General features: G+C 32.1%; 5 protein-coding genes across 7 annotated transcripts; 2 read left to right on the plus strand and 3 right to left on the minus strand.

Annotated features, from left to right (window-relative positions):
* Window positions 1-752: 752 nt before the first annotated feature.
* On the minus strand, window positions 753-52,877 carry LOC115888541. Its single transcript, XM_030908295.1, has 28 exons — window positions 52,619-52,877; window positions 52,397-52,485; window positions 46,457-46,605; window positions 46,217-46,404; window positions 40,334-40,455; window positions 40,049-40,275; window positions 35,207-35,280; window positions 34,987-35,148; window positions 34,710-34,849; window positions 32,594-32,739; window positions 29,600-29,703; window positions 29,333-29,546; window positions 29,156-29,261; window positions 25,912-26,021; window positions 25,668-25,738; window positions 25,047-25,184; window positions 24,303-24,495; window positions 22,645-22,830; window positions 22,436-22,579; window positions 18,774-19,503; window positions 17,495-17,680; window positions 16,170-16,334; window positions 15,707-15,835; window positions 13,617-13,760; window positions 12,635-12,826; window positions 6,880-7,097; window positions 3,161-3,385; window positions 753-1,044 (listed from the first exon to the last, which is right to left on the minus strand). Exons 1-28 carry the CDS (start codon window positions 52,792-52,794, stop codon window positions 898-900), a joined length of 4,875 nt encoding a protein of 1,624 aa, XP_030764155.1. The 5' UTR covers window positions 52,795-52,877; the 3' UTR covers window positions 753-897.
* Window positions 52,878-154,162: 101,285 nt separating this feature from the next.
* LOC115888569 lies at window positions 154,163-301,599 on the minus strand. Of its 3 annotated transcripts, none has more exons than XM_030908332.1 (11): window positions 301,468-301,599; window positions 278,759-278,826; window positions 263,517-263,617; window positions 234,005-234,190; window positions 230,326-230,440; window positions 226,193-226,253; window positions 220,524-220,656; window positions 205,982-206,168; window positions 196,346-196,441; window positions 159,885-160,048; window positions 154,163-154,611 (listed from the first exon to the last, which is right to left on the minus strand). In XM_030908332.1, exons 1-11 carry the CDS (start codon window positions 301,535-301,537, stop codon window positions 154,383-154,385), a joined length of 1,410 nt encoding a protein of 469 aa, XP_030764192.1. In that variant the 5' UTR covers window positions 301,538-301,599; the 3' UTR covers window positions 154,163-154,382. The 3 variants fall into 3 exon arrangements, with proteins under 3 accessions (XP_030764192.1, XP_030764200.1, XP_030764209.1); XM_030908340.1 differs by having other exon boundaries at window positions 230,332-230,440; window positions 301,468-301,598; XM_030908349.1 differs by lacking the exon at window positions 301,468-301,599 and having other exon boundaries at window positions 278,759-279,135.
* A 1,534-nt stretch (window positions 301,600-303,133) lies between these two features.
* On the plus strand, window positions 303,134-478,727 carry LOC115888047 (G protein-coupled receptor 161-like). The gene is made up of 10 exons (XM_030907618.1): window positions 303,134-303,229; window positions 375,632-375,728; window positions 375,790-375,950; window positions 426,418-426,627; window positions 432,322-432,664; window positions 467,730-468,014; window positions 475,923-476,243; window positions 478,008-478,168; window positions 478,243-478,297; window positions 478,702-478,727. The coding sequence occupies exons 1-10, from the start codon at window positions 303,134-303,136 to the stop codon at window positions 478,725-478,727; spliced, it is 1,755 nt and encodes a 584-aa protein (XP_030763478.1).
* Window positions 478,728-484,985: 6,258 nt separating this feature from the next.
* On the minus strand, window positions 484,986-488,794 carry LOC115888056 (protein ALP1-like). The gene is made up of 3 exons (XM_030907628.1): window positions 488,731-488,794; window positions 485,731-485,882; window positions 484,986-485,678 (listed from the first exon to the last, which is right to left on the minus strand). Exons 1-3 carry the CDS (start codon window positions 488,792-488,794, stop codon window positions 484,986-484,988), a joined length of 909 nt encoding a protein of 302 aa, XP_030763488.1.
* Window positions 488,795-522,956: 34,162 nt separating this feature from the next.
* Window positions 522,957-548,023, plus strand: LOC115888066. Its single transcript, XM_030907638.1, has 6 exons — window positions 522,957-522,999; window positions 527,627-527,911; window positions 539,184-539,454; window positions 546,814-546,961; window positions 547,132-547,281; window positions 547,832-548,023. Exons 1-6 carry the CDS (start codon window positions 522,957-522,959, stop codon window positions 547,985-547,987), a joined length of 1,053 nt encoding a protein of 350 aa, XP_030763498.1. The 3' UTR covers window positions 547,988-548,023.
* The last annotated feature ends 28,693 nt before the right edge of the window (window positions 548,024-576,716 follow it).

The raw sequence follows: 576,716 nt of genomic DNA on the forward strand, positions 1-576,716 counted from the left end.
TTTGCCGAACATTTAGTGTTTTGACTCATTTGCGTATTGTGTGAACAATGGAATCTTCGTCGAAGGTAAACTCAGCTTATTTTTTTATAATTAACAGGGCTTCTTTCGAATACAAAGAGAATAGGAATAATTCCGAGTTCGAAATCGAGTTCGAAAATGATCATCATAAACCTCACAAATTCGTTAAAACGTCATTTTACTACTAACTGTAGATCGTCATTTTAAACTTATTTAATACCAGTTCTTTTAATTTATATATTTTTTAAATATTTTTTTAGTCACAAAGCTCTCAATATTTACTCGTAGTTATCCCTATGTTTTTTTGTATGAGAGAAATACTAATTTAAATTATAATTATTTTTGGTCCTAATTTGTGCCTAAATTACAAATTAAACAGAGCGCTGTTGTAATTAAACACAAATATGTCAAAATGATCCTAAAAATCAACATTTTTCAACATAAAATTTACAAATTAAGTGAACTTTTGGGAATTGAAATTAAGTTCCGCTAGATGTTCAAAATATCACAGTGTGCGACATGAACGACGTCACAATATCTATTAACGGCATTTTAGTAGACTACCGTTTAACGGCTGTTTAAGTACATCGTAATAAAAAACTATTAATAAAAAGCTGTATTAAAGACCATGTATAAGGTATACTTCTAACAGCATCATTAAAGATAAGATTTGAATTTAACATAAGTAAAAAAAAATCAATTTGGATTTCAATTTGATAATATTGTTACTGAACTATAAATCAAAATACATTGGTATAAAAATTAAAAAATATTGAATGGGACAAATTAATTTTGTGCGTATTAACTACGAAATAACATATGATAACTAAGTTAAATGAAACTTTAAATTAACTTTAGAAACTAAACTAAACTGTATGCTTAACGATATTTGTTTAATAAATTATTAATATCGTGTCTGTTATTCTTACAGTAGCCGTCTGGTGTAAGTGATACATCAGAATCATGTCGTCTCATGAAGCTTAAAGATATACTACTCGGTGCGTATTCGCAAGAAACCTCATTTACCTATAAAAAACAATAAAGATATTTGTATTAAATATCTATACCTATGTGGCGGATTCATTTTCAAGAAAACCTATATGGGTATTTCGCCACTGCAAGAAAATTTACAAAATAAAATGGTTTTTGTAAACACTGCTGCGTTAATCCAAATGGAAACTACTTGTCAGGAGTTAGGTTTACAGATATACAAATTTGCCTAATGAACAAAAAAATGGTTAACGTTTCGGAAAGTTTATCTCGAAAGCAAAAAAATACAAAGAATAAAGAAAAAAACTATTTAAAATAATATTTAAATTCAACTATTCGAGAACACTTCAGTTTTTTAAAACAGATACGTCCACAAAAACCGTTGACGTCTATTAAAATGACATTATATTAAGTTAAACATCAAAATTAACACTACCTGATAACAATTACTTAATAAGGTACAACCTTTGAATAAGAAGACTAAGGAAGGAGCATATCAAAAATCTTAGGTACACCGCGATGGGCCTCAAATATGGCCGGCTTAAATTCCGGTTCATCAGTGCCGTTCTAATTTTATTTAAAAAAATGTAAAACTATGATGTAGGGTAGACGTGGGGTAGACTCAATAATTTGTTATTTTATTTTACGTTGTGAATAAATGTTGGTAGTTATTAAAATTGTTACAAAAATATATAATTCTAATAAAAATAGATAAGTTATAATAAGTATTTATTAACACAAACATCCGATACGCTGCTGAAGCAGGTAAGTCAAATTAACGTATCAAAATTCTTTGACATCTCATCTTTGACAAGTAGTAAATAAAAGCTAAAATGCAAGAAAATATATAATTTAGTTAATTTAAGTGAATTTCATAAATGATCGGTTTACTACACGTATGTATATTATATAGTCACTTACTAGCGAAAACTTGTTCCATTATTTCACTCAATTTTTGCCGAGATCTACCGCACGCTACACAACCAACTATTTTAGAGTCTTTTTCGATAAATCGCGATAATGTCACTGTTAATTTAAGTTCTGCCACAATTTCCATCTAGATTTACTATCTTTATACAACTATCAGTAGTAGAATAAATAATAAATAACATAAAATAAGCTCCGTAAAGACTGACAAATAAACAACATTTCAAATCAAATTCAAATGTGTCAAATGAATCGTCAAACAGAACTGTCAAGGATCCCCACCCTAGAGAGCTTTTTCCGCCCACCATGCATGAATACATGGATAGCATTATGCTCCTTCCTTAGTCTTCTTATTCAAAGGGTACAACCAAAAAGCCCCAAACTTTCTATATGATTATTTTTAATTTTTACGTATGTTATGCTTAGAGGCTATCGCTTCTTTCATTATAATTTTGGCGTTATTAAAATTTATTCTGTGCCCTGTGTTCCATGAATGCTGACAAATCTTAGATTTGTGAAAATCTCCCTTTCTTAAATAATCTTTATGTTCTTTAATTCGAACATCTAAAAATGTCTCACCAATGTAAAATTTATTGCATTCTCTCATTTATCGGTATTTTGTATATTACATTTTTGGTTTGTTTTTCTGTATTCATTGGTTTAGTATGTGATAAAATGGATCTAAGTGTATTTTGCGTTTTGAAAGATGTTCGTATGTTATATTGTTTTCCTATCCTTCTTATTTTTTCCGAAACGCCTCGTATGTATGAAATTCTAAGTTGTATATATTGTGTATTGTTATCATTGTGTCTATGATTTGGGGTTTGTATTTCGTTTAATGTTTTGTCAATAAATTATGGTGGATAGTCGTTTTTTATTAATGTATTTTTTATGTGGTCTCTGTTTAGTGAAATGTCGTCTGAACATATTATTTTTGCTCTATCATATAAACTTTTTATAACACCTTTTTTTACGCTTATAAGTAATAACTCTATTTTATTTTGTAGATTTTCTTGCAGTGGAGATACTTTTATATATATACTATTTTCTTGCAGTGGAGATATCTTGTTTTTGGAGATACTTTTATTGGTATAGCGAAAAGATATTTGAATCGAAAATAAACATCAATGATGTATACTTTTAAGTTTTCTTGCCTACTCTAACGTGACTTCTCTGTTAATTGTTAATTATTTAGATTATATACACATTATGTACAAAAAATTACCTGTTTAAAATCAAACATATTGCTAGGACTTTCTGCCGCCTGATTATTCAATCCGAATTTGAAATTAAACTGTCTGTAATCTTTTTTGTCCGACTTTAAAAACTCTTCGAAAGTGTTTGCGTTAGCGTCACTAAAAATGTTCATGTTGATATTATTCTTGAAGGTGAATGGTTGCACTGAATTCGATAAACGTTTGCGCTTTTTTTGTGTTGGAGCTGGAATAACCTACAATAATACAAAATATCAACGATCTTTTAATAATTAGTAACAGCTTAAAAAGAGAAAAAAACAAGCTAGGGTATTTATAAGTTATTGTAAAAACTACTAAAATCACGATTGTTTACAAGAAAATAAAGTCCTCCTACTCTGAATGGCAGCCCTCCAAGGGAGAGAAGGTAATGAAAAAGCCAACGATCTAACTAAAAAAAAGAGCGAACCCTCCCCCACTAACTGGACCAGAACCGTTCTGCTTCCCAAGTGGAATCCAACTATTAGACACTCGAAGAAATTTCCCAAAACTTAGGAATGAGGAAAATCAAAGATTTTCCTTGAGTCCATTTCACTAGTCCGAAAAAGTAGCAAAATAAGCGTTTGGCATTTAACGTTTTGTGTAAATCTGGCTAGGTATTTTTACCACAAATGAAGAAGGAAATTAAAGAAGCCAGAAAAGTTATCACCATCATGGTTGAGACGAGTCACTCCTCCAACCACGAGAAACCAACGGATGTATTTGAGATAAAACAACATTAAATAATACTTTATTTTACATGAATATCATTTCCAACAAATGTAATTTACAAATAAATAATAATAATAAAAAAAAAATGCAAAAAAGGAACTGAAGACAATTAAAATTGGTTTAAATTTAATTCCTGTCAGATCACAATATCAGCTAGTATAAATAATGTGTGTTATGTAGCTAAATTATTTTACTGTAACTTATCTACAAAAACACACACCGGAAAAATCTAGGAATATCATTTTATTAAAGTTAAAAATAAATGTTTTGAATAAACAACCACATATTTGTAGGCCGATTCTTTCTACTTCGATTGAAACGAAGTAGTCCACTAGTTATTTCTAAATTTGGGATATTTGCAGAAGTGTTTGTGCATTTTTTGTCAAATGTATAAAAAGCACCTAGCATCGATTTTTCGAATTTAACCTGTACTGGCTATGTTTTTATGATAATTGGCCAGAATTCATTCAAATAACTCTGTTTAGTATTAAACGACATTATGGAGCGTAGACATCTTAACAGAGACGAAATGCTAAGGACCATGGGTATGCTTGAAGCTGGAATGCGTCAAATCGACTTAGCTAGAGCATTAAATACAACGCAAAGTGTAATATCGCGATTAAATGCACGCTACCGTGAAAGTGGTGATGTTGCTGAAAGGCACACAAGGCGACATCGCATTACTACCCCTCAGCAAGATCATTTTTTACAATTAAATGCTCGACGCCGACCGACTCTTACAGCATCAGAGCTTAGTTTAATTCTCCAGGAAACACATAATGTAACCGTTAGTCCTGACACTGTTCGCAATAGTTTAAGAGAGGTCAACTTAAGAAGCAGACGCCCCTGGAGAGCTCAACCCTTAACGAGAGGAAATCGAGAGGTACGATATTTGTGGGCTCAAGATCATGTTTAGTGGTCGAATGAACAATGGGCCAATGTTCTCTTCACGGATGAGTCACGCTTTGGATTACATCCGGATTCGAGAAGGCTTAGGGTATGGAGAGAACCGGGAAATCTTATTCGGTTGGATCATGTTCAGGAAGTGCACCCTTATCAAGGTGGAACAGTTATGGTCTGGGGAGCAGTCCAATTAGGCCGAAAAACCGATCTCGTTTTTCTTGAAAGGTTTCTAACAGGAATCACATATCGTGATTTAATTCTTGAGCCTGTCGTGTTACCATATGCCAATGATTTTGGGAGAAACTTCATTCTCATGCATGACAATGCACGGCCTCGTACAGCCAGAGTGGTAAGTGAGTTTATCAATGCTCATCAATTAAACATCTTACCCTGGCCGGCACAATCTCCTGACCTCAACCCCATCGAGCACGTACGGGACGCGGTCCAAAGAAGAATTTTGAGAATGGGTATGCCTCGTGAAACTCGTAGGGATCTGGTTCGGGCCGTGAATGCAGCGTGGCAGGCTGTACCTCAAGAAGAGATCGACAACCTGATCAGGAGCATGGAGAGACGACGTAGGGCTGTAATGAACAGTAGAGGACGCCATACCTTTTATTAAATAAAAATGGTTTTATCTTTTTTTAATAAAAAAAATGTGTGTATTTTTTTGAGTTCAATAAAAATCAAGGTAAATTTGAAAAATTCGGTAAATTTCGCATTTTTATTTCCAATACGTCCTGTAAACTATTTGTTTATTTTAATTTTATTATATCAGAAATGCAAATAATAAAATTACTGACGATGGCTGGATAAAATTGTAATATCCCTAGCTTTTCCGGTGTGTGTATAAGTAAATTATATAGTAATCCTATGACTAAGAAAATTTAGTATGAAATTCAAAGAAATAAACACAAAGAAAAGTATTTTATACTAAAATAATTCTGAGGTAAAAAAAAACTAAGAGGGAGGAGAACTATCCAGAAAATGTTTTTTAGTTTATTTTTAAATGCAGCACTCTGAAGGTTTATCATTTCCGCTGGTAAACAGTTGTAGAGCTTGGAAATATTAAATGAGAAACATCTAGTGAACAATGCTATTTTGTAAGGTGGTGGAGTAATAAGTCCCTTAAATGTAAGGTTTAAGTTGTGCACATCTGTTCTGAATTTTATTTTATTCGCCAAGTATGGAGGACAGTTTAGAAATAACTCCATGAAATAAAACCAATGAATGCATCTTACGTCTGTTTTCCATATTCAACCACTTAGCTTCTTTTAACTTATACGAAATGGGATCAATCTTATCAAGATTAATCAAGATCGATATTGTAGCACATTTTTACACAACTTCTTTATTTTTAAGATTTTGAGGGTCAAACATCGACAAATATTCCTTATGTTTGGACTAAATTTTCTCGAAAATAAAGACATAATTTAAAATTCCGTTACAATACGGAAATAGATTGAAGTTTTGTGATTACAGTCATATATAATTTATATAGTTTTGTAACAAATTGCTCGCTATTCTAAGGTAAACGCTGAAGCTCTGCAAACCTTAATCAGGCCTTAATCAAAGCACGCGTGTGTTTGTAATTTTGGGTGTGGCTTAACAGGATCAGGCTAAGCCTTAGGCAGATTTCTGAAATATAATATATATTTCCTTCGGCCACACACCCGCTTTACCCGGTACAGCGTAAGAGACTCTTAAGTAAGAACAATCTTCGGATTGCCACGGTGTATTTAACAGGACACTGTCTCCTCTATGAACACCTCAGTAAATTGAAGTTAAGAAACAATGGCGAACGCAGATTCTGTGGAATCTGGAAAATGGGAAAAACACCAAAATACTTCTGGAATGAATATCGTGAATACCATTCGTGCCATAAACTTTGGTACAACTGATATTGTAGAAGGAGAATTAACCTCTGCAAAACCGTCTCAGATACTGGCTTTTGTCAAAGCCTGGGGAGCCAATATTTGGACAGTTCAAAATTTCCATACGATTTCCTATGTTTCCAACGACGATGCACCACCCGGTATAGCACGCCATGTATACTCCGGAAATTTTTATTTATACGTACCTCAACTCCATAGTCAGTTTTTCTAACCGTAGCAATACAGGTACTTCCCTGAATTTGCCTTGCCGTAGGTCTCCTCAATCTCTGCTCCCACATTTTGGTCAAGTCAGACGAACTGCTGCTGTTGAACAACAGCAATCTGTCCTGTTCCAAAAACTCTTGCTGTATCTGCTTTCGGCTTAGCTTGGATGGAGATAACACCTTCCTACGCTTTGGTTGTTCTAAAACGCGACAGTATAGGTTATTACACTATAATATAATGAAAAGTAGCATGTAACAATGATTAATGTAATATTGCCATATGCTTGTACCAACAAGGCCTATCCCGTAGGTTGTTCGACTTGCAGACATTCTAAGTACCGCTGATATGGTTATCGGACATGCACTAACTTTTGACAGTATTCCTTTTTGGATAGGACTTCTAATAAAAAAAATTCTCATATGTGGCATACTTCGACAATATTTGGATGTAATATAGTATAGTTTCACTAATAAAAATAAAATTTTGAAGCCTTATAATTAAATAATCATTTTATTATTCAAATATTAGACCATTTTGAAGTCTAGAATAGCAATTAAAACTTGAAGAGTAATGATGCATTTTACTCCTGATGCTGTATATTACAACTTTAAGTAAAATTAATTTATAATGAATTTAATTACAGTTGTTTTAATCATTCAAAATTGAAATAAAATGAATACCTGAAAATTAATTTTGTTACTAAGTTATATTGTAAAATAACAGAATCATAACAACAAAAATAGAATGACAGTTAGTAGCAGAGAGAACACTAATAACCATAGATAAAAGAAAATAATCTACTATTAAGATAGATATGAAACTTAATAGTAAAATTTTGGGTCAAAGCGCCCCTTCGTGTTTTTAGTGGAGACTACGTTTAACCCAGCGCCTTCGCCTTTTCTGCTGTAAATGTTTTTTATGTTTATATTTGAATTCAAAGGATTTATTTTTAAAGTTACACTGATATATTAGTATATCAGAGTAACTTTAATAAAACATAAGAATATATATATATATATATATATATATATATATATATATATATATATATATATATATATATATATATATATATATATATATATATATATATATATATATATATATATATATATATATATATATATATATATATACAGTACCAAACCAAAAGTGGAGAAACTTTTAATATTTTTACTATGTCAAAATACAGTTTACTCTCTGCAGAATAGGATGTCAAGAAAATATTTCGCATTTAATCTGCTTTGTATAGCCATATAAAAACTGCTTATTTTGTGAATAAATTTGCAGGCAAAAAATTATTTACAAATTCCAGCGGACATAAGTGGAGAAACCTTATCTTCTTCTTAACATTCTGTGAGATATTCTCTTGTTAAAGCGTCTAGATCGTGGTATTGGGTTCACAGTACGTTAAAAATATGCCGCGCGGGATAAATTTGTCAGATCAAATAAAAAAATCATAATTGAGAAGTATCATTCGGGAATGAAACAAATTGATATTGCTAGACACTTAAATTTACATAAAAGTGTTGTGTGCAAACAGATTAATTTGTATAGAAATCGTGGGACAACTGCCAGCATACCCACGCCCGGAAGACAAAAAAAAACAACTTTGGCGACAGATAAAATAATAAGAAGATATTCACTTAGAAATCCATTTTGCATTGCGGAGGATATAAGGAACGAATATCCCTTTATTTCAATATCTGTTAGGTCCATTAGACGGCGTCTGAAACAGGCACAACTAAATGCCAGAAGACCTGCCCGAAAGCCGTTTATTTCTAAGAAAAATAGGTAGGCCCGACTACAATTTGCATTGGAACATGCAAATTGGACCTACAAGCAGTGAAAAAATGTACTCTGGTAGGACGAAAGCAAGTACAATCTATTTGGTTCGGATGGTATTAGGTGGCTGAGACGTCCTTCCAATGAGAGATTCAATCCCAAGTACACCATACCCACCATAAAACACGGAGGTGGGAACATTCTAGGCTGGGGTTGTTTTTCTGGGCATGGGGTCGGGCCCCTTGTTCAAATAGATGGAATTATGGGTCGTTATATGTATTTAAATATTTTGCAAGAAACACTGGTAACTTATGCTGAATCCTCTCTCCCATTAACCTGGACATTATGCACAATAATGATCCGAAACACACTGCCAAACTTATTAAGGAATTTTTAACCGAGGAACAAGTTGAAGTGATCAAATGGCCAGCTTAAAGCCCCGACCTGTACCCTATAGAGAACCTATGGGATCAACTAGAAGTCGATGTTAGGCGTAAAAACAGGGACAAATTTAAAAATAAAGATGTTTTGTTCGCTGCCCTATTACAAGCCTGGAATGAAATATCCGGGGACGTAATAAAGAACTTGATTGAGTCTATGCCCAAAAGGTGCCAAGCAGTCATCAAAAGTAAAGTCTATGCAACCAAATACTGAGACTAGCGACTACAAATGTATAAAAAATACCAGTTTCTCCATTTATGTCCTCATAGAAATTAGTTTAATTTTTTCAAAATTTAATAAATGCCTTTTCCAAAAAAATCGTGTGTGTATTTTTATGATACAGTTATCCTATGTATAAATATATATGCTTTATAAACATTTTCGTTCTTGTAAAACGGCAGCAAATAAATTTAAAAAGTTTCTCCACTTTTGGCATATATATATATATATATATATATATATATATATATATATATATATATATATATATATATATATATATATATATATATATATAAATATATATATATATATATATATATTTTAATTATTTTATTTATTTTACAAGTTTCATGTAATGATCGTAAGTCGACTGGCTGTCTAATAAATAGACCGAAGATTTATAGATTTTAAAGCGAACGAAAAAAATCAAACAACGAATACATACCATATATTTTTCTTTTATCTAAGATACATACCTTATCGTCTTTTGGAAACACGTACATTTTTGCAGTTTTGTTAGTTTCTTTGCAAGATGCAACACAACAAGAAAACACCATTTTTACAGTTAATAAATAATAAAACTATTTCTGACTATGATATTTAAAATTTAGATAGATAGAAAATTAAAAAAGAAACGAGTATTTGCAAACGCGGGCCCAAATTCAATAAAAATCAAAATTTTTCCTGCGAAAATCAGGCTTTTTTAACTGAAAAGGTGTTTTTTGATTTATCAGCAGTCATTGTGAAGTTGACAATATACAGGGTGTTTTCAAATTAGTCTAAAAAAATTATGGTGTAATTCCTCATGTGTTCTTAAAACAATTTTTATATAACCATTGGGTCTAAAGTACTTCCTTTCTGATCTACAGGGTTTAAAAATTAAAAAAATCGATTTTTTTGCTTAACATAAATGGCACACCACTGCTTTTTTAAAGAAAATATATTTTTTTCTTGACTGACTATCCTTTTTCAACAAAACTGATCTTTTGAGTTTTTTTTGTTCATCAAACGGTTGTCGAGAAAAAAAATAAATATACTTATTAAGAGCCCGCCTTAATTCGCTTTCGAACGACTTTTTATTTTTTAGATTAATTAGGAAACACCCTGTATATGCATATCACAGGCAACCAAATAAACTAGTAACCTCTAAAAATTATTTTTCCTACCACTAGCGACATACGGTGTTTTTAGTGTGTACTAAATTATTTTATCAAAATTTCACCATATAAGTTTCCAGGCAATGACTAATAACTAAAGTGAGGGGGCTTGTGGAATAGGGCATTTCGTAGACAAGTTTATTTATTAAGTCACCGCGCATCCCAGACGCGCATAGCATTTAGGCGGTCAAAAAAGGAAGTTTTCAGCTTTGCAAGTTAAATATTTGACAGGATTAATTAGATTGGCATGTAGCTTTTTCTATTTCTTAGCTCTAGAAGGAGATAACTAAAATCTGTTGATAATCGGTGTAATAAATTGTTTTTGACTGAATGTACCTGTTCTTTTAGCTTGTGAGAAGAGAAGATTATTGTCATATGATTGTCATTATTGATTATTTGAGATTCCACGATTATTCGGCATTTTTGTAATTTTTGTGTTGTGGTTGAGATCCAGACAAAACGTTTCCTTTAAAGGTAAGTTTTATCTCGGTAATTATTTTAAAATACCTAATAGTAATAGTGAGTGCACATAATATATTCTAAGAGCTATCAACGTTTTCCAGAAAGTATTTTAAGAGGTCTGGCTATTTGATATATCTTTTACTATGCTCTCTGGAACAATATGCGGCCCGTCTGGCTACCAATATCCGTTGCGTTCACTACTGCGCATCGGAAGAAGATCCTATATTTTTTTTAATTTAGTCCTATAAATTCTAGTATTGACTATAAATCGAACATGTCTCCATAGCGCAGTGCGTAGAGCCAAACCAAACCAAACCGACGATTCAGAGTTCGAATCTGGGTCACGGCAAAGACTTTTTTATTATATTTTCGTATATATTCTGAGAGTAATGTATTAAATAATTCTGGTAATTCAAAAAAAAAAACAAATATTTAACACTTTACTATCAGAATATAAACGAAAATAAAATAAAAAAGTTTTTGTCCTGACCCCGATTCGAACTCTGACTCCTCGGTTCGTGGTCTGAAACTCTACGCATTGAGTTATGGAGACTCGGTCGGTTTATATTCAATACTAGAATTTAAATTACTAATAAAATATAAGATCTTCTTTCAATGCGCAGTCGGGAACGCAACGTTTACCGGCAGCCAGACGGGCCGCATACTGTTCTAGAGAGCATAGTAAAAGATATATCAAAGAGCCAGACGTCTTAAAATACTTGTTTTTCTGACGTTGCTAGCTCTCGTACTAAGAGTCGTACATTGCTAATTTACATAGGTAAGAATAACCTGTGGGATAAATTCGATTGTAAAAGTAAAACATCACATTCTTTTCTGATACCTATGGAACGACTAGGTATTACACCTGGTATTATTACCAGTAATACAAATTATTTTTTTCAACTGATTGGCTTCTTGTTATAGAATAAAGACTATCAAAAACATTGAATACCTTCGGGATACCTTACTGATACTCTGTGCGAGCTCCCAACCGTGCTTCCGTGTTTACTACCAACCAAGTTAGATGAAACAGATATTGAAGATTGCAGCCTTGAGTTGGAGTATGGCAAGGAGTATGGGCTCCACTACGACATGTACAGAAATGGATTACCTAAACTGGTAAGTATGTAATATTAAACCTTAATGAAAAATTGAATTTATTTATTTTTAGTTCAAGAAAAAGCATGACAATCCACAACCCATCAAAGACCTGGTAAATGAATTCTGTAAAAACTGAAAACCAAACTACGTTAAATAAATTATTATGTTCATACACAGTATTTTATTTATAGGTTTTAATGCTTAAAGCCTAATAATAAATTTTCGTTGTCAACAAAATAATCTAAAAAAACTACGAAGATTTCTTATTATAAACTTGAAAGATTAAGATTCGGTTCCAAATAGACAAATTTTAAATTTTTGGCGCCAGTATATAGGTATGAATGCAACCTACTATATCGATAATGCACTCTTAGTTCGGGTTAGACGCCAAAGGCCGCGCCACTAACACAGTCTTCGAAAATTAACGTTGATCGGTCTCTCTCACTTTAGTTATTAGTGTTCTCTCTGGTTAGTAGTAAAAATGTACAGTCGTTGCGCGAATTACGTCTAAAATGTGTTACATAACAAGAGTACGTAACATTGAGCGATAGTTGTAAACTTTATTTACCTGATTTCTCATGTGAATCTCCATTCTCCTCTAATTTACTATCTGTTGTAGTGTCCACTGTAACATCAAGCCTTCGCAACTTCGAAGCAGCAGACACGCTAGTTTTGGTCGATGCGCCATCTTTTGGGTTGTTTGGAGTAGTTATTACTTCCTCATCCATTTCTTCTGGTAGTTCATTTTTTTCACTACAACCTATATAATATAAAACTTATTAGCATATTTTTAATATTTATTTAAATTTAAACTAAAGAGAATAAACACATTAAAAGCAATGTCTTTAAGTAGAGTTTGACAAACGGATCTAAAACAATGGGGGAACGCAGATCTCACAAAACATGGCTAACTTCATTCATAAAATATCCAGACGTGTGCAGTGTTTTTGTGAGAATATATCAAATATGTCTATCTTTAAATGTATTATTATATTTTGTTTAGTGATTTCTGAAATACTCGTATAGAATATTTTTCAGAAAACATGTACAAATTATAATATGCTGAAATAAAGTTAAAAAATACAATGCAATAAAACCGCCGCTTAATATTTTTGTACTAGTCAATATTTCCACTGTTTCCTGGGAGAAGCCTAAAATTGGGGGTTTTACTGGCCAATAAGAAAACGTTATGCGCATGTCAACCATCTGGTAACGAAACGTGTGAGGATCTCCACCAATCAGGTTGTTATGAACCGGGTTGCCATGATGTATTTTCTCGGTGTTGCCGGATTGACTAAACTAGATATAATAGGTAGAATGTAAGAAATCAGTTTTTAAATAAATATACATCTATCAACTAAGACCTACGTTAAAATATTTAGTACATAGAAGTGTGGATGCTGGAATAAACTAAATATATGTTAAATTTATAAGTAATTAGGAGCAATTTTCCTTTTTCTTTGTTAGACTTGGCAACATTTATTGTCAGCATTCCCTTTGCTGTTTCAGATCCGCTTGCCAGATAATATGTTGTAAATATCTATTTATACCAGATTTTCCGCAATGATTTTCATCCAGTTGGACGGTGTATTCTGCAGTATTATCGGTTGGTTCATCTAATCTCCGCATTTTTGAAGCAGCTGAAATACTGGTTTTTGTACATGTTTTATCCTCTTGATTATTTTCAACAGTATCTTGTAGAAAATTACAAAATTAATTGAATTTGATATTAAATTATTAAAATTAAAATTATTAAAAAGCTTAAAAACTGTGTACCTGCCTAGTCACTCTAGTTCGGTGGTCTCTATTTCAATGAGTAAGATAAATAAGATAAAGTGTTGACTTACGTTATAACCAATTCATAGACAGATATAAAGAAATGCAGTGTTGCCGGTTCCTAGGTGCAAAATAGGTACAATTAAAGATTAGTTAGAAACAAAAATTGAATTAAGTGGGCACTCCAATAGAATTTAAAATATTATGTAAGTTGTAGAAAATAGCCTAATTAATTGTTACAATATTAATGGCCTCTTAACCTTTGCTGCAAGACTATTCAAAAAGCCTTCTTGTTTAGTGTTTAATTTAAAAAAAAATCCGGCAATATCGCATAGAAGAAATGTAACAGTCCACTTTTTGTGGTTAATATGTCCGAATTTCTGCTAAGATATCTCCGTTGTCTTACACGTTGAAATGCATAGATATCAACGATTTTGTGACCAGATCTATACAGATTGTTAATTGGACGGTTACTTATTGGGGAACAGAATTGCAACACTGCCTACATTCCAAATGAATACGAAGCTAAGCTGCCGGCTGCGTCGCGTCGCACACACGGCAAAATGCAATGTTTAGCTGAACAAAAATTCAGCTTAATTTTTTTATGTTTATCCAAACACTGTTTTTCTTATTTTCATTTGTAGGGCTAATTTTAAATATTAGAAAATTTTCCATTGAACTAGAGTAGTGCAAGCGTTACCGAAAATTGATGCAGTTCGCACTTTTCGTGGAGCGCAAAAGAGTGTTATTTACACCCAGCACAGCCATTTGAATTTTTTCTACTGTCAATAATATATGAAAAAAAAAACCTTGTAATAAACTTAGAGATTCATAATTTAGAATATCTGTCTTCTTACAACTAAAAAAAAACTTTCTTGATATTACAGGACTAGTATAAAAATCAGTACGACTCCCTGCAAATAAAGGGCTATTTAAAAAAAGGGCAGATTTGGAAAAGCTGATTTTTTTATACCTGTAACCATCCTGTAACAACATACATTATGATGTTAATTTTATTAAATTAAAAGCGGAACTCCGTGGAACTCACTACTATAACTCATTATGAAAACAAAATTATAAAAAAATAAACCCAAAATAGTGTGTTTAAAATATATTTTATCTACATTCAAAATAGTTTAAATTTATTATATTGATGTTATTTAATTGTACTACATGTCTGTAGCTATATTATCCATAATGATAATTAATTTTCAAATGGCTGTGCTGGGTGTAATAAAAAATTATAATATTTAAAATTAGGTCCACAGATTTTCTAAGAACGACAGTGAGTGGATGAATATACGAAAAAAAATATTTTTAATTTTGATTTTTGTCAAGCAAAACATAGCATTTTGCCGTGTGTGCTTCGTCTCTCGACGAGCGGGCCGAGGTTGCCATATTTCAATCATAAAGCTCTTGCCGCGAGTAATAAACAAATTAACAACCTGTATGCAAAAAAAGACGTAACTGAGAAATTTTTGGACAAATTTGAAGTGTTGTATTTTTGATATTTTAACCTGTTTTTTATATTTTAAAAAGTTACAAAATTAATTGAATTTAATATTAAATTATTAAAATAAAAAATAATAAATTAATAATTTTAACCCTATTTTCATGAACTTTTTGGCAAACTGTATATAATTATGTCAACTTTAATTCCTAAACTAAGTTTTTTATAAACTTTAGTATTTAAATTTTTGAATTCTTCTAAACTAAATTAAATGTTTATGAACGATAATTACATACAATAATGAAACACTTAAACATTCATATTGACAAAACATTTCTATCTATAATTCTTCTTTTACTTTAGTTAGGTCATATAATTTCATACGTACACTTTTTGATTATGGGATATATTTACCTGATTTGCTAGTTACTGTATCATCTAGCCCTCGTAACTTCGAAGCAACTGCAGTACTAGATTTTGTTGATGTATTATTCTCTTGATTATTTACGACACATATTACTTCCTTGCCTATTTCTTCATTTTCTATATAGAGAAATTATATTTAAAATTAAAATTGACCTTACAGGTTGGTGGATATAAAAGAAATTTAGAACTCATTAATAACTTGAAGGAATCAAATTAACATTATAAATGGAAAAAATATAAAAAAGTTTATTGCAAGCAAACAATTTCACAATTTACTTTTCATAACTTCAAATTGTATGATACGCATCTTCATAATTTTTATACATTGTGAAAGATACCTGAATTATTTGTTAAATATAAATAAAGTCAATATTGCGCACTAAATAACATAAATTCATGTTTCAAATTAATTTTTTTAATTTATTAATTGTCAAATTAGTTTATGACTTACCAGACTTGTTAGATGAGACATTTTCATTCAATTCATCTTTAGTAGTTATCGTATCGTCCAATTTCCGCTGCTTTGAAGCCTCCGATATGCTAGTTTTTGAAGAATCCTTATCTTCTTGGACCTTTACAGTAGTAACAGCTTCTTCCTCTTCTTTTTGTTCTAGTTCTTTAAATAATATTACATTAGTAAAACAAAATTCTCAATATATTTTTCAATTATATTAAGTAGCACATCAATCGTTAATGTATATAACTATCACTAACGTCTGTACCTTTTATTTATATTGTCATATATCACATATTATTTCTGAGGGTTAAAATTATTTTACTAAAAAAATTGAAAGAAATTACACCTCAAGGAAGGTAATGACAAATCACCTTGAGAATAGTTGAATACTACAGTCCCTCAAACAGTGTCGTTCGGATTCGGTAATAAACTGTAGGTCCCGTGTACTTGTGAAACACTGATGACACACATTACAAGAATATGTGAGAGGTAGCCTACGCTCTGTATAGAGTATGCCGCTGTAAGAAGCATTTCTATTTCTTTCTTTTCTAAAGCAAATTGACTTTAGTAATAAAAAGTCAATAGTTTTCGATATACTCGTACATAGCGTTTAAAGTAGATGCTATATTTTAGTTGCTATAATATTTATTGGTGCATATTTTGGACTTATGGAACTTTTTGATAAAGAAACAAATTCAAAACCAAACTGATCATGCTTTATTTAGTAAAGGGCATGGTAAAATGCTTTTAGTTAGATTTACAGAATATAAACCTAATAAAAATAAAAGTAGAATAGTTTATCAATATATCATAAGCATTCCAGTATCACTGAATATTGATTTTTGCATTAAGTTTTACTACACACAACACTCTACATTTCATCAATTCAATTCGGCTCGACCACACCGCACATTCCATCATTCTAAAGAGAAACATTTCTCATAATTCCGGATTGTATGACTATCATTTTTTAATTTTATTTCGAGAATAATATAAAAATGGTATTTAAATCAATACTAACCATGCATAAGCACGTAGCATACACTTAAGTAGAAAATCAATTATAAAATACATATTTTATGTTAATTTTCATAATATTCCAGTTTATTTAGATATCATTCGATAGTTGATCTCTGTTAAGTTTAACAGTTGTGTTGTTATGAAAACCCTTACAAAAAACTTACTTATTAAAAACAGGAATAAAACTTTACAACCTTTTACACTTTGCAGGTTTAATTAAGTTGAGTGACATTTTTATATTATTTTGATTTTTCGATACAGTATTTTGTATAGATCTATTTGGATCACCCTGTACATACCTTCTTCAGGTTTGTTAGACAAGCTTTTCTCTACCAATTCACTACTACTCGTCACTGTATCATCTAATCTTCGAAGTTTTGATGCAGCCGATATACTTGTCTTTGTGGAGGTATTATTTCTTTCGTTACCCCTAATAGAAATTGTTTTCATCTCTGTCTCGTTATCACCATCATCAAAACACTCTTCTGGAGAGAGGAGAAACAATATAATTATTAGAAATCAAAGACATCTAAATAAAGGGGAGACAAAACACTCCATTCATAAAACTTTATTTGTTTACAATCATACATAGGCACTTTAACACCTTTATGTGAGTTAAAAAGAGATGTATCCATTAATTACAACGCTGTTAAGTTTCGTGTGAATTTCTGTCGTTTCGATCTACTAGTGGGGTGCTGTTTTTTATCAACAATCTTAAAATGTAATTTTAATTTATAATATATAATGTAATGCACTATAATAATGATTTATCTATTATACTAATATATATATAGTAATAGTTCATGAGAATTCAAGGTGTAAAGTATATAAAAAAATCGTATAGGTGTAATTTCATTTTCAGTAATGCTTTTTCATAATAACCTACATAAAACTTATATTAGGTAAAGTAATCGCAAAACAATTCCGATGCACGTGATCAACTTTAAGTGACAAGCGATGGCGACAGCGCTGCCAGATTGTGATGGATTTATGAGATGAATCTTAATGTAAAATTGGGAAACAATATATTTATTATATAATTTTCTTAAGATTTTTACGGTTGATTTTTAATTTAATTAATTAATTAATATTTTAGCAATTAATTTAGTTATTAACAGTAGTCACTAACACTCACAGTAGAAATATTTAAATTTAAGGCAGCATCTACTCACTACAAATCGAAATAAGTAGAAATAACTTTGAAAGTGGTATAATGGTGCTTACCAATTAAACTTACTTCTGTGACTGCAGTCAAGAGTCAGGAATCAGGAATGCTACAAGCTCTTTGCTTCGGCGCAATGTGACCAACATGGCGGTAATAAAAATCGCTTTAAACTAATTTTTGCAGCTTTAATCTAAATAAAATATCTGTTACAATCATTTGCTCTATAAAGTAAAATAAAGAGCTGCTCGGTTTCTTAAATTATACAAAAAATTTTGTCAAAATTTCATTTAGTCAGGTTTATAGGCTTTAGTGTCAATTTCGATTTTTGATTGATGACGTGCATTGGAAATTGTTTTGCGATTACTCGTAGCTTTATCTCTCTTTATTTAGATGCCTTTGATAGATATCATTACCATCTAAGGATTCTTTTTGAGATGGAAACAGTTCAGGACTTGTACTAGACACGGGTCTGTCTAAAACTGTACTACTCTTATCTAGTATGATTTCTTCACTGTGGTGAGTTTTTTCTCTTCGATTGTTTGAGTATTCAACAAATGAAAGTTTAAATGCTTCTTCTGCGTTAGTTGTAGAGTTGGGATCATCAGAACTCAAATCGTTTGGACCCTCAACAACATGAACATTCGGGAATAGATGAACATGCTTTTGAATTCCATAGCTGTCATTATTAAATTCATTCGTATCCTCTACCCTACTATTTTCCTTTATAGGTGCATCCTCTGCATGTTCCATTTCTCTATTAGCCTCCTCATCTTCAAGAAAACTCTCCAGGTCTGCCTGGATGGCCGATATATCCAATCCGTCGGTGTTGTTCAAAATGGTGAAGCTCATTTTAGGTGTCGTAATGGTGATATCACCTGGTGGCATTGGCGTTGAGGTCAGTCTTGGATTTGAAGTCAAATGACCTAGAAAACCATCCATAAAGGATAATTCCCTGTTTACCATTTCATTATTTATCGAAAATGGGTAAGCTTGGTCTGGGGACGCTGAGGTATTGCTGCAGCTGAGGTTGATTTCGGGAATTAGACGAGATAAGACGCTCGATTGAGACTGATCTAAATTGGAACATGGGGTGAATACATCTTGCATGGGCTGTTCAACATTGATTGGTGTCATATTTGAAGGCTATAAAAAATAACACACTAGGTTATTGATTGTGAATATAGACTGTCCATTGAAAGAATATATCGTCAGTGAAACGTATTAACCTGCCAACTCCATTTTCGACTATAATTAAATAATACGGTTAAGAGTCTATTACGCTGTACTTTCGGGTCGCTCTAAGGGGTCGGGTAAAACGGGTGTGTGACCGAAGGAAATATATGTTATATTTCAGAAATCTGCCTAAGGCTTAGCCCGATCCTGTCCTTTGATTAAGGCTTGATTAAGGTTTGCAGAGCTTCAGCATTTGCCATAAAATAGCAAGCAATTTGTTACAAAACCATTTTCCTTATTGAAACGGAATTTTAAATTATGTTTTTGTTTTCCATAAAATTTAGTCCAAACATAATGTTGCGGACCCGTGTGGACTCGACCTAACCTAACTATATGTTCCGCCCTCAGATGACCTTAACATCGCATTAAAGAATAGACAACGTAACGTTTGGGACACCCTCTATATTTTTAATTAACAAAAAAGAATTTAAAATTACCTTTCCAAAAATATAGCACACTTGATATTTTGTTATAATCCTCTCCGAAATACAGAATTTTTAAAAGTTTGCCACTTTTAACTAGTAGCACAGAATATCTAGCTACGCAACAGAAAAATACTCGAAATGAAAGAGCTAAAATTGCACAAATAAAATACTAGATGGCGCGACAATATCATAATCAGAATATAATTGGAAATTTTCAACTTTCGGTTTTAGATCGACGGCACGTCGACAGCCTTGAAGCTCGGCTAAAGATGCACAGTTGCCAGATTCAAAAAGACTTTAATTGGCATCCCATTCTTTTTCTGGTGTATAATAATTTCTTTCTATTCTTTGTTTCTTGTCAGATACCCTTACATTAATTATTCGTTTGGCTTTTAAAATAGTTTTAAGTTTAAGTATATTATTAGAAAACATATGCTCACAAAATACATTTTTAATATATGTAATACACTACTTTATTATGTTAACTAAGAAAATAACTTTAATTACCTTTAAAATTAATAAATAAAAAATAAATAAATTCGAATTTTTATATACTCTATATCTCGAAGAGGAATCGAGCAAAATATCAAGTGTGTTATATCTTTGGAAAGGTAATTTTAAATTCTTTTCAATAAATTAAAAATATACAGGGTGTCCGATATAAAAAATCAAATTTTCTGTTGATAATTCTTAAATTATTAATTTTAAAAATATTATACTGAAACCATTAAATTCTACGTAAAAAGGTGTTTTGGAAATGTTTTCATAAAAATACAAAATTTTCCATAGCAAAAAAGTTACAGCGATTTGTTAAAAATGCATATTTTTGAAAAACATCCCGTAACTCCGAAACGGTAACAGATATCGATATGCGGTTTTCACCATCATGTTTTTGACAAAAATTGAGCTCCAGACACCGATATTAGTTTTTATCTATCTCCTACAGAAAAGGGTGTTTCCATTTAAAAGCTTCGAATTTGACCCACCCTGTACATATTTTCTTGTACCGTTTCTATTCTTTCTTGTAAAATTAGGAATAATGGAGTTAGCAGTTTAAGACATTTCTCCGACGATATGATATTATTAACAGTTCACTGCAATTTAACATAAAAAATAGATTGTTTTTGAAGTGATACTTCTTTACGCGCGCTGGGAGTAAAAATTCAAGGTAGTGACATACAAGCTAGCGAGACGGCCGTTTAAATTATATATATTTTAATTGTTTATTAGTTTTTTAACTTGCGCGTAGAAAACCATGTATTACACAAAAAAACTATTTTTTACGCCTATAAAACTATTTGTTATATTGTATATAGTATTGTATTGTACTAGTTGTATATTTGTTACGTAAAAAACTATTTGTTATACGTAAAAAACTATTTTTTAAGCGTAAAAAAATATTTTTTAATTTATTGCTTTTTCAACATTTCAAACTACACTTTTTTAAACATGTCCTTCGAATCCGTCAATTTAATAGCTGTCAGTTTCACTTCAGATATTATTAGTCTCTACTGTCAAATGGAAAAAATCTGTTAACTGCCGAAAAGAGGAGAAGTTATATGAGAAAATACTTGGCGCAGATTGAAGAATACCGGGTGTTTTTCAAAAGTGGCACACCCTTATAGCTTTTTTATTTTTTCAGAAAAAAAAACGAGATTGGGTATTATGACATAAATTGGAGTTGATTGACGTTTTCAATTAGTTTCGGTCATTTCCTGTTTCACCGGAAACGACTAAAACTTGACTTTTAAGTATTACCCCCAGCATTTTTTTACTCTATATGATAAAAATGACATTCTGAATAGAATGACATACCATATGTCCACTTTTGATATTTCTAATTAAAAAATAGCCTTTTAAATTTAAATCTAGTGTCATGGCCATAAATGTAACGACGATTTGACTCGAAATACCAAGCATGTGGTACCAAATTATTCGTCAAAAAATGCTTTTTCTAAATATGCTAATGAGCCACCCTAGTTCCATCTAAAAAAATTAAGTTATAAATAAAAATACGATTTGTGCATCTTTTAACCGGCCAGGAAAAGACACCAAAAATATTAGATAATCAAATTTAAAATACATTTTCTATTAAATAAAGTAAAAAAATACCGATGGTACCATTTAAAAATCAAAAGTTATATTCATTTCCGGTGAAACAGAAATTGAAACAAACTGATTGAATACCTACATCAATCCTCACAATATACTAACATATTAAATATCGTTTTTTATCTGAAAAAAAATAGCTATAGAGGTGAATAAAAGGATAATAAAAAGTTATAGGGATGAGCCATTTTTAAAAAATATACGGTATAAGATATGGAGTTAGCTAATTATTGTTTTAGTGCTTGGTTAATATTACTTTAACGATTTATTTGACATACCTACAATACCCTTACAATAAAAATACAAACCTGAAAAGAATCTTGTTGAGATTCGCTTGTAAACTTGATTATATTCGACTGTGACAGAATATCCTCTGCTGGTTGAATTGAGTCTGACGACAAATGTCGCAACGTTGCATCGAATATTGAATGATTTATTTGAAAGCTTCCATTCTAAAATATAAGGTGTAAATGTTCTTTTTTAATAGAACTAGACAAATATTTTAAAAATTATTTACGGCCGCTAGGTTCAAATTATCTTCAACTACAGAAGATCCCAACGTACTGAGCTTATCGCGATACTCAGCTAACAGATCATTCAAATTACCAACTGTTAGTTTCTTGCGTAACTTCAATTTGGCGACTTTGCATAGGAGTTCGTGTTTAAGACGGACTTCTTTATCTATATTGGCAAATTTTGGATCCTAGAAGATTAAAGATTCATTCAGAAACTCACAATTAGTGGTTTCAATTACACTTTATACTTTTTGAGATTCATTCAAAACCTCGCAATTAATGAAATAAATTAGTGGTTTCAATTAGCGTAGAAGTTTGTTCCTCTAATTTAAATGTCAGCATTCAGAACGTCAAAATTAGTAGTAGGAATTTTCAATTAGAGGAAAAAATTACCAAACTTTTAACCTTTCCACTAATTATACTTCAACATTCAGCCTAGTTTACTCAGTGGCTGAATATTGCGCTCCAGTTTGGCTAAACAGCTGCCACGTAAAGATAATTGACACCAAACTTAATGAGACTATGAGAATAGTCAGCGGCTGTTTAAAAAACACACCTCTACCTTGGCTACCCACTCTGAGTCATATTGCACCTCCCAGTATTCGATGACAGGAAAGACTCGTTAAGGAATATCAGAAAATATTATCAAATCCCCACCTTCCAGTCCACAACGACTTGCCAGATGCCCGTCTGCGGAGACTGAAGTCTAGGTCTCCCCCACTACTATTGCCAGAACAACTTTTGGGAGCAAACTTCAGTATAAATGATAAACGGAGGGAGTACTGGGACTCTCTGAATCCAGATCAAGCAGCTTATGTCATCGAACCTACAGCAGCTCTACCAGGGATGCCCCGCCACGAGTGGAAGGTACTCCACAGAGTAAGAACGTCTCATGGCATATGTCGTGATTCTTTTTATAAATGGGGATTGACCGGATCACCGACTTGTGACTGCGGAGAACCACGTCAAACTGTTCATCACATTGTAACTGAATGCCCTCTTACAGCATATGGAGGAGAAGCGAGTGATTTCTTTGAAGCCACAGACACCGTGTTGAACTGGATCAATAGCCTCGATTTTAAAATTTAAGTGTACTTTTTGTAATGTGTTTTGTGTATAACTTTTTTTTATAAATTTTTAGATTTCTAGTTTTATTTTTACAATTTGTGACAATCTGTTTACATGTTATATTGTGTTTGAATATATACATTTGATGTTGTAATTAAATCCATGTACGCCATACGCTAAATAAAATAACTTTGTCATTTTGGCCTTTGATTATCATCCGTCAAGAGAAAATGTGGTTAGAAATCAAAAGATTATTGTTTTATAAGCTAAATATTAGGCTTTCTCTGTGAATACAACTGACTACCGCAAGCTGTTGCTATAATAAAAGGCCGAAAAGACATTCCTCGTAAATTTTGAAGTATAATTAGTGGGAAAGTTAAAAGTTTTAACTTTTCTGAATTTTTGATGTTGTGAATGCTTACATTGGAGGGGAACAAACTTCTACGCTAATTGAAACCACTAATTTATTCCACTACTTTGGAGGTTTTGAATGAAGCTTTACACTATAATCGTACTAAATGATCATATTAAAAGACATCACAGTAGGTTTAGTATATACTGAAAATAAAGTATATGTTATAAATAAAAGTACCAAAAAGCTTTTTGTAGTTTGCTGTTGAAAATTTGTGACGTTTCGTAAACTGTCTTCCGTCCAGATATCCTTCACCATGTAGATACCGTAACTCTGTACTGTAGTTGCATTAGGTACGAGTTTGTAATTGTAGTTTATTGTTACCGACCTCGAATCGCTAGATGCTTCAGATGATATCGTTTCCATTTGCCATCTTAAAATTAATGCAAGAAATTAGTGTTTTTAATGTTTTACTGTAAATAACAGGTGGTTCTGATATTTATTACTTGTTAAACATTAAGACATTAAAAATTATATTTTAATAAAACATCTACTGTTTTACTCTCTGTCATATTCTTACTCTCTGTAATTCTACATATTTATGAAAATATACCGTGTGCGTCTCGAAAATGGCTCACCCCTATAACTTTTTTACTTTTTCAGATAAAAAAACTATACTTGGTATGTTAGTATATGCCATAAATTAGGATTGATTGCAGTATTCAATTGTTTTTGGTCACTTTTTTTTCACCGGAAATGACTACAACAACAAACTTAAATGTCGCCCTCGGTATATTTTTACTTTATTCGATAGAAAATGACACTCTGAGCAGAATGACATATCATATGTCAACTTTTAACATTTTCGCTTAAAAAAATCGTATTTTAAATTTTAATCTAGAGTGCCATGGCTGTGTTAAAAACTCAAATTTTTACAGATTTTTTTTAAAACATATACAGGTTTACTCTAGATATCATACTTACACCTTGACATTGAGAAAAATATCAGCCAACTTGGATAGCAAGCCATAATGCGTGGTAACATAAAAATACGTTTTGGAATTGATGAGTTTGTCGCAAACGCTCATTGCAATAGCTGTACCTTCTTCCACTGAGGTCGACCTAGAAGTATTTTATTAATTTTAGTACCGTATGATCCAAAAGACATGTCAGTTAGCTTGGAAGTGATGATCGATGGCATTCACCCAGTGAATAAAAACAACAAGGAAGGTCTCTAGCACAATTTTTATATTTATGCACTAGTTTTTTCTTGTAGTTTTATTTGATAAATTTGATTTTAATTTTTGCCGATGTGATGGGCTTTTCTGTATTTATTTTCCGTTATTTCTTGTTTATTTTATAAGAAGTATACAAATCTGGAAACACATTATGTCAGGATTTGAATTAGAGTGAGATTATTGTATATCTTAAAAAAATGAGTTAAAAAGTGATTCCCTATAACTTTTTTGTTTTTTCAGATAAAAAAACGAGATTTGGTATGTTAGTATATGACATAAATTAGGATCGAATAATTTTCTCTATATGCTCCTTCCTTAGTATTTTTATTCAATGTTTTAGACAAACTGTATGCCTAATTAAACTTACCTACATAACTCGTCAATAATAATGAGAGAGTTTTCGGTGATAATATTTAATATATAATTGACTTCGTGCATCTAAAAAAATATTATAATTATTAATATGTTGATGTCATAGGCGATAAGTGTATTATCATTAGCAATTTGTCTGTTGTGTCGTATAAATTAACATAAATGTCTTATGACTTATTTTACTAACTCGTAATATTTTTAAAAAATCAGAACATTATTTTAAAAAGATTCTTGCCTACCTCCAATACAAAGGATGAAGCACCGCACTCCATATCATCCTCGTTAGAAATTCTAGCAAACATTCTGTCAGCTGATTTGAATATAGCCGACTGTGCTGGAACATAACATCCTGAAAAACAGTTACTAAGAATTATATGAACAGAAAATTTGAAAAAGAAAACAGTGTGTGCACTATCTGCGCATATTTGTGAAACTTCTTACTAACATCTATTAAATTGAAGGATTTGAAAGACATGTTTGAAAAAATGACATAATGCTGTTTTAATATAAATATTATTTTCAATTTATTTCTGTAATCTGTATATTTTTTGCTTCCTCAATAGCCTGCAAATTCTGTGGAATACCACCAAAAATACACATTTTTATGCAAGTGCCTAATAATGTTATATTAACAATTAAATTTATTTAAGAAGAAAAAAAAATTTGAACCTCACCAGCAATTTGTATTTATAGTGGTTTACAGTAAATTTGTTAAATTATACGAATATTCTCGTTGACTATTTGTTTGAAGTAAATATGACAATGTCCTCCAATGAAAATGCGAGTTGATTAACTCTAATAATTTTAAGTCTGAGCTAGCAAATGAGCTAAATGTTAAAGAACCTAGACCGTTATTCGGAAGCTATAAACCTATCAATGAAAATATACATAAAAATTTACTTCCTATCACACAACCAGAGAATATTGGTACACAGGCACAGTATCAAGTTTATTGAAATGAGCTTTAAATAAAATGTTTTTTGGTGTTTGCGTGACCCTTACCACTTTTTTTCTCGCTAGCTTGTGCGTCAAGACCGTATCGTGGTTTTGAATTTTTACTCTTATCGCGCATAAAAAAGTTTCACTTCAATAATATAAACCGACAAACTTTACTGTACAAAAGGAAGGTACTCAATATATACAGACAAGATGTAAACAGAAAAATTCTATGTTGCCACATATTTGTTAAAACGTTTATTAACGAAGATCGTATATGATTATTATTAAATGATTATACAGGGTTGTTCACCACATACGACACGGAGTATTGTAGCTAAATGATTAGATTTTTACAAATTGTAAGTTTTGGGTTTGTTGAAGGACTATTAGAGCTAGAATTTAAAAATATTTCTACAAGATACAGAGTGTCCAAAATAAGTAAAAAATATTATAGTTGTATTTTTTTAAATGGAACACCCTAAATATTATTCTATTTTTGGATTCTACGATTGAAATAAAGGTACATTTGATTAAGGTTTATCACACTAAAACCTTGCCGTTTTTGAAATATTTTCAATTTTATGAAATTGCAGTAAAACTTTTAAGGCTTCATTTCTCCAAGGGTATCAAAGTTTTTAATATTAAATATTTACTGAAGATTATTTATTGGTCAGATATTGTGTTGCAATAATAAATATTTTACTAGCTTATACAGAGTGTCCAAAAATTTATATTAAGTAATTACTAGCTTTAAACGGCAATAACTTGTTTAATTTAAATGGAACACCCTGTATATTTTACGTGAATCATATCCACAATAAATTGTCTATGAAATTTTATTATGCCATTTTTTACCATTATCTCTTCAAGTTTTCGTAGAAAATGCATTTTCTTATAAATTAGACCTTATTTATCACTATACCCATGGAATATTGACATTTCAAATTTTTTTAAAGCAACATATACATATGTACAAAATGTACAGGTAGTAAATATTGCAAGTCCATTGGTAAAAAAAAACTATTTAAATCTTTGTAAAAGTGTATACCAATTAAATATACCACCATTATTTTCGACCAAAAATTAGTTAATTACATACTTTAAATTGTTTTAATTAATAAAGTATTCTAAATAAATGTGTATTTCGCTCAGAAATCAATATATGTAATAATAAGTTATGAAAACGAACGTCTCTATTTTTATAAATAAGCATTCCTCAAAAAATAAAATAAAATTTATAAGATGTTACTTTTTACAAAACTGTCTAATACACACACAAAATTCAGTTTTTTAGTATTTGGAACAATTATTATTAATCAACGTAAACAGTCAATTAATGTAGTTTGAATACTGGGATCATATTAATTGGTCCTCTTTAACAAAAATATTTAAACAGTTTTTTTTTATTTTTTAATAAAATAAGCGAACTATATCGCCAATATTAGTATCTGTACTCTTTGAAAATTTGTTACATCTTTAAAAATAATCTAAAATGTCAATATTCCATTAGTATAGTGATAAATGACGTCTAAATTATAAGAAAATGTATTTTCTACGAAAACTTGAAGATATAGATAAAAAAAATGGTATAATACAAATTGATAGACAATTACATTCTGCATCTGATTCACGTAAAATATATAGGGTGTTCCATTTAAATTAAACAAGTTATTACCGTTTAAAGCTAGTAATTATTTAATAAAAAATTTTGGACACTCTGTATAAAGTAGTAACATTTTTATTATTGCAACACAATATTTGATCAATAAATATAATCTTCAGTAAATATTTAGTATTAAAAACTTTGATACCCTTGGAGAAATGAAATCTTAAAATTTTTACTGCAATTTCATAAAATTGAAAATATTTCAAAAACGGTACGGTTTAAGTGTGATAAACCTTAATCAAATTTTTTTACCTTTATTTCAATCGTAGAATCCAAAAATAGAATAATATACAGGGTGTTCTATTTTAAAAAATGCAACTATAATATTTTTTACTTATTTGGGACACTCTGTATCTTGTAAAAATATTTTTAAATTGTAGCTCTAATAGTCCTTCAACGAACCCAAAACTTACAATTTGTAAACATCTAATTGTTTAGCTACAATACTCCGTGTCGTATGTGGTGAACAACCCTGTATAATTTCATTAAATTATAAAAGTTTTTTAGCTGAACTTTTTTAATTTAACAAATTTTTATCTATTGATATATTATGATGATTTGTTCTGTGTCAATAATTCATAAGTCGAAATTGAAAAATAATATACGACAGTTCTTGGCTTTCAAATTCAATCTGACAAAATTACAGTTATTTTTTTTTTAAGTTAAGGCCTTAGAGTATTTTCTTTGTTTATATTTTTAAGTTTCTTTTTGGGAAAAAATGTGTTTGAACGTGTTCTTATCAAAACAAGAAAAAAAATCTGCACTATGGAACGTGTAATGTAAACCGTATATATGTGCATGATTTGTAGATGTTACAAATAAATGAAAAATATAATGTTAGTTAAAATGATGAAAACAAGTTAAAATAATCATATTACCGATTTGAGCCATGATTTGCAGCAGCATTACTTGTCGAATATAAATACTTTTTCCAGAACCATTTGGACCAGTAATGACATGACTACTGTAGTGTTCACAACTCGTCTAAAACAAACAAAAAATCAACTCTTCTCTTGTTCAAAAAACTTATCTATAAAAAATATTCTAATACATACGATCGGGTTAGAGACGGGTTTGCACAAAAAATCCAACATAGGATGCCGACCAAGAACCACTTCGGTATAGTCGTTAAATTCGGGTTTAACCCAACTATTGGCCAAACTAGCTTCGGCCAAAGACTGCAACACGTCCAAGTAGGCCACGTTCTCCACCAGTTTGTAAAACAGATGAGCGTACTGTTTTATTTGAGCCACAGTTTTGTGAACAATACTAAAAACAATTTAAACATGTATTTTCAGTCGTTACAAAATAGATATTCTTACAGATTGCTAATAGTGAATAAATCTCTCAAAATATCGTCGATTCTCGTGGCTAGATTGACAAGTTCGGGAGTTTTCATAGTAAAACTGTTCGCCATACGAGTAACCTTAAAATTATATAAAACAGTAACAACAATGTTAACTTAAATAATTATACTGGTATTATAAGCTTTAAATAAAAATATTAAGGAAGGATTTAAGAAATAAGAAGATGCGTAACCTTATGGGCGATTTCGTGGCACAAAACCTGTCCGAGATTTAGTTTAGCTCTGCGCCGCTGTTGAGCTGAGTTGTTTACAGCGCAGCGGATAAAGAATACTGTACCGAAGTTCTGCTTTCAGCCAACAGAGTGGGTGGTTGCCGGAGACAGTGTTGCCAGAACTACGGATTAATCCGTATATTTGTGGATTTTGGATACAGTACGTTAATAATACGGATCTTCTATAATTAAACAATTTAATATAATATCATATGATTAAACAAAGGACGGCGTCAGAGTTGGCTTGGAAATAAAAATCGCTTTTATTTCATATATAAAATAATATGGTAAATGTCAATAGTATCATTGTCAAGCCAACTAAACGACTTTTTTCGATCATTCGAAATATTCAGTACCTATAAAAGAATTTTTATATTTGTTGTTTGTTCTATGTTTAACGCGAATTAATTTTCAATACATAAACGCGGATTTTTCATCCAAAGATATTTTCATCAAACCGTATTATAGATATTAGACATTTTAATATGGCAACATTGTCTCTTTCAGTTCCACACCGTCTTCGATATGCCTTCGCTAGCCGAATTAGAGCAAATGAGTGTTTTATGCGTTGGCCGCAGAACGAGTAGAGGCTCTACCGTACACCACTTGAGACGTAAGGGGAAATCAAATCAGTCTTGTCACGAATTTGCCCATTATTCCTTCAATCAACGATCTAATGCATACATTGGAGACGAAATTAACATCATGAACCTCCGTTTTTGATAGTTCTGTTTGAGGGTTCAATTGACACATTTGAATTTGATTTAAATTTTGCGGATTTTTTGTGCTTTTCTGAGCTAATTTTATGATATTTATTATTTATTCTACAAATGGTTTTGTTTAGAGGTAGTACATTTAGAGACATATTCGGTAAGAACTAAAATTAACAGTGACATTATTAGGAATTCCAGAAAAAAAGCTGTAAAATAGTTGTGCTGTCTTGTGGTAGATCTCGGTTGAAAATCAAAATAAATAAGGAAATGATTCTCACTGATCAATAATACACTTTTTACTTTAGTAAACCAATTAATTATGAATTCACTTAGAATTTGTTGATATGTTTCTTAAGATATTAAAACATGTGTATTAAAACATATGTGTTAAGATATTAAAATATCTTTGCTCCTTTCTTAATATTTTTATTCAAATACACACACCGGAAAAGTCTAGGGATATTACAATTTTATCCGGCCATCGTCAGTAATGTTATTATTTGCATTTCTGATATAATAAAATTAAAATAAACAAATAGTTTACAGGACGTATTGGAAATAAAAATGCGAAATTTACCGAATTTTTCAAATTTACCTTGATTTTTATTAAACTAAAAAAATACACACATTTTTTTTTAATTCTAAGCTGTGAATTAAAAAAAAAGATAAAACCATTTTTACTTAATAAAGGGTATGGCCTCCTCTACTGTTCATTACAGCCCTACATCGTCTCTCCATGCTCCTGATCAGGTTGTCGATCTCTTCTTGAGGTACAGCCTGCCACGCTGCATTCACGGCCCGAACCAGATCCCTACGAGTTTCACGAAGCATACCCATTCTCAAAATTCTTCTTTGGACCGCGTCCCATACGTGCTCGATGGGGTTGAGGTCAGGAGATTGTGCCGGCCAGGGTAAGATGTTTAATTGATGAGCATTGATAAACTCACTTACCACTCTGGCTGTACGAGGCCGTGCATTGTCATGCATGAGAATGAAGTTTCTCCCAAAATCATTGGCATATGGTAACACGACAGGCTCAAGAATTAAATCACGATATGTGATTCCTGTTAGAAACCTTTCAAGAAAAACGAGATCGGTTTTTCGGCCTAATTGGACTGCTCCCCAGACCATAACTGTTCCACCTTGATAAGGGTGCACTTCCTGAACATGATCCAACCGAATAAGATTTCCCGGTTCTCTCCATACCCTAAGCCTTCTCGAATCCGGATGTAATCCAAAGCGTGACTCATCCGTGAAGAGAACATTGGCCCAATGTTCATTCGACCACTGAACATGATCTTGAGCCCACAAATATTGTACCTCTCGATTTCCTCTCGTTAAGGGTTGAGCTCTCCAGGGGCGTCTGCTTCTTAAGTTGACCTCTCTTAATCTATTGCGAACAGTGTCAGACTAACGGTTACATTATGTGTTTCCTGGAGAATTAAACTAAGCTCTGGTGCTGTAAGAGTCGGTCGGCGTCGAGCATTTAATTGTAAAAAATGATCTTGCTGAGGGGTAGTAATGCGATGTCGCCCTGTGTACCTTTCAGCAACATCACCACTTTCACGGTAGCGTGCACTTAATCGCGATATTACACTTTGCGTTGTATTTAATGCTCTAGCTACGTCGATTTGGCGCATTCCAGCTTCGAGCATACCCATGGCCCTTAGCATTTCGTCTCTGTTAAGATGTCTACGTTCCATAATGTCGTTTAATACTAAACAGAGTTATTAGAATGAATTTTGGCCAGTTATCATAAAAATATAGCCAGTACAGGTTAAATTCGAACAATTGATGCTAGGTGCTTTTTATACATTTGACAAAAAATGCACAAACACTTCTGCAAATATCCCAAATTTAGAAATAACTAGTGTGACTACTTCGTTTCAATCGAAGTAGAAAGAATCGCCCTATAAATATGTGGTTGTTTATTCAAAACATTTATTTTTAACTTTAATAAAATGATATCCCTAGATTTTTCCGGTGTGTGTATTATAAGTAAATCAAAATATCACTTAAAAATACCTGAATAAACTCATCTGGTAATTTCGATGACTTCAAAAATTGCTTTTGGTTTTTGTTTAACGGCAACACCATATGATATCCCTTCTTGTTATTATTTGATAAAATTAAAGGCAGGTTATGCTTCTCTCCCAGCGATTTTACATACACTGAATTGAAATAAAAACCAAACTATTAGAAAATTGTGTAATTCAATTTAGTGGAGTGCCTTAAGCCCTTATGGGATACAAACCTCGGAATTCATTTACTGTGAACGAATTTTTATAAAACTTTTTGCATTGTATTGTTAATAATATATATTACAAAGTTTACCCATTTAAATTCGTTGCTTTCACTTTAGTATTTAAATACTCGTAAACGCACATATACAAATGCATACATACAAGATGGCTCCGTGTTCCAAAAAGCTCTGTATCAGGATTCCTATTTGAAATTTTCACTCCAAACCTTTTACAAAATATGTGTTTAATGGTAGTTCACATTTCACAAATATTTTTACAGATATACAGGGTGAGTCAAATATATTTTTACACATAAATTTTAGTTTTTCAAGTGAACTGCTTTATATTTGTGCAGTGAATTTGCTATAAAATTCCGGTTCTAAAAATACCTTAATAACATAGAGTATACTGAGTGATTTTTGAATTATGACCACGTCCATGAGGACGTCAATCTAGACGTCCAGGAACCTTCGTATGAGAACTTCTAATCTAGACGATCGACTTATTGTAAGCTTATCGCTAAGAAACCGCCGTTTGCCACCTAATGAATGTACATATTTACTAATGAAGACTGAATGAAGCAAATCTTATCTCAAGATGGCTTTCTTCGGGACCAGAACTTGCTGGAACTGTTGACTAGGACTAAAAGCAAAGGCATGGTTTTAATGTAAAAATGATGAAAAAATGTTAGTATCTTTTCAAAAACGAATATCGCCAACAAAAAAAGCTAATGAGATGAATCAAAAAACAAACTATCGAGAAACATTACAACAATTACAAACAACAGAAAACAAACTAGATGATAAATTGATTTTTAAATTTATTTCTATTTTAACATTTTACACAGGATGTTTCAAACTTTTAGGAAGTTTCATTTTTAATTTAGAAAGAAATACTAATAAGTCAGATAATTTGGCTACATACTGCTTAAAAAATCATTAAAATCGGCCCACTAGAAGAAAATATATAAAACTTTAAAACGCCTCAAAGTTTTAAGGTGTCTATTTTTAGTGCCAATGTATTTCAAAAACTATAGATTTTAGTCATATACTTTTCTAATGAAACTCGCCCTTTATTTTATTACTAGAATCCAAAAATTAACTAATATATAGAGTGTTCCATTACAAAAAACAAAACTTTGATGTGTAACTTTTTTGGGGGACACCCTGTAGAACTCTATATAATTTTAGAAAATGCTTTAAATTGACTTACATAACCCCACAAAATTTCATTTCAATACATACCTTTTGTTCGCCTTGCAAAAACTGGGTCGTATATGACGCGCCACCTGGTCTAATTCGATTTCAATCAAAATTTCAATGATTAGAATATAAGCAGAATAGGTATACCTAGCTTATACATTAGATTCATTTATTTCAATAAATTTACTTAGAAAAACAAATAAAAAAATCAAAAAGTTAAGAAGAAAATAACTAAGAATTTACTAAAATAAAAAATTAAAAGCAACGAAAAAATATGGGTAAACATTTTAGTATCTTCTCTATAAAACACACTACAAAAGGTTCCACATTAATATATTCACAGTAATTGAATTCCGAGGTAAAAGTCTCTGATTGCCACTAATTGTAGATTACAGACTTCTGAAGATGCCAGACATATAATGGCGTAACATCAAGAGCAATTAATTACTTTTAATTAAAGAACCTCAATAACCCAAAAAACAGAAGTTAACTAAAGTAAATCAATTGTAGATGTTATACTATTGAATTTTTACTCTCATCGCGCGTAAAGAAGTCGGTTTTTCCCAAATATCTTTGGAACTAATTGGATTTTTCCAGATTTAAAAACATGGCGCCAAGGAGCAACATTTCTCTAATATAATCATCTTTATATCTCTTCTCAGTATCAATAATAATTCACTTAGAAATAAATGTTACCTCTCATATCTTCTACCCTTTCCGAGTATGTTTTCCTGATCAAATCAAAAAAACCATTAACGCCTGATTTAATAGCCCAAATTCTTCTAGTCTCAGCTTCTTTTCCTTTAGCAAAGTAAGCGTCTTCACAAATTGTTTTTCTAAAATAATAAAATTTATAAACAAATTTTATTTCTTTGTTAACATGATTTTGGCGGATAACATTTATAAAATGCCATTCTACTTATATATTAATATAACAGACAACTTATACATGTATCTCAATGAACCTACTTACCTTATTAGAGTTTTCATATCGTCAAATTCATCTGAATTAAGCAAATCAGTTAAATGTTCAAAAAATGGCGGGGTTAGAAGTTTGGTAACTTGTTTTAAAGCCACAGTTGTGTCTAGAATGCCGTTCAGTACAAGAAGATAGTTCAGTTGAGCATTGGAACAACTGCAGATTCAAAAGAAATTAAAGACATTGTAAAATCAGCAAATTAAATAAAATTTACCTTTGAGGATCTTGAGGCACAAGGGTGCTCAAAGTTAAAAGTTGTTCGATGTTTGAAAACTTAGGCAAAATACCCTGCGAAATTTTATATAATTATTCATAATGATTTTTATATACAGATACGTTCTGGAAAAGCACTATATGAAGTTTTCGGTTTGATATTTTTTTTATTTTTATTTAAAAAAATATGATAAAACTGTTGAACCTTTGACACAATCCAAATTCATTATTTCAGTCTACTATCTAGGCAACATTTATATTTCTTGTCAATGATGACAGGTATTGAGTATTTCTATTTCCAAATATCTTGAGAACGGTTACTTTTAGTGATTTTTAAAAAGAGATATTTTTTACACAAAAAAACAGCGGAAACCTATATTTTTCACTCAGTAGTGTAGTACAGATACGGTCGAAAATTATTACTCTAAAAAGCAGTTAAATTCAAGTCGGTGGCGCTCCCTACGAGTAGAAGTCATACTCATAGATAAATGCAACAAGTTTAGATTGGAAAGCCCGTAAAAATTTTGGATCGCGAAATTATTTTGGGTCGCGACCGTTCTACGCGATCTGGCGCTGCTATAGCGGTCGCTAAGAACAACGGCAAACAAAAACAGAAATAATTTTCTCTTGTCAAAGTCAGAATCTTCAAAAATCATAATAATCTTTCAAAATCTAAACCGCTCTCATTAAAGAAATTCCGAAAAGTGTTTATAACGTACATTTTCAAAGTAATTATTGCTATCTTGTGAGTTTAATTCAAGTTTTATTTACTCCAACCGGTGATAATTGTGAAAAAGTGGCATTAAAAACTTAAAAGCTGTGCTGTGAACTGTGAACTGTGAACTGCAAAACCATCGTGGATCATGGCATAACGTCGGTTTCCAGTGTTTCATAGGTATTTCATACATGCGTCCTTATATAAAATAAAGTTTCTTGTATGCAACACACTGTATTTTATTTATAAAATTAAACGAAAATAATAATAAATTTGAATAAACAATATTTGGCGATATAATTCCGGGAAAAGCCGAACCGCTCCGAAATTTTCAAAAGTTTTGGGTCGCGACCGTTGCAAGAATAGCGCCAAATAGTGTTTACATTGTCCTTATGGGCACTTTCCAATCTAAACTTGTTTCATTTATCTATGGTCATACTGACATGGAAATCAGAAAAAATCACCTAATTGTTCTCCAAATATGGACATTAATTAAATTATTTAGAAAGAATCCGAAATAATAATGAAACTTCTGCACCCTGTATAAACCGAAGCATTTTAGGACATGAACTTATACAAACATTTTTACTTATTTTTATTTGCAGAATATGTAGCAGAACTTTGCCCAACACAATTCGGACCACCCCACTATAGGATAGAATTCAGTTATTTTGGCCATGAAAGGATAAAAAACCAAACATGGGTTTAGGATGTTTTTTTTCCAAATCAGTTTGAGTATTATAAGCTTTTAAGAGAAACTTAAGTTAAATTTTAGTGAAAAAAATCTTCAATCGTCATTTTTAGCCGACCATACCAACAGGTATGGTAGGCTATTAAGATCGGCAAAAAGAAAGTTTTTTTAATTTCACTCAAAATGAGTTATTTCGATCATAAACGACCTAAATACAAAATATTTTCATGGCGTCTGTCTGTCTGTCTGTCTGTCTGTCTCTCTGTCCGTCTGTAACACGATAACTCAAAAACCGCTGAACCGATTTTAACCAAATTTGGCACAAAAATACTGTGGCACCCGAGAATCTGGCCATTAGTTTTTGGTGGCGGTTGGTAAGGGGGTATGGGAGGAGGTTAAAAATTTTAAAAAATAACTCCAAAATTACAGTAGCTAGCGAAACGCGGTTTTCAAATTAAGATTAGGAATAATATTTGCAAGAAAATTTGTAATAACATCAAAATCAAAGCCGCAGTTTTTGAGATTTTAACATATTTTAGTATGGGCGGCTAAACGTGCCTCCCGGCGCCAAATTTTTTAATTTTTTTTGTTTAAACGGAAATAAAAATTACTATTGCAAGTTCTAGACAATTTTTCAAAATCGAATGTGATCTAAACATGTGTGCAGAAAATAACATTACTTTTTTTCAGTAAAATACAATGTCAATTGATGAAATTTATTTACATTTACAAAGAAATAAATGGAAATCGAACAAAGTGGATAATGCAGATATGTGAAAGTTGTGAAAATAAATTTTTATCTAAATCTAAGAACTATCATTGTTATGACTAAATACTTAACATTTCTGTATCAAATTCAATGTTATCTAAGCCTAGATCCTCAAGAAAAGTGTCTAGATTACCACAGTCTTCGGCATCATCATTGTCTTCTGTATGAGGATGATGATCTTGATTGTATGACTCTAGAAGATTTCTTACTTCAGAAGGCGACGTTGTTTTAATTGGGATTTTCGTGATCCGACAGATAAACTTGAAATTAATGGGTCAGATGTATCCATAGCTCTATCGAAAACGTCCGTGAGAGTGTTGGTCCTGCTGTTTCTTCGTGCATGGTTTTCCCGATTTTCTGCACACATGTTTTTATTTAAAATATACCTTTATTTGCATATTTGCAGGAAAAAGCTGTTTTTCTGACAGTTGCGCCCCTGACGGCCATTTTTCGAACTTGAAAATAATTTCCAGCGATTTCCCTTGGCCGATTTACCTAATAAAATTTTTTATTCCGAGTCAAAAAGATTAACGATTACTGAGTTATGGCCGAGGTCCGTTCTTAGTTGGCCACCCAGTACTCTTACGACTTGTGCTATAAGTACGCATAAAACGTATTTATGCAAGCTCACGCAAAAATTAAGTACGTCCTATTTTAGCTGGTATTCCAATGCACTGTGAAATGTTATTCCGATATCAATCAATTGCAATCATTTTTTTGTAGTTCCAACGGAAAAGAAGTAATGAATGATTTAAGTAACGCTAAACCTTGCTTAACATTTTTGACAATAAATGCGTAGAAAATAATTTTTTAACTGAACATTATATATTTTTCTCATTACTTACCATGAGTATTCGTCTCCATCATCACAAAAAAAACATTGCTCGAAATCTAATTCGCCACATTCACCAAATTAAATTTATACTAAATTGACACGATAAAGAAACAATTATTTTCTTTGACACACACAACTTACTTTGCGTTGCCGCCACGCATGACCTACTTAGTGTTTTTTTTGTTATCCACATCATGAAATAGGGATTTTTCAATGTTTACGTAATATTTTGAGTATCAAAACAGAAATGTAAAAATTTATCATTTTGGCCAAAATTAACTGATTTTATCCCAAAGTGCACCCCTGTATTGACAAAATATTTTTAAAATGTGGGCATATTTTATAAAGACATTGGAGTGAACATCTCAAATAAGAAACCTGATTCAGAGGTGTATAGTTCGTAAACGTCCGTTCGTATTCCGACCTCGGAACGAAAGGAACTAGTTCCCGGTTTCTTAAAAGACTAGTTCCTCAGGGCCTTTTCCGAGGACCGAGACTGTGACCGAGATATAATAATATGCGACGGCGACAGCTAGGCTAGCACGATCATAGCGCGATACTAGTCGGGAGTGGCGAGTGCTAGCCGTATGTTATCGGTCCCGGACCGAAAGGATCGAGAGGAACTAGGGAACTAAATAAAAGACTAGTTCACGGACGGATCGCCTAGCTCGAATATAGACCGACGCTCGGCGGGAACGGGGAGGGCCAGCCGTATGTTATCAGTCCCGGACCGAAAGGAACAAGAGGAACTAGAGGAACTAAAGGAACTAATTAAAATACTAGTTCACGAAAATATATTCGGTCCAGATATAATACAAATAATACGGATCCGGCCTTGTCTATGGTTGCAGCCGGCGTAATTATCACAGAAAATTGTCGTGTCGTGGATACTGTTTGTAATTTTTAGTTTTTTTTGATATATTGATATTTGATTGAAATGTTTCACTTTAGGACCCTCAAATTAAGAAATATCTTGTAAAACGAAGTAGATATTCTGACTTTTTAGGCAAAAATAAAGAGTTCGAAGTGACGGAAAATGCAATTTTAATTAAGAGAAAACTTTACCTTCTATTTATTATTTAGCTTCGCCTACATGTGTCACTATTAAGTATTTTATTATTTGCTCCAATTGATTTTTGATGTAGTTTTTGAAACTCTGATTTGAGTTACTTTTTAATTTTTTGTTCTTATCTGCAATAAAACTTACCTATACGTTTTTAATATACGAAATTACACGTCTCGTAATATTTCGTACATTATAAAAATTACGGGGAGGTAATTACCATATCAGGTGCTCGGTGGCGTAGAGGTACAGGCTCTCGTCTACCAATCTCAAGGTAGTGGGTTCAAATCCCACACCCGGCATTTCATCAGCCGACTATTTTTATTTAAAATAAAAATAGTTTGGGTACCTAGGTCGTACCAGCCCTAAATGAGTACTTGGGATTCACAATCCTGAGGTAATAATAGGCGATTGAAGCGTAGGGCTAGCCGCATTACCTTCCTTGTATACCGAACGGCTCCAGTATAGCAAGCTGTACTTTGCTACTCCCAAGGCGTTAAACGCTATATACGGGAGCTATTATTATTATATAAAAATTATACAAATCATACTATGAATAGTTCTGACTGAAATAATGAAACCCGTGAGCAAGCAACGAGGATGCCAATGTTAATCGGGAACTAATGTGAACTAAAGACCTAGTTGAATTCCTCTGAAGGAACTAGTTCCTCACAAAGAACTAAAATTCCCACCTCTACCTGATATCGAGCTTTGTCGGAACGTTGGGTCACCCTGTAAGATTAAAATTTCAAGTGTTTTACTATACTAACCTGGATTGATAATAACAAATCTGGGCGACTGATTAACTGTGTTACACATTTCAATCTCTCTTGAATTTTCTCGACCGAATAGAAAGGTTGCAGTACAGTAGAACGTAAGTTTCTACTACCAGCTTTAGTTAAACAATGATTTATGACACCTAACAATGTTGAATACTTATTAGCTTGTGCCGACTGCATACTAGATACTAACTCAAGTCTATCGGCAGTGGATATATCTACATAATATAATAAATTATTAATATTAGATTAAACGGATAAAGTTAACTCAGTTACCAATCATAGCATATCCTTCTGAGCTTTCATATTCCAATTTTATACAGTTACTTGTATAGTATATGTACAATCGATCTTGTAAATACGATAATAATGCACCCGCAGCAGCAACTGTGTAGTATCTATATGTAGTATTTTATAAAAATTAATGGCAATATAAAATCTCTAACAAATATATAAATATAATCGATGCCAATTAAACTTTTAGTTACGTCATCGAGGGCACGATTATTAAATTCACTGTTACCAACCATGGACATATTCGGCGCATGGCTGACTAACTGGATTTAATTTTCACCCTGGCTATTTAGCTGGTAGCCCTGCTGTAAAAAATGCCAAGTTGCCACATTTATTTATTTTCTTCCTGAATTTTTTATTCGTTTTGATACTTTAGTTTTGTATTACGAGTTTTTGGTGTAAATAAGTAGTGTTGTGATACTTTAAGCTTGAAAATGTTTACTAGCAGACCTTGCAGTCGAACATTTTTCTTTTTAGAACCCCTTTTAGTGCGAAGTGTACAAGATAGATTAATAGTCGTAAAAAACTCATCGCAACTTTATTAGAATATTTTGAACGGGAAAGCGGTAGTAATGGCCCTTTATGTCCCTTAAGTGCTGTTAAGAAGGTGAGTTTTGTTGATGTAAAATAATAACTGTTTATATATTTATAACAAATTTATTTTTGTTTCCTAAAATATTTTGATTAAAAGAATATACAGGGTGTTTCCAAACAAATGCGAAAAACTTCAGCGGGTGATTCCTTGTTCAAAATAAAGGGTAGTTTGCTTTATAAACGTTGGGTCAAAAGTCAACCATTAGGGAGATATCGCGGTACAAAGATGGCGGAAAAATAATGTTTTTATTTTTTATCTTGAAAACGAAAAGAGATAGACTAATGAAATTTTACGGAAGCATTACTGTTATGAAAACACACTTTCTGGTAATTTTTTCACTTTTTTAAAATGAGTGGAAGGGGTTGAAATAAACTACCCCTATCATTCTTGTTAATGAAATTTAAAGAAAAATCTTATCAAACACATGCAAAAAAATTAATTTTGATAGTTTAGTTTATTTAGAAACTTTTTTATCTCTTGTGTTTTTTTGAATAAAAAATCCTTGATTTGAAATTAAAAAATAAAATGTAAAGCATTACATGTCAGGACAAAAAACATTTTTAGATAAAGAATCTAGTGGGCAGCTGTAATTTTTTTAGGAAAAAATCTAGTCGGCCGCTGTCACTTTTTAGGATGTTTCTAATATTGTTTTATTTGACATTACCCTACTGCAATACGTTATTATCTAGATTATTTTTTATTTTTTTTTTCACAGCATTTTTGCTGGGTACGGCCAATGTTCGCGGGGTCTTTATAGACCAACGCGACCATCTGTTGCCAGTATACGTCTCACGGTGTGACAGATTGCCAGAATGACAGCTTTTTGTGAGATTGCTACAATTTGCTTCGGGTTGCGTATGCTGATAGCCTTAAGATTGCGGGGTAAGTACTTATCTACTAACCCATTACATGATATTATTATAGGATATATTTCCACCTTTTCCAACTGATACATTCTCTTTATCTCATCCGCGAGTTCTTGGTATTTCAGGACTTTCTCCATTCTTGATTTTCCTACATTTTCGTCTGCTGGAATTTGTATACTATTACTTGCGCCTTTCTTTGCTTCTTATCAAAAACTAAGATGTCTGGTCGATTGTGACTCACCGTCCTATCCGTTGTTATAGCTAGGTCCCATAGGATCTTCCACGATTCGTTTTCTAGTACCGTCTGAGGCTGGTATTTGTAGTATGGGACTTTTGCAGTAAGGAGCCCCATTTGTACACAGAGTTCCTGATGTATTACGCCTGCAACTTGGTTGTGCCTGTTTAGGTAGTCCCTCGGGGCAAGATATGTGCAACCAGCAGTTAGGTGTTGAATAGATTCAGTAGTGGTCTGGCATAGTCGACACTTATCAGATGGTAAGTCCTCTTTTAGGATGAATTTTCTCCGGTTTCTCGTAGGTATTACCTGTCCTTGTATGGCGTTTATGAATCCTTCAGTTTCGAACATTAACTGGCCATCAGAAAGATAAGACGTTGAAAGCTTCTTATCGACCTCACCTCCGTTGAGGTTGGCTGCATACCGTCCATGTAATGGTTTCGCTTTCCATTCTTCCTCGAATTGGCTGATTGTAACTGGGATTGGTGGGGGATTCTTATCTGCAAGTTTAAGCTGTGAATATCCGTCGTCAACCTGTATTAGCGCTCGATGCAATGGCTGATCGGTACGGAGAAAGTAGTCTCTGAGGTTGGTGGTCTGTTGGTGGTGTTGTACGACTAGATTTTGTAAACCTCGTCCTCCATTTGCCCGCGGAAGGTATAATCTGGCAGTCGAATCTTGTGGGTGGTGGGACCTGAATTTTGTTAGAAGTACCCTTACTTTCCTGTCAATGCTTTCCAGGTTTGTTTTGCTCCATTTCAATATACCAAATGTGTGGGATATAGTTGGTATTGCCCAAAAATTAATTGCCGTGACTTTTGCCCCAGAGTATAATTCCGTTTTAAGTATTTTGGTCACGCGTTGGAGAAAAGATGATTCGACGGCCTTTTTCATTTCAGTGTGGTCTATAATAGCGGACTGTTGCACACCAAGATATTTGTACTTTGCTCTTAGTTCGAGTCCTGCGATATGCTGTCCTCTCCTCAAGTCGATGCCTTCGGATTCTATGATTTTTCCTTTTATCACGTTCACGTATGCGCACTTACTGATACCAAATTTCATTTTTAATATCCTCGCTAAAACATGACACTAGTTCTAGCAGGCTGTGTAGTTGGTCCCTATTCGTAGCGTAGAGCTTCAAGTCGTCTACGTAGAACAAGTGCGTTAGTCGAACACTTGGGTTTTTCGTTATCTGGTACCCGTAGTTTCCAGTCTTTAGCATAGAGCTAAGTGGGTTAAGTGCCAAGCAAAACCATATTGGGCTCAGGCTATCCCCCTGGAAAATGCCTCTCCGGATTTTTAAGGTGTCAGTAATGTATGAAACACCATTCAGGTTCACCGCTAGTTGCGTTCTCCATCTATCCATGGTTTGCCGGAGGAAGTATATTACTTGTATTAATTTTATATATTTCTAATGTTTTTACTAACCATGAGTGGGGGACGGAGTCAAACGCCTTCTGGTAGTCGATCCATGCCATTGCTATATTTCTTTTTTTAACCATGGCCTGTTTTGTTACGATGGCGTCAACTACGGTCCACTCTCTACTACCCTGCGATCCCTCCCGGCTTCCATTTTGTTCCATGGCCAGAATTTCGTTTTTCTTTAGATGTTGAGTTATTTGGGCGTTTATTATAGATGTAAGTAATTTATAGATTACCGGTAAGCAGGTTATTGGTCTAAAATTCTTTGGATTTTCAGGTTCCTGATTCTTGGGGAGCATGTAAGTTACTCCTTGCGTGAAGAAGGGCGGCATCTTTACAGGGTCGACAAGGGCTTGCTGGAACTGCCTGGACAAGATTGGGTGGGTAGCAGGAAAGTTTTTCCACCAGTATGCTTGGATCATCATTCCCTGGGGTCTTCCAGTTGCCCAACCTTGTAAGAGCTTTTCTCACCAGCCCTGGAACCTGCTTGCAGAACCTGCTTGCAGGAGGGGTAGTGTTGGACCTCTCCCAGGCGCCTCCCCAGGTGGCGGATAGGGGAATGCCTCCCAGATATGGGTGGTACCGGGGAAATCAAATACCCGGGGTGGACCGTAACTAACCAACACATTATAATAGGACACGACGGATCTCCATGTAAGGAGCGGTAGTCCGATAGCGTCTGTACTCCATGTTAGGAGCGGCTAAATACTACCTGGCAGAAGGTATAAAATGCGCTTACCATTTTAAAATGAGAAGAGTACAACGAGCCTCGGAAGCTGAAGGTGCGGGGGCAGCACCTGCAAGCGGACAGTCCCAGCCCCTAGGAGGAACGAGTGAGACGGGCGACGCTCACCTCCGAACCGGAAAAGCCCGGCCTGAAGATGGACTTGAAAATCAAAATCGAACCGATAGCTTGGGCAACCATACAGGAAGCCCCGCTAATGGACGACAAACACGAAACAGGCGTATGCGCTGGTCAAGAGAAGATAATATCAATCTCATACGTGCATACTTTACTGCCACGAAAAACGAAAACGAAATTATCTAGATTATTATTATTATCATTATTATCACTAGATTCTTAATCTAAAATTATTTTTAGTCCTGACATGTAATGCTTTACATTTTATTTTTTAATTTCAAATCGGTGAGTTTTATAAAAAAAAAATACAAGAGATAAAAAAGTTTCTAAGCAAACTAAACTATCCAAATTAATTTTTTTGCATGTGTTTTTTTTGCATGAGATTTTTCTTTAAATTTCGTTAACAAGAATGATAGGGGTAGTTTATTTCAACCCCTTCCACTCATTTTAAAAAAGTGAAAAAATTACCACAAAGTGTGTTTTCATAACAGTAATGCTTCCATAAAATTTCATTAGTCTATCTCTTTTCGTTTTCAAGATAAAAAATAAGAACATTATTTTTCCGCCATTTTTGTACCGCGATATCTCCCTAATGGTTGACTTTTGACCCAACGTTTATGAAGCAAACTACCCTTTATTTTGAGCAAGGAATCACCCCCTGAAGTTTTTCGCATTTGTTTTGAAACACCCTGTATACAGGATCTCCCACTTAAGACGGATACAAGCCAATATCTTGATTGTTTGTTGAGCGATCCTTTTCATTTTTGGCAGGAGGCTGTATGGCTATAAGACGAACATTTTGCCCAGGGTAAGAAATGCGATACCTCATAGACGTACGTTTTAATGGGGTTTGATATTTTTCGAGTCAAGAGTAAACTACCCTTAGGATAATCTTAGGAGGATCAATTATATTGAATCCTCCTTACCTAAGATACTTTAGTTCTAATTTTTATAAATATTGATTGAATAAATTAAATATTTTATAAATATTGACAGGGTGTGTCATTAAAATAAGACATTTTTATTTTTATTATTATTTTTTAAGTACTTACGATGCCACATTATCAACAACCAATTATACCAAATTATCAATTAATAATCGATTTAAGTTTGGTCGAAGATGGCCCAAGATGTTGACTTTTAGTTAGTTATAGTTTTATAAATCTTTGTTTAGAGCATATTTTTCAAAGTTAATAGTGATTGTGTTAAAAACTATTTGGAATTTTTTAAATATTCCTCAATAAAACGAATAAAAATTATATTTCAGATTCCATTGAAAACTGCGTTTTTAAATTATTTTGTAACTCATTTTATTCATTTGTATTAGCAAACTTAAAAAAAAATTAAAGTAAACAAAATAAATTGAAAATATTTAGTTTATTTGTATCGTATCTTAATTATTATGGAAGCTATCTGAAAACTTATATCGATTATTATTGATAATTGGTTAGTGATAATAAACCAGTTGTTTATCCAGTGGCGTCGTAAGTACTTAAATCTCAATATCAATGTTTATCAAAATTAGAACTTAAAGTATCTTGGGTAAGGAGGATTCAATATAATTTATCAGATCTGAAATAAATACTGTCCTAAGGGTAGTTTACTCTTGACTCGAAAAATATCAAACCCCATTAAAACGTACGTCTATGAGGTATAGCATTTCTTACCCTGAGCAAAATGTACGTCTTATAGCTATACAGCCTCCTGCGAAAAAATGAAAAAGATCGCTCAACAAACAACCAAGATATTGGCTTGTATCCATCTTAAGTGGGACACCCTGTCCATATAAAAGTGGGCAATGCTGTGCCGGTCAAGCTTAATCACGCGACTAAAAGTTTATTTGGTATGAACTGTACACGTGTATCCAATATTTATTTAAAAATACCTGTTTTTCAATATAATTAACAATGGAAATGAGCTTGACAAAGCTATTTTAAAAAGCTTATCCATACCATTGTCCCTGTTGAACGCCTTCCTGACGAATGGTATTAGTTTTTTCTTGGGAAAGAATTTTTTTATCTGCTCAATGAGTCTATTATATTTTGGCGATTCGAAAGTTAAAGGATATATAATCTAAAAAAAACATTATCATTTATTCATAAATAATACTTAAATGTAAATTTACTTGATCAGGATTAATAATATTAATTTTTGCTAATGTATTAATGTAGCTTTGTGAATCAGACATTTGGCAAAGAAGTATGTGAGGTTTTGAAGTGTTTATTGCTGCCATTCCTATTTCACATCTGGCTTGGCCTCTACCTTCAGTAATTGCTAAAAATTGTACTTTGCTTGTATTTGAAAAAAAATTGTACTACCTTATTTATTGCTATGTATTTACGTATTTTTAGACTTATTTTAATTATTAGAATATAATCTACAGGGTCCGACAAAAGTGCGTCCGGCATCTACAGGGTGTCAAATAAATAGTATACCAAACTTTAGAGGGTGATCCTATACATAAAAATAAAACAAAAAGTTCCTATTAACATATACCCTAAGATGCATCCCGATGAAGTTACAGCCCTTATAGTTTATCCCAGGGGGGTGACAGTGAAATAGGAAAATTGGAAACAGTCATTAGTGTCATTCCTGTCATTCTCCTCACGACAAGTATGGCCGCCTAGACAAGGACAGCATTGTTTTTGTCTAACTATTGTCTAACTTCACAGTTTAGAATTGACAGATTTCAGTTTCAGAGACAACTTCAGATTTGTTCTAGAACAAATTCGAAAATATTCGACGCCTTTTAATTCATTCCGTTTAGTTTCGTTTTGGAAGTTCAATTTAATATTTCGGCTGAAATTTATAATTATAAAGGTAATAAAGTATATAAAATATATATTACATGAAGAATCCTGGAGAAAATGACGTTTCTGCCGTAGTAGGTATGTCCCATGTATATGAAAAATAGGTAGTAAATAAACACTGTTTTTACATTTTTTAGATGCAAGAAAATGGTGTTATAATCTCTTTGATCGGCGATTTTTTTGAAAATGGAAACAATTTACAGCAAGGTAAGATCATTTTTAACTATAGCCAACATCATTTATCTCCAATATGTGCGATTTATTGTCAATAATGCAATAAATCGGACTGATAATCTGATTATGTTATCCGACTAAAAGTCTCTTTTTGCTTCTTTTTGATTTATAAGCCAGGTCTCTTTGGGAATAATGGACGCTTTTTTAAACAGTATATTTATATTTTATACCTATTGATATTTTTAGATTGTTAATTTTAGTATAAAAAAATTTGTTTTTCTGTTTTCAGGTTTTTGTATAAGGCTCCCGTTTTCATGTCCCTGTGTCCGTTTTCTGTCCTTGAAGTCTGCGAATACGTGTGTTTATTTACAAATTACTGTAAGTCATGCTTATACCTTAACTAATTTACGTTAAAAGTACATATAATTAACTAATTGGTATTGAAACAATACAATCCTCTATATTTTTATGTTTATTTAGTCACGTTGTTCCATACTTCAAATAAATATATGTGAATAAATTATTTTTTGGTTTTATTTATGAAAAGAAAAAATACAAAATACATTTGAACTGAAAGAGGGCCCGCCATTGAATAACCGGAAACGGAAATGAAAATTAAGCCATCATGTCCTTATCATGTCAACCTGTCAATTGGAAACTTAGTTCTCCAGACGACAACGAAGGCTTTCGGTGGCGTATCGTGTTTCCACGATTTAACACAGAGTTGACACTTCTTTCTAGTTAATTATTTTATGGTTTATCCTAGTGGGTAGCAAATAAAAACAATATACAGGGTGAACTTCTGTAGCATATTCTGCAGATAAAAATAAGTAAAAAACTTCGTATAAACTTATGTTAGACCGCGATACAGGGTTGTAACGTTTTTAGTTCGTTACATGTCTTTTTTATATATAATATATGATGTCTGGCCTATCATCACTGGATTCCCTCTCGTTCAGGGCGGATAGTTTATTTGACGCGTAATTTTTACGTTCTCTAGTCGGCAACCCTGCTATCGTTTCACTGTTCTGTGGAGGCGCTGTCAACATCGCTTCTGTCAACTCTCTCCGTGCTTAACTTGACTTGGCTTTGACCGTCCGACTGTCACCATCAAAAAATCCTTGCTTCAAGAAACTGCAATTATAAAAATCTTGCTGTATAATTTGAATCAGCTGCTATTTCGAAGTTACAGGGTAGAGTTTTGGATGTCCCAACCTAACTTGTATTTGTATTTTGCTGGCACGTTGGCGTCCCTTTTCTTTTGTCCTCCAGAATGTCACATGGAAGAAAGGACATGTTCTTTATTATTTAGTGAGCCCTCGGAAGTAATTCGAGGTAGGTTCATTTTGTTTGTTAGACCTTGTTTGATTTTAAACAAGAGTTTCGTATTTTTAGGGTCCAAGGTACGGACTATTTACAAGGTACGGGCATTATCCAAGGTCCTAGTAGTATCCAAGGTACGGGTAGTGTTCCCCTGTACCGTTGTCTTATGGGCGGGCTGTGTTCAAGGTTATGGTTCAAGTTACGGACAATATCCAAGGTCCTAGTAGTGTTCCAAGGTACGGGTAGTGTCCCCATATTGCTACAGTATGGATACAGCGTAAGCCCCATGCTGCTTCGTTCCCATTTCTCAGTCTAGTCAGTAGTTACGGCTGTATCAATTCATGGTGTCCTCACTCTGGCCCCCTTTTGCTGTATTAGATGGCCGAGTATTGTTTGAAGCAAGTACTGTTTGAAGCAAGATTACATAGATTTACATTCTAGTTTTTATGTTTTAGATTTTCTATATTTTCAGTCTTAAACAGTAACGTACATTTTAAATAATATCGTACAGACTATATTTAGTGGTTAGATTATAAAGAACATTTATGTCGATTTAATAGTTACAATGTGATTTAGATTTTAGGTTTCACTATATTACGCCTTGTAATAGTATTACTTTTTTATAGATATTATTATTGCACTAACATCATATAAAATATATCAAATTAATTAAAGTAATGCTACATTTCATATATTCTCTTAAACTTTACATGTCTTGTATTTTATCATAGTTGTTTTCATAGATATTTAGTACAATTCTTAACACCACTTTCGTTGACATATAACCACTATAATAATTATTAAAATTGTACAATGCTATTTACCATCACAGTCCATCATGAATAAATATAGTCATTAGTTGTAAGTAATATACAACTGTGTTTTCTTTCTCTGTACATGCCTGGCGCACAATATCTGTATTTTTTTGTTTATTGTTATTGATTAGTTTTCTCTCTAGTGAAATACCTTATCCACGACTGCTCTCCGATGAAAAGCTGAGGGTTCGCAGAGGTGGTAATGTTTATAAAAAAACGTTACAGGGTATAGAATTTTCACTTCTATTTCTATCTTTTTAAGTAATTTCTGAACCAACGTCGATATTTTGGTAAAAATGGTGTCTGGAAATTTTTTGATATGAGAAATTTGTTTTCGGTGTCAATATGACTCGTAGGTCGCGCCACCTACGTATTTTTTAACTGGTTTGAAGTATAATAATGTTTCGTCCCTACCTGTACAGAACTACTGAGTAAAAAATAAATATTTCCGGTGTGTTTTACGTAAAAAAACCTTTTGGGAAAAATTACTACAAGTAATGGTTATCGAGATATTTGTAATCGAAATAATCAATACATGTCATCATTGACAAAAATTGAGCATATTCACAGTGATAGCACATATTAGCATTATGACGATGAGCAAACGAGTAAAATTTCCCGTGCGCAAAAATAAACTCGCGTTTATACAGCGTAATAACTGGACCGGTCAGGCGCTGTGCGCAATTTTAGAGGCCATAAGTGGGCGTGCTTGTGCGCAAACTAGTAACATAACTAGTGCGCGACTCCGAAAATTGGAACCACGAAAAACAATCCTTTTAACGATAAATTTATAATCTGTATGTGATAGTTATTTATTAGACTGAAATCAGAAACTTGAAATGTTCACAGATTTATCATTTCTTCAGTCAAATAACTACCTAATCAAAATGTTAATTTTTTGTCAATAATGACATGTATTGATAATTTACATTCCAAATATTTTGAGAACGGTTAGTCCTAGCGATTTTTACCAAGAGACGATTTTTACGTAGAAAACGACGGAAATGTATATTTTTTACTCAGTAGTTTTTATACATGCACGGACGAAAAGTTATTACTCTTCAAATGTGCTAAAAAATATATATGTGGCACGTATAAGTAGGAGTCATATTAACATCGAAATCGAATTTCTCACGTCAAAAAACTCCCAGAGACCAATTTTCACCCAAATATCGACGTTAGTTCAGAAATTATTTGAAAAAAAGTGGTATAAAAATAAAACTTTTACACCCTGTATGTTCGAAACGAAGCATTTTAAGACATAAATTTATTCGAGGTTTTTTACTTATTTTTTGTCGGTAGAATATGCTGTCGAAGTTTCCCGAATACACTTCGGACCACCATTTTTTTATTTTTTAAGAACTTTAAAATTTGGTATTCTTAAACATTTTATTGGCACAGCAAATAGCGATAGTGTAAAAATCCTTAAAAGTTAAGTCCTCTAAATCAAACGACATATGTAAAACTTGGAAAATAAGTTCGTCATAATAATGCTTTTATTTATTCACTATTCTAATAAACAATATGCATTCCTTCGGAAACTCTCTATTTATTTATCTAGTAATGCTAAAACACTCTATTTGAAAGTCGATTAGAGAAAATAGTATGATTCATTGGCAAGCGATATAAATATTTGTGATCAGGTAAAATTGTGATGTAAGAGGAGGCTTAGCTTGCTGGCGCGCGGCATGTCGGTCAGTAGTTGATAGGCCGGCCGGCTGTGTAGTGTTTTGTCGCAGAGCTGACAAATGGGGGTTGCGAGTCTTTTGACTAACATAGTTGCAAGTCGTTTGACTGTAAGCCAACGGGGTCGTTTGACAACAGGAAGAAAACCTCTTGTGACGTCTTGCCTTCGAGTTGGTCTTGAGAGTTTGAGGTCTCCATAATGTCTTCTCGATTGACGATGCGTTGGGGTAGTGAGCTACTCCAATTAGCTTATTCGATTGGGATGCGAATCTGTTTAGCGGCAGAATTCCGGGGGAAGCCCCTATACTATTTCAGGTGACACTAGCTAGTTGTTGAAGATTATTAACCAATAGATCCGAATAATATTTGAATTAGATGGAAGATATGGAAGGAGATATATTGAAAAGAGTATCAGTGATGTCAGTGGTTAGGGGGCGGAGTACCCCCGGGTGAGTCTTACTATTTAACTATCAATTTTATCCAGATCAGTAAATGTTTGTTTTGTCATTTTCATGGACAATGAGAGAGTGCTTGACAATGACCAACAAAATGGATATTTGAGGTGAATTTGCATTGTGAGACCCGGTTGAGTAAACCACAAAAATAGCGATTTTACACATAAAAAGCTAGAACTTTTTTTAAGTAAGAAAGGTGCTCTTCGTTTAGTTCGAAACGTTGAACGGTTTTCAAGATATTTGCGTTTATGAATGTTAAAATGTGTCGATTTTAGTATAAGCGAAATCGTCAGATGTAAAGAAATTTTTAAGGAAATTAATTAGTAGTAATTTAAATGGAGTATATTAAAAGAATTAACAATGTAGTTACATATCAGATATGATCTAAAAATTACAAGACATGTTTCAAATAAGGGCTGTAAGGACTTTATGTAAAAACTGTAAATAGAATATTGTACCAAATTTCAGTGGATGGTACTAAAAGTTGGTACTATGAACATAATAGGTTCATAGGAACTTTTTCTTTTATCTTTATGTGTAGTACCATAATATTTACATAATATGTAAGCACTTACATAATATGCTCATAGGAACTTTTACATAATATGTTTTTATAGGAACATATAATTTAAGACATATTATGCCTTAAAATGCTTCCTAAGGAAATTACAGCCATTATTAATACACAGCCTTTACAGAGTTTACAGACGCACTTTCGCGGCAGAATCCTGTATATCTAAGTTTAAACCGAAATTTAAACATTATTAAAAAACTACCATAAGTTAAAATATGTATTACATACCTAGTAAAACTTGATCCTCATTCTCAGAGGTAGATTTAGATGATGCAGACTTTGTTGATTTCTTGTTTGAAGACGAATTTAAAACCAGGCTAAAGAAAAGTATATATTCTTTATATATTAAAAATGTTTTTCAGCCTTTTTGTAATATTTAAATATCTACTTGCTATCGGAGTAAATGGTATTTTTGTAATTGTTTTTATTAAATAATATGAAGGTCTTTACCTTATATGTCGTTTTCCCCAATTAATATCAGAAGCGCTTAGCGCAGAACTATCGCTAGTACTCGCTTTTCTTGGAGGGGCATGAGTTGGTGGCCCCATAATTCCAAAATTATTTTGAAATGGGAACTTTCCAGTTCCCTTTTTGGCTATATTCAACATTCCATCGTTCAAATTCATTTTATAGGGCTCAAAACTTCACTCTTTAAAACTATTTTACAAAAAAGAATCAATTAAACATTAATAATCAAAAACAATTGATTTTAAACGTTAAAACTTTGACAGTATTGTCCTTGTAGTTACTCTATTAAGTCAACAAGAGGGCGCTGCGAAAGCTAGGGCTGGTGCGAATTAACGAATCGATAATTTGAAAATTAAATTGCCCATATTATTGATTTGATTATATATTTTAATGTTATTATCAGTAAGCTTTTAATGGAAAACAATTTTTTGGTTAATGCTAATATAAAACATATGTTAAATTTGGAGTAATAGCATCCAAATTTTCTATAATAATATAAATATGTAATAAGTGGGTAATAATGAACTCATCTCTATAAAAGAGATAAATGTTAGCCCAAGCGAAAAAGAAATAAATTTTCTTTGAAGTTTGCTCAGATTTTAATTTTATTTCTGTTATAATTTAATGAAACAGTTTAAATATAAGTAAGATTATAGTATATGAAATCTATAGTAGGAGTTCTTGTTGCTTGACAGTATAGTTTTAACGTTATTTTTGAATAATTATTGCTGTTGTAATTTATGAAAAATTATTCCTAAATTTGGCCTGACTATGAAGTAGTTCTTTTGTACCTAATAGTAGGGGAGCTCAAGTGGGATTTTGGGATTTATTCAAGCATGGCAGAATATCATAAGGGGATACTCTTTGTACACTCTCAAGTACCTCCAGATTACCATGAACCTTTTATACAGGATCGTGCGTGTAGGACAGCCGATTAGAGCAGTAAAAAAAATATCGTTAGCAAAACTCTAGCGTTTCAGATTAAGGCAAGGTGATGAGTTAATTACATGCAGAAAAGTATGCATTTAAATAATCTGACGATTTAACCGTAACATATTAAATTTGGATAGTCACAAAGTTGCCAAAAAGTCACATGGACATTCTCGAGCGTACGCTAGTTATCAAAAGTCATGAGAATAGGGCTTACTTAACATCCCTTTTGATCCCAAAGCGGCTCTCCAACTGTAACGTTATATTATAACTACTTTACTACTTTATATTTTTCCTTTTTCGATCATACGGTACTTCCCTTTTAAATATATTGGTTTATTAATTCCCCTAGACGAAAATAGAAGAGAGGATCTAATATAATAGAAAATACCTACAACATTTGCATTTGAAATGTTCGATACGTAGAGAGCTGGAATAGCAAAACAGTATTGTGTCTGGTGTAAATTAGATTTTATAGTTATGGTAATTTGAGTTGGAAATGGAATTTCAATTGAAAGTTACAAACAAACGTGTTTAGGAAAATTATTTTAAAAGTTTTGATAGGAGTAAAATCAGTTAAATAGGTAATAGGAAAAAAATGGCTAAAGTCTTTCTTTATGGTGGAGTTTTCAAAAGTTTTTAGTTTAGTTAAAAGAAGTCTAGTTAGAAGGTACTTACGCTGAAAGTGAGAGTAATTTCAATTTATTCCGATGCTTGTAATACGCAAAAAGCAATTGTCAAAAATGCATTTTTTGAGATTTTAATATCTATTACAAAATTATTATATGTGTTACGTCTAAAATTAGCCAGCTATTTTGTAAACTAACTAAAAGCGCTGTTATTTTGAATAAATCTGTCCATTCTTGCAACTTAGCAGGCAGCCAACGGCTAGTTTTAAAGGTTGTATGTATTTTTTAATGCCAAATTTTTTAATGCCTTATCACTTAGGGGTATAAAAAATAGATAACAACCTCTTCTCAGACCTACTGAATGCACATACCCCGCTGGCAAGCGAACCTTTAGGTCGGCGTTTACATGTATAGGAGTGAGTCGTTATGGCAATCTAGTAAGTCGGAGTGAGCAAAAATACGAAGTATTTATTACATAACTACTTAATCTGACGCTAGATTCCATGCGCTTGGGAAAATACTCGCCTTCTGTCTTTATTCAGTACATCTTATTTTACTAAGCGTGTTGACCGTACTCTTCGTACACATGAAAACCGGCACCCAAGACCAAAAATGCCGACCCTTAGTATAAAATTTTATCAAAATCGGTTAAGCCGTTTCGGAGGAGTGTAGTAACAAAAAAATTTAAAAAAACAACCCCTATTAAAAAATAGAGGTTGATGGTAGAAGGATAAAAATTTAGGGTTGTATGTATTTTTTAATGCCAAATCTTTTAATGCCTTATCACTTAGGGGTATAAAAAAAAATAACAACCTCTTCTCAGACCTACTGAATGCACATACCCCGCTGGCAAGCGAACCTTTAGGTCGGCGTTTACATGCATAGGAGTGAGTCGTTATGGCAATCTAGTAAGTCGGAGTGAGTAAAAATACGAAGTATTTATTACATAACTACTTAATCTGACGCTAGATTCCATGCGCTGGGGAAAATACTCGCCTTCTATCTTTATTCAGTACATCTTATTTTACTAAGCGTGTTGACCGTACTCTTCGTACACATGAAAACCGGCACCCAAGGCCAAAAATGCCGACCCTTAGTATAAAATTTTATCAAAATCGGTCAAGCCGTTTCGGAGGAGTTTAGTAACAAAAATATTTAAAAAACAACCCCTATTAATAAATAGGGGTTGATGGTAGAAGGATAAAAATTTAGGGTTGTATGTATTTTTTAATGCCAAATCTTTTAATGCCTTATCACTTAGGGGTATAAAAATAGATAACAAGCTCTTCTCAGATCTACTGAATACACATATAAAGTATTATCAAAATCGGTTAAGCCGTTTCGGAGGAGTATGGTAACAAAAAATTTAAAAAAACAACCCCTATTAAAAAATAGGGGTTGATGGTAGAAGGATAAAAATTTAGGGTTGTATGTATTTTTTAATGCCAAATCTTTTAATGCCTTATCACTTAGGGGTATAAAAATAGATAACATTCTCTTCTCAGACTTACTGAATATACATATAAGCCGTTTTGGAGGAGTATGGTAACAAAATCTGGTGACACGAGAATTTTATATATTAGATACCATAGTATTTTATTTTAAATTCGTATAGAAGCTTGTTCACTTCGATATTCATTGGCTAACCGAAAACTATTGGTAGGTTTCTTCGCTCCACTCAAAATATATTTCAATTTGATTTAAAAATGAAATGAAATACAAGGCTTTGAAAGTAGAAAATCAAATAGCTGCAAAATGTATATCTTCTTTTATTTTAAGCTGCTTAAACTTATTGGTATAAACCAGAAGAAAAATCACAATCAATCCAAACCTGAAAATCGAAAATACGAAGCCATATTAGTGGTTTAAAAACTTCAGAATATTTAATTACTTTACTTAAATCATGCGGTACGCAAACAAGATTGTGGAAAGTGTTTTAGAACTATGTTAATTGACTTTAAAACTAAGTTTCTGAAAGGAGAAAAACTAAAAATCAAATTTAGAATCCCAAAGGAGTTTTGACGCTCAAAATGGTTTTGATTTAAATTGAATTAATTAAAAGAGTTCAATTTTTTTAAGATAATTTAGAGTTTATTACATTTTAGATTAAAATCTACTTAAAAAGGTGGATTTTGTTGAATGGATAATACTAAAAATGTATGTAAGCAAGTGTACAAGTCTTCAAGTGGAGAATGTACAAGGAGTTTAATGGGGCTTATGTTTTCAGCGTTAATTGAAGGAATAATCAGTCCACGCTTCTCTCTAATCTATCAAACGGCAACAGATAAGCCAGACGTATAGTGCTGAAAATTCGCAGCTAATCGAGCAGCTAAGCGTAGAAAAAAAACCGGACAAATGCCGCAAAAGTCAGACTCGCCCACTGAGAGTACAGGGTGGGTCATATTGGACGCTTTTAAAGGGAAATACCCTGTGCTATAGAAGATAGACGAAAACTAATATCTGGACTGAATTTTTATCAAAAACATGATGGTGAAAACCTATTAGAGGTGTGTATAGTTCGTGAACGAACTAGTTCCAATGAAGTATTCCGACCCCGGAATGAAAGGAACTAGTTCCTGATTTCTTAAAGAACTAGTTCCTCAGCACCTATTCCGGGATCGAGACTGTGACCGATATATAATAATATGCGACAGCGACGGATCGGCCAGCGCGCGTAGTCCGATAGTAAGCAGGAGTGGGGAGTGCCAGCCGTATGTTATCGGATCCGGATCTAAAGGAACTAGAGGAACTTAATAAAATACTAGTTTACGTGCGGATCGACGAGCGCGATTGTTGCTAGGCAGGCGTGAGGAGTGCCAGCCGTATGTTATTGGATCCGGACCTAGAAGAGCTAATTAAAAGACTAGTTCACGGGACTCTATTCAGCTTTTTTGATTCGGCTTTGTCTATTGCCTCAGCCGAGCCGGTGTAATTACCATAGAAAATTGTCGTGGATGCTGTTTTTAATTTGTATGGGTATGTTTCACTTTAGGTCCCTAAAATTAAGAAATATCTTATAAAACGAAGTAGATATTCCGAATTTTTAGACAAAAACGCTTGAAGTGAGAAAAAATGCAATTTTTCGTAAAATTTCCGTAATATTTGCTCCAATTGATTTGTGATATAGTTTTGTTAAACTCCGATTTAAGTTTCTTTTTTAATTTTTTTATCTGCAATAAAACTTACCTATATTTTTTTAACATACACAATTACACGTTTTGTTATATTTCTTACATTATAAAAATTATACAGATCATACTGTGAATAGTTCTGACTGATAACGACTCATTAGCAAGCAACGGGGATGTCAATGTTAGTCGGGAACTATTGTGAACTAAAGACCTAGTTCAAGAAAATATTCCTCTGGAGGACCTAGAACTAAGGAACTTGTCCCTCCCAAGGAACTAGAATTCCCACCTCTAACATCGATATTTGTTACCGTTTCGGAGTTACGGAGTGTTTTTAAAATCTTTTTACTTAGAATTTAATGGTTTAAGTGTTATTTTTTTGAAAATTAATAATTTAAGAGTTATCAACAGAAAATTTGATTTTTTTAATTGGGACATCCTGTATATTTTTAATTAACTGAAAAGACCTTAAAAATATAGCACACTTGATATTTTATTATAGTCCCTTTCGAAATACAGAATTTTATAAGATCGCGACTTTGAACTAAGTAGGTTTTGGACCCCTTATTGAAAATCTGTCCCTAAGGGAACTCGAAAACATATTTTTTCAGCAAGGCGAGGCACCGCCTCAGAACGCTGAAGTTATTAACAAATTTTTACAGCCAATTTTGAGAATAATTGAATAGCTAACCAAGATCCCAGCCGTTGGCCGTCGAGACCGCCGGACTTAGTATCTATGGATTTTTATCTTTGCGGAAGAATAATGGTTCTTATTTTTAATATAGATAGTATAATCTAGACAACAGTTAGAAGCACTTAGCCGGTTATGTGAGGCTATCTTTTACCTGAACTGAGTTAATAAATTCCGAGAGAAATATTCGAAAACGGTCCCGTCTGTCCATAACAGAAGACGGTTGACATGTCGAACACCTGCAGCAAAATCTCATGTCTTGGTATATTATTAATTTTTATGGTTATTAGATATATTTTAAAAGTGTTCATGTTGTTAAATATAGTTCAAATTACTATAGAATTCTGCATCTCCCATTGCAAATAATATTTTCGTTTTAATTGTTGCTCACAGCTATTTTGCATTACAGCCGGCGTCGTTCAAAGCCTACTTATTCAAAGTGAGCGAATTTTTAAAGACTCTATCTTGAAGAGGAATCCAGCAAAATATCAAGTACAATATGTATTTTTGTAAATTATATTTTTATATACAGAGTGGCCCATCGAAAACGTTCCGCAAGGCATAACGGCCAGGGTAATTTTTTTTCAGAAAATTCAAAAACACGTCAATTTTGTTTGTGAGGGGGACAACTTTTGCCCCAAAAATGATTGCAAAATCTTCAACCCTCTAAGCGGGGGTGTCATCCCCCAATTTTTTTCAAATGGAAAGGGGGGTCAAGTGGTACCGCAATGAAAAGGGCTTTCTATTCTCTATACTTTCCCGCTTCGTTTTTGAAAATCGGTCGGGTCATTGAGAAAATATCAAGGATTGAAATTTGAAAAGTTTATTTAAACATTTATCAGAGTAAATGATAAGGATAAATCCCTTCAACCAATTTGCTATTTTTTTCTTATTATTTCTAGATGTTTACGCATTTTTTCACTTGCCACAAGGTTGAACGATCAGGTGGGGTAGTTGCTAAATAGCTGTTCTGTGACTTGTGCGTTGAAGTTCTTCTCAATATCGTTAAACTTTTTAACAATTATGGTGTACTCACTTGCAGAAAAAGTGGAAATAATCGAACTAAATTTTAAAAACAATGAATGTGGTAATCGGGTTGCGCAGATATTCAATCAACACCATCCTGACAAACAGGTTTATGGCAAAATTGTGCGCGAGTTAGTAGCAAAAAACTGGTTTCGTTATGAATAAAAAGAGGCAGAGGGAAAATCCTGTAGTAAATGAAGCTATGGAGGTATTCATATTGGGCCAAGTTGTCATGGATAGTACGCTGAGTACAAGAAAATTAGTCAATGAGACCGGCGTGAATCGTACAAGTGTCCAAAGGATATTAAAAAACCACAACTTCCATCCGTACAAAATTCAGTTGGTACAAGAACTCAACGAAAACGATTTTGATCGTCGCTTGCAATTTTGTGAAACTATGAGTGAACGAGTGGCCAATGATAATAATTTCCTATTTAATGTGTGTTTTTCGGATGAGTTTACTTTCTTTTTGAACGGTGTAGTTAATCGGCACAACTGTCGGTACTGGGCTGAGGACAACCCCAGGGTTTTTCACGAGGTGCAAACACAAAACCCTCAGAAATTGAACATGTGGGTTGGTATTTCTGGAAATTCTATTGTGGGTCCTTTTGTTCTTCCTGGAAATCCAACAGATGATATGTACTTGGATTTACTGGAAAATGCCATCGACCCAGCCCTAACTGACATCATAGAGAACAATCCTGGATACGTTGAAGCGGAACTAATATTTCAACAAGACGGTGCACCTCCACATTGCTCTCAAAATGTGCGTAATTTTTGAACAATAACTTTCCCGGTCGGTGGATAGGACGAAGGGGTGCAATTGAGTAGCCTCCCCGGTCACCCGACTTGACTCCTTTAGACTTTTTTCTATGAGGAGACATAAAAAGTAAAGTATATAGCACTCCACCCGCCTCATTAGAAAACCTGCGAAGACGAATTATTGATGTTTGTCGCGAAGTGACCCCGCAAGTTCTTCAGAATGTTCGAGAACGGTTTGAAAATAATTTGTATTACTGTATGGAGGTTAACGGGCAACATTTTCAGCATTTGCTTCATTAATAAGTTAAGTTTTTTTTAATTAATTTAATTTATGCGTTTTTTTGCAAAAAGTACTTTTCAAATTTCAATCCTTCATATTTTCAAAATGACTCGACCGATTTTTAAAAACGAAGCGGGGAAATATAGAGAATAGAAAGCCCTTTTCAATGCGGCGCCACTTGATCCCCCTTCCCATTTGAAAAAAGTTGGTTGATGACACCCCCGCTTAGAGGGTTGAGGATTTTGCAATCATTTTTGGGTCAAAAGTTGTCCCCCTCACAAACAAAATTGACGTGTTTTTGGATTTTTTGAAAAAAAAATACCCTGGCTGTTATGCCTTGCGGAACGTTTTCGATGGACCACCCTGTATAATATATATACTATATTTTTGGAAAGGTAATTTTAAATTCTTTTCAATAAATTAAAAATATACAGGGTGACCCATTTAAAAAATCAAATTTTCTGTTGGTAATTCTTAACCTTCCGGCCGGGTCTCTGAGACCGGGCGCTCCGAAAACCTATACGCAATTTTCGGAAAATCGTCGTAATTGCCTGGCGATCTATCTACCTGTTTATGCTTAGACTCAGTACGTGCACAGTAATTCGTGGATGAGCAAGTATTTTAGTTTCTGAATTATTTTGATTTTGGTCTGTGAGACCCGGCGCCCCGGCTCAGTGTATTTTTTCTACAACTGGCTGGATATATTTTTCTATGGTAAGTTAGGGTAAATGTCATTTATATTGTATAAATTTTATAAACAGGATTTGTTTTATTTAGCAGCAATGTCTAATTATTATGAAGAAGAGCAAGAAAAACTTTGTCGCTTATGGGAGGAAGTTGCATCAGAGGAAGAGCCGTATGATGAAGAAGAGGAGTTGGTGTTTCAGGAAAATCACGTTGAAACTCGAAGCACTGATAGCGAATCCGAACAAGAGTGTTCTGATAGCAGTGACGACGATGTACCCCTTGCAAAATTAGCAAGAATTCCAACTTTCATTGGAAAAGATGGCACAACGCGGTGGCATAAACATTGCCCAAACAAAACAGTAAGAACGAGAAGGGAAAATATTATTGTGCGATTACCAGGCGTCAGAAACTGTGGGAAAAACGCCAAAACACCCGTTGAATGTTGGTCGTTATTTTTTACTATTGAAATGCTCAACATTATAGGGGAGAACACAAATCACTATATTTCTGGATTAGCGAAAAATTATGCGAGAGAGAGAAGAGGAACGCCCGCACTATGAAACAAATGTGCCAAGATCGGTGAAAGAAAGAAGACAAGAAGTCGCTGGAACACAAGAAAATATGAAAAATGAAGAAATCCAACCAGGTACCAGAAGAAGTTGCTTTTTTGCAAAAAGGATTCAAAAACCAAATATTTTTGCAAAAAATGTAAAAAATTTGTTTGTCTTTCTCACATGGAAGCTTGGTGTCCTGAGTGCTCAAAAATTGCCACAAATCAATAAAAACTATTGTTCTATAATATTTTTATAATGTTTCACTAGAAAGTTTTATTTTGTTTACCTATTTACCAGTTGTTTCCTAGTTTTTAGAAAATGGTATATTTTTTGACAACAAATTTTAGAACAAGATAAAATTTATCTATGTATATTTAAATCATGTTCCTATTATAATATTTGAATAAACTAAGGTATATTTTTTCAATTAAAATATAGTGTTTTATTTTTTTTTCCAAAAAACGCGATATTTGACGATGGGTCTCAGAGACCCGGCGCCCCGGCTCATGAGCTACATAAGGGCGCCCCGTCCGCAGGGTTAAATTACTAATTTAAAAAAAAATATACTTAAACCATTAAATTTTACGTAAAAAGGTGCTTTGGAAATGTTTACATGAAATTACAAAATTTACCACAGCAAAAAAGTTACAGCGATTTGTTAAAAATGCACATTTTTAAAAAACACCCCGTAACTCTGAAACGGTAGCAGATATCGATATGCGGTTTTCACTATAATATTTTTGATAAAAATTGAGTTGTAATGTACGAATTTCATGTACACTACACTTTTTGGTTTGTTGCTTTCGAATAAACCAAATGTTTGCGACACTACTGTCCAGAATCTTAGCCACTGTTCATATTTTAAATTATCAAATAAGCAAATGAAAATGATAAATTTGCAAGTATCTCGCTATTCCTCGTCGCTCTACTATGTTTTAGCAACTCGAGGTTTGCTCGACGCGGTATCGCGCTGCTTGCCCGCCGCTATCCTCGTCGCTGCACTATGTTCTTAGCCTTAGGTTGCAAAAATAATCAAATAATTTATGTTTTAGCACAGTTAAGTATGCTAAATACCGAAAAGAAAACCCTATTATCGAGAGTCTCTTTCAAAAACCCTCTCAGTTTTTCTTTGTCCTTCTCGAATTTTCCACCAATATCGCCATCGTCATCAAGCGTGATGGTTTCGTCACGACCATCGCTACTCGTGCATCGCGACGCAACAGGCGTCGACGCTCTCTTTGCCAGAAAAGCGACGCTTGCAGACGCCGGTCGGGCCAGTTCAACGATACGAAGCCGCGGCCGTGGCCGATCCAGAGAGAGCCATCCAGACGCGCACGGTATCGTTCCGAACACTTGTTGAAGACGCACTCGACAACGTAAAACTTGTTATATTTTTTGCTGGGAAATCGAGTTCTGGATCGCGCTTTTTATGCGATAATTCGTTATAATTTTTCTACCTCTCTGTTTCTTTTGCTTATTTCTAGTATATAGACTCTATTGACATTTAATGGTGATTGGTTTTAGATGATTTGTACAGAAACAATTTAAAAATAGTTTTGGTAAGTCTAAATTACCAGTAGATGTAGATGAAAATTTAAATGAACCTTTGGTGCTACAACAGCAAAATAAAAACATTAAGGAAATACACCAAAATAATTTACTTTTAACATTGGACGCGCATTTCGCTAACCATGTTAGCATCATCAGGAGATGATTAAATCTGTTGATTAAATTAAAGCATTGAAAAAAATAACAGATTTAATCATTTATTGATGATGTTAACATGATTGTACTGTTTTGTACTTTGGTGATTAGTATTTTTATTTTGCTTTGTGTTAATTATAAGAATTTTCTTAAAAAAATGTATTTAGATTGTTTTTATAATTTTTTTTTTCATTAGCTGTATTTGTATAATGTAGCTTTATTCTTCTTCTAAAATTTCAGTTAAAACAAAAAAAAAAAGAAATACAGAAATAGATCAGAGATAATTGTTATGATTCCATTAATACAGTGTGCATTCACCAATTTATAGAGAATGCTTGAATGCTCCTGACTAAGACAGGGTGTTTCAAAAAACATATGCCATCTCTCGTGGGGAGATTCCTCACGTAAAAATAAGATTTATTTTTCATATCAACATAGGGTGCTTTGTTTCGTAGCTACAGAGTGTTAAATTCTTATTTTTTTTCTCTCGTTTCTATTTATTATAATTTTCTTCCAGATACTTTTATTGATTCGAATGAAATTTTTTTGAGCGTAAAAGTTACTATAAGTGCTACATATTTTAATGCTAAAAAAGTGTCGATAACATTCAGGGACGTGCATATGGGTTATCACTGAAATATTTAAAGAAAATCATGTGCGCTACTGACTTTTTCTTTTGATATCAAAATTGTTAGACCGTTTAATGCCAGTTAAAATTATCTCTTGATATTTTGTCGAAGTCGGCCTCGATGAGATAGACGCAATTTTATTAATCACAATTAATAAAATTAATAAATTATATATTTTACTTAATTTATTATTAAATATTATTACTATTAGTTGTTGTTACTATTAGACCAACCTACATCAATGTCAAATAAAAAAATAATAGTATTTAAGATATAATTAGAAAAAACCTAATTTTAAAAACTTTTTACATCCTGTAACTCTAAAACTATGCATTTCCAACCCTTTATAGGACCTTTTTTCATATTTTTTGACGAGGAATCAACGAGAACTTATTTAAAACTTTTGCAAGATAATGATATTAAATTTTTGAAAAAGGTTGCTATTAGATTCGAATCAAGGTAAATTAATAAAATATTCTTATATTTATAATAACTCATCCAGAAGGCTGAAAGCGACAAAATAACAAGAGACAAATTTTAGTCGACATTAAACTGCCTAAATTATTTCGCTAACAAGAGAAAAAAGGTCAGTGGCACATACGTGGGTACATGCTTTTTTTTAGAAAAATATTCCAGTGATAACCCATATGCACGTCCCTGGTGAATAGTCGACACTTTTTTAGCTTTAAAATATGTCGCATTTATACTAATTTTTACCCTCAAAATTTCATTCGAAACGCTAAAAGTACTTGGAAGAAAATTATAATAAATCGAAAAAATATTAAGAATTTAACACCCTGTAACTATGAAACACAGCAGAATCGGACCTATGTTGATATGAAAGATATATCTTATTTTTACGTGAGAAATCTCTCCACGAGAGATGGCACATGTTTTTGAAACACCCTGTACAGAGTGATTTTTAACCTATACGCATAAACTTGGGAAATTATTGCTGATGACAAATAATGACTAATAATGAAAAAAAAATGTTAGTAAAATATTTTTAGATTCTGAAATAATTTGAGTTTTTTTTCACAAAAATTTATCAACTTTATCAGTAAATGCACATTCAATTTAGTGGAATTTACGTTTTTTGTTTTTATTTCAAATAGTTTGTTATCTCCGTAAATAAAAATATTTAGTGCACATTCAATTTAATGGTATTTACGTTTTTTGTTTTTATTTCAAACTAGTTGAAGCCTGGCGCATCCGCCACGACATCAGGAAAAAAATACTCTTTTTTTCTTAACTAAATGAAAAACAAAAAATCCGGCGACGACAGTTTTTAGAAGAGCCAATTAGCTATCTTTTAGTAAAAAAATCAGCTTTCTAGAGCAAGTCGTTATTTCAGTAGAGACGACACAGATAAACATTAGCATTTTATATATGTAGATAGTTTGTTATCTCCGTAAATAAAAATATTTTACTAACTTTTTTTTTCATTATTAGTCATTATTTGTCATCAGCAATAATTTCCCAACTTTATGCGTATAGGTTAAAAATCACCCTGTATATACAGGGTGAGTTTCCTACGATATTCTCTATGGGTATCTCGGAAGCTACTGGAGATAGAGTGTCGGTTAAATGGGGAAGATAGGGGGGATAGAGTGTCGGTTAAATGCAGTTTTGTGGAGCGCGTTTTGAAACATGCGCCTTTCAGATTTCTAAAAAAGTTCATGGCTTACTAGATATTTCGAAAAAAACAAATTTTGGCTATTTCAAAAATTATCCTTAATTCCATTATAATCTATTTTAGACAAAAAGTTTTCAAATAAAAGTTGTAGATATTCACATCCTTAATGAGATTGTGTCCTCCGATTTTTTCTAAAGCTTGTCATTTTTGACATATGACACAAACATATGACTTCATTAAAAAAGCGCCCTTTTTAAGCTTTTCAGTGACATAAACTATAATATGCTACTTTCGAAAAATTATTGAGTTATCAGTATTATATCAATTCCTATCATTTTTAAACAATTTCACTTAGTTAGTCATGGGAACAAGTTCAATCGTTGTTGCTCTCAGTAATGTGAAACTGTCACATCCAAACTTTGTAAATTAAAATAAACAAAAATTGTAAATATGAATTTTTCAAATGAAGAAAAGCGTGTAGGATTTTTGGTTCAACTTTTCTTGACATACATTTTCGAGGATACGTTGACCGGTGAACGTTACTTACGTTTTTTTAGCAAAGTTAAATTTAGATACTCGCGCATCAATAAAAGTGGTTCCAACATTGCTTTCATTATGACACTCCCCCTCATAATGAAAGAAATGTTAAAAATTATTTATATCATAATTATGCAAATTCAGGGATAGGAAGAGGTGGACTAATTGCATAGGCCTCCTGTCTTTTTATAAGTTATAAATCATAACAGAATAAAATACCATACCAACTAAGTGAAATTAGCCAAGAAAGATAAGAATTGGCTATAACTCAGTAATTTTGCGAAGATAAACATATTATAACTTATATCGCTGAAAAGCTTAAAAAATGGCGCTTTTTATGAAGTCATGGCCAACTATGGTTTCCATTTAAAAAAACATATGTTTGTGTCATATGTCAAAAATGACAGGCTTTAGAAAAAAACGGAGGACACAATCTCATTAAGGATGTGATTATCTACAACTTTGATCTGAAAGCTTTTTCTCTAAAATAGATTATAACGGAATTAGAGACGGTTTTTAAAATAGCCAAAATTCGTTTTTTTCGAAATATCTAGTAAGCCATGAACTTTTTCAAAAATCTGAAAGGCGCATATTTATGACCCCACAAAACTGCAATTCTTTCCCCATTTAACCGACTCTTTATCTCTAGTAGTTTCCGAGATACCCATAGAAAGCATCGTAGGAAACTCACCCTGTATATTCTATAGAGCTCTATATATTTTTATAAAATGCTTTTAATTAACCTATCGTCCCAGAAATAAGTGCAAATATTTTAACTGGTAGTATAGTTCAACCCCAGAAACACGCCTATGAGATTTTTTTTGCGAAAAAAAAATGTTGAAAATTTAACATTTTTCTTGACATTTTCCGGAAAATTTGAAAAAACTTTTTAGTGCCACTTGTTTATTCACCTGAGATTTCCCTACGGTCTATCTAAACCTTGCAGTGTTGCAACCTCCTATGTTATCCACATTCTACATAGTTCGGCGGAACATAGTTCTACTTGGTTCTACATTTATAAATTCATAGACAAATTTCTACTCAAAAAATTAGGAATGTTAAATTTAATCTTTTATCAGTGCTCATTATTAATAATTATAGAAAAAAAAATACATTAATTATTTTTAGTACTTACCCTTTCAATGAAAACTTAACAAAAACCACCGAAAATTAACTAAAACATTACGTTTATGACGTTTACGAAAATCTTTGTTATGCTGCAAAATAACTTTATTTTGGGAATAAATTTAATAAAATGATTCATATTATTCACAATCAGGTCACAAAAAGAAATTCCTAAAATGTTTATCGTAATTTAGAATTCAATTCAAGAAATTTAGAAAACAACCTAACGAATAATCGATTCATTTTTGTTTTGTTTGTTTTCTTTCATGTTTCTCTGTTTTATTTGAACCACTGTTTTACAAAACACCTTGAAAAGCGCACATTACAATAACTTTCAACATTCTTCTCTTCTCAACATTTATTCATTACAACTTTCTGAATGAATAAATGTTGAGAATTATTGTCTCTTATCGCCACTTTACGAACTACTTTCAATCTAAGAAAATACATGTTTCACTCAACAATTATTGACAACGTATTTTATTTTTTCTCTATTTTTTCGATGTATTTCGACAATTCCATCGAGCCTAACCGTCAACCAAGAACTGCCGCGTGTGAACTGGTCCTTTGAGTCGCCGGTCGCCGCGCCGTCGTGGCGGGCTTGCGTCAGACGACGATGTTAAGCAACGTTGCCGTAGTTACAACAATTTCAAATTTAAGACATTCGAAGCAATCAAATTCGTATTAAATTTTAAAAATAAAACAGAGAAACATGAAAGGACATAAACAAAACAAAAATGAATTGATTATCCGTCGGGCTGTTTTTGATGTATTGAATTCTGAATTACGATAAACGTTTTAGAAATTTCTTTTTTGTGACCTTATCAATAACCAATTCATTTGTGTTTTGTTTGTTTTCTTTCATATTTTTCTATTTTATTTTTAAAATTTAATAAGAATTTGATTGCTTCGAGTGTCTTGAATTGAAATTGTTGAAACTACGGCAACCTCGCATGACGCAAGCTCAATACGGCGGCGCGACAAAGGAGCAGTTACCAGTGATGCGCCGCCTTCTTTGCCGACGGCCGACGCGACTGTTGCGCTGTCGATGGAATTGTTGAAATACATAGAAAAAAAGCAAAAAAACAAAATACGTATTTAAAATTGTTGAGTGAAACATGTATTTTCTTAGATTGAAAGTAGTTCGGAAAGTGGCGGTAAGAGACAATAATTTCAACATTTATTCATTCAGAAAGGTATTCAAAGTAATGTGTGCTTTTCAAGGTGTTTTGTAAATCAGTAGTTCAAATTGTGATGAGGCCTATATGAAAATAATGTGTTAAAAATGGGGACTGTTATTTTAGTAGTTATTATAATAGCATGTACAAGTAAAGCAGCACAGTGAAGTGTATTTTAGTTAAGTGTATATCGAAAAAGAGAACTGTCACAGTTACATCGATCTGTCATAAGTATATTTTTTAATGTTGGGTAAGTTTTTTAATTTAACTTTTTTAACACATTTTTTAACACATTATTAAACATTTAACTTTTAATTTATTTTATGTAATAATATCACAATCTTAAAAATGTAATGCATCTCTGCAAACTTCTCAGGTGTGTTGTGATTTTATGACTTACTTTTAACATATACTTTCTTGTTCCTATGGCAACACAGTGTGTCGAATTAACTGAAATCCGGGCTTGATCCGGGTAATTGGATGTAGTTGGCGATATCTGCCGGCGGTTCTCAAAATGTTGCGATTATTTTTTTAAATTTTCAAAGTTAAATAACTCGGTTATTTTCAATTTAATTTAAAAATGGTAAAGAGAAAATATGTTTATTTTGACCAGATCTACCACCCCTTAAAATATCTGCACTTATTTCTGGGACACCCTGTATATATGCTCCCAAAATTTCATTCCGATATAAACTACCGTTTTCCTTGAAGCCTGTACATTGCAAGAGAGGCCCCACCCAGTTATAATTAATTAAGCTGAAACTTAAATATTATTCTATACCCACCGTGACAGTGTTTTTATTCGATCACACGAATCTTATGCCAAGGTAAATTATAACAACTTTTATTTTGAGCAAAAGTAGTTTTTCTCGTTCTTTAACACCCGCTTCTCTATAAATAGAAACCGAAAAAACTTTTGTTTTTTACCCCCCGACATTTGCTCAACTAGAACAACGCAGAAACTCTATTTCCTCGGAGAGCAAACATTCTTTTAGCGAAATTGAAGTGTTTCGCTATCACCTCTTTACCAATTCCGACGTTTTGTTCTTTAAGCGAAACAGGCGACGACATTTATTGAACTTTTTCTCTTTAACGGTTTTGTTTTAAAGCATCTATCAATGTGCATTTACTTCATTGCACTCGTATTTAAATGGGTTTGTGGTGGCATATAATCTTGATTGTCCTTCAATTCTTTTTTAAATGACTATTGAAAGCTTTTAATACTTGAATCAATGCTATTATACAGTGTATTTTTTGGTTGGAATATTTTAGAGAGATATGAAAAAAATAAACTAAAACTGCAAATATTTGAATATATTAATAATTATCTTCTTTAGAAATGATACATGATCAAAAAATGATTAAAAATAATATTCCGAAAACATATAGAAATGTGTATGTATTTCAAAGGGTTTGAATTTTGAATATTGCTAATACAAAATTATACAGACTCCTTTTGGAATAATTTGAGTCTATAGAGAATAAAACTGTGAAATTTTGAATATTGGTTTTGATATGTGCAATCTTGCTGATTTACATGGTGGTTCAAATTGTATTCGGGAACCTTCAGCAGTATATTCTACAGATAAAAATAAGTAAAAATAAACAATATAATTTTTTTTCCAAATAATCTCTGATCTAATGCCGATATTTGAATGAAAATTCCACACCTGTAGTTTTTAACCAATCAAAACGTGTTTTTTTTGAGAAATCACCATGGCAACGGATAAATTTTAGTGTAAATTTTTTCCTTGTGGGCACCCAACCAAGCGAATTATACTGAAAATTTTTTGACGTTTATAATGACAGAATATCTTTTTGAGAGTCTGGTCTTTATTTGTCTACATGATAATTTTGATACATTTCAATTACCTGCAAGCTGAGATGAAAGTTTGTTAACTGCTTCCATACGCTTGACTTCGATTTCTTAGTATTCAGGTGTCAACTGCTTAATCTCCTGGCGAATATTTTCTTTGTGTTCATGACCGAAGCGAAACATTTTTTTAAGCCGTGCCGCTTGACAGCTTCAGAACTGAAATAGTTTTTAGGTTTGGGTGTTTGTTAGTTCATGGTAACTAAATAATCAAATCGACCAAAAATCGAAAAATACATTTTAATTGTTTGATTTTCAAACACAATTTGGTGTGGAATTTTCTTACCGAATACCACACTAGGTCAAGTTAAATCCGGACATTTTTTCTAGCTCATTAATATTTTTAGAAAATTATCCCTCGTCTTCGACTCGGAATAATTTTCAAAATATTCATGAGCTCGAAAAAATTTCCGGAAATAATTTGACCTCTAATGGTATTACTAGTGAAAATTGGGAGTTTTTTGACATGAGAAATACGATTTCGATGTCAGTTTGACTCCTTCATGTAGGGGGCGCTATCTACATATTTTTTAGCTGTTTTGAAGAGTAATAACATTTTGTCCGTATCTGTATTACACTACTGAGTGATAAAAACCTGAGGTAAAAATCGTTACGAGTAATGATTCTCAAGATATTTGGAATCGAAATAGTCAATTCAAACATGTAATAATTAACAAAAATTATTGTTATTAGTCTGAAATAAAATTGGAAATGTTTTTCTGTCAAAGATTCAACAAAAACGGTTTTATTGTACTTTTTTCTAGAAATATTCATGATTAGTTTAAAAAAATAAAAACTTCCCAAATTTATCATTTCAGGCAAATAACTATCTAGTCTCATCAGGTTTATTTTTGTCAATAATGACATGTATTGACAATTTCCATTTCAAATATCTTGAAAACGGTTTCTCGTAGCCATTTTTTTCAAGTTTATGTTTTACGTAAAAAATTACGGCAATGTATACTTTTTTACTCAGTACTAGGTACATACGAAAATTTATTACTCTTAAAAATAGCTAAAACATGTAGCTAATGCTCTCTACAAGTAGCAGTCATATTGACATCGATATCAAGTTTCTCGTGTTCAAAAAGTCCCAGACACCATTTTTAATCCAAATATCGACGTTAGATTAGAAATTATTTAGAAAAAAATCGAAAGAAAAATGAAACTTCTAGACCCTGTATCTCCAAATAAACGAAGCATTTTAAGACATAAATTTATACGAACTTTTTTCTCATTTTTATCTGCAGAATATGCTGTAGATGCTGTATAATTATATAACGGTTTTGTTTTAAAGCATCTATCAGTGTGCATTTACTTCATTGCATTCGTATTTACATGGTTTTGTGGTGGGTTGTAATCTTGATTGTTCATTATTGTTTTTGTAAAATACATTTTTATTATGCTTTTACACTAAGAACTGAAAGCTTGAACTGAATACTACCAGTATGGTATCTTGGTCTCTTAATGAGGAAGATGCATATATTTTATTTTTCGCCAGAAACTGTTCAATTTATTAGAATAAATATGTGTAAATGCAAAAAAAAACTTTTTTCTTGAAAGCAGTACCACAATTTTATAAAACGGGCCATTAAAATACTATGGATAACGCAAACGACGCGCGACGCCTCGCGAATTGAAACGATATTCTATTGGTATGACGTCACCCGCCGTTCTCGTCAACGCGCGATGGCCAGCAGCAGCCAGACGTGTTCCGTTTATGTACGTATTTAGGTGGCGTACTAAGACATTTTTGTTGCTTTTAGCGTTGATTGGAGGAGCTTTTTATGCTTTTTTGTGCAGTTATTATTTGTATGTGTTGTGTTTTCTGAGAATTTTTTAAGTATTGGCAGATTCCGGGTTTGTAAAAGCACAATCAGATAACTTGCCAAAAGTCGATGCTTTTATGTTGGCTGCTTTTATAAATACAAATTCCCAATTTATTGGTGCTGAATTACGAGGAAAAAAACAGAGAGGTATGTAACATTTATTCTTTGTAGTACTGAGGCATACTTAAGTATAAGTAGGTACCTACTGTTACGAACTTTTATATAGTTATAAATATTAATGTTATAAACTTATTTTTCAGATCAGGTAGGGAGACGTACGGAGATAATGCTATAGGTTATGTAGAAGTGAAAAGAGACAAAAATATTTGTTTAGTACGTGGAAAAATAACTCCAGAGCATAGCGTGAAAAAGAATTTTTTTATATATTGACACCCCCTTTCCCTTGTTATTTTTAAAGATTGTTTTTTTTACGAAATTATAGGAAATAAATTGTTTATCAGTAATGAAAATATTATATAAGGTGTCCCATAAGCAAACGCCAAAATTAAGTTACTTTTTTAAGTGAGACACCCTATATATTTTTGGATTCTTCGGAAATTTCTAGATATTCTAGATATATTTCATGTATAATGTCCTATACCTATCTTCAAATGTTTACGAAATATTGACAGTTGTAAAGCGAAAAATACCTACAATTTTCTGGACCACCTTTTTTGAGACACCCTGTATAACTAGAATTAATTTTAAAAGAGAGTATATGAAAAACCATGCAACTCTTTTATTTAATGTTTTCTTCTAAAACTTGCAGTTAAGGCTGTATGTGGGTGTCAAAATATAATGAATAACCCTGTACACATTCAAATTTCATATACCTATGTAAAACAATATATTTACATAAATATATGAACTTACATCAAAATGATCTTCAAAACAATAAATCGTAAAAATAGAGGATAATTTAACGTTTTTCTTTTCATCTCTTCTCATGGCCTTGGACCATTTTTTTCTGTTTTCGCTCATCCATTACTATTTATAAATATCACTAATTACTAATTATGTATTAATTAACACAAATAACTAAAATTTTGACTCGGATTCAACAGCGTTTAAAAGCAAACTGCGTCTGGCTACACTCAACCAGAAGAACGGCGGGTGACGTCACAGCGGCAAGGCGCGGTAGAGAGCGTTTGCCCGGCCATTTAAATCAACAATATTTAATTATTTTATATTAGAGGCATTTCTTAACCGATATCAACGTTTTTTTTTGTTCAATTTGTAGTTATATGAACTATTTTTTAAAACCATTATTTAAAAACATGCATTTTCCTCATTCTCTCTCCTCGGTCTTTTGTCGCATCCACTCTATACTTTTACGTCATTCTTGGGTATTCCCTGCATATTTCCTTCCATTGAGCGATTCGTGCGACTTGAAGTTTCCTTATGATGTCTGTTTTAAGTGTTCAGATTTTGCATGCATAGGTTATGACTGGTAGTACACATTGATCCAATGTTTTCTTCTTTAGATAAAATGGCATTCTAGATTTGAATATGATTGAGTTTCTTCCATAAGTACTCCATCCTAACTTAATTCTTCTATTAATTTCTGGTAGTAGAGATCTCGAGCTAATAATCGTTTTGTCGTACATTTAGTACGAGTTTTGTTTCTCCATTTACTTATTTATTCGTGTCAAAAGCGCTGCGTATAAAAAATATATAAAAATACTAATAAAAAAATAGACAAAATGTATAACAGAAGAAAAATTCAAAGATAAAATTGAAGACAGTTACAAACATAGAATTGTAAAAAAATAAAAGATATGAACATTGTATAAACAGTAAATATTATCAGACCAAAAATTTGCGACATCGACGGCATTTCCGGTGGCCTGCAACGTGACGTCTGCGTCGTCGAGCATACAATAAACTGGACACTGAGGGCAGCTATATAGATGTCTGGTGGTTTGCTCGATACCACATTCGCATAATGTTGATGGAACTCTAAGAAAATTCCATTTGGTTATGTTATCTCTTGTTCTGTCAATCCCACTTCTTAGTCTGTATAGGGATTCCCATGTTTTCCATTGCAGGTCTGCACCTGGCGGAAGGGATTCAAAAGGTGGGATCCATAATGCGATATCTGAATTTCTCAGTGTTCACAAGTTTTGTCGCGCCATCGATGGAGGTGCACCGTCATCGATAATAGTTTTTAGAAAGCTCTTTCTAGATTTCAATCTATTTAGGGGAGGTTTATGTTCATGCAGCGGACGAGCAGCGTTTTTTTTCTTCCCTCCTATGTTTCTCCATTATACGACTCATTGCACTCACAATGTACCTGGTAGTCTTTTTCTTCTTCTGACGATTCCGGTTTTGTTTTTAGTAAGACATTTCTTATAAGTAATTCTAGATTTAAAACAGTTTTTTTTTATGTTTTACTGTTTGGATAATCGTCTGATCTTTTTTGATGTTCTATTAATATCATATATATTTAATATAATAAATGAAATATGGAATCGTCGAGAAAGAGAGAGCATCATTCTCAAACTCACACAACATAAATCCGTCTTTTTCTGAGAACTAGATGTGGACATTTTTAAAGTGAAACTTCTTTACGCGTGACGGGAGTGAAAATTGAAGGCCGTGACACACGAGACGCGCCAGGAAAAGTGGTAACGATCGGTGGTTAAGACGGAGCGTTGTAACTCGGGCCCTATGAGAGTTAGGGGGCTGAAACCCGGAGTGTAGATGGGACTCGAAGAGCCCTATCTTTTTATGCTACTTTTGTTCCATGCTTTATGTGGCCCTATCGTCAATGACAAAAAAATCATCCAATTTAATAAGTATTTCTGGCGTCGCGGTGTCGTAACTCAAGCCTTATGTGAGTTAGGGAGTTGCAATTCGGAATGTAGATGGGGATCGAAAAGCCCCGTCTTTTCATGATATTTTGACGACGTTTTGTGCGCTACGAAACCCAATCATCAATGAATCAAATAAATAATTCGTCCGATTTAAATGGACTTTGGTATGTCGATAGATTGGACCAAGGCCCACTTGACGTGGACGACACCTGTCACTAAGGAAGTTAGTTTTGACGTACGAAACGTCAAATGTTGATGTCCGATCGCGACCAAATTTGGTGGGTAGGCTATGTGAGCGACGGTGCACACGGTCCCACTCGGCAAAGTTTGATACTACGTTTCGTTTACATCTTCATCAGGGTGGGACTAAGGATTTGATATTGAAGAAAAATGTTGGTCGATTTTGGCATAATTGGGGAAGGACTACAAGATAACGCCCTCGACGAAGATCCGATGGTTCTAAATGGACGAAATTATCAGGATTTTTCTTAATTATGGGTTGATTGGAACCAAACTCAGCACGTGGATAGAGGTACACGAATGAAGTCCTCAGACAGACGAAAGTAAGAAGAAGTTTCACTTTCAATATGCCAATATAGTGCACATACAATTTTTTTAAATACTAATAGATTTTTATACGACACTGCTTTATGTGAATTCGTAATATTGAAGTTACAGTCGTGTTTCATTTATATAAAAACTATATTTGTGCAGTTGCTTTTTTAATACATTAGAAACGACATTTTGCCAGTTCGTGACATTTAAAGCACACAATTCATCTAAGAATAGTCTGGTATTTGTCGATACTATTTGTTTGATATAGCGGTATCGAACCGAAGGAGTTTGTCGGCTGTATCGCATGCCTAGAGGCTGCTGTTTGACATCAGTTAATTTTTAATTATTTTTTGATTAATGTGTACCGTGGGTAATAGTAATTGAGGCCAAACACTCCTATAAAGGTCACCAGTTTTATAGTTCTCAGTTGATTAATTTATTATTATTATTTTTTTCTGGTCCAAATAGAATAAAAATTACATAGAAATGATGTCATCTCTAAATATGAGAACTCCTATTATTTTGCACCAATTCAATATTGTTTTTTCAACTAAATTTATTTTTCCTTTAATAAGCTATTAAATAACACAATAAATTTAACTAAACTCATGACCACCACTAGATAAATATTTGACTTAGAAGTTCAGTTCCGTTTGACTTTTTGAGCTGTGATTTGCTATTGGTTAAAAATATTAGAAAAACATACTTCACCTAAGTTTTTAATTCAAAAGCTGTGATGTAAAATTAAAAAAGAAGCAACTTTCCCGGTCAAAAGTTTTCAAAATTCATCTTAAAACTTATAATTTGAGCATAATATTATTGTATATGATCCGCATGTCTTTATATAAGTTATCATCTGTACTAATATACAGGGTGGATCAATGGAAACTTTCCATCCCAATTTTTCTCCTTTAAAATTAAAATTTGGAAAAACGCCCGGACACGTCGATTTAGTTTTCGAGGGGGAAAAAATATATCATAAAATCGCTTCCACACCTACAATCCTCAAGGCGGGGGAGGGATTAATCACGATCCTGATCAAACCACTCCACGTAAGAAGCTCAATTTTGGCATACAGGTTGATTCTAGGGTGTAGAGGTTCGATAAGAAGGGATTTTTCGAAATGCCAGTTCTAAAGGGGTGAAACCACCCCTCAAATATTACAGTATTTTTTATTTAAAAAACGGTCAAGTTTCCGAAAAAACGCTTAAACACGTATATTTTATTTTGTTTTTTTACATATTTTAAGATTTTTTAAAAATGTATACAGGGTAGTTCGAAAAATCTTGTCATTGATTAATCACGATCCTGCTTAAAGCGCTTGACGTAAAAAGCTGATTTTTGGAAAACGGATTGACTTTATGGTGTAGAGGTTCGATAAGAAGGGATTTTTCGAAACTCGAATTCTAAGGGGGTGAAACCACCCCTCAAATATTAGAAAATATTTTATTTAAAAACCGGTGAGTTTTTTGAAAAAACTCTTAAACACGTATATTTTATTTTGTTGTTTTACATATTTTAAGATTTTTTAAAAATTTATACAGGGTGTTTTATAAAATATGACCATTGATTAATCACGATTCTGCTTAAACTGCTTGATGTTTAAAGCTGATTTTTGGCAAACGGATTGACTGTGGGGTGTAGAGGTTTGATAAGGAGGGGTTTCTTGAATCTCAAATTCCAAGAGGGTGAAAACGCCCCTCAAATATTACAATATTTGTCATTTAAAAAACGGTTAGTCTTTCGGGAAAACACTTGGACACGCATAATTTATTTTGTTTTTTGACATATTTTGAAATTTTTTAAAAAATCATACAGGGTGTTCCAAAAAGTTGGGTAATTGATTAACCACGATTCTGCTTAAACTGCTTGACGTAAAAAGCTTATTTTTGGCAAATGGATTATTTGAAAGTCAAATTCCAACGAGATGAAACTACCCCTCAAATATTACCAAGTTATATAATAATATCGCGATATTATTTTTTCTTATGTTGACATAAATGTGAGAAAATTTTATCCAGTTTGTATGTTATATAAGATGGTAGAACCCATAATATGTAGAGCCACCAGAAAGAATAAAAGATTTCTGGAAAAAATTCCAAAAGAAATAACTTTTAGAATTTAACAAAGCATTAATTGCAGTACTTAGACTGATAGAACCCATAATATGTAGAACCAACAGACAGAATAAAAGATTTCTGAAAAAAGATCCAAAATAAATTACTTTAAGAATTTAACAATGCCTTTACTTTACGCAGTTCTATTTAGTGCTTAAGCTTATAAAGAATTTAGACTCTGTTAGATTAATTTTTTATCGATTCTATTTTCTGACTGATTGTTTCTTAATATTTTAGCAAGTAGTCGTTGTTCCAACAAGCAATAAATATTTAAAAAGATCGACGGAATTCTTTTGGGAAATGAGCGTGAACCTATTTTTATTTTTTTTTCATTTAAAATATTTAGTTTATAATCTTTCAGTATTCTGTTAAATTAAAACTAAGTTAGTACCGAAGTAGTAAGTAATTTCCATTCTAATTTCTAAGGCCCGCCCGGTTGTAAAAACATAGCTTAAATTCGAGTTCATGTGAACTGCTGAAAAAACGCTAAACTCCGCAATTCCATTTAGGCATATTTTTCTTATACAGGGTTATTCACCACATACGACACGGATTATTGTAGCTAAACGATTAGAATTTTACAAATTGTAAGTTTTAGGTTCGTTGAAGAACTATTAGAGCTACAATTTAAAAATATTTTTACAAGATACAGAGTGTCCCAAATCAATAAAAAATGTTATAGTTGTATTTTTTAAATGTAACACCATGTATATTATTACATTTTTAATTTCTACAATTAAAATAAAGGTAAATTTGATTAAGGTTTACCGCATTTTAACCGTTTTTGAAACATTTACGTTTTTGTCAAAATACAGCAACAATTTTAATGGCTTCATTTCTCTAGGCGTATTTAAGTTTTTAAAACCAAATATCGTACTGAAGTTTTTCTATTTACTAAATTTTGTGTTGCAATAATAAAAATTATACTACCTTATACAGAGTGTCTAAAATTTTATTTTAAATAATTACTAGCTCTAAACGTTAATAATTTATTTAATTTAAATGGAACTCCCTTTATATTTTACCATCAGATGCACAATTTAATTGTCTATCAAATTGTTTTATACCATTTCTCACCTATCCCTTTAAGTTTTCGTAGAAAATGTATTTTCTTATAAACCAGACCTCATTTATCAATATACCCATGGAATATTGACATTTAAGGTTATTTTTAAAGATGTAACAAATTTTCAAAGGGTACAGATACTAATATTTTCGATATAATTTGCTTAGTTCATTAAAAAAAAATCTTTAAATGTTTGTTAAAGAGGACTAATTAATATGATTCCAGTATTCAAACTACATTAAATTGATTGTTTGCGTTGATTAATAATAATTGCTCCAAATACTAAAAAACTAAATTTTGTATGTGTAAGTGTGACAGTGTGGTAAAAAGTAACGCCTTATAGATTTTATTTAATTTTTTGACGAATGCTTATTTATAACAACAGAAACGTTATTTCATAATTTATTATATAATATATAACATATTATTTATAATGCTTTTTTTGATATTTGATTGAATTTTTATTAAGTACTAGCGTGTACCAGCGACTTCGTTCGTGTCAAATTAATCATTTGTAATGGTGATGATAAAGCAAAGCAAGATTCCATTAACATACAAACTGGATAAAATTTTTCTCACATTTTTGTCAGCACGAGAATAAACAATATGGCGATATTATTATATAACTTGGTAATATTTGAGGGGTAGTTTCATCTCGTTGGAATTTGACTTTCGAAAAATCCGTTTGCCAAAAATAAGCTTTTTACGTCAAGCAGTTTAAGCAGAATCGTGGTTAATATATTATCCAACTTTTTGGAACATCCTGTATGATTTTTTAAAAATTTTCAAAATATGTAAAAAAACCAAATAAATTATGCTTATCCAAGCGTTTTCCCGAAAGACTAACCGTTTTTTAAATAACAAATATTGTAATATTTGAGGAGCGTTTTCACCCTCTTGGAATTTGAGCTTCGAGAAACCCCTCCTTATCGAACCTCTACACCCCACAGTCAATGCGTTTGCCAAAAATCAGCTTTAAACGTCAAGCAGTTTAAGCAGAATCGGGATTACTCAATGGTCATATTTTGTAAAACACCCTGTATAAATTTATAAAAAATCTTAAAATATGTAAAACAACAAAATAAAATATACGTGTTTAAAAGTCTTTCCGAAAAACTCACCGGTTTTTAAATAAAAAATATTTTAATATTTGAGGGATAGTTTCACCCCCTTAGAATTCGAGTTTCGAAAAATCCCTTCTTATCGAACCTGTACACCCTAAAGTCAATCTGTTTTCCAAAAATCAGCTTTTTACGTCAAGCACTTTAAGCAGGATCGTGATTAATCAATGACCAGATTTTTCGAAACACCCTGTATACATTTTTAAAAAATCTTAAAATATGTAAAAAAACAAAATAAAATATACGTGTTTAAGCGTTTTTTCGGAAACATGACCGTTTTTTAAATAAGAAATATTGTAATATTTGAGGGGTGGTTTCACCCTCTTGGAACTGGAATTTCGAAAAATCCCTTCTTATCGAATCTCTACACCCCAGAATCAACCTGTATGCCAAAATTGAGCTTTTTACGTAGAGTGGTTTTAGCAGGATCGTGATTAATCAGTATGTCAGTCACTTAAGGATTTTATATATTAGTATAGATTATTGAAAATTTAATTTTGTTTTTACGTAATATAATTATTTGTTAAAGCTGCAAAGCTCACATGCAATCTAATAATTATTTTCACTTAAAAAGGACTGCTCAATAGATAAAGCCTATATATTATTTTTTCCCTATTACTTCATGCAATATTCATATTCATGTATCCATTACGTTACTCGATATAGGAATTTTAATGGAAAAGTGACGCATAAAACATGAAATGCTTTTTTCCTACTATTATTACACCATCTGTTATCAAATAGCATGCATTAATATCCACAATTTCCATGCTTCTCACAACAATGAATTTCTAAAAATTACAAGCTGAAATTAGACTCATTCGAATGATCATTTTCATTTGAATTTTAACCACATTGAAAAATTGTTATAATTTTAGGTTTATTGATTATATAGTTTTGTTTTTGGTTTATTGATTTCTATTTGTATTTAGTCGAATATCATACAGGGTGGCGCCTCTCATACGATGCGGAGGCTCCAAGGAGAACGACAGTTTGTATTGGTTAGGAATAGAAATTTTGTGAACATACGTAGGTTAATTCAGAGCACTTTTTAAAAATAGAGTTCTACAGGGTGTCCCCAAAAAAGTTACATATCAAAGTTGTGTTATTTGTAATGGAACACCCTATATATTAATTGATTTTTAGATTTTGTGAGAAAAATAAGTATATGACTAAAATGTAAGCTTTTTAACATATTTAACATATTCTAAAAATAAAGAACAATATTTAATTACAATAAAGCTACCTGAACTAGACTTTACCCGGTATAGCCTAATATGTAGTTAAATTAATTATTGTACTTTAAATCAAATTAAAACTTGATCCAAAAAGTTACACAGGGGAGACAAAATTGAATATCGGTCACCTTCAAAAGCAAGTTACTCTTTTATTTTAAATGGAACATCCAGTATATTATTCCGATATTCAATGGGGAAATTATGTCTCTTCAAAATACTATTAAGGTTGCCTACCCTTCAAAAGATGTACCGAGATATTTTTATTTTTATGATTTAGTGTCGGTGGATCTTTATTATTTGATAAAATCTAGATGGCTGTGATATGTCTCACGTTACTTCAACATAGCTGTCTAATCAGTCTAACTTTAAAAACTAGTTATCATTTTGTGTCAGTTAAAAGAAAAAAAAATAGAAATTTGCCGAAAATGCAAATTTATCCTATATCAGAGAGAATTCATATGATTTTATTAGTTGGTGAACGCAGTGTGCATTCAGTAATTAATAGAATACTTAAATGCTCCTGATTTTATCTAATCTGGGCTTTTTTATGGGGATATGTTAAAGAGAATGTTTATAAAACTCGACCAACTATTCTCGACAACATGAGAGAAACGATTGAAGCTCCTGTTAGTAGAACTCCACATATGCCTTTTAGAATGAAAATATATTTTAAAAAGACAATAATTTTATGCAGTTAACAGGAAAGGAAGCATTTTGAGCCTTTGATTTCATCTAGTTAATTTTTGTCACATAATTATAGGTTTGTATGTAGTTTTAAATCTGTAATAATTAAAATATGTTTTAAACGTGTATCTTTTTATTACCGTTGGGTATTTTACTCTACATACTTTAATTTTTGTTAAATTAACAGAAGGTATATCACCTAGATTTTTTCAAATAATAAAGATCTACTGACGCAAAATCATAAAAATTAAAATATCTAGAAAAATCTTTGTCTAAGGGGTAGGCAACCTTAATAATATTTTGAAGGTATATGAATTCTCTATTGAACACCGAAATAATATATTGGGGAGTAACTTGCTTTTAAAAGTGATTATTAGATTATGTTCCATATTAATTTTGTCTCACCCTGTATAACTTTTCGGGTCAAATTTTAATTTGGTTTAACATAATGTTTAGTGTAATGTCAGGCTATACAAAGTCAACTAAAATTTAGGTAGCTTTTATTGAAATTTAAAATTTATTCTTCATTTTCACAAAATGTGAAATATGTCAAAATCTTTACATTTTAGTTATATGCTTCTTTAATAAAACACACTTCTATTTTTTTCCTAAAATCCGAAAATCAAATTATATATAGTGTGTTCCATTACAAAAATAACAACTTTGATGTATAACTTTTTTTTAGGACACACTGTATAACTCTATATATTTTTATAAAATGCTTTCAATTAACCTACATATGCTGCCAAAATTTCATTTCAATATAAACTACCATTCTCCTTGTAGCCTCCGCGTTGTATGAGAGGCGCCACCCTGTACAGTTCATACTAAATAAACTTCTAGTCACGTGATTATCTTGACCGGCACCGCGTTGCCCACTTTATATATTTTCTTTAAATCAAAATATATTTTAGGAAACAAAAATAAATTAATTATAAATATATAAACAGTTATGATTTACATCAACAAAACTCACCTCCTTAACGGCACTTTAGGAACATAGTCATTACTACCGCTTTCGCGTTTAAAATATTCTAATAAAGTTGCGATGAGTTTTTTACGGCTATTAAGCTATCTTGTACACTTCGCACTAAAAGTGGTTCTAAAAAGGACAATGTCTGACTGAAAGGTCTGCTAGTAAACGCTGCTAGTAACTAAAAGCTTGAAGTATCAGAACACTATTATTTATTTAAACCAAGAACTCGTGATACAAAACTAGTAAGTGTCAAAACGAATGAAAATGTCAGGAAATAAATAAATTTTATTAGTTGTTTGTTGGGTGTTGTGGCTATGGTCAATTAAAACATATTTTTTTGTTACAACGACGTTTCTAGAAAAGAAGAATTTTTAGTAAAGAAACGAAAATAAGCATATTACTACTTCCAAGACAAAAGAAAGACAAAAAAAATCCCTGAAGTAGCATAACATAAAATGCAATCGAAAAATGAAATGTTACAAAAAAATTGTTTTAATTGACCATAGCCAGAACACCCAAGAAACAACTCATAAAACTTATTATACCTATAAAGGCTAAAGAATAATTACATTCAAGAAATAACTTGACATTTTTTACAGCAGGGATACCACACTGAAAACCCCAGCGCAAAATTTAAATTCCAGTTAGTCAGCGTGGCGCTAAATATATCCATGGTTGGCAATAATGAATTTAAAAATCGCGCCCTCGATTACGTAACTGAAAATTTAATTGATATCAAAATATAAAACCCTTATTTTACATACTCTATTTTACATCTCGTAAATACAAGTTTACGATTGCGTAAAATCTTTCTACCTTTCAAATTTCAACAATCAGATCAAACTTTCACCCGCTTCAATAATGAAATTTTCCAGTTATCAGTTACACGATGTAACGTCAATTTTCCACTTTACACCCACCAACGACGGGAAATCTATTAACTATTGAAAATGCGATACCTATTCGTGCTCGGCGAGGAGCAAATTCCCACTTACTATCCCTATTATTATTTAAATACGAATCTTGTAATATCAGCCAATCGGAAACTTCTGTAAAATATTCACAATTGCTCATTCAGCTTTGTAGTTCAAAGGAGAAAGTCGTATTGATTTGAAATTTCTCTTTGAAGGTGAAGGTGCGTAAATAAATCGCTAATTTTTTAGTCTAGTAATCGCTGATCTAAAGCCGCCTATTTACACGCCGATCTGCAGGGTTTCTGTAGATTGTCATGTGTGTAATTTAATTATATCAAACGAAGTGGTGGCATGTAGTTCATTACTTTGGAGGTGCCTTTAGAAAAACCTTAGAAAAATAAATTGTCACTTAACCAGGGCCAAAAATACTTTTTTGGTCCATAAAATATTCCGTTTAATACTGTAAATTAAGGACTTTTATTGTATTAAAAAAATAAAACTGAAAACCCATCGTATTAAAATTTATGGTATTTAAATATTGCACACTAATGTAATTTTTCACTGGCTTTTTTTAAATATGTATACTATTCCAATATAATGCCACTGACTATTTCGTATGTTAAATGAATTTTAATTTAGAAATGTTTACTAAAAATATTAGAGATATATTTCCATTGCTTTTAACCTTAATAATTAAGCATTTGAAGGTATCTGTACACTTACACTTATCCATTGATATAGTCTGTCCAACGAGAAGGTCCTTGACAGTGATAGATGTGTCTGTCATTTTAATTTCAAAGTAGTTTATTTTATTTTACAAAGAAATAAGTTGGTACAACTGGAACGCATAGCAGGAAATTAAAATATTTAAAATTTGACTGACAAGAGATTACTTTAAAATATTGTGAAAAAACTGGATAAAACTGAAAAAAATGTAATCGAGTTATTTTATTTAATAAAAAACAGTGTGTGTTAATACAAAACAAACAAGAGCAAGACACCACATACCAAAAAATATAAAAAAGAACTATTTCTTACTTTCAAGCTTTATGAAACTTCCCGCATTTATGATTATATTTATCAATATAACTTATGTACAAATACAAATTTGTAATATTCCGCAGGAATAAATAAAACAACATAAATAAAACAGACTATTTTATTAATAATAACACTTACCAAATTTTATACCCTAAAGGTTGATTTTTTTAAAAACTTTAATCTAAATTTTTTTAAACCAGTACATTTTGACATTATTTTTCTGCAGTACTAAAATCCATTATTTACCTATCGTGTGATGTCGATATTTTACAGCTACTCCAGTTTTTAGTATGTGTTTAGTATGGTCCTTCTACCATATTCGAGATGCACTTATCTACGACGAGATGGTGTACGAACTTTATTGATGGTAATTTTTAACTTTATTGGTGTATAGGACTTTCTGCCTGGGCAGCGAGTATTAACCATAAACTGTGCTCTGGGTCTACAGTTAATTTTCACTCGATTTTTCCTCCACTTGACTTCAAAAGACACAAAACACACGTAATAACACGAATCAAAATGCATCATCTTCCAAAACGCAGGGTATTTGACAAAAGTTGACACAAAATTATAACCTACTAGCGCATGGTACAAAGAATACAAGGTATGATCGATAGCGGCTCCAATTTCGTTCAGTTCGCGCATACCACCTGTGACGTCACTAGGAAAATAATGAATAAATAAAAAATAAAGAAAGTTGACAGGAGATCTGCATTTTTGAGGTTATGGTTAAGAATTGTTTATTTTAAGACTTTTTAGTTCGTTTAATTTAATAATTACTAAAACCAGCAGTTTCAAAAATATATTTAAAAGTAATAATTATCTATTAACATGGATTTGGACGATAATAGGTAAAAATACTAAATTTATTTCTATATTCGGTATAAAATTGTTTATTAGGTTTTTAGTTTGCGATGTTTATGGTAAATAATTTTCATTTTTATTGCCTCTGAATTCACATGAGGACAGAGATGAGGATATCTATGGAAAAGTAACCACAAGAGGAATTGTTACATCATTTAAAAAATGTTGGGAAATTTATTGTTTCCCATCGAAAAGTAGAAAATGCCAATGCAGATGAACGTATTGTAATTGTGATAGAAGTAATTCCAAGGGTGAAGTTTATTATAATTAGTGGAAGTAATACCAAGGGTGAAGTTTATTATAATTAGTGACCTGTGCTTCTTTTTATATGTAGATGTTTCTGGTTTTGAGAATAAATCGGTTGAACGACACCCAAAATTTAAAGGAAGGCAATTATTCAATGCAAATTAACTTTTTAAGTGACTGAAATATTAAATAGTTTACAATATGGTATATCACTAAAAATATATTACTTTTAGGTACAATTAGGGCCCGATACATTTCAAAAAGTAGAATATTATTTTACATTAAATGAGGTATTGTACTAACAATCAATTTATATTAATAACGGAGATTAAAAAATAACAGAATAAATAGTTCTTTTTTTATACTACAAAAATAAACTATAGAATACAACAGTATTTAAAAAATAAATAAAAGTGATGTTCCGGCCGAGATTCGAACTCCGGTCTCTCGCTTCCTAGCCCGACTCCTTATGCACTGCTCACAGTAACTTGCTTAGCGATAATTCAATGACGGTATATAAACAAAAAAAAACAGGTTTATAACAATACCTTGACGATTTGAACTGGCGCGCGGAGCGTGCTGACCAATAGCGCCTGTTATCACCTGTGACGTAGCGACCAACCTGCGCAATATCATACCTTGTATTCTTTGTACCATGCTACTAGCGTGTACCAGCGACTTCGTTCGCGTCAAATTAATCATTTGTAATGGTGATGATAAAGCAAAGCAAGAATTTCCATTAACATACAAACTGGATAAAATTTTCTCACATTTATGTCAGCATGAGAAAAAACAATATGGCAATATTATTATATAACTTGGTAATATTTGAGGGGTAGTTTCATCTCGTTGGAATTTGACTTTCGAAATGTCATTTATGTACTACTTATGTATTCGATTTCATTTATGTTAGCACGAGAAAAACAATATGGCGATATTATTATATAACTTGGTAATATTTGAGGGATAGTTTCATCTCGTTGGAATTTGACTTTCGAAAAATCCGTTTACCAAAAATAAACTTTTTACGTCAAGCAGTTTAAGCAGAATCGTGGTTAAGAAATTACCCAACTTTTTGGAACACCCTGTATGATTTTTTAAAAAATTTCGAAATATGTATAAAAATCAAATAAATTATGCTTGTACACGCGTTTTCTCGAAAGACTAACCGTTTTTTAAATAACAAATATTGTAATATTTGAGGGGCGTTTTCAACCTCTTGGAATTTGAGATTCGAGAAACCCCTCCTTATCGAACCTCTACACCCTACAGTCAATCCGTTTGCTAAAAATCAGCTTTAAACGACGTCAAGCAGTTTAAGCAGAATCGTGATTACTCAATGGTCATATTTTATGAAACACCCTGTATAAATTTATAAAAAATCTTAAAATATGTAAAACAACAAAATAAAATATACGTATTTAAGAGTTTTTCCGAAAAACTCACCGGTTTTTAAATAAAAAATATTTTAATATTTCAGGGATAGTTTCACCCCCTTAGAATTCGTGTTTCGAAAAATCCCTTCTTATCGAATCTCTACACCCTAAAGTCAATCTGTTTTCCAAAAATCACATTTTTACGTCAAGCGCTTTAAGCAGGATCGTGATTAATCAATGACCAGATTTTTCGAAACACCCTGTATACATTTTTAAAAAATCTTAAAATATGTAAAAAAACAAAATAAAATATACGCGTTCAAGCGTTTTTTCGGAAACTTAACCGTTTTTTAAATAAAAAATATCGTAATATTTTTGAGGGGTGCTTTTACCCTCTTGGAACTGGAATTTCGAAAAATCCTTTCTTGTCGAACCTCTACACCCTAGAATCAACCTGTATGCCAAAATTGAGCTTTTTACGTTGAGTGGTTTGAGCAGGATAGTGATTAATCAGTATGTCAGTCACTTAAGGATTTTATATATTAGTATATAGATAATTTGGCAAGACTTTGACAAGCGTCAAAAATCTAAAGGCGAGTTCATACGCATCGGCCGCGGCGTCCGTTTGTCGTTCCGTCAAACCAATAAAATTAAAATACGATCTGTCATTTTTGAAATAAACCAATAAAATTAGTTAAAAATAACAAGAGACAACGCATGACGGATTTATATTTAAACCCATCCATAGTTAACTTAAAAATTATTAAAAACTTTTTTTAGTAAAATAGATTGGTATGGGACGTCATCTGCTTTTCTTCTGTCATCGTCTGTCGAAATCTTACGTGAGAAAAAAAAACAGAGTATATTTACATAATTCTGAGATAGAGGATACACATTTACTTGTCAAAAATGGTATTTATATCATATATCGTCAAAATGGTGCTTCAGGGCATAGAGCCTCTCGTGTACCAAACTGAAGGTCGTATTCATATTAACTTAAAAACGTTGTTTTCCTTTTTAGTGTATAATTGATAATTTCTGTTTAAAATAGTGATATAGGTACTCAGTGATTAGAAGTTGTAAAATAATATGTATTAATGTATAAGTATAATAATACGTATATCTCTACGTATAACACGTATCAATGTATTTAAATTAGCTTTAGTGGCAAAAAAGACACTTAGTTAACTTATACCAAATAAATTTTTAGTCGCGTGATTAAGCTTGAACGGAACAGCGTTGCTCACTTTTATATACCTATTTTCGTTTAATCAAAATATTTTAGGAAACAAAAATAAATTAATTATAAATATATAAACAGTTATTATTTACATCAACAAAATTCACCTCCTCAACAGCACTTAAGGACCATAAAGGGCTATTACTACGCTTTCCCGTTCAAAATATATATATATATATATATATATATATATATATATATATATATATATATATATATATATATATATATATATATATATATATATATATATATATATATATATATATTAAGTTGCGATGAGTTTTTTACAACTAGTAAGCTATCTCGTACACTTTGCACTAAAAGAGATTCTAAAATGAACAATGTCCGACTGAAAGGTCTGGTAGCAAACATTTTTAAGCTTAGAGTATCACAACACTATTTATTTAAACCAAAAACTCGTAATACACAACTAAAATGTCAGGAAATAAATAAATAATGCGACGACTTGACATTTTTAAAGTAATTCTACCACCTGAAACACTAGCGCAACATTTACATTCCAGTTAGTCAGCGTGGCGCGGAATATATCCATGGTTGGCAATAATGAATTTAAAAATCGCGCCCTCGATTACGTAACTGAAAGGTTAATTGATATTAAAATATAAAACCCTTATTTTACATACTCTATTTTACATCTCGTAAATACAAGTTTACGATTGCGTAAAAGCTTTCTACCTTTCTAATTTCAACAATTAGATAAAACTTTCACCCGCTTCAATAATGAAATTTTGTTTGATCAGTTACACGATGTAACGTCAATTTTCCACTTTACACCCACCAACACGGGAAATCTATTAACTATTGAAAAGGCGATACCTATTCGTGCTCGGCGAGGAGCAAATTCCCACTTTCAATCCCTATTATTATTTAAATACCAATCTGGTAATATCAGCCAATCGGAAACTTCTGTAAAATATTCACAATTGCTCATTCAGCTTTGTAGTTTAAAGGAGAAAGTCGTATCGATTTTAAAGTTCTCTTTGAAGGTGAAGGTGCATAAATAAAGCGTTAAATGGATTAGTTTGTCTGTCAAAATGTACTGTGGAGAAATTCTTGTTCTAGAAGAACTCAGCATAAATTTAAAATATATGTCTATGTATCTATTGAATCTTGTGAAGTACATTACTAATAAAATCAAAAATAAGAAAATTGAAACTTAAAAAGACGCAAGGCTTAAATATCAGTTCTAAATCCCCTTTTAGAGTAAAATAACCATCAAACCCTGTTAAATCCGGTCCATGAACTATGAATTTTCTGTCGCACGTGCTATATAATGCCTGCCCAAAATCGTGATATACATTAATACAAAAGCATAAGTTGAACTAAAGATGATAATAAATTATGAACTGGTATAATACTCTGGTTTTTACTGAAAGGTGAACAGTTGTGGATTAGTTGCAAATGCAATAATTATACCTCTTTTATTTTTTAACATTTTTTTGATTTTAATAGCACATTTTATTCTATAACATATCTAAACACTCCAAAGTACAAATAAATTGGCGCTGTGGTATGACTAATGACTTTACTATAAGAAATTTTAAAACATTTTCCGATGCACGTCATCAATCACATCGAAATTGACACTATAGCCTATAAACCTGAGTAAATGAATTTTTAGCAAAAATGTTACAATTTGTTGACTAATTTAAAATACCAAGCAGCTCTTCATTATGCATACTTTACAGAGCAAATGATTGTAACAGATATTTTATTTAGATTGAAGCTGCAAAAATTAGATTAAAGCGATTTTTATTATCGCCTTGTTGGTCACATTGCGCCATATTCAGCAATGTTGTCATGTATTATTTGACAATTATCCTAGTGTCAGTCATTATTTTGTATAATATAGCGCGTGTTGAATTTTTGGGAGTAATTCTCGTTTTTTGCCCTTTCTCATAGTTTTTTTTTCTGAAATTGTATTTCTAAGCACATACAGTTCTTTTAAGAACTAAATTTTCAAGATTTTTTACTGCATTTTTTGAAATTGTGGATTGAAAATATGCTGAAGCCTTTAAACAGTCGAAGCAAAGCGCTTGTAGCTTCCCTAATAAAATATTTTGAGCGCGAACGTGACAATAAAGGATAAAGGACCTTTATTGTCACGTTCAATAAAGGTCCCTTATTACCCTTGACTGCAGTCAGAGAAGTAAGATTGATTGGTAAGCACATTATACCAATTTCAAGTTATTTCTACTTATTTCAATTTGTAGCGAGTAACTGCTGCCTTACAAAAAATATATAAAAATTATATTATATTAAATATATTGTTTGTCACTTTTAAATTAAGATGCATCTCTTAAATCCATCACAATCTGGCAGCGCTGTCGCCATCGCTTGTCACTCAAAGTTGATGACGTGCATCGGAAAATGTTTTAAAATTTCTATGAGTTATTTTTGTTGCTAAACCTCCGTATATACCCAGTTTGGTAAAACTTTAAAGCGAAGAGCGTGCATAGTGTGTTTTTGTAAACGGAAACCCCCAAGTATTTTTTATAGCTATCAAAATTTATGGCTGCAAAAATATCACGTCGCTGGACATCTTGAAAATTTATGCAGAAATATATAAATGCTCATTTTTCAAACGATCCATTGAAAGTTTGAATAAAATGTTAATTTTTCTATGCTCTGTGATCTTTATGTTTTTCTGATTACATAAAATGATTAATAAAAGAGCATCATCAGTTATTAAAAATTTTATATAAGGGAAGAAAGTATAAAATACATAGTATACATCTAAAGCGTAGATTAATTTTTCTAAGAATTTATAATTTTTGCCGTATTGATAAAAAGCCGACTTTTAACTAATCAGCAAGTCTTGAAATGAAAATCTTTCAAAATAATTCGAAAGAAAATACCGAGTTTTTCTAAAGAAGTTTTCTAATTACAACTTTGAAAATATTGAAAAAGTTCTTTGTTAAAGTATTTTTCTAGCAAATACTTTGTTAAGTATTAAAATTTACAAAACAAAGAAAAGATACTATTGAAACGATTTTTATAAATTACATTTTATTCTTCATATTTTTGTGGAATACTAATTAACTTAAAAAAGATAATGTAACTTGTGATATTAAGATACAGGGTGGCCCATCGAAAACGTTCCGCAAGGCATAACGACCAGGATATTTATTTTTTCAAAAAATCCAAAAACACGTCAATTTTGTTTGTGAGGGGAACAACTTTTGCCCCAAAAATGATTGCAAAATCTTCAAACCTCTAAGCGGGGGTGTCATCCCCCAACTTTTTTTCAAATGGGAAGGGGGGTCAAGTGGCGCCGCAATGAAAAAAGCTTTCTATTCTCTATATTTCCCCGCCTCGTTTTTGAAAATCGGTCTAGTCGTTGAGAAAATATGAAGGATTGAAATTTGAAAAATTTATTTAAACATTTATCAGAGTAAATGATAAGGATAAATTCCTTCAACCAATTTGCTGATTTTCTTATTATTTCTAGATCTTTACGCATTTTTTCACTTGCCACAAGGTTGAATCAGGTGCGGTAGTTGCTAGATAGCTGTTCTGTGACTTGTGCATTGAAGTTCTTCTCAATATCGTTAAACTGACCAGCAATAGAATTTCCAAAAATACCAGCCCACACGTTCAATTTCTGAGGGTTTTGTGTGTGCACCTCGTGAAAAACCCTGGGGTTGTCCTCAGCCCAGTACCGACAGTTGTGCCGATTAACTACACCGTTCGAAAAGAAAGTACACTCATCCGAAAAACACACATTAAATAGGAAATTATTATCATTCGCTCCTCGTTCACTCATAGTTTCACAAAATTGCAAGCGACGATCAAAATCGTCTTCGTTGAGTTCTTGTACCAACTGAATTTTGTACGGGTGGAACTTGTGTATGGTGTATTTTTTTAATATCCTTTGGACACTTGTACGATTCACGCCGGTCTCATTGGCTAATTTTCTTGTACTCAGCGTACTATCCATGGCAACTTGGCTCAATACGAATACCTCCATAGCTTCATTTACTACAGGATTTTCACTCCGTCTCTTTTTATTCATAAGGGAACAAGTTTCGCGAAATTTTACTACTAACTCGCGAACAATTTTGCCATAAAAGTGTTTGTCAGGATGACGTTCATTGAATATCTGCGCAACCCGATTAGCACATTCACTATTTTTAAAATAAAGTTCGATTATTTCCACTTTTTCTGCAAGTGAGTACACCATAATTGTTAAAAAGTGTAACGATATTAAGAAGAACTTCAACGTCAACGCATAAGTCACAGAACAACTATCTAGCAACTACCGCACCTGATCGTTCAACCCTGTGGCAAGTGAAAAAATGCGTAAACATCTAGAAATAATAAGAAAAAACAGCAAATTGGTCGAAGGTATTGATCCTTATTATTTACTCTGATAAATGTTTAAATAAACTTCTCAAATTTCAATCCTTCATATTTTTTCAATGACTCGACCGATTTTCAAAAATGAAGCGGGAAAGTATAGAGAATAGAAAGCCCTTTTCATTGTGGTATCACTTGACCCCCCTTCCCATTTGAAAAAAATTGGGGGATGACACCCCTACTTAGAGGGTTGAAGATTTTGCAATCATTTTTGAGGCAAAAGTTGTCCCCCTCACAAATAAAATTGACGTGTTTTTGAATTTTCTGAAAAAAAAATTACTCTGGCCGTTATGCCTTGCGGAACGTTTTTGATGGGCCACCCTGTATACATTGTCACAAATAAAAGTTTATCTCATATTATGGGACCGTTTCTTATTAAAAATTGGTCAAATTTGACTTTGGCGGTGGTTTTTCGTTTGTAATAGATTAAAAATAGCATAAAATTTAACCTGGTTGCTCTTTGGCACCCTCTAAAATCTAACATTTTTAATTTTATTTTTAATTTTAATTTTAATTTTATACATAAATAATAAAAGTCGTCCTTCATCTGTCGCAGCATCAGTGACCTGTTGGTATCAGATCCTGGCCAGATGGTATCGAAGGCATTCTTTTCATAATTATTTATTTAATGTACTAAATTGTTAAAAAATGGGTCTATTGGCCGAATTTTAAAAACTTTATTTGAAAAAGTTATTTCTTTTTTAATTTTACTAAGTATGTCAATTTTCAGCCATCCAGATAATTTTTATTTTCGCCTTTTTTATTTTAATAGCGGCCGTTTCTAAACTTAAGTGCAAAATTAGCTAATGGTAGTTTGTCAGTCAAATATTTGTCTAGTGGTACTTAGTCAAATCTATTGAATTAATTTTGTTTTTAAATAATAATTTAATTCAGTTGTGAAAAATATGATATGAAAAATATTTAGTGGTTATGTCTAAAAATATTCTAATACCAAAAGATTATGAACCACAGAACAAAGAAAAGAAATAATAAAAAGATAATAAATAATAATAAATGCGTATCATGAAAGTATAAATTATGACAAAATCGTACTTTTATAGATATTCTAGGAATATTACTATAAAACATTAAAATAACCTGTTGCTTTAGAGTATATGTCAAATTTGATATTTAAAGTAATGAATGGCTAAAAGTTTGCGGAATTAAAGAAAATTATTCAAAAAAGTTTTTTTTGTAATTTTATATTAGTATACCAATGGTCATTTATCAAAATAAAAAAAAATGGGAACGTGGAAAGTTATTTGAACAATACGACATAACATGATGCATTTTTTATAACCTACTTATAAAATTGTTCCATTAGACATTGTCTTTATACTGTCTGTGATAAAATTAAAAGTATTACTATAACATTGCGTTTAAATAACTTCTTAGTATAACGGGCAATATTTAGAAAAAATCTAATGTTATGTTTCGTTATTATCATCCTCAACCAGCCACTAAAGTCCACTGCTGGACGTAGGCCTCCCTCGTTTGCTTCCATAACTCCCTATTTTGAACTATTTGCATCTAGTCACTGTACACACGCCTTAAGTCGTCATGCCATCTGGTTGGAGATAGCTGCCTCTGCTCCTAAATGCATCATGTCTTGGTTTCCATTCTATTATTTTCTTCGTCCATCGGTCATCGTTTAGCCTTGCAATGTGCCCTGCCCAATTCCATTTCAAAGTAGTTATTTTCTTTAGAGAAAATAACTAATAATGTTATGTTTACCTAAGGAAATATAAATCACAATTATATTATATATTATGATACGTCTGCTAGACCAAAAAACGGACTATACGCTCACCAAACATGATTTTGGGGAAAAGATAAGGATTCGCATCCCGACAAGAGAAGAATGGGAAAGCAACCGAGTAATGAACACCCAAGAGATGCTTCCGCAAATTCAGGGGGCACAGGTATAGGCATTTTCTCAGAGGAACTAGACAGCCAACGATCTTTAAGGCTATCGGATGGCTGTAATGTTCTACAAGCAGAGGTTTACGCCATAAAGGAAGCGACTAGTTGTATACGAGAGAAAATTGCTGATAGGCCAATAGGGGATATAGTGATATACTCTGACAGCTTGGCCGCTTTAAGAAGCATCACCATGCAATCAGTGAGATCGAAAACTGTGATGGAATGCCGAGAAGCACTGTCCTGGCTGCGTCGGGGCTGGGCTACTCTGTGCTGGGTGCCAGGCCACAGCAATGTGGTAGGCAATCAGGAAGCAGACAGACTCCCCAAAGACGAGGCCAGGGGAGAGGCCGTGGCAGATGACCCACCAGTTGTGACGATCAACACACTGAAGGATACTATAGGAACTGCCATCAAAGCCAAGCACCAAGACGTGGCACTACGCTACAGCTCGAAGACTATGGCCAGTGGTAGATAGCAAAAAGACAAAACAACTCCTAGAGCACAAAAAGGACCTAGTACGCATAATTGTAGGTATCGTCAGTGGAAACTGTCCCACGGGGGTAAACCTCGTGAGATGGAAAATTTCCGACGACGACTACTGCAGAGAATGCGGAGAGGAAGAAGAAACCATAGAGCACCTGCTGTGCCACTGTCCGGCACTGGAATACCGACGCTTTAAAACTTTAGGGCAAGGTTTTTTGGAGGGACTAGAGGAAGCAGCAGAAGCCAAAATCAGCGACATCGGGAACTTTGCAAAGAGCTGGAAGTGCTTTAACGCAAAGAAAGAATGAGAGGAAGGTTTGGTAAAACAATACAGGAGTATCGCAATGGGCCCAAAGCCTCCGAGTGAGGGATCAAATATGATCCCAAACCCCAGCAACGTAACCTAACCTATATCATATCATAGTTTATATAATTCATATTACTTATTTGTATTAAGTCACTTGGTTTCACAAGTACATGTTATTACATTTCTAGCGAACATAACGTAATAAATCCCGATTTTTAATTAATAAATCCAAAGGCAATCTAATAACAAATTAAGGTTTTTGTGTCAACCTGTAACTACACCTTTATTAAAGGCAGGTAAATTGATATTTCGTTGTAAAATTTATTGTTAATATCGTTCACACAATGCCATTAGAAACACAATTCCTGTTATATAAGCAGTCTTAATTAGAAGCTGCCTGGTTATATCTCGTTCGTTCTAAATTATATATAATAAAATACTCGGCTCATCGGATATCCTTCAAATTAATATATCAACGTTCCCTGGCTTAAATATACAGGGTGAGTTTTTTACGACGTTCTCTATGGGTATTTCGGAAACTACTGGAGATTAAAAATAAAAAAATTGGCTGATGTAATGCTTGCTGTAGGATTCAAACTTATTACCTTTGGTTTGATAGATGAGAGCTGTAGTACCTCTATGCCACTAAGTACCATTTTTACAATCTTCTTACAGTGCCATACTAATCCGAATAGCACTATTTGAAAGGCTGTACAAGGCAAATATACTCAAGGTGGTTTGCCATTGCCTTCCTTGAGGTGGCGGCTCGTTGGTCGCTCTATTTAGATAAATAAAAATTTTATTTAAATAAATAAAGCGACCGTACTGGCTGGGGATCGAACCCAGTATATTCTGCTCCGCAGATCGACGCACTAACGCTTGGGCTACGGCCGGCCACTATTTTTACAATACATGTTATAAAATACTAGTTGATAAAGAAATGTGTATCACACATCTCAAAATTATGTAAATATCAATGTATAAATGTAAATACAGGGTGCCCAGAAATAAGTGCAAGTGGCAATTTTAAGGGGTGGTAGATCTCGATAAAAGAAACATAATTTCTCTTTATCGTTTTTCAAATAAGACCAAAATAACGGAGTTATTTTCCTTTGAAAATTAAAAAAAAATTGCTAAAATTTTCAGAACCACTGGATCTTTTCTGGTTTTGCTTTCTTGCAAATTTAATCTACTACCTATGTTGCCATATTATCAAAAAATTATGAATTTCTTAACTAAAAACTAAAAAAAATCCAAAATGTTTTCAAAAAATTCCGAATTTTCAAAATTTTTTTTCGTGAAAAAAACCTCATTGGCTTGTTTCTGGTGTTGAACTATACTCCCATATAAAATACTCGCACTTATTTCTGGGACACTCTGTATACAGATATTTCTAAATACACAACTATGAATTTTAAAACAATGGCTATATCCCTCTAATATTTTTAAATATACTATAATGGTTTATTTTTGCGTTTGTATTAATAAATCATTTTTTTAATTCTTATTTATATTTTAATCTAACATACTTACAAAATATTCTATGACATTATATTGGAATATTACACATATTTAAACAAATGTAGGAAATATGAAATTTGGTTGTTTTGGTAATATAATTTTAATCAAAGGAAATCTAAAATAATTAAATAACTATGTTGGAGACATTTTAATTAATAATTATTTTTATCAACTTGAAATCAACCCAAAAATTATTATGTTTTTGATGTGTTTATATAACGTTACTAATATATAAATCTGCATACATTTGTATGATTATGGCATAGAAATTGGCTTACATATAGTATACTGATTAAATATATTAATTTAAATCAAAGTTAATAAATATGTCCTAAAATAATTTAATATAAATTAAACTTTTGGTTTAATAATAATATCTGTTGTAATTGCCATACTCCTCCAAAATCGCTTCATCGATTTTGAGGAAATTTTATATGTATATTCAGTAGGTGTGAGTCCAGTTTTTGTGAGTATGGGTGGTCCAACCCATTTTTTTAATTTTTTGGACAACATTTTTAATTTTTTGTGATGTGACATTAAAAAATACATGCAACCTTAAATTTTCACCCTTCTACCACCAACCCCTATTTTTAACTAGGTATAATTTATATAGCAAAATCTATCTATTTTAGTAATATACCGCGCTGGCAACTCTTACTTTCGGGTCGGTATTTACATGTATGGAAGTAAATCGCATAGGGATCTTATTAAGTCAGAGTGAGAGAAATGCGTCGGTGTGCTGTTGTAGCGTTGCCACATTTCTCCGGTACGCATTTTCCTATCAAGTAAAGTAAAATCACGATCGCAAACCGCTTATTTTTAAATTACCTTTTTTTTCTAAAAGATAACTAGATAAAATCATTAGATATGTTTCTGAGCATCTGAAATAGAATTATAAGGATATCGTTAGGGTGTCCATTTTTTATAACGAGAAAACGTCAGTAATTGCGATAATTTAAGAACTCAACTTTTTAACACATAACACGCCATAACTCAAGAACCGCTAGGTATTCAAACTTTTTTTTTATTTTAAAGTTCGGAATTTTTACAAGATGTTTAAATAAGAAAATTTCGATAGGCTTGTTTTTTTACTATTCAAAAACTAAAAGAAAAACATCTATTTAATTTTAGTGCATAGCAATTTTCAGCAATCATGTAACTTTTTTATTTATAAAGATTTTCACATTCTGTCTGCAAAGAAAATATAGCAGAAATATTAAGAAAGATTTTGAAAAAAACTACAATTAATTGGTTCAAATAGATTTCGAAATATCGATTTTTAAATTCAGAGTTCTAATAGCGCGACCACTGTCAAACACCAACTCAATTCGAATTATTTTTACCAAAAAATTTTAAGTACTGATAGGGTCGACCGCGACAAATCTACGTCTCTTAGCAATGTACACAGTTTCTCGGTATATTTCATACGTTTGGCAACGTTTTTACTATTCTTTCTTTGTTCAGGACATTATAAACGCATTGTACTCTTCTTATATACGGAAATCTCGACCCAACACCACCCAACCCAAATGCCAACCACACGAGCAAAATCAGAATAGCCAACTATTTCAATCATTCTGTATACTATTTTATATTATGCAGAACACTACTTTGCTTTTAGTTCTACGGTTACGTAGATGAAGCAACCTTGTTGTTTCAATCATTATTGATCACTCCATATACTGTTTGAGTTTATAGAAAATGTATGATTTGAACGAAAACTGAACGTGTTGAACTTTACTTACCATTAATTTATATTTACACAATTACAATGTTTTGAATATCTAGATCACATTCAGTATCAGTTATAATTACTCTATTCAGTACCAAGCTTAATAAAACTAAATTTCTTAACGAGCTTTCTAACTAGTTTCAATACTTACACGATATTACACGCCCATACACGATATGATATAGTAATAAATAAACAAATAAATAATTTTAGAGAGGAACAGACAGAATTATAATTTTTATATCTGTGTATAACATGTTTGTTTCCTTATATAATAAATCCTTCTTTTGAGACAGACGCAAATACATTCATCCAATTGCTTTAGGCATCAGCCGGCTTTACGTCGTATTCTTAAAAAGTGTCAATTTTAGGTGATGAATGGTTTTAGTGACCCAAGAAATAAAAACAGGGTCTGGACAATCTATTTTCAGGCTTTAAACTTAATGAAAAATGTATATAGTTTTTAATTTTACATTGAAAAGTTTATGATAAACTATTTTGAAATAAATATTTCGAAAATTAAATGTTCGAAATAATGTTTTGGTAAATACCACTAACCAGTTTTGGTATTTTGTAGGTTTCTCCTCCAGTGGTGTAAAACACAGACTTTTTTCTCTGTCTAGATTTTGTGTATACTATTAAAAAGACTGGGATATCCGAAATGAAGGATTTATAAAAACCACTAAATTGAGTACTAAATGAAAACAACTTGGGCAATTTTGTTATCTCGTGACTCGACTTGATTTTCTTTATTTAAATTATTCTCAAAGGAGATGCTTCTTCTGTATTCTTTTTCTACCGTTATTTATTTCGCTGTTTTTATTAGGGATCGTGACTGTTTTTAAAATGAAAGAAAAATACAATGTCGTGCGTGTCATGCAGTGGCAGTCAACTGTGAGATAAGAGACACTTTGCCATAAAAAGGCGTTACTCTGGGAAATGCTAGTACGCTTTAAGCAGAAAATGTTAAAATAGGATATAATGGATAAACATTCTCGTAATACTGATATTTTCTAGAAAAAAAATCATTAAACATTTTACAGAACGGTGGTTTATGTAAATCTAAATAAGTATTTTCTTTTAAAATTAACTGCTAATGAAATAATATATTATTTTTTTAAGTAATTTTTCATTAAAGTACCATAAAAATAGTAAAAATACGACAAATTAGAAGAATATGTCAATATAATTATTTTTTCTTTATGTCCGTAATAATTATAATAAGTTGGCAATATATTCTACTTGTTCAGGTGCAACGATATAAAACTACCCGTCTGATACCGAGTACACGGTTCGTAGTAAATAAAAGTCGCGATTTGATAAAACACTAACTTTACTTATCGAAAAAGTACTAGTTAAGTGAAAAGAGCCGAATTTGATACAGTATTAACTATAAAAGTACCGAACGATCGTTTTCTTACAGCTCTCAAAAACAGACTGTCTATGACACTATCACACTAAAATTAATTGTTGTACATAAGGTATACAAAATACAAAGGTAACAAAAGGTAATAATTAAAATTAATTAAACAATGTTTTTGTTTGTTTAACATGGCTCTGACACTACTAATTAAAAAACTTTACTTTTAAGTGCACTGTTTAGATTTACTTAGCAATCGAAATAATGGATTCATCATCATTATCATCATCATTCTCAGCTTATTCACCCATTTCCAATTATGGTGTAGATGTGTATGATTAAGTTACTGTCAAAATGAATAAACTTTGAATTATAATAGTTCTATTAAAATAATTATTAGATATACCGTGCTGGCAACTGTTACTTTTGGGTCGGTATTTAAACATGGTACAAAGAATACAAGGTATGATATTGCGCAGGTTGGTCGCTACGTGACAGGTGATAACAGGCGCTATTGGTCAGCACGCTCCGCGCGCCAGTTCAAATCGTCAAGATATTGTTATAAACCTGTTTTTTTGTTTATATACCGTCATTGAATTATCGCTAAGCAAGTTACTGTGTAAAGAGGCTAGGAAGCGAGAGACCGGAGTTCGAATCTCGACCGGGACATAACTTTTTTATTTAATTTTTTAAATACTGTTGTATTCTATAGTTTATTTTTGTAGTATAAAAAAAGAACTATTTATTCTGTTATTTTTTAATCTCCGGTATTAATATAAATTGATTGTTGGTACAATACCTCATTTAATATAAAATAATATTCTACTTTCTGAAATGTTATTCTACTTTCTGAAATGTATTGGGCCCTAATTGTACCTAAAAGTAATATATTTTTAGTGATATACCATATTGTAAACTATTTAATATTTCAGTCACTTAAAAAAGTTAATTTGTATTGAATAATTGCCTACCATTAAAGGAAATTTGAGCTATAATCCTTGTTGGGCATATTCTGGGTATGCAAATACTTCCTTTAAATTTTGGGTTTTGTTCAACCGATTTATTCTCAAAACCTGAAACATCTACATATAAAAAGAAGTACAGGTCACTAATTGTAATAAACTTCACTTTTGGAATTACTTCTATCACAATTACAATACATTCATCTGCATTGGCATTTTCTACTTTTCGATGGGAAACAATCAACTGCCCAACATTTTTTAAATGATGTAACAATTTCTCTTGTGGTTACTTTTCCATAGATATCCTCATCTCTGTCCTCATGTGAATTCAGAGGCAATGAACATGAAAATTATTTACCATAACATCGCAAACTAAAAACCTAATAAACAATTTTATACCGAATATAGAAATAAATTTAGTATTCTTACCTATTATCGTCCAAATCCATGTTAATAGATAATTGGAAACACCAGTATGACCGGAGAACTAATTTCTGTAAAACCGTCTCAGACACTGGCTTTTGTCAAAGTCTTGAGACTGTTATGATGAGTTATAACTGTACGATGATTTATAAAGCTGCAGTGATTAACATTCCCCTTCCCATACAATCAACATACAATCTACTACACCCCCTTCATGGCCGCCACTGGTATCATAGGAATTCGTCTAGCCTCCAGACCTTTCCAATACTGTCCTTGACTTTTTCTGTCTCAGGTAATAAGCGGTGGCCTAATCTCTGGCAACTGACTTCCTCTGTCCCCACTAAGCCCCCCTATTGACCTGCAAAAATCGATAGGTTAGTAATATAGCTATTTTCGTCCTCCTGTATCTAGCTGCGTCGGTTTACTAACCTTCGCGTTATAGAGCTATGTGTTCTTCGGTTGCGTGTTTCGAAAGGGGTATTAACTTAAATAATATATAGGAAACCGTAAAAGAAATGTGTGCCAATAAGAATGCTTTAAACATTTAATTGATACAAATTAACTATAATTATTTTTGGGTTATAAAGGCCTTCCACCATAGTTGGATTTTTAAATTTGTCCGTCCGAGCTCTATGAAGTCGTCCGAAGGAAAGAAATGAATATTATGTCGGTGGTTATGCCTTACTCCGCACGAGTACGTCAACATTACCAATTGCGCCAAAATGCTAATATCACCAATTACTCTTCCACAGTATACAACTTGGTTGGGTAGTTATTCATCCAACTTGACTAAATCGATCCAACCATCCTACTGAACCAACCATCCTACGGAACCTTGTGTAGCTGGCATTAGGATAATAAGTAGCCCAGTAGATTAATTTTAGTATACACGGTCGGTAAGGTATGGCTTTGGGTCAATTTTAGTTTGTACGCAGAGTACAGTCAATACGCTCAGTACAATAAGATATATGTATATAGATTAGAAGAGATATTAGATTAGATAGAACTGAACAAAGAGAAAAGAAAGTATTATCCCAAGCGCAGGAAATAAAGCGCCAGATTAAGGTTGATTCTCACTATATCCATATTGTACTACATCCATTCCATATCCGTTCCGTATTTTTTATTGTATTAACGCTATACGTAAGCTTCCGTTTCGTATCATTCCATACCTTTTATTGTACAATTTATATCATTACGAAAGTTTTATTTTAAAAATTTGTATCTTTTTAAAAAAGTAATAGATTTAATTAGCAGGTGAAAGAATAAATAAAGAATGTAAGAACTTGGCAACGCTGTTTCTGATACGCTTCAATCCGTCCGCCAAAAAATGTACGGAAGGAAAGGATATGGAACGGAAGGGAAACGGAACGGATAGTGTGCATTGTCCTATTCATTTACATGATATAATATTTTATGTAAACGGAAGGTAACTGATACGGAAGACATAGTGAATCAACCTTTAAGTGGTTATGCAATAAACACTTCGCATTTTTTTCTATTAGTCTTACAATATCACCATCAGGAATCATACTGGGCTCAGAGCTTTCTTGGAAAAAACACGGAGGATAAGATAATAAAAGGAATAAATGCACAATATACACTGCTGTAGTTAGACCAATCATCACCTATGGACTAGTGCTCTATCCATATGGTGGGAAGCGGTACTTAAAGAAACTAATAGCAAAAGACTCAAAACAGTACAGCGATTAGCAGCTCTAGGTACAACTGGGATAAGGCACAACACAGCACAAGTTACGCTAGAAGTAATTCTGGACTTGCAATCAATCGACCGGCTTGTGAAGAATCTGGCCGCTAAGGGTGCCCTAAGATTAAAGGAATCCAATCTATGGAATCAGACCTACTACGGTCACTCGAGGATATTGCCAATTATAGCGAAAATTATGGTAAACACCAGTCAACATCTTCTAGACCAGAAAACGGACTATATGCTCACCAAACATGATTTTGGAGAAAAGATAAGAATTCGCATTCTGACAAGAGAAGAATGATGAGATGCCTCCGTGACTTCAGGAGGCACAGGTATATGCATATTTTCAGAGGAATGTGCTATGAAGGAAGCGGCGTAATATACTCGGAGATATCGTGATATACTCTGACCGTATGGGCGCCTTAAGAAGCATCACCATGCAATCAGTGAGATCGAAAACTGTGATGGTTTGGTTTGGCCGAGAAGCACTTTCCTGGCTGCTTCAAAGCGGGGCCTACTCTGTGCTGGTTGCCAGGCCACAGCAATGTGGTGGACAACCAAGAAGCGGACAGATTCGCGAAAGAGGGGGCCAGGGAAGAGGCAATGACAGATTATCCACCTCTTTTGACGATCAACACATTGAAAGGAAGTTATAGAAACTACCATCAAGGCCAAGCTGCAAGAGACCTGGCAACACGGTGGGAACTGCGCTACCCCTTGAAGACTGTGACCAGTGGCAGATAGCAAAAAGACAAAACAACTATTAGAGCACAAAAAGAACCTAGTACGCATAATTGTAGATGTAGTTACTGGAAACTGCCCCTCAGGGATAAACGTCGTGAGATGGTCAATATTTCCAACTTCGACTACTGCAGAGAATATCGAGAGGAGGAAGAAACATAGAGCACCTACTGTGCCACTGTCCGGCACTGGTATACCTACGCTTTAAAACTGTGGGGTACGGTTTTTTGGAGGAAGCAGAAGTCAAACAGCAGCAGAAGCCAACATCAGCGACGCGATATCGGGACCTTGTCGATCAAGAACTTGCCGAGACGACAACCATTCGTCATACACTTTGCTACGACTGATATCGGAGATGTAGAAGTAACCTTTGGAAAACCGTCTCAGATACTGGCTGTTGTCAAAGCCCTGAAACTGTATGATCAGTAAATAAGGATAATGAAATTTTGACCTTAAAAGTTTTCAATGGTAAATTTAGTTGGATAAAATAAATTGTTCATACCTCACAACATTTATTTCACAGATATGCTCGTTATTAGAAACATTGCATCGATTTATAAATGCTGTATGTCATTGCAAATGCCTCCCAGTAAATGATATGCCAAGAATGTACAACTTTGAGAAACATCTCAATGTAGTATTGAGCAATTAGAAGGATTGGAAGAGAGAAACGTCTGCTCCGCAGTTAAAATACCATACCATAACTTGGTATACTGATTACAGTTGAGGGTTGGAACCTTTGGTATTACACAGCAAAATAAAACACTAAATCAATACACCAAAACACAGTGTGTTTTGGTGTATTGTGGTGATTTAGTGTTTTATTTTGTTGGTATACTGATGCTTCCAAAACCAATGCGGAAACAAGGATCGGAGTATTTGGGTCGAGAACTAAATACTCCGAACCAGTGGGCACCTACCCTAGCATCCTACAGGCAGAAATCTACGCTATCGAAAGATGCCTACAACTTATCTTAGATAGAAACTATCGGAAACAAGAAATAGCCATCTTACCTGATAGTCACGCAGCGTTAAAAGCGATCAACTCAGTATCAATCAATTCGAAATTGACCAAAGGATGCGTAGGAAAGCTGAATAAATTAGGCAAATAAAACAAAGTCCTCCTACTCTGGGTGTCTGCTCCCCAAGGGATAGAAGGCAATGAAAAAGCAAATGATCTAGCTAGAAAAGGAGCGAACACTCCACTAACTGGACCAGAACCGTTCTGCTTCCCAAGTGGTAACCAACTAAAGGCGGAACTCAAGAACTTGGAAGACTCCATCCGCAACCTGGAATGGGAATCTTGCAACGGTCTAAGACACTCGAAGCAACACAATAGGCCTCACAGGTCGCAGTGATTCCGGCAGAGAGCGGCCCCTTATTGTGAAAAAAAATGACACTCGAAGAAGTTTCTGAGGGCTTACGACCAAGAAAAATCAAAGATCTTCGTGGATTTAAGTAAGAACAATCTTCGAATTGTCACGGGGTTTTAATAGAACACTGTTTCCTCAATGAACACCTCAGTAGATTGAAACTAAGAAGAAACGGCGAATGCAGATTCTGTGAAGAAAATGGGGAAACACCAGAACACCTCATCACTGAGTGCGCCGAGACGACAACCATTCGTGCTATGAACTTTGGTACGACTGATATTGGAGATGGAGAACCACGCTCTGTAAAACTGTCCCAGATACTAGCTTTTGTCAAAGCCCTGGGACTGTATGATGAGTTGTAACTCAAGAAAGGGTGTCACAGTAGATCTGTAAGGTTCGCAGTGATTAACCCCCCTCCCACTCATTCTAAATTCTAAAATTCTAAATGTCATTACAAAAAAAAACAGAAGGTTATAGCAAGCAATAAACCCTCCTCAAAATTACATTTTCTCTATTCTAATATAGATTATGTAATTCGAGAATGACAAATCGAGGTAAATGCATAACAAACTTATTTCTATTGTTTACGTGAATGATTGCTTCGGTACTGCGCGAGTAAAATGATATAAAATAGTGCGCTTTTGATAAATCGGTCGTTAGAGTTATAAACGGTCTTAGGATCGTGTTTGAACTTTTATTAGCTTATTTTTGGCATCTGTATTTGTCGCTTGCGTTTGTCGCTTGGATGAAACTTTAATTCCATATCGATTCGGTCGTATTTTTAGGTCAATGTTTAGAACGATATAAAAGTATATTCATAACGACCGATTTGTAACATGCATAAGTAATTGAATCGTAAATTATAGCATTGGCAAACACTATTATTTTTAAATAAAGGCAATGGATGTGCAATAAATCATTAATATAGGAGAGTTTTGATGGACAATAGATGTGCAATAAATCATTAATATAGGAGAGTTTAAAACAGAACAGGTAATCCAACAGTAATAGTAAAAGTACAGAATTCTTACGCTCATCATATTTTAGGGTGATTACACTTTTAGCAAGGTGCCAATCAAAAAGTTGCCGAAAATAGGTGTTGCCGTAAAGAAAGTAGGCCCCGTCCAGATTAGCCCTGGCAGCAAAAAGGAGACGTTAACTGAAATCTTTGCTTTACTTTTACTATGCTCGTTAAGTGTTTCTCGAAATACTGTCAGAAGTAAACTCACTGCAAACTTCGAAATAGACTGAAACACACCGTGATTGATTGTTTGTTTTTTATTATTATTATTGGAACTGTCCCCGGAAACGTTTCGATCAGTTTCGATAAAATTTTTATAACACGCGTTTATATTCTTCGTACTACTTTGCGAAGCAATCAAGGTCAAACTTTGTGGTGGCTTCAGAAAAATAAGTAAACATGGAGTATGAATAAGTATTATTATTTTGTAATGGAGTGTAATGTAATAACTACCAAATTAAACTGGTATGAAGAATCTAAAACAGGGCATTGATAAAAGAGTTATCCTCCAAGATTATACAAGAATACTTAGTTTTAATCATTGTCCTAATATTATTAATTATAATATAGTAAAAAAAATATTTCCAAAACTTAAAATCGTAAAACTGCAGGGCAGCAGCGACTAACTGTTTTGGCGGTCCGCCTTATATAAGTTATAATTCACTGTGTTAAACTATTTAAAAAATCGTTTAATTATTTCTTATTTTTGAATGGATTTATATCAAACCATTTTATTATTATATACAAAAGTATCTTTTACAGTTTTCTCTTAAAACAGTAAGAGAACATTGATTTTTAAAAATGTCCGTGGACCATACTTTTATTGACATGGGATCAATCAATAATTTTCCCAATCAGCTCGATATATTGATGATGTTGCCAGTATGACTCATCCAGCAATACTACTGTTATATTAATCAATTAAGGCCGCGTAAATAAACATAACATATACAATTTTATATACCAATTCATTATAATAAAATTAAATAATAAAAATATTGTAACTTTACTCCTGCAGATTAAGTGAAAAGTTTTGTTCTCAAATATCTAGTCTATATAATATTACTCTACATATAACATATCATCGTAACAACAGATATTTTAGAAACATTTAGGTTTAATTATTTCACTGAGATTTATAGAAAAAGTCCTTTGCCTCGGGTATAGATACCGACACGTTTTGAAAACAGTTCAAAACGAAACGAAATTGAACGAGACAACAGGAAACGCAGTAGTTTTGAGGCGCTTTTGAGAAACGAAATTATGTCGAGACAAACCGAAATAGATCAAAGACAACCGGAGATAAGTCGAAAAGCGACAAAGTTAGGCGACGAAATGCGCCCTTGACCTACTTCCAACTATTCTCCGAATAGTGTAAAGCGTGTATTAGGATGTATTTCAGAAAAATATTTTTAAGTTCTACAGGGTGGCCCAAAAAAAGTGTGACTGGATTAATAAATATGTTTTGATAGTTTCAGAAATATTAATAAATAAATAAAAAATATATTTATCCGCCTTTAAAAAAAAAATAAAAATAAAAAGAGATCCTAAGATTAAAACTACAATACGTATTTACTATAGTTGGTCTGTACTTATTTTGCTTAAACAGGGTATTCAAAATTCTATGGTCAAATTTCTAAAAAATAAAATAGTTTTTCTTCGTTTTTTTAAATGGAACCTCTAAAAATTCTTAAATACTTTAAATATAAAATATTTTCATTTTTTAATTCTCCCTCTAACAAGGAATGAGAACCTCGTGTTCCATTTAAAAAAAAACGAAGCAAAACTATTTTATATTTTAGAAAGTCTGACACAGAATTTTGAACACTCTGTATGGTTTAATTAACTAAATTTATAGCATAGAAAGTGCCTTTATATAAAAATCCAAGTTTTCAAGAAATAACCATTACTGATCTATACTAATATATAAAATCCTTAAGTGACTGACTCACTGATTAATCACGATCCTGCTCAAACCACTCAACGTAAGAAGCTCAATTTTGGCATACAGGTTGATTCTAGGGTGCAGAGGTTCGATAAGAAGGGATTTTTCGAAATTCCAGTTCCAAGGGGGTGAAACCACCCCTCAAATATTACAATATTTTTTATTTAAAAAACGGTAAAAAAGAGTTTTCGAAAAAACGCTTAAACACGTATATTTTATTTTGTTTTTTTACATATTTTAAGATTTTTTAAAAATGTATACAGGGTGTTTCATAAAACATGACCATTGAGCAATCACGATTCTGTTTAAACTGCTTGACTTTTAAAGCTGATTTTTGGCAAACGGATTGACTGTGGGGTGTAGAGGTTCGATAAGGAGGGGTTTCTCGAATCTCAAATTCCAAGAGGGTGTGAAAAAAACGCCCCTCAAATATTACAACAATTTAAAAAACGGTTAGTCTTTCGGGAAAACGCATAATTTATTTTGTTTTTTTACATATTTTAAATTTTTTTAAAATTGCTACAGGGTGTTCCAAAAAAGTTGGGTAATTGATTAACCACGAATCTGCTTAAACTGCTTGACGCAAAAAGCTTATTTTTGGCAAACGGATTTTTTTAAAGTCAAATTCGATCGAGATGAAACTACCCCTCAAATATTACCAAGTTATATAATAATATCGCCATATTGTTTTTTCTCATGCTGACATAAATGTGAAAAATTTTTATCCAGTTTGTATCTTAATGGAAATTCTTGCTTTGCTTTATCATCACCATTACAAATAATTAATTCGACGCGAACGGAGTCGCGAGTACACGCTAGTTCTCCATAAACGTCTAACCTGCTCTCGCCGTGAATCACACGGTATACACAGTACTAATCATATAGAAAATTATTTATTTCTAGAGTAATAATAATACACTCAGACAGCAAAATATACTTTTTAGTATTAAATTGGTTTAATATCATTGACAATGACTGTGAGAGTCAAAGTTAATTTAAATCTGGAGATGTAAAATGGTGAATTAAAAAGCACGATTTAAAAAATTTAATTTTGTAAATGTCAGCAACGGCTTCACACGCTTAAAAAGCAGAGAAAGCAAAGCTTTTTATCCACATAAAGAGGCTTTATTAATGTCACAATTAAGGGGCAGGCTGTTTGCCTGGTTTGTGTCATGTACCCTTAATTTTAATTTGCTTTATTATCTACACAACTGTACGATAAAATCAAACGCAATTCAAAGCTCAAAGGTTATAATTGTCTTTTATAAATAACTTTGAATAATAATAAGTTGGGGTGGAAATGAGAATAAAGGACAGATTCTTTCATTTGAATTTCGTTAATTAAATCTTATATTTGAAGACGTCTATTATGAGTTAATTGTTACAGTAGTATTTAAGACTAATTAGCATTGATTAAATAGTATAATAATATTCTTATTAGACCTTCGGTTAATTTTCTATCAAACGTAGAAAATTTCTTAGAAAATTTTTTTTAGAAAGTTTTTTTTATAAAAAAAATATTTAAAAGTATATCATCCCTTGCTTAAAGGCTGAGCGCCTGGCAAAATACAGAAGAAAACACAGACGTAATTGTTAAAACAAATGAATACTAGCTTTTTCCCGTAACTACGTTCGCGTTAGACCTCGAATCTTCATGTATTGATTTAAATGATTGTTTACTTCTTTATAGATAGAGCTAATGAGCCTTACAAATAATGCAATATTTAAACTATGTTTTTAAGAGTTTTACAGCTACTCGCATTTCATATGAAAGTTAGCAATTGTCGATTTTCTGGATATTGTACAGGGCGAGTCTTGAATAAGTGCAAATATTTTTAGGGCTGGTAGATCTCAATAAAAGAAACATATTTTCTCTTTACCGTTTTTCAAATAACTCCAAAATAACCGAATTATTTTACTTTAAAAATTTAGAAAAAAAAATATTTTTGCTTAAATTTTGAGAACCACTGGAGCTTTTCGGGGTTTTCTGTCTAGTAAATTTAATCTACTACCTATGTTGCCATATTATCAAGAAATTATGGTTTTAAACAAAAAACTAAAAAATAATCTAAAAAGTTAAATAATCTGAATAATTCTAAAAGTTGTTATCGAAATCAAAGTATTTCAAAGAAGTTCAATTTTGACCCCAGAGAATAGGTACATTAAAGAAATTCGTGTTAAAAAATGGAAACAGACGCCACCTGGTGTCGCCTGGCAGTACTAGCTAAATTGAGGGGAATTGGAGGGGCGGGGCTTAAAAGAGGGGAAATTTTTAAAAAAATATTTTTATAAGTATCACTGACTTACTGTTTAAAGTTAATAAACATATTTTTTATTACTTTAATATAATTTAATGTATTAAAAAATATGTCTATTAACTTTACACAGCAAATCAATGATATTATTAAAGACTTATTATTTTCAGAGAAAATTCATAGTAAATAAATTACACATTAGTAAACAATATCATTTATTTTTTAGAGCTGCGATTTATATTACAATAATATTGAAATATATATATTTTTTAACAATGAAAAAGAATATCCCGGAACCTGAAAAAGAAAGATGATCAATTAATGACTTAAATTAGTTCAAAATACATTTTGCAAATAACTAGTGAATTGGACAGATAAACATACTATTAAAAAGACATTTTAGTAGTATATTATCATCTATTTACTGATAATACATAAGTATATAATAGGTAAATAACATGCATAAGGCACTATGATACAACTACCTGTATCATGATAACACACTAACATCACAAAAAATATATGCTAATTTAAATTTCTTTAATGGTCTAATGAAACACTATCTAGCCTCAATGCATGCCATTCCAAAGGCAAAAAAAACTGTTATACCAAATAAATATAAGCTGAATAAAACATAAACCAAGCCAACGTGCATAAAAAACCAAAAAATGCATCAAAAAATACTTTTATCAGATCATACCCTTGGATATATTATGTATTTTATATATCGCACATCCCGTTCAAAAGTTTACTAACTCAAAATAGAGAATATAGAGAACATTGTCAAGAGAAGTAAAAGAAAATTTAAGTTAAGGCAATATGCTCCTTTTTGGATATTAATGGCCAAATAATATAATGTTGATTTAATAAAATTTTACTGGCATCCTTCTGAGGTATAAATCAGATTAAAAGGACATTGTTTTTGTAATAATTGTTTGTTTTGTAAACATTTTTTGAAGACAATACAGTTTTGAACGGGCTGTGCGATATAAACAAGGATCTTACTATTATTTGAGGTTAGAAAGTATTTAAATAACATAAAACATAATCAAAATCATTTGTCATCATAAATTATAGAGGTACTTACGTGTTTTGATATTATTATCAGGAAATAATACGTTTAGTTAAACAGGTACGCTGCCAGGCAAGTTCTATCGGCGGGTCTTTGCAAAAGTTGAAATCTAAAAATACAAAACTACGTTTACATCTTAGTTGTATTTACGAATAAAGTATTTGTGTGTAATTTCTGACTTACCAGTTAACTGAATAATCGCATTAAATACATCCAAATGGTAATTTAATATTGTAAAAAAGCAAAATTGTTTTAAATCACTTGCCAGGACAGCCCGGCCAGCTTCTTTGTTGACAAAATGGCCGCGGTATCATGATTTAAGCAATGTGAGTGACAAAGAAAGCCAACGCCTGGCAGATGTTACTTTCTTTGTCATTGGTCCTGGCACGTTTAAATTTAACTGTTGCCTGTTTTCCCATACAAGTGACACCCCCGTGAGTTTGACCCCAAAATGATTTCGATATCTTGCTTTTTAACACTCTTTTTTCAAATTTCAAACTACTTCTATTGACTGAAATTCCTCAAAGCGCTTTGCGTAGCTATTTCACTAATCACTAATGCCATTTAAACGAACCTTTGTGCTAATATTTATGTATCTAAAGCTGGCGGTATTAACTGACCCCTAAAATATCTAAAAACTTGATATATAATCTAAATGACACACCACTGACAATGACAAATAATTTATTTCTGGAGGTATTGTGTGTAGGTGTTTTTCAGGTATGTTTTAGTATTTAGTCGTTTTACACAAAGAAATACTTCATAACAAATCTACCTTTCATTTAAAAAAAGAATCATCAATATTGGTGAAGCGGTTTTGGCGGGATGGATGTAACAAAAAAACACTTTGAGCTTTTATACAGGGTGGGTCAATGGAAACTTTCCACCCCAATTTTTCTCGTTTAAAATTAAAATTTGGAAAAACGCTCGGACACGTCGGTTTAGTTTTCGAGGGAGAAAAGAAAATATAATAAAATCACTTTCACACCTATAACCCCCAAGGCGGGGGCGGCGCCACCCCTAAATTCTTAAATGGAAATGGGGGCCGAGTGATACCTCATGTGAAAGGTCTTTCAATTCCTTTTTTAATCATATAGATATCATGTAATTTCGTTCAGTAGTTTTAGCGATTTATTGATTTAAAGTAGATTTTAATTTATCAGCCAAGTCGTAAAAAAATCGGTTTTTATTTTTTTTCTCTTTCTGTATGTATTTTTTTGACAAACTATGTATACTGAAAATTTTAATTAATCAATCTGCATTGATCCACGCCCAAAAATCTTTCAATTCGGAGTAAGTGAAAAATGCTCAATTTTGGCCGGAAAAATTTTTAGAAATTTTATAAAAATAAAAAAATGCTTTTTTATTTAAAAGCTTAATTTTTAGTATAGAGGAAAGGTGCCATATTTCGGATAGCTTTTTGTTTTTATTTATAATAAAAGAAAAAATTAAATTGGACTTTGGGTATACAGGTAAATATAATTATAGGGGTATAGTAGGAAGGTATAGGAAGATATACACAGTCAAATAAGTTTAATTTTAATACAAAAATACTGAAAAAACTAAAAAACCAAAAATATGCATTTCTGTGATTTGAAAAAAAAGTTGCCTAATTTCGGATAACATGGTTCCTAATTTCGGATGACATGGTTCCTAATTTCGGATGTAGAGTAAAAGTAATATAAAGAACGATTCTAAACAATAATCAATCAACATCACAACCTAACATCTTCTCCAAGTCTAGCGAAAGGCCAGGTCTTCTTCCGGCTGGAGCTGGAGAACTGCCACGCTGGACATAGTCTTCTAAAGTTGATTTTGGAACATTAAAAGTGCGCGAAGCTTTCAAATATCCCATTTCTTTGTTTTTTTTTACGACATCAATAGCGTTCTGCATGCTTTCTGAAGACCAGGTTTTATGTTTTTCATTTCTTCCAGGCATTTCTGTAGCTAAAAACACACCAATAAAATACCTGCTGAAATCTGGTCTCCCAATTTCAGATATCCGAAATTATGCAACTGACTCTACCCGAAATTAGGCAACTTGTCATTTTGAGGTTAGGTCGCCGGTAAAAATTGTATACAACAACAAACTGAAATTGTGTTATGTATAAGATAAACTAAAACATTTTACCTACCTTTTCGTATATTTAAAGTCCTAGTTAAACAAAACACCACCACAAAAACAATTGCAAAAAGGAGTAAAAAAATAAACTCAAATAATTCAAATACACGAAACAAACCACAGATCGGCTAATAGATGAGATACAACTAAATTTTTTAAATAGACATATTACTACTACAGCGCCTCGAAGTTTTACAGAGATTTCGGCCGCTCAACCAGTGCCTTCTATTAAAAGATCAGCCTACGGGCGAGATTTATGACGTCACGCTAGTTAGATATAACGGATTAATAAATATGTTGTAGAATACATGGAAAACATAATTATTTCTCAGATTTTTGGTTTGTATTTTAAAAATGATATAGTTTACATGAAATATACATAATATACAGTTAATAACTACAACATATATACCTATTTATAGTAATAAATACTTTGGCAAATAAACTATGAACCATACAAATGCAGCAAATGTTTTACAATGTACAAATAATGTATACGTACATAAGATAATGGGTAAAATGTAAATATATTTTAAATTTTGGGGTTTGAAAATCGATCTAGTTTAACAAAAAACATTCAATATCTACTAATAGTGATGTATTATTATTTGCATTCACAAAATTTATATGTATATTTTGCAAGTATCAATGTTCGAAAAATTATATTTACAAATAATACAATATTATCTAAAAAGGCGTCAGCGATGGCTATGAAATGACGATCGCTGGCATTTTATATAAAAATTATTCTAAATTTTTGATTTTCTTGGGATTTTAGGTTTGGGAAAAACGTTGATTTGTTTTCATTTGTTTCATTATTTTTATTTGGTTTAAAAAAACGTTTCAGTTAAGCTATAGCCTTCATCAGTGTTGTGTCATAGGCAGAAAAATATATCCAAAAAATTACATACAACATAATTCACACCTCATAATGTTTACTGCAATTAATAAACTAATATAAACTTATCAAAAGATGACCACATATTTTTTAAAATTATTATTCTTAACACTAAAATTATCTACATTGACTATGGAGTACGCAGTAAACATTATGTGTGTGGTGTGAATATTTTATATGTAATTTTTTGGATTATATTCGACACTATTTTTTTCATATGATACAACACTGATGAAGGCTATAATGTTAGCCGAAACGTTTTTTTAAACCAAATAAAAATAACGAAAACCCAAATGAAAACTTAATCAGCGTTTTTCCCGAACCTAAATCCCAAGAAAATCAAAAAATTTAGAATATTTAGAAACAAGGTTCAAGAATATCAAATTTTCAAAGATTGTAAAATTCTAGTTAATTATTTTGTGTACAGTTATTTAGGGAATGTCATCGATGTTCATTTCCAAGCCAACTAGACGCCGATTTTTTTCGATGATACGGTATAATTCTTACACAAAATGTAAATAACATTAGACCAATTAATACAAAGAAATATGAATTTCTTAGAATTTTTAGTAACACCTTTATTCTTAAAACTTAATTTTGTATTATGCAAATATACCAATTTTATTGTTATTTTATTCATATTGTATTCAGCCATCACTTAAATATTTGATATTAATTTGGTATTATAAATAATCAACACTATTCATTAAAAATTACTGAACAAATATATGTTATGCTTGACATACATTATATATATATACTTTACAATAATCTTTTTTAAAATTTGAACTCAAAATAATAATCTTTTTCATGATCTCTAATACATATATTCTTTATTTTTCCCTAGATCATAATACCAACTTACGTGTTTGAATCTATCGAAGCTGAACCAACAACACTTGGAGTGGAGATTCCACAATATGAATAAAATAAACATAATTGTCCAGTTTTCATTAATACCATCATGGGAGAATATTATTTTTAAATTTATTAAATATATTTTCAATAGAATTCTCTTGATTTATAACTCGTACCCACTTTTCTTGCTCTTCTGGACACTTTAGGCTGCCTAGTATAACTATCCTTTCCACCAGGAACACAACAAAGATGAGGCATAGCACCAAAAACACACTCTACTTAAGCTTTATTGATGAATTGTTAGAGTCTTAAAAAACACACACAAAAATCACGATAAGTAAAAAATGTATGGGCACTTTTAGGTTAAATCACTTACACAGCGTGTAATTTTTCTATTTTTTTATGCGAAACCGAGAGTGACCATATATCTGGTAGTAGTTTATGTCACTTAAACACCAAAATAATTAGTTTTTTGCACTACAATAATAAATAATACTATTACAGTTGAGGGTTGGAACCTTTGGTGTTACACAGCAAAATAAAAACACTAAATCACCACAATACACCAAAACACTTTTACTTTTACACTGGACGCGCGTTTCGCTAACCATGTTAGCATCATCAGCAGATGATTATAAACTAAAGTACAATCTACAAGTTTTAGTTTATATACTCGCTCAGTGGGTCCCGAGTGGGCGTGGCAAAATCCTAAGCCAACCGAGTCAGAGCCAACCGAGCGTAACAGTTAGATTTCCGCCACTAGAGTAGTAGGAACAAGAACTTGAAGGAGGTGGACCGTTAACTCTGTTCTACTATCTTTACATTTATTAATTCTGATGCTTTCACTTATGCATCTAATTGTCTGTAATTTGAGACTTGTTTAATTAATTTTAAATTATTAAGATCTATACAATGTTCATTATCAACAATATGTTCGGCTTAACTAAGATTTATCCGGTCCAATTTCATATCTTATCTGAGCTAAATGTTCTTTAAATCTAGTTAATATTGATCTTCTAGTTTGCCCAACATATTTCTGATTACAATCTTTACAAGAAATTTCATAAATACCCGACCTTTCTAGTGGAGGTGTTTTATCTTTGGATTACCTAATACTGTTGTAATTTATTATTAGCACTATACACAAGTTTATAATTGACATTTTAAAAATTCCTTTAGACCACGGATAACTCTCTATCAAACGGTATCGAAAAATATTTAGACATTATCTATCTCCCACTTGAAAGTCGAATTTTCAGAAATCATTAACCTATACCTACGTTTTCTAATTAATTTATCAGTTCAGTGATTGACATTACACTCAGTCAACATTCCTAATGTAATCTCTTTCATTTCATATCTTTCGTTGGAAAGTGGGAAACTAAGTAATCTATGAACTAAGAAATTTAAACTAGCCATTTTATGTTCAACACTATGATGTGATTCATTAGAATATATATCTGCGTGTGGTCGTATTTTTTCCTATAGATATCAAATTCCAGGCAATTATTAGTATTTCTAATAACTAATACATCTAGAAATGGTAATCTGTCGTTGTTCTCAATTTCATGCGTACAAATTTAATGAAGGAAAACGATTATTTAACTTAGAAATAAAATTATCTATAGTGTCTGAATGTGTATCAAAACAGCAAAATATCATCCACATACCTAAACCATACTCTTGGAAAATACTCAAACTGATTCTTAGCCTCCACTTCAAAGCCTGCTCATGAATAACATTAGCCAAAAATGGAGATAATGGATTACCCATTGCATAACGAACCTTCCTTCTTGTTGAAAAAGTTGTTATTAAATTGAAAACAATTTTGTTTCATACATAACGATGTAAAGCTCAATATATTCACTCACAGTTTTGTTGATAGAGACCAGACGTTCAGTAATTCCTTTAAGTAGCCTAAAAGTATGTGGAATTGGAACACTTGGGAACAACGAGATGGTACATCAAAGGAACCAAAATTTCACCTTCATGCAATGTTATATCTTTAATTTTGTTAATGAATTCAATATTATTTTTAACTGGAGAAGAAGGTTCATGATCAGGTAAATTTTCGAACTCCCTTGATAACCATTTGCCAAATTAGTTAGTCGGCGAACCCACAGCCGAAACAATTCAGCGCATAGACTTGTCCGGCTTATGAATTTTTGGCAACAGCATACAATTTTGGTAATGAGGGATTGGATACTGCAGGTTCCCTCTTTAAAGAAAGATCAATAAGGGTGTTATAAGAGCTGCTGAGTTTTTTTTAATCGTCTGCTACCTGCCTCTGCTTCCACCTGGAATATCGCCTTGGTCAGCCACCCATGATGTGTTCGTGACTCACATCGTCCTTATCATAATAGTCTTTTATCTAATAGCAACAACCTTATTTCCTTATCAGCTTTTAGATAGAAACAATCTTTGTTACGCAAACTCTTGACAATACATTGTGCTCTTTGTTAGATTTTAATGAATTACTTGAAACAATATTTTGATAACTACAGTTTCTACAAGCCTCTCTTGCAGCACTTTAGAAGCCTCGGGCAAGTGCTGAATAGCAGTTTCAACACCAACGACGATTATGCAAAGCGCTACCAGAGTTAGGCAATGCATACTTTAACTAGTTTTGTTTAATCAACCGAGCTCTTGTTTATCAAAAAGTCTGCGAAGAAAGATTCCATTATGTTAACATGTCTCTTTGGAAAACATGTTTGTTTTAGAGCTTTTTAATTTTTTAAACTTATTATTCAAAATGGACGTTTCTCAACAAATTTTGAATTGATAACCACAAACATATTTCTCTGAAGAGATAACCAACATTCATACATACATTAGTTAGCTTATAAGTAATTGTAAAGTCCATAGGCTTCAATTTCAAAGCATACTTCGTTTACTATACAAGCCATCCAGTTTCTAAATCGGCCATTTTGAAATTTTTGTATTTTCCCTACTAAATATCACTCACGTTACTTTTCGGAATATCAACTTTAACTAAAACTAGGATAAACTGATTGGCTTTGCATGATTTAGAAACCAAATATCTGCTCTAATAACATAATCTTGGTAACTAAACTTACGATAAAGATTCAGTTCCGTTGACCGTGAAGCCATCGAAAAAGATTACAGTTGAGGGTTGGAACCTTTTGGTGTTACACAGCAAAATAAAAACACTAAATCACCACAATACACCAAAACACTTTTACTTTTACACTGGACGCGCGTTTCGCTAACCATGTTAGCATCATCAGCAGATGATTATAAACTAATTACAATCCTACAAGTTGAGCGTTTATATACTCGCTCAGTGGGTCCCGAGTGGGCGTGGCAAAATCTAGCCAACCGAGTCAGAGCCAACTGTTAGATTTCCGCCACTCTTAGTGATGTATGCTAACAAGAACTTGAAGAAATTGGACCGTTAACTCTGTAAAAAGTAACTATCTTTACATTTATTAATTGTGATGATTTATATGCATCTATTTTGTCTGTAATTAACAGACTTGTTCCAACCCTCAATTTTAATCTTATTAAGAATCTATACAATGTTCATTATCAACAATATGTTCGGCAACAAGATTTATCCGGTCTACCATATCTTATCTGAGCTAAATGTTCTTTAAATCTAGTTAATATTGATCTTCTAGTTTGCCCAACATATTTCGAAAAAGTACAATCTTTACAAAAGATTTAGCTTAAATACCCGACCTTTCTGGTGGAGGTGTTTTATCTTTTATTACCTAATAATTGTTGTAATTTATTATTGAAGCACTATACAGAAGTTTACAAGCAATCACTTACTTAAAAAGCTAACTATTGTAGAGTATTAATGTTGTGTCTATCATATATTAATAAATGTAAATTACAAACGCTCAGACTTGATAGACAAGAGCTCAGTTTATTAAACAAAGATATTAACAAAATTAGCGCATTGCCCGTCCAGTGGTAGCGCTAAAAGGAAATCAGTATTGTGGTGTTGAAACTGTTATTCATTTTGCTGCCTCGAGGCTTCTAAAGTTCATTTGCAACCCCTCAGGCTTGTAAAATCAGTTATCAAAAAATATTGTTTCAAGTAATTCCTTAATCTCTTAACAAAGTTTAGCACTAAGATTAGGTTATTTGCGAGCAGATATTTGGTTCTATTAAAAAAATGCTGCAAAGGAAATTAAGGTTATCCTAGTTTCATAAAAAAGACTATTATGATAAGAAATTGTAGCCAATGGACTCATTACCAAAAACTTATGCTATTGCCAAAAATTCATAATGTAGATGTATGAATGTTAACTGTTTCTGGCTGTAGGTTCGCCTATATAATTTGTGGCAAAATCAATTCAAGGGGAGTTCGAAAATGTACCATTTGAATAATAAGTCAGTTAAAAATAATATTGAGCTCATTAAAAAAAACATTAAGAGATATAACATTGCATGAAGGTGGAATTTTGGTCTCCTTTTGATGTATCTTCGTTGATAAACAAGTGCTCAATTCCACAAACTTTAGGTTTACTTAAAGGAATTACTGAACGCAAATGCTCTCGACAACAAAACTGTGAGTGAATGTGCTTGAGACTACATCGTTTCATGAGAACAAAAATTGTTTTCTAATTCAAAACAACTTTGTTTGAACAGCGGGAAGGTGACAGCAATGGGTAATCCATTGTTTCCATTTTTGGCCAATTTATTCATGAGCAGGTTTGAAGTGGAGGCTATTGAAAGAGTTTGAGTATTTTCCAAGATTGTTTCTATCTAAAAGCTGATATGGGAAATAAGGTTGTTATATTAGAAAATAAAGACTATTAAGTGATAAGGTTAAATTTTAATCGATTGATGGGTAGCAGACGTTAAAAAACTCTAAAAAGAATGTAACACCCCTTATTGATCTTTCTTTAAAGAGGAAATTGCAAGTATCCAACTCCTCATTACAAATGTATGCTTTGCCAAAAATCTCATAAGCCGGACAAGTCTATGCGCCTGATTGTTTCGGCTGTAGGTCGCCGACTGGCTTGGCAGAATGGTTATCGAGGAGTTCGAAAATCTTTACCTGATCATGAACCTCTTTTCTCGGTTAAAAAATGTATTGAATTCATTAACAAATTAAAGAATATAACATTGCATGAAGAAATTTACCATGCCTTTGATGTATCTTCTGCTGTTCCCAGGTGTTCCAATTCCACATACTCAATTGCTACTTATGTACTGAACATGAAGTAAACAACCTTGACAACAAACTGAGCTGAGTATTGATGCTATTCGTTATGTATGAAACAAAATTGTTTCAATTTAACAACAACTTTTTGAACAGCGGAAGTACCAATGGTAATCCATTGTTCCATTTCGTTTTTGGCTAATTTATTCATGAGCAGGTTTGAAGTGGAGGCTAAGAATCAGGTTTGAGTATTTTCCAAGAGTATGGTTTAGGTATGTGGATGATATTTTTGCTGTTTTTGATACACATTCAGACACTATAGATAATTTTATTTCTAAGTTAAATAATCGTTTTCCTTCCATTAAATTTACGCATGAAATTGAGAACAACGACAGATTACCATTTCTAGATGTATTAGTTATTAGAAATACTAATAATTGCCTGGAATTTGATATCTATAGGAAAAATACGACCACACGCAGATATATTCCTAATGAATCACATCATAGTGTTGAACATAAAATGGCTAGTTTAAATTTCTTAGTTCATAGATTACTTAGTTTCCCACTTTCCAACGAAAGATAATGAAATAGAAAGAGATTACATTAGAATGTAGCTGAGTGTAAATGGATATTCTCCGTCACTAGTTGATAAATTAATTAGAAAACGTAGGTATAGGTTAATGATTTCTGAAAATTCGACTATTAGGAAATACCTAATAATTGCGCAGAATTTGATATCTATAGGAAAAATACGACCACACGCAGATATATTCCTAATGAATCACATCATAGTAGTTGAACATAAAATGGCAGCAGTTTAAATTTATAGTTAATAGATTACTGCTGGTTTCCACCTTCCAACGAAAGATATGAAATACGAAAAGAGATTACATTAGGGAATGTAGCTGAGTGGATATTCTCCGTCACTATGTTGGATAAACGAAATTAGAAAACGTAGGTATAAGTTAATAATGATTGAAAATTCAGTTCAAGTGGAGAAAGATACGTCTAAATATATTTTTCGATACTGTTTGATAGAGAGTTATCCCGTGGGTCTAAAAGGAATTTTTAAAAATGTCAATTATAAACTTGTGTATAGTGCTAATAATAAATTACAACAATTATTAGGTAATCCAAAGATAAAACACCTCCAATTAGAAAGGTCGGGTATTTATGAAATTTCTTGTAAAGATTGTAATCAGAAATATGTTGGGCAAACTAGAAGATCAATATTAACTAGATTTAAAGAACATTTTAGCTCAGATAAGATATGGTAGACCGGATAAATCTTGCGTTGCCGAACATATTGTTGATAATGAACATTGTATAGATCTTAATAATTTAAAATTAATTAAACAAGTCTCAAATTACAGACAATTAGATGCATATGAAAGCATCAGAATTAATAAATGTAAAGATAGTATGAACAGAGTTAACGGTCCAATTCCTTCAAGTTCTTTTGTTCCTACTACTCTAGTGGCGGAAATGGCTAGATTTTGCCACGCCCACTCGGGACCCACTGAGCGAGTATATAAACGCTCAACTTGTAGATTGTACTTTAGTTTATAATCATCTGCTGATGATGCTAACATGGTTAGCGAAACGCGCGTCCAGTGTAAAAGTAAAAGTGTTTTGGTGTATTGTGGTGATTTAGTGTTTTTATTTTGCAATAAATAATACCAAAAATCAAAGAGTTAAAATCAAAAATCAATCGACAAAATATGAAACGGAATCTAACCCAATATCTAAGTATGTACAGCTGATGAAGTAAACAAAAGTCCGCCCCCAGGCTGATCTTTTAAAGAACGGCAGTGGCTCAACATAGATGGCTTTGGAGATACCATGATATCCGAAATTAGGGAACTATCCGGGGTTTGGTACCTTTCCTCTACATAGTTTGCCAAAAAATACATACAGAGAGAGAAAAAAAATAAAAACCGATTTTTTCACGACTTAGCTGATAAATTAAAATCTACTTTAAATCAATAAATCTCTAAAACTACTGAACGAAAGTACATGATATTTATATCATTAAAAAGGGAATTTAAAGACCTTTCACGTGAGGTATCACTCGGCCCCTCTTTCCATTTAAGAATTTAGGGGAGGCGCCGCCCTCGCCTTGGAGATTATTGGTGTGAAAGTAATTTTATGATATTTTCTTTTCCCCCTCGAAAACTAAATCGACGTGTCCGAGCGTTTTTGTAAATTTTAATTTTAAACGAGGAAAAATGGGGTGGAAAGTTTCCATTGACCCACCCTGTATATGTATGGACTAGTAGGAGTCATATTGACATCAAAATCAAATTTCTCATGTCAACAAACACCAAAACACCAATTTTCATCCAAATATTGACATCACTTCAGAAATTATTTGGAAAAAATTGAAATAAAAATGAAACGTCTACACCCTGTATCTCTGAAAGTAAGCATTTTAGGACATACATTTATACGAACTTTTTTATTTATTTTTATATGCAGAATATGCTGCCGCAGTTTCCGGAATACAGTTCGGACCGCCCTGTATACTCTAACTGACACACCACTGACAATGACAAACTGTGATGACAAATAATTTATTTCTGGAGGTATTGTGTGTAGGTGTTTTTCAGGTATGTTTTAGTATTTAGTCGTTTTACCCAAAAAGAGATAGCCATTACACAATATAAAAATACTTCATAACAAATCTAGACATATACTATATATTACAACCAAACCTTTCATTTAAAAAAATAATCATCAAGATTGGTGAAGCGGTTTCGGCGGGATGGATGTAACAAAAAAACCCTTTGAGCTTTTATATATGTATGGATGTTACATCATGACTCCAAATTGTAATTAACAAAAATTGTCCAATATACCAGTCACCAGCTAAATTTGAGTCTCCTAATGTTTTTTTTTTCGTCGCCTTAGACAACCTATGATCAATAAATTTCGTTGTGCAAAGAATCAACCTTAATTAAGGATGTAATACAGTGTTCGTAAATCTCTTTTACAGTTCCTTGTACCCCGTAATTATTTCAGACAGAAAACAAATATAGTACAGTGTTGCCTGGTGGCTATTGATTGGTTTAGAGGTATTAATTACCATGTTCTTGATTTTTTTGTGTAGTTAATAGTCTGAAGATTTATTTTCAGCACAGCAAAGACCTTGACACATTGACGAGAAATTAGGTATTAATTCCATGTAATTTCTATTGAATTTTTTATTATCAAGAAAATACAGTAATGTGATTGTGAAAACGTCGTCGTGATAGTATCATCATCATCATTTTCAGCTTATTCAACCATTTCCAATTATGGTGTAGTCTACCTCACATACTCTCTTTGTAGAATTGGAATATACTCGCCATTTCGTGAGAACGGTTTCTTTGGGCACTCGTCGCGTTCTCACTCTCTGTCGTTAAACATAGCCCGAGTCAAAGGATCATTTTTATTTCGGTATTTCAGAATATGGCGATAATTAACAATATTCATAATCCAGAATTGGTAGTAATATATATTTTTCTAATTATCCAACCGAATTTTCTCGGCTCCAATTAAAATGGACAAAGCTGGTTTTAGACGATTTATATGAAAATGAGCCTTTCATATGGATGGCCAAACATAAAGAACATAGAAATCGTATTGCAGTGTACTGCAAAAGAACCTAAAAAGAAAACAGAATCACTAGCAACGACAATTTCGGAAGGACCGGTATCATGAAATAAAAGCCCGTGTTTGTTTGTTTTTAGGCTAAAAACCGACACGGAATTGCAAAATTGACCGGGTCATCCCACAGTACGGCCCTTCTTGAATAACTTTCTTAATAATTGACCACATTATTCGTTTTTGGCCAACCTTGGCTTACTAAAAAATATCTATAAATTAGTAAATATATAAATTGAAAAAGCTGAGTAAATAAAACTGGAAATATGTAGACGGAGGTCAAAAATACTTTATTCGTATTCAAATTTTCATTTCTATACATCTAAATCTATCACGAAACAATATATTCCGATCTTTCACCCACTGAAAGCTATAAATAAAAAAATACTATTATTTGTTCGATGTGGTTTTTTGTCTAAATTTACATGAATCGTTTTGAAGCATTGAAAGATATTTATTTACGTTATTGTGAAATGAAGTGTATAAAAGAAATGATGCGTAAAAATATCTCAGTAAAAAATAAAACGTGGATTTAAAAAAAGGAGATAAAAATGTATGTGTGTTTGTTATTGAATACTCCTCCAGCTGTATAGAATATTGTGTCTATTTTGGGTTGCCTAACAACTTAAGCCGGTTTTTTTTTCAAGGGATTCATATAATATTTAATGGCTAATAAACTAATCGGGTACCTTTCCAAATAACTCTCCAAAGCCCTTAATAAAGCTCTTAATAGGATATAGCATACCTTGATGATAAAGGAGATACATTAATACAACATTCGCTTATTTTGATATTGAATTTTATACACTCAGATGCAAAAAAAAGCAACGAAAATTTTTTTCATCAAATTTAAAGTGCTATATTTTTTTACTTTTAGCCCTATTTTAACAAACTGCATATAAATCTGTCAACTTCAAATCATAAACTCAGTTTTTTTATAAACTTTAGTATTTGGCTTATTATACAGGGTTAATTGAAGGGTAGTTTTTTACCCTAATTTTAAAACACCCTGTGCAATATTTCGTGAGTGACTTTTCCAAAAACATAATTTTTCTGTCAGAACCATGTCTCCTGAGCATTTTGTTTTTTGATTCATGGCAACACACGCCTTGGTTAATTTTTAAGAGCAAAATAAACTTTGCCACCAACATTTATTTGCATTTTTTTTTCAATTATCATGACTTTATGATGTTATCATTAAAGCCAACTTGTCATTATGGAGAATAGCATCAAAAAGTAACAATAATTGAAAACAATTGAAAATATTATAATAAACTGAGTTTACGAGTTTACGAATTAAAGTTGATATATTCATATACAGGGTGCTACAAATTTGAGGTACGAGCATTGGTAACTCCTTCCCCTAGGAGATGCAAGACCTTGTCGTTGGTGGGGAAGCTCCTGGTCAGGTGCTGGGGGGAATCCCCCCTAGCACTTGGCTTGGTCTAAGAAGCATCTCACTCATCGTCTTGTCTCTGATTGTAGTGTCGTGGCCAGGGAATTGCACCAAGACATATAACGATACCGGACGGGGCTACGGACAGCCTCAACCTTGGGGCACCGGGGGGCACCCCATTGTATTTTACCCCTTACTTCTACATGCGGGGCTCTGTAGAAGTGGACCGACTGTCCCTAGCGACTCATAGGAACACTATGAGATCTGGTAATAATAGTAATAAAAACATCACCGATGAAGCTGTGGAGAAACCCCCTAGCGACACTGGGAACAGTAACAATGAAAGTTCCAAGGGGCCAAACCCAAAGAGAACTATAGGAGAGGTGGCTGACACTTGCGTGAGACTATCCTCCGCAAGTGGCATACAAGCTACCACCTCCTCCAAGGGTCGGGAGCCTACCTCCTACCTCTAAACCCAACAGGCGACACAAGCTACCGTTTCGTCTACCCGGCCTGGGTCGTAGCTCCTTGACTGTGAGGGACACGGGTCTCCGTAGGAAGTCCTGGGACTGTATGATGAGTTATAACTCAAGAAAGGGGGACACAATAGATCTCTAAGGTCGCAGAGATTAACCCCCCTCCCACTTATTCTAAATTCTAATTCTAATTGGTAACTCGGTACCCGTAATAGATACGAACATAGTTAAATTGGGGCAAAGTTGCCGTTTGGGATGTTCACCAAGATGCTATCAAAAAAGTTTTAAAAATTTCAAGGATTGCTGAGTTTTTTGGAAAAACAGATATTTTTGAAAATTAATTTTATTTTTTCCTGTCGAAACTTTTTAGAAAATCAAAAAACTAATTGCACATTCTCATAGCCACTTTATTAGTGCTATCTGATAGTATTTTTAGATTTTCAAATCAGCTGATAGTTTGTGAGATACATAGGTCAACTTAATTTTTTTAAATACGGACCTGCATTTTTTATTCCAGATTTTGAAAGAACTCGCTCTCCTGAGTACAATGATATGCCACACTTAATATTTTTTTTTTGGAAATTTGGATACAATTTATTTAAACTAATTTCAAGTCCGGCTCTGTTTTTTTTTAATATTTAATATATTCATCGTTACAATATTGATAAGCTTTCAAACATAACAGTGACGTGGGTTGAATACGGAAAATCAAATGCAATAAAATAATAAAAAATAATATAAATAAAATGTAATATAAACAATCAAATCATTTCCCCGGAAGATGGATTGGAAATGGTAGAGCAGTATAATGGCTTTTTTAATGGCGTCTCGTGACGTCAAGTAATTCGACAGCTCCAAATTTTAGAAAAAAGTGAAATCAACACATCTCGGCAGTTACAATAAAGAGTACTAAATGCATTCGTAAGTATAAGAAGATCTATTCAAAAGCTATAAATAAAATTGAACGAAAAATAAATTTGTGCAATAGGTAGGTAACCCTTTCGAACATGTAAGAAGACTATGTAAAGCAATAGAACTAGTTTGTAGAAGTTAATTTATTCATAATAACTACGATTAATATTATGCAAATTATTAGATCGTACACTGAGAATTTCAAATTCACAATAAGAAAAGTTAAAAATAATATCTTTAAATTGCTGACCTGGATATTATTTGTTTAAATCTTTCAATTGGCTCAATTTTCCTTATTCAATGTTCATTAGCACTGATCAATATTGTTGCGATGAATATAATCAGATTAAATAATTTAAAAAATAGGGTCGGACTTGATTTTTTTTAAATAATAATTAAATAGTATTGTTGCTGTTAAGGTACCCAAAACAAAAAAAAAGTATAAAGTGTGGCATATCATTGTACTCAGGAGACTAAGTTCTTTCAAAATCTGAAATAAAAAATGCAAGTCCATATTTAAAAAAATTAAGTTGGCCTCTGTATCTCACAAATTATCAGCTAATTTGAAAATCTAAAAATACTATCAGATAGTCCTAATAAAGTGGCTATGAGAATGTGTAATTAGTTTTTTGATTTTCTAAAAAGTGACATGAAAAAATAAAATTAGTTTTCAAAAAAATCCGTTTTTTACAAAAAAACTCAATTCTTGAAATTTTTAAAACTTTTTTGATAGCATCTTGGTGAACAGCCCAAGGCGCAACTTTGCTCCTATTTAACTATCTTCGTATCTATTACGGTTTCCGAGATACCAATGCTCGTACCTCGAATTTGTAGCACCCTGTATACACTCACCGGCAAAAAAAACCGGCCACTAAAAACTAGTCCCAATTTCAAAGTTGGATTTTTCGCGAACCACTCATTAGATTTTGATGATTTTTTTTTAAATTGTAAATTAATTTCTTCTTAACGGATGCTACGTCAGCAATTTTTATTCCAAATTTATTTTGAGCATATACAGGGCACAACAATAAGATGAAGATTTTTGCCCAAACTTTGTAACACCCTGTAGGGTACAGCAGCTGTAGTAGCTATTGCTAAATCAAATCACATTGTAGCCTCATTTTTTGTGAGCATTTTGTTTTTATAATCACGACATTATCTCTGTTTGTATTGGAGATACCCTGCTTTAAAACAAACGCCTCGAAAAAAGCTTTAAAACCAAATCAAACATCAGAATGTAGACGTAAACTATCTAAAACATATATATATATATATATATATATATATATATATATATATATATATATATATATATATATATATATATATATATATATATATATATATATAAACGGGATTTGGTTTAAGTATTTAATACTCATTTCCAACTACAGCCTATTGCTGCCTTCCCGTTACCCTACGCCACACATCTCGATTTAGAGCGTCATCAGCTTCTAGGTTACGAGCTTCCATTGCTTCCGTGACCGTTCCGTTCCAGGATTTTCTAGGTCTACCTCTCTTCTTCTTCTGCCCTGGGGAGCCCATTGAAAACTCTTTTTGGCCACCTGTTCTCCGGCATACGCAGAACATGTCCAAACCATTTTAAGCTGGATTTTTCGATTCGATCCAGTACTGTCTCCTCCGATGCATTCATGATACGCCTGACCTCGATGTTTGTCTTTTTTTCCATCCTAGATATACCTGCACTTCTTCTAAGGTAGTCCATTTCAACAACTTGAATTTTGCGCTTCGCGTCTGCACTCAGAGTCCATAGCTCTGAACCATAGCAAAGAACTGACTCCACCAATGTTCTTCCAAGTCTCTTTTTAGTTGTTGCAGATAAGTTTCGGTCCCACCAGAGGCTGTTAAGACATCCAACAACTTGTTTGCTCTTCTGAATTCGGGTTTGTATTACTTCTCTGCCCAAACCCTCGTTGTTGATAGTAGCACCCAGGTATTTAAATTTGTCTACTTGTTGAATCTGGACGTTATCATTAATGAAGACTTCAAAACGAGCGTTGGAATTGACAGCTAAGTATTCGGTCTTCTTTAGACTAACCTGAAGTCCCCATTTGTTGTATTCTTGATAAAGCCTCTTAGTCATGAACTCTAGATCGTATGAGTCCTGCGCAATCACGACCTGATCGTCTGCAAAGCTCAGGGTAAATAGTGTGTTGTCCCCAATGGGTATTCCCATACCTTGACATTTCGTCTTCCATTCCCTAAGTGCTACTTCGACGTAAGCGTTGAAGATCAGAGGAGATAAGCTGCATCGTTGTCGCAACCCTTTTGTGGTGTTAATTGGATTAGATAGCCTGTGTCCTATCTTAACGTACGATTCATTTTCTTTATATAGCTCTTTTATTATATTAAGCAAAGGTCTATCTACTTCTAAGATATTCAAGACTTCCCATATCTTGCTGCGGGGAATAGAGTCGTACGCTTTCTCCAAATCAATAAATGCTAGATGGACTTCTTGATCTACAGCTATCTTTTTTTTCTATCACCTGCTGCAGGACAAAAAGGTTATCTGTGCAAGATTTACCCGGTGTGAATCCGCTTTGGTCTTCCGAGATTTTGTCACCAATACTGTCCCTGAGCCTACCCTGTAGCACCTTTCCAAAAAGTCTGCTGACCGAACTGTTAATGCTTAGGCCTCTATAACAAGTGGGGTCGTTACGATTTCCCTTTTTAAAGATGGACACTATGTGAGCCACTCGCCATTCTCGGGGTAGTTTACTTTGCAGGCAGCACTGGTTAAATAGCTCTGCCAGACGCCAGCGCAGTCTTTGGGTTCCACACTTTAACAATTCCGCTACAATATTACCAGGACCTGGTGACCGTCCATTTTTCATTGAAAAATGGACTATCTAAAACATGAAAATTAAAAAAAGGTAAAGAAATTTTAAGGTACTAATATCTAGTATCCACTCGCCTGGTGAAATTTCCCGTTTCCATATACCGATTCCAGGCATCCTGGACTGTTGTTCGAAATATACCCAGGGTATCGGAGACATAACGTTGACTTCGGCCATCCTCAATTAAAGCCACAATACGAGCAACATTTGTTACAGATAATGGCATTTTTTAATTTGACAGTCGTTTTTCTCATATTGCAAATACTCATAAATCCGTTTTCGCCTATGTCGCCTTGATTATTTAGACATAAAACTTTCTGCCTTTTCCGAGATGAATTCTGAATTTTTCCAAGACGTTCGTTTTAAAACAGCATATCTCCAATACAAAAAGAGATAATGTGGTGATTAAAAAAACAAAATGCTTATAAAAAGTGAGGCTACAATGTGATTTAATTTAGCAATAGCTACTACCGCTGCTGCACCCTACAGGGCGTTACTAAGTTCGGGCAAAAACTTCGTCTTATTGTTGTGCCCTGTATATGCTCAAAATAAATTCAGAATAAAAATTTCTGACGTAGCATCCGTTAAAAAGGAATTAATTTACAATTTAAAAAAAAATCATCAAAATCTAATGAGTGGTTCACGAGGAATCCAACTTTGAAATTGGGTCTAGTTTAAGTGGCCGATTTTTTTTGCCGTTTATATGCGAAAATGTCAAAAGTTGACATATAATATGTCATTCTATTCAGAATTTCATTTTCTATCAAATAAAGTAAAACAATACCGAAGTTGCCATTTAAAAATGAAAAGTTGTGGTCATTGCCGGTCAAACAGGAAGTGACCCAAAACAATTGAATACATCAATAAATCCTAATTTATGTCATATACGAACATACCAAATCTCGTTTTTTTATCTGAAAAACTAAAAAAGTTATATATGAGTAAGCCACTTTTGAGACGCACCCGGTATAGTTATTTATTTAAAGACATCTTTACGCTAACAAAAGATTTTGAAAATAAATCTGCAAGAATGAGTAAAGGATGTGCAAGAAGAATAAAATATGAAATAGCGATACAAAAAGAAATAGAACTTTATTTTATCATATAGTTCGTTTCCAATTTGTCGATAACAATCTGAACGCAACTGCTACTCTGGCCTTTTCGAATATATTTGCGTTATTTCCGGTGCTATGAGCACTTTGCCAAAGAAATGTATTGTCGAAGCGTGAACAGAACGATAAGGAGAGGGGCTAGGATCTTTGTGGGCATTTTTACGACTCGTTCGTTTAATGACCACATCGGATTTATACAGGAAAATGCATGTGTTTGATGTGCGAACTAAAATAAATTTACTATTTTCTTATTAGACTTTTAGATCAGCATGTCATTTGCACAACTCACATAACGCTCGACGGAACAAAATATGCAGGAAATAACCAAGAAAGATCGTAAAAATAGAGTGGATACGACAAAAGACCCAGGAAATAGATGCCATTTACAGTATTAAATTTTTCAAGTTGCAATGGTCAGGACACCTGGCAAGGATGACAGACAACAGATAGACTACAAACATTACAACATACCCACGAGGAATTAAGAGACTTAAGAAATAAAAAGAGGAAATTTGATGAGAAAAATTTAATGAAAATAGCAGAGATTATAAAACAAGGCAAATTAAAAATTAATATTTGTAACTGAGGAATGAAAGAAAGGGATACCAAGGGGGGTGGGACACTATATATTAAAGACAAAAAAGTACAAATAATATCAACCGAGGAGGATGTTTTGAATAGATAGAAAGAATATTTTGAAGAACTATTAAATGAAAGCGAAGATACGCAAGACAAGCTCCTGCGGATGAATAAATAAATATAGAACATCAGAATAAAGAGGTACTCCCACCGAATTATCCAGAATTTAAAGAATGACAAAAGCCCAGGAAATTATCACATGCCGGCTGAGGTATTTAAGTATGGAAGAACCAAGTTGATGGAAGATGGACCACATCCAGGAATTACTGAAAGATGTATAGGAGAAAGAAAAAATACCAAAAGATTGGAAAGAAGTAATAATCTGTCTTATACATAAGAAGGAAGATAAGAGTGAGTGTCAAAACTACAGAGGTAGCTCTCCTAAAAATGTAGCCTATAAGGCACTGGCAACATATATAAAAGAAATATTAGTGGATGAGGTTGATGAGAAAATTGGAGAGTACCAATGTGGATTTAAAAAAATAATAATAACTACCTTTGACCAAATATTTACCCTTAGAGAAATACATGCGGAGAGTTATGAATGCGGAAAACAAAATTCTCCTATTTATCGACTTTCAGCAGGCATATGACAAAGACAAAGTTAAAAGGACGGAGGTGTTTAGGACATTAACAGAATTAGGGGTTAACAAGAAACTAACCAAGATGATAAAATTGACACTCCAAGAAACAGTAAATGAAGTCAAAGTAAAAAGAAAACAACGGAAAAATTTATAATCAGGGACGGACTATGTAAGTAGTATTAGAAAAAGTAAATAAAAGATACGGGAATCAACAGAGAGAGCCTTTACAAAAAGACACAAATGCTTAGCCTTTGCAGATGATTTAGTTATCTTAGCAAGAGATAAGAGATCGGAAAGAGCTGATATCGGTGACCAAAAGATTAGAAGATCAAGCGCAAAAAGTAGGCATAGTATTTAATGAGAAGAAAACGAAGTTTATGGAGTGGTCAGATGGGGATTTTGAGAAGGATTAATTATATAGGCAAATAAATAGGAATTTTGACAAATAGATAACTTGGATCCACATAGCCAAAACTAAAGTGTTCTTGAATAGCTGTATTTAGATATTTTAAATAGTTTTTTTATTTGTGTTTTTTGCTTCTGACGACGGGAGGAGATTATACATCCTGAAACGTTAAATATTTTTTGACTGTTAGGCAAATGTATTAATCTATTACTAGTAAAATTCTACTGACTACTGTGTTCTGGTATTTCCCGATTTTCCTCACAAAATCTCCATTCGCCGTTGTTTCTTAGCTTCAATATACTGAGGTATTCGTTGAGGAGACAGTGTCCTGTTAAAAACCCCTGACAATCTGTAGATTGTTTCTTTCGTCGAGTCTTCCAGGTTCTTGAGTTCCGCTTTAAGTTCGCGTACGGTTCTGGTCCAGTTAGTGGAGTGTTCGCTCCTTTTCTAGCTAGATCGTTTGCTAACATACAGAAAAGAATAAGTATACAATGCAGATGAGTTCTTCAAGATGGAAAATCAAAGTTGAAAGATTGAAAGACCAAGTAACTTTTATAATATATTTTTATGATAATGATGTTATTTTTGACAATTATTAAGTTGTTTTCAATCGTTAAAGAAATAAAATTATAGTGGCTCTAGTAATCCCGACGTATCGATAATCCGGGTGTATGCCGGAACGATATCTACCAGAACTACTAAAATTATACTGTATTTGCTAAAATATTATTCTTTAAAAATACATAGGATTAGACAAAAATCTTATATGTACAGGGTGTCCCAGAAATGAGTGCAAATATTTTAAGGGGTGGTAGATCTGGTTAAAAGAAACATATTTTCTCTTTACCATTTTTAAAATAAATTGAAAATAACCGAGTTATGAATGAAAATAGCTTAAAAAAGCTATAGCTTAAGCTTTAGCTTTTATTTAGCTTTGAAAATTTAAAAATATAATCGCAACATTTTGAGAACCGCCCGCCGGCAGATATCGCCAACTAATTCAACTCGATTTCAGGTAACTCGACGCACTGTGTTGCCATATAATAAATATATAATAAATATTGAGATATATAATAAATATTGAGAATTATTGTCTCTTACCGCCACTTTACGTACTACTTTCAAACTAAGAAAATACATGTTTTACTCAACAATTTTAAATACGTATTTTGTTTTTTCGCTATTCTTTCGATGTATTTCAACAATTCCATCGACAGCTCAACCGTCAGCCAAGAGTGCCGCGTGTCAACTGGTTCTTTGAGATTTGAGGCGCCGCGCCGTCTTGCGTCATACGACGATGTTAAGCAACGTTGCCGTAGTTACAACAATTTCAAATTCAATACATTTGAAGCAATCAAATTCTTATTAAATTTTAAAAATACAACAGAAAAACGTAAAAGGAAACAAACAAAACACAAATGAATTGATTATTGATAAGGTCACAAAAAAGACATTTCTAAAATGTTTATCGTAATTCAGAATTCAATATATCGAAAACAGCCCGACGAATAATCAATTCATTTTTGTTTCGTTTGTTTTCTTTCATGTTTCTCTGCTTTATTTTTAAATTTTAATACGACTTTGATTGCTTCGAATGTCTTGAATTTGAAATTGTTGTAATTACGGGAACGTTGCTTAACATCGTCGTATGACGCAAGCCCGCCACGACGGCGCGGCGCCTCAAAGCTCAAAGAACCAGTTGACACGTGGCACTCTTGGCCGACGGTTGGGCTGTCGATGGAATTGTCAGAATACATCGAAAAAATAGCGAAAAAACAAAATACGTATTTAAAATTGTTGAGTGGAACATGTATTTTCTTTTTTGTGACCTGATTGTGAATAATATGATGAATTATTTTATTAAATTTATTCCAAAATAGTTATTTTGCAGCATAACAAAGATTTTCATAAACGTCATAAACGTAATGTTTTAGTAAATTTTCGGTGATTTTTCTTAAGTTTTCATTGAAAGGGTAAGTACTAAAAATAATTAATGTTTTTTTTTCTATAATTATTAACAATGAGCACTGATAAAAGATTAAATTTAACATTCCTAATTTTTTGAGTAGAAATTTATCTATGAATTTATAAATATAGAACTATGGTAAATAAACAAGTGGCACTAAAAAGTTTTTTCAAATTTCCCGGAAAATGTCAAAAAAAATTTTAAGTTTTCAACATTTTCTTTTTCGCAAAAACAACCTCATAGGCGTGTTTCTGGAGTTGAACTATACTACCAGTTAAAATACTTGCACTTATTTCTGGGACACCCTGTATATGTAAGAAGAAAAATGTTGGTTATCATTTTTACAGTTAAAATACCCTATCTATTTAATATAAAACGAGTAAAAAAGAATACGGAAAGACATTTTCTATTACCGGTTCCCATACGATTATTGATGCCGTTTTTCCGCTGAAATAATTCCGGAAAAGGTCCAGAAAAACCCATCGACAAGATTAAACCGGTCGAAATGATGTCCGCGCTTTTGAAAAAAATACAATTTTGCCTGGATGACAGTCGCTTCGACGATATCGCATTATCGGGCAAATAAATTGCTCGATTGGTTGAGATGAAATTTTATCTTTTTCAGAAGGTTTTTTTTTGTTTAGCTACAGGGTGTTTAATATAAAGATGCTGAGTAAGTATTATTGTTAGAGCGAAATAAACTGTAAATGAAATTTATTAAATAAGAGGTTTTGGAGGACGTGGAAATGGGAGTCAAGGTTAATGGAGTGCGTAACTGGTCAACAGGGTAGGAGAACAGAGTAAAGCAATGGGTCACATCAACACCAAACAACATTTGTCAACAAATCCAGATATGTTTAAAAAATCCACTAAAACCTTAGATCATAATATATACTTAAGTGGATAAGTAAATTACTATGAAAACTGTCGCAAACATATAAACGACTTTCATTTATCTTATTTTTTTGTTGCACGCGCGGTGCTTCTACTCTATCTATCCTTGTCGAGAACCTATCGTCTACGCGCTAAATTTAAACATTTATTTTAAAAATTTAATTTGTAAAATGCATATATTTGAACAATAAATTGAATGTTTACTGTCACAAAACTTAAGTTATATAAAAATACATTTAGCCACTCTGTACGAATATCAATATTCTTAGGAAATCTAACCAGAAAGTATGCATGTGGTTTAATATAAATAAAAGAACAACAGAATACTTTACTTGCCTTACTTGTTAATTCGAGGAATTTTATATTAGAACTTCCACACACCAAACACTTTCTAGTCATTTACGAATAGTTAGAAAGTCCAACGAAAAAAAATAGAAATATAATTGCATAAACTTAAACTTCTCACTGACCACACCTGATTTTTCTTTCTCAGCCTGGTTCCATCCAGTGTTGGATATAGGCCTCTTCTAGGTTTTTCCATGCTTCGCGATCTCTAGCCAATCTTATCCATTGTCTTCCCGCCACTGCCCTGACGTCATCGACCCATCTCTTTTTTGGTCGGCCCACACTTCTTGTTGTTCCCCTAGGTCTCCATAGGATTACTTTTTGGGGCCATCGGTCTGGATCCTGTCTTGCCACATGTCCTATCCATTGCCACTTCAGACTTGCCACTCTTTTAACGACATCTATTAATTTTGTTTTTTGACGTATGTGGGTATTCCGTATTTTTTCCCTAATGGTGACTCCCAACATGATTCTTTTCATGGCTCTTTGTGCTACTCGTAGTGGTTCTGCTGTTTTTCGAGTAATTGCCATAGTCTCTAAGCCATACGTAAGCACAGGTAGAATGCAGCTGTCGTAAGCCTTTTTCTTTAGGTTCATGGGCACCTTTTTATCCTTGAAAATATCGCTCATATTTTTTATGTTTATTTGTTACGTTTTCAATAATAACGTTGTCCACGGTAATGTTATGGATATTGTTGCTCATTATCTTGGTCTTCTTCAAGTTCATTTTAAGGCCAATTTTCTGGGATTGGTCATTTAGCTCATTTAGCATGGTGTTTAGTTCTTGAATGTCGGTGCTCAGCAAGACAATATCGTCTGCGAACCTCAGATGGCTAAGGTGTACCCCATCGATGTTTAGACCTCTATTTTCCCATTCTAATTTCTTGAAGACATTTTCAAGTGCCAGTGTAAATAACTTGGGAGAGATGGTATCTCCTTGTCTCACGCCCTTGCCGAGTAGTATTTTTTCTGTTTTGAGGTCATCATCTAATTTAACTTGGAAAGTTGCACTATCATAGATATTTTTAATAATGGAATAATATCTGGAATCAATTCTCGCGTCCTCCATTGCAGCTAGAAATGACCAGGTTTCGATGCTGTCAAAGGCTTTTTGGTAGTCTACAAAGGCCAAATGTAGAGGAATATTGTATTCTGTTGTTTTTTCAATGACTGTTTTAATTGTTTGTAGATGATCGACGGTACTAAAACCTTTTCGAAAGCCTGCCTGTTCTATTGGCTGATAGGAATCTAGTTTCGTAGACAGTCGGTTGTTGATAATCCTAGTGAAGAGCTTGTATAGATGCGAGAGAAGGCTTATTGATCTATAATTCTCTATATTTGTAAAATCTCCTTTTTTGTATAATAGCACAACTTCTGCGTTCTTCCATGCGTGCAAGAACACCTGCATCCTTGGCTATATAAAAGCTGTCGATAAAAGAGTAATTAATACAATTTTTAAAACAAAAAACGCAAAAAACAGGCGCCTTTACACAATGGAAATAATATTCACAATAATATTAAGACATTTGATAATGACAATATAATGACAATGAAAAGTTGTTTTCCATAACAATGTATAATTTGTAAACCGTATAAAATTGTGATTATTTTGGAAATACGTGCAACTTTAATGGGCATAAGCGCAATATAAGGTCCTCGGAAAAGACAAACCTATTGAGCGTTTTATAAGTGCGATAAAGAAAGTTTGTAAAAAAAAATTGTTTGAAAGTTTGTCGTGATGTTGCAGACATATTTTTTAATGCTAAACTTGTGGCGTTGATTTATTCACGTAAGTCAGGGTTTCTCGCCGTAGCCGTTCGTTAGGAATTTTTGAGGTTAGGAAAAACTTAGAAGTTTGAAATTCTGAGACTTAGGGTTATTTAAAATTTCCTTTCATTTAAAAATATTTTCAAGGTCATACCACTTCCGGTTATACCGGAAGTCGCCATTAACTTCCTTATTTCAAATGGAACACCCTGTATATTATTTAATTTTTGGATTTCTCAGAAAATTTTATGATGAGTTTCATTAGATTTTCCTATACCTATTTTCAACTGTTTCTCAGATATCTTGATTTATTTGAAAATTTTTACATTTTTACCCCTATTTTTAACAGTGGGTCTTTTACTCATTTGGAATAGGTGATAAACGCTTCTGCGGTAAACTGGAGCAGAGGACTAATACTTTCGAAGTCCATATTGACAACTAATTTATTCATACAGGGTGTCCAAAATTCGATAACTGATTAGATTATTTTCAAACTCAAAAGTCCATTTTTTTTCAAATGAGACACCCTATATATTTCTCGATAGTTGGATGCAGAATTCAATTCTGCATCGATTTGTTAACTTTCTTTATACCCATTTTCAACGGTTTTCTTTTTTAATCCGTATATTTGTTTTTTATTCAATTTTTGGCAGAATCGACAATATCGTTTGTGTTTTTTAAAATAAAATAATTATGTTAAAGTAATGAAATTGAATGTAATTAGAACATACGAACAAAACAGGAACAAAACGAAAGTGAAAACGTATAAAATATAACATAACATAACAAGACAAATGTATAACAGTAACGGTGAGGCATTAATTATTAACACTAGACGTTAGTGTATCGCTGCCATAATAAAAAAAAGTAAACACAATATCTACAAAAATTATTGTTCGAAGTGACCGCTATGAACGAAAATTTTTGTAATTATTGAGTTAACTTTTTTTATTATTGTAGGGATACACTAACGTCTAGTATTAATAATTAATGCCTCACCGTTACTGTTGAAAATACGTTTGTTTTGTTATGTTATGTTATATTTTATACGTTTTCACTTTTGTTTTGTTCCTGTTTTGTTCGTATGTTCTAATTATATTCAATTTCTTTACTTTAACATAATTATTTTCTTTTAAAAAACACAAACGATATTGTCGATTCTGCCAAAAATTGAATTAAAGTAAAAAATACGGAGTAACAAGAAAACCGTTGAAAATGGGTATAGGAAAAGTTATAGCAAATGGATGCAAAATTGAATTCTGCATCCAACTATATAATAAAATATACAGGGTGTCTCATTTGAAAAAATGAACTATTTTGAGTTTGAAAATAGTCTAATCAGTTATCCAATTTTGGACACTCTGTATGCAATAAATTAATTGTCAATATGGATTTCGAAAGTATTAGTCCTCTGCTTCGGTTTACCGCAGAAGCGTTTATCACCGATTCAAAATGAGAAAAAGACCTGTGAAAAATAGGGGTAAATCTGTAAACATTTTCAAATAAATCAAGATATCTGATAAACAGTTGAAAATAGGTATAGGGAAACCTAATGAAACTCATCATAACATTTTCTTAGAAATCCAAAAATAAAATAATATACAGGGTGTTCCATTTAAAATAAGGAAATTAAACCAGAGATATGGAAGCAGATGGAAGTGGGAGAATGAGCTTCGACGAGTGCGCATCCAAATTTTTGTCGACGGCAAGATGGCAGACCTCTTCCAGGTCTCGCTGTCACTTCCCCTCTTTAATTGACATCTGTTTGTTTTGTTTTTTTTTCCTTTGTGTTGTTATCTAGTTAAAATTTATTATTATCTCAATTATTCTAAACACTAATTCAAAAAGGCTTGTTGTATATTGTCATAGTCATTCTAAGAAAGCTAATACGCCGGGAAAAATGATTAGTTTTCATGTGTAAGTTTATACAACATAATCGTGTTTACAGATGATCCAAAACTGTTTATTTTTAGTTTTCCTAAAGGCGATTTAACATTTTTATTGTAAAGTTTGTTGTAGGTAGTTGTAGTTTTGTGCTAAATATTTCTAACATTAGCAGCAACAGTGTTCAGAGTGTCAAGAGGAGGAGAATAATTCTCCTCCACTAATCTAATTAACTGAATTATTCAGTTAATTAGATTTATGCACAGTTACAGGTATGAAGGCTTTTTCAAACATAGTATCGAGTTCTATAGTCAATATTTTTAGTATTCCTACAACTGTAAAAACAAGGAACATTGGACTGAAAAAATGGCAAGATTTATATAGGAAGAAAGGGTATTATGCCAATAAGAAAATTAAATCTGTAGGCAGAAGTTTCTTATTTAAAAACTGTTATGGGGCATATATTAATTTGTATCTGTACCACAAATCACTGAGAAAAATCATATAATATTCATAATTGTTAACGAGATGATATTTAAAAAGTGTTAAAAATGAGACTATTAGTCATAAAGCTTACAATGTTACTTTGTTTCAATATTACACTTTTATTCTTGTAAAATCTATGATAAAGTTCAAAAGCATTTTGCTATGGCCTTAAATTGTGAGCCAGGATTTATAGCAAAGGTATTTGATGCAATGAAACTTAATCAGTACCTTCCAGTATGTATTTTAGTAAGGGCATTGTCAATCCCATGTTTTTAAATAGATAAAATACAGGCCAAAGTTGACAATATTACAGTTGAGAAGAAACTATTTTATCTTAAAAAAAATTTCTTAAAATTCTGAGATCATATAATCTAATTTTCTTAATAATAAATTAGGTATATGTATGTTGTACATACAGAATTTTGTTATGGACAAACAAGGATCGACAAGCTTCTTTTGTGCAAAAAATAAATGATTTTTTCTAGTATTAAGACAAACCATAATGTGTTTTACAAACTTACCGCTAACAGTTTTTTTTATAATAAAATATTTAGGAATTATTTGGGTTGTTTATCAATATATTAATGACTTGAATTTTGACAAATTGAATTTGTATCAAAATAATTTTACGAAATATAAAATTGATGTTCTATTATAAGATTGAGTTTTTATTGTCGACAAAAACCAGGATAAATACTAATAATAATAACTTTAATAAAATCAATGATGTTTAGGTATTATGAAAATATTTGTTAGAGGACATGTTATGTAACAGTTTTTGTAACACAATTTGAAGGGTCGAATAAAAAAAATAAAACAAAAACATATGTTTTCTAGGTTCATATTAAAAATACAAGGTAGGTAATCATCAAAAATAATTATGAACCAAATGTTTTTTATGAATATACAACTTGAACAAAAAGTTGTTTAGAACAATTTTTACCAAATTTGCAAAAATTTTAAATTGAAACGCGTAATTCAGTACAAGTAAACATGAAATATTGTAAATACTTATTTAATATCATTTCGAGTGTTTAACGACGAAAAGGTCATCTGTCCGTAGCGTCTTTTGTCAGAATATTCGTATATTTAGTGTATTATATACCAATATTGTACGCAGTTTTGAAACTGATAATTAAATAAATCATATTAATGTTAGCTAACCATAATAAATGATGGAATTTCACAAAATTTACATTGCCCCCCGTATGGTTGAAAACAGCAAATTGATATTTGATTACTTATAGATTACCACCTATATACAAAATGACACGAAGATCTGGAATATGGCGCCCAACTTGATTAGACCTTCTGCGCATGTTGACGCTCATTCTCTATCCCTTCTATTTCTCTGCATTAAACATATCTCAGAAATCGAGTCGATGACACTTATGTCGGTTTTGCTCTATCTAGTCGGTAAATAGGTTTTCTCTGTTAAAACAGACCAATTTCGACCACCCTGTACAGTTGTTAATACATGATGCCAGGAATAGAGAAACAACGAAAAATGTTAACCCAAACATCCATTAATGCATTAGAATATACATATACATTAGAAGAAGAAGCACAAAATACTAAACCTATTTTATCATAAAATGATGAACGTAACGTGGTATTCTGTTAAAAACTGCTCTAAATAATGTCTAGTGGTAAAACGAGAGTATTATTTTGTGTAATCCGAAAAGCAAATAGGGGAAGTAGTGCGCGCAAAGTTTTATCATTAGGTGGGCCTGGTTCGCCGGCTATGCGGGACGACGCGACGCGCGACGTATTAGAGAGCGTTACAAAAATAAAACGTAAAAGACTTGACACTACTAGAAGCTTTTCGGAACGCAATTTCAGTATTATGGGACATCCATTAATTACATGTTGGAATAAAGAGGGGAGGGGTTTATGCCAAATCTCTTTAAATCTCACGTGTGGGAGAGAGAGGTTTTCGACAAATATCACTTAACTTTTTTCATTCAAAAAATATGAAATTTTTTTAAAAAAAAATCTCAAAATTTGTCAGCTCATGGGACACAGGGCACAGAATAAATTTTAATAACGCCAAAATTATAATGAAAAAAATAAAAGATGCTTTTTTAATTCAATCTAATAAAAATAAATGTATTGCTCATTCATCTCTAGATGTTAGTAATGTATGGCAATCGCTTCTTTGATTTTAAAGAACATAACATAAATAAACGTAAAATAACATACGTAAAATTTAAAAATAATCATACAGAAAGTTTGGGGCTTTTTGGTTTTACCTTATTAAGTAATTGTTATCAGGTAGTAATTGTTAATTTTGAAGTTTTACTTGACATAATGTCATTTTAACAGAACGTCAACGGTTTCTTGTAGACGTATCTGTTTTAAAAAAGTAAAGTGTTCTCGAATAGTTGAATTTAAATATTTTAAATAGTTTTTTTTCTTTATTGTTTGTATTTTTTTGCTTCCGACGACGGAAAGAGATAAACTTTCCGAATCGTGAAGAATTTTTTTCTTTGTTAGGCAAATTTGTATAACTGTAAACATAACTTCTGACAAGCAGTATCCGTTTTGGTTTAACTCAGAAGTGTTTATAAAAAATAACTATTTTATTTTGTAGATTTTCTAGCAGTGCAGTGGCGAAATACTCATAAAGGATTTTTTGGAGAGATGAATCCGCCACATAGGTATAAACATTTTTTAAAATAAAAACTATGTTTTATATCTATTTTTGTATCATGTGAGGAAAGTTATTGGAAAATATTTCTTCAAAGACAAGAGCCTTTCAAATTTGTTTTATTTTTACCAACTGCATGCCGCAACCAAAACATCTTTAATCCAGCCTCTTTGCCAAGGAGCAAGCTTTTATATTGCCCTAAAAGCTGTTGTCCGATATGTGGCTTTTCTTCTTATATTATCGACAAATTGCGTCTCGGATTTTCAAGGAAAAGGTTTCATATTTCTTGTATCAACAAGACAAGGACAGTAGCGCAACTAAGAAATGCTTTTTTCATTTTAATCTCAGGTGAGTGCTTTCAAATATAATATATTATAATATAAAATTAAATCTGCTTTAAATAGAACTCATCAATTATTTGAAAAAGGCGACGCAGAATACAAAATATATTGAGAAGTTTTATTAAAAAATGGAGACCTTTTTTATTCGAAAATGATTTTACTTTCACATGTTTTACTAAATAATAATTATTATAGGGTTGGCGCATTTTAGTTGATTTCGAAAATATCGCTAGCAGAGCTCGATACGGCAGAAATCAGAAGTTTTTGGCTCTGTATTTGTAAGAGTATTTCAGAGAATAGGTCGAAATTTACCCACCCATTTGATTTTTATCGACATTCAAAAAGCATATGATACGGTATAACTTTTTAAAACTCTGACAATCGGCCTAAACAAAGTATACATCCGGGCAATCCATAACATTTATAAAAAGGCAACAAACGCCGGAAAAATTGGGAAGGAATATATCAGCACCCTTCAATATCTCAAGGACTTAAACAGGGTTGTTGCTTTTCGCTTACTTTTTAAAAATCTATATCAAGGAAGCTCTGGATGTATGGAGATGCAAGTGTTCAGGAATGGGGATACAGATGTGTAATCATTGCTTGACAACCTTGTTGTTCGCTGATGATGATCAGGTTATACTTGCTAACGACGAGGATAAGATAAGATATTGACTAATATATGCTCAGAAAATTGAAAGAGGAGTACGCAGAATGGGGATTGAAAATGAACATGACAAAAACAGAACATCTAAAAATGCCAGACGATGGTCAATTAGACCTAAACTTAGAACTCAGCGAATAAAACAATGTGAAGAATACAAATATTTAGGAACTATAATATCTCAAAAAGGAACATCTAACAGGGACATTCAACATAGAACACAACAAGGGCAGAAATGTATCCGATATCTAAATTCATTATTTTGATCGAATAAAACAAAATTAAAAACAAAAATAACAATCTACAAATCGATAGTAGAGCCTTCGATTTATCGAATGGGTTAGAATGGTGGCAAGGCTGAAAAAGAGAAAACAGGAAAAGAGTGGACGTGGAGGAAATAGATTTCTTGAGAAGAGCGTGTCAGATGTCAAGAACAGAACACATTCGAAATGAAGATATATGAAGAAAGACAGGGAAGGTATTCACAACTATAGAACAACATAGAAATAAGACAACTTGTATGGACATACGATGAGAGCTGGGGAAGACCGATGGCTTAAAAAGAGCTATAGAATATGCCCATAGAAATCGAAGAAGAAGAGGAAGACCAGTGATATCATGGGAAGAAGGAATTAGAAGAACAATGAGGGATAGGACCATTAGCTATGACGAATGGCTAAACAGAGAAAAATGGCGATTAAAATGCGGGATGCGGCAGAGCACAGAATATCTAGCTACGCAACAGAAGCCTCGTTACATGTATAAAATTGTAGGTAGCAAAAGGAGACAGGCTTTAAAAGTCTGTCTCCAAATCAGATATTTTGATGTGCTAGTTTCGCTACTACATAATAGAGGGCAATAAATTTAAAAGAAAACAGTTTTCTACAAACAAAATTTAAAAGAATTTTGTGCAGTGTTGTCAATGTGTAATTCATATCGTAATACTTCCTGATAAAGCCTACCTTCAAATTTGCTACATCATTTAAACATATTAAAATAGATCAGAGCTGTTTTTTTCAGTTTGCCATGTTAGTTGGAATTAAATCTTATGAGCTAAATTACAATCACTTCCTGACGTTTGATTGTATAATTGAATCCTGAATTTTCATTGTAATTCGGCGACAATATAATAAGTATTGTTCTACTATTATGATACCACTTCCTGACGTTCGATTGTATTCATACCAAGTTCATATTGTATAATCGGGAAAAAACGGCGTTAGCGATAGCTATGAAATTAATATCACTGTCATTTTATATGTAAATTTATATGGGAAATGTCATCGATCGTCCTTTTCCAGCCAACTGACGCCGTTTTTTTCAGAAGCATATCAAGTGATACCATAATATAGTACTATATTACGATACATGGCGTTCGATTGGGCTTAAACTTGGTATACTATATCTTCAGTGACATTGTAATATCATGGTACCATGGAGCATATAAAGTGGTACCTTCTATAGTACCATATTTGATGACATAGCAATATTAGGTACATGGCGGCAATAGGGCTTAAACTTGGTATACTACGTATCTTCGGTTACATTGTAATATGATTGAACTATGATGTATATAAAGTGGTACCTTAATATAGTATTATATTACGATACCATTTCATGGCGTTCGATTGTTCTTAAATTTGGTATACTACGGATCTTCGGTGACATTGCAATATTATGGTACCTTAAAGTATATCGAGTGGTACCATAATATAGTACACTATTATGATATAATTTCCTGGAGTTCGATTGGGCCCAAATTTGGTATACTTGCGTTTCTTTACAAAGATTTGTTTAATTAATAATTTTAATTTATTTTACGAATTTTAATTTATTGTTCGATGTCGTGACAGCAACTTTTATGCCGAACTAATAAATTATTAATTGTACCTGTGTCACTTTTTAAAATCTACCTAGGTCTATATAAATAACGTGGCAAACGGATGAAATTTGTTTTTTATAGTATTTTTTAGTCAGTTAACATTTTTTGTACTGCATTTTAATAAATTATTTCCATTAGTATTAAACTTATATTTCATTACTAACGTTCCAGCATTAATAAATATCACTATCAATCGCCCTGTATTTTATTAATTTTAAAAGTAATTAAAGGTATTTTCTTAGTTAACATTATAAGGTATAGTGTATATTAAAAATGTATATGTTTTGTAATAATATACTTAAAACTATTTTAATAGCCAAAGGAATAATTAATATAAGTGTATCTGACAAGAAAAGAAGAATAGAAAGAAACACATACTGCATTATACACAATAAAAAAAATGGGATGCCAATTCAAGTCTTTTTGAATCTGGCAACTGTGCATATTTAGCCGAGCTATAAGGCCGTCGACGAGCCGTCGATCCAAAACCGAAAGTTCAAAATTTCTAATTATATTCTGATTATGATATTGTCGCGCCATCTAGTATTCTATTTGTGCAATTTTAGCTCTTTCATTTTGAGTATTTTTCTGTTGCGTAGCTAGATATTCTGTGCGGCAGAGGCTGTAGGACTATGTATACAGGGTGGCGCTTCTCGGAATCTCCAAGGAGAACGATAGTTTATATCAAAATTAAATTTTGTCAGTATATAATAGTATATTAGGTTAACTGAAAGCATTTTATAAAAATATATATAATTATACAGGGTGTCCCCAAAAAAAGTTACATATCAAAGTATATGTAACCACACCCCATATATTAATTGATTTTTGGATTCTAGGAAAAAATTAAGGAGTTTTATTAAAGAAGCATATACCTAAAATCTGCGGATTTTGACATGTTTCACATTTTGTGAAAATAAAATGAAGAGTAAATTTTAAATTTCGATAACAGTTACCTAAATTTTAGTTGACCTTGTATAGCCTGATATTTAATTACAGTAACTGTTGTATATTAAACCAAATTGAAATTTGACCCGAAAAGTTATACAGGGTGAGACTAAATTAATACGGAACATTAGTCCCTTCTAAAAGCAAGTTACTCCTTTATTTTAAATGGAACACTCAGTATATTTTTCCGGTGTTCAATGGGGAATTTATATATCTTCAAAATATTATTAAGGTTGCCTACCCCTCAGACTAAGATTTTCCTAGATATTTTAATTTTTATGATTTTGCGTCAGTAGATCATTATTATACGAAAAAATCTAGGTGGCTGTGTGATACACCTTTTGTTACTTTAACAAAAATTAAAGATTGTAGAGTAAAATACTCAACGGTAATAAAAATATACGCATTTAAAACATATTTTAATTATTACAGAATAAAAACTAGATATAATTATGTGACAAAAATTAGCTTGCAGTCATATACTTCTCTTATAAATCTCACCTTTATTTTCTCCCAGAATCCAAAAATCAATTAATATATAGAGTGTTCCATTACAAAAAACACAACTATGATATGTAACTTTTTTTGGGGACACCCTGTAGAACTCCCTATATTTTTAAAAAGTGCTCTCAATTAACCTACATATGCTCACAAAATTTCATTTCAATACAAACTGTCGTTCCCCTTGGAGCCTCCGCCAGAGAGGTGCCACCCTGTATAGTATGATAGTAAAAGTAGTATCATGACAATAGAGACTATTTCAAAGTATCACTGCTTAAACATTTAGCTTTTTTTGCGTGTGTAGATGTGCACGTGTGTGCTATTTTGAGCTCAGAATTAATTTACATAAACGCAAACAATCTAAGATTATCCTAAATATAGTTATATCACGGGCTTTATCGTACATCAGAGGGCTTAAGTATTCGCGTGACTGTTGAGGGTTTAGTGGGTAATGCTATTTAATCTCATCAAAGCAAATTAGTGATATTAGTTTTAAAATAAACCAATTAATTAAGGTATACAATAACATATTAAAAACAAAACTTTACATTAAAAACGACCCAAGTAGCATCTATCTGACTTCGAACTAAATCTGACCTGAAGCGACGTCAGACTTGTGCAAATTTAGGTCGAGTGCTGGTGATACGACCTGTGACGTCGCTTTCCTATTAAAAGCGACGTCGTTGGATCCGAGTCGGTAAATCCAACGATCTGTCGACGTACAAAATAACAACGTACCATTTTTATTAATTTCCCAATGTCGTTCCCACGTTGGCTTGCACGACGTACATATACTTGAACTAGCCCGACGTCTACCCGTTGTCCGAATAGGATACGTCTCACTGATAATCCCTAAAGTAACGTCCAATTTATATGAACAATATGAATTTTATGTTCATATTTATAACCTAATTTACGTATCTCTATTTACGTCCGTAAATACAACCCATTAAGTAGCATTTGCGGCCTAATGAACATCATGAACATAACCTAATAAAAAGTTTTTGTAAACAAACTTAATTTTTTTTATTATGCCTAAAAAAACACTAAAAAGGCATTTAGACATTCATCTACATTTTACAGAAAGAGGTCGAGGCTTTTGCAAAATAATAATAGTAGTAGTGATGTCTTGCCTCCACTCATAAATGATTGTTATCCGGAAGAGATACTGCATTACACTGGTGCATCTTAATTTCATTTTTTAGCTTAGGAAACCAGCAGACCCCATCCTCCTCCCACATATGAGGTTAGGCTTAAAAAAGTGGCTGCCCATTTTTTTAAGGAGAAAACAAAAACTAAAATATAGTTGTACAAATCCACAAATCACTGATACGCAAAGTGGGGTTACGTGGCGTACGTTGGAATTATATACGACATAATACGATTGCCGGTCGTCCCCGGCCCCGGTCGGAATTGGTATATTGGTAGTTCATATTAAGTCGGACACAGAAATCCGCCATTCTTAACACGTATCCGATTGTCAGCCATTTTAAAATCGTTTTTTGTTTTTAAAATGTATATTCACATTTCGATTTCTAGTAGAATAATATTGATAAGGTTGAGTTTGAGGGGAACCACAGTACAGTTTTATGATTAAACCAGCTGGAAAATTAAAAAAATATTTTGCGTGTAACTTTTTTATAGATATTTGTATTTCATAAATCTACCTAATTTTGAAGGCGCTCGTTGTTTTCCGGAGTATTTTAATCAGATATATCAAAAAAGTGACTTCCGTTGACAAAACTGATGTCTGGATTAATGATTCAGAATTATTATAATATGAAATTAGATAGGCACTTATAGTTATATTCGAGGAGTGATTATGAATACATTTGTAATTAGGTAGTTTGGTTAGGTTTTTATGTATTCTTGGTAGCGAATATGAAACCAAACGTAACGTAAGTGCTTAGCGACGAATTTTAAGTGACTAAAATCCAACGTAATATGACGTTGGTAATTGGTAGAATTACATTCCCTATTAGGCCAGATACCGACGTCGAGGCGACCCGAATCTGTATTCCTCATTTAGGTGCAAATAAGGGTCGTAAGGCGGTCGAACCGACGTTGGTACCCGACGTCGGGTTTATTGAACGCGACGTATACCCGACGTTAGATAACGTCCAAATGCTACTTGGGGAAACACTAACTTTTTATTTGGTAGTGGTATTGAGTGTTTTTTTTTACCGGGTGCATCTCAAAAGTGGCTTACCACTTAAGTCTTTTTATGAAAGACTTAAGATTTAAGTCTTTCATAAAAAGACTTAAATCTTTTTAGTCACTTAAGTTTTTTTATAAATAGACTTAAATATTTTAAAAGATTTAAGCCTTTTTTATGATTTAATTCATTTTCTATTTCGGAATAAAGAATTAAGTCACAAATTATTTTGAAAATTACTTAATTTGCTTAAGTCTTAAGTGAGCTTTCAAAAAATGACTTAAAATGACTTACGAGTATTAAAATGAAGTCATTAAAATTATTTAAATAAAAAAGTCTTAAGTTTTCTGACTATAGGTTTACTACTTATACCCGGATTGTATATTTTAAACTCTATTAAACTATTTTTTTATACTGTAATTTTTTACAAAAAAGAATATTTTTACTAAAAAAATTAAATTAGATATTTTGATAAAAATATTAAATACTAATAATTATACTCAAACATTAAACTAATATTTTTTACAGTTCTGTCAAGATAAATGAGTAATAGACCTAATTAATTTTTTCTTCTGTTTGTTAATTATCTTTGTGCCTATTGCGTGGATATCTGTTAATCAAATAACAATTTCGATAATTATTCCACCCTTGCCAGTATCAATTAATATTTGCGTAATAAACGCAACGTATTACCAACGTTTATCTTTTATGATTAATAATGTAAAATTAATCTTCTGTAACCTAGGATAGAACTGTGTATCGCATTGTCGACCTGAACTTTCGAATATACGAAAAAAATGACTTTATTCTGGCTTAATTCGAATAGATATTTTAAATACAAGCTATTTCATCATTATCACTTTTTTGTTTATTAAGACGGTACTAATAACTATCAAGTCCGACGTTTCGTTACCGAGATACCATTATCAACCTTATTTTTTTAAATATGGACATGGGTTTTTATTTAATATTTCAAAAGCTTTTGGATATCCCAAATATAATATTGTAGACACCAGTGGCAGCTCGTGACTCGTGTGACTGGGTAGGCGACAAAATTTTAGTTGCGTCTATTTGACCCCCCCCCCCTCCTCCTAAGTAGCAATAAACGTTTATTTTTCATGGAATCTCTACTATAAATTTTAATGCATTTCAAACATGAAAAATGTCTCTCAACCCAAGTACTTGTAAATGGTGTACTAACAATCAAACAATTTGAAATTTAAAAAACAAACAATTTGAAAGCCTCTGGAAATATATTTCCCGGATTATTCTCCTTAAATTATTTTATAATCGAAATTATCATATCAATTATTAATACCTGCAATTTATTCATTAATTTATGTTGGTCAATAATAAACATTTTTTGTTTGTTAAATAAATACTAAATGCGTTGGAAATGTATCAATATAACAAGTTTGTTCAATCAGATATTAAATGCGTTGGAAAATTTTTATAGGATTCTTTAAATTTCGGATTTATTAGGATAAATAAAAATAATTGAGACATACGAGTACCTATTTGCAAACCTTATTTCTAAATGCATAACAATGTTATCTAATATTTCATAAAATAATATTTATTAACATATCGAATTGAATTACCACACTGAGACTCTTTTTGTAATATCTGTTATTTTAGCGCGTTCTTTTTGCACCGAATAAAATAACGCGCTCTTTTCTTTCGGATTCTTTTATTTCTGTGGCGTGTTCTGAAATACAACCGGTTATATAATTTTGAATAACGTTTCCAATTTGTTTTAAACGTCTTTTGAATTTTCAATTAAAAGTTTTAAATGTTCTGTATAATGAATCATATGAAATATCCCCTTAACGAAATGTGATATATCCTCTTATGAAATATCGGGAATAGCCCCTTAACTTCTAAGCCTACCGAGCCTCCGCGACTTCATGCGAAGGCGACCAGAGATTTCGCCTAAACCCCGCCTTAATACGATACAACTCCGACTTACGTCGCGTCGCTACCGCACGATGAGTTAGACAGAGACATGAAACTACCGCACGTCGTACTTCGACTCTGAAAGATCGCGCACACTATACCTACACGGACCGGCACGGACCAGACCAGTAAAATCTACCGGTGAAGGTGACCGTGTTATTTAATAGAGTAGAGCACACTAGACCAGTATCAGCACGGACCGCCACAAGCCACGACCGTCAAAACAGGTCGTGTCGGTCAGGGACAAATATGACCGGCAATATTTATGCCTGGTCGTGCTGGTCCGACCTAATGTGCGCACTGGCGAACCAGCACACCTCCACAAACATGCAAATATTGAAGGGTTCGTCAGTATTTCGAGTAGGCTAGCTGGCTCAAGTCGCATGATGTAGGTTAGATTTCGTTTATTTTTGTTCGAACCTTTAAATCGTTTTAAATATGAATGAAGAAAAGCTTATTTTACTGGTACAAAAGTATCCAGAGCTGTGCGATACGAGCCAAGCATTTTATATATAGAGACCAAGAAAGAAAAGATGCAATATGGGAGTCGATAGCAAAAAAAAAATAATCAAATTTGATTTGTGACATTCGAAAATATTGGAAAAACTTTTCTTCGAATCTTTTTAATTCAGGAAACAAATGATGAAATTCGCCATATTGCTTTCTCTTTTGATTTATAGGGTGAACCCAAAATCTTTTTTTTTCTTAGCTTCCTTCTCTTCCTCCTCTTCTTCAAACAACATGGCTAAAATAATAATTTCTTCCTCTGAACTACTCATTTTCAATACTTCTATGTTGCACGCTCTAGTAGTTGAGCCATGACAACTGTATTTTTTTCGAAACTCTCGCTTATGTTGCTGGTCTGTGGCGGTAAAGTGTGCGACGTCATGCAGGATGCAGGTTTGTGCTGTGCTGGTCCGTACTGGTCCGTGTAGGTATAGTGTGCGCGATCTTTGATAGTAGGCGATGTAGAAATCGCCGAACAAAGGCGCTTGCAGTATTCCAAAGGTCAAAATTATTTTGTTTTCTAACGGTACAGTCAGCGTAGTGAATATATTAATATACAAGACCACAAATATTAAAATAATATTGATTATTACAATACACTTCCGTGTATTAATAGTACCGTATGATCGAAAAAAAACGGCGTCCAGTTGGCTTGGAAATGACAATCGATGACATTTCCCATATAAATTTACATATAAAATGACAGCGATCTTCATTTCATAGCCATCGCTGACGCCGTTTTTATTCGATCATACGGTATTTTTATGTATTGGCAACATTAATAGTAAATAATGTAGTGTAATAAACTGCTTATATTCTGCCAAAATTTTAGGGTATAAATCAACCTTGCCTACCTTGACGAGCCGCCACTGGTAGATACTTGTCAAAAAATATCTATATAATAAAGAAATTCCTATAATAGGGAATGAGTTGGAGAGCGGGTATGCAGATCCTGTTTGGGGTTATTAATACTAAATTATTGTAAACAATTAAAATTAATATTTTTTCTTAAGCTGCACAAGTTTAGTGTTCTTTACTAGCAGCGTATTAGACTAGCAGTATTAAACCTCTGTATGAATATTATTAAATAATAAAGATGATAAGATTTTTTCACGCCCATTTGTAAGCATAAAAAAGTACTTATTATATTATATTGTCGAAGATTAAGGAAACACAACGCTAAATACCTGTGTTTTTATACTGTTGAGGTTGATACAGCATATATTTGGGACAACTAATACACAGCTCGGGATCTCTACTATTGGGTTCTGGTAGAAGAATTAAGTTACCATGGAGTTCTTAAAGAAGAAACTCAATCATATTCAAATTTAGAATGCTACTTTATCTAAAGAAGAAAACATTCGACCAATGTGTACTAACAGTAATGACCCATGATACGTAATGACCTATATGCATTCGAAACCTGGACACTTAAAATCGACATCATAACGAAACTGCAGCTCACACCGAATACGCTCAATGGAACGAAATATGTTGGGAATGACCAAGAGTGACCGTAAAAGAATAGAGTGGATACGACAAAAGAGCCAGGTAATAGATGTCATCCACAGAGTCAAATCCCTCAAGTGGCAATGGACAGGACACTTGACAAGAAGGACGGACAACAAATGGACCACAAAAATTACAGCATGGTACCCACGAGGAATTAAGATACCTAGAAGAAGATCGAACTTGAGATGGGACTATGATATTAGGAAATTAGCAGGGATAACTTGGGCCCGCATAGCCAACAATAAACAACAATGGGCCCAACTACAATGAAAGTATCTAAATATCGTGAGGGAGTCTACACCATAATTGGAAATGGTTGAATAAGCTGAAAATGATGATGATGATGATGTAGAATGTAGAATGTTTAGGAGGGGAGTTAATCACCGCGACCTTATAGACCTATTGAGTGTTCCCCTATCTTATAACTCGTCATACAGTCTCAGGGCTTTAACAAAAGCCAGTATCTGAGACGGCTCCACAGGAGCCAGCTCTCCATCCTCGATATCAGCCGTACCAAAGTTCATGGCACGAATGGTCGTCGTCTGGGCGCAGTCAGTGATAAGGTGCTCTGGTGTTTCCCCATTTTTCCCACAGAATCTGCATTCGCCGTTGTTTCTCAGCTTCAGCTTACGGAGGTGTTCGTTGAGGAGACAGTGTCCTGTTAGAAACCCCGCGACAATCCGAAGATTGTTTTTACTTAAATCAAGGAACACCTTTGATTTTTCTCGGTCGTAAGTCCTGAGGAACTTTTTCGAGTGTCTTAGACCGTTGGAGGACATCCATCCCAAGTTACGGATGGAGTCTTCCAGATTCTTCAGTTCCGCTTTCAGTTGGTTCCCGTTTGGAAAACAGAACGGTTCTGGTCCAGTTAGTCGAGTGTTCGCTCCTTTCCTAGCCAGATCATTTGCTTTTTCATTGCCTTCTATCCCTTGGTGAGCAGGCACCCAAAGTAGGAGGACTTTATTTTTTTTGCCTAATTTGTTGAGATTCTCTAGGCATTGTTTGACCAACTTGGAATTGATGATTACTGAATTGATCGCGTTAAGTGCTGCTTGACTATCATGATGACGATACAGCAGTTACATTTTTTGTGACACGAGAAATATAAATATTTAATTTATTAATTAAACTATAAATTTCTTTTGTGAATAAAAAAAACTATCAACTACTTTAAAATAATACACATATTAAAAGAAATTATTTATTCTTAATAATTTACATACCTAAATCTGTAATTTTATATATTTTTATTATATTTAAAATTAATTTTACAAATAAAAACAAAATCGGTAACGCTTTATACTAGTTTGTTATACGAAAAAAGCTATCTATCAGATACTCTGTAGTTTGCTCTGATCTAAAAGTTGAAATATTAATGCCTACATTTTGATGTTCAATATTTATCAAGCAAATATGTGTGAATTTTACCCATGTATACAAATAAATCCACATCTCTAGTAGTTACTAATAAACATGAATATATAAATTTTAATAGCTATAAAAAAAGGAAATTAGTTTTTGTAATTAATATGAGATAACATTTAAAAATAATTGGTTTTGACATACTGAAAAAATATGTTTATTTGCTTGAAAACAAGAATGTCCAAAATAATTTCGATTTTTCATTATCCGGTTCGCCACTTTGAGACTTCTTCAATTCCTGTTCAATAGCGTAACTGAAAGCCTCCTCAAAATATTTCAGTAAGTTGCTCATGACGTTGGTACGCAGATGGCCAACCACCCACGAGTGTGTTTTTGGTATCAGCCAACTGAGCGAGCCCAATCCTGAAGTGTCAACTTCCGCTTCCCTGAAACAGAAAATTAAGATATAGTAAATACAGTCTCAGTCGAAGATTACTATATTAAACAGGTTGCCTAGTAACTTTTTTTTTTCGATCAATTTGAGCAAAGCAATAACTACGACACGGGTATGCTACAGAACGTATAAAATCATAAAATAAAGGAATAAAAAATAAAATGCAACGGACAAAGAGAGATAAATAGGCAATGTAATAAAGAAAACAAACATCAAACAACTGAAAACTATTGACGCCATACACAATGAATATCGAGTCGGAAATACACTGTTGGACTAGCAGCCGTTTTTATCCCTTATCTATGATTGGCGGCATACCTGTGACGTAGTTGATGACGTTTCCGATAATGGCGGATCGAGTTACAAGACAACCTTAATTATCTCTTAATAACCTTGGGCTAAGCCAGCGTTGCAAATAACTCTCAACTGGAATCAGTGGCAGTTGTGGCACACTAAGGGATAGAAGGTAATGAAAGCAAACGATCTAGCTAGAGAAGGAGCGAACACTCTACTAAATGGACCAGAATCGTTCTGCTACCCAAGTGGAAACCAACATAAAGCAGAACTCAAGAACCTGGAAGATCATTGGACACCTGGAATCACATCCTCCAATGGTCTAAGACACTAAAAAAATTTCTCAGGACTTACGACCGAGAAAAATCAATGGTTTTCCTTGATTTAAGTAAGAACAATCTTCGGATTGTTACGAGTTTTTTAACAAGACATTGTCTCCTCAATAAGCACCTTAGAAGTTAAATAATCTCAAATTCAGAAAGATAAAAAAATGCAATTGAGCATTTGGTTACGTGCAGATATAGTCTGTGAAACGAATAACTTTGAATATAACAGTTCCCGCGGGCTTTTCTAGTGTTAATTTTATTAGGTTAGCATTTGCAGCCATGCTGACGCAATGCCGTCTCTAATAGAACAGCCTCGGAGCAAGATTTATGACGTCACGCTAGTTAGATACTACAGATTAATAAGTATGTTGTAAAATACATGAAAAACATAATTATTCCTCGTATTTTTCGTTTGTATTTTAAAAATAATATACATAGTTGACATGAAATATACATAATATACAGTTAATAAATACAATATATATACCTATTTATAGTAATAAATACTTTGGCAAATAAAACTATGAACCATACAAATATTTTACAATATACAAATAATGAATAGATAATGGGTAAAATGTAAAACATATTTTAAATTTTGGGGTTTAAAAATCTATCTAATTTAACAAAAAAAACATTCAATATCTACTAATAGTGATGTATTATTATTTGCATTCACAAAATTTATATGTATGTTTTGCAAGTATCAATGTTCGAAAAATTATATTTGCAAATAATACAATATCATAGAAAAAAAGGCGTCAGCGATGGCTATGATATAAAGATCGCTGTCATTTTATATGTAAAATTATTCTAAAATATTTGATTTTCTCGGGATTTAGGTTCGGGAAAAAAACGCTGATTATTATTATAAAAACGCTGTTTTCATTTGGTTTTTCATTATTTTTTTTTGGTTCAAAAAAAACTTTTTAGTATAACCAAAAATACGTGGAATAATTATGTTTTCTATGTATTCTACAACATATTTATTAATCCGTAGTATCTAACTAGCGTGACGTCATAAATCTGGCTCCGAGGCTGTTCTATTAGAGACGGCATTGGTCTGATAATTAGAAATGTCAAAAGCTGATGACATTTTACTTTTGACAATTATGACATTTCGTGTTGATTTTTGCAAGAAGAGTAAAAACTGTCACTTGTTTTATTATTTTCCTTTTCTATTTCATGAAAGTAAAAAGAGTTACCTATCTGATTCGTTCAGACACTCAATTTAAAGAATATCAGTAACTTTTTTGACAGAGGGATTTTATATTTGCCATGTTGGTAAAAAATAATGGTCAAAATTCAAAGTTATTCATTTTATAGACTATAGTGCACGTAACTAAATACACTCATCGAACCGGCACGAAAAACGGGTACCTTAAAATTTTGATGTATTTTAATGACTAATATATTTTGTTCTAGTGGACCAATTTTGATGACCATTTAAGCAATCTGTAGCTAAATTATTCGACTTTTTAGTATCTCTTTTTAAATTAAAAATGAAAGTTTCCATCTGTAAACTATACAACGGAACACAAAATGTTGTTATTTTGGTGAAAGTTAGGAACACTCTGTGAAATATGTTAAAAAAGCAAGGAACTTGAAAATAATTTTGTCATCTAGGTGCACCTTTCCTGAATAGTTTATTTTTTAGTTCATCTCAATAGATTTTTTGGGAATATTCGCTTTTGAAGAAGACAATAACAATTTTTCGTAATTTTTACATTAAAACCATGCCTTTGCTTTTGGTCTCAGTCATTCGCGTCTGCACTCAGAGTCCATAGCTCTGAACCATAGCAAAGAACTGACTCTACCAATGTTTTACCAATCCAAGACTCTTTATAGTTATTGCAGACAAGTTTGGGTCCGACCAGAAGCTATTAAGACATCCAATAGCGTGTTTGCTCTTCTGAATTTGGGTTTGTATTTTTTCTTTGCCCAAAACCTCGAGTTGTTGATAGTAGTACCCAGGTATTTAATTTTGCTTACTTGTGGAATCTGGACGTTATCATTAATGAAGACTTCAAAACAAGCGTTGGAATTGACAGCTAAGTATTCCGTCTATTTTAGACTAACTTGAAGTCCCAATTTGTTATATGTATCCTTGAAAATTATTCAAAACTTAACCAGCGCAATCACGACCTAATCGTCTACAAAGATCAGAGTAAATAGTGTATCATCCCCAATGAATGGGTATTCCCATACCTTGACATCTCCTTTTCCATTAAGTACGTAAGAGCTAAAGCTTGATTTTCATGCATCCGTTGTCCGACGATACGATGATACGATATTAATTTTATTGGTTGAATTTAAAGACTTCGATTGGTTAGAAACGGTTAACCAATCGAAGCCTTTAAATACAACCAATAAAATTAATATCGTATCAACGTATCGTCGGACAACGGATGCATGAAAATCAAGCTTAAGGCGTTATCCTAAGGGCTATTTCAACGTAAGCATTGAATATTAGAGGAGATAAGTTGTATTCTTGCATAAGTGTCTTCTTCAAAAGCGAATATCTCCAACAAAAATGAAGGTATTGAGATGAACTAAAAAATAAACTAAGTATCGAGAAAGGATGTACCTGATGATAAAATTATTTTTAAAATCCTTGCTTTCTTAACATATTCCACAGGGTGTTTCAAACCTTCACCAAAATATGGACGTTTTGTTATTCCTGGTATAATTGACACATTCTTTTTAATTTACAAAGAGATAATAAAAAGTCAAAAAATTTAGCTATATATTGCTTAAAAAATCATCAAAATTAGCCTACTGTAACAAAATATATTAAACTTTAAAATACATCAAAATTTTAAGGTGCCCCCTTTTCGTGCCGGTGAGTGTAAATATTTTAGTTCTGATGCGATGTTTAATGAGACCAAATTTCCTAATTGCAAATGCTGCGCTCGCCATTTTTTTACCAAAAAAATTTTATCAGCTTAATTCATAAATTCCAAAGTTTTGTACGGGTACTGAAAACTTTGTTGACTATAATATATTTTATTAAAAAAGTTAGCAGTTGCGAACAATTGTGACTCTAATTATATCTAATGGAGCGGAAAGAAAGATTTATTGAGAGCGAAATTAGAACGTGCCACAAAACAGTCGCGAGGAAAAAAAAAGACTTGAAATGAAAATAAATAGAATGTAAGCGAGAATTTAAAATTTTGTTCTGGCGTTGTTCTATTATCTTTTGGTAATGTGTTGAAAGTTTTAGCCGAGTTGGAATCCTCAAGTTTTGAGACATTGTAAAATGACACATTTATTTAATTACTGATGGGGAAACAAAAACACAAGAACATTTTTTTTTTCATTTTTCTAATGAACAGGGTGTTCCATTTTCGTGTGTTTTACAGGGTTTACGTTTATGGGTAAAGGTACAAAGATGCGGTTGTCATTTTACTGTGTTACTATTTTATGAAACTAAAGATGCTACAAATAGATCGCAGCCTTCTTAGTTCTTGAAATACAGGGCGAATTTTTAAATGTTATTTTTTGGCTCCCATTGTATCTTGATTATTTAATAACTATTATTAATATTACATATTTTCATTAAAATGGGACTTGCACATCGAAGCTTTATCAAAGAAACTACGCGCTGCCTGTTTTGCGCTAAAATCAGTTTCTAAGGAACTTAACTTATCAACCTCTAGTATAGTCTATTATGCCCTTTTTGAGTCGCATCTTCGTTATGCTCTTCCATTCTGGGGTACTTGCTTCGCGACAAAATTTGATCGTATTTTCAAACTTCAAAAGAGAGCAGTTCGATATTTATTGGGACTGAACAGTAGAAATGACTGCCAGAATTTCTTTAAAAATTTCAAAATACTCACTCTTCCTTCTTTATTCATTTTTGAATTCGTTTGCTTAATCCGCAAGCACATATCTGCTATTCCCGAAAGGCCACCTTACAACTATCCATTTAGTTGTAATGCGGAGCACGATCTTTATCTGCTAACCCCGAGCTCAGAACTAGTTAAAGGCTCAATACTGTACAATGCCAAAAAAATTTACAATCATCTGCCTTTGGATATCAAGTCGCTTTCATTCTTTCACGCATTTTGCAAAGCTCTGAAATCATACTTACTATACAGGGTGGCCCATCGAAAACATTCCGCAAGGCATAACGGCCAGGGTAATTTTTTTTCAGAATATTCAAAAACACGTCAATTTTGTTTGCGAGGGGGACAACTTTTGCCCCAAAAATGATTGCAAAATCTTCAACCCTCTAAGCGGGGGTGTCATCCGCCATTTTTTTCAAATGGGAAGGGGGGTCAAGTGATACCGCAATGAAAAGGGCTTTCTATTCCCTATACTTTCCCCCTTCGTTTTTGAAAATCGGTTGAGATATTGAGAAAATATGAAGGATTGAAATTTGAATATCCTATACACCTATATCACAGAATATATTATATCACTGAGTACCTACTCGTATATTATACTCTGCGCTTATACCAAGATAATACATAGGTATAATACCGTATGATTAAATAAAACGGCTTCAGCGATGGAATGAAGATCGCTAACAATTTATATGTAAAATTATATGGGGAATGTCATCGATGTCCATTTCAAAGCCAACGAAACGCCATTTTTTTTTCGATCATACCGTATATAATTGCATACAAATATTCCTTACTTTATTAATCGAACTTCAATTTTCTCGACTTTTGGCTTTGGTACATTTTCTGCGTTCTTCTCGAAGGACAGTTTGATGAAAATTTCGTTTGAGTAAATTTGAGTATTGATAGTTCCTGTCAATTCGTTGTCCTCGAATTTGGTGCTAAAGTGTTCATATCCATGCTGAAATTAAGAAAAAGCATTTTAGTACAATACAATAAGCAAGTAAGTTTTTTACATGTTTAACATTTTCTGGAAGTGACGAACAAATTTTAAAGTTCAATATAAACTACCTAAATTGTAATTTACCCTGTATAGCATGATATTTAGTTAAAATATCCATTGTTCTACAAAACAATTAACATTTAAGTCATACAGGGTGAGACAAAACACACATCCAATTCAAAAATGCCATAACTACATTTTTTTTTGGAAAAAAGGTACAGGCATACGGTCCGAGACACTATATCAGTAGTCCGTATTTTAATGCATGTATAAATGTAACAAAATAATAATAAGATGTGATTTTTCATGATATGGCAGTATTGCACGTGGTAAATAGTCACCTGTGTATTAAATTATTTTACCTTTTTTCAATTTACGAAAGAATTGGAGGTATGGCAGTATTGAATTGGTTGTACGAAAATTAATATTGAATATTGGTCACTTTTAAAAGGAAGTTATTCTTTTATTTTAAATGGAACACTCAGTATTTTATTCCGATATTCAATGAACAACTCAAGTCTCTTTAAAATACCGTTCTGCCGTTCAGATAAAGATTTTCCTAATAATTCTCATTTTTATGATTTAATATCAGTAGGTTTTTTGGAACGATGTTACAAAAAAAAATAACGAAACAAAAAAATACCGCTCCAAAATGGCGTTACTCAAATACCGAAACATCACTACAACAAACTAATAATTACAGAAAAATATTGAATTAACGGATTATGTTAGTAGTGATGACGCTTTGGAACAGGATCTGTTATTTTCGAAACAGGTTTGTTTTGGAACTAGCTTGGAACAGGTTTATGTGCTATCCTATACCAGTTCCAGTTCCAACTGTTCCAGCTGTTTCAAAACACTGCAACTTAAATTAAATACTTAAAGAAATAAATTCTTGGAATTGTTTAAATTATGTTATCTACTATATTTGTGATACTAGATTCTTAATAGTGTATTTTTCAAAATTAGATAATTATATATTATATTGCATTTGGCAACATCGCCAGTACGTTTTTTTGATGGTAAGAAATTCTCTTCGCCTATTCTGTTTACATTAAAAAAAACTCGGCGTAAAAAATGTATACATACCGACAAAGGAACCGCTAGTTTTTATTATCTAGGAATGTAAGTTGTTTTTATTTTATATATGTATTTTACTATTTTACATATATAAAATAGTAAATATTAGATATTCTTTTCTTTCTGTATTTTTAAATATTGATTTCCTATTTAAAATTTATAAAAAAAAATTAGTTGAATTTTAATTAAATATATCAAATATCGGCAACGCTGCGAAAACCGTCACCCTTGTTTTTTTTACATCTATGCACTATATTAGTGCACTCGCACTCAATCTCGATAATATAACGCCAAGCGACCGCGTCGCTAAAGCGATATATTACCTCGTTTCTCAACTGAAACTAGTTCTTTTTACTTAAGTGTTCCAAGTCCCTAACTGTTCCAAGTGCTAAACTGTTCCAAGCCCTAAACTGTTTCAAGTCCCAACCTGAACAGTGGGACTTGGAACAGTTTGAGACTTGGAACAGTTTGCGACCTGGAACAGTTTAGGGCTTGGAACAGTTTAGTGCTTGGAACAGTTAGGGACTTGCAACTGTTTGAGACTTGGAACAGTTTGCGACCTGGAACAGTTTAGGGCTTGGAACAGTTAGGAACTTAGAACTGTTAAGTAAAAAGAACTGGTTTGAGTTGATAATCGAGGTCGTATATCGGTTTCGCTAGTCTAGCCAAGTCTAGCGCACGCGACCATTCAGGTGTTATCTATTATCGGGATACAGGGGCATAAAAAACAAGTATAGCTGTTGCCGTTATTTAAAATATTTAATTAAAATTCAACTAAATTCTTATTATAAATTTTAAATTTATAATAATTTTTTTAAATATTTTATTTTTTTAATGTAAACAGAAACAAAATAGATAAGGAACATTTTTTATTATAAAAAAATGCTAGCGATGTTGCCAAATGCAACATAATTATCGCATTATAGTTTTTTTTTGAAAAATACAGTGTTAAATTTAATGTCTTCAATCGTCACTATTTACTTGTCTTTTACCAGTCAATCGTTCAAATAAAAACAGTGCTTCACTGGTAGATGTAAACAAAAAAATAAACCATTAGTGCTATACTAGGTCTGTTCACTTCATCTGCGCGGTCTGTATTTTAATGCATGCGACACAGATAAATATAAATGACCGGTTGACAGACAGAGAGAGAAAATAAAAAGCGGTATACAGTGTTGCCGGTTTTTACATTTGTAGGAAAATGTGTTTAAAAAAATAACCTATAGGGAAATTGGAACAACTTTCGTTGCACGTCATCAATGACACCATGCGTCGTCTTATGGAGTTTGCTGGTGGTCGTATTATGATGTGCAACGAAAGTTATTTTAATTTCCCATTTTAAAAACGTTCATGTATACTACTGAAATTAAGATAATATATCTAAGCTAAATATAATCTCTTCTGTAGTAAAATGAGTAACTAATTCTGAAAAATAAAGTTCCAACCCTAGATGCAACATTTTTCATATACGCCTACTTGTGCAGTTTGAAATTTTGATGCTAAATCCGTTAATACCGCATGGAAGAAATATCTCAACCCAACTTTTATCTCTTTTTAATACATATGATTTTCCATTAAGCTGTCTACATCACTGTCTTACACGTTAAAATCCAGACAACGGAGTTTCGATGACCAGATCGGTACATCCGAGCAGCGCACAGTGCTTCGTCCCATGGACAAAAATCGAAAAAAAAGTTAAAATTTACTAATATCTGTATATGTAATTTTATACTTATAGCAATGTTCAACCATCCTGTATATTATTTTTCATATACAGCGATTTTTGTTAACAGTTGTAATTTAAGAACAGTCGGTTATTGTTTTGTATTATAAATATAGTAGATATTAAAAAAAAATTAAACTCTTCCAAGAATTTACTTTTTAAGTATATAACAAAATTATAAATCTATATTTATTCATTAGTGCTCATACAGGGTGGATCTTAAATAAGTGCACATATTTTTAGGGGTTGTATATTTCGATTCTCATGAGTTTTTTTCGGGAAAGCATGTTTTTGAAAAGTTTATATTTTTCGAAAATTTGATAGTTTTTTTTTTAATTTTTTGTTAAAAAACATTATATCTTGGTAATATAGCAACATAGACAGTAGATTAAATTTAGAGAAAACAGAAAAATCCCCAGTAGTTCTCATTATTTAAGCAAAAAATATTCTTTTATATAAATTTAAAAAGATAAATAGCAACCGAATCAGAATGACGCAAGTACGGTATTAATTTTCGTTTTGGAACAGTTTGGAACTGGAACAGGTTTCTTGGAACAGGTATCTTTTGCATCTGGAACAGCTTGTACCTGTTATTAAAAAATCGCTGTTCCGGCCATGACAATTTTTTTTGACCCAGACTTCTTAATATCTCGGAAAAATTAGGAATTCAAAAAGTTGCAAATCAGCGCTATCGACACTTCCATCTAACTTTTTATTATGCTCTATAATGAAGGAAACCCCCAGCTAATAGAACTTCCTAAAAATAGAACTATAAATTCTGGATTTTTGCCCTTCCGTCAGATATTTTTCCTAGTCGCCGCCGTCTTAAAATAGTTTTCCAGTTCATTTCAATCCTTCTCAGGGCTAGAATTTCATCAAATAAATTCCAGTTTAACACTGTGACAGTGTCAGGCGACAGGAACTGACTAAAATCCAATTGGAAATTTCTTTGATATGAAATAGCGCCGCATTAGAGCTACTTGCTGGCGAAAAAGGCGTCAGCAAACCCCAACAAAACCGTCGTCTTGAACAGATATAAGGATATAGAAAGTCAGCATTGAGGCACTTTTCTCCCGAGAATAAAAGAGAAAATAGAAAAGATAGCAGTTTTCTATTTTAACAAAATTTTAAATTATAAGGAGTGTTTTAAAATAATGCTTTAATAATTCATTTACGATTAATGAATCTAAAACAGAATTTATAAGATTCAAAAAGTAAAAGAAATATCTGAAGTTAATTATCTAGGAATGAAAACGGGCATAATAATTTAAAATGGGACACACATATAAATAGTTTAAAAATAGCAAACGCCAGAACAATTGCCAAACCCCTAAAATTAAAAAACATAAGAATATATATTTAACTAGCGTGTACCAGCGACTTCGTTCGCGTCGAATTAATCATTTGTAATGGTGATGATAAAGCAAAGCAAGAATTTCCATTAACATACAAACTGGATAAAATTTTCTCACATTTATGTCAGCATGAGAAAAAACAATATATCGATATTATTATATAACTTGGTAATATTTGAGGGGTAGTTTCATCTCGTTGGAATTTGACTTTCGAAAAATTCGTTTGCCAAAAATAAGCTTTTTACGTCAAGCAGTTTCAGCAGAATCGTGGTTAAGAAATTACCCAACTTTTTGGAACAGCCTGTATGATTTTTAAAAAAATTCAAAATATGTAAAAAAAAACAAATAAATTATGCTTATCCAAGCGTTTTCCTGAAAGGCTAACCGTTTTTTAAATAACAAATATTGTAATATTTGAGGGGCGTTTTCACCCTCTTGAAATTTGAGATTCGAGAAACCCCTCCTTATCGAACCTCTACACCCCACAGTCAATCTATTTGCCAAAAATCAGCTTTAAACGTCAAGCAGTTTAAGCAGAATCGTGATTAGTCAATGGTCATATTTTATGAAACATCCTGTATAAATTTATAAAAAATCTTAAAATATGTAAAACAAAATAAAATATATGTGTTTAAGAGGTTTTCCGAAAAACTCACCGGTTTTTAAATAAAAAATATTTTAATATTTGAGGGATAGTTTCACCCCCTTAGAATTCGAGTTTCGAAAAATACCTTCTTATCGAACATCTACACTTTAAAGTCAATCTGTTTTCCAAAAATCAGCTTTTTACGTCAAGCACTTTAAGCAGGATCGTGATTAATCAATGACCATATTTTTCGAAACACCCTGTATACATTTTTAAAAAATCTTAAAATATGTAAAAAACAAAATAAAATATACGTGTTTAAGCGTTTTTTTCGGAAACTTGACCGTTTTTCAAATAAAAAATATTGTAATATTTGAGGGGTGGTTTCACCCTCTTGGAACTGGAATTTCGAAAAATCCCTTCTTATCGAACCTCTACACCATAGAATCAACCTGTATGCCAAAATTGAGCTTCTTATGTTGAGTAGTTTGAGCAGGATCGTTATTAATCAGTATGTCAGTCACTTAAGGATTTTATATATTAGTATAGATTAATGCGTAAAGCAATACAACAGGAACATAAATACATTACCAACATAATAAAATAAAATATTAAAAATTATATTTATTCTAAATAAACTAGACCAGCAACAGAAGAAGTACATGAAAAAGCGAAAGGACTGAATATAAGACAATTAACAAAATATCTAAATATATATCTATCTACATAAAGTAATTGGAATACAATTTCCGAAACACGTGATTAACTTTGAGTGACAAGCGATGGCGAAAGCGCTGCCAGATTGTGATGGATTTATAAGATGAATCTTAATGTAAAATTGGGAAACAATATATTTATTATATCATTTTCTAAAGATTTTTATGTTTTATTTTTAATTTAATAATTAATATTTTAATAATTAATTCATATATTAACAGCAGTCACTAACACTCACAGTAGCAATATTTAAATTTAAGACAGCAGCTACTCGCTACAAATCGAAATAACTTTGAAAGTGGTGTGATGTGATTACCAATCAAATATACTTCTCTGACTACAGTCAAGGATAATAAAGAACCATTATTGTCATGTTCTTGTTCAAAACATTTTATCAAGAAAGCTACAAGCTCTTTGTTTCGACTGTTTAAACGCTTCGGCATATTTTCGACAAACAATTTCAAGAAATTCAATACAAAAACTCGAAAATTTAGTTCTAAAAAGAACTGTTTGTGCTTATAACTTCAATTTTTAAAAAAAAGACTACAAAAATAGGCAAAAAAAAGAGAATTGCTCACAAAGAATCAACAGCACGATATTGAACAAAATAATGTCTGACATTAGGATAATTGTCAAATAATAAAGGACAACATTGCTGAACACGGCGTAATGTGACCAACATAGCGATAATAAAAATCGTTTTTAACTAATTTTTGCAGCTTTAATCTAAATAAAATATTTGTTACAATCATTTGCTCTATGAAGTAAATTGAAGAGATGCTCGGTATCTTAAATTATACAACAAATTTAAACATATTTGCCAAAATTTCATTTAGTCAGATTTATAGGCTTTAGTGTCAGTTTCTATATGATTGATGACGTGCATCGGAAAATGTTTTGCGATTACTGTATATCTATCTATCTCTCGATCTATCTATATTAAATAAAATATCAAAATATATATCTATCTACATAATATATTACTTCTACACAAAATCAATAAGTTCATAAAACAAGTGTTACTTTGAAATCTAACAAATTACTACACAATTACGAAACTAGAAGAAAACAAGATATCAGAACAGCCAAGAGAACTTAAAAAAAACTTCTTTCACAAGAACTAACGACAGAAATTACAACAAAATACAATACAGGTTGTTAATTTGTTTATTACTCACGGCAAGAGCTTTATGGTTGAAATATGGCAACCTCGGCCCGCTCGTCGATAGACGACGCGACGCGCGACGGGACGAGTCGGCAGAAAACCCTATAAGTGCATGCGTTTTCAACAGGCAGTGTTGCCATTCTGTCCCCCTATAAGTAACTGTCCAGTTAACAACCTGTATATTGCTCAAACAAATAACATATTTAAATTATAAAAACTGCAAGAGAAATATTAAAAACATGATATTTAAGAAAATGATACAAACGTCGACGACATCAACCAACTTTAAAAAAAAGAACAATGCATTCGATACTATCTGACAAGAGAGAGTCAAAAGTCTTGACAAATGTTCTTGAGAAAAAGTATATAAAATAAAATAATTAAGATGTATAAAAAGATGCGTAAAAAGAGGCTCACCCCCTATAACTTTTTTATTTTTTCAGTTAAAAAAACGAGATTTGGTTAGGTTGTGATATATATTTTGGTTAGTTTGTTAGTATAGGACATAAATTAGAATTCATTGAAGTACACAATTGTTTTTGGTCACTTCCTGTTTCACCGGAAATGACTACAACTTTTGATTTTTAAATAGCACCCCCAGTACTTTTTTACTTTATTCTATAGAAAATGACACTCTGAATAGAATTAATAATGAATCACTTAAAAAAATTGTATTTTAAATTTCAATCTAGAGTAATTTTAAATTCCAACCTAACCCATGGCTGTGTTAGAAACACTAATATTTAATCAAGGAGCTTTGGAAAAATGGATTTGATAGTCTAATGTTTTTCCTGTCTTGTCCTGGCCGGTTTTTTTTCCACAATAAGGGGCCGTCCTCTGCCGGAAACACTGCGACCTGTGAGGCCTATTGTGTTTGTCCCCTTTCTATATCTGCACCCATTCTCCTATCCCTGTGCCCTGCACTAACTTATGCAGGTCCTTGATAGGATGGGAGCATAGTTCCTCCGGTTCTAGCCTAGCTTTCCCAAATAAAAAGTGTCGCTTGCGATCCAGAGCCTCGCAGTGACATATTATGTGCTCCGCTGTTTCAGGATCTTTATCGCAGAGTCTGCAGCAAAGACTTCCTTGATACAGATTGAGTTTGTTCAGGTAACACTTGACGGCCATATGTCCTGTCAAGAGGCCTGTTGTAATCCGCAATTTATTCCTGCTAAGCATTAGCAGTTCTTTTGCGGTTTTGGAGCTAGGTCCTTGGATAAAAGCCTTGCTGTGCCTGTGCCCCTGTCTGTTTCTCCAGTGGACATTCTGCTTTTCCCTGATCCAGAGTTTTGTCCTGGCCGGTTAAAAGATGCTCAAATCGAATTTTTGATCTTTATCTAATTTTTTCAAATGGAACGAGGGTGCCTCATTAACATATTTGAAACAAGCATTTTTTACGAATAATTTGGTCCTATACACTTGGTATTTCGAATCTGTATAAATTTAAAGTCTATAACGAATCGTTTTTGAAATAAATAGAAGCAAATAAGAGAATAATAATATTTCAATTAGTTGTTTTTTCTAAAAGCAGATTTCAGAAGAGGAGACCTGGAGGTTCACGTGTACAGGGTGGGTCAAATTGGACGCTTTTAAAAGGAAACACCCTTTTCTGAAGGAGATAGACGAAAACTAAAATCGGTGTTTGGAGCTCAATTTTTATCAAAAACATGATGGTGAAAACCGCATATCGATATCTATTACCGTTTCGGAGTTACGGGGTGTTTTTAAAAATGTGCATTTTTAACAAATCGCTGTAACTTTTTTGCTATGGAAAATTTTGTATTTTTATGAAAACATTTTCGAAGCACCTTTTTACGTAGAATTTAATGGTTTAAGTATATTTTTTTTTAAATCAATAATTTAAGAATTATCAATAGAAAATTTGATTTTTTATATGGGACGTCCTGTATATTTTTTTATTATATATTATTATTTATTGAAAGTAATTTAAAATTACCTTTCCAAAAATATAGCACACTTGATATTTTGCTCGATTCCTCTTCGAGATATAGAGTTTTTAAAAACTCGCCCACTTTGAATTAGTAGACTTTGAACTGCGCCGCTGTTTATGCAAAAAAATTCTAGCTGTGAGCAGGAGTTAAAACGCAAATAATATTTGCAATGAGAGATGCAGAATTTTATAACAATTTAAGCTATATTTAACATCATCAACATATTTAAACTATATCCAATAACAATAAAAATAAATAGCAAACCAAGATATGAGATTTTGCTACAGGTGTTCGACATATCAACCGTCTTCTGTTATGGAAAGACGGGGCCGTTTTTGAACATATCTCGTGGAATTCATTAACTCAGTGGGGGTGAAAGATACCCTTGCATAACCGCTAAGTACTTATAATTCTTGTCTAGATTATACAGGCGATTTAAAAATAAGAACCTTTATTCTTCCGCTAAGATAAAAATCTAAAGGTTCTAAGTCCGGTGGCGGCGTCGACGGCCAACGGCTGGGATCTTGGTTAACTATTCAATTACTCTCGAAATTGGCTGCAAAAAAGCATTCTGAGGCGGTGCCTCGTCTTGTTGAACAAATATGTTTTCGAGTTCCATTAGGGGCAGATTATCAATAACTGTCAATAAGGAGTCCAAAGTCTACTAGTTAAAAGTGCCACACTTTTAAAAATTCTGTATTTCGAAGGGGACTATAACAAAATATCAAGTGTGCTATATTTTTGGAAAGGTAATTTTAAGTTCTATTCAGCTAATTAAAAATCTACAGGGTGTCACAAATAAAAAATCAATTTTTCTGTTGATAACTCTTAAATTATTAATTTAAAAAAAAAATATACTTAAACCATTAAGTTCTACGGAAAAAGGTGTTTTGAAAATGTTTTCACAAAAATACAAAATTTTCCATAGCAAAAAAGTTACAGCGATTTGTTAAAAATGCACATTTTTGAAAAACACCCCGTAACTCCGAAACGGTAACAGATATCGATGTGCGGTTTTCACCTTCATGTTTTTGATAAAAATTGAGCTCAGACACAGATATTAGTTTTCGTCTCCTATAGAAACAGGTGTTTCCCTTTAACAATTTACAATTACAATGTACAATTTGACCCACCCTGTACATATGACTGCCACTGTCTCTAACATATAAATATATTATATTAGTATAAACTATTCAAGTACAAGCAATAACATAAATCTAATAAAACTTCAGGAAGACGTTCTCGGAGACAATCTAATAGAAACTCGGGTAACACATAATTCCAGCATAACTCAAGCCGAACTTATTAATAAATTTAGTTAGTTTGGCACGTCACTGACGAGAGTCAATTTAAACTTGCCACGAACCTATTCACATACACGCTCAGTAAGGCGGGCTAAATATGACAATATTTTTGGCCGTGTAATACACATTTCAAACTTAATAGAAAGTAATTTCCGCGAATTTAGATGTCAACTATCTCTAACGCAACTATTTGTTATATACGACGTAATGTTTGGTGTTAATTTTAATTTAAACCTCAAGCAAAGTGTTTGTTAGAATTTGGTGATATCATTGAAATTTGTGAGATTTCTGTTTAGAGGTTAAGAGGAAATTAAATTTCATTTTACTGAATAAAATGGAAATATAGATCATATCAAATAAACTTTTAGTGACGTGATTAAGCTTGACCGGCACAGCGTTGCCCACTTGTACATATTTTCTTTTAATCAAAATATTTTAGAAAACAAAAATAAATTAATTATAAATATATAAACCGTTATTATTTACTTATATTAACCATTATTATTATTATTTTAATTTATCAACAAAACTCACCTTCTTAACAGCACTTAAAGGACATAAAGGACCGTTAATATCGCTTTCCCGTTCAAGATCTATACTAATATAAATTCCTTAAGTGACTGACACAGTGATTAATCACGATCCTGCTCAAACCACTGAACGTAAGAAGCTCAATTTTGGTGTACAGGCTGGCAAAAACGGTCAAGTTTCCGAAAAAAACACTTAAACACGTATATTTTATTTTGTTTTTTTTACATATTTTAAGATTTTTTAAAAATGTATATAGGGTGTTTCGAAAAATCTGGTGATTGATTAATCACAATCCTGCTTAAAGCGCTTGACGTAAAAAGCTGATTTTTGGAAAGCGGATTGACTTTAGGGTGTAGAGGTTCGATAAGAAGGGATTTTTCGAAACTCGAATTCTAAGGGGGTGAAACCATCCCTCAAATATTAGAATATTTTTTATTTAAAAACATAAAATGATTTTTTCGGAAAAACTATTAAACACGTATATTTTATTTTGTTATTTTACATATTTTAAGATTTTTTAAAAATTTATACAGAATGTTTCATAAAATATGACCATTGAGTAATCACGATTCGTGCTTGACGTTTAAAGCTGATTTTTGGCAAACGGATTGACTGTGGGGTGTAGAGGTACGATAAGGAGGGGTTTCTCGAATCTGAAATTCCAAGAGGGTGAAAACGCCCCTCAAATATTACAACATTTGTTATTTAAAAAAAGTTAGTCTTTCGGGAAAATGCTTGGACACACATAATTTACTTTGTTTTTTTTACATATTTTGAATTTTTTTAAAAAATCATACAGGGTGTTCCAAAAAGTTGGGTAATTGATTAACCACGATTCTGCTTAAACTTCTTGACGCAAAAGGATTATTTTTGGCAATCGGATTTTTCGAAAGTCAAATTCCAACGAGATTAAACTACCGTTCAAATATTACCAAGTTGTCTAATAATATCGCCATATTGTTTTTTTCTCATGCTGACATAAATGTGAGAAAATTTTATCCAGTTTGTGTGTTAATGGAAATTCTTGCTTTGCTTTATCATCACCGTTACAAATGATTTATTCGACGCGAACGAAGTCGCGGGTATATACTAGTATTCTAATAAAGTTGCGATCCATTTTGTACCACTTTGCACTAAAATATGTTCTAAAAAGAGCAATGTTCGACATAAGATATGCTAGTAAAAAATTTGAAGCTTAAAATATCACAACACTATTTATTTAAACCAAAAACTCGTAATACAAAACTAAAGTGTCAAAACGAATGACTATGTCAGGAAATAACTAGGTAAATAAATGTGGCAACTTGACATTTTTTACAACAGAGCTACCACCTGAATCCCCAGCGCTAAATTTAAATTCCAGTTAGCCAGCACGGCGCCGAATATGTCCATGGTTGGCAACAATGAATTTAAAAATCCCGCCCTCGATTACGCAACTAAAAGTTTAATTGATTTCAAATATAGTTTATTAGTCTACTCGTAGTCAAATAGTATTTTTTGAGGAAAGTTTTGGGGTAGTTCTAATTTATTTTGTTCTTTATGTTTTTTGGGACGCTGAGTCCAAATCTGATGTTTGCTAATTAATTTAAAAAAAAAAAATTCGTGACGGAACACTGAAAAAAATGCAAAAAACCCTAAGAAAAATTTCAATTCTTGCGTTTTTTTGCGTATAACTCCAAAATGTAAATTTTTCAAAAATAATACTTACTAAATTACTTAATACGGTTTGGCTCTATTAGCCTGATTATTTTTTTCTGATTTTTTGAAGTGAAACTTCTTTACGCGCGATGAGAGTAAAAATTCAAGGCCGTGACACACCACGGCCTAAAGCCTCTAGGACATGGCTTTGACCATGCCTTAACGCACGAGGGGATCGCGCAAGGGATCGCACAAACACCGAAAAACATTTGATTTAAAGCTAACAAAAGCAATAAAATAAACTTGAACAGTACCTGGGTACCAATATCCTCCGGTTGTGTGCTAGGATGTAAATTTTCATGCATATTTCCATCGATAGGTTTGTAGCTTCTGAATAACGGTCTAGGTAAAGCATTTACTCATTTACTAGCTCAGAATTAGAATTATCAGAGTTAAGCAACTGGAATTTTTATTGGAGGACATTGTCATATTTATTTCAAACCGATAACCAACGAGAATATTCGTATAATTTAATAAAATTATACGAACTGAATTTGCATAAAAGTGTGTATTTTGGGTGGTATTCCACAAAATTTGCAGACTGTTGAGCGAATAGAAAATGTACAGACTACAGAAATAAATTGCTAATAAAATTTATATATTCAAACAGCATTATATGTCACTTTTTCAATGTCCTTGAAATCCTCAAATTTAATAGTTAGTAAGAAGTTTCACTTCAAATATACGCACATAGTGCACACACAATTTATTTTTTTATTTTAATTTTTTATGTTAAATTAAAGAAAATAATGAAAAGGAGAAATAATAGACGAATAATGTATTTTCGTATAATTCAAGTTTGGCACAATTGTTTTGTTCTCATCGATAAATAAACAACAAACCGCTTTAATGCAATAAGCCGATTTAAAGATGGAGAGCATAATATAGTGAATGCAGTACTATATCATTAGAGGTAATATAAGCTGCACTATGCGTTATTAGGGTGGCTCTGTTTTCCTTTGTATGCCAACTAAAATTAACCGTTACCGGTCTAGTCATTTGCCATCACTTTGTTGCTATGAATATCCTATTAGTCTATTTTAATTGTGATTAAGAAAACTAGGTATGTAGTTGTCTAACATGTATACAAAAACCAGTTATTTTAATAAAACAAATGCATTAGGTTTTAATAAATTGTTGTTAACATTGAAAATTTCTCAAAAAATTAGTTTTCGGTTTTTCGCCGCTAGAAAAAAATCTACAAAACGGAAAAAGGTATTTTTTTCTAAATACCACTGAGTTGAATCCAACGGAGACCAATTTGTCGGTGGTATTTTACTAACAAAGTAAATTTTCCTAATCGACAAAAAATTGTGCGTACACTAGTGTGCATATTTGAAGTGAAACTTCTTACTAACAGCTATTAAATTGAAGGATTTAAGGGATATGTTTGAAAAAGTAGTAGCGTGAAAAGTTGAAAAAATAATAAATTAAAAATTAATAAATAATTTGATTCACTTTTACAAATTTGGTATTATAATGACCGTCTATCCGTCAGAAGAACAGTAAATCGGGTAGGTATCTCTATCTCTATCCACGTGTCCAGTTTGGCTCCAATCGACCCATAATTAAGTAAAATCCTGATGATTTCGTACATTTAGAGGCATCGCATCGGTTCGAAATGTCGAGGGCGTCATCCTATATAGCCCGTCCCCAATTATGCCAAAATTGACCCACATTTTTCTTCAATATCAAATCCTTAGTCCCATTCTGATGAAGATGTAAACGAAACGTCGTATCCAACTTTACAGGGTGGGATCGTTTTTCAACAGGTGTCAACAGGTTTTCGAATCCCTTAGCGCAATAATTAAAGACGCTAAGCGCGTCAGATAGAATACCCAAATCGGTAGTTAAGTGCGCGCTAAGCGAAAATTAATGTCATATCACAGATTATACAGATTATAATCTTTGTTTTTTCTTTATTGTTTTTCGTGGTTCCAATTTTCGGAATCGGGCACTAGTTAGGTTACTAGTTTGCGCACATAGCACGCCCACTTATGGCCTATAAAATTGTGCACAGCGCCTGACCGGCACAGTTATTAGAGAGATATCGGAAAACCGAATAGCGTCATGCAGTATTTACGCGTACCTTATCATGGTTACGATATGCGCGAGTCAATTTTTAACGCAACGCCCGCTAATAACCTTACCGCCTGACGTAATTTGCGGATCAATTACACCAAGCGCTATTTCTAAATAACGTTTAAAAATTGCATAAATGGGCATTTGACAACCGGGGCCGGCCGGCGAGATCTTTTATTTTAGGGTATGTTCGAATTGTTTTGAATTATTACTTTAGTTCTATTAGGTAATTTGATATTTAAGTAGCTGGGATTAGTTTTAATTAAATAAATATGGCCCAAAATATGGATTCCACCTCTTCCAATATTAAAGAACATATAAGGAGGCTTAGGTTTACAGCAGATGACGACTTAGCCCTTCTAAGAGAATTTGTTGCTTGTTGCTCTAAACCCACTGGCAGACGTTGAACAATAAAGAACTGGAAATAAGCACTGTAGCCCTTTAGTTTTAAAATACCTAGTAAACAAAACAATTTCAAAGTTTTAAATTCAAAGTTAGGTTAAGTTTAAATAGCGGACGCGATGCGAACAGAATTCTTTCCGATACGATAACTATATATGAAGAGAGTTAATACCACCTCACGTAAAGGAAATAACACCTGGCCTTATTAACGTCCATGCACGCTATTCGGTTTAGCGATATCTCTCTATTACGCTGTTTATTGTTATTTTACGCGAGTTTATTTTTGCGCACAGGAAATTTTACTCGTTTGCACATCGTCATAAAAAACAATTTTCGTACCACGAATTAAGGATAAGATTTTTATCTGTATACATATAGTGTACTTAATCTGTGGTCATATACGCTGAGTGTCTAAAAGCGCTTAGCGTTTTCGGAAATGAATCACCAGTAATTCGCATTTCAGAGTAATAACTCGCATTTTTATGTGAGGACACTGTCATATATTTATTTCAAACCCGTAAAAAAAATAATAATCCGGTAAATGATGGAGATAAACAATTGTGATTGATTAAAATTTTATTTTAAGATGAAACTTTTGTGAGAATTCGAATAATGAAATGAATAATGACAAGACAAGTGACATCTGTCTAAAAAAGACAGCGATTTAGAGTGACAATTTGGTTATGTAAAATATAGAGTGACAATTTTGGTTATGCAAATGAAATACATATTCTATGAGTTTACTGGTTGCCTAACGATTAACATTAATTCAAATTGATTTTTTTGAAGTTTATAAAAAGTCTTCATAAAAAAATATATCCTTCAAATCCTTCAATTCAATAGCTGTTAGTAAGCTGTTAGTACTTTAAATATGCGCACATAGTACACACACCATTTTTTTTCGATATTTATGGTCTTGGTTTTGTAAAGATGCTTTTTAGAGCTCGTATCATCAGACTAAAAAACAGTTTTCATGTGCTTTATTGTTTAGCTATTGGTCTTTTGTGTTTTATTTTATATGTAAAAAGAAGTAAGTGTAAAATGTTATGAATTTGCATCGTTGATTTTTACTTAAAAACTTAGAGCATAAAAATACCGTAATTTTAGCCAAAACTTTTTTTTTATTCAGTACATCCGCATTAGGGTAAATAAGAGATTTTTCCAGCCATTTTCTCCATTTTCCTTCACATTCTGAGATTAGCAAAGGCCAAAGGCATGTGAATATTTCAAAACGCGTAACCCGATATGTCTACATGTTCTATTAGGAAATGTCGCTATCCGGCTTTGCCTGGATATAAATTTAGAAATAGGCTTTTGTACGTTTGCTTAGGGTCAGGGCTCGAGGACGGGATTCAATTTGACGCTTGGACGAGTAAGGCGAAAATACGGCTTTAATCTTTTTCTCAAAATTTGATATAATACTTAGGTATACCAATTTACAAATTAGGTAATTTTAGAGAAAGGATCTTTCTAATTCATTAAGTTTAAATGTTTGTTCTGTTTTATAAGAATTTTCTTTTGAATAAAAACATATTTTCTTACATCGAACTCCTTTACTTTGTTTTTTTTTTTTAAATGTGTTTTGAACTGCCATTATCTTTATTTAATTTAATTTCTTGTACATCTATCACTTGACGGTGTCAAGTGTGAACAAATAAAATGGTTTTGCTTCCAAGTAGTTACTCTAAGGTGTTCTTCAATAAGATTAAGATTATATTGAATTATGGAGAGACCCATTGATGCGTCATCTTGAGGAAGATAAGATGCTTTTTCTCTCTCTCCTTTGAATAAGAAAACTAAGGAAGGATCATAATGCTATCCATGTATTCATGCATGGTGGGCGGAAAAGCCACCATAAAAGCTCTCTAGGGTGGGGATCCTTGACAGTTCTGTTTGACGATTCATTTGACACATCTGAATTTGATTTGAAATTTTGTGGATTTGAAATTTTGTGCACTTTGTTGTAAGTGAACCGATCATTTATGAAATTCACTTAAATTAACTAAATTATATATTTTTCTTGCATTTTTAGCTTTTATTTATTACTTATCAAAGATTAGATGTCAAAGAATTTAGATACGTTAATTTGACTTACCTGCTTCAGTAGCGTATCGGATGTTTGTGTTAATAAATACTTATTATAACTTATCTATTTTTATTAGAATTATATATTTTTACGTCTACCCTACATCATAGTTTTACATTTTTTAAATAAAATTAGAACGACACTGATAAACCGGAATTTAAGTCGGCCATATTTGAGGCCCATCGCGGTGTACCTAAGATTTTTGATATGCTCCTTCCTTAGTCTTCAACGTCTCTCTCTCTCTCTCTCTCTCTCTCTCTCTCTCACCGAAATGCTGCTATCTCCGTAATTTCCGTTTCGATCACGCTAAAGCAAACGTTTTAGTCAATTTTTCCCTATTATATATAGGGTGAGTCTTAAATAAGTGCAAATATTTTTATGGGTAATATATTTCGACAAAAGAAACACGATTATGAGGTTTCTTACGCATTTTTTTAATTTTTAGTTTAAAAACATACTTTGTCTGTAATATGGTAACATTGGTAACTCTCTCTCTCTCTCTCTCTCTATAGCCACCGAAATGCTGCTATCTCCGTAATTTCCGTTTCGATCACGCTAAAGCAAACGTTTTAGTCAATTTTTCCCTATTATATATAGGGTGAGTCTTAAATAAGTGCAAATATTTTTATGGGTAATATATTTCGACAAAAGAAACACGATTATGAGGTTTCTTACGCATTTTTTTAATTTTTAGTTTAAAAACATACTTTGTCTGTAATATGGTAACATTGGTAGTGCATTAAATTTACAAGAAAGAAAATCGAGTGATTCTCAAAATTTTAGGAAAAAAATTGGAAATTTTAAAAGTGAAATAACTCGGTTGTTTTGGATTTATTTGAAAAAACGGTAAAGAGAAAATATTATTATATTATATTATGTTTCTTTTATCTAGATTTACCAGCCCTGAAAATATTTGCACTTATTTAAGTGTCACTCTGTATAGAAATCAGGGAACTACCCTAATGCAAGGTAAACCAATGCAATGCAAAAGCAAATATTGTTAAGAATAAATAATGAACTATAAAGGGGGCCCGCGAAGGCTGGGATCCCCCTAATAGTTATATAATATATAATATGGCCAGTCCGACCCTGCGTCGATCCGTTCTGTAAATACGGGGTATCCGTAAAGGGTAAGGGGAAAAACGAAATTCACTATATACGAGCAATTCATCGGCGTGCTATAAATAGTTTAAATCACATTACTTACTTGTACAAGAATTTCCATAATACCTACTCAGTTTTATTTTTTTCAACGGTTTTCCACGTAAATGATACATAATATTTATAAAAATTAAACAAATAAGGAGAAAAGTAATAAAAAAATTAATAAAATCGCGCTGTTTTCATCCTATAATGACCGCACTGTTTTCCAAGCTCGGACTACTACCGTTGTAAAAAAATAGTATAAGCATGGAAGGATTCTACCATATCTTCTAAGAATTATAAGTTTAATTTTTAAATTATTTTCATATTCATTAAGTCCAAAAGTTCAGTTCATTAAAAATGCATTAAAAATTTATTAGTTTTTGGACTTGTATGTTTTGCTTCTAGACCGACGATATTATAAATATATGGTTATGAATATCATATTTTTTAAATTTAATTGATGATTTCTAAATCTGTTTGGGTAATATTCAATTCCATTTTCAACATTTCAAAATATAAAGGTTGCTATCTCCAGAAATATAATTTTATTTCTTATTTCTGCAAGACGAATATCTGATATCTCCCTATTGTGTCTGAAAAAAATTAAGTAACACGAAATATTGAGTTTTATTGTTCCCCAGCAAATAAAATGCTTATTTCTTTATCATATTAACGCATGAAAATACTTCCTACATGTGTACATATTTTTTGTACCGTTTTTTGCTCTCCTGTAAGATTAGGAATAATGGAGTTAGCAGTTTATCACATTTCACCGATGATATCATCCCATTGCTGCCAAAAGTCACTAACTTACTTTTTGTTACTTCCGAGAAAAACGCGTCTAAAGATGAATTGCATTGCATAAAGATGTTATAGTTAGTAACTATTCGGTATCAAACTAAAACGTAAATAGCCAGAAATCGTAGCTAATGACTTTTTCAATCGATTCTCCGCTTTACAATATAGTTAGTGATTGAACTTTCAGGTTCGGAAAATGTTAGTTAGTGACTTTTGGCAGCAATAGGACGATATGTTGTTTTAATATATCCTATAGCATACAACCAGAGGATATTGGTGCCCAGGTACAGTATCAAGTTTAGTATAATGTTTTACTTAGCTTTAAATCAAATGTTTTTTCTCGCTAGCTCGTGCGTCAAAGCATGGTCAAGGTCATGTCACGGCCTTGAATTTTTACTCACATCGCGCGTAAAGAAGTTTCACTTCAAAAATATAACATTCTTCATCAAATATAACTCATTAAATATGATATTAATATTTTTCTCAAAAAAACTTCATAGATGTGTTTCTGGAGTCAAAATGTACCACCCAAAAAAATATTTTTGGTGGACGGCCCTGCTATGTCTAAACACCGGTTCCCAAAAGATCACCGAAGTTAAGCGATGTTAGACGATGCGAGTGAATGAACGGGTGAACGTCTGAAAACTATGTCAAGCTATTTATTGTTTCATGGCAAGAATGTAAAATCTATTGACACACAGTCTAGAACACAGTTTAGTACTTAGAATTCCTAAGTCGATAGGCCATTGACCATGATATAGCCGAGTACCGCGGTTCGGATTCCGCGTAAACAAAGTAGGCCCAGTCCTGATTAGCCTTATCAGCAAAAAAGAAACGTTAAAAACCACTTTGAATTAAAATATTTGCACTAATTTTAGACACATCCTGTATATCTACATTTACAAAAAAGTGAAATCTTCAGGTAAACAGAGTACTATTAAATATTTCAAATAGCTATACATTCAAAACGTATCAAAGAACTCAAAGATACTTCAATAATTCAGTTATAATTAAATTTTATTGAAATAGTTTAGGAACATGAGTAAAATCATATTTAATTAAATCTTGAATAACTTTTATCCAATTTATTTAATTTATTGTAGCCGTAGAATGCCATAAATAATTAATTTGGGTTTGCTTCTAGCTTATAAATGTTATTGGATATCTATTAAAAATGATTGCAGGGTAGTTTGTATTAAAACATATAATTACTCATACAATTTAGATTGAAACTTTTTGATTGTGATAATTATAAATTACACATGCTAATTAGAATACACTAAAACACTTACTACTTAGTATTAAATAACACTAAATATATAATCTAAATTTAAAGTCGCTAACACATGGTTGTCAAGAGGCATGCAGAGGTTTTGCACGTTTTTTTCATCATATATAAAAAAGTTTAATAATAACAATTAACGTATAGTACAAGATTAAAGATTTTCATATGTAAATAATATTATTTTGATACAATAATAATAATTAATTTTGATCACATTTTCTTAGTAGAACATCAAGGAAAAACTAAGATTAAACTCTATTAAAAAATATAAAATTCAAATTAATGATAATATTATAATAACAAGATTAATACAAATAAAAATAAATATATTTATTCTATTCTATTTTAGATTTTTAAAAATCTATTTTTATAAATTATTTATTAAACTGAACAGGAAGTAATTTTGTTTGAATCTAAAAAAAACTTCAACGGAAACTTATTTCCTGTTATAAATTTATTCCATAAATAAAATGTAAATAGATAGCTTGTGTATCTCCCTATTATTTCGTTATATTTATTATTTATATGAAATCAATGCAGAACTGTATGAATAAAATTATTTTTATATACCGGGTGCATCTTAAAAGTGGCTCACCCCTATAACATTTTTGAGATTTGGCATGTTAGTATATGACATAAATTAGGATTGATTGATGTATTCAATTCTTTTCGGTCACTTCCTGTTTCACCGGAAATGACTACAACTTTTGATTTTTAAATGGAACCCTCGGTATTTTTTAACTTTATTCCATAGAAAATGACACCTTGAATCGAATCACACATTATATGTTAATTTTTGACATATTCGCTCAAAAACAAAGTCTATTTTAAACTTTAATCTGGAGTGCCATGGCAGTATTTAAAATATTAATTTTTAAGCAAGGAGCCTTGGAAAAATAGATTTGATCGTCTAATATTTTTAGTGTCTTATCCTAATAAAAGATGCTCAAATCGTATTTTTAATAATATATCAATTTTTTCAAATGGAACGAGGGTGGCTCATTAGCATATTTGGAAAAAGCATTTTTTTACGAATAATTTGATACCACACAATGGGTATTTCGAGTCAAATTGTTGTTATGAACCGCATATTATAATTTCAAATAAACCATATGCGAAAATGTCAAAAATTGACATATGATATGTCATTCTATTCAAAGTGTCATTTTCTATCGAATAAAGTAAAAAAATACCGAAGGTGCCATTTAAAAACCAAAAGTTGTAGTCATTTCCGGTGAAACCTGAAGTGGCCGAAAACAATTGAATATGTCAGTCAATCCTAATTTATGTCATATAATAAAATACAAAATCTCGTTGCTTTATCTGAAAAAATAAAAAAGTTATAGGGGGTGAGCCACTTTTCAGACGCACTCTGTATAGTCTAATTCAGAAGCTACTGATATTTTTTTCTGTAAAATATTTATTATTGACACTATATGACTTTTATACATAGATTTTCGAATACCTAATTGTTATTAGAAAATATAGTTCTTCTATATTATTGCCACATAATCACAAGACACAGTTAATAAAAGTTAATATCATTAGCAATAAAATAAAATTTATAATAAGTTAATTAGCAGTGATATGTAAATTTTAAACTTTTTTTCATAATCTTAGGAATTACGAACCACATTTTCTAATCTATACTTTAATATAATATAAAATCCTTAAGTGACTGACTCACTGATTAATCACGATCCTGCTCAAACCACTCAACGTAAGAAGCTCAATTTGGGCATACAGGTTGATTCTAGGGTGTAGAGGTTCAATAAGAAGGGATTTTTTGAAATTCCAGTTCCAAGGGGGTGAAACCACCCCTAAAATATTACAATATTTTTTATATAAAAAACGGTCAAGTTTCCGAAAAAACGCTTAAAAACGTGTATTTTATTTTGGTTTTTTTACATATTTTAAGGTTTTTAAAAAATACATACAGGGTGTTTCGAAAAATCTGGTCATTGATCCGAAAGTTTTTCGGAAAAACTCTTAAACACGTATATTTTATTTTGTTGTTATACAATTTATACAGGGTGTTTTATAAAATATGACCATTATGTAATCACGATTCTGCTTAAACTGCTTGACGTTTAAAGCTGATTTTTGGCAAACGAATTGACTGTGGGGTCGATAAGGAGGGGTTTCTCGAACGCTTGGACCCGCATAATTTATTTTGTTCTTTTACATATTTTGAAATTTTTTAAAAAATCATACAGGGTGTTCCAAAAAGTTGGGTAATTGATTAACCCCGATTCTGCTTAAACTGCTTGACGTTAAAAGCTTATTTTTGGCAAACGGATTTTTCGAAAGTCAAATTCCAATGAGATGAAACTACCCCTCAAATATTACCAAGTTATATAATAATATCGCCATATTGTTTTTTCTCCTGCTGACAAAAATGTGAGAAAATTTTATCCAGTTTGTATGTTAATGGAAATTCTTGCTTTGCTTTATCATCACCATTATAAATGATTAATTCGGCGCGAACGAAGTCGCGGGTACACGCTAGTAATTCATAGAATAGATGGAAAAAAAATTAATGACGTTTTCAATACCCCTGCCTTTTTATCTAAAGATAGCCAGACATACAGTTTTTCCTGAAGGCAAAAGTACATAGTGGAAGCCTTAAAGATTTGGTTTAAATGCATGATTTACACACGAACTGAAGCTATACGTCAGTTCATGAGTCGCGTATGTAGCAATGGCGACGATGATACTGATAGGGTTTGGTTTGGTAAGAGACAGTCCTCTTTTTGATCGTACTCTTCTCTGACGTATTAAATAAGTCGTCTTTTTTACATACCAAATTCAAAATATAAATATCTATCGCCAAAATAAATAAATTTAGTGAGCTGTTTCGACTGCATCTCAATGTCTCCAAGACCACACTATTGGTCTTTTCCAAGACTCCAATAAATGCACACCTGCGTGTCAAGGGACAAACAATCGAACAAGTGACCTCAATAAAGTATTTAGGAGCTAACATCAATAGTCAGTGCGACCCAAAAAGAATTGAGTAAGCAATTTTCAAGAATTGAGTAAGCGAGAAAAATCTTCGTGAGTATGAAATCATTTTTTACAAGACGAGACCTCAGTGAGGAACTCAGAACTCGAATGGCCAGATGCTACTCTATAGCAGTGTTACTCTATGGATGTGAGAGCTGGACACTAAATTCACAGACCGAAAAGAGATTAGAAGCCTTCGAAATATATGTGTACAGACGGGTGCTGCGAATCTCATGGGTACAAAGGATCACCAACGATGAAGTACTCCAGAGCATGCAGAAACAAAAAGAGATACTGAACACCATCAAGGAAAGAAAAATGCAATACCTGGGTCATGTGATGAGAAGTGATAGATACGAAATACGGCGCCTCAGAATAGAGGGCAAAGTGCAAGGGAAAAGATCAGTAGGAAGACGCCAGAACTCATGGTTAAAAGATTTAAGGAGATGGTTTGAACGCTAGTCTGCGGAAATCTTCCGGGCTGCAGTTTCCAGAGCCACAATTGCAATTTGAATCGCCAACCTTCGGCAGGAGAGGGCGTGATAAGAAGAAGATCGCTAAAATGCTTAATAGAATTGTTAATCTGTTAAGAATGTGTCTTTTCCTACTCAAATTTGTTCGTACAGAAAAGAAATATTTACGTACAATAAATATTTGTTCACCAAAAACTGTCAAACCGTGAGAACAAGCAGGCTTTAGATGCGGTTTCAGCGCGATTGATCACATACATACGCCTATCAGCCGAACAAAAGAATACGAACTTAGCCATATAGAATACAACTAGCCATACTCTTTATAGATTTTGAGAAGGCTTTCAACACGATATATCCTAAGGCAATAATAGAAGCCCTAGCGAATCAAGGTATTGACAGGCCACAGACAGCTTCAACGGATTCCCAATGCATGTTGAGGAATTCTCAAGGCTTGGATGACGCAGTTTAAACCGTATGTGTGTTACTACCTTTATAAATCGTTTTATATAAATACTAGCGTGTACCCGCGACTTCGTTCGCGTCGAATTAATCATTTGTAATGGTGATGATAAAACAAAACAAGAATTTCCATTAACATACAAAATGGATAAAATTTTCTCACATTTATGTTAGCATGAGAAAAAAAATCGAGAGACCCCTCCTTATCGGACCTCTACACCCTAATCAATCCGTTTTCCAAAAATCAGCTTTTTACGTCAAGCGCCTTAAGCAGGATCGTGATTAATCAATTACCAGATTTTTCGAAACACCCTGTATACATTTTTAAAAAATCTTAAGAGATGTAAAAAAAATATACGTGTTTAAGCGTTTTTTTCGGAAACTTGACCGTTTTTTTAATAAAAAATATAGTAATATTTGAGGGGTGGTATCACCCCCTTGGAACTGGAATTTCGAAAAATCCCTTCTTATCGAACCTCTACACCCTAGAATCAACGTGTATGCCAAAATTGAGCATCTTACGTTGAGTGGTTTGAGCAGGATCCTGATTAATCAGTGAGTCAGTCATTTAAGGAATTTATATATTAGTATAGATTATGAATAAATATACTAAACTAACTGAATTATTGAAAATAGTCGATCAAGCAAAATTTTAATTAGAACCAACATACATATTTAATTATATTAGTTATAAATGAAATATCGTAGGGGATTATACTCTTTGATCTTTTAATTGCAATTATAACTGTAAATAGTAAGCCTCTTTTTGAAAGATTATTATTTTTGCGTTATATGTTTACATTGCTTGGTAAAATCAATGTTTTTTCAGCTGAAGGTTATGATAAATGCAAAAATAAATATTGTCAAAATGAGAGTTTATTTTGTCTTAGTGCAATAGTTTTTAAGTAATTATTATATATATATATATATATATATATATATATATATATATATATATATATATATATATATATATATATATATATATATATATATATATATATATATATATATATATATATATATATATATATATATATATATATATATATATGGGCATACAAAAGTTTTATATGCTGCTATTTTCTTCATAAATTTTTACATTTTAATATTCTTCTTTTTAATATTTGTTCTGATTTGTTTCATTTTTAAAATAAAATTAAAATAAGAATAAAATATTGAACTAGTTCAAATTACTATTGGAAACTACTACTACCTACTAATAGAAACTGCAAAATTTACCTGATCATATTTACAAAATAAAATTTACTGTGTCAAGGTTTATACAAGATATTTTGTTTACCGATGTTGTTTCTCTAAATTTTATCTCATACTAACTTATGTAGGATGTTTACCCATTCTATCGAAAAGCATTTTGATGTTTAAAATGGTGGAAAAGTTGTTGAATTTAAGCGTAAATAAATACATTTTTTTTCGGTAGAAATTATGAAGTGAGTAAACGCTTTGAAGTCTAATTATTAAGCGATAAAACGAGTTTAGTAAGCTTTGCTTAATGTAGATAATAATCATGTAATTAGGTACATGTTTGTTGTTTATTTATTATTAAAGTTAAGTTATTTTTGTACGTAATATTTGAATAATGTGGTAATAATAAAACCAAAAAAGGACATTATTTGCCCAAGTTTTGAGGTCTGAATTAACAGAGTTGTTTTTAAAAAACGATTTTATTGTTACAAACGTTCTCGACAAAGTACAGAGAGTGAAAAGTCTGCTTCGAACCGTGCAGTTCGCTTTTATATGTGACATAATGTAAAATAGGCATTCAGTATTTAATTACAATGAAATAACACTTATTTATACATATAACTCCTCCCCTGTTAAGACAAGAAAATAACGGAGTTATTTTCGGGGGTCCTCTTCTGTGGGACTGGAACATGCTGTTCTTCTTTCTTCTTTAAACATGGAAAGTACTTCTTGAGTTGTGGGTATTTTCTGAACACTAGGTATATTGCAATTATTAGACAAATGAAAATAATCGCAATATCGAAGATGACTGGTTGATAGGTTCTTTCTTCGTCTTCTTTGATCGGTGATAGTTCATTGAATTTTTCTTTTATCTCGTATATATCGTCGAAGTTGATTTTCGATAGCTTCGGAGCAATATATTCGAATTTGGACTTTGGTTTTTCAAGATTTTCTAGTTGTACCTCAGGCAGGATTAAAGGTTTTCCTTCTCTTAGTTGAACATCGTTTCTATATGTTCTTGAATCGATGGTCACTTGGCATTCGGATGGAATATTTATTAAAGTTGGTTTCTTAACATTGATGTATTGATTGATTCTGCATTGTGCATATATTCGTTCTTCTTTGGCTGGCAAGAGTAAAACTTCTTTTTTGTGTGATTTGTTCAATGACGGATTCTTTTATGTCGATGTGGATCGTTGAACAGTTGAAGTTTCCGACAGTAGTTGGATAGTGCATTCGTCTCGTGCATGGAAGTTTTCTTGACAGAAGTATTTTTCTTCCAGGAATGGACATGCTTCTTCCTCAAATTGGTATGACTGGTCTTCTTGTGCCAGGAATGGGTATTTGGGAATGAAAATATTTTGATTTAGGATAATTGGGTATAGGTGGTAAAAGGTGTATTCCTTAGATCTAATTATAGGAACGTGTATAGCGAAAATTAATTTATTTTCAGAAAATGTTACCTGTGTACCCAATAACTGATAATAGGTTAATATATTTTTAAAATTTGGAACTTCGTTATTTTTATAAATTTTTCTTAAGTAATTTAATAGTTCATTTAACTCGTAGCTTGATATGATAACGTTATGTAAGGCGTTCAACTTTGCAAACATAATCGCGTCTTCGAGATTATCGAGAAAAGTAATCAGACTCTGGCAGTCTAGATTAAGTTGCGAAACAATGCCTTGAAAATTCAAGTATGCATTTAGATTTGATATAGTTTTATCAACTGTTTGTTGGAATAGTTTCAGACTTTTTTCTAATTTTTGCTGATTTGTAGTTAGAGAAACAATTGTTTTATTATAATTATTTATTAAGTTTTTCGATAAGGAAATTTGTAAATTAGCTTCGTTTATTAAGCCTTTTTGATTTTGTTCTAGCTTATTTATAGCATTTTGATATTTTTGTCCGTCTTCAGAATCTAGTGTACCGAAAAGCCATTTAGAGGTTTTTCCTACAATATTTACTAATCCACGCTTTGTCCTAATGTGCGGATAAAGATTCTTTAATTTATTTTGTGTTGAATCGATCAAGAATTGCGTTCTTAATAAAGTACTTTCTGATAATCCATAATATGACATATGGTTAGTAACGTTTTCTTATTTACATGATTTTTAATAAGCGAAAAGCATTGTTCTATATTAATTAATTGATTAATAATAGGGTTTATATCTATATAATGTAAAAATGTGTGCTTAGAATAAACTAACTTAGAGGTTCCTAGTTGCATAGGCAAAATAGGGTTTTTTATAGTTTTAAGTTCGATGTCCTGTGACAGAATTGTCTTCGCGTGAAGTACCAGGAATATCAGCAGGATCTGGATCTTCTTCATCGTTGTTTTCCTGAAAATTTGATTTTTTCTTTACCTTAGGTTTTCTAGCTAGGCTTTTATGATATGTTCCTTTATTTGTTATTAATTTAATTTGATCTTCTTTTTCGATCGTTGCCTTTTTAAATTTAGGTTGATCTTTTCCTCTAGCTTTCGTTTTTATATAAACTACATCTGATTTAAGGAATTCAGGTGGATCTTGTCTTTTCTCATTTCGTTTTGTTATAATTAATTCCTTAGTTCTTGCGTTTATACTTTGAATATTTCTATAAAGATCTTCAGCTTGTTCTTTATGTTTTTGTATATAATTTGATACTATTATTTCGTCATTTAAATCGAATGGGTCAGTGTTATTTATATGCCCTTTAATTATTTCAAAAGGTGTATGTTTTGTTACGCTATGAATTGAATTATTATATCCTAATATAGATCGTTTTATTAATTGACTGGGACTAAGATTTGGATGATCACTTTTTAGACATCTATAATGTTCGATTAGAGATGAGTGAAATCTCTCTACAGGTGAGTTTGATGTACTATTTTTCGGTGTTGTATAGTGTATCTCAATTTTATAGAGTTTACAAAAATCTTCTACTTCCTTGTTTTTGAACTCGGTTCCACAATCGGTTGTTATTTTCAAAGGTAAACCGTGATGGGTTATAAAAGTGTATAGATTTTCGATTATCGTAGGACCTGTTAAAGCGTTTAAATGATATGCTTGTCCATATCTAGAAAAAGCATCTATAATTGTTAAAAAGCTCTCATTTGATATTTTAAATGTATCAATATGGATTTGTTCGAAAGGTTTCGATGTTGTAGGTGTTAAATTAAATTTTACGATGGGTGGACTTCGATCGTACTTATTTTTCTGACAAGTCTCACAATTGTTTACGTAGTTTTCAATATCTTCGCTCATTTTTGGCCAGTAAAATTTTGATGTTAAAGCGTTTTTCATTTCATTGATACCGCGATGACAAGTTTTTGTCGTGTGGTACATTTCAAGTTTTTCTTTTTGTTCGTTTAATGTTTCGATATCGTTTAGAAATTTACTACACTGAATAAAATTAAATGCAGTATTTTTAAATAATTTTTGTAAAGTAATAATAAAATTTCTAGCTATTAATTGATCTTTAAAATACATAGCATAAGTTTGTTTGGGGTCAATAAATTCTTTGAGAAATTTTACAAAGTTTTCTGTTGATCGGCGTTGTGATATAGTTACATATATTCGAGTATTTTTGAATATTTGTTCGTGTCTACATTTTATATTATCGATTTCTCCGTAGGTGAATATACTTGATTTTTATAAGTGTTTAATGAACGTTCTGAAATAGGGAGACCTATTATTGGTTCTTCTAGAGAGGTATGACGTGTTTCTAGATCAGTTGATTCTTTTTTCTTTATAGGATTTGGTGGTCTTATTTGTATATCTGAGTGGATAATTATTTTTGGTTTAGGTTTTATTCCTAATATTTCTTCTAATTCTTTTTCTTCTATATCAGGTAAACTTTCTCTATTTTTTATTAATTCTTCGATTACTTCGTCAATATCTCCTGGGTTATTATCGATTGATTCTGTCTCTAAGGCGTTTAACTCTTGATTATTTATTGGTATTCTTGATAACGCATCGGCTGCTTGATTTTGTTTGCCTTTTTTGTATTTGATATTGTAATCGAACTCTTCTTTTGGTCGAGTTATAATTTCTCCTTGAAAAATATTAACTGGAACTTTTTTTATTAGTTTTTCGTGAGGGTTTATAGAAAAAGAAAAATTTATTTCTTCCGGTTGGCGATATTTGAACGGTATTTCGACAAAATTGTTTATTAATCTTTTATTAGTTAAATCGATATTTAAGTTCATATTTATTAAGTCTTTTAAACCTATAACTCCATCGAAATAATCGTGGAAATCAAATAAAATAAATTTAATTTTATGATTACTTCCAAATTCCGGGAATGAAGGTCAGCTTGATATTTTGTTGATTTTTGACCAATAGCTGTTTTGATTATATTGGTTGTTTGATAGATACAGTTCGGGAAAAAGTTTTCTACAATAGATGGTTTTAAAATAGAGCGCGAGCTTCCGGTATCGATTAATAATTTTAACTTAGGATGTTTTATTTCTACATACGGAAGAGCGTTACTTGAACAGATGTTTATTTCTATCATGTTTTTCCTTCTTTCTGGCTGGGTTTCCGAAAATTTCCTCTTGTGCAGGATTTTTGTTCCTCAACAACTTTCTCGTATTCGGGTTCCTGTTGAAATTCTTCTTCCAAACTATGAACAGGGTATTCTTCAGAATATTGGTTTTCGTATTCGTCATAATTGTTATAATCGGTATAATTATAGTTTTGTTCATAGGGATGCGTATTTGTTGTGTCTTGGTACGCATAATTATTCATATCTTCGTTGTAATCATTAGTAAATAATTCTTGGAAGGTGAAATCTGGTGGTCCAGTTGCTTGGAAAGGTATTGGATACTGTCTATTCTGATATGATTGGATTTGACTATCCCTTTTCTTCGAAGCAAAAGATGGGTTTGCTGAAGTTGTAGACATAGGCTCTGGTTTTGATTGTTGGTGTGGTGGAATGGGCTTTGGCTTAAAGACATTTATAGGTGGTCCAAAGACTTCTCTATTTGTTGGATATCGTCTTGGAGGCATTTCTCTTGGAGTAATATTAATTGGTTGACAAGGCCAAGGTTGTTTTTGGTTAAAATTTGTATTAGGTACATTTTGATTGAATTGATTGTATTGATTTGGGTGATTAAATTGATTTTGATTATTAAATTGTTGTCTATTATTATTTTGATAGTTAGAATTGTTGTGTGGAAAATTTGTTGTGTTAGAAAAATTATTTTGATTTTGGAAATTTTGTTGTGCTGGCTTTTGATGGAAATTTTGTGTTTTGTACACCTTGTTTTGTTCGTTAGAACTGCCATAGAGCATTTCAAAATTTTCAAATTCATTTACGCACGCCATTGCATCTTCTAAGGATGTCGGTTTTTTAATGTAAAGATTGTTTCTTAAAGTTCCGCTGCAACCTGCAATAAATGTATTTAACGCGGTCTTATCATAGTGGCTTATCTGACACGTTTTCTCTAGAGGCGCTAGGCACGTATCGTTACTGATTCTTTGAATTACGTTACTTTTTAAGAGTTGTAATCTGCTGCCAAAACTTAAGAGATGTTCGTTTTTAAACGGTCGCGTTCTCGTCAATTCTTGGATTAAGCAATCTAAATCACGTCTATCTGAGAAACATTGTATTAAAGCGGCTTTTAATTTTGACCAATTGTCTAATTCCAATCTGTTTCCTATCATTATTTCGGCTTTTCCCACTAATTTGGACTGTACGCACTCAAAAACATGCTGTTTAAATCCTCGTCTGGTACGGTAGCATATTTTAGTAAAAGTGATTCGCATTTAAATATAAAAGTATTTAATGTATTACTGTTTCCGTCAAAGGGCTTAATATTTTGTACTTTTGACTTAAAAATATCCCAATTTACAGTTCGCATATTTTCATTTTCTGAAGCACTTGTTCTCGCATTCATTTTATTTATTTGTGTATTAAGTTTTACTGTTAAATTTGATAGTCTGTCCGCTAACTCGTCTACACTCATGAACGTGCTAGTTTTTCATTTACGATCTATGAGCGTAAATTTTATTTTATTTTTATATTTATTTTTAATTAATTTTACTTAATAAAAATGTAGTACTAGGTAACTTTTTCTTTGTTACTTTACTAGTAAGAATTTTTTTACTTTTTTGGTTTTTTGTTTTTCTTAATCTAATGTCTGCGATAGACTGCTCCTATAACTATCCCTACTGATTTCCTTAAACAGAGGTATACCAAAAGGGGCAAAAAGGAAGGCACTTACTTCTTTTTTGAAGTCTTTCCTGTCCTTTTCCTGGACTCCGCTCTCTGCTTTCTTCGTCGGGGTGGTTTTGCGACAACTTTCTTTGCTCGTTCAGGTTTAGACAGCTAATCCGGATCGATTGCACTATCCTGTCCTTCACTTCACAAAGTTTTTGTTCGAATTTCGCGTTAAAGGGTTGAAACCGCACTTCCCGATTTACCACTGCATGTGACACTCGAAAGGGAATACACGAAATCCTACCGACTGCGCCAGTTTTGAGGTCTGAATTAACAGAGTTGTTTTTAAAAAACGATTTTATTGTTACAAACGTTCTCGACAAAGTACAGAGAGTGAAAAGTCTGCTTCGAACCGTGCAGTTCGCTTTTATATGTGACATAATGTAAAATAGGCATTCAGTATTTAATTACAATGAAATAACACTTATTTATACATATAACTCCCATCAAATAGTAATTTTGTCCTAATTTAATGTCCTCATTTTTTTATAGACATATTTATTATTGTTTAATTCTTGCATTATATTTGGATATTTTTTGTAAGTTGAGAGCTAATTGTAGTATTTGCCCATTTTCTTTACTGAAGAATTACCATAATAGGAAAAATCCCATAACGATATACAGGATGTCCCAGAAATAACTGTAAGTATTTTAAGGGGTGGTAGATCTCGATAAAAGAAACATATTTTCTCTTTATCGTTTTTCAAATAAGTCCAAAATAACGGAGATATTTTACTTTGAAAATTTCAAAAAAAAAATATTTTTTGCCGAAAATTTTGAGAACCACTGGATTTTTTTCTGAATTTTCTTTCTTGTAAATTTAATCTACTACCTATCTTGCCATATTAACAAAAATTATTTTTTTTTAATAAAAACTAAAAAAAATACAAAAAAAATTCAAAAAATTCCGAATTTTCATTTTTTTCTGCGAAAAAAACCTCATAGGCGTTTCTGGGGTTGAATTATACTACCACTTAAAATACTTGCACTTATTTCTGGGACACCCTGTATATGGTTTTTAACATAATAGCTAATCTATAAAAGAATTAGCCCATATGTAAATGGACTGAAGATTTTAGTCCATATGTGTAAGCAGCTCGCTTTTTTTACAAACGACTTATCAGTTTGTAAAAGGACTAGTTAATTTACATAAGGTCTATCTGTAACTAGACCATATGTATTTATCTAAATATTTGATAGGCTTAGGATAAAACTGACTTTTTATGTGGACTTAAATGCAGATTTAGATACTGTAGGTCCCAATTTATTTGGTATAAAAAGGAATTAAGTAAATTCTACATATACTCGGATTTACGGCACAGGGAAGTTTTCGACAGACGTTGACAGAAAAAAGGCAGATGACGCCCATACCAATACATTTATTTCACTAAAAAAGTTTCTTAAGTTCATTATTAATGGGTATATTAACAGTATGTCCGCGGATTTTCTTTACAGGGGGATTTTTTATTATTGTCATATTGAGAAAGATGTATTCTTGATAAAAAAAAATTCTATACAGTTTTAGAGAAAATTAAAATAAAAATAAAAATATGGTTGAATTTTTTGGTAATATCAATTCGATTTCATTCTTTGATAGATGGTTATTATTAATTTTGATTAACGTCATATGTTTTGCTGTTGTTCAAGTATCACATTTTCCTCTATAACTATTATCATTCTTTCCGTAGCATTGAATTAAATAAATTTTGTGCTTCTTAAACATTTTAAAACAGCAAAAAATATGACAAATTAAAAGTCTATCAATAGTTCAATCATTGGGGATCAAAAAAGGGGTCCGGAAGTGCCGGGATACGCCACTGTTTCATGACAAAATTGAAGAAACTAAACTAAAACTAGTTTTAGTGAACCCTAATCGACATTTGATTTCGGAAAATCGACTATACATAATATATCATATTTTACGCAAAATTGTAAAATTTCCAGGGATTTTGTGCCTAAACGGTTGACTTAAGCGAAAATTTTCATAAAACCTTTTTTATAGGAAATTTATTCTCTTTAATTTTGCTCTCCTCAAATTTTCGCGAAAAACACATAGTTTTCGAGATATTCTCAAAATACCGATTTTGGGTATCATCTTGGCAAGATGGCGGCGCCGGCGGCAAATCTGGAAATGTGCATTTTACGGATTTTAGTTAGGGACCCCAAAACCTATAAACCTGCAAAGTTGCAAAACTTCCGGACTTTTTTCCAAGCAAAAATCCCCAATGACTGAACTACAATAGCAATCTATCAAAGAATGAATACGAAATTATATTACCATAGAAACGCGTTTTGATTTTTAGAAAAAAATTCAACTGTATTCTCATGTTTTTTTTTAAATTTTCTCTAAAACGGTATGAAAATGTGGAAAAGTGTAAACAGGATTATTCATTTTGAAACAAGCAAAAATTTTTATGAAGAACGCATTTTCCTCAAAATGTCAATAATAAAAAAGTTTTTTTTTTCCTCTTGTAAAGACAATCGGGGAACATACTGTATAAATCCTCCATGCGTCGTATCTTGTTGTTTTTAACCAGTCTTATTGGTTTATTTAAAAAATGACAGATCCTATTTCAATATTACTGGAGTGACGGAACGATGACGCACATGCGTATGAACTCGACTTAAGATTTTTGAAACTTGTCAAATTCTTGTCAAGTTAAAGGTTATTATTTTTTATGTAAATATTGACAAATAACCAGCGTTCTTTTGCATTTTTTCGTTACCAGCTGATACTGAATAAGCTATGCTTGCACTATTCAAAAGAGTGACAATATACTCCACAATATCTCCGATTTTACTATTTTTTGTCTTTATAGTAAGTAAATACCCAAGTAGCATTTTCACGACTTGCGACCACATGTTTACTAAACACAACGTTGGATTAGTTACAAAAAATAGTTAGCTCCGTACCTTGGGTATTAAAATAAATATAAACGTTGTTGTAACGTTGTGCCAACGTTGAACTAGTACTACAACAAAGTAAAAGCTTCTGCGACGTCGAATAAACGTTGTCTTGTAACCTTTTTTGCTTAAGTGATCTTTAGGTGATTCGGACAACGTAGTTACAATATTGGGCAATAAAGAGTTTTCCGACGTCACTTTCAGGACCTATTCCAACGTTATGCAAACGTCGTCTGTTTTACTAATTCCAACGTTATTTAGATTTCCTTATTCTTAAGTTGGTAGGACGCCAAGCCACTACCTTTTTGCAACTGTATTGAACCATAACCTTAAATCTTAAATTTTCACTTCATTGTTCTGTTCATCAGTCAGACAGTTCAGTGCTATTTTTGTTTCTATAAAAAAAATTAAAATGGGACGTAAGAAAGGCACATATAAAACTAAATTTAAATATACATCGATATATTACCGATACTTTATCCACTCCCTCGTTTATTTAGAATATAGAGGGCGGCACAAGCAGTCTGCTAGCCTCTAGGATGACTAAATTAGGCAATCTTGCGACTAGTATACTACCTGTTAAGGCTGAACTGCGACTTTATTAGTCCAGTATGCGACTACTCCATCTTAATCTCCAAAACAACAAAGTGAAAGCCGCCATGTTGTTGAATAACAAAATGTTTCGTTCCTAAAATAGCAATTCCTGCTTTTTGAATACATTAACTTGAAATATTTGACCCTAAACAACATGCGGAAACAATGTTTTTTCGACTGCGAATAAAATATTCTCATTTCTCAAATTTTCTCAAAAAAAGAAAATTTCAAGAAATTTTTTAAAACATCTTTGATTTTAAGGCCCATTAGTATTTTTCAAAGTAGAAACAATACATTTATCAATAAAGTTGTTTGCGTTTAACTTTTTTGCTTTGGGTAACGAGTTACAGAGTTGGTTAAAGTGTTTCAATAATTATGATCTTCAAACATCCTCCACACCTAAATACTTTTGTTTTGTTTTCCTTTACTGCCATCTGGCATATGTCTCTAACTAAATCATAAAAATAATATTTTTACTATAATTATCCCAATTTAGGATAAAACGCGACTTAGACGCCATATTATTATAGTTTTGTATTTCTGTGAATTAGGATTTTAAACAACGTTGCAGTTTGTACTAAATTAGGCTGCTAGCCAACGTAGGTATCCAACGTCGTTTCGACCCAAAAATTATTCTCCAAATTAGTGCAGACTAGAGTTGGCACGAGGTTGTGCCGACGTTGCGCCCCGACGTTTGGTCGCGTGACACAACGTTGTCCCGACGTCCAAATGCTGCTTGGGTATTCTTTAAGTAATAAGTAAAATGGATGAGCAGAATTTTATTTTAAAAAAGGGGATACTTTTTCTTTTTTCCTAACCACAACAAAAGATTTTTAAGCATCAATATTTTCTTATACTCCCCAGTAATCTTTAATGTATATGTTATTCTTTGTGTAAAGCATTATATCTCCCTTGTTGTTTCCCTATATAGAACGCCTTCTTTTATTTATTTGTCTGGCGATTTCTAATGATTAAAAAAGCTTTTTTCATATTCTTGATTACGGTATATTATTACTAAAAGTAATACCTCCTGTTCTATAAACGCTTACTTTTTAGAATATGAAATGAATATACCGTATAATAAAAAAACGACGCCCAGATGGTTTGGAAATAACGATCTCTGGTATTCCCCATATAAAACGACAGCGATCTTCATTTTCAAGCTATCTCAGGCGCCGGTTTTTTTTCTCGATAATATTGCATAAATTAATAAAAAATAAAACAGTAAAAAAATACACATTCTAAAATTTAATTTGAAAGAAAAAATGAGAAACCAGACTTTCGTTTCAAAAAAATCGAAAGTTTTACTTTTTTCCTGTATCTATAAGATACATTTCATACTCCCACTAAAACACTTTATTAAAGAAACTCAAACTTCCTCAAGTATTCTAAGTGGAAAACATTTTATACCACAGCGTATCCGAAAAACTTTGGCATTTTTCTAAACTAGTACGTAAATAATTCAGAATAAGTGGACAAAAACCCACTAAAAAACTTACCTTAAAATCCCTTAATCCCAAAGTGCCGTAAACGTGGAACTGGTGCTCGTCTTCGAACAAACTTAAATCGGATAATCGACTTAAAGTGGAAAGGTCCTGTAACAAATTATTAGATATTGTTCAAATTTTGTTAAACCTTGTCCTACTTTTGTGGTAGTGATACTAGGATAATTAATTTTTAAAACACTTTTAGTAAAACCTTTTAATTTTTTTTTCTTTAATAGATATACAGGGTGAGTGTTAAATAAGTGGAAATATTTCAGGGCTGGTAGATCTCGATAAAAGAGACATATTTTCTCTTCGCCATTTTTCAATCCAAAAAAAAGTCCAATAGTTCAGTCACTGGGGATCAAAAAAGGGGCCCGCTTGGAAAAAAGTCCGGAAGTTTTGAAACTTTGTAGGATTAACGATTTGGGTATCCAGCATTAAAATTCACAAAATGCACATTTCCAGACTTGCCGTCGGCGCCGCCATCTTGCCAAGATAGCACCCAAAATCGGTGTTTTGTAAATATCTCGAAAACTATGCGTTTTTTGCAAAAATTTGAAAAGAGCATAACATTTCTTATAAAAAAGAAAAAAAAACATTAAAGAGAATAACATTTCCTATAAAAAAGGTTTTATGAAAATTTTCGCTAAAGTCAACCGTTTAGGCATAAAATCCCTGGAAATTTTACAATTTTGCGTAAAGTATGATATATACTCGATTTTCCGAAATCAAATGTCGATTAGGGTACACTAAAACTAGTTTTAGTTTAGTTTCTTCAATTTTGTCATGAAACAGTGGCGTATTATTAATTCGTTCATTAATTTATGAATAATTAATTTTAATTATTGAAAATGTGTACTTTCCACACCACCCAAGAGGTATAGTACATGGCGCGTTTGTTTAACGCAACGTCTCCCAGAAGGCCTACTTCACTAGGTAAATTAAAAACTAACTTATCTGCACAAGCCCGACGGACCTGGCTCATTGATGTCAAAGTCGATCGTGTCTGCTGTACTGGGCTCATCAGGGTGGTCTCTCAATTCGTCCAACTCTTCATCTTCAGCCGCCAGAGGGATATCTACAGGCAAGTCCAACTCCTCTTCATGGGATTCGTCGAGTGACACTTCAGTGACGTTGTCACAGGATTTCCCGTTGCAGTATCCACAAATCATTGAACATTTTAATCCTGCTTTTCTGCATCCGCAGGCTTTACCACAGTTGTTGGTTTTGCATTTACAGGATAAAAATGCCAATAGGGATTTTGGAGCTGGATCTTTCAATGTTGTGACTGGAGTAATGCCTGTTTTTGTTTTCTTCCAACCCCATTCTTCGGCATCTTTGGTACAACCTCTAAGTAAGTTGCTATTGTAGGTGAGAAATTTCTTCTTGCTCTCTTGCAAAGACAAACGAGAACCTAAATTTGGATAAATATCGATACCAGTGTTTCGTCAAATCCGTTACCAAAAGTAAATTTAATTTAGCATCTTTACCACCGACTAGAGCAGCAGCACGACAACATTCATTGCTAACTTACCACCAGGGTCAGCATTGGTCTGGCTGTACCAAAGATGCCGAAGAATGAGGTTGGAAGAAAACAAAAATAGGCATTACTCCAGTCACAACGTTGACAGATCCAGCTCCAAAATCCCTATTGGCATTTTTATCCTGTAAATGCAAAACCAACAACAGTGGTAAAGCCTGCGGATGCAGAAAAGCAGGATTAAAATGTTCAATGATTTGTGGATACTGCAATGGGAAATCCTGTGACAACGTCACTGAAGTGTCACTCGACGAATCCCATGAAGAGGAGTTGGACTTGCCTGTAGATATCCCTCTGGCGGCTGAAGATGAAGAGTTGGACGAATTGCGAGACCACCCTGATGAGCCCAGTCCAGCAGACACGATCGACTTTGACATCAATGAGCCAGGTCCGTCGGTCTTGTGCCGATAAGTTAAAGTTTTTAATTTACCTAGTGGAGTAGGCCTTCGGGGAGACTAAAAAAAGATTTTTTTTTCGCTTAAATTTTGAGAACTATTGGATCTTTTCAGATTTTTCTTTCTTCTAAATTTAATCTACTACCTATGTTGCTATATTATCAAGATATTATGTTTTTTAATTAAAAATTAAAACAGTTTCCAAAAAATTTGCACTTATTTAAGACTCACGCCGTATATAGATAATAAATTATATTATATGGTCCTGACCGCTTATTATATATCTACATATATAAAATGCTAATGTTTATCTGTGTCGTCTCTACTGAAGTAACGACTCGCTTTGGAAAGTTGCTTTTATTACTAAAAGATAGCTAATTGGCTCTTCTAAAAACTGTCGTCGCCGGATTTTTTGTTTTTCATTTAATTAAACAAAAAAATTAAAAGTATTTTTTTCCTGATGTGGCGGATGCGCCAGGCTTCAACTAGTAGCACATATTATACAGATTATAAACTTTGTTTTTTCTTTATTGTTTTTCGTGGTTCCAATTTTCAGAATTGGGCACTAGTTAGGTTACTAGTTTGCGCACATAGCACGCCCACTTATGGCCTCTAAAATTGTGCACAGCGCCTGACCGGCACAGTTATTAGAGAGATATCGGAAAACGAATAGTTGCAGTATTTACGCGTACCTTATCACGGTTACTAGATGCGCGAGTCAATTTTTAACGCAACACCCGCTAATAACGTTATCGCCTGACGTAATTTGCGGATCAATTACACCAAGCGCTCCTTGTTATAAGCGCTCTTTCTAAATAACCTCTGATAACGTTTAAAAATTGCTTAAATGGGCATGTGCGGGTATTTGACAACCGGGGCCGGCCGGCGAGATCTTTTATTTTAGATTATATTTGAATTGTTTTGAATTATTACTTTAGTTTTATTAGGTAATTTGATATTTAAGTAGCTGGGATTAGTTTTAATTAAATAAATATGGCCCAAAATATGGATTCCACCTCTTCCAATATTAAAGAACCTATAAAGAGGCTTAAGTTTACAGCAGATGACGACTTAGCCCTTCTAAGAGAATTTGTTGCTTGTTGCTCTAAACCCCCTGGCAGACGTTGAACAATAAAGCATTGGAAATAAGCACTTTAGTCCTTTAGTTTTAAAATACCTATTAAACAAAACAATTTCAAAGTTTTAAATTCAAAGTTAGGTTAAGTTTAAATAGCGGACGCGACGAGAACAGAATTCATTCCGACCCGATACCTATAAATGAAGAGAGTTAATACCACCTCACGTAAAGGAAATAACACCTGGCCTTATTAACGTCCATGCACGCTATTCGGTTTAGCAATATTTCTCTATTACGCTGTTTATTGTTATTTTACGCGAGTTTATTTTTGCCAACAGGAAATTTTACTCGTTTGCACATCGTCATAAAAAACAATTTTCGTACCAAGATTTTTATCTGTATACTTATAGGATACCTAATCTGTGCTAGTAGATACATATTTACCTTGGAAAGGTCAATAAGTAAAATATTTTTTATATAATAGTTTCCGTTTCTTCAGAATCCAAAATAATTTAAAAATAACGTAACATTCAAATGATGTTACGTTCTAAAGCAGAAAAATAATTATATTATTAATTAATAGCTTTAATTGTAAACATAAAATAAAACTATTAGTAAAAAGAAAAAGTTAAAAAAAAATAAAAGAATAAAAAAACGTGATTTACCTAAAATTGACATAAAAGTTGTCAAAAATTAACACTAGTTAGTACTTTTTTAGTAGTAAGCACTTTAGTTTTTTTTTAACAGATACGTCAATGAAAACCGTTGACGTTCTGTTAAAATGACGTTATATCCAAGTTAAACTTCAAAATTAACAATTACTACCTGATAACAATTATTACTAAAATATAGTTGAACCAAAAAACTTCAAACTTTCTGTATATTTGATATCAATTAAACTTTTAGTTACGCAATCGAGGGCGCGATTTTTAAATTCATTTTTGCCATCCATGGACATATTCGGCGATGGGCTGACTAACTGGAATTTAAATTTCCCGCTAGGGATTCACGTGGCAGCTCTGCTGTAAAAAATGTCAAGTTGCCGCATTTATTTATTTATTTCCTGACATTGTCATTCATTTTGAAACTTTAATTTTGTATTATGAGTTTTTTGTTTGAATAAATAGTGTTGTAATACTTTAGGCTTAAAAATGTTTACTAGCAGACCTTGCAGTCGAACATTGTTCTTTTTAGAACCTTTCAGAAGTATGAAGTAAACAAGATAGCTTAATAGCCGTAAAAAACTCATCGCAACTTTCATAGAATATTTTGAACGGGAAAGCGATAGTAACGGCCCGCTATGTCCCTTAAGTGCTGTTAAGAAGGTGAGTTTTTTTGATGTAAATAATAACTGTTTATATATTTATAATTAATTTATTTTTGTTTCCTGATATATTTTGATTAAAAGAAAATATGTAAAAGAGGGCAACTCTGTGCCGGTTAAGCTTAATCGAGCTGATTAGTTTTTAATTCTTATTTATGTTATGTTCATTAAAATCAAAAAAGCGATAGCCCATACATTATTAATTAAATATATATTTTATGTCAATATTAAATGTAAAATATCGTTACAACATCGATCTGTATCCAGTTCGTTAGCGAATAAATATTTTGAAAAGCAATAACAGCGTGTTATTCAATAAACTGGAATAATCTAATAAATAGGGACGACGTTAAATTCAATAATAATTATATTTTTCAGTAAATTGTTGTTTATATTGTTGGTACAATATATCACGTTGATTTTTTTAATTTTTGATAAAAATTGCGAAAATTTATAGGGTAAAATAATATTCAATTAAAACTGAAAGATGAGATATTATTTTAGGCTTCATTTTTTTACTAAAATGTATCTTTTTAAATGGAATAAAAAAAACATATCGTATGTTGTTTTATCACTGTTCCGGTGTACCGATTCTTATACAGGGTTGTTCACCACATACGACACGGAGTATTGTAGCTAAACGGATAGATTTTTACAAATTGTAAGTTTTGGGTTCGTTGAAGGACTATTAAAGCTACAATTTAAAAATATTTTTACAAGATACAGAGTGTCATAAATAAATAAAAAATATCAAAGTTGTATTTTTTTAAATGGAACACCCTATATATTATTACATTTTTAGTTTCTACGATTAAAATAAAGGTAAATTTGATTAAGGTTTATTCTTCGCCGTTTAAAGCTAGTAATTATTTAAAAAAAAATTTTAGACACTCTGTATAAGGTAGTATAATTTTTATTATTGCAACACAATAACTGATCAATAAATAAACTTCAGTAAATATTTAGTATTAAAAACTTTGATATCCTCGGAGAAATTAAGCCTTAAAATTTATACTGCAATTTCGTAAAATTGAAAATATTTCAAAAACGGTAAGGTTTAAGTGTAATAAACCTTAATCAAATTTACCTTTATTTTAATCGTAGAAACTAAAAATGCAATAATATACAGGGTGTTCCATATAAAAAAATACAACTTTGATATTTTTTATTTATTTGGGACTTCTTTGAATTTGGATCTTAAAAATCGAAAAAATATTTTTAAATTGTAGCTCTAATAGTCCTTCAACGAACCCAAAACTTACAATTTGTAAAAATCTAATCGTTTAGCTACAATACTCCGTGTCGTATGTGGAGAACAACCCTGTATATTTCTTTTTATTTGCATATTAGGTATATTTCAGCATTCATCTAATATTTCATGTGTACAGGGTTCTCCGTTATTGGTAAAGATTGGAGGATGCGGTTTGCAAAAAGCAGCACCACTTTTTTGTCAAACGGAAGATGCTGTAAACAAATTTTCCATAGCCCTCTTCGTTTCTGAGCTATAGGATCTTTTCGAAAAATTTGCAATTTGAGAGAGCCCCTGCATCTCCATTATTATGGAGGATATCGGTGTAAACTAATGCTTGTAGAACTTTTTACGTAGAATACAGTGGTGTAGTCTGTTTTTCTACGAAAAAAATATAAAGTTATGTTTTTTCAAATGTTAACGCCCTGTATATTTATAAATCATATGACCCGTCTTGCTGATCTTCTCAAAAATATATATCACTCTATATTTATTTTCACTATTTACTGCAATATTTAAAATATATCAATTTCTTATTAGTAGGCCGTGGTAAATAACAAAAAAATAAAAATGGTATTTACTAAAATAGTTAAACACATTAAAATTTTATTTGGGATTGATATATTTTGCTTTTGAACTGTTACCACTGAATCTCTGAATATATTTTTTTATATCGGAAAAAAATTACTTACAAATTTATTACTTTACATAATAAAAACATCAATGTTAATAAAACTTAAAATAAAAATAGAAATATTAATTTTCCAATTATAATTTTATTGGATATGATACTCATATTCTAAACACAAACCAAATTATTATGATAATTGATATATTACTGTATAATATATATTATAACGGGCGCGTCTCAAAAGTGGCTCACCCCTATGACTTTTTTTATTTTTTTTAGATAAAAAAACGAGATTTGGTATGTTAGTATATGACAAAAATTAGGATTGATTGACGTATTCAATTCTTTTTGGTCACTTCCTGTTTCCCCGGAAATGACTACAATTTTGAATTTTAAATGGCACCCTCGGTATTTTTTTACTTTATTCGATAGAAAATTACATTCTGAATAGAATGACATATCATATGTCAACTTTTGACATTCTCACTTAATAAAAAATTGTATTTTAAATTTCAATCTAGAGTGCCATGGCTATGTTAAAAACACCAATTCTTAATCAAGGAGCCTTGGAAAAATAGATTTGATCGTCTAATGTTTTTAGTGTCTTCTCCTGGTCGGTTAGAAAATGGTCAAATCGTATTTTTAATGATATCTCAATTTTTTCAAATGGAACGAGGGTGGCTCATTAGCATATTTGGAAAAAGCATTTTTTTACGAATAATTTGATACAACACACTTGGTATTTCGAGTCAATTTTTCGTTACGAACCGCAAGTTATTATAATTTCAAATAAACCATATGCGAAATTGTCAAAATTTGACATATGATATGTCATTCTATTCAGAATGTCATTTTCTATAAAATAAAGTAAAAAATACCGAGGGTGCCATTTAAAAATCAAAAGTTGTAGTCATTTCCAGTGAAACAGAAAGTGGCCGAAAACAATTGAATATATCAGTCAATCCTAATTTATGTCATATACTAACATACCAAATCTCGTTTTTTTATATAAAACAATAAAAAAGTTATAGGGGTGAGCCACTTTTGAGACGCACCCGGCATACGCTTATCTTTTAGAAGCAAAATATAATTTTATTATTTTTAATTTACGAAAGATTAGTTAAATTAATACTTTATAACAATTTGTAAAAGTACTAATTTTTCAATCATAATTGTATTGTATATGATACTCATATTGCGCAATCAAAATTGTTAAAGTACTATCAATACCAAATAAACTTTTAGTTACGTCATCAAGGGCACGATTATTAAATTCGTTGTTGCCAACTATAGACATATTTGGCGGTAGGCGATTTAAATTTCGCGCTGGGGGTTCAGGTGGTAGCTCTGCTGTAAAAATTGTCAAGTTGCCAATTTTATTTATTTATATTCTAATATTTTAATTCTTTTTTTCACTTTTGTTTTATATTACGAGTTTTTGGTTTGACTGAACTGTGTTGTAATACTTTACGCTTAAATTCTTTTAGACGTTGCAGTCGAAAATTCTTCTTTTTAGTACCGCTTGTAGTGCGAAGTGTTCAAGATGCCGAAGCAGCTTAATAGCCGTTGCAAAAAACTCATCACAACTTTATTCGAATATTTTATGTGCTTTAAGTGCTGTTAAGGACGTGTGAGTTTTATTGATGTAAATAATAACTGTTTATATATTTATAATTAATTCATTTCTTTCTCTAAAATATTTTCATTAAGAGAAAATATGTAAACGTAGGCAATGCTGTGCCGGTCAAGCGTAATCACGTGACTAAAAGTTTATTTGGTATAATCTATAGTGTACAGGGTGTCCCATTTTAGTTGATATCATACGGTATCTGCGTCCATTATCAATGAAGATAGAAGGATGCGGTTTGCACAAACCTGTGCCACTTTTTTGTCAAACGAAAGATGCTGTCAACAAAATTTTCATAGCCCTCTTCGTTTCTGAGCTACAGGGTCTTTTCGAAAATTTTGCAATTAGGGACAGCCCCCGTGTCTCCGTTATTATGGATGATATCGAGAAGGTGAAAACTGATTCTTGTAGAACTTTTTATGTAGAATACAGTGGCGTAGTCTGTTTAACTACGAAAAAAAAATTTTTGGAAATATGAAATAAATTTATGTTTTTTCAAATGGAACACCCCGTATATTTATAAACCATATGATTTATACAACACATTCTCAAAAATATATATCACTCTATGTTTATTTTCACTATTTACTGCAATATTTAAAATATATCATTTTCTTTATTAGTAGGCCGTGATAAATAACAAAAAATCAAAATGGTATTTACAAAAATAGTCATACACATATTAAAATTTTATTGGGAATTGATATATTTTACTTTTGAACTGTTACCTCTGAATCTTTTTTATAACGGAATGGGTTTGCAAATATCTAACAGCTTGCATTATTAGCTAGCATTATTAAAGCATTTTTTAGGTGTTCGACATTGTATTAGTTGCCACGATATATTTCATATTTCAAAAATCCCTAAAATCAGAAATCGAGAACGGACAAATCCGGGAATCAGGAAGACCATCATATTGGTCCATTTGTTCGAATTCATTGATATGATAAATTATAATTTAACAAAATTCTAATATTTTCGTTGTAAGTTAAGTTGTGAGGGGAAAAACATCTAGCTGAAAGTATATTTCACGTAAATTTGCTAATGGAATATTTAGAAGTTCCGATATGATAGCTTCTAAGATTTACAAATAGCGGTAGTGAGTTAAGTTTCCCTAATAAATAAAGAAATTATTAGTGGCTCTCAAAATAAAATTAGAGCCAGATACTCTACTTTTAATTTCTTTTATTATCAATCATGGCCTACTAATAAACATGATCTTTAAATATATTTTTTCAAATATTGCAGTAAATAGTGAAAACAAATATCGAGTAATATATATTTTTGAGAAGCTTATGGCAAGCCAGATCATATAATTTATAAATACACAGGGTGTTCCATTTAAGAAAACATAACTTTAGTTCATATCTTACAGACTACGCCACTTTATTCTACGTAAAAAGTTCTACAATAAACTGTTTTCACCGTCTAGATACGTTTTACAATAACAAAGATGCAAGGGGTGTCCCAAATTGCAAAATTTTCAAAAAGACCCTGTAGCTCAAAAACGAAGAGGGCTATGAAAATTTTGTTTTCGGCATCTTCCGTTTGACAAAAAAGTGGCACGTTTGTGCGAACCGCACCATTCTATCTTCACGAATAACGGAGATACCGTATGATTTCTACCAAAATGGGACACCCTGTATAGTAGATACATACGCTTATCTTCTAAAAGTAAAAAATAGTTTTATCTTTAATTTTCGAAAAACTAGTTAAATTAATACTCTATAGAGTTTCATCTTTGCACCGTGCAAAGTACAATTTGTAGTACTAATTTAACGTTAATAATTGCTGTCATATTTACCGTAATAAACCCATCTCCCGACTGGAAAATCCCCTGTTCGGTACTGGTTAACTTTCCCCGATAAATCACTTGAAACGGCGACGTCGCTATCCGGCGATAATCTTTCTCGACGAGATAATCTTTCGCCGAGCACAACAGCGTGTCGAACAGTCCATTAGCTTTTGACACTTGGTATCTGGCGTAGTCCCTGCAAAACGGATATTTATTTACCAAAAGTACATAAACTCGCTGCATTTGCGAAAGATGATACGTTCATAAAATTCGCTCCCTATCGATTCCACTACAAAATATCTCTGTAAAATATCGGTCGTAAGGAAGTAACTGCCAGCGATATAGTGTAGATCTTCCTCAATAAAACAAATATCGTCATGCCGACTACTTTAAAGCATGTTATTTATATCGTATAATAAAAAAACGGTGTCAAGGACGGCTGGGGAATGACAATCGATGATAATTTTGGCGAGGTCAATCTCTAGACGTCATTTACTCAAGATTAACTGAAAAACTTGTCACAAAATAACACCAATTATAGAAAGATCAAAAAGGATAGAACTTTCCAGACACAGAAATCTATTTCCAGAAAATTCTTTTTTTTCGAACGTCACAAAACTACCGTATGATCGAGAAAAAACGGCGTCCAGTTGGCTGGGAAATGAAGATCGCTGTCATTTTATATGTAAATTTATATGGGAAATGTCATCGATCGTCATTTCCCAGCCAACTGGACGCCATTTTTTTTCGATCATACGGTATTAATTTTGTGACGTGATTGACAATATGGTAATCGCAAAACAATTTCCAATGAACGTGATCAATTTTGAGTGACAAGCGATGGTGACAGCGCTGCCAGATTGTGATGGATTTATGAAATGAATCTTAATTTAAAAATGACAAACAATATATTTATTATATAATTTTTTAAAGATTTTTACGTTTTATTTTTAATTTAATAACTAATATTTTAGTAATAATTGATTTATTTGTTTTATAGATTATTTTACTTTTTACATATTGGCAAAAACTAGTCCATTATGAAGATTATTTTAAGCGTACGTTATTATGGGATATTTATTTGTTTATTGATGTACTGGGTGAGTCAACGATAGAGTAAAGTCCATTATCTCATTTGTTTCGAGGTTTACAAAAAAATATCAAATATAAAAGTTATAGGGACGGTTAAGATACACATTTTAAAATTATTATAGAGTATACAGGGTTGCTTCAAAAAAGTGTGGCGAATATAACATGTTTTTTTAAGCGGAACACCCTATTTTTTATTTTATTTTTAGATTCTGCGTAAAATTCCATAACTTTTTTGTATATAATGTTTTATACCTAAAATTAATAGTTTTTGTAATATTTAAATTTATTTTAACAAATGTGAGATCGCAGTGTGATAAAAAATTGTCAGTGATGGTATTGTTTCTGAAGTTGGAGAACTAAAATTTGGTAGAAGAATTTTATAGAGATATAGAAAAAGACCTATGTGTTCAAAATATATTTATGAATTTCAACTACTTAAAATTAAGAAATTCCAAATTTTTTAAATGGTACACCCTATATATTATCATATTTTCTGATAGATTTTACAAAACTCTTCAACTTTTATTAAGTATGTCATATACCTATTTTTGATACTTTGCGATTTATTACAATTTTTTTCTATTTTTACCCATATTTTTAATAAAATTACGCTACAACATCATAGTTGCCATGACAAAAAGTAATAATTATCAAAATTTCTTGTCTGTTAAGCAAATTAAGGACAAAATTTGAATTTTAGTTTAATTTGTTGTAATAAGTATAAATTGTAGAGATAATAGTTACAGATTTTCCTGAAATGAATTAGTCAATGTGACACGAACAAACCAAGAAAAATATATTTTTTGTACTATATATTATATTTAGTACTATATATTATATAGTACTTTGGTAAGTAGTATAAGAATAGATGTAGATTATCTAGAAAACATCTTCAGTGTGTAATAGGGCGGTTTCGCGGCAGTAGTAATATTGGCTTTACCAAATGATATATAAGTAAACCAGAATTACTACGATAAAAAAACTTTACTGTATGTTGAAGGAAATTCCATTATCAGTAGTCTTACAACAATTAGGTAATCTAATATTACCTTAATCTGTGGTTATTCGCCTCGACGCGCGACGGAAAGTCCAAGTGTCCTCTTTCATAATATAGAAATACACTAAGAAATTCGTGACTGCGATTTTTTGTTTATTTGAGTAAAGTTAATTAATTATAACTAATATCAGCAATTGTAACTAAATATTAAACTACTTGTTAAAGATAAGTAATAAATAGTTAGTTTTGTCATGGTAACTGTGATTTTATAGAGTAATTGTATTAAAAATATGGTAAAAATAGAAAAAATTGGAATAAATCGCAAACCATTAAAAGTAGGTAAATGACATGCTTAATAAAAGTTAAATAGTTTTGTAAAATCTATCAGTAAAAATGATAATATATAGGGTGTTCCATTTAAAAAAAATTGAGATTTTTTAATTTTAAGTAGTTTAAATTCATAAATATATTTTGAACACCCTGTATCATTTAACTAAAATATTTTTATATATACCTTTTTTTTTTCATCTCTATAAAACTCTCCTACCAAATTTTGGTACTTCAACTTCAGAAACAATGGTACCACTGACAATTTTTTACCACACTGCAATTTAACATTTGTTTAAAAAAATTGAAATATTACAAAAAAACTATTAATTTTAGGTATATAACATTATATACAAAAAAGTTATGGAATTTTACGCAGAATCTAAAAATAAAATAAAAAATAGGGTGTTGCCTTTAAAAAAACATATATTATATCCGCCACACTTTTTTGAAGCACCCTGTATACTCTATAATAATTTTAAAATGTGTATCTTAACCGTCCCTATAACTTTTATATTTAATATTTTTTTGTAAACCTCGAAACAAATGAGATAATGGACTTTACTCTATCGTTGACTCACCCTGTACATCTTACAACGCCATAAGTGGTAAAAAAATAACTCATAATAAATACTCATAATTTTTTGGACATAACAAGTAAGAGATCGCTATTAATGCACAAAGTAATAATCACAGAATTTAATAAAAACTAACGTAGAAATAACTTTGAAAGTGGTGTAATGTGCTTATCACACACACACACACACATATACACGCATGACCATATTTGTGACAACCGTGCAGTAAAGACATTTGTGGTATCATCTCTATTTTTGTACGAAATGATACGAACTCGCTGTCCACGACCTAAAAATATAATTTATATGTCTATACACTCCACCGTAAGAAAGTTATTGGCATTTGTTAATTGTGGAAACCTGTTCCACAAATATATAATTTTAGAATGTGTATTTGTGCTACCACAAATACCTTGCACCATAAAAGTGTGTAATATAGATACCACAAATATACAAATTTCAACTTCCTGTAAAAAGGACTCCACAACTATTGTCGAATGTGAGTAATTATCAACTAACCTTTTAATATAACATTTTTAGTAATTTCCGTGTAGCTACGCTGATTCAGAATTAGTGTTTGTGGATGCTACATATTGCTATTTGGAATCAATATTTTCGTCCAAGCAGCTATATTATATTATCACATATTAGAGAACAACGGCATACGGTCGAATCGGCCGCTGCTGGCACGTATACGTAGACGTAAAGAATCTTTTACGTGTATAAAAAATAAAAAATATAAGAAATGCGCATGCGTACGTAAACGTTTACGTGTTTGTAGGCCGACTCGACCGTATGCCGTTGTTCTCTATTTACCGAAAAAAATCGTAACGTACCATACGATCGAAAAAAAAAACGGTGTCAAAGACGGCTGGGGAATGACAATCAATAATTATTATTATGAGCGAGGTCAAGCCCTAGATCTCCATTTACTTGGCCCGTACTATTCTCTATTTTTTCATGGCGCTTACTGCCAATTGACTTTAAGAACGTTGTAATTTATTTCTATATTAGTAAAAATTATTTTTTAATAATGTAATTTAAAATTCGAGAAAAAAATACTTTTTTGGAAGTAGATTTGTGAGTCTGGAAACATTCAATCATTTTTTAGATGTTAGAAAATTAGTATTAATTTTTGATAAGTTTTATGTCAATTTTTAGATACTGGCGTCTAGAGATTGACCTCGCCAAAACTAGCAACTATTGTCATTCCCCAGGCGTCTATGACGCCGTTTCTTTTTCGATCAAACGGTATTTCTAACCCATTGTTCACAAATATTTAGCCAATACAACTAACGATATAAAAAAAAGTTTCACTCAGTGTAAGTAGGGTTTCCAATTATTTAAAATCCCGGAATAAGAACCTATAATCTCGGAATCGCGGGGATCAGAATGAGAAATTTAATCTAAAGAAATATTTAATAAAAATGCAGCTACATAATATATCAAAAAGAAAATGAGGAAAGAGCTTTATTAAAATAGAATAAACAAAGTAATTTTCCATATGTAGTTAGTAAAAAAAATAAAATTCTTGTTGCAAAAAAAATATAGCAAACACGGAAATATAACACTTAGATATTGACGTTCGGCTTACAACGCTTTCAGATGGAGCGGACCGTCCTCGCGGATGTTTTTTCAAGATAGCTCATCCGGACGAAACATAGGCGAACCATGTGAAATTATGTTCATTTAAATTCATGGAACTGGTGGACGGTCCGCGCGGACGCTCCGCTCCATCTGAAAGCCCTGTAATGGAACTCGCGGACGGTACGCGCGGACGCTTCGCTCTATCTGAAAACGCTGTAACAGCGCTTTCAGGACTCAGCGCGACCGTACGCGATATTTTTTCAAGATAAGATAGCCGTCGACGATCTTAAGGTGTACGCGCACTGAATCGGTACCAGTCCGGCGAGAAACGGCGAAGGCGGTGACTCGACTATCGTAGATAGGTAGAGGTAGGAATCTGACCTCTACGGGCCGAAATGTTTTAGTGGACGCCGGCGCCGTCTATATGTACGATGGTCGCAGTCGCTTTTGCTGGTCGGTCCGATCCGATGCAGTGCGCGCCCTCCTTTATCCGGACGGAGCATACGCGCGACCCATATAAAACTGTTCATTTGAACTAGTGGAACACGCGGACGGTACGCGCGGACGCTCCGCTCCATCTAAAAGCGCTGTTAGTATAAATAAAATATGATATTTGAAAGACTAACTCGAATCATTTTAGATTGGGCATTAAAATTTTTCGACATTTTCGAAATCCTGGGATTTAATATCGGTATTTCGGGGATAAATATACACCGGGCACCCGGTTTGGTAACCCTAAGCGACCGACTATCATATCATTTAGAATATGTTCGGGATTTTCCTCTCGGTACATTTTAATATGTTATGGTAATAATATATAACTAATATACAGTATGTCTCCGGATTGTCTTTACAAGAGGAAAAACATATTTATTATTAATATTTTGAGAAAAATGCATTCTTAATAAAAATTTTTGCTTGTTCTAAAATGGTTAATCCCGTTTGAAAATGATAAACATGAAAATATCGTTGATTTTTTCTAAGCCCTAAAAATGAAACCGAGTTTTTATGGTAATATAATTTAGATTTCATTCTTTGATAGATGGGTATTATTAATTTTGGTTAATGACATATGTTTTGCTATTGTTAAGGTATCACATTTTCCGATGACCATTATCATCCTTTCCGTAGCATTCAACTAAATAAATTTTGTGTTTCTTTATCATTTTAAGACGCAAAAAATATGACGTTAATTAAAATTCTATCAATAACAACAAAGACCGAAAACCATAGAAACGCGATTTGATTTTTAAGACTTTCAAAAAATTCAACCATATTTTCAGTTTTTTTTTTAATTTTCTCTAAAACGGTATGGAAATTTGGAAAAGTATAAACGGGATTAACCATTTTAGAACAAGCAAAAATTTTTATGACGAATGCGTTTTTCTCAAAATATCAATAATAAAAAAGTTTCTCCTCTTGTAAAGACAATCCGGGGACCTACTGTATAATTAACCTTTTAATAATATATTATGATATAAGGGTGTTCCTCAATGAGATTTAGAGGCGACTCTTGAGTTAATTTTCCGCCAAAACGATTCTAGGAACCTTGTCCACTCTGTATCTCAGTTATCAAGTTGATAGGTTTAGGAACTAGTTTCCTGTGAAGTTTTTTTTCTTAAAATTAACCAATAATTTCCCTCGTGAACCCAACTATATCATTAAGAAACACCCTATATATATTTTTATTAAATATTCTAGGATTTATTATGTTGTTTTTTTGGCGCATTTATATTTATACAAAGGAGTACCTGAAAGACAAGATAAAACCGATCATAATTGAATTGTTTTAAATGGAGAAACTCATAGCAGATATGCATTCTAAAAAAAATGTTTGATTTGACTCTAATCAAATTTTTTTGGAATTTTTCATTTAACGTACCATACACTGATTCAATTACTTTTGAATTATTCATGTTTGAAAATTATATTTTTTTAATATTTTTTAGATTTGTCTGTACCATTAAATATTAACAGCCAAACCAGGTTGTGTCTATGTTCTTATATCATTATTTAAAAGTCTTTCATAAGGCACATGAACTGCTTTTCAAAATCTGAAAATGTCAATTTTCAAATGTAATTAATTAAAAACAGTACAATTATTCATAATATTAAGTTAAATGAATAATACTTATTTTTAATTAAAATCATAATATATCAAAATACGGGGTGCTCCATTTAAAAATGCATTTGTGTTTGTCCATGCGCAGCTAAATGATTGAAGATCTACCTTATACAGGATGGCTCCTCTCATACGCCGCGGAAGCTCCAAGGAGAACGGTAGTTTATATCAAAATGAGATTTTGGCATCAAAGTTATGTTTTTTCTAACGGAACACCCTATATATTAAATGATTTTTGGATTCTAGCAAATAAAAAATAAATGTGAGTTTTATTAAAGAATCTAAGGATTTTGACATATTTCACATTTCTTGAAAACGAAGAATTTTAAATTTCGATAACAGCTACCTAAATTTTAGTTGATCTTGTATAACCTGATATTTTTTACAGTAACTATTGTATGTTAAACCAAATTGAAATTTGACTCGAAAAGTTATACAGTGAAACCAAATTAATATGGAACATTAGCCACTTTTAAAAGCAAGTTACTCCTTTATTTTAAAAGGAACATCCAGCATATTTTTCCGGTGTTCAGTTGGGAATTTGTATATCTTCAAAATATTATTAAGGTTGCCAACCCCTTAGACAAAGATTTTCTTAGATATTTTATTTTTTATGATTTTACGTCAGTAAATCTTTATTATTTGAAGAAATCTAGGGAGGCTGTGTGATACTACCTTTTGTTAATTTAACAAAATTAAAGATTGTAGAGTAAAATACTCAACGGTAATAAAAGATACACGTTTAAAACATATTTTAATTATGACAGAATTAAAACTAGACATAAACCTATAATTATGTGACAAAAATGAAATCAAATGCTCAAAATGCTTCCTTTCCTGTTTGCATACTACTAACTGCATAAAATAATTGTCTTTTCAAAAGGATCTTTTCATTTAAAAAGGCATATGTGGAGTTCTGCCTAGAAGAGCAGCTACAATGATTTCTCTCATGTTGTCGACAATAGTTGGTCGAGTTTTGTAAACACTGTCTTTAACATATCTCCATAAAAAAAACAGACTTGATAAAATCAGAAACATTTAAGTATTATTTTAATTGGTGAATGCACACTGCAAATACAACCTAACTTAATAACACCAACTAATAGAATGATATCAATTCTCTGTGATGTAGGATAAGTTTGCATTTTCGGCAAATTTCTGAGAATTTTTTTTGTTTTCACTGACACAAAATGATAACTAGTTGTTAAAGTTTGATTAATTAGACAGCTATGTTGAAGTAACGTCAGACATATCAGAGCCACCTAGATTTTATCTAGGTGGCTATTTTACACCTAAATAATAAAGATCTACTTAGATCAAATCATGTAAATGAAAATATCTAGGAAAATCTTTGTTTGAGGGGTAGGCAACCTTAATAGTATTTTGAAGAGACATGAATTCTCCATTGAATATCTGAATAATACATTGGGTGTTCCATTTAAAATAAAAGAGTAACATTCTTTTAAAGGTGACCAGTGTTCAATATTAATTTTGTCTCACCCTGTATAACTTTTTGGATCAAGTTTTAATTTGATTTAAAGTACAATAGTTATTTTAACTATATATTAGGCTATACCAGGTAAATTCCAATTTAGGTAGCTTTTATTGTAATTTAAAAATTGTTCTTTATTTCTAGAAAATGTTAAATATGTCAAAAACCTTACATTTTAGTCATATCCTTCTCTTATAAAACTCACCTTTATTTTTCTCACAGAATCCGAAAATCGATTAATATATAGGGTACATATATAATACATTACAAAAAATACAACTTTGATATGTAACTTTTTTTGGGGACACCCTGTAGAAGTCTCTATATTTTTAAAAAGTGCTCTGAATTAAACTACATATGCTCACAAAATTTCATTTCAATACAAACTGTCGTTCTCCTTAGAGCCTCCGCGGCGTATGAGAGGCGCCACCCTGTACATTCCCAAATATTTCTTAAAAATTTGGAACGCAACAGAAAACATAAAAGAATAGAAATTAAATATGGTGTGTATTCTGAATCGGTACGTTTCGGGAATGTACGCATCTAAACGCCGGATTTATCACAAATATGAGTGTGTATAAAAATGTAGATGGCGCTGCGATACAGGGAAGTTTAGGTTACCACAATTCTGAAAGTGTGTGATACCAATAAATATTATGATTTGTGGAAACTTACACACGTAATTTTTCGGATCTAGCCGACCAGACTAATTTTGACCCGAGGATATCGAATTTGCTATCAGAAAATTGTGGTATAAGCGTGTATGTATACCATAATTGAGACGTATGTCACAAATACTACTACTGCACACACAAGGTGTCACAAATATGGTCACACATACACACACACACACAATCAAACTTACCTCTCTGGTTGCAGTCAAGGGTAATAATGGACTTTTATTGTCACGTTCTCGTTCAAAATAGTTTATCAGGGAAGCTACAAGCTCTTTGCTTCGACTGTTTAAATGATTCGGCATATTTTCAACACACAATTTCAAGAAATGCAATACAAACACTCTGAAATTTAGTTCTTAAAAGAACTGTTTGTACTTTTAAAGTACAATATTTAAAAAAAAAGACTATGAAAAGAGGCAAAAAACGAGAATGACTCACAAAGATTCAACAACACGATATTATACAAAATAATGACTGACTTTAGGATAATTGTCAAATAATAAACGACAACCTTGCTGAAAACGGCGCAATGTGACCAACAAAGCGATAATAAAATTCGGTTTAAACTAATTTTTACAGCTTTAATCTAAATGAAATATCTGTTAGAATCATTTGCTCTATAAAGTCAAATAAAGAGCAACTCGGTATCTTAAATTATACAACAAATTTAAACATTTTTGCCAAAATTTCATTTAGTCAGGTTTATAAACTTTAGTGTCAATGTCGATATGATTGATGACATGATTGATGACATGATTGATGACATTGTGCATCGGGAAATGCTTTGCGATTACGATATAAAAAAGTCGTTTTAACACCTAGGCATAAAAGTGTAGCATTTTACGGCTAAGCCCATAAGTATGAAAACATACAAATATATACTATTAAACTGACATTAAGTGTCAAATTCAACGAACCGTAACCATAAAGACAATGTCGGCTCAAGTCATAGACAAACAAATAAAAAGAGACTGGCAAATTAAATGGCAAAGAGAGGGACAACGTTCCCGTAGCGCAACTCAGAACGCAAAATTTCGTTCAATTTATGTTGATCTGCGCATTGCGTCTATTGGGACCACTATCTCATTCTAATATAAGAAGAGAGAAAGAATCAGCCATATAAAACGTAATTTCTAAATAGAAATTAGAACAATCGCCTTTCGTTTTCGTCATCATGACAACCACAGATGACAACCAAGATGACAACATCATGACAATTCGTCATGTTTGTTAATTTTTCTTTTGGTGATTTACCTTTTCTCTAAACTCTCCATTTTATTGACTTATGAATATGGATAGGGAGCAAATTCCTTTGTTCCATATCCTTTGTTATATATATATTTGCTGCAGGAGCCAGTATCATCTATTTTTTATATGTATTAGTGCCCCCTTTCTCTGATAGATATGTTAAAGACACCCGGTAAAATAAAAGTAAGTAGTTATATTTATCATCTTATTAAGAAAAAAGTAGAAGTAGTAGTGTAAAAAATATTTCGAAGCTCTCTTAACATAACAAATTAATACAATTAATTTTTTTCATTTTTTGGGTAGGTAGTTTATAGCTGGTTTATAGTAACCAGAAACTTTATTAATATACCTATTTTACTTTTGTTTTAGGATTCAAACTGGACTTGAAAATGGTTCAGGATCATGATTCTCGTAAAGTCTTCTTTCAATTAGGCAGTTTTTTCGAAAATGAGATTTTTAATGCCCTTTAAAAAAAATTGGCCTATCGTTTCCTGCAAGAGTCAGTTCTTCTGTGCATTTAAAATTGGTAGGTGGGTGGAATAAACACTGTTATTTTTTGTTATTATATTATAAAAAGTTTATTTATTTTTATGTATAAATAAATATGTTTATAAAACAGTACAATTTTTGCTTTTTTTATAATTTCCCTTATAATAGTAGTATTCTTTCGTTCTGAAAGAAACTGTAAATTTTCACTTACACTGATTTATTCCCTACCCCAAGTAGCATTTGGACGTAATCTAACGTCGGGTATACGTCGCGTTCAATAAACCCGACGTCGGGTACCAACGTAGGTTCGACCGCCTGACGACCCTTATTTGCACCTAAATGGGAAATACAGATTCGGGTCGCCTCGACGTCGGTGTCTGACCTAATAGGGAATGTAATTCTACCAATTACCAACGTCATATTACGTTGGATTTTAGTCACTTAAAATTCGTTGCTAAGCACTTACGTTACGTTTGGTTTCATATTCGCTACCAAGAATACATAAAACCCTAACCAAACTACCTAATTACAAATGGATTCATAATCACTCCTCGAATAGAACTATAAGTGCCTATCTAATTTCATATTATAATAATTCTGAATCATTAATCCAGATATCAGTTTTGTCAACGGAAGTCACTTTTTTGATATATCTGATTAAAATACTCCGGAAAACAACGAGCGCCTTCAAAAGTAGGTAGATTTATGAAATAAAAATATCTATAAAAAAGTAACTCGCAAAATATTTTTTTTTATTTTCTAGCTGGTGTAATCATAAAACTGTACTGTGGTTCCCACCAAACTCAACCTTATCAATATTATTCTACTAGAAATCGGAATGTGAATATAAATTTTAAAAACAAAAACGATTTTAAAATGGCTGACAATCGGATACGTGTTAAGAATGGCGGATTTCTGTGTCCGACTTAATATGAACTACCAATATACCAATTCCGACCGGGTCTCCAACATTAGTCGTGTCACACGACCGAAGTCATCAAACCGGACGACCGGCAATCGTATTATGACGTATATAATTCCAACGTACGCCACGTAACCTGACTTTGCGTATCAGTGATTTGTGGATTTGTGCAACTATATATTTTAGTTTTTGTTTTCTCTTTAAAACAATGGGCAGCCACTTTTTTAAGATAGTATATATAAAATTTAAAAGAATTGGAACCAGTACCTCACATGTGGGGGGAGGATGGGGTCTGCTGGTTTCCTAAGCTAAAAAATGAAATTAAGATGCACCAGTGTAATGCAGCATCTCTTCCGGATAAAAAGCATTCGTGGGCGGAGGGAAGACATCACTACTACTATTATTATTTTGCAAAAGCGTTGACCTCTTTCTGTAAAATGTAGATGAATGTCTAAATGCCTTTTTAGTGTTTTTTTAGGCATAATAAAAAAAATTAAGTTTGTTTACAAAAACTTTTTATTAGGTTATGTTCATGATGTTTATTAGGCCGCAAATGCTACTTAATGGGTTGTATTTACGGACGTAAATAGAGATACGTAAATTAGGTTAAAAATATGAACATAAAATACAACAAAATATAATTGGACGTTACTTTAGGGATTATCAGTGAGACGTATCCTATTCGGACAACGGGTAGACGTCGGGCTAGTTCACGTATAGGTACGTCGTGCAAGCCAACGTTGGAACGACGTTGGGAAATTAATAAAAATGGTACGTTGTTATTTTGTACGTCGACAGATCGTTGGATTTACCGACTCGGATCCAACGACGTCACTTTTAATAGGAAAGCGACGTCACCAGTCGTATCACCAGCACCCGACCTAAATTTGCACAAAGTCTGACGTCGCTTCAGGTGAGATTTAGTTCGAAGTCAGATAGTTGCTACTTGGGACACCACGTTCCCTTAACGTGGTATAGGGAATAAATCAGTTTAAGTAAAAATTTTCAGTTTCAGAATGAAAGAATACTACTAATAATGGCTAATTTAAATTTTCCGCCAGCCAGAATGTGCGATAATGTCTTGCGATACGTTTTATACCTATCTTTTTCTTTTTCATATGAAGCACACATAATAAAGAAAGATAGCAATAAAGACGTATGTCCTGCCATGGTTCTGCTAATTCGTTTCAAAATTGTTATTCTGAGTTGCGCTACGGGAACGCGGTCCCACTCTTTACCATGAGATATGTCAGTCTCTTTTTATTTGTTTGTCTATGGCTCAAGTAGATATTTTGTCCGAACTGTATTCCGGAAACTTCGGCAGCATATTCTGCAGATAAAAATAAGTAAAAAAGTTCGTATAAATATATGACCTAAAATGTTTACTTTCAGTGATACAGGATGTAGAAGTTTCATTTTTATTTCGATTTTTTCTAAATAATTTCTGAAGTAACGTTAATATTTGAATAAAAAATGGTGTCTTGAAGTTTCTTGACATGAGAATTTTGATTTTGATATACTCATTATTGAAAAAAATAAATACGTTGAGTGGATAGTTATTTCACTAAAATAATAAATTTGGGAAATTTTTATTTTTTTAAATCAATCGTAAATTTTTCTGCAAAAAATGATGATAAAACAGGTTCTGTTGAACTTTTGGCACAAAAACATTTCAAATTTATGATTTCAGTCTAATAACTATTTAGTCAGCATGTTTAATTTATGTCAATGATAACAGGTATTGATAATTTCGATTCCAAATAGCTCGAAAATCATTACTCGTAGCGATTTTTACCAAGAGACCTTTTTCTCGTAAAAACGTCGTAAATGTATATTTTTTTAATCAGTAGTTTTATACAGGTACGGACGAAAAGTTATTACTCTTCAAACCAGTTAAAAAATATGTAGGTGGCGTCCTCTACTAGTAGGAGTCATATTCAATCAAAACATCAAAACCAAATTTCTCATGTGAAAAAACTCCCAGACCCCAATTTTCATCGGAATATTGACGTTACTAATTTTTTGGAAAAAATCAAAATAAAAATGAAACTTCTACACTCTGTATCTCCGAAACTAATTATTTTAGAACATACATTTATAAGAACTTTTTTACTTATTTATATCTGCAGAATATGCTTTCAAAGTTTCCGGAATACAGTTCGGACCACCCTGTATATTACAAACGTTTCAATACCTTTAAAGTTAAAACATTCTTTTTTGTTACATTAATAGGTTTACGTACGAATTTAAAAACAATACGTAATAAAAAAATATAGAAAAGCACTTGTCAATGTAAGCATAAAACATAAATTACAAAAAGAATATAAATGTTGTAAAATAAATATTTTACTAATTTTAGAATATCGTAAACATTAATAACTAAATTTATTTATGAACTATCTAAACCTAGGTATTAATAAAAGATCTCCAATAATATAAAAAATACTCATAATTTTTTTGGGCATGATACGCACATTATAAGCATAAGCCAACTTCATTCAGTTTATTTAAAAATTTGTAATAATTATTTCTTTTCAAATAAGCAATAATTGTTTTGAGTAGTATAATTTGTAATACCTTAATATACTTTTTTATTTAAATATCGTTAAAATTTAACATAATATTTAATTTTGGGTCTGCTTTAAAGTTGCCGATAAAAATGCGAATTTCTTTTTAAATTTATTGGCAACCAGACGCACAAAATTAGAATAGTTAACATCAATCTATATGTTAATAAAAGATATTGAAAAAAAAATCGTAGTCACAATTTTTTTGGACATGATTTACACATTATAAAAATAAACAAAATTAAATAAGTAGTGTTTAGTTTATGTCTCACTAAAAGCTAAGGCTCTTTCCTCTTTCCTCTTCGTTAACTGAAAACTAATAACTTGAAATTTTCTAAAGAGCTCTTATTTTTAACAATGTTTTAAAGCTCTCTATATACTTAAATAGTTTTATAATTCGCTGCGAACATTTCCCGGCATAGAAACCAAAACATAAAACTGCTTTTACCCTACCGTAAAGTTTTATCTTCATCGGCCAACGATTCGGTCACAGAGTATTCGACTACGACTCCCACCAGTTGATCATGCAGTATCGATGTTAAAACCTCTTTCAGTTGCAGCCATATTTTATCCGCCAATACAAGTTCTGAAACAGAACAAACAAAGTTATCAGAATGAACAGATAATAATAGATTTTTTAGAATTTAGTAAGTAAAGTCTAACTGACTAGTTATAAAGTTTGAATATTTGTTATGGTAACGATTTTTTTAAACAAAACAAGTATATACAGGGTGTCATTGAAATGGTGTAAAAAAAATTGGGGGGTGATAGTACTCCTAAAAATAGTAAAAAAAATTCCTATAAGTATAGGGCGGAAGATTCATATTAAGGGAGTTAGGGGCACTGAAAGGGTGAATTTAAAAAACGGTTGTTTTGAAATTGCAGGCTTAAAAAACGAGATAAAATTTCGAAAAAAAAATCCTCTGTCATAAATTGTGACCCTAAATCAAATGGTGATTCTGAAAAATTATTTGGAAAAGCGGAAAGGGTAGTTTTTGCAAGGGTAGCAAATAGCAAAACTAAATACTTTTTCCTACAAAAAAGGTACTCTTGTTGCATATCGCCCAGAGCGATGGTTTTCGAGAAAATTTAAGGCAAAAAGTTTGCTCCGATGGGTTGCTAACTGGTTAATCAACATAAACTTATGAAAGTTATGGCGGTTCAAAAGTAACCAAGTAGTTATCAAATAATTAATTGAAAAATAAAAATTTCACGATTTTTAAAACATCTTATTGCTTTAAAAACGAAATAAACCAATTACCAAAATTCCTTATTAAAATAATGCATTCCTTAATTCATTCATAGTAAATGTTTAAAGTGTGACCACCATTCATTTCAATGCGGACATCTGCTCCAAGATCTGTGTACCCTGTCGAATATCCTTGGTGTTGTCCAAATTTGACTCTGGAACAGTCAATAATGCGTTGCCGTAGTTGCTCTTCAGTATTAATCGGCACTGAGTAAACCAAACCTTTCAAGTGGCCCCAGAAGTAGAAATCTAGTGGATTATTTCGTTTTTTAAAGCAATAAGATGTTTTAAAAATCATGAAATTTTGATTTTTCAATTTATTATTTGATAACTACTTGGTTACTTTTGAACCGCCACACAGTGCTTCATCCCATGGACAAAAATCGAAAAAAAAAGTTAAAACTTACTAATATCTGAATATGTAATTTTATACTTATAGCAATGTTCAACCATCCTGTATATTATTTTTCATAAACAGCGTTTTTTGTTAGCAAATATTTTCACTAAAAATAAATTTTGCGATCATTATCTTATCAGTGAAAAGAATAACATTCATAGTAGTTCTGTATATTATGGAGTTAAACGCTACGTACTTAATTAAAAGCCACTATGGATATTGTTAAACAAGGTATGTACTTTAAATTTATTTCTAAACAAGTTCGTGATTGTTTAGTTTTTAATTATTTTTTAAGATGTTTCTTAAATGCGTACAAAAATTTTACGTTTTCAAACTTCAAAAAGGCATTTAAAAAAACATATCAAAACATATCGTATTTATTGAATATTTTTGTTGTCATATTCATACACTTTTAATTTTTGTATAGTTCACCTGCGTCTGCTTGCGACGGACTTTATTTTATAATACTTTTCAGATGGAGTAAAATTGATAAGCAATACCGATCTGGTTAATACATGGCTTGATCATAAGGACAAGAATTCAAAATTATTTGTATTTCAAAAAATGTGTTCTTTATGAGATATTGATGAACCTTCCAGTCAAATGAGACACCACTTGTGCCTGAAAAAACCCACTATGTTGGAGCGAAACGTCGCATATAAAAGTTTCCATCTTTCAATTTATTATAAATCCTCATACCCAAGAAAAGGAAAAAATTATATATGGATATGGTCTATTAAAGAGGTAACTATTAACATCCGAATCCCTCATACCAACAAAAAGAACAGTAACAACGCGAAAAAGTAACATATTAGATAATTATGTATAGAAATATCTTATTATGTGAGGATACTTCATCTACCTGTGATTTGGATACTATAAATTTGGAAGATTCTGTCAGCAGTGATTCTTCTGAATCAGAGTAGTTACGATCTATGCATTTTGTTGTCCTAAAGTAAATTTATAGTATGTTAAGTTTTTTTTAATTAAATATAACATTAATGTTTCTTTTTCATTAAAGAAAAATATGTTTATCTTATATTAGGCTTATATTGTAGGAATCATGTTCTAATGTTATTTCAATTATTTTCTATCACAGGGATTTATTTAATACTTACACCGTTTTCATACTATAAATTATTATTTCCTTAGATGGAACACAGCTCCAACATTTTTATTATTTATAATTTTTTTTTTCATAAACGTGGGACTAAGAACATCGCCGTTTAGCACAATGAGAGTACTCATCATTTGTGTCAAATAAACCTAGTTTGAATAAATTGCCTACAATATAAGAGAAGTTTTGCATTTTTGTCCTCTAGAGCCATATGTTCGAAGCACTGTGCGCCATAACTTTCATAAGTTTATGTTGATTAACCAGTTAGCAACCCATCAGAGCAAACTCTTTGTCTTCTATTTTCTCGAAAACCATCGCCCTGGGCGATGTGCAACAAGAGTACCTTTTTTGTAGGAAAAAGTATGTAGTTTTCAAAAAACTTGCAAAAAAAGTAACTTCAAAAAAGTTATTCACGAAACAACCCCCTACCCTTGCAAAAACTACCCTTTCCGCTTTTCCAAATAATTTTTTAGTATCACCATTTGATTTAGGGTCAAAATTTATGGCAGAGGATTTTTTTTCGAAATTTTATCTCGTTTTTTCAGCATGCAATTTCAAAACAAGCGTTTTTTAAATTCCCCTTTTAGTGCCCCTAACTCCCTTAATATGCATTTTCCGCCCTATACTTATAGGAACTTTTTTTACTATTTTTAGGAGTACTATCACCCCCTGATTTTTTTTATACCATTTCAATGACACCCTGTATACACACAGATGCAAAATAAACGCAACGGAGAAATTTTTGTTCAAATTTAAACTGTTATATTTTTGTTATTTTTAGCCCTATTTTCATGATTTGTTTTAGCAGACTATACAGGGCGAGTCTTAATTAAGTCAAATATTTTCAGGGGTGGTATATTTCGACCCTAGGAACACGTCTATGAGGTTTTTTTTCGCAAAAAAAAAGATGTTAAAAATCGTGCATTTTCTTTTAAATTTTGCTGTATATTTTTCGAAAACTTTTTAGAACTGCCTGTTTACCACAAATTTTCCCACGGTATAATTTCTTAATCTCTGATATTGCCATAGTTACGGCTTTACTCCATGGTTACGACACTAAAATGGATGCAAATACAGAAAAAATCCGGTGGCTCTAAAATTTTTTTCAAAAAAATCATTTTTTTGTAATTTTCAAACTTAAATAACTCGCTTATTTTGGACTTGGAAAAATGGTAAAGCCCTGAAAATTTAAGAACTTATTTAAGACTCACCCTGAAATTATGAAAATAGGGCTAAAAATAACAAAAATATAACACTAAATTTTTGACCCAAATTTCTACTTTGCGTTTTTTTGCATCTGATTGTATAATAGAATTATTATCTTTTAAATGTCTTTATTGAGAAACCAGAAGGTTTAGGTATAGAAACGTGATATATCGTTAAAAAAAACAATTTTATTTATCTTTCGATTTTTTGAATGATATACATTTGATTTGAGCGATTTTATAACAAATGGAAATAAATATTTTCTCCCTGGTTGATATCCAATCGATTGATTTAGACAGATCGAATATGTCGGCTTTCATTAATCTATAAACCAAATTTCAGATTTCAATATGCCGAATTTATGTTTTAACCCATGCTTATTCAAGATCATGTTTTTGTTTTATTTTTTATCTCGAAAACTATTAGAGATATATACAGACCGGACCACCGTAGTAGTAACATAGGCAGAACCGGACGAATTAGCGTATAGCCGTCCGCCGGATAAAAAGCAGGCGAAAAAATGCGATAAAATAAAAATAGGTAGATATATGTGATAAGAATGTTTCAGAATTTGTATTTATTCGTGTTCTAATAGCCAAAACGAATACATAGATTCTCGCGACAGTTCTCGTGTAAAATTTATTTTTTAAGTAAAATAATGGATGTTTACGAAGTTCGCGAGAAAATTCAAATTGTAAAATGGTATTTCCAAAATAGGTCTTATCGGGATATACAAGCAATTTTTCCACAAACTTTTGTAAACAGGCCAATTCCATCTTTACCTACTGTATCAAGAGTTATTAATAATTTTGAAACACATGGGTGCGTGTTCCCACAAAAACACAAAAAGCCTGATGTGTTGATTAATGAAGAACAGGAGTTAAAGCAAGTGTTCATTTGTGCTACCGCGGATCAAAAAGGTTTTCAAGTAATCAAATTGCTGAGGTAGTTCTCCTGCCCACAATGCCCGTATTGTTCAAGAATATTTGAACAATACGTTTCCCAACCGTTTGTGTGGATATGGAACTATTTTGTGGCCCGCTAGATCACCAGATCTTTCTCCCAATGACTTATTTTTGTGGGGTTATATAAAATTCAAAGTGTATGGTCATAATAGGGCTAATAATCTGGATGAGCTTCAAGTAAAAATACGAGAGGCTTTCCAAACTATTAGCCCTAATATGTTAGCCAATGTCAGACGGGAATTTTACGACCGCCTAGGCTTCTGTCTAGCACAAGAAGATGGTCTTTTTGAACACTTGTTATAACTTTTTTTTTATTTAGAGTAATATTTTGTTTTTTTGGGTTTAGAGAATTTATTTACTTTTAGTTTTGGCTTGTAAACACTCTCAAATATTAAATATTTAAGTATTTTCATTTTAAATGATACCTTAAGTGTAGGTAAACACTTTGAAATGAAAACAATAAATACTCGGCACTCTTCGCGTCGTATTCCTAGTCTGTCACGACCGACCCATCCAAGCACAACTGCTACTGCGTACCGCCTGACCAGCCGACTAGCCGGCAGTGAATCTCGAGCAGTCTCGAGTACGAACGCAAAACGGGTAAACGTAAATTCGTCCGGCAACTTGCTATGTTACTAGTAGCCTGGTCTTCTCTGTATAGGTTAGTATAATAGAAAAGTTATGAGATATGAAAGTAGTTTAAAAAAATGTAATAATACAATCGGGTGTTCCATTTAAAGTAACGAAGATGCTATCACTTCTAGTATAAAGTGGTAACACTATAATGCTAAAAATAATTTAGACAGATGAAGCAGATGCCTTTATGCAAAAATTCAATTTTTTAAAAAATCCTATGACCGTTTCTCCATCGTCCAAACGTCGATTTCCATGCTTCCGTTATTCGACGATACGATGCGATGATACGATATTAATTTTATTGGTTGAATTTAAAGACTTTGATTGGTTAGAAACGGTTAACCAATTGAAGCCATTCAATTCAATCAATAAAGTTAATATCGTCTCATCGTATCGTCGGACAACGGATGCATGGAAATTAAGCTTAACGCACCATGGCCGTGAATCACCATGTTGTATACAATAAAAAATTAGGTTGACATAAAATTAAAATTGTATTTAGGTAAGAACACTCACATTTATCACTTTCTCTAAAAATATCCTATTACTTACCACCTACTGGTCCCGTGATTTTACTCTCTACTTGAGTGTCTTTGCCCACAAAATATTTAACCTGAAAAAGACGTTTACGATTATAACTCCGTCGAGAGAAGACAATGAAGATTTAATAGCCACCTTGCCAGAATATGTCGAGGGACTCCCACAAATCGGGACAAAATTTTACTACTCTGCCGCAATATGTATGTCGTTTTGGAAAACATCCTGGCGCATTAAATTTAACGTTCACACCGAACAGAGGCGTTATACCGCGGTGTTAAAAGATTATAAACGGTTTATGTCTTAAATAAAACTCTATAGTAAAATATAGGAGTACATATACTGTACAGGGTGGGTCAAATTGGACGCTTTTAAAGGGAAACACCCTTTTCTATAGGAGATAGACAAAAACTAATATCGGTGTCTGGAGCCCAATTTTTGTCAAAAACATGACGGTGAAAACCGCATATCGATATCTGTTACCGTTTCGGAGTTATGGGGTGTTTTTCAAAAATATGCATTTTTAACAAATCGCTGTAACTTTTTTGCTGTTGAAAATTTTGTATTTTTATGAAAACTTTTCCAAAGCACCTTTTTACGTAGAATTTAATGATTTAAGTATAATTTTTTTAAAATTAATAATTTAAGAATTATCAACAGAAAATTTGATTTTTTATATGGGACACCCTGTATATTTGATATTTATTGAAAATAATTTAAAATTACCTTTCCAAAAATATAACACACTTGATATTTTGCTCGATTCCTCTTCGAGATATAGAGTATATAAATAAAAATTCGCCGGCTTTAAATAAGTAGGCTTTGAACGGCATCGGCTGGAATGCAAAAAAATTCTAGCTGTGAGCATCAATTAAAACGAAAATAATATTTTCTATGCGAGATGCAGAATTTTATAACAATTTAAAATATATTTAACCAACATCAACACATTTAAATTTTATCTAATAACAATAAAAATAAATAGCAAACCAAGGCATGAGATTTTGCTACAGGTGTTCGACATACCTTTCTCGCGTAATTCATTAACTCAGTGGGGGTGAAAGATACCCTCCCAAAACTGCTAAGTATTTTTAATTCCTGTCTAGATTATACGGAAGAATAAAGAACCTTTATTCTTTCGCAAATATATCCATAGAATTAGATCCATGGGCACTAAGTCAGGCGGCCTCGGCGGCCAACGGCTGGGATCTTGGTTAGCTATCCAATTATTCTTGAAATTGGCTGCAAAAATTTGCTGATAACTTCAGCGTTCAGGGGCGGTGCGTCGTCTTGCTGGAAAAATATGTTTTCGAGTTCCATTAAGGGCTTATTATCAACACCTTATCAATAAGGTGTCCAAAGCCTACTAGTTGAAAGTGGCGCTTTTAAAAATTCTGTATTTCGAAGGGGATTATGACAAAATATCAAGTGTGCTATATTTGTGGAAAGGTAATTTTAAATTCTTTTCATTTAATTAAGAATATAGAGGGTGTCCCAAATAAAAAATCAATTTTTCTGTTGATAACTCTTAAATTATTAATTTTAAAAAAATGATACTTAAACCATTAAATTCTACGTAAAAAGGTGCTTTGGAAATGTTTTCATAGAAACAAAAAAATTTCCATAGCAAAAAAGTTACAGCGATTTGTTAAAAATGCATATTTTTGAAAAACACCCCGTAACTCCGAAACGGTAACAGATATTGATGTGCGGTTTTCACCATCATGTTTTTGATGAAAATTAAGCTCCAGACACCGATATTAGTTTTCGTCTATCTCCTATAGAAAAGGGTGTTTCCATTTAAAAGCGTCGAATTTGACCCACCCTGTACATATTTATTTATTCTCTTATATATGTTACAGTGAAAGTCGGAAATTCAGTGATTGTTAACATTCACTAGGAAATGCTAGCAATTGAGGATTGGACCAGTGAATGTGGTATTTTAAAGAGATTTGTCGACTTTTCCTAGTAATTTCTAACATTTACTATAGTGAAAGTAACATTTACCAAAGGTTTCCAGTAAACGTTATTCTATTATGCTAAGGGCTGGCAAAGGTTAGTCTTGTGTCGAGATTTCCGTATGTAAGAAGAGTACAATACATTTATAATGTACTGAACAAAGAGGGAACAGTAAGCATGTTGCCAAACGTATAAAATAAACCGAGAAACTGTGCACATTGCTAAGAGACGTGGAAGGGGCTACAGCAAACTTGTCGCAGTCGACCGGTTGACCAAAGGGAGAAGTGTACATCATGCGTTCAGCTTCACGATTTAATTACGTCTCGTGATACTTTATTTGTTTATTTATTAACGAGTCGTTGTAATTTTCCCTATAGCTTAAAAAATTTTAAGTGTAAGTTAGAAACTTTGGCATTTTTGGTAAAAATAAGTGGAATTGAGTTGGTGTTCGACAGTGGTCGCGCTATTAGAACTCTGAATTCAAAAATCGAAATCTATTAGAAATAATTGATTGTAGTTTTTCAAAAACTTTTTTCGCAGACAGTATGTAAAAATCTTTATAAAAAAAAAATTTACACGATTGCTGAAAACTGCTATGCACTAAAATAAAATGGATGGGCTGTTTAAATTTAGAATGAAAAAAAAACAACCTTATCGAATTTTTCTTATGTAAACATCTTTTCTTATGTAAATGATTCGATCTTCAAAATAAAAAAAAGCTTCAATATCTAAAGTGGTTCTTAAGTTAAGGCGTGTTTTGTGTAAAAAAGTTGAGTTTTTAAATTATAGCGATTACTGACGTTTCCTCGTTATAAAAAAATGGATACCCTAACGATATCCTTATAATTCCATTTCAGATACTCAGAAACATATCTAGTGATTTTATCTAGTTACCTTTTAGAAAAAAAAATCTTAAAAATAAGCGGTTTGCGATCATGATTTTACTTTACTTGATAGGGATAGGCGTACCGGCAACAACGCAATAGCACACTGTCGCATTCCTCTCACTCCGACTTAATAAGATCCCTATGCGATTTACTTCCACACATGTAAATACCGACCCAAAAGTAACAGTTGCCAGCATGGTATAGGGTGAGTGTGGTGAGGAAGAATGTTGGTGGTAGTTAGAACAAATAAAACTTTTAAGAATATTGGTTTGGTCATCACCTCAATATTCAAGCAATATTTATTAAAAATTAACATGACCTTCTAAATATTAAAGGGAAACATAGTTCAAAACAATTAAAAAAACATTCATAAACATAAGATTACTTATTGATACAAGGTTTTTTTAATATAGTTCTTCATCGTGGACAAAATAAAGTTTTCCCAAATTTTCTTCAACGGGAGTTATTCGTTTTTTCAAACCCGCTACTTCAAGCATATCAAAACGTTTAATAAGTTCATAGTCACTAGGTTCCTCAATATATTTTTCTCTTGCACGTTTAATTTTTGCTATGACTTCATAATATGGCAAAAAGAAAAACAAGCACTGTTACATTCTTGGGAGTGCCTAGTTTACTTTAATTTTTTCACAGAAAATTTCTTCCATAAGGAAAATACCGCACAGCACTTTTACTAGCGGAGCGTCCGCGTGTTTTTTCAAGATAGCCTTCGGACGAAATCATCCGGACGAAGCGTACGCGAATCATATAAAATTGTTCATTTAGGCTCATGGTACTTGCTTGAACTCGCGGACGTTCCGCTCCATCTGAAAGCGCTGTTACTCTTTAAGCTATAATGTTTGTATTTTATATTTTAGTAAACAAATTTTTGCTGTTTAGACAAGTATTTTTCTTTAGCAAAGGAATTTTAAATGCCACGAACTGCAAACTGTACTGTTTGTGGCATTTAAAACTAATTGGATAATATATTTTTCTTATTTCTTTATCTCGTATTTCTTATTATAATATATTGGCATTATTCTGGTCTATTTGTGATACAAAAAATATGTTATTGAAAGTGGCACTTATCAAGTTTTTTTCCCTGGACTCTTCAATTCTAAACTATTTTTAATTTAAATAAAAAAAAGTAATTTTCAGTTCTTCTAAAATCGGATATACAAATTCAAACTCACACATATAAAATTTATGGTTTTGCTTTAGTATATTAAATACTTTATGTAATTGCTGTTTCCTTGTTTATCGTCTATTGTTACGAGCTATTTTCTAAGTTCTATTCTAACTCACCGTTACCTCTGATTCAGTCCAGCTGTAGTCTATGTCATAGTTCTTGGGAACAAACGAGTCTCCTTGAATGAGAAGACCAACCTTCCCTTTGACAGACACGTCAGAGAAATTTACACTGAAAATAATAAAATTAATTGTCTTATTTTGTAATTAATATTAATTTTTGGTATATCTATTATAAATTATAATTTTTGTTTGTTATAAACCCTCGTTTATATATTCATAAATACAAATTAGACAAGGAAATTTATATTCCTGGTTTTTAAGTATCATCCATCATTATAATAACGTAAAAAGAGTATTTTTTCTGTTAAAATTATTACTACTAGGCTTATATTTGTGTTATAAATATGGTAGGAATAAAGAATTTTCATACACCAGGTGTCACAAAGGAAAATACATTTACCAAAGGTATTACAGGCATTGTTGTAGTGCAAGAGTACTGTTAATGCTAATATTTTTTTTATTCTACTACGGTAACCATATTTTTTAATCTATCATACGTTGACGTACTTTGAAAAAATGATGTATAAAAAACATGTCATAATAATACGTACAAGATAAATATTTTTTTAAGCAGTTTTAATGTTTTTTTTTTAACTACGGCCACTATGTAAAATACGCAAAAACACATGATCTACACGTGCAGTAAATTACATATTATGCAGTTTTAGCAAAATGTACCGAAAAAACATAGGATATTCATGATGTAAGTGCATATTACGCACTAATTTGATAAACGGTTTGTCCGAACATACACGAGCAAAATGTATATAAACGATTTGTTTATTAACACTTTAAACTTGACCACAGACATAATGTAACCCTTTTTTTCAAGATTTGTCGTCACTGGCGTAGTTTTAGAGTCGAAGAAATACAGAAAATGGGTGTTAAAGAAATAAGTAAGGGTGTTAAAGAAAACTCTCTTTACGACTAAAGGCATTTATTATTTGCATAAATAGAAGTAAAAAATTAAGGTACCTTAGATGATATACTATCTACAGGGTGGCGCATGCCATTCGCCTCGGTGGATTATACGAAAACAGAAAGATGTAGAAACAAAATATTTTATCGGTATATGTGGGAAGGCAATGTGCATAATTTAAAATTATTTTGAAATGTACAGGGTGTGTCAGAACTAAGATCCATACCAAAGTTATGTTTTTTCTTAAGGAACACCCGGTATTTTATTTCATTTTTCGATTCTTGGACATAAAATAAGGCATTTATTATAAGGGTTTAATATGTTTAAAAGCTTTGGTTTTTGAGATATTTAAAGATATTTAAATATGCATGCTGTAATGAAAAGTTTGTCAACATCTTGTACATTACTTTTCAAAATTAATTCTTGTGCTGACTTCCAAGCCAGAGAAATAAACTTTACTAAAAAATTTGATTGCTTCCTTAAATGTATACAGGGGTATCAAAAATTGCTGGTCTGTTATAAATATTTATTTTACATAAAAACTTACGTTACTTCAAATGTAACACTATGTATTTATTTCAATAAGTCGAAACAGATTTAAATGCTCTTTCAAATATATTAGGGTTTTCTATACCTATCTGGCTCAGATTTTGAATAAAAAGCGATTTTTATATAAAATTGTAATCAAGATGGCTGGTGTCGCCATGGTAATTTTCTAGTGACACTTATTAGCTGTTTTCAAAATCGACATTGGTTTATGAACTTTATTTAAATTTATAACAGGTTATTTTTATTTAATTTACCTACAATAAGGTTAATAAGTGTTTATTATTTTATCAAGAAAAATGAAGTAGTATATATCTGCTGGTGGAAGGAATGGATATGTTACTAGTGATTTTACTTTGTGAGGACAATTGGTTGTTAGCCTGAAGGGTTTATACTCAAAGATATCCCAATAGACATTTTATTGATAAGAGTTTTTTTGAAATACTACTTTTTCAATTTTACAGAGCTGATAGTAGTGAAAAACCTATTAGGCAGAAACCTGTACTGGGAGCGAAGAAAATGAATTTGCCTTAATTGATTCTTGTATAGAAAATTAAATATATCTACAAGTCATCGTAATATAAATCAAAGAACTGCTTCTTTATTTTTCTTAATAAAATAATAAATACTTATTAAACTATTGTAGGCAAATTACATAAAAGTAAACTGTTATAAATTTAAATAAAGTCCATCAAGGAATGTCGATTTTGAAAATAGCTACTAACTGTTACTAGCAAATTGCCATGGCGGTACCAGGCATCTTGATTGCCATTTTATTGAAAAATCGCTTTTTATTCAAAGTCTGAGCCAGATAGTAGAGGAAACCCTAATATAGTTTGAAAGGGCATTTAAATCTGCTTCGGCTTATTTTAAAAAAATACATAGTGTTGAAATATAGTGTAAAATAACGAAGTTTTTTGTGTAAAATAAATATTTAAAATAGCCCAGCAATTTTTGATACCCCTGCATACATTTAAGGAAGCAATAAAATTTTTTAGTAAAGTTTATTTCTCTCGCTTCAAAGTCAGTACAAGAATTAACTCTGAAAAGTAATGTACAGGGTGTTTTCAAACTTTTTTATTATAGCATGCGTATTTAAATATCTTTAAATATCTCAAAAACCAAAGCATTTAAACATATTAAACCCTTATAATAAATGCCTTATTGTATGCCCAAGTATCCAAAAATTAAATAAAAAACAGGACGTTCCATAAGAAAAAATATAACTTTGGTATGGATCTTAGTCCTGACACACTCTGTACATTTAAAAATAGTTTTAAATTGTGCACATTCCCTCCCCACATATACCCAAAAAAAATTGTTTCTACATATTTCCGATTTCGTTTAATCAGCCGAGGCAAATGAGGTGCGCCACCACGTGTATATCATCTAGACACAATATATCAGCCTACTGTATGTTACTGTAGAAAGTACTAGCCTGGAAAAGGCTACATTTTAATTTTTGTTGTAAATTTAACCAGTAGCCTATGACTTTAAACGGCAAATTATGTAAAACAATATATCTCTCAATATGATATTGTGACACTTTGTTAAAAAAATCAGTATGTCACCGATCGTCATTTCTAAGCCAACATTGCGCGCGGTTTTTTCGATCATATGGTATATTAATTTTAAAAAAAAGTATAGCAAAAAGTATTACTTTTCTGTTTACATCTGCTTTGTATATTTTGGGTAGATGTATTTTATAATTGGGTTATCTTTGTATAACTCAGTTTTGTATACTATACAAAATCTTACTAGATTTCTTATATTATTTGTCTGAGGAATGGACTACTACCATGCGATCGAAAAAAAATGGGGTCAGAGAAAGTTTTTCGTGGAAATGAAGATCGCTGTCATTATATATTATGTAAATAACGGTTATGTATTATATACATGACATTGGTAGTCATTTCCAAGCCAACTTGACTTAGTTTCTTACGATCATACGGTATATATTACTCACTAAATAAAAGTTTTCAATGCGTGTGTAGTATATTTTTAAAACCGCTCATTACATAGTTGACTATTATGTATAAAATAATATTTTATTGTAATTATTCTAAGCAATTTTCACCGCTTGAATAAAAATTTCATAAAATAACTTTAATCTTTCTTTTTAGATTTTACTAAATTAATCCCTTAGAAATACAAAAGAAAACTGATTAACTGAGCTAAAGTGAGCATTATAAATAATAAAACACTTACCTAACGTCCCCGTTGTGCGACACGGGCAGCTGCTTCTGAAGTGTCACATTGTTCGCCTCGTAATTGCCATTAACATTTAAATCGCCCAGCTTGAAGTGAATATCGAGACACAAATTGACTAGATTAACTGTCAGATTAATTACTTTAAAGTCGGGCAGCCAGGGGAGCTTCAAGTCGCTAAGTTCTCTGCAATCGAATAGAAAATATGTAAATTTCGTTATATTATGCATAATCTTTGTGGGCGTGATTAGCATTTTGTTGTTCATTTTGTTTTAGAGAATTTTAAGTACTATATTTTTGCGTAAATAATTATAAAATTACCTCTATTTTCTTTTTATTAATTTAATTATAATTTAGTATATTATTACTAATGTAACAGCCTTTTTTCCTAGAGAGCTATTACTAACGCCGAGCAGTCGATCTTTTGTCTCTCGGGCGCCACCCTCAAAATTTATAGTGTTTGAGAGACCACTTCAGCCAGTACGGGTGGCTTTTCTACAGTGGAGAATCCAGGGAAATGGGGTAAAAGTCAGTTAAAGTCGAATATATTTTATAACGAGGTTTATTTAAATAAATTAAATATGAATCCAATATCTTCAAGTTCAAAGTACTCAAATTCAAAAATAAAAAGGAATATTAAAGCATGAAATATCGCAAAATCTAACAAAAATAAATTAAATCAGATCATCTAGTTATAGGTCAAATATCTATATACCAAAAGAAATTAAATCAGTTAATTACAATAGCCAATAATTAAGTTCACAGTATTTAAATTCAAACCTGTAAAGAAAATCATTATAATATCCAATAAAATAGAAACTTTAATTAAATTCAAATACGTAAGAAATATTATTATGGTAAAATAAAATAGGAACTTTAATTAAATCCTTATCTGTAAAGAAATTTTATACCATAAAAATAAAATAGTAACTCTACTGTGCTGAAACTAAAATTTGTGATTATTAGAACTCTGATGGGGTAAAAAAAGAAAGAATGCGATTACCTTTTTTTTGAAGGAAATTGGCGTCGGAACAAAATGAATCTGTCTGGTTGTCTGAAGAAAATCGGCGTCGGATCAAAACGAATCGGTCGGATTGCGGAATCGCATACAGCAGCCCGGAATTCGGTCACACTAATTATTCACGGTCAGGTATAAAAAAAAGAAACTTAAGTGCTCGGTTTTTAACTATTTATACTCAGAAATCAGAAATACGGATGATACTTATTTAAAATCAAATATCTAAGACCACCATTTTTATATTTATTTAAAATCAAAAACGGATATACGTTACTTTTACTTATTTAAATTCAAGAATTCGTTTTTTTACAGCATCGCTGATAAAAAAAAACGGATCAGAATCGGCTTAAACTCACGAGGTTTACTTACTAAAGGTCACCGACATTCAGTCTCAGCAGGAAGACCCTAGTTTTCGCGCTCCCGTCCCTTAAATAATCTTTCCCGTCGGGAACCACGAACCACGTTTGGTTACCATCGTCCTACCACCCATCAAAATTCCTTACAGTAAAAAAAACGGTTTTTACCCGTCGATTCTACAAAAAACCATTTGCTGTTTGTACCAAAAAAAAACTTCAACGTATCCATGCAAATCGACGAAATATTTAACACAATTTTATCAGCAAATAATTTTTAGCATTAAAAATATTTTTCGGTTTTAAACTATCATAACAGTTCTAAAAATAAAAATAAACCATACTAAGCCTGTCTAAGAATTATTTGTTGCCATAATCCTTCAAAACAAATGAACATATCAAATTCTACTCATATACTGTATGGTTCATAAATCCACAAACGCTATCCGTCTGGTGATCAAAAAAACAAATATTTAAATATTTTACAATCAGAATATTAACGAAAAAAAAATAAAAAAGTTATGTCCCAAGGCAGCTTCGAACCCTGGCTCTTCGGTGTACCAGCGAAATACTTTCGCGCCGTGCTATCCTGCCGTGCTCGATTTATGTTCACGCCTAGCATTTAACAGATCAAACAAAAAAAAAATACGGACTTCATTACACTAATTACTTGCAATCGTATAGAAAACTTGTAAATTTTACATTAGTATGCATAATCTTTGCAACTATGATTAACATTTTGTTATTTATTTTATATATTTTTTAATATTTTTTTAATAATTGTTACATACTAATATTAATTAACTGCAATCAAACAGAAAACAACAATGTAAATTTCATTAAATTATGCATGATCTTTGCCGTTGTAATTTTTGGTAATTTTATTTTAGTAAATTTGAGGCGTTATTACTGGGTAAGTTTTAAAATTCTAAATATTTCTTTCCTTTCTAGTAATTTTAGTAAAATTGCTACATACTATATTATTATTTAACTTTCAAATTAGCATATGGGGTGTTCAAGAGTTTTGAAAGTAATGTGGAAAAAATATTTTAAGTTCTTCAGAAATGTTTATTCTTGATAAAAATCTCATGATCTTGTTAGATTCCAAATAAATTTTGTTTCGTATACAGGGTAGCTTCAAATATATAAAATAGGCTCAAGAGTAAAGTGGCTTAATTTTTTAAAATACGTATAAAAGTTAAGTTTTTGTCAAGCAGGGTCTAGTCTTGGTCTTGGTCTTGGTGCAAGAGTCTTGGAAGTCTCGCAATATAGAATATCTTTAAATAAATAGTATACAAAACTTTAAAGACACTATCTATATTCGGTGCCGAACTGACTAACTAGAATTTATATTTCCTGCTGAGGATTCAGGTGGTAGATCTGCTGTAAAAAATGTCAAATTGCCATTAAAAAGATTGTGTATGATACTTTTAACTTTTTTAATTACTTCATATTTCAAATTATAGGGGGAAAGAGTATATACAGGGTGGTCCGGGGGGGGGGGGGGGGGGGGGACTGTATTCCGGAAACATTCCTCGGCAGCACATTCTGCAGATAAAAATAAGTAATAAAGTAGTAGTAAATATTTGGATGAAAGTTGGTGTCTGGGAGTTTTTTGACATGAGAAATTTGGTTGCCTCACCTACATGTAGTTTAACTGTTTTGAAGAGTAATAACTTGTTGTCCGTACCTGAATAAAACTATTGAGTAAAAAAATATAAATTTCCGTGTTTTTTGCGTAAAAAATGTCTCTTGGTAAAAATCGCTACGAGCAACCGTGTTCTCAAGTAATTCAAAATGAGAACAGCCAATACATGTCATTATTGACAAAAAATAAACGTGTTGTGTAGATAGTTATTTGACTTCATCTTTTTTTTTTAATTTTTTGAACTTTTTATTTTTTTAAATTAATCCTAAATTTTTCTTCGAAAAAATGATGATAAAACAGTTTCTGTTGAACTTTTGGCATCAAAACATTTGAAATTTATGATTTCAGTCTAATAACTATTTAGTCAACATGTTTAATTTATGTCAATGACGACAGGTATTGATAATTTCGATTCCAAATATCTCGAGAACCATAATTCAGTAGCAATTTTTACAAAGAGACTTTTTTTACGTAAAAAAAGTTGTAAATGTATGTTTTTTACTCGGTAGTTTTATACAGATACGGACGAAAAGTTATTAGTCTTCAAACAAGTTAAAAAATATGTAGGTGGCGCCCTCTACAAGTAAGAGTCATGTTGACATCAAAATCAAATTTCTCATGTCAAAAAACTCCCACCAAGACACCAATTTTCATCCAAATATTGATGATACTTCAGAAATTATTTGGAAAAAATCAAAATAAAAATTAAACTTCAACACCAAGTATCTCTTATTTTGTGTCTCTACTTACTTTTATCTACAGAATATGCTGCCGAAGTTTCCGAAATACAGTTCGGAAGACCCTGTATACAAAAATCTCGTTATTTTTGTTTTAATTATAATTATATAATTTAAATATAAATAATTCTCGCATTATAATTTATTATAATGCGAGGCTAGCCAAAGCCGGTAATGTCGCTAAGGAGACTTGGGCTATTGTAAATGACTTAAGGAATAAGACTTCTTCGTCTGGCACAGTCTTTAATTCCACCTGAAGATTTAAACACTTACTTTGTTAATGTGGCTAAAAATTTAGTGAACACCATAACTCCTTCCCATGATTCACTTTCATATCTCCCTAAGGCAAATGAGAATTTACACAGTTTCTTCCTCACGCCCGTAGCATTAGATGAGCTCCGTAGTACAATTAATAATATTAAAAACAAATCCTCATCTGGGACTGATGGGCTTACTCTCAAAATGTTCTCTGAACTTCCGGAATGCACATTAATCTATCTTACTACTTTAATTATTGAGTCATTCCAAAAAGGAGTTTTTCCAAACTGCCTTAAGACAGCAATAATTATTCCTCTGCATAAAGGAGGAGATAAAGATCAAGCTTCGAACTATCGCCCAATTGCTCTCCTGCCCACATTATCTAAGATTATTGAAAGATTGGTTAAAAAAAATCTTCTATCTTTTCTCCTTAAATATAAAGTACTGTGCCGCTCGAATGGCTTAAGTCGTATCTTGGCAACAGAAGGCAGCTTGTGAGGATTGATACGTCTATGTCTTCTTGTAAGCCTATAGAATGTGGTGTCCCTCAGGGTTCAGTACTTGGCCCTATTTTGTTTCTGGTGTTTATCAACGACATTGCAAATCTAGACATTAGCGGTAAAATCTGCCTCTTTGCGGACGATACTAGTTTCACTTGGAGCGGCCCAGATGTTGCGGCGCTATATGATACTATATCCAGTGACTTACGCACCATTAAGTCTTAGTGCGATTCTAATCTCCTATGCCTCAACCTATCAAAAACTAAAGTTTTGTCATATAAAAGTACTATACAACCTTTAGTACTTAATAACACTACTATTTTCGTCGTGGACTCTGAAATTCTTAGGACTTCTTGTAGACAACTCGTTAAAATGGGACTTTCACATTGAAGCTCTATCAAAGAAACTAAGCGCTGCCTGTTTTGCGCTTAGATCAGTTTCTAAGGAACTTAACTTCTCAACCTCTAGAATAGCCTATTATGCCCTTTTTGAGTCACATCTTCGTTATGCCCTTCCATTCTGGGGTACTTGCTGCGCAACAAAATTTGATCGTGTTTTCATACTTCAGAAGAGAGCAGTTCGATATTTATTGGGCCTAAACAGTAGAACTCACTGCCAGAATTTCTTTAAAAATTTGAAAATACTGACTCTTCCTTCTTTATTCATTTTTGAATCCGTTTGCTTAATCCGCAAGCACATATCTGCTATTCCCGAAAGGCCATCTCATAACTATCCACTTAGGAATGCAGAGCACGATTTTTATCTGCCAACCCCGAGCTCAGAACTAGTTAAGCGTTCAATACTGTACAATGCCAAAAAATGTACAATCATCTGCCTTGAATATCAAATCGCTTTCATTCTTTCCCGCATTTCGCAAAGCTTTAAAATCATACCTACTGGAGAGAGCCCTATATGCGGTAAACGACTTTTTTGTTGATGTTTGATTATGAACAATTTTGTATTTTAAAATTTTGATCATCTCACACACTGGTCAAAGGTCAAGTATTTAATATTCTATAACTTTAAAATTATATCTATTTACTGCGTACTGTTCTAAAATTGTCCATGTATATTCTTTTTGTAATTTTAAAGACTTAATTTTTTTTGAATTGTATTATTTGTATTGTGTATTTTTTGTTGTTTGTATTTTTTTGTGATTTTGTTGTTTGTGAGTGCTTTGTCGATGAAGCTGTTTTGGCTTTTTGCACAATAAAGCGTTGTTTGTTTGTTGTTTGTTTGTTTAATTATTTAATGAGAAATGAGATGTAAATAAAAATCGTGAAGAAAAGCTAAAGCTAGATCGCAAGAGTCTTGCATGCGGGGTCATGGATATGATCTTGCCTAAGTCTGGCACTGGTCGGTCTTGGTCTTTGCAAATCTAACGCTATTATTGGCCCTGGTCTTGGTTTTTGTGCAATACAAGGACCAAGACCGCAAGACCAAAATCAGTCTTGCCCAGTGCTACGTTTAATAAAAAATATGATATCCACTTGTTCTTCTGAAAATTACATAACACATTAAACACATTGATTCCTAATTTTTTATTTGCATGCAGGTTACTACATATTTTATATATTATGGAATAGCAGATCTTTAAAGCCAGAATAACAGATGCGTTAAATAAAAATATTAACCCAAATAACAAAAATGCATGCGATTTTATTAAATCAACCTTAACCCAATAAAAAGAAATTCATTTATATTCTTTATTTATCGACAAGGTAGTTTTTTCATATGTCGACTTCCTCAGCCTTCTAATCAATCTCCTTAATGCGTCACGCAATAAGCTAAATCCTCGAGCAGTCTCCAAAGAAAATCCTGGCTTTTTCGAGATAGTTTGTTATCAGATGCATGTCACGCCACACTAATTAAACTTGTAAACGAATATATTTCATATGGGTACATATAAAGCAAATGAAGATAAAAATATATGTGTGACTCTTTTGAACATAAATATTAAGGAAGGAACATACTAGGACTGGCATTTCTGGTCTTGGGTGCTGATTTTCGTGTACAAAGAGTATGGTCAACATGCTTAGCAAAATAAGATGTACTGAATAAAGAGAAAAGGCAAGTATTTTCCCAAGCGCATGGAATCTAGCGTCAGAATAAGTGGTTATGTAATAAATACTTCGTATTTTTTCTTTCTCCGACTTACTAGATTGCCATAGCAATTCACTCCTATACATATAAAAGCCGACCCAAGGTTTCGCTTGCCAGCAGGGTATACCAATTAAAAGGTAGAGCGCGATGGGGTATTAATGTGGATAACTTATGTTTTTTTGTCTTTACTATTAACTTAAATATTGGTTTATCATTGCCGATCAAATTTTATTTAAAACGAATAAAAATATAATAGTTTTGTTTTATTTCGTCCATAAATATTACACGTTATTAAAATTGTTAAAAACTATGTTTCTAAGTAATAGGTAAGTTATAATAATTATTTAATAATAGGAATACCAGATAGAGTACTAAAACGGTTAAGTCAAGTTGACGTAATCTAATTTTTTTGACTAGTAAGCAAAGTCTAAGTCTATTATAAAATCTATCGAAGTCTATTTCATAATTGTTTGGATGCCACAAACTGTAACATTCGTGGAATTTAAAACTAATTGGAATAAAGGTATTTTTTCTTATTTCTTTATCTTGGATTTCTTATTATAATATATTGACATTATTCCGGTCTAATTTATAGTAAGTGAACTCAAGTTTACGATTTTCCTTTTGATTTTTGAATTTTAAAAAAATACAAAACTATATTCCAAAAATATCACGCAAAAAAGGCTGTCTTATAAAAGAGGCCGTGACATTGATAAAGAATGTAGGTAGTTTCCGCCTTGAACAACGAATATTTTATACACCTTCTGCCACATCGTGTATTGGAGCGATAAAGAAAATGGCGTCGCCATAATAGCACACTACACGCTCGATAAGGACCCCGACCAAACTGTGGAAATCTCCAGATATCCGTCGAATGTTTGTATATTGGAGTAAGGAACGATACAAGAATACTTGAGGGAGTTTCTTTAAATTAGGTCTTATAATTTTCCTCTTATTTCAAACAGTAGTGGGCTTTTTGTTTAGTTTTCTTATTGTGCATTTATATAGTTACATACAGTGGCGACTCGTGATATATTTGAGACTACGTTTCGCTAACCATGTTAGCATCATCAGCAGATGATTAAGACTAAACTCATATCTACCATTTGAGCGTTTATATACTCGCTCAGAGGGCACCGAGTGGGCGTGGCAAGATCTAGCCAACCGAGTCAGAGCCAACCGAATCACAGCCAACCGACTCAGAGCCAACCGAGTCTAACAATTAAATTTCCGCAACTATAGAACTGTAAGGAATTGGGCCGTTGTCTCTGTTCATACTATCTTTACATTTATTAATTCTGATGCTTTCATTTGCATCTATTTGCCTGTAATTTGAGACTTGTTTAATTAATTTTAAATTATTAATATTTATACAATGTTCTTTATCAACAATATGTTCAGCAACGCAAGATTTATCCGGTCTACCATATCCTATCTGAGCTAAATGTTTTTTTTAAATCTAGTTAATATTGATCTTCTAGTTTGCCCAACATATTTCTGATTACAATCTTTACAAGAAATTTCATAAATACCCGATCTTTCAAAAAATAAAATACCCAATTCAAGGACAAAATCTGAAATAGAAGACTATTTTCAGTATATTTACCCAAAAAAAATAGTTCCATGACATTGAATAATTTTTTTATAGGTCCTCAAAATTGCTTTAATTTGAAATAATTTTAAAGCGCCAATTGATGTCGTATGAAAAATACGCCCAATCACATTGCAGAACCGTGCTCGTGCGCCAGCCGAAAACTGGCAACATTGCGATTTGATTTGACCAGCACCACCTCAACTCAATGCCAATCAACATGATATGGGCAAGGCAAATATGGCGACGAAGGCAGCGCATTATTAAATTGTTTACCTTTAACCTGAAAAGCCGGTAGTGGTTTCTCGTTCCGATTGCATATCAGAAATAATGAATTATCTCTAGTTTGTTGTGCTTCTGCAACACGTTTGTTTAGTTCTTAGTGTTCAGTGCATGGTGTGATCAGAAAATTGTGATAAAATAACAATGTAATAAAAATTCAAACCAGACATTCCACATAGGGAACTTCAAACTTTTGTGCTTGTCGTACTCCTCTATTATTAATTATTTTAAGGTAAGAACTAGAAGTATTTATCAAGATATTACACCTAAATGAGTAAAACGCCTTCACCGCCAGTCTGCATAGTACTTTATAATGGTTACTTACAATAATCAAAAGATAGGTATTAACATTTTATTGTAGCATACCTGTTAAATGCTCTGTTCCAAATTGTCACGAGAATTATAGAGGGGGTCCCAAGGTTTCTGCTTTTATATCCCCAAAAATGACGAGCTTCGTAAAAAATGGTTGACAGCTATTAAAAGAGAGATTTCACTCCTACTAGTAGTTCTCGGGTAAGAAGTGCAATAAATATGCCTCAAAAAGGCCAAAGGCCAAAACCTCTGTTACCCGAGTGAGGATGTAGTTATGGCTACTGCTTACACTTACCTCACTATAAGTAAAATATTGGAAGAATAATCAAGCTTAATAATCAAAAAATCAAAAATAATAATAATAATCTTATTAATCAAAAAGATCACAGAAAGATATTGACAACATTCACATTTAAAAATATAAATGGCCTGCCTAGATGTAAGTCACAATTGCCCCTCACGTGGCCTGCCTTTTTTTAAGTCACAATTGCCCCTCACATACGTCAGAATTTATTATTAAATCCATCTTGTTCAGAATATCCAATATTTTATTGAAGAACTATGCAAAAAAAAAGGAATGACGTTATAAAAAGGTATTTAGTTTTTTTTCTATATAAAATCTTGAAACACATATTATATGTTTTAGTTATCCTCACCTATTATAGTTTAAATTTATTCCCATTTGTATAATGCTGCTAAACATAGGAAAAATATTCCATATTTTTTGACCCAAGCCAGTGTAGTTTATAATTCCAAGAGCATTTACCAAGGCTTTTCAAACTAGGCAAACTTCCTATACTGTCCATAATAGTATATATTTATCAAACGTGCAGTAAAATCTAAACTATGGTAGGTAAGTGTTTGCAATTGAATATTTAGTTTGTATTGCTATTTTCTGTCATATATTTCTGGTTATTTCCTTTTCCGATGATTTTTTATAAAAAATATTTATAATATCAATGACCTCTAGATAAATTTACCTCGATGTCATTGGTAAATATAGTAGATATAGCAAACATTAGACCAGTGTTTACAAGATCAAATTCGATTATCAAAATATAAGTCATTTACGGTGTAGAAAGCCTTGTCTAGTAAATAAGATTTCAATGCTTTGCGAAATGAAGAAAATGATGTTATGGATTTGATTTCAAATGGCAGGTGATTGTGCATTTTTTTTGAGTTGTATAATATTGAACTTTTAACTAACTCTGAGCGTGGGGTAGGTAGATCTTGCTCCGCGTTCCTGAGTGGATAAGTGTGATCCTTTCTTGAGAAGCTGATACATGCTTACGTATTAGGCAAACGGATTCAAATATGAATAAGGAAGGAAGAGTTAATATTTTTAATTTTTTAAAAAAGTCCTGGCAATGAGTTCTGCTGTTTAGTCCCAGTGAATATCGAACAGCTCTCTTCTGGAGCTTGATATATAAATATTTTGACGTATCTTTCTCCACCTGAAAAGTCGAATTTTCAGAAACAAAAAATTTCATCTACGTTTTCTAATTATTTTATCAACTAGTGAAGGAGAGTGATATCCATTACACTCAGCTACATTCCTAATGTAATCTCTTTCTATTTTATATCTTTCGTTGGTAAGTTAGGTTATGTTAGTTTGTAGCTCATGGTTCAAACCCTCAACTGTAATATATCGTAAAAGTTAATTTCTTTCTCAATAGAGGTCTTTTATTTGTATGTTCATTGACTCCAAACGTTTTTTTTTGGAAAGTTATTTCCTTTGCATTTCCTGGAATCGGGTCACCGTCCGTCACATTCATCAAAATTAATCTCTTATGAATGCGAGCGTTATCGGCGCGCCAAATGACTTTTTCGCCCGTTTCCACTCTTTTTTCCGCCGAGTTTTTCGCCCGACGCGATTCCGAAAATTACGAGACGATGTGGAAAAATATGGCCGCTAATTGAACGGTCACGTTTCGAATAAGCCCGAACGACGCGGTCGGGATACGATTGGCATTCGGACAGCGTTGGCCGGCTTACTTACGCGTCAGCCCGAAGTAATAGAGAGCACTTTCAAAAGGAAGGAAATAAAAGAGAGTTTAAAAGAGTTGGGTCCATTAGGGTGCGGGAATTAAATGTTATGAAGGTTTGAGTTATGTTTTGATAAAGGATAAAAGAAAGAACAAACGATGTGTGTAAAGCGTAGACAATATGAAATATATATATTGGGGTTAAAGGGTTTCTTGATTTATTTGCAACCTAGAGTGGTGGATTTTTCCTCTCTATTAAGGGGCATCCTATGCTAGAAGCAGTGTAACCTGTAAGTAGTGATGTTAATATTTCAGAAATTTTTGATTGTTGCAGGAAATTTCCGAAACTTTCGGAAATTAATGAAATTTTAGGAAATTTTACAATTTTACATATTTTTTGTTGATACAATAAAGGAATAAATTAGATCGACATTTGATACCAACATGTTCTAAGTAAAAAAAAACAACAAACATAATATTAGTTGTTATATTTTTAATAAACAATACATAACTCATAAAAGTCATAAACATAACACATAACAAAAATCATTGGGTAACATTTGTACTTTGTACATAAACCATGAACTATGACTATGAACTTAAAAAAAACAAAAAAGCACGAAATATAAATTTAAATAAAAATCGGTAAAAAAACTTTTAAGTTAAACGGTTTTATCTTATGTGCACTGAAAACTAGAAAATAATAATAACAATTAGGTATTTTGAACTTCTAGTTCAGAAATATTTTAGTACTAGGCAGAATAGCTTTTAGGCATATTAGACTAAAATAAAAACGTGGGGCCCCTCTGAAATCCTACCTATGGCAAAGCATATCTTTATACTTTAGTAGATCATGAGCTCGGCGTTCGCTGGTGAAGCCGCCACGGCTGGTTATTGATTGTCAAAATCTCCAGTTACGATTATAGTAAGTCGATGCAATCCACACTTAGTATAGAAGAAAGTATTACAGCAATAGTTAATGGGCCCCACGTTTTGATTTTAGTCTAATATGCCTAAAAGCTATTCTGCCTAGTACTAAAATATTTCTGAACTAGAAGTTCAAAATACCTAATTGTTATTATTATTTTCTAGTTTTCAGTGCACATAAGATAAAATCGTTTAACTTAAAAGTTTTTTTACCGATTTTTTATTTTTGTTTGTTTTTTTATTTATTGTTTCCATGTTGTTCCCACGAGTAATGGACATTTTAACGGTCGACCCCCCCCCCAGAGGTCCAGTAGAGGGGCAAGGCTATAATATACAACAAGAGACGCCCAATCTTGAGGGGAAAACGCTAGCGACATTACATTTTTAGCCACCCTAATGCCATACAGTCATCAGCACGTTTTAACCTATTACCTTAACTTGGGTGGTAAAGCTACCGCTAACTGCGTAGGTACATCACACACACACACACACACCTATTTTTTTATCTGTCCTTCTAACGTCACACAATCTTGGACACAACTGTTCTGGACACGACTACTCATGCCCTCACCTAATACGCCATTTTGTAACGACGTCCATCTTGGATTTTAAATTTTGTCATAATCACAGTATTCTACTAGTGTAGCCCTTTCATTTGATACCCATATTGAGGGGGTTGTGGAAAAATATGAAATCCGCCATTTTGTACCGGCGGCCATCTTAGATTTACAATGTTATTGATATTACTATATTGTATTGTCATCGGAACTAAAGATGTGTACCAAATTTCAGATCAATCTGACAACAGGAAGGTACTTAAATTTCAATTTCTAATTTTGACCCAAACAAATAAATAAATACCGTACGGGTCGAGCTAAATAAAACCGTTTAAAAACGTAAAACACAAATAACTGAATTTTTCTATTCCGGAATACTTTCAGGCGCCGAGCTGGTCCCATCTTCATAAGGTATTATAGTAGTAGTACTGTCTTCGTCAGTTTCTATTTCCAAATCAGATATATTTGATGTATCATCTGCTTCTGATTCTGAAGGATGGACCTCTACCTCTACGGGTTCTAGTGGTTCTGGAGGAGTTTCATGTTGTTGAATATCATGCTCCATATCCACTTTTTGTTTTTGTAGTAATAATTTACTGTTATGAGCTACGAACTTTATTTTGCCTGCTCTTTGTGGAGTTAAGCGATTGCTTTTTTTAGTATGGATAAAACTGTAAGTACTGAAACTTCTCTCAGTGGCTGCAGATGACGTTGGTAAAGACAGCAGAGCAACAGCTAAATATTTCAACTGAGTATTTTTACACATTGCTTGCCACCAACTTAGACAATTTTTAACTGACATCCAAACGTAGTCGAGAGCCCATAAACCCGATTGGGCGCAATAATTTGTTACATCTGTAAAAATGGCTTTCTTATTATTGACAAACTGAGGACTGAGGATGCTTGTTGGTGATATTGTTGATAGCGGCTATTGATATTCCATAGCGGCTATGTGTTCTTCATTGTTAAGGTGCTCCCCCAGGAAACCGCGAATCTCTTGGACCCGTCGTCCAAGAGATTCGCGGCAAAATGCATTGGTTTAAGAGCCATACGTTTTCTATTTTGTAAGGCGGAGAAGCATTCTTTTTTTCTGATTTAAGAATAGGCATACTTGATACACTTTCGTTAAATGTTTGCTCAATGTCTTGAATTTTGAAAAGAAATTTCTTGCAAAATTCGGATTTTTGCGAATATTCGCGATTTTGGGACCGAATATTTCGGAAATTTCTGAAATTTCCTCCAAAATTCGAATGGAAATATTCGCTACCAACATCACTACCTGTAAGGTGTATTATATTTCTTCTCTTACTACGTCTGTACCCAGTAGAGATGGACAAAGATTGCACGAGTCGTTCATTTGAACGAGTATTAAAAATGAATCGTGAAATTCGATTCACTATTGTTCAGAGACTAGGCATGAGAATAAACCAGGGATAAACGCAAAAGTTAGTAAACTTTCATAGAAAAACGGCAAACACACTATAAATAGAAACTACAACTATAGATTCTTATCGTTGTCACGACATATACAAATAATGAGGCCAGCCATACATACATAACGAATTGTCTGGTTATCTACCCAGGGATCCTTAAAATTTAAACGAACGAATTGTAAAAAAGAGCCGTGAGAATTGAATTGAATGAAAATGCCGTATGATCGAATAAAAACGGCGCCAGCCATGGCTATGAAATGAAGATCGCTGCCATTTTATATGTAAAATTATATTGCAAATATCATCGAACGTCATTTCCAAGCCAACTGGGCGCCATTTTTTTTCGATCATACGGTACGATCGTTCGTTACTACGTTTCGCTCATTCAAAGAGTCGTGAGAATTGATTCATTGCTAAAAATCGGTTCGTTCATTTGTTCGATCCATAAAATATGAGCAATGAGCCGTAAAAATTGAATCGGGTCACAATTAGTAGTGGGAACTATCGAATGAATACTATCGAAACATTCGATAGTTGCAATTCATTCGAATAATTCGATAGTTAGTAAGAAAACATTCGTTGAAAACTATTCGAATAAAAATTATCGAATATATTGCCTTGAAATATTGTATTCTAGTAATTCGGCAGCAAAAACCATTCATTCATAAAATTCATTCATTTATGAAATTCATTTATTCGTCAGGATCGATTATAATAAAATATTAACTGAATTTTAGTTGTCGCCCGGCGACGTAGGTTTCTTTCCGAGAAGCCCGACAGCGGTCGGTGGCAATGCTATGAAAGAAGCCGGCATCTTTGATTTTTTGCGGAGTCAGATATAGATAAGGACACATTATTTTTTTATTGAGGTGCTAGTATTTACACAGAAAATACATTATGAAGGGCGCCGTTGCCATATTTTGGTATTAGTTGATATTAGCAAAGAATATTATTGTTTGGCTTTAGTTAGTTAGGGTTAGTATGTCTATATATTCTGCATTTTTTTAATTAATATTCTGTTGTTACACTGCAATAATACTTGTTATTTTGGATGTAACAGTAATAATTTGTTATACCTATTAACAACAAAATTTAAAATCATTTAATATAAATATTTTTTAAGTAGTAGCAAAATATAAACAACAAATTAGATGTCAGAATTATTTATATTAGATCCTATTTAAAAATAATATAGTCTCTAAATTTTTTGTGTGTGGCAACGTTGGTTTATTAAATAATAATAATTACAGAACTAATTTGTTATATTAACAACAAATTTTAAAATAATGAAATATAAACATTTATTAATTTTCTAAGCATGCAGTGTAATGGAAGGAAAATAGAAATAAAAAATTAGAAATCAAAATTATTTATATTAGGTGCTTTATATTACTATTTAAAAATTATATTTACTTTTACTGGCATTTACTTTAAAAAATAAATGAAATATTTCTTCGCAAAAAACTACATGTAAGAGAATTAGCATAAACAAAATACAAACATCGTTAACTTTTTTTTTTAAATTGGCACGTGTAAAACTTTCATTTTAATTTTCTCACCCCATAGTTTGAGTTCCATAACCCCATTTACTTAATCACATTACTTAAATATGATTAAGTTCAACTAATTCATATTATTAAAACATCTAAAATACAAATATGTATTTTTAAAATTAATTGTAAGTTCATCTCATCTCTCTTAAAAATTGCTACTTCTCAAAATTTTCCATTAAAAAATAGACCATATACCATGTAAAATTAAATAATTGAAAGATCGGACTACGGAAAACCACACAAATTTTCGGAAACATTTTGACCACCTGCACATGCACACAATCGTCAATAAATAAAATTAAAAAATAACAACTATTTTAGTATTTTAACTATTTTAATAAACGCAAAAATAGCACAGTATTTATACGGCGGAGTTATAAAAATTTGGAAGAACTAATAATGCACTGACGCATACAAAAATCAAACGAATACTAAATTTCATTTATCAAAAGCATTCGATAGTCGTGGCTCAACGATAACCATTTAGTCGCACGGCGAGGTTGTCACATATGCTTTAGTATACAAATGAATGAATAATTTTATTCGAATAAAACCATTCGATAGTTGAAATCATTCATTCATTAACCATTCGATAGTCTAATTCATTCGATAGTTCCCATCGCTAGTCACAATGTGTCTAGTTGGTTTTTACGGCGCGGCGCGGCACGGCGGTGATATAGGCATAGTCGGGTACCAATATTTAGACTTGAACAAAAGCCCTAACAAACATCATAGACATAAAATGCAAACAATAAGAAAGTTATTTACAAGAAAAAAAACTTATTTATACTGTGCTTAGTACGGGAGTATCTGTAATGCATTTAATTTTCACGTTAATATTGTTGTTAAAATAATATTTACCGACTATAAAGCATTAAATGTCGGACTAAAAGACGAAATCGTGTTCCTCGCCTCTGTTCAATGTGATAAAAAAAGGCGTCAGCGATGGTTATGAAATGAAGGTTGCTGTCATTTTATATATAATTCAATGTTCATTTCCAAACCAAATGATACCATTTTTTCGATTATGCGGTATTTTATATTAATTATTATATGATTATTAAATCGGAATTAAAATATGCTCTAAAAATATTAAATTGATATTAAAAAGTCTTTAAATATAATAAGACAGAGGTGTAGAGACATGAATGTGAATGTATTTGCATGCTTCACAGACTATCGTAAAGCGTTCGACGGAGTTAATCATCAGAAGATGATCAAAATTCTAAGAGCAACTGGAGTTGACGGACAAAACCTACGTTTCATATCATAACTTTATTGGCATCAAACGGCGGTAGTTGAGATGAAGTAGTCAACATCGGAAGATATACAAATCAGACAGGGTGTTCGGCAGGGTTGCGTCTTGTTTCCGCTCCAGTTTAACCTGTACTCGGAGACTATATTTAGAGAAGCACTGGATCGAATCCAGGGCGGAATCAAGTTCAATGGAATCCCAATAAACAATATCAGATATGCCGATGATACGGTTATAATAGCCAGCGATATACAAGAACTGCAACGCATTATAGATTCCGTAGTCCAATATAGTGAGATGTTTGGACTGCATCTCAATGTCTCCAAGACCAAACTATTGGTCTTTTCTAAGACTCCAATAAATGCCTGCGTGTCAACTTGTCAAGAGCCAAAAAATCGAACAAGTGACCTCAATAAAGTATTTAGGAGCTAGAATTTTAGAATTTAGAATCAGTGGGAGGGGGGTTAATCACTTCGACCTTACAGATCCATTGTGTCCCCCTTTCTTGAATCATAACTCATTATACAGTCCCAGGACTTTGACAAAAGCCAGTATCTGGGACGGTTTTATAGAGGGTAGTTCTCCATCTCCAATATCAGTCGTACCAAAATTCATGGCACGAATGGTTGTCGTCTCGCCGCACTCAGTGATGAGGTGTACTGGTGTTTCACCATCTTCCCCACAGAATCTGCATTCGCCGTTTCTTCTTAGTTTCAATCTACTGAGGTGTTCATTGAGGAGACAGTGTCCTGTTAAAAACCCCGTGACAATCCGAAGATTGTTCTTACTCAGACCCAGGAAGATCTGTGATTTTTCTTGATCATAAGCCCTCAGAAACTTCTTCGAGTGTCTTAGACCATTGCAAGATTTATTTAGGAGCTAACATTAATAGTCAGTGCGAACCGAAAAGAAAAATATTTTCAAAAATTGAGCAAGCGTGAGAATGAAATAATTTTTTACAAGACTAGACCTCAGTGCGAAACTCAGAACTCGAATGGCCAGATGCTGCGTCTTCTCTGTGTTACTCTACAGATGTGAGAGCTGGACACTGGATTCACAGACCGAAAAGAGAAAAGAAGCCTTCGAAATGTATGTGTACAGACGGATGCTGCGAATCTCATGGGTACAAAGGATCGCCAACGATGAAGTACTCCAGCGCATGCAGAGAAACAATAAGAGATACTGAACACCATCAAGGAAAGAAAAATGCAATACCTGGGTTATGTGATGAGAGGTGGTAGATACGAAATACTGCGCCTCATAATAGAGGGCAAAGTGCAAGGGAAAAGCTCAGTAGGAAGACGCCAGAACTCATGGCTAAAAGATTTAATGAGATGGTTTGAACGCTCTTCTGCGGATCACAAACCCTCGGCAGGAGAGGGCGTGATAAGAAGAATAAATAGTATATATGAATTGGATTGATAATTTAATATTATTGATAAACTAACCAATCCAATTATGCCAGTGCTATAAAGTGTTGAAAAACAAATGAAAGAACTGTTTATTTCTTTTTCTGGTCCCTTAAGTAATTGTCCGACCAAATTATCGCCGGTAGTGCCAATTACGATTTTTGTTTTATGAAACGTAAATTGTGCATGTGGTTCGTCCAAATGAACAAATCGTAGCAGTCACAAAAAAAATCGTAATACCCATCAGTAGTACCAAGGCCTTTATGCAGTATTTAATTACTTAAAAGTATTCGATATTCGCAAATCACCAAAACCAAACAAAAGACTAAATTTAAAATTCCTACTTAACACATTATAGTGGAAAAACTCAGTCACACTCGTGCGGACATGAGAATAATTTTCTATATCCATTCTTTCCTTTTTAAAGTGCGGAACACTAAAAATCCATTATTCCGTTCTTTAGATTGCTCTCGACGCGACGGTTACAATTTTATACTTAGCGATTTATTCTCTATGTTGGACTTTTCACATATTTATTTTTAGTTCCGAACAACTACTAGAGTTATATATTATACCGTATGATCGAAAGTTTCCGGAATACAGTTATTCGGACCACCCTGTATAGTATAACTGAAAAACATCGTGTCTGATATGAATGTAAAACAGTTTTCTTTAAAAGCGATGAAGAACTTATCTCTTTCCACAATCTCCCCTAAAAATTAGATGACTAATGAGTGGAGAAGCGGCCGCTGGGATGGATAAGTCTTGTTGAGCACGTGATTAAAATTTTTATCTGCGTTACCGCCTTTACGAAAATAGGACGAGATTAATAATAATTTAGGAGAATTTTCCTTTAAAACATGCAATTCCTATAACACTCTTGTTAATGAATCAAGTGCTTTTAGTTTTTAAAACTTGGTTTTTTTAGAAATATTTAGAAATTAACAAAAAAAAATAGCAAATACAATAATTCCCGGAGTCTACTGATTAAAAATATTGGTAGGTTAACATACCAGGGTTGTTCAACAAAAATAAAGACTTAAAATTTTAGCCAACTGTATGATCTTCCTCTCCGTACTCTCTCTCTCTCTCTCTCTCTCTCTCTCTCTCTCTCTCTCTCTCTCTCTCTCTCTCTCTCTCTCTCTCTCTCTCTCTCTCTCTCTCTCTCTCTCTCTCTCTCTCTCTCTCTCTCTCTCTCTCTCCTTCCTCTCTCTCTCCTTCCTCTCTCTCTCTCTCTCTCTCTCCCTCTCTCTCTCCCTCTCTCTCTCTCTTCTCTTTATTCCTACAAGAGGAATGTGTGGTCAGGTGATGTGTGAGGTTTGTCTCCATAATTCTCTGTCTTGTGCTTTATGTACAAGCGTGTGCAGTGGCTTGTGTTAAGTTCATTGAGTTAAGTAAAAACAATCTTCGGATTGTCACGGGATTTCTAACAGGACACTGTCACACTGTCTCCTCAACGAGCACCTCAGTAGGCTGAAGCTGAGAAACAACGGCGAATGCAGATTCTGTGGAGAAAATGGGGAAACACCAGAACATCTTATCACTGAGTGCGCCGAGACGACGACCATTCGTGCCATGAACTTTGGTACGGTGGATGCCGAGGATGAAGAGCTGGCCTCTGCGGAGCCATCTCAGATACTGGCTTTTGTCAAAGCCCTCAGACTGTATGATGAGTTATAACTCATTATAGCTCAAGAAAGGGGAACACACAATAGATCTGTAAGGTCGCGGTGATAACTCCCCTCCTAAACATTCTACAAAGCAGTTCACAAATTGTTTATTCTTTTCTTTAGAGAATCGCTAGTTGTATCAACATTTGCATCAACAGTTTTATAAAATTCCAACAATTTTTCATAAGCTTTAGTTTTTTCCTATCTGTTTGAATCAACTTTATATGAGTATGTATATTGTGTATGGAGAAAGTAGGACGATAAAAATCGAAATACGAAATTTTAATAGGCAGTTCTGAAGTGCCAGCGAACTGTACGTGAATGGGCACCTTAACCCGCAGGTACTGACTACTGAGGTCCCATTCGAAAGGCTAGCCAACTAATATTTGATAGTAGAGTCAATAATGTATACGTTAGTATAGTATGAAGAGATAAGAGTATCTTAAGATCTCATTACTATTGTTGTGAAAGAATTGTAAAAAATGGCGCCGGGAGACACGTATAGCCGCCCATACTAAAATATGTTAATAAAAAGTTGATAGGCAGTTCTTTTAGTTTCAAAGTAAAAGAATTTTTCCAATTTTGGTCCGCGGTTATTTCCCCTATCCGCCACCTGGGGTCGCGTCCGATGGGAGTTTGGAGTTCTCCACACGGATTTTCTCAAAAACGGACTACGGAAACGCGGAATATTTCAAAAACTGCGACTTTGACTGATTTTGATGTTATTACCAAATTTTGTTGCAAATATTATTCCTAATCTTAAATTGAACACCGCGTTTCGCTAGCTACTGTAATTTTGGAGTTACGATTTTTAAAATTAACCCCCTCCTTATCCCCTTACCAATCCCCACCCCCACCAAAAACTAATTGCCAGATTCTCGGGTGCCACAGTATTTTTGTGCCAAATTTGGTTTAAATCGGTTTAGCGGTTTTTGAGTTATCGTGTTACAGACGGACAGACGGACAGACGGACAGACGGACAGACGGACAGACGGACAGACGGACAGACGGACAGACACCATGAAAATATTTTGTATTTAGGTCATTTATGACCCAAATAACTCATTTTGAGTGAAATTTTAAATTAAATATAAAAATACATTACGTGTATGTCAGTCTTAGATTTTTTAGAATCTTTTGCGCAATCCGTAGAGTTTATCTATTGTTCGAACAAATAAACTTCACGCATAGCAGGTATAAGTTAACCGTAAGTATTCACGTATGTGAGCAGGCTTGTTAGTGATTTATTGGTAATTGAATTTTCCATATACTGCCCGGATAAAATACACAAGAGTGTTCTTGTACACTCAAACTGCTTTATTTTGGCGTGAAATTGGTCTCTGTAGGGCTTTTTTATGTGCTATTTTTAGCCACCGACCGGCGAAGTGAAAAATAAAGTGTAATTGCAACAACCGCACAGGATATAGGCAGGCCACTTAACAATTGAAAAAGGTTTTAAACTCCTTTTTTGGCAATCACATTTTTTTTTCTTTTGAAATTTAATTTTTAGAAACTTTAAAATGTATCCTCTAAAACGTATAAAGCACTTTATATATTGTAAAATGCTTAAGAATTAATTTTGAAAAATAGTAATGGCTTTTGCTCATAAAAATCATCAAAAAATGCTTAACTTAAGAGGGGTATATCTCCCCTAGTCATCAGAAGCAAAAAATAAAAAGAATAAAGAAAAAATATATATGTAAATACAAATAGTGAAATATTTTCGAAGTATAGCAACATAACGTTTATGATATAGACAGTTTTTTAGAGTATATAAATTCTCGCGAACCAACCATAAAATTTACAAGCAGAGAGAGATAATCGTTTTTCAATATTTAGTGATAACTTTTTTCTTTCTCTAAGGTATATAAAAGCCTCTACATTATACGGAGAACTCTTCGAAGCAGGTCAAGGACGTGTTTCGTCGCCCAACTTTGTCGCATTTCGGTTTATTTCCAGTTGTCTTGTCCCACTTCGGTTTGCCTCGACCTACTCTCGATTCTTAAAAGCGCTGAAAACTACTCGTGAGGAGGGCGTGGGGGGATTTTTTTGGCGTTTCCTGTTGCCTCGTTTAATTTTGTTTCGTTTTGAGCTATTTCCAAAATGTGTCGGTATCTGAACCCGAGGCAAAGGACTTTTTTTTTCATAAATCTCTTTGAAATAAGTAAACCTAGACATTTCTATAGTAGCTGTTGTTACGATGATGTTTCGCTAATTACATCTCGTTTTATGTTGATATATATATTCCACAAGATTAATATTTGAACACGCGTTGATAATATGTAGATATTTAAGAACAAAACTTTTCACTCAATCTGCAGGAATATAATTACAATATATTTATTATCTAATTTTATTATAATGAATTAGTACATAAAATGTTATGTTATGTTTGTTTACACGGCCTTAATTGATTAATATAACAGTAGTATTGTTTGATGGTGATGGGTTGTTATTTAACTATCTGTTATTTTATAACAATTATTTATAAATAACATAACGCAACCGTTACTACTTTTAAAAAATAACAGATATAAAATATCGACACGTAGAGATCGGCCGCTCGTGAAACGAAAAACGAAGTCGCCGCTATGCACCACCACGAAATTCTATGCTGCTCGAAGCAATTCCAAAAAACAACTAGTATGGATGGAAAACATGTTATTTCGTCAACCATCGATACAGGTCGCGAGACAACGGACAACGGAGTGGGGAAAGCGCTATGGCGAACGTAGCTGCTTCGGTCGAAACCGTCGATGGTCGTATTGGGTTTGCAACAGCTTAAAAATAATAGGATATAAAAGAAGCAGGTTTTTTGAAACAGTTGCGGGCATAACGCCTGGCGGTCGAGATAACAGGAGTGGGAAAAAAACGCTGCTGCATCGGTCGATTGTCGATGGAGGCTCGCAACGGGTTGGAGAAGCAGTCATTTTAGATATGTTGTTTTTCAACCTGTTACGAGCATAACAGGCCCGCGGTTGAGATAATCGGAGTGGGAAAGGAACGCTGCTGCATCGGTCGATTGTCGATGGAGGTTTGAAACAGGTTGGGGAATAACGCATCAGTTGTTTTAGATACATTCTGTTTCAACCTGTTACGAGCATAACGGACGGTGGTCGAGATATTATGGCGCTGTATGTTTCAGTACTTACTTATTAAGTTTCAATATTTAGGTATTTATTTATTCTGAAAAATTTTCAGAATAATATTTTAAGATTTTTTTAAAAATGTATACAGGGTGTTTTGAAAAATCTGGTCATTGATTAATCACGATCCTGCTTAAAGCCCTTGACGTAAAAAAGATGATTTTGGAAAACGGATTGACTTTAGTGTGTAGAGGTTCGATAAGAAGGATTTTCGAAACTCGAATTCTAAGGGGTGAAACTACTCTCAAATATTAGAATATTTTTTATTTAAAAACCGGTGAGTTTTTCGGAAAAACTCTTAAAACACCTATATTTTATTATGTTGTTTTACATATTTTGATATTTTTTAAAAATATATACAGGGTGTTTCATAAAATATGACCATTGAGTAATCACTATTCTGCTTAAACTGCTTGACGTTTAAAGCTGATTTTTGGCAAACGGATTGACTGTGGGGTTTAGGTTCGATAAGGAGGGGTACTCAATCGAATCTCAAATTCCAACAGGGTGAAAACGCCCCTCAAATATTACAATATTTGCTACTTAAAAAACGGTTAGTCTTTCGGGAAAACGCCTGGACACGCATAATTTATTTTGTTTTTTTACATATTTTAAAATTTTTTAAAAAATCATACAGGGTGTTCCAAAAAGTTGAGTAATTGATTAACCACGATTCTGCTTAAACTGCTCGACGTTAGAAAGCTTATTTTTGGCAAAGGTGAGAAAATTTTATCCAGTTTGTATGTTAATGGAAATTCTTGTTTTGCTTTATCATCACCATTAGAAATTATTAATTCGACGCGAACGAAGTCGCGGGTACACGCTAGTTTAAGTGTAAAATTAATTCGAACTCTAGTGTGTAGTTGGTTTACTTATGAAGAATATACTACACATTTTCTTATATTGCTATTTTTTGACCGCAAATGGTAAAATCATAACTAAGAGCTTCTCGCCCGTCGAGTGTCGAGTGAGATGCACCCTGTACACTGCTACGCAATTCAGGATCTACCCGGATCGAGGGGCAGGGCGTAGGTAGATCGGAATGTATAGGTATAGACGAGTGGCGGAATTTTGGCTTTTTTTATATCGCAATTTGTAAACAGCGCTTATTTGTAAACAACCACCGTTTTTAGAGAGGTATTTTAGATAACAATCGATATTTAGAAATGTTTTGACACCCTGGAAATACTACCACCGAGCACGTCATTGTTGCAACTTGCAACTGCGTTAATACGCCTGGCGGTGACCGCCTCATACTCTTTCAGATATTTAGCAGTAAAATAAAGAAACCTGTTATTTTTACGCTGTTATTTTAAGCTGTTTTTTATAAATAACTATAACAGTTTCAACTGTTATCTAAAAATAACAGTTTTGCCCATCACTATTGTTTGATGAGTAATACTGGCAACATCATCAATATATCGAGCTGATTAATTGGAAAAATTATTGATTGACCCGATGTCAATAAACGATACTTTTATATATAATAATACCATAGTTATATATATAGATATAAAACCATTCAAAAATAGGAAATAATTAGACAATTTTTTAAATAGTTTAACACCCTCGATTATAACTTATAAAAGGCAGACCGCCAGAACAGTTAGTCACTGCGTATTGCGGTTCAGTTTTACGATTTTAAGTTTTGGAAATATATTTTTTTATTATATTGTAATTAATAATGTTAGACAATGATTAAAACTAAATATTCTTGTGTAACCTTAGAGGAATAGCCAATTTAATCTACCATCGGTAACAGTTTTCTAAATGCACTGTTTTTGATTTTTTATATCAGTTTAATATAAGTGGTATGACGTTACACTCCATTACAAATTAATGATATTTATTCACACTCCATGTTTATTTATTTTTCTGAAGCCGCAACAACGTTTGACCTTGATTGCTTCGTGCTATTTCAGAAAATAGTTCGATAAATATAAGCCCGTGTTATGAAAAATAGTTCCCACATTTCCTGAAATAAATCGAGATGCGCCGTGATTGGTTGTTTGTTTTTTTGTTGTTAATCTGGGTTAGAAAGGGCTGGCTTATATTTGAGTTTACTTCTGAAAGTATTTACAGAAATGCTATGCAAAATGTTTTACAAAATATTTCCGTAAAACATTTCGGGGATAGTGTACTTATTTTTTTCTTTACATGCTATATTAAGTTAAAACTTCAAAACTTCAGTAACATGAATAGTGAAGTGTTTTGGTGTATTGTAGTGAATTCGTTTTTCATTTTGCTATCAAATAATTTGTCGTAATGTCCTTAGTTTAGTGTTAATTATTATGATCTCTGTATCTATTGTATACGGTACATTTGTGGTCACAAGGCATTCAAACATTTCTGTTAGAACTATAGATGTTATAAAGCTTGATTTGGCACAACAAGGTTTACAGTACGGTAATTGTTAACAAAGACGGCCAGGCTCCTTTGATGAGCTTTAGGGAGACCAAATGCATAAGAGTTTGGCATTCTCTGGAACAATGGACGTAATACGGATCTTGTGTTTTGCAAAGTTCAGTATAGGGAAAGCCTGGTCAGACATTTATTTAAAAATATGCTTTGATATATATTATTGATGTATATCATTTTAGTTCAAATGTAATGAATATTTTACAGATGAACGTGGTACAAAGTTTTTCGACTATTTCTTCAAGCATTTTTTCGTCTTCCACTTCTGACAGAATATTTAATTCATGTTCATTAAATTTTTGACATATTGCTGATTTTCTCACTTTATATTTAAAACCACTGTTGCTGCTCATTTTAACTAAAGTACCATATCGGTTTACAGGAACATTAGAAGAAATCGTTTGTCAACTGGACTGGACCGACAAAGGATTAAAAATAGATAAAGAATATTTTAACCATCTAAGATTCGCTGATGACATAGTCCTAATTGCCAAAAGTCCTGAAGAACTACAAGCACAAATTAATGAACTAAATATAGTTAACAATAAAGTGGATCTCGAAATGAATATAGCAAAAACTAAAGTAATGTACAACGAACTAGTGGAAAGAAAGGACATTCTAATAAATAACATTACACTGGAAATAGTAGAAGAAATATATATTTAGGACATCTAGTACACATCTCGGGATCTCTACTACAAGAAATCAACAGAAGAATTAAGTTAGCATGGAGTATTTATGGAAGAAACTCAATCATATTCAAATCTAAAATGTCATCTCTAAAGAAGAATACATTCGACCAATGTGTACTGCCAGTCATGACCTATGCTTTGCGAAACCTGGACACTTAAAACGGACATCATAAGGAAACTGCAGGTCGCACAACGCTCAATGGAACGAAATATTTATGCTGGTAATAACCAAGAGACACCGTAAAAGAATAGAGTGGATACGACAAAAGACCCTGCTAATAGATGTCATCTACAAATCAAATGGTCAAATCCCTCAAATGGCAATAGGTAGGACACCTGGTAAGAAAGACAAACAACAGATGGACAACAAAAATTACAGCATGGTACCCACGAGAGACCTAGCGGACCGACAGACCCTAGAGACCGAACCTGAGATGGGACCGCCATTATCCAAAATGTCTACTAGGTCATAGGAATGATACCGCTCATAGATAAAGGGATAAAAACTGCCCACAGTCCGATAGTGCATTTCCGAATCGATATTCATTGTGTACTTTATTGTTTATAGTGAATGGCGTCAATAGTTTTCAGTTGTTTGATGTGTGTTTTCTTTATTATATTGTCCATTTATCTCTCTTTGTCGGTTGCATTTTATTTTCTATTCCTTTTATCTATGATTTTATACGTTCTATCTACGTCAGAGGGATGCTATTCCGCTTCGCTCCTATTGGTCCAAAAGTTACGCGACAACCTTACCTTTTATTAGCCTTGCCCTTTTGGCGGTTTTTTTAAGGTTATGTCCCCTTCTCTCAGTGTCACCAACCACAACTTTCAAATACTATTTAAGCTGCCTTTACACTACTAGAAATTTTATCAAAATGTAAATACATGTTAAGTTTAATTCTATATTCTCTTTAATCCTATAATAATTTAATCTATAGAACCGCTATTATACGTCCTTAATATGATCTCCTTATCACATACATTTTACATTCATCCTTTCTATCGTAGATTCTACAAATCTGCATAAACATCGAAATATTAAGGAATAGGAGTTATAATAATATAACGAACATATATTGCGATTATATAAATATATTTGCGAGATTCGTTTTGGTGAAATAAGTCTAAATAACATTTTTAAAATATACAGTGCGTCCAATGTGCCAAGAAAGCTCCATATCAGGAGTTCCATTTAAGATTTTAACTTCATTTTTTTGCCAAGAGAAGTTCATTATTTCGTTTGTTTTAATAATACGAGAGCTAGCAACGTCGGGAAAACAAGTATTTTAAGAAAGCTGGCTCTTTAATATATCGTTTACTAGGCCCTCCGGAACAGCATGCAGCCCGTCTGGCTGCCGGTAAACGTTGCGTTCCCTACTGGGCATTGAAAGAATATCCTATATTTTTATTAGTCCCTTAAATTCTAGTATTAAATATAAACCGACCGAGTCTCCATAGCTCAGCGTGTAGAGGTTCCGCCTATCAAGCGAGGATTCAGAGTTCGAGACCGGGTCAGGGCAAAAATTTTTTAAAAAAATGTGGCGGATTCATCTCTCCAAAAAATCCTTTATGGGTATTTCGCCACTGCACTGCAAGAAAAATCTACAAAATAGAATAGTTATTTTTTGTAAACACTTCTGCGTTAAACCTAAACGGACACAGCTTGTCAGAAGTTATGTTTACAGTAATAAACATTTGCCTAACAAAGAAAAAAATGCTTAACGTTTCGGAAAGTTTATCTCTTTCCGTCGTCGGAAGCAAAAAATACAAAGAATAAAGAAAAAAAATATTTAAAATATTTAAATTCAACTATTCGAGAACACTTTACTTTTTTTAATACAGATACGTCTACAAGAAACCGTTGACGTTCTGTTAAAATAATTATCGTTTATTTTAACAGACAATTTATGTACAATAAAAAAGTTATAGGGAACGTTATGATACACAATTTAAAATAATTATTCTTGAGTACACCAGGTGCTTTAAAAGTGTAGCGAACATAGCATATGTTTTTTTAGTGTAACCTTTATTTTTATTTTAGTTTCTGTGGAAAATTCTATAACTTTTGTATACATACAATTATTAACCTAACACTATTAGTTTTTGTAATATTTCAATTTGTTTAAAGAAATTACAGGTTTCAATATGGTAAAGAAACTTCGGTAACGCTATTGTTTCTGAAGTTGGAATATCAAATTTGGTAGGATAAAAAATTTGGTACTCATATCATCATACCCAAATCATTATACCATACCTTGATCATCATACCAAATCATGATGATTAAAAAAAATATATAGGGAAATTAAAACAACTTTGGGTGCGCGTCATCAATGACACCATGCGTCGTCTATGGAGTTTGCTGGTGGTCGTATTATGATGTGCAACCAAAATTATTTCAATTTCCTTATATGTAAGGTTATTTCAATTAGCAGCTACAGGGTGTTCCAAATCCATTTATGAGTTTCGACCATTAAAAATTAAACAACCTGAATTTTTTAAATGTTACACCATACCGGGTGCGTCTCAAAAGTGGCTCACCCCTATAACTTTTTTATTTTTTTAGATAAAAAATTGAGATTTAGTATGTTAATATATGACATAAATTAGGATTGATTGACGTATTCAATCGTTCTGTGTCACTTCCTGTTTCGCCGGAAATGACTACAACTTTTGGTTTTTAAATGGTACCGGTTTTTTGTTGCTTTATTCGATAGAAAATGATACTCTGAATAGAATGACATATCATATGTCAACTTTGACATTTTCGCATATGGTTTATTTGAAATTATAATATGCGGTTCATAACGATAATTTGACTCGAAATACCAAGTGTGTAGTATCATATTATTCGTAAAAAATGCCTTTTCCAAATATGCTAATGAGCCACCCTCGTTCCATATGAAAAAATTGAGATGTGATTAAAAATACGATTTGGGCATCTTTTAACCAGCCAGGACAAGACACGAATAACATTAGACGATCAAATGTATTTTTCCAAGGCTCCATGATTAAAAATTAGTGTTTTTAACACAGCCATGGCACTCTAGATTGAAATTTAAAATTCAATTTTGTTTTAAACAAAAATGTCAAAAGTTGACATATGATATATCATTCTATTCAGAATGTCATTTTCTATCGAATAAATTAAAAAAATACCGGGGGTGCCATTTAAAAATCAAAAGTTGTAGTCATTTCCGGCGAAACAGGAAGTGACGGAAAACAAATGAATCTGTTTTTTTTTATCTGAAAAAATAAAAAAGTTATAGGGGGTGAGCCACTTTTGAGACGCACCCGGTATATCATCACTTGGTCAGATAGATTTATTACCAATTTTTAATAGTTAATAGAGATCTTTTCTGCTTTTTATTGTTCGGTACCTCAAAAAGAAAAAAACGGAACACTTATAGGATTAGGTTATTTCAGTCCGTCAGTCGGTCTGTCATTTATGTCTCTTACCTATATTTTTAATACACTTAAGTTAAAAAATCCGTATAGTTCCCGTAGCAAAAAGTAATAATAATTATCAAAACTTTCAAGAATACTTTCTTATAAAATAATCTTATATCTAATTTTAAGATTTTCGAGTTAAAGCACATAATAAACTAAATTATATTCTTTGTAAAGACTAATACTACTTAATAATACATACTAAAATACTTACATTTTTGTATTGTCCACAGAGAGCAAGATAGAGTCTAAAAGATGAACCGTCTTTATGAAATTCCTTCTCCGATGATTGCGTGCCATTTCGTTGTTGAATGCCTGAAAAACGAAATAAAAATGTATTAACTTAATACAAATAAAAAGAAAACAGGATAACATTAGTCACAACGTGAATAAAAATATACCGTCATATTTTACCTAGCTTCAACTAAGTGCACCAAAAGAACTCTCCTTTGATATGTAAATGACCTTCATTTTAAAAATTATATTAAAGTTAAAAAATATTATAACGATGTCTCTATGTCTTTTTTTGATGTCAGCCAATTTGAAAAATAGACGTTGACATTTTTTTCCGATTTTTTCAGGCATAGCAAAATGTACGATTACAAATCTGGTGGAGACATATAACGAATAAAAGTATTGAATAATGGAATTGACATATCCATTATACCTGTTTTTTTTATACAATGGGTCAAATAGTTCAGTTTTTCCAGAGCCAAGGAAGGAATTACTAGAGTCCTATACTCCCAGTTCTCTTCAAATTTGTTGTAAATTTTAACAATACGATAGTAGTATTAGTATTTAAGTCAAAAGGAATGAACTGAATGTCTTATATTTTTTTCAAATGTTTCGTAAATATAAGGTGGATTTTCCGAAAACGTAGACCTGCCATGGCCAAATTGTGAAATATCTTCATCAAAATTTGCACTTTTTCTGTAATTTTAAATTTTCCCTGCAAATTTACACTTTTATTGTAAATTTACACTTTTCTGTAAATTTACATTTTTTCTTTAAATATACAATTATTTGTCTGTAAGTTTACACTTATTTTGGCAATTGCAACTAATGCTGCTAATTGATCCACGGTCTTGTATCTACGTAGGTACTGTTTAGTATGTTTATACTAAATGTTTTTCTTACTAGTGTTATTATATTTTGAAAAAATTGAAGGAGAAATCTACTTAAAATACTAGTTACCGAATCTCTTCAACTAGTGATAGATCTGAGTGGCACACGGCTTTTTTGTGAATTTTTGGATATCTAAAGGATTGTTCACCACATACGACACGGAGTATTGTAGCTCAATGATTAGATTTTAACAAATTGTAAGTTTTGGGTTCATTGAAGGACTATTAGAGCTACAATTTAAAAATATTTTTACAAGATACAGAGTGTCCCAAATAAATAAAAAATATCAAAGTTGTATTTCTTTAAACAGAACACCCTGTATATTATTACATTTTTAGTTTCTACGATTAAAATTAAGGTAAATTTGATTAAGGTTTATTACACTTAAACCTTACCGTTTTTGAAATATTTTCAATTGTGTGAAATTGCAGTAAAAATTTTAAGGCTTCATTTCTCCAAGGGTATCAAAGTTTTTAATACTAAATATTTACTGAAGTCTATTTATTGATCAGTTATCGTGTTGCAATAATAAAAATAATACTACCTCATACAGAGTGTCTAAAAGTTTATTTTAAATTATTTCTAGCTTTAAACGGCAATAACTTGTTGAATTTAAACGGAACGCCCTGTATATTTTAGGAGAATCAGATGCACAATTTAATTGTCTATCAAACTATATTATGCCACTTTTTACCTATCCCTTCAAGTTTTCTTAGAAAATGCATTTTCTTGCAAAATGATAATATTACTAGCCCATTTGTATGCAAAAAGAAAACTATTTAAATCTTTATAAAAGAGTATACCATTAACTAAATATACCACCATTATTTCCGCCCAAATACTAATTAATTACATACTTAATTATGTTCGTTAATAAATGATTCTAAATAAATGTGGATTTGAATCAGAAATCAATACAATAATAAGTTATGAAAATGAATATCTTTGTTATTATAAATAAGCATTTGTCAAAAAATTAAATATCATTTTTAAGGTGTTACTTTTTATCACACTGTCTAATACACATACAAAATTCAGTATTTTAGTATTTGGAGCAATTATTATTAATCAACGTAAACAGTCAATTAATGTAGTTTGAATACTGGAATCTTATTAATTGGTCCTCTTTAACAAATATTTAAACAGTTCTTTTTTAATTCTTAATGAAATAAACAAATTATATCGATAATATTAGTATCTGTACTCTTTAAAAATTTGGTACATCTTTAAAAATAATCTAAAATGTCAGAATTTCATGGATATATAGATAAATGAGTTTTAAATTACAAGAAAATGCATTTTATACGGAAACTTGAAGAGATAGATAAAAAATGGTATAATACAGTTTGATAGACAATTAAATTGTGCATCTGATTCTCATAAAATATACAGAGTGTTCCGTTTAAATTAAACAAGTTATTACCGTTTAAAGCTAGTAATTATTTAAAATAAAATTTTAGACACTATGTATAAGGTAGTATAATTTTTATTATTGCAACACAATAACTGATCAATAAATAAACTTCACTAAATATTTAGTATTAAAAACTTTGATACCCTTGGAGAAATGAAGCCTTAAAATTTTGACTGCAATTACACAAAATTGAAAATATTTCAAAAACGGTAAGATTAAAGTGCGGTAAACCTTAATCAAATTTACCTTTATTTTACTCGTAGCAACTAAAAATGTAATAATATACAGGGTGTTTCATTTAAAAAAATAAAACTTTGATATTTTTTTATTTATTTGGGACACTCTGTATCTTGTAAAAATATTTTTAAATTGTAGCTCTAATAGTCCTTCAACGAACCCAAAACTTACAATTTGTAAAAATCTAATCGTTTATCCAGTTATAATCCAGTTAGACCAGTCGTCTCGTATATAAATGCTCCCTCTTATAAATTATGTCAAATACTAGCTAAAACAAGTGTTTTGGGAGGAAGTCCTCCCATGATCAATTTTCAATCAAAATTTGCCATAAAGAATTCTTTTGAGTTGCTAGATAATTTAAAAAATATTGAAGTTCCACATAATGCAACACTCGTTTCTTTCGATGTCAAAAGCCTGTTCACTTCTATCCCAACCCATGAATTGTCCTCTATTATTTATGAACTAATTGATAAATCTAATCTTAATATAATAGTAAAATCAGATTTAATAACAATAATTGAAACTTGTTTAGAACAAAACTATTTTCAGTATAACAATGAAATATTTAAACAGAAAGATGGGTTACCGATGGGTCCCCAATTTCACCGTTATTCGCAGAAATATTTATGGCAGATTTTGAAAAGAAGCTATTTAAAAACAAGAGTAGTTTAATATCAAAAATAAATTATTGGGCAAGATATGTAGATGACATTTTTGTATTTGGTCAGGCACCGAGAGAAATTTAAACAGTTTTTTAACATTATTAAATTCAATTAACCCGAGAATACAATTTACTATTGAAAAAGGTATTAATACCATCAATTTTCTTGATGTTACAATTATAAAACAGTCTAATAGATTACAATTTGATATTTACAGGAAACCCACTACCACAGACACTGTAATACATAGTCAATCACACCAATCCTGGCAAATCAAAATGTCACCCTTTCATAGTTTAATTCATAGATTAGTAATGTTTCCACTGAGCCCAGAGAATTTTAAAAAAGAGTTAAATATTATTAAACAGATCGCCATCAACAATGGATATAAGTGTTCCCTTATTGATAATATGCTAAAGAAAAAACAAAACAAAATATTAATGAAAAATTTTTAATCCGCTAATTCTAAAGACAATAACAATTATCAACCTTTAAACTACATTCCTAATTTAACTAACAAAATATCAAATAATCTCAATAAAATAGGATGTAAAACTATTAACGTAAATAAAAGAAATTTAGGTCAAATTTTATTAAATAATAAAGACAAAACTAATGTCAAAAATAAGTCGGGTGTATATAGGGTGGATTGCAATACTGTGATGCCGTGTACATAGGCCAAACAGGTAGAAATTTAGATATAAGGATTAAAGAACATGTAAAGTCTATTAAAAATCTCCAGCATAGTTCTGGTCTTGCAACTCATTGTATAGTAAATAATCACAAAATTAATGAAAACTCAATTAAGTTACTACACAGAGAAACAAAAGGTAAACGCTTAAATACATTGAACAGTTAGAAATACTAAAATCTGTTAAAAACGAAAATAATGTTAACGACCAACAAGGATTTCTAAACACATTTTTTATTACCCCTATTGTAAACTCTCTGAACCCACCCCCATAGCAAATATATATATAGTTACAGTGTAGTTAGACGATTAGTTCTTAAAAAACTCTTGAAAAAGGCCTAACAAGCCGAACCATATATGTAGAGTTAAAGTTACTCTTATTAAAAGTTTTTTGAAACATCTAAAAGCGTGCTTTATTAAAATACTAATAATAATGGTTTAGCTACAATACTCCGTGCCGTATGTGGTGAACAACCTTCTATAAAGAAGTGATGGTTTACTACGATGTTCTAACATTATCAGAGATACAATTCTGAAATTTAAATAAAGTTCGGTAGATTTTTCCTTCTTTTAATTTTCTTAGTAGGGTTACTAATGATCTACTTTTTCCTTTTAATATAGGAATGTCTGTTTTTTCCTTTATAGCACTAGTTTCTGGATGTTCTTTAGCGGTGTTGCCACTAAGGTAGAAAAAGGCAAAAAAAGTGTGAATTTACGTATGAGACACGAAGCATAAATTTTATTATAAATATTTTCCAAGTTGGCATGACAGCTCTATGCTTTTGTATGCTTTAGTAAATTGTTGTCACACTGTAGAACAGTAATTAAATCGTGGAAATTTCTGTAATAAGTTTGTATATTAGAAAAATGGACAGACTAGGTATTAATAAAAAAAATAACAAAAAATAGTTCTACAGTATGTCCCCGGATTTTTATTATTGGCATTTTGAGAAAAAATCATTCTTCATAAACATTTTTGCTTGTTCTAAAATGGTTAATCCCGTTTGTACTTTTCCAAATTTCCATACTGTTTTAGAGAAAATTAGAAAAAACATGAAAATATGTTTGAATTTTTTCCAAAAAATAAAAAGGCGTTTCTCTGGTAATATAATTTCGATTTTATTCTTTGATAGATGGTTATTATTAATTTTGAATAACGTCATATTTTTTGCTGTTGTTAAAGTATCACATTTTCCGATAACACCCTTTCTGTGGCATAATGATCACCCTTTCTGTAGCATTGAACTAAATAATTACTATTCTGACTCTAATTTTGTGCTTCTTTAATATTTTAAAACAGCAAAAAATATGATGTTAATTAAAATTCTATTAACAACAATCTATCAAAGAATGAAAACGAAATTATATTACCATAAAAAGTTTTGATTTTTAGGACGTTTATAAAAAATTCAAATATACTTTCATGTTTTTTCTAATTTTCTCTAAAACGGTATGGAAATTTGGAAAAGTATAAACGGAATTAACTATTTTAGAACAAGCAAAATTTTTTGTGAAGCATGCATTTTTCTTAAAATCTCAATAATAAAAAGTTTTTTTTTCCTGTAAAAACAATTCGGAGACATACTGTATATTAATATCTATTGATATAATATACAACTATCTGTTTTTTAAATATTCTGATGAAGAAGCTTTTTAAAAGAACTGGAAAGAAAGTGGTTGATATAAATAATGCTAATCTTATTCCTTCTTCTTCTTTAAAGATTATTTCCTTTACGTTTTTTAAGGTGTTTTACGTTGATGAAAAAAGGATCACAGTAAACTTGAGTTTTTATAGCTGCTGCAGATGCAGCTATTCTCGGCAAGTATAAAAAACGAGATATGTGCCGACATAAAACTAAATCTATTGGAAAATATAAAAATAGATTGAGGAGTTAACTTGAAGAAAAAAAAATGCAAAATTGTTGGATTTAATTATTGTTAAATATATTATTTCAAGACTTACTATATATACACATGGCCAAAATTATTGCATATAACGATATTTTATTTTATTTTGGTCCTAATATGATTCTTTTTATATTTTTGGATATATTGGCTTACTACACAACTAACTAATATAACATTAAAAATCTAAGTGCGACTAGGCTGTTATTATAATTTTATTTCATAATGAGTGAAACTCAACAAAAACAAATTTCATTTTAAACAGAAAATATTGAAAACAATTTTAATTATTTCTTATAACTAATAGTCTGTATTGCCTCCTCGAGCCTCAATGCAAGCTGTGAGACGACATGGCATGCTCTCAATTAAGTTGTCCAGAAGATGTTGCGGAATGGCTTCCCATGTTTCGCGCTCAGCAATTTTCAATTCATTTAAGGTGCGGCGGGGGATCGTTTCTTTTGGCAATATGGCGTTTTAGCATGTCCCAAGCATGCTCGATCACATTCATATCTGGAGACATCGGTGGCCACCACAGTTTTCTTCTACCCTCTTCCTCACAAAATTCGCGAACCGCTAAAGTGCCATGGGAAGGAGCATTATCGTCCATGTAAACAAATTCATCCCCCATTGCCCCTCGAAATGGACGCACAATAACACAGGGGTTGAGCTGCATTCAAGAGTGCGCGGCTTCCAGATGCCCTCCAGACCAAAGTTCGTTGCGAGTCTGACACTAGGCCTATTCTTGTTTCATCACTAAATATGACGAAATTCCAATTAGACCCATTTGTTCTCATCTCCTCGGCCCATTGTAGTCTCGTAATTTTGTGCTGTAAATTAAGCTTCGAAACACGTTGAGGCTTCCTTAAATGTAATACTCTGTCATAGAGTCTTCTTGCTATGGTCTTTCTTAAAACATTTACTCCTTGAAAGTGAGCTAACTCATTTTTAATAGCAGCACTAGAAAGCAGGAGATTACGTTGTGCAATTAGGGATATTTGACGGTCTTGCACAGCAGTAGTAACTCTCTTTCTACCTCTTCCAGACCGGTCTATAACCTCGTTTGTCTCCCTGAATTTTTTTAATATTCACGAAACATCGCTTTGGTTAACTTCTACAATTTCAGCTATTGCAACTTGCCGGTAGCCCTGTTGAGACAGTGTTACTATTCTGACTCTATTAAACTGTGAAATAATGTTTCTAGGCATTTTAAGGCCAAAACAATGGTCAAATTTCTTCTGAAACCCAAGAGACTACAAATCAAAATGTGTAAGAATTTGTAGTAATATTGGGTCTGAACGATAAACATTGTTTACCATATCCATTTTAACAAAAAAAATGTTTATTACAGATTATCAAAGCTATGTATAAAAACAGATTATTTAAGTTCCTTTCCGTATATTTTTAAATAATATATGCAATAATTTTGGCCATGTGTGTATATTACTTTACAGACTAATTTATCATAGTTTGACCTGGACTATTTCCAGAGATTAACGCATATTAAACTTAAATTAATTCTGGGGCAAGGCATGCAGAACTTATCGATATGGAAACAGTGATTCGATCGAATAAGACGATTTGCATATCAGATCGTTCCGCAGATATTGAGAGCCGCAGGTGGCCGAACTTCAAACACAAAATTGCGAAATATGTACACTTGCAAAGCAAGTTTAATATATATTCCCAATACAAGATCCTCAATATGTATACAATTTATGCTGGACCCCTGGGTTGGAAAGGAAAATATTTTTTAGAGTTTTAATCATATAAAATTTATTTTGCATCATCACAATGGTAGATTAATGTAATTTTGAGTTTTTCAAAAAGCAACATTACACCTTATTAAAAAACTAAATATTTAATACCTATATCAAAGTTTACTAAAACCACCGAACATTTTTTTTTAATTTTTTATAAACTGTGCTAAAACTTTACATATACAGATATTTTAAAGCTTTTTAATTTTGCTTTATTAAGTCATTGATATCAATTAGTAATTTTTATTTAAACTTGACTTTATCCAATCACAATTTAATAAAATTTATGCCGTTATATAATAATAACTAGCGTGTACCCGCGACTTCGTTCGCGTCGAATTAATCATTATTTGTAATAGCAATGATAAAGCAAAGCAAGAATTTCCATTAACATACAAACTGGATAAAATTTTGTCACATTTATGTCAGCATAAGAAAAAACAATCGAGAAACCCCTCCTTATCGAACTTCTACACCCCACAGTCAATCCATTTTCCAAAAATCAGCTTTAAACGTCAAGCAGTTTAAGCAGAATCGTGATTACTCATTGGTCATATTTTATGAAACACCCTGTATACATTTTTAAAAAATCTTAAAATATGTAAAACAACAAAATAAAATATAAAACAAACTGGATAAAATTTTCTCACATTTATGTCGGCATGAGAAAAAACAATATGGCAATATTATTATATAACGGTAATATTTGACGGGTAGTTTCATCTCGTTGAAATTTGAGTTTCGAAAAATCCGTTTGCCAAAAATAATCTTTTTACGTCAAGCAGTTTAAGCAGAATCGTGGTTAAGAAATGACCCAACTTTTAGGAACACCCTGTATGATTTTTTAAAAAATTTCAAAATATGTAAAAAAACCAAATAAATTATGCTTGTCCAAGCGTTTTCCCGAAAGACTAACCGTTTTTTAAATGACAAATATTGTAATATTTGAGGGGCGTTTTCACCCTCTTGGAATTTGAGGTTCGAGAAACCCCTCCTTATGGAACCTCTACACCACAGAGTCAATCCGTTTTCCAAAAATCAGCTTTTTACGTCAACCGCTTTAAGCAGGATCGTGATTAATCAATGATCAGATTTTTCGAAACACCCTGTATACATTTTTAAAAAATCCTAAAATATGTAAAAAAACAAAATAAAATATACGTGTTTAAGCGTTTTTTCGGAAACTTGACACTTTCTTAAATAAAAAATATTGTAATATTTATGTGGTTTCACCCCCTTAGAACTGGAATTTCGAAAAATCCCTTCTTATCGAACCTCTCTACACACTAGAATCAACCTGCTTGCCAAAATTGAGCTTCTTACGTTGAGTGGTTTTAGCATGATCGTGATTAATCAGTGAGTCAGTCACTTAAGGATTTTATATATTAGTATAGATTAATAAGATACATTAGATGAGAATTTGTTACTCATTTTTTTACACATAGAAAATCTAAGAGATCTAAAGGCCCCCATACACTTCGATTTTTTGCTCGGTTTTAACCGTGCGGGATTGAAAGCACGGGCAAGCAACCTCCACACACTGTTTTATATTGGTCAGTTAGTTCATTTTAGCCGCGCCGTATTTAAAACCAACGGATTCGAGAAACAACTTGCCTTGCTAGCAGTGGCGGCCGTAATTGTGGTAAAAAAGAAAATCCAGAAATGGAATTATTTCGCGATTATTTAAATAAATAACCGCACGGTCCACTGTACCCTTCGCTGGTTCATGTCCATACACTATGCAAAATTGAACCTAAGATTCACATACACTGATGTTTTTAACTGAACAGTAGTATTCTTTCAGTTAAAACCGTGCAATATAACCAAAGTGTGTGGGGGCCAAAAGAAAGTATCAAATTAAAAAAAAATGTAATGCTAAATTATCTTTTAGTAGTTAAGTAGACAAATCAACCAGAAATAATGTTGTAAAGAAAAAATATACTTTGTGTGAATATAAATTAGCTACTTATTTGGTGAGTAAACATTACTTTCGAAAGCTATCATTAATGTGTCTGAGTATGTCTATCAATTATTCCGAATAAATATTATAAAAGAAGATATAAAAGAAGTAATTATTGTTAACATAACTTCTGTATTTATTCAGGACTTATCGATATAAACACAAACACCTTCTTAATTAATTATTTATTTAATATTGAGCAATTATTTTGCGAAAACTAATATTGGTTAAAATAATGTTATTCTACCTTATAAAAGTTTTTGGTTTCAAAATAACACTATAGAATAAAATGAGCATCCTTTATTTTACAGGATTGTCCTTTCTTTCGTTTTGCTGTCCGTTTACTGTCTTTTGTATTTTAATAATAAAAAATATTGATGTTATTTTTGCTATATGAGTAGAAATTAAAATATGCACTTGTATTATCTATTCTTTTTAAAAATGTTAAAAAAATAAAGACGAAATTTGAATAACTCAGTTTTTACCAAATAGCTTAGGAATTTATCGGATTTTTCTATAACCCCCTATACCGGGTGCGTCTCATAAGTGGCTCGCCGTAATCAATCAACTCCTTTCAAATAAAAATCGATATTTGGTATGTTGGTATATGACATAAATTAGGATTGATTGACGTATTCAATTCTTTTCAGTCACTTTCTGTTTCACCGGAATTAACTACAACTTTTTGTAGTTATATTGTGAATTTGTAGTTTTTATTCGATAGAAAATGACACTCTGAATAGAATGACATATGAAATGTCAATTTTTGACATTTTCGCTTATTAAAAAATCGTATTTTAAATTTCAATCTAGAGTGCCATAGTTGTGTTACAAACATTAATTTTTAATCAAGGAGCCTTAGGAGCCTTGGAAAAATAAATTTGGTCGTCTGACGTTTTTAGTGTCTTGTCCTGGCCGGTTAGAAGTTTCTCAAATCATATTTTTAATCATAACTTAATTTTTTCAAATAAAACGAGGGTGGCTCATTAGTATATTTTGAAAAATAATTTTTTACGAATAATTTGGTACCATACACTTGGTATTTTGAGTCAAATTGTCGTTATGAACCGCATGTTACAATTTCAAATAAACCATATAATATGCGAAAATGTAAAAAGTTGACATATGATATATGTCATTCTATTCAGAGTATCATTTTCTATCAAATAAAGTAAAAAATACCGATGGTGCCATTTAAAATTCAAAAGTTGTAGTCATTTCCGGTGAAACAGGAAGTGACCGAAAATAATTGAATACGTCAATCAATCCTAATTTATGTTACATACCAACATACCAAATCTCGTTTTTTTATCTGAAAAAACAAAAAAAATTATAGGGGTGGGCCACTTTTGAGACGCAACCGGTATAATAATAAGGGATTTCTTGTGACCCTCTTTCATGAGTTATAACCCATCGAACAGTCTCAGGGTTTTACTACAAGATTGTATTTCTGATTTAAATTTAATTTTTAAACTAACAAAACTTATTGTGCAAATAATATCGTTTTGCAATTATCATTTAATATTTATCTATCTATCGTATGGCTAAACATCACAACAAAACATGGAATTACAATCACTGTAGTAGTAAGGAGCAGGAAACAAGTATGTGTGCAAACAATAATAGTAGTCTGACAAGAGTCTAAAATGTACAAACGAATATACATATAACAAATATTACAAACAAACATCTAAATTACGGATGTATTCGACTGCACTGTCTGTAGCTTCCAGGATATCATCAAAGAGACCGGAATAGGATCCGCATGCTTCTACTATGTGCCGGATAGTTTGTCTGCCGGTGTTGCAGTGGCATTCTGGGTAAGCTGACTTTCCCCATTTAAACATAGAATCGGCACACCTCCCATGATTTGTCATCCGGTTTAACGCAGACCATGTTTTACGTGGCACGTCAAAGCCTGGTGGGTTCTGAGTTATAGCCGGCATATTCCCGGCGTGGTCTGGTAACTCTAATTCCCATTCCCTAATCCATGACTCCGTTAATTTAAAACCGTCCCGGTGTAAGCTACTTGCGGTTGTTAATGTTGGACGTCTTGAACGAAGTCTGTTCCTATTCAGGTCATGGACATCCAAATGTATCGGCAGTTGCGGCATGTTAGTAATTTTAGTGAATTCTCTAAAAAGTGCATACTGCCTGCGTATATGTGGTGGAGGAATATTACTTAGAATAGGAAGCCGTTGGGTGGGAGTTGATTTTATTGTTCCTGATATAATACGCATTGTGTTGTTCAATTGGACGTCCACCTTTCCTGTGTGAGAACTATTGAGCCACACCGGGCAGAGTACTCAGCAGTAGAGTAAACCAAACCCAGCGCAGAGGAGCGCAAGGTACTCGCGGATGACCCCCACGTGGGGCCGCATAATTTATGGAGGATATTATTCCGAGTGTTGAGCTTAGCTGCAGTTTGTGTGAGGTGCTTCTTAAAGGACAAGGAATCTCTAATGTAATGCCTAAATATTTTGTTGTTGTGAGACAGCCAGTTACCTTCAAACCTTATTTTAAGTTCTTGGTTTGCTAATTTATTATTAAGAGGGAAACAACTAACTTCCGTCTTTACCGCGCTCGGTTGCAACCTCCACTGGCGGAAGTAGTTTCCCAGGGAATACAGGTCTTCCGCAAGAACAGCCTCTGTCTTCTCGAGGTTTTTATGTCTTGTAGCTATCGCCCAATCATCCGCATACCCAAATTTTCTAGCTGAAGTAGCAGGCATATCAGCGATATTTAATATTAATAAACTCTTTTCCAAAATTACATTTTTTGTGAAACTACGTAAAAATTTCTTATTTTTACAAGTTTTTTATTAAAAACACTATAATGTATCAATATTTTTTTGTAAAATTACTTATATTTTTTTCAGTGGCGCTGTTTCGATTCACTTCATTCTTTTTTCTCTTAAACTTAATAAACTAAACTTAATTCTCCCCAACGAATTATTTTGTAAACATCATTTTTTTGTGTCTAATGAGCGTCGTCTCCATTAATCAAACCTCGTAAACCGTTTACGCTAAGGAAACTTGGTTGCGATATCGCCAAACAAAGTGCGGAACTTTTATGCCGAACACGTTTTATAGCATTATATTATTAGAGTCGTTTGCTTCGTTTTACTACGAAGACGAACGACCTACTGTTTTCCTTTACCCTAATAAAACATCTATGGAAATAACTGCTGTCTGCTGTCGGTTTCGAATGTCTCCTCAACCGAACCAATTTAATAATGTAGTTTTGTTTTGTTTATTTAATATCGGAATCTAATGTGAATTATTTGTGGGCAATCGGGTAGATGGGAAATGATTTATTGAGGATCCGATGCTGGTAATATTGGCTATAATTAATAACTAATACCTGATTGAATATATATATACGGGGTGTCCTAATACCGTATGATCGAATAAAAACGGCGTCCAGTTGGCTGGGAAATGACGATCGATGACATTTCCCATATAAATTTACATATAAAATGACAGAGATCTTCATTTCATAGCCATCGCTGACGCCGTTTTTATTCGATCATACGGTATTTTGTGGACATAGAACTACTACGTATTTTTGGAATCAAAAGAAGTGTACAGGGTGGCGCCTCCATACATCGCGGAGGCTCCAAGGAGAACGACAGTTTGTATTGAAATGAAATTTTGTGAACATATTATGTCGGTTAATTCAGAACACTTTTTAAAAATATAGAGACTTCTACACGGTGTCCCCAAAAAAGTTACATATCAAAGTTGTGTTTTCTGTAATGGAACGCTCTATATATTAATTGATTTTCGAATTCTGGGGGAAAAATAAAGGTGGGTTTCATAAGAGATGCATATGACTAAAATGTAAGGTTTTTGATATATTTAACATTTTCTAAAAATAAAGAACAATTTTTAAATCACAATAATAAAAGCCACCTAAATTGGAATTTACCCGGTATAACTTAATATGTAGTTAAATTAACTATTGTACTTTAAATCAAATTAAAACTTGATCCAAAAAGTTATACAGGGTGAGACAAAATTAATATTGAACATTGGTCACCTTCAAAAGTATGTTACTCTTTTATTTTAAATGGAACACCCAGTATATTATTCCGATATTCAATGGAGAATAAGTCTCTTCAAAATACTATTAAGGTTGCCTACCCCGCAAACAAAGATTTTCCTATATAATTTCATTTACATGATTTGATCTGAGTAGATCTTTATTATTTGATAAAATCTATGTGGCTGTGATATGTCTGATGTTACTTGAACATAGCTGCCTAATTAGTCCAACTTTAACAACTAGTTATCATTTTGTGTTAGTTAAAACAAAAAAATTTCTCAAAAATTTGCCGAAAATGCAAACTTATCCTACATCAGAAAGAATTGATATGATTCTATTAGTTGGTGAACGCATAAGTGGTGCATTCATCAATTCTCTTTTCGAGGTAGACCTCCACATATGCCTTTTAAAATGAAAAGAGCCTTTTCAAAAGGCAATCATTTTATGCAGTTAACAGGAAAAGAAACATTTTGAGCATGTGATTTCATCTAGCTAATTTTTGTCTTTGTTACATAATTATAGGTTTATATCTAGTTTTAATTCTTTTTCTCATGCATTCTCTAATAATTAAAATATGTTTTAAACGTGTATTTTTTTTATTACCGTTGAGTATTTTACTCTACAATCTTTAATAATTTTTGTTAAATTAACAAAAGGTATATCACAGCCACCCAAGATTTTTTTTTAAATAATAAAGATTTACTGACGCAAAATCATAGAAATTAAAATATCTAGGAAACTAGTATTTTCTACGAAAACTTGAAGAGATAGGTAAAAAATGGTATAATACAATTTGATAGACAATTAAATACATCTGATTCTCGTAAAATATACAGGGTGTTCCATTTAAATTAAACAAGTTATTGCCGTTTAAAGCTAGTAATTGTTTAATATAAATTTTTAGATACTCTGTAGAAGGTAGAATTTTGTTTATTATTGCATTAACATAATATCTGATCAATAAATAAAGTTCAGTAAATATTTAGCATTAAAAACTTTTATACCCTTGGAGAAATGAAGCCTTAAACTTTTTACTGCAATTTCATGAAATTGAAAATATTTCAAAAACGGTAAGGTTTAAGTGTGATAAACCTTGATCAAATTTACCTTTATTTCAATCGTAGAATCTAAAAATAGAACAATATACAGGGTGTTCCGTTTAAAAAAATACAACTATAATATTTTTTACTTATTTGAGACACTGTATTTTGTAAAAATATTTTTAAATTGTAGCTCTAGTAGTCCTTCAACAAACCCAAAATTTACAATTTGTAAAAATCTAATCGTTTAGTTACAATACTCCGTGTCGTATGTGGTGAACAACCCTGTATAAAATTTTCAACTGTAATGGTTTTTAAAACACCCTGTATACGCAAAAAACATTTTTTTTAATATCTCATCAGAATATGTATAAAAATGACGAAATGAAATAAATAATTTAAGTACTATATTGATAACATTTAATTACTTTATATACTGTAATTTTGTATACAATATTTTACATATTTATAAATAATGTAAATAATTAACATTTGTAAAATATTGTTTTGGTAATAAACAAATTATAAACGTTTTTTGTTATCAGTTATTTTATACATCATCACCAATTTTTCCTTTTTTAATTACAATTTAACAAATTAAATTAAACGATTACTTACACTGACAATATTTTCTTGAATGGTCGGCCGGCATTGTTCCAAAAAAGCCAAATAGTCCTCGGATATCTCTGAAACAACCATAACTAATTTAAAAAATATGTCCTAGTTTTCGGCACTATCATATTCTAGGTTAAGTTATTCCAATACACGTATACTACGAACACGTCAGGCGGCGTTAATCACTTTTTAAATTACTTATTTATTTTAAGTAACGTTGGGTACTAATCGGTAGTACATTGCCACGAAGTATTGAATTAAATCATCGTAAAAGACTGACGAGATAAGAGACTGATATTGGAGATAAAGAACGCGCTTAAGAAAGTTTAAATATCTACGCTACGAGAGCAGCTGAAGTAGTACAGTAATGATACCTTTCGAGCGGAACATTCAATGAACTAGATAAAATAAAAATGTTTTGTAATAATTAGCCGTGCGCCGAAAGCAATTTTTGTTTATTATTGTTTTAAAAATTATTATAAAATATGTTATTGTAAAATGATATATGCACATGTACAGGGTGGGTCAAATTCGACGCTTTCAAATGGAAACACCCTTTTCTATAGGAGATAGACAAAAACTAATATCGGTGTCTGGAGCTCAATTTTTGTCAAAAACATGATGGTGAAAACCGCATATCGTTTCGGAGTTACGGGGTGTTTTTCAAAAATATGCATTTTTAACAAATCGCTGTAACTTTTTTGCTATGGAAAATTTTATTCTTTTATAAAAACGTTTCCAAAGCACCTTTTTACGTATAATTTAATGGTTTAAGAATAATTTTTTTAAAATTAATAATTTAAGAATTATCAACAGAAAATTTGATTTTTTATATGGGACACCCTGTATATTTTTAATTTATTGAAAGGAATTTAAAATTACCTTTCCAAAAATATAACACACTTGATATTTTGCTCGATTCCTCTTCGAGATATAGAGTATATAAAAATTCGCCCGCTTTAAATAAATAGGCTTTGAACGGCATCGGCTGTAATGCAAAAAAAAATCTAGCTGTGAGCATCAATTAAAACGAAAATAATATTTGCTATGAGAGATGCAGAATTTTATACAATTTAAAATATATTTAACTAACATCAACACATTTAAAGTATATATAATAACAATAAAAATAAATAGCAAACCAAGACATGAGATTTTGCTACAGGTGTTCGACATATCGACCGTCTTATGTTATGGACAGACGGGGCAGTTTTTGAACATTTCTTGCGGAATTCATTAGCTCAGTGGGGGTGAAAGATACCCTCTCATAACTGCTAAGTATTTCTAATTCTTTTCTAGATTATACGGAAGAATAAGGAACCTTTATTCTTCCGCAAATATATACATAGGATTAGATCCATGGGCACTAAGTCAGGCGGCCTCGACGGCCAACGGCTGGGATTATTAGCTATTCAATTATTCTTGAAATTGGCTGCAAAAATTTGCTGATAACTTCAGCGTTCAGAGGCGGTGCGTCGTCTTGCTGGAAAAATATGTTTTCGAGTGCCATTAAGGGCATATCATCAATAAGGGCTCCAAAGCCTACTAGTTAAAAGTGGCGAACTTTTAAAAATTCTGTATTTCGAAGGGGATTATAACAAAATATCAAGTGTGCTATATTTTTGGAAAGGCAATTTTAAATTCTTCTCAGTTAATTAAAAATATAGAGGGTGTCCCAAATAAAAAATCAATTTTCTCTTGATAACTCTTAAATTATTAATTCTAAAAAAATTATACTTAAACTATTAAATTCTACGTAAAAAGGTGCTTTGGAAATATTTTCATAGAAATACAAAATTTTCCATAGTAAAAAAGTTACAGCGATTTGTTAAAAATGCACATTTTTGAAAAACACCCCCTAACTTCGAAACGGTAACAGATATGTGCGGTTTTCACCATCATATTTTTGATGAAAATTGAGCTCCAGACACCGATATTAGTTTTCGTTTATCTCCTATAGAAAAGGGTGTTTCCATTTAAAAGCGTCGAATTTGACCCACCCTGTACAGGGTGTCCCATTTTCGTGTGTTTTAAGAGGTTTCTCGTTTATGAGTAGAGATTCGTGATGAGCGAGACTGGTGTTGCCGTCTTGGTCTTGGTCACAAAAAGCAAGATCAAGGACTGGACCCTGCAAGACAGTCTTGGTCTTGGTCTTGCATTTGCTCATCGCTAGTAAAGATTCAAAGATACGGTTCAAATCGCTATGTTACTTTTTTATGAAATTAAAGATGCTACATATAGTTTTGCCCTAGACCCTTTACTTTCTGAAATAAAGGGCAAATTTGAAAATGTTAGAATCCAGTGGCGTACCTATGCCTAACTAGATTTTCGCTGGGAGCTGTCATTTTCGAAATACAGGGTGAGACTTAAATAAGTGCAAATATTTTCAGGGCTGGTAGATCTCGATAAAGGAAACATATTTTTTCTGTACCGTTTTTCAAATAAATCAAAAATAACCGAGTTATTTTACTTTGAAAATTGAAGAAAAAATGATTTTTGATTAAATTTTGAGAACCACTATATCTTTTCTAGGTTTTACCAAACTACCAAACTACCTATGTTGCCATATTATGAACATTTGAAAATATTATGTTTTTTAACTTAAAATTAAAAAAATCGAATTTTTTCGTCAAAAGTTGATGTCCTCCCATCGCGGCCAAATTTGGTGGGTACTCTATGTGAGCGCCGGTGCAGACGGCCTCATTCTGCAAAGTTGGATAGGGCGTTTCGTTTACATCCTCATCAGAGTGGGACTAAAGATTTGATATTGAAGAAAAATGTGGGTCGAAGTAAAGAGAGATGGCCGATTCTGCGCCAACCACAATGCGCAGGAAGTGGTGGCGGATTACGTAAATGAATTAGGAACATGTAAAATAATCATCACTCTACTCAAGATTTATTTCAATTTTTAGTAAGTGACATCTAGAGATTGACCTTGCCAAAATTATCATTGATTGTCAGTCCCCAGTCGCATTTGACCCCTTTTTTTATCGATCATGCGGTATAATGACAGTATATCATTAATAATGCAATAATGCCCGGATAATATTTAAAAAAGATTGGAGTGAAAAATAAAAAACCTCACATTTTTCGGAAATTAGATTGCTTTGTATAAAAAGATACAAGTATTCATTTTATTATATTATTATTGATTGTTTCTGAACAGAATATTAATATATTCATATTATTTTTTTAAACATAAAATAATAAAATTTATTAAAAATATAATTCTATAGAGATGAATTGCAAATTTCCGGTTCATTCATACCATATTTCATATTTTATATTCTACACGTACTTTGACTAATCAACATGCACATTTCTTTCCCCCAAAACCAGCAAAAAAGTTAGAATCCAATTTTTGCGGTGAAAATTCAAATATTTTTCCTACAATTGCGCGGTCATCTGGTGAATTATATTATTCTGTGTGTTACGACATGCATATTTATTTCTTGCATGGAATATGCAAAATATTCAAAAAATATTAATATGGCAAAGTCCCTAACCCACAGAAAAACCAGAAAAACAATAGATAACCAAATAAATACCATTTATACTATTAAAGTCAATATAAAATATTCGCACATATGTTCATTATTGGTGCATACGAGAATTTTATTTTTGAATAAATAATAGTTAAATATAACTAAATAAATTAAATAAAGAATAAATAGTAAGGTGCATAAAAAAATATATGAGTAAAGATATGAGTACCTAATTATATTTCGATGGTTTCAAAGATATTTATAAATAAATAAAAAAATATATTTTTGCAGCCTGTTTAAAAAAAATATTAAAAATACAAGAACCTGTCCTGAAATCAAAACTATATTAGGTATTTACCTTAGATAGTCTGTACTTACTTTGCTCTAAATATGGTAATCGTCAATCATACAGTGTGTTCAAAATTTTACGCCAAACTTTCTAAAATATAAAATAATTTTTCTGCGTTTTTTTAAATTGAATACCCTGTATATTATTTCTTCAATAGATGGATAATTAAAAAATGAACATTTCTTGTATTTAGAGTATATCAAAATTTTTAACGGTTTTGCAGATATTCGCGGTTATATTTCGTATGGCATTTTCCACAGTAAATTTTTATATCAAAGCCACCCAATTATTTTTCTCTCGTATTTTACCGTTGAAAAAGCCATATGAAATAATACTGCTTATTATTAAAAAATTGAATTTATTTAAAAAATAACATACAGGGTGTTCCATTTAAAAAAAACGAAGAAAAATAATTTTATATTTTAAAAAGTTTCGCGTAGAATTTTGAATAGCAAATTGTTTCTTTTCTCTTAAACCTTTAGATTATATCCATATATTTTTTTTGTGATTCACACTCATTTATACAGAGTGGTGCTAGCAAGGCGACTTCAAGTTTTTAGAATAAAGTGCCTAAAAAAGCCCACTATGTTGGAGCGAAATGTCGCATAAAAAAAGTTTCCATCTTTCAATTTATTAAAATATCTCATATCCAATCAAAGGCAAAAAAAATATATATACAGGGTGGCACACCTCATTCGCCTCGGTTGATTATACAAAAACGGAAAGATGTAGAAACAAAATATTTTATGGGTATATGTGGGGAGGTAATGTGCACAATTTAAAATTATTTTGAAATGTACAGGGTGTTTGAGAACTAAGATCCATACCAAAGTTATATTTTTTCTTATGGAACACCCGGTATTTTATTTCATATTTGGATTCTTGGGCCCAAAAAAAGGTATTTATTATAAGGGTTAAATCCCAAGTAGCATTTGGACGTTATCTAACGTCAGGTATACGTCGCGTTCAATAAACCCGACGTCGGGTACCAACGTCGGTTCGACCGCCTGACGACCCTTATTTGCACCTAAATGGGGAATACAGATTCGGGGCGCCTCGACGTCGGTATCTGATCTAATAGGGAATGTAATTCTACCAATTACCAACGTCATATTACGTTGGATTTTAGTTTACCTAAAATTCGTAGCTAAGCACTTACGTTACGTTTGGTTTCATATTCGCTACCTAGAATACATAAAAACATAACCAAACTACCTAATTACAAATGGATTCATAATCACTCCTCGAATATAACTATAAGTGCCTGTCTAATTTCATATTATAATAATTCTGAATCATTAATCCAGACATCAGTTTTGTCAACGGAAGTCACTTTTTTGATATATCTGATTAAAATACTCCGGAAAACAACGAGCGCCTTCAAAATTAGGTAGATTTATGAAATAAAAATATTTATAAAAAAGTAACTTGCAAAATATATTTTTTTATTTTCTAGCTGATTAATCATAAAACTATACTGTGGTTCCCCCCAAACTCAACCTTATCAATATTATTCTACTAGATATCGGAATGTGAATATAAATTTTAAAAACAAAAAACGATTTTAAAATGGCTGACAATCGGATACTTGTTAAGAATGGCGGATTACTGTGTCCGACTTAATATGAACTACCAATATACCAATTCCGACAGGGTCTCCAACATTAGTCGTCTCACACAACCGAAGTCATCAAACCGGACGACCTGCAATCGTATTATGACGTATATAATTCGAACGTACGCCACGTAACCTCACTTTGCGTATCAGTGATTTGTTGATTTGTGCAACTATATTTTAGTTTTTGTTTTCTCCTTAAAAAAATGGGCAGCCACTTTTTTAAGATAGTATATATACAAAATTTAAAAGAATTGGAACCAGTACCTCACATGTGGGAGGAGGATGGGGTCTGCTGATTTCCTAAGCTAAAAAATCAACTTAAGATGCACCAGTGTAATGCAGCATCTCTTCTGGATAAAAAGCATTCGTGGGTGAAGGCAAGACATCACTACTACTATTATTATTTTGCAAAAGCCTCGACCTCTTTCTGTAAAATGCAGATGAATGTCTAAATGCCTTTTTAGTGTTTTTTTAGGCATAATAAAAGAAATTAACTTTGTTTACAAAAACTTTTTATTAGGTTATGTTCATGATGTTCATTATTAGGCCGCAAATGCTACTTAATGGGTTGTATTTAGGGACGTAAATAGAGATACGTAAATTAGGTTATAAATATGAACATAAAATACAACAAAATACAATTGGACGTTACTTTAGGGATTATCAGTGAGACGTATCCTATTCGGAAAACGGGTAGACGTCGGGCTAGTTCAGGTATATGTACGTCGTGCAAGCCAACGTGGGAACGATGTTGGGAAATTAATAAAAATGGTACGTTGTTATTTTGTACGTCGACAGATCGTTGGATTTACCGACTCGGATCCAACGACGTCGCTTTTAATGAGAAAGCGACGTCACCGGTCGTATCACCAGCACCCGACCTAAATTTGCACAAAGTCTGACGTCGCTTCAGGTCAGATTTAGTTCGAAGTCAGATAGATGCTACTTGGGATATGTTTAAAATCTTTGGTTTTTGAGATATTTAAAGATATTTAAATTTGCATGCTACAATAGAATAGATTATTAACACCCTGTACATTACTTTTCAGAATTAGTTCTTGTGCTGAGTTTAAAGTTAGAGAAATAAACTTTATAGAAAAATGTTATTCCTTCCTTAAATTTATACAGGGGTATCAAAAATTGCTGGTCTATTTTAAATATTTATTTTACATAAAAACTTAACGTTATTTCAAATGCAACACTATACATTTTTTTAAATAAGTCGAAGCAGATTTAAATGGTCTTTCAAACTATATTAGGGTTTCCTATACCTATCTGGCTCAGATTTTAAATAAAAAGCGATTTTTCAATAAAATTGTAATCAAGATGGCTAGTGTTGTCATGACAAATTTCTAGTAACAGTTAGTAGCTATTTTCAAAATTAGTTTATGGACTTATTTAAATTTATACCAGTTTACTTTTATTTAATTTACCTACAACTAGTTTAATAAATAATATTTATTAAATATGTGTATATTATTCTATCAAGAAAACGAAGAAGTAGTTCTTTGAATTATTTTACGATGATTTGTAGATATATAGATTTTCTATAAAATAGCCATTTATGGCAAATTCATTTTATTCATTTCCAACGACAGGTTTCTGCCTAATAGGTTTTTTATAAACCACACTACCAGCTCTGCGAAATAATACAAGAAGTTTTTCAAAGAAACGCTTATCAGGAAGATTCCTATTTGGATATCTTTGAGCATAAGCCTTTGAGCACAAGAAGCAATTTTTCTCACAAAATAATATCACTAGTTACATATCTATTCGTTCCGCCAGCAGATACTGCTTTATTTTTCTTGATAAAATAATGAATACTTACTTATTAAACTATTGTAGGTAAATTTAAGTAAACTGTTATAAATTATAAATAATAATGTCCATAAACTAATGCCGACTTTGGAAATAGTTACTAACCGTCACTAGAAAATTGCCATGGCGACACCAGCCATCTTGATTGCAATTTTATTTAAAAATCGCTTTTTATTCAAAATCTGAGCTAGATAGGTATAGAAAACCCTAATATAGTTTGAAAGAGCATTTGAATCTGCTTCGATTTATTTAAAAAAATACAGGGTGTTGCATTTGAAATAACGAAGTTTTTATATAAAATATATCCTTAAAATAGATCAGCAACTTTTGATAGACCTGTATAAATTTAAGGAACCAATACCATTTTTCAGTAAGGTTTATTTCTCTAGCATAAGAATTAATTCTGAAAAGTAATGTACCGGGTGTTAATAGTCTATTCTATTGTAGCATGCAAATTTAAATATCTTTAAATATCTCAAAAACTAAAGGTGTTAAACATATTTAATCCTTATAATAAAGGCCTTTTTTTGGGCCCAAGAATCGAAAAATGAAATAAAATACCGGGTGTTCCATAAGAAAAAATATAACTTTGGTATGGATCTTAGTTCTGAAACACCCTGTATATTTCAAAATAATTTTAAATTGTGCACATTGTCTCCCCACATATACCCATAAAATATTTTGTTTCTACATCTTTCCGTTTTCGTATAATCAACTGAGGCGAATGAGGTGCGCCACCCTGTATATATATTTATAGCAAAGTAAGTATAGACCATTTAAAGTAAATACCTAACATAGTTTTGATTTCAGGACATTTCTTGTATTTTTAATATCTTTTTAAGAAAGGCTTTTTAAAAAAAATATTAATATCTGGGAAACCCATGGAAATGATAATTACTCATATATTAAAATTTTGTAAAGAGATCTGAGAGTGTTCCATTTAAAAAATCATCCTGATCCACTCACACTTTTTTCAGCCACCCTATAGAAGTTAAAATATTTTCCTAAAATACATCCCCGTACATACTTTAGGTTTGCACCTAAACAAAATTCAAAAAGTTTTTTTATTCTAGGAGCTACAGATGCCCGACGCACTTATTAAAGACCCTGTATAAACAGTTATTATTTACATCAACAAAAATCGCCTTCTTAATAGCATTTAGGACATAAAAGGACATTACTGCCGCTTTCCCGTTCAAACTATTCTAATAAGGTTGCGATGAGTTTTTTGCAGCGGCTATTAAGGTATCTTGTACACTTTGCACTAAAAAATGTTCTAAAAAGAACAATGTTAGCCTGCAAGGTCTGCTAGTAAACATTTTTAAGCTGAAAATATCACAACACAGTTCATTTAAACAAAAAACTCGTAATATAAAACAAAAGTGTCAAAACGAATGACAATGTCAGGAAATAAATAAATAAATGTGGCACCTTGACATTTTTTACAGCAGAGCTACCACCTGAATCCCCAGCAGGAAATCTAAATTTTAGTTAGTCAGCCCGGCGCCGAATATGTTAATGTTTGGTCACAATGAATTTAAAAATCGCGCCCTCGATTTCAATGATGAAAATGAATGATTGAAATGGCAATAATTATAAGATGGTATCATTACATATAAAATATGTATACTAAGGGCTGGCAAAAGTTAGTTTTGGGTCGAGATTTCCGTATGTAAGAAGAGTACAATGCGTTTATAATGTACTGAACAAAGAGAGGACAGTAAACACGTTGCCAAACGTATGAAATAAACCGAGAAACTGTGCACATCGCTAAGAGACGTGGAAGCACGTGGAAGGGGATATAGCAGATTTGTCGCAGTTGACCGGTCGACCCAATCAATACCTCTGCCAGTACTTAAAGTTCTAGGGAAAGGTGTACGTCATGCGTTCAGCTTCACGATTCAATTAAGTCTCGTGATACTTAATTTGTTTATTTATTAATGAGTAGTTGTAATTTTCTCTATAGCTTGAATTTTTTTAAGTGCAAGCTAGAAACACTTGCATTTTTGGTAAAAATAAGTGGAATTGAGTGGGTGTTCGATAGTGGTCGCGCTATTAGAACTTTGAATTCAAAAATCGATATCTCGAAATCTATTAGAAATGATAGATTGTAGTTTTTTCAAGAACTTTGTTAATATTTCTGCTGTATTTTCTTTGTAGATAGTATGTGAAAATCTTTATCAATAAAAAAATTACACGATTGCTGAAAATTGCTATGCTCTAAAAGTAAATGGATGGATTGTTTACAATTTTGGAATGGAAAAACAACCTTATCGAATTTTTCTTATGTAAACATATTGTAAAATATCCGATCTTGAAAATAAAAAAAAGTTTCAATATCTAAAGTGGTTCTTGAGTTATGGCCTGTTATGTGTTAAAAAGTTGAATTTTTAAATTATTGCGATTACTGACCTTTTCTCGTTATAAAAAAATGACACCCTAACGATATCCTTAAAATTCCATTTTACATGCTCAGAAACATGTCTAATGATTTTATCTAGTTATCTCTTGAAAAAAAAGTCTTTTAAAAATAAGCGGTTTGCGATCGTGATTTTACTTTACTTGATATGGAAAGGCGTACCGGCAACGCCGCAACAGCACACCGTCGCATTTCTTTCACTCCGACTCAATAAGATCCCTATGCGATTTACTTCCACACATGTAAATGCCGACCCAAAAGTAACAGTTGCCAGCACGGTATAAAATATGTATATCAAAGAGCTTTAGTAGCAGCATTGCTTCAACTCTCCCGCTCTTTTACTACAGAGTGTTCATTTTAATTCACTCCTATATTTCAATGCATAAGACAAAGTCGAAGTTCCCTGAAACTTTGATAGATGGAGCTTTACCGTAAATTTACGCCAAATAATTTCCCCGTCCTATAAATTAAACAGCTTGTTAGAAAGTTGGACGGTTGCCGGCATTATAGTTCAACGTTATCTAACCACGTTACAAAGGGCCACTAGTTTATGTCAATTTGTCAATAATTTAACGCCGTAAAAGTCCCGTAGTTCGCTAAGCACTTTGCCGGTGAATGTTGCGTCAAATCTAATCACAAGCCGAATTAGTGTGTGGGGTTTACGCTAAATTATTTGAATTAAATAATTATTTATTTTACAGGGTGGTCGGAAATGTATTCCGGAAACTTCGACAGCATATTCTGCAGACAAAAATAAGTAAAACAATTCGTATAAATGTATGTCCTAAAATGCTTAGATCCGGAGATACAGGGTGTAGAAGTTCCACGAAGTCTTTTATCTTTTATTTCAATTTTTTCCAAATAATTTCTGAAGTAACGTCAATATTTGGATGAAAATTGGCGTCTGGGAGTTTTTTGACATGAAAAATTTGATTTTGATGTCAATATGACTCTTATTTGTAGGGGGCACCACCAACATGTGTATTAACTGTTTTGAAGAGTAATAACTTTTCGTCCGTACCTGTATAAAACTACTGAGTAAAAAAATATACGTTTCCGTGATTTTCTACGTAAAGAAGGTCTCTTGGTAAAAATCGCTACGAGCAGCCGTTCTCAAGATATTTAGAATGTAAATAGTCAATACATATCATTATTGACAAAAAATAAATACGTTGTGTAGATAGTTATTTGACTGAAATAATAAATTTGGGAAATTTTTATTTTTTTAAATTAATAATATTTTTTTTCTGAAAAAAATGATGATAAAACAGTTTCTGTTGAACTTTTGACACAAAAACATTTCAAATTTATGATTTCAGTGTAATAACTATTTAGTCAACATGTTTAATTTATGTCAATGATGACAGGTATTGATAATTTCGATTCCAAATATCTCGAAAACCATTAAGCCCCATACTCACACTTCGCTCCTTCGTCCCTTCCTCGCCTTACTTCCTCGTGTTCCTTCGTCCCTTCGCTTCCTTCCTTCGTCCATTCGATGCTTGGAAATTAGTCAATTATGCAACAACACACCACAAAATATTTTTAATATAGCAGCTACATGTTTAATACGAAATATCTAGTAACCTCTAAAATTTTTAAAATATCCGAAAGGCGCATAATTTTTATTTTATAAAACTGCAATTCTTTGTCGTGTCAAAAATAAAAATTGAATTTTAATAATATATTTTTTTTTAATAAATCCGAATATTTCAGTATCATGTACAAGGTATATCAGTATGAATGTACAAGGCGAGTCAACAATAGAGTAAAGTTTAATGTAATTTATATCGAAACCATGAAATATGACATACTAATTAAACGTTAATGATGTCAATCCCCATTTCTTCAGATATTTTTGTAAAGGCATCATGCACACTATTTCTATTTTTTTATTTTTGTCGCTACGATTACATAAATATGGACATGCATTTTTTCACAAAGATGAATACAATATTGTTTTTTTCTTCCATTTTTTAGACTATTGTGTGTGAATTATTTTTATATCGACTGGCGATTGCTAGATGTACAGGATGTCCCATTTTTGTGTGTTTTATGGGGTTTCTGGTTTATGAGTAGAGATATAAAGATGCCATTTTCACATCATTGTTCTACTTATTATGAAACTAAATATGCTACACACATATTTATCCTAGCCTTCTTAGTTCAAAGTTATTTCTTATTTCTTTCTTTTACTTTTTATTTTTTAATTAGTAGAAATTTTTGCATTTTTCGATAACCTTTGTATCTCGATTATCTTATAACTTATCGAAAAGGTGAAAAGGGTCAGTGATGGGCGGTGGATAAGTACCTAATTTGTAGATAAATAAAATCTGGGTACATATGTATATACCTGTAGATTTAGATGAACATCCAAATTTTAATAAAAGGAGTTTCCGACGACCGCATAGTAAATACCCGGTATAATACCGGGAATAGAAATATACCAATATATAATATCTACAATATATATAAGAAATGTTGTAGATATACTCGTATTTCTGATATTACTGGTATTATAGCGGGTATTTACTATGCGGTCGTTGGAAATACCTTTTATAAAATTAGACTGTTCATCTAAACGTACAGGTATATACCGGATACCCTGATTTTGTTTTGTTCTACCCATTGAGTACTTACCCACCGCCCGTGTCTCGTTTTTCAGGTAGAATGGCAGTGACGAAAGTGGTTCTTCGTTGGGAGCTGTCTATTTCGAAAAATGACGTAGGTACTGCTAAACTGCTAAACGGCTCTTATTTTATTTAACTTAATTTTACCAGATAACTTTGCTTTGCATCGTGATATTTTGATAAACTACACGGAAACTGAACTTGTGCTGCTTTTAAATAACATGCCAATAACCAACATTTTACGTCGAATAAATTAGTTAATTGTTTTGATTACCTTAAAACGGCCGACTATGTAATAAAGTTAAATAATGCATTTTTACCCCGTTTGTGAAAATAAGTATTTTAGAAAGCTCGTAACAAGGAAAATAAAATAATATACAAAATATCGTATTTAAAAAAACATATAAGTTTTAGTCAATTTAAAAAAAGACAGATTCCAACGAAGAAATAGTTACGTCACTGCATTCTACGTGAAAAACTGTACGGAAGACCGTTTTCGCCTTTTCGATAAGTTATGATACAAAGGGGATCGAAAAATGCAATAATTTCAGATTCGCCCTGTATTTTAGGAAGTAAGAGAGCTAGGACATATCTGTATGTAGCATCTTTAGTTTCATAAAAAAGTAACAGCGTAATGTGAAAACCACATCTTTGTATCTCGACTCATAAACGAGAAACCCTGCAAAACACCCGAAAATGGGACACCCTGTACAGACGTACTGCCAAATCAAGAAATCAACTACGAATGACATCCAAGATCGATTTATATATTTTATATATTTTAATATCTTTTTGTGTTCGTGATAATTCCTTTGCTGCTTCGTCCAAAAACCGACAGTACGGGGAAGGAGCGTTTCGAGGAAGTAAACGGACGAAGGAACGAAGGAACACACAGTCGCATAAAATCGACATTTCCCATAGTAAATAGAAGATTTTTGGACGAAGGGACGCGACGAAGGAAGGAAGTGAAGTAGCGAAGTGTGAGTATGGGGCTTTACTCGTAGCGATTTTTACCAAGAGACATTTTTTAGTAGACAGTAGTTTTATACAGGTACAAAAAAAAATGATTACTCTTCAAACCAGTTAAAAATATGTAGGTGGCGCCCTCTACAAGCAGGAGTCATATTGACATCAAAATCAAATTTCTCATGTCACTCCCAGACACCAATTTTCATCCCAGTATTGACGTTACATCAGAAATTATTTGGAAAGAATCGAAATAAAAATGAAACTTCTACACACTGTATCTCCGAAACTAAGCATTTTAGGACATACATTTATACGAACTTTTTTATTTATTTTTATCTGTAGAATATGCTGCCGAAGTTTCCGGAACATAGTTCGGACCACCCTGTATACTGTGCATCGTCGACCTGAACATAATGAATTTTGAAGTTGTGAAGGTTTCTCAATTTTATTTTAGAGAAAAATTATTTAAAATTTAAAAAAAAATCCTTAAAATAAAACAAATTGTTCATTTTGAAAATTCGTTTATAAGGTATGAGAGATTCAAAAATACGAAATTAGGCGAAATTTTATAATAATCCGGTCCTGGTCAAAAAACGTAACAATCACTTCTTCTTTTTTACGTGCCGTCTCTTTCGTGGGGGTTGGCGATCACATTGCCAAAATCTTCACGATTCTCGGAGTTTACGATTTCCTTATGAGTTCTTCAAAAGTTAGGTGAGTCCAATTTCTGATGTTTTTCAACCAAGATAGTTTCTTTCTGGCGAGACCTCTTTTTCCTTAAATTTTACCCTTAACTATTAATTGTAAGACGTGGTGGTATTTTTCATTTCTCAATATATGCCCTAAGTGTAATGTTTTTCTTATTTTTATTGTATTTGAGCAATTCTTTTTCTATGCCTATTCTGTTGTAAACTTCGATATTTGTGATATGGGCTGTCCATGGAATTTTAAGCATTCTTCGAAATATCCATGTTTCGAACGATTCGAGGCGATTCATTTCTTGAACTTTCAGTATCCATGTTTCTGCTCCGTATAATAGGATTGACCAAACATAACACCTGACGAGCCTATAGTTAGTTCTCAACTCAAGGTCCAATATGGGGTACTGGAAAACGTTCTTCATTTTTAAAAATGCATTTCTCGCTTGTTCTATTCTGGTTTTTATTTCCACGTCGTTGTTCAAGGTGTCAACTATCCAGAACCCAAAATATTTGAACTTGTAGACCTGTTCTAAGGTATTGCCCTCTATTTTAATAGGAATTGGTACATTTTGATTCTTTCCAAATACCATGACTTTGATTTAGAAGAATTGATCTTCATTCAGTATTTCTTACAGGAGCCTTTAAGTCGCTCCACTAAACTCTGGAGTCCAGTATCAGAGTCGGCAATAAGAACTGTGTCATCGGCAAATCTAATGTTGTTAATGACTTTGCCGTTGACTTTAATACCGCAATCTGTTGAAGAGAAAGCTTCCCGAAAAATCGCCTCAGAATAAACATTAAACAAACAAAGGAGACAGCACACATCCCTGTCTTACCCCTCCCTCTGTATATTGACTGGATTGGAATTGTCACTTTTAACTTTCATGTGGGCTGTTTGTTGCCAATATATATTTTTCAGAAGTGTTATGTTTTTGCCGTCAACTCCCAACTCATACAACATTTCGATAAGTCTCGTATGCTTGACTCTGTCGAATGCTTTTTTGAAACACAATGTGTCACAATATGATAAATCTATTATGATTTTCTTCTACAGAGATCTATCAAAAATATCCTAAGATATAGTTTCTATATCAAAAGTTAAAAAAAGTACTTTGTAAACAGAAAAGGATCTTTAAAAAATCTCAATATATTTCTAGATAATACACTACTTCAAGAGAATATTTATTTACTAAAATTCCAATAATTCTTGGTGCTCGGAATATTTAAATGACTTAAAATGATTTTCCTTCAAAATTTGCCAGACCATTGAGGAAACCGAAAATGTACAAATTACAGATATAAATTGAAAATAACCTGTGAAAATAACATTTATATTAAAACAGCAATATATGTCACTTTTTCAAATATGTCCTTATAGTGCACACACAATTTTTTTTCTTATGCATTTCATTTAAATGCAAACCTTAAAGATGAAAACCGGTTATTACATTAACAATTTCAAAGAATATCCTCATTTAGACTTTCTCAAACTATCTTGGATTCTCGCCGTTTTACAACCCGGCCGGCTTATTTTAAATGAAAATTAGAAGGTTTGAGCTGTTTCTCCAAATTAATTTACTTTTTTTAAACAGGAATAGAAAACTGTTTAAAGTTCCTGCGAGAGTTGATACTTTAAATAAGAATTTGTCCGTTTCATGTATGTACATACAGTAGGATTAACTGGGATTCACTGTATATTATATACCTATGATGGTATAAAGAAATTAATAAATAAATTAAGATAGGTCAAGATAGATGGAGAATATTTTAACCATATAAGATTCGCTGATGACATGGTCCTAAGTTGGACCATGCCATCAAACCAAAAAATCTTAACCTTGGTATTCCAGTGCCGGATATTGGCACAGCAGGTGCTCTATGGTTTCTTTTTCCTCTCCGGATTCTCTGCAGTAGTCGTCGTTGGAAGTTTTTCATTTCACGAGGTTTACCCCCGTTGGGCAGTTTCCAGTGACGACACCCACAATTATGCGTACTAGGTCCTTTTTGTGCTCTAGTAGTTGTTTTGTCTTTTTGCTATCTACCACTGGCCATAGTCTTCGAGCTGTAGCGCAGTCCTCACGGCGTTGCCACGTCTCTTGCTGCTTGGCTTTGATGGCAGTTCCTATAGCTTCCTTCAGTGTGTTGATCGTCACAAGTGGTGGGTCATCTGCCACGGCCTCTCCCCTGATCCCCTCTTTGGCGAGTCTGTCTGATTCCTGATTGCCCACCACATTGCTGTGGCCTGGCACCCAGCACAGAGTAGCCCCGCCCTGACGCAGCCAGGACAGTGCTTCTCGGCATTCCATCAAAGTTTTCGATCTCATTGATTGCATGGTAATGCTTCTTAAAGCGCCCTCCTATTGGTATATCAGTAATTTTCTCTCGTATACAACTAGCCGCTTCCTTTATGGCGCAAACCTCTGCTTGTAGAACATTACAGCCATCCGATAGCCTTAAAGATCGTCGGATGTCTAGTTACTCTGAGAAGATGCCTATACCTGTGCCTCCTGAATTTGCGGAATCATCTGTGTAGACTGCTATCTCTTGAGTTGAACAAATGGAGCAAGTATCAAAATAAATTTAGCAAAAACAGAAGAACTCAAAATAGTTATATTTAGCCAATTTAAACAGTTTCTGTACCAGTTGTGAAAAGCCCTTTCTTTTTTCCAGAAATATTATTCTTGTTTATCCGTTTTTAAATTATAATATTACTGCTGATGTTTTTCTCTTTTGCCGTTTAACAATCTCCAAGATGCCCTCAAGGGATATAATAAATTTATGGTAACAGCTAAAGTAATTTTAGGTTTGGTCGCCTTCAGTCATTCTTCACCCTTTTATGGCAAGAATGTCTTTCCAGTTGTAAATTATAACGATAAAACAGACCCAGAAACAGTCTAAGAAACTGTAGATCAAGAAATTCTTTTAAAACTTCGGAATACAATTAATATTTTATTTTATTGAGAAATCAGACTAGTTTTTATAAAAAAAGTTTCACCGCTTTGATTAGTTTGACGGTAAATAAATATTATTTATTTTATTAGTTTTTTACAGTTTTAGTACTCAAAAAATGTGGTTCTTTTAATTAAATAAAAATGGATTTTTGGCCACCATCAAAAATAAAGATAACTTTGAAATATTTGTAATTACATAATTGAATTTTAAAATTTGATATTTGGTAGTGTCAACCGCTATGTCTGTCTCGCTGACCCTGCACTCTATTTAGAGCAATTTCCAGTTCATTACAGAAAAACACAACAAATTTTGCTATGTACATAAATAATTACCATTTTTAGGGTTCGGTACCCAATGGGTAAAAACGGGAACCCTTTTACTAAGACTTCGCTGTCCCCTTCCGTCCGTCTATCACAAAGATCTATCTTATGAACCGTTATAGCTAGACAGTTGAAATTTTTACAGATAATGTATCTATGTAGCCGCTGTAAGAACAAATACTAAAAACAGAAAGATGCGTACAACTTATTTTAGATATGAATTATCGGAAACAAGAAATATCCATTTTATTCGATAGTCAAGCGGCCTTAAGAGCGATGAACGCAGTAACCATCAATTCGAAGTTGGTCAAAGACTAGACAAGCTGAACAAATTAGGCAAAGAAAATAAGGTCCTACTGTGGGGGGCCACTTATTAAGGGATAGAAGGTAATGAAAAAGCAAGCGATCTAGCTAGAAAATGAGCGAACACTCCACTAACTTTACCAGAACTGTTCTGCTTCGCAAGTAGAAACCAACTTAAAGCAGAATTCAAGAACTTGGAAGATTCCATCCGTAGACTAGAATAAGAATAAAAATCGGCCATCGGTCTGAGACACTCGAAGAAATTTCTCAGGACTTACAACCGAGAACAATCAAAGATTTTCCTAAGGTTTAAGTAAGAACAATACGCACAGTACAATAAGATGTACTGGATAAAGAGAAATTATTTTTCAAAGCACATGAAATAAAGCGCCAGATTAAGGAGTTATGTAATAAACACTTCCCATTTTTTTCTATTTGAGTTAGGAGATCACCACAACGACTCACTCCTGGACATATAAATACCTCTGAATAAAACAAATAAGAAAGAAGCATATCAAAAAAAAAAAAATCTTGAAAACTGATATCGGAGATGAAGAACTACCGTCTGTAAAACCATCTCAGATACTGGCTTTTGTCAAAGCCCTGGGACTATATAATGTGTTATAACTCAAGAAACGGGAACACAATACAATATACAATCTACCCCATTTTATAAAAATAAGGAAATATACAGGTTGAGTATTAAATAAGTGCAAATATTTTCAGGGCTGGTACATCTCGGTAAAAGAAACATATTTTCTCTTTACCCTGTTTCAAATAAGTGTAAAATAACCGAGTTATTTTATTTTAAAAATTACCGTTTTTCAAATAAATCTAAAACAACCGAGATATTTTACTTTGAAAAGTTCCAAAAACAAAGATTTTTCGTAAAATTTTGAGAACCACTGGATCTTTTCTGGATTTTCTTTTGTAAATGACTTTGTAAATTTAATCTACTACCTTTGTTTCCATATCATCAACAAATTATATTTTTTAACTACAAACTAAAAAAAATTCCAAATTTTCAAAAAAAAGTTTCGCGAAAAAATGTCATATTCTTGTTTCTAAGGTAGAAATATACTACCCCTAAAAATATTTGCATTTATTTAAGACTCACCCTGTATATTATTGGTTACTGTAAGTGATGAAATAATAGTGTAAAACAAAGAAAAAAATGTTTACATTTTTTTTATAATCTTGTTTTAATGTCTTTTTTTAAATTTTATTGTGATTTAATATATTTCAACTGAATCAGAATATTTTTAAAAGACACTGTAATTAAAAAAACTCTTTTATTGTATGATTTCTTTCAAATATCAAAACGCTCTAGTCATTTTCAGAGTAGTTCCATTTCGGTTTAATTGGAGAATATAAACTTAGAGCAACAGCTAAAGTAATTTTGAGGATTGCCATTTTCATTGCAAATAAGCTCGGCGTGTAAAGCCACGAGAATCCAGGATAGTCCAAGAAAATTCAAATGAGAAAATTCTTTCAAATTGTTTAATGTAATAGACTGTTAAAGTAATTCTTATCTAAAATAAGGTTTTACTACAGCGAAATACACATTTTCTAATTGCCCTAGCAATGAATTTCAATATTACCATACGATAAAAAAAACGGCGTCAAAGACGGCTGGGGAATAACAGTGGAAGATAATTTTGGCGAGGTCAAGCCCTAGACGTCATTTAGTTGGCCCATACTCTTCTTAATTTTTTAATGACGGTTACTGCTAGCTGGCTTTAAAAAGAATATTGAGTAAAAATAATTTTTAAATGGTATAGTTTAAAATTCAAGAAAAAATATTTTTTTAGAACTAGATTTGTGCGTCTGGAAACGTTCTATCCTTTTTTTAATTTTTTTAAAATTAGTGTTAATTTTTGACAAGTTTTATGTCAATTTTTAATAAATGGCATCTAGAGATTAGCCTCGCCAAAATTATCATCCATTATTTTTCCCCAGCCGTCTTTGACGCCGTTTTTTTTCGATCAGACGGTACAAAGGCAATGGAAATTATCACTGGCATGAAATCCACATATAACACATAAATAAAATCTGATTAAAAATAACATTATACAAGAATAATATTTCTTATAATAACCTACATAAATATTGCGAAAACAAAATTGTATTGTTTTAATAAATAAACAAAGGTGATGATTAAATAAACCTACATAATAGAATTTGCAGACAGCGAATAATTAATATTTACAACCCATTAAATTTTGAGGAATGTATAACACATGGTTTTTAATTATATTTATGATTTAATTGTTACTTTTCTCCATTTTTTGGTATTAAAAATAATTGTTATTTTAAACCTAGCAACTGTTAAATTGCTTATAATACATAATTACATGCGGTACAATAAAATTCGAAATGTACAGGGTGTTCCTTAATGACATGCTAATATTTAAGGACTTATTTTAAGATAAAAAAAACTTCATATGAATGTATGACTTGGATAATAACCCTGGATAGTAAACTGTTCCAGAGAAGTTTACTATCCAGGGTTATTCCCAGATATTTCACTTCCTGTGATAGCAGTATTTCCATATGGAAATACTGCCATCACAGGCTTTCCATATGGAAATGGAACAGGCATATTAAGAACATTACCAGCAAAGCCACAAAGGCTCTCATGATATGCAGAAGACTGGCGGGAAATAACATTTTGCGCTGGATGTATACATACATACATACCGCCATTACTCGCTGATGAGTATTTGACACGCATCAGAAGATGGTCACGCAAGGCGTTTTCTTTCATGAGCTTTTCTGTGACTGAAAAGCCCGATACGTGATGTTATCTGTCTACCGCACTCCAGATATTCAAAAATCTCATTGCTTTGTTGCCTCTTTACTTTTTGGTTGTCGCTGTTAACTGACTTTACAATTCTTCTCCATTCCGTTCTATTGTGAGCTGCCCCTTCCCACTCATTCTGCTTGTTAATTCCTTTTAAGTTTTCGTGGAAAATATCCTTGAACCTTTTGAGTTGTCCACCCGGCCTCCTCTTACCGTCTACAAGCTCACCGTAAAGCAGAGATTTTGGTATACGGTTTTCTTGCATTCTGCATACGTGACCAGCCCATCTTAAGCGGGACTTTGTAACCATGACTTCAATACTCTCGCAGTTAGCTTTTTCCAGGACCGATACGTTTAAGACATGATGGAACCATTTTATTCTTAAGAGTTGTCTAAGATGTCTTATTCTTAAGAGTTGTCTAAGACATGATGGAACCATTTTATTCTTAAGAGTTGGCTGGATGTATACCATGATAGTAAGACCCATGATTACTTATGGAGCAGTTGCTTGGTATACAAAACTAGAGCAACGTACAGCAAGGCAAAACCTGTGCAAAGTACAGAGACCAGCATGTATCTGCATCACAGGTGCCATGAAAACATGTCCAACAGCAGCAATGGAGGTCATTCTAGACCTAACACCACTGCACATCGTCGTCGGTAGTTATGCCAATGCGACAATGATTAGAATGGTCATTAACGGAAACAGTACTGGGAGAATTTTCAGGTCAAGGGCTTGGAACACCCTCAAAAAGAAAATTCCACTTCTCCAACTCCCAGTGGATGACAAACCAAGAATTAACCTCACTGTAGTATTGAGTAATAAAAAGGATTGGGGAAGAAAGAAACGCTTACTGAGCATATAAAAGACCATACCATCACGTGGTATACTGATGCTTCCAAAACCAAAGCAGGGACAGGGATAGGAGTATTTGGGCCGAAAACTAAATACTCCGAACCAATAGGCACCTACCCCAGTATCCTTCAGGCAGAAATTTACGCTATAGAAAGATGCGTACAATTTATCTTAGATAGGAACTATCGAAAACAGGAAATTGTCATCCTATCCGATAGTCAAGCAGCACTTAACGCAATCAACTCAGTAACCATCAATTCGAAGTTGGTCAAAGAATGCCTAGAGAAGCTAAACAAATTAGGCAAAGAAAATAAAGTCCTCCTACTCTGGGTGCCTGCTCACCAAGGCATAGAAGGCAATGAAAAAGCAAATGATCTAGCTAGGAAAGGAGTGAACACTCCACTAACTGGAGCAGAACCGTTCTGTTTTCCAAACGGGAACTGAAGAATCTGGAAGACTCTATCCGTAAGTTGGAATGGGTGTCCTCCAACGGTCTAAGACACTCAAAAAAGTTCCTCAGAACTTACGACCGAGAAAAATCAAAGGTTTTCCTTGATTTAAGTAAAAACAATCCTCGGATTGTCATGGGGTTTCTAACAGGACACTGTCTCCTCAACAAACACCATAGTAGGCTGAAGCTGAGAAACAACGGCGAATGCAGATTTTGTGGGGAAAATGGGGAAACACCAGAACACCTTATCATGAGTGCGCCGAGACGACGACCATTCGTGCCATGAACTTTGGTACGTCTGATGTCGAGGATGGAGAGCTGGTCTCTGTGGAGCCGTCTCAGATATTGGCTTTTGTTAAAGCCCTGAGACTGTATGATGAGTTATAACTCAAGAAAGGGGAACACACAATAGATCTATAAGGTCGCGGTGATTAACTCCCCTCCTAAACATTCTATATTCTACATTCTACATGAATGTATGAAAACATAACCTTAACATCTTAACTTTTGAGATACAAGTTGTATAATTTTTTTTAGAGAAAGTTATAACTCTAATGTTATTGTAGATATTTTTATAAAAATCCATACGGGTCTTCTATGCTTAAAAATGAATTTTTTGGTGTACAGAAAAAAATTGTTTTGTATCTCTTAATTTATATCCTGACGATGCATCAGTCAGCTGGATGCAGACTTCCTCACAACTGTAAGAGCATCGCATTTTTAGCGATTTAACCCTGAAGTAAAATTACTTTTATTTTTTAAGCAACACATATGAGTCGGACGAAAAAAATCAAGACAAGAGAAGTCAGTGGCGTACCATTTTTTCCTTCAAAAGAAATTCAATGCAAAACCCGTATGGACGCCACTGGTTGAAATAAATAAAATTTCTTATAGATCAAAATAGGCACTTTGATGCATAAAAGACGTGTATTAAGATTAATAGAGATATTTAGAATAACATCAGAGTTATTATGAAAAAAATTACGTCATTAAGAAACACCCTGTATATGTTAAAAATTAAAAGGAAGTTTGACTTACCATAAAGGTTTGTTTTGCCTTCCTGAATTATAACCATCAATGAAAACAAAATGGTAAAACTCTTTAACATCACTGTAATTTTCTAAAATCAAATATGAATATCCGAATTTTTCAATACATACTGAGACAATATTTTTAATATTAGTATATATGCCAAAGATTATCTGAAATTATTTATAAACAAATTGATTTCGCCGTTCTTGATGATAATTTTAACATTTATTCCTATTAACATGAAATATTTAAAATAACTATCTCAATTAGGTTTTCATATATTGTACAGAGCGTTTGAAAAATAAAAAGCAACATTTCGGGAGACGATTCTTATTAAAACCTACATAATCAAAGAGATTTATAAAGTTCAAAATTAAAATTTTATGTTCTTACAGTGTCATACTCTATACAGAACGTCGGCTACCAGGCAAATATACTCAAGGTGGTGTGCCATTGCCTTCCTTGAGATGGCGGCTGAGCTGGGGCCCGCTGGTCGCTCTATTTAGATAAATCAATATTTTTATTTAAACAAATAAAGCGACCGTACTGGCTAAGAATCGAACCCAGTACCTCTCGCACCGCAGATCGACACATTACTGCTTGCGGTACGGCCGGCCACATATTAATACTACCAAATACAATTAAAAAGGATACAATGAACAAAAAGCAAAAACATGAAAGTATTATTCGAGTTGGGAATATAGTTTTCTAAAGAAATATTTAGTAAATATGTTACCACTGAGCACCTCCCTGTTGAACACATAATAAACATCTTTTGGGCACAGTTAATTGCAGCTATTTATTAATTCAACTTGCTTCACACGCAAAAGCTGGCCGGAAAATTAAAGCTACAACGTGATGCCTAGTATATCATTTTAGACGCAAAATGCTGCAATGTTTTCTAATTTTGGGGTTTAGTACAATTTTTTTTTTCGTGTACTAGCCTCCTGCAATTCTTCTCTCATATACCGTATGATCGAAAAAAAACGGCGTCCAGGTTGTCTGGGAAATGACGATCAATGATCTTTCCCATATAATTTTACATATAAAATGACAGCTATCTTCATTTCATAGCCATCGGTAACGCTATCATACGGTATATTTTAATTTAATAACTTGACATAAATTGAATAATATAAAAATTCAATAATTAAATGACAACAGTAATTTGACAACGATAAGACACATATTTAAAAATAACGACATTTTTTTAATATTAAATTAATAATAATAATAAAATAAATAATAATTAATTTTATTATTAAAAAAGGCAGTATAGAATAAAACTGATTATGCCACTTATTTTAATGCAGGTAGATTGCGAGCGAGCAGAGGATTGTATTTTCTGTCAATTTTTGGAATGGTCTGTCGATGATCTGTCACAATCATCCCTGGCTCGTTGGACATATTTTAGTTAATGTGTTGAACAATCTTTGATTAATTATGTTTTTATGTATTCTAACAACTTTGGTATTTATTTGATCTTATTTTTAAGAGATTATATATGCGGTCGATATTGTCGGACACACTGTATCAACTATATTTTTGCTTGCAGATAGCAAATTGGAATGGAAGAAATGCGGCAGGCGATCGATTCCTCCACACGTGACGCCGTCAGATAGACCAGAAGACGACGATGGTCCGGAAACTGCACAATTGCTGACTCGGCGGAATGACACTAGTCCTGTCCCTTCTATTAACCATACTGTGCACCGTCGGAATTATATTCAACGTCTATATCGTTTTGATTATACTGCTAACCAGACAGGTAACATATATATTTTTAAGACAATAATTATTCTTTTACAATGGATTCGAATTTGTACGTTAATTTCTTCGAAAATACGAACTCGTATAGCATTTTCAATGTCATTTGAACTGATTTGGGGCTATTAATTTCGTCACTGCCGCCATTATTCTAAATTAAAATAGAAAAATAGATACCTTAGAACAGGTCTACAAGTTCAAATAATTGGGGTCCTGGATAGTTATCACCTGCAACAACGACATGAAAATAAAAACCAGAATAGAACAGGCGAGAAATGCATTGTTACAAATGAAGAACGTTTTCCAGAACCCCTGATTGGACCTTGAGTTGAGAACTAGGCTCGTTAAGTGTTATGTTTGGTCAATCTTATTATACGGGGCAGAAACATGGATACTGAAAGTTCAAGAGATGAATCGCCTCGAATCGTTCGAAACATGGATTTATCGAAGAATGCTTAAAATTCCTTGGACAGCCCATGTCACAAATACCGAAGTCTACAAGAGAATATAATAAAAATAAGAAAAATATCATACTTAGGGCATATATTGAGAAATGAAAGATACTACGTCTTACAATTAATAGTTAAGAGTAAAATTGAAGGAAAAATAGGTCTCGACAGGAAGAAACTATCTTGGTTGAGAAACATCAGAAACTGGACTCACCTAACTTTTGAAGAACTCATAAGGAAAGCCGAGAGTCGTGAAGATTTTGCCAATGTTATCGCCAACCTCGACGTAAGAGACGGCACGTAAAGAAGAAGAAGTCTGTCGCCATTGTTGGTATCGTCCAAAAGGAGTTCAAGTGACTTTGGAAATACTTTTCAAATCAAATTTCAAACCTCTGACGAGGGGCGGGGGAATCAACAACTCACAATCTTTTATGATGTTTATTTCAAAATTTAATTTGATTTAAATACTTATATTTTTATTTTTTAAATGAATCCCGAAACACGTCGCCCCATTTTTAAATCAAATTAAAGTCAGAGATTTTACATTGATATGTACTCATACTGGGTTGGAGAACGTTTAGTTACTTTTCAAATCAATTCTTATAAATTTGTACGACCAGTATGCTTACATTGAAAAGTTCTTAGTCGTTATGGAATATGGATGGTGTCAATATTTTTGTTATTGAAAAAGCGATAAGATAAAATTTTATGTGGAATTTAGAGATATAAAAGGAAATTTGTAGACAAAAAAAATTATTTGTGCACTATGTGCGCATATTTAAAGTGAGATTTCATACTAACAGCAATGGAGTAATAAATTAAAAAAGAGTAATAAATTAAAAAATATTTTTTTACGCGTAAATACAGTTTTTTGCTTATAAAAAATAGTTTTTAACGCGTTAAAAATAGTTTTTTCCGCGTAACAAATAGTTTTATACGCGTGAAATAACAAATTAATAAATAATTTGATTCACTTTCACAAAATTTGTATTAAAACATTGTAACGTTTTTAGTTCGTTACATGTCTTTTTTACATATGATATATGATGTCTGGCCTATCATCACCGGATTCCCTCTCGTTCAGGCCGGATAGTTTATTTGACGCGTAATTTTTACGTTCCCTAGTCGCCAACCCTGTTATCGTTCGACACAACCCTGTTACTATTCTGTGGAGTCGCGCGCTGTCAACGTCGCTTCTGTCAACTCTCTCCGTGCTTAACCTCACTTTGTTTTGACTCTCTGTTGTATCCCAGCTTTTAAAAATGGTGATTATTTAAATCTTGCTGTATAATCTGAATCAGCTGCTATTTCAAAGCAACAGGTAAAGATGAAATATTATCCTTTTAGATTCGATATTATTATTGAATATTTTTAGGGTAGAGTTACGGATGTCCCAACTTGTATTTGTGTTTTGCTGGCACGTTGGCGTCCCTTTTCTTTTGTCCTCCAGAATGTCACATGGAAGAAAGGACATGTTGTTTATTATTTATTGAGCCCTCGGAAGTATTTCGAGGTAGGTTTATTTTGTTTATTAGACCTTGTTTGGTTTTAAACAAGAGTTTCATATTTTTATGGTCCAAGATACGGACTGTGTCCAAGGTACGGACTATTTCCAAGGTACGGACTGTGTCCAAGGTACGGGTAGTGCCTTATGTATAGTCTGTCCAACGAGAAGATCCTTGACAGTGATAGATGTGTCTGTCATTTTAATTTCAAAGTAGTTTATTTTATTTTACAAAGAAATAAGTTGGTACAACTCATAGATAAAAGAAAATAATCTACTATTAAGATAGATATGAAACTTAATAGTAAAATTTTGGGTCAAAGCGCCCCTCCGTGTTTTTAGTGGAGACTACGTTTAACCCAGCGCCTTCGCCTTTTCTGCTGTAAATGTTTTTATGTATATATAACAATACATATTGAATTCAAAGAAAAACAAATATATATTGAATTCAAAGGATTTATTTTTAGAGTTACACTGATATATTAGTATATCAGAGAAACTTTAATAAAACATAAGAATATATATATTTTACAATTTATTTTTTTATTTATTTTACAGAGTTTCATGTAAATGATCGTAAGTCGACTGGCTGTTTAATGAATAGACCGAGATTTATAGATTTTAAAGCGAACGAAAAAAAAAATCAAACAACGAATACATACCATATATTTTCTTTTATCTGAGGTACATACCTTATCGTCTTTTGGAAACACGTACATTTTTGCAGTTTTGTTAGTTTCTTTGCAAGATGCAACACAACAAGAAAACACCATTTTTACAGTTAATAAATAATAAAACTATTTCTGACTATGATATTTAAAATTTAGATAGATAGAAAATTAAAAAACAAACGAGTATTTGCAAACGCAGGCCCAAATTCAATAAAAATCAAACTTTTTCCTGCGAAAATGAGGCTTTTTTCACTGAAACGGTATTTTTTTATTTATCAGCAGTCATTGTCAAGTTGACAATATACAGGGTGTTTTCGAATTAGTCTAAAAAAATTATGGTGTAGGAATCACACCATAATTTTTGTTTTTACTTTACCATAATTTTTGTCATGTGTTCTTAAAACAATTTTTATATAACCATTAGGTCTAAAGTACTTCCTTTCTGATCTACAGGGTGTTAAAAATTTTAAAAAATCGATTTTTTGCTTAGCATAAATGGTACACCACTGCTTTTTTAAAGAAAATAATTTTTTTTCTTGACTGGCCATCCTTTTTCAACAAAATTGATCTTTTGAGTTTTTCTTGTTCATCAAACGGTTGTCGAGGAAAAAATAAATATACTTATTAAGAGCCCGCCTTAATTCGTTTTCTAACGATTTTTTATTTTTTAGATTAATTAGGAAACACCCTGGATATGCATATCACAGGCAACCAAATAAACTAGTAACCTCTAAAAATTATTTTTCCTACCACTAGCGACATACCGTGTTTTTAGTGTGTACTAAATTATTTTATCAAAATTTCACCATATAAGTTTCCAGGCAATGGTACAACTGGAACGCATAGCAGGAAATATTTAAAATTTGATTGACAAGATGACAAGTGATTACTTCAAAATATTGTGAAAAAAACTGTATAAAACTGAAAAAATGTAATCGAGTTATTTTATTTAATAAAACCGGTATGTGTTAATACAAAACAAACAAGAACAAGACACTACATACCAAAAAAATATAAAAAAGAACTAATTTTTACTTTCAAGCTTTATGAAACTACCCGCATTTATGATTATATTTATCAATATAACTTATGTACAAATACAAATTTGTAATCTTCCACAGGAATAAATAAAACAACATAGGTAAATAAAACAAACTATTTTATTAGTAATAACACCTACCAAATTTTATACCTTAAAGGTTGATTAATTAACTTTAATCTTAATTTTTTTAAACCAGTACCTTTTGACATTATTTTTCTGCAGTACTAAAATCCATTATTTACCTATCGTGTGATGTCGATATTTTACAGCTACTCCAGTTTTTAGTATGTGTTTAGTTTGATCCTTCTACCATATATGAGATGCACTTATCTACGACGAGATGGTATACAAACTTTAACTATGGCAACTTCATTGGTGTATAAGACTTTCTGCCTGGGTAGCGAGTATTAACCATAAACTGGTGCTCTGGGTCTACAGTTAATTTTCACTCGATTTTTCCTCCACTTGACTTCAAAAGACACAAAACACACGTAATAATACGAATCAAAATGCATCATCTTCCAAAACGCAGGGTATTTAACAAAAGTTGACACAAAATTATAACCTATAATTTGGCAAGACTTTGACAAGCGTCAAAAATGACAAAAATCTAAAGGCGAATTCATACGCATCGGCGTCCGTTTATCGTTCATCGTTCCGTCAAGCCAATAAAATTGAAATACGATCTGTCATTTTTTAAATAAACCAATAAAACTGGTTAAAAACAACAAGACACGACGCATGACGGATTTATATTTAAACCCATCCATAGATAACTTAAAAATTATTAGAAACTTTTTTTAGTAAAATAAATAGATTGGTATGGGACGTCATCTGCTTTTCTTCTGTCATCGTCTGTCGAAATCTTACCTGAGAAAAAAAACAGAGTATACAGACATTCTCTTATGTACAGATGTCCTGTGGACGAGTGTCCCCAGTAAGAACGATTTTTTCTTACATCTAAGTGCCACAGCGTGGATGTAGCTTGAGTCCCATGCTGCTTCACTCCCATTTCTAAGCCTAGTCAGTAGCTACGGCTGTAAGGATTCATGGTGTCCTCAATCTGGCCCCTTTTGTTGTTTTGACCAACAGGATCGCCGACAGACAGTACAGAGATGCTAGACCACCTCACGCTGCTACTGTTTGAAGCAAGGTTACATAAAAGAACAGCTAAGTGTATATTTAAGTTCTAGTTTTACATTTAACATCTAAAACATTTTCAGTCTAAAACAATAACGTACATCTTAAGTAATATCGTACAGACTATGTTCAGTGGTTAGATGTTAAGAACATTCATGTCGATATAATCTTTAAAATATAATTTAGATCTTAGGTTTCATTGCATTACGTCTTGTAATGGTATTACTTTTATAGATATTATTGCACTATTTTAATAGATGGATAATCAAACATAGATTCTAGAATCTACAGGTTGTAACATCTTCGATTTAGCATCATATGGAATATATCAAATTAATTAAAGTAATGCTACATTTCATATTTTCTCTTAAACTTTACATGTCCTGTATTTTATCGTAGTTGTTTTCATTGATATTTAGTACGACTCTTACCACCACTTTCTTTGACATATAACCACTATATATTTACTAGAACTCTACAATGTCATGTATCAGCAAAGAACGTCATGAATAAATATAGTCATTAGTTTTAAGTATTATACAACTGTGTTTTCTTTCTCTGTACATGGCTGGCGCCCAATATCTATATATCTTTTGTTAATTATTACTGATTAATTTTCTCTCTAGTGAAATACCTTATTCACGACTGCTCTCCGATGAAAAGCTGCCGTTCGCAGTGGTAGTGGTTTAAAAAACGCTACAACATCAATATTTTTGATAAACACGTGGACTGCTCACAAATACACGTCGCGTCACTTTCTACGTCGTAGCGTTGTCGTTGGCTGTCTTTACCACTTTTTCGATCGTTACCAGTTTTCGTTACCACTAGCTCGTGTGTCACGGTCTTGAATTTTTACTCCCAGCGGGAGTAAGAGATTACACAAGAATCAGCAGGAATGATGGCAAAGCTCGAGATTGTTTTTGCAGTCCAGTGTTACCAAAGAAACAATATACTAAGGGCTGGCAAAGGTTAGTTTTGGGTCGAGATTTCCATATGTAAGAAGAGTACAATGCGTTTATAATATACTGAACAAAGAGAGAACACAGTAAAAACTAGTGTTGTACAAGACAAGAATTCTTGTCTTGAAAATCAATTTCTTGTCTTGTCTTGAAATTCAAGACAAGAAATTTTCAAAGTCTTGTCTTGCAGATTTCTTGAATGGCAAAGTCTTGTCTTGTCTTGCAAGACTCTTGAAATTTCTTGTCTTGAAAAATTTTACATTCTAACAAAAAGGTAATAATATTTCTATATTTTATTTCATAGAAACCGTCGTATACAAAATGTAATGCTAATTTTAGCAAAAAAAAATCTTAACGGACCGCAAACGAACTACGTCAACTCGCCCGTTTGACGAAGCAGGAGCCATTAAGTTATTTAAGTATTGTGCGTTAAGTTATTTAAGTATTACTCACTACCAAAAAAAGTTTTAATATGAAATATGAGCAGTATAAATAATATAAGTGTCGATAGTGAAACCGAGTCCGAACCCTTCCAAGACAGTGGGAGTGAATTCGTGGTTAGTAATAGTGAGCAAACAAACACTGACAATGAATGTAAGGATTTAAGTTTAGACACAGGGTGTACGGAAAGGTCATGCTAGAGTGTAGTACTCGTATTTGCGCTATTTGATACTACTTTTTGTGCATGAAAAGTAATACCAAATAGCGCAAATAGCGTGCTCCACGAACCCACCATTAATTTCAACTACCGTTAGTTTTTTTTTATGATACTATTATACCAATATAATTTTGTCTATAATACTAATTACCAATATTCGGTTTGTTGCCTCGATTTTATTTTATTTCATTCCCAACTCTAAAACACTGGCTATGATAGAAAAAAAAATGAACCCTGGTCAATAGTAATGCCGGGTTTATACAACATTTGCAGTCGTAATCATTATCACAGTCTTAATTATCGTCATAATCACAACGCAATTTTAATGTGCATTCATAGAACATTTTCATAATCATAATTTTATATCAGTGAAGTTGGGTAACATACTTAAAGGCTAAGTTCATGGTAGATATCAAGAGGGTTTATAAGAAGTGGATAGTTTAACTTTTATGATTATGACTATGATTGTGATTACGACTATGTAAATGTTGTATAAACCCGGTATAACTTGCGCAAAGACCTAATTATCACTTAAAAAATGTATCATTTCTAACTTTCAAGAAATCTTGAATTCAAGAAATCTTGCAAGACTCTTGAAATTTCTTGCATATTAAAGTCTTGTCTTGTCTTGAAATTCAAAACAAGAAATTTTGAAAGTCTTGTCTTGAATTTCTTGCAAGGGTCTTGGTCTTGGCCTAATTTTTGGCAAGAAATAATGTCTGGCTAAGTCAGACGATTATTGAAGAGGAAGTAGAGCTCATGGATTTTCGAAAGCCTAACGAAACTCATGAATACGAGGATACAATATAATTTTTCAATATTGTAATTTTGAATATATAACTTCATAATAATTTATCTCGTATTAAATTAGTATGAATTTTCTTGAGAACATGATTGTTTATTTATTTATTCCTATTAAGGAATAATTTCAAGTTGCCAAATTTATTAAAAATCTTACTTTTCGTTGTTTTGCCATAAGTCTGATTACACAGATATTTTCTACGTAAAAAGTTGTTTTAAGAAAGTTTTGACAGATTTCAAAAATTTTCATAAACAATGAAATTACAGGGTGGTATCAAAAATGCCTCTTTTGAGGTTTTTCAAAATATCTCAAAAACCAAAAGTGATAGAAATAGAAACACAAACATAAATTACAAACAGACTTGTCTGAAAACTTTCCCTATTTAAACATTTTTTTACCTATAGCAGTTTTCGAGATCGCAATATATCAATCAATTTCGGACACTGTATAAATAAAATTAGTTAAGTATAGGCTAAAATATCTTTTTGATACCTACTTTTATAATAAATTATAGTAAATATTCATAAATTTGCATACTGTCTTCAAAAATTCCCAATTTAATCAATAAAATATCCAATGAGCAGCTTTTTCAAATTCTGAACCACTGTGTGGCGCCTCAACTGTTATTGTAATAGCATAATATTGTTAAAATTAGTGTGTTTGAAATTGTATTGTTTTAAGGAGGGAAAAATGATGTTTTTAATAAAGCAGAACTTTTATATCAGATACCTACATTTATGTACACATAACAGAATATGCCTACGCTCTCCCGAAAATTACAAAAACCCATTCAGTTCATTTTTGAAGTTGATCTTTGAAAATTAAATAGAAAGTTGGAGTTGCGTTATCCCCGTGCTAACCGTGCAGTTTCAATATTCATTGAAATCACCTAAATACACAGTCCTGTGTGTACAAGGTCTATTGAATAATAAAAACGAATGAGGTGTGTGTAATGAATAATTTAAAGTTTGAATATGATAAGAGGTATTGTCTTTTGTGAGTGTGAAAAAGTCGGTTTTTGCCACTGGAAGAGAAATCTACAAAATTAAGAAGGCATTTTTTTGTAAACACAATTGTGCTGAATCCAAACGGATTGTCAGTAATTTTTTCTACTAAAAGAAATTTGCCTATCCGACAAAAAATGTTTAACTTTTCAGGAGGTAAACCTCATCCCATCGTGAGGAGTTAAAAAAAAATCAAAAAGAAAAAAAGTATTTAAAATGTCTGAAAGAACTATTCAAGAACACTTTAGTTTTAATAGTTCAATAATATTATGGCTCAAATTGCGATATATCCGACAAAATTCATAATGTTTTCAAAATTGGTGGAAATAATCAGGACATCATATGTATTAATAAACTGAAAAGTTCCCACCCCTAAATAGTGTGCGTCATCCCCCAGGACATCGTTTCTACCCCCATTTTGAGTTTTTTAGATAATCTCGGCAACGGCGCAATTATCGACAAAAATACCTATACAGAAAATTGTTCTTTATAGAATTCTCTATTAAAAAGATAATTACACTTTTTTTCTAAACTTAATAATAAAGTGGCAAATAGGGCGGAAATATAAGGGTTGGTTATGACTAGCACTATCTGCAGTTCAATCTAATTTAAAGTTTAATGTTTAACGCTAACAAAAAGCAGTAACCACTAAATTATACTTAGAATTTTAATATACGTTCTTCTCTCACACTCCTCTACCCCTATAAAAAGGGTGATTTGTACTTATTTCCACATCACCCTAGAGGTAAAATATTTGATGCGTTTTTGGTGGTATCCCCTGTAGGCCTAATCCACTAATTATCAAATGTTAAAGATGGGATTTTATTTAAAAGTTTAAAAGTGCGTCGTGCAAATCGTGTAAAGCCGATATCTAGTTTGAGCAATACAACGAAAATTAATGACAATGATGTTCAAGTTGACTCAACATTACTATTCCAAAGAATTATTTGCACCGTTCGTTCTAGCCTGGAGTTAAAAAAGTGCTTTAATTTGGCATTAGCTTCAGTACCTATTTCTCTTTTCGATGCGAAAAGCCTAATAAGGAAAACTAATAAAGCAGCTTTATACCAGATTGTCAATAAAGTTCCAGAACGAGACCATATTTTTGCAAACAGCGGGTATGTCATAGATGGAGGATATTTGCTTCGCCGCGTAATATGGCCAAAAAAAGGGACATTTTGCCACGCGTTTCCTTTAAAGGAAATTGATTTAAAAAAAAATGTTAAATTGTTAAATTTTAAAATTATTAAATTGACAAGAAAAATTATGAAATTAAAAATTTATAGAGAACCGAAAAAAAAAATAAATAAAAAAAAACGTCTTATTAAACTGTGGAGTGTGCGTGCAAATAGGCCCTAGCTCTGCCGAAGAGATGGGGTGGGTTTTAAGCGCCACTGGCTTTGCACAGATAAGCCAGAAAACCCCCAAGATATTCTTGGAATCTAACAAGACTTGTTATTAAAAAAAAAAATATTAGAAAGATAAAAAATTAAGGGATGAATGAAACACTAAGATAAATTAATAGAGTATTGTATAATGATATTAAATTAAAAAAAAATGAACCAAATTTGATGACGTTGTATATACTAAATTTAATTAAAAATTGAAAACTGAACCGTATGTATGTACCTTGAACTCTGGAACCTTGAATCAATATAAGATAAAAAAAGGTAAGTAAGAAAAGGGAAAACAAATAATAGGGGAAGATAAAATTTCAGTAAACGTTTACTTGTTTCTGCTTCAAACCTGATCCAGCGACGTAGTTGCCAAGCTCAGTGCTTCAGAAGGATACCACTTCCAGAGAGACGTACTGGAAAAAGTCTGTCAGAAAAAGCAAGCCAGAAAAATGCTTCGTAGAAAAATCCTCGTATAAAAGAAAAATCCTGGTCCAAAAAAAAAGTTCTGGTCTCAAAGCCTGGTGGAAAAATCCTGGTCTTAAAAGCCTGGTCCAAAAAAAAAGCCCTTGCTGGGCTTCACAAAAAATCTAGTTTTTTTTCTAATAGATGGATGTTCAAATTGCTGGATTCAGAAAGCAGAAATTACTGGAACAGGTGGTGGTTTTAAGTTCCTCTTCCCAAGAAAATCGACGATGACAAAGAAATAAATCAAAAGGCTTTCCCAGCCACGTGCAGATTAAAATCCCGTATAAAACGGCTCAGAGATACTTTTAAAAGGTAAGGTACAACTCAAACAGCAAAAGTATCCCTTATAGTTCTAGTCAGTGATTATCCCCAACAAACGGGTAAAACAGGAAAATTCCAACAAATTACACTGACTAAAACACCTGCTTTGAAGCTGAAGGGAAAAATGGGAAACCTACATCGATCAGATAGAGTTCCGCTCCGAAGAAATTTGACTTATACTGCAAAGTTGCAATTTAATATTCTGGGAATTTAGAAACATTGCCAAAATAAACATTACTTAGAATTAAAAGTAAATTCCAATAACCATTCAAACACAAACATACCAAACCTTATGCCGGTGACGATGCATACACAATATTACGGAAAGGATGTCGATTATGCAATCAATAATTATCAGAAAATACAAACATCAGAACCTAAAGGAAGTACTGCCCAACCTGACAACAGCGTGTGTGCGCCGAATTCAGGCATCTCAACTGATCTGAGCAATTCAAATATAAATGACATTATTAATAATAATTGTTAACCCTACAATTTGCAGAAAATAAACAAATGATAAATTTCAAAAAATATGCAGGTAAATAACTTCATTTTGAGCTCTATAATGAAATATAGGATCAAATAATATTTTAGAGACAATCCACACTTGATAGGAAATCTTCTAAGATAATACAAGGGCAAGCAGTACCGCAGAACTACTAGAAATTACGGCAAATAGGCTAACATTCAGAAACATAAACAAGTCCAGAAATTAAAGGTAATATTTTGGTGAATTTGATTATATTAGCATTAGATAATAAATTTTAATTATATTTTAGATTACTGATTGATTACTGACTTGAGATATGGCATGGAAAGCAAAATAAATTAAGCAAAGGAGAGTAAGAAAGATAATGAAATATAGCTGTAATGAATATTTGTTTATAAAAATTAAATGCAATAAATTTATTTATCAGCATAAATAAGAGTTTGATCTAACTTGTAAGAAAAATTGGTATATATTTTTAAACCTAGTTAAAGCTAAATTTGGACTGTTACAATTTAACATTGTTTACAACGCTTACGTTAGTTACATTAAAAAACATTAAGGGAATAGAGAAAATGTCGTGTTCGATGGTTATATAGAAAATTCAAACAGCACGAAGAGTCTAGAACGACAGAGGCGGCTACTTCAAAGAAACTACTTCCTCAAATTATGTTTGACAAGAATACTGTTGTCTCAGCAGAACTTCCTAAGTAATTTGTTTAACAAAGAACGTTTAATCACAGAACTAGTAAACAAATTTAGGAAAGAAGGTATAGAAGTATTTGTTGCTGCGGATGACGCCGATTTATTAATAATTCAAACTGCTATAGAAAAATCTAATAATTGCGATACAACTGTTATAGTAGGGTAAGATATTGACTAAATTGATTAAAAGATAGTGCTGGTCATAACCAACCCTTATATTTGCGCCCTATTTTCCACTTTATTATTAACTTTAGAAAAAAAGCGTAATTATCTTTTTGATAGAGAATTTTATGAAGAACAATTTTCTATATAGGTATTTTTGTCGAGAATTGCACTGTTGCCGAGATTATCTAAAAAAACTCAAAATGGGGGTAGAAACGATGTCCTGGGGGATGACGCACACTATTTAGGGGTGGGAACTTTTCGGTTTAGTAATCCACATGCTATCCCCAACATACCTACCTATTTTCAAAACTTTCTAAATTTTGTCGGGTTTAAATCGTAATATTACTGGATTATAAATAGATACGTCTATTATTAAACCATTGACATTCTGTTAAAACAACATTACATGAAATAATTACTACTACTGCCATTACTTGCTGACGAGTATTTGACACGCATCAGACCATCATGACCCTTTCTGTGACTGAAAAGCCCGATACGTGATTTTATCTCTCTTTCGCACTCCGGACATTCAAAAAGCTCATTGCTTTGTTGCCCCTTTACTTTTTGGTTATCGCTGTTAACTGAGTTTACAATTCTTCTACATTGCTTTCTATTGTGCACTGCTTCTTCCCTTTGTTCTGCATGCTTATCCCCTTTAAGTTTTCGTGGAAAATATCCTTGTACCTTTTGAGTTTTCCACCTGGTTTGCCGTATCGTCTACAAGCTGACCATAAAGAAGAGATTTTGGTAGGCGGTTTTCTAGCATCCTGCATACGTGACCCAGCCTTAAGCGGGATTTAATAATCGTGACTTCAACTCTATCGCAGCTAACTTTTTCAAGGACTGATACGTTTGAGACATAGTAGTACCATTTTATTCTTAAGAGTTGTCTAAGGTGTCTCTATTGTAACTTGTTTAATGCGTTCGTGTGCCGGCGGTACGGTACCCAGGTTTCGCTTCCATATAGCATAGTGGGGACAATTATTGCTCAGTACATTTTAAGTTTCGTTTTTGTGCTCAAGTCACGAAACCATGTTTTTTAATTTCCAGAATGCTTTTGAGACGCTGCTAATCCTGTGCTGAATTTCAGAGTTGATATTGGCCTTTTCCGAAATTAAACTAATGAGGTAATTGAATTAGCTCTACATGTTTGAATAATAGTTCTTCTCCGATGTTTATAGCATTGTTGTGATTTTTCGAGGGAGTGCACATAATTTTATCGATGTTCAGCATAAGGCCCAAAGCCTCGTATGCCCAGGTATATGTATTCAGTGTTTCTTGTAATTGCTTTAACGTTTTTGCAACTACGGCGCAGTCATCAGCGTATTGAAGTTCTGTGATGAATTTTGTACTTGTTTTTGCCGTGAGTCTTTTTGTGTTGAACAAACCTCCGTTGTATATATATACAGGGTGGTCCGAATTGTATTCCGGAAACTTCGGCAGCATATTCCGCAGATAAAAATAAGTAAAAAAGTTCATATAAATGCTTAGTTTCGGAGATACAGGGTGTAGAAATTTCATTTTTATTTCGATTTTTTCTAAATAATTTCTGAAGTAAAGTCAATATTTGAATGAAAATTGGTGTCTGGGAGTTTTTTGACATGAGAAATTTGATTTTGATGTCAATATGGCTCCTACTAGTAGAGGGCGCCACCTACATGTTTTTTAACCGGTTTGAAGAGTAATAACTTTTCGTTCATACCTGTATAAAACTACTGAGTAAAAAAATATACATGTACGACGTTTTTTACGTAAAAAAGGTCTCTTGGTAAAAATCGCTACGAGTAATGGTTTTCGAGATATTTGGAATCGAAATTATTAATACCTGTCATCATTGACATTAATTAAACAGGTTGACTAAATAGTTATTAAACTGGAATCATAAATTTGAAATATTTATGTGCCAAAAGTTCAACAGAAACTGTTTTATCATCATTTTTTGCAGAAAAAAATATGATCAATTTAAAAAAAAAATAAAAATTTTCAAATTTATTATTCCAGTGAAATAACTATTTACTCAACGTGTTTATTTTTCGTCAATATATTATTATAGTATAGTATTGACTATTTCCATTCTAAATATCTTAAGAACGGTTGCTCGTAGCGATTTTTACAAAGAGATATTTTTTACGTAAAAAGTCACAGAGATGTATATTTTTTGGCTCGGTAGTTTTATACAGGTACGGACAAAAAGTTATTACGCTTCAAAACAGTTAAAACACATGTAGGTGGCGCCCTCTACTAGTAGGAGTCATATTGACATCAAAATCAAATTTCTCATGTCAAAAAACTCCCATACACCAATTTTCATCCAAATATTGACGTTACTTCAGAAATTGTTTTAAAAAAATCGAAATAAAAATGAAACACACCTGTATCTCTGAAACTAAGTATTTTAGGACCTACATTTGTTCGAACTTTTTTATTTATTTTTATCTGCAGAATATGCTGCCGAAGTTTCAGGAATACAATTCGGACCACCCTGTATAATGCCCATTCCTCTTTCGTGCAGTTTGCTGTCCACTATAATGGAGATCGCTGCCATGAATATGTTAGAGAGGCGCTAAGACCTTAGATTAAGAATAAAAACCTAAGACATATCCCTGACTAAATCCTGTATTTGTTTGGAAGGGATCGCTCGGTGTTGTTGTCGTTATGGAGGTTTTTACACACTGTAAGAAATTTGTTAGGTACTCCGAACTTTTTCATAATTGCCCAGAGTGGATCTTTGATTACAGAGTAAAAGGCTTTTTTGTTAGGTCGATAAATGCAACATAAAAAATTAGTTAAAAGTCACTGGCAAGCTGGTTTTCTTTTGGATTTAACGCAGTGATTTTATAAAAAATAACACAGAGACCATTAAGTAGACTATAAAAATGCAAGAATTAAATTAAAGGGACCGATAGCCTCTAAATTTGAGAGCCAATACGGTTATCTCGTATAAAATTTATAAAAACACTTTTAGCAGATTTATCTCAAGCAAATCAAAAATATTATCTGGTTATAAACCAAGAGACGATAGTACAAAAGAGTAAAGAACAAAGTTTATAAATAACCTTTAGGGCAAGATGAAAGTTATAGCCAAATACTTGCTGTTTTGAATCTCAAAGTTTTCAGTGGTTAGAGAGACATATTTATTTCTCAAAGTTAGGAAATTTCATGTAATGGCCTTTTTGTTACAGCAAATGGAGTTTGACAAATAATTTTAACCAAGTTTCAGTATGGAAATGGGATCTAATATCAGATTACAATTTTAGCAGTAAAATATCTTTAATTTGATATTAAAAAGAAAGTACCTAATTAGAAAGTTTATTTTATTTTAAAGAATATATAGAAAGATTCATCATAATTACAGAGTAGAACCTTGTGGATTGTGCAAACTTGAGCTACTTTCTTTTGAAATCAAAGATGCCGCACACAACATTTTTTGGTCATCTGTTTAAAGTTTACCTACCTGATACAGGGTGGTTTTGAAAATATTGCAATTTTTCAGCCACACTTCGGAATTCAATTGACTAACAACTTAAAAAGAATCAACCGTTCTTGTTAATTCATTTTTCATTTTTGAAATATTAACTAATTTTTTTAATGACTTTAATGACACCTTTATATAGATATACAGGATTCGGGCAATAGTGCGTCGGGCATCTGTACGTCCTAGAATAAAAAACTTGAGAATTTGTGAAACCCTGTGAAAAAAGAAAGTGCAAACCTAAAGTATGTACGGGGGAAAATATTTTAACTTCTATAGGGTGGCTCAAAAAAGTGTGTTAGCAGAATTAAGCAGTTAGTGAATCAGGATTTTTTTTTAAATGGAACACCCTGTATCTTATTGCATTTTTGGCTTCCTTTCAGATTACTTTACATAATCCTAACATAGGTATGAGTAAATATATTTCGATGGTTTCACAGATATTAATAAATAAATAAAAAATATGTATTTTTCAGCCTTTCTTAAATACATGATTACAAATACAAAAAATGTCCTGAAATCAAAAATATATTAGGTATTTACTTTAGATACGTATGCCCGACGCACTATTGCCGGACCCTGTATAAATGAAATGTATAAATAAAAAATCTGATAATAAAAGATCTGAAAAACACAAACAGCAAATTTTTATAAAATGCCATTCTTTATTTGATTTCATCTCAGTTCTCTGTGTAGCTTTTGCTCGGATTAAAAAGTTTTTCCTTGAATTGCTGAATATTTAGATTACTCTAATATATTCTCACGGAACATGATGCTTTTAAAATGTTATAATCGTCAAATGTTTGAAACACCTGAGGCTAAAACTTTTTAACCAAATAATATTTTAGTATAATTAGTTTTATAAATCATTTATAAAATACTTTTCTTTAAAAATCGCCTGAAATATACTGCTCTATACTATACTATATATAAATAATAGAAGTGTAAACCAAACCAATGAAAGAATTTAAATTAAATGGATATTATACCGCTGAGGGAAAGATAACTATTTCATTAAACCTTGCATGTTTGTCTATTCGAGAGCACTCAATATGGCATTGTTTCGGATTCCCAATTACTATTTTCCAAATTCTATTTACTTTAATTCATGCCCGATGCTCGTTAGCTTTAAATAAACGTTGGTATGTTTTCAACGGATTAAATCTAAAAGTGAATGAAACATCATTATTTTTATCAATAAACCAGGGCATTTTTAGAAAAAAAATATTGAAGATGGAATTAGAATGATCGATGGATTTAGAAAGTCGAAAATTTAGTTGTACCGGGAAAGTATAAAACCTAGAAAGTATAATAATTATTAGAGGAATCATAACAATAACAAGGCAGATAACCTAATATATAAAAACTTGTGCTTGGTGGCCTAGAGATACAGGTCTCATTCTACTTGGAGAAATAATATACATACACATTTTTGTATCTGGTTATCCTCTGTTATCATATGGAAACGCTTTAACTAAGCCTTAATTGTGCAGTTGCAGACTGGCATTCATCTGCATCACAACGAAGACTCCAAAAATTAGCGAACACTCCACTAACAAACAAACAAACAATGCTTTATTGTGCAAAAAAACAAAACAGCTTCATCGACAAAGCACTCACAAAACAAACAACAGCACAACAAAAATATACAAACAACAAAAAATACAATTCAAAAAAAAATTCAGTCATTAAAATTACAAATAGAACATACATGGACAATTGCAGAACAGTAAGCAGTAAATAGATATGATTTTAAGAGTTATAAAATATTAAATACTTGACCTTTGACGAGTGTGTGAGATGATCAAAATTTTAAAATTAAAAATTGTTCATGTTTAAATATCAACAAAAAAGTCGTTTGTCGCATATAGGGCTCTCTCCAGTAAAATATGATTTCAGAGCTTTGCTAAATGCGGGAAAGAATGTAAGCGACTTGAAGGCAGATGATTGTACATTTTTTGGCAGATGATTGTATTTTTTTTGGCATTGTACAGTATTGAACCTTTAACTAGTTCTGAGCTCGGAGTTGGCAGATAAAGATCGTGCTCCGCATTCCTAAGTGGATAGTTACGAGATGGGCTTTCGGGAATAGCAGATATGTGCTTGCGGATTAAGCAAACGGATTAACACACATAAAAATGAATAAAGAAGGAAGAGTCAGTATTTTAAAATTTTTGGAAATTCTGGCAGTGAGTTTTACTGTTCAGTCCCAATAAATATCGAACTGGTGTCTTTTGAAGTCTGAAAATACGATAAAATTTTGTTGCGCAGCAAGTACCTCAGAATGGAAGGGCATAACGAAGATGTAACTCAAAAAGGGCATAATAGGCTATTTTAGAGGTTGATAAGTTAAGTTCCTTAGAAACTAATCTTACCGCAAAACAGGCAGCGCTTAGTTTCTTTGATAGAGCTTCAATGTGAAAGTCCCATTTTAACGAGTTGTCTACAACAAGTCCTACGACGTCAATAGTGGTGTTATTAAGTACAAAAGGTTGCATAGTACTTTTATATGACAAAACTTTAGTTTTTGATAGGTTGAGGCAATGGAGATTAGAATCGCACCAAGATTTAATGGTGCGTAAGTCACTGGATATAGTATTATATAGTGCCGTAACATCGCTCCAAGTGAAACTAGTATCGTCCGCAAGGTGGTCCAGAAAATTGTAGGTATTTTTCGCTTTTCAACTGTCAATATTTCGTAAACATTTGAAGATAGGTATAGGATATTATACATGAAATATATCTAGAATATCTAGAAATTTCCGAAGAATCTAAAAATATATGGGGTGTTTCACTTAAAAAAGTAACTTAATTTTGGCGTTTGCTTATGGGACACCTTGTATAATATTTTCATTACTGATAAACAATTTATTTCCTATAATTTCGTAAAAAACAATCTTTAAAAATAACAAAGGTAAGGGGGTGTCAATATATAAAAAAACTTTCTTTTTCACGTTATGCTCTGGAATTTTTTTTTCCACGTTCTAAACAAATATTTTTGTCTCTTTTCACTTCTACATAACCTACAGCTTTATCTCCATACGTCTCCCTACCTGATCTGAAAAATAAGTTTATAACATTAATATTTATAACTATATAAAAGTTCGTAACAGTAGGTACCTACTTATACTTAAATATGCCTCAGTACTACAAAGAATAAATGTTACATACCTCTCTGTTTTTTTCCTCGTAATTCAGCACCAATAAATTGGGAATTTGTATTTATAAAAGCAGCCAACATAAAAGCATCGACTTTTGGCAAGTTATCTGATTGTGCTTTTACAAACCTGGAATCTGCCATTACTTAAAAAATTCTCAGAACACACAACACATACAAATAATAACTGCACAAAAAAGCATAAAAATATCCTTCAATCAACGCTAAAAGCAACAAAAATGTCTTAGTACGCCACCTAAATATGTACATAAACAGAACACGTCTGGCTGCTGCTGGCCATCGCGCGTCTACGAGAACGGCGGGTGACGTCAGACCAATAGAATATCGTTTCAATCCGCGAAGCGTCGTTTGCGTTATCCATAGTATTTTAATGGCCCGTTTTATAAAATTGTGGTACTGCTTTCAAGAAAAAAGTTTTTTTTTGCATTTACACATATTTATTCTAATAAATTGAACAGTTTCTGGCGAAAAATAAAATGTATGCATCTTCCTCATTAAGATATTATGATTTACACAGTCGAAAGCCTTAGAGAAATCACAGAAAATTGTAGCTGTAGAGTGATGGTTATTCAGGCTAGAGTATACATTATTAAAAAGGTCGAACATAGCATCATTTGTGCAATTGTTACTTTGAAATCCAAATTGATGGGTAGTAATTATTTTATATTTAAGGAGAAAAGAAAAGAAACCTTTTTTTAACCAATCATTCAATGATCTTCGATAATGTGGGCAGGAGTGCAATTGGGCGATATTTCGAAGCTTCATCTTTATCTCCTCCTTTATGCAGAGGAATAATTATTGCTCTGCAGGCAGTTTGGAAAAACTTCTTTTTGGAATGAGTCGTTAATTAAAGTAGTAAGATGGATTAATGTGCATTCAGGAAGTTCAGAGAACATTTTGAGAGCAAGCCCATCAGTCTCAGATGAGGATTTGTTTTTAATACTTTTAATTGTACTACGGAGCTCATCTAATGTACGGGCGTGAAGAAGAAACTGTGTAAATTCTCATTTGCTTTAGGGAGATATGAAAGTCAATCATGGGAAGGAGTTATGGTGTTCACTATATTTTTAGCCACATTAACAAAGTAAGTGTTTAAATCTTCAGGTGAATTGAAGACTGTGCCAGACGAAGAAGTCCTATTCTCCTATTCCTTAAGTCATTTACAATAGCCCAAGTCTCTTTAGCAGCATTACCGGCTTTGTCTAGCCTCGCATTATAATACATGTCCTTGGCAGCTTTTATAAAGCTGGACCAGAACAGTTCTGCTTTCCAAGTGGAAACCAACTTAAAGCGGAACTTGGAACATGGAAGACTCCATCCGTAACCAATCCAGTATCCGTAAGGACAATCTTCGGATTGTCACGGCGTTTCTAACAGGACACTCTCCTCAACGAACACCTCAGTAGACTAAAGCTGAGAAACAACGGCAAATGCAGATTCTGTGGGGAAAATAGGGAAATAGGAAAACACCAGAACACTTGATCACAGAGTGCGCCGAGATAAGTACGGCAGATGTCGGAGATGGAGAGCTCACTTCTGTGAAGCCGTTTCAGATACTGGCTTTTGTCAACGCCCCTCAGGGGCCTCTTACGATCTTACATATCTATTGTTTTCCCATCGTACAGTCTCAACTGTACGATGGGAAAACAATAGATATGTAAGATCGTGGTAATTATAACACCCCACCTAAACATTTTATATTCTAATGTTGCAGTTGTAAGTTTTTGAAAATGGGATTATTTATATTTTGCTTGTGTCTGTTGTGTCAAAACAAATAAATAATATATATTTGATTAGTCTACGTGTTTTACATGTCTATGAAAATTACCTACATCAGTCAACCACAGAGTGTACTTTTTCTGTCATAGCATCCCCATCGTCACTTTACAAGGAAGTATATCTGTAGCTTTAGATGACTTTAAAGAAATAAAAAAAGGGTGAAAAGAAGAAAAAATGTCAAATAATTATAAAAATTAAAAAGGGAAGAAGAAAAAGAGAATAAAGAAAGAAAAACCAGAAAATAAAATATATAACACCACTCAAAAATAGCAACAAAGTCACTTGTTTTGATCAAAACACACATAGACTTTTCTATGATAATCTATTTTAAAAAAATACAGACAAACATTAAAAAGAAAACTTTACGATTTATATTTACCAAACAACCCCACAACAAATAACCCATCTTCGTTCCCATTTACATTAGTACTTTTTTATTAATCCAATGACTTTTAAACCTTTTCTCTGCCTGCTGGTACCTGTTTTTTTCTCCCTATAATCCCCACTTGTATGTAAACAAGTTTTCTATACGAAATAATTCAATTTTATTAAGGCATCGCATTAGACCTCCTGGGGCTGGTTGTCTAGCGACCGGCAAATATTTTGTGAAAATTGTTTTTGCCTCGTTAAACGAACAACTACTCAACCTCGTTTGCTCTATAGTCCCCAATTTCCTCAAAAAGAATTGCTTGTAATTGTTTTCGTCTGACTTTTAATTCCACCATTAAGAAGATTTCGCATTCTGATAATTATACTACTTAGCATTAAATAGTCCGGTGCAAGATAAAGACTATTTAAATAGGAAATACCTAGTTCAAAATCACTAGCTCGGTATTTCTATTTCCTATTATGTTTTTCAATTAAAAGCATTAAAGTCACTTATAGTTTTAGATTCTTAAAATTTAAAATAATACTAATTACTGTGTATTAATATCTGAAGAGATATTGCTTATTAATATCATTCAGGATGTGAAACTTATTTTATTATACAGGGTTGGACATCTGTAGCTCCTAGAATAAAAAAACGATAAGAGATAATAGTAATAAATATAATAATAATAAAAGATATGACTAAATATATTTCATCAAAGCTTAAATCATATAGGGTGTTCAAAATTCTACGCCAAACTTTTTAATATATAAAATAATTTTGCTTAATTTTTTAAACGGAACACTCTGTGTATATGATTTGTTTAATACATGGAGAATTAAAAAATAAACATTTTTTGTATTGGGAGCATTTCAAATTTTTTAACGGTACCGATTAAAACAGTTTCGCAGATATTCGCGGTTTTATATTTCATATGGCATTTTCCACAGTAAATTTTTAACAAAGCCACCCAGTGATTTTTCTCTCGTATTTTGCCGTTGAAAGATCCATATGAAATAATATTGCAAGTGTCTGCGAAACCATTAAAAATTCTGAAATACTCTAAATACAAAAAAATGTTCATTTTTAGCCGACCATACCAACATGTATGGTAGGCTATTAAGATCGGCAAAAAAAAGTTTTTTTAATTTCACTCAAAATGAGCCATTTGGACCTAAATACAAAATATTTTCATGGTGTCTGTCTGTCTGTCCGTCTGTCCGTCTGTCCGTCTGTCCGTCTGTCCGTCTGTCCGTCTGTCCGTCTGTCCGTCTGTCCGTCTGTCCGTCTGTTCGTCTGTCCGTCTGTCCGTCTGTCCGTCTGTCCGTCTGTCCGTCTGTCCGTCTGTCCGTCTGTCCGTCTGTCCGTCTGTCCGTCTGTCCGTCTGTCCGTCTGTCCGTCTGTCCGTCTGTCCGTCTGTAACACGATAACTCAAAAACCGCTAAACTGATTTCAACCAAATTTGGCACAAAAATACTGTGGCACCCGAGAATCTGGCCATTAGTTTTGGTGGGGGTGGGGAGTTGGTAAGGGGGTTATGGGAGGGGTTATGGGAGGGGGTTAAAATTTTAAAAAAATCGTAACTCTAAAATTACAGTAGCTAGCGAAACGCGGTTTTCAATTTAAGATTAGGAATAATATTTGCAACAAAATTTGAAAACATCAAAATGAGTCAAAGTCGCAGTTTTTGAGATAAAAAAAATGGAAAATATTCCTTTACTTTGAAACTAAAAGAACTGCCTACCAACTTTTTATTAACATATTTTAGTATGGGCGGCGATACGTGCCTCCCGGCGCCAATTTTTTAATTCTCCAACTATAAAAATATATATACCTATTTATACACTCAGATGCAAAAAAAACGCAACGGAGAATTAAGTGTTATATTTTTGTTATTTTTAGCCCTATTTTCATGATTTTTTTAGTAAGTTGTACACATAATTATATCAACTTTAATTTGTAAACTCAGCTTTTTATAAACTTTAGTATTTGGCATATTATACAAGGTTAATCGAAGGGTTGTTTTTTTACCCTTACTTTAAAACACCCTGTGCAATAATTTCGTCTGTAATTTTTTTTAATATATAATTTTACGATCAGAACCAAAGATGGTTTTGGTCAGAAACATGATTCCTGAGCATTTTGTTTTTTGATTCATGTCAATACATGCTTTGGTTAATTTTTAAGTGCGAAATGAACTGATAACGATCAATTTGTAATTTTTAATTATCGTTACTTTTTGATATAATTTTTTTAATATGTCGAGATTGTTTTTGTGATATTGTCGTAACGTCATATTACACTGCATTGAATACTCTATACTAAATTAAAAAATAACGTTAAAGACTAACGATGCAGTCCGGATTTTAATAAACATTATTAACGATAACAGAACTAAAGATATTAAAAGAAATATATGTAATACCAAATTACAGAAACAGAAAAAAAATTGCAAAATATACCCTAATACTTTGTATTGCCGCCCTTGGCTGCTGTAACTGCCTGTATATGTCCGTTCATACTGTCATTGAGGCTGCTTATATCATATTGCAGTGTGTTTTCCCATTCTTCTTTCAGGACCAAACGAAGTTCATTTAATGAAGCTGGTAACGCTTCGTAACCTCTAACTCTCCTGCCAAGTATTTCCCAAACGTCGAACATGATGGTTAGTTCAAATAGTATATAGTTCACAATAATCACCAAATCTGCCTTGTCATATTGAATAAAACTTCAAAAATAAATGATAATTGAAAAAATTGCAAACTGTTGGTGGCGAGTTTATTTCGGTCTTAAAAATTAACCAAGGCATGTATTGTAATACGTTTTAAAATACTTGTTTTCACACCAAAGCCCCCTTGTCACATTGAAAAATAACTTTTTTCTAACAAAAGAAATGATAATTGAAAAAATTGCATATTACTGGTGGCAAGCGAATTTCGCACTTAAAAATTAACCAAAGCATGTATTATGTATTGACATGATCCAAAAAACAAATTACTCAAGAGACATGGTTCTGACCGTAAAATTAAAATTTAGGAATATTTACACCCGAAATTATTGCACAGGGTGTTTTAAAACTAGGGTAAAAAACAACCACTCGATTAACCCTGTATAATACGCCAAATACTAAAGTTTATAAAAAACTGAGTTTGCAAATAAAATAATTGGTGATATAATTATATACAGCTTGCTAAAAAAATTATGAAAATAGGGCTAAAAATAACAAAAATGAATAAGAATATTATAAGAAAAATAACAAAACACTTTAAATTTGACCAAAAATTTCTCCGTTGCGTTTTATTTGCATCTGAGTGTAGAACCGTAAAGAATAAAAATGAAATCGCTAATGATCGTTTCTTTTTCAAAAATATTCAGAAGTATTCAGAATTTTTAAACTTTTAAGATGGCAATTAATCATCATCAAAATGGGCAACTTTGCCTTCTTTTAACCAACCTCTTATCTCTTCCATAGTTTTCGAAATCCCAATAATGAGGCTCAGATTTGGAGCACCCTGTATAGAGCATGATACTATAAGAACTTACTTTGATAAATTCTAAAAAGTATTTCCTCATTTCTTTAAATTGGTTTTATTTTTACAATCCCGCAAGTTATCTATTTAAAACCGTAATAACATTCTTTTAAGCGGAAATGCAATAGACGTTTTCTATTAAATAGCAAAAGCTCGTTTAGAAGAAATAATAACTGGGAGAAAAATTATAATTTTTAGAAGAAATTGAAATCTTACGTAGGGGCTCATTGTTTTCTCGATCGCGGAGGAGCGATATTAAATTTATTGTGAAGGGTTTCTCGAAAAGGGCAGGGTTTTATTATAAAAGCGGAGACCGCTCTACAGCGATTTAAAACAAAATGTTCAAGCGCCATTTAAAAATCAGCTTCATTTTTATTCATCGCATTGATTTCTCGATGGGCAATTATTAATAGAAAATGAAGCGATATTGTGAACTCGTGCGTGCAGTCTAAATAATAATATGGTAAAATTATTTTATAATTTTTGATATTGAATTATACACTCACCGGTACGAAAAACGGACACCTTAAAATTTTGATGTATTTTTAAGTTTTATATACTGTGTTCTAGTGCGCCGATTTTGATGATATTTTAAGCCATAGATTTAGTAAGAACAGATATCACATTGTGCATTTTAACCCGATCAAACAATCGGAGGTTGACTACGTACTGTAAAAACCAACTGAGATAGAGAAGGCGACATTGCCACATCTCAAATTTGCGCCTATCTACTTAGTTTGATTTGCAGAAAAGGTGACTTTAAAACCTTCACCGGATATCAATAAATCTCAATTTCTTAATTAAATTTATAGTTTATTTTTAAAGAAGCATGCGTAATAATATGTTATTAACCAGAGGATATATGCGTTACTATTAAAGGACATGTTTACTGTTTAATGTGCTGAAACGTCTAGAACTATTGGCAACGTCGCTGCTAGTCTTCCAGAATGAAATGAGCCGTCCGTCCCACCACCCCTCGCGACGGCCCATGGTCCGTTATAGCGTACTACGTTTAGCTTACGGTGTGTTTGAAGTCGGAATCAAGTCCGAAGTGAACTTTTCGGTGTTTTTCATTAGTTTTTGTTTTTGTTTAACGTACTTTTGAATCTGCGAATTTTCAATATGGTAGGACAGTGTCAAATGTGTGGAAAAATAAGCTCAAATTACCCGAATTTGTCTTTTCACAGGTAGGTATTGTTTCCGCCGTAATCGTACATAGGTGTCCCACAAGGGAGCCTCTCACAATTAAAATAATTTCTAATTATATTTGTTGAATTTTGATCTATTAAAATAAGAACGTAGTAGCCGGTAATTGAATTATAATTCGTCTCAATTACTACCTAACTGTTGTAAATCATAACAAATTTGAATATAAACGTTGCATTTGAAACTTTATTATAAGCCAGAAAAAGTGATTTTTTTTTTTAAATTGCGTCATATTTTGGTCATTATATACGATATTCTAAAGGAATTTTGCTCAACAAATAAACAAAGGTGTTTACCCGTCCTTTTTTACATTTTATTGCTTTATTATATCTTATATCTGCCCCTTCGGTCTTGTTTAGACAATTTTTTACCAGCCTAGAATACAAATACCTTTTTCTAGAGTTATTTGTGCGGTGTGTTTACCTTTTTTTAGAATGGGCCGAACTGTAAATAATTCTTAGGCTACTAGTTTTATACATACCTATATGGCAGAGTGACCCAGGCCTCCAAAAAAAGCTTTTTACCTATTACGTTTTTGGTTTGTGATTTTTATTTCAATTTTTACATAAGATCGGGGCCATTGTAAGGCACATTTTCAAAATATTTTTGTCAACATACAGGGTGATTCAAACCGCAATACATATGCTTAATACAGTTCATGAAGATTGGGACATTTAACTAAAATTTGATTGTCTGATGAAGCTACCTAAGTAATGGATTTGTAAATAAACGTAATATTCATTATATTATTATGCGACAGAAATCCCATACTGTAGCACACAGATTTGATACTTTTAATGATACATGCCTTCTACTGAGAGACTAAAAGGTAATTGCCTCGTATCAGAGCCATCATAATACGAGAAGAAGACCGAAAGTCAAATCTTGTCTTATAATTTCACTTCTTGTTAACACAATTTTCTCATTAAAATACATATTGATTTTAGGTATAGGAAGCTATCGATTGCGAACTAACTAAATCGTAACTAATTACTAATTTTGAAAAGTTCTTTTTAAGATCAAAAAAAAGTAAAACTAAAACCTAAACTATCATTTGAGATTAAACGGGAGGTTCTAAATAATGTTGCCTATTCTAAACAAGAAAAATTTATTTATAAGGTTTATAACATCTCTAATTAAATTTGGACGAAAAGAATATTTCTGTTTGCTGTAGGTAATTTTCTCAGGGAAAATACGTAAATAAAAATGACTTTTCAAGTCAAAAAAGTCAAAATTACAAGTTATTCCAAAAAAGGACAGGTGGCAACCCTAGGTATTTCTGGAATGGAAATTTAATGGCAAATCTACAACTTTAGTTTGAAAATATGTTCCGGCCACCTATGTTTACAGAAATGTCTAAAATGTGCTTTACCATTGCCTCCATATTCTAAAAAAAATTGAAAGAAAAGTCACCATAGAATTGTTTCGGAAGCCTGAGTCACCCTGTAAATATTCAAAAGTAACTGAAAGTTTATAGAGAAGTAACTGACAGTTTAAATTGAATATCGACGTTGGAGCGATTTTCGAAAACTATCTACTAACGTTTCAACATAAGTATATGTGGGATATTAATTATATTATTATATTAGACATTATAACAAAACTCATCTAACGAAAAAGTGTTAATGTAGTATATTAAAATGGAGTAAAAATTTTACTAATTACTTTACTTTTACTTTACTACTTAAATTCGTTCCAAAAAACGATACGCCACTGGCCATTAGAACAATCCAAATGTGCCTAGTTGCCGGGGTCGGAAATTTTAGACTTCCCTGTCTCTTCTGTCCTTGTTCGACACATTGGAATGTTTGATACACTACCAACGAGTATTTATGAATGAGATGTTCGGTCTATCTTTATAATGTCTTTGTTTTAAGCATTTTGTAGCTAAATTATTTGACTTTTCAGTATCTCTTTGTAAATGTTCAAGCGCCATTCAACATGCATATTTAAATATCTTTTATACTATCTAATATCTTTCATACGAATATCAATTATACGAGCGAAAACAAAATGTTAATATTTTGATGAAAGTGTGGAACAGGGCCGTTCCTGGCGAGCGTGCAGTGCGTGCACGAACGTAGGCGCAAAATCAAAGGGCCAATCAGTACTTTGTAAAAAAAAAACCGATACGCTTTCTTGCCAATAAACAAATACTTAAACCATCATAGGATAAAGTTTGCTTCGCGTCTTTTTTTGCGTTGGTCGCACCGAATAAACAAGTCTAGCGCAATCTGTCGGCAACACATTGATCTCATCTATTTATTTTTCATTTTATTCATTTTATGGAAAGCACTGTTCATTAAAATGTTGTATCCTATCTTATAGGGCTTGTTTCTCTCTACAATTTCCTGTCTCACAATGTACCGTTTGTGTCGGGGAAGGGATCATAGTTTCATAGTTGTCGATTTTCGAAAGAAATCAGTACATGTATAATATTTCGTACATTTTTTATTTTATTGATTTTATGGAAAGCACTATTCATTAAAATGTTGTATCCTATATATAGGGCTTGTTTCTCTCTACAATTTCCTGTCTCACAATGTACTGTTTGTGTCGGGGAAGGGATCATAGTTTCATAGCTGTCGATTTTCGAAAGAAATCAGTACATCTATATTATTTCGTAATTTTTTCATTTTATTGATTTTATGGAAAGCACTGTTCAGTAAAATGTTGTATCCTATGTTATAGGGCTTGTTTCTCTCTACAATTTCCTGCCTCACAATGTACCGTTTGTGTCGGCGAAGGGATCATAGTTTCATAGTCGTCGATTTTCGAAAGAAATATACATACAGTATGTATACATGTATATTATTTCGTATATTTTTCATTTTATTGATTTTATGGAAAGCACTGTTCATGAAAATCTTGATCCTATGTTATGGGCTTGTTTCTCTCTACAATTTCCTGTCTCACAATGTACTGTTTGTGTCGGAGAAGGGATCATAGTTTCATAGTTGTCGATTTTCGAAAGAATTCAGTACCTACATGTATATTATTTCGTATATTTTTCATTTTATTGATTTTATGGAAAGCACTGTTCATGAAAATCTTGATCCTATGTTAGAGGTCTTGTTTCTCTCTACAATTTCCTGTCTCACAATGTACCGTTTGTGTCCGGGAAGGGTTCATAGTTTCATAGTTGTCGATTTTCGAAAGAAATACAGTACATGTATATTATTTCGTATATTTTTCATTTTATTGATTTTATGGAAAGCACTGTTCATGAAAATCTTGATCCTATGTTATGGGCTTGTTTCTCTCTACAATTTCCTGTCTCACAATGTACTTTTTGTGTCGGGGAAGGGGATCATAGTTTCATAGTTGTCGATTTTCGAAAGAAATCACTACATGTATATTATTTCGTATATTTGGTATTTTATTGATTTTATGGAAAGCACTGTTCATTAAAATGTTGTATCCTATGTTATAGGACTTGTTTCTCTACAATTTCCTGTCTCACAATGTACCGTTTGTGTCGGGGAAGAGATCATAGTTTCATAATTGTCGATTTTCGAAAGAAATATACAGTACATACATATACATGTATATTATTTCGTATGTTTTCATTTTATTGAAGTAAGTATTCATGAAAAATCTTGATCCTATGTTATGGGCTTGTTTCTCTCTACAATTTCCTGTCTCACAATGTTTGTGTCGGAGAAGGGATCATAGTTTCATAGTTGTCGATTTTCGAAAGAATTCAGTACCTACATGTATATTATTTCGTATATTTTTCATTTTATTGATTTTATGGAAAGCACTGTTCATTAAAATGTTGTATCCTATGTTATAGGACTTGTTTCTCTCTACAATTTCCTGTCTCACAATGTACCGTTTGTGTCCAGGAAGAGTTCATAGTTTCATAGTTGTCGATTTTCGAAAGAAATCAGTACCTGTATATTATTTCCTGTATTTTTCATTTTATTGATTTTATGGAAAGCACTGTTCATTAAAATGTTGTATCCTATGTTATAGGGCTTGTTTCTCTCTACAATTTCCTGTCTCACAATGTACTGTTTGTGTCGGGGAAGGGATCATAGTTTCATAGTTGTCGATTTTCGAAAGAAATCAGTACATGTATATTATTTCGTATATTTTTCATTTTATTGATTTTATGGAAAGCAGTCTTCATGATGAAAATCTTGATTCTGTGTTATAGGGCTTGTTTCTCTGCAATTTCCTAATCTCACAATGTTTGTGTCGGGGAAGGGATCATAGTTTCATAGTTGTCGATTTTCGAAAGAAATCAGTACATGTATATTATTTCGTATATTTTTCATTTTATTGATACTATAGAAAGCACTGTTCATGAAAATGTTGATCCTATGTTATAGAGCTTGTTTCTCTCTACAATTTTCTGTCTAATAATGTACTGTTTGTGTCGGGGAAGGGATCATAGTTTAATAGTTGTCGATTTTCGAAAAATGGGTCAGTTTTTTTCTTTAGGGTACTATTTTTGTTACTAAATATTTGTGGTTTTGTTTGTTTTATTTATTTAATAAATGTTTTTATACTTTCATTAGAATAGTTTTTTTTACATTTCCAATTACATATTGCTCGTTTGTCGCAGAATATAAATTATTTAAATTTTTGAGATTAAGATTAAAATATATAATTAATTTAAATATAAAAAGGGCGCAGGAATGCTGCACGTAGGCGCCAGATACCCCAGGAACGGGCCTGGTGTGGAACACCCTGTTGAATATGTTAACAAAGGAAGGAATGTAAAAATCCTTTTATCACCTAATAGTACGAGAGCTAGCAACGTCGGAAAAACAAGTATTTTAAGACGTCTGGCTCTTTGATATATCTTTTACTATGCTCTCTGGAAAACCATGCGGCCCGTCTGGCTGCCGGTAAACGTTGCGTTCCCTATTGCGCATTGAAAGAAGATCCCTAAAAAGTCTTTGCCCTGACCCGGATTCGAACTCTGAATCATCGGTTCGTAGTCGGAAACTCTACGCACTGTTCTATGGAGACATGTTCGATTTATATTCAATACTAGAATTTATAGGACTAAATTAAAAAAATATATAGGATCTTCTTCCGATGCGCAGTAGTGAACGCAACGGGTATCGTCAGCCAGACGGGCCGCATGCTGTTCCAGAGAGCATAGTAAAAGATATATCAAAGAGCCAGACGTCTTAAAATACTTTCTCGAAAATTTGTTGAGAAATGCCTAGGTTAGGTGAGGTTAGGCTGCTAGGGTGCGGAATCCTGTTTGATCACCTCAGTCGGAGGCTTTGGGCCCATTGCGATATCCTTGTATTATTGTATGCCAAACCTTCGTCTCATTCTTTCTTTGCGTTAAAGCACACCTAGCTCTCCCAGCAAGGTTCTCGATATCGCTGATGTTGGCTTCTGCTACTTCCTCTAGTCACTCCAACTGTGCCCTAAAGTTTTAAATCGTCGGTTTTCTAGTGCCGGGCAATGGCAGAGCAGGCGCTCTATGGTTTTTTCCTCCTCTCCGCATTCTCTGCAGTAGTCATTGTTGGAAATATCACCAGGTTGACACCTACAATTATGCGTAATAGGTTCTTTTTTAACTTTAGTTAGTTGATTTGTCTTTTTGCTGTCTACCACTGGCCACAATCTTCGAGCTGTAGCGCAGTTCTCACGGTGTTGCCACGTCTCTTGCTGCTTGGCTTTGATGGTTGAGAAATGATATGATAACTATTTCTTACGATTGATATATGAATTTAGAGTTTCCCAAGAATATGGTGTTTTGTGTTAAAATCAGAGTTGCCGCGAGACGAGACGAGACGAGATAAGAACTTATCTCGTCTCGTCTCGAAATTTCGAGATAAAACATTATCGAGACGAGATGACACAATATCGAGACGAGACGAGAAAAGGTCTTATCTCGTCTCGTCTCGTTTTGTCTCGTTTTTTTTTCCGACTTGTTTAATATATCTCAGTAATGCTTTATATTACCCAAGGGATTCCAACAGGGTTGAAAAAAATAATAAATATTTTTTTTTGGAAATACCAAATATATATTTTTTTAATTAAACATTTTTTTGTTTAATTTTTATCAATTAAGTATACCAAATTTTTTCTAATCATTATAATAATGCGGCTTGAATTGGTTTTAAAGTTTTAATTTTTTGTATACTGGGTGCGTCTCAAAAGTGGCTCACCCCTATAACTTTTATTTCTTCAGATAAATAAACGACATTTGGTATGTTAGTATATGACATAAGTTAGGATTGATTTGTCTTTTTGCTGTCTACCACTGGCCACAATCTTAGAGCTGTAGCGCAGTTCTCACGGTGTTGCCACGTCTCTTGCTGCTTGGCCTTGATGGTTGAGAAATGCGTATATGACAACTATTTCTTACGATTGATATATGAATTTAGAGCTTCCCAAGAATATGGTGTTTTGTGTTAAAATCAGAGTTGCCGCGAGACGAGACGAGACGAGATAACAACTTATCTCGTCTCGTCTCGAAATTGTTTTCGGTCAGTTCCTGTTTGACCGGAAATGACTACAACTTTTGATTTTTAAATGGCACCCCCGGTGATATTTTTACTTTATTGGATAGAAAATGACATTATGAATATAATGACATATCAGATGTCAACTTTTGACAATTTTGCTTAAAAACGCTTAAAAATAAATCGCATTTTAAAAACACTAATTTTTAATCAAGGAGCCTTGGAAAAATAGATTTGATCGCCTACTGTTTTTCGTGTCTTGTCCTGACCGGTTAAAAGATGCCCAAATCGTTTTTTTAATCATATTTCAATTTTTTCAAATGGATCAAGGGTGGCTCATTAGCATATTTGGAAAAAACATTTTTATACGAACAATTTGATACCACACACTTGGTGTTTCGAGTCAAATTGTCGTTATGAATCGCATGTTACTATTTCTAATAAATCATATGCGTATGTCAAAATTCGACATATGATATGTCATTCTATTCAGAGTGTCATTTTCTATCGAAAGTAAACAAATACCTAGGATGTCATTTAAAAATCAAAACTTGTAGTCATTTCCGGTGAAACAGGAAGTGACCAAAAACAATTCAATACGTCAATCAATCCTAATTTATGTCATATACTAACGTACCAAATCTCGTTTTTTTTTTATTTGGATAAATAAAAAAGTTATAGTTGGCCTTGCCTATTCTCGAGCTTATTTCATTGTCGTCTTTCCCGGATTTATCAAAAGTAACGCCTAGGTATTTGTATTCGTTACATGTTACGTATGTATTCATTATCTATACTCTGTTTTTTTTCTCAGGTAAGATTTCGACAGACGATGACAAAAGAAAAGCAGATGACGTCCCATACCAATCTATTTATTTTACTAAAAAAAGTTTCTAATAATTTTTAAGTTAACTATGAATGGGTTTAAATATAAATTCGTCATGTGTCGTCACTTGTTGTTTTTAACCAGTTTTATTGGTTTATTTCAAAAATGACAGATCGTATTTCAATTTTATTGGTTTGACGGAACGATGAACGACAAACGGACGCCGATGCGTATGAACTCGCCTTTAGATTTTTGACGTTTGTCAAAGTCTTGCCAAATTATAGGTTATAATTTTGTGACAACTTTTGTCAAATACCCTGCGTTTTGAAAGATGATCCATTTTGATTCGTGTTATTTCGTGTGTTTTGTGTCTTTTGAAGTCAAGTGGAGGAAAAATCGAGTGAAAATTAACTGTAGAACCCAGAGCACAGTTTATGGTTAATACTCGCTGCCCAAGCAGAAAGTCTTATACAGATACACCAATAAAGTTACTATCAATAAAGTTCGTATACCATCTCGTCGTAGATAAGTGCATCTCGAATATGGTAGAAGGACCATACTAAACACATACTAAAACTGGAGTAGCTGTAAAATATCGACATCGCACGATAGGTAAATAATGGATTTTAGTACTGCAGAAAAATAATGTCAAAAGGTACTGGTTTAAAAAAAAATAAGATGAAAGTTAATTAATCAACCTGTGAGGTATAAAATTTGGTAAGTGTTATTCTTAATAAATTAGTTTGTTTTATTTATGTTGTTTTATTTATTCCTGCGGAATATTACAAATTTGTATTAGTACATAAGTTATATAGATAAATATAATCATAAATGCGGGAAGTTTCATAAAGCTTGAAAGTAAGAAATAGTTCTTTTTATATTTTTTGGTATGTTGTGTCTTGTTTTTGTTTGTTTTGTATTAACACATACCGTTTTTATTAAATAAAATAACTCGATTACATTTTTTCAGTTTTATACAGTTTTTGTCACAATATTTTGAAGTTACTTGTCAGTCAAATTTTAAATATGCTAAAAAATTTTTGTTTAAGTCAAAAATATAATTATTTAATAAACAATATTTTTATTTCCACCAAAGAAATCAGTTTGTTTCTTGACCCTAGCAAGGTCTTTGTATTATGTAAAAATTTGTTTAACGTGCAGCATCTAATTATTCTCTGTAAATAAAAGATTATGTCTTTACAAAATAAATTACGTTTGCTTCAAAGGAATAGTAATTTAAAACCAAATACTTTTTCAATTTACCTGAATACGCAAGTTGTTTGACTTGTTTTGACGTTTTTTTATTCCAAAATACCTATTTGTTTGGATTAACCAAAATGATTTGTTTGACTCAAAATAAAATGTGTACAGGGTTTTCTTTTATATTTGACACCCTCTATAGAGACCTTATTTTTGAAGCTAGTAAAGAACTTCAAATATAAAAGTTGAATGATTTTTTCCATAGCATCTTTTGAATCTATCAGAAAAAATAAATGCACATCGGAAAGTGGAAAAAAAATCAAAGTTTTATGTATTTTTATTAAAATACCCTGTATAATAATAGCGAAGAGGACTTTTATTTTATCTATAATAATAGACAGACTGTTTAATTCAAAAACACAACTTTGATTATTTTTTTTCAGTTTTCCGATGAGTTGTTTTTTTGTGATATATTTAAAACATAATAATAATGATATGGAAAAAATCCTTCCACTTTTGTATTTCAAGATTTTCATAGCTTTAAAAATAAGGTATCTAGATAGAGTGCAAAATATAAAAGAAAACCCTGTACAGTTTTTCTTCAGATTCTCGTATATACCACTATTTTTATGGTCCTAACTAATTAAAAAAAAAACAATAACATTTACTAAGTATATATTTATTGAAAGATATTATCACTATGACATGTGCACACAGATGCACTATTGAAGGGTCCATATAAAACAAAACATGTTTTTTTCTTAAAATATTGTGTTTCACCTAACATCAAATAACATGATAAATACCTATACCTAATAATAAATATTCAGATAAACATCAGGAAATGGTACTTACAACGCTTTTACCATCCCCCGTGTAATGAATATTAAACGGAACTGGACAAACTTCTTTGTCAAAAGGATAAAGACGTACATACTTTGTACTATTTGGGTTAGAAACCTCAAACGCTTGTGCCTTAAAACTATATCCTACTGTTTCTAATAACGAATCTTCTTGATGGAACCTGATGGATTTAAAAAACGCCTTCAATCGTCCAAAGGCACTCACTAAACAGACAATCGAAAGCAGGAAAATTTAGAATACACAGAGACAATCTGCGGTTGAATTCATATTATCTGGAAAATTAGTGGTTTCAAATCACAAGGACAGTCGCATACATCACGCACTAGACACTAAGTCTCCGACGCGAACCGGTAAAGGAATACGGATGATGAAATTATTCGAGAAGGCAGGTCAACCCTACCCCTCAATTTCGCACGTACACCCGGACATGAATAAAAAAGTTATTTAATGTCAATAAGGTATTTTTGACAAAAAAATAAAAATTACGAAATATGTAGAATGATGTTTGATAAATAAATAGTTATTTAATTAATTATAGAAAATATCAAACAAATATGAGGAAAATAACAATCAAGTCAGTTTACTTAAAGTAAACAAAATTTATTTTGAACAAACAATACTTATTTACGAAAAATAAAAAAAGGCCAAACACATCATTTATTTACATTTTTCTGTCGTTTATTTTCAGTGTGGTGTCTTGTTTTTGTTTGTTTTGTATTAACACATACCGTTTTTTATTAAATAAAATAACTCGATTACATTTTTTCAGTTTTATACAGTTTTTGTCACAATATTTTGAAGTTACTTGTCAGTCAAATTTTAAATACATATATATTAATTTCCTGCTATGCGTTCCAGTTGTACCAACTTATTTCTTTGTAAAATAAAATAAACTACTTTGAAATTAAAATGACAGACACATCTATCACTGTCAAGGATCTTCTCGTTGGACAGACTATAGCTTTATTGCTATTATGACCAAAAATATAATTTCTGTTTATACCGGTATAATATAGAAAGCTTATCAAAAAATTGCCTATAAGAAAGTAACTACGTATAAGAAAAATAGTCCTATATAACAGAAACAGATAAATATTGACTGTCTAATTGAAATAATAAATTAACAGGGAAATAAATATCGCTGTTAATTTTTTGAACACAATTTGGGATCCGTTATCCGCTGTACGTGTTTTATAGTTAGAGCTGTCTATACTCCGTATGTGGTATGTAACCACATGTTTCGACCACAATACAACTGTAAACCTGCAGGGTTGATTCATAATACAGTAGATTAAACCGATTTCACATAATTATCTCTGTTGCAACTTAAAACATTAAATTCAGATATTTTGGTGTGCTTTATGTTTTTATCGTCTATTTTCTAACTACTGTACTATCTCACTATTAATTACACATAATTAAATGATAATAATTATTTAAATAATTATAAACATTTGATATGAAACAACTGATAATATTATATGTCAGGTAGAGGTCTTTATATTCGCTGGTCGTTTTAAAATAAACAGAAAAAAGTGAAAAATAAACAGTTGTAAGTAAAAAATCTACCGGGGATATTGGCCTGTAACATTGCTGTTTGTTGTTGGCTACATTTCCTTCTAGTTTTCATCTTGCTTACTGTTTCCATGACCTAACAGACGCCATCCAGACGGTTAATACTGAGGTCTGAGCAATTGTGATGTTTATCTTTGTGGAATATTTTTGTCTTCATTTTGTTCTACCATTTTCACTTTATTTTTCTATTTGCGTTCTAAATTAACTTCATTTTATTTGGCTTAACACTCATTTTGTATTGTGTATTTTTTAGCAAATTGCAAAGAATATATTGCAAAACATTTTTTCTATATTTTGTTCTAGTGGGTTTATTTCCTGCCTCTTCTTAAATTATAAATTAAAAAGCCCATCTATTATAAGAGGAAAAACAAAGTGTTATTTTGGCTAGTTAAGTTTGAAACACCCTGTGGAATGTTTTAACAAAGTAAGAAACTTAAAAACTACTTTATTATCAAGATGAAAATTTTCTCGAAAGTCCGTTTTTTGGGTAATGTCAGTAGCTTTTTTATTGAAAATATTTGCTTTTGAAGAAGACAGTGAATCAGTAACAATAATTTTAGTATTAATTATTTTACTTTTTGTCGTAATTAACAGACATATAAAACAGAATGAAGAAGAAAGAAGAAGAAGAAGATAAAATAGAGTTTACTGTTTTTGTAATGTCATTGAAAAGTCATATTTTATTATTGTTTGTTGGCTATCTAGTTACTTTATCAAAGCTGGCTTTAAGCATAGTAGAACGAAAAGAGTAGTTGCACTCTCCCAAATATTTTCTGCCAGCACAGAGACAGATTGACAAAAAATGAGTGCCTTACTCTGTGTGCTACTACTGGTTGTAATAATAATCCAAAAAATTGCGGTTTGAGTTTTTTTTGAGCATCATTTGTGATCATGTTTGTGTTCAGGATCATTTTCTCATGCCTGATTACTACTTAATAATTTGATATTATTTTCATTTAAACCTCAATTTTTTTTATCGATTTTACTTTTGACAACCATCCCTTGCTTGCTGTTTAACGAACTGCACCATCATTGAACAAAAGTTTGTTAGTATCCAAATTACCGAAAAAAACTGGAAATCCCGGTTCCTTAGAGGCATGGTACCGAAATTACCGGTTCCGAAAAACAGCTCCGATTTCGGAAACGCTATAACGTTCCATAAACGTGAATCACCCTATACAGGATTAGTCTTAAATAAGTGTAAATATTTTTAGGGGTAATATATTTTGGCCCTAGAAGAGGATTTTTCTGCGCAATTTTTTTTAAAACGGGAAATTTTTTTAGTTTTTTGTTAAAAAATATAATTTCTTGATAATATCACGGCATATAAATCACACGGCAGGCTAACTCTGCCCAGATCCCATTGTTTAAAATTTCTATAAAATTTGACATTGAAAACACCATTATGGGTGCCGAGTCAGGGCCGGATTAAAACATACCGAAAAATTTCCCAGAAAATAATCTATTGATAGACAGGGTCGTATTAAAAAAATACTGTAATTGACTGAAACTGAATTTTATTTACACAATACTTTTATCTAAACAAATGATCGTTAACCGCGCATACTCATCAAAAAGTAAAAATGAAAAAATCAATTAAACATTTAACTTTAGAAAATAGACAATTAAAACTAAAAAACATGCCAGGAGTTACAAACAAGAATTAAAGAAATCTCTCTCTTTGGTCCGTTTCCCTGAAGAGGGATTAGTGACTATGATGTTCCTGTAGCGGTTTTTATCGTATTGTGCCAGTCCGCTCTGTTTTGAGCCATGCTGACGGTTTCATGAAGGCCTTGGCCGATTAGGTCTTTAGTTTGATCAACCCATCTCTTAGGTGATCTTCCTCGTGGTCGCTTTCTAAATATAAATGTTTGGCTATATTTTTAAAAGCCAAGCCATGAAAAAAAATTTGAGCCGTCAAATTTGACAGCTGTCAAAAAATTTTGTCCGATTTTAATAAAAATCGATATATAGGATGGCTATGGGCTAAAATGAAAGAAAAAAAAATTGAGCTGTCAAATTTAACAGCTGTCAAAAAAATTTCAATGTTGTCCGATTTTGATAAAAATCTATATATAGGATGACCATGGGTTAAAAGGTAAGAAAAGAAATTGAGCTGTCAAATTTGACAGCTGTCAAAAAAATCTCAAAGTTGTCCGATTTTGATAAAAATCGATATATTGGATGCTCCCTACCCGATAGTCGGTTTTCATTTTATTTGTCTCACATTTGAACTGTCAAATTTGACAGCTGTCATTTTTATCTGTCATCGATACACATATTATTAGGATGCCCATAGGTAGTTATTTAAGAAAAAGAATTGAGTTTAAGTGTGTGGCACTGAGAAACCAGCACACCTTAAAAAGTAAAAAATAAATTTAAGAAAAAAAACTTTTTTAAAACAAGCTTTTATTTAAATACATTAAAAAGAAAAAATAAACTTTTTCTTTAAAACTTTTATTATGAACTTATAACGTCATTACACAATTTTATATTATATAAAAGCTTGTCGCGAGATTTAAGTGTACAGTTGCACTCATAAAAATCTGGTACAACTTTATCTTGTAATTCCTGTAATTCTTGTAATTCCAATATCTTGTAAACCAATCATTATTCCCATCCAGGATAAATTCATCCAGTTTAGAAGAACATTTAAAAAACTTTGTGTCCGAATATTACATACGGGCAGGGTTCGGAAGTAGTTAATTAAGACGTAATTTACCTGATTAACTACGTGTAGTTTTTCTTCAAAAGCTACGTCTATTCCCGTTCATTAACTACATGAAAACTACGTTAATAAACTATGTATTGATATTATGAATAATTTTCATTTGTATGAGGTGTAATAGAGATAATATGATGTAAATATTATATTTAAAGCCATATTTCTTCTGTTTTCTTAAATACATTATGTGTTTTTAAAAGCTTCAACTTATTATAACCTCACCGCAAACCTTTGATATTTGAAAGTTACATACATAGGTTACATAAACTACACCCTCTACATAAACTACATATAATGTAGTTTATGTAGGTTTTAAAAGTAACATGTAGTTTTCCGAACCATGCATACGGGTACTGAAAATTGCCAAAATGATCTGGCAAACATCTTATTAAAAACGGCAGACCTTATAAAAAAACGAGACCTCTTTTCTTTTCTCTCTGAACTGTCATGAGCTATCAATAAAAATTAAAAATAGATACGGATAATCAGAAAAACAGTAATTTAGAAATGAATCTTGTTTGGCATTTTGCAGGATACCTAATAATAAAAATTACTTTGAATGCCGTAGACAATGACTGAGTATTAAAACTAAAAGAATTTCGGACTTCCATTGTACTACTAAACTACAAAAACCAAATATATCACACAATAAACAAAAATAAAACTAAAAAAAAACAAAATGTATCACTCAAGAAAAGAATGAAATAAATTAAACACGCTACTGACTCAAAGCTGCCGTAACTGTATGTTGTCCATGGCAAAGACTACGACACAGAATATACTAACGAAAAAGAAGCCCAAGTTCCTTGTAATAAATCGGTTCCATTTTCGTAACGCCATCTCTCGACATAGCTGACATTATAGGTTAGCCAAAGGGGTGCGGGGCCGGGGGGAATTGTAAAATACACTTTTTTATTTTAATTATTTTTATTTGCTATTTGCAATTTTATTTTTAAAACATATTATGTGAAACAATCACATAATATGTCTTAAAAATAAAATTATAAACGGAAACAAAAGGAATTAAATAATCTGAAAATTTACAAAGTTTATTGATAAAAAAGTTAGGCTATGCAAATTGATAAGTATATTAAGTATAACCTCTTTGGTAAAACATTGTTAAACAAACATTAACAAAGTACTATTACATAAAAACAGGTGATACAATACTTCAAAATTAATTTTAACATAATATCAAAACCGAAAAATCAAACTGCAAACACAACCACACTTATCACAACAGAAATTAACACACACGTCCGCGGCAAATGTCCAAGAAAGACTGATCATTCTGATTGGTCCTGGTCCGGTCGTAGCTCACGTCGTATTGTTGGTAAGCAAAATCCCTGTCCAAAAATTTGACGATCAGCGCCATCATCCGTCATAATTGGGAAACTTTTGCTGGAACCATTTTTAATATTTCACTTACATGGCCCTGGACTACGACTGACTATTAACACTGGTTAATTTCTGTCGCTGGCACCCATAATGGCGGCGTGCGCAAGGGTATGCGCGTAGCGTTCCCGCCAAAGCGAGTCGGCCTGCCGTGTGATTTATATGCCGTGATAATATGTTAACTAGGGTTCAGAACCGGAAATTCCCGGTTCTTTTGAGATATCAAAGGACCGGGACTCGAAATTATTAATTCCCGGCAGGGTTCGGAAAACTACATGTTACATTTAAAAACTACATAAACTACATTACATGTAGTTAATATAGTTTATGTAGATGGTTTAGTTTATGTAACATATGTATGTAACTTTCAAATGTCAAAGGTATGAGGTGAGGTTATAATAAGGTAAAGCTTTAGAAAACACATAATGTATTTAAGAAAACAGAAGAAATATGGTTTTAAACATAACCATTCACATCATATTATTTAGACTCCTCATACAAAGCAAAATTATTCATAATATCAATAGGTAGTTTATTAACGTAGTTTTATGTAGTTAACGAACGGGAAAAGACGTAGTTTTTGAAGAAAAACTACACGTAGTTAATCAGGTAAATTACGTCTTAATTAACTACTTGCGAACCCTGATTCCCGGTTCTTTCGGTACCTTCGGGACTCGGTGATAATAACTAAAAAAATATTCTTTTATTACGTGAGAAAGTAGTGATGCCATTTCTCATTATTCTTGCTTCTTTTCTCTTTTGAAATTTCTGTAATGTTTATTAGCAATTATTGAAGTTTAAATATGTCATTTTATTATTTAGTACAATGTATTAGTTATCCAATGAAAATCACCTAACCAATATATTACTACAAAACAAATACATTAATGTTAAAATTAAAATTGTTTTAAATTAAAAAAAAAGTTGTAGAAAATTTTTGAAATAGATAATAATATAAAAATATGTCATTATATATTTTTTCCGCATTTTTTCCCATCAGGAGATTTTCAGATACAGAAGAACTGTTACTTACACGAAATGCGAAAATCTTCTGTTTTCAAGCATATTTTTACTCGATGATCAATTTTTTTATTTTATTTTATTGTGAACTCATATTTTCCTAAATATATCTCTGTGAAACTATGGCGAGTGCCACGACTATACTTTGCCTAGTTTATAGACCGCGACTATACAGCTACGTCAGTAGCCACGGGACGCGAGAACAAGGTCATAGTGGCAGAAAAGAACAAAGGATTTGACAAGGAGTAAAGCTACTAGTTTCCTTATACTATGCTTAAGTCCAGAACTCGTATCAGTTATTGTTGGTAAAGAATCGAATATGATAGAGAGTGGTAGAGATCAACTTCCGGACTTAACGCCATCTCTGCTAGAGTAGCTGCTAACAAAAAATAATAATACGACTTTTCAATAACACTGACACTAAAAAAACAATAAACACTATTTCACAGGTGTGTTGAAGACCAAAGCAAAGGCTGTAAATCGCTATTGTCTTCTGCAAAAGCGAATAATTCTCTACTTACTGTGTTCCTCCATTCCACAGTATGTTCTAAACTTTCTTTTTTTAAGCAAATAAAATGTCAAATAATTTAACTACACACTGCTTAAAAAATCATCTAAATCGGGCTAATAGAACGAAATATACTTAACTTTAAAAACATGAAAATTTTAATGTGTCTGTTTTTCATGCAGGTCAGTGGGGTAGTTTTATTAAAATCTTAAAAGTAAAGGCATCTAAATAATAGAAATCTAATAAATTCGGACGATAAAATGCTTTTACACCTTCAAAAAGTCAACTACCTTGCAGGAACATCCGTTATCCACTGCCTACACGTGTCTAATATTCCAGAAAATTAAGGATTAAGTTTCCCCAGGGGATGTCTGACGTACCTTACAAAATCCATTCGAGCTTACAGAGGGAAATACGTTGATTAGAGCCGCTCATATACCTTGATGCACCCAGTTCTCTGTTTAATTTTCCAACTCTTTAGTTTATCTCACGTTTACTCTCTACTCTTTATCACACACAAGTCAGTTAAATAAAATGTTAAGTTTAAGCCTCCGCTAAATTTGATGTAATAATTAGAAATGGAGGTAATAAACAAAAATAATAACTACAACAACAACAAAGTTGCTGAGATGATCCGCCTATTTAAAAATATACATATTTCTTTAAATTTAAACCATTCAGTTTTAAGACACTCTGTATAAACGAATAAAATTTTTGATTCTTAAAATATTATTTGCAAACTGGAGAGAGGGAAATCACACAACGGATAGAGAGCTGATAGATTCCTAACCTTCTTAAAAAAAATATTAAAAATACAAGAACTATTCTGATATCAAAACTATATTAGATATTTAGTTTAGATGGTCTGTTCTTACTTTGCTTTAAATATGGTAATCCTAAATCATACAGGATGTTCAATATTTTACGCCAAACTTTCAAAAGTATAAAATAATTTTTCTTCGTTTTTTTAAATGGAACACCCTGTATATTATTTTTTTATTAGATGGAGAATTAAAAAATGAACAATTTTTGTATTTAAAGTATTTCAAAATTTTTAATAGTTTTCTGGATACACGCAGTATTATTTCATATGGCGCTTTCAATGGTAAAATACGAGAGAAAAATCATTAGGTGGCTTTGATGAAAATATACTGTGGAAAATGCCATATGGTATACAAAACCGGCAATATCTGCGAGACCGTCAAAAATTTTGAAATGCTCTAAATACAAAAAATGTTCATTGTTTAATTCTCCATCTATTGAAAAAATAATATACAGGGTATTCTATTTAAAAAAACGAAGAAAAATTATTTTTTATTTTAGATAGTTTGGCGTAGAATTTTAAACATCCTGTATGATTTACGATTTCCATATTTATAGCAAAGAAAGAACAGACAATCTAAAGTATATATCTAATATAGTTTTGATTTCAGAACAGTTCTTGTATTTTTAATATTTTTTTTAAGAAGGGTTAAAAAATATATAATTTTTATTTATTTATTAATATCTCTGAAATTATCTAAATATATTTACTCATGTCTTAGGATGATGTAAAGTGATCTGAAAGGAAGCCAAAAATGCAATAATATACAGGGTGTTCCGTTTAAAAAAAATCATCCCGATCCACTCACACTTTTTTGAGCCACCCTATAGAAGTTAACATATTTTCCTGAAATACATCCTAGTACATAATTTAGGTTTGCACTTAAACAAGATTTCCAAGTTTTTTATTCTAGGAGCTACAGATGTCCGACGCACTATTGCCGGACCCTGTATAGTAGATATTTAGGAAAAAAACTTTTCACTTAAACTGCAGGAATATAATTACAATATTTATTTGTGATTTAATTTTATTATAATGAATTAGTATATAAAATTGTATATTATATTAAACTATAAACCTTGGTATAAAAACAGTTTCTATATGATTATTATTTCTCTTTTATTAAAGTTCCTTTGGAATAGTGATCAAGGCTTTCTTTACCGTGCTCTTTTACTTGTGAATTCCAAGCAGAGTAAGGCACTCATTTCATTTCATTTACTAAAATAAGTAGGCCTATTTACAAATTTAGCGTTTGATTTATACAACCTATTCTTCTCAAATACCCCAACTACAGCTTCTGTCAAGTGCATCCGAGATGAGCCACAATAAAAAATATTCTTAACACTACGTATGTTCCTTTATTTCATTTAAATGTTTTCTTATAGAGTTGGCTAAAATAGTACCCCTTTAACTTTGTTGAACAACCCTGGGCTGTTATACTACAATGTTTTTATTAATGTACTAGCGTGTACCAGCGACTTCGTTCGCGTCGAATTAATCATTTGTAATGGTGATGATAAAGCAAAGCAAGAATTTCCATTAACATACAAACTGGATAAAATTTTCTCACATTTATGTCAGCATGAGAAAAAACAATATGGCGATATTATTATACAGGATGTCCCAGAAATGAGTGCAGATATTTTAAGGGGTGGTAGATCTGATCAAAATAAACATATTTTCTTTTTACCATTTTTAAAATAAATTGAAAATAACCGAGTTATTTAACTTTGAAAATTTAAAAAAATAATCGCAACATTTTGAGAACCGCCGGCAGATATCGCCAACTACATCCAATTACCCGGATCAAGCCCGGATTTCAGTTAATTCGACGCACTGTGTTGCCATAGGGACAAGATAGTATAGGTATGTTAAAAGTAAGTCATAAAATCACAACACCTGAGGAGTTTGCAGAGATGCATTACATTTTTAAGATTGTGATATTATTACATAAAATAAATTAAAAGTTAAATGTTTAATAATGTGTTAAAAAATGTGTTAAAAAAAGTTAAATTAAAAAACTTACCCAACATTAAAAAAGATACTTATGACAGATCGATGTAACTGTGACAGTTCTCTTTTTCGATATACACTTAACTAAAATACATTTCACTGTGCTGCTTTACTTGTACATGCTAGTATAATAACTACTAAAATAACAGTCCCCGTTTTTAACACATTATTTTCATATAGGCCTCATCATAATTTGAACCACTGATTTACAAAACACCTTGAAAAGCACACATTACTTTGAATACCTTTCTGAACGAATAAATGTTGAGAATTATTGTCTCTTACCGCCACTTTCCGAACTACTTTCAATCTAAAGAAATACATGTTTCACTCAACAATTTTAAATACGTATTTTGTTTTTTCGCTATTTTTTCTATGTATTTCGTATTTCAACAATTCCATGGACAGCCCAAACGTCGCGTCGGCCGTCGGCCAAGAGAGCGGCGCATCACTGGTAACTGCTCTTTTGTCGCGCCGCCGTGTCGAGCTTGCGTCATGCGAGGTTGCCGTAGTTTCAACAATTTCAAATTCAAGACACTCGAAGCAATCAAATTCTTATTAAATTTTAAAAATAAAACAGAAAAACATGAAAGGAAACAAACAAAACACAAATGAATTGGTTATTGATAAGGTCACAAAAAAGAAATTTCTAAAATGTTTATCGTAATACAGAATTCAATACATCGAAAACAGCCCGACGAATAATCAATTCATTTTTGTTTTGTTTATTTCCTTTCATGTTTCTCTGTTTTATTTTTAAAATTTAATACGAATTTGATTGCTTCGAATGTCTTGAATTTGAAATTGTTGTAACTACGGCAACGTTGCTTAACATCGTCGTCTGACGCAAGCCCGCCACGACGGCGCGGCGACCGGCGACTCAAAGGACCAGTTCACACGCGGCAGTTCTTGGCTGACGGTTAGGCTGTCAATGGAATTGTCGAAATACATCGAAAAAATAGCGAAAAAATAAAATACGTTGTCAGTAATTGTTGAGTGAAACATGTATTTTCTTAGATTGAAAGTAGTTCGTAAAGTGGCGATAAGAGACAATAATTATCAACATTTAGTCATTCAGAAAGGTATTCAAAGTAATGTGCGCTTTTCAAGGTGTTTTGTAAAACAGTGGTTCAAATAGAACAGAGAAACATGAAAGAAAACAAACAAAACAAAAATGAATCGATTATTCGTTGGGCTGTTTTCTAAATTTCTTGAATTGAATTCTAAATTACGATAAACATTTTAGGAATTTCTTTTTTTGGCCTGATTGTGAATAATATGAATCATTTTATTAAATTTATTCCAAAATGAAGTTATTTTGCAGCATAACAAAGATTTTCGTAAACGTCATAAACGTAATGTTTTAGTTAATTTTCGGTGGTTTTTGTTAAGTTTTCATTGAAAGGATAAGTACTAAAAATAATTAATGTTTTTTTTTTCTATAATTATTAATGAGCACTGATAAAAGATTAAATTTAACATTCCTAATTTTTTTAGTAGAAATTTGTCTATGAATTTATAAATGTAGAACTATGTTCCGCCGAACTATGTAGAATGTGGGTAACATAGGAGGTTGCAACACTGCAAGGTTTAGATACACCGTAGGGAAATCTCAGGTGAATAAACAAGTGGCACTAAAAAGTTTTTTTTAAATTTCCCGGAAAATGTCAAGAAAAATTTTAAATTTTCAACATTTTTTTTTCGCAAAAAAACCTCATAGGCGTGTTTCTGGGGTTGAACTATACTACCAGTTAAAATTTTTGCACTTATTTCTGGGACACCCTGTATAACTTGGTAATATTTGAGGGGTAGTTTCATCTCGTTGGAATTCGATTTTCGAAAAATCCGTTTTCCAAAAATAAGCTTTTTACGTCAAGCAGCATTACGTTTACGTTTTAAGCAGAATCGTGGTTAAGAAATTACCCAACTTTTTGAAACACCCTATATAAAAAATTTCAAAATATGTAAAAGAAACAAATAAATTATGCTTGTCCAAGCGTTTTCCCGAAAGACTAACCGTTTTTTAAATAACAAATACTTATTGTAATATTTGAGGGGCGTTTTCACCCTCTTGGAATTTGAGATTCGAGAAACCCCTCCTTATCGAACCTCTACACCCCACAGTCAATCCGTTTGCCAAAAATCAGCTTTAAACGTCAACATCCTGTATACATTTATAAAAATCTTAAAATATGTAAAACAACAAAATAAAATATACGTGTTTAAGAGTTTTCCCGAAAAACTGACCGGTTTTTAAATAAAAAATATTTTAATATTTGAGGGATAGTTTCACCCCCTTAGTATTCGAGTTTCGAAAAATCCCTTCTTATCGAACCTCTACACCCTAAAGTCAATCTGTTTTCCAAAAATCAGCATTTTTACGTCAAGCGCTTTAAGCAGGATCGTGATTAATCAATGACCAGATTTTTCGAAACACTTTGTATACATTTTTAAAAAATCTTAAAATATGTAAAAAACAAAATAAAATATACGGGTTTAAGCGTTTTTTCGGAAACTTGACCGTTTTTTAAATAAAAAATATTGTAATATTTGAGGGGTGGTTTCACCTTCTTTGAACTGGAATTTCGAAAAATCCCCTCTTATCGAACCTCTACACCCTAGTATGCCAAAATTGAGCTTCTTACGTTGAGTGGTTTGAGCAGGATCGTGATTAATCAGTATGTCAGTCACTTAAGGATTTTATATCGTCCTATTGCTGCCAAAAGTCACTAACTAACATTTTCCGAACAACCAAAAATTCAATCACTAACTATATTTTGAAGCGGAGAATCGATTGAAAAAGTCATTAGCTACGATTTCTGCCTATTTATGTTTTATTTTGATACCGAATAGTTACTAACTATAACATCTTTATGCAGTGCAATTAATCTTTAGACGCGTTTTCTCGGAAGTAACAAAAAGTAAGTTAGTGACTTTTGGCAACAATGGGACGATATATTAGTATAGATTTTACTTACTATTTAACACTTTTGCTCAAAAAAATATATTTCTGATATTACCATTTTTAACATATATCCTGCTTATAAAAGAATCATATTCTATTACTTCGGACTAGAGATGAATCTTTAATCAAAAACCACAACCTCATAGAAGATTTACTTCTTTGTGCATAATATACAACCAGTTATTTCAACCACATGTCGCTTTACATTGCTGCACTGTCGCATAGCATCCAGGATAGGTAGGTAGCTATTTTATTGACACAGCAACAGTTGCATTTCCGCTAGAATACGAATGGGCCCGCAGGGAGTGCAGACGATGCATAATTTGGGAAATATCCAAGTTGTAAGATACTTGATAAACAGAATATAAGATTAATGCTAGGTTGCATTCAAAACAGTTTGATCAGTGTAAGTAAAAACATACTTGTTTTTTATTCTAATTACTATTCTAATGAGTGATAGTATACAGTTTCATACCAAATAAACTTTTAGTCACGTTATTAAGTTTGACCGGCACAGCGTTGCCCACTTTTATATATTTTCTTTTAATCAAAATATTTTAGGAAACAAAAATAAATTAATTATAAATATACAGGGTGTTTCAAAACAAATGCGAAAAACTTCAGGGGGTGATTCCTTGTTCAAAATAAAGGGTAGTTTGCTTCATAGACGTTGGGTCAAAAGTCAACCATTAGGGAGATATCGCGGTACAAAGATGGCCGAGAAATAATGTTCTTATTTTTTATCTTGAAAACGAAAAGAGATAGACTAATGAAATTTTATGGAAGCATTACTCTTATGAAAACACACTTTCTGGTAATTTTTTCACTTTTTTAAAATGAGTGGAAGGGGTTGAAATAAACTACCCCTATCATTCTTGTTAACGAAATTTAAAGAAAAATCTTATCAAACACATGCAAAAAAATTAATTTGGATAGTTTAGTTTGTTTAGAAACTTTTTATCTCTTGTATTTTTTTATAAAACTCACCGATTTGAAATTAAAAAATAAAATATAAAGCATTACATGTCAGGACTAAAAATATTTTTAAATTAAGAATCTAGTGATAATAATGATAATAATAATAATCTAGATAATAACGTATTGCAGTAGGGTAATGTCAAATAAAACAATATTAGAAACATCCTAAAAAGTGACAGCGACCGACTAGATTTTTCCCTAAAAAAAATTACAGCTGCCCACTAGATTCTTTATCTAAAAATGTTTTTTGTCCTGACATGTAATGCTTTACATTTTATTTTTTAATTTCAAATCGTTGAGTTTTACAAAAAAATACAAGAGATAAAAAAGTTTCAAAATAAACTAAACTATCAAAATTAATTTTTTTTTGCATGTGTTTGATAAGATTTTTCTTTAAATTACATTAACAAGAATGATAGGGGTAGTTTATTTCAACCCCTTCCACTCATTTTAAAAAAGTGAAAAAATTACCAGAAAGTGTGTTTTCATAACAGTAATGCTTCCGTAAAATTTCATTAGTCTATCTCTTTTCGTTTTCAAGATAAAAAATAAAAACTTTATTTTTCCGCCATCTTTGTACCGCGATATCTCCCTAATGGTTGACTTTTGACCCAACGTTTATAAAGCAAACTACCCTTTATTTTGAACAAGGAATCACACCCTGAAGTTTTTCGCATTTGTTTTGAAACACCCTGTATAAACAGTTATTATGTATATCAACAAAACTTACCCTCTTAACAGCCCTTAAGGGACATAATTCGTTCTCGTTCAAAATATTCTAATAAAGTTGCCATGAGATTTTTATGGCTATTAAGCTATCTTGTACACTAAAAGAGGTTCTAAAAAGAACAATGTTCGATTGCAAGGTCTGATAGTAAACATTTTTAAGCTTAAATTATCACAACACTTATTTAAACCAAAAACTCATAATACAAAACTAAAGTGTCAAAACGAATGACAATGTCGGGAAATAAATAGATAAATGTGGCAATTTGACATTTTTTACAGCAGAGCCACCACCTGAATCCCTAGCGCTAAATTTAAATTCCAGTTAGTCAGCCCGGCGCCGAATATACTGCTGAGTATAACCTATATCCATGGTTGACAACAATGAATTTAAAAATCGCGCTATCGATTACGTAACTAAAAGTTTAATTGATATCAAATTTATATGTTACTGTAAATGTCCGAAATGAGGTAAAACCTAGGATTTACCAAAAGCAAGTGGTAGTAAAAACCAACCAACCCCACCAAATAACCACCTAAACAATGCATGCTCTCTACAAATAGAAGTCATATTGATATCAAAATCAAATTTCTCATGTCAAAAAACTTCCAGACACCAATTTTCATCCAAATATTGACGTTACTTCACAAATTATTTAGAAAAAATCGAAATAAAAATGAAACTTCTACACCCTGTATCTCCGAAACCGAGGGGGAAACCGCTGACCTAAATTTTGTACACCAACTTCCCTTTTATGCAAAAACTTCAACATACATCCCTGATAATTCCTTTACATCCTTTTTACTTCCTTCTACCCCTTTTAATATTTCCTTTACATCCTCAATACTTCTTCATACTTCCTCATATTTCTTCATACATCCTCAATATATTCATTCCCGTACATCCTTAATACTTCTCCGTACTTCCTTAATACTTCTCCGTACTTCCTTAATACTTCCCCGTTAAACGAAAGTATGTAATTCAAAATACAGGGTCCGGCATAGTGCGTCGGGCATCTGTAGCTCCTAGAATAAAAAACTTCAGAATTTTGTTTAAGTGCAAATCTAAAGTATGTACCAGGATGTATTTCAGGAAAATATGTAAACTTCTATAGAGTGGCTCAAAAAAGTGTCAGTGGACCTGGATGATTTTTTTTAAATGGAACGCCCTGTATATTATTACATTTTTGGCTTCCTTTCAGATCACTTTACATAACTCTAAGATATGAATAAATATATTTCTATAGTTTCAGAGATATTAAAAAATAAATCAAAAATACATATTTTTCAGCCCTTCTTAAAAAAATTATTAAAAATACAGGAACTGTTCTGAAATCAAAAGTACATTAGGTATTTACTTTAGATGGTCTGTTTTTACTTTACTATAATTATGGTAATCGTAAATCATACAGGATGTTCAATATTCTACGCCAAACTTTCTAAAATATAAAATATTTTTTCTTTGTTTTTTTTAAATGGAACACCCTGTATATTATTTTTTTATTAGATCGAGAGTTAAAAAATGAACATTTTTTGTATTTAGAGTATTTCAAAATTTTTAACGGTTTCGCAGATACACGCAGTATTATTTCATATGGCGCTGTCAATGGTAAAATACGAGAGAAAAATCATTGGGTGGCTTTGATAAAAATTTACTGTGGAAAATGCCATATGAAATATAAAACCGCAAATATCTGCGAAACCGTTAAAATTTTTGAAATACTTTAAATACAAAAAATGTTCATTTTTTAATTCTCTGTCTATTGAAAAAATAATATACAGGGTGTTCCATTTAAAAAAACAAAGAAAAATTATTTTATATTTTAGAAAGTTTGGCGTAGAATTTTGAACATCCTGTACTAGATTTATGATTTTCATATTTATAACAAAGTAAGTACAGACCATCTAAAGTAAATACCTAAAAAAGTCTTGATTTCAGAACAGTTCTTGTATTTTTAATATTTTTTTTAAGAAGGGCTGAAAAATATATATTTTTGATTTATTTTTTAATATCTCTGAAACTATCGAAATTTATTTATTCATATCTTAGGGTTATGTAAAGTGATCTGAAAGAAAGCCAAAAATGCAATAATATACAGGGTGTCCCATTTAAAAAAAATCATCCAGGTCCACTCACACTTTTTTGAGCCACCCTATAGAAGTTAAAATATTTTCCTGAAATACATCCTAGTACATACTTTACGTTTGCACTTAAACAAAATTCTCAAGTTGTTTATTCTAGGAGCTACAGATGCCCGACGCACTGTTGCCGGACCCTGTATATCTCTATTAATCCACATTGGCTACCAAAAACAGCCAACGTTATAAAAAGCCCTAAATGATAGCGAAAATTTAATTGTTTACAGGCGTTCAAAATAATATAACGAATAATACAGGTGGTCCGAATTGTATTCCGGAAACTTGCATATTCTGCAGATAAATCTAAGTAAAAAAGTTTGTGTACTGTATGCCCTAAAATGCTTAGTTAGTTTTTAATAATAATAATAAAACGAATACATTGAATCAAATTCTGTTCAAAAATATATTCTTTAATTACAAAATATTACTTACATAAATACAAAAATAAACTCGAATAAAAATATGTAATCCAATCAGTTTTTTAACGTTTTATTAATAATTTGTATTTTGACTTTGTCGTGTCTACTAATTTTAAATAAATCGTTTTTAAGAGTCGCTAAGGAAATTTATTGGACCATAAAAAAAATATTTTTTGTCGACATCTAAAGACGCATTCTCACAACTCGTGTACTTGGCAAGTATTTTTTATTGTCATACAGGGTTAGGCGGGAGTGCGGCGTAGCTCCTATAATAAATAACTTGAAAATTCTATATAGATGCCCGACGCACCGTGTATACCCTGTATACCAATTACAAATGTTTGTCAAGTACACGAGTCGTGAAAATGCGCCTTAATGCTGGAAGTACACACTCGCCGAGTCGACCCGAGGCGCGACAAAAAATTAACGATATCTACATTGTTATTGGCTAGGACCGTCTTTTTTCGTCGCGCCTCAGGTCGACTCGGTGAGTGTGTACTTTCAGCATTAGATTTCTGGCCATTTAAATGCTGTAATTTGTACTTTGTATTCACTAGATTATCAGTTAAGGATGATTCATGGTACACCGGGCCGTACCCGAGCCGGGCACGTTCCGTAAAGTAGACACCGAGCCACGTCCGGGCCTTCAATATATGCTACACCGAGTGGACAACGGGGATCATGTCCGTGCCGATTATATTCTAGAAAACAGTGTTGCTGCAGTGGTACATTTGTACCAAATTTGATACTTTTAATTCTATTTGGTACAGTGGTACTACATTTTCAAATCCAGGATGATTTGGTACAATAATTATTTCGCACGCGCACCGAAAATGAATAGATATTTAATAATTATTGTCGTTGATATTGCATTAAACGCGCTTACCGATACCATTCGGAGACAATCCGCATTAATTAACGACGTATTATAAACGTTGTAATGTCTATAGCGTTGCCTATGTTAAATAACCCGAAGAAAAAACTTGAAAATTTACTGTTTCTAACATGCTTCTATATTTGCGTTTTTTTTTAATAAAATTTAAGTTTTCCAAGTATTGTGTATAGTATTAGAATTACTTAGATTTTTTCAACCTATACATACTTATAATTGGGTTTTCTGAATTTCTATTTCATGTTTTTCGTCTCGATTTGTGTCTTTCTCCAGGAAGTTTTTTTATGTAGAAATTTATGAAGAAATTCACAACGACCAAACCGGTTAAAGTCATTTGCAGATGTATTTTGTTGTGCTTTAAAAAATTGTACCAAAGTGGTACATTTTTAGCTTATAATGTGGTACGCGCTAAAAGTTGGGTGCGGCAACACTGCTAGAAAACAGTCGCTATAGGCCCGTAGACGAACGAAGTATTTAGTAGTAGTGGGAACTATCGAATGAATACTATCGAAACATTCGATAGTTGCAATTCATTCGAATAATTCGATAGTTAGTAAGAAAACATTCGTTGAAAACTATTCGAATAAAAATTATCGAATAGATCCGTCATCTGCCTTGAAATATTGTATTCTAGTAATTCGGCAGCAAAAACCATTCATTTATAAAATTCATTCATTTATAAAATTCATTCATGTATAAAATTCATTCATTTATGAAATTCATTTATTCGTCAGGGATCGATTATAATAAAAATATTAACTGAATTTTTAGTTGTCGCCCGGCGACGTAGGTTTTTTTCCGGAGAAAGCGGTCGGTGGCAATGCTATGAAAGAAGCCGGCATCTTTGATTTTTGCGGAGTCATATATAGATAAGGACACATTATTTTTTTTTATTGAGGTGCTAGTATTTACACAGAAAAATGAAAATACATTATGAAGGGCGCTGTTGCCATATTTTTTGTATTAGTTGATATTAGCAAAGAATATTATTGTTTGGCTTTAGTTAGTTAGGGATAGTATGTCTATATATTCTGCATTTTTTTATTAATATTCTGTTGTTACACTGCAATAATATTTGTTATTTTGGATGTAGGAAAATTATTTTTAATGTTTTTAAGCAAAGACTGGTTTAATAAATAATAATAACAGTAATAATTTGTTATACCTATTAACAACAAAATTTAAAATCACTTAATATAAATATTTTTTTAAGTAGTAGCAAAATATAAACAACAAATTAGATGTCAAAACTTATTTATATTAGATCCTATTTAAAAATAATATAGTTCTAATTTTTTGGCAACGTTGGTTTATTAAATAATAATAATTACAGAACTAATTTGTTATATTAAACAACAAATTTTAAAAATCATGAAATATAAACATTTATTAATTTTCTAAGCAAGCGGTGTAATGGAAGGAAAATATAAATAAAAAAAATTAGAAATCAAAATTATTTATATTAGGTGCTTTATATTACTATTTAAAAATTATATTTACTTTACTGGCATTTACTTTAAAAAATAAATGAAATATTTCTTCGCAAAACTACATGTAAGAGAATTAGCATAAACAAAATACAAACATCGTTAACTTTTTTTAAATTGGCACGTGTAAAATTTTTTCATTTTAATTCTTTCTCACCCCATAGTTTGAGTTCGATAACCATTTATTTAACCACATTACTTAAATATAATTATTAAGTTCCAACTAATTCATAGGTATTATTAAAACATCTAAAAATACAAATATGTATTTTTAAAATTAATTGTAAGTTCATCTCATCTCTTAAAAATTGCTACTTCTCAAAATTTCCTATTAAAAAATAGACCATATACCATATAAAATGAAATAATTGAAAGATCGGACTACGGAAAACCACACAAATTATCGGAAAAATTTTTGACCACCTGCACATGCACACAATCGTCAATAAATAGAATTAAAAATAACTACTATTTTAGTATTTTAACTATTTTAATAAACGCAAAAATAGCACAGTATTTATACGGCGAAGTTATAAAAATTTGGAAGAACCAATAATGCACTGACGCATACAAAATCCAAACGAATACTAAATTTCATTTATCAAAGCATTCGAGTCGTGGCTCAACGATAACCATTTAGTCGCACGGCGAGGTTGTCACATATGCTTTAGTTTACAAATGAATGAATGATTTTATTCGAATAAAACCATTCGATAGTTGAAATCATTCATTCATTAACCATTCGATAGTCTAATTCATTCGATAGTTCCCATCGCTAGTATTTAGCCGCGGCGGCTCATTTATGTTTGCCGCAACGGGGCCGGACCGTAGCGGATCCGAGGAAAAATGTACACCGACATTTCTCGGACGGGACACGGACGCGTTCCGGCGAAGCTCGGCCCGTGCTCGGCTTAGCATGAATGTATAAGTATAAATAACATTTGACAATGTTTGGCCGTGCCTTCACCGTCGCACGGCCCAGGCCCGTCACGGTGTACTGTGAATCATCCTTTATCCTGCCTATACAGGGTCCGGCAATAGTGCATCGAGCATCTGTAGCTCCAATAATGAAATAGTTAGGAATTTTGTTTAAGGGCAAACCTAAACTATGTATTACAGGAACATATTTTAACTTCTACAGGGTGGCTCAAAAAAGTGATTAGGTCAAGACGATTTTTTTTAAATGGAACACCCTGTATATTATTGTATTTTTGGGTTCCTTTTTAATCACTTTATATGCAGTCTAGTAAAGTGATCAAAAAGGAAGCCAAAATACAATAAAATACAGGGTGTTGCATTAAAAAAACATCCCAATCCCGATTAATCTTTAAAATTTGATCCACCCACATCGCTCGAAATTTATTACAGAAAGTCGTTTAGACATCATTTTCGTCAACTGACTCGTCGAAAATAAAGTTTCAAAAGTCGCGTATCGCCATCTGAAGGGAAACCTAATATTCCATATCAATTAGCTTCCTCCTCTAAATATTTCTATCTTTGTAAAACCACCTCTGTATGTAAAAGTACCGTATGATCGAAAAAAACGGAGTCCAGTTTTACTTACTCCGGAATACAGTTCGGACCACCCTATATACAGGGTGCCCCAGAAATGAGTGCAGATATTTTAAGGGGTGGTAGATCTGGCCAAAAGAAACATATTTTCTCTTTACCATTTTTAAAATAAATTGAAAATAACCGAGTTATTTAACTTTGAAAGTTTAAAAAAAAAAAATTGCGACATTTGAGAGCCGCCGGGGAATCTCGCGGATCCCCGGCGCGGGGGGAGAGATCTCGCGGATCTCGGCTTGTTCGCCGCCCGCTGTTGCCACATCGACTAGAAAGACTTAAAAAGTACTTGCAAAATCCCACACCACCCAAGTGGTTCTGGCAGAGGTGCGTTACTTTTTTAAGTGGGAAATCGCCAGTAGCCCCATACTTTCCACATTCCACAAAAATAAACTAAAAAGAAAAAAAAAATCCTACCAAATAAAAAAAAGATATCCCTATAGCAGAGAGATACAACTGCAGAGCTTTCTTTTTTTCCATTTTACCACTCTTTTAAACTGCACATAACACTACACTTAATAACCTCACTTCACTACAATTCTTAACAACACTATGCAAATTTTCAACTGTGGAAATATTGGCTCCCTTATTAATTTTAGAGCTAAATCGTAAATGGTTTTTAAAGATACATTACAAATTTGCAATAAGGGGATCCAATATCTCGACAGTTCAAAAAATTTGCATGGGATATCCTATATTTCCAACGATGATGCACCACCCGGTATACCCTTCGCTTCTGACTGCATGCTATTAATAATACCTTGTTCAAAAATGACGACCTCCATTTCCAATACATGCTCTCCTTCTTCTGAGCATGGAATTTTTAACGTTTTGTAGCAATTCTTCGTTGCATTTCCCGATCCCTCAAATGCTGAACCATACTTTACAAAGGTTCGAGCATTAGGGATTTATCTATTCGATACTCTTCGGGATAAAGTCTCTCTGAGCTTCTACAGCGCTTTCCCCTGCCAGAAAGTACCTATGCTCTTAGCATATCCACCTTCTCCGGATTTCTATACTCCATCGCGATTTGCCTATACCGATACCGATTACCGACACAAAAATATGCACTAACGAATATTTCTTACAACACTTTAAACACAATCTCCGATCACTTTCTCGAATTTTAAAGCTCGATAATATTAGAAATTAGATCGATTTCTAGCTTTAGTGTACATGCTTTGTGTACATGCGATTAATAATGTCGTTAGTCGTTAATATAATACAGGAATCTGTAATTTTCTCCCCACCGCCCATTTCATTGGAAAACTGCGGCAAGTTTTCTGCTTTTTGAAATTACGATCGATGGTATTTTATTGTGTAAAAGTGGATGGTAAAATGGCATCGATCGTAATTTCTGAGGCAATTTAACGTCTTAGCAGGTATACTTATTTTTTTTATCAAAAAGCTTTATAGAAAAAAAAAAAAAAACTGAACATGTTAGTAGCTTTATTACTAATTAAACTATTCAAAACATGTTCTGATATTACTAAAAAAATTTAAGTAAAAAATATAGCAAATTTTATAGTTTGACGACGTTATAATTAACAATAGGCAAATGGAAAAAATTACCTAACTACATATTAGAGACATAATTCCATACCTAGAAATACCGTATGGTCGAAAAAAACGGAAGAGTGTGTTTTGAAAAAGTAAAGCATAATTACTGTGTATTGACTTTATTGTGAAAAGCAACCTATTTGAAACACATTTACGTAACTACAGAATAGTTTAAAAAAGAACTTACACACATGTTTTTTTAGTCTATTTTCTTTATTGTTTTATATTTGAAAAATACAGTCCCCCTTCCAATACATAAAAACATTTATATTCAAATATACTCTAGATAGAGCTCCAATTTTTATATGAAATGAGAATTTGTTCACACATAAACTACCGTATGATCGAGAAAAAACGGCGTCAACGATGGCTATGAAATGAAGGTCGCTGTCATTTTATATGTAAATTTATATAGGAAATCTCATTGATCGTCATTTCCCAGCCAACTGGACGCCGTTTTTTTTTCGATCATATGGTACATTTTATGTATTTTATTCTTTAATTTTAATTACTACAAATGGTTCCTTGATATCTTTCTTTGAATACATATATTCTTGTTACTCTCTTTTCATCTTTGTCACTAATATACAGATGCATTGCAATTTGTTGTTAGTATATTTATGTAATCATTTCATAAATCTTAAAAATAAAAATGGTTATAACATGCTTTCCAGATATCCATATCCACAATATTCTGTGTGTAAATATGTTCAATTTTTAATAATCCATTCACTAAATGAGATTGTGAGACAACATACAGATAGCTGTTTAAATAATTTTCAATCTTTGTATGTAATAATAGATTTCACATATTATATGCATTACACAATATGCATTACCTGCAATAATAAAAGATATTTTCTTTAAAGTGTATAATTCTGTCTAACACACTTCTTATAAAGTATACTCTGACTCTTTGAACATTTGTTACAGCTTCTAATAATTAGGTATATCGATAACTTCCTAAGAAATTTTGTTAGCACTTTTAGTTAGTTTACCATTTTTCTCAATATATTCTGCATAATATATGACTCGATACATTCACCTAGAATAAAATCAATAATATCATTTATGAATAGAAAACTACATGTATAATTTTTTTTCGTTAATATTTGCAATTTCAGACCAGAACTTGTCTGAAGAGAACTTTCTTGGTTTGTTTAAAAATATCTTACCGTGTAACATAAATTTACATCTGAATTAATCTAATCAGATCAAATTTTCTTCATAGTATAGAAAACATCGAAACTATTTGACTGGTAATCGAGCTATCAATAAGCTGACACTAAAATTTAATGCATAATTAAATGGGATAATTATTTTCATGTAAAACAAAACTTTATACTTAATAAGACCACCGGGAGTACATAATTATAATGTTACTGAGATTTTTGATTTAATGTATCGCTTGGTATTTGTAGATCAATTATTGTATTGTGATTACAATTGCCTTCTTCTCCATTGATGCATCCTAATTTAAGATTACTGATTTTCTAATACATAATTAAAGTGAAATTATTTTTCCTACCATTACATAATTAATTTCTTCCTACCATTAGGTAGATACCTGAAAGGTTAATAAATTAAAAAACGAATTTATTAAGACATTTAAACTGTTTACTTCTATTTCTCATATTTTTGACACAAAAACATTATAAATAAATCAAAAAAATATTCGTATACCAACTGAATTATATGATATTTCATTTTGAATAATAAAAGTACTTTTTTACAGGTTTATTTTGGCATTGTTTGCATTGTTTTTTGTTGTTATCTGTTTTGTTTTTGTGCGAGCTTAATAACCCACGAATAACCTTAAACATAACCTTAAACTACACACCATACTAGGGATGTAAAATGATTCGAATCGATTTTTATCAAATCGACGTGATTTTTATCAAACGATTTTTTGGTATAATCGATCTTTTTTTTAAATCGAAGACCGATTTTATTTATACGGTTTTACAGGTTTATTTATTTGTTAGAATTTAGAATAAGAAAAACACTTTTAGTTTTGTTGGAATATTTGTTTGCAGTGCATCTCTAGTAAAAAGGCCATCTAGCAATGAACTGAAAAATTAAGTGTAAGTGCTTTCGCCGCATGCGCCGATGTTTGTTTATCACTTCCTTTGATATCAGGTGTCAGATTTTTGTCGGGGCTTCCCATATTTTTTATATTTTAGATAACGTAGAATATTCTTTTGATTTTACCTTTTAATTCTTTTCTTGTGTATTTTTATTTTATTTTTGGGATATCCCTACTCCATACATTAAACATTTAGAAAATTGGTTTATCTATCTTTATACAACCACCAAAAAACGTTGACCCATAATAGTAATACATCAGTCCAGTAGAGGACGCTAAGTCAAAAAAAAATTCGTAAATAAAAATTTGTGATTTGTAATTCCTTCAGTGTTTTCGAAATCGTTGTCGGGTTGGGTGTCGGTTTTGAAGAAATGTCGAAGAAAACCCCGGACTGTCTACCATCAGCAGCCGGATATAAGTAGTTATTAAAGCAAAGTTTTTTTAACATTTTTATTGTATTTATGAGTTTAGTGTTTGATTATTATCATGTGAAAAAATTTAAATAATATTTTAAAAGTGATAGGCACGTGATAGGTTTGTGATGTTCAGTTTAATAGATATTTGGTGTGTATGTGTTTGCGTATATGTGTGCTGGATAAAAAACACTTTCATTAAAAGGGTAAGCTCTAACTAAACATTAAAGGTTATAATTGTTTATTGAAACGATTGAAAATATTTCCTAATATGGCGAAAAAAGAAGCTATAATTGTTAAGATTTATTTTTTCAGTTTACTCCACTGTAAAAAAGTATTTAAAATATTGCGCGCCTTCTCTAGAATTAGTAGAGCAATCTACACTAATATGAATAAAAATTAATTTTCGTATTTTTTTCTTGTAGCAACTTAAAATAATTGAATTTATAGATAAACATGCAGAATGTGGGTATGGTAGGAGGTGGCAACGTTGCATTCTCTCCGACACTCTCTATGCCCGGTAAAGGAATTTCCCGGGGAGTGAACAGTGGCACTCAAAAGTTTTTCAACATTTTCCGGAAAATGTCAAGAAAAATATAAAATTTTCAACATTTTTTTTTCGCAAAAAAAAACTCATAGGCGTGTTTCTGGGGTTGAACTATACTACCAGTTAAAATATCTGCACTCATTTCTGGGACACCCTGTATAGTAAAAATAAAAGTGCAAAAACGTTTTGCTACAACTCTAAAGAGTTAGAGACTTGCATTGTATGTTTAACAGTATATTTATAAAAGTGCATATCAAATATACAAAACTTTCACATTTTGGACCACTTCTAAGTTAATATTAAACTTTGCTGCAGTCGGTATTAGTTTAAGTTGACTTTACGTCCGTACGTGTCTAATATTCTAGAAATCTAAAGATTAAAACTTAGCGACAGATGCAGCAGATCTTGCAAAATTAATTAATTTGTAACAGTGAGAATAAATATTTCACATAACTATTATTAACTAAATTATTAAATTGTACAGAGTAAGTCAGCCATAGAGTTTATTATCTCATTAGAATTACAAAAAAAATGTTAAATAGCAGGGTTTTTTAATGTATATAACATAATATTTACCCTTATTTTTAATTTAGTTAATTTTTTTACATTGTATTGCATCTAATGATTGAACTACTGATTGATGATTAATTTTTTTTTCATGGCAACTTTGATTTTTACAAAGAAAAAGAAAAATTGAAATGTTTATTGACACTAGGCTGTTGACAAAAGCTACACTAGGCTGTAAATTAAGGCTCCCGTTTGCTCCTTGTATTCTTCTTCTTTTTTCTCCACCTCCAAGAGACCATCTTGTAACTTGGCTCCTAGTGATGTAAAAGGTAATATTACCGGTAATTTTGGTAATATTATGTAATATTATCGCAAGATCGGTAACATTGGAAATATTGCTTTTTTCCCACTCTACTCTTTTCCTTTTTTTGGAGCTACTTTGTTTCTGGTTTATTGGATACTAAACACTCATTAAAAAGCTTAGCAGTTGACGATAGCTCAGATATTTCTATTATAGCGTTTTTTAAACCACTACCACTGCGAACGGCAGCTTTTTATCGGAGAGCAGTCGTGGATAAGGTATTTCACTAGAAAGAAAACTAATTAATAACAATAAACAAAAAAAAATAAATTGTACTGAAGCTGTGGTTGGTTCCTTGTGAAACATCGTTGAAATATTAGTATTTTAATAAAGCACGCTTTTAGATGTTTCAAAAAACTTTTAATAAGAGTAATTTTAACTCTACATATATGTTTCGGCTTGTTAGGCCTTTTTCAAGAGTTTTTTAAGAACTAATCGTCTAACTACAATGTAACTATATATATATTTGCTATGGGGGTGGGTTCAGAGAGTTTACAATAGGGGTAATAAAAAATGTGTTTAGAAATCCTTGTTGGTCGTTAACATTATTTTCGTTTTTAACAGATTTTAGTATTTCTAACTGTTCAATGTAATTTAAGCGTCTACCTTTTGTTTCTCTGTGTAGTAACTTAATTGAGTTTTCATTAATTTTGTGATTATTTACTATACAATGAGTTGCAAGACCAGAACTATGCTGGAGATTATTAATAGACTTTACATGTTCATTAATCCTTATATCTAAATTTCTACCTGTTTGGCCTATGTACACGGCATCACAATCATTGCAATCCACCCTATATACAATAAGTCGGGTAAGATTATAGGGTGGATTGCAATGATTGTGAATTGTGAATGATAGTACGATATTAATTACTCAAGATGTATATTATTGTTTTAAGACTGAAAATGTAACACATAAAAACCAGAACTTAAATCTAAACTTAGCTGATTGTTCTTGAGGCAATCCTGCTTCAAACAGTAACAGCGTGAGGTGGGACTCGTATATCTGTACTGTCTCTCGGCCAATGCAACAAAAGGGGCCAGGATGAGGACACCATGAACTAATACAGCCGTAACTATCGATTAGGCTTAAAAACAGGAGAGAAGCAGCATGGGGCCTACGCCACATCCACGCTGGGGCACTCTGTACATAGGACAAACTATCCGTACAGTGGAAACTCGTCCATCGGACACCTGTCCATAGGAAAACTATACATGGGAACACTACCCGTACCTTGGAACACTACTAGGACCTTGGATAATGCCCGTACCTTGGATACTGTTCATACATTGGATATCCAACCATATGATAATGTCCGTAATTTGGACATCCGTCCATAAGATAATGTCCGTAACTTGGATATCCAACCATAAGACCCTAAAAATACGAAACTCTTGTTTAAAACCAAACAAGGTCTAATAAACAAAATAAACCAACCTCGAATTACTTCCGAGGGCTCAATAACAAATAAAGGCAATTGTCCTTTCTTCCAATCAACATTCTGGAGGACAAAAGCAAAAGAACACCGACGTGCCAGCAAAATACAAATACGAGTTAAGGTGGGCCAATCCAAAACTCTACCCTAAAAATACTCAATAATAATAACGAATCTAAAAAAGATAATAACTCATCTTTACCTGTAGCTTCGAAATGGCAGCTGATTCAGATTTTGCAGCAAGATTTAATTTACCATTTCTAAAAGTCGTCGCTAAAAGGGTTTGCAGCCGTGCCCTGCCGTCCCGCAAATCGGCCAAACCAAAAGTGAGGTTAAAGCGCAGAGCATGCGCAGAGAGGCGCCTTGAAACGATCTTGACAGCCCTCCACAGAAGCAGTGAAGCGATAACAGGGTTGTTAACTAGAAAACGTAAAAATTACGCCAAGCGTATCAAATAAATTATCAGGCCTGAACGATACGAAATCCGGTGACAATACGCCAGACATCATATATTATATTATATATGAAAGACATGTAACGAACTAAAAACGTTACATTATTGTTTCACCAAAAGCAGTAAGTCCTCTGCTTCGAAACGAATTTTGGCAATAGATACAAGCAACTTAGGACCTGTTTAAGCCAATCAAAGAATGGATAACGACTTTTGAAGCTAACGGGCCAACAATCTCAAAATTTTTTACCTGCTTTTTTGAAATAAGGTCTATATTATTTAGCAAAGTATCAGATTCACCCGTTGCTAGGTCGGAAAACAAGAAAACGAACGAAAGAGAAAGAAGAAACATATGCAAGTATGAAGATGATTTGCTATTATTATCCAGTCTATTACGTACTATAACATAGGCCACACTCTGACTCTAACTAGCTTAGAACATGTTTTTGTCTTTTTTTGTAATGTTTTTACAGTTTTGAAATAAAAAAATAATATTATTTAAAAAGCTGTTTTTATAAATTACCAATGTTACCGTAATATTACCGGTAATATTACCAAGTTATAAATTACCGGTAATTTTACATCACTAGATGCACAGTACTGATGAAGACCATAAGCCAGAAATCACTCTTCAGCAGGTTACGCCAATATTTCTTTTCATTTTTTTTAATACACTTTCCCGCCATTTTATCCCTTAATGGAAATCCGATTTTTTTTAAATCCATACAGAATCATTGTCTACTACATTTAAAGAAACGTCGAGAATCTTGTTTAACTAATTTATCAAGGTTTATCATAGACACAATATTAACAATACACAATATACATAACTTACAATTCCATACATACGAGGCGTTTCGGAAAAAATAAAAGGGATAGGAAAACAATATAACATACGAACATCTTTCAAAACACTAAATACACTTAGATCCATTTTATCACATACTAAACCAATGAATACAGAACAACAACAAAAAATGTAATTTACAAAATACCATGTAAATGCGATAAATTTTACATTGGTGAAACATCTAGACCCTTAAATGTTCGAATTAAAGAACATAAAGATTATTTAAGAAAGGGAGATTTCACAAATCTAAGATTTGTCAGCATTCATGGGACACAGGGCACAGAATAAATTTTAATAACGCCAAAATTATAATGAAAGAAGCGATAGCCTCTAAAAGAAAAATAAAAGAGGCTTTTTTAATACAATCTAATAAAAATAAATCTATTGCTCATGCATCTGTAGATGTTAGTAATGTATGGCAATGGTCGCGTTCATCAGGACGTAGCGCTACCGCAGCGATCACCAATTTTCTGCTGAACTCGCCGATTAGTTGTGAGCGCTCTGGGATCAGTCGCCATTTTTTCCATCAGATTTAAAATACGCTACGCTACCGATGCATGATGGATTAAACATCACATACGCCAAATGTCACAAAATGTTTTGGAAAACGAAAACAAACCATTTTGTTTATTGTTCTCGATTGACTAATCCCCTCGATTTGTGCCAAAAAAGGGTGAAAACAATTTAATATGCTTTACTTATGACTTAGACTATATGCATTACTGATGATTTATAGACCTTAGACAAGGAAAGAGAGTTCCTTGTCTAAGGGATGCTAAAATGCGCGTTCAGCACTCTGATCAACTTATCCTGATGAACGCGACCAATCACTTTTTTGATTTTAAAGAACATAACATAAATAAATATAACGTAAAAATTAAAAATAATCATACAGAAAGTTTGGGGCTTTTTGGTTTTACCTTACTAAGTAATTTTTATCAGGTAGTAATTGTTAATTTTGAAGTTTAACTTTATATAATGTCATTTTAACAGAACGTCAACGGTTTTTGTAGACGTATCTCTTTTAAAAAAACTAAGTCTTCTCGAATAGTTGAATTTAAATATTTTAAACAGTTTTTTTCTTTATTCTTTGTATTTTTTTGCTTCCGACGACGAAAAGAGATAAACTTTCCGAAACGTTAAGCATTTTTTTGTTCGTTAGGCAAAATTGTATATCTGTAAACCTAACTTCTGACAAGTAGTTTCCGTTTGGATTAACGCAGAAGTGTTTACAAAAAATAACTATTTTATTTTGTAGATTTTCTTGCAGTGGCGAAATACCCATATAGGATTTTTGTAATGAATCGGCCATAGATATAGACATTTTTTAATAATTTATGGTTGAAAATACTAAACAAAATATCGCTGGTATCTTTACTTTGCATATTTGGCCAGGTATATGACAAAGACTCAGTAATATAACGATATTGTTGCAATTAGTTATGCCAATTAGAAGTCGATAGAAGTGTATAAAGTTTGCAGCTGTAATTGAAGCGGTCTCACAATGACGGAGCCAGGGAGTAATTTCCTCGAGGAAATTGTGTTTCACTCCAGACCCTGCTAAATACCATTACGGAGTAATTAGTTTAAAATACCGTCAGAAAATGTTGTAATATACTAATAAAACTTGCTAATAACCGTCAAAATCATATTGGAGTTGTTATTTCATTTTGTTTTCGTATAATTATGTTTATTTGCCTGTTCTTGCACTTCTCTTTTGTGTGTTCTATTAAAAGTTTAGCCGTTAAAATAGTTTCGTTCTATAAAGTAAGTTTTCAATTATAACTCCGAGTATAGTATTTTATATAATGGATAAAATTGTTATAATTAAAAAAAATCCGACTTTTATACCGATCGAATAGGTTCAGTAATAATAATTTCAGTAAAGATTAAATAAGAATATGGCGGGACGTTTTTATAATACTAAAAAGGACATTACAAACATTAACCAGAAATCCAGTAGATTTTTTTATATACTGTGTGAGATAGAAATTGCAACACCCAGTATATGCTTAGCTATCTTTATAATGTCTTGTCACTTGATTGCTTGCATGCCGATTACTCGGTTTACAATTAAACAGATTTTATTTAATTTCAAAAACACAAACAGGCTTTATTTTATTTATTTTTTTGAGAATCTGTTTCGAGGTATTCAGTTTTATAGCCTTTGGGGTATTGAAATCATCGTTTAGTAATGCCTCCTGTAAAAAGAAGTGCTGTGCATCGTCAACTAACTAAATTTGTTTATAAACGATGTTTATATGTAAAATTATATGGGAAATGTCATCGATCGCCATTTCCAAGCCAACTGGACGCTGTTTTTTTCGATCATACGTTACTATATGGATACTTATGTGTGTAATTCCATTTTTTAATAATAAAACGTAGTAGAACATGCAGTATGCTATAAATTGTTATTATACCCAAATTAATTTAAGCAACAAAGTTTGTTAATTTGACTAGTCTCAAGAGTACCAATTATACAGAATAGAAACTGAAAAGTCGAAAAGTTGACGTAAATATCTAAAGAAAGTCCAATTTCCATAAATAATTTAGAAAAGCAAAAGCCATTTAACTTTTTCAGATTCTTTTAAACAACTTTCAATGAATGGACAAAGGCGAACCCTGAAGCGATTAAAGAAAAATAAAATAAAATTACAAACAGTTTCTTAAAATACCTCAACAATTGAATGATAAGAAATAATGGATGATCATTCACAAAATGAGTTTTAGATAAAAGTTTTTTAATACAATAAAGACAGTGCGGCATAATTATGTTGAGGATATAAAATCTTTTAACTGTCTCACAAACGATATTGGTTAACGAGTACCTACCACAAAAATAGAGGCGACCAAAGTTTATATTGAGAAGAACCGCCTATTTAAAGATAAACATATTTTATTTTTATTTTTTTAAGACACTCTGTATACATAAATAAAATTATTGATTTTTAAAATATTATCCACAAACTAGGGAGAGGGAAATCAGACAACAAAAAGAGATTATAGGTGTTAGGTAATAGCTTTTAGACTACCGTTCAAGATGCATTGATGTTTTTTTTTGGTTTGTAAGTTTTGTGACAAAGAATGTTATTAAAGGTAAAGTAAACGTTTCCTCAGTACTTAACGAAATTAAATCGAAATACAATCGTTTACTGTCCATTCATGCCGATGCTGTTTATTCAGTATGACATAGAGTAACAATAAGGGCCTTGTTGCGTGTACTAATAATTTCCAACCGTGCATGGGCGAATATCTCAGCAAACAAGTGAACAGTCAAAACCAAAGAATGGTAAAACTCATAGTCTAAAGATATTGGCACCAAACATATCAACTCTAGCTGAGTAACCTCCCGAATCCAGGGACCTCAGTACCTGCAGATATGGGGACCTGCTAACTAACAATACCTCTTCGGTTTTAAATAATGTTTTAAGTGTGTTAAACTTCAAACACATTGATATGAAGACAGTATTTGTATTATTACTATTTCTTTTTTTATTCAAGTTCAGAACAGCATAGTTGGATTCTCTGGAATAGTGATCAAGGTTTTCTCTGCCATGCTCTTTTACTTGTAAATTCCAGGCAGGATACGGCACCCCTTTCATTTGATTTAATAAAATAAGTAGGGCTATTTATAAATTTAGCGTTTGATTTACATAACCTATTCTCCTTAAATTTCCCAAATATTACTTCTGTCGAGCGCATCCGAGGTAATCACAATAAAAAATATTTTTAACACAACGTATGTTCCTTTATCTACGTCAGTGAGTTAAGAAGCTCTTAACTCACGCATTTTGAGTGACTTAAGAGCTTCTTACTCACGCATTTTCATTACCGCACTTCTTGTTTAGATGACTACCAAAGAGAAAAAAATATTTTGTAAAACATTTATTTTGCACTAAATACAAATAAACTGTTCTATTGATAATAAATATAAAAACATGAAAACTTATTTATTATAAATGTTAATTCTACAGTTTGAACAATCTTTCACGTAAATGCCTGATGACGCATATACATATATTCATTTTAATAGATATCATAGTATAGTAAACGCCACTAATGTTTGGGAGTGGTATTTACTAAAATGGTCATACACACATTAAAATTTTATTTGGGATTGATATATTTTACTTCTGAACTGTTACCACTGAATATCTGAATATGTTTTTCTTTCTTTATAACGAAATTTATTATAACGAGATGGGTTTGCAAATATCTAAAAGCTTGCATTATTAAAGCATTTTCCAGGTATTCGACATTGTTATAGTTGCCATCATATTTCATATTTTAAAATTCCTCAAAATCAGAAATCGAGAACGGACAAATCTAGGAATCAGGGAGGCCATCATATGTGTCCATTGGTTCCAATTCATTGATTTGAGAAATAATAATTTAACAAAATTCTATTATTTACAAAGTTGTTAGCGAAAGCCCCTCTTTCTGAAAGTATATTTTACGTAAATTAGCTAAAGGAATATCTAAAAGTTCCGGTACGATAACTTCAAAGATTTACAAATAGCGGTAGAAAGTTAAGTTTTCCTAATATATAAAAAATTATTAGTGGCCCCTAAAATATAACAAGAGACAGATAGCAGTATACTTTTACATACATCAATTCTTTATTTTCTGTGATTATCAATCATGGCCTACTAATAAATATGATCTTTTAATAAAAACTTTTAAATATTGCAGTAAATAGTGAAAATAAATATAGAGTGATATATATTTTTGAGAAGCTTATGACAAGCCAGATCATAGAATTTATAAATATACAGGGTGTTCCATTTAAAAAAAACATAACTTTAGTTCATATATTCGAAAATATTATTTTCGTAGAATAACAGACTACGCCACTGTATTCTTCGTAAAAAGTTCTACAATAAACAGTTTTCACCTTCTCGATACCTTTCACAATAACAGAGATACGGGGGGTGTCCCAAATTGCAAAATTTTCAAAAAGACCTTGTAGATCAGAAACAAAGAGGGCTATGAAAATTTTGTTTACAGCATCTTTCGTTTGACAAAAAAGGGGGACAGATTTGTGCAAACCGCATTCTTCTATCTTGACTAATAACGGGGATACCGTATGATTTCAACTAAAATGGGACACCCTGTACATTACATTTTCTTGGCAGTCGTTGACAGTCATTCGCAACAGACTTACGGCAGTCGACTATAATTATATGGTAGTCCCAGGCAGTCTTCTTCACAGCCAATGGTAGTAAGTCTCTTAACAGTAACGTGATATTTTGGCAGTACGTGTACATTTTTTATCCAAGTGGGACACCCCTCGCCTCATACCTTCTTATAGAAAATAGAAATGTATATCATAGTTTCAAAAGTTATGAATATTAACAAAATAATATTAACACGTTAAACGCCATGGCGCATGGCGGGCCCTAGGGACCGCCAAAGGAAGTACCCTCTACGCCACGGAGGTCCCCAGGGACCGCTCGGTATTCGGTTCGAATTATTTGTTCCACAAACCAGCGGTCCTTGTTTAAGCCTGTTTGAGTGTGATGGGCGGACCTCTCTGGCTTGCGCGGCATGTATACCTATCCGAACTTTTGATTTGAAAAAAAATTAGATTTTTTTTGAATTTCAAATGTTGAAATGGAGAAAAAAAAATAATAAAAACTCAAAAATAAATCATAAAAACAAAATTACAGATATTTTTATGATGTTTGTTTGATCGTAAACCAGTATATTATAACAAAATTACTTGGCCCAGAGAGCATTTTTTAAACATATTGTCTGGCGCTTAACGTGTTAAGACATACTGTAGGGGTTGGATTCTTTGGTATTACAACAAAATAAAACACTAATTCATCCCCATACACGAAAACGCTTTACTTTTGATACTGGACGCGCGTTTCGCTAACCATGTTAGCACAGAATATCTAGCTGCGTAGCTAGATATTCTGTGATGTTAGCATCATGAGCAGATGATTAAGCAGTGTTAATGAAGTGTTTAGATGTATTGTTGTGAATTAGTATGTTATTTTACGATTAAGATTCACATTATAACAAAAATACTTTAATAAATTATTTATACAGGGTGTCCCAGAAATAAGTGCAAATATTTTAACTGGTAGTATAGTTCAACCCCAGAAACACGCCTATGAGGTTTTTTTGCGAAAAAAAAATGTTGAGAAATTTAAAATTTTTCTTGACATTTTCCGGGAAATTTGAAAAAACTTTTTAGTGCCACTTGTTTATTCACCTGAGATTTCTCTACGGTGTATCTAAACCTTGCAGTGTTGCAACCTCCTATGTTATCCACATTCTACATAGTTCTACATTTATAAATTCATAGACAAATTTCTACTCAAAAATTAGGAATGTTAAATTTAATCTTTTATCAGTGCTCATTATTAATAATTATTATAGAAAAAAAAACATTAATTATTTTTAGTACTTACCCTTTCAATGAAAACTTAACAAAAACCACCGAAAATTAACTAAAAGGCTGAAACATTACGTTTATGACGTTTACGAAAATGATTCATCATATTATTCACAACCAGGTCACAAAAAAGACATTCCTAAAATGTTTATCGTAATTTAGAATTCAATATATCGAAAACAGCCCAACGAATAATCGATTAATTTCTGTTTTGTTTGTTTTCTTTCATGTTTCTCTGTTTTATTTCAACCACTGATTTACAAAACACCTTGAAAAGCGCACATTACTTTAAATACCGTCTCTTATCGCCACTTTACAAACTACTTTCAATCTAAGAAAATACATGTTTCACTCAACAATTTTAAATACGTATTTTGTTTTTTCGCTATTTTTTCGATGTATTTCGACAGACCAACTGTCGCGCGTCGGCCAAGAGTGCCACGTGTGAACTGGTCCTTTGAGCCGCGCCGTCGTGGCGGGCTTGCGTCAGACGATGATGTTAAGCAACGTTACCGTAGTTACAACAATTTAAAATTCAAGACATTCGAAGCAATCAAATTCGTATTAAATTTTAAAAATAAAACAGAAAAACATGAAAGGAAACAAACAAAACAAAAATGAATTGATTATTCGTCGGGCTGTTTTCGATATATTGAATTCTGAATTACGATAAACATTTTAGAAATTTCTTTTTTGTGACCTTATCGATAATCAATTCATTTATGTTTTGTTTGTTTCCTTTCATGTTTTTCTGTTTTATTTTTAAAATTTAATAAGAATTTGATTGCTTCGAGTATTACAGTTGAGGGTTGGAACCTTTGGTGTTACACAGCAAAATAAAAACACTAAATCACCACAATACACCAAAACACTTTTACTTTTACACTGAAAAGTAAAAGTGTAAAAGTAAAAGTGTTTTGGTGTATTGTGGTGATTTAGTGTTTTTATTTTGCTTCGAGTGTCTTCAATTTGAAATTGTTGAAACTACTGCAACCTCGCATGACGCAAGCTCGACACGCCGGCGCGACAAAGGAGCAGTGAGCAGTTACCAACCAGTGATGCGCGACTGTCTTGACCGACGGTTGGGCTGTAGACGGAATTGTCGAAATACATCGAAAAAATAGCGAAAAAACAAAATACGTATTTAAAATTGTTGAGTGAAACATGTATTTTCTTAGATTGAAAGTAGTTCGTAAAGTGGCGGTAAGAGACAATAATTCTCAACATTTATTAATTCAGAAAGGTATTCACAGTAGTATGTAATGTGTGCTTTTCAAGGTGTTTTGTAAATCAGTGGTTCAAATTGTGATGAAGCCTATATGAAAATAATGTGTTAAGTTAAAAATGGGGAGTGTTATTTTAGCAGATTTTATAATAGCATGTACAAGTAAAGCAGCAAAATGAAGTGTATTTTAGTTAAGTGTGTATCGAAAAAGAGAACTGTCGCAGTTACATCGATCTGTCATAAGTATCTTTTTTAATGTTGGGTAAGTTTTTTAATTTAACTTTTTTAACTTTTAAACATTTAACTTTTAATTCATTTTATGTAATAATATAACAATCTTATAAATGTAATGCATCTCTGCAAACTCCTCAGGTGTTGTGATTTTATGACTTACTTTTAAACAAATACTTTCTTGTCCATATGGCAACACAGTGCGTCGAATTAACTGAAATCCGGGCTTGATCCGGGAAATTGGATGTAGTTGGCAATATCTGCCGGCGGTTCTCAAAATGTTGCGATTATTTTTTTAAATTTTCAAAGTTAAATAACTCGGTTATTTTCAATTTATTTTAAAAATGGTAAAGAGAAAATATGTTTATTTTGACCAGATCTACCACCCCTTAAAATATCTGCACTCATTTCTGGGACACCCTGTATAGTTAATTAATTTTTTTTTTTATTATTTTTTTTCAGGTCAGTAGTGCCAACAACATTCTTCTGCTTCACCTGGGAGTGTTAAATATTCCATTCGGTATATTATTTCTGGTTTTTTGCATCCCTGGTATAAAAGGTGAGCCACTAAACTAACATATATTTGTCTAGAATGTATTTCTACATAGGATATATTTCAGAAACACAATGGGCAATTGCAGGAGCACCTTGTACAACAACTGGTTTCCTATTCACTCTAGTACATCCTTTACTTCTTTGGACTATATGTGGTCTCAACTGCGATCGTTACTATGCCATCGCCACACCACTCCACTATACCAATATCATCAGCACACAGAGAGTAAGTAAGACTTAATGTTATACATTGGTTTGGTTTGGGGTTTTTAATTAATTTTAATTAAAAATTAATTTTAAAAATACATATATGTATTTTAGATGTTTTAATAATATGAATTAGTGGTTATTATTATATTTGTGGTTAAGTAAATGGTTATCGAACTCAAACTATGGTGTGAGAAAATTAAATTGTTAAAAGTTTTACACGTGCAAATTTAAAAAAAAAGTTAACGATGTTTGTATTTTGTTTATGCTAATTCTCTTACATGTAGTTTTTTGCAAAGAAATATTTTATTTATTTTTTAAAGTAAATGCCAGTAAAAGTAAATATTATTTTTAAATAGCAATTTAAAGTACCTAATATAAATAATTTTGATTTCTAATTTTTTATTTATATTTTCCTTCCATTACACTGCATGCTTAGAAAATTAATAAATGTTTATATTTCATGATTTTAAAATTTGTTGTTAATATAACAAATTAGTTCAGTAATTATTATTATTTAATAAACCAACGTTGCCAAAAAATGTAGAGACCATTATTTTTAAATAGTATCTAATATAAATAATTTTGACTTTTAATTTGTTGTTTATATTTTGCTAATACTTAAAAAAAATATATTAAATGATTTTAAATTTTGTTGTTAATAGGTACAACAGTTTTATTTATTACTGTTATTATTATTTTTTTTAATAAACCAGTCTTTGCTTAAAAATATTAAAAATAATTTTCCTACATCCAAAATAAAAAGTATTATTGCAGTGTAACAACAGAATATTAATAAAAAAAAATGCAAAACATATAGACATACAATCCCTAACTAACTAAAGCCAAAAAATAATATTCTTTGCTAATATCAACTAATACCAATATATGGCAACAGCGCCCTTAATAATGTATTTTTTAATGTTAATAATGTGATTTGGTTGATTTAAATTTTAACCATTTCCAATAGTTGGGCAAAAAAATGAATTATATCATATAGGATGGCTCATTAGTGCGAGGAAATCTAATATCATCGTTGTTGACAAAGATACTATGAAAGAAAGTTTTATACAGATGTTGCATAGTTTATAAAAGGGCATTTACCAAAAATATTTTGTTTGTAACAAAATAAAGTTAGGATAAAATTTTAAGTTTTTTTTAAATTCAATCACCCATTTTTCTGTAGACAATTGGATTCAGCATAAAATTCTGCATATAGTACGCTATTTTTATTTTCAGCACTATGCAGTGTTGCTATTCTGCTTCTTATGTACTGAAATTTTGTTAAACTTTAACTTTATTAATAATTAGCTATATTTTCCTAAACATTAAGGATAACAGAATGAACACGCGAAGGAAAATTTACATTACCTTATACAAGGTAATTTTCATGGTGTCATGTCGCCAGCCCCCCACCGCAATATTTAAAATATTATATCTCAATGTTTTTAAATGCAACACCCTGTATATTATTTGCATTTTGAAGCAGAATTAAAAAGTGAAAAGTTTTTGTATTAGTGTATTATAAATTTTTAACGGTTTCGCAGATTTTACGAATTAAAGTTGATATATTTATACAGGGTGGACCAAACTATATTCCGGAAACTTCGGCAGAAAAAAATAAGTAAAAAAGTTTGTATAAATGTATATCCTAAAATACTTAGTTTCGGAGATTACAGGGTATAGAAGTTTCATTTTTATTCCGATTTTTTTCAAATAATTTCTGAAGTAAAGTCAATATTTGGATGAAAATTGGTATCTGGAAGTTTTTTGACATGAGAAATTTGATTTTGATGTCAATATGACTCATAGACTAATGTCACGTACTAGAGATAGATTGGACACTGATATAAAACAAATGGGTCCGTCATTTAGAGCCACCTGGTGATCCGGAAGAAACTAATGGAGAGTTTTGGCATAACATAATTTTAGCGTTCCGTTACTTATTAACGCTAATTAAAACGGTAACGTTATTCAAGCGCATAATTATTCCTTGTAAAATATAAAATAATAAATATAGACTTTTTTACTGCCCATTTTATGTTTTATTAGATCATTAGAAGTGTAACATAATTACAACAAAATTAAAATTATAAATACATACATTTTAAACACCAACAATAGATCACATAGCGCCTATTTTTTTTTGATTTAACAACTAGATTATACTAATTAACTGTTACTAAAAATACTATATATTACCAACTATGTACTTACTTATTTATTATTAAACTATTTTTTTATTTGGTTTATAAATTATTATTTCTAAAATGTCAAAATGAGTTTAATAATAAAAAGTTTAGTATCTAACACGAAAATGATGGTCGACTGTAAGTATCAGAATGCACAAACTAATAAAAACACAAACTATAAACACAAATCACTGAACTTTCCGACAAATCAGGAATATCTGAATTAATAATTATTTAAATAATGATTTAAAAATAACTTGACGGATCACCAACATTTTGTCAACTAGACAAAAACTAGACCATAGACAGTAGTTAACATAGAGACTGTCATGTCATCTTCATAATATAAATTAGAAACCTGTACTTTAATGTCTTTTGCGCCGTCTGGCGATGCGGAAGAAACTAAATTTGTAGTTCTATAAAATTACCATTGAGTGTCTAGGGCATGATATGACTCCTACTTGTAGAGGGTGCCACCTACATATTTTTAACTGGTTTGAAGAGTAATAACTTTTCGTCTGTACCTGTATAAAACTACAGAGTAAAAAAAGACGTTTTTTACGTAGAAAAAGGCTTCTTGGTAAAAATCGCTACGAGTAATAGTTCTCAAGATATTTGGAATCTAAATTATCAATAATACCTTATTTATCAATAAATGTTGACTAAATAGTTATTATACTGAAATCATAAATATGAAATGTTTTTGTGCCAAAAGTTCAACAGGAACTGTTTTATCGTCATTCTTTCGAAGAAAAATTTATTTTTAATTTAAGTAAAATAAAGGGTTCCCAAATTTATCATTTCAGTCAAATAATCTATCTACTCAACTTGTTTATTTTTTGCCAATAATGATATGTATTGACTATTTACATTCTAAATAACTTGACAACGGCTGTTTTTGATTTTTACCAAGAGACATTTTTTACGTAAAAAATCACAAAAATGTATATTTTTCTACTCAGTGGTGTTATACAAGTATGGGCGAAAAAAAAAAAAAAAGTTAAAATTATTCTTCAAAACAGTTAAAACACATGTAGGTTAGGTGGCCAAGGTGGCGCCCCCTTACAAATAGGGGTTATATTGACATCAAAATCAAACTTCACATGTCAAAAAACTCCTAGACATCAATTTTCATCTAAATATTGATGTTACTTCTGAAATTATTTGGAAAAAGATCAAAATAAAAGTGAAACTTCTACACCCTGTATCTCCGAAACGCCGCATTTTAGGACATATATTTATACGAACTTTTTTACTTATTTTTATATGCAGAATGTTCTGCTTAAGTTTCCGGAATAGAGTTTGGACCACCCTGTATACCTACAGTTTTCTTAGAAAATCAAGGAAATAGGTAAAAATAAAAAAATATAACATTTTAAACTAGACCAAAAAATTTTCTGTTGCCTTTTTTCAGAATGTAAAAATATAGATGTTTAATAAGTCTAATATTAGTATATTATTGATAGTATTAGTATATTAATATATTATGGTACGTATACATTGGTGCGATGTGGCGCGAACGCGCAGCGCGCGCAGAGCTTTGGCCGCGCGTTACTTTTATTGTTTTAACGAACATCCCGCGATCCATAGAAATCACGCGAATATTCGTTTCGTCGTTAATCATGTCTCTATCGTCCGAGAAGAACTACGCAATTTTAGTGATGAGTAGTGCGACTCTTTAAACACTCCATTAATACATGTAGTTTTACATGAGATCCAAAAACATTTTGTATCGATAGAACTGCGTTGCAAGATTTTGCATTTTTTACACGTTTTTGACAGCTTTACTTTTTCAAATAAAACCTATACTGCACGAGATATCATTTTTATCGATTGTCCCGATTTAAATCTATCGATAGATCTCCCCGTGCCACGCGCTGTCTATTCTCAGCCGTTCGTCGAAAACAGATCTTATCTGTCCGAAATCATATTTCACACTTTCCTTCTCTCTTTCGCGTGCACATTTGCCTCATTTCCATATTTCGCAGCGAGCTGGCAGCGAGTTTAGAGTGCCACCGGCCTGGCGGAAAATTCGCGTCAAATCGCCCGAAATCGTGCAAGATAAAGGGGTTGAAGGGGTGGGGGGATGAAAGCGAATCAACGACTGAGCTAGTTTATTTCCCGGAGAAAATGAGGGTGGCTTAAGCGCGATCCGTTTTATTAAGAAGATATATTTTATGCTGATTTCATTTCTACAAATTTTGACATAAGATATGAATTCGCACGGTTCACTGCACCTTCCTTGGTGCATTCTATGAAAGCTTCTGATCAGGGTTGGGCGTCGATACATCGACTTTTATTCTTGACCTCGACATGTCGACAATAAATTGAAACTGTATGCTGTAAAACTGCTATGAAAAAATACATTTAAATACAACGGAAATCAATAATAGTTGTACAGGGTGCATGGGTCAAATTCGACGTTTTTAATGGAAACACCCTTTTCTATAGGAAATAGACAAAAACTAATATCGGTGTCTGGAGCTCAATTTTTGTCAAAAACATGATGGTGAAAACCGCTTATCGATATCTGTCACCGTTTCGGAGTTACGGGGTGTTTTTCAAAAATATGCATTTTTAACAAATCGCTGTAACTTTTTTGGTATGGAAAATTTTGTATTTTTATGAAAACATTTCTAAAGCACCTTTTTACGTAGAATTTAATGGTTTAAGTATAATTTTTTTTAAATTAATAATTTATGAATTATCAGCAGATTTAATTAATTTGATTTCTTATATGCGACACCCTGTATATTTTTAATTTATTGAAAAGAATTTAAAATTACCTTTCCAAAAATATAACACACTTGATATTTTCCTCGATTCCTCTTCGAGATATAGAGTATATAAAAATTCGCCCGCTTTAAATAAGTAGGCTTTGAACGGCACCGGCTGTAATGCAAAAAAATTCTAGCTGTGAGAATAAAACGAAAATAATATTTGCTATGAGAGATGCAGAATTTTATAACAATTTAAAATATATTTAACTAACATCAACACATTTAAACTATATCTAATAACAATAAAAATAAATAGCAAACCAAGACATGAGATTTTGCTACAGGTGTTCGACATATCGACCGTCTTCTGTTATGGATAGACGGGGCAGTTTTTGATTTCTCGCGGAATTCATTAACTCAGGAGGGGTGAAAGATACCCTCTCATAACTGCTAAGTATTTCTAATTCTTGTCTAGATTATACGGAAGAATAAGGAACCTTTATTCTTCCGCAAATATATCCATAGGATTAGATCCATGGGCACTAAGTCAGGCGGCCTCGACGGTCAACGGCTGGGACCTTGGTTAGCTATTCAATTATTCTTGAAATTGGTTGCAAAAATTTGTTGATAACTTCAGTGTTCTGAGGCGGTGCGTCGTCTTGCTGGAAAAATGTTTTCGAGTTCCATTAAGGGCATATCATCAATAAGGGGTCCAAAACCTACTAGTTAAAAGTGGCGAACTTTTAAATATTCTGTATTTCGAAAGGATTATAACAAAATATCAAGTGTGCTATATTTTTGGAAAGGTAATTTTAAATTATTTTCAGTTAATTAAAAATATGGAGGGTGTCCCAAATAAAAAATCAATTTTTCTGTTGATAACTAAATTATTAATTTTAAAAAAATTATACTTAAACCATTCAATTCTACGTAAAAAGGTGCTTTGGAAATGTTTTCATAGAAATACAAAATTTTCCATAGCAAAAAAGTTACAGCGATTTGTTAAAAATGCACATTTTTGAAAAACATCCCGTAACTCTGAAACGGTAACAGATATTGAAGTGCGGTTTTCACCATCATGTTTTTGATGAAAATTGAGCTCCAGATACCGATATTAGTTTTCGTCTATCTCTTATAGAAAAGTGTGTTTCTATTTAAAAGCGTCGAATTTGACCCACCCTGTACAGGGTAAGTCAACGATAGAGTAAAGCCCATTATCTCATTTGTTTCGAGGTTTACAAAAACATTTTAAATGTAAAAGTTATAGGGAAGGTTAAAATACACATTTTAAAATTCTTATAGAATATACAAGGTACTTCAAAAAAGTGTGGCGAATATAACATATGTTTTTTAAATGCAACACCCTATTTTTTATTTTATTTTTAGATTCTGCCTAAAACTTTTTTATATATAATATTATATACCTTAAATTATTTTTTTTTTGTAATATTTCAATTTGTTTAAACAAATGTTAAATTACATTGTGGTAAAAAATTGTCAGTGGTGCCATTGTTTCTGAAGTTGAAGTACTAAAATTTGGTAGGATAGTTTTATAGAGATGAAAAAAAAGATATATATAAAGATATTTTAGTTAAATTATACAGGGTGTTCAAAATATATTTAAGATTTTCAACTACTTAAAATTAAAAAATCTCAAATTTTTTAAATGGCCCCCATGACACCCTATATATTATTGTTTTTTCTGATAGGTTTTACAAAACTCTTCAACTTTTATTAAGTATGTCATATACCTATTTTAATAGTTTGCGATTTATTCCATTTTTTTTCTATTTTTACCCATATTTTTAATTCAATTACCCTACAAAATCATAGTTGCCATGACAAAACAAAATTATTTATTACTTATATTTAACAAGTAGCTTAATAATTAGTTACAATTGCTGGTATTAGTTAAGGTTAATTAACTTTACTCAAATAAACTAAAATCGCAGTCGTGAATTTCATGGTGTATTTCTATATTATAAAAGGATTGATTCACACTTGGATTTTCCGTCGGGGCGAATAGCCACAGATTAGGGTAATACTAGATTACCTAATTGTTAAAGACTACTGGTATAGGAATTTTCTTCGACATACAGGAAAGTTTTTTTCTCGTAGTAATTCTGGTTTATAATTCATTTGGTAAAGCCAATATTACTACTGCAGCGAAACCGTCCCATTACACACTGAAGATGTTTTCTAGATAATCTACATCTATTCTTATAGTACTTAACAAAGTACTATATAATATATAGTACTGAACCAAAAAATATGTTTTTCTTGGCTTGTTTGTGTATATCAGTCACATTGACTAATTCATTTCACGAAAATCTGTAACTATTATTTCTATCATTTATACTTATTACAACAAATTAAACCAAAATTCAAATTTTGTTCTGAGCTTGCTTAACAGACATGAAATTTTGATAATTATTACTTTTTCTCATGGTAACTATGAAGTTGTAGCGTGATTGTATTAAAAATATGGGTAAAAATAGAAAAAATTGGAATAAATCGCAAACTTCAAATAGGTATATATGACATATCTTAATAAAAGTTGAAGAGTCTTGTAAAATCTATTAGAAAAAATGATAATATACACGATGTACCATTTAAAAACTTTGAAATTTCTTAATTTTAAGTAGTTGAAATTCATAAATATATTTTGAACGCCCTGTAGCATCTAACTAAAATATCTTTACATAGGTCCTTTTCTATATCTCTATAAAATTCTCCTACCAAATTTTGGTTGTCCAACTTCAGAAACAATACCATCACTGACAATTTTTTATCACACTGCAATCTAACATTTGTTTAAACAAATTTAAATATTACAAAAACAATTAATTTTAGGTATATAACATTATATATATAAAAAAGTTATGGAATTTTGCGCAGAATCTACCAATAAAATAAAAAATAGGGTGTTACATTAAAAAAAACATGTGTTATATTCGCCACACTTTTTTGAAGCACCCTGTATACTCTATAATAATTTTAAAATGTGTATCTTAACCATCGCTATAATTTTTATATTTAATATTTTCTTGTAAACCTCGAAACAAATGAGATCTCTATCGTTGATTCACCCTGTACAAATATTTATTAGTTCTAGTGGTTCATTAGCGTTAAGTTTTATTAAATAGCGTAGTATTTCTTTTTCTTGTAAACAAATCTGGTTAATTTAATCTGGCTTTAAATTATCCATACCAAACCTACGAATAACGTAAGAATGCCTTATATATTTTAAACGCCATATATTCTAAAGAAGTTATTTAGAAAAATTCATAAATTTTCATGAAAACATGGAAAACATTAAACTGAATTCCGCTGAATATTTTCAACGGAAAATACCTTTTCCGTCTCCCACAAGAAACAACAAACTTCCAGACAAAACAAGTACCAGAAATAAAACATATTCCGAGACGTGTTGGGCTTTAAAAGATCTCGTTTGCGTGGAATAGAACCTTGAAAGTTTTATTGTGCAACCTTCTTTATATGAGAATACATATAACTCGGGTAATGTGTACCTTTTATACATATTTAACTCTAACAAAATAGTCTATTATTGTGCCAAGTAAATAATTGAAAATTCAATAGCTTCAGTAACTGAAAAAAATGCCACCTACACTATAGATTTCTTAGAAAGTTAATCAATACAGGATGTTCCAATATGCCATTGACATAGAACTACTATTTTTAGTATCAAAGTAAGTTCACTGGATACGAACTTTATACAGAAGTGCTTCGTTTGTCCGTTAGAGAGCACCAAACTTTAATAAAATAAACACAGGTTTTAAATACACACACCGGAAAATCTAGGGATATCATTTTATTAAAGTTAAAAATAAATGTTTTGAATAAACAACCACATATTTGTAGGCCGATTCTTTCTACTTCGATTGAAACGAAGTAGTCACACTAGTTATTTCTAAATTTGGGATATTTGCAGAAGTGTTTGTGCATTTTTTCTCAAATGTATAAAAAGCACCTAGCATCAATTGTTCGAATTTAACCTATACTGGCTATGTTTTTATGATAACTGGCAAAAATTCATTCAAATAACTCTGTTTAGTATTAAACGACATTATGGAGCGTAGACATCTTAACAGAGACGAAATGCAAAGGGCTATGGGTATGCTCGAAGCTGGAATGCGACATAGCTAGAGCATTAAATACAACGCAAAGTGTAATATCGCGATTAAGTGCACGCTAGCGTGAAAGTGGTGATGTTGCTGAAAGGCGCACAGGGCGACATCGCATTACTACCCCTCAGCAAGATCATTTTTTACAATTAAATGCTCGACGCCGACCGACTCTTACAGCACCAGAGCTTAGTTTAATTCTCCAGGAAACACATAATGTAACCGTTAGTCCTGACACTGTTCGCAATAGATTAAGAGAGGTCAACTTAAGAAGCAGACGCCCCTGGAGAGCTCAACCCTTAACGAGAGGAAATCGAGAGGTACGATATTTGTGGGCTCAAGATCATGTTCAGTGGTCGAATGAATAAAGGGGCAATGTTCTCTTCACGGACGAGTCACGCTTTGGAATTCATCCGGATTCGAGAAGTCTTAGGGTATGGAGAGAACCGGGAAATCTTATTCGGTTGGATCATGTTCAAGAAGTGCATTCTTATCAAGGTGGAACAGTTATGGTCTGGGGAGGAGTCCAGTTAGGCCGAAAAACCGATATCGTTTTTCTTGAAAGATTTCTAACAGGAATCACATATCGTGATTTAATTCTTGAGCCTGTCTTGTTACCATATGCCAATGATTTTGGGAGAAACATCATTCTCATGCATGACAATGCACGACCTCATACAGCCAGAGTGGTAAGTGAGTTTATCAATGCTCATCAATTAAACATCTTACCCTGACCGGCACAATCTCCTGACCTCAACCCCATCGAGCACGTATGGGACGCGGTCCAAAGAAGAATTTTGAGAATGGGTATGCCTCGTGAAACTCGTAGGGATCTGGTTCGGGCCGTGAATGCAGCTTGGCAGGCTGTACCTCAAGAAGAGATCGACAACCTGATCAGGAGCATGGAGAGACGATGTAGGGCTGTAATGAACAGTAGAGGAGGCTATACCCTTTATTAAGTAAAAATGGTTTTATCTTTTTTTTAACTCACAGTTTAGAATAAAAAAAATGTGTGTATTTTTTTTGAGTTCAATGAAAATCAAGGTAAATTTGAAAAATTCGGTAAATTTCGCATTTTTATTTCCAATACGTCCTGTAAACTATTTGTTTATTTTAATTTTATTATATCAGAAATGCAAATAATAAAATTACTGACGATGGCTGGATAAAATTGTAATATCCCTAGACTTTTCCGGTGTGTGTTACTTTAAGAATCAATATTCTGATTTGAATGAAATTAAGAATGCCTGTTTTGATAAGTGCTTTAACATTTGCTATAATCTAAATCTAATCTAAATTGCTATACATTTTTGGCTCATTGAAGTGACCATAAAAACTTATTCTAAAAGTAGGATAATTCCATTCCTAATCTATATCACCGAATTGTTTCTGAAATATGGCAATGTAATTTACTGCGCACTTATTTCTTCGCAGTATTGTAAAGTAGCAAATTATTTTTGCTATTTCACTGGAAGTAATCTATAACAGTCCACTTCAAATCTAATCTTATAACTTAATCTTCATACTAGAGTATGGTATAATCGTTGGTATACCGGGTGCGTCTAAAGAAGTGGCTCCTCCCTATAACTTTTTTATTTTTCCAGATAAAATAACGATATCTGATTGAAAGCTATTAAAGACTCCATGATTAAAAATTAGTGTTTTAATACAGCCATGAAACTCTAGATTGAAATTTAAAATGCAATTTTTTTAAGCGAGAATGTCAAAAGTTGATATATAATAAGTAATTCTATTCAGAGTGTGATTTTCTATCGAAGAAAGTAAAAAAATACCGAGAGTGCCATTTAAAAATCAAAAGTTGTAATCGTTAATCAATCCTAATTTATGTTATATACTAACAGACCAAATATCGTTTTTTTTATCTGAAAAAAAAAACAAAAAGTTATAGGAGTGAGCCACTTTTGAGACGCACCCTGTGTACAAAGTGAAACAAGACTAGATTATATATCACTGAAATATAATATATTGTTATTTCAAAACAAATGCAAAATACTTTATACTAACGTTAACAAGCGTGGCCCAGTCGCGGGAAACCAGACTTCGACGCACCAAGATTGGTCCAAAGCTGGGTAATTCAGGCTTGGCCAATCCTATGTTCACCCCATCTTGGGCCACGGCTGGGAAATCAAGTCTTAGCCATCTCTTAATTCACCCAACTTTGGTTCAACGCTGGGAATCTTAGCTTCGGCCATACTACGACGACCCAGCTTTGAACCAGAATTGGTTAACCAAGCCTGGATCATTTTTTGGTGTTTTAGACTTGGCCCAATACTGGGAAATCGAGACTTGCCCAACTCTTAAATCACCCAGCTTTGGCCACACACTGGGAATCTCAGCTCTGGCCCTGCTACGGCGACCCAGCCTTGAAACAGAGTTGGTTAATCACGCCTGAACCATTTTTTGGTGATTTAGACTTGGCTAACACTGGGAAATCGAGTCTTGCCCATCTCTTAATTAACCCAACTTTGGTACAACAATGAGAATCTCAGGGAACCTCAGCTCTGGTCATGCTACGGCGACCCAGCTTTGAACCAGAGTTAGTCAATTAAGCCTGGGCCATTTTTTGGTGATTTAGACTTGGTCCAATACTGGGAAATCGAGTAGGCCATCTCTTAATTCACCCAACTTTGGGCCAGCACTGGGAAACTGAACACTATGTAGTTAAGCTTATTCATTAAACAGTAACTTACTAACAGTAACTAACTAACAGTAACTCACAATAAATAAAAAATTGTTTAAAAAATAACTTTTATTTATATTTTATAATCTTGATTGTAAACAAATGCTTCATAGCATTGATAATATTTGAATTAACGCCAATAGAGGGAGTCATTAAATCATTGATTTGGAATTCGAGGTAGACTAGGAAAAATTCGTCCTGATGATGGAGTATAACTCCGAAACCGGTCAACGAATGGGTGGCCGTCTTGGCCTGACTCAGTTGATTCCTATTTTGTGGCTTGACAAGCTTTAAACAGAAAATTCGCACATAATGCAGGTGTACGGTTGTTAAATGCTTTTCTCAAATCTAATCTAAATATATGAATGTAATTATTTGGGTGTTAACTTTATTCCAAATGCTGGGTTCAAAAACAATTGTTTTTTTGCTGCTGGATCAAACTCTCGGCGATCAAACATGGCTTGGTCTTGGCATTCAAGGCAGGCCCAGCCCATGCCCAGCCTTGACGATCAGTGATGGCCCAACGTCGGATTCAAAGCCTGGCCCGATGTTTTAAATCGACAACCACAATAGCACCACAGTAATAGCACTACATAACCACACTCGGGCCAAAACTAGTATACAAATATGGCCCAGTATTGGTGATCAAACTTGGCCTAGCCTTGGGGATCAAAATTGGCCTAGTGTTGGTGATTAAGGTTGGCTCAACTCTGGTAATCGAGCCTGGCCCAGCATTGGTAATCTAGCTTGGCCGAATTCTGACAACCAAGCCTGGCACCATATTATCATTCCATGTTATTCCCAAAGCTGGGCCAAGACTGCTTTGCATAGTTGGCCCAGATCTTTACAGTACTGAACTAGTCCTGTACCAAGACTGGGCCGATAGTTTCATCCTGTATGGGCGTTCGGTATACAAGAAAGGTAATCTGGCTAGGATCACGCTTCAACCGCGTATTATTACCTCAGGATTGTGAATGCCAAGTACTCATTTAAGGCTGAGTCGACCTAGGTACCCAAACTATTTTTATTTTATTAAAAATAGTCGGCTGGTGAAATTCGAACCCACAACCTTTGAATTGGTAGACGAGAGCTGTACCTCTACGCCACCGGGCACCTATTAAAACAACGCCTATTAAAATTAAAAAATACATACAACCCTAAATTTTCACCCTTCTACCATCAACCCATATTTTTTAAAAGCGATATTGATAATTCAATAATTTTCAATCCCATAAATAAAAGACTGTCGTCCCATAAAAAATACTTATAGGGCAGAACAACATTTGCCGAGTCAGCTAGTATACTCTATAAAACTCTATTTTTAAGGAAAAATAGAACATTTTTTTTCTACTTTACTGACAAACTTAATTTCCACTGTGATGTAATTTCATTATGGTGATGCTTGTCAGGGTTTAAGAAAACTAATAGATTAAATTGAAAACGTGATTTTTAAGCGATTTTTATTGCAAAAAATAAAATTTTTATGATCTTATTCATTATAGGGATAATTTTAAGCATCTGGCTCTTACTAAAACATAAAATTTGTATAAGAATAATGTTGTTACTACCCATTTACACATTTATTGAAAAAAATTGCTGTCTATAAAGAATGCTGTTACAAAACTCACAAAAGAGTTGTATTTAGAAAAGAGCAAAAAATCACAACCCGTGATATTTTCAGAGTGAAATAAGAGTAGCCGATTCAAAGCTGTTAAATATATTCGTGCCATAAACTTATGTACGAATGATATAGGAGATGGAGAACTAGCCTTTGTGAAGCCGTCTCAGATACTAGCTTATGTCTTATGTCAAAGCCCTGAGACTGTATGATGAGTTATAACCCGTTATAACTCAAAAAAGGGGAATAAATCAGTAAGGTCGCGGTGATTAAATCTCTTCCCAAACATTCTACATTCTACAAGCTGTTAAATAATATAAAAATAAACTGTGCAAGCCGCTACCTGTAAGTGACTATCCCGACGACACAAGTATAAGTTTTCATTGCTTTTGTTTTAACAGAGTATAAGTTTTCATTGCAAGTTGCAAGTATAAGTTTTAATTGCTTTTGTTTTAACAGATTTTTTTTTGACTAAACGTTGTTATAAAAGATTTTTTTGATTCTCTGTTTATTTAATTTGAATACGAATTTGATTGTTTTGAATGTCTTGATTTTAACTCTCGCCAATATACAGGGTCCGGCAATAGTGCGTCGGGCATCTGTAGCTCCTAGAATAAAAAACTTGAGAATTTTGTTTAAGTGCAAACCTAAAGTATGTGCCAGGATGTATTTCAGGAAAATATTTTAACTTCTATAGGGTGGCTCAAAAAAGTGTGAGTGGACCTGGATGATTTTTTTTAAATAGAACACCCTGTATATTATTGCATTTTTGGCTTTCTTTCAGATCACTTTACATAACCCTAAGATATGAATAAATAAATTTCATAGTTTCAGAGATATTAAAAATAAATCAAAAATATATATTTTCACCCTTCTTAAAAAAATTATTAAAAATACAAGAACTGTTCTGAAATCAAGACTATTTTAGGTATTTACTTTAGATGGTCTGTACTTACTTTGTCATAAATATGAAAATCGTAAATCATACAGGATGTTCAAAATTCTACGCCAAACTTTCTAAAATATAAAATAATTTTTCTTGGTTTTTTTAAATGTAACGCCCTGTATATTCTTTTTTCAATAGACGGAGAATTAAAAAATGAACATTTTTTGTATTTAGAGTATTTCAAAAATTTTAACGGTTTCGCAGATATTTGCGGTTTTATATTTTATATGGCATTTTCCACAGTAAATTTTTATCAAAGCCAACCAATGATTTTTCTCTCGTATTTTACCACTGACAGCGCCATATGAAATAATACTGCGCGTATTATTTCATATGGCGCTGTCAGTGGTAAAACGTGTGCGTACCGTTAAAAATTTTGAAATACTCTAAATACAAAAAATGTTAATTTTTTAACTCTCGATCTAATAAAAGAATAATATACCGGATGTTCAATTTAAAAAAACAAAGAAAAAATATTTTATATTTTAGAAAGTTTGGCGTAGAATATTGAACATCCTGTATGATTTACGATTACCATATTTATAGCAAAGTAAGAACAGATCATCTAAAGTAAATACCTAACATACTTTTGATTTCAGAACAGTTCCTGTATTTTTAATAATTTTTTTAAGAAGGGCTGAAATGTATATATTTTTGATTTATTTTTTAATATCTCTGAAACTATCGAAATATATTTATTCATATCTTAGGGTTATGTAAAGTGATCTGAAAGGAAGCCAAAAATGCAATAATATACAGGGTGTTCCATTTAACAAAAATCATCCAGGACCACTGACACTTCTTTGAGCCAACCTATAGAAGTTTACATATTTTCCTTAAATACATCCTGGTACATACTTTAGGTTTGCACTTAAACAAAATTCTTAAGTTTTTTATTCTAGGAGCTACAGATGCCCGACGCACTATTGCCGGACCCTGTATACAAAGACGCCAAAGCAAGAGTAATGATATATAAATCAACCCCAGAGTTCCCAACTGGCAAAGGAGTACGACAGGGAGACGCGATATCCCTAAAGCTTTTTACAGCAAGAGTAGGAGATATCTTCTGTCAACTGGACCAACAAAGGATTAAAAATTGATAGAAAATATCTTAACCATCTAAGATTCGCTGATGACATAGTCCTAATTGCCAATAGTTCTGAAGAACTACAAGCGCAAATTAACGAACTAAATACAGCCACCAATAAGTAGGTCTCAAAATGAATTTAGCAAAAACTTAAGTACAGGGTGGGTCAAATTCGACGCTTTTAAATGGTAACACCCTTTTCTATAGGAGATAGACAAAAACTAATATCGGTGTCTGGAGCTCATCTTTTGTCAAAAACATGATGGTGAAAACCGCATATCGATATCTCTTACCGTTTCGGAGTTACGGGGTGTTTTTCAAAAATATGCATTTTTAACAAATCGCTGTAACTTTTTTGCTATGGAAAATTTTGTATTTTTATGAAAACATTTCCAAAGCACCTTTTTACGTAGAATTTAATGGTTTAAGTATAATTTTTTTAAAATTAATAATTTAAGAATTATCAACAGAAAATTTGATTTTTTATATGGGACCTCCTGTATATTTTCAATTTATTGAAAAGAATTTAAAATTACCTTTCCAAAAATATAACACACTTGGTATTTTGCTCGATTTCTCTTCGAGATATAGAGTATATAAAAATTCGCCCTCTTTAAATAAGTACCGTATGATCGAGAAAAAACGGCGTCAGCGATGGCTATGGAATGAAGATCGCTGTCATTTTAAATGTAAATTTATATGGGAAATGTTATTGATGTTCATTTCCCAGCCAACTGGACGCCGTTTTTTTTTCGATCATACGGTAGGTTTTGAACGGCACCGGCTGTAATGCAACAAAATTCTAGCTATAAGCATCAATTAAAACGAAAATAATATTTGCTATGACAGATGCAGAATTTTATAACAATTTAAAATATATTTAACCAACATCACAACGCATTTAAATTATATCTAATAACAATAAAAATAAATAGCAAACCAAAACATGAGATTTTGCTACAGGTGTTCGACTTATCGACCGTCTTCTGTTATGGACAGAGGGTGCAGTTTTTGAACATTTCTCGCGGAATTTATAAACTCAGTAGGGGTGAAAGATACCCTCTGATAACTGCTAAGTATTTCTAATTCTTGTCTAGATTATACGGAAGAAAAAGGAACCTTTATTCTTCCGCAAATATATCCATAGGATTAGAGCCGTGGGCACTAAGTCAAGCGGCCTCGACGGCCAACGGCTGGGATCTTGGTTAGCTATTCAATTATTCTTAAAATTGGCTGCAAAAATTTTCTGATAACTTCAGCGTTCTGAGGCGGTGCATCGTCTTGCTGGAAAAATATCTTTTCGAGATTCATTAAGATCATATCATCAATAAGGGGTCCAAAGCCTACTAGTTAAAAGTGGCGAACTTTTAAAAATTCTGTATTTCGAAGGGGATTATAATAAAATATAAAGTGTGATATATTTTTGGAAAGGTAATTTTTAATTCTTTTCAGTTAATTAAAAATATAGAGGGTGTCCCAAATAAAAAATCAATTTTTCTGTTGATAACTCTTAAATTATTAATTTAAAAAAAATTATACTTAAACCATTAAATTCCACGTAAAAAGGTGCTTTAGAAACGTTTTCATAGAAATACAACATTTTCCATAGCAAAAAAGTTACAGCGATTTGTTAAAAATGCATATTTTTGAAAAACACCCCGTAACTCCGAAACGGTAACAGATGTGCGGCTTTCACCATCATGTTTTTGATGAAAATTGAGCCCCAGACACCGATATTAGTTTTCCTCTATCTCCTATAGAAAAGGGTGTTTCCATTTAAAAGCGTCGAATTTGACCCACCCTGTACAACGAACTAGTAGACAGAAAAGACATCTGTAATAAATAACACAACATTTAAAATAGGATAACTTATACACAGTTCGGGATCTCTACTACCAGAAATTAATAGAAGAATTAAGTTAGCATGGAGTACTTATGAAAGAAACTCAATAATATTCAAATCTAGAATGCCACTTTATTTAAAGAAGAAAACAGTCGACCAATGTGTGCTACCAGTCATGACCTATGCATGCGCGAAACCTGGACGCTAAAAACGGACATTATAAGGAAACTGCAGGTGGCACAATGCTCCATGGAATAACCAAGAGAGACCGTAAAAGAATAGAATGGATACGTCAAAAAACCCAGGTAATAGATGTCATCCACAGACATCCCTCAAATGGTAATGGGCAGGACATTTCGCAAGAAGGATAGATAACAGATGGACCACAAAAATTACAGCATGGTACCCACAAGGAATTAAGAGACCTAGAGCAAGACCGAACTTGAGATGGGACCATAATATTAGGAAATTAGCAGGAATAACTTGGGCCCGCATAGCCTACAATAGACAACAATGGGCCCAACTACAAAGTGAGTATCTGACTATGTGAGGGAGTTCCATTAATTGAAAATGGTTGAATAAGCTGAGAATGATGATGATGATGATTATAGTAAATGCCCTAAGCACATCACTGTCCGTAACCTAGATAAATAACAGTAACAGCTTCAACTGTTATTTAAAAATATCAAATTTACCCAATACTACTTTGATATCAAAAATATGTATTAGTTCTATGTACAAAGAATATTGGAACACTCTATTAGTTTTACTACAATGAAAATCGAAAAAAGCTAAAACTTTGTAATATGTAAATGGGTAGCACGTCGATAGTTATTATTTCTTATAGGTTTGCCTTACTACACCTAAGCAAACTGAATTTGCCGGCCCGTTCAATTTTCGACGAAACATCGACTAACTTAATGGAGAACGAGCGAACACTTTGCATTTTTACTCTGTCTGCAAACATAGTTTTCGACCGTCAGCCAATTTTGTTAGACTGTTGTTTGTCAGAGTTTAAAGAAATTTAATAACTTCAGCTCAGAGACGTGATCTACTTAGGAATTTCCATTACGGAATGTAGAGCATCAACTTTTCACTTGTTAACTGCATCTGCATGTATAAATTTGAGGAATTTACTTATATACTCATGGGTAATATATTACAGTATAAAATCAAATTTTGTTAACTAACTAAATATTTACAGGGTGGTTCGAATTCGACGCTCGTCATTGGGATTTCGGAAACCGAGAAGAGATACAGGATCGGTTAAATGGAGGCAAATTTGCGCGATTTGATGCTCAATAAAATGCCGTATTGCATTTTTATTTTTTTTGCATAATATATTCTAGTGATGGAATTTTCTGTACGAAACGTCGGCAAATATCAAAGTGACTATATATAGTGTTTTAAGAGTGTATTTAAAAAAAATTAAGTTGATGATGGTCGCCAGAAGCCGAAACGTCAGAATCAATATTTAATCACACAGAGTTATAGAGCAAAAAAAGTGGTCATGAAAATGTGTTTTTCATTTTAAGTTATCTTAACAAATAAAGCCAGGAAACAATAGAAAACAAAATTGAAAATTCCGTTTTTTTTTCGAATATATTCTGAAGTATTCCGAATTTTTCAAATTGCAATACGGCATTTTATTGAGCATCAATAAATCCTAACTTTGCCTCCATTTAACCGATCCTGTATCTCTTCTCGGTTTCCGAAATCCCAATGATGAGCGTCGAATTCGAACCACCCTGTACAAAGGGTTGCAAATTAGACCCTAATCATTGGGATCTCATGGGAAACATGTTATTTTTTTTTATTTTTTATTATCTTATTAATTTCTTATTTCTTTTGCTAATGTGGCTTTGGGTGTGATTTTTTTTTACTTCGCTTATAAAAAACATTTAGTATACCGGGTGCGTCTCGAAAGTGGCATACCCCCTATAAATGTTTTATTTTTTCATATAAAAAAGGATATTTGGTATGTTAGTATAGACATAAATTAAGATTGACTTATTCAATTGTTTTTGGTCACTTATTCAATTGTTTTTGGTTTTTTGTTTCTGTTTCACCGGAAACAACTACAACATTTTTATTAAATGGCACCCTCGGTATTTTTTTTTGCTTTATTCGATAGAAAATGATACTCTGAATAAAATGACATATCATATGTCAACTTTTGACATTTTCGCTTTAAAACAGATCGTATTATAAATTTCAATCTAGAGTGCCATGATTGTGTTAAAAACACTAATTAATAAAAGCCATGGAAAAATAAATTTGATCGTCTAATGTTTTTCGTATCTAATGTTGTCGAGGCCGGTTAAAAAATGCCCAAATTGTATTTTTAATCATATCTCAATTTTTTCAAATGAAACATGGGTGGCTCATTAGCATATTTAGAAAAATCATTTTTTACGAACAATTTGGTATTTCAACACATACTTGGTATTTCAAGTCAAATTGTCGTTATGAACCGCATGTTACAATTTCAAATAAACCATATGCCAATATGTCAAAAGTTGACATATGATATCTCATTCTATTCAGAGTGTAGTTTTTTTTATCAAATAAAAAGAAATATACCGAGGGTGCCATTTAAAAATCAAAATAACATTCCCAAACATAAAATCATAAAAATTTCTCTGCGGAAATGCATCATTCTCTTTTTCCGACTTTAGAATAACTGAAATCAGTTACATGAAAACATATTCCTGCTTTATATTCTAAATACTTTTTTGTGTAGGTATGAACTAATCTAGTAGATGCTATATTTTAAACATCAATACCGTACCGAGAAAAAACGAAATTATACAAAAACGATCCAACAAACAAAAACATCCCTACAACCAAAGCAATCAAAACACGCTCTAAGCTAAAACGCGCCTATTTATGAATTCCAATTGCCGAGTACTTTTCAAATTTTGCTAAATTTTACAATATTGTATCAAAAAATATGGTGGATACAAATACAGATATTTTTATTATGCGATTTTATAATTATTTATTATACGCATTACAGAGATGATTTGTTTTAGGAATAAATGTAATAATAGCCACTACCCATACCCAACCAGAGATCGAAGAAAAATGTTACCAGCAAACGTTTTATTTCTTTTTGCCACAATGGAATACATGTTTTTATGTTTTAATTGTGTTATAATAAGTAAATAAAAATGTTTTTTACTTATTTTTACCAGAAGTTTTGATTGGCGTTGTTCACAGGTGACTAGTTTGAAATTTCTACACAGATAGCGCTAAATCGAAACATTTTGGAAACAAGGTTTCCATTCGTTGTCGATTCATTTTCGAAACACGTGTTTCTCTCTTTTTAGACACAAATATAATATAAAGTAGATGATTTGTGTAATACTCCATGTCAATTTTATAAAATAATGAATTAAAATTCCGCCATGTTGGCTAGTGATAGAGTTTTACCTAAATATACAGGGTGTCCCAGAAAAGAGTGCAAATATTTTAAGTCTAAAATTTTCAAATAAGTCCAAAATAACCGAGTTATTTTACTTTGAAAATTTCACACCTCTACTTTTCAACCAATAACATGCTTTAATGTTGACTAGTTACCATGACAACTGAAAAAATTTCCGGAAATTTTTTCGAGGCGCCACGAAACTTTAGTGGAAATTTTTTGACAGTTGAAAAGGTAAACATAAGATCTACAATCATAATGTGAATGAACTACAATGTCTATATATTGAAATATTACCCATTTGAGTTTTAGCATTTGATGTAACTAAGGTTGGTAATATTTTTTATTTAAGGAAATATGTTAGATATACCTACATATGAATTTCTTCGAAATTGCCATGTTCTAAAAAATATAGTTCTGCCGCCTTTATTTAACTAAAGCTGGTATTTTTCTATTTAACGAAATATGATGGATATATCTATATGATTTTTTTAGAATTTATTTCATGTTGAATTATCTTCAATGCCAAATCTTTAATGATATCGACTAATATAGCAAAATAATAACGAAACACATTTAGTAATTATAGGTTTTATTAATATTAAAAACACAATTATTGTAAATGTTTGTAGGCTGGCTTGAATTGGTGGTTTGAATCTGGGTATTTTCTGTTTTATTTTGCATTGTGCTCTGATCATGATTGAACTGGCTAGTACTTGATGAAATGCTCCTCATGGATTCAATCATCTGTTGATGATGTTCAGCGTCCAACTGTAAGTAAGGTTTGATCGACTGACTATTACTATGTCCAGTAATTTTAATGAGCTGTTGTTCACCAACTCCTTTCTTGGCCAAATTCGAAACAGCTGTTGCTCTTGCAGAATGATTGGTTATTTTAACTTTTTTAGTGTCAATTCCTATATCTGAAGCTGCTGATTTAAACCATGAAGATACAATGTTCTTACCAACTGGGCTATTCTTGTACCATCCTTTCGAATTGGGTTGATTCCAGTATGGGTTTGGTGTTAAGAATAGTCTGTCGGTTTGAATAAGATTTCCCCTTTTTTCCATCAACTTTCTAAACAAGCGAACCGGACACATTTGTGGATTTTCGAAATTTCTAATCAACCATTTACTATCCGACAGTTTTTTAGAACCACCTTGTGTGGTTTTAGAGAAAATTGGATTATATTCTATCCGACCTTTTGGGTTTCCGAAATTATCAGTTTCTTCTTTGAAGTATTGGATACAAGCAGAATGTCCTTCCCCTCCTCTCCATGCCAGCTCATGTGAAACTATGTGAAAAAATTTACGCTGCAACCCATCTGGAGTATTTTCATCCCACATTTCAATAATTTTTTTGTATTCGTCACTGGTTAAGGCTGAAGCACTCACTTTTCTTTTTGCTGAATCTCTCTGTAGTATTTTGCGCTTAGCATCGCGTGCAGCTCTGGCGGTCACAAATTCCACATCAGAAAACGGATTAAATTTTATTTTATATTTTTCGTAATAAATTTCTTGCAACTGCTTAGCAGTAGAGTTCCACATCACTTTGACCACACTTTCCTTATAATCTTCAAAATTTTTCTTTTTCATATTAAATGCGTAGTCCTCCAGTATAGTAGCCAGCTGTACTACACTCATACACTCATGAATATTATACGACTTTTCATCACAAAATTCAACAAACTGTTTCCATACACTTGATTTTGATTTTCGGGTGTTATCTGGTTTTATATTTTCAATTTCTTCTTTAATGACTTGTTGGTTTACTTTTCCAAATCGCGACATTTCGCTATACACTTCTTACTCTACGTACAGACGTTTTAAAACTAGTAATAGCTTAATGACAGAATCGCAAACAAAAATGACAAAACACATATATGTCAAAAACATCAATACCTTGGCCAACTTAACAAATTGAAATTATTTTAAAATGTCATGTTGGATTAATATTTTTTTTCAAATTTAGGTGTGAAATTTTCTTACCGAATACCACGCAAGCTTAATTATTCTGGAAATTTTTCTTTCGGGCACGAATATTTTAGAAAATTATCCCTCGTCTTCGACTCGGGATAATTTTCAAAATATTCGTGCCCTCAAAAAAATTTCCGAAAATAATTTAAGCTCTTGTGATATTATAAGTGAAAATTTCCAAAAAAATCAATTTTTGCTAAAATTTTGAGAACCACTGGATCTTTTCTGGATTTTCTTTCATGTAAATTTAAGCTACTACCTATGTTGGCATGTTATCAAAAAGTTTTTTAACTTAAAATTTAAAAAATTTCTAAATATTTTTTCAAAAAATTTCGAATTTTCATTTTTTTTTTTGCAAAAAATACATCATGGGCGTGTTTCTGAGCCCAAAATATACTACCAGTTAAAATATTTGCACTTATTTTTGGGACAGGGTGTATATGTTTTTATCGGCTGTTGAGCTTAAACTCATAAGCACGCATTCTACTTATATTTTTTAATAATAATAATATAATAATGGGAACATCTTGGACACAAATTGCAGAAAATGTTTCGAAACATTTCCTCTAAAAGTTTTGATTCGGCATCGAAACTTTTCAGGAAACAGCTAATGTCACCACATTGAAAACATATAGAGGGTGGCCCATCGAAAACGTTCCGCAAGGCATAACGGCCAGGGTATTTTTTTTTCAAAAAAATCCAAAAACACGTCAATTTTGTTTGTGAGGGGGACAACTTTTGCCCCAAAAATGATTGCAAAATCTTCAACCCTCTAAGCGGGGGTATCATCCCCCAATTTTTTTCAAATGGGAAGGGGGGTCAAGTCGTGCTGCAATGAAAAGAGCTTTCTATTCTCTATATTTCCCCGCTTCGTTTTTGAAAATCGGTCGAGTCGTCATTGAGCAAATATGAAGGATTGAAATTTGGAAGGTTTATTTAAACATTTATTACAGTAAATGATAAGGATAAATTCTTTCGACCAATTTGAGGTTTTTCTTATTATTTTTAGATGTTTACGCATTTTTTCACTTGTCACAAGGTAGAACGATCAGGTGCGGTAGTTGCTAGATAGCTGTTTCTGTGACTTGTGCATTGAAGTTCTTCTCAATATTGTTAAACTGACCCACAATAGAATTTCCAAAAATACCAGCCCACACGTTCAATTTCTGAGGGTTTTGTGTGTGCACCTCGTGAAAAATCCTGGGGTTGTCCTCAGCCTAGTACCGACAGTTGTACCGGTTAACTACACCGTTCAAAAAGAAAGTACACTCATCAGAAAAACATACATTAAATAGGAAATTATTATCATTCGCCAGTCGTTCACTCATAGTTTCACAAAATTGCAAGCGACGATGAAAATCGTCTTCGTGAGTTCTTGTACCAACTGAATTTTGTACGGGTGGAACTTATGTTTTTTAATATCCTTTGGACACTTGTACGATTCACGCCAGACTCATTGGCTAATTTTCTTGTACTCATCATACTATCATAGAATAATGTAGTTACCACAGTTGTTGTTGTAGTAACTACATTATTTTATGGTACTATCCATGGCAACTTGGCCCAATACGAATACCTCCATAGCTTCATTTACTACAAGATTTTCCCTCTGTCTCTTTTTATTCATAACGGAACCAGTTTCGCGAAATTTTACTACTAACTCGCGAACAATTTTGCCATAAAGGTGCTTGTCAGAATGACGTTCATTGAATATCTGCGCAACCCGACTGCCACATTCATTACTTTTAAAATAAAGTTCGATTATTTCCACTTTTTCTGCAAGCGAGTACACCATAATTGTTAAAAAGTTTAACGATATTGAGAAGAACTTCAACGCATAAGTTACAGAACAGCCATCTAGCAACTACCGCACCTGATCGTTCAAACTTGTGGCAAGTGAAAAAATGCGTAAACATCTAGAAATAATAAGAAAAAGCAGCAAATTGGTCGAAGGGAATTTATCCTTATCATTTACTCTGATAAATGTTTAAATAAACTTTCCAAATTTCAATCTTTCATATTTTCTCAATGACTCGACCGATTTTCAAAAACGAAGCGGGAAAGTATAGAGAATAGAAAGCCCTTTTCATTGCAGTACCACTTGACCCCCCTTCCCATTTGAAAAAAATTGGGGGATGACACCCCCGCTTAGAGGGTTGAAGATTTTGCAATCATTTTTGGGGCAAAAGTTGTCCCCCTCACAAACAAAATTGACGTGTTTTTGAATTTTCTGAAAAAAAATATTACCCTGGCCGTTATGCCTTCCGGAAAGTTTTCGATGGGCCACCCTGTATAATAAAGCCATATAAAATATATAGGTTTCGAAAATGTTTCCTATTTGTGGTATACCGTTTCCATTTTGTGTCAAGAAACAGACATAATTATTAGAAACGTTACCTAAAATGTATCCAAAATGCTACTTGGGATTTATTTGCCTTGTTGTCAGATATGTCCTATTTGTTTGCATTTATTTATGTATAACGTGATTGGAAAATTGGATTCTCTCATTCTGTTTTTGTTTAGCATTTATATATAAACTAAAAATTAAACAATATCAAGAAAAAAGTGTTATTTCTCATGCCCCAACCAACTTTTCATTATTGTTCTTTAACCGTAAACTCAAAGCGAACAAAAACTTACCCTGCTAAAGCAAAAAGCAAAACAAGACCGACCGCTTTGATATTAAAGCAAGTGTGGTTAGCATGCAGCTAAATACAAGTTTGAAAACAAAACGCTGATGAATATATGAGGACAAAACCTCGCTAGGAAATTCTAGAACACACAAATATATTTAAGCAAATATACGAGATTGTGTAGTTTAAGTCACGATAAACATAGGTGTGCTATTAATAATAGCAATATAGCATTATTGTCAAGATATTCATTGTCCTGAACCTAAAGCAACCAAAATCGCTTTAGAGTTAAATTTATATTTGCCTAGTGTATTCAGCGTTAGGGATATACAGGGTGTTTTAAAAATCATATGCCATCTCTCGTGGAGAGATTCCTCACGTAAAAATAAGATTTATTTTTCATATCAACATAGATCTGATTCTGCTTTGTTTCTTAGCTACAGGGTGTTAAAGTCTTAATAATTTTTCGATTTATTATAATTTTCTTCCAAGTACTTTTAGCGTTTCAAATGAAATTTTGAGTGTGAAAGTTACTATAAATGCGACATATTTTAAGGCTAAAAAAGTGTGGCCACATTTACCACGGACGTGCATATGGGTTATCACAGGAATATTTTTTCAAAAAAAGCATGTAGGCCACTGATATTTTTTTCTTTTGTTAGCAAAATAGTGTAAGCAGTTTAATGCCGATTAAAAGTTGTCTCTTGATATTTTGTCGATTTCGGCCACCTTGATGAGATAAACGCAATTTTTTAATTTGCCTTGATCCAAGTCTAATAGCAACCTTTAAAAGAATTTAATATTATTAACGTTTTAAATAAGTATTCAATGATTCCTCATCAAAAAATATGAAAAAAAAAGTTCCTATAAACATGGGTATGGAAATGCATAGTTTTAGAGTTAACAACTTTTTAAAATTAGATTTTTTGTAAATTATTATCTTAAATACCATAATTTTTTTTATTTGAAATTGCTGTAGGTTGGACTAATAGTAATAATAACTAATAGTAATAATATTTAATAATAAATTAGGTAAAATATATAATTTATTAATTTTAATTTTATTTTAATTTAATAATTCCGATTAATAAAATTGCGTTTATCTCATCAAAGAGGCCGAATTCGACAAAATATCAAGAGATTACTTTTAATTGGCATTAAACGGCCTACTCAATTTTAATATCAAAAGAAAAAAAATCAGTCGCACATGTTTTTTTTTTCGAAAGATATTCCAGTGATTTGTCCCTGGTGAATTTATCGACACTTTTTTAGCATTAAGAAATGTAGCACTTATAGTAAATTTTACCCTAAAAATTTCATTCGAATCACTAAAAATACTTGGAAGAAAATTATAATAAATCGAAAAATTATTAAGACTAACACCCTGTAGCTACGAAATAAATCAGAATCAGACCTAGTTGATATGAAAAATTAATTTTATTTTTACGTGAGGAATCTCCCCACGAGAGATGGCACATGTTTTTTGAAACACCCTGTATAAATAAACGAGCAAATAATTATAAAACGACCTTAAAAAGTTCACAACAAATGGGATATTTTATAATATTGACCCGTTTAAACAGTAGAAATTCCCCAGAAATAGTGGGAAAACAGCATATTAAAATCTATAAAAACAATGAAAATACATGATGTTCCCAATATTCCTTGGACATAGAACTACTACGTGTTTTTGAAATCAAAATAAGTTCATTGGACAGAACTTACCTCTAGACGAAAGTGCTTCGTTTGTCCGTTAGAGGGCACCCAAGCAGTATTTGGACGTCGGGACAACGTTGTGTCACGCGACCAAACGTCGGAGCGCAACGTCGGCACAACCTCGTGCCAACCCTAGTCTGCACTAGTTTTGAGAATAATTTTTAGGGTCGAAACGACATTGGATACCTACGTTGTCTAGCAGCCTAATTTAGTACAAACTGCAACATTGTTTAAAATCCTAATTCACAGAAATACAAAACTATAATAATATGGCGTCTAAGACGCGTTTTGCCCTAAATTGGGATAATTATTAGCGATGGGAACTATCGAATGAATTAGACTAACGAATGGTTAATGAATGAATGATTTCAACTATCGAATGGTTTTATTCGAATAAAAGCATTCATTCATTTGTATACTAAAGCATATGTGACAACCTCGCCGTGCGACCAAATGGTTATCGTTGCGCCACGACTATCGAATGCTTTTGATAAATGAAATTTAGTATTCGTTTGATTTTTGTATGCATCAGTGCATTATTAGTTCTTCCAAATTTTTATAACTTCGCCGTATAAATACTGTGCTATTTTTGCGTTTATTAAAATAGTTAAAATACTAAAATAGTTATTTTTTAATTTTATTTATTGACGATTGTGTGCATGTGCAGGTGGTTAAAATTTTTGCGAAAATTTGTGTTGTTTTCCGTAGTCCCATCTTTCAATTATTTAATTTTATATGGTATATGGTCTGTTTTTTAATGGGAAATTTTGAGAAGTAGCAATTTTTAAGAGAGATGAGATGAACCTACAATTAATTTTAAAAATACATATTTGTATTTTAGATGTTTTAATAATATGAATTAGTTGAACTATAATCATATTTAAGTAATGTGGTTAAGTAAATGGGGTTATCGAACTCAAACTATGGGGTGAGAAAATTAAAATGAAAGTTTTACACGTGCCAATTTAAAAAAAAAGTTAAAGATGTTTGTAAGTAAATATAATTTTTAAATAGTAATATAAAGTACCTAATATAAATAATTTTGATTTCTAATTTTTTATTTATATTTTCGTTCCATTACACTGCATGCTTAGAAAATTAATCAATGTTTATATTTCATGATTTTAAAATTTGTTGTTAATATAACAAATTAGTTCTGTAATTATTATTATTTAATAAACCAACGTTGCCAAAAAATTTAGAGACTATATTATTTTTAAATAGGATCTAATATAAATAATTTTGACATCTAATTTGTTGTTTATATTTTGCTACTACTTAAAAAAATATTTATATTAAATCATTTTAAATTTTGTTGTTAGTAGGTATAACAAATTATTACTGTTATTATTATTTATTAAACCAGTCTTTGCTTAAAAACATTAAAAATAATTTTCTTACATCCAAAATAACAAGTATTATTGCAGTGTAACAACAGAATATTAATAAAAAAAATGCAGAATATATGTATAGACATACTATCCCTAACTAACTAAAGCCAAACAATAATATTCTTTGCTAATATCAACTAATACCAAAATATGGCAACAGCGCCCTTCATAATGTATTTTTTGTGTAAATACTAGCACTTCAATAAAAAAAATAATGTGTCCTTATCTATGTCTGACTCCGCAAAAAATCAAAGATGCCGGCTTCTTTCATAGCATTGCCACCGACCGCTGTCGGGTTTCTCGGAAAGAAACCTACATCGCCGGGCGACAACTAAAATTCAGTTAATATTTTATTATAATCGATCCTGACGAATAAATGAATTTCATAAATGAATGAATTTTATAAATGAATGGTTTTTGCTGCCGAATTACTAGAATACAATATTTCAAGGCAGATGACGGATCTATTCGATAATTTTTATTCGAATAGTTTTCAACGAATGTTTTCTTACTAATAATAACTATCGAATTATTCGAATGAATTGCAACTATCGAATGTTTCGATAGTATTCATTCGATAGTTCCCACTACTAATAATTATAGTAAAAATATTATTTTTATGATTTAGAGACATATGCCAGATGGCAGTAAAGGAAAACAAAACAAAAGTATTTAAGTGTGGAGGATGTTTGAAGATCATAATTATTGAAACACTTTAACCAACTCTGTAACTCGTTACCCAAGGCAAAAAAGTTAAGCGCAAACAACTTTATTGATAAATGTATTGTTTCTACTTTGAAAAATACTAATGGGCCTTAAAATTAAAGAAGTTTTAAAAAATTTCTTGAATTTTTTTTTAGTAAAATGAGAATAATTTATTCGCAGTCGAAAAAAAATTGTTTCCGCGTGTAGTTTAGGGTCAAATATTTCAAGTTAATGTATTCAAAAAGCAGGAATTGCTATTTTAGGAACGAAACATTTTCTTATTCAACAACATGGCGGCTTTCGCTTTGTTGTTTTGGAGATTAAGATGGAGTAGTTCGAATAGTCGCATACTGGACTAATAAAGTCGCAGTTCAGCCTTAACAGGTAGTATACTAGTCGCAAGATTGCCTAATTTAGTCATCTTAGAGTCTAGCTTGTGCCGCCCTCTATATTCTAAATAAACGAGAGAGTGGATAAAGTATCGGTAACATGTCGATGTATATTTAAATTTAGTTTTATATGTGCCTTTCTTACGTCCCATTTTAATTAAGTTTTTTTTTATAAAAACAAAAACAGCACTGAACTGTCTGACTGAACAGAACAATGAAGTGAAAATTTAAGATTTAAGGTTATGGTTCAATACAGTTGTAAAAAGGTAGTGGCTCGACGTCCTACCAACGTAAGAATAAGGAAATCTAAACAACGTTGGAATTAGTAAAACAGACGACTTTTGCATAACGTTGGAATAGGTTCTGAAAGTGATGTCGGAAAACTCTTTATTGCCCAACATTGTAACTACGTTGTCCGAATCACCTAAAGATCACTTAAGCAAAAAAGGTTACAAGACAACGTTTATTCGACGTCACAGAAGCTTTTACTTTGTTGTAGTACTAGTTCAACGTCGGCACAACGTTACAACAACGTTTACATTTATTTTAATACCCAAGGTACGGAGCTAACTATTTTTTGTAACTAATCCAACGTTGTGTTTAGTAAACATGTGGTCGCAAGTCATGAAAATGCTTTTTGGGCATCAAACTTTGAAAAATTAAACACGTTGTTTCAAATATTTTAAGAACCGTTATTCCGATTTGAATGATATTTTGGGTATCTATGTTCTGCTAAGTGCTTTAACATACTCGTATAATGCTTTCACAAAAATCATGAAAAAGCACAGGAAGGATGAAAACTACCCCCACCCCTACATTAATTTTAGTGACATAACTGCTGAATATGCCTGCCCAGTGTGGTGTAGATCTACCCATGCAAAAAAGGTAAACATCAGCCTAAATGAAATATGCAGAATAGTGACAGGTTGTATGAAACCCACCCCTTAGAAACCCTCTACAAGGCCGCAGGTATTACAAGCTCCGATTTACGCAGAAAAGCTCATGAACATACTGAGAAGCTAAAACAAACCTTTGATGCTCGTCACTTACATTTTTGGCCAAGAGTGCGGCCCAGATAGACTTAAATCCAGACACCGTTTCCTAAGTCACCCCCTGGATGAACCTTCCTCTCACTACCCACTTCGAGAGGACCCACCAAGTGATGTTTCTAGCGACTGGAAAACCTGGAGAATGCTTAACCGTGTCAGAACTGGGGTGGTCCCTACATACTATTTAATTCGTTTGAAGAGTAATACATTTTCGTTCGTATAGCTGTAAAAATATACATTTACGACGTTTTTTTGCGTAAGAAAGATCTCTTGGTAAAAATCGCTACGAGTAATGGTTCTCGAGATATTTGGAAACGAAATTATCAAAACCTCTCATCATTCACATAAATTAAATATGTTGACTAAATAGCTATATCGGGTGTTGCATCGTCGGACGGGACATAGGAAATCCCATGTAAATTTTAATGAGGTCAATTAGTGGCTTCCCTAATTATTTTAGAGAATAATTCTATTTAGGTTTATTGAATAGCACTAAAACCCACATTCAAAAGAATAACTTTAGATATTTTTGATTAGCTCGTTTACGAGTTATCGCCGATTTCTTTTTAAATGTTTCTCCTTTCTTATGGCCCTGTATTTACTTATGAGCACCAGTCAAGGTAAAAGATAACTGTAAAATGAAGTTGTCATTTCAGAAATTTACCTATTTAGTGCTTTATTATTATTGAAAACTCATTCCTACATCGGAAATCTTAAAAATGTATTTATAAATATAAATTAATATGAATTAAAGTAAAATAAAGTAATCAATTACAAGGTTAATTATAGTATTATTACAATATTCAATAACTTATTAATTTAGGTACTATTAAATTGTTAGAACTTAGTCTAGGATCTAAGATGTTCAAATATTCCTCCATTGACTGCTAGACAATAACCCAGGCGATCATAAAATTCTCTTCTTACATTCGCCAGTTGGTAAACTGAAATTCTATTGCATTCGGCAAAAATAGCATTTTTTAACTCGTCTAGATTTGGGTTTTTTTTTCCTTGTATATCTTGTTTTTTAAATGGCCCCAGAGAAAGAAATCATTTGGCGAAATATCAGGAGACCTTGCTGGCCAATTTACTGCACGATTCAGGCCAATAACGTTTGCGTTAAAACTATTGTCTAAATATTCCCGAACAGCCAGGGTACTATGTGCCGGGCAGCCATCCATTTGGTACCAAACTTCCTGATTTTCCCTAGCGGCATCATGTAAAGCAGGTAAAATATGATTTTCGAGTAGTTCCCAATAATATTCTGCATTTAAATTTCGCGTAAGAAATAATGGCCCGATAGTATTGTGTCCGAATATCCCTGCCCTGTGGATATTGATTGCGTCCTTGTGTTGGTTTTCTTTGTTCCAATATCGATAATTTTGAACATTGGATTCATTATTTAAGGTAAACGTGCATTCGTCAGTGAAACATATGTTTTTTAAAAATTCCCTATCCGTGTTTGCTCTTTCCATCATATCAAAAAAAAAAAGGCCTGCCGCCGTATTTCGTCACCATCTCGTAGCTCTTGGTGCTTTTCATATTTGAAGGAATAGTATTTATGTCGTTTCAAAATTCGAAACGCTGTAGTGTGATCTATTCCTATTTCATCCTCAAGTTTCCTTGTGCTGATCTTTGCATCGTTCTCTTCCACGCACAATAAAACTTCCAAGTCGGTATTATTTATTGCATCTTCTTTTTGTTCCTGCCTTGCTTCACATCTGCAGTTATTTATTAGGGTACCTTTGGTCTCAAATCTCTGGATATTTCTTGCGATTGTCGATTTTCCAGGTATCGGTCTATTCGAATACAGAGCAGCAAACATGTCCGACACCTTTTGATAACAATTTCCTTGATAATACCATTTAATCATCAATACTTTTTCTTCGGTAGTGCAATTCATGGCTAATATTTTCGATGTAGGTATGAGTTTTTAATAATAATAATAAAGCACTAAATAGATATATTTCTGAAATGACAACTTGATTTGACAGTTATCTTTTACCTTGACTGGTGCTCATAAGTAAATACAGGGCCATAAGAAAGAAGAAATATTTAAAAAGAAATCGGCGATAACTCGTAAACGGGATAATCAAAAATATCTAAAGTTATTCTTTTGAATGTGGGTTTTAGTGCTCTTCAATAAACCTAAATAGAATTATTCTCTAAAATAATTAGGGAAGCCAATAATTGACCCCATTAAAATTTACATGGGATTTCCTAAGTCCCGCTCGACGATGCAACACCCGATATAGACTGAAATCATAAATTTGAAATGTTTTTGTACGAAAAGTTCAACAGAAACTGTTTTATCGCCATTTTTTCGCAGAAAAATATATAATTAATTTAAAAAAATAAAAATTTCCCAAATTTATTATTTCAGTCAAATAACTATCTACTCAACGTGTTTATTTTTTCTCAATAATGACATGTATTTACTATTTCCATTCTAAATATCTTGAGAACGGTTGCTTATAGTGATTTTTTCCAAGAGATATTTTTTACGTAAAAAGTCACGGAAATGTATTTTTTTACTCAGTAGTTTTATACAGGTACGGACGAAAAGTTATTACTCTTCAAAACAGTTAAAACACATGTAAGTGGCGCACCCTGCAAATAGGAGCCATATTCACATCAAAATCAAGTTTCTCATGTTAAAACTCCGCCAATTTTCATCCAAATATTGATGTTAGGTTAGGTTAGGTTAGATTTAAATCGAAATAAAAATAAAACTTATACACTCTGTGTCTCCGAAACTAAGCATTTTAGAACATACATTTATACGAACTTTTTTACTGTTCCTGTGCAAACAAGATTGCAAGATTAATATTAAAGTTTCATCACAGTATCATCATCAGTCAGTTATTCATCACTTTCAAGAATGAAAAATGTTTTTCAATCTAAAAGAGCAAATTTATCGCCAGAGAGTTTAGAGAAATTATGCTCTTAGCTGGAAAAAGGATGTCTTAACTTTAATAATAAATTTGCATATTTGTAACTAGGAGAAATATAAAATATAATTTATCGCCTTGTTGACTTTATTATTTTACTGTTTCTATTATGTTTTAACCTTTTCTCTTTAAGTGGTAGTTAATTTTTTTCTTTTAATTAAATAATAGTAAAAAATACTATTTGGCGCTATTCTTATGCCGGGACTACACCAAACTGTGCAAATTCGGCGGCCTGCGTCGTCGGCCACAGTCGGCGAGTCAGATTGCTGAAATTATTAAAAAGTTAGGGCAACCAAGATTCGGCGGCCTAACTCGTGCGGCTCGAAATGCTAGCGGCCAACTGTCGGTAAAGATCAAACAACATCGAGCAGCTGGAGCGGGCGCGGCGACCAGTCCTCGTTTAGTCGTACCAAAGTTTACAGAATAAAATATAAGTTCGGTCACTTAGCATCGGCACTTTGAAAATCGCGTATCAAAAGCCAGAAGCCGCCTCGTCCGATACGCCGGATTTCGATGAAAACAGGAGTGGAAGCCGGGGTAAATAGAAGCCGCATTTTTACCGATCGCAAGGTGCGACAAGGTGGAGGGGAACGTGGGGTATTTCAAAAATACCTAATGGTAAATCTACAAAAGAAAAAATATACTACATCAGTTTATTGGTGTATTACATATAAATATTTAGACATGGCAAGATAAAAAAGATATAGCAAAAATAAAATAAATTTTAAAAACAAACACAAAAAATAAAGCTACACAATATCAACAGTAAATAATGTAAAAGTATATTACGTAACGAGTGTTTTGGAAAAAATAATATTACGCACGAGTGCAGTATTCCATGAGTGCGTAATATGGTTTTCCAACACGAATTACGTACACTATAAAATTCAAAGCTGAAACTACTAAATGTCAACAACTTTTGATGTTTAAATGGTATCCTCGGTATTTTTTTACATTATTCGATAGAAAATGATACTCTGAGTAGAAAGAACAGTTTCACATATGATTTATTTGAAAGTGTAACACGCGGTTTATAACGACAATTTGACTCGAAATACCAAGTATGTGGCATGAAATTATTCGTAAAAAAATACTTTTTCCAAATATACTAATGAGCCACCCTCTTTCCATTTGAAAAAAAATTAAGATATGGTTAAAAATACCATTTTGACCAAGACAGGAAAAACATTAGACGATCAAATCTATTTTTCCCAGGGCTCCTTGATTAAAGTTTTGTTTTTAAAAGAGTTATGACACTCAATATTGAGATTTTAAAAGATTTTTTTTTAAGCTAAAATGCCAAAAGTTGACATATAATATGTCGTTCTATTCAGAGTGTCATTTTTTATCGAATAAAGTAGTAAAATACCGAGGTTGCTGTTTAAAAATCAAAAGTTGTTGTCATTTTCGGTGAAACCGGAAGTGACCGAAAAGAATTGAAAACGTTAATCAATCCTAATTTAGGTTATTTCTCATCGGGGTAGATCATCACGAGATTATATTGGTTAAATTGTTTTACAAAGAGGTAGATCTACCCCGAATGGGGTAGCTGTGGCAACACTGCCTTTATTACTTTTCTTCCCGCTTAATTGATTTAATATTATTATTTACATTTCTTACACAAAGTATGAAGTTTAGATATATATTTTTTTATATTTGCGTAAGTTTTTTTGAACCATTTCTTAACTATAAAAATGTCATATTTTCTTGGGTTGAGGTTTGTTAATAAATAATAATAATAATATACTAACACACCAAATCTCGTTTTTGTATCTGAAAAAATAAAAAAGTTATAGGGGATAAGCCACTTTTGAGACACACCCAGTATATGATTTTTCGTGTAAAAAAAAAAGTGTTCTTGAGTAATTCTAATTAGATATTTTAAATCATTTTTTTTCCAGTGGCAAAAAACTCAATATTATTTTTAAGAAATAATAAAAATAATTATGCTTTTTTTTATAATAAACTAATAAATAATTAACTAAGGCTAATGTGATCAGTAACATTTTGCAATGAAAATTAAATAATCACTTGAAAAATAATTCCATATGCATGCGAGACCACTCTGTAATAACGCCAAAATCAGAGTAATACGCCGAACGTGATCCGCCGTGTATGCTGGGTCCAAAGTCCACACACCAGTAATACACTGGGAAACACGTGCGTGAAGCGGCTTTTGATACCTGCCGCCGGCACAAGTGACGGAACTTATATTTTATTCTGTAAACTTTGGTCGTACAGCGAAATTTCTATAGAGGCAAAAAAAACGTTATTTATTTCCTTTAAACAATGGACGGGGAAGAAAAAAACGAAAAAAAAACATAGAACCAGAATTGAGTGATAAGAAAGTCATATTATTGATTGAGCTTTACTTGGCTTTACCATAAAGAGGACAATTTATGGAATCCGAAAAATGAATTATATAAAAATAGAAATAAGCATGATTCATTGATGTCAATATCAGACGCTTTGCATATTGAAAAATCAGAAATTGAACGTAAAATAAAAAATATTATTAGTCAGTTCTACAAAGAAAAGAAAAAAGTCGAAACTAAAAAATCTGGTTCTGGGTCTCAAGAAGTTTATAAGCTAAAATGGTTTGCTTTTCAGTATTTGTTATTTTTAAGTGATAAAAATAAACCACGGGAAAGTATTGATAATTTTCAGGTAAGTAAAACGATTAATTTATTTCATAAAATCTATTATCTACTTTTTGAAAGACACAATGCATATATAGGGTGTTACAAACTAATAAAAAAAATAAAATAGGTAAGGAAAGATTCAATCTCTTCGTAAAAATAAAGGATAGTTTGTAATACAGGGTGGTCCGAACTGTATTCCGGAAACTTTGGCAGCATATTCTGCAGATAAAAATAAGTAAAAAAGTTTGGTAAATGTATGTCCTAAAATGCTTAGTTTTGGAAATACAGGGTGTAGAAGTTTCATTTTTATTTAGACTTTTTCCAAAAAAATTCTGAAGTAACGTCAATATTTACATGAAAATTGGTGTCTGGGAGGTTTTTGACATGAGAAATTTGATTTTGATGTCAATATGACCCCTATTTGTAAGGGGCGTCACCTACATGTGTTACGCCCGTTATATAAAAAATATGATAAATTTATATTTTTTTACTCCGTAATTTTATACAGGTACGGACGAAAAGTTACTGCTTTTCAACCCAGTTAAAAAAATATGTAGGTGGCGCCCTCTACAAGTAGAAGTCATATTGACATTAAAATCAAATTTCTCATGTCAAAAAACTCCCAGACACCAATTTTCATGTAAATATTGACGTTACTTCAGAATTTTTTTGGAAAAAATCGAAATAAAAATGAAACTTCTACACTCTGTATCTCCGAAACTAAGCATTTTAGGACATATGTATATTTATACGAACTTTTTTACTTATTTTTATCTGCAGAATATGCTGCTGAAGTTTCCGGAATACAATTCGGACCACCCTGTTGAGTACAAGCGTGGTTTACTACGTTAGGTACAAGCGCGGTTTTAGGGGAGGGTTAATGGGGGTAATTAGACCCCCCCCCCCCCAAGACCGATCAAACTTCAAAAAAATAAGTTTTTAACACGTAAAAAACAGTTTTTTGCCTGAAACAAATAGTTTTTTACTCGTAAAACATAGTTTTTATGTGTAACAAATAGTTTTACATGCAAACATATGTTTTTTACACGCAAACAAAATAATTTTTAAAAACCTATTTTTTACGCGTAAAAGATATATTTTTTTATTTATTCCTTTTTCAACATTTTAAACTACACTTTTTCAAACATGTCCTCCAAATTCTCCAAACGTTTCACTTCAAATATACCCACGTAGTGCACAAACATTTTTTTTTATTTAAAATTACTCCCCCCCCCTCCCAGATTTTTTTTTCTAAAACCGCCCTTGGTTGGGTAAAAACTCAAGTCATATTGGAGGATAATACAGTACAAAGACGCCTGAAAACTTTTTAATTTTTATCTTAAACACAAAAAATCATAGAATTAATAAAATATGTGGGACAATTATAGTTTATCTGAAGTCAGTTGAAATAGATTGGGACTTTTAATTTCGGCACTGTCTTTGTCGGCCCCTTTGTCGGCATCATCGGGACAAAGGAATTAAGAGCCTCAGTAGTTCCAGTTGACATCGGAAATACTATACTACTATGAAAGCACACTCTCTGCATATATTTTTTACTTTTTTAAGACAGTGACTGGGGTTGAAAGATGAAATTGTCTGCCCTTTTATTATTAAACTTACACAACTATATAAAATAATAAAACAAAATAAAAAACTTGCCGATTTGAAATTAAAATATTAACAAATTATTTATAATTATTAAATGTAAATAATTACATGTTAACTTTACATGTAATTTAATAAAAATAATACTCTCTACTTCATATCTTGAAAACGATTTTTTTCAAAGTTTGTAAATTAATACATAGAAGAAGGTTAGTTCAAAATTCAGTTTAGGTCATGTATATTTACTATATTTTTTTAAAAATGTTGTGTGTAAGAAAATTTTACATTGGTAGAAAATAATAATATTTGAGAGCAGCTAACTAACGTTTAATTTTTAAAATATTTTTTTTGTTCTGATACGTTTATTTAATAATGATTTTTATATTTTATTTTTTAATTTCAATTTGGTAAGTTTTTTGAAAAAGACGTAGGAGGTGAGAAAAAGTGTGTTTTAAAGCATCCTGTATAATCTACTTAGTACAACACTTCCGGTTGCTCGATATTCGTTTGATATTTACCGACATTTGGCCGCTAGAAATTCTAGTCGCGCGGGTTGTGCCGCCGACTTTTGGTTACCTCTACTTTTTAATAATTTCTGCAATCTGACTCGCCGACTCTGGCCGGAGACACAGGTCGCCAGCTCTGCACAGTTTGGTGTGGTCCGGGAAAAAATACGGACGATAGAAATTAACATGGATTAATGAACCCGCCGAATTCTACCCGCAGAGAGGAGTCGCGCGAGTTGGCGGCTGGCTAGTCGGCGAGAGCCGCCGACTTTGCACAGTTTGGTGCAGTCCCGGCATTAACCTGTCGCTCTCCAAAGCTTTTGATAATTTCGAAGCGGTTCAGCTTTTTTCCGGAATTATGTCGCCAAGAATTATTTATTCAAATTTATTATTATTTTCTTTTAATTCTTTTAAATAAAATACAGTGTGTTGCATATAAGACACTTTATTTTATATAAGGACATGTATGAAATACCTATGAAACATTGGAAACCGACGTTATGCCACGATCTATGATGGGATTTGCAGTTCACAGTTCACACAGCTTTTTAAATGTTTAATGCCACTTTTTCACAATTATCACGGGTTTGAGTAAATAAAATTTAGATTAAACTCACAAGATAGCAATAATTACTTTGAAAATGAAAACTTATGAAAATGAAAAATTTAAACATTTTTCGGTATATTTTCAATGAGAGGAGTTTAAATTTTGAAACAGTGTATAATTATTGCAGATTCTGACTTTGACAAGAGAAATTTATTTCTCTTCTTGTTTGCGGTTGTTCTTAGCAACCGCTACAGCAGCGCCCTACAACGTATGCGCTCCAAAACAATTATTAGTTCACATATTTTCTTTATCTATGCCAAAAATGACAGTTAATTTTGCCATTTGATATATGTTGTAGTGATGGGCAAAACTGTTATTTTTAGATAACAGTTGAAACTGTTATAGTTATTTATAAAAAACAGTTTAAAATAACAGCTTAAAAATAACAGGTTTCTTTATTTTACTGCTAAATATCTGAAAGAGTATGAGGCGGTCACCGCCAGGCAACGCAGTTGCATGTTGCAACAATGACGTACTCGGTGGTAGTATTTCCAGGGTGTCAAAACATTTCTAAATATCGATTGTTATCTAAAATACCTCTCTAAAAACGGTGGTTCTTTACAAATAAGCGCTGTTTACAAATTGCGATATAAAAAAAGCCAAAATTCCGCCACTCGTCTATACCTATACATTCCGATCTACCTACGCCCTGCCCCTCGATCCGCGTAGATTCTGAATTGAGTAGCAGTGTACAGGGTGCATCTTACTCGACGGGCGAGAAGCTCTTAGTTATGATTTTACCATTTGCGGTCAAAAAATAGCAATATACGAAAATGTATAGTATATTCTTCATAAGTAAACCAACTACACATTATAGTTCGAATTAATTTTACACTTAAACTAGCGTGTACCCGCCACTTCGTTCGCGTCGAATTAATAATTTCTAATGGTGATGATAAAGCAAAACAAGAATTTCCATTAACATACAAACTCGATAAAATTTTCTCACATTTGCCAAAAATAAGCTTTCTAACGTCGAGCAGTTTAAGCAGAATCGTGGTTAATCAATAACTCAACTTTTTGGAACACCCTGTATGATTTTTTAAAAAATTTCAAAATATGTAAAAAGAACAAAATAAATTATGCGTGTCCAGACGTTTTCCCGAAAGACTAACCGTTTTTTAAATAACAAATAATGTAATATTTGAGGGGCGTTTCACCCTGTTGGAATTTGAGATTCGAGAAACCCCTCCTTATCGAACCTAAACCCCCACAGTCAATTCGTTTGCAAAAAATCAGCTTTAAACGTCAAGCAGTTTAAGCAGAATAGTGATTACTCAATGGTCATATTTTATGAAACACCCTGTATATATTTTTAAAAAATCTTAAAATATGTAAAATAACATAATAAAATATACGTGTTTTAAGAGTTTTTCCGAAAAACTCACCGGTTTTTAAATAAAAAATATTCTAATATTTGAGAGTAGTTTCACCCCCTTAGAATTCGAGTTTCGAAAAATCCCTTCTTATCGAACCTCTACACATTAAAGTCAATCCGTTTTCCAAAAATCAGCTTTTTACGTCAAGGACTTTAAGCAGGATCGTGATTAATCAATGACCAGATTTTTCAAAACACCCTGTATACATTTTTAAAAAATCTTAAAATATTATTCTGAAAATTTCACACCTCTACTTTTCAACCAATAACATGCTTTAATGTTGACTAGTTACCATGAGCAACTGAAAAAATTTCCGGAAATTTTTTCGAGGCGCCACGAAACTTTAGTGGAAATTTTTGACAGTTGAAAAGGTAAACATAAGATCTACAATCATAATGTGAATGAACTACAATGTCTATATATTGAAATATTACCCATTTGAGTTTTAGCATTTGATGTAACTAATTAAAAGTATAATAATATTTGTTAATATTATTAACAAATTGAAATTATTTTAAAATGTCATGTTGGATTAATATTTTTTTCAAATTTAGGTGTGAAATTTTCTTACCGAATACCACGCAAGCTTAAATTATTCCTGGAAATTTTCTTTCGGGCACGAATATTTTAGGAAAATTATCCCTCGTCTTCGACTCGGGATAATTTTAAAAATATTCGTGCCCTCAAAAAAATTTCCGAAAATAATTTAAGCTCTTGTGATATTATAAGTGAAAATTTTTCAGAATAAATAAATACCTAAATATTGAAACTTAATAAGTAAGTACTGAAACATACAGCCACATAATATCTCGACCTCCGTCCGTTATGCTCGTAACAGGTTGAAACAGAATGTATCTAAAACAACTGATGGCGTTATTCCCCAACCTGTTTCAAACCTCCATCGACAATCGACCGATGCAGCAGCGTTCCTTTCTCACTCCGATTATCTCGACCGCCGCCCTGTTATGCTCGTAACAGGTTGAAAAACAACATTTCTAAAGCCGCGTATAAATATGCCGAGGCAGTACGAGACAAACCCGAAACGAGTATGAAACGAGGCTATAGCAAATTCTTTCCAAAAGGCGTACTAATATGCCGAGACGAGGACGAGACGAGTCAACCTCAAGCGGAATTCGTCATATTATAGCCTCGAGCCGAGCGATTTAGCCTCGAGCAGAGTCCCTGCCCAGTCGAACGGCGTTGTCTCGCGGCTATCCATTTTCAGTGGAGCCTTTGGCGAACCCACAAAATTCTTCATAGGGCTGTGCGATACTGAGGCAGTATCGATATTTTGGTATCGGTTGTATTGAATATAAAGTATCGATACTTTAAAATATTGATAAATATATTAAAGTATTATTCGATACCATTCAATATTTTAAAAAATTAATTAATAAATTTAAGTATAATGTGTTTTTTAATTGGATTAGGATCGAAAAAAATCAACAGAAGTCCTTTGTTTTAAATTTGTCGACGTTTCGCAAAATTTATTTGCATCTTCAGGACACTACAAAGTTAAGAGAGCAAAATACAATCAAAAAATTTTAAAAATTTAACAAACAACTTAAAACACATATCAGTGGAATTCCACACATACACAATTGGTAAAACTACCCTAATGTTAACAATTAAATAAAATATATGTATATGTTATAAACTTAAGATCGCTTGTAAATAAAAATAATAAGGGATAGGGCCAGAATATAATCAGGATATTTTCTTATTCGCATTTAACGAAAAAAATCGACGATGGTGGCACTGTTTTATACAAAAAACTACCCGGATCAGAACTAAATCAGTCATCAAACGATCTCAAATTACTAAAAGCACTTGGAAGAAAATGATAAAACACTTAACCTAGGGTTGGCAACTTTGAAAATAAAAAATAGGGGCGAGAGGATAAAAAAAGGCACAGGCGAAACATTTTTGAAACGTCGCTCAAATGTCGAGAATTTACCAAAAAGTTATATAAACGGTATGCGATAAATATTTAAAATAAACAAAAATATTTATACTCAAAACTTATTAAAATAAAGCAAACCATTGTCAACAAAACTTTTTTTCAAGACATAAACTAACAGTAAGTAAACATAAAATTACATAAAAGACACAGATTAACAATTCTTTAAAGCATTGAGGCGATAAAGCGATAAACGAATATTTTTTAGATTTTGAAGTTGGTATGTAACAAAGTTTTCAATACGTGAGAGAAAAGAGGATATTCAGATCAAAAAGAGGACTGTTTCTGGAATAGAGGACGGTTGGGAACCCTATTTGAACCCCCTGTAGCTACGAATCAAAGCAGAATTGGATTGGTTGATATAAAAAATAAATCTTATTTTTACGTGAGGAACTTCCCCACGAGAGATGGAACATGTTTTTTGAAACACCCTGTATATGTTTGTTTAATTTCAAAATAGGTAACAAAACAAGCTAGATAAATTAAAGGAATTCATGATAAATTTAAATTATATTCGGACTGTTTACATTAAAAAAAAACTGGAGAACGCCGACTACCTGGAGATAACGGCACGGCAGCGGCGGCGGCGGAGCCTTTTGCCAGTGCCGTTTGTTTTTGAGTCTTTAATTATTTTATTCAATATTTAAATGCCAATAACTAACCTGGAACATATATTGTAAATAATATATCTGCATTTCTTCATTTCTAAAGTTGTATATTTTTCAAGGTATTCAATTCGCCCCATTATTATTCTATGGCTTTCCATCATTGCAGCACGCTTATTAATAATTTTTAAAATATTATTATGTATATAATTTTAAATCTAATTCCCAGTTTTTTAAACCTTCGCCGTAATGTGCTTTCTGAACAGGGTTTTTTTTAAGCTCTGAGAGTTTTTTTTTAATTATTTCTATGGCGGGAACTTTATTATTTTCATATTTGCCATAAATTATTAAACTTTTTGGAACACCCTGTATGATTTTTTAAAAAATTTCAAAATATGTAAAAAGAACAAAATAAATTATGCGTGTCCAGACGTTTTCCCGAAAGACTAACCGTTTTTTAAATAACAAATAATGTAATATTTGAGGGGCGTTTCACCCTGTTGGAATTTGAGATTCGAGAAACCCCTCCTTATCGAACCTAAACCCCACAGTCAATTCGTTTGCAAAAAATCAGCTTTAAACGTCAAGCAGTTTAAGCAGAATAGTGATTACTCAATGGTCATATTTTATGAAACACCCTGTATATATTTTTAAAAAATCTTAAAATATGTAAAATAACATAATAAAATATACGTGTTTTAAGAGTTTTTCCGAAAAACTCACCGGTTTTTAAATAAAAAATATTCTAATATTTGAGAGTAGTTTCACCCCCTTAGAATTCGAGTTTCGAAAAATCCCCTTCTTATCGAACCTCTACACATTAAAGTCAATCCGTTTTCCAAAAATCAGCTTTTTACGTCAAGGACTTTAAGCAGGATCGTGATTAATCAATGACCAGATTTTTCAAAACACCCTGTATACATTTTTAAAAAATCTTAAAATATTATTCTGAAAATTTCACACCTCTACTTTTCAACCAATAACATGCTTTAATGTTGACTAGTTACCATGGCAACTGAAAAAATTTCCGGAAATTTTTTCGAGGCGCCACGAAACTTTAGTGGAAATTTTTTGACAGTTGAAAAGGTAAACATAAGATCTACAATCATAATGTGAATGAACTACAATGTCTATATATTGAAATATTACCCATTTGAGTTTTAGCATTTGATGTAACTAATTAAAAATATAATAACATTTGTTAATATTATTAACAAATTGAAATTATTTTAAAATGTCATGTTGGATTAATATTTTTTTTTTCAAATTTAGGTGTGAAATTTTCTTACCGAATACCACGCAAGCTTAAATTATTCCTGGAAATTTTCTTTCGGGCACGAATATTTTAGGAAAATTATCCCTCGTCTTCGACTCGGGATAATTTTAAAAATATTCGTGCCCTCAAAAAAATTTCCGAAAATAATTTAAGCTCTTGTGATATTATAAGTGAAAATTTTTCAGAATAAATAAATACCTAAATATTGAAACTTAATAAGTAAGTACTGAAACATACAGCCACATAATATCTCGACCTCCGTCCGTTATGCTCGTAACAGGTTGAAACAGAATGTATCTAAAACAACTGATGGCGTTATTCCCCAACCTGTTTCAAACCTCCATCGACAATCGACCGATGCAGCAGCGTTCCTTTCTCACTCCGATTATCTCGACCGCCGCCCTGTTATGCTCGTAACAGGTTGAAAAACAACATTTCTAAAGCCGCGTATAAATATGCCGAGGCAAGTACGAGACAAACCCGAAACGAGTATGAAACGAGGCTATAGCAAATTCTTTCCAAAAGGCGTACTAATATGCCGAGACGAGGACGAGACGAGTCAACCTCAAGCGGAATTCGTTATATTATAGCCTCGAGCCGAGCGATTTAGCCTCGAGCAGAGTCCCTGCCCAGTCGAACGGCGTTGTCTCGCGGCTATCCATTTTCAGTGGAGCCTTTGGCGAACCCACAAAATTCTTCATAGGGCTGTGCGATACTGAGGCAGTATCGATATTTTGGTATCGGTTGTATTGAATATAAAGTATCGATACTTTAAAATATTGATAAATATATTAAAGTATTATTCGATACCATTCAATATTTTAAAAAATTAATTAATAAATTTAAGTATAATGTGTTTTTTAATTGGATTAGGATCGAAAAAAATCAACAGAAGTCCTTTGTTTTAAATTTGTCGACGTTTCGCAAAATTTATTTGCATCTTCAGGACACTACAAAGTTAAGAGAGCAAAATACAATCAAAAAATTTTAAAAATTTAACAAACAACTTAAAACACATATCAGTGGAATTCCACACATACACAATTGGTAAAACTACCCTAATGTTAACAATTAAATAAAATATATGTATATGTTATAAACTTAAGATCGCTTGTAAATAAAAATAATAAGGGATAGGGCCAGAATATAATCAGGATATTTTCTTATTCGCATTTAACGAAAAAAATCGACGATGGTGGCACTGTTTTATACAAAAAACTACCCGGATCAGAACTAAATCAGTCATCAAACGATCTCAAATTACTAAAAGCACTTGGAAGAAAATGATAAAACACTTAACCTAGGGTTGGCAACTTTGAAAATAAAAAATAGGGGCGAGAGGATAAAAAAAGGCACAGGCGAAACATTTTTGAAACGTCGCTCAAATGTCGAGAATTTACCAAAAAGTTATATAAACGGTATGCGATAAATATTTAAAATACACAAAAATATTTATACTCAAAACTTATTAAAATAAAGCAAACCATTGTCAACAAACTTTTTTTCAAGACATAAACTAACAGTAAGTAAACATAAAATTACATAAAAGACACAGATTAACAATTCTTTAAAGCATTGTGGCGATAAACGAATATTTTTTAGATTTTGAAGTTAGTATGTAACAAAGTTTTCAATACGTGAGAGAAAAGAGGACAATCAGATCAAAAAGAGGACTGTTTCTGGAATAGAGGACGGTTGGGAACCCTATTTTAACCCCCTGTAGCTACGAATCAAAGCAGAATTGGATTGGTTGATATAAAAAATAAATCTTATTTTTACGTGAGGAACTTCCCCACGAGAGATGGAACATGTTTTTTGAAACACCCTGTATATGTTTGTTTAATTTCAAAATAGGTAAAAAACAAGCTAGATAAATTAAAGGAATTCATGATAAATTTAAATTATATTCGGACTGTTTACATTAAAAAAAACTGGAGAACGCCGACTACCTGGAGATAACGGCACGGCAGCGGCGGCGGCGGAGCCTTTTGCCAGTGCCGTTTGTTTTTGAGTCTTTAATTATTTTATTCAATATTTAAATGCCAATAACTAACCTGGAACATATATTGTAAATAATATATCTGCATTTCTTCATTTCTAAAGTTGTATATTTTTTCAAGGTATTCAATTCGCCACATTATTATTCTATGGCTTTCCATCATTGCAGCACGCTTATTAATAATTTTTAAAATATTATTATGTATATAATTTTAAATCTAATTCCCAGTTTTTTAAACCTTCGCCGTAATGTGCTTTCTGAACAGGGTTTTTTTAAAGCTCGGAGAGTTTTTTTTTAATTATTTCTATGGCGGGAACTTTATTATTTTCATATTTGCCATAAATTAAGTTTCTTAGTAGTCTGGATAGTTCAAATTTCTGGATTTTTCTATATCGAATCGTTCCTTTCTTTGTGGATTCCCTTTATTTATGAGAGTACCGTAAGAAACTTCTGAGAGCATGGCCACCTTTTTCAACAGACTCGATTTGCCTCTCTTATCTTCGATGTATCCTATATGTAAAGAAGCTTGTTTTACATCTTTAATTCCGTTCAGCAGAAATAGCGCATAATTTACGTTTGAGCCGTTAATAACTCGACGAAAAGTTCATTACGTTTATTCATTTTTCATAAAATTTTCATGTTTTTATAAAGGAAATCACTAATAAATCTTTGTATATGAGATTTACCTACTTTGGCGAACTTACCTATACTATTTTAGAGAAGACAAAATTGCATCTTTCTAGCTAGGATGCATTATTAACATTATTACAAATAAAGGAAAGAATATTTATTTTTATATAAAAATGGGATGTGGAAAGTGGAATCCGTGCCCCTTGAGACTCGAAGCAATTGTTCCGCGGAGCCGCGGTGTATACGCCACTGGTTAAATAGACGCCCCAATCCTTTTGATGGTTCGCCAAAGGCTCCGGAAAAAACGGAGACAACGCCGTCCGGCTGGGCATAGGCTCGGCTCGAAGCTCAGACCCCGTCCCAATATGACGAGTCAACCTCAAATCCGCTTGTAGTTGACTCGTCTCGGGTGTCTCTCGCACTCGTCTCGACATATTTATACGCAGCTTAAGATGACTGCTTCTCCCACCCGTTGCGAGCCTCCATCGACAATTGACCGATGCAGCAGCGTTCCTTTCCCACTCTTGTTATCTCGACCGCCAGGCGTTATGCCCGCAACTGTTTCAAAAAACCTGCTTCTTTTATATCCTATTATTTTTAAGCTGTTACTACTGTGTCCTTAAACCCAATACGACCATCGACGGTTTCGACCGAAGCAGCTACGTTCGCCGTAGCGCTTTCCCCACTCCGTTGTCCGTTGTCTCGCCGCCTGTATCGATGGTTGACGAAATAACATGTTTTCCATCCATATTAGTTGTTTTTTGGAATTGCGAGCAGCATAGGATTTCGTGGTGGTGTAGAACGCCGACTTCGTTTTTCGTTTCACGAGCGGCCGATCTCTACGTGTCGTTATTTTATATCTGTTATTTTTTAGAAGTAGTAACGGTTGCGTTATGTTATTTATAAATAATTGTTATAAAATAACAGATAGTTAAATAACAACCCATCACTAATATGTTGACAGGGGCCTACTATGTTTCTATAGCCTTGGTGCATTTCAGTTGATTTCGACAAATTCCGACCGTCATGCGTCATGTTGATCCCATTAAAATAATATTGAAATCGTGTTTTTGTCATAATATTTAAGTATTTTAGTTTTTTGCTAGTGCAGTGGCACTGTTTTGGGATCAACGTACCCATAATCCTGCAAACAATTTTGGAAATATGGAAGGTCCAAAAATTCTTGAGTCTGAAGTCAGATACTCAATAGATTATTTAAAGAACGGAAAAAGTCTAGGTCATGATGATATATATGCTGAAGTTCTAAAGCAGACCGACATTAAACAGCTTACATATCTCTTTAACGTGATATATGATTCTGGACAAATCGCACAGGACTGGCTAAAGTCCACGTTTATCGCCATCCCAAAGAAAACAAATCCCAAAAACTGCGGAGACCATAGACTCATAAGCTTAATGAGTCACGCACTTAAAGCGTTTCTTCGAGTCATCCATTCTAGAATATATCGGAAGTGTGAAGAGATGAGTGGCGACACACAGTTCGGCTTTATCAAGGGTCTTTGCACTAGAGAAGCTCTCTTCTCTGTAAAACTACTTATGCAGAAATGTTACGATCAGAGGCAAGATGTTTTCATCTGCTTTATTGACTATCAGAGAGCCTTTGATAACGTAAAACACGAACCGTTGATGGAGAGACTACAGGAGATAGGCGTAGATGGCAAGGACATCAGAATAATTAAAGAACTGTATTGGCAGCAGTCGGCGGAGATCCGTATTGATGGTGATCGAAAAACGGAAACCTTCAGCGTATTGAAGGGAGTTCGGCAGGGATGTGTACTATCACTCATTCTGTTTAACATCTACGTTGAGAAAATCTTTCAGATGACCTTGGAGAGTGAGACGCGGGGTATTAAAGTCAATGGCATCCCAATAAATAATATCCGCTATGCAGATGACACCGCAATTCTGGCTAACAACCTTGAGGACCTCCAGATTCTGCTAAATAAACTGAACGAATGCGGTGTACAGTTTGGACTCCATATTAACGTTGCGAAAACTAAAATGATGGTGCTCAGCAGACACCAGTACAACACTCGTCTTAACATCAATGGAGAGAACATCGAACGGGTCACAAATTTTACCTATCATGGCGCCTCCCTAAATGAACGGTGGGATTGCGATGAGGAAGTTAAAAGAAGAATCGGCCGTGCAAAAACAACCTTCTTTAAACTAAAGAATTTACTCCTGTATAGAAATATGCCGCTACATACCAGGATACGGGTAATTCAATCGTATGTGTGGCCTGTGATGTTGTATGGCGCTGAGACTTGGTCACTTAAGGTAAAATCAATAAACAGAATTGCGGCTTTCGAAATGTGGACACTTCGCCGATTTCTGCGCATACCCTGGACGGAGCATGCAACAAATGATGAAGTCCTAAGAAGAGCCAGAGTAGACAGACAACTAATGGATACCGTAAAACAACGCAAAGTATCATATCTAGGACATATATTAAGGGGACGTCAATACTCCATACCCAGGTTGATACTGCAGGGGAAGATCGAAGGCCGACGGGGACCGGGTCGAAAACAGCATTCTTGGCTTCGCAACATAAGAAACTGGAGTGGCATACCTGACGCAGCAACCATATTTCGACGAGCCGAAGAGGGCACCCTAGTCATCTTATAGCCATAAAACAGACAAATGATCGCCAACGTGCGGCATAGCACATGGCAGCCAAAGAAGAAGCTAGTGCAGTTATTGAGACTAAAAAATATTCAGGTACGGGGTTTGTGTGATGTAACGCTGTTTCGGGTAGTAAAACATAAGTGAAAAATAATTCAGACTAGGTCTCGTGTTATGTTGTAACAATTTCAAATGTTAATATAATTGCCGCAAAAATGTTAACGCGTAAAGGAGAGCGTAATTAGAGCGTTGTTGGGTGCAATAACATTCTATAACTCAACTTTCCCGGATATTCAACTCTCCCGAAAGAGAATTTTATAGCTTCATAGTTTCTCACTTTTTAAGTCGTTACATAGTCAAAAAATTAAATAAACATATACTATGAGAGGATAAAATATAATTTGCAATATTAATGGTGTACTTTTTTTAATCAACTAGTGATTAAATGTTTTATGAACATCTTCTAAAATTGTATGTACCTTTAAAAAATTTAGTTATAGCCGAAATAGCTCCAATTATGCCCAACTACAAAAACCGGTGATTAAAACTATGCTCGCTACCGTAGTTGAACTAGACACTTTTAGAATAATTAAATAATACATTTTTCGTGTACTCGCTATTTAAACCCGCGTATTTGTATATTCCGGTTGTTTACGATATACTCCGATGGTGGCAGCACCGGCGGAGAATGCACCAAGCCTATATACAAAATATAAAAGATAAATGGCTTATAAGGCAGTAGAGGGAGATGGGGGTTTCTGCATCCGCCGCCCTGAGGAGGAGGAGGCGTTAGACGGAAATTAGGTAAGAACGGTTGAAACACGCTAATAAACAAGAATAAACAGGTTTGAACCACTTTGAACTGCTTTTGAAGTGCTTTGAACCGCTTTTTAGTTTAAAACAACAGACCTGATCATTTTTTGTTCAAACCCGTTTATTTCTGTTTTAAAGGAGTTCAAAGCGATTCAAACCTGTTTATTCTTGTTTATTAGCTTATTTTACATGTTCTTAGCTGATTTACGTCACATGACGCCTCCTCCTCTTCCGGGCGGCGGATGTGGAAACCCTTATCTATCTCTACTTAAGGCTAATTGCTATATTTTTATGCTTTATAGAATATAGAATATATTATTTGTTTTAGGTTATTTCTGGACTAGCTATCGGCTGGGTTAACTCCTTCCTATTCACCATTCCACCACTGTTCAACGTCTCCCCCTATCGGTACATGAAAGGACTAGGGGTCTGCATTCCCGACTTTAACGACGGAAGAAGTGCATTCTGGTATGCGGTCGCATACACATGCTTTACCTTACTGCTACCAGCCACGGTATTAATATGCTGTAACGCAAAGGTAAGAAAAATATTTATTAAAAAGTACAGGGTTGTTCACCACATACGACACGGAGTATTGTAGCTAAAGGATTAGATTTTTACAAATTGTAAGGTTTGGGTTCGTTGAAGGACTATTAGAGCTACAATCTAAAAATATTTTGACAAGATACAGTGTGTCCCAAATAAGTTAAAACTATTATAGTTGTATTTTTTTAAATGGAACACCCTGTATATTATTATATTTTTAGATTCTACGATTAAAATAAAGGTAAATTTGATTAAGGTTTATTACACTTAAACCTTACCGTTTTTGAAATATTTTCAATTTTATGAAATTGCAGTAAAAATTTTAAGGCTTCATTTCTCCAAGGGCATCTAAGTTTTTAATACTAAATAATTATTGAAGTTTATTTATTGACCAGATATTGTGTTGCAATAATAAACGAAATACTACCTTATACAGGGTGTCTAAAAAAATTTATTAAATAATTACTAGCTTTAAACGCCAATAACTTGTTTAATTTAAATGGAATACCCTGTATATTTTACGAGAATCAGATGCACAATTTAATTGTCTATCCAATTGTATTATACCATTTTTTACCTATCTCTTCAAGTTTTTGTAGAAGTAGCATTTTCTTATAATTTAGACCTCATTTATCACTATACCCATGGAATATTGACATTTTAGATTATTTTAAAAATGTAACAAATTTTCAAAGAGTACTAAGTACAAAGAGATACTAATATGGTCGATATAATTCGCTTATTTCATTAAAAAAATAAGAAAAACTGTTTAAATATTTGTTAAATAGCACCAATTAATATGATCCTAGTATTTAAACTACATTAATTCACTGTTTACGTTGATTAACAATAATTTTTCCAAATACTAAAAACCTGAATTTTGTATGTGTATTAGACAGTGTGGTAAAATGTACCACCTTATAAATATATTTCATTTTTTGACGAATGCTTATTTATAACAACAGAGATGTTCATTTATATAACTTATTATTGTATTGATTTCTGAGTCAAATCCACATTTATTTAGAATAATTTATTAATTAAAACAATTAAGTATGTAATTAACTAATTGTTAGGCGGAAATAATAGGCGGAGTATATTAATAATTAGTAATAATTGGTATACTCTTTTACAAAGACTTAAATAGTTTTCTTTTTGTAAACAAATGGGCTTACAATATTATTATTTTACCACCTGTATATTTTGTACACATGTTGCTGTGTAAAAAAATCTAAAATGTCAATATTCCATAGGTATAGTGATAAATGAGGTCTAAATAATATAAAATGCATTTTCTACGAAAACTTGAAGAAATAGGCAAAGAATGGTATAATACAATTTGATAGACAATTAAATTGTGCATCTGATTCAAGTAAAATATATAGGGTGTCCCATTTAAATTAAACAAGTTATTGCCGTTTAAAGCTAGTAATTATTTAATATAATTTTTTGAACACTCTGTATAAGGTTGTGTAATTTTTATTATTGCAATATAATATCTGATCAGTAAATAATCTTCAGTAAATATTTAGTATTAAAACTTTTAATACCCTTGGAGAAATGAGGCCTTAAATTTTTTACTGCAATTTCACAAAATTGAAAATATTTCAAAAACGGTAAGGTTTAAGTGCAATAAACCTTAATCAAATTTACCTTTATTTCAGTCGTAGAATCTAAAAATAGAATAATATACAGGGTGTTCCATTTAAAAAAATACTGCTATAATATTTTTTTACTTATTTGGGACACTCTGTATCTTGCAAAATTATTTTTAAATTGTAGCTCTAATAGTCTTTCAACGAACCCAAAACTTATAATTTGTAAAAATCTGATCGTTTAGCTACAATACTCCGTGTCGTATGTGGTGAACAACCCTGTATAGAATGGCTTTATTATTGGCACATGCAAATAGTCGTAGTGCAACAGAAATAATAAAAAAGCACTCCAAAACGTATGTAAACTACTACGTCCGATGCAAAAACAGCAACGGAAAATTTTTTCTTCAAGTTTAAACTGTTATATTTGTTTTACTTCTAGTCCTATTTATATGAATTTTTATCATACTGTATATAAATCTATCAACTTTGATTCATAAACTCAGTCACCAACAATTTGCAATTTTTTCAACTATCATTACTTTATGATGTTATTTTTTAATATTACAAGGTAGCTTTAGTGACTATTGTTGTAATGTCATATCGACTCTGAATAGAACCCTATAATAAAATTTAAAAAACGTTAAAAATTATCGATACAGGTTTGGTTTTAATAAATATTAGTAACACTAAGGGCTCAAACACACTGACGACCAGTATTTAATAACATTGAATCAAATGCTGGTCGCTGGTCGTCAGTGCCTTTGAGACCCTAACAGGACTAACGATATTAAATAACAGTAATAACTAAGTCTACAAACAAACAAAAAACTTGTAAGAAATACTCTAATACTCTAATTTTTAATAAATTACGTCCAGAAATTGACATTGTCAAAATTATCATCGATGGCCATTCCTTAGCCATTTTTGACCATGTATTGTTTTGATTATACAGTTCTTTTATACTACAAAATAATATTTTCTGAAATGCAAAAGAATTGTAAAGCCATTTTAGAATTTCAAATGTTTCTAGAAGTTTGCATGATTTTCTGAATAAAGTATTGCTCAGTAGGTATTGAAGTTTCTCTGTAAAAGAGTTCTCCCCAAACTAAATAAAATATTTGTTTTGTAATATTTTTGCAGGTATATTGACAGGTATTTTCATTCTGCTCTTATAATATTTCATAAAAAAACTTTTTTTGAACGCCGATCTATAAATAATAAATAAAATATACCTTCAAGCTATTAGGTTAAGAATTTTAATTTTATTTATTTCCATTTTTTATTATGGAATATTTTTAAATATTTTAAATGAAAAGTTGTTTTTCAATTTTTTTCCTAAATAATAACAAATTACCTAAATATTTTTTTTTTCTTGTTTTATACAATTTAGTCATCATTAAAGAAAAAAGTAAAATAAAGAAAAATAAAACAAAAATAAAATAGTATAAAAAGTTAAAACTACTTATTTTATTTTAAAGCTTCTGGACAATAATAACAGTGTGTAATCTGGTTAATTTTTTGAACCTGTACTCGTGGTTGTGAGTTGTCGATTTTTTTTTCTTTATTGTAGGTAATTTTACCAATAAAATTAAGCATTTAATCGTTGATTGAGAGAATTGGGAAGATACGCAACCAAATAGGCAAATACGTGACAAAGCTGATTTGATTTCCAAGTCTCAAGTGATATACGGTGGAGCCTCTACACAGTCTGCGGCCAACGCATAAAACACTCATTTTCTCTAATTCTGCTAACGAAGGTATTTCGAAGACGGTGTGGAACTGAAAGCGATAGTGTTGATATATTAAAATATGTAATATCTGTAATAGGTATGTTTGACAAAATATCTTTGGATGAAAAACCCGCGTTTGTGTATTGAAAATTTATTCGTGTTAAACATAGAACAAACAACAAAAATAAAAGTGTAGTTTGATTGGTGTCATTTTATATTTTCATTTCCATAACAATTTCGCTGTTTTATTTATAGTCTAAGAGCTAGCAACGTTTTCGAGAGAGAATTTTAAGAAATCTGGCTCTTTAATATAATTTGTTATGCTCTCCTGAACCTGAGTGCGGACCGTCTGGCTGCCGGTAGACATTGCATTCACTACTGCGCATCATAACTGTATTCAACATCTGTTCACTACTGCGCATCACAAATTTGCCCTGTATTTCAGGAACTAGAACAAACCTATGTGTAGTATGTTTAGTTTCATAAAAAAAGTAGCAAAGTAATGTGAAACCGCATCATTGTATCTCTACTCATAAACGAGAAATCCCATAAAACACACGAAAATGGGATACCCTGTACAGATGTGAACCGCAGCAGTTTACCGGCAGCCAGACAGCCCGCACTTTAATCAGGCGAGCATAGCAAAAAATACATTAAAGAACCAGCTTTCTTAATATTCTCGTTATCCGGACATTCGTTGCTAGCTCTTGTACTATTACATTTTTATTATGGTTAGATTAAACTTGTCAAAAAAGTGCCAAAACGTCCGTTATTTTACGATCTTTCTTCGTTGACGGGCTGGAATAAAAAATTTACGGATGTAAAGTGGTGTGAAAACGCTATGCCCAATCAGAGCGCCGCGCCGTCGGACCATCGGCATCGTATCAATGGATAACGGACGCATTAAAATTAAACTTAAGAGTCGATTTAGACACTTGCCAAGTCAGTAGGCCATTGACCATGATATGGCCGAGGATCGCGGTTCGGATTCCGCGTAAACAGTAGGCCCCGTCCAGCAAATAAAATAAAGTCCTCCTACTCTGAGTGCCTACTCACCAAGGGATAGGAGGCAATAAAAAAGCAAATGATCTAGCTATAAAAGGAGCGAACACTCCGCTAACTGGATCAGAACCGTTCTGTTTTCCAAGCCGGAACCAACTGAAAGCGGAACTGAAGAATCTGGAAGACTGCATCCGTAATCTGTAATGGATGTCCTCCAACGGTCTAAGACACTCGAAAAAGTTCCTAAGAACTTACAACCGAGAAAAATCAAAGGTTTTCCTTGATTTTAGTAAAAATAATGTTCGGATTGTCCATGGGGTTTCTAACAGGACACTGTCTCCTCAACGAATACTCAGTAAGCTGAAGCTGAGAAACAACGGCGAATGCAGATTCTGTGAGGAAAATGGGGAACCACCAGAACACCTTATCACTGAGTGCGCCGAGATGACGACCGTTCGTGCCATGAACTTTGGTACATCTGATGTCGAGGATGGAGAGCTGGTCTCTGTGGAGCCGTCTCAGATACTGGCTTTTGCTAAAGCCCTGAGACTGTATGATGAGGTATAAAGGATGCTACACGCTACACCGTAACGGGTCCGAGCCGTGCGTCGGTGAAGACACGGCCAAACATTGTCAAGTGTTCTTTACACATATACATTCATGCCAGACCGAGCACGATCCGAGCTTCGCCGGAACTCGTCCATGCCCCGTTCCAGAAATGTCGGCGTACATTTTTTTCTCGGATTCGGTCCGTTCCCGCCACGTTGCGGAAAGCATGAATGTATTTTTCCCGGTGCCCCGACTGCAATCTGCAGTCATGATATAAACAAAGTACAGTTTTTATCATGTCTGTAGTAAGTATAAGTGAATCTTACAGCAGTATTTGACGACAGGCGTAAAACTGGACAATGAAAGGATGTAATAAAGAAGATAGGTCCTGCATCTTGCCCTTTAAGCTGGTGTTGTTCTTTCTTCATCAACTGTAATTGGTACCAATTCCACTTGCGAGAACTTTGGCATTGTTCGTATTAAATCTTCGTGTGTCTATGGGGCTGTGTTTTATAATATACTCAGAACTAATACGAGCCCCGTTATCAACTCGGTGTAGCATAAACAGGTCCGGACGTGGCTCGGATACGGTCCGGTGTATCGTGAATCATTCTTAACTCGTTATAACTCAAGAAAGGGGAACACACAATAGATATGTAAGGTCGCGGTGATTAACTCCCCTCCTAAACATTCTACATTCTAGACCCCGTCCAAATTAGCCCTAGCAGTAGAAAGGAGACCTTAACACAACATTTACTTTTTTTTACTACCAAATATGTCTCTAATAAAACTTTCACTTCATTTCAGATCCTGATCATAGCCCGTTACCATCGTCACCGCATCGCCTCCGCCATCTACGAGGTCACCCTCTCCGCTCAGGTGACCATCACCCACCAGCGCAACCCGTTCTTCGTACCAACAGTGACAGCACCATCTGCTGGAGGTCCCAAATTCCGGGGTCCCAACGCTGTGTTCTCCGTGTTTCAGCTAGTGGGCTCCTTCTTGGTCATGCACGTGCCCTACTACGTGCTGGTCATATCGGACGCCATGCTGCACGTGTCGGAGGAAGACGGATCTACGAGGATGGAGGGGATTAATTTGGCTTATGCCGCGGCGGAGACTTTGTTGATTTGTTCGCCGGCTATCAACGGTGAGTCTGAGAAAAGCAGTTTATATTAATATAGTTTATTCAGTGTCCAAAATGTCTAACTTTGCATATTTACAGTTAGGTAGCATCTCATTTGCATGCTTTTCTAACATGAAAACAAAATCGCAATATACATACAGTTCGGACAGTCTCTAGACCGGACATTCCAGTTATACTGCTAACCGGGCATTTTAAAACATATGCCCTTGAAATCCGGGCGCAAAAAAATCATACGCGAAATCTCAGAATTTTCCAGTCTGTCAATCTGTCAAGCAGACATGTCTACATTTTATTTATAAACTGAGTCTATATCATGCCCTAGACACTCTATGATAATTTTATAGAACTACAAATTTAGTTTCTTCCGCATCGCCAGACGGCGCAAAGACATTAAAGTACAGGTTTCTAATTTATATTATGAAGATGACATGACAGTCTCTATGTTAACTACTGTCTATGGTCTAGTTTTTGTCTAAACATTGTTGACAAAATGTTGGTGATGCGTCAAGTTATTTTTAAATCATTATTTAAATAATTATTAATTCAGATATTCCCAGATATTCCTGATTTGTCGGAAAGTTCAGTGATTTGTGTTTATAGTTTGTGTTTTTATTAGTTTGTGCATTCTTTTGGTGCATTCTGATATTTACAGTCGATCATCATTTTCGTGTTAGATACTAAACTTTTTTATTAAAGTCATTTTGACATTTTAGAAATAATAATTTATAAACCAAATAAAAAAATAGTTTAATCATAAATAAGTAAGTACATAGTTGATAATATATAGTATTTTTAGTAACAGTTAATTAGTAGTCTATAATATTTTTACTATATTATAATTTAGTTGTTAAATCAAAAAAAAAAATAGGCGCTATGTGATCTATTGTTGGTGTTTAAAATGTATGTATTTATAATTTTAATTTTGTTGTAATTATGTCACACTTCTAATGATCTAATAAAACATAAAATGGCAGTAAAAAAGTCTATATTTATTATTTTATATTTTACAAGGAATAATTTTGCGCTTAAATAACGTTACCGTTTTAATTAGCGTTAATAAGTAACGGAACGCTAAAATTATGTTATGCCAAAACTCTCCATTAGTTTCTTCTGGATCACCAGGTGGCTCTAAATGCCGGACCCATTTGTTTTATATCAGTGTCCAATCTATCTCTAGTACGTGACATTAGTCTATGGTCTATATTTCTGCATTTCATTCTTGAGCGTGTTAAAGGTTCCAATCAAACGAGCACATAAGACTACACTCGCCATAAAATCTATAATATTGAAGTATCTTAATTCGGGAAAAATACTCGCCAAATTGCGGAGCTCGTTATGATTTCAAAATCTACATTGATCGACATAAATAAAAAGACTAAATAAAGGACTTTTATATCAAAATAATTTCAAGGACTAGGTAGGATTACCATTATCAATAACGTATTGTTTTAAGGGCAAAACCAAAAATTTTTAGAAGAACAAATAGCCTAAACTTGAACTACTATTATACAGGGTGGCCCATCAAAAACGTTCCGCAAGGCATAACGACCAGGGTATTTATTTTTTGAAAAAATCCAAAAACTCGTCAATTGTGTTTGTGAGGGAGACAACTTTTGTCTCAAAAATGATTGCAAAATCTTCAACCCTCTAAGCGGGGGTGTCATCCCCCAACTTTTTTCAAATGGGAAGGGAGGTCAAGTGGCGCCGCAATAAAAAGGGTTTTCTATTCTCTATATTTCCTTTTAATTTAAAAAACTTACCTTATTAATGAAGCAAATGCTAAAAATGTTACCCGTCAACCTCCATACAGTAATACAAATTATTTTCAAACCGTTCTCGAACATTCTGAAGAACTTGCGTAGTGACGCGACAAATATAAATAATTCTTCTTCGCAGGTCTTCTAATGAGGCGGGTGGAGTGATATACACTTTATTTTTATGTGTCCCCTTTAAAAATAGTCTAAAGGAATCAAGTCGGGTGACCGGGGAGGCCACTCAATTACACCCCTTCGTCCTATCCACCGACCGGGAAAGTTATTGTTTAAATAATTTCGCACATTTTGAGAATAATGTGGAGGTGCACCGTCTTGTTGAAATATTAGTTCCGCTTCAACGTATCCAGGATTGTTCTCTATAATGTCAGTTAGGGCTGGGTCGATGGTATTTTCCAGTAAATCCAAGTACATATCACGTGTTAGATTTCCAGGGTGAAAAAAAGGACCCACAACAGAACTCCCAAAGATACCAGCCCACACGTTTAATTTCTGAGGGTTTTGTGTGTGCACCTCGTGAAAAACCCTGGGGTTGTCCTCAGCCCAGTACCGACAGTTGTGCCGATTAACGACACCGTTCAAAAGGAAAGTACACTCATCCGAAAAACACATTAAATAACGCATTAGTCACAGAACAGCTATCTAGCAACTACCGCACCTGATCCTTCAACCTTGTGGCAAGTGAAAAAATGCGTAAACATCTAGAAATAATAAGAAAAAACAGCAAATTGGTGGAATTTATCCTTCTCATTTACTCTGATAAATGTTTAAATAAACTTTTCAAATTTCAATCCTTCATATTTTCTCAATGACTCGACCGATTTTCAAAAACGAAGCGGATAAGTATAGAGAATAGAAAGCCCTTTTCATTGCGGTACCACTTGACCCACCTTCCTATTTGAAAAAAATTGGGGGATTTCACCCCCTCTTAGAGGGTTGAAGATTTTGCAATCATTTTTGAGGCAAAAGTTGTCCCCCTCACAAACAAAATTGACGTGTTTTTGAATTTTTTGAAAAAAAAAATTACCCTGGCCGTTATGCCTTGCTGAACGTTTTCGATGGGCCACCGTGTATACTGTTGGTTTATACAACAAAGAAATTATTACGTACCTAAAAGTCTAAGTATAAATCTTTTTGAAAATGATTTAGGATATAAATCTTTATTCCAAACTAAAAAAAGATTTAAGTCTTTTTATAAAAGACTTAAATCATTAAAAAGATTCAAGTCTTTTTATAAAAGGCGTAAGTCAGATTTTTATGTGTATTTTTATGTTCAATTTTTAACAGCAGCATTTCTTTTTAAACTGTTAGGAGGTAGCAGAATAAAAACAATGCTTAATACCACTAGTAAATAAAATGTTAGTTTTTCGGAACCGGTTTTGATTATTAGTCGTGTTACGCGTGCGTAGTGAGTCTGTTGTCTTTTAAGTGAATCCCCGACTCCGTTATGTAGCCCGAAAGACGAACGAAATAAATTTATTTCGAATATATTGAAGAGTACCTTAAAATCTTCCAGCCCTTAGCTTGTGCCGTCGATATATTACATAGTGATCAAAACACATCACCACTTTTAATAGACATGTATTCGATGACATCTATCTATAATAGATACATATAATTACTACAAAATCGGTTAAATTTTATAAAAAGAAACATATTTTTCTGTTTGTAATTGTTCTGAAAATTAACCGTTTAATTTTACGTGATTTTAGTGTCATTTGTATATACAGGGTGGTCCGAACTGTATTCCGGAAACTTTGGCAGCATATTCTGCAGATAAAAACAAGTAAAAAAGTTTCTATAAATGTATGTCCTAAAATGCTTAGTTTCGGAGATACAGGGTGTAGAAGTTTCATTTTTATTTCGATTTTTTCCAAATAATTTCTGAAGTAACGTAAATACTTGGATGGAAATTAGTGTCTGGGAGTTTTTTGATATGAGAAATTTGATTTTGATGGCAATATGACTCCTACCTTTGAATAATAAGACTAAGGAAGGAGCATATCAAAAATCTTAGGTACACCGCGATAGGCCTCAAATATGGCCGGCTTAAATTCCGGTTTATCAGTGTCGTTCTAATTTTATTTAAAAAATGTAAAACTATGATGTAGGGTAGACATGGGGTAGACTCAATAATTTGTTGTTTTATTTTACGTTGTGAATAAATGTTGGTAGTTATTAAATTGTTATAAAAATATATAATTCTAATAAAAATAGATAAGTTATAATAAGTATTTATTAACACAAACATCCGATACGCTACTGAAGCAGGTAAGTCAAATTAACGTATCTAAATTCTTTGACGTCTAATCTTTGACAAGTAATAAATAAAAGCTAAAATGCAAGAAAAATATACAATTTAGTTAATTTAAGTGAATTTCATAAATGATCGGTTTACTACACGTATGTATATTATATAGTCACTTACTAGCGAAAAGTTGTTCCATTATTTCACTCAATTTTTGCCGAGACCTACCGCACGCTACACAACCAACTATTTTAGAGTCTTTTTCGATAAAAATCGCGATAGTGTCACTGTTAATTTAAGTGCTGCCACAATTTCCATCTAGATTTACTACCTTTATACAACTATCAGTAGTAGAATAAATAATAAATAACATAAAATAAGCTCCGTAAAGACTGACAAATCCACAAAATTTCAAATCAAATTCAAATGTGTCAAATGAATCGTCAAACAGAACTGTCAAGGCTTCCCACCCTAGAGTGCTTTTTCCGCCCACCATGCATGAATACATGGATAGCATTATGCTCCTTTCTTAGTCTTCTTATTCAAAGACTCCTACTAATAGAGGGCGCCACCTACATATTTTTTAACTGGTTTGAAGAATAATAACTTTTCAACCGTACCTGTATAAAATACTGAGTGAAAAAATATACATTTACAGCGTTTTCTACGTGAAAAAGGTCTATTGGTAAAAATAGCTACGAGTAATGGTTTTCGAGTTATTTGGAATCGAAATTATCAATATCTGTCATCATTGACATCAATTAAACATGTTGACTAAATAGTTATTAGACTGAAATCATAAATTTGAAAAACTGTTTTATCGCCAAACCAAACCAAACTGTTTTATCGTCATTGTTTGCAGTAAAATTTATGATTAATTTAAAAAAATAAAAGTTTCCCAAATTTATTATTTCCGTGAAATAACTATCTACTCAACGTGTTTATTTTTCGTCAATAATGACATGTATTGAATTGAACGGTTGCTCGTAGCGATTTTTACAAAGAGATATTTTTTTATGTAAAAAGTCACAGGGATGTATATTTTTTCACTCGGTAGTTTTATACAGGTACGGACAAAAAGTTATTACGCTTCAAAACAATCAAAACACCTGTAGGTGGCGCCCTCTACTAGTAGGAGTCATATTGACGTCAAAATCAAATTTCTCATATCAAAAAACTCCCAGACACCAATTTTCATCCATATATTAATGTTACCTCAGAAATTATTTAGAAAAAATCGAAATAAAAATGAAACTTCTACACCCTATATCTCTGAAACTATGCATTTTAGGTAGTAGTGGGAACTATCGAATGAATAATATCGAAACATTCGATAGTTGCAATTCATTCGAATAATTCGATAGTTAGTAATAAAACATTCGTTGAAAACTATTCGAATAAAAATTATCGAATAGATCCGTCATCTGCCTTGAAATATTGTATTCTAATAATTCGGCAGCAAAAACCATTCATTTATAAAATTCATTCATTTATGAAATTCATTCATTCGTCAGGATCGATTATAATAAAATATTAACTGAATTTTAGTTGTGGCCCGGCGACGTAGGTTTCTTTCCGAGAAACCCGACAGCGGTCGGTGGCAATGCTATGGAAGAAGCCGGCATCTTTGATTTTTTGCGGAGTCAGATATAGATAAGGACTTTTTATTGTTAATCTAAGATAAGGACATATTATTTTTTTTATTGAGGTGCTAGCATAGGGTGCTAGTATTTACACAGAAAATACATTATGAAAGGCGCTGTTGCCATATTTTGGTATTAGTTGATATTAGCAAAGAATATTATTGTTTGGCTTTAGTTAATTAGGGATAGTATTTCTATATATTCTGCATTTTTTTTATTAATATTCTTTTGTTACACTGCAATAATACTTGTTATTTTGGATGTAGGAAAATTATTTTTAATGTTTTTTAGCAAAGACTGGTTTAATAAATAATAATAACAGTAATAATTTGTTATACCTATTAACAACAAAATTTTAAATCATTTAATATAAATATTTTCTTTTAAGTAGTAGCAAAATATAAACAACAAATTAGATGTCAAAATTATTTATATTAGATCCTATTTAAAAATAATATAGTCTCTAAATTTTTTGCCAACGTTGGTTTATTAAATAATAATAATTACAGAACTAATTTGTTATATTAACAACAAATTTTAAAATCATGAAATATAAACATTTATTAATTTTCTAAGCATGCACTGTAATGGAAGGAAAATATAAATAAAAAATTAGAAATCAAAATTATTTATATTAGGTGCTTTATATTACTATTTAAAAATTATATTTACTTTTACTGGCATTTACTTTAAAAAATAAATGAAATATTTTTTCTTCGCAAAAAACTACATGTAAGAGAATTAGCATAAACAAAATACAAACATCGTTAACTTTTTTTTTAAATTGGCACGTGTAAAACTTTCATTTTAATTTTCACCCCATAGTTTCAGTTCGATAACCATTTACTTAAATATGATTATACAACCACATTACTTAAATATGATTATTAAGTTCAACTAATTCATATTATTAAAACATCTAAAATACAAATATGTATTTTTAAAATTAATTGTAAGTTCATCTCATCTCTCTTAAAAAATTGCTACTTCTCAAAATTTCCCATTAAAAAATAGACCATATACCATATAAAATTAAATAATTGAAAGATCGGACTGCGGAAAACCACACAAATTTTCGGAAAAATTTTGACCACCTGCACATGCACACAATCGTCAATAAATAAAATTAAAAAATAACTACTATTTTAATATTTTAACTATTTTAATAAACGCAAAAATAGCACAGTATTTATACGGCGAAGTTATAAAATTTGGAAGAACTAATAATGCACTGACGCATACAAAAATCAAACGAATACTAAATTTCATTTATCAAAAGCATTCGATAGTCGTGGCTCAACGATAACCATTTAGTCGCACGGCGAGGTTGTCACATATGCTTTAGTATACAAATGAATGAATGATTTTATTCGAATAAAACCATTCGATAGTTGAAATCATTCATTCATTAACCATTCGATAGTCTAATTCATTCGATAGTTCCCATCGCTAATTTTAGGACATACATTTATACGAACGTTTTTACTTATTTTTATCTGCAGAATATGCTTCCGAAGTTTCCGGGATACAGTTCGGACCACCCTGTATAATAAATTAATAATATGATACTTAGTAAGAAAATCGCTAATTGGTAATGCAAGAAAATTAATATTAACATTTAAGGAAGGTACTTAAATTGAATTCTGGTTGTTTTGACTTGAGGATAATTATATTAATTTAAGTAATTTTACTGAATTAAATACCTTTTTTGATGGAGCTATCGTATATGATTGGATCTGGAGCTATCAAAATAAGTTAAATAAAAACCTAGGATTGTATAAGTCATCAGGAAAAAACACAAAATGCTATAATATACAGGATGTTCCATTTAAAAAATCACCCTCACTCTGTTATCTTGAAATACGTCCTACTGCACATTTTAGTACTGTATTTAAACGTAATTCTTAAGTTCTTTATTATAGGAGCTAAAGGGTCTGACGCACTGTTGCAGGACCCTGTATAATATGAACGTTAACCAAAATAAACAAACGTTTAATCCTCAGTGTTTGTCACGTATGGCACGTGCACAATATGTTTTAAATGAAAATGAGAACAAATCTTCAGGAGACAGTAGATTCGACAATCAATACACGTAAACCGAATTTAACTTTGTATACAGCACTAAGATTGAATGTTATCTTTAAAATGTTGTTGGGTATTATGTTTAAATGGTTTTATGGTTTGTTATGTTTAAAATGTTGTTGGTAGATTTAAAAGAAGAATAAAAAAATATGTGTGCGCATATTTGAAGTGAAACTTCTAGTTACTTCCGTCTGTCCAATCGACACCTAATTCAGAAAAATTCTGATGGTTTCGTCCATTTAGAGGCATCGGTTCGAAACGTCAAGGGCGTCATTCAGTAGCCCGTCCCTGTATGCCGCAATCGACCCACATTTTTCTTCAATATCAAATCCTTAGTCCCACCCTGACGAAGATGTAAACAAAATGTCGCATCCAACTTTGCAGGCTGAGATCATGTGCACCGTCGCACAGTGCTTCGTCCCATGGACAAAAATCGAAAGAAAAGTTAAAATTTACTAATATCTGAATATGTAGTTTTATACTTATAGCAATGTTCAACCATCCTGTATATTATTTTTCATAAACAGCGTTTTTTGTTAGGAAATATTTTCATTAAAAATAAATTTTACGATCATTATCTTATCAGTGAAAAGAATAACATTCATAGTAGTTCTGTATATTATGGAGTTAAACGGTAAGTACTTAATTGAAAGCTACTATGGATATTGTTAAACAAGGTATGTACTTTAAATTTATTTCTAAACAAGTTCGTGATTCTTTAGTTTTTATATATTTTTTAAGATGATTCTTGACTGGGTATAAAAATCTTACGTTTTCAAACTTCAAAAAGGCATTTAAAAAAACATATCAAAACATATCGTATTTTTTGAATATTTTTGTTGTCATATTCATACACTTTTAATTTTTGTATAGTTCACCTGCGTCCGCTTGCGACGAAATACATTTTATAATACTTTTCAGATGGAGTAAAATTGATAAGCAATGCCGATCTGGTTAATACTTGGCTTGATCATAGGGACAAGAACTCAAAATTATTTGTATTTCAAAAAATGTGTTCTTTATTAGATATTGATGAACCTTCCAGTCAAATCAGACACCACTTGTGCCTGAAAAAGCCCACTATGTTAGAGCGAAACGTCGCATAAAAAAAGTTTCCATCTTTCAATTTATTATAAAACCTCATACCCAAGAAAAGGAAAAAATAATATATGGATATGGTCTATTAAAGAGGTAACTATTAACATCCGAACCCCTCATACCAACAAAAAGAACAGTAACAACGCGAAAAAGTAACATATTAGAAAATAATATACAGAAATATCTTATATGTGAGGATACTTCATCTACCTGTGATTTGGATACTATAAATTTGGAAGATTCTTTCAGCAGTGATTCTTCTGACTCAGAGTAGTTACGATCTATGCATTTTGTTGTCTTAAAGTAAATTTATAGTATCTTAAGTTTTTTTAATTAAATATAACATTAATGTTTTTTTTTCATTAAAAACATGTTTATCTTATATTAGGCTTATATTGTAGAAATCATGTTCTAATGTTATTTCAATTCATTTTTATAACAGGGATTTATTTAATACTTACACCGTTTTCATACTATAAATTATTATTTCCTTAGATGGAACACAGCAACATTTTTATTATTTATAAGATTTTTTTTCATAAACGTGGGACTAAGAACATCATCGTTTAGTACAATGAGTGTACTCGTCATTTGTGTCAAATAAACCTAGTTTGAATAAACTGCCTACAATAAAAGAGAAGTTTTACATTTTTGTCCTCTAGAGCCATATGTTCGAAGCACTGTGCGTCGCTCACATAGCCTACCAACCAAATTTGGTCGCGATCGAACGACATCAACTTTTGACGTTTCATACATCAAAACAAACTATTACAGTGACAGGTGTCGTACACAGTCAAGTTGGTCTTGGTCCAATCTATCGACATACCAAATTTCATATAAATCAGACGATTTTTTTATTTGATTCATTAATAATGGGGTTTCGTAGTACACGAAACATCGTCAAAATATCATGAAAAGATGGGGCTCTTTGAACCCCATCTACATTTCGAGTTTTAGCCCCTACCTCATAGGACCCCCGAGTCACGACATTCCCATTTCCCATCGCTCGTAAAGAAGTTTTTCTTCCAAAATTACTCTGTTTATTGTAAACAATTAATCATAAAAAAAACATCCCGATTTTAAAAAAGGAAAATTTGTTGTGACAAAAAGATATTGTGTAGATATCAATGGAAATTTATTGTGCCGATCACTAGGTCAGTCAAGTTTGCCCCCCGTACTAGAGGAAATTCAAATAGAGATATACAACTATTTTGCACACATTTTGCACAATTTTGCACACCATAAATGATATTTTGCACACTTACCTAAGAGAAACTAGAGCCGTTTTTCAAACGGGGGGCAAACTTGACCGTTCCCCCCCATTTGTGACGAAATTGATTTATTTCTATGTACATCGATTCGGCTAATTTTGCACAATTTTGCACACCTATTTTCAAATTTTGCACACCCTCCTTACGAAAGTTATAAGGGGTTGAAAATTTGAAATTTCACCTCCATCTGTGACTAAATTGAATTTTGTTTATATCAAACGAATGGGCTAATTTTGCACAATTTTGCACACCTATTTTAGAATTTTGCAAACCTTCCTGACGAAAGTTATGAAGGTTTGAAAATTTGCAAATCCCCTCCCCCCAACTGCTACGAAATTGAATTTCGTTTATATCAAACGATTCGGCTAATTTTGCACAATTTTGCACATCTATTTTAGAATTTTGCACACCTTCCTTGTAAGGGTTTGAATATTTGAAATTTGGCCCATTGTGTGTGAATTGTCCCATTTAAAAAAACATAAGTATGAGTCATATTTGAAAAGTGAACCCAGACTTCACCTTTTCGATAAGTTATAGGATAACCGAGATATGAGGGTTGTCGAAAAATGTAAAATTTTCGAATTTGCCAGGTATTTCAGGAAGTAAGAGGGCATCTGTGTGTAGAATCTTTAGTTTCGTAAATGTTCTTCTATGCAAGCTATAAATTATCGAAAAAGTGAAATCTAAGTTCCGCGCAGTTTTTCACCGCCGTTTTTAGCCGATTCGTTTGATATACACAAAATTCCATTTCGTGACAGAGTGACAGATGGGGTGGAAATTGCAAATTTTCAAACCTTCATAACTTTAATCAGGATGGTGTGCAGAATTCAAAAACAGGTGTGCAAAATTGTGCAAAATTAGCCGATTCGTTTGATATACACAAAATACAATTTCGTGACAGATGGGGGGGAAATTGCAAATTTTCAAACCTTCGTAACTTTAATCAGGATGGTGTGCAGAATTCAAAAACAGGTGTGCAAAATTGTGCAAAATTAGCCGATTCGTTTGATATAAACAAAATTCAATTTCGTGACAGATGGGGGGAAATTGCAAATTTTCAAACCTTCATAACTTTAATCAGGATGGTGTGCAAAATTCAAAAACAGGTGTGCAAAATTGTGCAAAATTAGCCGATTCGTTTGATATAAACAAAATTCAATTTAGTCACAGATGGGGGGGAAATTTCAAATTTTCAACCGCTTATAACTTTCGTCAGGAACGTGTGCAAAATTTAAAAATAGGTGTGCAAAATTGTGCAAAATTAGCCGAATCGATGTACATAGAAATAAATCAATTTCGTAACAAATGGGGGGGAACGGTCAAGTTTGCCCCCCGTTTAAAAAACGGCCCTGGTTTCTCTTAGGTAAGTGTGCAAAATATAATTTATGGTGTGCAAAATTGTGCAAAATGTATGCAAAATAGTGGTATATTTATTTTTGAATTTCCTCTAATACGGGGGGCAAACTTGACCGACCTCCGATCACTTCATTCATCAAGAGCTAAGCACAATAGAGTTTTCTATATTGCATATCTTATAATTTTACTATTAGGAATACTGATAATTCATTATTTTACTATTAGGAATACTGAACATTATTATATGACAAAAGAGTCTAAGCTATATATATTTTTTTTTCTCTTAAGTCTATTGGTTTTTTCGTTTTGTGTTAACTAAAGATCCACGCATATAAATTTACCTTTGATGACTTGTAAGATAAAAACAAAGTTTCTAAATATTTTTTTAAATGGAATTACTCCCAGAAGATTATTCTAATAAGTTAAATTAACATTTCAAAACTAAGTCCGGCTACGAGTCCCTTTGATGCCAGTTCATGCGATGTAATGAAATTTTAGCCCTTTCATCAATGCCCAATGATAATATGGCTATTATAGACATGTTTGGCTTTTGTAGTTCCCTGTGGTATGTTTCTGATGTTTCCGAAGCTAATTTTAACTACTTTAGTGTAGTTCTAGTCATGTCCCATTGAGTATTGAGTCACTTTGTTATTAGGTATTTGTCTTTGATAATTCACTAATAATATTTATATGAGCATTTTTAAAAATTTAAATTTTACTTTCTATAAAACAAATAATAATTAATTTTCTTTAATTTTTTATTAATAATTTATATACTTACTTATTGTATACGTATATTAATCATACTATTTCAACAATTTTAAAATATTCGTATTTTTGAAACATTAAGTTTTCATTTTCAGCATTGCAATTTATTGAATCGTTAATATAAATGCAAGTTCAAATTACGTGACATTAGAGTCGGTCACTAAATAGCGTTTTTCAGTAAATCGATTGCAACAGCCAAATAAAATAATATGGCTTTATTCTATAACAGATAATATTCCAAAAAGATTATTTTTGCTAAAGAATTCAAAAAAAGATTTTAAAGAGTTGAAGTGTACAGGGTGGGTCAAATTCGACGCTTTTAAATGGAAACACCTTTTTCTATAGGAGATAGACAAAAACTAATATCGGTGTCTGGAGCTTAATTTTTGTCAAAAACATGATGGTGGAAACCGCATATCGATATCTGTTACCGTTTCGGAGTTACGGGGTGTTTTTCAAAAATATGCATTTTTAACAAATCGCTGTAACTTTTTTGCTATGGAAAATTTTGTTTTTTTATGAAAACGTTTCCAAAGCACCTTTTTACGTAGAATTTAATGGTTTAAGTATAATTTTTTTAAAATTAATGATTTAAGAGTTATCAACAGAAAATTTGATTTTTTATATGGGACACCGTGTATATTTTTAATTTATTGAAAATAATTTAAAATTAGCTTTCCAAAAATATAACACACTAGATATTTTGCTCAATTCCTCTTCGAGATATAGAGTATATAAAAATTCGCCCTCTTTAAATAAGTAGGCTTTGAACGGCACCGGCTGTAATGCAAAAAAAATCTAGCTGTGAACATCAATTAAAACGAAAATAATATTTGCTGTTTCTGGCCCTAAAAATATAATGTAAGTCTTTTATTTTTGCCATCATTTAAGTACCTATTTATATTTACTCCATTTACAAAACTTTGGGCGTATTACGTTGGTCTTGATTTATTATAATAAACGATGTTTAAATATTTGACTTATAAATAAGAACTTTAAATAATGAATAATATTTCACATGTTTGGCTTTAATTTTATTTAATAATTGTTAAATTAAACTGTTAAATCTTATTTTTTACACATCGCAATGATACTTGTGATTAGTATTGTTGAATTTGTGTAAAAAATAATATTTAATAATCAAATTTAATTATATATATTTTAGAGTAAAATTTAATAAATACGCTCATTGAAAAAGCCCGCGCTTCGATCCATTTAAAACAAGCCCTACTCAATAGATGGCGCCACTTCTGTAGGACCATTTTTCAGTATGGCAGAGTCCATTCTTTTTCTAGCTAGGTATATTCTTTGATATCGACCGTCTTCTGTTATGGACAGACGGGTCAGTTTATGAACATTTCTCGCGGAATTGATTAACTCGGTGGGGGTTAAAGATACCCCCTCATAACTGCTAAGTATTTTTAATTCTTGTCTAGATTATATGGAAGAATAAGGAACCTTTATTCTTCCGCAAATATATCCATAGGATTATATCCATGGGCACTAAGTTAGGCGGCCTCGACGGCCAATGGCTGGAATCTTGGTTAGCTATTCAATTATTCTTGAAATTGGCTGCAAAAATTTGCTGATAACTTCAGCGTTCAGAGGCGGTGCGTCGTCTTGCTGGAAATATAATGTTTTCGAGTTCCATTAAGGGCATATCATCAATAAGGGGTCCAAAGCCTACTAGTTAAAAGTGGCGAATTTTTAAAAATTCTGTATTTCGAAGGGGATTATAACAAAATATCAAGTGTGCTATATTTTTGGAAAGGTAATTTTAAATTCTTTTCAGTTAATTAAAAATATAGAGGGTGTCCCAAATAAAAAATCAATTTTTCTGTTGATAACTCTTAAATTGTTAATTTTAAAAAAATTATCCTTAAACAATTAAATTCTACGTAAAAAGGTGCTTTGGAAATGTTTTCATAGAAATACAAAATTTTTCATAACAAAAAAGTTACAGCAATTTGTTAAAAATGCACATTTTTGAAAAACACCCCGTAACTCCGAAACGGTAACAGATATCGATGTGCGGTTTTCACCATCATGTTTTTGATGAAAATTGAGCTCCAGACACTGATATTAGTTTTCGTCTATCTCCTATAGAAAAGGGTATTTCCATTTAAAAGCGTCGTATTTGACCCACCCTGTACATACTTGGACCAAGTACACGGTGTCCCATTTTGGTTGAAATCATACGGTATTTCTGTTATTAGTGAAGATAGAAGGGTGCGGTTTGTACAAACCAGTCCAACTTTTTTGTCAAATGGAAGATGCCGTAAACAAAATTTTCGTAACCCTCTTCGTTTCTGAGCTACAGGGTCTTTTTGAAAAATTTCCAATTTGGGACACCCCCTGTATCTCTGTTATTTTTAAAGGTATCGAGAAGGTGAAAACTGTTTATTGTAGAACTTTTTACGTAGAATACAGTGGCGTAATCTGTTATTATACGAACAAAATATTTGTAAAGATTTGTAAAGATATTTGTAATGATTTACTGCAATATTTAGCTACTGTTTTAGTAAAAGATCATTTACTACAAGTTTTAGTAAAAGATCAGATTTAATAGTAGGCCATGATTGGGGATAATAAAAGAACAAGAGAATTATTACAAGTATAAAATCTCTTGTTTTATTTTGGGAGCCAGTAATAAATTCTTTATACAGGGTCCGGCAATAGTGCGCGGGCATCTGTAGCTCTTAGAATAAAAAACTTGAGTATTTTGTTTAAGTGCAAACCTAAAATATGTACCAGGATGTATTTCAGAAAAATATTTTAACTTCTATAGGGTGGCTCAAAAAAGTGTGAGTGGACCTTGCTGATATTTCTTAAATGGAACACCCTGTATATTATTACATTTTTGGCTTCCTTTCAGATCACTTTAGATAACCCTAAGATATGAATAAATATATTTCCATAGTTTCAGAGATATTAAAAAATAAATCAAAAATATATATTTTTCAGCCCTTCTTAAAAAAATTATTAAAAATACAAGAACTGTTCTGAAATCAAAACTATATTAGGGACTTACTTTAGATGGTCTGTACTTACTTTGCTATAAATATGAAAATCGTAAATTGGTTTGGTAAATTTAAATGGAACACCCTGTATATTATATTTTCAATAGACGGAGAATTAAAAAATGAACATTTTTTGTATTTAGAGTATTTCAAAATTTTTAACGGTTTCGCAGATATTTGCGGGTTTATATTTCATATGGCATTTTCCACAGTAAATTTTTATCAAAGCCACCCAATGATTTTTCTCTCGTATTTTTATTTTACCATTGAAAGCGCCATATGAAATAATACTGCGCGTATCTGCGAAACCGTTAAAAATTTTAAAATACTATAAATACAAAAAATGTTCATTTTTTAACTCTCCATCTAACACAAAAATAATATACAGGGTGTTCCATTTAAAATAACAAAGAAAAAATATTTTATATTTTAGAAAGTTTGGCGTAGAATATTGAACATCCTGTATGATTTACGATTACCATATTTATAGCAAAGTAAGAACAGACTATCTAAAGTAAATACCTAACATAGTTTTGAATTCAGAACAGTTTTTGTATTTTTAATAGTTTTTTTAAGAAGGGCTGAAAAATATATATTTTTGATTTATTTTTTAATATCTCTGAAACTATCGAAATATGTTTATTCGTATCTTAGGGTCATGTAAAGTGATCTGAAAGGAAGCGAAAAATGCAATAATATACAGGGTGTTCCATTTAAAAAAAATCATCCAGGTCCACTCACACTTTTTTGAGCCACCCTATAGAAGTTACAATATTTTCCTGAAATACATCCTGGTACATACTTTAGGTATGCACTTAAACAAAATTCTCAAGTTTTTTATTCTAGGAGCTACAGATGCCCGACGCACTATTGCCGGACCCTGTATATTTGGGAAACTACAGCTATTTGAAAATCTTGGAAGCTATGGTACCAGAACTTTTAGATATTTCTGTAGCTTATTTCCGTAAAATATACTTTCAGCAAGATGGGGCTCCCCCTAACAAATTTGAAAATATTAAAATTTTGTTAAATTATTATTTTGGATTTGTCCGTTCTCGATTTCTGCTTTTAGGGATTTTTGAAATATGAAATATGTCGTGGCAACTACAACATTGTCGTACAACTGAAAAATGCTTTAATAATGCAAGGTTTTAGATATTTGCAAACCCATCCCGTAATAATAAAAATTCCGTTGTAAAAAAATATATTCAGAGATTCAGTGGTAACAGTTCAAAAGTAAAATATATCAATCCCAAATTAAATTTTAATATGTGTTTGACTATTTTAGTAAATACCATTATTCTACTATTAGGGATTATTTTGTTATTTATCACGGCCTACTAATAAAAAATGATGTATTTTAAATATTGCAGTAAATAGTGAAAGTAAATATAGAGTGATATATATTTTTGTGAAGCTCATAACATGACGGATCATATTATTTATAAATATACAGGGTGTTCCATTTGAAAAACATAACTTTAGTTCATATTATCACTACGATCGTATATTCATATCTTGACTATATACTTAAAACATTCTACAAGAATCAGTTTTTACCTTCTCTATATTATCATCCACAGTAACGGAGTTACGGGAGCTAAAATAATAACACTAAAACAATAATAACAAATTGCATAATTTTCGAAAAGACTCTGTAGCTCAGAAACGAAAAGCTCTATGAACATTTTGTTTACAGCATCTTTAGTTTGACAAAAAAGTGGCACAGGTTTGTGCAAACCGCATCCACCTATCTTAACTAATAACGGAGATACCGTATGATTTCCACCAAAATGGGACACCCTGTACACTTGGATGCTGCCATATGCTTGTACTTATAAAAATGATGCGAGCGTCTCACTTGTACGCTGCTTGTATAGTACTGACTGTTTTATCAAAGTCAAGTTGGAATAAGGCGCCAACAATAAGGCTGCCAACTTACTTGGATGCTATGAAGATTTCCAACTCGACTTTGATAATGCAGTTGATATCATAACAGCGTAAAAGTTAGACAGATTTGACAGCCTAGATTTGATGTTCAGTTGTTCAAGAATGGAAATGTTTAAGGTTGATTCTCACTATACCTTCCGTATCAGCTACCTTCCGTTTACATAAAATATTATATCATGTAAATGAATAGAACAATGCACACTATCTGTTCCGTTTCCCTTCCGTTCCATATCCTTTCCTTCCATACATTTTTTTGGCGGACGGACTAAAGCGCATCGGAAACAGCGTTGTCAGGTTCTTACATTTGTACCAGCTCTGTTAACATTTTGCTGATATTTATTTATTCTTTCACCTCTTAAATAAATCTATTACCTTTTTCAAAAGATATAAATTTTTAAAATAAAAATTCCGTAAAGATATAAATTGTACAATAAGAAATATGGAACTGATACGGAACGGAAACGGAAGGTATAGTGAGAATCAACCTTTATACGGTGATATGTGTACGGTATTCTCAGCATCCGTCTATAACACCACATTTCAAAACCATAGTTTGTACGTCGCATAGCCAACTTCAACGTCCAGGTGTCCGAGGCATAAGTGGCAATGGGAAAAATTAGGTTCTACAATATTAAGTATAATAGTACTGTGCTTTCTAACTGTTGTACTTCAATGTCTACAATAGTTATAAAGGACAGTACCAAAGAATAGGCGCAATAAAAACAATGGAAGTCCAAAATCAATCTCCTATTAGGGAATCATCTTCACTTTCTACTTGTCAAAGCAATATAAATTCGAGAAAATACGTTTACGAAAACGTTCACATTAAAAGTCATTATTTCGCTGTATTTGTCTCTGGCAGAATATCAAAAAATAATCTTCAATTTTAATGGAGCAATTAAAACTTCCCTAGCCAGCAAAACAATAGCTAGCTATATTAAACAGTTTAAAAGGGCCCATTTTTCCTTTAACTTTTCCTTTGTATGGTCACTACGCAAAAAGAAAAGCTACTCTGAAATCGATTATTCTCTATTATGCTTTGTAGACTCTAAAGTAATACAATTATTTTGATTATAGAATTCCTGGATCGAGTTTAGTCAGCAAATACAAATGCAAAAAAAAACAACTTGAAGAAAATAGGCATGTGCTTGAAATAAAACGTAAAAATTAGAGAAATCATGTATACCTCCTACGGGTTAAATCAAACTTATTTTGGAAATAAATTTATGAAATTATTAACTAAATTATTAGACATATTTAAAACTTGACCATTCCCCTTTGTCTTTGCTCTTGCAATCTATGGGATTTAGGAAATCTGACTGTCTCCACCTGTTGGTTTAACCACGGATATGGTGTAGGGTTTCTTTGTAGCGACCGACTAAAATCCTTTCCCCTATTTTCTCACAACAATGTGCGGTCTGGGGTATCCCCACCTCTTCTGCACAAAACCAACAACATGCGCCCTGCTGTTTTTTATTCTTTGCAGATATGAGCCAAAGACCCCCCCATGTCCAGTCATTTATTTATTTATTTACTCGTGTCCAACTCAGTACATATAAAAACAAATCAAGAAACACAAAAATATATATAAAATATACAAAACGGCTAAATTAATAAAAAGGCACATCATACATTTAAAAAAAAACATAGTCAAACAATCAACATAAATAGGAACAATACTTGTACAGAATTAGACAAACTACAAAAAATATGTATGCATACAGCAGTTATATACAGGATATCCAGTACTTGGTACACTCCAGAGCGTTGGTATTTCCCTCCGCGAGATCACTCTGATTACATATGTTTGGGAGATTTGGGCATACGAGAAGATGCCTCATATTTTGTTCTTCTCCGCATTCACAGGATATAGATCCGTCAAGGTAGCCCCACTGGTTCATGTTTGTCTTGCATCTGCCAACCTGAGTACGCAAATGGTTCAGACTTCTCCACACCGGCCATGCCTGTTCCGCACCAGGTGGTAGGCTCTCTTTTGGCCTTAGCGCAAATTCATTTGGAGTTGTTGAAGTTGCTGACCACAACTCCAGTCTCTTTGCGGGTGTCGTGCTGCTATAAAGTGGCTGGACGGCCGAAAGAAAGCTTTTTCGGGATTTCAACCTGGGTCCAGCGGCGTGTTGTCCGAAGAGCGGGTGCCGGGTATCGGAAAGAGCTTGCTGTTTCTCTTTCATGCTGGAAATTTGTCTCCTTATGTGGGGTGGAGCTATCCCGCTGAGGAGGTGTAGCTGTTGAGCCGATGTGGGTTTTAGGTATCCGGTGATTAGACGGCACGATTGGTTCAGCATCGGGTCTATCTTTTTGGCATGGCAGGAGCGTTCCCAAACTGGTGCGGCATATTCGGCAACAGAATAGCAGAGCGCAAGAGCAGTAGTTCTTAGTGTGTGTGGATTAGTCCACCAGGTGGAGCTTGCCAGCTTCCCTAACAGTTTGTTCCTTGTAGAGATCTTGGCCCTAGTCTTCTCGACTTGATGTTTAAATGACAGGGTCCGGTCTAATGTGACACCTAAATAAGTTGGCCGTGGGCAAAATCTGAGTTGCTGGTCGCTCCATTTGACATTTATAGCTCTGTTAGCTTCCCTGTTATTTAGATGGAACAAGCTAGTGACAGTCTTCGAGGCGTTTGGTTTAAGGCTATTATCTCTGTAATACTGGGTTAGCGCGGTCAGGTGTAATGTTAAATTATCTTCAATTTTACAGAAATCCGTATCTTGGCTAACTATTGCTAAATCATCTGCGTAAATGAAGCTTCTGATGTGTTGACTCAGCGGCTGGTCATTTGTATAGATATTGAAAAGAGTTGGAGCCAAAACACTCCCCTGTGGTAAGCCATTCTTTTGAATCCTCCAGCGGCTTCGATCACCACCCATTTCGACAAAAAACGTCTGCTAGAAAGCAGGGTGCGGATGACTTGTACAAGTTGGTAGTCCTTCGTCATTTGATAAATCTTATATATCAGACGGTTGTGATTTACTGTGTCATATGCTGACGACAGGTCAACAAAGACAGCTCCGGAAGCCATTTTTGTTTGAAAGCCATTCTCAATGTGTTGTGTGAGGTTCAGAACTTGGGCGGTGCAGGTCTTTCCCGGTCTGAATCCCGCTTGCTCCGGTATTAGCTGATCGTCGATGTTAGGGCTGATACGATTTAATAACATTCTCTCAAACAGCTTATATAGTATGCACAGTAAGGAGATGGGCCTAAAATTTTTGGGGTCGTCCAAACTCTTTCCGGGTTTGGGGATAGCGATGACTTTGCTCTTCCTTCAGACTTTGGGGATCCTATTGGATTGAAGACAATAATTAAAGAGCTTCAGGATCCATTCCTTAGTTGCCGCGCCGAAATTAATGGTTTGTTCGTTTCTCAACTCGTCAACTCCAGCGACTTTCCCTAATTTTAATTCGTCGATAGCTGCATTTATTTCAATTATTGCGAAAGGTTGGCTGAACTCGTTATTTTCCTGTTCTATTCTAGTAAGGCGGAGTGTTTTTTTTTTGGTATCTCTTTGGGGGATGTTGGGTCGTTGTTCACCTTTCTTAGTGTTTTCCATGCCTGTCGGCTAGAGTGTTTCATATCGATATTGGTGATAAGAGTCTGCCAATTTTGACGCCGACTAAAAGAAATCTCTTCCGACAGTCTATTACCCAAGTTTATAGTTTCCTCTGCGAAAGGATCGCGCATATACAAATCCGTATATTCGTCGTAGAGCTTACTCTGGTTCCGGTCCAAACCCGGAATGTATTGAGTTCGGCAGCCACGCGGGATGTGCTTTCTAGAAATGGTTTTTATGTTCTCTATAAAGGTGTCATAATTATCAGATATTGGCTCGATAATTTGAACAACCCCATCCAATTCTTCCCTGAAACCTTCCCAATTCGCCTTCTTAAAATTGAAGAAGCTCTGGACATCACAAAAAATGTGAGTATTAATCCAGACTAATACTGACCATCTAGCAACCGTAGTTTCATAGTTATTTATTTTAATATTATATGTGTTTATTTTATATTATAATTTAATACTATTCCCTTCATTTCAATTGAAATAATGTTGCATTTCACGCTAATTTTAGCTCAATTTAATGTCACATATATGCTTTAAAGCTATAGCGATAATACAATATAATATTTAGTTTTAGAGTGTTCATTCCGTAAATCTGCAAAACCGATAGCAATTCGTGCACCGGTTGTTATCGGTAAAACTTTGTTATTAATTAAATTGAGCTATTTGACTAACTAAAATTTAACGAAAACCGATTATGCTAAAACAAGATTATTGGTTTATTTATCGGAGCATGTTCGAATGAAATGGACGCTTGTGTGATGGAAGAAGAGAGTTGTTTAAGATAATACAGACTGAAATGGAAAAAATTGGATGGTTATCTAAAAAAATATAAAATTAATACCATAAGCTGGAGTAACTTTGTGACTGTAGTATAGACTTTGGTACATTCCTCATATTTTCACATTTAATGTTCGCCATTTTCAAATATAAAGTTATCTCTACGACGTGCTATTAAAGGATAACTAAAATACGACTAAATAACCCAATCTGGCCATTTCGCATTGAACACTGCATGTTTATTTACATTTCAAAAAGTCAACTACAAATAACTGTATTTTACGAATTCTGTATACTTTCTGCGCTACAAAAAGAACTGTAAAGTTCTATGAAAAACTAGTTAGTATATCTTAAAATTAGTGATGGGATAACTCAAGCGAATATTCGCTCGAGTACTCGATTATTGAAATAACCGACATCGCTCGATTATAAACGAGCGATGCAAGTGACGAGTTTCAAGCGACGAACGCAAGCGATCCTAGAATGAAATAAATTGAAATCCGATTTTAATGTTACACACTCGATAAAAAGTCGAGCGAATTTTCTACATACATTGCAGGTAGCAAATTTATACGACGTTATCCGTTGCGAATCTAGGGGACAAAATTTGCGACATATATCGGCAATGCTTTGAAACAAACCAAATCAAGGAATCAAGCGAATCGCTTGCTACTTGCCATTCATCGCCGAAAGAATATGTGCCCTGCGCACACAACTTACTGCTTGGTGCTTGGCGTTAACGAGTACTTACAACAAGCGATGGTCAAAAAACCGTATTTTTAAATACGAGCGATATTTTGCTCCAGCGATCGCTCGATTATTGCAATCGCTTGAAACTCGAGTTTTTCCCATCTTTACTTAAAACACTGTTATTTCGCTCATATTTTAGGTAAAAAACGTTTTCTTAAATGATACTGGGAGAAAAATATATTTGCTTCTAGACAAAATTTTCTTTATCTTTATGGGCCAATTTTGATAATGTGTCAAAGTTATCCTACGAATTGTTTAGTATGTATCCTAGCCTGAATATCATATTGTACTAAAATTAGACATTGTAATTGAAGTATCCTTTTTAAAGCAGTTATTTAGTCTATTGTATGTGTGAATTTTGATTTTCAAGGCTAGTGCTAAGCAATAATTGACCATTTCACCTTACGGTTAAGCCGCCACTGTTCCACACATTTTTCTCCTTGAAAAATAGTATACAAGGCCAACAAAAAAGTTTATTGAGTGTCATATTCACTTTTATAAATATTTTCACTAAAATGACAAATACACGATTTTAATTTAGAATTAATATTCAAAATATGCTTTGGAGGTCCTTATCCAATAGTTTCTAATTTTTCTAAATACACCATAGAATTGAAGAATGATTGCAAAATTATTTTTATTTTACAGCGGCACTCAGAATCGGTCATCGCGAAGCTATTGTCTATTATTATTTTATACCGCGATGTGTTTCAGAAACCGCATCACCCACCGATTAAAACAGCGAAGGGATACGTAATCGCGGCCGGAAAGTTTACTGACATCGGCTCGTGTTCGGCGGCGTTCAAGATGTAACGAGGACAGTCGCCTCAGTTGCATCATATTTTTATTTTTAGCGTTTCGCGTAGGTCTTGTACATACGTGGCATATCATTTTACTACGTAGGAACTCACTGACGACCAGGCCGCAACGACCTGGTCGTCAGCTGGCCGGATGCTGTCAGATCTAACGATTTTTTACGTTTTACCAATTATAAAATTTTGTTTTCAGAAATGTTAAAATATCCGAGTTAACTAAAAAGCGAAGTTTCTATTCATGAGCTTATTAAATGTTCTTATATTAAATAAATTAATGTATTTCTTCAAAGCCATACCTAGCGAAAATGACAAAAGAACTACGATATGCGGAGACAAAAGTGAATAGAATATTTTTGAAGTAATTTGGCCCGTCTGGCCGTCACAGAGTGTTGCATCAGATATAAAAATAATAAATAAACACATTATATCAATAAACAAAAATAGTATTGTTCCTAAGAATTGAAAACAAATGATTTATTTATGACTTACTTATATACATAAAAACATAAATATTTAATTTTTTAACTCTATTTCTTGGTATTTGTGGTACTACAGGGTATTGAATTAGTCCTAGTAAAAATATAGTCTAATGGGTCCTGTTTGAAAACTATTAAATTAAATATAATATATAACATACAGTTGTCCCCTTGTACATGAGTACAATACAACTAAAAAAATAATAATTTAATCCAAAAAATAAGAAGTGGTTGTAGAAACTTCAAATATGATTTTTTATTTTTTAACAATGAAACTCGAAGGTATAATAACAAGTATCATACCAACCATAAATAGAATATGTCATATAAAAATGTTTTGAATTTTTACTAGAATCGACCCTTCGTAAAAAAAGGGACTAGATTTAAGTTTTGATCCAGTCTGTATATCATTTCTTTGGATTTTCTGCACGTGTGCAAAAACTACACTAAAACACTATATCTTAAGGTGCGTATTCATTATCCGCACGAACGAACGAACGAACGAACGAATGTTCGCTAGTGGTATGGACGGGGACCGCACGATAGAACCGCACGAGAAGACCGCACGCATTTCTTCATTCGCGCGCCAGTTCAAATCGTCAAGATATTGTTATAAACCTGTTTTTTTTTGTTTATATACCGTCATTGAATTATCGCTAAGCAAGTTACTATGGAGCAGTGCATATGGAGTCGGGCTAGGAAGCGAGAGACCGGAGTTCGAATCTCGGCCGGAACATCACTTTTTATTTTTTTTAAATACTGTTGTATTCTATAGTTTATTTTTGTAGTATAAGAAAAAAAACTATTTATTCTGTTATTTTTAATCTCCGTTATTAATATAAATTGATTGTTAGTACAATACCTCATTTAATATAAAATAATATTCTACTTTTTGAAATGTATCGGGCCCTAATTGTACCTAAAAGTAATATATTTTTAGTGATATACCATATTGTAAACTATTTAATATTTTAGTCACTTAAAAAGTTAATTTGCATTGAATAATTGCCTACCATTAAAGGAAATTTGAGCTATATAATCCTTGATGGGCATATTCTGGGTATGCAAATACTTCCTTTAAATTTTGGGTGTCGTTCAACCGATTTATTCTCAAAACCAGAAACTTCTACATATAAAAAGAAGCAGAGGTCACTAATTATAATAAACTTCACCCTTGGTATTACTTCCACTAATTATAATAAACTTCACCCTTAGAATTACTTCTATCACAATTACAATACGTTCATCTGCATTGGCATTTTCTACTTTTCGATGGGAAACAATAAACTTCCCAATATTTTTTAAATGATGTAACAATTCCTCTTGTGGTTACTTTTCCATAGATATCCTCAACTCTGTCCTCATGTGAATTCAGAGGCAATGAAAATGAAAATTATTTACCATAAACATCGCAAACTAAAAACCTAATAAACAATTTTATACCGAATATAGAAATAAATTCAGTATTCTTACCTATCGTCCAAATCCATGTTAATAGATAATTATTATTTTTAAATATATTTTTGGAACTGCTGGTTTTAGTAATTATTAAATTAAACGAACTAAAAAGTCTTAAAATAAACAATTCTTAACCATAACCCCAAAAATTGCAGATCTCCTGTCAACTTTCTTTATTTTTTATTTATTCATTATTTTCCTAGTGACGTCACAGGTGGTATGCGCGAACTGAACGAAATTGGAGCCGCTATCGATCATACCTTGTATTCTTTGTACCATACGTGTAAACGCCTTTGATGTACCGACTCGAAGCGGATGGTCGAGCGCACGAACGAACGAACGGCCGCATGCGTTCGGTCCCCGTCTAAATATACCGCACTTTCATTCGTTCGTTCGTTCGTTCGTTCGGATAATGAATACGCACCTTAAATCTGAAAGCGCACGCAGGCGAACGCCTTTGATGTACCGACTCGAAGCGGATGGTCGAGCGCACGACCGAACGAACGGCCGCATGCGTTCGGTCCCCGTCTAAATATACCGCACTTCATTCGTTCGTTCGTTCGGATAATGAATACGCACCTTTATAGAAAATAAAATATTTTGCATTGAATTTGAGGGATTTCATCTGAAAAATTATTAATTTGGAAGAAAACCGGCAACAAGCGGCAGAAAATAATAATATTTTAGTGCAGTCTACTGGTCGCAACGACCAGCCGACGGCCAGGACGTTAGTGTCCGCTGTATCATTTGATTTAATGGTTTTAGAGGTAGCAGCGGCCTGGCCGGTGCGACCTGGCCGTCAGTGTGTTCGAGCTCTAAAGCTCGACCAATACACATATTAAATAATTGCATTTGATTTGGAGATTGGTTGGGAGAGTTGGATTTAATTATTTGAATAAATTTACTGAGAATTTTAATTTGTTATAGTAGAGCTCAGTGACTTTTTTAAATAAAAACGTATTACCCGCATCAATGGGAGCTTCGCCGCTGGTCAAATTAGTATATCCTAGCTTCATTAATCATATAAATTGAAAAAAAATTGGCCCCGGCGCCGGGAGGCACGTATAGCCGCCCATACTAAAATATGTGAATATCTCGAAAACTGCGACTTTGACTGATTTTGATGTTATTACAAACTAGGTTTTTCCCGCGACTACGTTCGCGTTACACCTCGAATAGTTCATGCGTTGATTTAAATGATTTACTTTGTATATAGAGCTAGTGAGCCTTACAAATGGCTTATTTAAACTATGTTTTTAAGAGTTTTAGAGCTACTCGTATTTCATATGAAAGTTATCAATTGTCAATTTTCTGGATATTATACAGGGCAAGTCTTGAATAAGTGCAAATATTTTCAGGGTTGGTAGATCTCGATAAAAAACCATATTTTCTCTTTATCGTTTTTCAAATAACTCCAAAATAACTGAGTTATTTTACTTTAAAAATTTCAAAAAAAAAATATTTTTTGCTTAAATTTTGAGAACCACTGCAGCTTTTCGGGTTTTTCTGTCTTGTAAATTTAATCTACTACCTATCTATGTTGCCATATTATTAAGAAATTATGTTTTTTAACAAAAAACTAAAAAAATCCAAAAGGTTTTTCAAAAAATTCCAAATTTCCAAAAAAAAATTCGCGAAAAAACTCATAATCGTGTTTCTGGGGTCAAATATACCTACTACCGCTAAGAATAATTGCACTTATTTAAGATTCGCTCGACAAAAAATCGATATTGTTATTTTTGACTTATTACATAATTTTTTCCTTAAAATTTATAAAAAGCCGTCAATATTCCAATTTCAAGAGCATTTTGATAATTAAAGAAGAAATATAGAAGTTTATATTATTGATGTGTCACTAAATAAACCCTTGTATAAAATTTTATACTGCTAAATGTTATAGTAATGCATTTTCGTACAGCAAACTTTCATTCCCTATTCTACTCCCTAAGATTATAAATTTCATAAAATCGCTTTATTCAAATAATTAACTCATGTCTTTTAAATGATCCTTTGTGCCAAGTTTTATGTGTATAATCCAGAGGTCACCAAGTTTTACATAAATTTTTACTAACTTTACCCATTTGGTTGATGAATTTCAAAAATCTCTTCTAATTCTTTTTGTAGGATTTCATTCTTCTAGACCACATAGTAAGGAATTTTCATATAACAAATTGTTCCGACATAATTTTACTCTCTAAGAGGATGAATTTCCTAAAATCGCTTTGTGTAGCTAATTCACTAATGTCGTTTAAACGAACCTTTGTTCTAATATTTATGTATCTAAAGCTGGCTGTATGAACTAATCCCTAAATTATCTAAAAACTTGATATATAATCTAACTGACAAACCACTGACAATGACAAGTAATTTATTTCTGGAGGTATTGTGTGTAGGTGTTTTTCAGGTATGTTTTAATATTTAGTCGATTTACACAAAGAAATAGCCATTCAACGATTTAAAAATACTTCATAACAAATCTAGACATATATACCTTTCATTTAAAAAAAACGCGTTTTGCTAGCTACTGTAATTTTGGAGTTACGATTTTTTTAAATTTTTAACCCCCTCCCATACCCCCTTACCAACCCCCCACCCCCACCAAAAACTAATGGCCAGATTCGCGGATGCCACAGTATTTTTGTGCCAAATTTGGTTAAAATCGGTTCAGCGGTTTTTGAGTTATCGTGCGGCAGAGAGACAGACAGACAGACACCACAAAAATATTTTGTATTTAGGTCATTTCTGACCCAAATAACTCATTTTGAGTGAAATTAAAAAAAACTTTTTTTTGTCGATCCTAATAACCTACCATACCTATTGGTATGGTCGGCTAAAAATGTGTGAAATAAAATGGCCAGCACGTGGTATTACCAATCAGATCGATCTTTTTTTTCGAAATACTATGCAAATTAAGCTCCACTAAATGTAAACTTTAAAAATGGAACGGAGGTGAAAAAATCTGAATGATTGATTTTCCATTAGCCCCAACGCTTTTTATTAAACCGGAATATATCCCCTAAAAACTCAGTTATTGAAGCATTCGAATTCTAAATGAAATAGCAAAGGAGGAAAAATGCGTGACCAAATTTTCAACTTAGAATTAATTGCCTCGGGGTACATTGTAGAAGGTTTTAATTGGAGTTCAGTGGATTTATAAATTAAAATGCCAATTTTTTATCACATGGAATATAAAAACTTAGCAAAAAATGTTAAAAAGCTTCTATTAATACTTCAGTACTCCTCAATTTTCAACATATAAAAAAATATCATTGTCTAATAAGAATAAATGTTTTATTAGATAAATATGCAATATAACGAAAACGAGTAAATTGCAAGAAATAGAGTTACATTTGCATGCATATGTGAAAAGAATAATCTATCCATATTTTCTTCCTGTCCTAAATGCAGTTCATACCAAATAAACTCTTATGCCCACTTGCACAAAGTTTGTATAAACTTTGTTTACAGTAGCTAAACAGTGATTAACTATACATATTTTATTATAGTTAATCATTGTCAAACCTTTAAACAAAGTTTATACAAACGGTGCAAGTGGGCATTAGTCACGTAATTAAGCTTGACCAGCACAGCGTTGCCCACTTTATATATTTTCTTTAAATCAAAATATATTTTAGGAAACAAAAATAAATTAATTATAAATATATAAACAGTTATTATTTACATCAACAAAACTCACCTTCTTAACAGCACTTAAGGGACATAAAGGGCCATTACTACCGCTTTCCTATCCAAAATAATCTAATAAAGTTGCGATGAGTTTTTACGACTATTAAGCTATCTTTACAGGGTGTCCCATTTTGGTTGAAATCATACGGTATCTCCGTTATTAGTGAATATAGAAGGGTGCGGTTTGCGCAAACCTGTCTCACTTTTTTGTCAAATGGAAGATGCCGTAAACAAAATTTTCAGAGCCCTCTTCGTTTCCGAGCTAAAGGGTCTTTTTGAAAATTTTGCAATTTGGGACACCTCCTATAGCTCTGTTATTGTTAAAGCTATCGAGAAGGTGAAAACTGTTTATTGTAGAACTTTTTACGTAGAATACAGTGCCGTAGTCTGTTTTTCTACCAAAAAAATATTTTTGAAAATATGAACTAAAGTTATGTTTTTTTAAATGGAACACCCTGTATATTTATAAATCATATGATCTGTCTTGCCATAAGCTTCTCAAAAATATATATCGCTCTATATTTATTTTCACTATTTACTGCAATATTTAAAAGTTTTTATTAAAAGATCATATTTATTAGTAGGCTATAGGATAAAAAAGGATAATAAAAGAAACTAAAGAATTATTAAAAGTATACTGCTATCTGTCTCTTGTTTTATTTTGGGAGCCGCTAATAAATTCTTTATATATTAGGGAAACTTAACTATCTACCGCTATTTGTAAATCTTGAAATACGTGTATACGTAAGAATAATCTATCGTATCGGAAATTTTAGATATTCCTTTAGCTAATTTACGTGAAATATACTTTCAGCAAGATGGGAAACATTCCCCCTCATAACTATAGAATACTGTTAAATTATTATTTTTCAAATCAATGAATTGGAACCAATGAACGCATATTGATAGCCTCCTCGATTCCCGGATTTCGCCGTTCTCGATTTCTGATTTTGGGGATTTTTGAAATACGAAATATATCGTGGGCACTACAACAATGTCGAACACCTGAAAAATGCTTTAATAATTCAAGATTTAGATATTTGCAAACCCATCCCGTTATAAAATAAAGAAAAATATATTCACAGTTTCAGTGGTAACAGTTTTTTCAAAAGTAGAATATACCAATCCCAAATAAATTTTAATATGTGTATGACTATTTTAGTAAATACCATTTTGATTTTTTGTTATTTATCACGGCCTACTAATAAGAAAATGATTATTATTAAATATTGCAGTAAATAGTAAAAATAAATATAGAGTGATATATTTTTTTGAGAAGCTCGTAGCAAGACAGATCATATGATTTATAAATATACAGGGTGTTCCATTTGAAAAAACATAACTTTAGTTCATATTTTCAAAAATATTTTTTTGGTAGAAAAACAGACTACGCTACTGTATTATACGTAAAAAGTTCTACAATAAGCAGTTTTCGCCTTCTCGATACCTTTAACAATAACAGAGATACAGGGGGTGTCCCAAGTTGCAAATTTTTTGAAAAGACCCTGTAGCTCAGAAATGAAGAGGGCTATGAAAATTTGGTTTGCAGCATCTTCCGTTTGACGAAAAAGTGGGACAGGTTTGTGCAAACAGCACCCTTCTATCTTCACTAATAACGGAGATACCCTATGATTTCAACCAAAATGGGACACACTGTACACTTCGCACTAAAAGAGGTTCTAAAAAGAGCAATGTTCGACTGCAAGGTCTACTAGTAAACATTTTTAAGCTTAAAGTATCATAACACTATTTATTTAAACCAAAAATTAAAGAGTATCAAAACCACAAATGACAATGTCAGGAAATAAATAAATAAATGCGGCAACTTCACATTTCTTACAGAAGAGCTACCAACTGAATCCCCAGCGCGAAATTTAAATTCCAGTTAGTCAGCCCGGCACCGAATTATGTCCATGGTTGGCAACAATGAATTTAAAAATCGCGCCCTCTATTACGTAACCAAAAGAGTAATTGATATCAAATATAACTTGCTATATCTTATGATTAACACACTTAATTTTTTCACAACTTTAGAATATATGAAACTCATATCTTTAGTTCTTTGATAATTGTTACAAAAATAGCACTCAACAGAAAACTCCCACCAAATGTTGTTTATAAATTTAAGTGATTTCAGCTACGTACTTACATTCAAACATTTTCTTTTTGCTCCCCAAAAATAAAATGTTCGCAGAAAAATTCCCTAGAATTAGAATTATTAGAATGAGTGGGAGGGGGGTTAATCACTTCGACCTTACAGATCCATTGTGTCCCCCTTTCTTGAATCATAACTCATCATACAGTCCCAGGGCTTTGACAAAAGCCAGTATCTAGGACGGTTTAATAGAGGGTAGTTCTCCATCTCCAATATCAGTCGTACCAAAGTTCATGGCACGAATGGTTGTCGTCTCGGCGCACTCAGTGATGAGGTGTACTGGTGTTTCACCATCTTCCCCACAGAATCTGCATTCGCCGTTTCTTCTTAGTTTCAATCTACTGAGGTGTTCATTGAGGAGACAGTGTCCTGTTAAAAACCCCGTGACAATCCGAAGATTGTTCTTACCCAGACCCAGGAAGATCTGTGATTTTTCTTAATCATAAGCCCTCAGAAACTTCTTCGAGTGTCTTAGGACCATTGCAAGATTTCCATTCCAGGTTGCGGATAAAATCTTCCAAGTTCTTTTGAGTTCCGGCCTTGAGTTGGTTACCACTCTTGAAAGCAGAACGGTTCTGGTCCGAAGTTAGTGGAGTGTTCGCCTTTCCTAGCTAGATTATTTGCTTTTTTCATTGCCTTCTATCCCTTGGTGAGCAGGCACCCAGTGTAGGAGGACTTTGTTTTCTTTGCCTAATTTATTCAGCTTCTCTATGCATTCTTTGACCAATTTCGAATTGATTGATACTGAGTTGATCGCCTTTAACGCTGCTTGACTATCAGATAATGCTTGACTATCAGAAAAATTCCCTAAGTTTTTCCTAACCTATAAATTAATATACAGGGTGGTCCGAATTGTGTTCCGGAAACTTCGGGAGCATATTCTGCAGATAAAAAGAAGTAAAAAACTTCTTATAAATGTATGTTCTAAAATGCTTAGTTTCGGAGATACAGCGTGTAGAAGTTTCATTTTTATTTCGATTTTTTTCAAATAATTTCTAAAGTATCGTCAGTATTTGGATGAAAATTGGTGTTTTGTTTTGTTTTGTGTTGAGTTTTTTGACATGAGAAATTTGTTTTGATGTCATTATGACTCCTCTTTGTAGAGGGCGCCACCTACATGTGTTTTAACTGTTTTGAAGAGTAATAACTTTTTGTCCGTACCTGTATAGAACTGCTGAGTGAAAAAATATACATTTTCTCATTTTTTTACGTAAAAAATTTCTCTTGGTAAAAATCGTTACGAGCAACCCTTCTCGAGATATTCAGAATGGGAATAGTCAATACATGTCATTATTCACAAAAAATAAACATGTTAAGTAGATAGTTATTTGACTAAAAAGATAAATTTGGAAAATTTTTATTTTTTTAAATTAGTCATAAGATTTTCTTCGAAAAAATGATGATTAATGATGGTTTGGCACAAAAACATTTCAAATTTATGATTTCCGTCTGTTAACCATTTAGTCAACATGTTTATAATTTATGTCAATGAAGACAGGTATTGATAATTTCGATTTTAAATATCTCGAGAACTATTACTCGGTAGCGATTTTTACCAAGAGATCTTTTTACGTTAAAAATGTCGTAAATGTATATTTTTTTACTTAGTAGTTTTATACAGGTACGGACGAAAAGTTATTACTCTTCAAACCAGTTAAAAATATGTAGGTGGCGCCCTCTACAAGTAGGAGTTATATTGACATCAAAATCGAATTTCTCATATCAAAAAACTCCCAGACACCAAATTTCATCCAAATATTGCTATTACTTCAGAAATTATATGGAAAAAATCGAAATAAAAATGAAAATTCTACACCCTGTATCTCCGAAGCTAAGCATTTTAGGACATACATTTATAAGAACTTTTTTACTTATTTTTATCTGCAGAATATGCTGCTGAAATGTCCGGAATACAGTTCGGACCACCCTGTATATTCTGATTCTTGATTTAATTTAAAATTCTTACAGCCCTAATTTTCCCCATTGCCACTTATGCCTCAGAGACCTGGACATTGAAGTTGGCAATGAAACGTAAAATCGATGCTTTTGAAATGTGGTGTTATAGACGGCTGCTGCGAATACCGTACACAGCTCACCGAACAAATATTTCTATACTGAAACAACTGAATATCGAATCTAGAATGTGTAATCAATAAATCAGTCATACTTAAGATACTTTGGCCACATATTCAGGAACACCAATGGCGTAGAAAAACTAATTGTGGAGGGAAAAGTGAACGGGAAACGTCCTAGAGGGAGATCTCCAAACCGTTGGGTGGACCAAATGAAGACAATAATAGGTCATAGTCTGCACGAGGCCAGTACTGCTGCGCAAGACAGAACAACATGGAGAGACATCATAAATGCGATATCATAATGTCACCATACTCTTATAGAGTAATAGGAAGGAGGAGGAGGAGGAGGATATAGATTCTTATATATTATTATTTTATTAAAATTCTCTGGCTGATTTAATATCAAAATTCTCATGGAGATTTTTATTCGTTATAGAAAAATATCTTCTTGGGATGTCATTGTCCTTGATTTTGAAATTTTACAACGTTTCTGTCAAATGTATCACTGACCGTTATCTAGTGTGATTGTAGATTGTATCTTGGATGGGAGGGGGGATCACCGCGACCTTATAGTCTATTGTGTCTCGGGGCTTTGACAGTCTCGGAGCTTTGACAAAAACCAGTATCTCAGAAAGTTTTACAGATGTTAGTTCATCTCCGATATATCAGGCGGACCAAAGTTTATGACACGAATGGTTGTCGTCTCGGCGCATTCAGTAATGAGGTGTTCTGGAGGTTTCCCATTTTCCCAACAGAATCTGCATTCGCCGTTGTTTCTTAGTTTCAATCTGCTGAGGTAAATGTTACCTGACTAGTACTGTCTACCCCAATTTAATCGCATTTTAAATTATAAAAATTAATGTTTGAAAGGATTTTGAGCTTCGCGTATGTTTTAATTTTAACTCACCTATAGCGTTCTACCGTGCTGGCAACTGTTACTTTTGGGTCGGAGTGAGAGAAATGCGACGGTGTGTTGTTGCGTTGTTGCCGGTACGCCTTTCCCTATCAAGTAAAGTAAAATCACGATAGCAAACCGCTTATTTTTAAGACCTTTTTTCTAAAAGGTAACTAGATAAAATCTAGAATTATAAGGATATCGTTAGGGTGTCCATTTTTTTTATAACGAGAAAACGTAAGTAATCGCGATAATTTAAAAACTCAACTTTTTTACACATAACACGCCATAACTTATGAACCACTTTAGATACTGACGTTTTTATTTTAAAGATCGGATCATTTACAATATGTTTACATAAAAAAAGTTCGATAAGGTTGTTTTTTTTTCATTATAAAATTTAACCATCCATTTACTTTTAGTGCATAGCAGTATTCAGCAATCGTGTAAGTTTTTTATTTATAAAGATTTTGCATACTGTCTGCTAAGAAAGTTTTTGGAAAACTACAATCAATTATTTGTAATAGATTTCGAGATATCGATTTTTGAATTCAGAGTTCTAATAGCGCGACTACTGTCGATCACCAACTCAATTCCGCTTTTTCCCAAAAATGTAAGTGTTTCTAACTTACACTTAAATATGTTCAAGCTATAGGGAAAATTAAAACGACTCGTTAATAAATAGACAAATAAAGTATCACGAAACGTAATTAAATCGTGAAACTGAACGCATGATATACACAATTCCCTAGAACTTTATGTAATGACAGAGGTACTGATTGGGTCAACCCATAGACAAACAGAAAAATTAAAAGACTGCCAGAAGACATACGACGCGCAGGCAAATGTACCTGTAGCGCATCGACGCAAGTGCCGAAATACGTCCATCTAGCTATCTGTGTTTCGACACTAGTCCGTTAGTCTTAGCATATTCAGAAAGAACACGCTAACCTCCAGCGTTGCCAATTTGTTCACTGTTCCCTCTTTGATCAGTACATTATATACGTATTGTACTCTTCTTACATACGGAAATCTCGACCCAAGACTAACCTTTGCCAGCCCTTAGTATGCTTGTCTGTATTGAAATTCTAGAATGAAAAGGCTATCGCGTAAAGAGGTTGAATACAGTGGTTCAAAGAGTTAAAGCATTCCTCACTTTAAGTAATGTTTGTACCAATACTTCTATTTCATTTCAGGTTACCTTTACGGCCTAAAGAACAAGAGCCTAAGAAAAGCCTTCATGAACTACTGGAGAAAAAAGCAGACGAAGAACGAAGTGAACCACGAGATACAGGCACGAACCCCTAGCACGTGCGGTTCACGTAGACCCAGCCTTACCCCGTTCGGTCTGTTCGCCAAGAACGCCACTGTGTCGAGGAGGATGTCTGAGACCTTGATAGACGTCAACAGATCACTGAAGAATGGCAACAGGAGCAGGATCAAGAGAATCACCTCAGATTTGATGTGGAGACCGTCATCAGGTAAGTGGGTTTTAGACAGAGGAGAAAAAGGTTTCCTTGATTGGAAATATAGTCCATAATGAATTAAAAGTACAGGAAGCAGTGATTTTTTGTGCTTGTTTTTCCAGTGGGTGAAGTTTGTTCGTTAAAATCAATTTTTCGGATAAATGACAATTTGTGAGTCCGGCTAAAATTTTCGGATGGTTTCACTAAATAAAAAATAGAAAAAATCCACTTATTTCCATAGACATAAATACAGGGTCGCTTTTATGTATGGAAACGGTCGATTATTAGGTAAAATATAGGAGGTACCGCAAAAAGTTAAATATTAAAGTTATAGGGCTTCAAAATATCTATTAGCGGGTAATAAATTTAAGTATACAGGGTCGGTCATAAAGTCGTGGCACATCAAAGTTTTATTTTTTTAAATGGAACCCCCTGTATATTTTTGCATATTTCGGTTCTTCCTTCAATTCTAAGCAAAAATCGAAATACACACAAGGTACAGCTCCGTCACGTTGGAACCCGCTTTCAAATAAAGTTTTCGATTTTGGGCTTATTATTAACTATAAACGATGCAATTGATTGTAGTAAATTCAATTTTTTTGTAGTACTAATAATTAGCCAGAAAAAGTAAACAATTTTGCGCAATGTAATAAAGGGAAAAAATATTGTTTTAACAAAGGTCTAAAAACCTTCAAATCAGTTGTAGTTTGTATACAACTAAAGACATTATGTCAAACTATGTTAATTTTCATATTTTACTATAATTCACTAATTCCAATGATCTTTTATTGAATTTTTTTGCTACTACATAAAACTACAAATGATTTTGAAGGTTTTTAGACCTTTGTTAAAACAATATATTTTCTCTTTATTACATTGCGCACAGTTGTTTACTTTTTCTGGCTAATTATTAGTACTACAAAAAATTTAATTTACTACAATCAATTGCATCGTTTGTAGTTAATAATAAGCCAAAAATCGAAAACTTTACTTGAAACCGGGTTCCAACGTGACGGAGCTACAAGGTACCTCATACCAACCGTTTCCGAGTTATTAACTTTTGAAAATTTGACTTAAAAAAAACAGGACTTATCGGGCAAGTCTGGAAATAACAAAATTTTCGTTTAATATTTCAATTCTTCAATTTATGTACATTGTGTATTACGATTATTGTTTAAAATTGAAGGAAGAATTGAAATATGCAATAATATACAGGAGGTTTCATAAAAAATAAAGTTTAATATGTCACAAATTTATGACCGACCCTGTATACTTAAATTTACTAGTAGCCAATACAAATTTAAAACCCCATTACAACAGTATCACAGTTTCGGCAGAATACATCATTAAATCAAACCAAAACACATCAGAAACCAATTAAATCGAATTGTTTAAGTGATATTTTCAAAAGTCAATATCTCGGAAACGGTTGCTTAGAGGTACATTGTGTATTTCGATTTTTACTTAGAATTGAAGGAAGAATTGAAATATGTAATAATATACAGGGGGTTCTATTTAAAAATTTAAACTTTGATGTGCCACGACTTAGTACAGGGCCTTACGACCCTGTATACTTAAATTCATTACTCGCTGATAGATATTTAAAAATCCTACAACTTTTGTTTAACTTTTTGCGGTACCTCCTATATTTTCCCTAATAATCTACCGTTTCCATACATAAAAACTAGACTTTAGTAAAGCATTTGATACTCTAGACCATTCATTGCTTCTAGCAAAATTACAGTATTTTGGATTTTCAGACGGCTCTTTAGAATTGATAAAAAACCTTTTAAAAGGTAGATCACATTGTGTTGTCATGAAACGGGGAAGTTTAAAACAAAAATCTAGTTATATTCCTATGATTTCTGGGGTTCCTCAGAGATCTATTCTAGGGCCACTTTTATTTTCGTTATATTCAAATTCAAATTCAAATTCAAATTCAAATTCAAATTCAAATTCAAATTCAAATTCAAATTCAAATTCAAATTCAAATTCAAATTCAAATTCAAATTCAAATTCAAATTCAAATTCAAATTCAAATTCAAATTCAAATTCAAATTCAAATTCAAATTCAAATTCAAATTTAAATTCAAATTCAAATTCAAATTCAAATTCAAATTCAAATTCAAATTCCAATTCAAATTCAAATTCAAATTCAAATTCAAATTCAAATTCAAATTCAAATTCAAATTCAAATTCAAATTCAAATTCAAATTCAAATTCAAATTCAAATTCAAATTCAAATTCAAATTCATATTCAAATTCAAATTCAAATTCAAATTCAAATTCAAATTCAAATTCAAATTCAAATTCAAATTCAAATTCCCTATTTTGTCTATAAAAATCTATTTTTTTATTTGATGTACTATTAATGCAATTCTGACAGTTCGAAAAAAAAAATATTAAGCTTATCTACATCCGCTAAGTTTTCAGGAACTTCCGGACTTGATTTAAATGTCAACTTAAGTCGTTTAGCACCTTTCCAGAAGTCTTTACCAGTCTTTTCCGATAAACCCTTAAAATAACTAATTTTTTCTCTAACTATAGCATGTTTTGTAAAATTCCTGAGTTGACGATAATATTGTAATTTGGCTTCAGATCGTTGTTTTAAATATTTTTGATGTGCTTTGTCTCTAAGTTTGATTAATAATTTAATGTTATCCGTTATCCAGGGTAAATATGGTTTATCTGCGATTTTCTTCTTTTGCAACGGTGCATGTTTATTAAGGAGATAAAAATGTAATTATATAGAGTTTTTATTCTAATATTAATATCCGCTATATAAAAAATATTTTCCCAAGGTAACATAATTGCATCTTTTTTAAAATTTTCCTGGTTAATATGATTATAATCTCTATATTCAATATATTTCGTAGAGCTATGGGATATTTGTAGAGTAAATATACTATACGTAGCTGATATGAATAAGGAATTACAGTTTTCTAAATTGCAGCAATATGCGGATGATTCTCAAATTTATTGCAGAATAGATACTAATAATTTGGCACAATTTCAGTTAAATTTTAACGACGATCTTAATAAAATTAATAAATATGCTCTAGATCATAATTTGAAATTAAATGCCGGTAAATCTTGTGTTATAGTATTTGGTAGTGATATAAACAAAATTACAAATACGGCTGGTAACATGAATATCCATATAGATAATGTTGCGATACCCATTGTTACAGAGACTAAAAATCTTGGAGTTTATTTTGATTCGAAGCTTTCATTTCAGGCACATATAACTACTAAATTAAAGGCTGCTTATATACGGTTGAAGAATTTTTCGTCTCTTAAGAAATATATACCATCAAAGACTAAGTATCAATTATGTGACACACTTATTTTATCTTTATTTGATTATGGCGATGTTGTTTATGGTACATCCATAAACGCTAGATTCTCTAGAAAAATCCAAATACTTCAAAACTCGTGTCTACGGTTTTCTTTTAACATTCCTTTTAGAGATCATATAACGCCACATCTTAAAAATTTATATATTTTATCCATGACTAACAGACGACAATTTTATTTAATGACATTCATTTATCGAATTTTAACTACAGAGCAGCCTCCCTATTTGTTCTCATTGTTTCACTACGTTGACCATGATCATTCGACTAGACAAGTGCATTATTTTAAAATTCCTCAACACCAAACAGCTAACTTCCAAAAATCTTTCAGTTTCATGGCGCCACATTTGTGGAATAATATTTCTAATAACTTTAAATTTCAATCATTTACAGATTATAAAAAACAAATTAAAAATGATTTACTAAATTCGTAAATATTATAATTTCTTCCACTGATTTGTGAGATCTTGTTCTTCTGATATGCCCGTCATTGGTTGCTGTTCCGGTTTTTACACTGTTTCATTGTGCCTCTCTGCTTATCTCCGCTCGTCCCTGATAAAATTATATTTTCACTTTTTTTATATAATTTTAATTTTGTTTATTTCTATAATTTAATTTATTTCTATTTTGTATTTGGGGTCGCACCACTCTGGCACTTTGTGCCATTGTATCGGTTTTTCAATCGCGGTGCGATCCCTTTAGACACACATTTATTAATACTAATATTATTCTGTAAAACTTAATGGGGCTAATAAAGAAATTTGACTTTGAATTTGAATTTGAATTTGAATTTGAAAACGACCCTCCTGTATCTGACATTTATTAAAATGAATCATTTTATTAAGGGAAGTAATAGTCTGGTACATCCCAAGTGGAAGGAAGTCAAACTGGCTGAAAAGTTGCGGATGGAAAATTTTATAGATTTTTGAATTCCGTAAGATTATATTCCCAAGCTGGAAATTTATCATATTTAACATTGACTAATCATTTATAAAATTTAATGAAATAATTAATTCAAGCAAAAAATATTGCACTTAAAGTATCCCAATTTTATTAGTTAATTTGAATTTGAATTTAATTTAATTGAATTTAATTTGAATTTAATTTGAATTTGGTTAGAAGTTTGGATTGAATTTGAATTTGAATTTAATTTGAATTTAATTTAATTGGGCCAATTGAATTTGAATTTGAATTGAGTTTGAGTTTGAGTTTGAGTTTGAGTTTGAGTTTGAGTTTGAGTTTGAGTTTGAGTTTGAGTTTGAGTTTGAATTTGAATTTGAATTTGAATTTGAATTTGAATTTGAATTTGAATTTGAATTTGAATTTGAATTTGAATTTGAATTTGAATTTGAATTTGAATTTGAATTTGAATTGAATCTGAAAAACGACCCTGTATCTGACATTTTTTAAAGTGAATCATTTTATTAAGGGAAGTAATAGTCTGGCACATCCCAAGTGGAAGGAAGTCAAACTGGCTGAAAAGTTGTGCATGGAAAAATTTTATAGATTTTTGAATTCCGTAAGACTTATATTCCCAAGCTGGAAATTTAACGTATTATTTGATACTATCATATATATAACATTGACTAATAATTTATAAAAATTAATGAAATAACTAATTCAAGCAAAAAAATATTGCACTTAAAGTATCCCAATTTTATTAGTATTAAAACAAATCTAAGGAGAAAAATAAATATGATAAAATATTTATACCTTCAATCGATAGTCTATTATGTATACACGAAGATATTTAGAATAGATTTATAATTCATTTCGAGAAAATATTACTTCTTTTTCATAGCTAATAATATCTTTCTGAAATAAATTGGAAAACAAATATCGATGGAAGAGAATCTAGGTTATTATTCTGATAATTTTCCATTGTATACAAACACTAAAAACTTTTCTTACAAAAATATCAAAATATCCCATATTTATATGCAAAAAAAACTAAATATCAAAAAGAAATTAGAGGAGAATAATGTGTGATCTAAAAAAAGTTGGCGAATTGGCTTAGAAATGATAATCCATAACTTTCCTCACATATTTTTACACAGAAAATGGCAGCGATCTTCATTTCCAAGCCATCGCTGACGCCGTCTTTTTCGATCGTATGGTACCATATAAAAACAACAGTAAGTTGGTTAAATAAAGTTGTATAATATGTTTCATTTAATTTAATCAAATACCATACAAGGGAATACACAAACATATAAGGATTCTACAAGTAAATATATTAAAAACATATTTGGACATGCATTGATAATATTCCTATGTTTATAACATTTATTGCACCGGTTATTTACCCATATTTATTTTAAAATCTATAATTTTATACATATACCATACATATATTTAGAGTATGCTTTATTAAAACCAATCCTATTAATACATAAAACAACAAATTATAACAGGCAATGATGGATAATTATGCCGTGTTTGTTGATACTCAAAGCTATCGAAAAATAATTACTTATTACAATCATTTGAAACCTATTTTGCATTAATTAATTTTGTATAATTAATATTTTACTCGGTTACACAGATAATATTTAAAAGCTACCGAAAATTGTATGAATCGTAATCCAATTGGAAAAAATATAATTAGAGTGGATTAATAGTCTATCTAGTATACTATATTTATTTATTGGTTTATTAGATACAGTAATAACTAGACAACGCACACCGGTTAATATATGGGAGCAGTCTAGAATAAATTAGATTTATTAAGTCTTTTTAATCTTGAATTTAAAGAAATGATTAAGATTCTATAAAAATTTGTCCAAAACATGTACATTCAAAAAAAAATTATTACTACTGCTACCACTACTACTACTGCCATTACTCGCTGACGAGTATTTGGGACGCATCAGAAGATGGCTACGCAAGACGTTTCCTTTAATGAGCTTTTCTGTGACTGAAAAGCCCGATACGTGATGTCTCCGTACTGATACATGATGTTCCTCTTCCGCACTCCGGACATTTAAAAATCTCATTGCTTTGTTGTCTCTTTGCTTCTGGGTTGTCGCTGTTAACTGAGTTTACAATTCTTTTCCAAACCATATCCCCTTTAAGTTTTTGTGGAAAATATCTTTGTACCTTTTGAGTTGTCCACCCGGTTTCCTCTACCGTCTAGAAGCTCACCGCATAGAAGAGATTTTGGCAGGCGGTTTTCGTGCATCCTGCCCATCTTAAGCGAGATTTAGTAATCATGACTTTAACGCTCTCGCAGCTTGCTCTTTTAAGGTTCAATACGTTTGAGACACGATAGAACCATTTGATACTTAAGAGTTGTCTAAGGTCTGTTGCAACTTGTTTAATGCGTTCATGTGTCGGCCGTATGGCACCCAGGTTTTGCTTCCATATAACATGGTGGGGATTATTGTTGGTCGGTACATTGCAAGTCTCGTTTTTGTGCTCAAGTCCTAATTATAGAAAACCTTGTCTTTTAATTTCCAGGATGCTTTTGACGTACTGTTAATCCTCTGCTGAATTTCAAAGCCGATGAAAAAAAAATGATTTTGAATTCAAATTCAAACAATTTCATTAAACACCGAAAATCAAACAGAAATGCACTACAATAATATACAATGTCTTGTAAGTAATCTAGAAATAAATAACTGTGTGAAGCATCCTATAAAAAAAATAAAGATGCAGTGATGATAACTGTAAGAATATTTTTAAAACTCTTTTTTATGCACAGTTTTATTGGAACTAATGTAAATAGTAGCTAGTGTTGATTATAATGAGTTTAGAATGGTTAGCTAAACAAAAGTTAATAAAGATATATACCCCTGAAAGTATTAAAAAATTCTAACTAGAAACAATACGTACTATTTGTATTAATTTGTTATAACCTTTATTTTCTTAATTAAAAAACAAACATGACATATCATTGACCTAAAGTTTAATTTTGTTTAATATTTAAAGTTACACACACTTAATACTTGACTGAATTCAGTGCGTATATTATAATTTTTTTCACTTGATATTAGTGTCTCAGGAAAATTATTTAACTACTACATTTACATAATTTTTAATATTTTTACTTTACTTTTTATACTAAACAGCCTTGAGAAATATTCAAATTTAACAAATGAGCCTCATGTCTCAAAAAATTATGCAGGAAACGTTATAAACTCTGGTATCAAAGTTTAATGATCAAACGCAACAGAAAGACAATTCTCACAGGAAAATACATTAGACTATTTTTAACTCTCTAAATTTACTTGATCTTTAAATATTTTGATCATACAATATATACATATACAAAGCAGAACTTTCGAATTTAATATTAAAGTTTATGAATGTCATTTTTTTCCGGTTCATGTGATAAACATTAACAAGAGAGAGAGAATGACAATGACAATCTGTGGCGTAACAGCTAAGGATCGAAAAACAAAGCATAACTAACTTTCAATCTTGCATTCGATTCGCTTACAATCAGCTATCTAACAAAATACTCCCTGAAATAGACACAAGATTCTTAAATACTTCGTTATCATACTTATAATATCAAATATATCATAACCTTCCACAACTTAATGCATTCCTCTATTTTCTTCAGCCACCAACCTGAATCTTTCGCCAAAAGAAGAAACCCCACCCAAGCCAATCAAACAGACGATAAGCTGCAACACTTTACGAGTTCCAGAAGAAGGAGCAACATCTGTTACAGTGCTAGAGGAAGATATTCGGATAGCTTTCGAAATGGAAGGGAAAGCTGATTCTCCCAGTAAGCCGTACAGCCCTGGAGTGTTTCTGAAAACGTTCTTCAAATTCGATCAAGAGAAAGTGACTAAAAAGGCCAAAGAACCGTCGGAAACTAGCCCCAAAAGGTTAGAAGGAATATATAGATGTAATGAATGTTTTTGTAGTGATAAACAAGGTAAACTAATTTAATGTACGCTTATTATAAAATAGACTGAATATCGGCATTCTTTAAAATCTTCTTGTAAATCTTTAAATTTCATTGAAAACATAAAATGTTAAAAGTGCCATGTCTCGAACGTAGTTATTCCACTACAAAAATTTCTGAAATCTCGTGTGAAACTTTCATGTGCAAAAAAAAGTCAGTTATCTAAGTTACTGGATTATATTATAAATCAAGGAAGGTGGGCACAATAGATCTTTACGGTCCCATTCTACATCCTGGTTAGTGGATATAGTCTATGCAAGGATATTTAACAACATTGACCTATTCATAACATTCTAGGGTCGGCATTTCTGGCCTTGGGTGTCGATTTTCGTGTGTACGAAGAGTACGGTCAACACGCTTAGTAAAATAATATGTACTGAATAAAGACAGAAGGCAAGTATTTTTCCAAGCGCATGGAATCTAACGTCAGATTAAGTCGTTATGTAATAAATGCTTCGTATTTTTGCTCTCTCCGACTTACTAGACTGCCATAGCGATTCACTCCTCTACATGTAAACGCCGACCCAAGGTTTCGCTTGTCAGGATGGTATAAATTATTATCTAATAAATTACCCATCAATATTTATAATGACCGTATCATTATTAGACATATTTATTTCTATAATAATTATAATGACTGCAACATATTCTACTAATTAAAATACTTTAAAGAAAAAATTAAAGTGCGCTGTTTAGATTTACTTAATAATCGAAATAGTAGATTATTATTTTATAATTAAAGTGCCATACAAACACCAAGTCATTGTAATTATTATAAATATAAGGATATCTATAATATTGATACAGTCACTATGAATGTTGAGAGTTAATTAATTAGATAATAATTTATAACAAAGTTGTTGAATATGAGCTTCCATGGATACTAGCTAACTTAAATAACTTTTTACAAATGGTTTTACATGGATTTCACAACTTTTTACAGTGGAAGAACCGCATTTTTTACATTTTATATTTTTGATAGGATTATTTTTGTCATTCTATGAGGTTTTTTAGGCCATTTTTTTCTAGTGTAATATATCTTATAATTAGTAATACAATCAATAGGTAAATAAGCTTTTCAATCATCAGACCAATAAACAAGCAATCGATTACTAAAGGTGAAACCAAAGTAATCAAAGCTCATTCTTGCTACTTTGTCTCCACTAGACAGTCACTTACCGGCAGAGGCTAGACGCTTGAAATTTAATAATCATTATTTTTTATTTAATGAATAATAAAATGGAGATTTTTTTTTAATTTTTTCTTCCCTTTATAGGCTAAATGCCAAAAAATCAAAATTTGAAGTTTGTGTGACTTCCCAGTGAGCATTTTATTCCTTTAAGGGAAATGTGTTCTAGGTAACGTCGTTGTTACGTTACCAGGCCCTTCTTGTGCCTGATAAAGAGCAGCAAAACGCAGATACGTAACTGTTCCCTAATGTTCCCTAAATGTGACAAAACATTGCGTACTGGGTTCTACTTTATTTACCTAATCTCATTTTAATATATGGTTAACAAGTTTAAAATAGTTAGTTTTATGAGATTTTATTACCCTGATAATAATATAAATTATTATTTATATAATAATATAATATTTTTTTAACAATGATAATTTATGTCTGAAGAATGATGAATAATAATTTTTAATTATTTTAATAGTTCAACGCAGAAAAATTATGGTCAATTTTTAATGAATTGATCATTAAAAATATCAAAAACAATGTTTCCTGATAAGGCTCCGATTTCAGATCACCGAGAATTTTAATCACGCGAGCATATTCCGAGGAGAGCGAAAAAAATTCACAAGGCAACTCACCCAGTAAAGACATAAACCGGAAACATTCCAATTCGGCATCGAATCTTGTAGAGAAGAAATGGAGGACAATAAAATATGAGGTTTGTTGTCAATTAAAACAATTTATTGTGATACTGTCTATTTATACATATTTTGATCAATGATATAATTTTAGGCTGCTCATTTATATTTGTCAGTTTTTTTGGTTATCTTGGTGGAAGCAATTCAAGGTAATAAGTGTAGCTTGACACTAATTTTTGTTTCATACAAAGTGTACACTAAAGATGAAGGACAAAACAATCTGACCCCTAACCAACAAAATAAAAACACTAAATCACCACAATACACCAAAACACTTTTACTTTTACACTGGACGCGCGTTTCGCTAACCATGTTAGCATCATCAGCAGATGATTATAAACTAAAGTACAATCTACAAGGTGAGCGTTTATATACTCGCTCAGTATCTCGAGTGGGCGTAAGTAAAATCTAGCTAACCGAGGCATTTTTCAACCGGCGTAACAGTTAGATTTCCGCCACTAGAGTAGTAGGAACAAAGAACTTGAAGGAATTGGACCGTTGTCTCTGTTCATACTTTACGTTTATTAATTCTGATGCTTTCATATGCATTTAGTTGCCTGTAATCTGAGACTTGTTTAATTAATTTTAAATTATTAAGATCTATGCAATGTTCTTTATCAACAATATGTTCGGCAACGCAAGATTTATTCGGTCTACCATCTCTTATCTGAGCTAAATGTTCTTTAAATCTAGTTAATATTGATCTTCTAGTTTGCCCAACATATTTCTGATTACAATCTTTACAAGAAACTTCATAAATACCCGATCTTTCCAGTGGAGGTTTTTTCCTTTGGATTACCTAATAATTGTTGTAATTTATTATTCTCACTATACACAAGTTTATAATTGACATTCTTAAAAATTCCTTTTAGACCACGAGATAACTCTCTATCAAACGGTATCGAAAATATTTAGACGTATCTTTCTCCACTTGAAAAGTCGAATTTTCAGAAATCATTAACCTATACCTATGTTTTCTAATTAATTTATCAACTAGTGAAGGAGAATATCCATTACACTCAGCTACATTCCTAATGTAATCTCTTTCTATTTCATATCTTTCGTTGGAAAGTGGGAAACTAAGTAATCTATGAACTAAGAAATTTAAACTAGCCATTTTATGTTCAACACTATGATGTGATTCATTAGGAATATATCTGCGTGTGGTCGTATTTTTCCTATATATATATCAAATTCCAGGCAATTTAAAAAGCTCAAAAAACAAACATGTTTTCCAAAGAGACATAAACATAGTGGAAAATCTTTCTTCGCAGACTTTTGATAAACAAGAGCTCAGTTTATTAAACAAAGGTTTAAAGTATGCATTGCCCAACTCTGGTAGCGCTTTGGAGGAAATCGTCGTTGGTGTTGAAACTGCTATTCAGCACTTGCCCGAGGCTTCTAAAGTATTTGCAAGAGAGGCTTGTAGAAATCAGTTATCAAAAAATATTGTTTCAAGTAATTCATTAAAATCTAACAAAGAGCACAATATTGTCAAGAGTTTGCGTAACAAAGATTGTTTCTATCTAAAAGCTGATAAGGGAAATAAGGTTGTTATATTAGATAAAAAAGACTATTATGATAAGGTTAACAACTTAATCGATAATGGCCCCTACATAAATTTGAAAAAGAATCCCTTGTCTAAGATGGTAGCAGACGTTAAAAAAACTCTAAAAGAATGTAACACCCTTATTGATCTTTCTTTAAAGAGGAAATTGCAAGTATCCAATCCCTCATTACCAAAATTGTATGCTTTGCCAAAAATTCATAAGCCGGACAAGTCTATGCGCCCAATTGTTTCGGCTGTAGGTTCTCCGACTTATAATTTGGCAAAATGGTTATCAAGGGAGTTCGAAAATTTACCGATCATGAACCTTCTTTAGCAGTTAAAAATAATATTGAATTCATTAACAAAATTGAAGATATAACATTGCATGAAGGTGAAATTTTGGTCTCCTTTGATGTATCTTCGTTGTTCCCAAGTGTTCCAATTCCACACACTTTAGGCTACTTGAAGGAATTACTGAACGCAAATGGTCTCGACAACAAAACTGTGACTGAATATATTGAGCTTACATCGTTATGTATGAAACAAAATTGTTTTCAATTTAATAACAACTTCTTTGAACAGCGGGAAGGTACAGCAATGGGTAATCCATTGTCTCCATTTTTGGCTAATTTATTCATGAGCAGGTTTGAAGTGGTGGCTAAGAATCAGTTTGAGTATTTTACAAGAGTATGGTTTAGGTATGTGGATGATATTTTTGCTGTTTTTAACAAACATTCAGACACCATAGATAATTTTATTTCTAAGTTAAATAATCGTTTTCCTTCCATTAAATTTACACATGAAATTGACAACAACGACAGATTACCATTTCTAGATGTATTAGTTATTAGAAATACTAATAATTGCCTGGAATTTGATATCTATAGGAAAAATACCACTACACGCAGATATATTCCTAATGAATCATATCATAGTATTGAACATAAAATGGCTAGTTTAAATTTTTTAGTTCATAGATTACTTAGTTTTCCACTTTCCAACGAAAGATATGAAATAGAAAGAGATTACATTAGGAATGTAGCTGAGTGTAATGGATATTCTCCTTCACTAGTAGATAAAATAATTAGAAAACGTAGGTATAGGTTAATGATTTTTGAAAATTCGACTTTTCAAGTGGAGAAAGATACGTCAAAATTTTTTTCAATACCGTTGATAGAGAGTTATCCCGTGGTCTAAAAGGAATTTTTAAGAATGTCAATTATAAACTTGTGTATAGTGCTAATAATAAATTACAACAATTATTAGGTAATCCAAAAGGTAAAACACCTCCACTGGAAAGGTCGGGTATTTATGAAATTTCTTGTAAATATTGTAACCAGAAATATGTTGGGCAAACTAGAAGATCAATATTAACTAGATTTAAAGAACATTTAGCTCAGATAAGATATGGTAGACCGGATAAATCTTGCGTTGCCGAACATATTGTTGATAAAGAACATTGTATAGATCTTAATAATTTCAAATTAATTAAACAAGTCTCAAATTACAGGCAATTAGATGCATAATAAAGCATCAGAATTAATAAATGTAAAGATAGTATGAACAGAGACAACGGTCCAATTCCTTCAAGTTTTTTGTTCCTACTACTCTAGTAGCGGAAATCTAACTGTTACGCTCAGTGGGCTCTGACTCGGTTGGCTAGATTTTGCCACGCCCACTCGGGGCCCACTGAGCGAGTATATACACGCTCACCTTGTAGATTGTACTTTAGTTTATAATCATCTGCTGATGATGCTAACATGGTTAGCGAAACGCGCGTCCAGTGTAAAAGTAAAAGTGTTTTGGTGTATTGTTGTGATTTAGTGTTTTTATTTTGCTGTGTAACACCAAAGGTTCCAACCCTCAACTGTAATCCCTAACCAAGTCTCAGTGAAAACTGTAAGCAGCCTCGTTTTTATTTGAGCCGCTCACTTCATAATTCGATTAATTCCGATTTTTGAAAAATCTTAAATTTAAGATATGAAACTATAGTACTATTCTTTTAAAAGTTCCTCAATATGGCCGACCTAGTTACGAAAATTGGTAATTTTTTTTAATGAAAAATAAGTTGGCGAATTCCTTTGAATAAGAAGACTAAGGAAGGAGCATAATGCTATCCATGTATTCATGCATGGTGGGCGGAAAAGGCACCATAAAAGCTCTCTAGGGTGGGGATCCTTGACAGTTCTGTTTGACGATTCATTTGACACATTTGAATTTGATTTGAAATTTTGTGGATTTGTCAGTCTTTACGGAGCTTATGTTATTTATTATTTATCTCTACTACTGATAGTTGCATAAAGGTAGTAAATCTAGTTGGAAATTGTAAGCAGAACTTAAATTAACAGTGACACTATCAGCGATTTATCGAAAAGACTTAAAATAGTTGGTTGTGTAGCGTGCGGTAGATCTCGGCAAAAATTGAGGAAATAATGGAACAACTTTCGCTAGTAAGTGACTATATAGTCTGTCCAGCTGAAAGATCCTTGACAGTGATAGATGTGTCTGTCATTTTAATTTCAAACTAGTTTATTTTATTTTACAAAGAAATAAGTTGGTACAACTGGAACGCATAGCGATATCTGTGGCGATATATTTAAAATTTGATTGACAAGATGACAAGTGATTACTTCAAAATTGTATAAAACTGAAAAAATGTAATCGAGTTATTTTATTTAATAAAAACGGTATGTGTTAATACAAAACAAACAAGAACAAGGCACTACATACCAAAAAAATATAAAAAATAACTATTATTTACTTTCAAGCTTTATGAAACTACCCGCATTTATGATTATATTTATCAATATAACTTATGTACAAATACAAATTTGTAATATTCCACAGGTATAAATAAAACAACATAGGTAAATACAACAACTATTTTATTAATAATAACACCTACCAAATTTTATACCTTAAAGGTGGATTAATTACCTTTAATCTTAATTTTTTTAAACCAGTACCTTTTGACATTATTTTTCTGCACCAGTACTAAAATCCATTATTTACCTATCGTGTGATGTCGATATTTTACAGCTACTCCAGTTTTTAGTATGTGTTTAGTTTGATCCTTATATACGAAATGCACTTATCTACGACGAAATGGTATACAAACTTTATCGATGGCAACTTCATTGGTGTATAAGACTTTCTGCCTGGGCAGCGTGTATTAACCATAAACTGTGCTCTGGGCCTACAGTTAATTTTCACTCGATTTTTCCTCCACTTGACTTCAAAAGACACAAAACACACGTAATAATACGAATCAAAATGCATCATCTTTCAAAATGCAGGGTATTTAACAAAAGTTGACACAAAATTATAACCAATAATTTGGCAAGACTTTGACAAGCGTCAAAAATGACAAAAATCTAAAGGCGAGTTCATACGCATCGGCGTCCGTTTGTCGTTCATCGTTCCGTCAAACCAATAAAATTGAAATACGATCTGTCATTTTTTAAATAAACCAATAAAACTGGTTAAAAACAAGAAGACACGACGTATGACGGATTTATATTTAAACCCATCCATAGATAACTTAAAAATTTATTAGAAACTTTTTTAGTAAAAATAAATTAGATTGGTATGGGACGTGTCATCTGCTTTTCTTCCAGTCATCAAGTTCGTCGAAATCTTACCTGGAGAAAAAAAACAGAGTATAATATACATAATGTGTAGTAAACTGATCATTTATGAAATCTGCTTAAATAAACTAAATTATATATTTTTTCTTGCATTTTAGCTTTTATTTATTACTTGTCAAAGATTAGATGTCGTGTGAATTTAGATACGTTAATTTGACTTACCTGCATCAGTAGCGTATCGGATGTTTGTGTTAATAAATACTTATTATAATCCTATCTATTTTTATTAGAATTATATATTTTATAACAATTTTAATAACTACCAACATTTATTCACAACGTAAAATAAAACAACAAATTATTGAGTCTACCCCACGTCTACCCTACATCATAGTTTTACATTTTTTAAATAAAATTAGAACGACACTGATAAACCGGAATTTAAGTCGGCCATATTTGAGGCCCATCGCGGTGTACCTAAGATTTTTGATATGCTCCTTCCTTAGTCTTCTTATTCAAAGGCGAATTCGCTAAATTCAGAAATTGATTTACTCTTTGCTTAACAATAATATTTTTCAGGATTGTCAAGTTGACGTTAAAGTTAGGATATTAGGTGGTTGTCATAAATAAAAACATAGATTATTGAAATTATTTAATAAGAATAAAGGTATTTTACCGCAGATCCGAAGAGATTTTACTTAAAGGTATTTTATAAACTTTCTCAGTGAGAATATTAACTCCCCTGTTTCTTATATTTCAGTTAAAGGGACGTAAGAACTATAGGAAATAAATTTTTGTTTTCATGTTTTGACGATATCTGAGAGTTCCTAGAATTATCAAGGTTATTGAATAATTATAGTTGTTTAATAAGTGAAATTAATAAATCCTGGAAGAACTTTAAGTTTATAAGTTTATATTCTTTTCTATGAGTATTAAGATTTTGATCTGGAAGAACTTTCATAAAATTCCTCCAATGAATAAGGACACACATTTAACAGGATATTTTTAATTAATATAATTTTTTAATGAAATGTACTTGTGTGAAAAAAGAAAAGCAATTCCTCATGAAAAAGGGAAACAGTTTCAGGCATGAGACAGAAATTAAAAATTGATACGACTATAAATATATAAAAACTAAGCAAAAAAATAATGCTACAAAGATTTTAAAATGGCATGTCAAAAAAATAAAACTTTAACATTATACCAGGTCTTTCTTAACATTTTGTTTTATTTTAATTAAAAAAATGTCGGCATTACACAAAGTAAAAATGTGTTTGCAGAATTATTTTTTGTTAATTTTGTTAACCCTAGTATACTGGACTATTTTAAATCTACAGAGTATCGTCAAATGTTGTCTGTTCTTAAATAACAAACAATTTATGAAAAAAGTGCATTACACAAACATCTACATAAATAATTAAACATTTAATGAACTTTTGAGCTTATAAAAATATATATTGTTTTGAAGAAGCAAACTATTATACTTTTTCACAAACAGTACATAAGTTTCCATGATGTTCTCTAAATATTGCCTGCTCCTGCTAGCAGAGGTTACAGTATGTGTGAAACATATTTTTATTGTTTTATTATGATACTCTGGTATCAGATTTTCTTTAGAAAGATTTAGAATCTTAATGACTTCTTGGAAGCATTGCAAATTTTATTTTTTTTAACATTATTCGAGTTTCCAGTATTCTAGGGTTAAAGAGTATCCCATTGCCATTCCACAGCACCTTCTTCATTAAAATATGTGCAAAATTGTTCTCTGATATCCTTTGCACTTCGCAAATCGTAATTGCCATCTCTAATTTCAGACAAGTGGCTGAGGTTTTCCCTCCAAAGTCCAGGAATTAATCTTCCATTTATATCTTGATCCACTAAGTTAGGAGTGACATATAGCTTCTTGTCATATTTTATAATAAAGTTATGTAAACATACTGTCGCCTTGATAACATTTTCAATATTGTCTACTTTACTAATTATCGGATGTTGGAATATGCGCCAACGCGCAACTAATATTCCGAATGCATTTTCACTAATTCTTCTGGCTCTTGATAGCCTATAATTAAATATTCTCCGTGATACGCTGTCATCTGTCTTACCAGGATACGGTCTCATTAAGTTTTCTAGTAATGGGAAGGCTTCATCTCCGACAATCACATAAGGCAAGGGCTGCCTGCCTTCAGATATTGATCTGGGTGGTGGGATATCCAACGTTTTATTAATAATTTTCTGTCCTATCAAGGAGTTTCGGAATATCCCACCATCGCTTTGCCTTCCCTGTCCACCTATATCCACTAATAAAAATTGATACTGAGAGTCTACCACAGCCATTAAAACAATTGAATGCGACCCTTTATAATTAAAAAATGTACTTCCAGAGTTTAGTGGTGCCTGTAAAATATATGACAATCAATAGTCTATTTTGAAATATCTAAATACATACCTGAATGTTAATGTGTTTACCATCAATTGCCCCAATGCAATTTGGAAAATTCCACCTATCTTCAAACCCATCTGCTATGGCAGCCCAATCTTCCAACCTAGGAGGGTTTAACACAAGTGGCTTTAAAACATTCCACAGCACCTCAAGTGTTTCTGAAATGATACTGCATAGAGTAGATTTTCCAATCCTGAACAAATATGACAGGCTTGCTAGGCTATTACCAGATGATAGAAATCTAAGTCAATTAAAATAATTTTAGTATTTCATATCTCTATATTTTAACATTACTATTTATAGTGATATTACCGTAGAGTTACAGATAATCTGGTTCTGGAGCTAATCGGTTCTCTACGTGTATCACATTTTCTGATATGTATTAATAATAACTATAACTACACAAAACTAGAACAATAACAACTACAAACAAAACTGGAACAACTACAAAACTGGAACTATACTAGAAACAATAACAACTAGAAAACTAGAACTATACTATAAACAATAACAACTACAAACAAAAACTACAAGACTAGGTACAAAAACTACAAAAAAACTGGAACAACTACAAAACTGAAACTATACTATAAACAATAACAACTAGAACTATACTATAAACAACTATAACTACACAAAACTAGAACTCTAAATTTAAATTATAACAAAAACCAACAAAAATATAATAATCTGAATCTGGATGCACCGAGAACAATGGAAAAAGGCAAAGTAAACAAAGAAAAAGGCAAAACAAAAGGAAAAACAAAGGAAAAAGGCAAAACAAAAGACATTTGAATTTTGAATCCTTGTCAACTGTCAGCGACAGCTGTTTACTGCTCTGTTTACTATCGGTAGGTTTAAATTTAAATTCATCATTATACGCTTTGAGTTCCTTCTCGAACGCGACATTCTACGACTTGATGCTGGCGATATTAGCCTGGAAAAATGTGATACAATGGCAATACGTATTTTAAATGAGATTGACACGTATCACCATCGTATCACTTTTGATGCACCTCGAAGTAAAATTATCCAGTGTAATCATCCTTGTTTGCATATTTTTATTCAGTTCGCTGTTTCACATCTCGTACATTACTACTGTTCCCTATTTTGTATCTGCATGTGTATGCAATGACGACTTTACTGACATTAGAAGACATTAGCGTGAAGGTATCCGGGTTAAATATCGCTGTGGTACCATGGTATCAAGCGCGGTTTTAGGGGAGGGGTAATGGCGGTAATTACCCCCCCCCCCCAGACCGATCGAACTTATATTAATTTTATTAAAATATTTTTAATAATACGTAAAAAAAATATTTTTTACGCGTATAAAATTATTTGTTAACCGTAAAGAACTATTTTTTACACGTAAAAAACTATTTGTTACACGTAAAAAAATATTTGTTACATGCAAAAAAAAAAAAAAAAAAAAAAAAAAATAATAAAATTAAACAAAAATAACTTTTTTTTTTTTTTTTTTTTTTAGTTTTTTTTTCAAATTTATTTTAATTTATTCACTTTTTAAATATAAAATGGTAGCCCCTTTTTCAAACATGTCCTTCAAATCCTTCAGTTTAGTACAGTTGTACAAATATAGGAAGAGACTTGGGGATAGCACCGGTCGCGTGTTATTTTATATTTCTCCCGTTTCTAGCTATACTTGTTAAGTTGTAGCTGTTAATAAGAAGTTTTACTTCAAATATGCACACATTTTTTTTGTTTAAAATTATGCATGGTATCATGGTATATTCTGGCTGATTATAATAATATACAGGGTGAGTCTTAAATAAGTGTAAATATTTGCTGGGAGATCTCGTTAAAAAGAATATTTTCTTTTTGTCGTTTCCAAAATAACCGCATTATTTTATTTTGAAAATTTCCAAAAAAAACGTTTTTTGCTTAAATTTTTGGAGCCACTGAACCTCTTCTGGGTTTTTTGGTTTCTTGTAAATTTAATCTACTACCTATTATGTTTTTTAACTAAGTACTAAAAAAATTCCAAAAAATTAAAAAAAAATCCAAATTTTAAAAATATTTTCGCGATAAAAATCTTATAATCGCGTTTCTGGGGTTGAAATATACTACCCCTAAAAATATTTGCACTTTTAAGACATACCCTGTATAAGAACAGAAAACGGCCGAATGAAATGTTTAATATTTAATAATGACTTTAAAAACAAGATAAATATTTAAAACTACAAGGCCAAACTACGACCAAATATGAAACTGGGGTAAAATGGTGAGTCGAAACTGTTAAACACGGATAACAGAACGGATCTAGAGCTAACAATCATACCGGAGATTCACCACATCTCGGAGGCCAGGCCGACAGTATAGTAGTATTATCGAGAAAGTCTCTATGTGTGAGGAGCGGAGCTACTATCATAGAGAGGGAACAGAGATGAGCGTACCAGAGTGTGATCTATATCTATCTGTTGATATTCCTGGCGAGCTGTGGACGACAGGATGAGCGATGACTGTAATATATGTTCACCAGAGCGACATAAGACGATGCGATGCATTCAGAGGAGAAACAAGCCTGGTTCTATGCATGATTGTATAGTGGTGGATCTTATTTACACACCTCAAATTAGCGATCTATCTATGTATGGCATCAGGTTGAGAGAGCACACGGCGTAATTACTTACACGGGACGAGACTTCTACTGATTCTTCTATCGATGCTACCGGCGATTATGTTTCTCATTCTCTTGATTTTGACCCGTTTTGGACCTTAGCAGAGAAACTCTATATAATTATGACGGTTCTATGACGAGCATTACGAATGAACCCTCTTATCTCACAGCTTATCTCTTTTCACTATCCACACACCGTGAATAATCTGCCTGCAGACCAAGAGCCAGATTGTAATATATTGCCGCGGCGCACCATTCCTGCATTATTACATATATTTGGGCGCAATTCTGCGAGAGCGCGTCGAGCGGAGCGCGCGGTCATGATCAGTGCGAGAGTCGAGATGAGGTCGCTCGCGAGAGCGGTCTCTTACTTGAAGCATCTCTACGCCCTATCATTTTTCTCAGAACCTCCACGATGGTTACATGTTCTGTCATGGTATTCTTAACATCCTACGGTATGCCCACATCTCGAAGGCTTCCAGTTTCCGCTCCCAAAGCTCGTTGAGGGTCAAAGCTTCCATACCATACAAAAGAACTGAGAATATATAACATTATACGAGTTCTCAGATCTAAGCTCAAATCGCGGCTAAAGAGCAGCTTCTTAATCGTCACAAAGGATGCAAGGGCCTTCTCAATGCGAATCTTTATTTCTAAACAATAATCCGCGGTGCAGTCGACCCTTGTACCCAGGTAGTCATAACTCTCTACTCTTTCGAGCTCCTCGCCTTCAGCGTACAGATGTTCCATTGGGCACTCCCGCAGATTTTCCGGTGACAATCAATCAAGTTATTCTGCTGATCTGTCCGTGCTTAACCAGGTCACTGAACAGTACAAGAAATGGTACGAGACACGAACACCATCACTGTCCACGCACTCGACTACGAAGATGTGTGACTAGTGGTGATGACGTTATTTAACATATTCTGAAGGTCTTGCATGTTTTCAGCGAGAAGGACTGTATCGTTCGCGTAGCACAAATTGCTCAGTGGTATGCCGTTAACTAGTATTCCACCAGCATCATTTTCGAGGGCTTTGTTAAAGATTTCGTCTGAGTAGACGTTGAAAAGGAGTGGTGAAAGAACACATCCCTGTCTAACTCCTCGTTTGATATCCACTGCCCTCGTCAGTTCAGATTGGACGCGAACAGACGCACTTTGATTAAGGTACAGTTTTACTATTATTTGTATATCTCTTGTATCGAGATTTTTTCGTTCTAACGGTTCAATTAGTTGCTTGTATCTTACTTTATGCTTTATTATAGTCAATAAAACAGGCATATACGCTTTGATTGACATCAAGGCATCGCTGCATTAAGACATTGTAGGCAAACAAAGCCTCCCTAGTACCGAAACCATTTCTAAAGCCAAACTGAGTATCTGCTATATCTTCTTCTAATTTTCTGTAAATCCTGCGGCGGATGACTTTCAGAAAGATCTTAAGTGACTCATAAGGCTGATCGTGCGGTGTTCTTCACATTTTTTGGCATTATGCTTCTTTGGAATTGTGACAAACGTCGACTGGAGCCATTCCTTTGGTATCATCCCTGTTTCGTAGATCTTATTAAATAGAGAAGTGATAGCACCTAAGTGTTGTCCTTCAATCAACTTGAGCGCATCTACAGGTAGATCGTCAGGGCCAGGCGCTTTCCCATCTTTGGCTGCTTTTATTGCCGCTTGCACTTCTTCCTTTAAAATAGTAATTGTTAATGCTGGTAGTGATTTCTTCTCTTTGGTCGTTGAAAAGGGTTTCGATTATTATTAAAAATGGACTGTGATAAGATAACTTATGTTTTAAATTAACGCATGATGAACTCTCACTATCTTAACTAGAACTAAAATTAATGTACAAAAATTTGAAAATATTTTTTACATGCTGACTAATGTTGGTAGGACGAAGATTCTGACAGCGATGGTGCCAAGTCCAGTATTACCATGAAACCCTTATTAGATAGCACAACCAGTAACCAATCATCTGAGTCATCGGAAACATCGGAATCTTCAGAAAAAATATTTATGAATATTGATAGTCGAAGAGTTTCGGTAAGTCTACAATCTCTGTTTTGTTTTCCATTGTTTAAAAATGATGATTTCTCTAAATAGAGTGGCCATCAGGGACCCAGTCTTGCAGAAACTACTTAAATAACCAACATAGAATCAAAATACACAATTTCAAAAATAATTTACTCAATTTACACAAAAAAAACGATCAGTGGAGTGGAACATACTTTTCCAAAAAGCTAGAACGGTTGGAAAACAAGTTAGTGACAAATTGTAGAAAAGACGGCAATAAATATTATTATTGATTTCAATTATATTATATTATAATTATTATATCAGTATTTACCAATACTAAAATGTAAATGACTTCTGTTACTTTGCAATAAAATGACCCAATTATTAAAATATAGGTGAAAATTCATAAATAATTGATACTAATATATAGAGATATAAAAATACCTTATAAATATTATAAACGAACCCATATCATATTTAACTTTTCTTGTTAATTTGCAAATACTCAAAACCTTCTTTACCTTACTTGTTTTCGTCATTCGCCTTCGAACAGAATACGTGTCATGAAAGGTGATAGGCAGGAAATTTCAAAAACATTTTTCTTCCTACCCTGTTTGAAGTTCAGCGACCGACGAAAATGATTTACCCCAATATTTTAAAGCAACTTGAGAATTCCAAATTATTTTGCAAACAACAGAAAAAATAAAGAAATAAGTTATCTTAGAAAAGCTCTAAAATACTTGTTGCTATTTTTTATTTTAAATAGAAAACCATTATGAAGTATTTAAAAAAAATAATAAAATTATTTTATTTTTCGTTTCGAGATTATCAGTTCTTGCATTATCAAGTTTTTCTTGTTAAAGTTTACTCTGTGTATAATTTGGAATATTTTTGGGAGGGGATCGAGGCGGATTAATTAGTTTTTGGCGGATTAATTAGTTAATTTTTGGTATACACAGTTGGCGAAAAAAGTACATACAGTACTGTGTCCCAAGAAAGTGGACAAATTTTAGATTTGCGAAAATCTCTCTCTTTTAAATTATTAAAACAAGAAAATTAAAACTAAAAAATTATTTCATTAATTATTTTTTAAATAATTAAAGAACATAGGATATATATATATATATATATATATATATATATATATATATATATATATATATATATATATATATATATATATATATATATATATATATATATATATATATATATATATATATATATATATATATATATATATATATATCTATATATATATATATACAGGGTTGTTCACCACATACGACACGGAGTATTGTAGCTAAACGATTAGATTTTTACAAATTGTAAGTTTTGGGTTCGTTGAAGGACTATTAGAGCTACAATTTAAAAATAATTTTACAAAATACAGAGTGTCCCAAATAAGTATAAAATATTATAGTTGTATTTTTTTAAATGGAAAACCCTGTATATTACTCTATTTTTAGATTCTACGACTGAAATAAAGGTAAATTTGAATAAGGTTTATCGCACTTAAACCTTACTCTTTTTGAAATATTTTCAATTTTGTGAAATTGCAGTAAAAAATTTAAGGCTTCATATCTCCAAGGGTATTAAAGGTTTTAATACTAATTTAATAATTAATATTTACTGAAGATTGTTTATTGATCAAATATTATGTTGTAATAATAACAATTATATTACCTTATACAGAGTGTTCAAAAAAATATATTAAATAATTATTAGCTTTTAACGGCAATGTAACTTGTTTAATTTAAACGGAACACCCTGTATATTTTACGTGAATCAGATGCACAATTTAATTGTCTATCAAATTCTGTTACACCATTTTTTACCTATTTCTTCAAGTTTTCGTAGAAAATGCATTTTCTTATTATTTAGACCTCATTTATCACTATACCCATGGAATATTGACATTTTACATTTTTTTAAAGCAACATATGTACAAAATATACAAGTGGTAAAAATAATAATATTGCAAGCAGATTTGTTTACAAAAAGAAAACTATTTAAATCTTTGTAAAAGAGTATAGGTACCAATTATTACTAATTATTAATATACTCCGCCTATTATTTCCGCTATAATTAGTTAAGTACATACCTAATTGTTTTAATTAATAAATTATTCTAAATAAATGTGGATGTGATTCAGAAATCAATACAATAATAAGTTATGAACATGAACGTCTCTGTTGTTATAAATAAACATTCGTTAAAAAAAGAAATAAAATTTATAAGGTGTTAATTTTTACCATACCGTCTAATACACATACAAAATTGAGTTTTTTAGTATTTCGAGCAATTATTATTAATCAACGTAAACAGTCAATTAATGTAGTTTAAATACTGGGATCATTGGCATCATTAATTGGTGCTATTTAGCAAATATTTAAACAGTTTTTCTTTTTTTTAATGAAATAAGCGAATTATATCGACAATATTAGTATCTGGTACTTTTTGAAAATTTCTTACATTTTTAAAAATAATCCAAAATGTCAATATTCCATAGGTAGGTCCATATATGTAGTGATAAATGAGGTCTAAATTATAAGAAAATGCTACTTCTACGAAAACTGGAAGAGATAGGTAATGGTAAAAAATGGTATAATACAGTTTGATAGACAATTAAATTGTGCATCTGATTCTCGTGAAATATACAGGGTGTTCCATTTAAATTAAACAAGTTATTGCCGTTTAAAGCTAGAAATTATTTAATATAAATTTTTAGACACCCTGTATAAGGTAGTATTTTGTTTATTATTGCAACACGATATCTGATCAATAAATAAACTTCAGTAATTATTTAGTATTAAAAACTTCGATACCCTTGGAGAAATGAAGCCTTAAAATTTTTACTGCAATTTCATAAAATTGAAAATATTTCAAAAACCGTAAGGTTTAAGTGTGATAAACTTTAATCAAATTTACCTTTATTTTAATCGTAGAATTACAGATAACATATAATCTAAATTATGTTATCTGTGGTAGAATCTAAAAAATTTAAAAATATAATAATATACAGGGTGTTCCTTTAAAAAAAATACAACTATAATATTTTTTTACTTATTTGGGATACTCTGTATCTTGTAAAAATATTTTCAAATTGTAGCTCTAATAATCCTTCGACGAACTCAAAACTTAATTTGTAAAAATTTAATCGTTTAGCTACAATACTCTATGTCGTATGTGGTGAACAACCCTGTGTATCTCCTGGAACATTAGGGGTTTTTTCCTTTTTTTAAGATTCTTTTCTTTTTCAAGCTTGTTTTACAAATAAAAATCTACAGACAAATAAGTTTCCGTTTTTATTCTAAGCAGTGATATTTTACAGAAAAACATAATTGTTTTATTTTTTAAATTTCTCTTTTAACGAGGAAATATGTAGGTTTTTTTCAAGAAATACTTCTTTAATGGTTTAATATATTTTAAAAAATCATTTCTTTTCTATTATAATTCCAGATAGAAGCCTCCGAAAGCGAAGCCAATGACGATCAGCTCCTTCTAACGTGGAATTGGCACAAAAAGTACAATAAGCCTGAGGATGCCCGTCGTGTACCCAAAACACTCAAAATAAAAAGCAACCTCATAACAACTACCAAAGAAATAGTACTTTAAGTCAAAATACTCAAGTATTACCTCACAGTACGTCTGAGAAAAATGGATATAAGAATATTTTTATATCTTTAGTTTTTTAGAAAATTTTCTTGTCAATAAGTTCCACAAATTTAATATTTTATTTTTCATATACGTTCCATAAATATCAAATTCAATAAAATAAAATAAGATAATTATTTTAATAAAATAATGTTCAATTTCCTTGGATATACTCTATATTATACAGAAATAATAACTTATAATATGTAAGTTTTCTGAAATATTTAAAATTTTTATATTTTCATGATATTATAGGTAATTGGATATCTCAAAGGCATAAAAAATATACGCGTCTCAAAAGTGACTCACCCCTATATACCCCAGTCAAAATAAACAAAAAAAATGGGGTTAAATAACAATAATTCGCATAGAGCTGAAAATTGGTACAGGTATTAAATACACTATTATAAATGATATCTGAAAGGTCCCCACGTCTGCTAAAAGAATAATTTAAGGCCAAATGTCAACAATATGTTTTTTTGCTTTTTTTCTCCTAAACGGAAAGCGCTATCGCAAAAGTACCTTAAACAAATGTTGTAGACCATTAAATTTTCTACAATAATGGTTCTTATACTTTTTTTCTTACGAACCACCATTCCTGAGATATGGCGATTTCAAACATCGAAAATACTAATATGCACACATACTTAGGCCGGTATACATCATAGGAGACAATTTAATAAAAATATTGTAACGGGTTTCGCCCATGAACTTGAAACTCGTAATGATTTAATTGATTGCGCAGACGTATTCAAAAAGATTGACTCTTCACAATGGAGCACCATCTATATATGGTGCTCCAAAAAAAATTTATAGAATCAATTTTTTACAAGTATAATAGATATTTAAGTTTTCTTAAAAATACTCGGAACAATAAAATGGGTACAACTTTCTTGTCTGCCTCCAACATCTGCTTCTGCCTGTCAACAGTTATATCATGTACAGGGTTGTTCACCACATACCACACGGAGTATTGTAGCTAAACGATTAGATTTTTACAAATTGTAAGTTTTGGGTTCGTTGAAGGACTATTACAGCTACAATTTAAAAATATTTTTACAAGATACAGAGTGTCCCAATTAAATAAAAAATAGCAAAGTTGTATTTTTTTAAATGGAACACCCTGTATGTTATTACATTTTTGGCTTCTACGATTAAAATTAAGGTAAATTTGATTAAGGTTTATTACACTTAAACCTTACCGTTTTTGAAATATTTTCAATTTTGTGAAATTGCAGTATAAATTTTAAGGCTTCATTTCTCCGAGGATATCAAAGTCTTTAATACTAAATATTTACTGAAGTTTATTTATTGATCATAACTGATCACAATAACTTGTGGTGCAATAATAAAAATTATACTACCTTATACAGAGTGTCTAAAAATTTATTTAAAATAATTACTAGCTTTAAACGGCAATAACTTTTAATACATAACACCCTGTATATTTTATGACAATCAGATGCACAATTTAATTGTTTATCAAATTGTATAATACCACTTTTTACCTATCCCTTCAAGTTTTCGTAGAAAATGCATTTTCTTATAATTTAGACCTCATTCAGTATCAATATACCCATGGAATATTGACATTTTAAATTTTAAAACAACAAATGTACAAAATGTACAGGCCAGTAATATCGTCGTTTTTAATAGTCGATAATATTACTAGCTCATATGTATGCAAAAAGAAAACTACTTAAATCTTTATAAAAAAGTAGAGTATACCATTAATTAAATATACCACCAGTATTTCCGCCCAAATACTAATTAATTACATACTTAATTGTGTTCGTTAATAAATTATTCTAAATAAATGTGGATTTGGATCAGAAATCAATATAATAAAAAGTTATGAAAATGAACGACTCTGTTGTTATAAATAAGCATTTGTCAAAAAAGAAACATCATTTTTAAGGTGTTAGTTTTTTTACCACACTGTCTAATATACATACATAATTCAGATTTTTAGTATTTGGATCAATTATTATTCATCAACGCAAACAGTCAATTAATGTAGTTTGAATACTCGAATCATATTAATTGGTCCTCTTTAACAAATATTTAAACAATTTATTTTTATTTTTTAATGAAATAAACGAACTATATCGACAATATTAGTATCTGTACTCTTAAAAAATTTGGTACATCTTTAAAAATATTCTAAAATGTCAGTATTCCATGGGTATATTGATAAATGAGTTCTAAATTACAAGAAAATGCATTTTCTACGGAAACTTGAAGAGATAGGTAAAAAATGGTGTAATGCAATTTGATAGACAATTAAATTGTGCATCTGATTCTCATAAAATATACAGGGTGTTCTATTTAAATTAAACAAGTTATTGCCGTTTAAAGGTAATAATTGAAGGGTCGGCCGTAACAACGTTGTATATAACAAAAGAAGTGAATGGAATAAATCACGAAAAACGATAAGAGGTCATTTAGGTGATGATAGAACTTCGTATTTAGTATAGTTTACTAAAGTTGCTATAACTATACTGATTTATAATTTTTAAAAATGCTTATTACGAAATATCCAACTATAGAGGTCATTATTGTGAAAAATGCATGTAACAACGTTGTATGTTCATGTAACTTACAACGTTGTTACACGTAAGCAATGTATATTAAATTAAAGCAAATTATTTTTTAATAAATTTATTTTATTAATAAAGGTTTAAAGAAAGAAATTACATAACGCAAAACATTATTTTCAAAAACTGGTTTTACAAAATAAAATCTTAGTACTAGATAAATTAGAATATTGCTCTCCAGCATCTCTTGAACATTGTTCTCGCGTTTTGTTTCCAGTTTTCTATATTTAGTTTCTTTTCCCCTATTTAAGTGGGAAATATCCGCTGGTGCAAAAAATGCAACGCCCTCAAACTCAAGCCGCTTAAGTTCGCGCCAAACGGGAGCTATCAGACGGAAATGTAAGGCTGGCACTTCTGACTGAAGGTCGCCCCATTGCCAGACATCGGCAAAATTTTCAGTTCCAGTTGCAGAAAGTTGCACCGCCCTCTAACTAAGCGGGGCTTAAATGCACGTACAACGTTATTATCGGGAATGGCTGGCACTGACTGAAGGTCGCCCTATTGCCAGACATCGGGCAAAATTTTTCAGTTCCAGTTGCGCCAATACATTCAATGTAGCCTATAAAACGTTGCTTTAGGGAAACATCACATTTCAGCAAATGTTACATACAACGTTGTTACGGCCGACCCTTCAATTATTTAAAATAAATATTTAGACACTTTGTATAAAAGGTGAGTAAAATTTTATTATTGCAACACAATAACTGGGATCAATAAATAAACTTTAGTAAATATTTAGTATTAAAAAACTTTGATACCCTCGGGAGAAATGGGAAGCCTTAAAATCTATACTGCAATTTCACAAAAATTGAAAATATTTTCAAAACGGTAAGGTTTAAGTGTAATAAACCTTAATCAAATTTACCTTTATTTTAATCGTAGAAACCAAAAATGTAATAACATACAAGGTGTTCCATTTAAAAAAATACAACTTTGATATTTTTTATATATTTGGGACACTCTGTATCTTGTAAAAGTATTTTTAAATTGTAGCTCTAATAGTCCTTCAACGAACCCAAAACTTACAATTTGTAAAAATTTAATCGTTTAGCGACAATACTCCGTGTCGTATGTGGTGAACAACCCTGTATACTATCAAGTTCAATTGTGGCTAGGCAATCAACTGAACCCAGAAGACTGGGGTTGGAAATTTATAGGTAATACTTTGGAGCCGATTAAAACTTTACTTCCACCTGCTCCAGAAAAACTACTTAACACAATTTTTTGCTATTGCAAAAAGGGTTGTAGCGCAAATTGTGGTTGAAAAAGAGTCGGATTGTTTTGTACACCAATTTGTACTAAAATTGTCAAGGTCAGTCTTGTTCCAATATAGACGTAAATACAGATGAGGATATTGATGAGGAGACAACTGATGCATGTATCATACATGGATTTCCAGATATTCCGCAAGAAGATGAGAAAGAAGAAAGCGAAGAAGACATTACTGTTGTATTTGAAGATTACCACTCAGATTAAAATTCTCCCAAAATCAACAATCATCCGTTCTATAATCATTACGAAGAGCATCGTTTTTTAAAATTAATAGTATAATGTATAATAAAACTTAACCACAATAGATCGTAGACTAGGCCTACAACAGGGGAAACCATGTTAAAAAAACGCGTCAAATACACTACCTCACAGGTGGTGCGGAAATGTGTGCATATTATGAAAAATACGAGTTTTTCAACTTTTGAAATCGCCATATCTCAGGAATGGCGGTTCGTAAGAAAAAAGTATAAGAACCATTATTGTAGAAAATTTAACGGTCTACAACATTTGTTTAAGGTACTTTTGCGATAGTGCTTACCGTTCAGGAGAAAAAAGCAAAAAAAACATATTTTTGACTTTTGACCTAGACGTGGGAGGGATGGAGATTTTTCAGATATCATTTATAATAGTGTATTTAAGACCTGTACCAATTTTCAGCTCTATGCGAATTATTGTTAATTGAAATGTCTATTTTGACTGGGGTATATAACTTTTTTTTATTTTTTTCAGATAAAAAAACGAGATTTGGTATGTTAGTATATTACCTAAATTAGAATTGATTGACGTATTCAATTGTTTTTTATTTATTTTATCTGATAGAAAATGACACTCTGAATAGAATCACATATCATAGTTATATTGACTATACAACTTCTGACATTTTCGGATATGGTTTATTTGAAATTGTAACATGCGCATCACGATAATTTGTCTCGAAATACCAAGTGTGTGGTACAAAATGATTTTATTCTTAGACAAGGAAAGAGAGGGGATAGGTAACACGGCAGCTGAAAGTGAGGCCACTTGTCACCCCGCGAAATTCTCCAATGGCGTAGCATCAGAAATTAACTTGTACCTAGACGATACAAAATATTTATTAAAACGTAAACTAATATATCGTTCATTTTTGAGTAATGTATATACAATTTTGTATTTTATAGTCTCACCTTTATAACATTAGAATATCTAAGTCGATAATGCAAAATTTATTTAACAGTCACAGTGGACTGATTATCAAGACAATTATTTATTTATTAACGTGTGAATAATGTATAATTAAATAAAAAATAATGTAAATACATATGTTTTATACGTCTATATACATATATACCGTATGATCGAAAAAAAACGGCGTCTTGTTTGTTTGGAAATTAAAAATTACATTATTCATTGAATCCGTAAGCAAGTGTGAAGGGGATTGGCTAGATTCATTATTATACCGTATGATCGAAAAAAAGGCGTCCAGTTGGCTTGTAAATTACGATCGTTGACATTCCCTATATAATTCTACATATTAAATTACATAAAAACTATACAAAACGACATCGAAAAGACGGCGTCAGCGGTGACTGTGAAATGAAAATCGCTGACATATGTAAAATTATCTGAGGAATGTCGTCGATCGTCATTTACAAGCCAACTGGACGTCGTTTTTTTTTTCGAACATACGGTATAATAATGAATCTATCCAATCCCCTTCACACTTGCGTACGGATTCAATGAATAATGTAATTTTTAATATTTGTTACCTTCAATCATAAGAATATTCTAATTTTCCACAAAAAAATAAACAATTCTAGGAGCTTTGTGTTATTTTATTTATTTTTTAATTTGTATGAATTACTCACTGAAACTATTATTATGCACCTAAATTAGCAAATTTTTTGAAAGAATATTTAAAAAATATATGTAGTAACAAGTAGCCCACCACATGTTTGTCCATCCCCAGCAAGTCTTGGCAGGTAAATTTATTAAGTTTTATATAACAACTATACATATAGATTTTTTATCACTAGAATTTCTTTTATAGTTTACAATTATTTTACATATTTGATAACAATACTTTATACATTTTTTTACATTTAAATATATAAAAAAATGTTTATTGCAGAAATTGTATTTCTCTTATTATAATTCCCTACGCCACTGGAGAAATCCATGCTAAGTAGCATTGTTTATAGTTTCAAACATTAATTATAATACAGGATATTGAAAATACTACTTGGAATTATTAAAAATAGTTTCGTTTGGATGTGGTACAAAACATATTAAAAGCATTTTACATATTTTTACTGCTATAATGAAAAAAATGTACATTTTATGACTACATAACAAAAGTTGTGTATCCACTTTTACCTGTAAAATGTAATTCCAGTCATTTTTTTCTCCCTTCAGCCTTTGTAGCCATACGCTGAACATCTCACCATACTAAACAACACAGTTTATAAATTTAAAACAAAACGGTATTCACAAAAAACCTAAATATTCGCTTGGTGTCACCTCGAAATCTTATCACCAAAGTATGGCCGCCGATCAAATTTTGGCCTCAAAAATTTTTCACTGGAGAATATGCGTGTTAGTTGTCCCCTCTCTTTCCTTGTCTAAGATTTTATTCAAATATGCTAATGAGCAACCCTCATTCCATTTGAAAAAATTGGAATATGATTAAAAATACGATTACGCATCTTTTAACCTGCCAGACACACAAACATTAGACGTATTACATTAGACAAGACACTATAAACATTAGACGATCAAATCTATTTCTCCAAGGCTCCTTGATTAAAAATTTGTGTTTTTAACAGAGCCATGGCACTCTAGATTGAAATTTAAAAATCGAATTTTTAAGCGAAATTGTCAAAAGTTAATATATGATATGGAATTCTATTCAGTGTGTCATATTCTATCAAATAAAGTAAAAAAAATGCCCAGGGTGCCATTTAAAAATTAAAAGTTGTAGTCATTTCCGGTGTAACAAGAAGTGACCGAAAACAATTGAATGCGTCAATAAACCCTAATTTATATCATATACTAACATACCAAATCTCGTTTTTTTATCTGAAAAAAATAAAAAAGTTATAGGGGTGAGCCACTTTTCTGACACACCCGGTTTATATGATCGAAAAAATGTCATCAAGTTGTTCTAAAAATAACGATTAACATTCAACATATAATTTTATACAGGGTCCGGCAATAGTGCGTTGGGCATCTGTAGCTCCTAAAATAAAAAACTTGAGAATTTTGCTTAAGTACAAACCTAAACTATGTACCAGGATGTATTTCAGGAAAATATTTAACTTCTATAGGGTGGCTCAAAAAAGTGTGTGTAGACCTGGATGATTTTTTGTAAATAGAACACCCTGTATATTATTGCATTTTTGGCTTCCTTTCAGATCACTTTACATAACCCTAAGATATGAATAAATATATTTCTATAGTTTCAGAAATATTAAAAAATAAATCAAAAATATATATTTTTCAGCCTTTTTTAAAAAAATTATTAAAAATACAAGAACTGCTCTGAAATCAAAACTATATTAGGTATTTACTTTAGATGGTCTGTTCTTACTTTGCTATAAATACGGTAATCGTAAATCATACAGGATGTTTACTATTCTACGCCAAACTTTCTAAAATATAAAATATTTTTTCTTTGTTTTTTTTAAATGGAACACCCTGTATATTATTTTTTATTAGATGGAGAGTAAAAAAATGAACATTTTTTGTATTTAAAATATTTTAAAATTTTTAACGGTTTCGCAGATACACGCAGTATTATTTCATATGGCGCTTTCAATGCTAAAATACGACAAAAAATCATTAGGTGGCTTTGGTAAAAATACTATGGGAAATGCCATATAAAATATAAAACCGCAAATATCTGCGAAACTGTTAAAAATTTTGAAATACTCTAAATACAAAAAATGTTCATTTTTTAATTCTCCGTCTATTAAGAAATTAATATACAGGGTGTTCCATTTAAAAAAAAAACAAGAAAAATTATTTTATATTTTAGTAAGTTTGGCGTAGAATTTTGAACATCCTGTATAATTTACGATTTTCATATTTATAGCAAAGTAAGTATAGACCATCTAAAGTAAATACCTAATATAGTTTTGATTTCAGAACGTTTCTTGTATTTTTAATAATTTTTTTAAGAAGGGCTATAAAATATATATTTTTGATTTATTTTTTAATATCTCTGAAACTATTAAAATATATTTATTCATATCTTAGGATTATGTAAAGTAATCCGAAAGGAAGCCAAAAATGCAATAATACAGGGTGTTCCATTTAAAAAAAATCATCAAGGTCCACTCGCACTTTTTTGAGCCACCCTATAGAAGTTAAAATATTTTCTTTAAATACATCCTGGTACATAGTTTAGGTTTGCACTTAAAGAAAATTCTCAAGTTTTTTATTCTAGGAGCTACAGATGCCCGACTCACTATTGCCGGACCCTGTATATTAAATTTCAGAGATCGTAATTTTTAAAGCTACTTGATGTCATTTATTTCGATCGATTTTTTGCATTTTTTCTTATTAGAAATATCCAGTATTTACTTAATAATATCAGTGACAATTTTGGCAAGACCAATCTCTAGATGTCAATTACTAAAAATTCACATAAAACTTGTGAAAATGTATTACTAAATTATAGAAAGATTAAAAAAGAATAGAACGTACACCATATAAAAATCATTTTTACTCAATATAAAAATAAATTACAACCGTCTTAAGGCCAATGGGCAGTGAGCGCCATTAAAATATAAAGAAGAGTACAGATCAAGTAAATGACGTCTAGGGCTTGACCTCGCCAAAATTATCATCGATTGTCATTCCTCAGCTGTCTTTGACGCCATTTTTTTTTCGACTGTATTACTATTTAATTCAGTTTACTCCTCTTCCAAAACTGACAGCAGAAAGATAAAAGATATTACAGAATTTCCAAATACTTTTTAAGTTAATATACGTAACTCAACAAACCATTTTTTTTTGGTAGAATATTATGTTTAGACACAAATTTACACAAAATGTATTATAAAAAATATAGAGAAGCACTTGTTAATGTGAGCATAAAATACAAATAACAAAAAGAATATAAATGTTGTAAAATAAATATTTAACTAATTGTAGAATATCGTAAACGTTCATAACTAAGTTTATTTTTTAAATTGTGGCCCATTCTAACTGGTCTAAAAAACAAGTTAGTATGCAAACCATACAATTAAAACGTCCGCAAGATATACAGAATGTCCCCGGATTGTCTTTCTAACAGGAAAAACTTTTTTATTATTGGCATTTTGAGAAAAATGCATTCTTTTGCTTGTTTTAAAATAGTTAATCCCATTTATACTTTCCCAAATTTCCATACCGTTTTAGAGAAAATTAAAAAAACATGAAAATATAGTTGAATTTTTTTCCCTAATCCTAAAAATCAAAAGGCGTTGTAATATAATTTCGATTTCATTTTTTAATAAATGGATATTATTAATTTTGATATACGTTATTTTTTGCTGTTGTTAAAGTATCACATAACTATACCAAATTTTGTGCTTCTACAGTGGCGGATCTAGGCGTGGGCAAGGTGGGCACTTTGCCCACGACGTATTTTACCCTAGATCCGCCACTGGCTTCTATAACATTTTAAAAGGGCAAAAAATATGACGTTAATTAGAATTCTATTAATAACAATCTATCAAAGAATGAAAACGTTTTTGTCTAAACATTTTTTGTTTTTCTTTAGTATTGTATATCTTGGGCACTTTTACCTATAGTTCAGTCATTGGGGATCAAAAAATTGGGGTCTGCTTGGAAAAAAGTCCGGAAGTTTTGAAACTTTGCAAGTTTATAGGTTTTGAAGTCCCTAACTAAAATCCATAAAATGCACATTTCCAGACTTGCCGCCGACGCCGCCATCTTGCCAGGATGGCGCCCAAAATCGGTATTTTGTGAATATCTCGAAAACTATGCGTTTTTCGCGAACTCTCCATCTAACACAAAAATAATATACAGGGTGTTCCATTTAAAATAACAAAGAAAAAATATTTTATATTTTAGAAAGTTTGGCGTAGAATATTGAACATCCTGTATGATTTACGATTACCATATTTATAGCAAAGTAAGAACAGACTATCTAAAGTAAATACCTAACATAGTTTTGATTTCAGAGCAGTTCTTGTATTTTTAATAGTTTTTTTAAGAAGGGCTGAAATATATATATTTTTGATTTATTTTTTAATATCTCTGAAACTATCGAAATATGTTTATTCATATCTTAGGGTCATGTAAAGTGATCTGAAAGGAAGCGAAAAATGCAATAATATACTGGGTGTTCCATTTAAAAAAAATCATCCAGGTCCACTCACACTTTTTTGAGCCACCCTATAGAAGTTACAATATTTTCCTGAAATACATCCTGGTACATACTTTAGGTTTGCACTTAAACAAAATTCTCAAGTTTTTTATTCTAGGAGCTACAGATGCCCGACGCACTATTGCCGGACCCTGTATATTAGGGAAACTACTGCTATTTGAAAATCTTGGAAGCTATGGTACCAGAACTTTTAGATATTTCTGTAGCTTATTTCCGTAAAATATACTTTCAGCAAGATGGGGCTCCCCCTCACAACTTTGAAAATATTAAAATTTTGTTAAATTATCATTTTGGATTTGTCCGTTCTCGATTTCTGCTTTTAGGGATTTTTGAAATATGAAATATATCGTGGCAACTACAACATTGTCGTACAACTGAAAAATGCTTTAATAATGCAAGGTTTTAGATATTTGCAAACCCATCCTGTAATAATAAAAATTCCGTTGTAAAAAAATATATTCAGAGATTCAGTGGTAACAGTTCAAAAGTAAAATATATCAATCCCAAATTAAATTTTAATATGTGTTTGACTATTTTAGTAAATACCATTTTGATTATTTTGTTATTTATCACGGCCTACTAATAAAAAATGATGTATTTTAAATATTGCTGTAAATAGTGAAAGTAAATATAGAGTGATATATACTTTTGTGAAGCTCATAACATGACGGATCATATGATTTATAAATATACAGGGTATTCCATTTGAAAAACATAACTTTAGTTCATATTTTCACTACGATCGTATATTCATATCTTGACTACGCCACTGTATTATAAGTAAAAAGTTTATGAACATTTTGTTTACAGCATTTTTCGTTTGGCAAAAAAGTGGGACAGGTTTGTACAAACCGCATCCTCCTATCTTTACTAATAACGGAGATACCGTATGATTTGAACCAAAATGGGACAACTTGTATACTTGGATGTGCTTGGATGCTGCCATATGCTTGTACTTATAAAAATGCTGCGCGCGTCTCACTTGTACGCTGCTTGTATAGCATTGACTGTTGTATCAAAGTCAAGTTGTAAGACTTTTAAACATCAAAGTAAGTAGGCTGGCTGCCAACTTACTTGGATGTTACGTAGTCTTCCAACTCGATTTTGATAAAGAATTTTACGCTGTTTGTATGAGTTGATATCATACAAACAGCGTAAAAGTGAGACAAATTTGACAGCCTAGATTCGATTTTCAGTTGTTCAAGAATGGAAATGTTTATACGCTGAGATCGGTACGCAGCATCCGTTTATAGTTTTTTTCCCACAAACATCCAAACCGGTCAGAAACTTGTCAAATGTAGTTGATCACACCAAGTCATAGATAAGTCGTAAAAAAAAACGTAGATTACTAATTCGGTTAACTATTTTAGACAGTTTTCTGATGCTGTGGGAATGAACCTTATAACACCTTACTTCAAAACCATCGTTTTTACGTCGCATAGCCAACTTCAACGTCCAGGTGTCCGAGGCATAAGTGACAATGGGGAAAATTAGGATTCTAAGTAGTCTACAATATTAAGTAAAATATTATGGTATAACTATTGTAGTCTATGTCTACAGTAGTTAGAAAAAGACAGTACCAAAAAATAGGCGCAATAAAACCAATAGAAGCCTAAAATCAATCGTCTATTAAGGAATCTACTTTCTACTTGTCAAAGCAATACAAATTCGAGAAAATACTTTTACGAAAACGTTCACATTAAAAGGCATTGTCCTCATTGCATTTTACTCGCTGTATTTGTCTCTGGCAGAATATCAAAAAATAATCTTCATTTTTAATGGAGCAATTAAAACTCCCCTGGGCAGCAAAACAATAGCTAGCTATATTAAACAGTTTAAAAGGGCCTTTTTTTCCTTTAACTTTTCCTTTGTATGGTCACTACGCAAAAAGAAAAGCTACTCTGAAATCGATTATTCTGTATTATGCTTTGTGGACTCTAAACTAATACAATTATTTTGATTATAGAATTCCTGGATCGAGTTTAGTCAGCAAATACAAATGCAACAAAAACAATTTGAAGAAAATAGGCATGTGCTTGAAATAAAACGTAAAAATTAGAAATCATGTATACCTCCTACGGGTTAAATCAAACTTATTTTGGAAATAAATTTATGAAATTATTCACTAAATTATTAGACATATTTAAGACTTGACCATTCCACTTTGTCTTTGCTCTTGCAATCTATGGGGTTTAGGAAATCTGACTGTGCCCACCTGTTGGTCTAACCACGGATATGGTGTAGGGTTTGTTTGTAATGACCGACTAAAATCCTTTCCCCTATTTTCTCACAACAATGTGCGGTCTGGGGTATCCCCACCTCTTCTGCACAAAACCAACAACATGCGCCCTGCTGTTTTTTATTCTTTGCAGATATGAGCCAAAGACCCCCCATGTCCAGTCATAACTTGTGATGTATAAAATTCATATCATCCTATTTTCTTTCGCACCATTTTCTAATGTCTTTGATGAAGGTCTTGGCCCATCCTTGGTATTCATGCCATCTTATTTGCCACTGTGCGTAAGTAATCTGCTTCATGCCTGCAAGATCTGAACTGCTTTTCTTGAAGCGTTTCAGTAGACCGATATAATGCTTATTGCCCTTCTACGGTTAAGTCGTTCTAATAAATCCCGATAAGATTTAAACTTCAATCCCGATTTCCTGGTGCCGCGTACAACATTAAAGAAAGTACAGCTGTTGTTCGTACCCTTCGCTTTGTTGCTCCTGGACCTCCGATATTTGGCATGAGTCTGCTTAAATTATTAATGGCCATATTTTTTAATATGTGATGTCATTCGTACGTCTTCAATTTGTCTAAATATATTCGTAGGTACTTGATTGCTTGTTGACTCTGTATATAATGCTCGTCAGTCTATATCTGTATTGAATGTACAAGGTGGTCGAAATTGGTCTGTTTTAACAGGAAAAACCTATTTCCTGACTAGATAGAGCAAAACCGACGTAGATGTCATGGGCTCAATTTCTGAGACACGTTTAATGGCATAAACCGCCGGTTGATATTTTCACTGCCAACTGAGATACGGGGTCTTTTTGATTTTTTTACCATTTTGAAAATTGTCAATAACTTTTTTAATTCGCGGAATAATAAAATTCTGTAAAGACGTTCTTAAGGCACTTTTTTAAGCACAATCCAGTGGCGTAGTCAGTATTTTTCTATACCTGCTCATTTTGTCAGAAATAATAAAAAATATAATTATTTAAATAAAAATCATAGTTGGCTATGAACTTAAAAAAATGCTGATGTTTAACCCAACGATATAAAGTTATTGGTATTTATTTCTAACAATGAGAGAAATATTAGGGCTTTTTATCTTTGTATCGAAGCGGGCCTTGATTTTGTGTTGACCTAGTTGCCTAATTATATTCTATTTACAATTTAATATTCTATATTATTATTTATCTGCAAAATTAAAGACTTTTGAGAAGATAAATCAACATTCTATATTAGTTTTACCAATTGCAATTATAACGCCATTAAATGGAGAATTTAGAGAGAATCGGATTGGAGCAAGGGACTCCATATCTTGGCCTGTTAGGTCCTGTGATTTAACTTCTTTCGATTTTTTTATGGGGAAAATTAAAAGACCTTATTTGTAAGGGAAGAACCATTGGGACGAGAGAACAATTATTGCAGAAGGCTACTAGGCAAGCTTTTCGATTCATTACACCAGTTCGCCTAATAAATCGCTGTAACTCTGTGCGCAAAAGATGTTTATTAGGTATTCAACAAGGAGGTGCTCAGTTTGAACATCTTAGATGATTTTTTTTTAGAAAACTATATTCGTCACTCAAAAAATACGTTTTTTAGCTTTGTTCTTTGTTTATTGTATCGATTTCAATTGTAATTACTAAAACTAATATAGAATGTTAATTTACCTTTTCAAAAGTCTCTAATTATGCAGATAAATAATAATATAGAATATTAAATTGCGATAAAAGTAATTAGACAACTAGGTCAACACAAAATCAAGGCACACTTTGATACAAAGATGAAAAACCTAATATTTCTCTCATTCTTAGAAATAGGTACCCATAACTTTATATCGTTCGAAATGGTTAAACGTCAGCATTTTTTTAAGTTCATAGCCAACTTATGATTTCCTTTTAAAAAATTATATTTTTTATTATTTCTGACAAAAAGAGCAAGCATAGAAAAAAACTCACTACGCCACTGGATTGTGCTTAAAAAAGTGCCTTAAGAACGTCTTTACAGAATTTTGTTATTCCGCGAATTAAAAAAGTTATGGGCAATTTTCAAAATGGTAAAAAAATCAACAAGACCCCGTATCTCAGTTGGCAGTGAAAATATCTACAGGATGTTTATGCCATTAAAAGTGTCTCAGAAATCGAGCCCATGACATCTATGTCGGTTTTTCTCTATCTAGTCAGGAAATAGGTTTTCTCTGTTAAAACAGACCAATTCCGACCACCCTGTACCTTCGTTCTACCAGATAATAATACTAATTAGGTTTTTTATCACCACTTGCATCTGCATTTTGACCAGTTTCCACATTATCAACAGGTTGAGTTTTGTTTTCCAACTCTGTTTTAGATTCCGGGAATCTAGTTCAATAGCTAGGGCATCTGTTACAATTAGGGATATTCCTCTTTCCGTTTCAGTTTCTAATATTTTATTATAGAAGATATTCTAGAGTACTGGGCCCAAAACAGACCCCTGCGGTACTTCAGCACTAACCTTATAGTTCTTCCCGTGCCGTGGTGCGATATTATCCAGCGAGTAAGATTGTATATAAATAAGATTGTATTATTTTGATTATAATTTGCTGATATTGTATTTGTCCATCGATCGTAGCGATTATTTTTAGCCAGGGAATTGAATTAAAAGCATTTTGTACATCCAGCGTTATCATATAGCACAAAATTCACGGTTTTGTTTTCCTTCTTCATGATTTTTCCAGGTATGGCTTCACTTTTCCAGGTATGACTTCACTTATTAGACTCAACGTCGTGCTTACTTTTGTAAACCCATGTTGATACCCGCTTATAATATTTTTAAATTCTCTAATACTTTCCCCATAGTATCCAGCAAACATATAACATCGTATGATCTAGATATTTGAAGGACAAAGGTTTAGGTAAAAATCAAAATGCTACGGGTGAACGTTCCACGAAGATCGATTCCGTACGATTTAAGTTAATTCTCTACTGTCTACTCTTAATTACACAAGAATTATAAAATTAATTTTAGAGGACATTTTCTATTTTGTCAAGTCTGGACATCACAAAAAATGTGAGTATTAATCCAGACTAATACTGACCATCTAGCAACCGTAGTTTTATAGTTATTTATTTTAATATTATTTGTGTTTATTTTATATTACAATTTAATACTATTCCATTCATTTCAATTGAAATAATGTTGCATTTCACGCTAATTTTAGCTCAATTTAATGTCACATATATACTTTAAAGCTATAGCGATAATACAATATAACATTTAGTTTTAGAGTGTTCATTCCGTAAATCTGCAAAACCGATAGCAATTCGTGCACCGGTTGTTATCGGTAAAACTTTGTTATTAATTAAATTGAGCTATTTGACTAACTAAAATTTAACGAAAACCGATTATGCTCAAACAAGATTATTGGTTTATGTATCGGAGAATGTTCGAATGAAATGGACGCTTGTGTGATGGGGAAGAAGAGAGTTGTTTACGATAATAAAGACTGAAATGGAAAAAATTGGATGGTTATCTAAAAAAATATAAAAATAATACCATAAACTGGAGTAACTTTGTGACTGTAGTATAACTTTGGTACATTCTTCATATTTTTACATTTAATGTTCGCCATTTTCAAATATAAAGTTATCACTACGACGCACAGTGCTGCGAACATATGGCTCTAGAGGACAAAAATCCAAAACTTCTCTTTTATTGTAAGCAATTTATTCAAACTAGGTTTATTTGACACAAATGATGAGTATTCCCATTGTACTAAATGATGATGTTCTTAGTCCCACGTTTATGAAAAAAAAAATCTTACAAATAATAATAATGTTGGAGCTGTGTTCCATCTAAGCAAATAATAAGTTATAGTATGAAAACGGTGTAAGTATTAAATAAATTCCTGTGATAAAAAAGAATTGAAATAACATTAGAACATGATTCCTACAATATAAGCCTAATATAAGATAAAAATGTTTTTCTTTAATGAAAAAGAAACATTAATGTTATATTTAATTAAAAAAAACTTAAGATACTATAAATTTACTGCAGGACAACAGAATGCATAGATCGTAACTACTCTGATTCAGGAGAATCACTGCTGACAGAATCTTCCAAATTTATAGTATCCAAATCACAGGTAGATGAAGTATCCTCACATATAAGATATTTCTGTACATCATTTTCTAATATGTTACTTTTTCGCGTTGTTACTGTTCATTTTGTCGGTATGAGGGGTTCGGATGTTAATAGTTACCTCTTTAATAGACCATATCCATAAATTATTTTTTCTTTTCTTGGGCATGAGATTTTATAATAAATTGAAAGATGGACACTTTTTTTTATGCGACGTTTCGCTCCAACATAGTGGACTTTTTCAGGCACAAGTGGTGTCTCATTTGACTGGAGGTTCATCAATATCTAATAAGAACATATTTTTGAAATACAAATAATTTTGAGTTCTTGTCCTTATGATCAAGCAAGTACCAGCCAGATCGGCATTGCTTATCAGTTTTACTCCATCTGAAAAGTATTATAAAATAAAGTTCGTCGCAAGCAGACGCAGGTGAACTATACAAAAATTAAAAGTGTATGAATATGGCAACAAAAATATTCAATAAATACGATATGTTTTGATATGTTTTTTTAAATGCCTTTTTGAAGTTTGAAATCGTAAAATTTTTATACCCATTTAAGAATCATCTTAAAAAATAAATAAAAACTAAACAATCACAAACTTGTTTAGAAATAAATTTAAAGTACATGCCTTGTTTAACAATATCCATAGTGGCTTTCAATTAAGTACGTACCCGTTTAACTCCATAATATACAGAACTAGTATGAATGTTATTCTTTTCACTGATGAGATAATGATCGCAAAATTTATTTTTAGTGAAAATATTTGCTAACAAAAACGCTGTTTATGAAAAATAATATACAGGATGGTTGAACATTGCTATAAGTATAAAATTATATATTCAGATATTAGTAAATTTTAACTTATTTTTTGATTTTTGTCCATGGGACGAAGCACTGTGCGACGGGTTATTATTAAGGGGTAACTAAAATACGACTAAATAACCCAATCTGGCCATTTCGCATTGAACACTGCATGTTTATTTACATTTCAAAAAGTCAACTACAAATAACTGTATTTTACGAATTCTGTATACTTTCTGCGCTACAAAAAGAACGGTAAAGTTCTATGAAAAACTAGTTAGTATATCTTAAAACTAGTGATGGGATAACTCAAGCGAAAATTCGCTCGAGTACTCGATTATTGAAATAACCGACATCGCTCGATTATAAACGAGCGATGCAAGTGACGAGTTACAAGCGACGAACGCAAGCGATCCTAGAATGATATAAATTGAAATCCGATTTTAATGTGACATACTCGATAAAAAGCCGAGCGAATTTTCTACATACATTGCAGGTAGCAAATTTATACGACGTTATCCGTTGCGAATCTAGGGGACAAAATTTGCGACATACATCGGCAATGCTTTGAAATAAACCAAATCAAGGAATCAAGCGAATCGCTTGCTACTTGCCATTCATCGCCGAAAGAATATGTGCCCTGCGCACACAACTTACTGCTTGGTGCTTGGCGTTAACGAGTACTTACAACAAGCGATGGTCAAAAAACCGGCGATATTTTGCTCGAGCGATCGCTCGATTATTGCAATCGCTTGAAACTCGAGTACTCGATTATTGAAATTAATCGGTTTTTCCCATCACTACTTAAAATTCTGTTATTTCCCTCATATTTTAGATAAAAAACGTTTTCTTAAATGACACTGGGAGAAAAATATATTTGCTTCTAGACAAAATTTTATCTTTATGGGCCAATTTTGATACTGTGTCAAAGTTGCCCTACGAATTGTTTAGTATGTATCCTAGCCTGAATATCATTTTGTACTAAAGTTAGACATTGTAATTGAAGTATCCTTTTTAAAGCAGTTATTTAGTCTATCGTATGTGTGAATTTTGACTTTCAAAGCTAGTGCTAAGCAAAGGTACACATAATGTCAATAATAGGATGCTTTTTAGAAAACAAATATGTCTCGTAAATATCGGTGTTCCGTGTTAATGTAAAGTGCTAATTACAAGAGATTAAAAAAGGAAACAAGGATCTTTTTGATGGAGTTATTGGATCCCCAAAATTAGGGTGCACATACATTGGCCTTTTTATTTAAAAACAATACATTTTTTGCTGCAATATCTACGACCTATTGTAAACTTTTGTTGTAGATCTATCTAAGAAAAATATTGTTTTATTTTTATGATGGATATTTAACCATTAGGCAATATTTAACCATTAAGGCATTACTTTAAGGCAATGGCGTTCTTTCTCTAAACGTTTTTCGAAATTTAAGCAATTGTTTTCTTTTAACCGCACGATTTTACAAACTAAACACCATGCTGTCTATTTTAAAATATCTATCCCAGAATCAGTCAACAACAGTTCATCATTAATTTATCCATAACCCGAAAATTATGAATTATTACCTTTGATTGTTACTTACACAAATTTCGCGCTACACCTCAAACACTCGGCTACGACAAAGCAGGAGACGGTATTTGTTTCGTATTAAAAATTTAAATATTACTTTATATTGACTAAACCAAACATTATACCGCGATAAACGATTTAGAATGAGAAGAATGAGTGGGAGGGGGGTTAATCACTTCGACCTTACAGATCCATTGTGTCCCCCTTTCTTGAATCATAACTCATCATACAGTCCCAGGGCTTTGACAAAAGCCAGTATCTGGGACGGTTTTATAGAGGGTAGTTCTCCATCTCCAATATCAGTCGTACCAAAATTCATGGCACGAATGGTTGTCGTCTCGGCGGTTGGCGTCTCGGGCCATCTTCCCCACAGAATCTGCATTCGCCGTTTCTTCTTAGTTTCAATCTACTGAGGTGTTCATTGAGGAGACAGTGTCCTGTTAAAAACCCCGTGACAATCCGAAGATTGTTCTTACTCAGGCCCAGGAAGATCTGTGATTTTTCTTGATCATAAGCCCTCAGAAACTTATTCGAGTGTCTTAGACCGTTGCAAGATTTCCATTCCAGGTTGCGGATGGAATCTTCTAAGTTCTTGAGTTCTGCCTTGAGTTGGTTACCACTTGGAAAGCAGAACGGTTCTGGTCTAGTTAGTGGAATGTTCGCTCCTTTCCTAGCTAGATTATTTGCTTTTTTATTGCCTTCTATCCCTTGGTGAGCAGGCACCCAGAGTAGGAGGACTTTGTTTTCTTTGCCTAATTTATTCAGCTTCTCTATGCATTCTTTGACCAATTTCGAATTGATTGATACTGAGTTGATCGCTTTTAACGCTGCTTGACTATCAGACCAGATGGCTATTTCTTGTTTCCGATAGTTCCTATCTAAGATAAGTTGTACGCATCTCTCGATAGCGTAGATTTCTGCCTGTAGGATACTAGGGTAAGTGCCCATTGGTTCGGAGTAATTAGCTCTCGGCGCAAACACTCCGATCCCTGTTCCCGTATTGGTTTTGGAAGCATCAGTATACCAAGTTATGGTATGGTCTTTTAACTGCTGGGCAAGCGTTTCGCTCTTCCAATCCTTCTTATTGCTCAATACTACATTGACATGTTTGTCAAAGTTGTACGTTCTTGGCATATCGTCCACTGGGAGTTTCAGGAGTGGTATTTCCTTTTTGAGGGTGTTCCAAGCCCCTGATCTGACAATTCTCCCAGTTCTAATTCCGTTAGTGACCATTCTAATCATTGTCGCATGGGCATCTCTACCAATGACAATGTGCAGTGGTGTTAGATCTAGAATGACCTCCATTGCTGCTGTTGGACAGGTTTTCATGGCTCCTGTGATACAAACGCATGCTAGTCTCTGGACTTTGCACAAGTTTAGCCTTGCCGTCCGTTGCTCTAGTTTTGTGAACCAGGCAACTGCTCCATAAGTAATCATGGGTCTTACTATCATGGTATACATCCAGCGCAAAGTGTTAGGGGAGCAGCCCCATCTATTTCCGGCCAGTCTTCTGCATATCATGAGAGCCTTTATGGCTTTGCTGGTAGTGTTCTTAATATGCCTGTTCCACAGGAGTTTACTGTCCAGGGTTATTCCCAGATATTTAACTTCCTGTGTTGGCAGTATTACCTTTCCATCTAGTTGAATTCTTTTCAAGTTTTTCAGACTTCGCTTTCTGGTGAATGGCACTATCGCGGTTTTGTCTGAGTTGATACTCAGCACGACAGTCCTACACCATCTCTCAGTGATACGGAGTCGTCTTTGGATAATATTACACAGGGTGCCTTTTCCCCCGAGCGATCATGACTATGTCATCTGCATACCCAATGCAGTGTATTCCCGCTAAAGTTAATTCATCTAGTAGTTCATCCACCACCAAGCTCCACAGCAAAGGGTAGGTTACTCCACCTTGTGGAGTTCCTTGCGTTGTTTTAACAACTACAGTTTTGGTGCCCATCTGAGCCTCTGCTGTTCGTGTTGACAGCATTTCCCAAAACCAGCGAATAATAGTTCTGTTCACCCCTCTTGTTTCTAGAGATCGCCTGACCACCTAATGTGGTATATTGTCAAACGCCCCCGCAAACGCCCCCGATAAACGATACAAAAACCTAGGTTGTTTTATAATTTGAGTTTTTATAAACACCCAAACTGCCCAAACGACGAAAATTTTCGAGCGATATGATATATAATGACGCGGTCAATGGCCAATAAAGACTATATCTATCGCACCTTAACCCATTATATTTTCTATACGTGGTATACCTTACGTTGTTGGCGTCACGAGCCGCGGCATTTGGTTTTAATACGTGCGAAACATAGAGGGAACGAAGGACAAAATAAAATTTTGACCGGCAGTAGAGAAAATGGACAAAATAAAACGTTTTCAAGCGAAAATTGGACAAATTGAAGATTTTTGGGAATAGTTTTGAATAACTTAGGATGAAAAAAAGTGACTTACAAAAAGTATAATTTAAACAAGTTTTTTTTTAATTTTCTTCTGATATTGGGGGGGGGGCATTAACCATTTGACCTTACGGTTAAGCCGCCACTGTTCCACACATTTTTCTCCTTGAAAAATAGTATACAAGGCCAACAAAAAAGTTTGTTGAGTGTCATATTCACTTTTATAAATATTTTCACTAAAATGACAAATACACGATTTTAATTTAGAATTAATATTCAAAATATGCTTTGGAGGTCCTTATTCAATAGTTTCTAATTTTTCTAAATACACCATAGAATTGAAGAATGATTGCAAAATTATTTTTATTTTACAGCGGCACTCAGAATCGGTCATCGCGAAGCTATTGTCTATTATTATTTTATACCGCGATGTGTTTCAGAAACCGCATCACCCACCGATTAAAACAGCGAAGGGATACGTAATCGCGGCCGGAAAGTTTGCTGACATCGGCTCGTGTTCGGCGGCGTTCAAGATGTAAAGAGGACAGTCGCATCAGTTGCATCATATTTTTATTTTTAGCGTTTCGCGTAGGTCTTGTACATACGTGGCATATCATTTTACTACGTAGGAACTCACTGACGACCAGGCCGCAACGACCTGGTCGTCAGCTGGCCGGATGCTGTCAGATCTAACGATTTTTTACGTTTTACCAATTAGAAAATTTTGTTTTCAGAAATGTTAAAATATCCGAGTTAACTAAAAAGCGAAGTTCCTATTCATGAGCTTATTAAATGTTCTTATATTAAATAAATTAATGTATTTCTTCAAAGCCATACCGAGCGAAAATGACAAAAGAACTACGATATGCGGAGACAAAACTGAATAGAATATTTTTGAAGCAATTTGGCCCGTTTGGCCGTCACAGAGTGTTGCATCAGATATAAAAATAATAAATAAACACATTATATCAATAGACAAAAATAGTATTGTTCCTAAGAATTGAAAACAAATGAATTATTTATAACTTATTTATATACATAAAAACATAAATATTTAATTTTTTAACTCTATTTCTTGGTATTTGTGATACTACATTAGTCCTAGTAAAAATATAGTCTAATGGGCCCTGTTTGAAAACCATTAAATTAAATATAATATATAACATACAGTTGTCCCCCTTGTACATGAGTACAATACAACTAAAAAAATAATAATTTAATCCAAAAAATAAGAAGTCATACCAACCATAAATAGAGTATGTCATATAAAAGTGTTTTGAATTTTTACTAGAATCGACCCTTCATAAAAAAAGGGACTAGATTTAAGTTTTGATCCAGTCTGTTTATTATTTCTTAGGATTTTCTGCACGTGTGCAATAACTACACTAAAACACTATATCTTATAGAAAATAAAATATTTTGCATTGAATTTGAGGGATTTCATCTGAAAAATTATTAATTTGGAAGAAAACCGGCAACAAGCGGCAGAAAATAATAATATTTTAGTGCAGTCTACTGGTCGCAACGACCAGCCGACGCACAGTGCTTCGAACATATGGCTCTAGAGGACAAAAATCCAAAACTTCTCTTTTATTGTAAGCAATTTATTCAAACTAGGTTTATTTGACACAAATGATGAGTACTCTCATTGTACTAAATGATGATGTTCTTAGTCCCACGTTTATGAAAAAAAATCTAATAAATAATAATAATGTTGGAGCTGTGTTCCATCTAAGCAAATAATAAGTTATAGAATGAAAACGGTGTAAGTATTAAATAAATTCCTGTGATAAAAAAGAATTGAAATAACATTAGAACATGATTCCTACAATATAAGCCTAATATAAGATAAAAATGTTTTTCTTTAATGAAAAAGAAACATTAATGTTATATCTAATTAAAAAAAAAATTAAGATGCTATAAATTTACTTTAGGACAACAAAATGCATAGATCGTAACTACTCTGATTCAGGAGAATCACTGCTGACAGAATCTTCTAAATTTATAGTATCTAAATCACAGGTAGATGAAGTATCTCACATATAAGATATTTCTGTACATCATTTTCTAATATGTTACTTTTTCGCGTTGTTACTGTTCATTTTGTCGCTATGAGGGGTTCGGATGTTAATAGTTACCTCTTTAATAGACCATATCCATATATTATTTTTTCCTTTTCTTGGGTATGAGATTATATAATAAATTGAAAGATGGGGGGATACTTTTTTTATGCGACGTTTCGCTCCAACATAGTGGGCTTTTTCAGGCACAAGTGGTGTCTCATTTGACTGGAAGGTTCATCAATATCTAATAAGAACATATTATTTGAAATACAAATAATTTTGAGTTCTAGTCTTTATGATCAAGCCAAGTATTAGCCAGATCGGCATTGCTTATCAATTTTACTCCATCTGAAAAGTATTATAAAATAAACTTCGTCGCAAGCAGACGCAGGTGAACTATACAAAAATTAAAAGTGTATGAATATGGCAACAAAAATATTCAATAAATACGATATGTTTTTTTAAATGCCTTTTTGAAGTTTGAAAACGTAAAGTTTTTATACCCATTTAAGAATCATCTTAAAAAATAAATAAAAACTAAACAATCACGAACTTGTTTAGAAATAAATTTAAAGTACATACCTTGTTTAACAATATCCATAGTGGCTTTCAATTAAGTACGTACCGTTTAACTCCATGATATACAGAACTACTATGAATGTTATTCTTTTTCACTGATGAGATAATGATCGCAAAATTTATTTTTAGTGAAAATATTTGCTAACAAAAACGCTGTTTATGAAAAATAATATACAGGATGGTTGAACATTGCTATAGGTATAAAATTATATATTCAGATATTAGTAAATTTTAACTTATTTTTTGATTTTTGTCCATGGGACGAAGCACTGTGCGACGGCCAGGACGTTAGTGTGCGCCGTATCATTTGATTTAATGGTTTTAGAGGTAGCAGCGGCCTGGCCTGTGCGACCTGGCCGTCAGTGTGTTCGAGCTCTAAAGCTCGACCAATACACATATTAAATAATTGAATTTGATTTGGAGATTGGTTGGGAGAGTTGGATTTAATTATTTGAATAAATTTACTGAGAATTTTAATTTATTATAGGAAAGCTCAGTGACTTTTTTAAATAAAAACGTATTATCCGCATCAATGGGAGCTTCGCCGCTATAATAATTTGACCAGCGGCGAGGTCAAATTATTATTATATTATATATATTATATCCTAGTTTTATTAATCATATAAATTGAAAAAACTTTGTGAAATAAAATGGCCAGCACGTGGTATTACCAATCAGATCGATCTTTTTTTTCGAAATACTATGCAAATTAAGCTCCACTAAATGTAAACTTTAAAAATGGAACGGAGGTGAAAAAATCTGAATGATTGATTTTCCATTAGCCCCAACGCTTTTTATTAAACCGGAATATATCCCCTAAAAACTCAGTTATTGAAGCATTCGAATTCTAAATGAAATAGCAAAGGAGGAAAAAATGCGTGACCAAATTTTCAACTTAGAATTAATTGCCTCGGGGTACATTGTAGAAGGTTTTAATTGGAGTTCAGTGGATTTATAATTAAAATGCCAATTTTTTATCACATGGAATATAAAAACTTAGCAAAAAATGTTAAAAAAGCTTCTATTAATACTTCAGTACTCCTCAATTTTCAACATATAAAAAAAATATCATTGTCTAATAAGAATAAATGTTTTATTAGATAAATATGCAATATAACGAAAACGAGTAAATTGCAAGAAATAGAGTTACATTTGCATGCATATGTGAAAAGAATAATCTATCCATATTTTCTTCCTGTCCTAAATGCAGTTCATACCAAATAAACTCTTATGCCCACTTGCACCGTTTGTATAAACTTTGTTTACAGGCTAAACAGTGATTAACTATACATATTTTATTATAGTTAATCATTGTTTAGCCTTTAAACAAAGTTTATACAAACGGTGCAAGTGGGCATTAGTCACGTAATTAAGCTTGACCAGCACAGCGTTGCCCGCTTTCATATATTTTCTTTTAATCAAAATATTTTAGGAAACAAAAATAAATTAATTATAAATATATAAACAGTTATTATTTACATCAACAAAACTCACCTTCTTAACAGCACTTAAGGGACATAAAGGGCCATTACTACCGCTTTCCTATCCAAAATAATCTAATAAAGTGGCGATGAGTTTTTACGACTATTAAGCTATCTTGTACAGGGTGTCCCATTTTGGTTGAAATCATACAGTATCTCCGTTATTAGTGAAGATATAAGGGTGCGGTTTGCACAAACCTGTCTCACTTTTTTGTCAAACGGAAGATGCCGTAAACTAAATTTTCATAGCCCTCTTCGTTTCCGAGCTACAGGGTCTTTTTGAAAATTTTGCAATTTGGGACACCTCCTGTATCTCTGTTATTGTTAAAGCTATCGAGAAGGTGAAAACTGTTTATTGTAGAACTTTTTACGTAGAATACAGTGGCGTAGTCTGTTTTTCTCCCAAAAAAATTTTTTTGAAAATATGAACTAAAGTTATGTTTTTTTAAATGGAACACCCTGTATATTTATAAATCATATGATCTGTCTTGCCCTAAGCTTCTCAAAAATATATATTACTCTATATTTATTTTCACTATTTACTGCAATATTTAAAAGTTTTTATTAAAAGATCATATTTATTAGTAGGCCGTGATTGATAATAAAAGAATCTAAAGAATTATTAAAAGTATACTGCTATCTGTCTTTTGTTTTATTTTGGGAGCCGCTAATAAATTCTTTATATATTAGGGAAACTTAAGTCTCTACCGCTATTTGTAAATCTTGGAATACGTGTATACGTAAGACTAATCTATCGTATCGGAAATTTTAGATATTCCTTTAGCTAATTTACGTCAAATATACTTTCAGCAAGATGGGGAACATTCCCCCACATAACTATGGAAATATTAGAATACTGTTAAATTATTATTTTTCAAATCAATGAATTGGAACCAATGAACACATATTGATAGCCTCCTCGATTCCCGGATTTCGTCGTTCTCGATTTCTGATTTTGAGGATTTTCGAAATACGAAATATATCGTGGGCACTACAACAATTTCGAACACCTGAAAAATGCTTTAATAATTCAAGATTTAGATATTTGCAAACCCATCCCGTTATAAAAAAAGAAAAATATATTCACAGTTTCAGTGGTAACAGTTATTTCGAAAGTAAAATATATCAATTCCAAATAAAATTTTAATATGTGTACGACTATTTTAGTAAATACCATTTTGATTTTTTGTTATTTATCACGGCCTACTAATAAGAAAATGATATATTTTAAATATTGCAGTAAATAATGAAAATAAATATAGAGTGATATATATTTTTGAGAAGCTCATAGCAAGGCGGATAATATGATTTATTAATATACAGGGTGTTTCGTTTGAAAAAAACATAACTTTAGTTCATATTTTCAAAAATACTTTTTTCGTAAAGAAACATACTACGCCACTGTGTTCTACGTAAAAAGTTCTACAATAAGCAGTTTTCGCCTTCTCGAAACCTTTACAATAACAGAGATACAGGGGTGTCCCAAGTTGCAAATTTTTTGAAAAGACCCTGTAGCTCAGAAATGAAAGAGGGCTATGAAAATTTTGTTTGCAGCATCTTCCGTTTGACGAAAAGTGGGACAGGTTTGTGCAAACAGCACCCTTCTATCTTCACTAATAACGGAGATACCCTATGATTTCAACCAAAATGGGACACACTGTACACTTCGCACTAAAAGAGGTTCTAAAAAGAGCAATGTTCGACTGCAAGGTCTACTAGTAAACATTTTTAAGCTTAAAGTATCATAACACTATTTATTTAAACCAAAAATTAAAGAGTATCAAAACCACAAATGACAATGTCAGGAAATAAATAAATAAATGCGGCAACTTCACATTTTTTACAGAAGAGCTACCACCTGAATCCCCTGCGGGAAATTTAAATTCCAGTTAGTCAGCCCGGCACCGAATTATGTCCATGGTTGGCAACAATGAATTTAAAAATCGCGCCCTCGATTACGTAACCAAAAGTTTAATTGATATCAAATATAACTTGCTATATCTTACGATTAATACACTTAATTTTTTCACAACTTTAGAATATATGAAACTCATATCTTTAGTTCTTTGATAATTGTTACAAAAATAGCACTAAACAGAAAACTCCCACCAAATGTTGTTTATAAATTTAAGTGATTTCAGCTACGTACTTACATTCAAACATTTTCTTTTTGCTCCCCAAAAATAAAATGTTCGCAGAAAAATTCCCTAAGTTTTTCCTAACCTATAAATTAATATACAGGGTGTTCCATTAAGGGAGGTCACCGGCCATATCTCGGAAACTACTGGGTATAGGAAGTCAGGAAAAAAATTCTTAAGACTAAAATGACCATGAGAAAATCCTGGAAATTATTTTTAAGTTCCGCATTTTACCGCAAGAGGCGCAATTGGTAGGGTGAATAATACAATTCAAGTTTTCTCGAAAATTCTCATATTGAGCTATAACTTTAATAACATCGTTAGAAAGCCTGAAAAATTCCGCATAAATTCTCTCTGAGGCTCATTGGCGTACCGACCTTAATAAGGGTGGGGGAAGCTCTTGAACGTCTCAGTATTTAAAACTCTGTATCTTCTAAACGACTTATCCGATTTCAGCAAACTTAGGCTTGTTTGAAAGAGAAATGTACGTTTTCAAATACCCAATCCACTGCTACCAAATAGTTACAAATTAAATTGCTAGAGGGCGCAATTTCCAATAATAACAGTTTTTTTTTGATTTTGTCACGAAAATTTAAATCATACGGTATAATTTTGATGTCATATTCGGAAAGTAGATTAAATTTGCAACAAAAAACGTTTAGACCGCAATTCGATATCTTCATTCGTTTCAGAATTATTGCCGGAAGAATACTTTATAACGCTTTAATTTAAGAAATGGTTGTTTCATAGTTTCGTAAGGTTAAACTTTGAATTGATAACAATTAGTTTTCATTAGTCATATTCCGTGCCTCCCTTCGCACCTTTACCTAGGCTTAGGATTTAGGACTAGTCCAAATCATGTAAAAGGCAAAATTTGAGCGTGCTTAAAGCGCCAACGGGCCACAACAAAATAACAATAATACCAGTATTAAAGTTTTTAAGGAAGCAATAGAAAGACTATTATAAATGTTCAAAATGACCACCATTTTGCAACATACAACTATTAATATTTGTCCTAGATTTGTAAACAGCTGTTTCAATTTCAGCTCGTGAAATCGAATTTACAGCGTTTGTAATTCGTCCAATCATGTCGTCCCGTGTGGTTGGTCGTATTTTATAAACAATGTCTTTTATTCGGCCCCACAAGTAAAAATCTAACACAGTTAAATCCATGGGGACCTTGGTGGCCACTGAAACAAACTACCCATACCTATCCAGCGATTCGGGTACTTAACATTTAAAAAGTCACGGACCCTTTGTGAAAAGTGCGCAGGGCAGCCGTCATGTTGATACCACATGGATAATCTTAAGTCAATGGGAACATCTTCCAAAAGGATAGGTAAGTCATTTCTTAAAAAGTTTAAATATGATTCACCATTTAGATGATCAAAAATAAATGGTCCGATAATTCTATGCTCTAAAACACCTCACCACACGTTTACACTCCACCTATTTTGGTGATCCACTTCGCGCATCCAATGCGGATTAGTTTGTGACCAATAATGCATATTGTGCAAATTGACCCTGCCACAGCTACTAAAACTGGCTTCATCAGTCCATAAAACCCTAAGAAGAGGAATTGATGATTTTCATTGCACATCTCGCTTAACCAGTGACAATAGTTGAGCCATAAACCAAGAAGAGTGAATTGATGATTTTCATTGCACATCTCGCTTAACCAGTGACAATAGTTGAGCCGCCTGGGTCATAATCATCTTCTGATAGAGCCTGGTGTAACACCACATGGTAAGGATGTAGTTTAAAGTCTTTTAAAAATACGGAATACCGTAGTGCGACTTATTCCTAGGTCTAAGGAAATTTCCATTGTGCTTACATTCGGATTCGCTTCCACGTATGCAAGAACATTTATGATATTGTCTTCATTCCTTATCGGACGTCTTCTAACAGGAACTGAAATGGGTCGTACACTTCCTGTCTGCCTTAAACGTATCGCTAGTTGTCGAAAAGCTCTTCTGCCATAGTGCCTTCGTTCGGGATATCTGGCAGCATATTCACGTGCTGCGATACAAGCATTTTCGAAACACTGAAAGCACGGCAAGCATGTCGTAGGCCTCGGCATTAGTGTAAGACATTTTTAAGGGATGTAGAACACACTTTGAAAAAATAGATTACAAGAAATTTTAAATGAATCAATGACGAATTTTCCTCAACGTCAAAACTAAAGCAGTTGACAGCTACCTATTCCACTTTATTAATCTCATGGAAACCTACAAATTGTTTTCCACAGCTATCTAGATCAAATAATACTTTTAAGACAGCATAAGAATCAGGCTTTATTAGAAGATTTTAATGGGTGTTTTAATTATAAAGTGGTCCTGTGCCACTAAACAGAGTGAGAAACCTCAACAACCATAAAATTAGACAAAAATTTCATGAAATGCTTTTACCTACCACGAAACTATGAAACAAGCATTTTTTTTTTTAATTAAAGCGTTATAAAGTATTCTTCCGGCAATAATTCTGAAATTTTTTAATTAAAGCGTTATAAAGTATTCTTCCGGCAATAATTCTGAAACGAATGAAGATATCGAATTGCGGTCTAAACGTTTTTTGTTGCAAATTTAATCTACTTTCCGAATATGACATCAAAATTATACCGTATGATTTAAATTTTCGTGACAAAATCAAAAAAAAACTGTTATTATTGGAAATTGCGCCCTCTAGCAATTTAATTTGTAACTATTTGGTAGCAGTGGATTGGGTATTTGAAAACGTACATTTCTCTTTCAAACAAGCCTAAGTTTGCTGAAATCGGATAAGTCGTTTAGAAGATACAGAGTTTTAAATACTGAGACGTTCAAGAGCTTCCCCCACCCTTATTAAGGTCGGTACGCCAATGAGCCTCAGAGAGAATTTATGCGGAATTTTTCAGGCTTTCTAACGATGTTATTAAAGTTATAGCTCAATATGAGAATTTTCGAGAAAACTTGAATTGTATTATTCACCCTACCAATTGCGCCTCTTGCGGTAAAATGCGGAACTTAAAATAATTTCCAGGATTTTCTCATGGTCATTTTAGTCTTAAGAATTTTTTTCCTGACTTCCTATACCCAGTAGTTTCCCCGAGATATGACCGGTGACCTCCCTTAATGGAACACCCTGGCACCAGGGTGGTTCGAATTGTATTCCGAAACTTTGAGCATATTCTGCAGATAAAAAGAAGTAAAAACTTCTTATAAATAACTTTTATAAATGTATGTTCTTAAAATGCTTAGTTTCGAGATACAGCGTGTAGAAGTTTCATTTTTATTTCGATTTTTTTCAAATAATTTCTGAAGTATCGTCAGTATTTGGATGAAAATTGATGTCTTAACTGGTCGTTAGTTTTTTGACATGAGAAATTTGATTTTGATGTCATTATGACTCCTCTTTGTAGAGGGCGCCACCTACATGTGTTTTAACTGTTTTGAAGAGTAATAACTTTTTGTCCGTACCTGTATAGAACTGCTGAGTGAAAAAATATACATTTTCGCATTTTTTTACGTAAAAAATGTCTCTTGATAAAAATCGTTACGAGCAACCCTTCTCGAGATATTTAGAATGGGAATAGTCAATACATGTCATTATTGACAAAAAATAAACATGTTAAGTAGATAGTTACTCGGATAGTTATTTGACTAAAAAGATAAATTTGGAAAATTTTTATTTTTTTAAGTTAGTCATAAAATTTTCTTCCATAAAAATGATGATTAATGATGGTTTGGCACAAAAAACATTTCAAATTTATGATTTCCGTCTATTAACTATTTAGTCAACATGTTTATATAATTTATGTCAATGAAGACAGGTATTGATAATTTCGATTTTAAATATCTCGAGAACTATTACTCGGTAGCGATTTTTACCAAGAGATCTTTTTACGTTAAAAATGTCGTAAATGTATATTTTTTTACTTAGTAGTTTTATACAGGTACGGACGAAAAGTTATTACTCTTCAAACCAGTTAAAAATATGTAGGTGGCGCCCTCTAGCGTATTATATTGACATCAAAATCGAATTTCTCATATGAAAAAACTCCCAGACACTATATTTCATCCAAATATTGATATTACTTCAGAAATTATTTGGAAAAAATTGAAATAAAAATGAAAATTCTACACCCTGTATCTCCGAAGCTAAGCATTTTAGGACATACATTTATAAGAACTTTTTTACTTATTTTTATCTGCAGAATATGCTGCTGAAATGTCCGGAATACAGTTCGGACCACCCTGTATATTCTGATTCTTGATTTAATTTAAAATTCTTATAGCCCTAATTTTCCCCATTGCCACTTATGCCTCAGAGACCTGGACATTGAAGTTGGCAATGAAACGTAAAATCGATGCTTTTGAAATGTGGTGTTATAGACGGATGCTGCGAATACTGTACACAGCTCACCGAACAAATATTTCTATACTAAAACAACTGAATATCGAATCTAGACTGTTGATATCAATAAATCAGTCATACTTAAGACACTTTGGCCACATATTCAGGAACACCAATGGCGTAGAAAAACTAATTGTGGAGGGAAAAGTGAACGGGAAACGTCCTAGAGGGAGATCTCCAAACCGTTGGGTGGACCAAATGAAGACAATAATAGGTCATAGTCTGCACGAGGCCAGTACTGCTGCAGCAAGACAGAACAACATGGAGAGACATCATAAATGCGATATCATAATGTCACCATACTCTTATAGAGTAATAGAAAGGAGGAGGAGGATATAGATTGCGATATCATAATGTCACCTATACTCTTATAGAGTTGAATAGAAAGGAGGAGGAGGATATAGATTCTTATATATTATTATTTTATTAAAATTCTCTGGCTGATTTAATATCAAAATTCTCATGGAGATTTTTATTCGTTATAGAAAAATATCTTCTTGGGATGTCATTGTCCTTGATTTTGAAATTTTACAACGTTTCTGTCAGATATATCACTAACCGTTATCTAGTGTGATTGTAGATTGTATCTTGGATGGGAGGGGAGATCACCGCGACCTTATAGTCTATTGTGTCTCGGGGCTTTGACAGTCTCGGAGCTTTGACAAAAACCAGTATCTTAGAAAGTTTTACAGAGGTTAGTTCATCTCCGATATATCAGGCGGACCAAAGTTTATGACACGAATGGTTGTCGTCTCGGCGCACTCAGTAATGTAATAACAGAATCTGCATTCGCCGTTGTTTCTTAGTTTCAATCTACTGAGGTAAATGTTACCTGACTAGTACTGTCTACCCCAATTTTATCGCATTTTAAATTATAAAAATTAATGTTTGAAAGGGTTTTGAGCTTCGCGTATGTTTTAATTTTAACTTACCTATAGCGTTCTACCGTGCTGGCAACTGTTACTTTTTGGTCGGTATTTACATGTGTGGAAGTAAATCAGTGAGAGAAATGCGACGGTGTGTTGTTGCGTTGTTGCCGGTACGCCTTTCTCTATCAAAAGTAAAATCACGATAGCAAACCGCTTATTTTTAAGACCTTTTTTCTAAAAGGTAACTAGATAAAATCTAGAATTATAAGGGTATCGTTAGGGTGTCCATTTTTTTTATAACGAGAAAACGTCAGTAATCGCGATAATTTAAAAACTCAACTTTTTTACACATAACACGCCATAACTTATGAACCACTTTAGATATTGAGATTTTTTTTATTTTAAAGATCGGATCATTTACAATATGTTTACATAAAAAAAGTTCGATAATTCGTTTATTTCATACGTTTGGCAACGTGTTCACTGTTCCCTCTTTGGTCAGTACATTATAAACGTATTGTACTCTTCATACATACGGAAATCTCGACCCAAGACTAACCTTTGCCAGCCCTTAGTATGCTTGTCTGTTTTGAAATTCTAGAATGAACAAGCTATCGCGTAAAGAGGTTGAATACAGTGGTTCAACGAGGGAAAGCATTCCTCACTTTAAGTTATTTTCGTAACAATACTTCTATTTCATTTCAGGTTATCTTTACGGCCTAAAGAACAAGAGCCTAAGAAAAGCTTTCATGAACTACTGGAGAAAAAAGCAGACGAAGAACGAAGTGAACCACGAGATACAGGCACGAACCCCTAGCACGTGCGGTTCACGTAGACCCAGCCTTACCCCGTTCGGTCTGTTCGCCAAGAACGCCACTGTGTCTAGGAGGATGTCTGAGACCTTGATAGACGTCAACAGATCACTGAAGAATGGCAACAGGAGCAGGATCAAGAGAATCACCTCAGATTTGATGTGGAGACCGTCATCAGGTAAGTGGGTTTTAGACAGAGGAGAAAAAGGTTTCCTTTGATTGGAAATATAGTCCATAATGAATTAAAAAGTACAGGAAGCAGTGATTTTTGTGCTTGTTTTTCCAGTGGGTGAAGTTTGTTCGTTAAAATCAATTTTTCGGATAAATGACAATTTGTGAGTCCGGCTAAAATTTTCGGATGGTTTCACTAACTAAATAAAAATAGAAAAAATCCACTTATTTCCATAGACATAAATACAGGGTCGCTTTTATGTATGGAAACGGTCGATTATTAGGTAAAATATAGGAGGTAGCGCAAAAAGTTAAATATTAAAGTTATAGGGCTTAAAAATATCTATTAGCGGGTAATAAATTTAAGTATACAGGGTCGGTCATAAAGTCGTGGCACATCAAAGTTTTATTTTTTTAAATGGAACCCCCTGTATATTTTTGCATATTTCGGTTCTTCCTTCAATTCTAAGCAAAAATCGAAATACACATAAGGTACAGCTCCGTCACGTTGGAACCCGCTGTCAAGTAAAGTTTTCGATTTTGGGCTTATTATTAACTACAAACGATGCAATTAATTGTAGTAAATTCAATTTTTTAGAAAAAATATTGTTTTACCAAAGGTCTAAAAACCTTCAAAATCGTTTGTAGTTTTATGTAGTAGCAAAAAAATTCAATAAAAGATCCTTGGAATTAGTGAATTATAGTAAAATATGAAAATTAACATAGTTTGACATAATGTTTTTAGTTGTACCCAAACTACAAACGATGCAATTGATTGTAGTAAATTCAATTTTTTTGTAGTACTAATAATTAGCCAGAAAAAGTAAACAATTGTGCGCAATGTAATAAAGAGAAAAAATATTGTTTTACCAAAGGTCTAAAAACCTTCAAAATCGTTTGTAGTTTTATGTAGTAGCAAAAAAATTCAATAAAAGATCCTTGGAATTAGTGAATTATAGTAAAATATGAAAATTAACATAGTTTGACATAATGTCTTTAGTTGCACCCAAACTACAAACGATGCAATTGATTGTAGTAAATTCAATTTTTTTGTAGTACTAATAATTAGCCAGAAAAAGTAAACAATTGTGCGCAATGTGACAAAGAAAAAAAATATTGTTTTAACAAAGGTCTAAAAACCTTCAAAATCGTTTGTAGTTTGGGTACAACTAAAGACATTATGTCAAACTATGTTAATTTTCAAATTTTACTATAATTCACTAATTCCAAGAATCTTTTATTGATTTTTTTTGCTACTACATAAAATTACAAACGATTTTGAAGGTTTTTAGACCTTTGTTAAAACAATATTCTTTCTCTTTATTGCATTGCGCACAACTGCTTACTTTTTCTGGCTAATTATTAGTACTACAAAAAAATTGAATTTACTACAATCAATTGCATCGTTTGTAGTTAATATAAGCCAAAAATCGAAAACTTTACTTGAAACCGGGTTCCAACGTGACGGAGCTACAAGGTACCTCATACCAACCGTTTCCGAGTTATTAACTTTTGAAAATTTGACTTAAAAAAAACAGGACTTATCGGGCAAGTCTGGAAATAACAAAATTTTCGTTTAATATTTCAATTCTTCAATTTATGTACATTGTGTATTACGATTATTGTTTAAAATTGAAGGAAGAATTGAAATATGCAATAATATACAGGAGGTTTCATAAAAAATAAAGTTTAATATGTCACAAATTTATGACCGACCCTGTATACTTAAATTTACTAGTAGCCAATACAAATTTAAAACCCCATTACAACAGTATCACAGTTTCGGCAGAATACATCATTAAATCAAACCAAAACACATCGAAACCAATTAAATCGAATTGTTTAAGTGATATTTTCAAAAGTCAATAACTCGGAAACGGTTGCTTAGAGGTACATTGTGTATTTCGATTTTTGCTTAGAATTGAAGGAAGAATTGAAATATGGTAGATTGGTTCTATTTAAAAATTTAAACTTTGATGTGTCACGACTTAATACAGGGCCTTACGACCCTGTATACTTAAATTCAATACTCGCTGATAGATATTTAAAAATCCTACAACTTTTGTCTAACTTTTTGCGGCACCTCCTATATTTTCCCTAATAATCTACCGTTTCCATACATAAAAACTAGACTTTAGTAAAGCATTTGATACTCTAGACCATTCATTGCTTCTAGCAAAATTACAGTATTTTGGATTTTCAGACGGCTCTTTAGAATTGATAAAAAACCTTTTAAAAGATAGATCACATTGTGTTGTCATGAAACGGGGAAGTTTAAAACAAAAATCTAGTTATATTCCTATGATTTCTGGGGTTCCTCAGAGATCTATTCTAGGAGCCACTTTTATTTTCGTTATATTCAAATTCAAATTCAAATTCAAATTCAAATTCAAATTCAAATTCAAATTCAAATTCAAATTCAAATTAAATTCAAATTCAAATTCAAATTCAAATTCAAATTTAAATTAAATTAAATTAAATTAAATTCAAATTCAAATTCAAATTCAAATTAAATTCAAATTAAATTCAAATTAAATTCAAATTCAAATTCAAATTCAAATTCAAATTCAAAATTAAAAATTCAAATTCAAATTCAAATTCAAATTCAAATTCAAATTCAAATTCAAATTCACCAAATTCAAATTCAAATTCAAATTCAAATTCAAATTCAAATTCAAATTCAAATTCAAATTCAAATTCAAATTCAAATTCAAATTCAAATTCAAATTCATATTCAAATTCAAATTCAAATTAAATTCAAATTCAAATTCAAATTCAAATTCAAATTCAAATTCAAATATCTATTTTGTCTATAAAAATCAATTTTTTTATTTGATGCACTATTAATGCAATTCTGACAGTTCGAAAAAAAAATATTAAGCTTATCTACATCCGCTAAGTTTTCAGGAACTTCCGGACTTGATTTAAATGTTAACTTAAGTCGTTTAGCATCTTTCCAGAAGTCTTTACCAGTCTTTTCCGATAAACTCTTAAAATAACTAATTTTTTCTCTAACTATAGCATGTTTTGTAAAATTCCTGAGTTGACGATAATGTTGTAATTTGGCTTCAGATCGTTGTTTTAAATATTTTTGATGTGCTTTGTCTCTAAGTTTGATTAATAATTTAATGTTATCCAGTACATTCAGGGTAAAATATGGTTTATCTGCGATTTTCTTCCTTTGCAACGGAGTTTGATTAATAATTTAATGTTATCCGTTATCCAGGGTAAATATGGTTTATCTGCAATTTTTTTCCTTTGCAACGGTGCATGTTTATTGAGGAGATAAAAAATGTAATTATATAGAGTTTTTATTTTAATATTAATATCCGCTATATAAAAAACATTTTCCCAAGGTAAAATAATTGCATCTTTTATAAAATTTTCCTGGTTAATATGATTATAATCCCTATATTCAATATATTTCATAGAGCTATGGGATATTTGTAGAGTAAATATAACTATACGTAGCTGATATGAATAAGGAATTACAGTTTTCTAAATTGCAGCAATATGCAGATGATTCTCAAATTTATTGCAGAATAGATACTAATAATTTGGCACAATTTCAGTTAAATTTTAACGACGATCTTAATAAAATTAATAAATATGCTCTGGATCATAATTTGAAATTAAATGCCGGTAAATCTTGTGTTATAGTATTTGGTAGTGATATAAACAAAATTACAAATACGGCTGGTAACATGAATATCCATATAGATAATGTTGCGATACCCATTGTTACAGAGACTAAAAAATCTTGGAGTCTATTTTGATGCGAAGTTTTTCAGGCACATATAAATACTAAATTAAAGGCTGCTTATATACGGTTGAAGAATTTTTTCGTCTCTTAAGACGGTTGAAGAATTTTTCGTCTCTTAAGAAATATATACCATCAAAGACTAAGTATCAATTATGTTGACACACTTATTTTATCTTTATTTGATTATGGCGATGTTGTTTATGGTACATCCATAAACGCTAGATTCTCTAGAAAATCCAAATACTTCAAAACTCGTGTCTACGGTTTTCTTTTTAACATTCCTTTTAGAGATCATATAACGCCACATCTTAAAAATTTATCTATTTTATCCATGACTAACAGACACAATTTCATTTAATGACATTCATTTATCGAATTTACTACAGAGCAGCCTTCTATTTGTTCTCATTGTTTCACTACGTTGACCATGATCATTCGACTAGACAAGTGCATTATTTTAAAATTCCTCAACACCGAACAGCTAACTTCCAAAAATCTTTCAGTTTCATAGCGCCACATTTGTGGAATAATATTTCTAATAACTTTAAATTTCAATCCTTTACAGATTATAAAAAAACAAATTAAAAATCATTTACTAAATTCGTAAATATTATAATTTCTTCGACTGATTTGTGAGATCTTGTTCTTCTGATATGCCCGTCATTGGTTGCTGTTCCGGTTTTTACACTGTTTCATTATGCCTCTCTGCTTATCTCCGCTCATCCCTGATAAAATTATATTTTCACTTTTTTTATATAATTTTAATTTTGTGTTTATTTCTATAATTTATTTCTTTCTATTTTGTATTTGGGGTCGCATCCACTCTGGCACTTTGTGCCATTGTATTTGCTTTTTAATCTGCGGTGCGATCCCTTTAGACACACATTTATTAATACTAATATTATTCTGTAAAACTTAATGGGGTCTAATAAAGAAATTTGACTTTGAATTTGAATTTGAATTGAATTTGAAAAACGACCCTGTATCTGACATTTATTAAAATGAATCATTTTATTAAGGGAAGTAATAGTCTGGTACATCCCAAGTGGAAGGAAGTCAAACTGGCTGAAAAGTTGCGGATGGAAAATTTTTATAGATTTTTGAATTCCGTAAGACTTATATTCCCAAGCTGGAAATTTATCATATATATAACATTGACTAATCATTTATAAAAATTAATGAAATAACTAATTCAAGCAAAAAAATATTGCACTTAAAGTATCCCAATTTTATTAGTATTAAAACAATTCTAAGGAGAAAAATAAATATGATAAAATATTTATACCTTCAATCGATAGTCTATTATGTATACACGAAGATATTTAGAATAGATTTATAATTCATTTCGAGAAAATATTACTTCTTTTCATAGCTAATAATATCTTTCTGAAATAAATTGGAAAACAAATATCGATGGAAGAGAATCTAGGTTATTATTCTGATAATTTTCCATTGTATACAAATACTAAAAACTTTTCTTACAAAAATACCAAAATATCCTATATTTATATGCAAAAAAACTAAATATCAAAAGAAATTAGAGGAGAATAATGTGTGATCTAAAAAGAGTTGGCAAATTGGCTTAGAAATGATAAAGGCTGATTCATGAATTACCGTGCCCGAGCCGGGCACGTTCCGTGCAGTAGACACCGGGCCACGTCCGGGCTAATATATGCTACACCGAGTGGACAACAGGGATCATGTCCGTGCCGATTATATTCTAGAAAACAGTGTTGCCGCAGTGGTACATTTGTACCAAATTTGATACTTTTAATTCTATTTGGTACAGTGGTACTACATTTTCAAATCCAGGATAATTTGGTACAATAATTATTTAATAATTATTGTCGTTGATATTGCATTAAACGCGCTTACCGATACCATTCGGAGATAATCCGCATTAATTAACGACGTATTATAAACGTTGTAATGTCCATAGCGTTGCCTATATTAAATAACCCGAAGAAAAAACTTGAAAATTTACTTTTTCTAACATGCTTCTATATTTGCGTTTTTTTTTAATAAAATTTAAGTTTTCCAAGTATTGTGTGTAGTATTAGAATTACTTAGATTTCTTCAACCTATACATACTTATAATTGGATTTTCTGAATTTCTATTTCATGTTTTTCGTCTCGATTTGTGTCTTTCTCCAGGAAGTTTTTTTATGTAGGAATTTATGAAGAAATTCACAGCGACCAAACCGGTTAAAGTCATTTGCAGATGTATTTTGTTGTGCTTTAAAAAATTGTACCAAAGTGGTACATTTTTAGTTTAAATGTGGTACGCGCTAAAAGTTGGGTGCGGCAACACTAAACAGTCGCTATAGGCCCGTAGACGAACGAAGTATTTAGCCCGGGCGACTCATTTTATGTTTACATCGACGGGGCCGGACCGTAGCGGATCCGAGGAATGTAGTCCGACATTTTCGGACGGGGCACGGACAGGTTCCGGCGAAGCTCGGCCCGTGCTCGGCTTAGCATGTATGCATAGGTATAAATAACATTTGACAATGTTTGACCGTGACGGGCCGGGGCCGTGCGACGGTGAAGGCACGGCCAAACATTGTCAAATGTTATTTATACTTATGCATTCATGCTAAGCCGAGCACGGGCCGAGCTGCGCCGGAACGCGTCCGTGCCCCGTCCGAGAAATGTCGGTGTACATTTTTCCTCGGATCCGCTACGGTCCGGCCCCGTTGCGGCAAACATAAATGAGTCGCCCGGGCTAAATACTTCGTTCATCTACGGGCCTATAGCGGCTGTTTTCTAGCAGTGTTGCCGCACCCAACTTTTAGCGCGTACCACATTATAAACTAAAAATGTACCACTTTGGTACAATTTTTTAAAGCACAACAAAATACATCTGCATATGACTTTAACCGGTTTGGTCGCTGTGAATTTCTTCATAAATTTCTACATAAAAAAACTTCCTGGAGAAAGACACAAATCGAGACGAAAAACATGAAATAGAAATTCAGAAAACCCAATTATAAGTATGTATAGGTTGAAGAATTCTAAGTAATTCTAATACTACACACAATACTTGGAAAACTTAAATTTTATTTAAAAAAAACGCAAATATAGAAGCATGTTAGAAACAGTAAATTTTCAAGTTTTTTCTTCGGGTTATTTAATATAGGCAACGCTATAGACATTACAACGTTTATAATACGTCGTTAATTAATGCGGATTTTCTCCGAATGGTATCGGTAAGCGCGTTTAATGCAATATCAACGACAATAATTATTAAATATCTATTCAATTTCGGTGCGCGTGGGAAATAATTATTGTACCAAATCATCCTGGATTTGAAAATGTAGTACTACTGTACCAAATAGAATTAAAAGTATCAAATTTGGTACAAATGTACCACTGCGGCAACACTGTTTTCTAGAATATAATCGGCACGGACATGATCCCCGTTGTCAACCCGGTGTAGCATATATTGAAGGCCCGGACGTGGCTCGGTGTCTACTTTACGGAACGTGCCCGGCTCGGGTACGGCCCGGTGTACCATGAATCAGCCTTTAATCCATAACTTTCCCCACGTATTTTTACACACAAAATGGCAGCGATCTTCATTTCCAAGCCATCGCTCTCGCCGTCTTTTTCGATCGCATGGTACTATATAAAAATAACAGTAAGTTGGTTAAATAAAGTTGTATAATATATTTCATTTAATTTAATCAAATGCCATACAAGGGAATGCAAAAACAAACGATTTTACAAGTAAATATATTAAAAACATATTTGGACATGATTGATAATATTCCTATATTTAACATTTATTGCATTGGTTATTTACTCATATTTATTTTAAAATCTATAATTATACATAGAACCTATATATATATATTTAGAGTATGCTTTATTAAAACCAATCCTATTAATACATAAAACAACAAATTATAACAGGCAATGATGGATAATTATGCCGTGTTTGTTGATACTCAAAGCTATCGAAAAATAATTACTTATTACAAGCATTTGAAACCTATTATGCATTAATTAATTTTGTATAATTAATAATATTTTACTTGGTTAAAACAGATAATATTTAAAAGCTACCGAAAATTGTATAAATCGTAATCCAATTGGTAAAAATATAATTATATTAGATTAATAGTCTATCTAGTATATTATGTCTCTTTATTGGTTTATTAGATACCCAGTAATAATTAAACAACGCACACCGCCAATATGGGAGCATTCTAGAATAAATTAGATTTATTAAGTTATTTTAATCTTGGATTTAAAGAAATGATTAAGATTCTATAAAAATTTGTCCAAAACATGTTCAATCAAAAAAAAAAATTATTACTACTACTGCCATTACTCGATGGCGAGTATTTGATACGTATCAGAAGATGGTTACGCAAGGCGTTATCTTTAATGATCTTTTCTATTACTGAAAAGCCCGATAGGTTGTTGTATATACGTTGTATGTTCTCTCTCTTCCGCACTCCGGACATTCAAAAATCTCATTGCTTTGTTGTCTCTACTTTTGGGTTATCGCTGTTAACTGAGTTTACATTTTTCTCCATTGCATTCTATTGTGCGCTGTTTCTCCACAGTGATTCTGCTTGTCTATCCCCTTTAAGTTTTCTTGGCAAATATCTTTGTACCTTTTGAGTTGTCCACCCGGTTTCCTCTTACCGTCTACAAGCTCACCGTACAGAAGAGATTTTGGCAGGCTATTATTATTGTATTATTATTGCTAGCTACACTGCAAGTTTGGTTTTTGTGCTCAAATCAAGATTGTAGAAAACCCTGTGTTTTAATTTCCAGAATGTTCTTGATGCGCTGCCAATCCAGTGCTGAATTTCAGAGTCGTTAAAAAAATTATTATGAATACAAATTCAAACGTTTTCATTAAACACTGAAAATCAAACAGAAATGCAGTACATTAATATACGGTATCTTGTAAGTATTCTAAAAATAAATAACTATGTGGAGCATCCTACAAAAAAAATTAATAATGCAGTAATAAAAATGTAAGAATATTTTTAAAACACTTTTTTATGTACAATTTTATTGAAACTAATGTAAATAGTAGGTAGAGTTGATTATAATGAGTTTAGAATGGTTAGCTAAAAAAAAGTTAATAAAGATACACCCCTAAAAGTATTAAAAAATTCTAACTAGAAAAAATACGCACTCTTTGTATTAATTTGTTATAACCTTTATTTCCTTAAGTAAAAAACAAACATGACACATCATTGACCTAAAGTTTAATATTGTTTAATATTTAAACAATAAAAATAGTATCATATTACTTTAACACGCTTAATATTTGATTGAATTCACTACTTATATTGTATTTTTTTTCACTTGATATTAGTGTCTCAGGTAGAGTATGTAACTAGTACATTTACATAATTTTTAATACTTTTAGTTTACTTTTTCTTGGACTTTTGAAAAATATCTAAATTTAAATGTCTCTCATATCTCAAAAAATTATGCAGGAAATATTATAAATTCTGATATCAAAGAGTAATGATCAAGCACGACAGAAAAACAATTCTCATAGAAAAATACATTAGAATATTTTTAACTGTCAAAGTCGAAATCTACTTGATCTTTTTTAAACATTTTGGTCATGCAATATACAGGGTGGTCCGAATTGTATTCCGGAAAGTTCGGCAGCATATTCTGAAGATAAAAATAAGTAAAAAAGAAAAAGTTCGTATAAATGTATGTCATAAAATGCTAAGTTTCGGAGATACAGGGTGTAAAAGTTTCATTTTTTTTCGATTTTTTGCAAACAATTTATGAAGTAACGTCAATATTTGGATGAAAATTGGTACCTGGATCTTTTTTATATGAGAAATTTGATTTTGATGTCAATATGACTCCTACTTGTAGAGGGCGCTACCTACATATGTTTTAACTGGTTTGAAAAGTAATAACTTTTCGTCCGTACATGTATAAAACTACTGAGTAAAAAAATATACATTTACGAAGTCTTTTACGTAAAAAATGTCTCTTGGTAAAAATCGCTACGAGTAATGGTTCTCGAGATATTTGGAATCGAAATTATCAATACCTATCATAATTGACATTAATTAAACATATGTCGACTAAATAGTTATTGGACTGAAATCATTTGATTTAAATGTTTTTGTGCCAAAAGTTCAACAGAAACTATTTTATCATCATTTTTTCGCAGCAAAGTTTATGATTGATTTAAAAAAATAAAAATTTCTCAAATCTATTATTTCAGTCAAGTAACTATCTACTCAACGTGTTTATTTTTTGTCAATAATGACATGTATTGACTATTTTCATTCTAAATATCTTGAGAACGGTTGCTCGTAGCGATTTTTACCAAGAGACATTTTTTACGTAAAAAATCATGGAAATGTATATTTTTTCACTCCATAGTTTTATACAGGTACGGACGAAAAGTTATTAGTCTTCAAAACAGTTAAAACACATGTAGGTGGCGCCCTCTACAAGTAAGAGTCATATTGACATGAAAATCAAATATCTTATGTCAAAAACCCAAACGACACCAATTTTCATCCAAATATTGACGTTACTTCAGAAATTATTTGGAAAAAATCGAAATAAAAATGAAATTTCTACACCCTGTATCTCCGAAAATAAGCATTTTAGGACATACATTTATACGAACTGTTTTACTTATTTCTATCCGCAGAATATGCTGCCGAAGTTTCCGGAATACAGTTCGGACCACCCTGTATATGTTACGGTTAAAGTCTGATGTCCGGTTAATGTCAACATTAACAGGTTAGGTTATGTTTTTGGTTGTTTTGTTGTATGTTATTCTCGAGATTAACCGGGGTAATGTCGACATTAACCGGACATCGGACCTTAACCGTAACATATACATATATACAGGGTGAGTCTTAAATAAGTGCAAATATTTTCAGGGCTTGTAGATCTCGATTAAATGAACATATTTTCTCTTCACCATAATAAGTCCATAATAACCGAATTATGTTATTTTGAAAAATTCCAAAAAAAAAGATTTTTTGCTTAAACTTTGCGAACCACTGGATCTTTTCTGGGTTTTCTTTCTTGAAAATTTAATCTATTATCTATGTTGCCATATTATCAAGAAATTATTTTCAAAAAATGTTTCAAAAAATTCTAAATTATCAATTTTTTTCGCGAAAAAAAACTCATAATCGGGATTCTGGGGTCGAAATATATAACCTCTAAATAATAAATATCTGAACTTATTTAAAACTCACCCTGTAATCAAAAGCAAGACTTTTGATTTTTAACATTACAGTTCTGGACACCATAACATTTTTTTCCGTTTCATGTGATAAATACGAGAGAGACTGACAATCTCTGTAACGTAACAGCCAAGAACCGAAAAACAAAGCATAATTAACTTTCAATTTTGCATTAAAATCGCTTACAATCCTTCTAACAAAATACTCTCTGAAATAGACACAAGGCTCTTAAATACTTCGTTATCATCTTATAATATCAAATAGAGCATAACCTTCCACAACTTAATGCATCTTTCTATTTTTTTCAGCTACCAACCTCAATCTTTCGCCAAAAGAAGAAACCCCGCCCAAGCCAATCAAGCAGACGATAAGCTGCAACACTCTACGAGTTCCAGAAGAAGGAGCAACATCTGTTACAGTGCTAGAGGAAGATATTCGGATAGCTTTCGAAAAGGAAGGGAAAGCCGATTCTCCCAGTAAGCCGTACAGTCCGGGAGTGTTTCTGAAAACGTTCTTCAAATTCGACCAGGAGAAAGTGACTAAAAAGCCCAAAGATCCAACGGAAACTAGCCCTAAAAGGTTAGAAGGAATATATAGATGTAATGAATGTTTTTGTATTGACAAACAAGGTAAACTAATTTTATGTACGCTCAGTATTTATTAAAATAGAATGTGAATATCGGTATTCTTTAAACTCTTCTTATAAATCTTTAAATTAATTGAGCTTTTTTAGATATGATTGTAGAGTCCAGAAGTCAATCAGTGTAAGTCAGTCACCAGGTATATTCAGAAAATGATGTTTAAATATCGGGAATTAAAATCAAAATCAAATTGTCTTTCTTTAATATTATGAAAGATGCAGACAAGAAAGTCATACAAATTGACTTTCATTTTTAAATCCAGTTTTTAAGCCCCATTATCTCAATGCAATTGGTGATTGACTTACACTGATTGACTTCAGAACTCTCAAGACAGGGTCCGGCAATAGTGCGTCTGGCATCTGTAGGTCCTAGAAAAAAAAACTTTTGGGAAAATTTTGTTTAAGTGCTAACCCAAATAATAGAATGTATTTCAGAAAAATATTTTAACTTCTACAGAGTGGCTCACAAAAAGTGTGAGTGGATCGGGATGATTTTTAAATGGAACACACTGTATATTATTGCATTCTTGGCTTCTTTTCAGATCACTTTACATAATCCTAAGATATGAGGTTTATTATGAGATATATTTAGATAGTTTCAGAGATATTAATAAATAAATAAAAAATATATCGTCGGTGAAATGTGATAAACTGCTAACTCCATTATTCCTAATTTTAAATAAGAGAAAAGAAACGGTACAAAAAAAGTACACATGTAGCAAGTATATTCATGCGTTAATATGATAAAGAGATAACAATAATATTTGTTGGGGGACCCACAAATTGTTTGTTACCTGACGATATATTTTTCAGCCTTTTTTAAAAAAAATATTAAAAATACAGAATACTGTCCTGAAATCAAAACTATATTATGTATTTACGTTAGATGGTCTCTACTTACTTTTCTATAAATATCGTAATCTTAAATCATACAGGATGTTCAAAATTCTACGCCAAACTTTCTAAAATATAAAATAAATTTTCTTCGTTTTTTTTTAAATGGAACACCCTGTATATTATTTTTTAGTAAATGGAGAATTAAAAAATAAACATTTTTTGTATTTAGAGTATTTCAAAATTTTTTCGATTTCGCAGATATTCGCGGTTTTATATTTCATATATTTCACTTCATTGACGTCGTAAAATCTGTAAAATTCTTAGGGCTTGTTGTAGACAATTCTCTGAAATGGGACATGCATATCGACGCTTTGTCGAAAAAATTAAGCTCTGCCTGTTTTGCATTAAGATCTGTTTCTAAGGAGCTTAACTTGTCAGTGGCTAGAACTGTTTATTATGCACTTTTTGAGTCGCACCTCAGGTATGCCCTTCCATTCTGGGGTACGTGTTGTGCGACTCAATTTAACCAGCATTTTCAAGCTTCAGAAGAGAGCTGTTTGATATTCACTGGGACTAAACAGCAGAACTCATTGCCAGGACTTTTTTAAAAAATTAAAAATATTGACTCTTCCTTATTTATATTTGAATCCGTTTGCCTAATACGTAAGCATGTATCAGCTTCTCAAGAAAGGCCATCTCACACTTATCCACTCAGGAACGCGGAGCAAGATTTTTATCTACCTACCCCACGCTCAGAGTTAGTTAAAAATTCAATATTATACAACTCGAAAAAAATGCACAATCACCTGCCATTTGAAATCAAATCCTTAACATCATTTTCTTCATTTCGCAAAGCATTGAACTCTTATTTACTAGACAAGGCTTTCTACACCGTAAATGAATTATATTTTGAAAATCGAATTTGATCTTGTAAACACTGGTCTAATGTTTGCTATTGCTATATTTACTAATGACATTGAAATAAATTTATTTAGAGGTCATTGATATTTATATTTACTAATAAAAACTAACTAAATATTTTTGAATATTATTTTTATTTTTTTGTTCTTTGACATTGTAAACATTTATAAATGTTTATATTAAACAATAAGACTGACAATATTATTTCTATAATGTTTTATATTATCTTTTGTTTGTTCGTTTGTGTACTTTGTTGTTTACTTTGTTTGTTTTGTTTACCTTTGTCTACAAATTGAAAAAATTTTTGACAATAAAGGCATTTATATTTATGGCATTTTTCTCAGTAAACTTTTATCAAAGCTACCCAATGATTTTTCTCTCGTATTTTACCGTTGAAAGAGTCATATGAAATAATACCGCCTGTATCTGCGAAACCATTAAAAATTTTGAAATACTTTAAATGCAAAAAATGTTCATTTTTTAACTCTCCATATAACCAAAAATAATATACGAGATGTTCTAAACAGGGGCGGCTTGTCCTATGAGGCAGATGAGGCAGTGCCTCACCAATACATTTGAAAATTACACTTATTAATCGATAGATCTTTAATCACAATTTTATATTTTTTTCCCTATTTGCATTAATAATAATTGTATTTTTTAACCGTCATTCTACAATAATTCCTTTAAACGCGCTTCCTATGTTCCTATCCCATATGCGACAAACTCGACGATGTATATCCATCTCATTTGTTCTTTAAGAGGTATATGTGCAGAGGTTTGCCTCTCGCCTTTCCTTGTCTAGCGTATTGTGGTATATCGCACTGATGGAGAGACAGCGTTCACTGGAATCTTAACTCTGTAGAATGAAAAGAAAAAGCATAGGCAAAACCTTTAGTTGAAGAGAGATAAAATGTATGGAGTAGTAGCGCGGAAAAAGACCGTATTGAGGCGGGCCTCAAATGTAAATTTGAACTTTAAAAGCCGTTTGTTAAAAATATGTATCACTTCCCGATCAGTTCCCGATCAGCCCGAGAGATTTTAGGCGACACACATAGGTCATTTTATGTATTTTAGGAATTAATAAATAAAAAAATTGAATGTCGAAAAAAATATTTTTTTATATTTCATCTTGGAGGTAGGGCCCCATAGATATTATATCTGCGATATTATATTTTAATATTAACAGAAGTGGCCATCATAAAATAATTAACTAGAAAGAAGTGTCAACTCTGTGTTAAATCGTGGAAACACGATACGCCACCGAAAGCCTTCGTTGTCGTCTGGAGAACTAATTTTCCAATTGACAGGTTGACATGATAAGGACATGATGGCTTAATTCTCATTTCCGTTTCCGGTTATTCAATGGCGGGTCCTCTTTCAGTTCAAATGTATTTTGTATTTTTTCTTTTCATAAATAAAACCAAAAAATTATTTATTCACATATATTTATTTGAAATATGGAACAACGTGACTAAATAAATATAAAAATATAGAGGATTGTATTGTTTCAATACCAATTAGTTAATTATATGTACTTTTAACGTAAATTAGTTAAGGTATAAGAATGACTTACAGTAATTTGTAAATAAACACACGTATTCGCAGACTTCAAGGGCAGAAAACGGACACAGGAACATGAAAACGGGAGCCTTATACAAAAACCTGAAAACAGAAAAACAATTTTTTATATACTAAAATTAACAATGTAAAAATAGCAATAGGTATAAAATATAAATATACTGTTTAAAAAAGCGTCCATTATTCCCAAAGAGGCCTGGCTTATTAATCAAAAAGAAGCAAAAAGAGAATTAATAGTCGGATAACATAATCAGATTATCAGTCCGATTTATTGCATTATTGACGATAAATCGCACATACTGGAGATAACTAATGTTGGCTATAGTTAAAAATGATCTTACCTTGCTGTAAATTGCTTCCATTTTCAGAAAAATCGCCGATCAAAGATATTATAACACCATTTTCTTGCATCTAAAAAATGTAAAAACAGTGTTTATTTAATACCTATTTTTCATATACATAAAACTACTGCAGAAACGTCATTTTCTCAAGGATTCTTCATGTAATATATATTATATATACTTTATTACCATTATATTTATAAATTTCAGCCGAAATATTAAATTGAACTTCCAAAACGAAACTAAACGGAATGAATTAAAATGGCGTCGAATATTTTCAATTTGTTCTAGAACAAATCTGAAGTTGTCTCTGAAACTGAAATCTGTCAATTATAAACTGTGAAGTTAGACAATAGTTAGACAAAAACAATGCTGTCCTTGTCTAGGCGGCCATACTTGTCGTGAGGAGAATGACAGGAATGACACTAATGACTGTTTCCAATTTTCCTATTTCACTGTCACCCCCCTGGTGGCCATGGCCAGAATGACAATGTCAAAGTTTGTTTGAATTATTTCGCATAGTAAAATTACTGTCATTAGTTCATAAAGTTTCGAATTTTGTTGTTACGAATAGAAGGTGAGTTTAAAAAGTAGTGTTGTGTTATTGTGTACCATAAGGTAAGATTTATTATTAAAAAAAATAATATCCGTTTAAAAAGCTTGTGACTTGGCGAAAAGATACAATGTTTTAATAATAAGAAAAAAATAGTTTTTTTTCATAACTTTGTATTTAAAAATGTTTATAATTCAGGATTTATACAGATTTATTTCAAGAACATTTTTTTCGTATTCACAATCATTTTATCGATTAATCTATCCTAAATTTAACTGCCAAGATGTGCCAAGAGTAAATATATATATTGTTTTAGGTACCATGTCAATAGAAAAATCTCTCTTGTTTTCTGCTTGGTGTGAAGGCAATTCTTTGAAGAACAAAAATGCATCTGTTTTGCCATTTGTTCTGAACACGCTAAATTTAGGGCAACATGTTGGCGACGAACATTATAATGAAATAGTGAAAATTATTAAAAAATGTAATTATTATTATTATTACTCTTTGTCTAAATGTGTGGGAACACGGTCAAATAAGGAACCATTTATCAAAGAAGTTCTTAATTTACTTCGAGAGCGTACTTTACAGGCATCAGAGTTTGATGAAAATATTAGTCAGGATGATGATATCATCGATATTATGTCTCTAAAAGGGTACCTACATAGTGAGGCATCTCGATGCGATGTTCGCCGCGATGCATCCTACGCGCACTTACTCGTTTGCAGTGCTTAGAACGTGCGCGTAGGATGCATCGCGGCGAGCATCGCATCTAGATGCTTCACTATGTTTGTACCCTTAGTAGTGACGAGGATATCGATAGTGATTAAATAAAAATATTATTACATAAATTTCTCTAGTAAAATAGTGTTATTATCATTTTATTTATATTTGTTAAATGTTTTAGGTTGTTTTTTTCATTGTTCAAGCTAATTTTTACTTTCAATTAACTTTAAAATTAAAAATTAAATTTAGTAAACCTTCTAGATACTAATAAATTCACTTACAAAAAAGTAACGAACTACAGTTTTTGTTTGAGTTCGATATAATAAAATGAAAAAAAAATAATATATTTCGTAAGACACCCTGTACAAGCATAAAATGAAAGAAAATATCATTATCCACGCATTTATTTATTTTCTTACCAAACAAATTTATTTTTGTTTTAAAAAATAATTTAAATTTTAAAGGCATTATTTATTACCGCCTAAATTGGCGAAAATGACCTATGTGCGACAGGCTGAAAATGCAGAATTGCATTATTTGGGAATTTGGCTTAGTTTGAATCAGAGTTAATTAATTCTGCAGGTTATTACACTGTTTTGTCTACGTTTTTTAATGTGAATTGCATGTTTAATTACTCTTTTTACTGATTATTGTACATATAAAGTAAATACCTAAAAAGTGGGCAGTGACTTATTGTTGATTGATATGATGATGTAGAGGGACCATGCATCATCAGAGGACTTCCCCAGGTAAAGTTTTTCGAATCATTTCTAGATAAATTGTGTATAGTCAAAAAGTAAAGCGACCTGTTACAGATTTCGTTTTGTTTTATTTTTATAGGATGGGTAGAAAAAAAATTACCATACAGAGTAAAATATAAGAGAAAAATTTTTTTTCATGTTGCAATAGCCCTATGTAATAGGTACCGTATGATCGAGAAAAAACGGCGTTAGCGTTGGCTATGAAATGAAGATCGCTGTCATTTTATATGGGATATTTTTTTCAATCATACGGTATAATACTGCGAATTATATTACATAAGGCTATTTCCGCAACTGCTAAAAATTTAGAAATATTTTAAATAGAAAAATGTGGCGCTTTTTAAGTCTGTAGGTATCTAAAATACTAAAAATAATATACAGTGTGTATTGCATTTAAAAAAAAACTGAGATATAGTATTATAATATTGCAATGTTGGCCGCGCCATAAAAAAATCCCTGTGAATGTGAATTTTTCTCGGATTTCTTCTTTTATCCGATAGCGAGGTATGTACCTATATTATACGTACTTAAGCAATAATATATCAATAAGTTAAATTCACTCCAGGTTTTTACCACTTTTTAAAAGATGAAATTTTTCAAATATGAATTATCATGGAAATCCCGCATAGGTATATAGTGCTTCAAATAAATCAATAGTGTGATGTATGCTGAATCTGAACCCAATTCTGTACAGAAAAATGGTAATGCGATTGCAATTTTAAAGAAAATATTTTTTAGGATATGTACTTTTTTATATAGAACTTCCTCGTACTAATGGCCACCCTATATACATACTAATAAAAATTCTCTTCTAATGTGCCTCACCATCTTCCAGTGCTACGAGCCGCCCCTGGTTCTAAAAGAAAAATTATTTTATATTTTAGAAAGTTTGGCGTAGAATTTTGAACAATATTTATAGCAAAGTTAAGTATAGACCATCTAAAGTAAAATACCTAATATAGTTTTGTTTTTAGGATAGTTCTTGTATATGTAATAATTTTTTAAAGGAAGGTTGAAAAATATATTTTTATTTATTTATTAATATCTCTGAAATTAACAAAATATATTTACTCATATCTCAGGATTGTGTAAAGTGGTCTGAAAGTAAGCCAAAAATGCAGTAATATACAGGGTGCTCCATTAAAAAAATCATCCTGATCCACTAACACTTTTTTCAGCCCTATAGAGGTCAAAATATTTTCCTGGAATACATCTTCGTACATACTTTGGGTTTGCACTTAAACTAAATTCTCAACAAAATAAAACACTAAATCACCACAATACACCAAAACACTTTTCCTTTTACACTGGAGCTCAGATGCCTAACGGCACTATTGCCGGACCCTGTATAGGCCTACTCTCACTTTAATATCTTTGGGTTAACATAAGGTTATAGTAGTCTGTTTTACCAGATTTTGTTACATTCCTAATGATTTCTGTCTAGAGAATCTATATTATTTTTTCAAATACGGTTCTTAATTATAATCTTAATAATTCAAGGTCAATTTTTAATGCTTTAGTTAACCATTAATCAATCCACCATCAAAAATGTGATGTTTTCTAATAAGACTTCATTTTCAGATCACCAAGAATCCTAATCACAAGAGCATACTCCGAGGAGAGCGAAAAAAATTCACAAGGCAATTCACCAAGTAAAGATATAAACAGGAAACATTCCAATTCAGCATCGAATCTTGTAGAGAAGAAATGGAGGACAATAAAATATGAGGTTGGTTCTCAATTAAAACATTTTATTGTGACACATAGGTACATAATTTAGCTTTATTTGTAACTAAACAGGGTGTCAATTTGTACAGGATGAAAAAATTACTGTCTTTACTAGAAACATTTGAAAAACTTAAAAATAAATTACTTTTACATACTGTCTCATGTTGGTAGGATGAAGATTCTGACAGCGATGGTGCCAAGTCCAGTATTACCATGAAACCTCTATTAGATAGCACAACCAGTAACCAATCATCTGAGTCATCGGAAACATCGGAATCTTCAGAAAAAATATTCATGAATATTGATAGCAGAAGAGTCTCGGTAAGTCCACAGTCTCTGTTTTGATTTGCATTGTTTAAATATAATGATTTTTCTAAGCACAGTAACCATCAGGGACCTAGTCTTGCAGAAAATACTTAACTACCTAACATAGAATTAAATAAATAAGTTCAAAAATAATTCACTCAATTTTTCAAGACAACAAATAAATATTGTTATTATTAATATCAATTATAAGATATTATAACTATAACAATATTTACTAAAATATTACATTTGGGTGTTGGAATATTTGATGTTACAACAGCAAAATAAAACACTAATTCCCCAAAATACACCAAAACACTTTACTTTTAAACACCGGACGCGCGTTTCGCTAACTATGTTAGCACGATCAAGCAGGTGATTAAAACCGGAGTTTTAATGATCTGCTGATGATGCTAACATGATTAGGAAAGTCCAATGTTTAAAAATAAAGTATTTTGGTGTATTGTGGAGAATTGGTGTTTTATTTTGAAGTTTTATATCAGTTTCTAATAAACAATATTTATCGTAATTTTACAATATAATATATTTTCTATTCTAATTTCAGATAGAAGCCTCTGAGTCCGAAACCAATGACGATCAGCTCCTTCTAACGTGGAACTGGCACAAAAAGTACAATAAGCCTGAGGACGCCCGTCGTGTACCCAAATCACTCAAAATAAAAAGCAACCTCATAACAACTACCAAAGAAATAGTACTTTAAGTCAAAATACTCAAGTATTACCTCACAGTACGTCTGAGAAAAATGGATATAAGTATATTTTTATATCTTTAGTTTTTTAGAAAATTTTCTTGTCAATAAGTTCCACAAATTTAATATTTCATTTTTCATATACGTTCCATAAATATCAAATTCAATAAAATAAAATAAGATAATTATTATAATAAAATAATGTTCAATTTCCTTGGATATACTCTATATTATACAGAAATAATAACTTATAATATGTAAGTTTTCTGAAATATTTAAAATTTTTATATTTTCATGATATTATAGGTAATTGGATATCTCAAAGGCATAAAAAATATACGCGTCTCAAAAGTTGCTCACCCCTATATACCCCAGTCAAAATAAACAAAAAAATGGGGTTAAATAAAAATAATTCGCATAGAGCTGAAAATTGGTACAGGTCTTAAATACACTATTATAAATGATATCTGAAAAGTCCCCACCGCTCCAACGTCTGCTAAAAAAATTATTTAAGGTCAAAAGTCAAAAATATGCTTTTTTTGCTTTTTTCTCCTAAACAGTAAGCACTATCGCAAAAGTACCTTAAACAAATGTTGTAGACCGTTAAATTTTCTACAATAATGGTTCTTATACTTTTTTCTTACGAACCACCATTCCTGAGATAGGGCGATTTCAAACATCGAAAATACTAATATGCACACATACTAGGCCGCCCAAGTAGCATTTTCACGACTTGCGACCACATGTTTACTAAACACAACGTTGGATTAGTTACAAAAAATAGTTAGCTCCCTACCTTAGGTATTAAAATAAATTTAAACGTTTTTATAACGTTGGGCCGACGTTGGACTAGTACTACAGCAAAGTAGAAGCTTCTGCGACGTCGAATAAACGTTGTCTTGTAACCTTTTTTGCTTAAGTGATCTTTAGGTGATTTGGACAACGTAGTTACAACGTTGGATAATATAGAGTTTTCCGACGTCAGTTTCAGGACCTATTCCAACGTTATGCAAACGTCGTCTGTTTTACTAATTCCAACGTTGTTTAGATTTCCTTATTCTTACGTTGGTAGGACGTAGAGTCACTACCTTTTTGCAACTGTATTGAACCATAACCTTAAATCTTAAATTTTCAATTCATTGTTCTGTTCAGTCAGACAGTTCAGTGCTGTTTTTGTTTTTATAAAAAAAAAACTTAATTAAAATGGGACATAAGAAAGGTACATATAAAACTAAATTTAAATATACATCGACATATATTACCGACACTTCCTCGTTTATTTAGATTATAGAGGGCGGCACAAGCTAGACTCTAGAATGACTAAATTAGGCAATCTTGCGACTAGTATACTACCTGTTAAGGCCGAACTGCGACTTTATTAGTCCAGTATGCGACTACTCGAACTACTCCATCTTAATCTCCAAAACAACAAAGTTAAAGCCGCCATGTTGTTAAATAAGAAAATGTTTCGTTCTTAAAATAGCAATTCCTGCTTTTTGAATACATTAACTTGAAATATTTGACCCTAAAAAATACGCGGAAACAATTTTTTCGAATGCGAATAAATTATTCTCATTTTACTAAAAAAAAAATTCAAGAAAATTTTTAAAACTTCTTTAATTTCAAGGCCCATTAGTATTTTTTAAAGTAGAAACAATACATTTATCAATAAAGTTGTTTGCGTTTAACTTTTTACCTTGGGTAACGAGTTACAGAGTCGGTTAAAGTGTTTCAATAATTATGATCTTCAAACATCCTCCACACTTAAATACTTTTGTTTTGTTTTCCTTCACTGCCATCTGACATATGTCTCTAACTAAATTATAAATATAATATTTTTACTATAATTATCCCAATTTAGGATAAAACGCGACTTAGACGCCATATTAGTTTTGTATTTCTGTGAATTAGGATTTTAAACAACGTTGCAGTTTGTACTAAATTAGGCTTCTAGCCAACGTCGGTATCCAACGTCGTTTCGACCCAAAAATTATTCTCCAAACTAGTGCAGACTAGGGTTGGCACGAGGTTGTGCCGACGTTGCGCCCCGACGTTTGGTCGCGTGACACAACGTTGTCCCGACGTCCAAATGCTGCTTGGGCGGTATACATCATAAGACAATTTAATAAAAATATTGTAACGGGTTTCGCCCATGAACTTGAAACTCGTAATGATTTAATTGATTGCGCAGACGTATTAAAAGATTGACTCTTCACAATGGAGCACCATCTATACAGGGTTGTTCACCACATACGACACGGAGTATTGTAGCTAAACGATTAGATTTTTGCAAATTGTAAGTTTTGGGTTCGTTGAAGGACTATTAGAGCTACAATTTAAAATATTTTTACAAATACAGAGTGTCCCAAATAAATAAAAAATATCAAAGTTGTATTTTTTTTAAATGGAACACCCTGTATATTATTGCATTTTAGTTTCTACGATTAAAATAAAAGGTAAATTTGATAAAGGTTTATTACACTTAAACCTTACTTTTTTGAAATATTTTCAATTTTGTGAAATTGCAGTCAAAATTTTAAAGACTTCATTTCTCCAAAGGGTATCAAAGTTTTAATACTAAATATTTACTGAAGTTTATTTATTGATCAGTTATTGTGTTGCAATAATAAAAGTTATACTACCTTATACAGAGTGTCTAAAATTTTATTTTAAATAATTATTAGCTTTAAACGGCAATAACTTGTTTAATTTAAATGGAACACCCTGTATATTTTATGAGAATTAGATGCACAATTTAATTGTATATCAAATTGTATTATACCATTTTTTATCTATAGCTTCAAGTTTCCGCAGAAAATGCATTTTCTTGTAATTTTAAATTCATTTATCAATATACCCATGGAATACTGACATTTTAGATTATTTTTAAGATGTACCAAATTTTTAAAGAGTACAGATACTAATATTGTCATATAGTTTGTTTATTTCTTTAAAAAATAAAAAAACTCTTTAAATATTTGTTAAAGAGGACCAATTAATATGATTCCAGTATTCAAACTACATTAACTGTTTGCGTTGATTAATAATAATTGCTCCAAAAACTAAAAAACTGAATTTTTTATGAGTATTAGACAGTGTGGTAAAATGTAACACCTTAAAAATGATATTTCATTTTTTGACAAATGCTTATTTGTAACAACAGAGACATTCATTTTTATAACTTATTATTATATTGATTTCTGATTCAAATCCACATTTATTTAGAATAATTTATTCACGAACATAATTAAGTATGTAATCAATTAGTATTTGGGCGGAAATAATGGTGGTATATTTAATTAATGGTATACTCTTTTATGAAGATTTATATAGTTTTCTTTTTGCATACAAATGGGCTAGTAATATTATCATTGTGTTAAAAACGATAATATTACTAGCCTGTACATTTTGTACATTTGCTGCTTTAAAAACAATCTAAAATGTCAATATTCCATGGGTATATTTATAAATCAGGTCAAAATTATAAGAAAATGCATTTTCTAGGAAAACTTGAAGGGATAGGTAAAAAGTGGTATCATACAATTTGATAGACAATTAAATTATGCATCTGATTCTCCTAAAATATACAGGGCGTTCCATTTAAATTAAACAAATTATTTCCGTTTAAAGCTAGTAATTATTTAAAATAAAATTTTAGACACTCTGTATAAGGCAGTATAATTTTTATTCTTGCAACACAATAACTGATCAATAAATAAACTTCAGTAAATATTTAGTATTAAAAACTTTGATATCCTGGAGAAATTTTTACTGCAATTTCACAAAATTGAAAATATTTCAAAAACCGTAAGGTTTAAGTGTGATAAACCTTAATAAAATTTACCTTTATTTTAATCGTAGGATCTAAAAATAGAATAATATACAGGGTGTTCCATTTAAAAAAATACAACTATAGCATTTTTTACTTATTTGGAACACTCTGTATCTTGTAAAATTATTTCTAAATTGTAGCTCTAATAGTCCTTCAACGAACCCAAAACTTAAAATTTGTAAAAATCTAATCATTTAGCTACAATACTCCGTGTCGTATGTGGTGAACAACCCTGTATATGGTGCTCCAAAAAAAAATTATTCTATAGACAAGTATAATAGATATTTAAGTTTTGTTAAAAATACTCGGAACAATAAAATGGGGTACAACTTTCTTGTCTGCCTCCAACATCTGCTTCTGCCTGTCAACAGTTATATCATGTATACTAGCAAGTTCAATTGTGGCTAGGCAATCAACTGAACCCAGAAGACTGGGGTTGGAAATTTATAGGTAATACTTTGGAGCCGATTAAAACTTTACTTCCACCTGCTGCAGAAAAACTACTTAACACAATTTTTTGCTATTGCAAAAAGGGTTGTAGCGCAAACTGTGGTTGAAAATGAGTCGGATTGTTTTGTACACCAAAATGTACTAAAATTGTCAAGGTCAGTCTTGCTCCAATATAGACTTAAATACAGATGAGGATTTTGATGAGGAGACAACTGATGCATCTGTCATACATGGATTTCCAGATATTCCGCAAGAAGATGAGAAAGAAGAAAGCGAAGAAGACATTACTGTTGTATTTGAAGATTAAAATTCTCCCAAAATCAACAATCATCCGTTCTATAATCATTACGAAGAGCATCGTTTTTTAAAATTAATAGTATAATGTATAATAAAACTTAACCACAATAGATCGTAGACTAGGCCTACAACAGGGGAAACCACGTTAAAAAAACGCGTCAAGTACACTACCTCACAGGTGGTGCGGAAATGTGTGCATATTATGAAAAATACGAGTTTTTCAACTTTTGAAATCGCCATATCTCAGGAATGGCGCTTCGTAAGAAAAAAATATAAGAACCATTATTGTAGAAAATTTAACGGTCTACAACATTTGTTTAAGGTACTTTTGCGATAGTGCTTACCGTTCAGGAGAAAAAAGCAAAAAAAGCATATTTTTGACTTTTGACCTTGAATAATTTTTTTAGCAGACGTGGGAAAGATTTTTAGCATATCATTTATAATAGTGTATTTAAGACCTGTACCAATTTTCAGCTCTATGCGAATTATTGTTAATTGAAATGCATATTTTGAATGGGAAATATAACTGTTTTTTATTTTTTTCAGATAAAAAAACGAGATTTGGTATGTTAGTATATTACCTAAATTAGAATTGATTGACGTATTCAATTGTTTTTTATTTATTTTATCTGATAGAAAATGACACTCTGAATAGAATCACATATAGTTATATTGACTATACAACTTCTGACATTTTCGGATATGGTTTATTTGAAATTGTAACATGCGCATAACGATAATTTGACTCGAAATACCAAGTGTGTGGTACAAAATTATTTTATTCAAATATGCTAATGAGCAACCCTCATTCCATTTGAAAAAATTGGAATATGATTAAAAATATATGATTTACGCATCTTTTAACCTGCCAGACACACAAACATTAGACCTATTATGTTAGACAAGACACTAAAAACATTAGACGACCAAATATATTTCTCCAAGGCTCCTTGATTAAAAATTTATGTTTTTAACACAGCCATGGCACTCTAGATTGAAATTCAAAATTGGATTTTTTTAAGCGAAATTGTCTAAAGTTAATATATGATATGGCATTCTATTCAGTGTATCATATTCTTTCAAATAAAGTAAAAAAATGCCCAGGGTGCCATTTAAAAATCAAAAGTTGTAGTCATTTCCGGTGTAACAGGAAGTGACCGAAAACAATTGAATGCGTCAATCAACCCTAATTTATGTCATATACTAACATACCAAATCTCGTTTTTTTATCTGAAAAAAATAAAAAGTTATAGGGGTGAGCCACTTTTCTGACACACCCGGTTTTATATGATCGAAAAAATGTCATCAAGTTGTTCTAAAAATAGCGATTAACATTCAACATATAATCTTATACAGGGTCCGGCAATAGTGCGTCAGGCATCTGTAGCTCCTAGAATAAAAAACTTGAGAATTTTGTTTAAGTGCAAACCTAAAGTATGTACCAGGATGTATTTCAGGAAAATATTTTAACTTTTATAGGGTGGCTCAAAAAAGTGTGAGTGGACCTGAATGATTTTTTTTTTAAATGGAACACCCTGTATATAATTGCATTTTTGGCTTCCTTTCAGATCACTTTACATAACCCTAAGATATGAATAAATATATTTCGATAGTTTCAGAGATATTAAAAAGTAAATAAAAAATATGTATTTTTCAGCCCATCTTAAAAAAATTATTAAAAATACAAGAACTGTTCTGAAATCAAAACTATATTAGGTATTTACATTAGATAGTCTGTTCTTACATTGTTATAAATATGGTAATCGTATATCATACAGGATGTTCAATATTCTACGCCAAACTTTCTAAAATATAAAATATTTTTTCTTTGTTTTTTTAAATGGAACACCCTGTATATTATTTTTTATTAGATGGAGAGTAAAAAAATGAACATTTTTTGTATTTAAAATATTTCAAAATTTTTAACGGTTTCGCAGATACACGCAGTATTATTTCATATGGCGCTTTCAATGGTAAAATACGACAAAAAATCATTAGGTGGCTTTGGTAAAAATTTACTGTGGAAAATGCCATATAAAATATAAAACCGCAAATATAAATATATAACCGCAAATAACCGAAACTGTTAAAAATTTTGAAATACTCTAAATACAAAATGTTCATTTTTAATTGTCCGTCTGTTGAGAAAATAATATACAGGGTGTTCCATTTAAAAAAAACAAGAAAAATTATTTTATATTTTAGTAAGTTTGGCGTAAATTTTTGAACATCCTGTATAATTTACAATACTCATATTTATAGCAAAGTAAGTATCAGACCATCTAAAGTAAATACTCAATATAGTTTACGATTTCGGAACATTTCTTGTATTTTTTAATAATTTTTTTAAGAAGGGCTGTAAAATATATATTTTGATTTATTTTTTAATATCTCTGAAACTATTAAAATATGTTTATTCATATCTTAGGATTATGTAAAAAGATCCGAAAAGGAAGCCAAAATGCAATAATGCAGGGTAATTCCGATTAAAAAATCATCAATCCACTCGCACGAGAGCCACCTATAAGTTAAAATATTTTCACTTAAATAATCCTGGTATTTAGGTTAGGTTTGCACGTAAACAAAATTCTCAAGTTTCAATTCAAGGAAGCTACAGATGCCCGACGCCTATTGACCTGACCAATATTTCAGAGATCGTAATTTTTAAAGCTACTTGATGTCATTTATTTCGATCGATTTTTGCATTTTTCTTATAAGAAATATCCAGTATTTACTTAATAATATCAGTGACAATTTTGGCAAGACCAATCTCTAGATGTCATTTACTAAAAATTCACATAAAACTTGTGAAAATTTATTACTATAAATTATAGAAAGATTACAAAAAGAATAGAATATACACCATATAAAAATCATTTTTACTCAATATAAAAATAAATTACAACCGTCTTAAGGCCAATGGGCAGTTGAGCGCCATTAAAATATAAAGAAGAGTACAGATCAAGTAAATGACGTCTAGGGCTTGACCTCGCCAAAATTATCATCGATTGTCATTCCTCAGCTGTCTTTGGCGCCATTTTTTTTCGATTGTATTACTATTTAATTCAGTTTACTCCCTCTTCCAAAACTGACAGCAGAAAGATAAAAGATATTACAGAATTTCCAAATACTTTTTAAGTTAATATACGTAACTCAATAAACCATTTTTTTTTTGTTAGAATAATATGTTTAGACACAAATTTACACAAAATGTATTATAAAAAATATAGAGAAGCACTTGTTAATGTGAGCATAAAATACAAATAACAAAAAGAATATAAATGTTGTAAAATAAATATTTAACTAATTGTAGAATATCGTAAACGTTCATAACTAATTTTATTTTTTAAATTGTGTCCCATTCCAACTGGTCTAAAAATCAAGTTAATATGCAAACCATACAATTAAAACGTCCGCAAGATATACAGAATGTCCCCGGATTGTCTTTCTAAGAGGAAAAACTTTTTTATTATTGGCATTTTGTGAAAAATGCATTCTTTTGCTTGTTTTAAAATAGTTAATCCCATTTATACTTTCCGAAATTTCCATACCGTTTTAGAGAAAATTAAAAAAACATGAAAATATAGTTGAATTTTTTCCTAGTCCTAAAAATCAATGAGCGAATTAATGATACGCCACTGTTTTCTGACAAAATTGAAGAAACTAAACTAAAACTAGTTTTAGTGAACCCTAATCGACATTTGATTTCGGAAAATCGACTATACATAATATATCATATTTTACGCAAAATTGTAAAATTTCCAGGGATTTTGTGCCTAAACGGCTGACTTTAGCGAAAATTTTCATAGAACTTTTGTTATAGTAAATTTTATTCTCTTTAATTTTGCTTTCCTCAAATTTTCACGAAAAACGCATAGTTGTCGAGATATTCACAAAATACCGATTTTGGGCGCCATCTTGGCAAGATGGCGGCGCCGGCGCACACTGATCAGAAATCGCAAATTCGTGATCGAAATTCAAGAATTCAATTTCTTCATACGATATTCAAATTAAAGTATTGTAATTTCATATGTGTTACTCAAGTTCTGAACAAGTTTCCCATTTGACATTTATTCCCAAAAAATATTTCTGCATATTCGAAGTTGACAAAAATCAATAATTTTTTTTGAATTGCACAATATAAATAAAACAATGTCATTTTCTTAGAATTTCCATACTTAAGTAGCGTAAGTAATCACATCCTAATATATATGATATGAAAGAGTTGTCTTTCTTCTTTATTTTGAATACTTATAATTATCAAAATACTGCTTAGTAATTGTGTAATTTATTAATTAATTAATAACATGCCATCTACGTAAAATGTATGAGTAAATCGTAGAATATCTTTAGTGAGACACGAGATGACATGCTAAAATTTGCATTACAATATTATTTGGAATGTTATGAACATCATAATTGTTAGTGCAGCTGCCACTGTCTGCCCCTTGCGTAAGACAGTCGTGATTCATTTGTTCCTGCGCGCTAACGCAATCGCGTTGATATGCATCATAGACTTAAAATAAAATATAGACTGAGCATCTCATTCATAAATAGCTGGAACATGCGGTCAGACACTGTCTTGTTATTGTTGTGTTATTGTTTTAGGTTATAACGAGTGCGACACGAGCGATAGATAGGGTTGTCTCTGTCGTAACGGTCGTTCCTGACGCTGACTCTGCCGAGAAACATAACACTGTCTTTCGTTTCTCAAGTACACCTGAACTCTCCGTATCATAGCCGGGTAATTTTTTTATTTTAATGAAGCTATAATTAAATTAAAGATATATCGTATTTAAACTTTTTATATTTTATTAAGATTTAGGACAGGTTTTTTAAATAAAAGTTTAGAAAAAACAATTTAGTAGCAAAAAGGATAAAAATAATAAAATACACGTTATAGAAGAAATTTTATAATCGAAATTAGGTAATTTTGGAAATTAATAATAAATTATTAGTTTTAGTCAAACATTTACAACCCCTAATATTAATCAAAACAGGATCTATTTCACAGATATAATAGAATCGGCGACAGGGAGAGAAAAAAAAATATGATTCTTGTAATTTTTTTTCTGGTTAAGTGATGTCTTATTATGTAAATTAGAGAAAATATAAATCTGTTCCATTAAAGCAAGGAAGGTGATAGGAAGTGGATAAAATAAAAACTACATTTATTTAACTTCGGCCATGAATTTACAATAACGCTCCTTAGAGTTTCAGCCCTCGCTTGGGGGCTGGCTTTAAAATTGCATTACAGATAGCTGCATTATACTGTCTTTATTATACCGGGTGCGTCTCAAAGTGGCTCATCCCCCATAATTTTTTTATATTTTCAAATAAAAAAACAAGATTTAGTATGTTAGTATATGAAATAAATTAGGATTGATTGACGCATTCAATTGTTTTTGGTCTACTCACTCCTGCGGAAATGACTATAAACTTTTAATTTTTAAACGGCACCCTCGGTATTTCTACTTTATTCGATAGAAAATGACACTCTAAATAGAATGACATATCATATGTCAACTTTTGTGGTATAATGTATTGGTATCAATATATTCATAAAAAAATGCTTTTTCAAATATGCTAATGAGTCACCCTTGTTCCATTTGAAAAAATTGACATATGTATGATGAAAAAATACGATTTGTACATCTTTTAACCGGTCTAGACAAGACACGAAACCTATTAGACGATCAAAACTATTTTTCCAAGGCTCCTTGATTAAAACTTAGTCGATTGAAAAAAACTGGATTGAAATTTAAAATAGGATATGTCGAGAAGGCAAAAACTGCTTATTGTAAGAGACTTTTACATAGAAAACAGTGGCGTAGTCTGTTTTCTACCAAAAAATATTTTGAAAATATGAACTAAAGTTCATGCTTTTTCAAATGGAACATACCCTGTATATTTATGACATATGATATGTCATTCTATTCAGAGTGTCATTTTTTATCGAATAAAGTAGCAATATACCGAGGTTGCCTTTAAAAATAAAAAGATGTAATCATTTCGGTGAAACAGGAAGAGACCAAAAACAACTGAATACATCAATAAATCCTAATTTATGTCATATACCTATAACATACAAATCTGTTTTTTTTATCTGAAAAAATAAAAAAGTTATAGGGGGTGAGCCACTTTTGAGACGACCCGGTATATTAAAAAATATTGTTTCATAATGTAATATCAATTTAAAATTCTTGTATGTTATTTTATATGCTCAAGATAATTTTAGAATAAACCATATTTTTAATAAAATCATTATTAATTATTAACAGGGTTATAATTATGACTTTGTTACAATGTAAGTAAGTAAATAATGTAATGAGAAAAAATTCAGATTTTACATTTTACTAAAATATTATCTAAATAAGCGCCTTTCTACAACAACGCCACTGGCTCCCAATGGGCAAATTGAGAGTTGTCTACCGGTCGAAAGTCGTTTCAAGACTTAAATGGATTATTTAAGTCAAATTTCTTGCAAATTTGGCACTGGCGAACCATATTTTATAGTTCTTGAACAGAAAAAGTCAATAAAATAAACACTTAAGGACTACAAACTAAGAAAATGCGTTAATACAGCCGGGGACATAGCGGCATCAAAGCTTTACCGCACACTTGCCACGCGTACTACAAGGTAATAAATGAATGAATAGGCTCCCTCGCCTCTAATCGGTGTTATCATATTGTAAAGAACTTATCCTTTTTAAACAGTATCCGACTTATAATTTAGTAGTATAAGGACTATTTAATACATCTATGGAATATTAAAACCTACTTTATTAAACTGTAGTATTAATATCTCAATATATGTGTATAACAAGAAAAAAATATTGATAATATTAAAGACGTGACAACATAGGCTGGATGAGGAAGGCTCGGTCGACTGTACCCAGAAGTAAACATGTGTACAAAAAAGGTTGTTTGTCCGCGTTGAGATGTAAATAGTGTAGTCTATATTTTATTTTAAGTCTATGATATGCATAAATAACTATAATTGCCCCCAACAGTCCACAAAATTCTCATTCATGGGTCAATCATTGTGAAGAATGCAATGGTTCCTATCGGAGAATTGTCCGAAGAGGCCCAAGAATCAAAAAACAAAGATATAAGAAGGTACAGAGAAAGTTTCACAAGGAAGTTTAATGCGCTTAAAGTAAACGAGGATCTTTTGTGACCGTTTACTGCTAAGATCTGATCCATACATAAGTTCATATTCTACCAAGAACTACAAGAAAACAAAGGTAGAAAATGAACTTAGAGATTTATTGGTTATTGAAGAACAAGATAACGAGGAAAAGGAACAGCTCGTCAACGAGGATTTTTCAGAGATCGAGGGTGACTAACTAATTACAAATGCCATAAAATTATTTATAATATTCCATGTTTTTCTGTAAACATTTTTTTATCATAATCGTTGCGTATCGTTTTACTAATTTAAGTTTAGTTTGGGGATTAGTTTTACTAAATACATAAATCTCTTCTATAGATATATTTCTTTTCTTTTTCTTCAAATTTGGAAAGTTTGGAATTAACTTTACATTTTTGTGTTCATTATATCACACCTTTCTACTCGCCATGAACAATTTTTTTTCGTAAAATTAGTAAATTCTATGCTAATGAAAATCTCCTTTTTATAAGTCTGTCTTAATATGGATGGTATTAATGGTATGTTATTCGGCCATGAATTTACAATAACGCTCCCTTAGAGTTTCAGCCCTCGCTTGGGGCTGGCTTTTACAAAAAATTGCATTACAGATAGCTGCATTATATTATATATTTCTAAACTTAATGTATTTGACATTTGACCTACCTATATTGCTTCGTTAAGAAGATCTTAATTTCGATCACGAATTTGCGATTTTTGATCAGTGTGCTGCGGCAAATCTGGAAATGTGCATTTTATGGATTTTAGTTAGGGACCACAAAACCTATAACCCTGCAAAGTTGCAAAACTTCCGGACTTTTTTCCAAGCAAAAATCCCCAATGACTGAACTACTAGTACAAAGTACAGTACAGTGTATCCCATTTTGGTTGAAATCATAGGGTATCTCCGTTATTAGTGAAGAAACAAGGGTGCGGTTTGCACAAACCTGTCCCACTTTTTCGTCAAACGGAAGATGCTGCAAACAAAATTTTCATAGCCCTCTTCATTTCTGAGCTACAGGGTCTTTTCGAAAATTTTGCAATTTGGGACACCCCCTGTATCTCTGTTATTGTTAAAGGTATCGATAAGGCGAAAACTGCTTATTGTAGAACATTTTACGTAGAATACAATGGCGTAGTCTGTTTTTCTACCATAAAAATATTTTTGAAAATATGAACTAAAGTTATGTTTTTTCAAATGGAACACCCTGTATATTTATAAATCATATGATCTGTCTTGCTACGAGCTTCTCAAAAATATATATCACTCTATATTTATTTTCACTATTTACTGCAATATTTAAAATATATCATTTTCTTATTAGTAGGCTGTGATAAATAACAAAAAATCAAAATGAAATATTTACTAAAATAGTCATACATATATTAAAATTTATTTGGGATTGATATATTTTACTTTTGAAATAACTGTTACCACTGAAACTGTGAATATATTTTTCTTTTTTTTATAACGGGATGGGTTTGCAAATATCTAAATCTTGAATTATTAAAACATTTTTTCAGGTGTTCGATTGTTGGTTTCCATTGTTGTAGAGCCCACGATATATTTCGTATTTCAAAATCCCCAAAATCAGAAACCGAGAACGTCGAAATCCGGGGATCGAGGAGGCTATCAATATGTGTTCATTGGTTCCAATTCATTGATTTGAAAAATAATAATTTAACAGTATTCTAATATTTCCATAGTTATGAGGGGGAATGTTCCCCATCTTGCTGATGTATAGTATATTTCACGTAAATTAGCTAAAGCAATATCTAAAATTTCCGATACGATAGATTATTCTTACGTATACACGTATTCCAAGATTTACAAATAGCGGTAGAGAGTTAAGTTTCCCTAATATATAAAGAATTTATTAGCGGCTCCGAAAATAAAACAAGAGACAGATAGCAATATACTTTTAATAATTCTTTAGTCTCTTTTATTATCAATCACGGCCTACTAATAAATATGATCTTTTAATAAAAACTTTTAAATATTGCAGTAAATAGTGAAAATAAATATAGAGTGATATATATTTTGAGAAGCTTAGAGCAAGACAGATCATATGATTTATATGTTCCATTTAAAAAACATAACTTTAGTTCATATTTTCAAAAATATTTTTTTGGTAGAAAAACAGACTACGCCATTGTATTCTACGTAAAGTTCTACAACAAACTGTTTTCACCTTCTCGATAGCTTTAACAATAACAGAGATGATACAGGAGGTGTCCCAAATTGCAAAACTTCACAAGACCCGCAACGTAGCTCGAGAAACGAAGCAGGGCTATGAAAATTTTGTTTACGGCATCTTCCGTTTGACAAAAAAGTGAGACAGGTTTGTGCAAACCGCACCCTTCTATCTTCACTAATCACGGAGATACCGTATGATTTCAACCAAAATGGGACACGCTGTACAGTAAGGTTTTAATGGTTTGTCTACATACGTACATTTGTTTGAGATTTTTTTCATCTTTTCCATCTTACGGAGAAAATATGTATATGTTTTGACGTTTACGATGTAATAAAAAATGTCAAAATCGTTACATAGTATATGTACAATAATTCTATAGTTAATTATTGGTCATTTTATCATAATTTAAAAAAAAATACTCCTGTTTCATAGTGACTCTAAATGTTCTCAATGTTTATTAAATTAAATATTCTATCTATATTAAATATAAATTTAAAAAAAACACAGCATTATACTGCTACTTCATAGTTACATATATGGTGCTTTGGTGTAACTGTTATTGTTAAAGTGTAAATACCATCACCTCAATAATTTCAAAATATGTAATATATATTTTTTGGCAAATTCTAAATATTCCATTTAATAACATTAAGAACTGAATATACTTATATTTGATACCAATTAAACTTTTAGTTACGTAATTGAGAGCGCGATTTTTAAATTCATTGTTGCCAACAATGGGCGTATTCGGCGCCGGGCTGACTAACTGGAATTTAAATTTCCCGTTGGAAATTCAGATGATAGCTCTGCTGTAAAAAATTTCAACTTGTCACATTTATTTATTTACTTCCTGACATTGTTATTCGTTTTGACAGTTTAGTTTTAAATTACGAGTTTTTGGTTTAAATAAATAGTGTTGTGATACTTTAAGCTGAAAAATGTTTGTTGCAGACCTTGCAGTCGAATATTGTTCTTTTTAGAACTTTTTTTAGTGCAAAGTGGTACAAGATAGCTTAATAGCCGTAAAAAACTCGTCACAACTTTATTAGAGTATATTATTAGAATATTTTAAAGGAGAAAGCGGTAGTAATGACCCTTTATGTCCCTTAAGCGATGTTAAGAAGGTGAGTTTCCTGTTTATATTAGCGATGGGAACTATCGAATGAATTAGACTATCGAATGGTTAATGAATGAATGATTTCAACTATCGAATGGTTTTATTCGAATAAAATCATTCATTCATTTGTATACTAAAGCATATGTGACAACCTCGCCGTGCGACTAAATGGTTATCGTTGAGCCACGACTATCGAATACTTTTGATAAATGAAATTTAGTATTCGTTTGATTTTTGTATGCGTCAGTGCATTATTAGTTCTTCCAAATTTTTATAACTTCGCCGTATAAATACTGTGCTATTTTTGCATTTATTAAAATAGTTAAAATACTAAAATAGTAGTTATTTTTTAATTTTATTTATTGACGATTGTGTGCATGTGCAGGTGGTCAAAATTTTTCCGAAAATTTGTGTTGTTTTCCGTAGTCCGATCTTTCAGTTATTTAATTTTATATGGTATATGGTCTATTTTTTAATGGGAAATTTTGAGAAGTAGCAATTTTTAAGAGGGATGAGATGAACTTACAATTAATTTTAAAAATACATATTTGCATTTTAGATGTTTTAATAATATGAATTAGTTGGAACTTAATAATCATATTTAAGTAATGTGGTTAAGTAAATGGGGGGTTATCGAACTCAAACTATGGGGTGAGAAAATTAAAATGAAAGTTTTACACGTGCCAATTTAAAAAAAAAGTTAACGATGTTTGTATTTTGTTTATGCTAATTCTCTAACATGTAGTTTTTTGCGAAGAAATATTTCATTTATTTTTTAAAGTAAATGCCAGTAAAAGTAAATATAATTTTTAAATAGTATATAAAAAGTAATATAAAGCACCTAATATAAATAATTTTGATTTCTAATTTTTTATTTATATTTTCGTTCCATTACACTGCATGCTTAGAAAATTAATAAATGTTTATATTTCATGATTTTAAAATTTGTTGTTAATATAACAAATTAGTTCTGTAATTATTATTATTTAACAAACCAACGTTGCCAAAAAATTTAAAGACTATATTATTTTTAAATAGGATCTAATATAAATAATTTTGACATCTAATTTGTTGTTTATATTTTGCTACTACTTAAAAAAATATTTATATTAAATCATTTTAAATTTTGTTGTTAATAGGTATAACAAATTATTACTGTTATTATTATTTATTAAACCAGTCTTTGCTTAAAAACATTAAAAATCACTTTCATGTTCTTACATCCAAAATAACAAGTATTATTGCAGTGTAACAACAGAATATTAATAAAAAAAAATGCAGAATATATAGACATACTATCCCTAACTAACTAAAGCCAAACAATAATATTCTTTGCTAATATCAACTAATGCCAAAATATGGCAACAGCGCCCTTCATAATGTATTTTCTGTGTAAATACTAGCACCTCAATAAAAAAAATAATGTGTCCTTATCTATATCTGACTCCGCAAAAAATCAAAGATGCCGGCTTCTTTCATAGCATTGCCACCGACTGCTGTCGGGTTTCTCGGAAAGAAACCTACGTCGCCGGGCGACAACTAAAATTCAGTTAATATTTTATTATAATCGATCCTGACGAATAAATGAATTTCATAAATGAATGAATTGTATAAATGAATGGTTTTTGCTGCCGAATTACTAGAATACAATATTTCAAGGCAGATGACGGATCTATTCGATAATTTTTATTCGAATAGTTTTCAACGAATGTTTTCTTACTAACTATCGAATTATTCGAATGAATTGCAACTATCGAATGTTTCGATAGTATTCATTCGATAGTTCCCACTACTAGTTTATATGTATATTTATAATTAATTTATTTTTGTTTCCTAAAATATTTTGATTAAAAGAAAATATGTAAAAGTGGACAACGCTGTGCCGGTCAAGCTTAATCACGTGACTAAAAGTTTATTTGATATGAACTATACATACAGGGTGGCCCATCGAAAACGTTCCGCAAGGCATAACGGCCAGGGTAATTTTTTTTTCAGGAAATCCAAAAACACGTCAATTTGCCCCAAAAATGATTGCAAAATCTTCAACCCTCTAAGCGGGCGTGTCATCCCCCAACTTTTTTCAAATGGGAAGGGGGGTCAAGTGGCACCGCAATGAAAAGAGCTTTCTATTCTCTCTATTTCCCTGCTTCATTTTTGAAAATCGGTCGAGTCATTGAGAAAATATGAAGGATTGAAATTTGAAAAGTTTATTTAAACATTTATCAGAGTAAATGATAAGGATAAATTCCTTCGACCAATTTGCTGTTTTTTCTTATTATTTCTAGATGTTTACGCATTTTCCACTTGCCACAAGGTTGAACGATCAGGTGCGGTAGTTGCTAGATAGCTGTTCTGTGACTTGTGCCTTGAAGTTCTTCTCAATATCGTTAAACTTTTTAACAATTATGGTGTACTCACTTGCAGAAAAAGTGGATATAATCGAACTTTATTTTAAAAAATAACGAATGTGGCAATCGGTTTGCGCCAGATATTCAATGAACGCCATCCTGACAAACACCTTTATGGCAAAATTGTTCGCGATTTTAGTAGCAAAATTTCACGAAACTGGTTCCGTTATGCATAAAAAGAGGCAGAGGGAAAATCCTGTAGTAAATGAAGCTATGGAGGTATTCGTATTGGGCCAAGTTGCCATGGCGTAGTACGCTGAGTACAAGAAAATTAGCCAATGAGACCGCGACCGGCGTGAATCGTACAAGTGTCCAAACGATATTAAAAAACACAAGTTCCAACCGTACAAAATTCAGTTGGTACAAGAACTCAACGAAGACGATTTTGATCGTCGCGGGCTGGTATTTTTGGAAATTCTATTGTGGGTCAGTTTAACGATATTGAGACCGCACCTGATCGTTCAACCTTGTGGCAAGTGAAAAAATGCGTAAACATCTAGAAATAATAAGAAAAAACAGCAAATTGGTCGAAGGAATTTATCCTTATTATTTACTCTGAAACAGGAGAAATCCCAAAAGACTGGCTTAAATCGGTCTTCATCCCTCTGCCTAAAAAGAACAACCCCAAGTCCTGTGATGAGTATCGGCTAATCAGTTTGATGAGTCATACTCTGAAGGTACTCTTGAGGATAATCCAACAAAGAATATATCGAAAATGCGAGGAACAACTGGATGAGACGCAGTTTGGCTCTAGAGAAGGTCTGGGAACTAGAGGCTTTATTTGCCATCACAGTAATGCTACAGAAAATGTAGAGAATACAATAAAGATGTGTATGTCTGTTTCATTGATTTTCAAAAAGGCCTTTGATAAAGTCCAACACGACAAACTTATAGAGAACTTAAAGAGCATCAAATTGGACCCAAGTGATATACAATTAATAAAAATATCTACTACAATCAAACGGCAGTGGTTCGAGTTGGGGACATCGAGACTGATGAAGTCGAGATTCAAAAAGGAGTTCGCCAGGGCTGCGTTCTATCACCACAACTGTTCAATCTATACTCTCAGTTTGTATTTCAAAAAGCACTTTACGAGAGACCTGAGGGAGTAAACATTGGAGGGACATTGATTAACAACCTAAGTTTCGCCGATGATACTGCCATAATGGCGGAGAGTGCAGAAGATCTTCAAACCCTGTTGGAAGGAGTCAGTCGAGAGTGTGAAGAAGTGGGACTTGCTATAAACACGCAGAAAACTAAAATGATGGTCATAAGCAAAAACCCAAATATTAACCCTATTCTGACAGTAAATGGGAACCGAATAGAGCAGGTCCAAAAATACAAATATCTCGGCTCTACCATAAATTCTGAAATGGACACTGATCAGGAAATTAAGATCAGAATTGAAATGGCTCAGAAATGCATTTGCCAGAAATATTCCACATTACTCACAAACAGAAATTTAAACCTTGTCATCAGGTTGAGATTCGTGGAGTGTTATGTGTGGTCGGTGTTAATGTACGGAGTAGAAACTTGGACGCTGAAGACTCAAATGATTAAAAAGCTCGAAGCATTTGAGATGTGGCTCTATAGGCGCATTCTGAAGATACCTTGGACTGATAGAATAAGCAACGACGAAGTGTTGAGACGCATAGGCCGAAAACGAAAACTTCTCACAATCATTAAGATAAGAAAAACATCTTACGTGGGACACATATTACGCAGTGACAAATATCTACTGTTACAAAATATTATGCAGGGCAGAATTGAGGGGAGGAAGGGTATCGGCAGAAAGAAAAAATCCTGGCTCCGAAACATTAGAGAGTGGACAAATCTTGGCGTTGGAGAATTGTTCCATGTTGCAAAAGACAGAGAAGAATTTAGAAAAGTGGTCGCCAACCTTCTATGAGAAGACGGCATGGAAAGAAGAAGATTTACTCTGATAAATGTTTAAAAAAACTTTTCAAATTTCAATCCTTCATATTTTCTCAATTACTCGACCGATTTTCAAAAACGAAGCGCGGAAATATAGAGAATAGAAAGCTCTTTTCATTGCGGCGCCACTTAACCCCCTTCCTATTTGAAAAAAGTTGGGGGATAACACCCCCGCTTAGAGGGTTGAAGATTTTGCAATCATTTTTGGGGCAAAAGTTGTCCCCCTCACAAACAAAATTGACGTGTTTTTGGATTTTTTGAAAAAAAAAATATCCTGGCCGCTATGTCTTGCGGAACGTTTTCGATGGGCCACCCTGTATATCTTATATCTATAAAAAATATATTTTGACAAAAATAATATTTTTATGGAAATAATCATTTTTCTTAGAAAAAACTCAGCAGATGCATATATTAAAAAAATATAATTCCAAGATAATTATTACAAAATTAAATCATTTGGAAACATTCTCATCAAAATTTTGAAATAATATGATTTATTTCATGACGAAGAATCATATTTATTTATATTAAACTTATATAAAAATTCCTTTCAGATCCCTATGTGTCAAACAAATTACTCAATGTTTTAGATGCTACTGAGTGCAAAAGTATATAAGTGCAATGGTATCGTAGCCAAAACGCAATGTGTCCAAAATATTCCATATATAGATTTATTCCACATAATTAATAATAATTCATTGATTTAATTAATATGTAAATATTATATTAATTAAGTTTTTAATAGCTAGACATAAAAGTACACAAGAAGAATTGAATGTAAAATTTAATTAATAATTGGTTGGAGAAATACAAAAACAGGGTGAATCAACCAACAATCATTTTTGTAGCATTGCAATTATTTATTAAACCAAACAAACAAATATTTAGGTTAAGTGTTACATATCTGTATGTTCAAAGACACTAGCCCGTAATTACGTTGTCAATTTAATTTAACATAGAATTAGCAATAGATTTATAGATATTTGTCAGTATTATTATTATTAATTATTTTTAATAAATAAATTTTAAAAGATTTTGATTTTTTTTAAACATTAATACCTACCGCATATACGAGTATACTAAAATATACGTTTATATATGGAATAAAAAATGTATTACCCTATCAATATGATAAAGATATAATCAATAAAATATATTTAAATTTTTATACAAAATCACGTTCAACGTAAATTTTTCTAAAAAAAATTTATACACTTAATGATGAGGATAAATAAAATACTGTACTTATAACCCCTAGAAAGAAAATTAATCTATAAGAAATATCGCTTAAACGATCAGTTTAATATACAAGTTTAATATAATAATTTCAATCAATAAATGATATAAGATTTAGATTTTAATTTAAACCTTCGCCATTTTGTCAGGAAAAAAAAATACTAAAAAGAAAACACAATCTATTTTAACCTATTTTAACAATTAACTCTAATAATACCGAATTTTTAAAGAGATTAATAATTTAGTCACAACAGAATAATAAAATAAACTTACCTATTGGTTCTGGAATATTATAGCTTGGGGTCTCCATATTTATTAAATCTACAAAAAAATAATTATAGTGAGTATAAAAAAAATATAAAAAGTAAAAAAGTAATTTGCTTACGATTTTGTATACAGTATGTCCCTGGATTGTCTTTACAAGAGGAAAAACTTTTTTATTATTGACATTTTGAGAAAAATGCATTTTTCATAACATTTTTTGCTTGTTCTAAAATCCCGTTTCCCAAATTTCCAACATTAAAAAATTAAGAAAAACATGAAAATATGTCCAAAAAATCCTTTGAATAAGAAAACTAAGGAAGGAGCATATCAAAAATCTTAGGTCCACCGCGATGGGCCTCAAATATGGCCGACTTAAATTCCGGTTTATCAGTGCCGTTCTAATTTTATTTAAAAAATGAATAACTATGATGTAGGGTAGACGTGGGGTAGACTCAATTATTTGTTGTTTTATTTTACGTTGTGAATAAATGTTGGTAGTTATTAAAATTGTTATAAAAATATATAATTCTAATAAAAATAGACAAGTTAGAATACGTATTTATTAACACACATCCGATACGCTACTGAAGCAGGTAAGTCAAATTAACATATTAAATTCTGTGACATCTGATCTTTGACAAGTAGTAAATAAAAGCTAAAATTCAAGAAAAATATATAATTTAGTTAATTTAAGTGAATTTCATAAATGATCGGTTTACTACACGTATGTATATTATATAGTCACTTACTAGCGAAAAGTTGTTCCATTATTTCACTCGATTTTTGCCGAGATCTACCGTACGCTACACAACCAACTATTTTAGACTCTTTTTCGATAAATCGCGATAGTGTCATTGTTAATTTAAGTTTTGCCACAATTTCCATCTAGATTTGCTACCTTTATACAACTATCAGTAGTCGAATAAATAATAAATAACATAAAATAAGCTCCGTAAAGACTGACAAATCCACAAAATTTCAAATCAAATTCAAATGAGTCAAATGAATCGTCAAACAGAACTGTCAAGGATCCCCACGCTAGAGGCCTTTTTCCGCCCACCATGCATGAATCCATGGATAAGCATTATGCTCCTTCCTAAAAATCAAAACACGTTTCTATGGTAATATAACGTCGTTTTCATTCTTTGATAGATCGTTATTCATAGAATTTGAATTAACGTAATATTTTTTGTTGTTTTAAAATGTTAAAGAAGCACAAAATTGATTTAGTTCAATGCTACGGAAAGGGTGATGATAGTTATCGGAAAATGTGATACTTTAACAACAGCAAAGAATATGACGTTAATGAAAATTAATAATAACCATCTATCTTTGAATAAGAAGACTAAGGAAGGAGCATAATGCTATCCATGTATTCATGCATGGTGGGCGGAAAAGGCACCATAAAAGCTCTCTAGGGTGGGGATCCTTGACAGTTCTGTTTGACGATTCATTTGACACATTTGAATTTGATTTGAAATTTTGTGGATTTGTCAGTCTTTACGGAGCTGATTTTATGTTATTTATTATTTATTCTTCTACTGATAGTTGTATAATAGGTAGTAAATCTAGATGGAAATTGTGGCAGAACTTAAATTAACAGTGACAAACTATCGCGATTTATCGAAAAGACTCTAAAATAGTCAATTGTGTAGCGTGCGGTAATGGGTCGGCAAAATTGAGTGAAATAATGGAACAACTTTTCGCTAGTAAGGACTATATAATATACATACGTGTAGTAAACCGATCATTTATGAAATTCAGTTTTAAAATTAACTAAATTATATATTTTCTTTTGCATTTTAGCTCTTTTTATCAACCAGCCTTTGAAAAAGAAGCTATCTCTGAATAAAAAAATTAACAAACATGACGAATTTGCAAACTTTATTTATTACTTGTCAAAGATTAGATGTCAAAGAATTTCTAGATACGTCTAATTTGCTCAATTTACCGTCTTCTAGTAGCATATCGATGTTTGTTTGAATTAATACCACTGATCGAATAAAAACGGCGTCAGCGATGGCTATGAAATGAAGATCGCTGTCATTTTATATGTAAATTTATATAGGAAATGTCATCGATCGTCATTTCCAAGCCAACTGGACGCCGTTTTTATTCGATCATACGGTACTTATTATAACTTATCTATTTTTATTAGAATTATATATTTTTATAACAATTTTAATAACTACCAACATTTATTCACAACGTAAAATAAAACAACAAATTATTGAGTCTACCCCACGTCTACCCTACATCATAGTTTTACATTTTTTAAATAAAATTAGAACGACACTGATAAACCGGAATTTAAGTCGGCCATATTTGAGGCCCATCGCGGTGTACCTAAGATTTTTGATATGCTCCTTCCTTAGTCTTCTTATTCAAAGCCATCTATCAAAGTATGAAAACGAAGTTCTATTACCATAGAAATGCGTTTTGATTTTTTGTACTAAAGCTTAATTCAGAACCTTGCAATTAGTGGAATAAATTAGTGGTTTCAATTAGCGTAGAAGCTTATTCCTTTAATTTCAATGTAAGCATTCAGAACGTCAAAATTAGTGGTAGACAATTTCAATTAGTAGAAAAAATTATCAAACTTTTGACTTTTCCACTAATTATACTTCAGAATTTGCGACAAATGTCATTTTGGCCTTTGATTATCTTCCGTCAAGAAAAATTGTGGTTAGAAATCAAAAGTTGATTGTTTTTTATAAGTTAAATATTAGGCTTCCTCTATGGATACAACTGACTAACGCAAGCTTTGCCACCTCACATTTGGTGAGGCTCACACTAAAAACGCTAATATTGGACAATGTAGAATATTTTAGAACATTTTTCAATAACTTTCTTCAGAGAAATGAATTCCCTAAACAATGGAAGAGATCCAAATTAACCCTAATAGAGAAACCCCGGAAGCACCTAAATGATCAACCAAAATATCGTCCGATTTGCCTCATTGATGTAATCGGGAAAGTCTATGAGAAACTCATCAATACGCGACTCTTGGAAGAAATTAGGAAGAAACGAAATGGTATGCATCCAAACCAGTATGGATTTGTAAAGGGGAAATCTACCACACATGCAATGAAAAAAATATCGGATATCGTGAAAAGAAAAGCCACTTGGCATAATGCTTTGATTTTAGTCGACGTTAAAAATGCATTTAATTGCGCGTCATGGAAAATAATTATTAAAGAACTTAGAAGATGGGGCATAAGTGGATATTTGGTGAACATAATAAGAAGCTACCTTGATAATACATTTATAGTTCTCAATAGAGAAGATGAAAGAGAGGTATTCGGTGGCGTCCCACAGGGCTCGGTGCTGGGGCCAACTCTGTGGAACATATTCTACGACAGTGTCATGGAGCTTACTGTACCAGGTGGGACAGAGTTGATCTGTTACGTCGATGATCTTGCTGTGATAATAACAAAAAAAACCAAAAGAAACAAAAAAAATAAACGACCTCGACCTAATGCAGACTGTCGATGATACACTAAAAATCATAGCCAGATGGATGCGTGAGCACAGACTCGAAATAGCTGTGGAAAAAACAGAGGCGATTTTACTGAGCCGCAAGAGAAAAGTTGACCATATAAGGCTTAATTTTAAGGATATAATAATAAATCCAGTAAAGCAAGTCAACTATCTTGGATTCCACATAGACCGTGCACTCACGATGGGCCTGCACATCAAGGAGTTGTGTGTCTGAAATCACAACGAACTGCTAAAGCGTTGTCCGCAATACTGCCAAACGTTTGGGGCCCAACACCAGCAAAGAGAAGAGTGTTAGCATATGCGTGCCAGAATATTATTATGTATGGAGCACCTGTGTGGAACGAAGCAACCAATATGCACGTAAATAAAAAAAGACTTGAAGGTGCACAGAGAGTCATGGCTTTGAGGGTCTGCTCGGCGTATCGGACAACTTCAACTGAGGCAGCCTTGGTGATATCGGGTCTGGTGCCCTTACATCTTCTCTCAAGAGAAAGAGAACGACTCTTTCTCAAGGGTGAAGTACAAACCAGGGCAAGCAGAGAGATGGAAAGAAACCGCACAGTGCAGCAGTGGCAGGCAGAATGGGAAGTATCACAAAAAGGAAGATGGACATATAAGCTCATCCCAAATATAAATATGTGGATTAAAAGAAAGCATGGAGAGGTAAACTTCTATCTTACTCAAATATTGAGTGGCCAAGGAAATTTTGGGGATTACCCGTGTAAAATTGGAAAGAGGGAAGTCGCGGAATGCCGATACTGTGCTGAACCCAATGATACTCCAGAACACACAATGTTTGCTTGTCCAAGATGGGAACAGGAAAGATGTGAGGTACGCATGACGATTGGTGGCAACACCTCCGCAGATACCTTCTTAAAATCGGTAACAGAAAGAAGAGAGAACTTTGAAGCCATCTCAAAACTGGCCTAAAATATACTAGAGGCAAAATACAGAGAAAGGCAGGGGTAATGACAACAAAGGAACAGTCCGGCGCTACTTGAAGAGATGCGTCCAGCGGGTCCAGGTAGACGTGGCAGGAGCGAGGGGGTGACGTTTAGTGGGTAGTGTCCCACACTCCGTACGTAAAGGTATTTTACACCTCCAAAAAAAAAAAAAAAGCTGTTGCTAAGATATTCTGTTAATTTTAATTGTGTTTTTTAAACATTGTAAATGATCGTAAACTAAAAAGTATAAAGTGTAATTGAAACCACTAATTTATACCACTAACTGCGAGGTTCAGATACTCTCCGAAGATTGGACATCAGACAAGGAAATTAAATGTCGCATCGAACAAGTTCGGCAGGCATTCTTGAGGTTTCGAAAAGTACTTGTCTGTTCTGATTGACCTTATATTAAGATTCGTAAAGTATTATGTGTGGTCGGTGCTCCTTTATCGTATGGAAGGTTGGACATTGAAAGCAGCTACCATCAACAAATTGGAGGCTTTTGAGATGTGGCTATATCGCAGAATCCTGGAAGATACCTTGGACGGCTAGATTGACAAATGAGGAAGTTCTGTGTTGACAAAGAGCTTGAATTATTTGAATTGGTTAAAAAGAAAAAAACCGCATACCGGGAGCACATAATGCGAAACCCCAAATATCAATTCTTGCATTTGTTGATCGAAGGCAAGATCGAAGGCCGAAAGGGTATCGGAAGGAAGAAAAGGTCTTAGCTGAGGAATATTAGACAGTCGATGTTCACTCATTAATACATACCGCCCGGAGCAGAGAAGCAATGGAAAATGTTATCGCAAACATTAATTAATGGATCTGCACTAGAAGAAGAAGAAATGCGAGGTTCTTAATGAAGCTTAACACTTTACTTTTTAGTTTACGACCATTCACAATGTTGAAAAAACACAATTAAAATTAATAGAATATCTTGAATCAACTGACTAACAGCTTGTGTTAGTTAGTTGTATCCATAGAGAATATTTAGCTTATAAAACAATCAACTTTTGGATGACTTGGAAGACTTGGAACTTGACGGAAGATAATCAAAGGCCAAAATGATTTCTCGCAAATTTTGAGGTATAATTAATGGAAAAGTTAAAAGTTTAACAACGCTTACGTTGAAATTAAATTAACAAACTTCTACGCTAATTGAAACCGCTAATTTATTTCACTAATTGCGAGGTTCTTCGACATGCCCCACTATGTTTGTACCCAGCACCTCAATGCGATGCTCGCTGCGCTGCATCTTACGCGCACGTTTTAAGCACTGATTTAAAACGGCGAGTAAGTGCGCGTAGGATGCATCGCGGCGAGCATCGTATCGAGATACCTCACTATGTTTGTACCTTTAGTCACCCTGGTTAGACGTTAAACTGTTAATATAAGAATCTACATATATAAAATGCTAATGTTTATCTGTGTCGTCTCTACTGAAGTAACGACTTGCTCTAGAATGTTGACTTTTTACCAAAAGATAGCTAATTGGCTCTTCTAAAAACTGTCGTCCCCGGATTTTTTGTTTTTCATTTAATTAAAAAAAAATATTTTTTTTCCTGTCGCATGTCGTGGCGGATGCGCCAGGCTTCAACTAGGAATAAAATAAATTCCAATCAAAAAACAAGAATTTTAGAAATTATTTGTTGATGTTATAACTATAATTAATATTCTCCTTTTAATATTAGTGGAAAATCCTATGTGAGTAATAACTACTGCAAATAATCGACATACTATTTTGAGCGATAAGTTGCGGTAAGAAAGTAAGCATATTAACACAGTTAGAAAACAATTTTTATAATTCTTGGTAAACATTAGCAGAACAAACCATATTTATGCGATCATAATATAAAAATAATTATTTCTGTTGCATATATGTTACATATAGTATAAAACTAAAAATTTATATTTTACATACACTTTGTAAAAATGTTTGCTTGTTCTAAAATGGCTAATCCCGTTTATACTTTTTCAAATTTCCATACAGTTTTAGAGGAAATTTTGGAAGTTCTAAATAAACTACTCAAAACAAGACACTTTGAATTCCCTGACTTACAGTTTTAAATAGTTTGGCAATACTGTGAAGGGAAATTCGAAACAATAAGACTATAGTGTGACCAACGGATCTGTAGCTACGGGGTATCAGCAGGGGAATGCAGTTGTAAACAAAACACGCCCAATTTCATTCATAAAATAGGCATGGGCGTACGATGTTATATGAAAATAATAAGTATCATAAATATAATACTCAGATTAATAATTTTTTTCAAAAAACTTTATGCTGTTTGAATCGTTACTGTTGAGTTAGCAGATAAACACTAAAAGCTTTTATTAAAGCACCATTAAACATTTTGAATCATTTTATTATTGTGTTGTTAATATAATAGAAGAAATAATTACAGCTGGGGGTTGGAACCTTTGGTGTTACACAACAAAATAAAACACTAAATCAGTACAATACACCAAAACACTTTTAATTTTACACTGGACGCATGTTTCGCTAACCATGTCTGCCATCAGCAGATGATCAAGACTGAGTCTTGAGGTATATTTATTTATATATCTGTACTAACTATATTTTTTTCTATAATACATAATTTTAGATGTAACTATTTTCAGCAAAAAAAATCTTGAAAATAGTTAGTAACTTTGGAAGCGCAAACAAAACATAATTTTACTCACCAGTAGATCCAATATTGCCTATTACACCAGATATGGTATCGCTCCGCCAGCAGTTTTTAAAGGTTAGGTCATTGTATACCCATATGTTTCATCCAAATAGATAACACTTGGCTATATTTTCGAATTTCGCGTATATATGTATATCTAATATCTCTCTGCAATATAATGGGCCGCTCCATTAATATTTATCTGTTATTTTGACATTTACGCCAAAAAAATTCATTTGATTTTAATAACCCCCTAAGCGTTTCCCTGCAAAAAGAAAATTCGATTCTTCCTGCAATTTTTGCAAAAGCTTTCTAATTGTGGGGACGAGTTTGAATTCGAGATAAAATCTATTTATCAAATTCCTGACCACTTCGAAAAAGTCGTCGAGCTTTTCGACAGCAGTCTCACGTGGTCGTTTCTTTCCAGAGCTGGATATAATTTTATCGGGGTTAGTTTTCAGCTTTTTTTTATCTTCTGTGTGAATTTTTTTATAGCCGATACGCTAACTCCGGTATAAAAAAATATCCGCTCAAGTTTACGTTTAAGCGGCAACTTAAGCGAACTCTCTGTAGCTTCTTCATCGCAAACCCTATTATGAACACAAGGAAATAAATCAAATGAGATTTCATCCACGTTATTATTAACTCACCTATATAAATTAGCTATTATTTCTCTTGTCTGACTATGTAGCGTCTTACCCTTAACAAATTTATTCATTTTAAAACACAAATAT

The sequence above is a fragment of the Sitophilus oryzae genome, unplaced genomic scaffold (assembly GCF_002938485.1).
Source record: "Sitophilus oryzae breed Bouriz unplaced genomic scaffold, Soryzae_2.0 scaffold_1167_pilon_pilon, whole genome shotgun sequence".
Taxonomy (NCBI): domain Eukaryota; kingdom Metazoa; phylum Arthropoda; class Insecta; order Coleoptera; family Curculionidae; genus Sitophilus; species Sitophilus oryzae.

What these genes read in the sequence shown, in the direction of transcription:
- LOC115888541 (XM_030908295.1), bottom strand. Translation starts at nt 52,794, where the DNA reads ATGAATTTGAACGATGGAATGTTGAATATAGCCAAAAAGGGAACTGGA. An exon ending in TGAGGATCAAGTTTTACTAG is followed by an intron (nt 46,606 to 52,396) that starts GTATGTAATACA and finishes TACAATTTTTAG; the next exon opens with CAATTACTGAAGGTAGAGGC. An exon ending in TACCAGATGAGTTTATTCAG is followed by an intron (nt 29,704 to 32,593) that starts GTATTTTTAAGT and finishes TATAATTTTAAG; the next exon opens with GTTACTCGTATGGCGAACAG.
- LOC115888569 (XM_030908332.1), bottom strand. Translation starts at nt 301,537, where the DNA reads ATGTTAAAGAGTTTTACCATTTTGTTTTCATTGATGGTTATAATTCAG. An exon ending in AATCACGGGACCAGTAGGTG is followed by an intron (nt 220,657 to 226,192) that starts GTAAGTAATAGG and finishes GTTCTGTTTCAG; the next exon opens with AACTTGTATTGGCGGATAAA. An exon ending in TGGGATTAAGGGATTTTAAG is followed by an intron (nt 160,049 to 196,345) that starts GTAAGTTTTTTA and finishes TCTTAATTTCAG; the next exon opens with CATGGATATGAACACTTTAG.
- LOC115888047 (XM_030907618.1), top strand. Translation starts at nt 303,134, where the DNA reads ATGACACTAGTCCTGTCCCTTCTATTAACCATACTGTGCACCGTCGGA. An exon ending in TTGTTCGCCGGCTATCAACG is followed by an intron (nt 432,665 to 467,729) that starts GTGAGTCTGAGA and finishes ATTTCATTTCAG; the next exon opens with GTTACCTTTACGGCCTAAAG. An exon ending in GATGTGGAGACCGTCATCAG is followed by an intron (nt 468,015 to 475,922) that starts GTAAGTGGGTTT and finishes TATTTTCTTCAG; the next exon opens with CCACCAACCTGAATCTTTCG.
- LOC115888066 (XM_030907638.1), top strand. Translation starts at nt 522,957, where the DNA reads ATGGATAATCTTAAGTCAATGGGAACATCTTCCAAAAGGATAG. An exon ending in GATGTGGAGACCGTCATCAG is followed by an intron (nt 527,912 to 539,183) that starts GTAAGTGGGTTT and finishes TATTTTTTTCAG; the next exon opens with CTACCAACCTCAATCTTTCG. An exon ending in GGAGGACAATAAAATATGAG is followed by an intron (nt 546,962 to 547,131) that starts GTTGGTTCTCAA and finishes TCATGTTGGTAG; the next exon opens with GATGAAGATTCTGACAGCGA.
- LOC115888056 (XM_030907628.1), bottom strand. Translation starts at nt 488,794, where the DNA reads ATGACAGAACATGTAACCATCGTGGAGGTTCTGAGAAAAATGATAGGG. An exon ending in AGGGCGTAGAGATGCTTCAA is followed by an intron (nt 485,883 to 488,730) that starts GTAAGAGACCGC and finishes GTATCATTTCAG; the next exon opens with AAACACTTGAGGTGCTGTGG. An exon ending in GTAAACACATTAACATTCAG is followed by an intron (nt 485,679 to 485,730) that starts GTATGTATTTAG and finishes TATATTTTACAG; the next exon opens with GCACCACTAAACTCTGGAAG.